At 31.6% G+C, this 576,716-nt stretch overlaps 25 protein-coding genes and 1 long non-coding RNA gene across 80 annotated transcripts; 11 read left to right on the forward strand and 15 right to left on the reverse strand.

Moving 5' to 3' along the window:
• Nucleotides 1-5,939: 5,939 nt before the first annotated feature.
• On the reverse strand, nt 5,940-24,339 carry RagA-B (Ras-related GTP binding A/B). The gene is made up of 11 exons (XM_080152993.1): nt 24,259-24,339; nt 23,565-23,645; nt 17,284-17,356; nt 16,006-16,038; nt 12,732-12,872; nt 12,209-12,291; nt 11,865-11,937; nt 8,022-8,103; nt 7,513-7,634; nt 7,135-7,215; nt 5,940-6,689 (listed from the first exon to the last, which is right to left on the reverse strand). Exons 1-11 carry the CDS (start codon nt 24,315-24,317, stop codon nt 6,585-6,587), a joined length of 933 nt encoding a protein of 310 aa, XP_080009119.1. The 5' UTR covers nt 24,318-24,339; the 3' UTR covers nt 5,940-6,584.
• Nucleotides 24,324-59,820, reverse strand: LOC145313540 (general transcription factor 3C polypeptide 1). Its single transcript, XM_080152988.1, has 52 exons — nt 59,545-59,820; nt 59,136-59,261; nt 58,742-58,878; nt 58,372-58,484; nt 58,106-58,168; nt 57,737-57,807; nt 57,292-57,414; nt 55,790-55,973; nt 55,208-55,366; nt 54,875-54,967; nt 54,563-54,686; nt 54,099-54,258; nt 53,526-53,686; nt 52,949-53,188; nt 51,558-51,682; nt 51,078-51,248; nt 49,570-49,688; nt 49,220-49,331; nt 48,802-48,921; nt 48,458-48,507; nt 48,088-48,164; nt 47,759-47,862; nt 46,307-46,425; nt 46,079-46,205; nt 45,528-45,662; nt 45,015-45,098; nt 43,876-44,054; nt 43,514-43,571; nt 43,302-43,373; nt 43,070-43,209; nt 42,810-42,962; nt 42,604-42,693; nt 42,370-42,526; nt 41,912-42,007; nt 40,644-40,930; nt 40,128-40,213; nt 39,010-39,194; nt 38,546-38,777; nt 38,021-38,096; nt 37,779-37,887; nt 37,379-37,444; nt 37,111-37,166; nt 33,307-33,487; nt 33,017-33,141; nt 31,833-31,961; nt 31,447-31,588; nt 28,665-28,798; nt 28,276-28,344; nt 27,824-27,927; nt 26,381-26,445; nt 25,965-26,016; nt 24,324-25,732 (listed from the first exon to the last, which is right to left on the reverse strand). Exons 1-52 carry the CDS (start codon nt 59,778-59,780, stop codon nt 25,668-25,670), a joined length of 6,441 nt encoding a protein of 2,146 aa, XP_080009114.1. The 5' UTR covers nt 59,781-59,820; the 3' UTR covers nt 24,324-25,667.
• LOC145313542 (serine/threonine-protein kinase Kist-like) lies at nt 59,802-65,420 on the reverse strand. The gene is made up of 10 exons (XM_080152991.1): nt 65,319-65,420; nt 64,123-64,293; nt 63,412-63,765; nt 62,930-63,005; nt 62,507-62,618; nt 62,196-62,336; nt 61,796-61,969; nt 61,486-61,649; nt 60,660-61,230; nt 59,802-60,523 (listed from the first exon to the last, which is right to left on the reverse strand). Exons 2-9 carry the CDS (start codon nt 64,274-64,276, stop codon nt 60,696-60,698), a joined length of 1,710 nt encoding a protein of 569 aa, XP_080009117.1. The 5' UTR covers nt 64,277-64,293; nt 65,319-65,420; the 3' UTR covers nt 59,802-60,523; nt 60,660-60,695.
• Nucleotides 65,421-65,735: 315 nt separating this feature from the next.
• Nucleotides 65,736-77,147, reverse strand: CIA30 (complex I intermediate-associated protein 30). The gene is made up of 11 exons (XM_080152992.1): nt 76,846-77,147; nt 76,161-76,256; nt 75,685-75,804; nt 75,207-75,288; nt 74,315-74,402; nt 73,315-73,383; nt 72,648-72,759; nt 71,972-72,052; nt 71,643-71,695; nt 69,945-70,045; nt 65,736-65,889 (listed from the first exon to the last, which is right to left on the reverse strand). Exons 1-11 carry the CDS (start codon nt 77,103-77,105, stop codon nt 65,782-65,784), a joined length of 1,170 nt encoding a protein of 389 aa, XP_080009118.1. The 5' UTR covers nt 77,106-77,147; the 3' UTR covers nt 65,736-65,781.
• A 23-nt stretch (nt 77,148-77,170) lies between these two features.
• On the reverse strand, nt 77,171-94,531 carry Lerp (lysosomal enzyme receptor protein). Of its 2 annotated transcripts, none has more exons than XM_080152990.1 (33): nt 94,428-94,531; nt 94,116-94,214; nt 92,094-92,155; nt 91,646-91,707; nt 91,436-91,495; nt 91,064-91,246; nt 90,425-90,532; nt 90,076-90,265; nt 89,816-89,886; nt 89,492-89,614; nt 89,291-89,387; nt 88,863-88,989; nt 88,518-88,566; nt 87,913-88,050; nt 87,690-87,759; nt 87,251-87,525; nt 86,877-86,994; nt 86,526-86,600; nt 86,083-86,191; nt 85,713-85,813; nt 85,117-85,233; nt 84,700-84,853; nt 84,212-84,349; nt 83,708-83,895; nt 83,216-83,290; nt 82,658-82,784; nt 82,370-82,517; nt 81,984-82,076; nt 81,444-81,570; nt 81,167-81,239; nt 80,743-80,884; nt 80,231-80,626; nt 77,171-79,839 (listed from the first exon to the last, which is right to left on the reverse strand). In XM_080152990.1, the coding sequence occupies exons 2-33, from the start codon at nt 94,204-94,206 to the stop codon at nt 79,728-79,730; spliced, it is 3,999 nt and encodes a 1,332-aa protein (XP_080009116.1). In that variant the 5' UTR covers nt 94,207-94,214; nt 94,428-94,531; the 3' UTR covers nt 77,171-79,727. The 2 variants fall into 2 exon arrangements, with proteins under 2 accessions (XP_080009116.1, XP_080009115.1); XM_080152989.1 differs by having other exon boundaries at nt 94,116-94,207; nt 94,428-94,512.
• A 4,257-nt stretch (nt 94,532-98,788) lies between these two features.
• LOC145313545 (oxysterol-binding protein-related protein 11) lies at nt 98,789-106,700 on the reverse strand. Of its 2 annotated transcripts, none has more exons than XM_080152995.1 (10): nt 106,541-106,700; nt 105,248-105,413; nt 102,884-103,026; nt 102,489-102,588; nt 101,802-101,905; nt 101,540-101,648; nt 101,071-101,130; nt 100,108-100,225; nt 99,293-99,362; nt 98,789-98,858 (listed from the first exon to the last, which is right to left on the reverse strand). In XM_080152995.1, the coding sequence occupies exons 1-8, from the start codon at nt 106,639-106,641 to the stop codon at nt 100,118-100,120; spliced, it is 891 nt and encodes a 296-aa protein (XP_080009121.1). In that variant the 5' UTR covers nt 106,642-106,700; the 3' UTR covers nt 98,789-98,858; nt 99,293-99,362; nt 100,108-100,117. The 2 variants fall into 2 exon arrangements, with proteins under 2 accessions (XP_080009121.1, XP_080009120.1); XM_080152994.1 differs by having other exon boundaries at nt 101,065-101,130.
• A 1,884-nt stretch (nt 106,701-108,584) lies between these two features.
• Nucleotides 108,585-113,179, forward strand: LOC145313548 (uncharacterized). Its single transcript, XM_080152996.1, has 3 exons — nt 108,585-110,543; nt 110,754-110,962; nt 111,348-113,179. The coding sequence occupies exons 1-3, from the start codon at nt 108,660-108,662 to the stop codon at nt 112,303-112,305; spliced, it is 3,051 nt and encodes a 1,016-aa protein (XP_080009122.1). The 5' UTR covers nt 108,585-108,659; the 3' UTR covers nt 112,306-113,179.
• LOC145313552 (uridine diphosphate glucose pyrophosphatase NUDT14-like) lies at nt 113,164-126,754 on the forward strand. 2 transcript variants are annotated; one of them, XM_080153006.1, is made up of 7 exons: nt 113,164-113,281; nt 113,404-113,485; nt 113,639-113,684; nt 113,936-114,041; nt 114,263-114,377; nt 114,724-114,800; nt 126,561-126,754. In XM_080153006.1, exons 1-7 carry the CDS (start codon nt 113,204-113,206, stop codon nt 126,696-126,698), a joined length of 642 nt encoding a protein of 213 aa, XP_080009132.1. In that variant the 5' UTR covers nt 113,164-113,203; the 3' UTR covers nt 126,699-126,754. The 2 variants fall into 2 exon arrangements, with proteins under 2 accessions (XP_080009132.1, XP_080009133.1); XM_080153007.1 differs by lacking the exon at nt 113,404-113,485 and having other exon boundaries at nt 113,169-113,281; nt 113,634-113,684.
• Nucleotides 123,276-124,390, forward strand: LOC145313553 (uncharacterized). The gene is made up of 2 exons (XM_080153008.1): nt 123,276-123,414; nt 124,085-124,390. The coding sequence occupies exon 2, from the start codon at nt 124,085-124,087 to the stop codon at nt 124,388-124,390; it is 306 nt and encodes a 101-aa protein (XP_080009134.1). The 5' UTR covers nt 123,276-123,414.
• Nucleotides 126,711-134,740, forward strand: LOC145313551 (uridine diphosphate glucose pyrophosphatase NUDT14-like). Its single transcript, XM_080153005.1, has 7 exons — nt 126,711-126,834; nt 132,149-132,225; nt 132,389-132,439; nt 132,868-132,973; nt 133,241-133,316; nt 133,567-133,682; nt 134,107-134,740. The coding sequence occupies exons 1-7, from the start codon at nt 126,757-126,759 to the stop codon at nt 134,245-134,247; spliced, it is 645 nt and encodes a 214-aa protein (XP_080009131.1). The 5' UTR covers nt 126,711-126,756; the 3' UTR covers nt 134,248-134,740.
• Nucleotides 134,737-137,644, forward strand: LOC145313550 (phytanoyl-CoA dioxygenase domain-containing protein 1-like). 6 transcript variants are annotated; one of them, XM_080152998.1, is made up of 12 exons: nt 134,737-134,948; nt 135,030-135,091; nt 135,200-135,258; nt 135,350-135,417; nt 135,599-135,650; nt 135,733-135,778; nt 135,836-135,893; nt 136,020-136,092; nt 136,250-136,369; nt 136,662-136,733; nt 137,154-137,218; nt 137,457-137,644. In XM_080152998.1, exons 2-12 carry the CDS (start codon nt 135,078-135,080, stop codon nt 137,535-137,537), a joined length of 708 nt encoding a protein of 235 aa, XP_080009124.1. In that variant the 5' UTR covers nt 134,737-134,948; nt 135,030-135,077; the 3' UTR covers nt 137,538-137,644. The 6 variants fall into 6 exon arrangements, with proteins under 6 accessions (XP_080009124.1, XP_080009129.1, XP_080009128.1 ...); XM_080153003.1 differs by lacking the exon at nt 137,154-137,218; XM_080153002.1 differs by lacking the exon at nt 136,250-136,369.
• On the forward strand, nt 137,608-139,088 carry LOC145313555 (transcription and mRNA export factor ENY2-like). Its single transcript, XM_080153009.1, has 4 exons — nt 137,608-137,720; nt 138,009-138,074; nt 138,187-138,253; nt 138,608-139,088. The coding sequence occupies exons 1-4, from the start codon at nt 137,652-137,654 to the stop codon at nt 138,688-138,690; spliced, it is 285 nt and encodes a 94-aa protein (XP_080009135.1). The 5' UTR covers nt 137,608-137,651; the 3' UTR covers nt 138,691-139,088.
• Nucleotides 139,089-139,140: 52 nt separating this feature from the next.
• On the forward strand, nt 139,141-148,010 carry Prim2 (DNA primase subunit 2). Its single transcript, XM_080152997.1, has 12 exons — nt 139,141-139,258; nt 139,648-139,741; nt 139,891-139,959; nt 140,065-140,268; nt 140,622-140,697; nt 141,058-141,123; nt 141,856-142,081; nt 142,272-142,333; nt 142,619-142,808; nt 143,158-143,282; nt 145,734-145,925; nt 147,316-148,010. The coding sequence occupies exons 1-12, from the start codon at nt 139,198-139,200 to the stop codon at nt 147,622-147,624; spliced, it is 1,674 nt and encodes a 557-aa protein (XP_080009123.1). The 5' UTR covers nt 139,141-139,197; the 3' UTR covers nt 147,625-148,010.
• A 28,151-nt stretch (nt 148,011-176,161) lies between these two features.
• Nucleotides 176,162-305,494, reverse strand: LOC145313565 (transcription factor MafF-like). The gene is made up of 12 exons (XM_080153023.1): nt 305,437-305,494; nt 299,878-299,956; nt 297,235-297,287; nt 292,729-292,753; nt 291,402-291,439; nt 290,816-290,868; nt 290,264-290,317; nt 181,281-181,322; nt 180,843-180,930; nt 179,664-179,726; nt 177,072-177,139; nt 176,162-176,323 (listed from the first exon to the last, which is right to left on the reverse strand). The coding sequence occupies exons 2-11, from the start codon at nt 299,951-299,953 to the stop codon at nt 177,086-177,088; spliced, it is 546 nt and encodes a 181-aa protein (XP_080009149.1). The 5' UTR covers nt 299,954-299,956; nt 305,437-305,494; the 3' UTR covers nt 176,162-176,323; nt 177,072-177,085.
• A 15,051-nt stretch (nt 305,495-320,545) lies between these two features.
• On the reverse strand, nt 320,546-331,111 carry LOC145313556 (phospholipase A1-like). 2 transcript variants are annotated; one of them, XM_080153011.1, is made up of 20 exons: nt 331,003-331,111; nt 329,871-330,006; nt 329,368-329,471; nt 329,035-329,094; nt 328,737-328,780; nt 328,550-328,602; nt 328,029-328,131; nt 327,562-327,608; nt 327,177-327,244; nt 326,814-326,872; nt 326,377-326,462; nt 326,033-326,140; nt 325,476-325,550; nt 323,519-323,587; nt 323,158-323,225; nt 322,742-322,817; nt 322,378-322,429; nt 322,202-322,284; nt 321,175-321,267; nt 320,546-320,729 (listed from the first exon to the last, which is right to left on the reverse strand). In XM_080153011.1, exons 2-20 carry the CDS (start codon nt 329,981-329,983, stop codon nt 320,690-320,692), a joined length of 1,401 nt encoding a protein of 466 aa, XP_080009137.1. In that variant the 5' UTR covers nt 329,984-330,006; nt 331,003-331,111; the 3' UTR covers nt 320,546-320,689. The 2 variants fall into 2 exon arrangements, with proteins under 2 accessions (XP_080009137.1, XP_080009136.1); XM_080153010.1 differs by having other exon boundaries at nt 329,368-329,480.
• Nucleotides 331,112-333,608: 2,497 nt separating this feature from the next.
• Nucleotides 333,609-359,652, reverse strand: LOC145313557 (poly [ADP-ribose] polymerase tankyrase-like). Of its 2 annotated transcripts, none has more exons than XM_080153012.1 (18): nt 359,191-359,652; nt 353,840-354,008; nt 352,744-352,824; nt 352,317-352,434; nt 351,504-351,760; nt 350,523-350,639; nt 350,282-350,346; nt 349,255-349,392; nt 348,711-348,827; nt 348,142-348,246; nt 347,424-347,530; nt 346,921-347,048; nt 343,020-343,104; nt 342,176-342,299; nt 335,965-340,318; nt 335,387-335,532; nt 334,887-334,970; nt 333,609-334,324 (listed from the first exon to the last, which is right to left on the reverse strand). In XM_080153012.1, exons 2-18 carry the CDS (start codon nt 353,996-353,998, stop codon nt 333,880-333,882), a joined length of 6,630 nt encoding a protein of 2,209 aa, XP_080009138.1. In that variant the 5' UTR covers nt 353,999-354,008; nt 359,191-359,652; the 3' UTR covers nt 333,609-333,879. The 2 variants fall into 2 exon arrangements, with proteins under 2 accessions (XP_080009138.1, XP_080009139.1); XM_080153013.1 differs by lacking the exon at nt 359,191-359,652 and adding an exon at nt 358,926-359,013.
• A 1,548-nt stretch (nt 359,653-361,200) lies between these two features.
• On the reverse strand, nt 361,201-367,035 carry LOC145313561 (uncharacterized). The gene is made up of 13 exons (XM_080153017.1): nt 366,915-367,035; nt 366,497-366,657; nt 366,293-366,334; nt 366,060-366,163; nt 365,635-365,706; nt 365,185-365,294; nt 364,746-364,860; nt 364,302-364,351; nt 363,118-363,187; nt 362,715-362,800; nt 362,150-362,200; nt 361,674-361,748; nt 361,201-361,415 (listed from the first exon to the last, which is right to left on the reverse strand). The coding sequence occupies exons 2-13, from the start codon at nt 366,552-366,554 to the stop codon at nt 361,322-361,324; spliced, it is 927 nt and encodes a 308-aa protein (XP_080009143.1). The 5' UTR covers nt 366,555-366,657; nt 366,915-367,035; the 3' UTR covers nt 361,201-361,321.
• A 521-nt stretch (nt 367,036-367,556) lies between these two features.
• Nucleotides 367,557-378,526, reverse strand: Gen (XPG-like endonuclease). Its single transcript, XM_080153014.1, has 19 exons — nt 378,434-378,526; nt 375,803-375,928; nt 375,345-375,440; nt 374,788-374,912; nt 374,488-374,581; nt 374,242-374,334; nt 373,866-373,952; nt 372,296-372,341; nt 371,999-372,124; nt 371,514-371,606; nt 371,030-371,149; nt 370,621-370,695; nt 370,141-370,235; nt 369,843-369,987; nt 369,455-369,670; nt 368,981-369,098; nt 368,595-368,741; nt 368,259-368,326; nt 367,557-368,103 (listed from the first exon to the last, which is right to left on the reverse strand). The coding sequence occupies exons 1-19, from the start codon at nt 378,499-378,501 to the stop codon at nt 367,801-367,803; spliced, it is 2,241 nt and encodes a 746-aa protein (XP_080009140.1). The 5' UTR covers nt 378,502-378,526; the 3' UTR covers nt 367,557-367,800.
• Nucleotides 378,527-378,548: 22 nt separating this feature from the next.
• Nucleotides 378,549-384,171, reverse strand: Prim1 (DNA primase small subunit). The gene is made up of 12 exons (XM_080153016.1): nt 384,044-384,171; nt 383,593-383,675; nt 383,091-383,222; nt 382,706-382,807; nt 382,192-382,308; nt 381,935-382,040; nt 381,597-381,714; nt 381,184-381,283; nt 380,563-380,676; nt 380,112-380,238; nt 379,673-379,774; nt 378,549-378,975 (listed from the first exon to the last, which is right to left on the reverse strand). The coding sequence occupies exons 1-12, from the start codon at nt 384,086-384,088 to the stop codon at nt 378,880-378,882; spliced, it is 1,242 nt and encodes a 413-aa protein (XP_080009142.1). The 5' UTR covers nt 384,089-384,171; the 3' UTR covers nt 378,549-378,879.
• Cdc45 (cell division cycle protein 45) lies at nt 384,109-393,558 on the reverse strand. Its single transcript, XM_080153015.1, has 18 exons — nt 393,423-393,558; nt 392,982-393,037; nt 392,591-392,668; nt 391,232-391,345; nt 390,694-390,782; nt 390,391-390,480; nt 390,083-390,202; nt 389,660-389,813; nt 389,422-389,471; nt 389,034-389,106; nt 388,723-388,845; nt 388,346-388,502; nt 387,010-387,125; nt 386,768-386,806; nt 386,308-386,379; nt 385,824-385,948; nt 384,971-385,061; nt 384,109-384,687 (listed from the first exon to the last, which is right to left on the reverse strand). Exons 1-18 carry the CDS (start codon nt 393,487-393,489, stop codon nt 384,631-384,633), a joined length of 1,671 nt encoding a protein of 556 aa, XP_080009141.1. The 5' UTR covers nt 393,490-393,558; the 3' UTR covers nt 384,109-384,630.
• A 4,883-nt stretch (nt 393,559-398,441) lies between these two features.
• On the forward strand, nt 398,442-405,823 carry HBS1 (translation elongation factor EF-1alpha (GTPase) HBS1). 3 transcript variants are annotated; one of them, XR_013877369.1, is made up of 20 exons: nt 398,442-398,585; nt 398,963-399,158; nt 399,464-399,657; nt 399,787-399,906; nt 400,092-400,165; nt 400,395-400,491; nt 400,675-400,734; nt 401,039-401,119; nt 401,260-401,350; nt 401,556-401,647; nt 401,726-401,799; nt 401,963-402,027; nt 402,364-402,486; nt 402,703-402,886; nt 403,255-403,386; nt 403,510-403,621; nt 403,815-403,979; nt 404,216-404,438; nt 405,168-405,597; nt 405,764-405,823. XR_013877369.1 is itself a non-coding variant. In XM_080153018.1 (19 exons), the coding sequence occupies exons 1-19, from the start codon at nt 398,493-398,495 to the stop codon at nt 405,248-405,250; spliced, it is 2,259 nt and encodes a 752-aa protein (XP_080009144.1). In that variant the 5' UTR covers nt 398,442-398,492; the 3' UTR covers nt 405,251-405,823. The 3 variants fall into 3 exon arrangements, 1 of the variants encoding a protein (XP_080009144.1); XR_013877370.1 differs by having other exon boundaries at nt 405,168-405,586; XM_080153018.1 differs by having other exon boundaries at nt 405,168-405,823.
• A 112-nt stretch (nt 405,824-405,935) lies between these two features.
• On the forward strand, nt 405,936-419,888 carry Stt3A (catalytic subunit 3A of the oligosaccharyltransferase complex). 42 transcript variants are annotated; one of them, XR_013877381.1, is made up of 22 exons: nt 405,936-406,039; nt 406,610-406,689; nt 407,230-407,452; nt 407,732-407,868; nt 408,272-408,360; nt 409,389-409,493; nt 409,730-409,815; nt 411,196-411,296; nt 411,522-411,627; nt 412,407-412,582; nt 412,687-412,836; nt 413,190-413,250; nt 413,386-413,525; nt 413,644-413,728; nt 413,935-414,032; nt 414,590-414,702; nt 415,109-415,297; nt 415,774-415,889; nt 418,079-418,239; nt 418,480-418,680; nt 418,886-419,293; nt 419,524-419,888. XR_013877381.1 is itself a non-coding variant. In XM_080153020.1 (19 exons), the coding sequence occupies exons 1-19, from the start codon at nt 405,992-405,994 to the stop codon at nt 418,109-418,111; spliced, it is 2,136 nt and encodes a 711-aa protein (XP_080009146.1). In that variant the 5' UTR covers nt 405,936-405,991; the 3' UTR covers nt 418,112-418,244. The 42 variants fall into 42 exon arrangements, 1 of the variants encoding a protein (XP_080009146.1); XR_013877373.1 differs by having other exon boundaries at nt 418,529-418,680; nt 418,852-419,293; XR_013877372.1 differs by having other exon boundaries at nt 418,529-418,680.
• Nucleotides 419,889-420,516: 628 nt separating this feature from the next.
• Nucleotides 420,517-433,771, forward strand: LOC145313566 (uncharacterized). Its single transcript, XM_080153024.1, has 9 exons — nt 420,517-421,272; nt 421,774-421,988; nt 425,460-425,581; nt 426,021-426,126; nt 427,712-427,833; nt 428,484-428,535; nt 430,153-430,403; nt 431,421-431,471; nt 433,233-433,771. Exons 1-9 carry the CDS (start codon nt 420,791-420,793, stop codon nt 433,389-433,391), a joined length of 1,560 nt encoding a protein of 519 aa, XP_080009150.1. The 5' UTR covers nt 420,517-420,790; the 3' UTR covers nt 433,392-433,771.
• A 62,255-nt stretch (nt 433,772-496,026) lies between these two features.
• Nucleotides 496,027-505,665, reverse strand: LOC145313568 (uncharacterized). Of its 2 annotated transcripts, XM_080153026.1 has the most exons (5): nt 497,883-505,665; nt 497,714-497,763; nt 497,171-497,279; nt 496,756-496,857; nt 496,027-496,172 (listed from the first exon to the last, which is right to left on the reverse strand). In XM_080153026.1, exon 1 carries the CDS (start codon nt 505,365-505,367, stop codon nt 501,204-501,206), a length of 4,164 nt encoding a protein of 1,387 aa, XP_080009152.1. In that variant the 5' UTR covers nt 505,368-505,665; the 3' UTR covers nt 496,027-496,172; nt 496,756-496,857; nt 497,171-497,279; nt 497,714-497,763; nt 497,883-501,203. The 2 variants fall into 2 exon arrangements, with proteins under 2 accessions (XP_080009152.1, XP_080009151.1); XM_080153025.1 differs by having other exon boundaries at nt 496,027-496,857.
• Nucleotides 505,666-510,293: 4,628 nt separating this feature from the next.
• On the forward strand, nt 510,294-511,944 carry LOC145313569 (uncharacterized). Its single transcript, XM_080153027.1, has one exon. The coding sequence runs from the start codon at nt 510,428-510,430 to the stop codon at nt 511,589-511,591; it is 1,164 nt and encodes a 387-aa protein (XP_080009153.1). The 5' UTR covers nt 510,294-510,427; the 3' UTR covers nt 511,592-511,944.
• Nucleotides 511,945-519,392: 7,448 nt separating this feature from the next.
• On the reverse strand, nt 519,393-520,586 carry LOC145315142 (uncharacterized). The gene is made up of 3 exons (XR_013877957.1): nt 520,224-520,586; nt 519,768-520,042; nt 519,393-519,526 (listed from the first exon to the last, which is right to left on the reverse strand). It is a non-coding gene; the product is annotated as an uncharacterized LOC145315142 (long non-coding RNA).
• Between the last annotated feature and the right edge of the window lie 56,130 nt (nt 520,587-576,716).

Consider the following 576,716-nt stretch of genomic DNA (forward strand, 5'->3'; position numbering starts at 1 on the left):
ATTTTGTGTGAAATTAATTTTTAATCACTTCCAAATTTAGGGTTTATTACAAAATACAATAAAACATTATGAAGTTAGTTGAACAAAAAGAGTATAAAATTCAAGTTGAGCCTAAGGGCTACGGCACGGTTGTCAATTACTGGATTAATAGAAAGAATCTAAAATAAGATTAAAAAGAGTAAAAAAGGGATTTAGCACTAAACAGATTTACAGCATATAAATTTTAAAATAAAGCATAGAAAAGGAAAAGATAATTACAAGAAAACAAAAAAATACAAAAGTATTTGCTTTAGTTATCTAAAAAACAGCTCACACTTTCGAACATTTTTCATATTCTACATTTATCATTACTGTAATTTCAAAGAAAAAAAAATGTCTTTTTTATCTCGCATAAATATTTTGGTATGATGCACTTCCTATATTTCCTAAATACAAACTACATATTCAATTACATTTCCATGCATGTACCTTTTTGGAACGGAGTACCGTCCTCTTATTTTACTTTATCTGTTGGTTCAATAAGCAAACAATGTGTAGAATTAGATGAAGAAAAAGACTTTAATCTAAAAAATAAAATACCTTAAAATTACTCCGAGACCAATTGAAGCTTCTTTCAAATGGAGAACTCAATCGGTTCAGTGGTTATCGAAATCTTAAGCTACAGGCAATAAATAATTTTGCTACATTTTATGATAGGAGAAGAGAAATAGTATGTTTGTTTACAGGTCGTCCAAAAGGCTTGCCCGTGCGGATCCATCAAAAAACGGCTCCGGCTCCGCAGCCCTACCTGGCAGTTACCATTCCTATCCTGGTCACTTTATGTATATAAGGCATAGCAGGGTGGAGTGACCTGAATTAAAATATTTTCAGTAAGAATTATTAATATGCAGAAAATCTTTTCATGCAAATCTTCAGAAATAAAATTGAATTTTAAAAAGTTGGATGTCCGTTCTCTCGTGTAAGTTTCTTAAGATCTTTTAAACGGATTTTCTTGTAGGTATATTTATAATATTTATTGTTGAAATTGTCTGTTTGGCACTTTATGACTGCCATATTATCGCCTCTTGTCGTAATTGTTGTATAAGAGTATAATAGGGTGTATGTATGTGACGCTAATATGGTTCTCCTTTTCAGTGAAGCTACACATAGATCCAGGAATGTTTAAAACTAATTAAAAGGAGGGTTTAACCCTCTTCCACGAAAAATGTTAAGTTAAAGCTAAAAGTGAGGGGTGGACTTCCCTTTACCTTTCCTTAGGTACCACTAGAGTTCTCTAAGGCATTAACCGCAAGTTCTATATATATTACATTAAATGAAAGTGGTCTTGACTGAAAAATATAATGATTACAGGTTATATTGATATAATTACTGCAAAAGTTTTAAAGGTACAATCGACGGATTTGACTTTAAGAGTAGCTTCTTTACTAAAAATCCCCTAAAATATTTTGTGTGTGAACAAGGTATTCCCTCAAAACAAATTTTATTATTCCTCTAATACTAATTCAATATGTAAAGGGGATAAAAAGTGGTCATAGGTCATAAAAAGAGCACCTGGTCCTGCACCCCAAAGACATGATTTTTTTTTCACTTTTTCAAAGTTTTAAAAGGCGTATATATGTGTGTACGATTTTTTAGGGCCGCACAGTAACAGCAGTTGCTCTTTGGACATATGCGACCCTTCCGTCAGCAGTTAAATTAAGGACATTTTAGTTCAAAAATAGCGAATGTGTTACACAATATAATGTATAAACATTGAGAAGTAAAGAGAAAGGATAAGAAATAAATAGTAAAAACATGTTTCTACCTAATTCAATACCTCAAATACTTTTATTCTTGTTAAAGCTATCTTTATATTCTTCCTGAGAAAAAAAAACCTCAATATTATCCATTATATAATTTATACGTATTTGTCACTTGCAGATAAATTTGAGGCAAAATTGTTAAGGAGGTGTAGCCTACAGAATATTAAATTTACAAGGACGACAGTATCCCAAAAAATATGTGGGGAACATAATAATTTTCAAAGTACTAGATAAAATTATTCGATATCATTGCTTGAATTCAGAAGATCTATTTTATAGGAAAAGTATATCTTTTTTATTTTGTCAAACAAGCAAGATTAAAATGGACGTTTCAGGTAATGATATTATAGTGCCAACTGGCTACGCTTTAAAAATTGTCACAGGATTTGCCAGACAAGATTTGAAATCGATAGTACGATTTTAGCAAGCCAAGATTTGCACTTAGAACTAAACAGTGTTGGACGGACAAGCCGTAAATGAAAAAAGCACCACTTTTAATAAAACTATGTACATTGCACAAAACAGAATTAACTTTTAAAGAATTCTAGAACATCCAAGTTTGACAGTTGCATTTTATAAATATTTTATGTTTACTAAAAGAAACCCTTACCTACCAAGTAGGGCAAGAGGATTATTCAATTTTGTTGGAGGAAAAATGGCGTGCGAAGCTCCACAATTTTTAAAATATTCAATTAAACTCCTTCCTTATACGTCTTTGACGATTTTTAAACATCTAGAAATTATTTTGGCTGCGAGATCGAATAGAAACATGCTGTTGATCAATGTTTCTGAATCCAAAAAATCCGTCTATAAATATTCACCTCTCTACTTTGCAGCTCAAGATGTTTTTGTTTTAACATTCTTCAATCAGGAAAAGAAGGGGAAATTGTTACTTTGCAAGCATATTACTGGCTACGCCCCTTTCATCATTATAATCTTCATTTTTATGAATTGAGAACAAATCAGTCTAAAGATTTCCGAGGTCTTACTACACTTACATATTACATAAAAATCTATCATCAAAACAAAATACATATGTAGTAATACGAAAAATCTAAGACTTTTTTTTTATAGTTTTGGGTGGGCTTCAACAACCCCCTTCAAATTTAAATTGTAAAGGCCAGCCTTAGCCTTTTCACCATCTTATGGTTTTACACACCCCTGGGGAATCAAATCAACTTAAAGAGAAGCTGCACATTATAACAAGGGAATATCAAGAAATATGATTAAGCATCTCATATTTTTGTGCCTAAATGTTTTTAAATTTGGGTCAGCTTAATATTTTGGGGGAGTTTTTATGAACTTTCTCTGTATTTTTTAAAATTTGATATGAATGTTAATGGGACAAATCCTATAATCTAGGCTAAACTAGGAGCAAAGGTTACCGTAGCCTTGTATATAAATAAAGGAATATGTAAGACTTAGGAGACCCTAAACCCTAGGCTTTTATAGGGTTTGGCCCAAAGTTTTAAAACAAAAATTAGAATAGTATATATTTCTTCACCTTGTACAATAGAAATAGAAGAGTAGAAGAATATTCTGAACCCTTTTTTCGTCAAATCTAAGAGAGAACATTCCTAGCAGACAAAAGTATTGTTTACTTTCGACTCAAGCTGATGTGGATTCTTAAAAAATGATAGACTCGCTATTCGATAGTGAGGCAAAATTATTTTTGTGAAAAATCATCCAAAAGCACATTAAAAATCTACAAAAATTAAACAAAATCATATGTTAATAACCCTCTTAAGATTTTATTTCATTTTTGTAAATTTTTTTATTCGATTTTGGAGGATTTTTCACAAAAATAATTTTGCCTCACCAGCGAGTTGCCAGCCTAACTTTTTTTTTAAGAATCCAACTTTGTTTCAAGCTTTCAAATTGTAAACGAAATTTTTGGGCAATTAATTCTGATTCCGCAAAGCTTTCTACTAAGAAAATATACTGTTAACAGCTGACTTTTATGTATGTATGAAATGAAAAAAAACATGCCTTCGTAGGAAAATGTGTACATAATTTCAACCAATGAGATCCAATGTAAATTCTGATGCGATTCTCCTATTGGCTCAATCAGACATTCCCTCTCTTTCTTAGTACCTTTATTCCTTGTACCAACAAAAATTCAGAATTATTTAATTAACATTATTCAAAAGTGATTTATATGATTTTAACATCCCTCTTAGATTTTTTCAGGGGTGTTTGACTGTTAACCCTAATAATTTGATTAAGGGTATGATAAGACATACCCCCTCCCTCTATCGCACGCCCATGGAAGCCTTTTTTTTTACTTTGATGGCATTGTTAAATGATACCTGGCCTGCGTGCTATAATAAAATACTTAATTTATTCACAGGTTTAGAGTACTATATTAATAATTGTATAGCATAGTACAATGTATGTACATGCTAAAAATACGGATACACAACTGGAGAAGATATTGGGTATTTATCACAAAGTTTTATAATACTGTTTTCTTATTCGTTTGCTTAACAACTTTGGGGACTTTTTAGAACTTTGATTTATTGGTTCATTAGGTTGAGTGTCAAAACGTTTCAACCACTAAATATAATCTACAGTAGGGATAATTTGGGGATGTACGTACAACAGTTTATCGGCAATTGTCTTATCCCTTTAGATCCCTGACTGGAGGACTAATTAAATTTTGCAGGGCCATTGCTGACCAATAATACTATCACCGTTCTAAGATTGAACTTAATTATAATTGCGTCAACTTATCTTACAACATAAAATATGACGTTTAGAATCCTGAATCTACGATAGAACACCTTTTAAAGAAGTACAATCTTTCAAAACTATTGTTCACGTCCTTCTCAAGGTTTAATATATTCACACAATTTTTCCAATTTTTCACTCTCATTATTTTCATTAATAGCATGGCAGAAGCAAATACAATTATTATAAGAGAGAGTATGTTTAGGCTTATTATTCCAAAGTCGCGAACACATGAGCATTCTCAAATCATGGAAAAGGTTTACTTTAAGCCCATAACAAAAAAAGGATATTTTTGTATCCCTACTTTATAATTCAGAAAGTCCTTTAGTTGATTCCCTAAAATCATTTTAATCCAAAATCACACTAGACATGTAAAGTTAAGGCTTAAAATTTACTGTTAAAATAATTCATTAATAAATCTGGGAAATGCCTTGTCTTGCAAAAAGGTTAGATGTGTTGGCACAAACCTGGAATAGCAAAGTCAGAGGAGGGGAGAAAATTATTTACTTTTGATGCTGCAAAACGTGTACTTGAAACCTTTGAGTCAGTCACTCGATTTTAATTTTTTCGGTATAAATTAATTGATATTGATAAATAAATTAAAGGCAAAGCTTTTTAATTATCATAGTTTAAGGGAAGGATAAGGGATAAGACAAAGAACTATAAATTGATATACACTCCCAATTGTGATGAAGAGAAATATCCCTTCTGTAGATTTTTATAAAACTAATATTTAATAATAAATGTATAAATTCGAAGATCTTATAGCGATCTTATGTAGCAAGTTATAATTGAAGTAGCTGTGCTATGCAATGATTATTTCAATTTTCTCCACCAACCTTTTACATGTACAATAAACAATTTGGCACAGAGTTCACAGTAGGTATTTATTTTTCAAAATAAATCAGGGAGAAAGGAGGACAATAAATGCTCAACGCTATCTTTGGCCCAATATCTACCTACTATCAAAGGCCTAATTTTACAACTAAGAATTAAAGGAAAGTAAAAATTATCTCCCATTGTCCTATCTTTTATCACTGGCGTTAAATGAAAACTTTTGATCTCAAGATTGAGAAACAAATTGAATTTGAATGAAATTATAATAGGTCGCATAAATATTAATATCATCCATAAAAAAATATTTTGAGCACATCAGAGCTGGATCTTTAAAAGCCTAGCCATTGCCGTAGTCGTAGCCAGAGGTACAGCCACCAACCTAATAGCGATCTTTAAATCATATTCACCACGAGTTGCCGTTGCCACAAAAAACAATGCGATCTTTAAATCATATTGGCAATGCGTTGCCGTTGTCGCCCCCAAATACATTTATTTAAAAACAATTCAGATGCTTCGCTACTTATGGTTGTTGTCATCCTCGCTTATTAGCTAGTTGAAAAAGAATCATAATTTCTATTCATAATCATATTTATTATTTTTCATAAAAACATCACATTAAATAAATTACAATAATCATATTTTTATATCTATTCTGTATCAAATATATAATCAGTAGAATAATTTGAGGTCCTTTTGCACCAATAAAAATATACTTAATTTTAATTGTTTTTTATTTAAATAATTAGGTAAAACAAGAATTTTAAATTACTTTAATCATAATGGCACTTTCAAAGGAAAAGTCTAAAATTTTAAAGGAATCACATAAACTTAAAACATATTGTAGTCGAATTAAGCAGAAAATTTGGGTGTAGTCCCTTTCGTAACATCGCACCTTATGGGGCGATTCTTCGTATTTTTCACAGTAGCTTTTCTCTTATTTCTAGCCCCTACGGGGGGCTCTACGGGGGGACCAATTACCTAACCCTGTGGGACAACCACCTAACCCAATAAAACCTAACCTAACCTAAAATAACATATAAAAAGCCATTTTAAAAATACGATGAATCGCCCCTTATGGGGCGATGTTACGAAAGGGACTAATCCCGAAAATTTTAATCAATTCATAAATTGTTAAATACTTAAGAATACTTAAATATTAATAGATAAAAATAAAACTACAAAAATCCAAATAAAGTATTTAACTAAAGGAAACTCCTAACTTCTGAAGGTCATAGATCTATGGTTGTGACTGTCCTTTTCCAATTTTTCAAAATGTTTTCGCGCATTTCTTACGTTGATCAGGATAGCTTCACTTGGAATCTAAAATAAATTTGATTTTAAAAACAAGAATAATTTCTTTATAAAATGTATTTATTCATATCTTGGAGTATGGTTGATAACATTTACATTGTCATTACTCTACTATTGTTTATATCACACATCTAAAAAAGCAGTAATAGTTATTTCTCTCATCGTATCATAAACGTCTTTCCGCGGATATAGAATGTACAATTATGAGATTAAAACTAGTTGTTTTAGCCCCGAGGTGCCGAAGCCATCGGCTAAAAAAAATGGTTATAATCTTATGATTGTACAGTTTTATATTCGTAGAATACGATGCTAGACATAGTTTTTTCGTATGAATGAGAACCGGTTTTCTATCCATCGGATTCGAATGAATACGAGAAAAGCTCTTACAGTTTTAATACTACGTGGCTTGGGCCAAGGTTCGAACCTATCACTATCAACAAATATAATAACAAACCTGACTATCTGAAGATATAACCATGATATAAGTATTGGGAGTAAACACATCGATAAATGCTGCAAAATTAGAATTGCGAACCTAAACAAATATGTATAGTGAATAATTTAAAATAATGATATTTTGTTTATGTTTAAAAATACAATTGTATCTTGAAATGAGCATATACAGACTAATGATTTCATTGCCTTTCAATGTAAAAAAGATTAAGATTTGCCATTATTAGCAATATAATTTTTATGTACACTTGACAAATTACAATTTTTCAAGGATAGTTGGTTAAAAATGGCAAGAGAACATGTAAACATATTTTTTTTCTTCAATTTGACACCTAAAAAATAGCGACGACTAGCGGATACAATCCAAATTATTATTTACCTCCATAGCGTCAAAATGCGCGGCCAGCTTGCTGCAGGACAACTTAAACTGTTTGATGATATTTGAAATCTTTTCAAATCTGTGCACGTCTCTGTGTTGGTGTCTCTCCGCGTGTGAGATCACTAAAACAATTTTTTTGCAGGGATCTTAAGGGATAGGACAATGGCATTAAATTAAGACATCTATTTTGATAAATACTCCATTTGTAGATAGCTTAGACACTACTAGTAAATAACAATCAAAAACACTTAGGCCAATTTTGAGCCAACAAATGAGAGAACTTATTTTAACATTTGAATGGGTTTCTGCCCGTCTGTCTATCTTAAGCCTAATATCTCGTTATCCGCTGAACCGATTTGATTCTTCTTTTCAATAAACATATCTACTAATCATATGATGTCTTGTAAGGTTTATTCATTAGGATTACTATTCCCCTCCCTCCCTCTCCCTTCCTTTTCTTGTAAAATGTGTGGGAAACGCAAAAAAATACTTTCAGTAAAAACAATTACCCAAGAAAGTTGCCTTCTCAAATAGTAGAACCTCATCCGCGTCCTGGATCTCAGCAAAGTCACGTAAGCTTGTCTCTATCTCCTGCAAACAATAGCAATAATAACTTCAAATAATATTTATATTACAGTTTTAAAAAGCCGAAAGGTACTTTTTTCACAAAATAAAATAAGAGGGTTGAGTGCAGGTACTATGGACGATAAAAAGACGTTGATCCCCATTGCGGAAAAGAAAGTTAAACATTTTTTAGATTTAAAATATTGGTTTAAAATTGTGGACACGAATTGCTTAAGCCAACCATTATATAGATCTAATAAAAGTACCCAAAGTTTTTGAGCCAACGAATGCTAGTGTTGAGTCAACTTTGAGTACTAGCGTAATTTACAGTCAAATATAAGTACCTGGTAAGTTCGTTTTTGCAAAATCAAGGTTTAGCCTTTATAAATAAATTAAATTTTAATTACCCAAAAAAAGAAAAAAAATTAAAAATACAATTTAAACCTTGTTGGTTGAAAACGGAATTATCCTGGACATAAATTTCTTGCAAAGAATAAAACATCCATTCATCAGGATTTTACTTTTATTTCAAGTTTTTACATGTCTAGAACTAATCTTATTCAAATTAAACTTTTTTGAGGTCATTGATGGAGCTATTCTATTTTGTAAAAAAATCTTGATTATATACCTATATATTTTAAATCATTATAATATTTTGTATAAAAAAAACACAAAAAAATTAAAAGAGAAATGACAAGGCTGCTAGTCCTAAGAGGTAGTCAGGCTGTTGATAAATCCTATTTCGGAAGATTCAAATCCCCATGCCTCCCCACCTTCAAAAAAATCTGAAGCTATAATTTTTTTATAATTATCATGGGATCCAAATCAAATGAATTAGTGTCAGAAAAGTAAATCTGAGGCTAACCCGCTGAATATTTAAATTATTTTTAGGAATGTAAAAATCTTTTATTCAAATGTAAATTGTCAAACTGCATCATGTAGGTAAAATATTTTAAGTTTGGTTGAATTTTCAATAGCAAAACTACTATAGAATATATTACGTTTGTTTATTTGTCCTTTATTCTTTTTCTAAATAACTTAAAGACCTAATAACCTAATTATTTATGAATAAAATAATGCAAAAATTAATAAATTGTGATAAAAATTTATGTAAAACTTGTGGCAGATATTTAAAATCCATATTTAAAAAAGATGTAGAATATACGTGGATATTATGACATGGAAAAAATAGTCGTCCTCCTTTCCCCTTGCATTTATAAGTCGGGACGTTTATCCATAGAAGGGGAGGGGATAGGGTAAAGGGGGTGATAAGAGATATCGTTATTTTAGCCCGCTAAAGAGTTCACAAAGAACATGAAAATCTGTTGTAAGATCCAAGTAATAATAAATCCATTATATTTGAGGTGATGTTGTATGATTGGATGAAAATATGATTTATCGTAAAATATGAATATAAATTGGTTCTGAAACTGGCATATTCTTAAAGGCCTACAAACATGCGGCGGGCGTGTACCTACTTTATAACGAAGGGGGGGGGGGGACAACTTGTGTAAGTTTAAACAAACTAATAAGATAAATGTTGTCTACTGCTGCTAAATCAGATGTGCAATAGTAAAAGTTGGCCGAATGTCTTAACCTAAAAACAAGAGTATAAAACTCATTACCAATCTACCAAGCACACTTACAGAGAAAAGTCGTGCCATCAACCAAATTCTAACAGTTCTACCTATATAAATTTTTATTTAATACCTTTTTTCTTTTATAAGATTAAAAGTTATTGCTAATTTATGAATTCCAATTCACCAATGAATAAATTACTAAGATTTACATTGATGTTATTATTTTAAGGGGAAATTCTATGTCAATTTATTCCAGATATTGTAAAAAGAAAACATTTAATCATTAAAGTAAGGTAAATATCTTACAATTGTAATTAATAACAAATCTGCAGACTTTGAAACCAAATTAAGGACTTGCAACGATTGTAGTAATGTTAGATTTGGGAAATTGTTTCAGGCCAAAAAAAATTAATTCAGGTTCTATTAAGTATTCTAAGTATCATGATAAGGGAGGGAGGAGTCATTGAACTGTAAATTACTCTGGTATCCAAAGTTTCATAACCATGTTATCTTATTCGTTCGCTAAGATACTTTGGTTACTTTTTATTGACTTTTGACGAAGCTGATACTATCCAAACTTTTCAAAAATAATCTAAGTCTACAGAAGGAGTAACTGTAGTTTATTATCACTGGGGATGTATAAAAGGGGGGAGGCGGATGTGCCACTTTTTGAAACCAAAAGTAAAACGTGCATGATCCCAGCCCATAAAAGAGTTACAGCCCTAAAATTCTGCACAGCAGTTTCTTTTGTGGTGAACAATACAGAACTGTGAAGAAACGTCGGCGGAACCGCCGCTCCCGCCGAATTTTTTTTGCCTTTTTTCGCCATAATAGACGATTTACAATCATCTGAGATAAACTTTTTTTCTTATTAAAATTTCGCTTATATTTTAAGATTTTACACTTGCAATTTTTTGTAATATTGACATGTTTGAAATATTTCAAGTGTCACCTGAAAATATAAGGGAAATTTTTATAAGAAAAAGTTTTTCTCAGATGATTGAGAACTGTCTAATTTGGCGAAAAAGGCAAACAAAAAATCGGCGGGAGCGGCGGTTCCGCCGCCGTTTCTTCACAGTTCCATATTGTTCTCCACAAAAGCAAATGCTGTGCTGAATTTTAGAGTTATAACTCTTTTATGGGCTGAGATCATGCACGTTTTACTTTTGGTTTAAAAAGTGGCACATCCGCCTCCCCCCTTTTATTATATTTTCTCTTAACTTGTTATTCATTAAGATATATAAGTTTTTCGGAATTTTAAAGTTAGGGGGAGATTTGAAATCTGCATCAAATTTTGAGGATTTTTTTTTATAAAATTCGTTTTTTCTATAATTCTTTATCTAAAAGCGGAAATGCAATTTAAGTTAATTAATTTTGGCATCTGTGATTGGTGGATTTAAAAAATCTGCGCTCTGATTGGATGGCGTACATCATTCAACTAATTAGAGCGCAGGTAGTTTAAAATCCACCTATCCTATTGGTCAAAATTAATTAACTTAAAATGCATTTCCGCTTTTAGATAAAGAATTATACAAAAAACGAATTTCATAAAATCCTTAAAATTTGATGCAGACTTCAAATCTCCCCCTAACATTAAAATTCCGGAAAACTTATATATGTTATTATTCATGGCTAAAAAACAGTACAAAAAATTAGAATTATAAGAATAAATCCTACTTCCAATGAGAATATAACACTTGTCTACCCTAAATGCAATAAAAAGCTGGATCAATGGTTCTCTTTATGACCCCAAACAAATAAATGCCATAAATCTAACAGGATTCTGGTGATTTAATTCCCTCTCAGACAATTTTATATACAAAGAAAGATATTATCTTAAATCGTTTCCTAACAAAAAACTTTCTTTTTCAATTAAATAGTATCAATATAATAAAGCTATAATGGTTTTATGCAAACCAACTGTTTATATTTTTCGAGAAGAATAAAGATTATGAAAATGATTTAAAATAAAAAAAATAGGATATACAAAGCAACAAATGGAATAAAATAAATAGAAAAAAAATATTACTTACAAACCCATACGGTAAAAAGCGTCGTTTGAAATAAAAAAAAAGCTGCAGCCGTCTGGTAGGCCTTCCGATAAATGTTAAAATCCCCAATTAACTAGTTTTTAATCATCAGCCGCGCGCCAACTAATTTTTTTAAAAATCCGCTGCAATCATCTAGCAGCTTGTAATAAAGACTAACCTTAACATTTGGAATAAGCATGTAGACAATAGAAGACCAGGCTTTGTACAGTGTCTCATCCCAGATACTTGTTCTAAAGAAAATTTTAATAATTTTCTTTTCTGTTAAAAAATATGTAGGTCTTTAAATAGTTTGCAACGGTATCGCTGGCCCAAAACTTGCGCAACTCATAAACATGCAGTTAAACTTTCAGTCAAAGGTCATGAGGTCAAAGAGATGGTTGTCTGCAATAGTTGGGATGTTAGTACCTTTAAACCATCTATAAAGGTTATTACCAAACGTCAGTAAAGGTTAATTACTTCCTGACCAAAGTTTGTTGTAAATAGGATGATTCTATAATTTACCTGTAGCATGTACAATCCAAAGGTTTTGACAGTTTCTTCAATTCTTCTTGCCTCTGGTTAAATATTGTGTCTCTGTGATCCTCCTAGAAATAATCACCATTAATATATACCATAGTATTTAAAAGGTTTAACCAGGGAGGAGATAGGACACGTGACTAAAAATTACCCTAGTAGTGGTACCCAAAGTTTTATAACCACATCTCATTCGTTGGTTTAAAAACTCTAGTATTTTGCTTCAATGAATTTTGATTGGATTTTTCCAAATTAATAGTGTACAACTTTTCAATCAACAATTTTAATTTAATGAAATTGTTCCCTTCTTTTATTCCCTGTAAAAAAAAAGAGGGGGAAATACAAAGCTGCACGCGGAAAAAAGGACCTGTTAACTAAATTTTTGACACTTCCCTTTAACCTTAAACCAAAATCGAGAGGAGTGTATGGGGGCTTCATAGGGTGTAATGCAGAAAACAAGATGCAATTTTTTGTCTTTTAATATAATGTAAACAAAATCTACTACTACTACCTGAACCAAATCCATTTTGTGAATGAGGCAGAATATCTTAGCATCTGGACTGTTCTGTAGAATGGCCTCCAGACAGGACTGGTAGTAGTGGATGTCCTTCTCCAGCTCACGAGATTCAACATCAAACACGTAGATCAATACCTATAAAAAAGGAGACATGTTTTTGCGCGGATTTTCGGTATAGTTCCATATTGTACCATATTTAAAGCAACTGCCATGCCAAGTTTTAGCGCTCTACTCCTGTTTAAAAGCCATAAGACACATAACATTACGCCTCTCATTTGTCTGTTCATTACCTACATTTTTTCTCATAATTTTAATTTTTCCCTATTAACTATTGTCACTTTTATCTTAAGTCAAACTAAAAGTTTCTTTAATAAAACTAATATTGTTGAATAATATCCAGAAACTAATTTCTCGTATCCGGTGGATAGGAATATCCATACGAAAACTAGCATCGTATTATATCTAGTTTTCTACGAATATAAAAATGTACAATCATAAGATTAAAACCATTATTTTAGCCCAGAGGTGCCTTTAATCTTATAATTTTACATTCTATATCCGCGGAAAGAAAGCTGTTTATAAATACGATGAAAGAAATAACTATTGTCTCACACTATAGATCATTATAAATAGGTGGAAGATAAAATAGGTTTTGTTAAGAAAAAAAAGAAGGTTTTCAGAACATAAGGTGCATGATATAGAAGTAATATTTTAAACAAGTTACCTAATTGAACTATTGTACCAAAAGTACCATAAAAATTCAAGGTTCTTAGTGTTCCATGTTTTAAGTTAGTTAATTAAAGCCATGTATAAAAGGTTTGAGTAATAGTAAAGAACAAAATTATCTACCTACAAAACGAGTGATCAATTTTACAATCTTCATTTTTGTAAATTTTAGTAGAACCTTTATATTACCTATTGTTACTTAAAAACAAAAAAAAATATAAAATTGATTAGTACATCTTTTTATAATGAAGAACATTTAATTGAAAGGATAACAATAATACTCAAACTTGTGTAAATTTTTATCTGACTAACCATTACTAAACAAATGTTATGAACTTAGCATTTAAGACTAAAAAGAAATAAAATCAAATTCTTAATGACTTAATCCTTGTTCAAATAAAAACTTTGTCGGAAAGATTTCAACTTATGTAAATTGGACGTGTGTGTGTTCTTTGCTTTCAAAGTTTCATTTTTCATTCTTTAAAAAATTCATTCATTTTTAATATGAAGACTTTTGAAATTCCATAATAAATTCAAGATTTCTAAATAATATTGTTATGTAAAAGTTACTAGCCGCTTCGCCCCTAGCCTCTAGGGGCTTTGCCTTAAGAAGTAATTAATGAAAAAAAAATTAAGTACCTGGTGAGAAGCCCCAACTCCACCACTAAATTTAAATAATTGAAAAAAAGAGAAAAAAAAATTGGGGCGGGGGGATTTTTTCATTTTTAGGGGGGGTGGGGGTGTCCCACCCCCAAAGAAAATAGCTTAAAACTACCACAGGACCAAAGGGTATATACCCTGAAGAGTAGAATCCGATCGGTTCAGTGGTTAACGAGATCTTAAGGGACAGACGGACAAACAGACAGACATCGTTCTACTTTGTATTATACTAGCGGCTTCGCCCCTAGACTCTAGGGGCTTTGACTCTAAGGGTTTGATCAAACCAATTTTTCGTAATTTAGATTTTAAAAAATAAATCTAAAAAAAAAATTTCTTTTTGGGGTGGGAGGAATTTTTTTTTCGTGGGGGGGGGGGGGGTTAGTCAACTCCACTATTTTAATTTTAAGAAAATTTTTTTTTTGGGGGGGGGTTGGGGGTGCCCCACCCCCCAAGAAAATACTTATAAACCTTCCCGGGACCTTTGAGAAGCTACCCTGTAAAGGAGAACCCGATCGGTTCAGCAGTTAGCGAGATCCTTCGCTACAAACAAACAAACAGACACACAGACATCGTTCTACTTTGTATTATAGATATATGTGTGTCTGTGATTTTGTCAATGTGTTATCGAAGATAACTAGAACGGTAAAGCATATCAGAAGGGAAACAGGTTTAATGCTAGTTTTAGGCTATTTCCTAGACAGGAAGATTGAACCTTCTTAAGATTATATATCTATAGCAATGGAGCAGAATATACGTGGAAATTATAACAGGGAAGAAACTGTCGCAAATTTTGCTTGCTAAAATAGAACTCGTTTATTGGTCAGTTCGTTTTCCAGAAGGAGGAAAGGGTATGGAGTAAAGGGGAACTCGTAAGATCCAAGTAATAATATACCTTTTTTTTATAGCATGGTTTTTAAGTAGTTGCAGCTGATATGTAAATAAAAATTAAAGATCTGATTCCTCTTTTGTTTAGGTGTAAATTTACATTGGAAGATCTGTTTTTTCTTTACGGTCTATAACCGTTTTGATTCCTGTAAAAAAGTAAAATCTGAAGCGGGTGGGAAAATATTAACCTGCCCAATTATTTAGAATCTCCGACCGGTTAAAGTTATTCATGCTAATCTAAAAGACAATAATCCATACGGCTTAGGTCAAATCGCCTAAGGGATTAAAACCCATTAAAACTATAGTTAAATGGATTGGGAAAAAAATGTCTGATTTTGTCTGTAAAGTTTGTCCTGGTGATATTGGTCCCGAGAGAAGTTGGAGGTGTTAAATCTGGAATTATGGCTTTTTCAATATTTTAGTGCAGGACTCGCATTCATATTGGATAGGGTACCTCAAGATTAGGTCATGTTGAGTTTAGAAACCTGGCCATTGAATGCGAAAGATCATAAAGTTTAGTATAATGACTCCCGCAAGGCAATGATTTTAAGTTTATTGAGCCTCTTGCATAGCCATAGAAGTGGTCTTCAGGAAGTATAATCCCTATCTTTGGCCATCAAATTAAGGATTAAGTCAGTGTTTATATTTTTTTATCAAAGGGTCGGGTTTTGTACTAGAACCTGAACCAATTCTGAGGACCTCTATAATTGGAAAATAACGATCCTAAAAATATAGACTGCAAAATACAGGTATAGTGCAGTGACCGATGATCTTCCTCCCAATTTTATAAATGACATTCTTCTGGTAAATATTAAAAAATATCTGTTACTTGCCCTATATCACTATCAAATGCCATACTTTAGTCAAACTGTACAAATACCTTTCTTTAATATTTAAGTAATAAGCTTTATTTAACTAGTTTTAATTTTATACTAAGATGTTTCACATGATTATAATAGAAAGAAAAGTAAAATTATTGTATTTATAAAACAGTTACCTCGACGTTTCTAAAGATATTTTCCTTCTGAGACCTACAGTATACCCACATTATTAGATTCTTCTGTTTGCTCAAACATTTGTTTACATTTACAACCAGATAGGGAGGGAGGACCAATGGAATGAAATTATTCTTTAACATTTTCTTCCAACTAAAAATGAAATGGCATCAAGTTTTCAATAAAAAACTGAGAAAATGAGGTTTGGTCATCATTTGACCTTTCCTTGCATCCCTGATATATGACTAACATTTCACAAATAGATTTGTTTCAACCAGGAAAAGTAAAATAAATCGAAATGTAAAATAAATTACTAGCGGCTACACCCCCTAGAAGCCTCTAGAGGGGCAATTAATGTGGGTGATACCTTCCCCTAAAATAGTTACAAACCTTCACTGGACCTGAAATAATCTTCATTGTGAAGGAGAACCATATCGGTTCAGCGCGACGGTTAGCAAGATCCTTCGCTACAGACAAAAAAAGTTTATTACTTTATATATTAGGATTATCATTTCTTGTATTGTTTGTTAATTAAATTAGGTTAAATGATAAGTACCTAAATGCTTTACTAAGCTTTCTTTGTTTCTAAAACAACATTAACTTGAACTTTAAATGCCTCAAAGTATTTTATTTGAACTATATAATTATATCCTTGAATAATTTTCAAATAAACCAAACCGCATATTTATAAATCTAGCCATAGTCCTTCAATAGAAAAATGGCATGGAAGATTTATAACATTAGATTCTCTCTTAATAATTAAAAAATCCGCAGAAATTATTTTCAATTTGTCATCCTCCCAATATTTGTAACTAAGATTTTTAATTTAGATGGCTGGACAAATTAATTAAAAATAGGTTATTTTTCACAATTTATCGACAACTGCAAATATTTCTAGAAAGGGCTCTTCATATAAATGTCATTTACATTAATATTTTTAAAAACAAAGAAATAAGAAAGAATATTTAGTTTTACTTCTCAGGCAAGTCTTATAAAAAAAATTAATAAAAAAACCTACATTGTCCTTATTGAGCGCTGTTTTCAATGATTGAAACTCTATTATTAAATAAAGACTGCCATTTTAAAATATTAATTAACAAAGTTGAAAACGTCAATTATATAAATCTAAGATTAAATATACATACATGATATGGACAACAGTCAAACAGCTGGTTCAATTGTTAAATAAATCTTTTCAATAATTTCAGCAAAGCATTCTTAATTTAAGTAACTTTGCCATTGAAAATATATATAATATAAATAATAAGAATCATCAAATTCCTGTAATAATTTTCCATAAATGATTCTTGTCCTCCACAATCCCACAGGTTCAGAACAAGGTTTCCCAACAACCTAAAAAGAAATTGATTATTTTTTAAAATAAAAGACAAAGGATGTCTTGTTGTTTTTAGTTAGATTTTAACCTATTTGATGAGATAAAGAGTTAATTGCAGGAAAGAAAAAAATTTAATTATGAAAAATGCTATTTGAGAAATTGAAGATTTTTTATTACAATAAAATAAAAAGTTACAATTCTTCTTAAATCATTTTGATTCAATTTTGGTCTTATCAGAATGTTTGTTAACATACTGGACTTTAATATTTTACAAATAATGGCGTAAAGGAAACTTATATTGAAATTGTTTGGTGTTCAAATAATTATTACGATACAATGAATTTACTTGCAAAACAAAATGTATTTTTGGAAGAAAGAATTCATTTCTGTTAAAATATTTAGAAAAATAAAATTTATTTTTGACAGTAAAAAAGAAAAAGTGCTGATTTAGGATGAGGATAGTTGTTAACTGAACCAATTCATCTGAATAGTTTTGAATCATTTTTATATGAAATATGTCACAAATCAACCAAGTTTTATTTAGGAAATAATTTTTAATGAAACGATTCTATATTAGTACCAGATTAAGTTAAGCAACTGTCATACAAAATCTCCATGTTGTTATTTATTTTTGTTGAAATCTTTGGTATGTTAGCTTGGGATTCATTCGCAATTCCTGATATATCTACTGGTTACATTATGTTCGAAACCGACTTTTAGATCTTTATAGACAAAATTTAAAAGATCTAAACTGATTAAAATCCTTGAAAAAGTGTCCATACCCGTGGCACTGAGTGCTGACCAAACAAATTCTTCAAGTTTCATCTTCTTCTAAGTTTTAAAATCTTAGCACAGCAATTTATTTTTAGAGTAAAGCTACTCAATTACGTTTAAAGCTTTACTAAACTTGTTAGTAAATAAGTTTAAAAGTATTAAACCATAACAGGTAAGAGAGATAATTAAAAATAAAACTTCCTATTTCATCGGCGTTTCATTCAATTGAAATCATGGATATTATATGTGCTTAAAATCAATCTTGTTTATAATACTAACCCCAAAAGTTCAATTCAAAAAAACATTTAAAAGTTTTTTTTATGAGATTGTACCTTTGAATTCTTTTAAAATACTTTTCTATTAGAGAAAATAGACAAAGATACCGTGATTTTTATTAATTCAAATCATATTGAATGAGAGAATGTTTTAGAGAGAGAGATACACCCCCTACAGTATCCTTACTAAAAAAATTACAAAATACAATGTGATCAAAATCACTGAAAAAATGTCCCGTTTTAAACTTTCACATTTGTGTAATCTGTCATACACACAGACACAAAACTTAAAAACTTCATCAAAAATTAATCATTTCCTTTTCAGCCAAATGTAGAAATATTTTGTTTCAAGATTATGTTTAAATAATTAAAATGTTTGGGTGGAGCTTTCTTTTCTATTCTCTCTCGTAGGGTAATGGTAAGGGTAAAAGGGCATGTTAAAAATTCTTTCGAATTTAAGAAGGGAGTCAGGTGTGTCGTCTTTTTAAACCAATCACAAAAACAAAGGAACAAGAATAAAAAAAGAGTTTCAGCCATAGTTGTTTTTTTCGCAGATCAGTAACTTTAAAATTGCTTGTTTTAAAACAGTGAAAAATAACGGTGGGATCGCCGCCATCGCCGATACCGTTTTTTGCTATTAAATACATTGCTGAATTCAAACTTACATTTATCAAAATATTTCTTGCCTACCAAGAAAACAACTTTCCTATTAGTTTTAAATAATGGTTTGCCCTTGATAAAGTTTGTCAATAGGTGGTATGTTTCTGATCAGAACATTATGTGTAAAATAATAAATGCATGTAAACTTGGTCGGACAAATATGTTCTGTTAATACGAGAAGTGCACTATAAAGTATTAAAATTAATAATAAATAACAAAAACAAATCATAATATTACCAAGAAAATTCATTAATATTAAAGTTTAACATTTTGCTTAAAATGAAATTATCTTATTTTGTAAAGGTTAAACTGTAAAACAATAAAAGATACTTTTTTCAGAATATCAAAAGTAAATAATTCATTCCAATTATTCCAATTTAAGTTGTCATTCCCAAACATTGGAGTGTATGAGGATTTGCGAAAATTTTGGCACAAAAATAATTACTCTGAAATTCCCAAAACATAGCTTGATTGGTAAATTTACGTGCGAAGCGCACAAATTTTTTCAAATCCACTCTTAACTTTAAAATATGTGTGACTTTTTTACCATGGCATCCCGGCCCTTGGCGGTTATATGAAGGTGTACAGGCTTGTCCAAAGGGGTGTAGAGGGGGTGAATAATCTTGTATAAGAAAAAGAAGTAAAGTTGGGAAAATCTAAGTTTAATATAAAATGATGAAAATAGGAAATATGAGATAGTGTAATATTTCCTCTTAAAACAAAAACGGTAATTTCCGTAGTTGAGTATTAAAGCTAAAGGAATTGGTAAACAAAAGACAATAAGAAAATCAAATCAAATGAATTTCAACCATTGTTGTATAAAGAAAGTCACGCATTTTGTTTATGTAATTTGATTCCTAATGGTCATCAAGAATTGTTGAGATACAGTCAAGGACATTGGAAAGTGTTTCCAATTATTTCATGCGTAATTATGCATTTGGTAGCTAGTAAATATTGGGGAAAAAATTATCCAGCCAAAGCTACCTCCATCCTTGATAAGAACCCTGTTTTGAGGCCTTATTTTTTAAATTGAACATAAAAGTAGGTATTTTAAGTAGGTACAGGCGAATAAATAAAAATTGTAGAGTAGCCCCCACTATCTAAAAAGTTTGTTATGTGGGTGATGAAGGGGGATTAAATAAGATTTGTCCACATTATACTTTAACATTTATATTCAAGGATTTTTACAATATTATAACTTTAACATGATAATATTCACACACAAAACTTGATTAGCCCGTTAAGAATGGCTTAAGAAGAGAAAAACAAACACCTAATTACAAAGCGCCTATATACATCAAAATAGAGATATCAAATATATGTAGCACTCAAAGTTTCGTGATATACTTTTTTTAGTAAGATGGGATTAGACCATTGGGCATTGGAGTAATTTCATTTCTTAAAGCATTCTATTTAATTTGCTGCCACTTATATGATGAAAATTAAACAAAATCGTAGGCCTTTTTTCCTGATGTTAATGGCGCAGCCGATATTATCCAGTAAAAAAGTTTAGATAACATATGTATATCTTTGACACAATACTAAATTCTGAAATAAAGATTAGATACCAAGAACAGAGATATAGCATTGAAATTTTTTTATGAAACAAAAAAAACATTAAAAAAGCTTTCTGGTATAGTGGTTTCAGAGATCTTACGGTGCAAGTGCACATACATACATTTACTTTGGTATACAAGATTATGTAACAAACTTTCTTTATACCATAGATTTTTGTTAGTTTTTTTTAAGGGCTAAATCTAGAAGACTTAATAGTTTTTCTTGTGTTGCCAAATCCCTACTCCCTGTAAGAGCACACGAACTATAACTTACCACAAAATTGTCATTTCTGATGCTTATCATATCTTACTAGGATACATTTTTTCAACAAAGAAAATGAGAAAAAAGGGGGCTTTAGGATCCAGGTACAGTTTAAGTATTAAAGCTTTAAAAATTACTGATCATTGATTTTTAGGTAACATAAAGGAGTAACTTTTTTGTATTGATAGAAAATATCTTAGGAACAGCTGGATTGAATGAATGTGCCTTTCAAGAAAGTATCTGATGCAGGGACGTCCAAGCTTTTTTTTTGTGAGGGGTGTAAAATTAGGGGTTTGAAAAGTTTAAGGGGGTAAAATGAAGGGTTTCAAACTTTGAGGAGGGAAAACATCCCTTTACCCTTACCCTTTAGATTTTTTTTCTTTCTATATAAACAACTAAGTAAAGAAGTAACATCTGTATGAAAGGTAACTAGTAAATTAAAATTGTAATACACAATAGGTATCATATTTTTAAATAAAAAAACGAAAAATATCACATCAAAACCTAAAATTGTAAAAGATCTGGTTTTCTTACAACATCATTTCTTATTACCATTGAATTAGCTAGCTGACCTTTCATCTAAAGGTAGCAATTACTAACATTACACCACAATAAAAGCTCCAAGTATTCCCCTAAATGATATCTTTGTAAAGTATATCTTTATCATAAATATCTTTATATTGGATATCAGCAATTCTAGAGAAGATATACCAATTCAATAAAGAAATTATTATATTTTAGACTTTTCAGCACAAATATTTTACCCAAGATTTAATATTATATCTTATTACTTTTTTCTTATTCCAAGGATTAACATTCAAATGAAAATTTCTTTCTAACTGACATACTAGTCAAAAAAATAGTTCTTTTAAAATATACCTAGTAACATTTTCTTTATTACGGCAATTACGGCGTAGTAATTCATATACATTTTTCAGTTTATATGTTTATAAAAAAAATAACGGTAACAGCATCCTATTATATAAAAAACTAGTGGCTACGCCCCCTAGAAGCCTCTAGGGGCACTTAAGCTAGGAGGGGGAAAAGTCGACCTCATACCATTTTAAATTTGAGTTATAAAAGAGTAAAAAAATATTTTTTGTTTGGGGGGGGGGGCGGTTGAAGGCACCCTCCCCAAAAATAGTTTAAAACCTTCCCAGGACCTATAAGAAGATTCACTGTAAAGGAGAACAATATTGGTTCAGCGGTTAGCGAGAACCATCGGGACAGACAAAAAACGCTTACTACTTTATATAATAGGACTAGAGTTGGCTCGATATAATTATCTCCCTATTGGCTAGTTTTCTATATGCATATCTATTTCTCAATAAATCTATTTTCCTCACCCGGCATTACTGTCTAAAAGAAAGTAAATATTTAATAATTTAAATGATTTTTAAAAGATTTTTTTAAATTATATTTTTTTTCTTTACATTACCATCACCAAAGGGTTAATGATGATGATTACAATTTTAGTTTAATATTTGAACACACAAAATGTCGCCACAATCGAATTCTTTTAAAACATAGTTTTCTTAAATTTATCATATTATAAATTTAAATTTTCTTTTTTATGATTAGAAATTAAATACATCAATATAAGGTAAATAGCAACATGAAATGAAAAAAATGAATTTATTTTTAATAAAGTAAAATAATGGGTCTTATCGTTCTGGGCAATGAGAGTTTATTATGGATTATTGGAGCACTATGAGTTTTAATCATATATTCCTTGGAAAACTTGAGCTCGTTTATAGACATTTATTTCCTATATAGATCTGACATGGATCTTGAAGCAATTAAGCAGGCCGTTTTGTACATGTTAAAAATTGGAAGATTTCATTAAATAAAAGTAATCGCAAATATACTTAGTAAATAAGGTTCTTCTTATGACTGTAGCTTAAGATTTCTAAAAATACTCAACAAAATGAGTTTTCCTTTTTAGGGATTCTTCTCATAGGTCCTGGGAGGGTTTTAAGCTGTCTCATAAAATTTATATCTAAAAATTGGATGGTTTTAAGCTATTTTTCTACCGCTCTGTAACACCATAGAAGACATAGTTCCTATATGTTAGGGGTGCAACCGCTAGTATTGTACAAAGTAGTAAGGTTTTTTTTGTTTATTCGAAATATATCATTAACCCCTCAGCTGAAGTCCTCTTAGTCAATGTCTTAAAGTTGTTTTAGTTTTATTTGTGTAGTCTCGATCAGCCCGCTAAATGCTAGAGGCGAAGCCAATAGTTTTGGATAAAACAATATGATAATGTCTATATAAAGATAATATTTGCAATGCATACAATTTTGCAAAATGAGAACTTCTGATTTTGGTAAAGCTGTATTTTAGCCTTTATTGGTATCAAAGGTGTTGTACAATTACAATTCTTTCTAATAGCTTTCTTTAGAGAATAGGAGTTATTTATTGTCTTCAATAGTTAATGCACAAAATAGGCTTTTTATAAGAAAACCAATAGGTAAAAGCCTTTTGCTATATACAATTATACATAGAAGAACCTAATGCTGCTTTAGACAGGCGCGTGACGTCGTTAAGATAACCTTTAACAGTTGATCCTCAAAACCAAAAAACCTGTAGAATGCAATAACCTTAAAAGTAAAATATCTTAATTTCTTTACTGGGGTTGGTAGTTGAGACAAGTATATTTTGACAGCAAACCATGCAACATTGACAAAATTCTTCTAACCTGACATGTGAATGTTCCACATCAATTGTGGCTCCCAATCTCTTTGTATCTCTGGCTATGAAGTTGGCAAATATAATTGACCTAAATATGAAAGCAAATAGTAAAATTCATAATGAACTATCAAGATATACTTTTTGCTTTTCATTTATTAAAGAATTCTGAACACTTAATTGCCGGATTAATAGGTGCGGAACATATTCGTTTTCCGGGTGAACTCGGATCCAGGATAGGATATTATTAATTTACACGCAATTTGGTCTAACAATTTTAAAAATACATACACACCCCTATTATAAAAGAAATCTTTTTATTTAAGATAACAAATAAATCTAAGATCCTTATATAAAACATATACCTAGTACATTAAGCTAAAATTTTAAAAGGTTTTAAATTACAGCCAAATATAAAATATACATTTCAAGATATCCTCTTGTAAATTTTATAAAAACAAATATTAAATCTCATTTATACTTTACTACTTCAAATAATCATTTTAATAAGAATGTTTCTTATTAATCTTTTGTTAAATAGTAAATAGAAAATAACATCAATGAATGAAAGTATTGTGAAGTAAATTAAAGGAAAGGTTATACTTTCTAACCAAATTTTAATCGCCTTTACATTATGAGTTTTCGTTATTTGAAGACCGACAAAAAATAATTGAATCTTATAAAAAAAACTTGTAAAAACAAACCTCATACTTGTTTTGCCTGATCCAGACTTTCCCATCAATAAAACCTTCTTGCGATTCATTTCTAGTCTGGAAATAAGAATGTCAAAATTACACTTAATATATTTTTAATTCATATTTACTTGAATTCATATAAAAATGTAAATAAACAAATGATAGAAGATGTAACATGACTAATCTTAAAATTTGAAAACCTGTTATGTGTATGCTTTAAATATACATATGAGGAGATTTTTAAGCATAATCACAATTAAAATATGTGTATTTTTATCTAGGGAGAGAAAGTACATTTCATCTAAATTTTATTCAAATTTAATGGTTGATTTTAATCGAATTTATTAAATAATTTTAATATTTGAAACATATTTGGCACGGATGCTTGTATAGATGTAAAATGAATCTGTGAAAAAATTGCAATCTCACGACACAAAATTTAGATATTCTTGCTTACATTTTACACATAGCTGTAGTAGTACATATTTTTTTATTACAAGATGGTCTACAAAATTAAAAAAGAAAAAAAATTAACAAACAGACAACTAACATTTTGTTTATTGATTACGGCAATCCAACTGATCTTATTAGTAATACGATGCGCCGGATATAACAGCAGTAGGTACCATTTCAAACGTCTAAAGTATTATGCATTGTGGGCTTAATACATCTTGCTGCGGGTACGTGAAGTATTCACTATTGCTCAACTGTGTCTTAGGCATAAATGCAAGATCTCCCCCCCCCTCCCCCCCCAAAAAATCTGAAAATTAATTGTAATTTTCCTTTTTTATAAAACCATTCAATTTTTCTCTAAATTGATTCTTGCAATGTCAGACAACGCATAAATCAAACAGATTTTCAATTTCAGAGTTTTGTCAAATTTATATCCATTTATCTACATGATTAAAATTGGATAAAGTTTTGCAATTTTGACATTTTTACAAAAAAAATATTGATTTGTAGCATAATAAACTCATATAGACTTTTTTTATAATACAAAGTAGAATCTATAATAAATAAACGTGTCTTTAATCACAGCACTGGGATTTTCGATATAACATATGTAGTAGATTTATATATAAAAAAAGTATTTTTAAGGAAAAAATAAGATAGGTCAAAATAGACATAAGCAAGAATGCATTGGCATTTCAAACCCACAAACTATATATTTATGTCCACATTACAATTTTGTTTTATTAATAATCTGAATAATATCATCCGAAGAAAACAATTTTGCCATTAACTTTTTAAAATAATTTATATTGAGCCAAAAGTATATTGCTTTTTGGAATGATGCTATTTTTGTCAACAAACAATTAAAATGATATTTTAAGGAACCCTTATATTTTTGGTGTTGGAAAGTTAGGATGCAAAATAGTTTTTTTTAGTAAACATCATCCTGATTATCCTGCCTCAAACTACATTCTTCTATCTGGATGGCAAGGACATTGGCAGACAAAATCTGTGGTGTACACTTTGTTACCTGTAAAATAATAATAGGTTTTTTGTTTTTTTTATGACTGATATTTTGACAACCATTAATCAGAGTTTATATCATTTTTTAAAAAGTTTCTTTAAAAATATATCTAAATCAGGATCATTTATCTTAAAATATTTATTAAATTTTAGAGGTTAGTTGAAAAAAATTAGGAGTAGGTAATTTTTTAGAAAAAGTTATTTAAATGTTTTGATAATGAGAACAAATATATTTTTACCTATGAACTGTCCCAACAAAAGTATTGCATCAACACTTGGTTCAACAATAATCTAAAAAAAATCTTTATGAATTCAAATTTCAGGAATTGAAAACTGCCACTGTAGCGTAAGAAGTAACTCATCCGCTCATCGTATTGGCCCAAAACGTGTTTTGTCAGACTAATAGTAGAATGAATGACTTAGCCCAAAACAAGGTAAACCAGTTAAAGGTCGTGCAATCAAAGTGTTGGTTTAAAGTTGTCTGCAATAAATGGGATATTAGTGCCTTGAATCCTATAAAGGATTTGCCCTCCGTTATTATAAATCGTCCATAGAGGAATTAAAAAAGTATAACTTAAAATAAAAGTACTGTATACTGCTTAAAGCTAGAATAAATAAGTATCCCAATATACAAAGCTATGATATAAAGACCAACCTCTTCATCTGAATCTAAAATATCTGGAACCTCTAGAACAACTGGCTCTGGTTTACTCCATAAACCTAAATGGATGAAACAATTGGACAGCTTTACAATATTAAGTTAATATCAAGCCATGGATTGGATATATCAGCTATCTAGGATATGGTTCTTTAATTTTTAACTAGATGCTTCGTCTTTAGCCTCAAGGGGAGGGCAGGTGATGTCAAGCATATAACCTAAAGCCACCCCAAGTCATCTATGAAGCCTTATTAAAATCTAAATCAATTTTCACCATTATTTTCCGAGATATTTAGCATCAGACTAAAAAACCTTATTAATTATTATAGAATATACTTAAATAACGTTGAAATAGTATAAAATCACCAACAGATATTGGAAAAAAGCCTTAAAAATTTTAAGCCTTAGAATTTGAATTTTTTATTCATTATATTTTCAAATGTAATGTGCTATGCAACTTGAAGAAATGTCTATTTTACAGAGTAAAAGAATAAAATATTAATTTTTATTCTTATTTATGAAATATGCACTATTATTCTATACTCTTCGTCCATCCTCAGAAGCAAGCAATTCAATGTTTCTACATTTCACCTTTCATTCATTTTAATAATAATTTGAACTTCTTATCATTCAGCTTCCCAAAAAAAGTTGACAGATTAAAAGTAGAAAACAAAACAATCACCCAAAAAACAATAAAATCACGGCCCCATTTTTGTTTGTATTACACCCCTCTAAAGCTAACAGACTTAAACCAATCTCGATTGGATTTCAGGGAAGTGTCAAAATTTTTGCTACACGCACCCCCTGACAAAAAAAACTGTGTACGCCACTGGTCATGACGATTAACAACTGAAAAGAAATTAAGAGACAAACTGTTGAATGAACGCCCTGAATCATGAAAATAAATTCATTTATGAATTATACTTTAAGCTAGAAAACGTACCATGGCTATTATTGCTATTATATTCTAAAATGATGTTGGAATGATGCAACACTAGATGGACACACACACTCACACTAATTTAAACTTTCACTTTCATAAAACTTTTATTTTCCCAGCGGGTCAAAGAAAAGGAAGTCGTGGGTTGCAGGTGCAAAATGGATTTATTATTACTTGGATCTTACACCAGATTATAATGTTCTCTTATAAAGTGAAACTTGTAGCTGGCTAAATAACGAGCCCCCCTCCTTTCCTCCTACTGGATGAATAATTGATGTCCATGTTAGCAACCTAAGTTAACGACAATATTTCCCCTGTATCCACGTATATTCTAAATCCATTAGGTGCAGTGGAGTAATTTAGAAAATTTCTCTTCTTGACCTTTGCCAAAGTTTAATTTGAAACCTATGAAAGACAACAAAGAATAATTTTAAATAGATTTTATTTGAGTTGAGACAAAATGCATTATTTTCCTGTAACCGGGAATGCAAAATGTTTACCTGGTTTCTTTGCTTTGGTCATCTTGTTGAGCTGAACAGCCTTGATATGGGCCAACATGTGGATAAGCTCTTTGGCATGCACTGGTTGCAAGGCTGGAGAAAATCTAAACATAAATTTTATTTCGTATTTTCATAAAAAAAAGTTCAAGTTAATATTTTTAATAATATATGTTGACTAATCTAAAATTCAAAACTAATAAGACTAATCAACTATGTATTTTTGGAAATCATACCTAATCAAAGCATTGCATTGTTGAGAAAAAGGAAAAAATATTCTTGCATGTAAAATAAAAAAATTTCTGCTGAATTAACATCATAAATAACAAAACAATATTTTAGCAAAGTAGTGATTTTTACCCTAACTGGTGTCATACAGTATAGGTACTAATCAAAAAGGTACTTTAATCATATACTAAAACATTATCAGCAAAGGTTCATGTGTTCCATCTTACCTGGCAGCTAATCTGTCTAAACGGCTTCCAGGCAACTGCATAGATGCTCCCAGCACGGCTCCTAGCAGCCTAAAAACAAAAACGGAAATTATATCCCTTTCTGGGGTGTTCTATATTCTGCACAAGATAAATTTTTTCCTCCAAAAATATTTCATCCCTCCCCTCCCTCCACTTATTTTATACATAAGGAGGAAAATGAAAGATGTTTTTCATCCCCCCCCCCCTTAGCCAGGATCCTATAGCTGAATAGACACTCCTGATCCTATCGAAAACCTATTATTGGTTAAAAGAAGGAAGTAAAGTAAATTAAAAGTGAAATAATATGACTTTATGACGTACTAACATACCGTAATTGTAGAGTAGCTACGCTACTATGTATAAATATTTACCTGTCAAGAACTCTACGATTGAGGCTGCCATCAATTCTAACCCAAGGTCTGATCTGAACTAATATTTCCTCCATGTCATCCCAGTTTATCTTCTTTACTGCGTCGGATACATCGTTACTAACTTTTGCAGCAAGCTATAAAAAATATGAAATAATGGATGAAGTCTACACACGTGTGAACTGATCATTTCATAAATTTCTGGGAAGGGTTTGGGCTATTACAAACAGCCCTACAACACATCATTTTTACATCAATTAGAATTTCTATGCAACTTTTGAATGAAAGGATCTTTTTTTCTAAAGCGAAATAACTTTACCAGTATTACCAGCCTACATGATTTAATGACAAGGTTTAAAGGGTAAATTTAGATGTCTAGAAAGGCAAATTAGAAGAGGGTCAAACATACTGAAAAACATCCTAAACCTCAAGATAAAAATTAAAAGATAACTTTATTCTGCATTTAAACTAAGATTTTCTTTTATTGTATTTAGTGCTCGTCTGTTTGTATTCACTAAATCAACATTGGAAAGTGTTCTAGCAATTGTGCTAATTATTAAATTATACAAAAAAAACATAAATTGTTTTAAATCTTGAATTGCAAAAGAATCTTGAAATCATCAATAGACAAAAATAAAAAACAGCACATCCAATCAATCAATATTTTAAAGTAATTGTGATTTTGAAGTATTAGAAAAAGTAAAGAAAGATATGTTTTCTTTAAATGCATAGGTAGTGTTTCTTAAATTCTATGGTCAAATAAAAATTTTCCCAGAACAAAATCCACAAAAAAGCTGTTGTATTACACACAATGCCAGACCGAAAATCATTTTTCCCCAATAATTCGCTTATATGGCACTTTTGCTGTAGTGTGAAAACGTGAAATAATATAAATTGTGATGCAACAATGCTCCCGCATCAAAACTGCACCACTCAAACTCTTCCCCCACCAAAGCCTCATTTATCTGTTCAACACATAGAAAACTAGATAATAAAGATACAACAGTTCTCACCATTTTTGTCAAAAGTTCATCAAGTGTTTAGTTATTATTAGAATAGAGTTAGAATTGAATACCTTGGCATGCAGGCTACTTAATAATTCTAATAGGAAATCTGTCTGACTTTATGTATGTAGGTCCACTAAGGTCTCATAAGAAAGAGAAAAGTTTCTTGAAAGATCAATAACACTATGACCTGTAAATACTGTAGATAGAACACAAAAAAAAACATTCTAATTCAATGGTGATTTTTTTTACAACAAACAATTTTAAGTCATAGAAATCTTTTAGAATAAGAAGGATAAGATATCTAAATGAATTTAAAGACAATATTAAGCAATACATAATTGCTTAAGCTAACCTATTCAGAACTAGCTACCTATCCCAAGATCTCTATCTATCTATGATTGCAGCTAGCTTATTAAAATTCTGTGTGTTATGGGGAAAAGTTGTGTTGGCAAATAAACAAACAAAAACTTTGTACAAGCTCAATTCAAATAAGACAATGAATTCAGTGAAAAGATTGTTGATTCTTAAAAATCCAACAAAAAAGATTAAAAATAGTATAGAACCGTTCAAAAGCTTTCAAACTTTGTATTTATGTCACAATCTACACTTTATGATACAAGGGTTTGAGATCATTTATTACAAAGTCAACGTTTATTTATAATTCTTGTTGGCCGTTAATACATAAGCACAGCTACTCTATAATTATAAAGGAGGAGGGCTGATGTGCATCTTTTCAAAACCATCACAAAGAAATGAGTAAAAGCACTGTAACTTTGGATGGCTGTTGCTTTAATGTAGAAAATGAAGTTGTGATATTCGCTAAAAAATAAATATATAACTTTTTTACACCTAACCGATAACATCTGATTTTATGAATGTTTTCATGATTGTATTTATGTAAAATACAATTACACATTTGTTTTTGGGAATTTTGTCCCCAATCTTTGTAATGTTGAATACAAGGAAAGACAATTTTTGTTGTTTATCTTTTAAGAAATTTATAAAATTTCTGTTTACTTCATTAGTTTCAAAGTGTTGTTCTTTGTTCTAATAACTGGAACAGAACAAAATTAGAGGAAACATTAAAACTTAAAAAAAAGAATAAACTTCAAATGAAAAAGGACAGGAAGAAAATATATTCAGAACCAAGGAAGGTAAGGGCCATAAAAAGTAGACAAGAGAAATACTGCTACTTTGATCTTAGAAGTGTTGTGGAATACATAAGCCAGTAGACAGTCTCGAATCAATATAGTTATAACGTAGAGTTACAGTTATGAATTGGGAATAATACAATGAAATATATAACCAACCAATCCATCAATCACATGCAAATACTACCAATCAATCAAATATAAATATTAACAATCAATCAATCAATTACTTAAATGTAAATATTACCAACCCATCAATTAAATACAAATATTACCAATCAATCTATCAAATATAAATATAACCAATCAATCAAATATAAATATTACCTACCAATCAATCAAATGCAAATTTTACCAATCAATCAACCAAAATGAATATTACCAATCAAATGTAAATATTACCAATCACTCAATCAAATATGAATTTTACCAATTAAAAAATATAACCAACCAATCAAATCAATCAATCAAATACAAATATTACCAATTACTCAATCAAATATAAATATAACCAATCAATCAATCAAATAAAAATAAAACCAACAAGCCAATCAAATAAAAATAAAACCAACAAGCCAATCAATCAATCAAATCTAACCAACATGCCAATCAATCAATCAAAATGACCTGAGGATGTTTCTTCTTAATTTCCACCTTGATATCCTCTCCTCCTGTTCCAGTTTCAACGCTGAATCTTCTGGGTGGCCGCCTTACACGTGGACTTAAACCTTCAGTCTCTCCTCCGGGTTTTTCTTTACTTTCTTCTTCCCTATAAGGAAAAATATTTATTTTATCGGTATTTACAATAATGATTAAAAAGAAACATATTTCTAGAAATTACAAGCACAATAGTTTGGAAACAAAAAAAGTAATTTTATAACTGAAAAAAATTTAAGTAACCATCCCTTATTTTCCATGTATTGCAAAAATAAGTGAAGGATTTATTATTGCCCAACATGCCCTTTGTGTAAAAATACAGAATGATCTTTCTAAGATAAAACATTGCTCCTTACCTAGTTTCTTGTCCTGTATGATAAAGTTTTCCACCAAACTTTGTGCTTTCCTGTTTCTCAGTAAATTTGATTCTGGTAACTTGGTATGTGTGAATCAGCCAGTCTCTGCAGTATTTGTGGGACACCCACCTATAGTATTGACATTATAAATAACATGTTGATGTAAGTTTGTTGGGAGTTTCAATATTACCTACTGTTATTAATATAGCTAAAATTGAAGAAAACATTGCAAAACATGAAAAAATACATCTACTGTACTTTTGCTGAATGTGTAAATGAAAGTCCCGCAATTATCAGTATGTATACTGGCTGCATGAATAAATATCTACAAATGCGAAAAAAATGGGGTTGCTTACTAAAAAGATTTAACCTTCTAAATTTTAAGTAAAATAAAGAAATACCCATAAATATCTTCTATTTTCCTTCCCTGTGTTCCTGGTTAATCTGATGTGCCAGAATTAAAGATTAAAATTTATTAAAATTAAAGGTAGGGGGGGGGGGGGCGTCCCGTTAAGAAATATAAAGCTAACCAAAAACCTATCAAATATCTTATCGTTTATTTGTGTTTTTTTTAACCAGATATAAATTCATATCTTTAATACGTAAGTTTCAATTACTTTTTTAAGAAAATCCGCGAAATTAAAAATGAACTTTATTTAACAATATATAATAATACTAGCGGCTTCGCCCCTAGCCTCTAGGGGCTTTGCCACAAGAGATGACAACAACAAAAAATTCAAAAAAAAAATAAGAAGAATTAAAGAAATCTTCTACAAAAGAAATTTTCTACAAAAGAAATCTTCTACAAAAGAATTCTTCTTCAAAAGAATATTTCTACAAAAGAATTCTTCACCAAAAAAAAAAAAAAAAAAAAAAAAAAAAAAAAATGGGGGGGATTTTTTTGTTTTTGGGGGGGTTGGGGGTGTCCCACCCCCCAAGAAAATAGCTTAAAACCACCGCAGGACCAATAGATATATACCCTGAAGAGTAGAATCCATTCGGTTCAGTGGTTACCGAGATCTTAAGCTTCAGACGGACAGACGGACAGACAGACGGACAGACATCGTTCTACTTTGTATTATAAGATACATATCAATCAGCTATCAAAGAGATAATTGCATTAAACAATGAACAAATAAAAATTTTAAATCATATAATTCTACATTTAGATAATATTTACTAACCTTGTATCAACAATGCCAACAGGAATGATAAGCTTGCTGCAGACTAGAAATTCTAAACAGCTGATTATGTCTTTTCTTGACATTGAATCCACTACAAGAAGATCCTCTTTGGTTGCCCCCATATCCTAAATTAAAAACATATTAAAATTTTCATCCAATATAAAAATACATGATTTAAGGTATTTTTTTCATACACGCAAAGCATTATTAAATGGCGAAATTGCGATTAATGGGCCTAATTTATTTTCTAACTTTAAGAAAAGGTCGCATAGATAAAACAAATATTTTACCTGTTTTTTATCTATGAATTCAAGAATTCTTTCAACTCTTTCTCTATAAGCCTCATCTTCAATCTTGTTTAAGATCTCCGGTACAGGATCTAATGTTAATGGAATAATGCTGCTGGTTATTTCTGTAAATAATAACCTGTTATTTCCAAAGGCATTTTGTCCGCTCAGTCCAACACCAAACCTAAAGCATTTATTATTTTTTTAAATATCAATATTCACAGATTCAAAACATTTTGGTAACGAAGCTCCTCTATAATTAAATCTCTCTGTCCGTCTGGAACGCTATAGGGGAAATTATATTTACCTAGCTGCTATTAAAGCTAGAAGCAAGGTTTTTCTTGCCAGCATTCCCAACATTATGGAGCATATCCATAGCGGTTGTAATGCCTTTAAGCAGCTTTTTGGCTGAGCTTTTATTTTTACAACTGATTTTCGCTTGTATGTGGGTAACAATATCAAAATAAAATCAAAAGTGTTGTTTATTTGTTCATAAAGGGAAAGATATTTTTTTGCTGGATTTGCTTTATACCGGGGGGGGGGGGGGGGGGGGAGGGTTTACTGGGTGCTTAGCAGAGGTGCTTTGTTTGCTGTTGTCATACTTGTCTCACAGATCCTTATCCCTTATCCCTTGCAGTAAATCTTTAAAATCTTTTCATTCTATTTTGTGCTTCTTTTAAGAACTATTGTATATTTTTCTACTTATATTTTCTACTTATTAGAGAGTAACAGACAAATTTTTAAAAAGATTCTATCAGACAAGCTAAAATTGTAGACAGATTAATTTATTCTTCGAGGAAACATGCTCAAACTTATTTCTTATTTCTTTATGACCTTCTATGTTCTACATTCATGCTCTTTACATACTATGACTTAGGGACTAATGTACGCATTAATCATTTAGTTTTCTTTTGTTAAGTCTTTCTAATCTCTTCTTAAGTCTCTTTTAATCTTATTTCGGACAAGTATGGAGAGCGGCGCCGCGAAGTTAGGAACTGAGGGCACTTTTCCGCGCATGCAGCAACCCTTTCCTCGAAGATAGGAGTGGCCTCCTGCATGCGCCGCAAAAATGCACAGCCCGGACAGGCGGCCGGTCAAGTTACGTGGTTACATCACAAATATATAAACGGATTTCCTGGTCATATGGACCAATCGTCACAAATAGCCAAATATATTGTTTAAGCAAAGACTAAGTGTTTGAGAAACACCTAGACATGTAAGCCACGGACCGGCCGCCGCGGTCAGCAACCGACAGCGCAACTAACCGACCACCATACCTGTCAAAAATAGTCTGTCAAAAATAGTCTGTCAAAAAAGTCTGTCCTCAAATAATATTATTCTGTCCTATCTAGTTTCATTTCTTTATCATCACCATACCTAAAAGAACACTAGCGATTAAATGATGTATTCTAAGTAAATGGGAATTCTCCCTCTTGCAAAATTAAATCAAAATCAGTTTTTCTTTAAAGCCCGTAATAAGCTTACTATACATCGTACTTTATTATTAACTAAATAATGGTATTGTGAAATTAATGTAAACCTGCCTTATACTTTTTGTTTTATCTAGGTACATTTATACGCTCACCGTATAATTGTATGTCCTTGTTATTGCGATAGAACTCAGCAAATAAATATTAAAAAAATCTTTCTTTTAAGTAAATTTTTAATTATAAATTTTTTTTCAAGCAACGCCGTCAGGGATGTAGGGAAAAAAATTACTGGGATGAGTGAGGGTTTTAATCGGTACCAAAGAATCTGTGGGAATATATCCCACGGGACAATATTAACTCATTTCTTCAATCATTCAATTCAGGGAAAGATAGGTCGGTGTGAGAAACAGTGTTTTATAACGGGAATAAAGACATAGGTAACCTCTATGGCACTGGTAACATAATTGTACCGGTCTTACTTTTGGAAACCCCGTAGAGATTCCGGTGGAACACCTGTCATAGCAGTATATTTAGCATACTTAGTATATTTATTCATGTGTCTTCAATGTAATGTACAACTATGTTATTACAACTATGTTTTTCTAAGCTCAGGAACGACTTGGTAAGCGCCGTGACAATCAACGGTTCAACAACCCCGGCTGGGGTTAAGCCATCCACTCGCACCTAAGCTTGCTCAGAGTTCAATTTTTTCTTTTTAAAAATCATGCAGCAAACGAATAAAATGTAGGTGAACGGGAAGGAGTGTTCACTACAGCCCTGAGCTAGGTTCATATGTTTTTAAACTTGTAATCAAACTCTTAATAAGTTGCGATATAAATAATCAATATTATTGTACCTGTAATATGATGAAAGAGATATAAAATGAAATATAAATATGTAATCTTTTTCAGGAAGAAATCTTAGTATTTTCTTTGATTATATGCAATCTCTTTCAGGAAGAAATCTATAGTAAAAAATTGTAACTTACTAGTAATCGCCCTATATTATATGCACCTTAGAGGAAATAAATTCTATTCTATTCTTTAGCGTTTCTGAGATGATTATCTCAGATTAATGATTATCAGCTCTTTGTGTTACTTTCTAGTTGTTATCTTTCTACTTTTAGATATTATCACCCTAGTCTAATGTTTCAATCTTTTTTTCTACAGTATGACCCTCGAAAAATTATTTTTTATCATCTGCAGCCCTTATTTCTCAATGAATTATTAAAAAATGTATATGTCCTTGTTCTCTATAGATTTCCACATAAGTAGATATAAAAATATTTTTTTTTACCTCCATTAACACCGGAGATTTTTAGAGCTAAAGCTTTGAAAAAGTGACTGAGGAAAAAGTAACTTTTAACATGAAACGACTTTTTAAGCAAAATTAAGGTAGAAGTTCTTTTATTTTTGTTACTAGCAGAAACTTTATACAAAAATGAAATAAAAAATTTAGGCTTTGAGTAAAAAGCATTTTTTTACACATATTTTTTGAGTCTTTTTAGTTTAATGGTATTTTGAAAAACTTACTTATTAGGCAAATTTGTTTTAGATTAAAAAACCAAATAAATCTTTCGGAATATAGCAGGAAAATTGTTTTTGTTTCATAATCCTAACTTTAATAACAAAAAAGTTATAAAGAAAATAAAATTAGAACATAATGATTTTTTAGTCTAAAAAACTTAATTAACCCCCTATTAAATGATTGAAATGTCAGAAAAGGGGGCGGAGCAACTGTCATAATTAATCCTTTTTATAAATAAGGGTAAATAAATAACCTAAAATTTGCAAAATTCATTCAGTAGTATTTTTTGCCATATAAAATTGATATTTTTTGGTGGAATAAAAAAGAAACAATTAGTTAACTTGTTTTTCTTTGTGTATTATTATTCAGTTGCCAGAAAAACATAATATAACCATCCAAAAATTATGAGAAACAAAACAAATTCTTTTTCTCAGTCACTTTTTTTAAAACTTTAGCTCTAAAAATCTCCGGAGTTAATGGAGGTAAAATTAAAATTTTTATATCTACTTATGTGGAAATCTATAGAGAACAAGGACATATACATTTTTTAATAATTCATTGAGAAATAAGGGCTGCAGATGCTAAAAAATACTTTTTCGAGGGTCATACTGTATGTAACAAAGGATCTCACAAACCGCTGAACCGATTTAGTTCTTCTTTTCAAGGAATCTTCAAATATATCCCAGGATGGTATTAGGTTATTTTATTTCCAGATTTATGTCTTGGGATGGTTTTAGGCCATTTTTTGCCATTACCTATCTTTTGCAATACAGAGCCCCTAGATGCTAGGGGCACAGCCGCTAGTATTAAATAAATTAAAATTCCAAAAATGAAATCTTATCTAATGTACCTTATCAAAAGAGATTCGTAAGCTGCGATATCACCAGGCAGCCAGGAAATAGGAACCTTCAAACACAACAGGATTAAAACACCAACAAAATTTATCAAAAAATCACTATGATAATGGAATATTGGATATTTTCATCAACAGATTTAAAATGAATAAAACAAAAAGTTAGGTAGAAGTTATGAAAAGGTTATTGAAATTTACGAATTATAGACTTTAAAAACACGTTTGACAACTTAAGTATTTTTTAAACCTATAGGTAATCCTTTACCTTGATATCACTATAGTTAACAATTCTTTCATCATCATCCACTTGCTCTGGACATTTCAGTTTTCCCTAAATATTGATAGATTAATAGCCTATTGTATAAGGTCGTTCGTAAGATTTTTGAGTCCACCAGTTAAGATCTTCCTAACGACTACCCCGATTGGGTTCTCCAGTTTAGATAATATTCACTAAAGTCCCTAGAAAGATTAAGACATTCTCACATTAAAATTAAGTCTTATGGAGGAATTAGGCTGTTTTCTTCCACCTTCGAATTTAGATAAAAGTTTGATGTTTGTATGTCTGTCTGTCTTACAAGAAATAATATTGACAGAGTCTACATAATAATAATTTCCTAGCTGTAGTTTACAAGAAGTACTAATGATAATATTGGACAGGCTTATACCTGTAGTTTACAAGAAGAAATAACAAAGAAATCATGAGAATGTTGGACCGGGTCGCCAGAATCCAGCGGAGATTTGTGTATTTCTTCTCTCATCATGTACAAAGCAATTCTAAATTAACATATTTCATGAATTCTATGTCAGAAAATTAACTACCTACAATGTTTAAAATTTAGAATGGATGTAAAAATATTTTTTTATTTTGTAGAAAGTTTTTTTACAATCTATTTGGATAACCTTTTACCTGCTTGCTGACTTAGCCAGAGCAGTATTACTCCTTGCATCAGATCCTTCTTGGAACAAGATCAGATTTTCTACACCTGAAATAATACAACCATATTTTCACTGTATTGAATAATTGTTTTATAGGTATTTTCTATGCTTTAACAATATTTATAAAATGTAAATTATTGAACATATGTACATGATATATTTATTTAAAGTACATTCTTTTTGATTTGAAGATAAATTTTGTCTTGCATTATCAAAAATAGTTTTTTTTTGCACAGATTTGATAGTATTATCCAGAAACTAATTCGTAAGATTCGAGAAAAAAGATGCCAAATTATGTACATTAGTGATTAAATGCCAATATATACTGAAGAGAGATGAAAATTAATACTTAAAAAAGAATGGGGTAACTGTTTAAAAGTATAGTCTATACCCGTAATAAGTAACTTCTATGGTAAAGAATTTTTCCCCGTCAGAATTTGGTGATATTTTTGTCACACTTACTAAGAAATTAGCCTACTGATCCTTTTCTATTTACCTGTTACTCTCGTCTCTTTTATCACTTTCTCCGTCTCTCTTTCCTCCGATGATCTTTCACTTTCTGATTTATCATCTCTCTCCAATTTCTGGTGTTTTGCTTTAGAGAACAAAGTTGTACAAGTGGGTTTGCTCGACTTTGATGATCCGGAAGGTCCTGGTTCTGCCAGTGGCTGGTTTACACTTGATTGTAGGGATTTTGTTGGTGACATTCTAATGTTGTCGATGTCAGCCTAACATATAGATTGTTTTACACTGTTTTTTAGTAGATTTAGAGCAATAGAGTAAAAATATTCAAATTTCATAACAATATTCATGCTCTCTGTTTTCAAAGTAATTTCCTTTACGTTTCCCCCATAAAACATAAAGTGTGAGATGAGTTATGCAACGGCTGGTCAAAAAAGAAGAACTTTGGATGAGGTTAACTATTATTAGTATTAAGCTAAGAGAATAAAAAGTTTATACCTGGTCTACACCTCCAGCATTTCTTAGCAGCTCTTTATACCTCTCCAGAATACGAATATAATTCTCATTAACAGCGGATAGGGTAGGGTCAAGAACAACCAGTTGTTCAGGCACCTCAGTACAGAATGAGAGCTTGTTGTGGGCCAATAGGGCTGTTACGGTGGCGGCGAAGCCTCCTTCCTGACCTAATTTACAAAAGAAAGGTAAATACAAACAATCCATATCACTTAATTCAAGTAAGAGGTTAGCTTTGGAATTTTAAAGTCTCAAATAAAATGTAAACCTAATATTTCCACTTGCCTCCCTTCTTTTTTTTGCTTCCCATCTAAAATAGCTGCTGTAAATGCGAATTTTGTTAAAATTACGTGACAAATTCAAGACAACAACAAGCTGCTTATTTTTCTTATATTAGTTTTTAAAGCAGAAATACTCAATTGATACAAACAATAAATGCATCTTTTTACTAGCAATAAATGTTAAGATGTGTAGGTAAAATATTAACCTTTGGTACATTAATGGTAATACTAGGTAATTAAGTTTCAAGGTAATTAGTTAGACCATAAATAGTTCTAGGTTATGCATTTAAGTTTTCTACATTTATTCATGGCAAAACCAACAGTAATATTTATATTTGGTAGGTACTTTTTTTCTTTTGATTGTTGCAACTACTTTTTAACCGGAGTAACAAGGATAATATGTCGGTCGGTAAAGTACTCAAGGCGTCTTGTTTTTTATGACTTTTAAATAATACACAGACAAAAATCAATACAAAAATCTTCAGGGTAAATTTTATTTTCCATTACTTCAATTACCCATATAAACTTTTAAAGAAAGTTGATTTAATGGAGGTAATGGTACTTGTTTTGGGTATAGTCCCTTTAGTAACACCGCCCCATAAGGGGCGATTCGTCGTATTTTTAAAATGGATTTTTATAGGTTATTTTAGGTTAGTTTATATTGGGTTAGGTGATTGCCCCACAGGGTTAGGTAATTGGCCCCGCAGGGGCTAGAAATAGGAGAAAAGCTACTGTAAAAAATACGAAGAATCGCCCCATAAGGTGCGATGTTACGAAAGGGACTATACCCCTTGTTTTTTCAAAACTAAATAATAAACTAACCTATTTGTATTTCAGTGAACTGATTTGGATTATCCAGAAATATTTTCATCATTTGCCAGGATTGGGAGTAAATATCGTACTGGTATCTAAATAGCAAGTTAATTTTAACAACCCATTTTAGAACCTTAAGATTCTATATTATGTTTTATTCTAAATTATGATTTTACTAACATTTTCTATGTATATAAAGTTGTTCATATTAGAGTAAAGGTAGAGTTATTAAAGAAAGAATTGCACTTTTACACAAACCACCTTGTTGAACAAAGCCTAGATACCCACCCATTATTGTTGTTTTTTCGTTTTTTTTGTTAATTACTTTAGGTCAAGTTAGGAAGGTTAGGTTGAATTGGGTAATGGATAGCCCAGCAATGTTAGGGACACCCGCATGGGTTTGGCCTAGGGAAAAAAACTACCCATTATTATCAATTCATTATAAAATAAGAGGGGTTATCAGTGCTCAAAGATTATTCAAAGATTATTTGAAGTTGTTCTCCTTTTTTATATTAAATTTCTTACCTGTTTAAAAATGAATGAGCAAATGTTACAGACAACTGGTATGGACTAGATGACAGGGGCAAATAATTTCCTTGCTTTAGATTATTCTTGCTGTAATGTTTCTTTAATGAAACCATCTTATTCTGCCGTAAATCCGCCATAGCTTTTCTTAGCAGGGTGTCAGGATACTGCTGGTAGATCTTAAACAGCTGGAAGGTCCAGCTACGTTTGTCAGAGGTACAACAGAGACTTGAGACAACAAGAGTGTTGATTACGGCACAGTGGATATCTTCAATGCATGTTGGCTCCTAATATATGTGGGTAAGTTTATGTATATTATATGATTGTGGGAGGGTTTTGAATTTTCTTTTTAAAAAAAATATGTTTTGTATATTTAGAAATAATCTAGAAAACAAAAAAAAATCATTTGTAGTCGAAACTACAGCTAAACTCGCATCTTTTCATTTGATTTTTCTAAAAAAAATATCCAAGAGTAAATTTTTCACTTTTCAAAGAATTTAATGTTAATAGATTTAAAATTAAATCTATTAGCAAAAAAAATAATGGTCAAAATGGTACTTTTTCCTTTGTTTACCATAATATAACATTTACATGAATAGTAGGGTGGGTTCATATTGGAATTAGACAAAGCGGGGATATGCAACAGATAAAAATAACCTTAAAAACATTTCTGACCGAAAAAGAATTTTAAAAAATTGAGTTTTAGAACACGACCACTTAAAAATATAATTCATTACTTATTAGTATGCAAAGACGACATTCAAAAATTTTTTTGAATTAGAACTATGGCTTCATGGTGCTCCCTGGAAAGGCCTTGAGGAGCTGAATCAGGAACTTTTGTCTGTTTCAAAATATCTCGTTCCTAGCCTTAGAAATCACTAAAAAACTAAAAAAAATTAAGGTTTATTGAGAATTGTCCAATTTGTAGAGGTTTTTTAGATTTTCTCAGGCTAGGAACGAGATTTTTTGAAACGGACAAAAGTTCCTGACTCAGCTCCTCAAGGCATTTCCAGGGAGCACCATGAAGCCATAGTTCTGATTCAATAAATTTTTGACTCCCATTTACAAATAGCTATACAATTGAATGTCTGGTCGTCAGCGGTTTTAAGACTTAGGATAAATTTTTAATCATCCAGAGGTGTATTATATCTATATAAATTGAGTGCAGATGCCCGCTTTGGCCTCAGAAAAAAAATGTCCAAAATCGACCCACCCTAATGAATAGTTATTCATGAAATCTGTTCTTGAATCTTTTTAAAAAAATTTACCTTGAAAGCGTTTTTGCTGTTACTGGTTGTGACCACTCCAGTTGAACTAGAAGTTCCAGGACTAGAGGATCCAGGATTCAGGATAATGTATTTTTCCTTTAATCATACAGGCATTGGTATTGTGTCAATTATTATTTTGGTATAATCCTCCCTTGAATAATCTCATTTAATAAAAGTTACTTTAGCCTATGCGCGAAGCTCAACCAGAGGGGCTACCTAATCCTTATTTAACCTAACCTTGCCTAAATTAAGTATGAAAAAAAAAGTTAGAATCCTTGTGATACTTTTTTTGATTCTTTTCTATAATAAGGCAGTTGTAAGTATTTTCATTAGGCAGATTCATTATTCAATTACTAAATAAACAGTATTTGCTATAGATTATTGGATTTTGGATAAACTAACAGAAAAGTTCATTTTGAGTATTTGTTATTAAACAAACAAATAATGCAAGTACGTGCCTTGATAGCTTCAATTGTATCAGGAAGATCAAGCTTTGGTGCATTGCTGGCATTCTCCTTCTTAGTGATAAGAATATGGACAAGTTCACCAAATTCAGTGTCAAGACGAAGATCGGCATCTGCTTTGCTCTCATTCGGATCTAATGCCAAGTTAAATCTGAAATGTTTATTTGTCAGATAAAATCAACTTCCTCATGTTTAAAAAGGGGATTTAAAAAATCAATTCAATGTTACCTGTCCAGCAGAGTTTCGTCCTGTTGTAGATCTGCCAAGAATAAATTGACGTTGTCCACTGTCGTTTGATTCTTCATCATGTAGTTCAACCTTATACAAATAGTTATTGTATATCTTAAATGAATATTTGCTTATAAATCTACTAGGTATATTTTGATATTTTAGAGCCCAGATACGAAAAATGTTATATTATTGAAATAATTTACCTCCTTTGGCAGGCTCTACTGGTCTTATTACAAGACTCTGGAAAGTATTTATGTAGCAGATCCCTAACACTGGTGTACTGAACCATCTGATTCTTGGTGTCAGCCCGTAGAAACATACCAGCTGCACGGCATAACAATAGGAAACTGTCCTCTCTGAAAATGTAGAAAATTTTTTTTTTTTTTACATATACAATACCTATACATGTGTTTGTATTTTAATTATTTCTAAATTGTGTTTTGTATTTATCCAAAAGGTTTACCTGGCTGTCCAGTCAACCCTGAGCTTTCTCATGAGTCGCAGAGCAGCTTTGTCCTTCTCATCATAGTAAGGTTTTCTCTCAACCTGGGTCTTACGCTTACCCAATACACGAGTGATCTTGTTAGGTCGCACTGCCGGCTCCTGCAACAAATTGAGCTCAAACTTGTAGTAATAAATCTTAAGTGCGACTTCATGTGATTAAAATTTTATTTGTGTCAATCTTTAAATAATACCTTAATGACAACTTTAGCTGTTTTTGGTTCCTCAACAACCTTTTTTCTTCTCTCTTTGGCTCTGTTTGGTTCCTATCACAAAAATCTAAAGTTAGCTTAAAATCATGAGAAACCTATTCAAAGATTCTAATATATTGTGTTTGTAAAGTCTGTTTTTATCTTTAATTAGTGGAAATCTATATTGAATTGAATGATATTTAGTATATTGATACCTTGGTAACTTTTATTTCAGTGCTGATTATAGGCAATTTGGCTCTTCTTGGTTCCACTCTAAATAGAAATTAAGATATAAGTAATTTTATACTATCCATATTATATACTAAAGTAACAGGATGTCTATCTGTTTGTACCGATTGATCTCACTAACGGCTGGACCAATACGGTTCTCCTTTACAATGTAGTTCTTATTGGTCCTGGGAAGGTTTATTACTATTTCGGGACAGGGTACTACAAACCACCCAAGAGAAATAGCCCCTAGATAACCCCCCCCCCCCATCCCTTCCGACAATAATACAACAACTATGCAAAAAAAAACTTTATAATATCCATAACTAATCAAGATTGCTATGCTTACCCTTCTTCATCATCCTGCAACAGCTGAATACAAAATGGCGGCCTCTGGATGTGTTCACTCTTCCCAATTGGTCCACGTTTAGTTGAGGAATTAGTTGACCAATTCCTTTTTAAGTGAGCAAAGATAGAGGAGTCAAGACCTGCTGCCCCAAGACCATCTCCAGGTATATGACCATCGTCCTGCAAAAGATATAATAAACATTTGTGCATTGGCTGTCAAAATGTATTAAGAAAACATCTAAAAATTCGCCAAAGATTGAAGAATGAAATTGTTCATAAAGAAAATCTTTTTTTAAACTTTAAACCAGTCAAACAAGGATCGATATTCAGAAAAAAATGTGTCTTCTTGAAATATTAATTTTACATAAATACTGTTATTGTCATCAATGCAAAAAATATTCATTAACTAATTTTAAAGCCGTTATTTTTATTAGAAATAGTGCTAGAAGGCTTGTAGTCGTCTCTAGTTTTTAGGTTCAATGTTATAAAGGGGGAAGGCGGATGTGCCACTTTTTGAAACCAAAAGTAAAACGCGAATGATCTCAGCCCATAAAAGAGTTACAGCTATAAAATTCGGCACAGCAGTTGCTTTTATGGAGAACAATATGGAACTATGAACAAACGGCGGTGGAACCGCCGAAACCGCCGTTTCTCGCCGAATTTTTTTTTGCCTTTTCTCGCCATAATAGACAATTTTCAATCATCTGAGAAAAACTTTTTTTAATAAAAATTTCTATTATATTTTCACTTGACACTTGTAATATTTCAAACATGTCAATATTAAAGTGTAAAATATTACAAGTATAAAGTGAAAATATAAGTGAATTTTTTTTTTAATATTGACATGTTTGAAATATTATAAGTGTCACGTAAAAATATATCGGAAATTTTTATGAGAGAAAAGAAGTTTTTCTCAGATGATTGAGAACTGTCTAATATGGCGAAAAAATTCATAAAAAATTTCGGCGGGTAACGACGGTTTTCGGCGGGAGCGGCGGTTCCACCGCCGTTTCTTTACAGTTCCATATTATTCTTCACAAAAGCAACTGCTGTGCCCAATTTTAAAGCTGTAACTCTTTTATGGGCTGAGATCATGTACTTTTTACTTTTGAAGTAAACAAGATAATTTAGTTACAATACCTGTAGAGGGGCATCGTCTGCCTGCCTTGGCTCCAGAGCAGCCATCATTTCTGGCTTCCTGTCCATCAACTCTACAGTTATCTCCTAAACAAGTGTTTTCATAAGACAATAGTAAACGTACTTTCTTTAGGAATGAGATATTTTAACTGCAGCTGCGATATTAAATATAAATGTTAGGATATCCATATAATAGAGATATGGTGTATGTTGCGTATCAATCTCAATAACCGCAGGGCCGTAAAGGTTCTCCTTTTCATACAACATTCATACTCTTTTTGTGGCAAGATTTTATCTTTTTTTGGGGAGAGTATTCAACCCTCCCGAGACTACTGATAAAACTCCTCTAAAAAATATTCTTTTAATACCTAACCCCATTTGGACAAATCGAATAGTTAATAATTTTATTTGTGTTGATTTGAATTTAACAAAAATATTCTTTGACTTCCTTATGGGTGTATAGGTATTATCCTTATCACAAGAATAATTTTAATACAATGACAGAATGATATATACCTGACCACTAAGGCCACTGGACTCTCCCAGAGGAGTGCTGATACAAATTTCCCACATGTCATACCAATATCTCTCAACTTGGCCAAGAGATGTCAAGTTGTAGGTTTTCACTGGATAATTACGTCCTGTTTCAACCTGAAATTCAAAGTAACTCAGTTTTTGGAAAGCAGATTATCTTAATTTATTATTAAGGGTTCTCAGTTATCTTTAACCGAATCTTTATCTCTAAAAAGGCTTAACATTTTAATGAAGCTTTTTATAGGTTTAAAAAAACATTTTATGATAATTTCCATTAAAAAGATTGTTACACAGGAAGGGAAAAGAAACCGATGAAAACACTTGTGCTCACGTTTTCTTATTCACTGGCTTAAAAATTATAGGTTATTTTTTTTAATTTTATTGGTTAGATCTCTAACTAGAAAAAAAAGGTATTTTTGTTGATTATCATTGACGGTGTGAATAGTGCGTTGGCTTATCTCAAAAGATCTCTGAAAATACATTATTTTGTTCAGAATAATATTAGATTTTCTGCCATCTGTTTAAAGTGCTACCTGGTGGTAACCAGAAATACTGGAGGTGGTATCCATAAGACTTGTGTTCATATTCACATACAGAAATACTTGGTCCTTTTCTTTCAATTTCTGTGGTCCAAATTGTATTACTCCAATGTACGCAAGCCTAAAAAAAGCTCAGCTGTAGCAATTAATATGGAGTTTAACTTTTAGGTACTTATTTTGAATTTTTAAATGAATTTTTTATCAAATCATAATTTTTCTAACCTTGTAGCAACTTCATGAATGGTGAAAATGTATTTCCTCTGATGCATAATCATTTTCCTAATTGTTGTTGGAAGATTTCTTATCAACATATGTTGTTTGACTGGATGCTCTAGGTATTCCTAAATATAAAATATATTGTTGTTGGTAGATTTCTTATTAACATATGTTGTTTTACTGGATGCTCTAGGTATTTCTAAATATAAAGTATATTGTTGTTGGCAGATTTCTTATCAACATATGTTGTTTGACTGGATGCTCTAGGTATTCTTAAATATAAAGTATATTGTTGTTGGTAGATTTCTTATTAACATATGTTGTTTGACTGGATGCTCTAGGTATTCCTAAATATAAAGTATATTGTTGTTGGTAGATTTCTTATCAGCATATGTTGTTTGACTGGATGCATTCGGTATTCCTAAATATAAAATATATTGTTGGTAGATTTATTATTAACATATGTTGATTTACTGAATGTTCTAGGTATTCCTAAATATAAAATATATTGCTGGTAGATTTCTTATTAACATATGTTGTTTTACTGGATATTCCTAAATATAAAATATATTGTTGGTAGATTTCTTATTAACATATGTTGTTTTACTGGATGCTCTGGGTATTCCTAAATATAAAGTATATTGTTGTTGGTAGATTTCTTATTAACATATGTTGTTTAACTGAATGCTCTAGGTATTTCTAAATATAAAATATATTGTTGGTAGATTTCTTATTAACATATGTTGTTTTACTGGATGCTTTAGGTATTCCTAAATATAAAATATATTGTTGGTAGATTTCTTATTAACATATGTTGTTTTACTGGATGCTTTAGGTATTCCTAAATATAAAGTATATTGTTGTTGGTAGATTTCTTATTAACATATGTTGTTTTACTGGATGCTTTAGGTATTCCTAAATATAAAATATATTGTTGGTAGATTTCTTAGTAACATATGTTGTTTTACTGGATGCTTTAGGTATTCCTAAATATAAAGTATATTGTTGTTGGTAGATTTCTTATTAACATATGTTGTTTTACTGGATGCTTTAGGTATTCCTAAATATAAAATATATTGTTGGTAGATTTCTTATTAACATATGTTGTTTTACTGGATGCTCTAGGTATTCCTAAATATAAAGTATATTGTTCCTATATTTCTTATCAATAAAAAGCCAAATAATTTTTTATTACCAAGTCCCGAATGTTTTTTAATAACGTTTTCTTATTCGTTGGCTTGAAAACTTTGGGGGCCTTAATTAAATTTAAATTAGTAGCGTTTATCAAGTTGATTATTCAAATGTTTCAACCACTAATAGTAATGTACAGAAGGGTTAATTTTGTTAATCATCATTGGGGATGTACATCAATTTATCGGCCATTGTCTTATCCCTGGTTTAAATATCAATGCAAAAAGGAAAAATTCTTTGTCGTATTGAGTATAAAAAGATTTCTACCTGTAAACCAGGAACCTCCAGAGTGATATGAACCAGTTTAACAAACATGGAAAGTGGAAGACGCAGTAGAACATCACACATCAAACACCATCCTTCTTTCCAGTCTATAATAAAACATATGTTTCTTTATACAACCAAGACGCTGGAATTGCCAATTATTAATTAAAGTTATGGCATTACGATTGAATGAATACCCTCTCTTTAACAATAATTCCATTTTTAAAATTCCCTATGTTGAACAAGCCGAAAGAATAACAATCCTCCATCCTTTCTTTGCAAATAGAGTATTTCATAATGAAAGACCTAAATAACATATTACGCATTTATACCTGCATGTTTAGGTAATGGTGGAATGAACATCCTCCAATCAGGCTTCGACATATACAGCTGACACTTACTTAATTCCCTAAAAAAAGTTTATTTTCTTTTACTTTCTAAATACAAATTTTTTAAAAGAGGTATAAAACCACACCTGGACCTATGTGAAGCTTCGCTAAAATCAATTCAGTGGTAAGTGACATACAAAATATTTACTACTTTAAATTATAAGATTTGTGAATCGTCAAATGCTTTAATAACGTCTAAAGTGTATAAAACATACCGACTATTAGCAAGAGTTTTACAACTAAGGAGGGAAAATTTATTGACTCCCTCCCCCCCTTTCCTTCCAACCATTAATATGTAAACAAAGTTTTTTACCTTATATCTTCCTCAGAGAGTTGTTCCCTATCTTGTAAACCCTTCAGAGCCTACGATAAAAACAAATGTTTTACTTCAAAAAGGTTATTACTCTCAATTCGTTTTACTTCCAATTTACAAACGTAATTTCGTTTAATTTGAAAACTATTCTAAAACAAATTACCCAAACAGGAATGTCAAAGTACATTAGATAACACCCCCCCGCAACCTTTGAAACACCTCATTTTACACAACAAAATAGAAAGCTTAGACGTCATTGACCCAGATCTTCATAATTTTGTCTGGAGGGAAAGTGGGAGACAAAATTTCTTCAGGTGCCAAACCTATGACAAGTATTCCTATACCTGAAATTGATCAAGATCAGTGTCGCCAGTATAATCTCTGCTGAGGTAGAACAACAGTAGGTGTAGCTCTCTCATGCGAACAAACTTGGGTTGCAGACCATATCTCTTATTTATCTTACCCTAAAATATGATTTATTTGAGTTTAAATTATCAAATCGTATAGATATCTGCTTTTTTTTTATTGTGACTATAATAAAATCTTTCATGATAAACAAAAGTAGAATACCACTCGAGAGTGTATCACATAATAATTTTACCTTTGGTGTACTTGAGTCAGATTCAATTTGTAAGGGAGGTGTAGACGCCCCAAATACAGATTATAGCATAATAATTCTTACCTTTGGTATACTTGAGCCAGATTCAATTTGTAAGGGAGGTGTAGACGCCCAACTACAGGGTGTATCAAAATTATTCTTACCTTTGGTGTACTTGAGCCAGATTCAATTTGTAGGGGTGGTGTAGACGCCCCACTACATGGCGTGTCCTCTTTAACAAACTCCCCAGCATCAATCTTCTTTTGTATCAATTCCCTAAAATTTTTAACAATCTTCTGAGTTCTTTATACCATATATTAGTTTTTTTATCCAATATATTTAAGTTCATCATTATATAACTATACTAGTGGATGGACGTACACGACAGAAAACCTTTGATGCAACGTCGTTTTAAAGGTCTTAATGATAACAAAATTATGTTGAACCTTACTATTGAAACTTTTTAAAAATGGATAGGAAAAGGAAGAAGTATTATAATGATATAAAGACATACCTTAATTCCGGGTCAGGTGACAATCTGTAGGAGTTGAATTTCATTTTAGCTTGTTCAATAGCGGATTGTATCACAGTGTTTGACTCATTTATATGCGGCTCACATACAAAGTGCAGATTCTAAACAAGGATGGAGTAATTCTTTGAGTACAATTTTTTGTATAAGCAAAACTTACGTTTTAATACAAATTTTCATTCTCTAATATTAAAGGGATTAACCCGATTCATATATGGGGAAAATTATTGGTTGCTAGTAGTTTTAGGCACAATTACATAAAAGCCTAAAAACATCATAAGACTAGGTACTTAGAAGACAAATTCCATGAAAATCAGACTTTTCCTTCATACATACGGACATATATCGAACTACTTTATATTTTAGACAGACAAACAGAGTGAAAATACTAAAGAATTCTGAAACCCAAAGCCACTTTTTCTATGACAAAATCTTTTGTGAGTAAGACTTGAGAAGAATACATAAACAGAAAAGGTTTTACAATAGAAAACAGTGTTATAACAGAAAATTCTTTTTATAAATAATGTAGATTTTCTATTGCGAGGCGCAACTTCTCTATAACTAATGTATATGAGACAGTACAGTTCTTTTACAGATAATGGTTATTTTATCATATTGATAATGAAACCAAAGAGGGAGGGGACATTGGGCTGTTCATTACACTAAGTCTTAACGTTTTCTTATTCGTTGGCTCAACAACCTTGGGGACTTTTATTGAATTTTGATTGGTTGGTTGATTTAGTTGAGAGTCCAAACGTTTCAACTGCTATTTGTAATCTACAGAAGAGATATTTTTATGTATTATCAATATAATAAAGATACTAAGAAAGAGAGGGAATGTCTGATTGAGCCAATAGGATGATCACATCGGAACCTACATCAAATTTCATTGGTTGAAATTATGTACACATTTCATTACGAACGCATGTTTTTTTTTATTTCATACATAGTTAAAAGTCAGCTGTAAACAATATCATTTCTTAGTACAAAGCTTTACTGAATCAAACTTACTTGCTCAAAAATTTAGTCTGAGTGAAAAAGAGGTGGATTCTTAAAAAAAAGTTAGGCTGGCTACTCGCTGGTGAGGCAAAATAATTTTTGTGAAAAATCCTCCAAAATCGCATAAGTAAATTTACAAAAATTAAATAATTTCTTAAAAGGGTTATTAACATATGAATTTGTTTAATTTTTGTAGATTTTTAATGTGCTTTTAGATGAATTTTTAACAAAAATAATTTTGCCTCACTATCGAGTAACGAGTCTATCATTTTTTAAGAATCCACATCAGCTTGAGTCGAAAGTAAACAATACTTTTGTCTACTAGAAATGTTCCTTCTTAGATTTGACGAAAAAAGGGTGCAGAATATGCTTCTATTCTTATATTTCTATTATCAATATATATACATCAATTTATCGGCCATTGTATTATCCCATTAAATCCCCGTAATGCAAAGCACCATATTGACCTAAGCTTATTTTTGTTCAATGTTCACCTTATCTTTATCACCCAGCTGAAGATTAACAGTGATGTTCTTAATCTGTCCATCCCTCTGGAGCTTGCCAAGTATTCTCAGCAGGCTCTTCTTGTCCATCTTGGCGTTGTAACCCTCCTTCTGCTCATTCAGCTGGATCATTTTGAATAACTTGGTCGGATCGTCAATAACCTAAATGTTTTACCTAATAATCTTTAATATTAATTAAAATTTACCTTGTAATTAAATTTTCAAAATATCTTTTATCTATAGGTACTATCATCTACTACTTAAAGACCATTAGAAAGTTTCTCTAAATAGGAAAACCACTGTTTCATCCTTTCTATATTTTATTTTGGTTCATTCAGACTAAATACTATAACTAATGGTTTCTCCCTAAACATCGATCAAGTGCCGGCGTACAGATTCTAGAAATTCACTTAATACAGAGTAGCGTCACTAGCTGCGTTACAAAAAAATCTTGATTAAAAAATTTCTTACTTTGTAATGTCTAACAGCTTCAATAATGGTGTTAACCCTTTGTAGTTGGCGTAGAGAGGATTGGTTTTCCATTCTTTTATCTCTCTTCTTCAAAGGGGACTTGCATTTGTCATTCAGCTGGAAATCTAAACAAAAAGATAAATGTTTATTAGGGTGGGTCGATTTTGGAATTTCACATTAGTAGACATTGGCAAGGGTTACTGGGCCAATATAAAACCCTGTGAAACTTGAAAGAGGTTTTTTAATCCAAAAACAACGGGCGCGCGGAAGGTATAAAATGTGCCCGCCCTCTTATAAAACCAAAAATTGAAATTCCTTCAAACACAGGCATGTTGCATATGATATAAAATGACCGCATTGAAATGCTGATTACAGATCTGAAAACCGTTTTGAAAAATATTGATTCAGTCTGAAATGATTTTCAAATAATCTAGCAAAATGAAAATTTTTTAGGTACTTTATGAGATAATATTCGAACTAGGAGCAATATTTTTCCAAACGGTTTTCAGATTCGTGCCTGTGTTTGAAGGAATTTGAATTTTTGGTTTTATAAGGGGGTGGGCACTTTTTATATCCCCGCGCGCCGGCAGCCATAAGAACCAAGTCACTTTTGAAACTTGAATGGGGCTTATCATACATATATTAGGGTTGGGCCGGATATCCGGTGTGGCCGGATATCCGGCCGGATAGTTTCAAATAGGATTATTAGAGAACTATGAGTATTAAACACACTACCATTGGAAGACTCGAGCTCATTTATAGACGTTTATTGCCCATATAGATCTGTCATGGATCTTGATGCAATAAATTAAGCCGTTTTATAAAAACCAGTCGAAATTGTTTCATAAGGTAAAAATAGAAAAAGTAGTCGCTCATAAAGGTATAGAATAACTATGACTAAATTCTTAGACAGAATTGTAAACAATATTGGAAATAGATATCTCTAGATAAAATGTCAAGCATTTAAGTAACAAAAGAATGTTCGCAACAATTTCAGAAAAGATACTTAGGATATTTTTTTATCAAATAAATATCTAACATTTAGTTTTATTTCTTTAAGATAAGCTTTTTACAAACAGGGTATTACCAATATAACATAAATTTTCGAAGTAAGGGCCCTTCGTGGCACTTTAGTAAAGGGTGTGTAGGAGAAGTCGACCCTAAAGTTTTAATTTTAGTTTTTTTTAAAAGAAGGAGGTTGGTCAGTTTTTTTGTAAAGGTGATTTCTCTTGGGTTCAAACCTTAATTATAACCTTGAAGTTATAAACCTTCTGGACCTTTGAGAAGCTTCACTGTAAAAGAGAACCATATATATATATGTAAAAGCTACGCACATACAAATAGACATCATGTTACATTTATATAAGAATATAAAAATAAGACAAATGTACCTGAGCTTATGGACATCAGAAATTGGCCGTCAGGTTCCAATGTTGGAATTCTACTTTTATCCTCTAATTCTTCTTTCAATTGTTCAGCAATATAATCTTGAGCATTATTAATTGGCCTTGTGACAGTTTTATTCGCGGGTTTTTGTTTTAATTCTGCAGATTTTTTCCGTGTTCTAGGACCCTCAAAATCTGTTGTATTTTCTAGTGTTTTCATGGGTGATGGCTGCAGAGTTTTTGTTTCTATAATCATAGTTTACTTTTTTTATATATAATAATCATGTTCAAATATTTTACTTTTGAGCAAAAAAAAATGGAAGTTTTCGGCGAAAGCTACAGTTCCGAAGTCGTTAATTCAATGTTCCACATTATACAACTTACTTTTTTGCAACTAATACATACCAAATTACAGTGCTGTAACTCTTTTATTGGTTAGTTACTTTGTGTTTTTGGTTTGTCCACAAAAAGTAACAAAATAATGCCCCCCCCAATTAAAGTATCATGCAAACAAATAGGAACAAAAAAATCAATAGGAGCCAAAATTGTTTATAATCATTGTATTGTTTTACAGTAAACTTTCCTATTGCAGAATTCTCACATTGAAAAGTTGACTGATCAACCTCAACCATTGTTGTATTATCATCATTATCTTCAAGAGTTTCTTCAGCAATCATAGAAGAGTTAGCCTCCATTTTTCTTCTTTTGCTAGATCTACTGGTTACTGGAGTACTGGTTACCATTCTAATAATAACAACATTGCATTAGCAGAACTTCTCTATAACCTGGGAATTCTAATATTTTTTACATAAGAATTTTGAGTTACTCGAAAAATTTACGTCTAAACATTTCATTAGCCGAAGTAGTAAAAGAGAAAGAGGCGACATTAAACTGTAAATTATACTGGTACCCAGAAATATATATAACCAAATTATCTTATTCGTTGACTTGAAAACTCTGAGTGATCTTATTGTATTTTGATTGGTTTCTTCCAAACTAGTAATGTCAAAACTTTTTAACAAATGATTTTATTTTACAGAAGGGGTAATATTGATGAGCATCATTGGGAATTTTTAGTGTATTGTCTTAAAACCTAAGACCTCAGTATTTAAAATAAAAATTTTAACTTTCCACATAAAGAATTTGTAAAACTTACTTTGTGTCTGTAATATCCAAAGCACTGATATCCCGCTTTCTTGTGGTCAGAGCTTCATTCTTAGCTTTCTCTTCTTGAAACCTGCTGGAGAATCCACTTTGAGTTTCAAATTTCTTGGCCACAAAGTTGGTCACCCTCTGCCTTCCACGGTCATCCAATACTATTCAAAATAAAAATATTATTGATTGGGAAAGGATTTAAAGTTTAAACCCATTCTTGGGGACGAAAGATAAATTTAACATATTTTCTGCTGTGTCAGTCAAATGTAAGTAGTAGAACTATGAAAAATGCCTTGTTTCATAAACGAGTACATCTCATTGATATAAATAAAGGTATAGGTAAATGATTGGTTTAATGCTATAATTAGTGCTTTAAAACACAACCAAATATCAATACCTATTAAATATACTTGATAAAGTTAATCAAAATAGCATAGTATTTTTTTGAGAACCCATGATTTTTACCTGTAATGACCAACTCTCTTCTCATGAGGTTCCTACAGATAGTTCTTGCCTCCAGCTTGCCATGTCCAAGTTTACGTCCCAGATCCTGCTGAGATATCCCATCTGGCCCGGATTCTTCAACAACCTGCACAAAATGATATTTTTCAGACCAAGTCCAATATGCAAAGAAAGTTAGATTAGAAAACTTTATGAGTCCAAAAGGCAAGGCACACAAACAGTAACACCTGGCTTAACTTTTTTTGGAATAACCAAAACTAAAGTCTAGAGAAAGTGCGCATTAAATCTGACTTTCCATTCTTAAAAAAAACTTACATGATAAGCTTGCCACATGACAGAACGGTCAACCTTCCAGTTTGACTGATCTTGGACACCTAATGGCCTTTGATGGTCTGATTGTTCATTCACCTTAAACAGAATCATGTTCTATTTTCAACTATGCATTTTTGTTTGTTAGACTTTAGCAAAGCATTTAAAGATTACAAAGGGAAGGTTTTAACCCAATTTATCAAGTTATACAACATCCCTTTTATCTAATTTTCGAATGTAGCGCAAGGGAAGCAAAGCAAATATTGTGTCTACTTTCTTATTAACCGTTTTGAGACTCAATAATTGAGAGATGTTCACTTATTTAAATCTAATTCCTACCAGACTAGGATCCACATTATCAGCAGAGTTGTTGAAAACATCCTCTGGAGTTGTTTCTTGGTTAATCAGCTTGACCACCCTCAACATTTTCTCATCAGTCAACCCTTTCCTCTTCCACTCAGCAGAGCTGGCGTCTGGATGGATGCTCCGATAGGGTACCTAGCCACAAAATAGGATTAAGATTTTTTTCTCATATATAATAAACAAAATCCCTCCTTTTTGTATTACTATTAAGGAAAATGAATGCTTTTTTTCTGATCCATCTTTTCCTCTAGCAACATTAAGCTAAAATTAACAGAAAGAGTTTCGAAAGTTTAAAAAAAATATCATTAAAAAGAGGATGTTTTGATGATGAAATGAGGAATCATGATGTTAATCAAAGGGAGGTTCAATAACTGTTATACCTATTTAAATAAAATAATTAAGAAAATAGCATAATATAGAGTATAAATTGCAGTCGTGTTTATAAACAGCTGTATTCTGACAAAGGTTATCATACTTCATTAGTAACTGTCGTATTTGAAAAGGTATAGAAAACATTGTTTTAGAGTATTATTATTTACACAGGTAATAAAAACTCACCTTTACATCTCCTTGCATATATTTTAGGAAATCATGAGTCTTCAGCAACTTCTTGAATGCCCCGCCGATATTTAAAAAAGCTTTCAGATCCTCATACGTGGCCATACAGCTGGGAAACTGTTTCAGGTATTCAATCATCCGCTTTACATGGATCAGAGCCTTTGGTTGACGCTCCACATAGAACCTTAAAAACGAAGGTATTTGGTATCGACACAACTAGTATACAGTTCTTGGGTTTCTTTATTGCAGAAAAAAAACCAAATCCAAAATAGTGTTTGTTTTTCAAAAAAAAACTTTATACCTATGACATTTCTAATTCTAAAAATTCTAATATTTTGCCTATAAATATTCAAATAAAATTAGTCTCTGATTTTAACAAAAACGATTAATTTAGAAATTAGAATGCTACAACTTTGTCAGAAGTTTAAATTGATTTACATTTTTAAAAGCGAAGCTTTTCTATAATTAGGGTCGGTCCGTCCGTCCGTCCGTACGTCCGTCCGTCCGTCCGTACGTCCGTCCGTCCGTCCGTCCGTCCGTACGTCCGTCCGTCCGAGATAGTTAGCTTTTATTCGTTAATTTAAGCATGTTAGAATTGTCCTATCGATTTCAAACTTTGCATGGTGATTTCTGTAGTAGTTAGGTACGATTTAGAAAGCGTAGCAACTCTATAATCATTACCCAAATGTCCGTACGTCCATTTTAAACACGTTGATTTTTTTACTTTTTTAAATAGCTTTTATTCGTTAATTTAAGCATGTTAGAATTGTCCTATCGATTTCAAATTTTGCATGGTAATTCCTGTAATAGTTAGGTACGATTTAGAAAGCGTAGCAACTCTGTAATCATTACCAGAATGTCCGTACGTCCATTTTAAACATGTTGATTTTTCTACTTTTTTAACAACGAATTTTTATATGATCTAATTATCCGTTTGATCTGATATTTGGTATATTGATTCCTGGGACAACAAAGAACAATATTTTAAGCGAAGCAACTCTATAATCAAGCCTTAAAGATGTAAGTATGTCCATAAACATTATCCTGTATCAAGCAGTTTTTCAACAAATTTACTTACAATTTTGCTTCGAATCTTATACTTTTATATTCTGATTATTCAGTTCAGACACTATACCAGTATTAATGTCCGTTTGTCCTACCGTTTCAGTGCTTCGCTTTTATGGATGTTGTCATCCTTGTTATTTTAAAACTATTACAGTCGAGCTTTTCATATTTCAATTTATGTCACAACAATATCCCCAGGGTTTTTTCTATAGTTTCAATCCTTAATCTAAAATATAATTATACAAGATTGAAAAATAGTCTAAAACCATTGTGAGACTTAAATCTGAAAACCATCCCGGGAACCATCCAGACAAAAAACCCCTAATAGGATACCTTTATATATATGGGGAATACTAAGAGAACTAGGTATAATGTCATTAGCGTAGCATCTCTATAAATACTCTCTAAATGTAAGTACGTCCATATTTAGCCTTTACCTGGGAAGATGGAAAAGAGTTCCTTGTGAGTTTTGGCTTCGTGTTTTTGAGTTCTTGAGCTGCTTCACTGTTTTCTGGTGGTGAACTTGTTTGGTTAACATTCCTTTAGCAACCAAGGATTTCCTACATTTTTTCATTGTTTAAAAAATTAGTAGGTACTTATATAGACTATTAAAATAAATCTTCAGAACTTCAAAACTTCATTGGTTAAAATGCAATTCCTCCATTAAAGTTTTGATATTTTAAGATGTACAAATTTTGTATACTTATTATGTAATGCAAGTCTGATAATTAAAGTCACACAAAAAATCATCTTCCTATTTTCATGTCTTACTCTCATGCAAAAAACACTATAATCAACAAAATAAAATAAGGATTCTACTTCACTAATACCTAATATTATTAAAATACTGATGATTATATAGATATAATTAACAATGAATACCTGTGATAGAATAAAGTCTTTGGGTTTTCATTAGTAAACTGTAACGAAAGGTTGCCTTGCGTTATTTCACCCTGTGAAAAATAGTTATGTACAACAATGGCAAACATATGGAACAAGAAAAGTTTTAATAATTAAAAGTTTAATTTCAGTAGGTAACTAGTGTTAAAAAGCAACATTTCTGATTATTAAAATCTTTAATTAAAAACTATCCTTCCTCTATTACCCAAACCACTGAATGAACCCTTAAGAAAACAACTTATTGCTAGACTTAAACAAATTAAACCCTAACCTTTAAATGCGCGACATTAAAAAATTGAGTGATCTTACGTATATCGGGCTTGATAATAGCCTTACAACAATAATAGTCACCTGATATCTGGCTCTACCGATTCTTTCCAGTAAAGCCCACTGCATAGCTGTTATATTCATAGCCTTAATTTTAATATAGTTTGACAAAAACAAAACATTTAATATGCATACCCTATGATGAGATACAGAAAGAGAAGCATAAACATTGCAAAATTAAAGTTTTTTTAAGTAAAGGGATACTTTTAGCGATTTAAAAGAATTATAACAGGTTATGATTAAAGGCAAAATTGAAAAATTTTGGGCATTTTTTCAGTTTTTTTTTATACCTGCAAAGGACAGTATTGAGTGCCCAGAATAGATTTGTATCTTGCCTTCTGACTCCCAACCATTACAAGTCTGTTACCCAGGCCTTTGGCGTCTTCATAGCTTAGCTTTTTATCTATAAAAATGTAATATGATAGTAGGAAAAATGTATTCTGATGGGAGCATGTAAGTCTGTCTGTCAACCATGCTGATTTTGTGGAATGTATTGTACAGGTCCTATTCAAAGCTGGTATGAGAATAGTTTCAACATGATGGTTGTATGTCAATCTTCCCTGGAAAAGTGTTCAAGGACACTCAGAAGCCAATCGACCGGTTCTTAGACAATCTCTAGACAATTTTTATTTAATCTCACATACTATATTAAAAGCCTACCTAATAGTACTCTGGTAGAGTAGGACAAGCAGGATCCTTTAACACCCTCTTCATCAACCAGCGAAAATGGATAGATATCCGGAGGCATCAGGTTCGGTTCCACCACAATTCCAAGCTCTCCATCAATATATTTGTACCTACAACATAATTGTATAAATTTCATGGATGGTAGAAAGAATGGGATGTCGATTAGATTTAGGACAAGTATCCTCTGCTCAATAAATGTTTCAATTGCTAGAAAGTTTTGAGCATTAAAAAAGAAACAAAAAGATGTTTGAGCATCAGATATAGTTGAGAAAAAGTGTTAGATTAAATAAATCACATGGAAAAAAACTGCAATGGATTTTAGGTTCTTTTTTAGTTCAAGCCTCAAATGATGTAAAATATGACTTACCTGTCATGAATGATAAGATCAGGTCTGGGTTTTGACAGTTTATAAAGTTTAACATCTTTCAAAGCAAGAATTAACTGCCAGATAAACTTTTGACAATTCTCCTCAACTCCAAGTGTAAAGTCAGACCTATAAAATATTCTTGTTTATGACGAAGCTACTCTTAATGTCTTACTCAATTTTTACCCCATCCTGTCTGTCAGTCAGTCCTTTACACTATCTATTTATTACTGTTCTTTGCTGTTAGAGCATTTATTCTTCCTTAATTAATATCAAGTGGCGATTAGTTGCAATTTGGCCATCTATTTGCTAAAGGACCATTTATGGCAAATGCATTAAATGAATCAAAAGTTTTGCCTTATAGGGATCAGTTGCATTTAGGCTTTTCATTTTCAATAGAAAAAAAAATTACCTTGCTTGAAGTCTGAGCCAAAGTGCTTGCAATGTAATCCCATCCAATCCCTCAAGGCATATTTCATCAAGTATTTGGGATCTATAGTTCAGATGTCGGTACCCCTGCACTTTTCTTGGCTTGGAATCTTCATTTCCCGGATTTTCAATGTTAACATCCTCCGCATTTACTAGCGTATCATCTCCACCTTCTGTGCTCTCAACATTTTTGGACTCATCTCCCTCCGTTTCATCCATCTTTTATCAAATCATTGTTAGTTTTATCTGAAATGTAATTTTAAATTTTTCATCAAAAAAAGACTAGGTAAGTTTTTATTTGTGTAATTTAGCACCATTATGTTACTAACAATAACAGGCGAATAACAACAAACAACAAAGGGTTTAACTTCCTATAACAGAAGAATTTTAAAATAAATAAAATTTTCTTATAACTGAACTATTTCATATGTAAGAAAGAAAAAACTGGAAAGGTGTGGCAAAAAATAACAACAAATCAAATTTACAAAAGATGTGCAAAACGAGATTCTTAATTTCTCAAAATGAAAATTTCAACAGTTAAAATAAATAATACCTAGGTAAACAAAAAAGGGAATAGAAATGAAATGCAAACTATTTTAGTAATTAAAAGAAGTAAAAAAGGCATAAAAAATATCTACTTCAAAATGTTTGAGGTAATTGTGGTACAAAAGTCATAGTAAAAAGTAAAGTGTAAAAAAAAGAGTGTACATTGGGGTATCTAAATTATTAAAATCTACATCTAAAAATACTAACAATTAACTGCATATTTCTATAATTATCTATGGTACATATATTGCATTGTGTCATCTTTGGTTTAACGTTATTTTTAAAAAATCATATAGGAAATTATAACAACAAAATAATATATACAATTTGTTGACAATATCAAATAATACTCATTTTTAAGGCCACATTTTAAATTACCAAGGATAAGTATCCATATGTAGCGCAGCAACTCCAAACTTTAGATAAAAAATAATAGTAAACTGTAATAAAAAAAGGATATTTGGAAAATTTAATGTTTGAAGTGTTAGTGTTTACTGTAGTCTACTTTGTAGATTTCAAACATTTCAAGGAGTCGTTAACTGATAAAGTTACTCTAGTTATAGAGTAGCACCGCAACTGCATATAAGGCTAAATATCATCCCAAAGTTGCAAAGGAAAAAACTCCGCAGAAAATCCTTGAGTCTGGCTAGGCGAATCCTCCTTTTTACCTCCCTCTTGAATAGTATCAAGTCTACCAAACATGACAATATCATCATACACACTAATTCTTCCAATGTTACCCGGGCACGACAGCTGATTTCTGGCTTTGACTGCATCTTTAACTCGCTCAAATTGGACATAAAGAGTCCTATCGGCATGTGATTTTGTGCGTAATATCTGTCCAAAGGAGGCACATTTGTAGAGAACAGTATCTGGAGGAATTCCTTTGTCCACAAGAATTTTCAAAATGGGAGAAATAAGAAGAATATTATCTTGTTTAGTAACAGGTACAAAATCAAGAAGGGCTGGATGCTGGAGGGCTTCGCTGGCTGTCACACGCTCGGCAGGATTGTAGGCAAGACATTTGTATATTAGGTCTTTTAATTTATCTAGTGTTGCTAAGGCCTCTGTGGATTCATATTGATGGGATTCAGATACAAGTCGGTTTATATGGCTTGATAGGCTGAAGAAAAAAATTTCTAGTACTTTTTAACACAAAAGTAGATAAAATAACTAGAGGCTACTCCATGAGAGGATGTGAGGGGTCCCACCGCCTATTTTCTATTACAAAGAGGACAGGGGGATAAAATACTTCCCCCCCCCCCCTCCTCTAAAAATTGCATTCACTAAAACTTCAAAACCAAAGGTAAGTTTAGAGATCTTAATTGAAACAAACGTACACCGACCCACTGTTGTATATGAAAAATAAAATATTAACCTGTCGTCTCTTTCAACAATTTCTCCAGTTCGTAACAGCTTCCTGCCTGCCACACATTCAATGAGTAGGCAGCCAAAGGCCCAAATATCACAGGGAGGCCCAGGTGGTGTTAAGGATTGCAGGTCTGCGTCATGACTAATTCTGGCTCTCTCTATGGCAAGAACCTGAAGAAAACATGTACGTACACTCTAAGTAAACATAATCTAAAGTCTTTATATCGATAGATACGACATAATAAAAGAAATATTCGAATCCACTACTATGTATGTATTGTATGTATCAAAAATCCTTTACTCTATCATTAAATTACCTCAGGTGCACGATATCCAGAACTGTGAAGAATCCGCGGCATTTGCGCATCAGAATCAGCTGATTCTTTGGTCACGTGTTTCACACTAAGACCAAAGTCAAAGGATTTGAAGACGCCATGTTGGCCGGACCACATTATGTTTCCAGGTTTTAAGTCACCATGCACATACCCAAGCTAAAATAAAAAAAATTAACTAATGAAGTATTTTGTATGTGAATAAATTTAGCACATATGTATAATGTATATGTAATTAGGGATTAAAACAATTTTACTCAAGGTGTTGTTATTCCATCAAATTATTTGCTATGATTGCTCAATTCAACCCACTTACAGCACATCAAAACATTTTGCAATTGTTTGTTAATTAGGCTCAGTTGCATATTTATAATTTATCTATTACCTTATGAAAATGGTCAAGAAACAGTAGAACATCTTTAGAAAATTTTTGTACAATCCAGAGAGGCAACCCTCGTCGTCGATTTTTCATAATTAACTGTCTAATGTTGATATCCAACTGTTCAAACACAAAACAGGATAATTCCTATAATAAATATTAATAAAAGCATTTTAGAGAAAATGACTCATTGCTTAAGACAGTCTTTATATCCAACATGACTCAACGTCAACACTATACAATGATTAATATCTGAACCCCTAATACTAAAACTTAAAAACAATTAAAGTGACTTTGGGTGTCATACAAGAACATACCTTGTACATAAAAGCGGCAATGAAAGTAATGGCTGATTCTACAGGAAATTGGGATAGCTGGTGAAGTATATTGTATTCATTTTCAGCTGCTCTGGAGTACTGTCTCCCCCTTCTAAATACAATGTTAAAATCTTTTTGTAAAATTAAGCAGGCCAAATATCAGAATTGAAAAATAAGTGCTTGACAGGGAAAGGTATCTATTTTCCATATTTTAGTTTCAAGTTTCCTTGACAGATGTCATAAACTTATACCTAAAGAAATACAAATAAGTCATTTATAGGAACAAAAAACATAATAAATCGAATGACACTGTGACTTTACATAAGAAAATGTATGCACTCAAAATAGCTAGTTTGAATACAAATACCATTTGTCTTATCTTGATTTTAAGTGGCATAGAATCTATAAAGTGATGCATATTACCTGAAAACCTTTATGGCAACTGGGTCGCCAGATCCTCCCATCGTTGCACAATAAACTTCACTGCAGTTGCCCTCACCTTGAAATAAGCATAATATTTATATATGGAATTTTCAGTGTTTTTATTTTTTGGCATTTGTACCTATAGGTAAATTGACTGCCATCTTGTAAAAACAATGAAACAAGAATGTCAACATTCATATGAAGGGAAGCACAAAAAAGTCATAAATAGAAATACGGACAAAGTGATTTAAAAGCAGATGTTAAGTGGTCATTGATCAAGATACTGGATATATAATATACATACTGGATGCTCATAAAAAATATTCACTAAAGTTGCATTCGTTTGTCTTGAATAGCAGCCGGGAAAATCACATATCCGCCATAGTGTAAATATGTATTTGTGAATTAAGTTTCTTGATATTTTTTTTGGTAGGTACCTAAGAAAATTTGCAAACATTTTTAGCAAAAAAAACATAACCTACCTAATAATCTATTGATTTTGTAAGTATGATCAACTCCTTCTAGAATTTCTCCATTCTTGAGATGAGGACCTTCATTCTTATCACGGAAATCCTCAACCTTATCTTCCTTTAATTCACTAATTCTTTCATTTGCTGAGGATTGCTTCTCATTGTGAACTTTTTCTATGTCTCTATAATTTTTCATTGGTTTAGACATTAATACTTCTTGATTAGTGTGTAAAATATCTTTAACTGCTTTTTTCTTTAGATGAATATCATCTGGTTGGGCAGAGTATTCATTATTTGTTGTGGGCTCAGATCTTTTTTTAATACCTTCCGTTGGAATAGAATAGTTGGCTAATACTGCTTCCTCACTCCTGTACATACAATCTGTTAAATTAAAGTAACATCTGGATCAAGAAATCTTCTTTAAAATGTAAACACATGCTCGAATGATTAATATTATTTAATACTGCTTATTTCTTGAAAAATTTCATATTTTTAATGAAATATGCTTCTAGTATTCCGGGATTTAATGGGTTCGAATCAGAATTCAAATAATAATTCCTAAATAAGTTAAAATCACATCAAAATGTGTCATAATCAAAATTAATTTTGTCCAATTAGTAAAAGTTATCTACCATTACTTTAATCATTTATACACAAGTTATATGAAGATATTTCTGTCTGTTTCCATTTAATCTCTTAACTTTTTTATTTTAATTCAACTATTCCTATAATCTTCACATTGGATAACAACATTATATGTCAATTTTTTTCTCGTTGCTGCAGCTGAACTGTTTCTGGAGCCTCCTGTGCTGTACCCAACAGCTTCATACGAGCTGGAAGCACAGCTGTTCGTTGAGTTAGTGTCATCTTCTTCCATTGTTAGTTTGTATAGCGCTGTTATAAGGAAGAAATATTTTAACTTAAGGAAAAACATTTGGATCATGGAAAGAAAACAACAGGGGTGTATATTCTGCATGGGATCCCCGGCTAAGGGGGGGGGGGGAAATAAGTGGTTGGAGGGAAAAAAAATGTAAAAATTAAGAAAACTGAAAACATTTTTTCCATTTCCCCCCTTCTTGGAGAAAAAAACTAAAAAAATGTTTGGTATGAGGGATAAAATAAATAAAATATAGAGTTCTTTAAATATTTTTTCATTTTCCCCCCTACTTAAAGAGAAAAAAATAGGGGGGGAAAAAAATAAATCTTATGCAGAATATACACCCCTGGAAAACAAACAAGCGGGTTTCGTCGTATTTTCACACTAGCTATTCTTCTATTTCTGGCCCCTTCGGGGAGCTCTAACCCTACGGGACAATCATTAACATTTAAATTACCTAACCTAATTAACCTATCAAAAGCTACTGTGAAAATACGACGAAACCCGCTACTTCGTTTTCTTCCAATGATTCAAAGTTTTTTCTACAAATCTTTCAGCAAGTCAATAGTGAAATATCTTTTAATATAGTATTGCTTTTGTGAGTATTAATATTTTAAGCATAAAAAAGTCTATTATGTGAAAGTAGTTGATTGAATTTTTACAGTTCTTTAGATGGGAGAATATAAATCTCAGGGGTGTATATTTGCACAGTGTTCCTTTTTTCCCCTGCTGCAAATTTTTGTATTTTTTTCCCCTCCTAATTTTTTCCAGCAAGGAAGGGGATAAAATGGAAAATCATTTTCAGAGCTCTTTACTTTATTCATATTATGCCCCCATCCATATTCCACATATACTTTAGTTTTTTCTCACCAAAGAGGGGAGAAAAATAGAAAAAAATGCTTTCAGTCCTCTTAATTTTCACATTTACCCCCCCCCCCCTTCCAACCACATTTTTATATATTTTTAACCCCCCCCCCCCTTCAGCCGGGTCAATTTAAAAAATATACACCCCTGATAAATCTTTAAATTGAAATATTCATGCCTAGGTAGAAGGTGTTACAGTTTGCTTGTAGATAAACAGGTACTACACTATATCACGAATTTCCATTTTGGTACATTTTCACCTGAAAATTGCACTGTTTTAACAAATAATATTAACTAGAGCTATAAAAAAAACAATTTAAGATGTTAATGAGATTATTTTACAGGAAATAATTCATAATAAATATTTTTTTTCATTTATCATAAAAATAGCAATTATTGAACAATTTCAGATTTTAACAAAGATATTTGGTATATTAATTTTTGGGTAAAAAAAAGTATTAAAACTATGAAAACAGTAGTTCCATGTTAAGTATTGAATTAAAACTTGCCTAGGTAGCTAACATTGCATTTTTGTATGTGCTTTAGTTAGAATACCATTTATTTTAAAACTATATTTAAGATAATATAATATGACAAACCAGTTAGATACCCTTCATGGAACTATCTAATATGGAAAAATATTATGAACCAGCACCAATCCAGAAACTCTGTACAAGATATTTTTCATAGGCATGTTCTTCATCGTCCCCAGAAGGATCATTGTGCAGAGATATATCTTTTAGTTCCAACTAAACAGATAAAACATTAATATTGATGAAGCAACAGTATTTAATTTCCAAGAGTTTTATTAGCAAAGGTATTCTATAATTCAAAATGTCCACATGTGTCTGCATCTGACAGGTATTTGGAAAACGTATTTATTTTGAAGTTCCCTCATAATAATGAATTGATCATTCTGTGTATCACTTAAAATGTCAGAAATACAATTAGAGATTTCGATTGTACATGGGCAAATATACTAGGAATCAATTAGAGCTATATTATATACAACGCCTGGCAAACCATGTCCTCTATATAACTCACTTAGCCCGTCTGTAATAGATGATATAAGGAACATGGAATTAGGAAATTGTTTCCCGTATCGCTTCGAGACTGATTAATATCCGGTTCTTAGCCATACTGAAAATTATGTCTAGCATCGTATTATATCCAGTTTTCTACGAATTATAAAAATGTACAATCGGGGCTAAAAAAAAAAAACATTTAATTTTCTCGTATTCATTCGCATACCGGTGGATAGGAACCGGTTCTCATCCATACGAAAAAACTATGTCTAGCATCGTATTATATCCAGCTTTCTACGAATATAGAAATGTACAATCATAAGATTAAAACTAGTTTTTTTAGCCGGTGACTTCGTCACCTCGGGGCTAAAAAAAACTAGTTTTAATCTCATAATTGTACATTCTATATCCGCGGAAAGCCGTTTATAATACGATGCGAGAAATAACTATTATGCTGCTTATACTACGATGCGTGAAATAACTGTTATAAAACTACTTTAAGCCTGTGACAGACATATGCAGGGCGACCACTCCAAAACCAAAAAAATATAGTATTTTTATAGTATATTTTTTTTCTTCATATAGTATATATAGTATATTTTTTTTTAATCATATAGTATGATATAGTATTGGACTATGAATTATTTAGTAATACATGGTATATACATCATCAATAATAGCTCAAAGCAGAGTTGTTATCAAAGCAATTTCACATGGGGGGGGGGGGGGGAGATTTTGCCACTTTTGCTTACTTTGTGATTATTAGGCTAGTTATTAATGTGAGACTATAGGTTATTTGGGATAAAAGAAACTTTTTTGTAGTATTTTACATATATTTTATCAATTTTTGGATAGGTCTTCAGGCTCAGGTCTAGACAGGTAAAAAAAATTTAATTTTTGTTTGAATAGTAAGAGATCAACTTATTAAACAAAATATGCATCTTTTTGTATATTATAAACATTGAAGAAAATTTTGAAGAATAAACAAAATATGCATCTTTTAGGATGTTTAGGATTAATATACCAAAAGAAAAAAATTTAAATCGGTTTCAAAATTCTGGTCCTGCAGGCCTCCAGATCCACTTTGAACAGGTAAAAAATCAAATTTCTTATTTAAAGAGTTAGAGGTTAACTTATAAAACAGAATATGCTATTTATGTGTTTAAAGAAAAAATTACAATCGACCTCCAGGTTCAGGTGCTGCAGGCCTCCAGGTGGACTCTGGACAGGTAAAAATCAAAATTTCTTATTTATAGAGTTAGAGGTTAGTTTATAAAACACCATAAGCATCTTTTTAGACGTTATTTACATATCTGAAGAAAAAAATACAATTGCCCTCCAGGTTCGGGTGCTGCAGGCAGGCCTCCATGTAGACTCTGTCCAGAGAAGACCTGGAGGCCTACAGGACCTGAATTTGAGGGTCAATTTAAAGTTTTTCCTTAGCTTTGTTAGGATAGGTTATTAAAGATTAAATCATTCTTATATGATAAATTTTCCCAAGTTTTAAGATTTTTTGGATAGGCCTCCAGGTTAAGGAGCTGTAGGCCTCCAGGTTCAGGAGCTGTAGGCCTCAAGGTGTTCTCTGGACCGGTAAAAATAAGAATTCAAATATTTTTTTTAAGAGATAGAGGTCAACTTATCAAAAATATACATTTTTTTTCTTTAAATATGTAAATAACATTTAAAAAGATGCATATTTTGTTTTTTAAGTTGACCTCTAAATCTTTTTAAAATTTTTTTCTTTAATTTTTACCTGTCTAGTGACCAATTGAAGGCCTGCAGCTCCTAAAAATGGAGGTCTGCAGCTCCTAAACCTGGAGGCCTACGCAAAAAATCTTAAAACTTGGGAAAATTCATCATATAAGAATGATTTTATCTTTAATAACCTATCCTCTCAGTCCAAAAATAAAGCCTATATTCACTGTTTATGCAAATGTGTCAAAACTTCCCCCTTCCCTTGTTCTTTTTTTACAGAGAACAAGGACATGTAATCATTTTTCTTGTATTCATTTGAATCCGGTGGATAGGAACCATCGTATTATATCCAGTTTTCTACGAATATAAAAATGTACAATCATAAGATTAAAACCAGTTTTTTTAGTTGTTGCCTTCGGCACCTCAGGGCTAAAAAAACTAGTTTTAATCTTATAATTGTACATTCTATATCCGCGGAAAGCCGTTTATAATACGATACGAGAAATAACTATTCTCATATTCATTCGAATCGAGTGGATAAGAACTGGTTCTCATCCATACGAAAAAAACTATGTATAGCATCGTATTACATCCAGCTTCCTACGAATATAAAAATGTACAATCGTAAGATTAAAACCAGTTTTTTTAGCCTGTGCCTTCGGCACATCAGGAAAAAAAACTGATTTAAATCTTACAATTGTACATTCTATATCCGCGGAAAGCTGTTTATAATACAATGAGAGATAAAGCTATTTCTCTATTCCTTCTGGTTGTTTCTGAAAATCGGAAACCTCAGTTTATTTAGAATTAGTCTGTATGTTCTTCATATATGTTAATAACATCCAAAAAGATACATATTCTGTCTTATAAGTTGACCTCTAACTCTTAAAATGAGAAATATGAATTTTTACCTGTCCATTGTGGACCTGGAGGCCTGCTGGACCTGAACTTGGAGGTCGATTTCAAATTTTTTTAAAAATAAATGTTAATAACATCCAAAATGATACATATCCTGTTTTAAAAGTTGACCTAGAACTCCTAAAATAAGAAATTTGATTTTTTACCTGTCAGGAGTGGACCTGGAGGCCGGCAGGATCAGAATTTGAAGGCCGATTTAATTTTTTTTCTTTAGGTATGTTTATAACATCCTAAAAGATGCATATTTTGTTTAATAAGTTGATCTCTAAATCTTTAAACAAAAATGGAAAACCTCCCCCCCCCCGTTTTAAGTTAATTCTATGAAAAAAAAACTGATATTTAAATCATAATCACTAACATTTTCTCCATCTCTTTCTTACTGTAGAGCTTTGTGCATTTTTGTTGTATCACAGTAGCTTTTTATTTTAGGTTAGGTAAGATAAAGGTTAATGATTGCCCCGCAGGGGTTAGAAATAGGAGAAAACCTACTGAGAAAATAAGACAAAACGCTCCTTGAGAAGCATTGTCACAAAACTGACAATATCTGTTTTTTGTACTATGTAATATTATATCCTTATACTAAAGTAACAGGATGTTTGTCTGTCTGTGTGTCTGTCTGTGTGTCTGTCTGTGTGTCTGTCTGTCTGTGTGTACCGAAGGATCTCGCTAACCGCTGAACCGATTGGGTTATCCTTAACAGGGTAGATTCTCATATGTCCCGGGAAGGTTTATAACTATTTTTGGGGAGGGTACCACCACCCTCCCAAGAGAAATTAAATTTTTTAAAAATTTACCAATTTTAGAAAGAGAGTTCAACGAAAAATAAACACCAAACGTAAATTTTTTTTAACTTTTTCTTTTAAAATCTAAAATAAGAAATTGAATTATCAAATTCGACTCTCTCCTCCTCAAGTGCCCCTAGAGGCCTCTAGGGGCGTAGCCGCTAGTAGTATATATAGTAAAGTTTGGTCAAATAAAGGTATTATTATATAGTATATATAGTAATTTTTGGTCATATAGTATGATATAGTATCCAAACTCATCCTATATAGTATAAATAGTATATATAGTATGCAGTGGTCGCCCTGCATATGCGCATCTCAATTTGTCCGTTTGTCTGATTTACTTACCTACCTAATTGAATTGTCGAATTTTGTAATTATTACCTGAAAAGGTCCGGTAATTTTATCTTGTAATGTGATTGATATTGACTGCATGGCACACAATGGAACTGGACACTGCCTGTCCTGGATATATCCTTTGTGGCCTGAACAAAATATACTGATAATGTTCATTAAAGATGTGGATACTTTCCAAGTTGCTATGCATTTGTTCTATGGAATAGGTTAAAAGGATAGTTGCATGAAGTGCTTTTCAGAAAAATGATTTCAAGCATGTGTTACAAGTATACCATCAAATATATATTTTGAATTATAATAGAAAAGAAACAAAGGGGGGGGGGGGGAGTTTTGACACATTTGCGTAAACCTGGTACCTAGGCTTTGTCTTTGGAATGAGAGTATAGGTTATTAAAGATAAAATCATTCTTATATGATGAATTTCACGAAGTTTAAAGATTTTTTGGATAGACCTCCAGGTTCCAGAGCTGCAGGCCTCCAGGTGGTCTCTGTACAGGTAAAAATAAAAAAAAAAATTTTTTTTTAAGTTACAAATCAACTTATAAAACAAAATATGCATCTTTTTTCTTCAAATATGTGAATAATATTAATAAGATGCATATTTTGTTTTATAAGTTGACCTGTAACTTAAATTTTTTTTTATTTTCATTTTTATCTGTACAGAGACCACATGGAGGCCTGTAGCTCTGGAACCTGGAGGTCTATCCAAAAATCTTAAAACTTCGTGAAATTCGTCATATAAGAATGATTCTATTTTCTAAGTATATTTGTGATACCTTCTATTTAATAGATTCTTCCAATTTTTAACATTTACAAAACAGCCTGCTTTATTTCTTCAAGATCCATGTCAGATCTATATAAGAAATAAATGTCTATAAATGAGCTCAAGTTTTCCAAGGAATAAATGTTAAAAACTCATAGTGCTCCAATAATCCATAATAAACTCTCATTGGTCAGAACGATGAGACACATTATTTTACTTTATTAAAAATAAATTAATTTTTTCATTTTATGTTGCTATTTACCTACATTATATAAAAGAATTCAATTTCTAATCATAAAAAAGAAAATTTAAATTTTTAATATAGTAAATTTAAGAAAACTCTGTTTTAAAAGAATTCGATTGTGGCGACACTTCCTTTTGTGTGTTCAAATATTAAAACTAGATTTTAATCACATTAACCCTTTGTTGATGGTAATGTGAAGAAAAAATATAATTGAAAAAATCTTTTTAAAATCATTTAAATTATTAAATATTTACTTCTTTCTTTTAAATAGTAATGGCAGGGTAGGAAAATTGATTTATTGAGAAATAGATATGTAATGTACTCATTGAAAACTAGCCAATAGTGAGATAGTTATATCGAGCCATTTCTAGTCTTTAATAACCTATCCTCTCAGTCCAAAGATAAAGCCTAAGTACCAGGTTTACGCAAATGTGTCAACCTCCCCCCCCCCTTATACATCACTAGATTAGTCGTCATGCTGTTTTTGTGAAAATAAGCCAGCTTTATAAATTAATTACATATATCAAAAGAATACGGTTTTTCAGTCTTGATATTTATAAAACTACCTACATAGTAGAAAATTCCAATTCTTTCAAATATATGCACTATAAATGTTGTTTAAGCCTTTGAAAAGGAAAAAAATATGCAGTTCACTAAATTCAAGTTTAAATGCTATTCGTGCAACTACTATAAAACTACTAAGATATATAAAACTTACCCATATAAAATTTAGAGAATGGTATTTTTACATACTGCCAATAAGGACCACCTCTGAAAATATAAATCATGTAATGCCTTTGTCTACCAAACATATTATACCTACCTAAAGGATCTATATTTCTAAATTCAAAAACATGTAACTTCTCTATTTCCTATTACATACCTAGATAAGAAGCTTAATAGAAGAAAAAACTTAAATATTATTAATTATTTTAAAAATGTATACCTAAAATATATTAAACTAATAGAACCTAATTACATAAACATTTATACACATAAGAATTTCACTTAAGTTTAAACTTGGCGGGACGATTTTAATATAACTACCTGGTAAATAGTGGATAATGCCATCGGTCGTCCCATGAGACGTCAAAGTCTCTTCTTACTTTTAAATTAATCATATACTTCCTAATTCAAAAAAAATATTATCTTATTACGTAAAAACAAAAACTAAAATTTTTTAAAACATGAAGGTATATTACATTATTATAACTTGATCCCTAATTTGATACATTAATGCAATTTTGATCCGTCAAACCTACAAGTTGACCACAGAAACCACCCCCCCCCCCCCTTCCATCTTATATAGTACTACCTACAAATCGTGTATCTGGTCCCTATGAGGAATAGGATATCCTAATACTTACTCAAGCACTAATAAAACCTTATTTATTATAATACATTGTACCAGATTTTAAAAAATAATAAAAGGGAACAGTAGGTTGCGGGTAAAATCCGTAAAGGTTGTGGGTTTTAAGTTAAAAACAGTAGGTAGTAAAACGATAAAAATTTATGTTAACTTTTTTTAAAAAAATTTGTATATAGTTCTTTTCAATTAGAAATACACATATTTAGTTAATACTATCGTTCTACTACTATTTTTAAGCCTTTAAACACACACTTTTACGGATTTTACCCGCAACCTACTTTTCTCTTTATCTAAAATTGCAAATAATACTTCTTTAATTAATTAGAATTTCAAAAAATAATGCATGTTTATTACCTTCCGTCTCCTCTGACATTCATAGTGAGATGGGTATAATTTTGCCAGTGGTCTAATAGTTTTAATCGTCCAAAAGACCTTCGCTGATTTACACTTGATATATTTACATAACCTAAAAAAGTGAGCGTGTGTTCATAGTTAGTTCGAATTTACAATAAAGTTGTGACGAATTGATTTCATTCTACGGCTAGGTGACTGTTAACTTATTCATTGTGATAGATTACAGTAGTGAAACTGGAACAAAACTACCAGGGTTATGTAAGAATGAGTATGGAATGCGGCTCTAATGTTATTCATCCGTCAAGGGCTTAAGGGAGGGATGGAAAGGGAGGGGTGGTGAAAAAATCAAATGTACTTAAAATGCATTGGGAAGAGGGGAATCCGTACTAAGCAAAAACATTCCTGAACGAATATCCTATGGTTGTATCTCATCCCTATACAGTATACATACATGAGTACACTATATTCAACTAGTTGATTCGTCCTAAGCCTCAAGGAGAGCAGAGCAAGGGGATCATAAAAATAGCCAACAACCACCCAAAGATATTTATAAAGCTTCTCTGAAAAAGACAATCAATTCGAACCAGCAGTTCCCTAGATCTTTCATCTTTAGACAAAAACAAAACTTTACAACTTTATTATATAGGATAGAACAACAAGTTTGTACCTGCATTATCAGTTCTACCATCATTTGGAACACGTGTAGATAGATTTCCAGTTAACATTCCAGCAGATCCTAAAGTTAGAAAGTATTTACTTGATGATGATTGATTATTTTAAATTCAAAGATATCTAAATTCTTATATTAAAGTAACAGGATCTCTTATGTGTCTGTCTGTACCGAAAGATCTCGCTAACCACTTAATCGATATAGTTCACCTTTACAGTGTAGCTTCTCATAAGTCCTGGGAAATGTTTATAGCTGTTTTGGGGGACAGTACCACCCACCACTCTCCCAAGAGAAATCGCCAAAAAAGATTTTCAAAGAGGACTATCCACGAACGAGAGCACATGATTCTAAGTACCTTCCAGCATTGATCCTAAGTATTTTCTTTCAAAATATAATAGGTCACTATTAATAATTGATAAATTGACGAAAAAAATTAAGTTTCACCACTTCAATTTGAAGAAAAATTTAAAAATGTCCAGTATTTTTAATCAAAATTCACTCAAACGTTTTGTTGAGTTCAAGGTGTCTTTAATGTCCATGTTGTCAAATTGTAAAAATTAAAAAAAGTCAAAAGCACATTTACTATATCTCATATGTATGTTTACATTAATGCTAATATGGATTAATTTACAATCTATATAACACGAGTATTCGCATATGTATCATCAAATATCCATTTTATTAAAAGAATTAGCTTCATAAAAGTTTTCAAAATCAATTAAAATACCTAAAAAACATGGTGAAACATAAATTTTCTTCGTCAATACATTAATAATATATGGTGAACTATTATATTATTAAAGAAAATACTTAGGATCAATGCTGGAAGGTACTTAGAATCACGTGCTCTCGTTTGTGGATAGTCCTCTTTCCGCTAGGTGGTGCTTCTGTATACTTACTCGACTTCCCTTCCTACAAGGTTGCCGAATCTTTTTCTATTCAAACTACCACCTTTAGGCCATTAGAGGCCTTTAGGGGGCGTAACCGCTAAAAATACCTGCGTCATTAAGTTGAAACTCCGCCGAACTGTATCCCTCTCCCCAATCTGAGTCTTTGGTAAGGATCCACTCGTCCATTTCAATCTCCTGTAATTTAAAACATTGTAAACTAATACATATAAAGGGTGAGCAAAAAAATGAGGACTTTTCTCAAAACTAAATTGCGCAGCTTGTGTTAATAGTAAAAAAGTAAAAAATCTATGTGGTAAAATGTCCCAACTGACGTAAAACTTGACTTTCGAGTATATTATTAAATATTAGAGAATAGGGTGTGCAAAATAAAATGCGTACATTTTCAAATTTCAAATTGGCGACTTGTGTTAATAGTAGAAAAATGTTACGCATACCATAAGAACCATTATGAACTCTAGTCTTTGGTTCCTTTGCTACAAATAATCTAGGAGCTAGGTGGTAAAATGTACCAAACTTTACTCGCCAAGTCAGGTTTAAGTCAGTTGGGACATTTTACCACGTAGCTCCCTAACTATACGTACCACCGGAATCGTTCTTATATTCCAAAAACTAGAATTCATAACGGTTCTAACTTTATGCGTAACACTTTTTACTATTTACCAAAGCCGCGCAATTTTTATTTTGAAAAGGTCTGCATTTTTTTTGCACACTATTTAATAGCATTATAGACAGATGAAAGGACAGACACACACGAGCTTCGCTACTTAAATATTTCTTCTTAACTATAACTAAAATAAGGATATTCTATGCGTTATATATATATATATCTTGATTTTTTTTTACAATAAGAATATTCACTTAACACGTGTTACTCAAATCTACTAATTTAGTAAAGTGATTCATTAAATAACCTATTTCTTAGGTAGGTACCTAATTACATTTGGATACTATTTAATTATCGAATTTAAAAACTCTTACCGACTGAAATCCCCATTCCTTATTACGTTGTCCATCAATAACACAAGCTTTATATATATTTTCTTTAATGCTATATTCTCCCCTTCAATCAGAGATAATTTTAGATTAAAATTCATTTGACTGTTTAGTTTTGTACCTTACTTAAGACGTAAGTTTATTGGTCTTCTGCGAAGACATACTAAAGATGGGTATAAAAAAAGCGGGGTAATTATTTACATGGCCTCTCACTTGGTTCATAACAGACTAGGTAAAGGGTTTGACTTAACTGTTTTTAAAATCATGTGAGAAGCACACAAGATAAAGTTGCTGGTATTACAAGCTGCAAGGCGATTTATACCATTCCCCATTTGGAAGTTATTGCCAATCAAAAAAAGACATTAACGGAAAGACACTGTACGTATATCCAATCATCCCACAATTTAGAGGAAAATTAAATTTCTAAATATGATAGGTGTAAAACAAAATCTTTTATCTATGCCTTTTTTGTTCTTCTGCGAATTTAGACACTTCGGTTTTAAGCGTTTTAAAGCTTGCAACCAGGGCCTGCTTTGGGTTCTGCAGGTCTTTTGCCATGTGTTCCACCAGAGTTAATGGTTGCCTATTTAAAAATAATTATGTATTAACATTGTATAAACGCACTAGTGAAGAAATTTATTTTTAAACATTTGTACATACCTATCTCGTCAATTACCTAATACAGCCAAACTGCTGTCCTTGGTTGCACGATCTTTGTCTATAATTTAGACCAAACCATTCCCCCTACTCTAAAGTAGCCCATCGGATATAGTAGCAGTACTTAGTAGGTACAAATTTAAACTCCTATAGTTATGACGCAATTTTGGCTAAGATTTGAACCCATCTGGCCATTACCTACCCAAACGATCAGCGTATGCGATACAAGTTACGTGTTACATTAAAAATTATAATTTTTGTAAATCTAATCAAAACACATACTTTGTATAATATCCATGCTTTTCATCCTCTTGGAAAAACATGTGCCATTCATCTCTTTTAATTCTTTCTTTTAATGTTGGTTGATTTGGGGGTAGGTCCTATAGTTTCCAAAATAAATTAGCATCTTGGTTTGATAGAATATATATATATTTTTTTTCTAGATATATAAAAAGAAACCATTTTCTGCAGAATTCTTATATTTTATAGGTAATTTACATATTTACTAAATGACATGTTTATTAAAAAAAAAAAGGTGACAACATCCATAAAAGTGATTTAAAATTACACGGTATAACAAACGAACATAAACGCTTGAAGGAGTGTGATAAGCATAATATTAATTTTTAAGTCTAAACAAAATTGTATACATTCATGATGCAAAATTGGGTAAATACAATATATACTGTTAATTACATTCTTCAGAACTTGATTACAGCGATGCTTTGCTTATAATATTGTACCTTGTCGCCTTAGAAATCAATATTCCAAAATCATGTGGAAATATTTCATACTAAAAATTGTTGTCAACGTTTAAATCACCATATTTTAAATGGACGTACGGTCTTGTGCTCTGGGATTAAGTATCAGTTTGACACAGGAAAATGGTTAAATATAAATTCGGATTATCATGACACATAACAAAATCAAATCAAATAAACTTTTCATATAAAGATTGCTAATTTTTTCCTTGCGTTTAATTTCAAGATCTGAGGGTCTTTTATCATAATCTTCTTCTGGTACAACTTTATCCTGGAATTGTTTTAATCTGTCCAGAAAAGTTTTTTGCGTCTGTTTCTTTTCATATAATTTAGAAGACGTGTGAATTTGATTATTTCCTAAGTAAACAGCAGAGCAAATCAGCTGTTTATTACTGCCAGTACAGTGTGTTAACTTTAGCCGTACATAAGGCCGCGCAGAACTCAGTACAATTTGATTAGATAACATTATTCTTTATATTTTCATTATCTGAAATCACGTCTAATGAGAAAACAATGAAATGCAAAATACTATTTTGTTACACTATAATATAATATTTGGATAATAATAATCATTTTTATATAAAAATCCACATTAAAGTTGACATACAAACTGGACTTTAACTGAATGTGATAGTTAGAATATATATTACAAAAGTTTAAATAACTAATTTTTATATTTTGTTTACACTAAATACAAGGATATGATAATAAGTTAAAGATAAATAGTTTATATAGTTTTAGATTAATCAAAAACAAAATTATAATAATTTCATAAATATCAATAAATAGTTACTATCAAATGGATTGTTGAAAATCATAATTAAATCAAAAACAAAAGCATTTTAAATAGCGTTAAATATTTTTCAAACTGTTTTTGTATTCTATACTAAAAATATAAATGTAAAGTGAGCTACAAAATAAATGATCAAATAAATCTAAAAAATAAATATTTAACTAAAACTATTTAAACTATCTGTATATCACAGAATGTACAGTACATACAGTACAAACAGTACATAAATTACAATGAAATAAGTGCTTCACAATCTAAGTCTCTATAATCCTATTTTAAAATACATTTTAACTGATTACAATAAATCAATATGAGAAAACTAATTATTTTGTGTAAAATTGTACAGAATACAACCCAAACTTGAATTTCTGAGATAATTATACTTTTTTCCATTTCATTTTTTTAAAGTGTTTTTACTGTGCTGTTTTTTTAAAGTTTTTACATTGTTTTACATAGTACACACCTTTAAATAATAGTATCAAAAAGAGTGTAAAAATCTACAAAACACATATAACTGACATTCCTGCACATTTAGAAATCAAAACGAAATTTTATCTTTTTTCCTTTTTAAGAAATGTGAAAAGTACAAAATTCTGTCTCTGTAAATATTAATGGGGAAGATAAGTGTTCTAACATTCTATGATTGTAGACTGATAGTATTAAAAATTTTAATGTAAATCACTGGAATGAATGGAATACTAAATATATTTTACAACTAAATACTTCCAGCTTTATAGATTTTGGGAGAAGAAGTCATTTCTGATCATCTTGATTATTCATGAGCGTGCGGTGAGTGGTGTTAACACCCCCACCCCCTTCTAAAATAAGAAATTTGTACATGCCTACTTTCACAATTTTTCACCCCCACAAGACTTCCCACCCCTCTTTTGAATCCTAATGCAAGCCACCGATTATAATGCATATAATCTAGAGGGGACTTTTAGATGTGTTTAAAATCAGTTACTCTCGTTCGTGCATAGTTCTCTTTGGGATAGAACCAAAATTTATTTATTACAAAAAAAAAATCCGCAATTTGCAAAAGGTTTTGTATCTTCTCAATTTTAAGTACAATTTGTTTACATAGGCAATTTTGTGAAAGCTGAGGAGAAATGCCTCATCTCCATAATCCATTTTAAAATATTCTCTAAATTTTAACAAAAATGTATTATGAAATCAATGGCAAAGTAATGATAATTAAGTCCAACCTTTAGTCTTAAATTGAAAAAGCTTTATGGAGGAAAATTTCATAATATTTTAATAAACATATTTAGTTGTGAAGAAAAAATATAAATATTTTCATAATTTAAAATAAGTACAATATGTTGTGTATAATTATGGCCCTGGCTTTGCTATAAAAAATATAGAATTTAATTTGTTTAAAATCAAGTTATAATCATTAATAGTTTCACAAAAGTCAAATGCCACTGATATCTAGTTAAATCACTTTTTATCATTTTAATAAAGAGAAATTAAGAAAAAAAAGGCCTTAAAATAGGATAATTCATAATATAAAAATGTCTTAAATAAATATACAATCTTTCTAGAAAAGTTTTAATCAACCCTGAAAAATTAGCTCTTTTATCTTTGGCTAATTAGTGTTTTGTTTAATCAATTTTTTTGGATTTAAATTTTACTATTGCAGATTCATAAAATATAATTCTTTTATGTGATACTTTGTCGAATAACATATTTTTAACTCTTTCATAATGAGAAATCTTTCTAATAACACAAATAAACTGAATATTCATAATTCTGACAAGTTTTTAGACACCCGCAATATTAATTTCTAAATATCTTCTTGTCTATGGGTGTATGTAGAATGTAGTTACTAATTTCTGATTAATAGCTTCTTAAATGAATTTAAATATTCTTAATAAGAAAAAATCTACTAAAAATGTTTGCATGCAAGATACAATGTGTAGCAAGAAATCAGTGAATATTGTTAAAGTTTACAAAATTGTCAAAAATGTAGAAAAGCATCTCCATTTTAAGTGTATCTTAATTGCATAGTTATTTACTAGGATTCTATTATCAAGTATATAAGTCTTTGTCTTTCATGGCATTAATCATAATATTTTTAATGTTGCTTGCAACAATGTCAAACTTAATGGCCTTGGAAATTAGTTCTTATTTGGCTACAATAACACTTTCAATAAAAAGGCCTGTCAATGTTGCAGATTTGAGGAGTTTAGTTGTTAGCCTAAGAATCTATTTTTACAATTATTTTGGACAAATGTCAATTTCTTTTTTGAATAGGTAGTCAAATTCTTCAAATCCTTTTTGTGAAAAATCTTCTTATGAATAAATGTCGTCTTCGTCTGGATGAAATCCTGAGCCAGGGGCGTTGTATCCTGAGATGAGGAAGGTGGAGTCTCTGTGGGCCCGGCCACCAAGGAATACAGGCATTCTAAATAAATGATTATTAAAACCATCCGTTCAAAAACAATCTAGTGATAGAGATAGTTCCATGAAGGGCAATAGCGAAAAATATATTACTTGTTGCTGTTCCAACAAAGAGCTGTATTAATGTATACAATATTTGAATAAACTTTGTTTTTCATCCGTGTAGTTTTCAAAATAAAGATTAAAACGTACCTACTCTTTTTAAATATTTACAACTTTTAAAAGTACGTTTTTTTTGACCAATTTGAGGTCTTGATAAACCCATTATATATTCTAATATTCTAGCATAGTTAACGTGGTACTTTCTGGAACTAGAAGATAAGTTGAGTATATTTGTGCATATCTAAACAACTTAGGTACATAGTAACTATAGTGGTAAATCATTAAAAAATTACCTTGCTCTAACTTCAGTAATAATTCTTGACAAATTATCCTTCGCCTTTTCTGACTTGTACACATAAACACCAAGGCACATGAGCAGCACAACTGCAATAACATATCCCCAACTAGAACTAGCTCCGCTACTGTCATTAGCCTCTTCCTTGTTAGTTTTCTCATCATTATTTATAATATCATTATTATCACCCGGATGTATCACAAAATCATCATCATTATGGTCAATAGGAATTGTGTCAGGATTTCTTTCAGTTGTTGTTTTAAACTTTTCATACTGTTCTATTTCGTAGGGATCACAAAGGGCCCTGGATTTCCAGTCTACAAGAAGGAAACAATCCAGGTCCCCACCCTGAATCATGGTTGGCTCTCCAGGCCCGTCTACGCTTGGATCACAGCTAAACATAAGAAAATTAAGATAGCTGAAACGGCTAGGTGATTGTTGTTTAATGTTTATGGATAATGTAATGAAAATAAAAATCTTAAAGTTGTAACAAAAATACGCGAGAATTACCTGTAAAATATCTTAGTAATGAATCTATTATGTCTGGTATAACTGCTACATTCAAATCCATCCAGGTATCTAACCCTGAGCTCATCTGTGTCTGGATAATACTTGACATCGTTCATGTTACCAAGACTGTCTGCTGGTGTACCTGAAAAATAAGAGATTTTAATCAACAATTGGCTGTTTATTACACCAGTGTCTTAAGTTTTATAGTAATGTTTTCTTTTCCGATAGCTTAACAACTTTTGGGACTTAAGTGATTTTTGATTGGTTGGTTCATTAAGTTAGGTGTTCAAACGTTTCGACCACTTAATTTATCGGCCTTTGTCTTATCCCTTTAGATCGCTGACGATTAATCCAAGACGGAATCTATTAAAATTGCCATACCAGATTATTTCATGAAAAAATGTTGCAAAAAAAAAATAAATACCTGGGATAACTCTACAGATGGAGCTATTGCAGCTGGAGACCAGGCGACCACATGGTTGCATCTCATAATATTCCTTTAAAAATTCATTTATCTTTCAGTAAGTATTTTAAAAAAGATTAATTTCTTTTGTTCTTGGGAGGAAGTAAAATATACTTTTAATATAAAATATTACATACATACTAAAAAGAAATACAAATCTTTTTCTGAGAAAATATAAAAGTTTAATATGCATTGTGTAGAAATTAATGGAATACTTCATGTATAAAATGAAACTCACTTCAGGGTGGTCCGGAAGTGGATATATCTTATAGTTTTCTTCTCTTGTGAGTGGTGTAAGATCAATGTACTTGTTTTTACCACTGTGATACAGCTTACACGAGTCTGGCTCCTTGATCTTAGTAAACCTAAAAAATTAGTGCTGTTATGCAGCTACACAATAACAAAAGTCTATCTCTTTATTCTTTGTAAACATAAATAAGGTTCAAATTATTTTACTTCGTTTTAACAATGTGTAAAGACTTTTTCTCAGTTGAAATAACTGAACCAAAAGAATTTTTTTTACCTTTTGATATTCTTATATTTACAAATAATAGTGCCTACCTACCTTTGTAGTTAGGAGCAATTCTTTATCAATGTATAAAAGCAAAGTAGTACGGGTAAACTTTTGGAAGACAACTGTCTATATACTTTTAATCAAGTTTCTCAAACTTTTCAGGTCTATGATGACTAACTAACTTTGAAATTATTCCAATTTTCCCATCTAATTTACCTAAATGATAGGTGTTACAAATAAAGATAATCAAAATTGATGACTTACTGTGTAATATTTCTGCAGGCAAGCATAGAGTTCATCTGGAATTTAGCCTCACATTTTTTCTCATCAATTCCAAGAAATTTGGGAGTTCCAAATCTAAAAAAAAAAACCTTTTTTTCTTTCTATTAATGTACCAACCTCGGTAAATTTGCATCAAACACCTAGCTAAACTGCAATGTACTGAAGAAGGTGCTAGGTTTACCGAAATACATATAAAAATAAATACTGTGAAAAAAAAGACATTTATTTCAATCCAGTAAATTTATCTTATAAATAAGGGTTTATAGAAGTATTGAATTTTCAATTATAATTGATATCTATTATCTGCAATCGTCTAAGTTAACGTTGAAACAATTTAATTTAATTTAATTTAATAATTGTGATTCTACCTTGAATTTTTGTTGATGGCAGGATCACAAGTGAAGAAAACAGTAGAGCTCCAAGTTCCATTATTATTTTCACAATAATCCCCCTCTGTGTATTTGATAATCAGCTGACCGTTAGATACACTTGGTGGATTTTGTACCTTTCCCAATCCTTAAAAAATAATCGTTTTAAACAAAATAAAATTGGTTAAGAAGTGAAAACTAGATGCCTTTTTTTAAAAAGGCATAAAAGTTTAAGGATTCCTTTAATCTCAATTTCTTAAAAATAATAGAATAGGAAAATATGCAAACCTATGTATCTATCATTAATATGACCGCAAGCTCCCTGTGGGTTACAGCCTGAGGAGGGAACATCAGTGGGTACCAACGGACCACAAATATTCAACACAAAGTCATGGCTTCCATTGGCATCAAACATCTAAAAACATATTTTTTTTCCTCCAAATTCTCAATTTTTAAATTGTATTTAAAATGGTTTCTTTAGATTTTTTTTTGGTTTTAGTCCCTTTCGTGGCAACGCCTCTTTAGGGACGTTTCGTCGTATTTTCGCAGTAGCTTTTCTCCTATTTCTAGCCCCTGCGGGGGATCTAACCCTGTGTGGGGCAATCACCTAAACTAACTTAACCTAAAATAACCTATCAAATGCTTCTGTGAAAATACGACGAAAGGGACTATACCCGGTTTTTAAAATTTTGAGTGATTTGTAATTTATTTTTTTTATTAACTATGATCAAGATAATTCAATTTCATTAAAAATCCTACTAACTACCACAATATTTAATATCAGTCAGAAAACTTCAGCTTTATACATTGAAATCATTAGACCAAATAATGAAATATTAATATTACCTTATAGTTAATATCATGTCTTCTTAATTTTGTCAGAGGGTAAACAACATTATCCATTGTAACATCACAAAATACCTACAAAATTTAGATAATATACCTAATAATAAGCTTCAATGCAAAAAGAAGAAAACATCGTAGAATGAAAATATAAGAATATGTCAACTGTAGAAAACTAGTTTTGACTTGTAAAAAAAAAATTATTTTTATATAATGCGATTTTTAAGGCTTTATTACAAATATGCTCAGTGAAAGGCAATACATATAAATAAACTAACCATTTTCTTATTTTCTGGTATTATATCCCTGTAACTATGTAAGAACATAAATATAAAAAGATTTTCTACAACGATTGCCAACTTTTTTTTCTCTAGTGTTTTATCACTCTTACTTATGGAAATAATAAATATATAGATATTTCCGTGTCTACAACGTCTAATTAGACAAAGGTTTAGCTAAAGACTACACAACACAAATGTTTGAACCCATGCATACCTGATGATCACAGGCTAAATCTGTATAGAAATCAATATACATGGTGCACATATCCTCTGTCTGCCTGGATGAAAACCTCCAAGGTCCGTCATGCTCGTAGTTACCGGAGGATCCCATCCGGCGGGGCGGGCAGTTGAAGCGGATTCGGGTCTCGGCAGGCTTCTCATCTTTTGTAGGACATTTGCCACCTTAAAATGTTGGATTTTAAATATTTCAAATATTTCAGGGATAATATATTAAGATACGCTCCACAAAAAGTTATATTCCCTGGACATACAGACCAGCAATCAGCGAGATCTTAAGCAACACAAATACAGACAGACATCCTGTTACTGTTTTAAATGTACTGAAAACGTATGAGATGAGAAATGAAAACATGGGCAGCAAAACTATAAACTTCTATTACATTATACTACCAAAACTGTGGTGATTCCTTCTAAAACAAATCTTTCTTTCGCCCTCTTTTTTAAATACTTCGCTCTCTTGTCTCAAATTATTTCATACCTTGATAAACAAGCTCCAGTTTGCCATCAGTAAAAGTAAGGTTTGAGTTAGCCAGGCCAAAGTTTTGTTTGTTATTATCACAGATACCAACTCCAGCTCCGCACCCACTGCTAGCCAGGGGTCCACAAATATTGAAATCTTAAACAAGAAAGATAATGTCTGATTATACAATGTAAAACAGTTGAAAAGCATGAAACAGACACATCAATAAGTATATTATTACAATATATTCGTTAATTCAATGTATATTGTATATGATTTATTAACAATAACCACAAAGACATTTTTTAGTATGACAAATAGGAATTGATTAAGATGGTAAATAGATAGTAAAATGAATCTTCCTCCTATTAGGTGTGTAAGGTTTTGCAATTGTTAACTTAATTGAGATTAGAAAAGAGACAGCAGGTTAAATATCAAAACGCGATGTGTTAGCATTAGAAATTAAAAATTTGAATATAAAGGGTTTGAAATAAAAAAAAAGTTACCTAGATGATTGATAACATGGTGGGCCGTTTCATTCCACCTCCATCCATCTGGTCTGTTGAGCGAGGTCAGGTTGAATGTGAAGCCAGATTCTTGACTGGTCACTGAACAGTTTCCTGTAACTGTCTTCACAGGACAGGCTACTGCATGTTTCCACTGCAAATAAGCGTAACAACTAAAGAAGTTAAAAAATAAAAGTATTTTTTGGTAAACTATAATATATAAAAAATTGTTATACAGTTGGACAGACATGTAAGTTCATAACAAAAAGAAAGTTACCAATACCATTAACTAACAGATAGAAGGGTGTAAAAATAGTAGAATTTACCTGAAATCAGCATTTTGAATTTGAAAGGTTAATTACAGTTATGACAATGAAATACCAGCTGAACGACGAAAATAATGTTAAAAATGCTTACCATGAACATGTAGTGACAATTGGAAATTTCCATAAACTCAGGTAGAGAATCATAAACTCCAGGTGCACACTCAAATTTTATCATGGTCTGCAGATGGGTCAAGGTACTCTTCTTATCCTTAAATATTGAATAATAATTTTTAATTGAGGCCTATTTATTATTTAGGTCAGTTGGAACATCAGCAAGTAAGGAAAAAATATTTATAATGCATTTTTTATACTAAAAAAATAAATTTTTTTTTTTAGCCCTTTTCCATACTCTTATATTTCCTAACTTTGAAAAATTTTATTTTCTTACAGGGGTGTATATTCTACTGCATAAGACTTTTTTTCCCCCAGCTGCAAAATAATTTATTCCCCCCTCCCCCCCTAGTTTTTTTGGAGGAGGTTAAAAATTCTTTATTTTATTCATTTCTCTTTACTCCTTCCACATATTTTTTTAGTTTTTTTTTTCTCAAAGGACGGGAAAAAATGTTTTCAGTACCTTCCCTTAATTAATTTTTTTTTTGTCCATCTCATATATTTTTTATTAGGCTAAAACACAAACTATATGTATATTATCAAACACAATCAATAAAATAATATTTAAGTACTTACTGGACACACAGAACCAAGAGTGTAGGTGATATAAGGAACTCCATCAGAGTCCACTTTAAGACTACTGTGAACCTGTCCCAGGTTTTGGCCAATTACATCGTCTGAAATGGAGCTGTATTAACAAAAGTCCACTTTTAAACTTCTGTGAATATGTTGAAGTATTTTGGTTAATATATAAAAATGCAGAAAAAAAGAACTTAAAAAATCAATATTGCCAGGCTTCTAAACTTGTTCATATATTCTACATACATATACAACTTTGATGCCTAAAGAATTAAAAATGCCAGTCTTGTGCTATTTATATTGTAATTCAAAGGTACTTTTTTAATTGGCAAAGTTAAATTCTTCGACTAAGGTTTTTTAATATTACCTGGTTTAACAAGACAGGCAGCAGATTTATATGGGCACTTTGTTGTATTTGTATGAACTAAAGATCTGCAAAGGTTCAACACAAATATATCTCCAGAATCAAGTTCAACCTAAATAAAATATTTAAGAGTTTTTTAATAAAAAGTAACTCAGTTACCTATCATATTGAGGGAAGTAGTTGCTTCGTTCTTATACTTTATGGAAGAGGAACAGGAAATCAACCTAAAACCACCCAAAGATAATATTCATAAAGCTTTTCTGAAAATTATAACCAATTTGGACTAGAATTTTCCAAGATCTTCAGCACGGCACCAGAAAAAACACCTTGCTGCTCTATATTACAGGATACAACGAAGGAAAAGATTTATACACATTTATTTTCATGCTGGTCTTAAATTGAACTTAATAATTTATGCTTTCATTCAAAAATAAAATAAAATTAACCTGATAGTTTTCATGTGGTAATGATAGAGATGAAAGATCAACAAATCCTTTAGAAGTTGGTACACTGCATTGAACCTTAAAAAATAATAAATGATTACAAAATTAATTTTAACATGATTTTTTGGACAATAAATATTATATTTAATTCTGATCTTGTTAGTATATGTATAAAAATCATCAATATACTTGAATGAAAAAAATTTAGGAAAACAAAAACCTATTTAAAAGGTTCAAAAACTTCCTAGCACATTAAAAGAATAGACCCAACCAATACTTATTTTTCCAAAACATCCAAAATAATCCGCGCATTTGATTTATTTGTAATTGCCCTAAACTGGTGATAATGATTACCATGTAATGTGGAGGGCAGGCTAGGATTGAAACCCAATTAAACTCAATAACACAACCCTCTTCAGCTACGAGTTCAGGACTTCCAACTCCAACCTCATGATTACATGTGAATATCACCCTGAAAAAATTAATTATTATTAGAGAAACAAAATGTAAATGTGTAAATCTTTCTCCTCTTCATTTCTTTGTGAGTGCGAAAATCTAAGTTCTTTTTCATTACTGAAAGATTTTTATTTCAATTAAGTAATCATATTATAGGTTTTATCTAAATTATTGATGTTAAATACCTTAAATCATTAAAAATGACCGACTAATTATTGATTTATTTTAAATTTTTAAGTGCATTTTGTTTAAATAAAAATAAATTTTATTACCTGGCGTCTAAAGTTTTACTTGGATTAGAAGGACAAACTTTGGATTCATATTTCAGCTCCAGAAAACCATCCATGTATGTCAAACTTTGATTTGTATCCAGACACGTACTGTTAGCTGTATCAGTGCATGTACCGACCAGAGAACCACAGACATTCAGGTTGTAATTATGACTTTGTCCTTTGATGATATAGTCACCAGTAGAATTATGGGCATCTGTCAGGTTGAACAGGTTGTTGAATAGGGGTTCTCTCACTGTACAGTCAGTACTTGTAACCTGAAAGATTGCAAAATTCAAAACTACACGTTTTTTTAATTTAACTATTTTGACACTTACAAGACTATGGTAGAGCTAAAATCAGAGTAGGCAATGTTAAACTGCGATAAAAAGGCACTAAAAATTATTATGTAAAAAAAATATTAGAATTGATTAGTTTTTACCTGCTTCTGGGGGCAGGCCGCCGGAGTATTCCATGTCAAAGAATGTCTACAGGCTGTAGCATCTTCAAACCTATAAAGGTATGAAATCAGTTAGGTTTGGTGGATTTAAATTTAAAGCAAATTATATTGTATATTTTCAAAATTGGATTGTTATGTCATTGTAGGAAAAGTATAGAAATTATCAAAACTGTTTTTCAGGAATCAGCACTGTCCCATAACTTACCTGGGTCCATACTCCTTATCATCACATCTGAGTATAATTTCTGCGCTCATGTTGCAGGAGTCGCCCCTGTCATTCTGATACAGGTCTCCATGACTGTACTCCAGCCGGATATCTCCATTTTCAAGCACCTCAGGACGCCTAATATATAAAAAATGAATGGTGTGCCTTCAATTCCGCCTAGATATTACCTTATCTACTCATCAGAACTGCATGTTATAATAAAAGTAACCCTTCCCTATTTTCCCCACTCTCATCATTTATCACCTCCTTTAATTTAGTTGCTGGCGATTTTTTAAATATGGAACACTATGTGGATTTGATAACATATGGTAATAAATGCTCACCGATTAAATAATAATATCTTATAAATATAGCCTATAGGTACTCTACATACAAATTTTCAAAACACCAAATGAGATCGATAAAGCTTTTCTTTAAATACTCTAAATGTATTTTATAATAAAATTATTTTGCGAATATAAATGAAATCTTCATTTGGCGTTAAGGGTTCGAAGCTAGCAAATATTGTAGACTTTCCTTGTTTATAATACGATCGACCGAAGATAGGCTTTTTCTATGACTAGATTTTGTTTTAAAATGCTTACTTGTACATAATGCCCAAATTTGTTGCATCAATCATTTTAGTCGTGTTTCCTGTAAAAATATACATATATTTAACAATTTAAAAGAATCATTATACCGTTGATCTTAAGGGATAATTGACATAAAATACAGTACGTCCAAAATTTTAAAATAAATGATAAGTTATAACCCAAATTATACCTCTCATATAGATTAAAGTTATTGTGGAAAAGTTAAGACACTGTTAAGTACTAATGATACGAATGAAATAGTCCAGCATTCCCCTGCTTTCCGTGCTAAATACTTTAAGCTTTGCTAAGCTTGAAAATACTTAAATAGAATTCTTAAAAACTTTCAGTCAATATTACCTTCATATTTAAATCTGCAGATGCCAGCCTGTCCAGAGCAGGGGTTGCCCTGTGTAACAGGTAAGCTTCCACACACCTTGATCTCATACCTAGTCTCCTTCTCATTTCCTGGACTCACCTCCCATTCCTGATATAAGGGTTAGTTTAGATTGTTTAAGTGGTATGTTGATTTTTCCATTTTTGCTAAAAGTTGGCCACAAAGAGGCTTTTTTTTTTTGGGGGGGGGGGGGGAAATACATTTTTTATGCTTATTTGAGTTAAGGTTATGATTAAAATTCCAGCAGGATATAGAATACTTGCAGTTCAATGTTTTGCCACATTGACTTGAATTGGATTGAAAATGAATAAATATTTTAACTGAAAGTCTTCTAAATTTTCACTTAGAGGTTCACTAACTTTTTTGAGTGATTTATTAACAAAAACCTAACCTCAATTCTGAGTGAAGACAAATCATAAACATCCTGATTTGAATTTCTAGCCTGGCATTGAACTGGAGGGACTAGGCAGGCAGACACTGTCAGGAACCTAAAGTAAAAGTTTAGATTTGTTTGAGAATAAAAAGATAAATTCAGATTTTGTTAGGTGTTTAAGCTATAACCCAAATTCTGTTATGAATTTATTATATTTACCTAAAGCTAATAATATTTTCGTCCACATGTTCCATAGTAACTTGAGGCTCAATGGCATCTCTATCACATTCTATGTTAATATTCACAGATGGACTCTTTGGGTCTGGTTTAGGATATCTCAACCTAAAAATAAAATTAAAATTGTAATTTTACAAGAGTTGTAAGTAAATATTTAGTTATGACATGTAATATAGCTCTAAATGTGTTGTAAATTTTTTTCTTTACATTTAAAAGGCATATTTATAAGCTTAAGTTATCTCTCTGCTACAATGGATGTTGTCGTACTATTATTACATCAATACAGAGCTGAATTGTAACACATACCTAATGACTTCATTTTCTTGGTTGTATGAAAGATTGTTTGTATCTGTAAAGTTGGCAAATGTCTTGATCACCTGAATAAACATTACATTAAAACTTTTTTCGAACCCTAACATCCTTATATAAAAGTAACAGGATGACTTTCTCTGAATCATAAACCTTTTTTTTGAAAATGATTTATGAAATTAAAATCTCAAGCTCAGTGCTACCATTAATTCAAAAAACATTATAAATTAGAAAATTATAAAAGAGAAGGATATCACCTTTAATTGAGTGTCATCTACTTGGCAGACAACACTATTATCAGGGCAGGGACTAGAACCGCCCACACTCTTGCACACATTAATATGATAATAGCTTGTCTGGCCAGATCCATCAGCTGATCTGGCCAGGTAGTATCCCGCAGGGTTGGACCACACTTTCAGGTCAATGATTGCATCATAGCCGGGAACCCTATAATGTTGAGATTCTTCAGTGATAATATAAAAATGAACTAATAAAATGAAAACTTGTAATAGGTCGGAAAAAAGTAATTATAAACTAGTTTTAAGAAAAGACGGACGAACTGGCCTAATTACAGTGTAGCTGCGCTACTAAAATAAGAAATTTTACTTGATAACACAGGAGGAAGCTATGGGTTCCTTGTGTTGTCCCGGGTCACATGTCAGTGAAGAGTGCCAGAAAACCTGGTGGTCACATTCGCCCAGGATTCCTCCATACCTGGTATAATTAACAATCATTAAAATATTGTACCTAAAGTTTTATAAATTCAAGATATAATAATAAAAAGATAGATATGCAGTTATTTAGATACTAAAGACACCTAGCGTTTATCAGTAAAGCTCTCTTGTTTTAAATAACCAAGAAGAACAATGACCTGACTATCAAAGGCCTCGATAAAGTCAAAGTAACAATAAGTTATGAAACCTTTACCAAGACCCACAAAGCCCATCTGCAAGTAAGAGACTCACAATACCTACATTGATATGCTTATTACTCTTATTATTCTATTGGATATACAAGGATTTATGGGGATCTCAAATATGTTTCAGAATAAGCTTCTTAGAATGATCGGATGAGTTGAGTTTTAGTTTTATTTATTTATGAAGGAACATTATAAAACTTAAAAAATATATTGATTTTTTGACTTACTAATCGATCTTAAGAAGTTTAAGTCAATTCCTAAACATCAAAGGTAAACATAAGGTTAATATCTATAAAATTTAAAATAATTCCCTTAAAAATACTCACAAAATAGAATTATCCTCAGCATCCGGATATGTGCAGAAGAAATCGATCCTGGTGGACACATTCCTGTGCGGATCAGTCTTGCACACATCCCCAGTGTCATAGATCATTTTGTAATGGTCCAGGTAGGGAGTCAAACCCTCCGCACTGTGGCTACCAGCATTAGGTATATATTCCTCTTCAACTCTAAAGAATAATGTTACAAAGCAGAAATTCAACGAGAAATGGATCAAACTACGAAATTTTTTCACCTTTTTGACACACCAACTTTTTGGAGACCACTCTTTTATAGGTCCGTTGGACCATACATATGTCATGAAAACATAAAAAAAGTGTAATCCTAATGACCTTTTTAGAAAAGCATAAGAATCTTACCCTTTTACAAGTTTTGTTATACAGGCATGCGCTTTGGGATCACAAATCTTTGAAATATTCCTAAAATAAAAAGTAAAGTTTAATATAATCATTCATACTTATATATAGTATACACTATACAATTGACGTTTTTTCAGTAAGGGTTTACAACAATCATTTTACCCTACAGAACTTCATTATAAAAATGTATCTTTGTAATAAAAAGCTTACCCTAAAGGTTGGCAAAGGCTAATATATATTTTAGTTGTAGTAGTACCAGTTCCCTCATATCCCTAAAATAAAGAGATTAATTTGAAAAGTTGTTCTTATTAAAAAGCATCTACGTCTGAGTACAGAACCTGAACAATAAATATGTCCTAAAGTAGAGCAGCTACAAAAAACAAACTATCAAATACCAAATTTGTTGAAAAAGTGGTAGGTTTTGTCAATAATTCACAAAATTTTACATATTCATTCGTGGAAAACGAATTGAATTTTTTAATGATTTATGTTATCAAATATTAAAATCATGTAACAAACAAGAAACCTGACTATACAGTTTCTGTACAATATTATCAGAAATATGATAAGATACCTAACCAAAACAAAATATTGATTTCTTAAAAATCACGCAGACATTATGAATAAATCTATCATAATAATAAATGAACATGTCTACCTCATAATATTGAAGTGAAAGGGATGAAAAGCTGACATTTTTCTCAGGGATATCACAGATACCTGAATTATAAATAAAAATGTTTAGTTTAATAATTGCAGGGAGGAGTCATTGCACTGATATTTTAACAAGTTTTCTCAGGGTTGAAAACTTTATTTCTTCCTGAATATATAGTTCAATCTAATTATGTCCAAGCGTTTAAACCAATAATTGTTGTCTAAAACGTTAGTTTTGTTCAGGGTGTCGGAGCCGTTTAATTTTGATGCGGCTCCGGCTCCTACCTTAAAATTAATATATAAATTTTTGTTCATTATTGAATTTGATAAAATAAAGTAAATAATATAAAATATTTTGCTTTTATTTGATTAAAGCTATATAAAAGTAGAAGGATATGTGTGTTTATTTGTTAAGTAACAATAGTTTTTCAGTTAATCATATGGAAATAGACCGTTGTCAATATATAATATTACTTTTAAAAATCATTTTTAGCTTATCTGGAGCCGGAGCCGTTTTTAACGAAAAATACGGCTCCAGATCCGGCTCCACCAAAAATGTTGCTGCTCCCGGCTCCCGGCTCCGGCTACGAAACACTGGTTTAGTTAATCATAATCGGGAATATACAATAGGGCGGGTTCATACCGGAATTAGACAAAGAGGGGTTATGCAACAGATAAAATTAACCTTTAAAACATTTCTGACCGAAAAAGAATTTTTAAAAATTGAGTTTTAGAACGCGACCACTAAAAAATATATATGATTACTTATTAATATGCAAAGACGACATTCAAAAAATTTTTTGAATAAGAACTATGCCTTCATGGTGCTCCCTGGAAAGGCCTTGAGGAGCTGAATCATTACCTAACTTTTGTCCGTTTCAAAATATCTCGTTCCTAGCCTTAGAAATCACATAAAAAACACATTTTTTAAAGGTTTATTAAGAATTGTCCAATTTGTAGAGGTTTTTAGATTTTCTCAGGCTAGGAACGAGATTTTTTGAAACGGTCAAAAGTTCCTGATACTACTCCTCAATGCCTTTCCTAGGAGCACCATTAAGCCATAGTTCTGATTAAATAAATTTTTTACTCCCATTTACAAATAGCTATACAATTGAATGTCTGGTCGTCAGCGGTTTTAAGACTTAGGATAAATTTTAAATCATCCAGAGGTGTATTATAATCATACAAATCATTTGCAGATCCCCGCTTTGGCCTCAGAAAAAAATGTCCAAAATCGACCCACCCTAATATACAACAACAATGTATCGTCCATTGTATTATTCCTTAAGAACTCTGAATAAAGGTGGGGGGGTTGACACATTTGCATAAACCTGGTGTATTGGCTTATCTTTGGACTGAGAGGATAGGTGTTATAAAAGATAAAATCATTATATGATGAATTTCCCGCATTTTAAGATTTTTTGGATAGGCCTCCAGGTTTCGGAGCTCCAGGCATCCAGGTGGTCTCTGTACAGGTAAAAATGAAAAAAAAAATTTTAAGAGTTAGAGGTCAGCTTATGAAACAAAATATGTATGTTTTTCTTCAAATATGTGAATAACATTCAAAAACATGCATATTTTGTTTTATAAGTTGACCTCTAACTCTTAAATTTTTTTTTCATTTTTACCTGTAGTGACCAGACCACCTGGAGGCCTGGAGCTCCGAATCCTGGAGGCCTATCCAAAAAATCTTAAAAATGCGGAAAATTCATTTTATCTTTAATAACCTATCATCTCAGTCCAAAGATAAAGCCTATACACCAGGTTTACGCAAATGTGCCAAAACTCCCCCCCCCCCCTTGACAAGATAGCAGCTTAATCATCATTTCTTTCCTTCAAAGGATCATAAAATTATTAGTATTATACAAACAATGAAGAAAAATAAGAAGCTATTCCTATATAATCAAACTCTTTGTTAGAGTCTAAAATGCGCAAATTAAAACTACTTTTTGTTTGTGTTAATAAATTGAAGGAAATCGAACACAATCAAACAACTTACAAACGTTTAATATAAACAAAAGTTTACCTTTTTGAGCAGAGTTTGTGATGACAAAATGCAAAGAGATAAGGCAGTACAGCCATAACTGGCAACCAAGTTTCAATCGTCCAATGGTCATTCTAAGGGCTAGTTTCATGTCATTATGTGGTGCTACTCAAGAAAATAAACAATGACAATAACAGACGAAAAAATTACATATCTTTCTTATAGTAATTACAAAAAAATTTAAACCACAGTCAAATGCATTGTTGAAGTCCAAAGAGCAAATTTAACCTTATAAAATTTTGCATTGAAAACTCGCTATATAGAAAATGATTTGAAAATTACAAAATGACATGCCTCGAATAAAAAGTCAAAGTAAGGTACACAAAAATACACGAAGGTAAATCACATTATAGGTTTTCTGAAATGCAGGAAGAATACTGAAAAATCAATCGATCAAATAATAATTAATCAATGGGATTATCATATAGGTGGTGCTCTGACGATAATTATTAAAAAATAATATCTAGGGCTAGGCAGCCGATTTAATATTTTAAATATTATCAATATATAGATGGTCATATTGAGAATATCATATGCTTCGGCATTAAACTAATGTCAAAAATAATAAAAGTTGATGTTATTTCAGCTTGTAGTCGGCTATCGAGCCCTGTATATTATCAACAAAACTTAGTAAAATTCTAAAATTAAATGTGTAACAAGTTCAAAACATTTTTAACTTAAGCAACTATTAACAAAAACCTTATTGGAGTTAAAAATCAACAATGATTATGAGGTTTTTAAATAATTTAACAATAACTTTGTTAAAATAACAAGAAAATTAAAAATTGGAAGCGGTATTCACATTGGCTAGATATTACAAAATAGAGGAAAATATTTAAACTTTAACATAAAGGTGAAAAATATGATATATTAGATGTGTTTAAGTTCACATAAATTGGTCTTTATTAATATATTTATCAATATAGTTTTAATTTATCTCTAATTATGGCTTCGTTGACTAAAATATATGTTTTAATGCACATTTATAAATTAACAAAAAATCTAAAACACTTGTTGTTTATAACATAGTTTTAAAACAAGGAATATGCTAAAACTATTTCAAAATTTAATTAAAATTTGGCTGTATCTAATTTAACATTCACTTGATTGTGTTAAAAATAACCGTGAATATAAATATCAATAATTTAAGATTTGTTATTAACGCTTTTTATGATTGTAGGTAGATTTAGTAAAAATAATATATTGTAATACGTGATACTGTGCGTATCAGTAAAAGAATACTGACTCATTTACAACTTTTTTCCATATTAAACTCACTAAGTTATTGGTCATATTATTGTAATTTAATATTGATAAAAGATAAATATATTTTGTCTAGGTCATCAATATTCTAATTTTATCAACACTATTATGATTATTACGACATAAAATTAACAATTTAGTATCTCCCTTAGGTATTATGACTCATTATAAAAAGAAATTGGCCTTTTCTAAACATTATGAAAATGTAAGTGACAAAAAGTTAGATTTTTTCCCCATTGCCTTCCATAATAGATGTTTAATCTGGATTAGCATCACTAGGTCATTGACATTCTGAATAAAATGTAACAAATGTTTCAATCAGGGCTCGGCAGCTGCCTGTAAGTATCAAAGAAATCAATCTTTTACAATTTTAAATATCTGCTGGAAGTTTAAATCTGACCCAAATATAGCATTTCCCTTTTTAAAAAAATTTAAAAGGATCCAAACGGGTTTAAATTTGACGCTTAATCGCGGCTGACATGCGGCTGCCGAGCACTGGTTTTAATTATTATGAAAAAAAAATTTGCTCCTTCCTAATGAACTAGAATTGTGTAATATGCATTTATTATCAGACTAATCTAAAAAGTTGATATTACAGCTGTGAATGAGAACTAGAGAACATATAAACTTTTTGTTCTGTTCCTTAGAGAAGTATTCCTATAATTAGGGTCTACTTCATTTTGGATCTACTTCATTTTAGTAAATTTCTTTTAATTATAATACCTAGAATATAAAGAGATCTGTTAGCAAATCTGTAATTGTTACTATTTCTTTTCATGTCCTTTTCAAATCTTAAGCTTTTGAAGTAATTGCAAAAAGTCATTATTTAGGAATATTTGGAGGGTAATTTCATAATCAACGGGTTAAAAACCTACTGTTTATCAGTCAATATCAATCATAAGGATAATCAATTTTTAAAACACATTACTCATTCGAGTTTAAAGAATATGAATAATGAATTTAATTTGACTATTATTGGGAATACAATGATTCATAATAGCATTTTCTTTTTTAATTAAAACAAATCATGAGTAGACATTTTTTAAGGAGAGGGAGAATCAACTTAGGAAAAATCTAAGTATTGAGTTCTACTTTTATCTAAATAAAAAAATATTGTGCTTTTTAATTTGCTTGTTTACATGTATGTTATGAACTATGAATTACTCTTTACTTTATTATTGAAATCTTTTATTTTGTTACTTTGTTTAAAATTGTTTAACTTTTAATTAACTTCAATTACAAAAGAAATATATTTCTTTACAGTATTAAAGATTATCATTTTTAATTATGCAAATTTTTTATTTGAGCATTGAACATTTATTTATTTATCAATTAAATTATGCTTAAATATTATTTTTAATCAAGATATCATCTAACAAGAATCATTATCTTTTATATTTATCTGCAACTTTATTTTGTTAATCAAACTCGAATAAAAGCTTCATGAATAATTTTAATTTATTTTTATAAATATACTTTATTTTCTTCAATCTAAATGATTTTTATACTGTATTTTTGACAGGGATAGATAAATGGAGGATAGATTGATCTTTAAGCCAATAACTCAACTTTCATTGATCTATCCCTGAACCTCTAATTCTAACTGAATTAATCTAGTGTAACTTGACCCTGTAATATTTGGGAATTTTAAAAAATAGAAAGATATGGTAGATTCGTAAATTAATATGGGACAATAAAAAATACTTTAAAAGCCCTATAAAAGGGGTCAAAAAGTAATGTACTCTTAATTTTTGACTAATGAAGTGTTTCTCTAATGAAACAATACATTTTAAAAGAGGACATTTTATCCCAGAATAAAAGGGAAACATAGAGTCTATCTTTCCAGTAAAATAAACATAAAAGATATTTGAAAGGAAAATAAACTGTTTTACTGTATTTATGTTTAGCCGACGAAAATTAAAACTTTATACTGTGGGGAAAAAAAAAACTAAATCGTAGATTATCATGATTTAGGAATTATAAACTTATGTTCATGAATGAATTTAATATCAAATCTTTTAAAAATGTTCTAAATTAACGTCAGCTAAATGTGAGCGGAGGAATTCTACACACAAAACCCAAGCCAAGCTAATAAGCCAACTACGCATTACTTATCATATTGTGAGCATTCAGTGCATTAGTGCGTAATTTTATTTGTTTAATATCATTCTTAATTCAGGAAATCAGATTTAACTTTAATTGACCTTTTACTAATAAAGTTCAATTGGATTTTTTCCACTATAATTGGAATTTTTAGATATTGTCCTGCTAAAAAAAACTATTACCCGTAATTAAACCTATTCCTGGTTGAATTTGAGATGATTAACAAAGCTTAGCCCCGACTTGACTGCCTGAAACTTTTTCAAAACATTCGGACTATAAGAACGTCCGCCTTTGGTATGCTTTTCTTGCTGTTTGTGTTTGGGACTAGCAACCTTAGCAGCTGCGCCGCCAGCAGAAGGAGCCTGCAACTGGCCGCCGTCAGGGTAATAATCCCCAGGCGCAGGCAGATCACTAGCAGATGTGCCTTTTTTCTTTCTTGGGCTCCATCTTTTCTTAGTGGATCGCACAGGCGTGTGATGGTAGCTGGCGAACGAGGCGACTGACGGCGTAGGCGAGGCTCCGTCGCCGCTGTCGCCCAGGCTTTTGTTTTTGGGCGAGGGTGGCACTGAGATTGAGGCGGAGCTGTATTTGGTGGGCGTTTCATTCACCTGTCAAGTTAGAAGTTCTCATTTGTGTTCAATAGTATGGAAGCGCGCATTATAAGCTAAGACAATTTATCCAGTTCCTCAATTAAAAAAATAGCAATTGATTAGCCTTTTCGTAATTCACTTCCTTTTACTTACTGTAACACCCTTGTAATCGACTTTAAAAAGAAAAAATGCTTCCAATTCTAATACTTAGGGAGCAACATTACTTTAAGCCAATAAGAACATTCCTGAAGTGTATCTGGAAAATGAATACTATTATGTGTAACATGATGTTGCGCACTACTTGTTGATTGTGCTTTTGTGTCCTAGATGATTTCATGAATTTTTAAAAATCTTGGAGAAAAGAACGGAAACGGTTTAAATGAATAAGAATCTATTTTTGAATGTTTAACCGATTAAAACAATAAAAAGGAATCTTCAGTCTAAAATGTCTAAAAATTCTCAGTAAAATCAGAAAGATTCAGTATCTGTGCAATAATGAATTTTAGATAGAACTTAATATTCCTTTACTAAATTTCTACATTCTTGTCAGTATGGAAACTCAACATGTGTTTTCTCCAAAAAATTCAGTATTCTATTCTTTTGTTTCATTTCTTAATTCATGCATTCCTGAGGATAAGAAGGGTTGTTAGCCGGGCTGTTGGTTTGTGGGAATATGATTGGCGGCAGAGATTTAACACGGGCAGCTGCGCTACCTGACCTGGTGGGAGTGAGATGATGTCGGGGTTGGGTGGGGTTACAAGTTACACCACTGATAATTTTAGTATTTATCAATTTTCTTAGTATTTTGTTCTTATTGAATACTTTAAATTTTCTAAAGTTTGAATAAACAAGTCATGAACAAAATATCCTTATGAAAAGCAAAATGTCTGATGGTTAATATTTTTATCAATACAGAACTGAGGAAGTTTTCCCTTTTATTGACTTCACATAGGTCCTGGGATGGTTTTAGGTTTTTTTAATTTTAGGCATTTTTTTCACCGATTTGAGCCGAGTGCATAGATGCTACGGGCTCAGCCTCTTATTATTATTACGTACATATTTTAAATCATGCTAAGTACAATAATAACTAAAACTAAAAAAAGGCTAGGCCAACTTTTTTCCAATTCTGAAAATTATGGACACCTTTTCTCATTTTCTGCTTGCTTAAGATTTTTCAATATTAATAATGAATACATATTATTCCTAGAGTTAGAATCGATAGAATCAGGGGTTAGATGTTGGGGAGGGGCTGAGGAGGTCTGCCTCAAGCCGCCTAATAACAAAAATATCAAGTAATTTATTTGAAAATTCTCGTTTTCCAAGGTTTAATAGGTAAGTAAAAAATTTGGTCAGACAAAGAATCAGTATTTATATAAGAAGAAAGGGGTAAAATGCAGAGAAGTTAATCTACTTTGAAGTAAGGGAGGAGAGGGGGTTTATGCAACCATCTCGTAATCAATGTATAAATGGCATTTAGAAATCAAATTTCGATCTGAAATTTTGCATTTGTCATCCTTGGTAGGTTTATTTTTCCTAAATCGAACAAAAAGTTGGAAAAGTAACGGCTAACGGCTGGCGGCTCAGCCGTTTAGCCATTTTTTTGCTTTTTTTCGAGGCAAATTCATCACGAAACCTATCGCCTCATAATATTCTTTGCCGCTCCAAAACGTTTTCAAACGCTTCTAGCCAGTAGTTGCTAGTACTAGAAATCTAAAAAAAAAAAATTTTTATCATTTCACATGATTTAAAGCAAAAATATGTTTCAAATAGTTGATTCCTACGTATTTTATGACATATTTGCCCTAAAAAAGCCAAAAAAAAAAACGGCTAAACGGCTGAGCCGTTAGCCGTTACTTTTTCAACTTTTTGTTCGATTTAGGGAAAATAGACCTACCAAGGATTACTCATGCAAATTTTCAGATCTATTCAACTATTAATGACAGGATTAGGAGAAAAGCTGATTTTTTTCTTAAAAATCACCGGCGAAGACTGCAAAAACTTGATATTTCATTGATTGCCTGATGTGCGTCATGTAGATGGTTCTGAGGACCTTGACCTTGGAGAGGCTAGAGACAGCTGGTGCGCTGCGGGTGGAACAACTCGTCGACTAGGTGAGGCTGGTAGGAAGCCCTTTGACTATAATAAGTACAAATTTTTTCATAAAGTTTCATAACTTCCAAAGCAAGAATGACAACATACATTAAAGCGAAGTTCTGAAATAAAACGGTAGAACAAACGAACATGAACACTTGTTGTGATGATAATCTTTGTTCCAAAAATCAGATAGATGGACGTTTCATTTTCTGTTAACGGTGCTAGAGATGCTACAGGATAATCATCCAAAGTTTCAAATCGATAGGACAATTCTAATAAGCTTAAATTAACGAAAAGAGCTAACCTTAACATTTAGGACGTATGTATGGATGGACGTACTAAACCTCAATTTAGAAAAGCTTCATTTAAAATAAATATATTTAGCAAGAGTAGGTAGGTAGCACTTAATCTTATTACTATATATTAGTACTAGCGGCTTCGCCCCTAGCCTCTAGGGATTTTGCCCCAAGAGGTGATAAAAAAAAATTATGGCGAAAATCGTAAAGGACCATGGAAATCTCCTTCAAAAAAAAAAAAAAAAAAAAAAAAAAAAAAAAAAATGGGGGGGATTTTTTGGTTTTTGGGGGGGTTGGGGGTGTCCCACCCCCCAAGAAAATAGCTTAAAACCACCACAGGACCAATAGGTAGATACCCTGAAGAGTAGAATCCAATTGGTTCAGTGGTTACCGAGATCTTATGGGACAGACAGACAGACGGACAGACAGACAGACGGACAGACAGACATCGTTCTACTTTGTATTATAGATACTAGGCCTTTTCTGTCAAAGCTATAAAAGTGTCAATAAAAATTACAAAACTTGTAAAGATTTGGCTACATGAATATTTTTATCCTTGTTATAATAAATCTTCTAAATATTGACCTGTACCTGAGATCTTGATTTTATCACTGGTCTTGAATTGGCATTTACTTCGGCTTCGCGTACATCCTGAAGGTTAAGTTTGTTAAGATTTTGGTTAAAATCTAGGTATATATTTAAGGTTTTTTTCTGAATAAAAATTAATTTGGGCTTATCTTAAAACTAGTTATTCTCTAGTTTTATTACTTTATCATTAAATGCATCTAAATTTTCGCATCACAAATGCATGAGCAGGTATTCATATCTGTATTCTCAAGATTAAAATGGTTGCAGAATATTTAGGAAATAATTCTTTCTACTCATTCCTTTCAAGTTTCTTGACTGACTGTGGCACTGGCTATTTTTATCGTTTTGTACTGTATGACGCTATTTAACCAAAATTAAAACAATCACGATCAGATGCGCAAATCGTGAGGACTTATATAATAGAAGTCTTAATAAATTACATATATTTAAAATTAGACAACAAAATATTTACCTGTAAAATTCCCAGTGCATTTTCGAGGCAGATTAGAGTTGACTGAGAGGTTGATTTCAGCATCAACAGATTTTCATTTAAGCAGGTAAACTCTCCATGCTCTTTCAAACTAAGAATAATAATAATAATTATTCACTAGTTTCACAGTAATTAAGCTAACAAAATCCTTTGCTGTTATCATAGTTTTCAAACTATACTTCACAAGTTTCTCATATTTCAATTTTAGTCACAAAATTATCCAGCAAAAAAAAAGAATATTTACCTTGCTTGAAGTTCCGATGCTGGTTTCTTGTCTGCAGTATAATTCTTGTTGGACACTGGTAAGGATTCTATGTATTCACATAGTTCATCATGTTTACCAGCAACCTGTAAAAAATAACAAGGATATTATTAATAATTCTATGTATTCACATAGTTCATCATGTTTACCAGCAACCTGTAAATAATAACAAGGATATTATTAATAATTCTATGTATTCCCATAGTTCTTCATGTTTACCAGCAACCTGTAAATAATAACAAGAATATTGTTATCAATTCTATGTATTCACATAGCTCATAATGTTTTCCAGCAACCTGTAAATAATAACAAGGATATTATTAATAATTCTATGTATTCACATAGTTCATCATGTTTACCAGCAACCTGTATTTAAAAAAATATATATTCATATTATTGAATGGTATCTAGTTAATGTTTATACGTCTGTAAGACAGGCACTAAAGATCAATGGGAAACTTTTGTTCTTTCATGATTTATGACGGATTATTTTTTTCTTGTTTTGTCCTCATTTTAGGTATTAATATTACACAAAAAAATAGGATAATATCCCGGCCATCGTCAAAGGATTTATTTTAAAATTAAAACTACGGGTGATACTTAGACCTGAAAATCTTCAAATTAACGATAAGCATATATGATAAATGTATATATTATTTGTATAGGTACCTTATGTAAGATGTCATGCACTGAGGCGAAAGCATCCATAGCAGAGAGAGAAAGGCTGATTAACTCCTCGGAAGGCTGACCGTTCTTAGCTATGTGTGACCTATAAATATTAGTTGTTTACTGTATAGTCACTTTAGGGAGTAGAAACTACTGCATCTGATGAAAACCTATATTTTATGCATTTTTATGAATTTGGCATTGTATTTACCTATGTTATTGTACATTTCAATGCTGAAAAAACTTAAACTAAACAAAATAAAAAGATACCATGGAAAATAATTTTTAAATAAACACATTTTTTACAAACCTATCAAAGATATATGTAATAAAACTATCTATCCCAAATTAACCTCTTATGAGCACTAATATAAATCTGCTAAAAAGACTAGATATACCTGGAACCAGGAGGTGTAGGAGGCATGAGCTCTCTGGAGGTTATAGAGGGATGATTAGAGGCCAGCGCTTCATTGTGGAAGTGTGCACACGCCCTTATTCTGTCAACCCAAATCTGACGCTCACGGGGGTTCGTGGCACGTACCTAAATTCAAAAAGGTAAACACTGTGCGATTGGCGATTTTTTAAAGATTTTTTCAATAAAAAAACTTTGAACCCAAAGTGAAAACTGGTTTAGTAGTTAACCCCCCCCCCCCCCTCTGCTTACATAGTCATAAAGTTTTATCTCAAAAGCCTAAATTGTCTTTTATTCACTCAAGAAACAAAGAAAATTAAATAGTTGCTTTTTATATAAGAATAAAAAATGTATATAAAAGATAATGAACTTTTTCGTAAAGTGATTATGCAATAAAAAGAATAAGTGGTTTACATAAAAATTTAACAATGATAAATTATGCAAAATCATGTTTAATATTACAATTAAATTATTCTAAACATTATGCGCATAAAAATATTCAACCAGAGATAATCATTTCTAATGTTGGTAAACAAATATTGTGAGTCATAAAATTGTTTAAACACAGAATTATTCTAAAGCAAATATAGAGCAAACACATAATAAATAAATGTACAAATGTTTATCTTCTTTGTTTATAGTACAAATATGGGGTCAAATGCAGTTCTAAGATATGAGAAAAATACCTAAGATTTTTTGTCTTTTAATACATTTTTTTGATTAAACCCATAAAATATATATACATATTGGCCATACAAAATTAGGACAATATTTTTAAAATAAACTTACTTATAGTGGCAGAAAGATAAATGGTTTTCTTAACCATTTCCAATAAAACTAACTTCAGTTGAAGTCTTATCACATCTTTATACATAAGTAACAGGATCTATGTCCGTCTGTAGTATAGGGTCTCTGTAACCGCTAAACCGATATGTTTATCCTTTACTGCGTAGCTTAGGTCCTGGGAAGATTTTTAACTATTTTGGGGGAGAGTGTACGACTACCCTAAGATAAAACTGCTAGAAAAAATTAACCACCCCAAATTTTTTTTTTGCTTTAAAATAAAACTGAAAGTGGTAGGTCGACACCCCCCCCCCCCAAGCCCCTCACTCAATTCAAGGGCCCCTAGAGGCGTAGCCATTAGTTTGAAAAAAAGTGCGTGCCTTACGAACATTTTCGAATTTATTTATAGCTAAACTTTCATAACTAAAAACAAATCTTTTACATCTGCCCGCGTCATATTAACGTGGTGATGTACAAGCCATAGTTACACAAAAGCATCGCAATTTAAAATCCATTAAAGGTCACAGAACTTCAGCCTTACTTTTTATATATAAATAGTCTTGAAATTGTAAGATTTACGAAAAAAAAATTTCTTTATGACATGTTAAAATATTGGACACAAAAAGCACAAATACGAACTGTTTTTATCAAAAAGTCTGGCCTAGTAAAAAGAGGAAAATATTTACATCCATATACATATGCAATGCATATATGTAAATATACATATGCATTTAGATGTTTGAAAAGTCAAATGACGCAATTCTATCACATAATGAACACAGTTTTAAAATTAAAATTTTATAGGTAAGTGTAGCTACTCTGAAGCTTAAGTTTGTTCATAAGTACACCAATTCGTCTTACATCAATCTGTAATCTTTTAAAGGGACAGTTGCATGAAGTACATTTCAGAAAAATTATTTAATAATTTAGTTAGGTGCATAAACTACAAAATAAGTGTTAATCTACAGAATGAAATAAGGTATTATATCTTCGTTATTTCTTGCATAGTAATAATTGCTATGTATACCTATACATTTTAATATTATAAAAGTATATAGGTTTGTGTTTCTATCTATTCACAATATGGTTAGCTATTTTGTTGCGCTACTTATGGACATTGCTATCCTTTTCAAAACCCCTCCCTTCAATCCTATTTAAACAAAAAGACAAAATATTATTATTACTATTATTATACAAATGAAGGGAGAGCTAGATATGACAATTCGTACACATTAAATCTGCAACCTACTTAATGCATATATATTTGGCGTAATTAATCTTTTCGCATAGCAACAGGATTTTTGCAAACAAAAAGATAAGAAGATAATGATTTTAAAGAAAGTGAAACCCCATTTCAATATACTAAATTATTTGTGAAAATCGGTGGAAAAAACATCAAAAATGAACCAAAAGATAGGCCAGTACTGTCACTGAATATAATTCTTTGTTCTATACAAATTATTATTGGAGTTAATTTGAAAAGTTTTTGATTCATTGAGCATATAAAAGGTCAAACCTCTCATCTTTGTGTTTATTAAAAATTAAAATAAATATTGAAATAACTAACCTTGTAAACTTCACCCGAGGCGAAGTTGACTGAAAATGTTTGTGAGTCCTCATCACTGGGTAGTACTAGTGCACCTGCCAGATAATGGCTGCCACGACACCTGCCATTTCTCTCCTCCAGCAGGTAGTACTCCAACCTGCCAGATTCAGGGTCAAGCACAAACCATCTAAAGAGAATGTAATTTATTATCTTTTGAATTTGATGTTAGGTTTCATATGTCTACCTAATCAAAGGTAGTTAGCTTGTTTGTATGTTACTAATGATAACACAAAAATATTTACACCAAGAAGGAAAGTTGTTCTTGCAGGTTTCATACTAAAAGTATTAAAGATTGGTGCCACACAACCTTGCCTTGCTAACGGCCAATTTTTTAAGGAACTATATTGTCTTGGAGGTCCTTGTGGCAATTCAAATTACAAGAAAAATATAAGAAATTTAAAATACATGAAAAAGGTAAAACTATATCTATATGCCTTTTTAGCTTTATGTGAACATGTACCTGATATAAAGAGTATTAAAATAACACAAAACTCGTAAATTTTTCCTCTATATTTATAATCTCTGAGCTACATTTTTTACTTTTTTGAGCATTTGATCTTCATAAATATTAAATATACTAAACATTTTCTTCTAAGAAATCTCTGTGGCATTGTTTTTTGATATAGGGGGGTGGGGGGGGGGGGGGGGAGTTCTGACACATTTGCGTAAACCTGGAATATAGGCTTTATCTTTGGACTGAGAGGATAGGTAATTAGAGATAAAATCATTCTTATATGATGAAGTTTTAAGATTTTTTGGATAGGCCTCCAGGTTACGGAGCTCCAGGCCTCCAGGTGGTCTCTGTACGTACAGGTAAGTGAAAAAAATTTTTTTTTTAAGAGTTAGAAGTCAGCTTATGAACATATTATGCATGTTTTTTCTTCAAATATGTGAATAACATTCAAAAAGATACATATTTTTTTCATAAGTTGACCTCCAACTCTTAAATTTTTTTTTTTTTTTTTCATTTTTACCTGTACAACAGAGACCACCTGGAGGCCTGCAGCTCCGGGACCTGGAGGCCTATCCAAAAAATCTTAAAACTTGGGAAAATTCATCATATAAGAATGATGTTATCCCTAATAACCTATCCTCTCAGTCCAAAGATAAAGCCTATATACCAGGTTTACGCAAATATGTCAGAACCCCCCCCCCCCTTATTTCAAATTAGAATTTATTAAATATTGATTTAAGACACATATTGCCTTAAAAAAATACTTCCATAGTCTCACTAAACAAATAAGCAAAACTTACCTAAACTGCCACCCTTTGACGACATTAGTAAACTTGCTTAGTTGTCCCTCAAACCTCCTTCTCAGTTCATTATCACCTATCTGCTGTGTGGCATCGCCCATTTTGGCATAATAAAGATGACTGAGAAATTTCAAAACTTCAAAACTGGAAAAAATTGATATCAAACTAATTTTTATTTATAACTAAAAGCGCAGTTATTATGTTATTTTTAAAACATAGCAAAATAAAAATATAATAGTCGTAAATGCAACAATTTCACATTTTTAACCTTTCTTCTTCGATGGCCTACAAAACACTAAAAAGATAAAGGATTGATTGAAACTAAACGAAAAAGGGACCATTTGTCTTAGTAAAAAAAGTCGATTAGTAAGATAAACAAAAACATCAAGTTTATCAGTTAAACTTTATGACAAGCTATAAAGTTCACATTTAATGAATGTTTTATAAAAAATGGTGAACATTTTCTAAACTTGTTATTTTTCATCAAAAAAAAAAGATAGTTAATTGAAGTTTTGTTTCGGGGAAAATATTTACATAAAGCCTTTCACCTAAACATGTAATGCACTACTGAATGCACCTTTTGTGCCCAAGACATGCATGCGCAAACTAAGACCAATAAAAACTGACCATGATAATATTATTAGAGCTAGGCCTTAAATGTAATTATCCCTTCTTTACAATACAAAACCTAAGGGCCAGGGCCAAGTCCTTTGACACAAAAAGAAAAGTCCTTTATGTGCAACTCAGGTTTCATGAAAAATGATCCCAAAAACTTAATTTTTTCTTTAACTTGTTCTTAAGGGGACAATTCATAATCTACAATTATCAAGACTAAAATTTATTTCGCCATATAGGTGTTTAAAAGGAATATGGCCAAGTTTGTTTTATAGTACTTAATTAATTTAATAGGTACTATATTTTTGAATACGATTTTTAATTTTTTAAGTACATACAAAACATTTAATGTTTAAAAAAAATTTCTATCATACCAGTCTTTCTTAAAAACTGGAAAATATATATGTAAAGTCCTTTGCTGTCAGTTGAGAAAGCATTTCTACGCATAAAGGTAAAAAATTGAATCATTTTATTCCATTTTTTGGTATTTACGTGATTTGGCAAGAAGTCTGCTGCTGCTGTCATGTTTAGAATAAATATTATTAAACAGGGCTGCTGCAACTTTTTCACTATTTTTGTATTTTATCTTTTTTTAGAGCTTTTAATATTTGAAAAAAGATTTTTTTATACTAATGTTAAAATGAAAATTGGGTTTCTTTGGGGATTAATTAACAATATTCTATATTTTCACAACACTGTAATTTAAAAATAAAAAAAATATATTAAATAGTTGTATATCTTTTATTTTAGGAAAGTTGCGCGGCATTTGTGCTAAAATTTTGTTGCCAGAACAACTTTATGGGGGGTTATTTATATTTATATAAATAGAAAAATTAAGTAAATTTATGTACAAATATAGATCCAATTCACGATGAAAAGAAGAATATAATTACAAATGAAAATGTTTTTTTTTAAATTTATCTTAAATAAAAGGCTTTTTAGTTTCCAATATCTGTCAACACTGTTCTTGTGTTGTTATTTTCGCGGAATATTCCTTGGGAAAGAGAGTAAAGTTTATAACAGATTAAAAGTTATTTTAAAATTTAATATATCATTTAAAATATGTAAAACTAGTAATGATTAAAATGTAAATTCTTTATATGTCCCTTTCAATTTTTTTTATATCAAACAAATGGCTTTTAGAAAGACCAACTTACTCGTTTATTGTATTCACCGGTTTTTATACATCTTAATTCGATTTTCTGTCTGTTCGGTCAAACCTACATCTAATTATTTTAGCAGCGAAGCTACTCTATAATTCTGAAAGTTCGTGTGTCCGTTTTATGCGAAGAGTGGGAGAACTGCGACTCTTTTCAAGATACACGTCTGAAACTATTAAATTATATATCAAACATTCCCATCAGCAAAAGGAGCGCATAATCAACTAATAATACATCCATAGCAGTCGGTTTTTATTTTACGTTGATCTATATTAAAGTTCAAAATATTGTCTTTTCAGAAGTTAATTGTATATCTGAGAATGGGTAGAAAGTTATAAAAAAATATGTCTGACAACAATCTCAATCAAGCTGAAAATCAGGATGAAGAACAGGACAACATTCAAAATGATTTATCATCTAGTGACAACAAAGACCTAGTAAATGATAACTTTGAAGCAAGTGATAATGCTAATAACAGTGCCGATGAAACGAGAGATTCATTCACAAATGATCAGAGCGGACATGAGGTAGAGGAAGTGAATAATGATTCTAATGTGTATAGTCCTGTGCAAGCTGATGAAAACCCGATAGATGACAGTACCCTACAAACTGATGTTGATATTGATGAAGATTATGGTGAAGAATCGCATCTTGTTGAAAGCGAAGCTGATGAAAGTGACGGACAAGATGTTCAACCAGAACAGGAGGAGTATGATATGGATGAAAGCTTTAATATTGATGGAGACGAATCAAACCTGACCTCTCAAAACGCAGAAGAAATTGTAGAGGAATGTATTGAGTCAAATGATAAGATTTATGATGGCGAGGATGTTTCAAATGACCAGGGCAATGATGCAGAATCGGATCAAGTAGACGAAAGTGAACAGGACACTGCAACTGATCCTGTTACCACTGAGAGCAATGTGAACAAGGATTCATCAGTCCCGTGCAATGAAAATAAGAAAATTGATGCAGATAAGCCTTCAAGTTCCAAAAAGACGGACGATAAAAGAGATAAAGTCAGTGTAGAGTCATCAAATGACCCAATCGACGATGAAATAACAACTGTAGGCGAAATCATATGTACTTCAAACATTGACAAAGATCCTCTAGCTAGTGATGACGTGGCTACAGGAGGAGATGAAAGTCATGTTGTAGATATTGATAACGATGACGCAGATAGTGTTCAAGATGATGTTGAGGAAATATCTTCAACTTTGCCAGAAAATGGAACTGCAAGTGGCAATGAAAAGAAACCAGATGACAAGAATAATGACAAAGAAAATAAGTCGAATGAGGAAGAAGAAACTATTGACGATCCTTTGGTTGCTGGTGCCATCGTCGATCTTACAGAGGAAACTGATGAAACTAACCCTTCTACAAGTCAAAACGATGACGATGACATTGTTGTTCTTCTAGAAAAGACTGACAGTGTAAAAAAGAAAAAGCCACAACCTGTACCAATATATGTAAAAGTGAATTCAAACCAAAAAGAAAAGATCATAACAGATAGTGTTGATTTAATGTGTCTTATACAGTGTTTTATATGTAAAAAGAATAGAAGAGAAATAAGGGGTCATGTTAGGACGGCACATAAATTAGACTTTGAACAGTATAAACGCTTACATGGTGAAACCATGCACTTTTCACGGTTAACCTACCACAGATGCAAAATGTGTAATAAACTTATAGTCTATGAATTCTGGAACTTTAGAAATCACTTGCGGCGATCCCATAACATGGATACAGTCCGGTACAGCTTAAAATATCTTGAACAGAAAAAGAAACCTAAACCCGCAGAACAGGATAATTCTGCAACGGCGGCCCAGGCAGCCGCTCCCACCAGTTTCTCTAATTGTGTGTCGGAAATGTGCAAGTTCCAGTGTAAAATTTGCATGCAAAGTTTTAGCTTTTTGCCAGAACATGTAAAAAATCATCACAACTTTGGATTTCCACAATATAAAGAAATGTTTGGCAATGAATTACAGTTGACAACAGTAATGTACCACAAATGTAATATTTGCCAGAAAATATTACGATTTGACAGACCTACATTACAGAAACATTTAGCTGTTACCCATAAAGCTAAACTGGGAGCTTATATGAAACATTATTTGTCAAAGAAACCTGCCCAAAGTGGACAGGAAGATGAACCACTTGAAGTCGACCCTATTGCTACAACCCCTGCATCTCCGACAAAGAAAGTTAAAAATCTTGGAAAATTTAAGGTGCAGAAAACTATATATAACTTAATAGCATTTCATCTTTTTGTGACAATTTAGCTCTCTGCCAAAAAAATGTTGCTTTTAGTAATATTATACATAGACATTTTTTACTTTCTTATTTAAAGTTTTGATTAAGCCATTTCATTTTTTCACATGATTATAGAAAATCTAAAATAGGTATATTTTGTTTCCAATAGTTTTCTTTTGTTAAAGGTTAGCAGCTCTTTAACAATAACAAAAGTTAGAACAAATGAGAATGGTAGTGAAGATGCGATAGCAGGTCCGTCAGGGGTCGGTGGTGTTCCAGTTTTTCCTGGCAGGGGTCGGGGCAGAGGTAGGGGTGGTGCAGATGTCCAGAGTTATGCGAATGAGCCCAAAATTTTTACTGACAACCCAGATGATATGTGTCTCACAATGTGCAGGTAAATTCTTTTAAGTAGGTAGCCATTAGTAGATTAACAATAACATGCAAAAATATTTTTTTTAAATGACAGTAGATTTTCAATCAATAATTCAACTTTTTGAAACAACGTAACTACTAGACAAGAAAGAAAGTTATAGAACACTCGATTTTATTGACACACAAAAATAATCAATTGATATTATAAAAAAAAAGTACAATGGTATATAATCTATTTTCTTGTTTAGCTTTATTTTTAGTTTTATGAAAAGTACCTGGTCATATTTCTTGTAAAGATTTTATTTGATATATTTTTCTTGATAAGGAAGGTAGGTAATTAACTTGATAATATTTTTTGCTTTATAGCTGGACTTTATTTTCTTTATTAATTATTACTATTCATCTAGGCTGTGTGGTGCAGAGCTTAAACCTAAAAGTTTATCCAACCACTTGATCAACCAGCATCAGTCCAATCTTGTCAGGTACAAGGAAGAGTTTGGCAAAGAGATTACCTTCACGAAGCTGCGCTATCACAAATGCAAAGTGTGCGGCAAAACATTGAAGTTTGAAAGTAAACAATTGTGCTATCATTTGACTTCGGTTCATAGCATGTCTTTTACTGTATACAAAGAACAGCATCTAATGAATCATACAACTATGAAACGGCGGTCAAAAGGCGGTGGAGCTGCTGCTGCTATTGCTGCCGGTCAAGCCGCCGCCGCAAGCAGGTTGGCTTACGGTGCCCCGCCTCCTTTGAAAAGAATGGTCGGTCCTAACATTAGCCGGGGTGCAAGACTCATGAACCATCACCCGCCCCGTCTAAATGGAGGATTTTTGTGGGGTGGAATGGCAGGCATGTTTCAGGCAGCTAATATGGCAGCCGCTGCTCAGCAGCATGCTGACGCCAACGTGGCAGCTGTCCTGCCAGATCTGTATACTCCCCCGCAGGAGCTTGGCATGGATTTGTCAGACGAATCTTCCTCTCTTCACAACACTACACCTTATCATTTATCCAATGTTTCCTATGACTCCAGCAACGATTGTGAAGAGGGAATAGGAATTGACCCCATGGATTGTCTAAGTGTTAGTCTTGATCATAATGGGGGCAGTGGCCCCGTTGATGATAGCAATAGCGGGGTAGATCAGGATAATTATGATCAACAAGATCAAGTTGAAGATGTCAAGGATAGTAAACAATTTCAAATGAATATTACCAAATTGGCAGAAACTAGTAGTCACCAAGAGGAGGCTGAAATGAATGACGACCCTTCCATTGATCAGTCAGAGGATTCTATTCTTCCAGATATTGATATAACTGAAAATCCCATAAAGATTGAACCCACGCAAGACGCTGAATCACAGTAAATTCATCAGTTTTTTTTCATTAAATGATTTATTTTTAAGCAAACAATACATTTGGGCACTTTAAAGCTAAAGTAAGTTATAAAAACAGTATTTATTGCTAAAATAGTGTATTTTTTAAACTAAGACGTCGTTGTATTTAATTCAATAGGGCTCAATTGAAGAAAGAGGAGGGGTGATGGAGACAGAATTGCAAATTTAAAAAAATGAATATAACAAAGTTATAGAAAGATTTACTTACAGGTTTTGAACATTGTAGCTTTAACTTTAGCGTTTTCCTGCAATAGGATCTGTGTCTTTGCACCGTTTCATTATAATTCCATACCTACCTATTTAATTAGGAAAATTTTTTTTGCCGATTTTGTTTTTTAGATAAAAATCAACTCCCCTCCCTGTCTTCAGAGCAGGCTTTACAATCATACTATATTTACTAAAAATACATTTACACAATACATTATACATAAACATTCTCATTTAAAAATTACTCATATAATGTAATGTACCTAAAGACAGATAATACATTGAGAATTGTAAATTGTTTAATTGAAGAAAAATCTTTGAAAGATCTTTATGTTATACATCTTATTTCTGATTTTATACAAGATGAATTTTTTAAAAATAATGTCATTATTTTACGTTATTTCTTTTAATTATGTATCCGATCTATTGACCTTAGAAAAAGATTGTACACATAAGACATGAAATATTTATAGTATTTGCACACCCTGTTTAGTTATTTTATTTGACTAAATGTTAACTGTTTGTTATGTAAAAATTAACTTATTTTTGTTATTAATTGTCATAATAATTTAATATTATTTGTATTACCACGATTCATAAATTTCATTATCATCATATTTTGATGGCATTTACAGAATAGAACCTTTGATAAGATATTAAAATGGCTGACATAACAGATATTAGAATAGATGAGATGGGACAGTCAAGATTCATTAAACCATATATTTTGAGCTATGAGGTAAGCTTTTATGATAACTAATCTTGTTTTAAAAAAAAGAAATATCATAGTTTAATTTGTAATGCTACCAAGTTCATAGATTTTACATTAGTAGGTATACGTATTAACTATTTTTTTTATAGCAAAATGGAAAAAGGAAAGAAGCTGAGTTTGTTAAGTCTGACAATTCTGTTTCCATCTTAATATTTAATACAACAAGGAAAGGTTTAAAGTGTTGAACATCAAATTTGTGAATTTTAAACGCAGAATTGGGAGGCTTATATATATCTTAATTTGTAAAAAAAAAGACTCTGCCATCGCAAAATATGATGGGAGATTATTTTCTTTTATTTTCAAACCTTTTTTTGAACAGAAAAGTTTTTGTGATCGTCCAACAGTTTCGACCTCCAGTGTTTGCTGCCAGGTATTGATTTCTCGCTATATTGTTTTATTAAATGTAATTGCGCAACACCTACCATTCGTACACATAAACTACTGGTCTTTATGTTAAGAGGGGTTAATCATAGTTTTTTATTATTTTTGAACGAGATGTAGTCATTAAGATATCCCCTATTTTTATACACAAGTTACTACTTATTTTTATTTCTTTTTCCGTAGCTGTAAGATTAGGTTTCCATTTTAAAGCATTAATATTTTTTTTTTATGTAAGTGAAGACTATCAGCTTTAACTGGAAATGAGTTACGACCACATGAACAGCTTACAGCAAATCAAACAAGATTAGGATTTACATATGAGCTTTGTGCTGGTCTTATCGATAGGGTAAGTTTTCAAGTTTTGTACATTTTTCAACTGTAAAAGTTTCACCTTGGTGAATTATAGGAAATTCTATCAATTTGAAATGAACTAATTTACATTCTAGTATAACTTACATTTTTTAAATAGGTAGGTAAAAATTGTAATTTCCAAAGAATTAACCTAGCTATTTTTAATTTTGGTTTTGATGTTTTCATTTCTAATTAAATGTTTTTTTTTCCAAATAGGATTCAAGTGCCAGAGAAATAGCAACTGCTGAAGTATTTGAGGAATGTGGTTACAAAATAGATCCTTCCAGTTTGCATAAAATTACAACATGCATCAGTAATGCAGATATTTTAGGTTAGTTGATTTTATTCAATAATTCATAGCTTACTTATATTTCATAATTTTTGTTTCTTTTTAATTTAGATTGTAATTGGCAATGATGATAAAGTAATCTACAGCTATTTATTTTTCTCAATAGTTCTTAGCCACCAAAGATGAATTTTCATTTTAGAATATATTCTGTGACCTCTTTTTAATCCAGATAATGTGTGATATAATTGGCATTTTTTATGTTATATTAAGTTTAAACAACTATCATTTTGATTTTGATTTGATTATTTATTAAAATTGTTATAAACAGTATTTTTATGTTTTATTTCTGGACAAAAGGGATAGGTAGGTAAATGTTTGTTTGTTTTAGGTGATTTGAATACAATATTTTATGTTGAAGTAGATGATTCTATGAAGCTAGGGTCTGGAGGAGGTCTTCAATCTGAGGTTAGGTTTTCTTTCTCATCTAAAATACTTTATAAATACATTGTAATAAACCCAGAACCACTTCATTATGCAATCTACATTTTCCTGGATATTTTGTCTACGGTAGTCCATAAGTGTACATCTTTACAGTACATTGTTTCTATTTGTTAAAGCAACACATATGATAAAAGAAAAAGATTCTTTTTAAAGTAAAATGCTTATATTTCAATCAAAATCTATATTTTTGTATTTTTTACCGATCCACTTCATTATGCAAATCAAAAGAAAATCAATGGGAAAACGTTTGTTTTGCACTTTTCTCCACTTTTAAAAATTAATTCTGATAAAATAACAATTTTTTAAGGAATTTATGCATTAATTAAAATGAAAAACAGTTTAAGGTAGATTTTAATGATTTTTCTAAATAAGAAATAATTGTATGGATGAAGCTAAATACATGTTAAAGATAAAAATTAGGGTAACGTGGGGTAAATGCGGTAGGGGGGTCTAATTCCGGTCACTCGACCAACTTTTTTAAAACCGTTTTTTAACGGTGTTCTAAACGTTTGCGAGAGATCTTCAGAAAAGCAAAGTTGTAGTTTATTGCCTATACTTTCATTTCTTACTTCAGCAAATTTTTGTCAGATCACTCCTTCTATGATTTTTTTGCCCTCAAAAAGTTGCAAAAAATTTGCAAAAAAAAATTTTCAAAATAGGCCATGTTCAACCTAAAATTGTGAAAAAATGGTAAGTCCTATTGACCCGCGGGTTTTTGTAAAATGAAAGATATGGCATTCATTTATCGTTTGCAATTGGAGGCGTTGTTCTAACTTGATTTTTTCATAATTTTTTTTTCGTCTCAAAAATATGGTCAATTCCGGTCACTTTTTTTACTTTTTTTTTATTACTATATTTATAAATGTATAATACCCTAATTTTTTTTTAGGTGATCTGGAAGCATGAACAACCCAAATGCATGACCTAAGCTTTAATCATTGCCTTGCCTGTTGTGTGATGTACATTACTAGTCATTTAACTGCTTGTATTATGTCATGTTTTGTTGCCTAAGCTTTTCAATTTGTAAAGACATTAAAAATTTTTCAGACACATTTTTATAGTAATGGGAAGAGTATATCACCCAAAGGAACGCCTTAAATATTTGCCTGAAGATGTACCAGCTGCATTGGCTCATGTAAGAAGGGGTATGTCTATTAGAAAGACCTCTAGAAGATTTAAAATTCCATATGAAACCCTTGCATCTTTTTCGTATAAGAGGGTGTTCACGATTTTTGCGCGGTTTGGATTTTTTATGTCAAATCGGCTAGGATTAAGCTAGAAAGGTGTTTAAGGTGTCTATAGAAAGCTCTTTGCATGTCCTAACAAAAACTCCCCAGGATATGGGTTCTATCTCCAAGATTTAGAGTACATATTCAAGATTTTGTAATTTCAAAATTCCTGTTGCATAAAATGTGTTGAAATATTAGAGTTAGACCCCATATCATTTGGAGTTAATTGTCAGGCATGTAATTCTGCATCTTTAGACACCTTAACCACCCTTGTAGGTCAATCCTAGCCAATTTGAGACAAGAAAAAATGTATCAAAAACTGCTGTCAAAACTGGCAGGATTTTTAAAATTAAAAATTTTTTGGGAAAAAATCACTTTTTTCAAGAAATTCCAAGACCTGCGAATCAGAAATTGCCTCTAATTTATGTATAAAGCTTAAAAAAACCTAATCATATAATAAAAAGTATGATTTTTTTTTAAAAGTTTGCATGAAAAAAATTGATGTTTTTTTTTGCGATTTTACCGACTTTTTTAAAATGGGGAAAATGTTGTCAAAAAATTGTCTGATCTGCATGCGACTAGTACTGTTAGAAAGCTAATGACCTCAGCTTTCTACTCATAGTTTAATATTTAAAAAAAAAATATTTTAAGGGGGTGTTCCACCCCCCCAAAGTCAACTGACCGGAATAGCCCCACCGGTGGGGTTATTCCGGTATAGGCCAACCGCCGCCCTTTAAACCGATTTTTGACCGACTTCTAGTTGCGAGATCTTAATGGGACCAAGACAGGCTTCTTCGTTATTGCCATATCGTTCATTTGCACTCTTAAAAACCGGAAAAAGTTTTTGGGAAGTATGTTTTTTTTTAAGTTGAAGAAAAAAATTGACCGGAATTACCCCACGTTACCCTACCCTAAAAAATATACAAAAATGTTTTTTGATGTGTTAAAAAAATCCATTTAAAATCTTGATTTTGAGGATGATGGCCTGTAAGATGCTCTTACTGGTGGTGAAGGTGAGCTAAATATTATCTAAGTACATGACCACTACAACAACTTGTCTATTAACCTATGTACCATTTTTTGTAGTTATAGCAGCCTCCAGTGGAGCCTCTCGACATGAAATATAACCATTATCTAAAAACTACATTATTTACTTTATGAATTTTAGTAATTAAAATTGCAATTTTTTTCTTTTTCAATATTGCTTGGATGGTGGCTGTTATGACTACAAAAATTGGACCATAGTTCAATATATAAGTTTTCTTCATGGGCATGCACTTTGATAACATTTAGCTCACCATCACCACCAGTAAGTGTCAACATATTGATGTTAATCTGATCTCTGTTTAGATGAACCTATCCTACAACACCACTGGACCCACAACCAGCCCACTGATATATTTTACTATGTAGTCTCGTTAATATTGATTTAATACATGCTAGTTTTATTTGATACCTATCCTTATGTTGTGTTTATTAATATGCAATCAAAGAAAATATAATTCTGTTTTAATTACTATTTTATTTATTGCAGATTAAATTTTATGTTTTTTGTTATTCCTTTAAATGAGGTTTGATCTATATTTTATAATTTCATATTAGAACAATGAGTGGATACCGGTTCGATTCCTAGACTTGCGCGTAGAGACACAGAGACAAAGGTCTCGCAATAAAGGTACCTCTAATACTGGTTTACCCCTGTTTTAACAATGGTAGCAGAGCGTAGTTCCCCATTTCAAAAAGGGGAAACAAAGATCTACGGCAAGTGTCACGCAAAAGTCAGAAGTTGAACTATCCACTCAGGCGGTGTGTCTTCTTTCAAAGAAAGACAGAAGAAAATAGCTTTAAAGTAAGCCTAGCTTAAATGGTAAAAAGATACACACATAATTACGGTGCACACAACTGCGTCTCTAAAGCGGTGTGATATCCTACCCTCAAAATAGGATTTAGCTTAGAACGGGTTTAGTTTTTATTGTGTTTAATACTTAAGCCATTTCTGCGGTGTAATCTTACAAAGATTAGGAGCCACTCAATAAAGCGGTGTAGTATTTCTTTAGCCACTCTAGTTTCAAAAAATAAAATAGGTGTAACTTAATTTCCAAAAATTAGGTTAGGATCATTAAATACCTCATTGGTGACACCATTTTAAAGGTGTAAGGATAAATAGAAAAAATAAAAAAAATAATGTCAGGTAAGTGAATCATCATGTTTAAATGGACAGATGACAAACAGCAGCTCAGATAACGAAGAACCTCTGGCAGCTTCAAGAAGCGTTCCATCAGAGCAAACAGCTCGGGTAAGTCAGCCTAACTCAAATATGGCTGAACTAAAAGTAGGCTTAGACGTTCCAAAGCTAGCCGATTATGACAACTACGAATGTTATAAAGACATGGTACTATTGTGGCAAGCCACAACCGACCATCCGAAAAGTAAACACGGCGCCTATCTCGTAACAGGCATTCCGAATAAGCACAAAACATTCGGTAATAATTTGCAAGAAACTATCCTTCTAAAGATACGTCCGGCAGAACTTGCAACTGACCCTAAATCTATAGATAAGGTCATTGAATTCCTAGACGGTATTCTAGGTAAAACGCTAAGATCATATCAAATGCAACTCTATTCTAAAGTGCATTATATTCGTCGTACCGCTAATCAAAATATAGCGGACTATATAAGAGAATTCGACCTCTATACTACCAAATGCAAAAATAAAAACGTCTACATCAATTCCAATATTAAAACCTTCATATTATTATTGGGGGCAGGGTTGACAACTTTGCAACATGAAATCCTAAAAGGTGTAGTAGATGCAGCGACGGACGATGAATTATATGAAAAAGTCAAGGAAAAATTGATAGGTATGTTAACCAATAGTTGGGCTACAGACCCGGCGGAAAACGAAAAATCGAACGTACAAAACGTAGAATTATCGGACACTTTTTTTGCGGAAAATGAAGAAGCGTTTGTAACTTGGCAAACCCGTAAGAAACAATTTCAAAAAGCAAAACAAAACAAGTTTAAAAAGTCGTCGTCCGCGCAAATGAAGACGACCGATTCTAACCACCCTGCTAGCAATTTACAAGCTAGAAACAAGGACGTAAATCCTAAAGATTACCACGGGCGCATTTACAAGTGCAGAGAATGTGGGTCGTTTAAACACTTATACAGGGAATGTCCGTACGTTAAAGGTACGTTTAACAGAAAACAAGCCTTTGTTGGGGAACACAATAAAGGGGAAGGGGGTTATGTAACAGAACCAGAATCTGATGAGGACAATTCCGTCCAAAAAGTCTTTCTAACTAATGATAAGAAAGAACTTAACAGATTCACGGCTGAGTCCCTAAACTCAGCTGCCCTCGACACCTGCTGTACCAGCAGTGTTGCAGGGGAAAAATGGATGCAAATCTATTTAAATGCAATTCCAAAGCACCTAAAAGATAGAATTAAAGGACCCTTTTCAACAGGGACTGAATTTACATTTGGAAACAATCAGTCTTTAGTTTCCGGCAAAGCTTATAAAGTTCCAATTATCATAGGACAAGAGTTATATGACATCATCATAGACGTCATTCCCAGCGACATTCCACTGCTCCTTTCAAAAGGACATATGAAGCAAATAGGTATCTCCCTTAACATGACAGATGACACTGCTACTGCTAATGGAAAACCGCTCAAGGTTAGTACAACTTCAGCTGGACATTTTATTGTCAGTCTACTTGGGGACAATGACCAAGAAGATACCATGCTCATACAAGAAATCATGGCAGCTAACTTAATCACAGCAAATGAAAAGAAAGTCTTCCATATGTTGGACAAAGTACATCGCCAGCTGGGCCATCGCCCAAAAAGAGTCTTTATTGAAACTCTAAAATCAGCTGAGCAATGGAAAGAATCCTTTGGACCAATGGTTGACAAAATCATTGATGGATGTCGATGGATGTCAGGGTTGTCTACTCAGAAAAAGAAACCCTGACAGACCAGTTGTAGCTTTATGTCCATCCAAGGATTTCAACGAAGTTGTTGGTCTTGACCTAAAGATAAGAAAGGGTAGACCTATTCTTTATGCTGTTGATACTTTCACTCGTTACACACAAGGCACCTATCTCAAGTCAAAAGATCCATCAGAAGTTGTAAAAGGACTTATGAGAATATGGATCAGATACTTTGGCAAAATGAAGGAGCTGATATTCGACAACGGAGGTGAATTCAGCAACAATATCATAATGGAGGTATGCAGTCAGCTTGACATCAAGATTCACACAACTGGCAGCTCAAGTCCCTGGCAGAATGGGACCACTGAGAGACACCACGCCGTAGTTGATGATATTCATGATTCAGTGGAAGAAGATTTCCCAGAACTTGATTCTGAAACTGCTTTAGCCTGGTCCTGCTCAGCCAAAAATTCACTTTCGAATGTATATGGATACACTCCCTATGAACTGGTTTTTGGCAGAAAACCACATGTCACAGACATTGTTGAATCTCCTCCAACTGCCCTGGAAATCAAATCTCACTGTAAAACATTTGAAGATAACATGAAAGCAATGACATCTGCAAAAAGTGCATTCATGAAAGCACAAAACAGTGAAAAGCTGAAAAGAGCTTTAAGATCAAAAATGAGAACAGCTGAATATGCTTACCAACCTGGAGACTGGTGCTATTATAGAAGAGATAAAGATGGAAGATGGATGGGACCAGCAAAGGTAATGTGGCAAGACAGCAAGGTCATAATGATTAGGCATGGAGGCTATTGTGTGAGGGTGAGTGCCAACAGAATACTACCAGTGAAAGAGGAGTTAAGAGTCAAGATTGAAGCAGGTGAAATACCTGGAGCTGATCTAACTAGAGATCACCTAGGGAATCCAATAAACAAAGATCCCTCAGAAAACAAAAGAGTGTCAGAAGACAACACTCCTCATGAGACAACAACTGCTCAAGACATTTCTTTCCAAACAAGTGTAGCCAGCGAAAACACCACCACTGAAACACCAATTGAGACATCAACAGCTTCAAATCACAATGAAGTTACAGCTTCAAATGAAGTAACCGAAGAAGCTGCTAATGACAATGATGAAATTCAAGTTGCACAAGAAAATGTTGAAACACATGAGAGAAGGGCACCTGGAAGACCATCCAAAACTCAAAAGAAAGCAAGCAAACAACCATTATTCAAACCTCCAGAAAGGATACAGATCAGAATGAATAATGAATGGAGGCCAGGAATGGTCACCAGCAGAGCAGGTAAAGCAACTGCTAAGACAAGTGAGAACTGGTACAATGTTCAGCTTGATGATGGTACAAAGTTTCATGATGATATGAGCAAATATGAAGTCAGAAAAGTAAATGAAGAAGCACAGACAGTTAACTGGGTACAACATGAAGTACTGGCAGTGATGGTACCTAAGGAGAAACAAGATTCACATGAAGCAAAGGCAGCAAAGCAGCAAGAGCTGGATAAACTCAAAGAGTTTAATACCTATGAGATTGTAGACGATATCGGGCAAGAGAGAATCACCACTGTTTGGGTGTTAACCGAAAAAGGAACGGAAGTTAGGGCTAGACTGACTGCCAGAGGGTTTCAGGAATCAACTGATGTTCCAACTGAATCCCCTACCATGCACAAATCATCCTTAAGATTAGCATTAGGAGTAGCAGCTGCCAATGGTTGGTCAATAGGCACTACCGACATTCGTAGTGCTTTTCTCCAGGGTTCAGATCTTGACAGAGAAGTATATGTTCAACCCCCCAAAGAGGCCTACATGGAAGGAAAGTTATGGAGATTAAACAAATGCCTCTACGGTCTTAAAGACGCCAGCCGAAAATGGAATAATAAGGTTGACAAAAAGCTTAAACAGCTTGGTTTCAAGCAATGTAGCTATGACTTCGGCTTTTACTACCTAGTCAAGGATGGAGTCCTACAAGGATTTGTGGGATTACATGTAGACGACTTCATTCACTCAGGGAACAAGTTCTTCTGCAAGAAAATCTTACCCCAGCTTAGAGCATGTTTCAAGATTGGCAAAGAGGAGAGCAAAAGTTTCATGTATACAGGGTTCCAGTTGAACCAGGATGAAGAAGGTATAACCCTAGACCAGAAACATTATGTTGACAACATAACAATACCCAGCTTAGAAGCATCAAAACTATCCAAAGCTGACAATGACCTGAATGAAGACGAACTGACCTTGTTAAGACAAATGGTTGGAGTCACAAATTGGACAGTAAGGGCAACCCGTCCTGACCTATCATATGAGATGATATTCCTTTCAACCAAATTCAAGAAAGGAAAGATTTCTGATCTGAAATACGCCAAGAAGGTTCTGCTCAGACTCAAAGATACAGCACATGTGAGAATCCCAGCCATGAATCTGGAAAAAGCAGAGCTATATCTCTACACAGACGCTTCTTTAGGTAACCTAAACGAAACTCTTGATAGCACTGCAGCCTACATTTTGTTCATGGTAGAACCAAATTCAGGAAAATGCTTCCCCCTGGACTGGAAGGCTAACAAGAATACCAGGATAGTCACATCAACACTTGGAGCAGAGGCTTTAAGCCTCTATATTGGATTAGACGCAGCTATTGCCACCAGATGGCTGTTGAGAAGTATGCTGGGAGAAAGGTACAAATTTCCCCTAAGAGCAATAATCGACAATAAAGATACGTATGACGCAGTCCATTCCACCACCAATATTGCTGAAAAACGTCTAAGAAGAGAGATAGGAATGATCAAGGAATCTCTCAGCAATGGAGACCTAAGCCGTCTAGTTTGGGTTAAAGGTGAGCATCAGCTCAGTGATGCACTTACCAAAAAGGGTACTGATACCTTAAAACTAAGACAGGTAGTACAAACTGGCAAACTTAGCCAGGAGCAGCTTGAAGCTGCTAACTGAAAGGACAATTATTCCTAAAACTTTCCCAACAAAGGAAAGCACTCTTTCTGTAAATAAAAACCGATATTCTTATCATAATTTTGTTTCCCCTCAAAGGAAAACACCTTTTTAATCTATTCCTATTGTTATTATAGCATTTTCTTCTCTACAGCATTTTATCCCGAGTTCACAGTAGCATTTCAAACCTACATAAACAAAGGATACAAAGTCAATTCATGACATTTCTAAATAAAAAATGCTAACAGGGTATATCGCTATCATATTATCTTATTAAGAAACCAAACGCGGCATTATTACTCACAAGCGCGTTTAAGAATTTACGCACTCCGCATTGGCCGAAAATTTTTTCTGAAGTTTTCTTTTTAATGATTTTTACAAACAAAATTCATTCAAGTTTTCTTGGTTTACTGCCACCGGATTAATTTGTGAAAGCTTCGCCCATTTTTAAGCAATGTAAGTACAATTTTTCATCAAATTTTTAATAAAAATTGTGTGGCTCATAAAACGATTCTATGTTTTATTGCTTAGGCTTTATTTTGTTCTTAGAATTTAGCGACCTATAAAAATTTTATTACCCCCAGTAATAATCTTTTATCTTGCTTTCATGCAAATTAAGTTAATTAAATTGGTTAGTTCATAAACCATTTTAATTACCCGTTTATGTTTCATATAAGTTGTTTTAACTCTCGCCATAATTGTTCAAAGATTACGGATGTTTTATTTTTAAGTTGTTTCAATCAATCACTTAAAGGTTGATGTTAAATTGGTTAGTTCATAAACCATTTTAATTACCCGTTTATGTTTCATATAAGTAGTTTTAACTCTCGCCATAATTGTTCAAAGATTACGGATGTTTTATTTTTAAGTTGTTTTAATCAATCACTTAAAGGTTGATGTTAATATTGGCTATTAATATCGAAAATAAATTATAAATGTTGTCAACTAATACAACATAGAAAGCATTTGTTTTTTATACCTACAGAAAAAATAAAAATCAATTTATTTTTTTCTTGTATAATTTAATTTTTCTCGCCTTTTCAAAAAGGAATATTCAAGAGAAACAAGACAGTTTTTTTTGTTTACTGTCCTAATTAAGCACATCTAAAAATGTTCATAATTTTAGATGTCTGCTGATATGGAGGTACAGACCAGCAACAAGCCCATTGAGTACACCATCATCTCTTGGATTCCCATTCCCAAGCCCTTCCTTACCGTCGACGGACACGAGATCAACCTGATCCTCATGCAACAGCCCACTTTGGAAGCCATTGAGGAAGAAGTCAAGAGGCTCATGGAACGTGATACGAAGCAGTTCATCACGAATATGGCATACCAGGATGCTCTAACAAACTATCTAGTCGAGTGTGATAAAACTGACGTTCTAGATAGCATAAGAAGAATGATGGAACTAGCAGAGTCCAGCGAGTAAACATCGATACAGTGTGGCCGATATGATCTTCATACCGGATCTACAAAGCAGCTGGCCAGAATACGCCACCATCAACAGAGACATTAGGAAGCTCTGCATTGAGTTCAACGTTCAGCCCCTACTGGTTAATAAACCATTGCTCAAGAAACAGTCTGGTCTAGATGTACTGGTGATTGAGGCACGCTACTGGGACGAGTTTGTGACGGGTGTCTCTTTAGGTACTAACCTAAACAATTTTGGGCTTAAGAAGTTGGCCAATGTACTGGTCAAACACACGATGATCGGTCTTAACAACCGGGACGTCCTAGTATCCAAGCAAGGACAAGCATTGTTAACCCCAAGCTTCAATCGGTCTCACCCAAGAATATTTGGATTCCCCGGTAATGAGAAACCATCTTATCTCACGAGGTTTATTCTGCAGAAAAAGCTCCCGCTCCTTATCCAGAGGTAGGAAACCCATCAAAAAATCGCTGAAGAAAAACTCTGCAGGCGGCCCTGGCAACAAGAGGCAAAGAAGATCCACCAGTGATTCCGGCGCCGGCAGCTCTTTATCTGACGATCTTCAAGATCTAGTTTTTCTCAACAACAGGAGAAGTGTCACCGAAGCTGAGCTAGAGACCAATGACTTGTTGCCAAGTGAACAGGTAACGAGGATAAATCGCGTTCTCAAGGCCTACAAGGATAAAAACATCCTTCTGAGCGAGATGACTGGTAAAGTAAGGATCCTAGAGGACAAACTAGCCGAGAAGGATGCTGTCATCAAGCAAGGAGATGCTCATCTTAAGAAAACCGAGGATGCCTACAAAAAGAAGGAGGAAAAGTATAATTTGACCATTGCGAAGCTGAACAAAGACCTTGATTCCTGGAAGTCTGCTGAAAGTAGAACAGAAGATTTAGCAGCCAGGTACAAGCGCTGGTACGAGGACGAGAAGGCTGAAAATGAAGAGCTCCTGGACGAGGTGTACCACCTCAAGGACAAGATCAAGAAGCTGAAAGCCAAGAAGACCAAGAGGTCAAAGAGTAGTAATAATTAATGTCAACATATTGATGTTAATCTGATCTCTGTTTAGATGAACCTATCCTACAACACCACTGGACCCACAACCAGCCCACTGATATATTTTACTATGTAGTCTCGTTAATATTGATTTAATACATGCTAGTTTTATTTGATACCTATCCTTATGTTGTGTTTATTAATATGCAATCAAAGAAAATATAATTCTGTTTTAATTACTATTTTATTTATTGCAGATTAAATTTTATGTTTTTTGTTATTCCTTCAAATGAGGTTTTGATCTATATTTTATAATTTCATATTAGAACAATGAGTGGATACCGGTTCGATTCCTAGACTTGCGCGTAGAGACACAGAGACAAAGGTCTCGCAATAAAGGTACCTCTAATACTGGTTTACCCCTGTTTTAACAGTAAGAGCATCTTAAAGGCCATCATTCTCAAAATCAAGATTTTAAAATGGATTGTTTTAACACATCAAAAATCATTTTTGTATAATTCTCAGGCAAATTTTTATTTTTAACATGTATTTAGCTTCATCCATAAGACTGGGGGTCGGCAGCTGTCCTCTAAAGTGATAGGGATAGAATTTCTTTTTTTCAATTATTTCTTATTTAGAAAAATCATTAAAATCTACCTTAAACTGTTTTTCAAAAAATGAATGCATAAATCCCTTAAAAAAATGTTATTTTATCAGAATTAATTTTTAAAAGTGGAGAAAAGGGCAAAACAAACGTTTTCCCATTGATTTTCTTTTGATTTACATAATGATGTGGCTCGGTAAAAAATACAAAAATATAGATTTTGATTGAAATATAAGCATTTTACTTTAAACAGAATCTTTTTCTTTTATCATATGTGTTGCTTTAACAAATAGAAACAATGTACTGTAAAGCTGTACACTTATGGACTACCGTAGACAAAATATCCAGGAAAATGTAGATTGCATAATGAAGTGGTTCTGGGTTTATTTACAGCCTAGTTTTAATATCGCTGTATTAAAACTGATTTTAAGCCACACTAAACAATTTTCTACAAATAATAAAATAAAAATCTTAAAATAAATATCTACCAGTTTTGTTATCCTGGGACTTCTGCTCCTCAGGGCAAACAAAACTGGAATTGTTCTTTTATTTTTATAAATTTATTTTAGGGTGAAGATATTACTGTGATAGACCTCAGTTTAGAAGATGCCAAAAAACTGCTCTCAGAAGAACATACAAATGCTGACGGAGAATTTTTATTTGCCCTCTTTTGGTTTTTCTTAAATAAAAAAGAACATTTCGTATGAGATTGAGCAAACTACAAAAAAGAACAAAATTTCACACATAGTATTTATTTCAGAAACCATGAACGACATAAAAAATGTTAAGATTGTTGAAATGACCAATTCAAAATTCCTGAAGCCCTACAGAATTTTATACAAGGTTTCATCGAATCATCATTGTATAAGGGGGGGGGCACATCTGACACTTTTGCGTAAACAGGGATTATAGGCTTTGTCTTAGGAGTTATAGGATAGGTTATTTGGGGAAAAAGTTTAGTTTTTGGGTGTATTTTCCTTATATTTAAAAAAAATTTTGATAGGTCTCCAGGTTCAGGTGCTGCAGGCTGGAAGGTCACTTCTGGACAGGTATAAATGAAAAAAAAATTTTGTTTGAAGAGTTAGAGATCAACTTATTAAACCAAATATGCATCTTTTGGGATGTTATGAGCATGTATACAGAAAAAATAAAAATAAGCCTCCAGGTTCAGGTCCTGCAGGCCTCCAGGTGAATTCTGGACAGGTAAAAACTGAAAATTTTAAATTTTATAGTTAGAACAAAACTTATTTTACAAAAGTTGCTACTTTATGGATGGTATGAACTAATTTGAAGAAAAATTTGAAATCGGACTCCAGGTACAGGTACTGCAGGCCTCCAGGTGGATCCTGGACAGGTAAAAACTAAAAATTTTCACTTTTAAAGTTAGAGCATAACTTATTTAACAAAAGTTGCTACTTTTTGAATAGTATTAACCAATTTGAAGAAAAATTTGAAATCGGGCTCCAGGTACAGGTACTGCAGGCCTCCAGGTAAATTCTGGACAGGTAAAAACTGAAATTTTTTACTATTGAAGTTAGAACAAAACTTATTGAACAAAAGTTGCTTCTTTATGGATGGTATTAACCAATTTGAAGAAAAATTTGAAATCGGGCTCCAGGTACAGGTACTGCAGGCCTCCAGGTAAATTCTGGACAGGTTAAAACTTAAATTTTTACTTTTGAAGTTAGAACAAAACTTGTTGAACAAAAGTTGCTACTTTTTGGATTGTATTAACCAATTTGAAGAAAAATTTGAAATCGGGGTCCAGGTACAGGTACTGCAGGCCTCCAGGTAAATTCTGGACAGGTAAAAACTGAAATTTTTTACTTTTGAAGTTAGAGCATAACTTATTTAACAAAAGTTGCTACTTTATGGATGGTATTAACATATTTGAAGAAAAATTTGAAATCGGGCTCCAGGATCAGGTACTGCAGGCTTCCAGGTAAATTCTGGACAGGTAAAAATTGAAAAATTCTAATTTTATAGTTAGAACAAAACTTATTTTACAAAAGTTGCTACTTTATGTATGATATGAACTAATTTGAAGATAAATTTGAAATCGGGCTCCAGGTTCAGGTACTGCAGGCCTCCAGGTGGATCCTGGACAGGTAAAAACTAAAAATTTTAACTTTTTAAGTTAGAGCATAACTTCTTTAGCAAAAGTTGCTACTTTATGGATAGTATTAAGTTATTAACTCTTTTTTAAAAAAATCTGATTTTGGGCTCCAGCTTCAGGTACTGCAGGCCTCCAGGTGGATCCTAGATAGGTAAAAACTAAAAATTTTCACTTTTAAAGTTAGAGCATAACTTATTTAACAAAAGTTGCTACTTTTTGGATAGTATTGACCAATTTGAAGATAAATTTGAAATTGGGCTCCAGGATCAGGTACTGCAGGTCTTCAGGGGAATTCTGGACATGTAAAAATTAAAATATTTAACTAAAGAGTTAGAACTATATCTATTTAACTAATACAAAGAAAAATTTGAAATCGGGGTCAAGGTTCAATTTAAATCCAACCATTTTGTTACATTTTGAATTATATCTGCAAAAAAAAATATTAAGCATTGACTAGAATATATATAAAAAAACGTAATGTCAACAGGTCAGTCACTAAAGGAAGTTTGTGCAGAAACATGTGGTTTTATTGGCAATTCAATCTGACAATGAATAGATGATGTCTAACTTGTATCTTAGTTCTAATTGTCTATTTTAACAAAATTTGTTTGGTTTGTTTGTTACTTTTAAGTTAATTTTGTCAGAAAGTTTTCATATCCCTTTTTTTATACTTGATAGTTGAAGAAAGCCTGCAGGAAATATGCCGCTCTAATTGCTGAAAGACTGCCACAATAAGGCTTAATACCCCAAATTTGAAGCCTGCAGCTTCAATAACTTTTTTGTATCAAATTGAGGGTATTGTGTTGGATTTTGGTTGGATTTTTACCGCAGTTAGAGCAGTGTATTTCCTGCAGGCTTCCTTTAGTGACTGACCTGTTGACAGTACGTTTTTTTTATATATATTCCAGTCAATGCTTAATATTTTTTTTGCAGATATAATTCAAAATGTAACAAAATGGTTGGATTTAACTTGAACCTTGAGCCCGATTTCAAATTTTTCTTTGTATTAGTTAAAAAGATATAGTTCTAACTCTTTAGTTAAATATTTTAATTTTTACATGTCCAGAATTCCCCTGGAGACCTGCAGTACCTGATCCTGGAGCCCAATTTCAAATTTATCTTCAAATTGGTCAATACTATCCAAAAAGTAGCAACTTTTGTTAAATAAGTTATGCTCTAACTTCAAAAGTAAAAAATTTCAGTTTTTACCTGTCCAGAATTTACCTGGAGGCCTGCAGTACCTGAAGCTGGAGCTCGATTTCAGATTTTTCTTTAAATGAGTTAATACTATCCATAAAGTAGCAACTTTTGATAAATAAGTTATGCTCTAACTTAAAAAGTTAAAATTTTTAGTTTTCACCTGTCCAGGATCCACCTGGAGGCCTGCAGTACCTGAAGCTGGAGCTCGATTTCAGATTTTTCTTCAAATTAGTTCATATCATACATAAAGTAGCAACTTTTGTAAAATAAGTTTTGTTCTAACTATAAAATTAGAATTTTTCAATTTTTACCTGTCCAGAATTTACCTGGAAGCCTGCAGTACCTGATCCTGGAGCCCGATTTCAAATTTTTCTTCAAATATGTTAATACCATCCATAAAGTAGCAACTTTTGTTAAATAAGTTATGCTCTAACTTCAAAAGTAAAAAATTTCAGTTTTTACCTGTCCAGAATTTACCTGGAGGCCTGCAGTACCTGTACCTGGACCCCGATTTCAAATTTTTCTTCAAATTGGTTAATACAATCCAAAAAGTAGCAACTTTTGTTCAACAAGTTTTGTTCTAACTTCAAAAGTAAAAATTTAAGTTTTAACCTGTCCAGAATTTACCTGGAGGCCTGCAGTACCTGTACCTGGAGCCCGATTTCAAATTTTTCTTCAAATTGGTCAATACTATCCAAAAAGTAGCAACTTTTGTTAAATAAGTTATGCTCTAACTTTAAAAGTGAAAATTTTTAGTTTTTACCTATCCAGAATTTACCTGGAGGCCTGCAGTACCTGAAGCTGGAGCTCGATTTCAGATTTTTCTTTAAATGAGTTAATACTATCCATAAAGTAGCAACTTTTGATAAATAAGTTATGCTCTAACTTAAAAAGTTAAAATTTTTAGTTTTCACCTGTCCAGGATCCACCTGGAGGCCTGCAGTACCTGATCCTGGAGCCCGATATCAAATTTTTCTTCAAATATGTTAATACTATCCATAAAGTAGCAACTTTTGCTAAAGAAGTTATGCTCTAACTTAAAAAGTTAAAATTTTTAGTTTTTACCTGTCCAGGATCCACCTGGAGGCCTGCAGTACCTGAACCTGGAGCCCGATTTCAAATTTTTCTTCAAATTAGTTCATATCATACATAAAGTAGCAACTTTTGTAAAATAAGTTTTGTTCTAACTATAAAATTAGAATTTTTCAATTTTTACCTGTCCAGAATTTACCTGTACCTGTTCTAACTCTTTAGTTAAATATTTTAATTTTTACATGTCCAGAATTCCCCTGGAGACCTGCAGTACCTGATCCTGGAGCCCAATTTCAAATTTATCTTCAAATTGGTCAATACTATCCAAAAAGTAGCAACTTTTGTTAAATAAGTTATGCTCTAACTTTAAAAGTGAAAATTTTTAGTTTTTACCTATCCAGGATCCACCTGGAGGCCTGCAGTACCTGAAGCTGGAGCTCGATTTCAGATTTTTCTTTAAATGAGTTAATACTATCCATAAAGTAGCAACTTTTGATAAATAAGTTATGCTCTAACTTAAAAAGTTAAAATTTTTAGTTTTCACCTGTCCAGGATCCACCTGGAGGCCTGCAGTACCTGATCCTGGAGCCCGATATCAAATTTTTCTTCAAATATGTTAATACTATCCATAAAGTAGCAACTTTTGCTAAAGAAGTTATGCTCTAACTTAAAAAGTTAAAATTTTTAGTTTTTACCTGTCCAGGATCCACCTGGAGGCCTGCAGTACCTGAACCTGGAGCCCGATTTCAAATTTTTCTTCAAATTAGTTCATATCATACATAAAGTAGCAACTTTTGTAAAATAAGTTTTGTTCTAACTATAAAATTAGAATTTTTCAATTTTTACCTGTCCAGAATTTACCTGGAAGCCTGCAGTACCTGATCCTGGAGCCCGATTTCAAATTTTTCTTCAAATATGTTAATACCATTCATAAAGTAGCAACTTTTGTTAAATAAGTTTTGTTCTAACTTCAAAAGTAAAAAATTTCAGTTTTTACCTGTCCAGAATTTACCTGGAGGCCTGCAGTACCTGTACCTGGAGCCCGATTTCAAATTTTTCTTCAAATTAGTTCATACCATCCATAAAGTAGCAACTTTTGTAAAATAAGTTTTGTTCTAACTATAAAATTTAAAATTTTCAGTTTTTACCTGTCCAGAATTCACCTGGAGGCCTGCAGGACCTGAACCTGGAGGCTGATTTTTATTTTTTCTTCATATATGCTCATAACATCCCAAAAGATGCATATTTGGTTTAATAAGTTGATCTCTAACTCTTCAAACAATTTTTTTTTTCATTTATACCTGTCCAGAAGTGACCTTCCAGCCTGCAGCACCTGAACCTGGAGACCTATCAAATTTTTTTTTAAATATAAGGAAAATACACCCAAAAACTAAACTTTTTCCCCAAATAATCTATCCTATAACTCTTAAGACAAAGCCTATAATCCCTGTTTACGCAAAAGTGTCAGATGTGCCCCCCCCCCCCTTACATAAATACGGCGTTCAAATCTTTCCTAACTGTTCTTTTGTAATTAAAGGTCATTTTTATTATTTGTTGTAATGAAATTTTTATTGAATTAATGAAACATGAAAAAAAAATTTCGCAGATTTTCTCAGTAAATCCCAAAAAATTTACCTTTTCAACAGCATTATGGGTATGTTTTGCATATTTTAATAGCAATCATAAAACATGACATTTCACTCATCTGTGCAAAGCTTCACGGTCTAACAGAATTATGGATATATGATAGTTTTAGAGTAGTTACTGCGCTGTAAATTGTATAACATTCTATTTATACAATGATTAAAGCAAGGAAGTCGGGAGAAAATATGGGATTGTGTCAGGGGCCATGACTCCGTTGCAATACTTATTTTTAATATTACAAGGTAAATATTCACATCTTTTATATTGTAAAATAAAGTTCTTTTTCTGAAGCTTGAGATCTCAATAACTACTTAACCGATTGAGTTATTTTTTCTAGTCTTTTAGATTATAAAATTAGGCTTTAGCTGATCAATAACACTGACTTAAGTTTTATTCTTTGTTTAGAAATGTTTTTGTGTTTGTTGAACAATTTCGTCCTCCAGTTTTTGCTTCCAGGTAATGGTATAATAGTTTTTTTCATAAATATAACTATTGTTAAATGTTTATTATGTTCGGCCTCGTATCTGCTTCATAAACTGGTTTTATCTTTGAGGGAAAAATTTTCGTTCGTTGTTTTATAAAGAATCATTTCCTTTTATCATGAAATGAAACCTGTAATTTATTACCTATGGGACTGAACATGTAAAATCAATGCCAGGAAGAAACGTTTCTTCTAATCATTTTCAAATATATCTTGAATATTACAAGCATAATTTCAGAGAAAATAGAGAATTCAAATCCTAAAAAATAGGAACGTTTTACACTAGATAGGGATATATACATTTTGTTTTTTGAAATTCTTTGTGTGTGTGTGTATTACTTTATATATGATCATTTTATCCATCATCTAACTTGATTTATCCTTTAAAGATCTATTATTTTAGAGAATCTACAGATACGGGTAAAAAAATTGACATTGGCGAGTCCTGGGAAAATGTGGACGGAGAAAGAGGCATTACATTAGAACTTTGTGCTGGTATTAGAGATAAGGTATGGCATTATCATTTTTTTTATTTGTAGAATAAAAACATAAATGTAGGAAACATAAATTGTGTTTCTTCAATTAAAAAAATATTGGGGCCCCTTTAAATTATCAAAATTCAATGATTATTAAGGCATTTTAAACCTCTTTGATGAAAATTTTATGAAAATAAAATTACAGAATGTTTAGGTAATATTTGTACAATTAAAATTGAAAACCCTCTAATTTATTTTAGTTTTTCATACTTACTAAGGAATATAATTGTCCTTGTTTAGAATCTGACACCAGAGCAGACTGCTAGTGAGGAAATATTTGAGGAATGTGGCTATCAAGTTGAACCAAATAAACTAGGTAGGCATTCTTGTACGTAGCGCAGCTACTTTATAACCAGGATAAGACTACCGTCCAACGGTTCGTTGCTACAGGATTATAAGCCTATTTGACTTACTAACTGATAGAGACCAAATTATACCTGAAGACAAAATTTTATTTTATTCTCAAAATGTTGTTTGTTTGTGCTACTTGAGTTATCTTACTTATCAAACAGTTTCATTTATAGACTAGGATATGTTAAAGTTAACTTAATTTTTGTTTGTTTTAGAGAAAATGAAAACATTTATTGGGTCAGTCGGTGCCTTTGGAGGTCAACAGAATCTCTTCTACACAGAGGTTGAAGATTCTATGAAAGTTGGCGATGGCGGAGGATTAGCACATGAGGTAGTTTAGATTTAATAGGGAATTTTTCATTAGTTAAAGAAAGCATAAATTAATTACTACTTGTGATGCACTCTGATGGTATCGTTACTTGTAAACAATTTCACCAAATTTAGATTTAATAAAGCCCTAAATATTTTTAAAGAGTCTTTTGTGTTCAGGGAGATTTTTTTCTTGTAAAGAAAATCATTTTTTGCTGATAAAAAAATACAGCATGTTTACCTACCTAAAGAATTCTTTTGATCTTTTTATGGTAAAGAATACTTATAAAATATTTTATTCTGTTTTTCTTTGCACTAGGCTACAATTTTACTCCCCTTTGCGAAAATAAATAGTAGAAGTTTACAAGGGAACTTTGTTACGTTTGGAATGATATAAGGCAGGATAGTTTTCCGTAAGATCATATATTTTATTATTCTTTTTTCAGGGTGAATTTTTACGAGTGAAAGAGATGACCATACCTGAAGTGGAGTCCTACATTGCACAAGATCATGTCAATAGTCCGCCAGGATTCTTATTTGCCATCCTGTGGTTCAAACTTAATAAACAAAGTCATTATTCAGTCTGAATTTTGTTGTATCATCTGCATATTTGTAATTCATACATATTATTCCAAACCATAAAAACTATGAAATTAGACTGTGATTAGATACTTGGAAAATTATATCACAAAAGCATCAATTATAGTTGATTTTAATATACCTTATCAAGCAACATATTGATTTTATAATTTTTCGACTTTATTTGTGATACCTTATAGTGTTATACAAACCACTAGTCATATTAGGCTTAGAGAATTTGATATATCTAAAATATTAAAGACTTACTATTCTTTATTTCTGCATTTATATAGATATTTTATTAAGTTAAACGACAATTGCATGATATTTACAATTTTATTTATGTTCATTTTTTTTGTTACTTTCAAGCTAAAATTGCATCAATTTTATCATTTTACTTTTACAATTAATGATTTTATGTACACAACATGTTTTTTGTTATGATGATAATGAAATTGCATAAATAATATCTATCAAATATGAAAACCTTTATTTTCAGAATTATAATGGCAACAATAAGAAGCATGTTTTCCAAAAACGGATTCTATTATCCGATTGATTTATTTCCCTCGGGTGGTTTTGAAAAGGAATTGAATAAAACAATTTGTTTACAAAATAAACCCAAGAAATCGTCCAATCTACCCATAATGAATGGCATTTGAAATTATGAAATAGATTTATTCAATATTGCGTGAAATGTTAGATTCAGGTATACATGAAATTTTTTTTATTTATTAAATCATTGACATAAATTTTAATTTGTTTTGTTAATATTAAAAAAATAATATAGGCAGGATTTGACAATTTTGTCCAAACATATGGAGAGGATGGAACGCTTATGGGCGACAATAGGTAGAATTACAAGCTCAGTTAGCAATTTTGCAAAATAATCAGCGAAAATTAAATATTTAAATAAATAGAATTAATTTAACAAAACTTTTTTTTAAAGATTATGTTTAGATTTCGTTTACATTTGGTTGGAGAATGGGCTAGAAATCTTGTTAATAATCCAATATTAGGTAGATGTAAATTATTATGAATACTTTTATGTCATCAAATTGATTAAAATACAAATTAAATGTAATCTTTTGTTAAAATCGTTAAATTAAGTTGAAGCTGTAAAAGAGGCTTTAAATGATGACAATATTTTATGTTGGTCTACTGATATCAACATGAAAGTAAGTTTGTATTTTCAAATGATATTATTAAAGAGATCATTGAATAATAGTTATTTTATCATCGTATTCTTATTATAGACACTTTTCCGCGTAAAGATACTTGCAAAAATAAAGAATTTTTTCCTGTACTATAATTATGCCAAAAAATACACGAACAAATACAAATAGGATTATTATTAAGTTGAAAGGAAGTCCAGGTTTTTATTCATGGCACCAAGACTCGACTTATTCAGGCAAATTTTTTTTTGTCAAACTATTAAGTAAATACAAAAATAAACTATGATGTAATAATGTTTTAAATTGTTTGAATAATAGGATTAGAACCTTCTGACAAAGTTTTAACTGCTTGGGTTGCCATAAGGTACACATACAATTAATTTAAAAAAGACAAAAAAAGAATATTTTACTTTTGTTTTAGTTCATCTAAAAAGGAGAGTGGTTGTTTAAGATTTATCCCAGAATCTCAACATAAACAGGCAAACTTGTATCTTTTTTTCTTATAGTTTATTTTACCTTTTGTTGATCACAGGGATGCAATGATAGGTCAATTACATTATTGCATTTAACCAAAGGTAGCCCAAAATAAAATAAGCATTATTTAGTTACCACATGAAGAATTACCAAGTGAAGCAAACTTATTGTCTTTAGGACAAGTTATTCCAAAAAGTAAACTAGGTAATGCTAACACATTTGTTCTCAACTAATAAGAGTTCTGTATGTAAAATTATAACTTTTCATTAATGTGAATGATATATGTAGTTATTTTGTATTAGTCTAAAAAAAATCTGTTTAATTCGAAACTAAAAAGATATTAATCCTCTTATACCTATAGATCCTTTACTGGAATGTAATGGCCTGTGTGAGGCTGAATTGCAGCCCGGACAAGCATCTTTGCACCAGTGGAAATGTGTCCATTCTAGTGGCCCCAACACTTCAGATTATGATAGAATAGGTTTACTTTTTAAAAAAAAATTCTATGTAATATATCCAATTTAAGAAATAAGCTTTTTAGTCTGTTAGATCTCAACTGACTTAATGTAGTTTTTCATTTCAACAGAAATGTAAATTGGTCCTGGGCAGGATTTTCTAAAGGATCTTTCGCCAGTATTACATATTTTGGTAACCAATGATAAGATATAGGAGGATTTATTTTCCTTTAGACACCTATCATTTAAAAGTTTATAATGTTTTTCTTGCAGAATAAGATTAAGTCCATGGCATTTTGTTCCTAATTTTTATCATAGGTTTTGCCATAAGATACATGTCTTCTGATGTTCAGAATATTAAAGCTGTTTGCAAGGAAAGAGCAACTTTGGGTAATTTTTACAAATGTTAAATTATTTTTTAACTGGAAAGCATTTATTATATAATTCTTCATATAATTGTCTGTGAGAACGATAGGTAGGGTTAAACATGATTTTCCCCTGCTTTACATACAGTAAGTGGCAAATAACATTTTAGAATATTCGTTTCCAAAAAGAATCTACCTATTCTTTTTTTTATTTATTATGCTATGAAGAAAATATTATGGTAGTCCATAGCACCGAGAGGCTCTGCATTCAAAGATGCTAGATGGGGACAGTAAAAAGTCTAAAACCATCCCGGAAACTAATTTAAGCTTTCCCAAAACCTAAAAATGAGAGCTCAAGCTTCAGACAAAAAAAAAACCTTACTTCTTCATTTAAAAGGATTTCATTATTGATAAAAGTGAACATTCTATAATCAAATATTTCTAGTTTGTGGAGATCCAGGAAAAAATTGGGAAATAGAACCTAAGTTTTCTGTAGAGTATGACAATAAGGCAGGCTTTTTAATTATCATTTTCAAAAATAAAAATTTTAAAGTGTTAAGTTATATATGTAATTCACATTTAGAATATTTAAACTGAGAAAAAATAATCTTCATTGAGAGCAAATTTGCTTTATTCAACAAGTTTTTGAAATTGTAATTTTTTCTTTTGTTATTAGGTACCTATAAACTTGCCCCCTTAGAAAATAATCACAATTGTCATATTTTACATGAGATATTTGTTAACTTAGGCATGGGAAGACCATAGACTTTCTATGGAATTAGAGAGGAAGAATTATTTCCAGAACTCTGATGTTAAACATTTCAAATAGATCAGCAGAGATGCAGCAGAGACAATGATTGACTTTATTTATATATTTTTTTATTTGTTTTTATCCCATTTTATAAAGTTTGATATTGATTTTTATATATTTTCAGATTTAAAAATGGACCCACATGTAAAGACATCCATTGAGCAGAGACTTATTGAGAGTGGAGAAAAGGAAAGACTAAAGGTAATTAAGAAATAAGAAGAAATATTAACAGGAACAATAATGTTTATTAGAAGGGCGGGCAGCAATAACAAGCTAACAACTTTTTTTTTTTAGAGAAAAGATAAATTAAGGTTTCAAACATTGTCAAGAATTGAAGAAATACTTGGTTTGATGAATATTTGAAGATTTAGTAAAGAGTCATTTTATAGAGGTGTCGTATATTATATAAGAAGCATGTGGTACAAAATAATAAAAAACCTTTTGTCTTAGATAATGAAAGATTGAAGTAATTTAGTCCATTTAATTTAGGAACATTTAAGAAACAGATTGAATGAATGTGGTTGGAAAGAATCATTAAAGCTTCATGCTAAAGAGGTGAGTAAAATAATTTAGAATCAAAACGACTTTTTTTATTAAAACATGTAGGTATGTACCTTAATATAAGAATTTTTCTTATTTAAATTAAATCTTGACTCTTTTGCTTTAGGTGATCAAAGATAAGGGTTTGAGCAGTTTGACAGTAGAAGATCTCGTTAAAGAGATTACACCAAAGGGTAGGTGGATTTATGATATTTTTGGCTACCCTAAATTAGTTTGTTCACAAGATTTTAGATAAATTTTGAAACCTTACATCAGTAATCTTATCTAGAAATTATGCAATGAAATCCCCACTACTTGCATATTTTATGTATTAAAAGTTGACTTTATGATAGCATTTGATTATGTGTATTCTACAAATGACAGAATAAAAGTTTGTTATCACAATTCGGAACGCCTAAAAACATTTTATTTGTTTATTGCTAATGAAAAAAATGGCACAGCATATTTTCCTATGTCAAGTTAATTTTGAATCTACTACATAGACATCTGAAATACATATTTACAAAGTTTTATCCCTTCATATTCAGGCCGCCAGACAGTGCCAGATGTTGTGAAGAAAGAGCTTCTTGTGAAAATTCAGAGCTTCCTGGCCCAACAACATAATATCTAAAATCAACAACAATAATATCAACTTGTAATTGTAATATTTTTTTATGTAACAAACTTTTTTTGCCTGTGAAATTTTAAACTTCATGTTAAAATGATTTTGTTTAATTCTAACTAGTAAAGATCATAAAATATATATAGGGCCATTTTCGGAATCAAATTCTCTTAATTATAACAGTTCATTTTATCCATTGATATTGCAGATTTTTAGACAAAATTGAGACACAAAAAGAAATTTTAAATTAAAATAAGAAAAATTCTTTTTTTTCCATGCATTTTTGACAACCAGGTGAAAAACCATTGATTTGATAGAAATATTCATACTTGTGAAAAACATGTCAACATGTCCGTGTTCTTAAAAAAACATTGACATTTAAAAACAATTGTATATTATCAAAAAAACTAATTGTTAGCCTGAAAATTCATTCTTTTTTTCTTGTTCTTTATACTGTGTGTAATTGTTCTTAAATTACGTTTAACCATGTTTGTATTTTGACAGATTTATAAAAAAATGGAGTTTGGGAAGCGAGGCACTCCTACGGGAGTACACAGGCCTATGGCTAGGACCCCAGGTAATGATTATGGATCTAATTGGAGCACCCTTACATTTATTTTAGTGAAGGAGTAGTTATAGCTCTTAAATTATATGTATTACATACTTTTCTTTCCATAGTTCCTAGTTTCTAATGAAAATTGAATGAAAGGTGGAAGGGAGGGAGTTTAGTTTATAGTCCTGTGCTTGTACACATGTGAATTTTTTACAGTGCATGGTTAAATAAATGTTTAATCCCAATTATTTTTGTTAAATGGTACCTAACGTTCATGATTATAACAAACGGTAAAATTAAATCAATATGGCTAGGTTGCCTCTAAAAGAATATGTAATTAGTCAAAAATATGAATTTACCTAGCTGAAAGATATCTTGAAAATCCTTTATTAAAGTATGCATTTTATAAACAGGTCGAAAGATGACCGTTCGCGAGCAAAGAACAGCTGCCAGGTTGTACACTGAACAGGATTCAGAATATCCATCTGCCCTTCAGATGTATGATAGGTAAATGAAACTTAAACAACATATTTTTAAAAATCAAAATAAATTGAAGCTACATTTGTAAATCATGTTACCTAGGTAGTCTTTTTTTTGGTGTCTATTAATGTATTTTAATTTTTTTATCCTTTTACTATCATTATATTTTTTCACAGGCCTCCACATTGTGATGTTTCACTTCAAGATTTTGAGGACATGGCCGTTGAAAGATTGAAAGTTTTAAGGTAATCAAATCATATTCTTACTTTTTTAGTATTTATCATTGAAAAGAAAGACAATCACCCATAGCTCTTCTTCTAAAATTATACATTAACAAACATTTTAATCAGAACTTTTGAGAAGCACAACATGGGTGGCAATACCAAGTTCAGCAGCGAGTGGTCGGATAAGATCAAGGATGACTTGGACAAGCACAACCTGAGCGAGTATTATGACCTGGCCAACACTCTGGGTGTCCAGCAGAAGGCCAAGCATATTGAGAATAGAAAGAGAGATCATATTAGCCATTTTATACTTAGGCTGGCTTACTGCAGGTAATTTATTTTCATAAGATACAATTTTTTGGCCAGATTAGAATAACTCCTGTCTTAACCTTGGCCATTGTCCTTGAAAGAGGGTTCCTTTTAGTCTTGGTAATTATTTTACTATTTAAAAATATTATTTGGACAAAATGAATTTTTTTCTTTTTTATCTTCAATCTTATGATGCAATTGTTTTCAATATAGAAAGTAAAATGAATTAACAGCATGGTAAATAAACTTCTATTTTATATTTGCAGAAAAATAAATTTTTTCATAAGGTGAAATATCATCCTTTATTTTGGACTCTATCAAAATGTAAAATGTGCTAATTATTTCTTATTTAAACAGAAATATTTGTTTTTTAGGTCAGATGAGTTAAGAAGATGGTATGTTACTCACGAAACAGATCTGTTTAGATTTAGATGGAGGATGCTATTCAAGGTGACAAACTTTCTTCATACAGGAGTGTAAATTGTAGAGTAGCAGAAATATAGAATACATATACATGTTAACTTCTATTTATTTATAAAATGTTCGGTTTTTCCTCAAAAAGCCTATTAGGCACAGAAACTCCCTCTGTATTTAAAAAAAGGAAACTAGGGGGTTGCTATTTTTTTCTTGATGCCTAACCCTTTGGGGGCCTAGAGCTACAGGGATATCCTGTCTCCAATGCAATGTAACTGAATATTTTAAAGAATATCGCCTAATACTATCTGGTGATTAATTTTGTAGATTCTCTCATAAAAAGTTTCTCATCGCATTTTGTATAAATAAAATTTTTATGATTCTCTTTCTTTTCAGGATAATGCCCATTTGCTGAACCAGTTTATGTCTGCCTGTAAGCTTGTATACGAACCAATTTCTCAGGTAGCCATAATTTTTCAGTAATTCAAGGAACAATGTGTTTCCCTTGAAAAAGGATAAACATTTCAATTGTTATATTGTGTGTTGTAAAATCCTGTAAAAATTCTATAATTTATGTTTATTGTAAATAAAACAAGGATGTTACATTACATTGCCATAAAAATAGAAATAGAAGAATAGAAGCATATTCTGAACCCTTTTTTCGTCAGATCTAAGAAGGAACATTTCTAGCAGACAAAAGTATTGTTTACTTTCGACTCAAGCTGATGTGGATTCTTAAGAAATTATAGACTCGCTACACGATAGTGAGGCAAAATTATTTTTGTAAAAAATCATCCAAAAGCACATTAAAAATCTACAAAAATTAAACAAAATCATATGTTAATAACCCTTAAAGATTTTATTTAATTTTTGTAAATTTTTTTATTCGATTTTGGAGGATTTTTCACAAAAATAATTTTGCCTCACCAGCGAGTAGCCAGCCTAACTTTTTTTTAAAGAATCCACCTCGTTACTAAGCTTTCAAATTTAAACGAAATTTTTGGGCAATTAATTCTGATTCCGCAAAGCTTTCTACTAAGAAAATATACTGTTTACAGCTGACTTTTATGTATGTATGAAATGAAAAAAAACATGCCTTTGTAGCAAAATGTGTAAATTCCGATGCGATTCTCCTATTGGCTCAATCAGACATTCCCTCTCTTTCTTAGTACCTTTATTGCCATAAATATTCAGGAAGAGAAAGAGTCATTAGGTGAGGATCTAATCAACGGAACAAACCGCGGCATTTCTGCGCACAAAGTGAACGATGACGACTTCTACAAAGTGCCGTGGCTGGAGGCTATGGATCTTGTGCGTGCACGCAGGGTCTTGGTGCGCGGGGGATACGCATTTATTCCTAGGGAAGAACTGATTTCTCTTGTGGTTGGTGTCTTTAGACAACAGCTTTCTCATAATCTAGGTGAGATATTTCAATTTAAAGGTCAAAAATCAATATTTTTCTTTTGTTATTAGCTCAGATTCTTTATCATAAGAGTACCATGTCAGTCTAATACTATTTATTGTTCGATTTTTCCTGTTCTGTTTTTATTTAATATTTTTAGCTTATGATTACTAAAAACTTAACAAAGATGTATTGTTTGTCTTTTTAGTGTTGACATGTCGTGCCCTTCCTGTTCTTGAGGAGGATAGAAGACTTGTTAGTCTTTTACAGGTAAATTATTTTCCCATCTGGTTTTTCAAGTTCTATTATAAAGTGGTGCCTCAAGTTTTTTTTTAAGGTTTATAAAAAATATTTTTAACAATTACGAAATATCATTACCTACCTATTTATTGTGTTCTAATTTTTCATTTTTCAAATTATATGCTTTCAATTAAAACACAAGAATTTCTTAACTATCACTTACTTTTCTATTTATTTTAAATATTAGCACATGATGTTCACAAACTTATCTATACAAATTGTTAGGTTTATTATTTAAATTCAACTTTTTTATAGAACATGGACAAGAGGTATACCGGTGAAGACTTTGGCTCGAACAAGTCAGGGGACCGCGTGACTCCAGAACAGGTGGCTAACATGGCAGACACACATTTCCCCATGTGTATGCAGTCACTACACTCCACCTTGACCGGACAACATCATCTCAAATACAAGGCCAGGATTCAGTATGGTCTCTTCCTTAAAGGTAAACAGTTTTAAACAAGGACGATTGCTTCCGAAACAAAAACAATGATTTCATATAGATGATAATTTTTTCTGCCTTTTACAAATCTTACAAAATAAACGATTCCCTTTCCCCCTACAAGTTTATTTTTTTGCCTTTCTCATATTGGGTCCCCTTTTCTCATTATTTGTTTAGTAGGACCTGCTTATGTTTTTTACTACTGAAAGTATGGTTGCCAATTTTCTTTTGTAATTAACGATTGAATACTGTATTTTGACATTTTAAGTACTTTTGTCCCGTTTGCTTCTTTCATCATAACATACTTACAGGGAAATAATCAGCTTTCATTTAAACTATTTTTATTCTTCAGGTATTGGAATGACCTTGGAGGACTCCATCCGTTTCTGGCGTACAGAGCTGACCAAGAGAGGAGAGGTGGATGTGGATAAGTTTGAGAAGGAATATGCTTATGGCATCAGATACAACTACGGAAAGGTATGCATTTACATAGGATAGATCTTCAAAGGTTTATAAACACATTCTCTCATTCGTTGGCTTAAATTTATTGGACTATTATAATATTTGATTGGATTGTACATACTAGCAATATCTATACATTTATATAGATAATGTAATTTTGTTGATCATAAGTTATGTATGTAAATCAATTATTGTCCATTGTCTTATCCCTTAGGATCCCTGGATTTTCTTAGTATCTTAGTATGCTTTCTGGGGATAGCAAACCAGTAGGAGAGGTTAAGAAATAGGCGTATTTCTTATGATGAAAAATATGTTAGGTATATAATTTTTTCTTTAGTCAAACGTGAATTTCATGCAAATAGTTTAGCAGTGATCTTTATTGTGATTTAAACTAATTGCTTAAAGCAAGTGAGTGACCTTTAAGTTTTAAGATTAGATAATAGAAATAGTCTTATTCATGAAACAAAATTATTAACAATAAAAAAGTAACAAATTAATAAAAATAGCAAATTTCGAATTTCAATGCCGTTTTAACATTTAATTTTAAAGATCAGTAAAAAAAAACTCAATTTTATTTTAAATTCATTATCTTATTCTTCGAAGTAAATGTAAGGGGGGGAATGAAATAGTCTGCGCAATGATAGTCAGAATTTTACAAAATCAAATAAGATCCGTTTTAGATTCTAGCTAATACATCCTGTTACTTTTCACACCCCCAAATAACCTTTAGTTATATTTCTTCCCTCCTTTTAATGATTCCCTTTTCAGCCCTTTCCATTCAACTTCCGACCCTCTCCCCACCCCCTTCCTGAAAACCTTCCCTATCTCTTTTAATTGGTGATTTCTATAATCACTAATTACATTAGTAGGAGAAGTTGTATCAGTGAAGTAAAAGAATTGATTTTTGTAAATTGGGAAGGTCAATTTATTAAGTGGCTGCACCCCTAGTATCTAGAGGATCTCTAACTGTAGGGGACAAAATAGCCTAAAACCAAACCCAGACTTGTTTATTAAAAACAAAATAGCCTAAAACATTCTCAAGACCTATAGAAAGCTTCACTGTAAAGAAAATCCATCAATTCAGCATTTAGCGAGATCCTTCGCTACAGACTAAAAAAGCTTATTACTTTACTTTATATATTAGGATTATGTTCTAGGTAGTTTAATGATATTATAAACAATACAGAAGTATTACAAAAATATTAAATGTATTAATGACATTAAAGATACCTACACAATTATCCATTTGTGAATGTAACCAAGTATTGGCCAATGGTTTTCCTAAAATCTTTAATTGATTGGATTAGCTAACACATAGGATGGAAGAGGACAATGGCAGATAAATTTTTCTTCACAACAACCCTTACATCTTCAACGGCAGAATTTGACACATAATAATTGATGGAAGAATAATTTATCGTCCATTGCCTTTGCCCTATATCACCGTTTTACACTTCCTCACCTCTAGGAGTCTTTTGTTAATTAATCAATCATAGATTCTAGTTACAAAATATTTCCGTAAAATCAAAATATTTGCTACTGAAAGTTTAATTTACCTAGAAGCTTAGAACATAATAATCCGACCCGTCATAAGAATTGGATGAAGAAATTTAAGGAGAATTTCTTTTCCATTTCATTTTCACCTACATGAGATGAAACCAATGTAACCTAGCCTAATCTGTCTGTCTAAGATCTGTTTTGTAAAATGGATTGAACCGTATAGGTGCAATTTAATGTTCAGCCGTATAGCAACTTTGAGCCACACGATAAATCATGTTAAGCAGTCGCAATAACATGGAGCCTCTTGCCCAAACACCTGATTAAGGACGCTAATCTACAATATTTTGCTATAGCGTCATTATTACCTTTTTTAAGTCAAGCTGTCCTTTTTTAAAGAAAGCATTAGCGCTCTATATTTATTTATACTAAACATATTATAAGATTTTGATCTGGGTTAAACTTTGAGTTTTATTGCAAGTTAGTGAGTTAGCCAGAATTACTTTTTGTGTTAAATCAAGCGACAAATTAAATTAGGTATGTGACACCTTTTATATCATGTAAGATCTGTAAAACATTCTCTCTATAGACATAGTTCCTTTTAGATTTCTTACAATAGTTCAAAATATTTTTGTTGTTGTAAAATTTCCTTAGTTTTTTGAAATTGCAGCGTCAATAACAAATATCATTTAGATTTACTACTCTTAGTACTACTGGCCTTTCCAATAATGTATCCTTATGCCTCTTAGAGGTAAGGTTATAGGTTATACTTGGAGTGATTGGAAAGTTTTAAGACAAGAATAGAAGTCGAATTTATTTATTATTATTTAAGAGAATATATCTAAGAATGATTTTGAAATAGTTTTGCTATAGAGACGCTACAAAACATTGTAATCAATTGAAGAATGCTATTCTTGTGCTTCGCTACTTCGATGTTGTAATCCTTGTTGAAATATTATTATTTTACAGGAAGGAAAGAAGAAAAACTGGCAACCCTGGGACTGTATGCGCATCATCATGGAGAACGTGGGTGCCGGAGAATCCCACGGCTGTCCCTTCAGACACCACGAGGGCAAGATCCTAAGGAAAGAATTGGAGAAGGGAATCAAACCTGCTGAACTGGATGCTATCATGAAGAAAGTCAACGAAGGACATTTCCAGGTATTCAATCATTGCCAATCTGTGCGTATGTTTCTCTCTTGGGACAGAAGAATGGCTTGAATCAATTTGAATCTTGACTCCAGTGTTATATGTTATGGAAAAGGGGACTATCCACGAACAAGAGCACGTGATTCTAAGTACCTTCCAGCATTGATCCTGAGTATTTTCTTTCCAAATATAATATGTCACTATTAATAATTAATATTTTGACGAGAAAATTTATGTTTTACCACTTCAAGTTGAAGAAAAGTAAAAAAATGTCCAGCATTTTTAGTCAAAATTTTATCAAACGTTTTGTTGAGTTCGGGGTTTCTTTAATTGTCCATGTTGTCAAATGATAAAAATTCAAAAAATTCAAAAGCACATTTACTGTATCTCATATGTATGTTTAAATTAATGCTAATATGGATTAATTTACAATCTTTATAACAAGAGTATTCGCATATGTATCATCAAATATTCATTTTATTAAAAGAATTAGCTTTATAACAGTTTTCAAAATCAATTTAAATACCTAAAAACATGGTGAAACATAAATTTTCTCGTCAATATAATAATAATAATTGGTGACCTATTATATTCTGAAAGAAAATACTTAGGATCAATGCTGGAAAGTACTTAGAATTATGTGCTCTCGTTCGTGGATAGTCCCCTTTTAAAAGTTATTAAAATAAGGTTATCTTTTTATTAGCGAAGCTACTCTATAATTTGAAATGTCCGTATGTCTTAATTTGGGGGAAACGTGATTTTCTCGGCTCCTTTAAAAGATAAAAGGCTGAGCATATTAAGGAGCACAATTAACTCCAAAACATCAATGGCGATAGGACCGCTTTTTATCAGGTTTTAGGCTATTTTTGTATTTTTCACATTTTTCTCCATACCTTTGGTGTTTCTGGTCCGATTTCCAAAGTTGTTCAGTTATAGGCATCAAAATTAAATTTCCTGTCGTTTCAGGAAACCATCAATGGCGGTCAGACTGCCTTTTTGCACGTTTTTGGCTATTTTTCACATATTTCCTCATATTTTTGGTGTTTATGGTCCGATTTTTAAAATTTTTGTAGTTTAAAATATCAAAATTAAATTTCCCGTTGTTTTGAGCATCCAGTATGTAATTTACTTTGACCGTCAGTCTGTTAGTCATAGTACTGAAATAAATATAAATATTAAGAAATTAAAAACAAATGTTGAAAAGGTTTCGTGATTTTTTCTAATATACATGCTTTTGACAACTAATATTTAAATTCTTATACATATTTTTTTGTGCTTCGTTACTTATGGATGCTGTCATCCTTGTTTAATACTAAGTGTAAGAGAAACACAATTAGTATTGTATTAGGCTACCTTGATTACTTAAATGCCTTTTATATAACAAAAAAATATTATTTCTAAGGTTGCTTGTGGAATGCATTTCAGCGCGATGCACGCGCGTGACCTGACCACCGGGGTCACCAACCATCCCAACCAATGGTATTTGGAGTCCAGAAACATGCTTGGCAACAACCAGTCTGATGGCCTGCACGGCGGCAACAAGATCAAGACCACCCATGTGAGTGTGTACAACAAGAACAGTCAGACCGGCAGCAGCCAGCAGTCACAGGCCGAGGCTGCGGCTGAAACTAAGGAAGCATTCATGGACGAGCTGATGGATGATTCTGAGCTGTTGTCTGCTCTAGATTCTGTTCCTGTAGGAAAGAAATAATTCCAGATTATAGCAATAACACTTTTATTATGAAATTTTAAATTGTAATTTCAATTAATATAACTAACTAAATGAAAATAACTTTTTAGTTTTAAACTATGTATAACTGTACCTATGGCATTTGTTAAATCAATTTGTACCTTAAAATGAAACAAATACGCTTAAAATATGCTTTTATTACTGTAGTTGATTGTAAATGATTACGCTTACTTAAATCTTATTTGGTCAAATCTAAAAGGTTTCTTTTCTACAGAATTAAAATAGACAAAAATTGTTTAGAAAAAAACTTTTAGATTGGCTTTAATGTGCATTATGTATTAAACATAGATATTTTTGTAAGATTTATGTAAAAAGATTTATTTTAGAAATAAAAATATCTGATAATATTGACTTTTTGTTAATAGTGCCTTTACTTCCCTACCTTTCATTATTTGTCCATCCGTTTAACTAGCATTTACTCGGCTGCTATAAGAGATATCCGTTAAACATGGTTTGTAATGATAATGGTCTATTGTACAAAATACATTTTCTGTACGCTTCTTCGTTTGTGCTATAATATTTCTTTAGGGAAATTTAATTTACATGCCTTTTTAAAAGCGAAGCTTTTCTATAATTAGGGTCGGTCTGTCCGTCCGTAACGGATAGTTTTTTTCGTTAATTTAGGCATGTTAGAATTGTCCTATCGATTTCAAATTTTGCATGGTGAACTCTATAATCATTACCAAAATTTCCGTACGTCTATTTTAAACATGTTGATTTTTTTACTTTTTAACAACCAATTTTTATGTGATCTAATCATCCGATTGATCTGATTTTTGGTATATTGATTCAAGGGACAACAAAGTATAATGTTATAAGTGAAGCAACTCTATAATCACGTCCTAAATATGTAAGTATGTTAATAAACATTATCCTGTATAAAGCAGTTTTTCAACAAATTTACTTACAATTTTGCTTCGACTCTTATACATTTATATTCTGATTATTCAGTCCTGACACTATATAAGTGTTCATGTCCGTTTGTCCTACCGTTTTAGTGCTTCGCTTTTATGGATGTTGTCATCCTTGTTTCATTATGTTTTACCTCGAATTGTTCATCTATTTATTTTTTTGCTTCGTAGACGTTTTATGTATAGAGTTTTTTGTCTCAGATTTAAATAGCCACTGAACCAATTGAGTTTTCTATTTTAGAGAAACTTCCTCCTGGTGGTTTTAGACTTTATTAATAGATTTAAGAGTAACTTTTAATAATTTTTCTACTCTTCCTAGTTTATTGGAATACACCCCTAGATGTTATGTGCACCACACCGCTAGTACATAATATTTTGAAAATATTAATGTAAAATGACAAAATCCACAAACATTATTTAGCTGAATAGATTATAAAGTTTGTTTGGTTAATAGTTCCTTTTTGTTGTGTCTACTAATCCCATTTTGTTAAAAGGCCACAGTTCAATGGGAAATTAAGCAGGGATGGAGGCGACATTGGGGTATTTATTACACTAGTCCTCAAAGTTTTAGAATAACCTTTTTTAATTCGTTGAATTTACATTTGTGTGGGCTTTCATTGGTTTGTTCATTGAGACGTGTGTCCAAACGTTTCAACCACTAATTGTAATAAAAAGATGGAATAATTTTGTGTATAATCATGGGTGATATACATCAATTTACCGGTCATTGCCTGATCCTTTAAGATCCCTGTAAATTCGTGGAGTTAAGGGATTAAAAGGAAATGTTAGTTATGTTTAGAGGGTGGAAATGTTTCTTTTCACCCCTCCCCCCCCCCACACATACATACATTCATACATTAACTTACAGCTTATGTAGTTTTACAATTCTTAAAAATGATTCTCGCGATGACAATTAGGTTTTATAGAAAGCCACGAGGTAAATCCATTGTGCGTGGCTGCTTGTCTTTGCACAGTTGCCTGCTTACTGATAATATGGTGTAAACTAAGATTGTGAGACACCCCTGTAGCGTCCCATTGATATTATCAGATGATTAGACAATTGTTCTGACACTGTAAACACTTGGGAGTCTCCCTTGCTGCGCCCCTCACCCATATCAACCCTCCCCCCATCACTACCATTGGCAGGGGTGAGGTTATAATGAAGCTAATTAATAAATTAATTGTTCTCTTAATAATAGAAATTATAATTATATAATAAGTTGAGCCTAATATTTGTGGTTTTCTTTCAGATAAGATCTAAAGTAATAATGTTAACTAGATATTAGTTACCTATTTAGTTCATATTAGAAAAAAATTATTTAACTTATTTTTAATAAGAAAAAAAATATTGCATTTTCTTTATCAAATTTTTTATTTTCTTTACCATTTAAACCTTTTCTGGCTTGATTAATTAAGATAGTCCACTTTTTAGTGTATTTTTTACGTTATATTGAAACATTTTTAACCACTATATGATACATTTATACTATCACCATTTATAGAAAGGCATTACTTCTAAATAAAGAACTCATTAAAGTTTACAGATGAATTGAATTCATTTTAATCATCACTATTTAATCTTGAAAATGATGTTTAAGTGGGTCATTAGAATAAATGAGATGAAAAAAGTTTATTATCAACATTAAGCTAAATTTAAACCAACTTTCAATCAATAAATTATTGTAATGAGTAATTAGCTATTTTAATTTGTTTCATTCCACCCACACCAACCTTTTCCAAGCCACATTAAGGCTATGGTACAACACACTATGTAACAGTGGGGAATATGAATAGATCTCTATATACTAGAGCAGATAGTATACTTGTCCATGCCACATTAAGGCTATACTACAACACACTATGTAACAGTGAGGAATATGAATGGGCCTCTATACTAGAGCTTGTAGTATTGTGTAAAATTGTATAGAGACAAATAGCATATTCTAATTTTGATGTTACATTAAGAATTAAGGTCTGTAAATCCTAAAAAATACTTTTTTGTGGGTCTTACTGTATTATTTTCAATGTTACATGAAAATACTGTGCCAATACTGTACTACTGTATATACATGCCAAGTACTATGTTACTGTAGGGGTGTATGTACGAAAACTAGTAATTTACTTTTTGATTTTTATAAATAATATTAACCATCAGTCTTTTATAACTGTTGACTATCTACTTAATTTTACAGTTCTCCAATCATATACCATACTGGAACGCTTGATTCATAACTTTTTATTGTTTGTACATTTCTATAATTTTACAACTAACACTTTGTCATATGTCTATAGTTTTTTTTAAGTTTTCTAAAAGCACGTTTAAATTAACATATTGAGACATTTTTTGCCATAATTTGTTTTGACTTGAATGTTTAGTTTGTACTTAAACTGAAAGTATTTACCGTATAAACATTTTGTACTCCATGACTTTTTTCATTTTGCCCAATTTATTTCACATTATTTTAAAGACAGTTAGATGGCTCTTAGGATAAAGCAATATATGGTTTCACATAAGCTTGGATCACTTGATATTTTGTAGGTTTTGTTGATTATTAATATGTTTTATGGGATTCCTTATATTGATAATTTTCTTTAAATATTACAATTAAATATTAATTTCCCTATTTTTTTTATTTAAGTACTAGATTCAAATTTAATCACATAATTTGATATGAAGTTTTATTAATTCATCCAGCTAGACTATTAATATAAGTATAAACTTCTATATTTAATGCTACAGATTATAAAACCTAATTTTCCTGCTCTAGCAGATACAAGATCTTTTGCTTGTACTGTCATTTGATAATAGGTTCTTATTATAAAAATTATTTACTTTTTGTTACGCATAACATGTTCTACAAAGTTTTGCTTTTGTCTCTTTAAATATGTCCTGAAACAATATCCTGTAAAATGCAATTTTGCTTTTAATTTATATACAATTTTGTGCTGACACTCTCCAAGTGTTAATGTTCGTTTGTCTTACCGGCCCTCCCCTTGCTTTCCTCTGAAAATTTTCTTTACCACATTTAATTTTTTTCTTCTTATTGTTTCCAGTTTATGGCTGTATATGACCTGGTATATTTGTATTAGTTACCATTTTTATTTAAACATATGACAATTGCGCAGAAATGTAATGAAAGGAAAATCAAATTTCTAAAATTGTCTCAGGGTTACTTGTACACAAATACAACTGTGCATGGAGGAGTCAGGAATTCCTAAAATCTGGAAAACCTGTTTCTATTTTTGCAAATTGTTGCTTTAAAGTCTGTTTGGTTTGGGAATGAAGGTGGGACCAGATTAGACCAGAGTGGTGACAATTGAAACTTCTTAATTTCATTGCTTACAAATTCTTTCATTCCTCTTTTCATCGTAGCTCAATCCTTAAAAAACAAAATCTTTCAAAGTTAAAAAAAAAATTAGGTTGCAATATGCAAAAATAACCTACACTCTACAGACACATTAAAGAAGAATAGACGCATCTTCAAAGGTTTTTTTTTACATGGATTTATCTTTATTAAAAATTAAAATGTGTATAATTTATATTTTTATTGATTATATCGTTCCAGTAAAATTATTTAAGGTCCGGGATAAAAATACTACAAACTTGTAAGGGCTGGGTATCAATTTTATTTTTAATTTCTTCTAGTTTTGTTTTTAAATTATTGTATTACCTAACTTATTCTAATTTCATGAATTTTTCCTAAAACTTTGAAGCATGGTTTATAGAAATAAGTTGTGAGTTGATACCCAGCCGTAAAGCCAGAAAGACAAGGGATTCCCTGGAACCAGAAGTATTAATCAAATCTTCCTTCTCAATGCAGAATTTCCTAACAGTCATTTACACTCAATTATAAATGAAATTAGGAATGTCCCCTCCTCTCCCCCTTTCGCTCGTCCACCCTTTCATGAACTTAGCTGGACACAACATTTCCAGGGATCAAGGAATAATACAATGAAGGATAGATACCAAATTGTGCCTGATGGAACTATTAAAGTTTGGAAGAATAAAGGGTTGTAGATTATTTAAACAGTATTTGTCCCCTCTCTCCCTGACAATTTCCCCTTTGATTTCAATACCTCCGTTATAATATACCTTCCTTTTTATAGTTTTATATAAACCTTCCCCTTTCTTACACTCCGCGTTTCTTTGGTGGTTTAACCCTTTTCATAAAAGGAAGTCGTGCATTAAGCTAGATAGAAAAAAAACTTCTCTAATGACTTGTCACTTTCAAAAGATCGAGATCGAAAAAAAAGTAAGGAAAGTGCTAAAACGGACGAGGGGGGGGGGGGGAGACACAATTTAAAATCCATCAATAATTAAATTTAATTTAGTTTTAAAATTCTGTTTATACATTATGTAATATGATGTAATATATTATGTATCAAGCAAATTTACAATGTAAATTTTCTAAACCAGTTTTGTTCCCAAAGATCTTTTGAAACCTTTTGTTGATTTAAAATGATACTAATTTCTTATAGATTGAGATCAAAAATAAAATATGGATATAATTTCTTCTTTAAAGGGGTTTAATTGTTATATTGAAAAGAATGTAAAAGCAAGCTGGTGTATTTGTTATAGACGGGTAAACTAGGCTTAGGCGTAAACTTTAATACAATTAAGAAGCTTTTTACCATTTTCTTATATGGTTAGAAAAAATGATTAACTGCTTAATAAAAAGAACTTCTTAAGTTTCTAAACAGTAAACATGAACCCTTAAATTTTGACTATTGGCTTAAACACAGCTTTAGGTCTTTACTCGTTGGAGAGGTAGGTGTCTTTAGGGATAAGACAATGGACGTTATACTGAATCATATCAAAATTATCCATTCTTTCTGTAGATTACAATTCATAGTTAAACAGTTGCTAGTTTGAGTAAAAGTAACCAACGTTTTCAACGTTTTTTGATAAAATTTGGGTCCAAGTGTAAATTAAATTACAATGATATTAACTATATTTCTTTATCCAAAGAATGTTTTTTAATATTTTCTTAAGCCAAATAAAAACAATCTTTTGAAACCTTTTGTTGATTTAAAATGATACTAATTTCTTATAGTTTGAGATCAAAAATAAAATATGGATATAATTTCTTCTTTAAAGGGGTTTAATTGTTATACTGAAAAGAATGTAAAAGCAAGCTGGTGTATTTGTTATAGACGGGTAAACTAGGCTTAGGCGTAAACTTTAATACAATTAAGAAGCTTTTTACTATTTTCTTATATGGTTAGGAAAAATGATGAACTGCTTAATAAAAAGAACTTCTTAAATTTCTAAACATTAACCCTTAAATTTTTACTATTTGCTTAAACACAGCTTTAGGTCTTTACTCGTTGGAGAAGTAGGTGTCTTTAGGGATAAGACAATGGACGTTATACTGAATCATATCAAAATTACCCATTCTTTCTGTAGATTACAATTCACAGTTAAACAGTTGCTAGTTTGAGTAAAAGTAACCAACGTTTTCAACGTTTTTTGATAAAATTTGGGTCCAAGTGTAAATTAAATTACAATGATATTAACTATATTTCTTTATCCAAAGAATGTTTTTTAATATTTTCTTAAGCCAAATGAAACAGTTTCATTCCTTTGTTAAGGTATTAAGTCTTGGTAATGATTAGGCAAGTTTTAGGGAAGCAAAAAAGTTAATTTTTCCTCCAAGTAAATAGAACGTGTAAAAATATACATAAGAAGTATTGCTTGGGATGAACGTCGTTTTGTAATCTATAAAAAATATAATTATGGTAGATTTTATCTCATATAAATGCAAACTGCCCCTATTAGCAATTACATATCAAACATGCCTCTAGAGTAGATGTTAATTCAAAAATAAAGTAGATTCAACACGTTCTCTTTTTAACACTAAACAATCAAATTATTTAAAAGTGCAGTGGCAAGGAATTTATCTCAACTATAAAAATTGTAATTTGTGCTTTGTGCATTACATATCTACATATATTTGTTTAGTAGCTAAGCTACTCTTTAACTTATGTATGCTTGCCCGACTGCTTGACATTTTCCTTCTATGCCTGAATGTTTATATAAATGCATTAGCTTGTTGATGCTGCGCAACTTGTAGACATAATTGTCCTTGTCTTAGATGTAACTATTGTTGACCGAGTTTTTTATAAGAGTCAATGTCCCATGAACACGAAAATGTTTTTTTTGTAAGTAGCAAAGATATTTTACATCAAGTCTTTCTATGACAAGGTATGCCATTGCAAGATTTGCATGTAGCCTATAACTCAAGATAAACGTATAACATTATCCTATTTTTTAAGTAAGGTTTTTTTTTCGACAACTACTGATTGAATTCTTCACTTTATGGAAGCTTTTCATAGGTTCCTGGGTGGTTTCAGGCTGTTTATATCTAAGTTTGATTTAAGGCTATTTTCCTACTTTCCTTACTCCTTCAAATACAGAGCTGTTTGATGCTAGGGGCTTAACCGCTCGTTGAAGGAAATAGTAAGTCGTTGCAGCTTAAAACAACAATGAAATTAATTCGGGAAAAAATCACGAAACCCATACGTGTTTTTCAGTTGTCGTTGACGACCTCTCCATTTGCCCCCCAAACATTATTTTAGATTTATTTCGCTTGTTGGTTATACCTTATTTCTGAAGTCGTTGGAAAGAATTATAAGGAAGCACTAAGTTTATATTGTAATTGCTATGTTCAAAAACACTAGAATGTGATCATTCTAGTTTATCTAATAATACTTTTAACTGACCACCATTTGAACCAAGAAAATTTTTAAATTAATAATAAAAGTTAGGTATTACTTATTTACTTAGGTGGTTTTAAATTTCCTATCAATTACCTCATACGGGTGAGGATCCTGTCCATGACACTTTAACGTCAAGTCCAACAACCAAGGATAACCAAAGAGAGAAAAATCTCTCCTTTTCTGTCCAAACACCAGGGGTATTGGTTTAAGTAACAACAAACGTTTTAATTGCTTGATCTTTGTCTGGAAGTCCCAACTCTGCATGGTAATGTGTTGCAGCTGTTTTTGGCCAAGGCGTTCCCCTTAATCTTACATAGCAGCAGTAGGAACCATTTTTAAAGTCTTTAGTTATGACGTGGTGTTAAGACGAGATTCGAACCTATCACCTCTTACTATCAAAAGAGAAAGGTTACAAACTTTTTAAAAGAATACCAATTTTAATTTCAGAACAATCAAAACGGTAGCCAATATTTATGTGTGTATGTTCTTTGAAACTTTTTTCTATGGGGAGAAATCTTGGAAGTACTTTTTATGATGACATAAAATAGCAATCCAGATATGCACAGAAATAGGGATTTCACTCCTACAAAATATTTTTTTAAATTTTTATATTCAACACCAAATTTATAAGCATAGATGTATAATCCAGACAACTAACTGGCCCAAGTGGTTTAGACACTTTTCGTGTGCTAGCAAATTGCTTTCTGTTCTTTTGTAGTGAATCGGCTGTGTTAATGTTTCTGACGCTATTAGCTGATTTCCAAGACCCTTTACAAAATCGGGACAGGGTCCCCGCCTTTTGGACAGAGTTACATATAGTTCAGGCCCCCCCCCCCCCTATTCTTTTACTTTAATTTTTCATATAACATTTTTTTGAACACCTCTTGATCGAACCATTTTCATTTCAAATTATTACCATTGGTGTTATAAAATTTAAAACAAAAGGTAATGTTTGTTTAGTTAATGCGCATTTTATACTTCCTCTAAACTTGGAGGATTTATTTGTTTCTGGTGCCATATCCCTGTCCATTAATATGTATATCTACATTACTTATACTGTATTAGTGTGAATACCTACCCGTTCATTGTTAGAATGGTCCTATTTATTTCAAATTAAGATGATAGATCTAGGATTCTAATTTAATATACAAGTCATAGGATACTTTGTCGAGTATAGTTTTTGATATCTTAATTTTGAATATTGAGAGAAGTGTGTTGAATATTATTTGCTTGTTTAAAATTTTTTTAGTCGTTGCAAGATGCAAGACTCATTTCATTGATATAAATAGAAAGTTATAAAAAAAATTTTGTAGTAAAAAATCATTTGATTGCAGAGCATTTCACTGGAAGCCCGTAGTTTACTAGTTTGGTAATGAGTTGCTCCAATACATTTTCTCCATACTGCAACCATTAATGTCATGCATCTGACATAGCTTTAGTAGATACTTGATGTTGTTGTTAAGTATTAAAAGTACATACATTTGTAGTTTTTATAACGTGTAAAAAAATATTAATTCATATGAAAAATGAAGACTGCCCTAAATTTTTAAAGATGGAAGTTAGTACGTTAATCCTTTTATTGTGACCACCTTGAATTAGTAATGTTTAATCAAGCCCACAGAAGGGCCTTTTTATCATACTTTTTATACATGCAAAGAAAAAGAAAGAATTATAAGCTATTAACTGTTATATACAGGACTAAGGTATAACCAACAAGCGAAATAAATATAAAATGATGTTTGGGGGGCAAATGGAGAGGTCGTCAATTTTACGATGTGTTGCCCCTAACGACAGCTGAAAAACACGTATAGGTTTCGTGATTTTTCCCCCGAATTAATTTAGTTATCCTTTCTACACTGCACCTATTATTAATTCAGGTGCGTGCACTTTGATTTGCAAGGGGCTCAAGCCTTGGGTATGGGGGAAAGGGGTAAGATCCTTTCAGAGAATTGGGGGTTACTTAGCTAGCGCACGCCTCTGTAATACACAAATACTGCAATGTTTCCTTTTGCAAAGATAAAATAGTCAATCATTTTCAGAAATATTCATCTGCAGGTATTTTACCTACGCGGACTTTATAGAACATCGAATTATTGGTCTGGCCACTATTATACATACAATATACATGCATGTATATAAGACCCACCATAAGATTCTACCATTACACTTCCTTATATGGGACATTTATACCTTAATTGGGACATTTGTTCATACAAAATATGCTATACTGTCAGTAGCGCAGATATTCTTTAACTAGGACTGTACTTACGCCTAAATATCGCTGTAAAATGCTGTATATATGCACCATTCAACATAACTTGCTTTACAATTAATTTACAAATTATCATAAACATTTACTGATTATCCAATAAAATTATCTACAATATGAATAATATAATATATGAAAAGAAACTTACTGCTCTGTTTTAATTAATTTAATTTTTTATTTCTAGATAATTTAAAACATTTGGCGGATTTTTAAAAATTCATTTGACCAATATTGACGGTATATGGTAGCTGGACACTTTGGCTGCGTCGTGTATCATATTTCATGACCACACTTGACAGAACAACTAACATATCTAAGGAGGGGTTGTGCAATGTGTAACGACTGTAACACCTAATTAATAATAATTCTTGTAATGTGTTTTTTCTTCCCGTTTTTCTCGTTTAATTTTTAGTAGTAAATGTTAAACTAGGTTATTTTTCTCAATCAACCTCGATTTTAACTTTTCAAGATTTGTATGACACTGCGGGGTCCTATAACATACTTGGCTCTCCTAACCCTTACTCAACTTAACCGTACCTTAAAAAGGAATAAAGTTTGATTTTCAAAGGTAAAATTTTGGAATTGTTGTGAAGAGAATGACCCTTTTTACAAATTGTGCCTGATTACTAAACCAAATTTTATTTGAAAAGGAAAGCATCGCAAAATAGGCACTACACACACACACACACACAAATTGAGATGCAAATTTTGAATGCTAAATTCAGCCGAGACCACAGGGAAATGGGATCACAATTTAAAAAATGCTTACCAATCTGTACCCTCTTATTTCCCCTACCACAGACCAGCTATCAAAGGCATTATTACGCACATAAACGACCCCTTAAATAGTGGATGTAAATATTCTTTTTTTCACCCTGAGGTAGTCATTTATTTCCCTGGGGTAGTCATTTATTTCTCTGAGGTAGTCATTTTTTTCCCTGAGGTAGTCATTTATTTCCCTGAGGTAGTCATTTTTTCCCCCTGAGGTAGTCATTTCCCGAGCATGGCAACTGGTGAACAGAATCTCAGTTCTGCACCACAAGCCTCGATGGCAACCTGTGAACAGAAGCTCAGTTCTGCACCACAAGCCTCGCACGACTGAAGTCTATACAGTCATATTTATATGAAAATTTGAGAAAATATTTTTAGAACGATTTTAAATTTTTTTGAAGATTTACAATTTTTTTTTGGAAGATTTTAGAATTTTTATTAATTTTTATTAATTACTAAAAGAAAGCATAATTACCTCAGGGAAATAAATGACTACCTCAGGGAGAAAATTAAAATTAAAAACCAAAATTAAACCACATTTTAGCATAAAAATGAGTTTTTGTTTAAATGAGAATGATATTCCTATCCCTAAAATCCCTGTCTCTGAGACAAAAATATGTTCTTAAGAAGTTGTTTCTAGAAATTATGATTCAACATTCTTTGACCAGCAGATACAGGGAAAAGACAATTAACGATAAATTAATCTTTAACCAAATTTTAATCTTTTAATTTGAATTTGATAGCTATAAATATTGATAAAAGAAAGATCTGTAGATAAATTTAACCATTATTGTCCCATCCCTCCTAGTTGGCCAGTGAGTCCAAATATAATTACAATAATTATAAAATTAAGCTGTGCTACATGCGGCCCCCTCGCAACAAACAATGTTCTAAAATAAACAAACTGCAATTATTTTTAATGTCATATATTCCAGCTTTTTATTGCCTTGCATTTGTGTGTGTCTGTGCATGTGCACTTTTGCAAATCAAATAATAACATTTGAATAGACAATATTTTGATGGGGTGAACAAAACGAAATATAGCATGAGACAATTTTGCCATTAGTTTGATAAAAGTGAAATAACTCAGGGGTCTAAAGGGATAAGACAATGGCCAATAAATTGATGTACATGTCTAGTGATGATACACAAAATTACCCCCTCTGATTAAAATTAGTGATTGAAACGTTTGAACACTCAACTTAATGAGTCAACCAATCAAAATTCACTAATGTCCCCAAAGTCAACGAATAAGAAAACGTTATTATAAAACTTTGGGGACTAGTGTAATAAACATCCTATTGTCTCCTCTCGCTCTGGAAATAACTGCAATATTGCTGCGCAGCGAAGCATTGTATATTATAAAGATATGGCTGCATGCACGCACAATGCAGTGCTCTCTGCGATAACTTGACTTTTATAAGAGCATAGCTTTTATATAACATACCTGACCTTAGCTCAAAACGTGGATTGAAAAAAATTTTAATTATGAAAGTCAAAGATGATCTACGGGTATTTTAAAAACAATCTTTTCTCAATAAGTTGAAGAATATGTTTTAATGTACTATCCATGCTTGTCAATTGTCTTGGTTTGGTTTAAAAAGTTTTATGCATATTCAAAAATATACTTTGATTTTGGACAACTCCTGTGGCCGCAAGGATAAATGGATCCATTCCGAATTCTCAAAAAATGCACCTATGTGTCATTCATAAGCTACATTAATACCATGAAAATCGTAATGTAAGGCAACTTATTGTGCCAGCCTTAAACGTACGAATATAGTAAAAACGAGAATGGTTTTTTCTCTTCGATATTAGATTTTAGTATTCTATGGTCTTTAATGTACTTGTTTTTTAAAATTGTTTTTGCCATGATGGTGGCGCTGCTCATAAATTGAGCAGTATGGCAGATGATACATTTCTTGTTACTCAAGATACTTCTTTATGCTTTCTCATAGTGTTTTATGAGTATTCTTGTTATGGTTTACCCTATCCCATTTAGTAGTTGTGTCTATGGGCATAACATAAGTTTAGTTAAAAAAAAATAGTCCACCTTACATAAAAACAGGGGAAGAAAGGGGTTGTAAATTACTATAAACCAGTATTTCTCCTCATTTAGCTAAGCTATCTTTGAAGTAGTATTTTACTAATAAAATTTGAAGTAAAGAGAATTATTTAATCTGCTTGATTGTGCTTGCTCGTGATGTCTAAATCTGGAGCTGCAAAGTTTTGTCATGGCGCACTCAGGGAGGAAGGGGACCTGGGCTGTTTATTCTACTAGTCCCCAAAGTTTTGTAATAGCGTTTTCTTATTCTATGGCTTGATAACTTTGGGGACTTTTACTGAATTTTAATTAGTTGGTTCATTAAGTTAAGTGTTTACAAGTTTTAACCACTAATTGTAATCTACAGAAGGGGTAATTTTGTGTTGTATCATTGGGGATGTTCATCAATTTATTTGCCATAGTCTTATCCCTTCAGATTCCTGTGGCGCACCACAGAAGTTAAACTATAGAGTGGATGCAACCAAACTTTTGAAATATTTCGACTTTTTAAAAATAATTTTTATAGTGTTCCAAATACAGATTTGGGCAATGATAGTAACCCTCAGGTATAGGGCCACATAAGTTTAAAGCGCACAAAAAGCACCAAAATATTTAAAATAGGGGGGGGGGGGGTGATCGATAGTTCAGTAATAGGTTTGAGTAAAAGCACCCAGTTTACATACTAATTATGAACTTGTCCTAGACCAACATCAAGATTTCCTTAAAATTTTGGATAATCTGTTTAGAGTAAGACGTTTTATAGATCATACGGGACAAACACATCAAACTCCTGAAGTGGCATCCATCCTTTAATTTCTGTTTATTATTCGGATTTTGAACAAAATAGCTCAAAACCTCTCTGTGTCTAAAAACATAACAAAGCTTCCCTAAAAATTGTAGATACTTCGTTCGAACCGATTCAGAGATTTTTGGCAAACTCTTAATTATCCAACTAGTTTAGTAATAAAAAAAGATTACATGCCTAACGAGTTTTTATTCTTTGATTTTTAAATATTTTTAAACCGTTTGAAATTACTTTAGTACACCATGGAGAAAACATTTTCTAATCAAAAGTTTTAGTCCCATCTTTAAAAGCTTGAGCAAAGATCCGGGTTCATCTTTGCACAACCCTCTCCCCCTCTCATCACACACAGGGATTCCCACGAATTTTTATCTGCCTTAATTGATTAATTGCAACACTTCTATTTAACATTTTATCGCATAGCCGTGCTTTACTTCATTTCCTACCAAGAAAATGTCACATAACAAGGAGGGAGGGGGGGGGGGGAAGTTGAGGAAAGACTTGTTGGAATTTTTTAATTTCCTTGAATGAAGAGAAAATCCATGTCTAATTTTAGCAACACATTTTGGTTTACTTCAACTTTTCAACTCAGCTCCCCTCTTTTCTGTGTCTGAAGGCAGGGTGGTAGGGAGAGGAAAATGGCGGTTAAATTATTTTAGAGCCCTTTCTTTATATTCTTTCCACATTATTAACTGCTTATTTTTAGTCAAATTTAACACTTAAAAAAGGAGAAGATTTAATTTCCATTTGTTGTCCTACCCTGCAACCCCTGGTGTATAAGGCAAGATGTTTTGGTCTGTTGCAAGAACAACAATGTTTTTTTTCAGAGATATAGGAAGGGATAGATAAATGGACGATAATTCACCCCTGATGCGTAAGACAGTTGGGGAGTTGAATCCATTTTATAGAAGCAGAAATATAATCTATGATTACGGTTTTGACCCTCTAAAAAACGTAATCTACCATTCCACTTTCCCCTCTCTTGGTGATGATATCATCAACGCCGATACGATTTTTGACATGTACCATTCCACTTTCAATAGAGGCGAAACTGGAATGGTACATTTATGTTTACATATCAGCGTATTCATAAACATTGATTTCCTTATATAATTATATAAATCGACATAAAAGTAATGGTATATTCTAGTTATTATTATGTTTATTTTACATAAAAATTTTTTAATTATAAATAGTATTTTATACATTCCTACGATTAACATAATTTAAAAATAGTATGTATGATTTCAATTATGTCGATGTTAAAAGTGTAAACCACCATTCCAGTTTTGCCTCTCTTGAAAGTGGAATGGTACATTTCAAAAATCGTATCGGCATTGGTGATATCATCACCAAGAGAGGCAAAATTGGAATGGTAGATTACAAAAATCATATCAGCGTTGATGATATCATCACCAAGGAAGGGAAAAGTGGAATGGTAGATTACGTTTTTTAGAGAGTCAAAACCGTAATCATAGATTATATTTCTGCTTCTATAAAAATGGATTCAACTCCCCAACTGTAAGAAATTTAATGTAAATGCTTTTGATAGATGTTGATATTTTGAAGAGTGTGGGGGGGGGTATATTTGTCTTATCGTTCTTGTACTCCCCCTCCCTGGTGTTTTTTTTACATCATATTGATGGTTCGAGCTTTTACAAAATAAGGGACTAGAAGTTGGAAAGTAAAGAAGAGTGCTACAATACTTAAAATTGAATCATTTTTAAATTTAGAATGTCCGTAAGGAGTAACGGATAGTTTTTATTGTAGTATAGGATTATTGGACACGTTCTATCGATTTCAAACCTTGCATGAAAATTACTGAAACGATAATTTAGTTTCATGTGGTCATATTTACACATTTTGTTTATTTTGACATTATTTACAGTTGATATTATTAGAGGTGATTTTTAAGACAAAATGAATTTGTTACAGAACCTTGTAACAGCTCTAAGTCAATTAAAACAACATTCAGCTTCATATGAAATATTACAAGATTAATTCCTGTTCTGTTTGCTCAAACGGAAATGAATAGAATTCGGAGCCATAATAGAAAAATATTCTGTTTCTTTAATTTTGAAAATTTTCTTTTTTGATGCTATCATCTTTCTTTATAATGACTTAACCCCTTACAGTCGGGCCCCTTGCCGCACCTTATCTCAGTTCCTATTAGAGCTAGAGGGCTAAAAATTTTTGTGCAAGTCCCCTGTGTTATGATGAATTTCCGACCTTTAAGTAAGTCAAGGTCAATTTTCGCTTCCTTCACCCTTTTATTTAACAACCTTTGTTTTTAGGTCCTTTTTTACTTATAAATTTCAAACGGCTGTAATTTTTTTATTTTTGAAGCTAGAATAAAATTTTTTTTGCAGAAAATGTTTATCTTTATGTAAATTTTATATTTGAAATATCAAAATATAATTTCAGCGGCCACAGCTGTACTTAGCAGCTGCCAGCCGCCGCAGTCGGCGGTCGGCGGGAAAACGGCGGCGGATATTTATGAAATATTAATACATTATGTAGACATGTAAGATAAGCTTAAGTTTGAAATTTGAAGTCTCTAAGTCAAAAATTGCGGCCACAGGAGCCTTTTAAAGATTTCTGGAGACCTGGAGGATCAGGAGCTGCAGGATCATACCTGGAACCTAAAATTGACTTGAACACCTGTATTTAATATGAGGATGTACTACTAGAGGATATTTTAGTATTTTGGTAAGATAAAATGCTTTGTTTAAGTCAAAAAAATATTTTTGCTCTTTACCTGGATGACCCTGCCAGGTTTGCTGGCATCCTGTGCCCGTCAGGATGGAGATATTCAAAAAATTTCAACTCTCAGTTATGTCTCATACCCACACTTAAAAAGTCAAGCAGTTTCGACTCTTTATCTTTCACACACAGAAAATGAGATAGAAAAAACCGGATGGGGGGGGGCGTTCAACGCCCCCCCCCCCCCCCCCCCGACCGTTAAGGGTTAAAGGGGATATTTAAGTTTAGGTGGTATTTATTTTACCGACATGACATTGTCCCCTCCCTCCCTCTATAATTATTTATTATATATTTATTAACCATAACTATCTTGATCAAAATCTCACCTCTTTCTTCCTTTCACTTTATAACGTTCTATTTCTTTGGCATTGTGATTTTTACACGTATAGCGTGTTCTAAAAATATTAACCTCCCTGCCTCTAAAATATGTATTTATGTAACTAACTATGTATGGTATCTTTTACTATTTTGAATACCTTTGGATTATGTCTAACCCAAATTAAATTCTATCTGCAATGTGACCACTTTTTCTTGGTATTTTTATTTTTGATAATTTTGAAAATCCTTTTAAAATCTCTTAAATGCATTTCCCTTTAACCAACCCTTGCTTACATACTAAACTAGAAAATTTTCACACAACAAACCCCCGACCACAAAAAAAGGAGGGGTCAAAACAACTAGTAACTACGTTAGTTTTAAAGATACTAGCGTTTCTTTCATAATTTATAATGAAATAAATGTTAATGCATGATAATTATGTCAAATAATTGTATCATACTTAAACTTTATTTTTATATTGATGTTATTTTTAAATTCATTTGTTATTTTATATCATATTTTCGTGTTATAACTATACGTGGCCTTGTTCTTCTGTATTGAATATTACGGATGAATCGCTTATGAGCTGTTAGTGTTAGTCTCGCTCTCAGAAATGTTGAGTTTTATGACTACTATATTGTACAGGGTGTAACTGAAGTTTCATATTTTTTTCAGCAATCTATCTTTTACATCAGATTAGCAAAAACATAATTATCATATAAAAATGTGATGTATTCCAATGCAGTACTAATCGACTGACGGACAAAGGGACGTAAAAAGTAACTTGTGATAATTTAGATAAATGGAATTCTGAAAGTTAGGAACACTGATATTGTACAATCAGTAGGGTAATAATGTTTTGTTCTTATGGTCAGGTAACTCTAAAACTATTGGTATTGGTAACAGGGACGAAGGGGCGTCCAAGCTTTATATTTATAGGGGGGTCAAATGAGGGGTTTCTGAAAAATTTTAGGGTTGGGAAGTAATCTAATTTATTTTTAAAAATTTCTGGAGGTAAAATTATGGGTTTTAAGGTTTGTGGGTGTAAAAAACACCCTAGCACACCTTATTAATAACCATAGGTATATTTTCAGCTTCCTAAATGTTGTAACACCCTGTATAAACTATATTCTTCTTCATGCAAGATTTGCAATAATGATTAGAGTTGCAGATACGAATGCCTAAAATTGAACTTTTTTAGCCAAGTGCCCCTGTTAATCTGTTGCTCTGCTATAATCAAATTATTTAAGAAATTCGGTAATACTTTACACTAGCGGCTGCAATCGTATCCTTTAGTAGACATATTTAGCCTTGAAAAGAAAGATGTTAATTGGGGGGTGGTGGTCATTTTTTCTATTAGTGATTTATCTCGGGAGGGTGGTTGTATTCTCCTCCCAAATGGTTATAATCTTTCTAGCTTCCTATAAGATGCTACATTGTAAAGGAAAACAATATCGGTTCAGTGGTTTAGCGAGATCCTTCGGTACAGATACACAAACATCCTGTTACTTTTATATAAGAATATTCGGATAATGGGGATAACTATTATTATTGTCTTAATGTCGACGTAAATATCAGTCATATTCTAATCATACGGACTGTTTTTTTTGCCACAATTCATAGAATTTTGATGTCAACATAAAGCTTCTAGGTTTTGCAGAGACCTTTGCTAAGCATGCATATCTTTTAGTATCTATTAAGAATTTGGTTTTAGTGTTAATATTGTACAAGGTAAATCTAAATATAAAATTGAACATACACAATTTCAATTTAATTTAATGTTTTACATTTAACTATTCAACTGCAGTTCTTTATCTTTTTGCAAAATTGATATTTAAATACATATATATTTTGAGGTTATGTCTGTTGTTCATAAGATCTCTACACTGACATATCCACGCTTTTGAGGAAAGCAGAACATAAGTCTATTCATATTTTCAGCTACAACTACCTACCCCCCCCCAAAAAAAAAAAGAAAGGAAAAGTAGAACAACTATTTTTTATGCGTCTTGTGTTTACTTAAAAGGAAGCTTTACCTAAGTTATTACAGGTTATTTATAGGTTTTAGGCTATTTTTGGGTAGTAAAGTAACCCACCAAAATAAAAAAAAAAATGGGTAATTCTATTTTGTTGGCTATGCAATTTATGGATAAGACAGCCATCTAGATTGTATGGACAAAGCCATTAGTAAAATAAAAAGCAAATAACATAATAAATATGTGGCAGAGTATCTATGCATGCAAAATATTTATGTGGAGGCTTTGAGTAACTCTTAATTGAAAACAAATTATGTTGACCATAATTAGAAATTATCAATTAAATACCAGATCCAATATGCCTCCTACTTTTTTTGGTAGCACAGATACTCTATAACTAGTGTATGTCAGTACGTCAAATAGCTCTGATAAACATTTAACTTCTTAATTGTAATGTCTTAAAACGTTTTGCTTAAAGATATTTTAAGCTGCACTATTAACTTTAAAAAAATACAGCAGTCTAAAAGAAAACTGTCAACTAGAGTACAGTAAAATTACTGTAATGTATAACTTTAAAAAAAACACGTTTTTTTTGTTAAAAATAAGTAAAAAATTAATTTGAATTGTTGCAGAGATGGCTTGGTTATGTAAAGTCAGAGGTTCGGACCCTTGAGATTTTTAAAAATAGTTTTATTTGATCTAATTCTAATCAATGGGGTTAAATCAATAGTGGCGGCTGGATGCTTTGTTGACATAGTTGTACCTGCTCATTTTGTTTGATTGTTTCCTGCTAAAACCAAAAATATTTACGTTTTGATTAGATATTGATTTTTTCCCGGCTGATTAGTGATCAGTTTGCTTCAGTGTCGACTGGCTGCAATAACTTAAAAGTGGCTGGGTTTATAATTCCAGAAATTTGATGAGCCAGATCTGCGCACCTGGGTGACGTGGCACAAACATTCTGGAATTACTATTCCTCAAATTTCAGATCCACACACCTGGGTGACATAGCAAAAAAATTCTGGGTTTAATATTCCTGAAATTTGATAACCCAGATCCGCGCACCTGGGTGACGTGGCACAAACATTCTGGGTTTATTATTCCTCAAATTTCAGATCTACACACCTGGGTGACATGGCACAAACATTCTGGGTTTATTATTCCTGAAATTTTATAGCCCAGATCCGCGCATCTGGGTGACGTGGGACAAACATTCTGGGTTTATTATTCCTGAAATTTTATAGCCCAGATCCGCGCATCTGGGTGACGTGGTACAAACATTCTGGGTTTATTATTCCAGAAATTTTATGAGCCAGATCCGCGCACCTGGGTGACGTGGCACAAACATTCTGGGTTTATTATTCCAGAAATTTTATGGGCCAGATCCGCGCACCTGGGTGACGTGGCACAAACATTCTGGGTTTACTATTCCTGAAATTGCAAATTTTTTAGAACCATGACTTTACATGAACTCCACACCAAATTATATTTTACACTCTGTGAAATGGTTAGGTTACTAAAAAGCAGTGGTCTCTTTTTTTAAAAGCATCTTAAGATCCATAAAAAAAATAAAAAAAAATAGTCAGACCAATGCTAATGAAAGAAAAGAATATATTTTACGGATTTTTTACCATGCCTGATAGAGCTCTATTCTTTTACATTTATATTTTTATAATGAAAATTATCTCTTGCTCTTGTTTTCCTTGTACTTCATTTCTTTGACCTAAAACTAAAACTTCAAATAGCCTAAAACCAGCTAAAACATCTCAGTGGTATGCGAGATTATAATATTTCAAAAATTACAATAATAAATTCTATTATAAAAAGATATGCAAAATTGTATCATAACCTAAGAGTTACAGAAAAGGGTGAACGAATGTTTTTGTCGCTTTAAATTCCAAGGTTAAAAATATTTTTACAACAAAAAAAACATTCAGTCACAGCTATTAGTAATTTCAAGCATAATTCCTTATGTAATAAGTACTTAATCAGGGGTGTGTAAGTGGAGAATATGTGTGGGAGTTAACATTTTGCAACCTGTTAAATACCAAATTTTTTAGGGGGCGGGGGAGGTTGACCTGAACACACCTCTTTATTGTTTCAATTTATGTTTCTTCACACAAACCCACTTTGCATCCAATTAAACATTTATGATAATAAAAACAAGTCATAAACGTCCAAGGGGAGGGGAAGATAAGGGGGTGTATATCCTCTTAAACTTTGAAAACTCGTATTTTAACCCCTCAAAATATTTTTCAAAATACATTAGATTATCCCCCTAAAACCTTTGAAACCTTTGAAACCTTGAAACTTTTGAAACTTTGAGACCAGTCAATTTAAATGATGTCGTTAAGCTTTTCGTGGCGCTTCGCTTTTTAAAAAACCTTTGAAACCTTTAAAACCTTGAAACCGTTAAAAACCTTGAGACCAGTCAATTTAAATGATGTTAAGTTTTTCGTGGCGCTTCGCTCTTTAAAAATCCCGTGCACCCACTAATTGTTATCAAAGAAACATAATTATTTCTTTTCCTTCATTTTGTGATGAAATTAATAATAATTTATCAAAAAAAGGAAATCAATCCAACAGATTTTTTGTTGAAACTCATTTTACAAATTAATTTTAAGTTTTGATAAGAATGAGTTTCAATAATTGTGCAAGTGCCTTAGGATTGGGTCATGTTCAAGAACACAAAACTGACCATAGTATAAAAAAGATATTTCAAAATAAATAAGATTCGGCGCTTTCCCTCAAAGAGCCTATTGAGATTTGATCCCTCCCCTTTAATTTTTAATGAATTAAAAATAAGAGGGGATGGTTGTATGTTTTTCTCTTATATAGGATATCCTTTGAATTATAAAAAGAAGGTTTTTGTTTTTTAACATGACCAAATGTTGAGGTACTCTATTGGGATTGTGGGAAGTTAGGGGAGGTTTGCCTGAATATTAATCCATATTTTGTCTATTTCTTAAATGATATGTCTTACAAATTAACTTTTTTCTTATTGTTTGCTTCTTTTTTCATTGTAAGGGCAGAAAAATGTGTTCCCTTCTATTTTTAATATTTTGAGAGAATTGGTTAAGACTCATTTCTACCAACTGGAAAATAGTCAAAACCAAATCCTATCCAAAGTTTACATGGAATTTTTATATAAGCTTTGGTAAAAAGAATTGCAACTTACTCCTCAGAAACTCTTTTGCTGTAAATGACATCAATTCTTAAAAGTAAGGCTTTTCTTTAATTATGACATTTCCTCAAATTTGTCATTTTATCAATAAAACGGCCTAGATTTAATTTTTAAGTATTAAACTTATATATCTTAAAAACACACACACACGCAAAAACACACACACACACACCTTAACAAGGTTAATTAGTTGCATATGCATCACAGCATCAGATAGTAAAGTACAAATGTACAAATTCTAAAAATAATTAAGTATCAATGCTTTCAACTTTAAATTATATAATTCAAATTCAAATATTCATTTTAAGTGGATCACAGTAAAATGTTGAGCATATTGGCGGTCGGACATACCTCAGTTATAGAGTAGCTGCGCTACTGAAACGATGAGAAGATGTGTATGTATGTTCTATATGGGAATGGACTCCATATAGGGATATATTTGAATTGAGTTTCAGAGTATAATTACATGTTTTCAGAGTAAACTTATCAATTGATTCATTAGCCTGGCGATACACACCAGTCATGCTACAATATAAACTTCATTTAGGCGGTTTTCCTCAAAGAAATAGTTGATCAAAGAACCCCCCGCTTATTTTCAAAAAAATAATGAAAATAAAAGGATTGTTATTTTTCGTGTTTATCTGTTTTACTTTAGGTAAGGTTAGGTTATATTGGGTAAAGGGTAGGTCCGCAGGGTTAGGTCATAACGCATTAAGAACTACACTACTTCCTCTTATTTTCAATCTATTTTTAAAATAAGGGGGGGGGGGTTCGGAGATCCCTAGGCACTATGAAGAAAAGCACCTTTATTTCTTTTTAATTCTGTATAGTATAGGGTAGACGCGCATCTACTCTATGAATATTCGATTCAAATGTAGTCTTCTTACAACTACAAAAAAGCCTTTCAATGTTTGTTCCAAAAAATCCTAGTCTTTAGGGTTTTGATAAAAAGTGGTAATGGCTGACAAAATATCGACCTTCCAATGACAATACAACTAAATACTTATGTTGTCATTATGTTGAGCTCTTTCAGGATACATTTAATTGTCACTCTTCAAATTATTGACATTTTATTCGTCCATTTTTCCAACAGTTTTTCGCGGCTTTTATATATTGAATAATAACCCTAAAACCAATTCAGTTCTTGTGGGCCAGAATAATCTAAAATCAATGCTTTCAATTCACCAGTCTATCTGGAAATGCTTTAAATCAATCAAAACAGGCCATTTAATGACCAATGTAACTTTTTTTTTCCAAAGCGAAGCATTTCAGTATTAAATTTGGTCTGTCCGTCTACAACGGATAGCTCTGATAATGGGACGATTACGAATAAAGTTTTGAGAGTAAAATGTCTATATTTTCGCCATAAATGTATGTCCAGATTCTGTAATTTAATATAATTAACTTCAAATTTTTGCTCATATATCAAAGAATATTCCTTTTCTTTAATATTGACATCAATGACAGTCTATAACTTTTAATGTTCGTTTGTCCAACTGTCTGATTTCTTGAGCTTCGCTTTCAGAGATGACATTATACTTGTTTTAGAATTGGTTTTGTGGATTTCTTTAGCCATGGTAAAAAGGGGTTGATTTGGATTGGTCGGTGATGTATCAAACTTACATAGTTCTTACTTTGCAACATGTTAAAAAATTCATAAAATGGTAATTTTATGTTTTTTTTATAATTATTTTTTTTAATCAATGTTATAATTTTGAAATACCAGTGGCTGCGCCTTGGGAAAATATTTGAAAACCTGCTCAGTACTTACATAAAGCCTTTCAACATAAATGATTTAGCAAGATCTTGGAGACCTGACCAAAAAATGTTATTAGTCTACAAAAAAAAAGTCATTTCAATCTCCTAAGCCTTGTTAATGATACGCCATTAATTGAAATATTTGTTCTTGTTATAATTTTATTGTCAGTCAAAGTTGAATGTAAAATTAAGGACATAAAATTATAACTTGTGAGAAAGTAGAATAGAAATGAAAAATTTATAAATTGCCCCAGTTTTGACTTAAAATTGTTTGTGACCAAAAAAATTAGTAGTATCCCTAATATTCTTTACAGTTCACCTACAACCTCTCCCCCCCCACTCACCTAGTTTAAACTTTCGAAAAAAGAAAAATGGGGTATTCCTGTCCAGTTTTTTGTTTAGGAATGAATATTTCTTACCCGAGGGAATAAATGATGGACCGATAGGTCATCATTTATTCACGAGGGTAAGAAATATTCATTCCTAAACAAAAAAACTGGACAGGAATATCATTCTCATTTAAACAAAAAACTCATTTTTTTATGCTAAAATGTGGTTTAATTTTGGTTTTTAATTTTCATTTATTTCCCGGCTATGATCATTAATAACCCTGATATCAAGTTTCTTTTAATAAATAAAAATTATAAAATCTTCCAAAAAAAATTAAAAATCTTCTAAAATCATACCAGGGATATAAATGAGATACCAGGGAAATAAATGAATATTTACATCCACTATTTAAGGGGTTGTTTATATGGGAATGGGGTATTCCTGTCCAGTTTTTTGTTTAGGAATGAATATTTCTTACCCGAGGGAATAAATGATGGACCGATAGGTCATCATTTATTCACGAGGGTAAGAAATATTCATTCCTAAACAAAAAACTGGACAGGAATATCATTCTCATTTAAACAAAAACTCATTTTTATGCTAGTAAAATGGGGTTTAATTTTGGTTTTTAAATTTCATTTATTTCCCTGGTATAATTTTTCTTTCTTTTAGTAATTAATAAAAATTCAAAAATCTTCCAAAAAAAATTAAAAATCTTCTAAAATCATACCAGGGATATAAATGAGATACCAGGGAAATAAATGAATATTTACATCCACTATTTAAGGGGTTGTTTATATGGGAATGATAATTCTGATACTATACATATGCTTTTTGATCAGGTTATATTTTGTTAAGCAAGGGCTAGAAAAGACCCCAGGATTAGTGCCCCGTCAAAAGGTGTATATAAGGGGGAGGGGTTCATGTCCTGTTTAAAGGATATTACCAAAAAAGTGTTGGTTACATGGCAGGGGGTTGATAAGCCCATTAAATTTAACGCCTATAATGAAAGGTCTCAAGTAAGGTTAAGGGTAGGTGAAAATTTTCCCATTTAAAAATCATTTTCAACTATATTTATTAGATCATAAATTTTATTTATTGTTTGAAAAAAAATTGATAGAAATAGTAAAAGGAAATGATTGAGACAAACTCTCTAAAGTAAATCCGATTTTTAAATACTACTACATTATTGTATGCGGTGCTACTTAATTACAATATTGTTCTTGTTATTAATCCCAATTGATTACCACTGACTGAATAGTTCCGTGGTGATATGACTGCACGTGTGTTAAGGTTGCTTGGACATTCTGACCTGTAGAGCCAGTGCAGAGAGAAGGCTGTACGCTTCACATTTCATTAATTTTTCCAACAGAAATTGAATTAAGCATTACTTAGCTTCTTTGTGTTGTAAGTGTTTAATTGAAATCAGTGGCATCTAATTGGACGACTGGATATATCAATCTCTTTATTGTAGCAAAGCTGTTCCATAAATCTATATGTTCGTTAAAAAAGTTTTCGGGAAAACACGAGTTTCTTGTTTTATTCACGAGAGACAGTTAAATTTTTATGTTTTAATACTCAGCTTCTTTATAAAAACAATTTTTGTGTAGATTCTACTTCCCACCGTTAACCATTTATTCGTTTTTTTTTAAATGTAAAATTAGCTTTTGAAATTACCTAAATTACCATGTCTAAAGAGGAAACAAACTTTTCCCGTCCGTTTATTCGCATTTTCATTTAAATTTTTGAAATTTTTATATTTTTCACTTAAATGGATATTATCATCCTTGTTTATACTTTCTTATAATTAGATAGTAATGTTTCAAAATTTAAATTTGGGAAAAGAATAATGTATTTTAATGTTACTACTTAGTCGAAGGATAGGTAATGGTTGTTTTGGACACAGAAATCGTATTTTATTTGTACAAATTAGTTAGACATGTTACCTATAATACTTTTATATTTTGTGTGGTATTGACCCAAAAGTAGTATTGAAATAAAAAAAATGGAATTTGTCGTTAAAAAGCCAATGATTTTAAGATATTTTGCCACTGAATTGTATTTTAATGATGACATCTAATTTTTAAAAACAGTTTCAATAATAAGGGGAAAGTTGACACCCATCTTCCGAACGCCAATGTATCTAAAGTTTAAAAATTGTTGAAAATAATTTTTGTATGGACCTGAACCATGGAACCTTTTCATTTATAATGATCATGTTCAGTTAATAGCTAGGAATCTATCTTTCCCTTATCTGTATTCTTCAACACGCTATGCTTCCAGACAAAGAAAGTCGGATGTAGCACCTAAGCAAGATATCACTGAGCGTAGAATCATAGTTTCTAGCAACCCTGTTTGGCAGTTAATTTGATTTTTTTTATCAATAATGTTTAATCTTAATATCGAACAAGATTTCCCAAAAATGTTAAATGAAGCGTTTTTATATGTAATTTCATTTTCGATTTATTTGTTATTTTTTGCAAGAATTATAGATAAGATTCTCATTTCAACGGTTGCGATCCTAAATGCTAGATGCTATAAATTAAATGATTTTTTTGTGTAAATAAGGGTATCCTTAAACTTTATTTGTCCTAGAGTCCATAGTAGATCATAGGAACACACACAAGAATAGCAAAACTGAATGGCCACTGTCTAAACGAATGCGATGCCATCAAAACAAGGGGTGATACAAAAACAATCATATTCTATATAGTTTTATAGATTTATTATTCAAATATTAAAACATATCAACGATAATTACTTTTGTAGTTTAACTAAAGTATTTGATTCAAACATATAATTTAATATAAATAGATTAATTATTGCTCTTATTAGAAAAATTTTCAAAAAAGTATTTTGTTAGTATTTTCTAAACTAGGATTTGTAATAGAAAACATAAGAATTTACTAATCTACAAGCGACTGCGCCCCATAGATTCCAGGTACTCAATATTCAAAGATAGAAGCTTCTCTAAAAAGGAAAACTCAATCATTGTAGTAGTTATTGATATCTTAAGCTATAGACAAAAAAAACTTACTACTTTAATAACAGTGTGTAACAAATATTGTAAATGTACAATTATCTCATATAGTAGCTGCACTGCCAGCACGACTTTGTGAATTTTGTAAACCCAATGGCAGCCATTAAGTTGACAAAGTATACCAGGTTTTTGTCTGTATTCATTTCTATTTGTGGTTTCAACCCAATGCCCTCTAGGGTGGTCATATGAAACAGCAGAATTTTTAAATTTTGTCAATGGCACAGCAACTATTATCGTAAAGATCCTAGCTTCTCTTAGTTCATTTTTTCTTTTTTGGACGATATTGCAAGACAGTTGCTACTAAGTACTATATGTACATTGTACAAAGGTATGATTAAATACGTTATGTTTTTTAAAAGCTTGACCCTCAAGATATTTTCATTGTAATGAAAATGGAAAAAAATCGAACTGTATTATTAAAAATGAAAGAATGTTACTTTATATTAATAATAAGAAAATAGTTTGTTGTGCTGTTTATTAAAAAACTTCTTGGGGTTTTCGTATGAACACCCGAACAAGCCATAATTTTAGTACAAGGTGGTTTTAAATGTTTCTTGTCGATGAAAGATGTTCAGCATTTAGAATACACATATTTTAAGGAAAGAAAAATATATACACAATTGATAGGACTGTTTTTTTGAGCATTTTTAAAAATAAAGATTTTTCAAAAGGTTATTAGGACACACATTTAATGTAAAGAAAACATTTAAGTACCAAAAGAAGATTTTTAAAAATACTAATTATTCAAGATTTGGCTATTAAAAATAAAGATAAGAAATTACTTTCTCGCAGTCATTAAATCACTGAATATTGGCTATTATACAGTATTAAATTTAAAATATTATAATTGTTTATTTTATTTAAAATGAAGTTTTTAATTGGAATTCTTAAAAAGGAAAAGAAAAATCCGAAGACCTTTTTTTTCTCAAATCATAAATTTGCACAATTGATCTGGCTGCTTATTAAGAAACAAATTTACTAAACTAAAATTTCATAAATTAATTGATTTATAAAGATAGTATACAAATGATTTATTTGGCCTGTGTGTAATAATATAATTAATAGTATATTTTTCACTCTTTGGTTTCTTAATATTTCATTCTTGACGTTTTTTTTTAGTTTGAATTCAATTCATGATGAAATCTTGTTTTGGTTTGGATGATGTCATTATGATGAAATAATAATCAAATCTACACATTAACCTTTACTTTACAGAAAATCAACTATATTTACTTGTCATAATCCTCAATAATATCTACGAATCAACCCTTTCAAAAGTAATGACCAAAACACTTTTTATCTAGGGCTCTTTGATACAGGAAGTTACAACTACCAGCCAGTTTACAGCTTGCTTTTCATCTGCATTTCATTATTTTGATGGTTATGAGGATTGTTGCGTCATATTTCGACCATTAACCAAAATCAAATTGGAAACATTGACACAATATTGACTTGGGTTAATGGAGAAAGCTGAGCTATTTCTTATTCTTCCTCTCTGCATCTTGATGGGTTGCCGATATTTATCATCTTATCTCTATGATTCTTTACATTTTTTTCCTAAAAAAAACTATAAAATATTTCATGAATTTAATTAGAAAAGAAACAATTTAGAGCCTTAAGAAATATTTTTATTTTCTAAAGAATAGAAATAAACAGGTAACAGATTACAAAGCATTGAATGGCATAATTATTATATTTACAATTTGCATTTTTCTACAAAAATTATGTACATTGTACATTTCTTCAACGTTTCATGTTCTCTTCAATAATCAACCTGAAAATGAAAAACAAATTTAAAATCTTGTTTTTTATGCCTTAACTTACTTAAAATAAGCACAAAGCTAAAGTTACTTGCAAATTTTGAGATTGTAAAAGGTGGTTAAAAAATGTAAAGTCTCGTTGTTGCTGCATGTCCAAATATAAATGACAAACTAAGTTTTTAATTCAAGTAAATCCGTCTTATAAAGATGACTTGGTAAAATAATTTCAGCACAGAGATTATGTCCGTCCTGTTTAGAAGTTGTGGCGTGTATGTATTTTATTTTAGAAGCGTAGCTACTCTATAACATGGGGTATGTTCGTCTGATGGTCCATTACACGACGCTAGTCAAGAAAATGGCCTATTCAAAAGACTTGAATATAGATTATAGTTTATTTTAAAATAATTAGTTTTTCTCTACAAAGTTTTTTTTTATTTTATTCATTAAAACACTGTTTACTGTACTTTTTATAAAAAAAAACATATTTAAAATTCTTGCTGCTGCGCTACTTATGAAAAATGTAGTTTTTGATTTACTTTTAATAACAAAGAATCAACTTGCAAAGTTTTTAAAAGGAATTTTATATTTTTGTTTTGCAAAAATAAACTTTGGGTTAATAAAAATTTCAAAAATTTTTAAAGATTTTTAATAGGACTTTATTTTTTGGTAAAAAATAGTTATCAAATAATTAAAAAAAAAACATAAAAGCTTGTGGGAAGATGAATTTTTAATTGTCTTGTCTATATTTAAAGAAAATCTTACCTTTAAAATTAAATCTAAAATGTTTCAAACTCTTGTGGAAGGGGAATCTTCTTCTGAGCTGCAAACGCCTAAAATAAAATACAACATTTAATATTAGCGTCTACACATTAGAATAGCCTAAAACCATCCTAAGATACATAAGATAAAAGAAATTGTGACTACATGTAGCACAGGAACTACGAATTATTAAAAGAATCAAACAACCCACTTTTATCAAAAACTGATTGAGAGTCGGAGAGATTTTAAGTTCAGTTGAACGGGCAATAGGCTGTGGCTATAGAGTACCTCTACTACTAGAAATTCATAAAGATGAAAGTAAAAGAATTAGTATTGGTAGCTAAAAAATATTATGATGATGATGCAAAGAGAAAGTTTTGTTTGGATAGGGTTGTGAACCTAGTTTGATCCTACTTATTTGGTGCAGACTTTCAGTGGACTATTCTTAATTTAATCTTTTAATTAAAATTCGCTTTATAGTTAATTCTATTATTTTTCATAATATATATTTCCTGAAACTAAAATGTAAGTTAAGATTATGAATGGTAATAATCCTAGATGAAGTCAGGGATCTAAAGAGAGAACACAATGGCCGATTAATTTATGTTCTTTCGTAATAATGATACACAAAATTACCCTTTCTATAGATTCAAATCAGTGATTGAAACGTTAGGATACTCTACTTAAAGAACCAACAAAGCAAATTTCAATAAAAATCCCAAAAATTGTCAAGCCAATGAACAAGAAAACAGTATTGAAACTTTGTGGTCTAGTGTAATAAACAGCCCAATGTACCATCCCTCCCTGAGAATAGTAGATCACCCACATAAGTTAACTAAAGTAAACTTAACACCCCACCGCTATATTCTTATTGCAACCAAAGGTCCAGTTATGGGTCACAGGGCCAGGTTTTGGAGGGATAGAGGGTGGGAGGGAGAATTGCAGCAAAATCATCTTTGAAAGCTCATGCAAAGCAGCAAGTCACATAAAGAGGGAAAGAAAAGGATTAATATTAATGTTCCTTCCTTATGAAATTGATATTTTTTTACTTTTTTCTTAATAGTTTTCACAAAATTATATATTGTTAAAGTCAAAATGCATTTTATTTCTTTTGTTAAAAAAATATGTTTAAAGCCTGCTATTTATTATAATGTACAAACACTAGATCATGATTGATTTTTATTAAAACTAGGTATGCTGGCTGGCTTGGTAGATAAACAATAAAAAGAAGATACCCTGCTCACCTTCTCCATCAAAGAAGATAATCAAATATATACATTTAGGTAGTTGGAAGAAGTACAGCTTCTCCTTATATAAGGCATGTGCATATATAATTAAGTTAGGAAATTTTCTATTCTTATTTAATGTACAGTGATTAATTTAAAATTATTATTATAATATGCTGAAAGAAACATAGAAGAAATATATGAGTAGCGCAAATTTTTGGACAAAAAAAATCTTTTTTTAAAATGCACAAAAGTTGTACAATTTAAAAATGAATATTACATTTTTGTTAGTTGGCTTATTTAAATTTCAACAGGTTTTATTTTTTTATTATTTGTCAAAAAATAAGGAAGACGTAGCGAAGTACGGACAAGTTTTAATTTAAGAGTAGCTGCGCTGAAAAAAATGAGGTTATGCAATGTTTTTTTTTTAATGTTTTTAATTACATTTTTAATAAGGCTATAAAAGACAATGGTTAAACAGATTGTCATGTTTAGCCCCAAGGGGAATGAGAGCTTTTTTATGAATATTTTTAGGCATTTTCCATCAGGTTGCATTTGGACCACAATCAAACCTTTAGAAGAACATTTTTTTATTCCTATTTTAGGTTTGGTTAAGTAAAGAGTTTTTTTAGTGTTTTTTTATATTGACTTTATTTTCGTTTAAATCTATGATATCCATAAAAAAAAATAAAAGACATTTATTAGCTAAAAAAAGTCTTGTTTGTTTAAAATGCAATATATCATTTTTACATCTTGATGAGGAGAAAAAATTCAGCAACGCAACCAAAAAATTAAGGCTGAACATCTTTTCTTCATAGGGTTTTTTTATTTGATTTTATCAAAAGTCATCAGTTTGGAAAATAATCAACAAATAAAAACGCAAATAAATTACACAAATTACCCAAAGCTCTTCACTCTAATTTAGTTGTGATTTAATATTTTCAAGTTAATCATTTTTTCCCAGTTTTTAGCAAACGAAAATTTTACAACTGTGTAACTTACGAAAATTAAGTAATTGAACTATTTATGCTCTAATAATTATATAAATTCAGTTGCATCCAAAGAAGAGAAAGGACAATCATGATTAATTTATTCTGCAACTCCTTTTGCCCCCTATATTTACTAGAGACAGTAATAAAGAACTTCGGATAAGATTATCTTTCATTATCTTTTCTCTTTTTCATATATGTAAATCTCTTCATAAGAACTTGAACGAAAAAAGGAAAGGTATCGCATTTAGTAATATTTTTTCCATATAAAAATATTAACTTCATAGAAAAGAAAAGTTTTTAAAATAGCTTAAAACCTGCCCAAAGATCCTCATTTATCATCTAGCTGTTTTAAAGATCTTATAAAACAATAATATTACCTTGAGAGCATCAAATTTTCTGTGAAGGCTTTCCACTTCTTCCCTCAACTGAACATTCTGTTCCTAAGTAAAAAATATAACATAGTATGTCAATTAGTGACACCTTGTATGTCATTTTGTTCGTTAGTACGTCAATGGAAGTTCATTGTAGTAGCTATTTCTTTTTTAGTTATTACATTATCAGGAAAGAGATAAAAATGGAGGTTAATTTATCGAACATTGTCCTTCCGCTGAATATATACCAACAAAAAAATGTGGATTAGCTGCGCTGAAAGAATGCACAAAAAATTTGGTCTATTATTTAATATTTACAATATCTGTCATTCAAAAATCTTTAGGTATAATAAAGCTCAATCAGGAACGATTATGTCCATTTAAAGTTTTTTGGAATTAACGGGTAAATTGTTGATTTATTAAAAGGAAACGTTTATGGTAAAGGGTAGAAAATAAGAACAGGAGAAAATTAATTGTACAAAAAAGTGAACTAGAAAAGGTAGCTTAATGCTTAGAGGACAGAATTAATACTGACATACCGACACTGCTTACTTGTAGAGTAGCTTCGCTTCTATAAACGAGGCCAAACCATCTTGTGAACCAAATGTCAAACTTGGAGGGGGTCCTCAATTTTACATGCTTAATGTTGTGACTAGGGAGGGGTTGACATGGGGTGGTAATGGTTTGGGGATGGGGGGAGGGTGGTGGTAAACAATATTTGGAACTGGGACATTTATAGTTAAAATGTTGGGGGAGGAGAGGGGCTGTGAGTTGGTAAATGTCGGAGTCGTGCCAAAGATTGACAAGAAATTGCCACAAAGTTTCATTTCAAAATAAAAAGGCCAAAACTTTTGACTTTGTAAATGCATTGGGAGACAGATGAAATTTAGGCTTTTAAATATTTTTTATCTCGATCGAAATTTGTACTTTTAAAATATAGGTTCTTATGCAAAGATTTTACATAAATTCAAGAAGTTTTATACTTAATTACTTCAAACAGAAGTTGCATAATGTTTGTAAAACAAAATTATGTACTTTTCAGTTTTTTATTTCTTACAATGTTTTCTTTATTTTTAATAGCATGACTTTTATCAAGCTCCTTGTCTATCTTCAGTTGTTTTATTTCGACGTACGGACACAAAAAGATATAGAGTAGCTGCGCTATTTAAAATAAAAATTGTTTACTTGTATTTGAACCTGGAGCTTGTCAAGATCTTCAAATTCTTTTCCCTTTTCAGATTCTAGTTCATCCTTCTGCTCTAGCCTCTTGATCCTGCTCCACACATAGTAAACATTATTTGTTACCAGTACACTGCTATGCTGCTTTGGTTTCTGTCCATTCTTGTTTTATAATAATGTTTATTATACTTATAATGATAAGTAAAACTATAGTTAAATACGAATAATTTTCATTCAATCGAAACATTATTTAGAGCAGGTCTGCTTTGGATTTAACCATTCTTGCTTTCATTGTATATAAAAGGTTTTGTTTTTCAATATACTTAAAAACAAAATGCGCTATTCTAATAGATAAAAATGTAACTTTAATTTTAAAAGTTGGGGAAAGTGACTGAATATTAAAAATGTGTATGTTTAAATAATTTGAAAATAGTGTTTAATTGCCTGCAACTAGCCGCATAGCCTCGATTCTTCAGAGTTCGTCGTCTAAACAAAACAAAATATCATTAGAAACATAAAAAGATGAGATATGACTGTTTCAACATCAAAGTTTAGTTTAAATGCAATAAAATTGTGCTTCAATTCGTATAGGCTAAGGTCTTTTTTGCCTGCTTCCTTCCCCCTTTAATTTCTCAAAAGGCTCATAACCCCCATTAAAAATTCGTGTGCACTAGAATTGATTTAGTTATTCAAAATTTTTATTTGATAATATTTGATTTGATGCACAAAAGCTTATGTCATCCGGTATATCATCAAATAATTATAATTTATTACATTATAATGGGAAACCCATATAAAACAAGAATGATAAGAAGCATTGCTTCAAAAGTTTCATTGTAACTAATAGCATGATATTTTAGCTATGTTGTACACTTACTGTATGCTATATGCCTGATATTTACGTCGTTATTGTAAATAACATAATCATTAACATTTGAATTAAGACAGTAGCCTAATTTCGATATAATATCATAACCAAAGTGTAAGAGAACTTTGCTGTACATCTAAAATTGAACGATGTCTGTCCGTCAGAAGCTTTAGAACTTGCTAAATGTCTAATTTGGCTTCTGACTAGTCAAGTCATGGTCTTATTTTATCTTTTTAGTGGGGGCAAACTATCTCCAAAACAATAATACCATGTATATGATTTTAAAAAATGTTGATTTTGCAGGGGTTGGGGATTAAATGAAGTCTATAATGTTTCCCAAAATTGCACACACAAAATATTTGGATTTTAAATTGCAAAAAAATGAATTCGCAAAGGTTACAAAAATATTTTCAGGAACAAGGAAGAAAATGGCAGGGAGGGCAAGGACAAAAGTTCGTAAATATTTTGCACCCATTTCTTCCCCTTAATTATAATGAACTAGCAGTTATATAATTCCTTTATGTGATTGAAATAAAAATAAAAAAACATGATAATTTTTTTCCGCGTACTGCATGTAAGTTTGGTTTATTGCATATAGATGCAAATTTTAAATTTGTAAGCAATTTTTGGGCTTTACAATATCTTTTAAATGCACTTTTAGTAACAAAGCTACTCTATAACTTGAAAGAATGTTCGCACCTCATAGCAACATAAAAATCATCAAAAAACCTCTTTCAAGAAACTTTACATTAATAATTATTTGAAATATTTTTTTTGGGCCTTTGAAATATAAAAACAGCCAAGTCCCTACAAAAGAACAGAAAACAATTGTTAGCAGACAAAAAGGATCTCCACGATGCATATAGTTGTCTGGATTATACATCCTATACTTTTACATTTCTTGGTTCAATTCGCTAGTTTATTCTAGAATTGTCCTTGTTTTATCTTATCTCCTAAGAATGGTGGTGATAAGATGATAAAGGGGTTGGGGTAGCAAATTATCCCCCCCCCTTCCCAAAAAAAACTTGTTTTCTTTTAATCTTTGCAATTTCCTTTGGTAAATTGCAAGGCTCGGCAGCTGTGATCTAGTAATTCATTCATAATCCGCTAATATTAAGCCTGTTTGCATTATATTTTTTTTACTGAACTTATGACAGATTGCTAAATTAGGAATATGTAACGACATTTTAGAAAAGCCAGTTTCCCTGTGGTTGGTTGAGGGGTGGCTGACGCGCGGCTAACAATCCCGTGTAACATGTTTGTCTGTCATAACAGCATAATAATTGCATATATTTATTTGCTATTAAAAAACATTAGCAAACCATTTGTGGCAAAATTACTGCAACCATGTGTTTAGACAATTTTTGTGCATTTAAAAAAAATCTTTTAAAATTATTAAAAACTAACCATTTACTACTCTGTAAGGCATTAATTGTTTTTTCTTAAAAATTTTTCTTAATAACTTGAACATCTAATGACACTACGACTGTAGTCTTATGTCGATATAATTACAGCATTTTACCATTTACTATGGAACAATAGGCGATATTCCCTTTTCTATTGATAACATGAATTTTTGATGTTATTGTGTACATTAATGTAAATAGAAAGAAACCGTGCTAAACCATGTCGAATTTATGAAATCAACAGAAAAAATAATCATTGTAATTATGTCGACGAAAACAATTCTGGACAATTAACATAAACAATTTTTCAAAAATCCAATAGTCGACATGACAAGTATGTCAATGCACTTTCACCTAGTTTAACAGGTCATGGTTGGTACAGCGTGTAAAAAGGTTTGTATTGGTCACAAAAGATTCCAGGAATAAAAACACTGATCACGAAATATGCCTTCAGCCCAAATCAAAAAACAAATATCTTAGATTTTCTAAATTGTACAGCCAAAAAGGTTTTTTGATAAAATGCAACAGTTTTATTCGTCGGTAGAGATTGAATTTTGCTTTTCAGACAAACTTCCAGCTTTGGATGGGTTTCAACAATAATGAACCTTTCCCCGCCCCTAAAGTCTTTAGGCTTCGCCAGAGTAGTATATCAATATAAAAAATCAAGCAAACCTATTTTAATATTTTAAAAATAATTTTTTTTATAGTATTTATGACTAATTTTAGAGTATAAATATCTAAGATTTTTAAAGGTTTCTCAAATAATAGGTTAGTTTTTTAACATGATTTATAATTTGAACTAAACCATACACACATACATGGGCTTTGTATGAAGAAAAACCAAGGGGAAAATTTAGCTGCATTGAAAATATGTTTACATACAAATTAAGGTGTGTAAAAGGTTCGTGGAATAATCAAAGATTATTTTACATTTGGATAGGAAATTCTAAGAAGTAATGATATACTCATGTGGAATTTTTGAGACCTGTAAAGAAATTTATATCTTTTTTTGTTATTGGTGTGAACATAATTTTGCTTGTTGATATAAGAATGCTTTAGTTCTACCTTAATCCTGTGGGACTCTCTTATACCCTACTTAACACCACCTAACTTAAAATGATATGTTTTTGTGACTAACTATTTTTCCACATAAAAAAATTGCCAAAATCCTGAAATTTTCTCCCATATCCAATCTATGTAAAACTAATCAAAGGTAGAAAAAACAAAGTATGAATGGTGGGGTTAATTGACTTTTACTCCTTACAGAAAAAATAAACATTATTTTATAATATATAAGAAATTTTTATGATTCAAAAAATTGACCTTAGAACTACTAAAATCATGTTTTTTTGAATTTTAATCTTTCTAACTGAAAATTTGCATAAATTGAAGATGAAATAAGCAAAAATATCAGAAATAAGGACATGGAAAAATAAGACATTTCATGTCGAAGTTCTCCTCCTAGTTAGCCCATGTATGCCTATCAATCAATTATATCCATCCATTCTGTTTATAGAATACTTGTTAAAACCTAGGTGCTGCCGTTAAATCGACAATAGTCTATACTACCAGTGTTTTTTTCATAACGTTTATTTCAACTGACGACTTCGCCAAGAGGGGATAGGAGCAACAATTATTTTTGCTAAAATTTTTTTTTTAATACTATGGTATTGTCAAAACAAAGTATTATTAAGCAATTTAAATATTTAGTCATCATCATGACAAATTCTATTAAATACCAAAGTCGAAAATAACACAATGCCTAGAGAATCAACAGGGATGGTTTCTGCGTGAATGCCGCGTTCATAAAATTTTAAAAATAGCACACAGTGCAAAATTTTGCGCACGACAGGGATACATATTACACATTAACAAAATCTTATTGCTGATCCTTATCATAAAACGAAACGGCAGAATGTTAAAGGTGTTTTTAATAAAATCTACATGAGCTTTTTGCAAATTGCAGTTAAAATATTATGCTAAAACTGATTATATCTGTAATGTTTTAAAGCATCAAACTCAAGGCTTTGTGCCTTTTTTTGAGTGAAAATTTCTCTTGTCTAGGTTCCAAAAAAGGCACCAATAAAAAAGATCGTTGAATGTGACATGATACATAAAGAGAAAAAAAAAACAATATTTGTACTTTGTATAAAAAAATTTAATACAAATTGGTGGCTTTTCCTCTGACATCATTTTCAGCATGGTTTTAAAGGTCTTTCGTGTCCCACCAACTCCCGTAAAAAAAGGCTAAAACCTGCCCATTGCTATTTTAAATTGTAGACCTATCATTACAGCAAAATTAGATATCTAAAGGAGACACCGAAACAATAGTGATAAAAATATAGTTTAAATGGGCTTAATAAAAAGAGTTGGGAAAAAATACGAGATTATTTTTCTGTTTTCTCAACAAAATACTTTAATTTTGCAGTGTTCTACTTATGAAAATACTTTTACTTGTACCACAGCCCTAGCCAGCTATTCAAGTATTTCATTGTAAAAAATGTTTATGGAGCTGTTAAAATATAACATAAACATACATCATAGAAAAACTAGAAATGTATTCATTCCTTCAATAGGTTGTACTGTATGGAAACAGTAGGGTAGCTACACCATAAAATAGGTTGTACTGTATGGAAACAGTAGGGTAGCTACACCATAAAATAGGTTGTACTGTATGGAAACAGTAGGGTAGCTACACCATAAAATAGGTTGTACTGTATGGAAACAGTAGGGTAGCTACACCATAAAATAGGTTGTACTGTATGGAAACAGTAGGGTAGCTACACCATAAAATAGGTTGTACTGTATGGAAACAGTAGGGTAGCTACACCATAAAATAGGTTGTACTGTATGGAAACAGTAGGGTAGCTACACCATAAAATAGGTTGTACTGTATGGAAACAGTAGGGTAGCTACACCATAAAATGACTGTAAAAAAATGCATGTATAATATTTGTTTTATAGACTCTTTTAGTATCAATGTACATATATATGTGTATGTAGGGGGTGAAAACATCAAAGTCAGAATTTAAAAAAAAAAAAAAACATTCTTGTCCTTGTTAGTAGCTACTCTATAACCAAATTATGTTAAAAAATACTGAATCCTCCTAAGTTGTTTATATATTTGAAAAAGCCTAAAATTTTATTTCATTTTTAGTGATGAGTTGCAGACATCTGGTAAAAATGGGAAATTTAGTATTATCCTATTATTTATCTAATTAAACAGTTTTACAACTTTTTGCCATTATATTTTCATTATTCTTTTATGTTATACTTTAAGACATTCTTTATTAAAAAAGCTTTTTTTTATTCCTTCACTCTTTGTGGACATAATCGTTCTTGTTTTTGTTTGTTTAGTAGGTGTTTGTAAGTTTGATTGTGTGCTAGAATATGTGTGTATTGCTTTATAAGATTTAATCTCGGTGTGGTGGCTGGGGTAAAAAAAATGAGATTAAAGCTGCCTCAAATGTGACAAATGGAATGCCAAGAATGAAAATGGATACTTGAATCAAATTTATGCGTTTAATATCCCCCCCTCAAACCCCATTTCACATTCCTATCCCACGTCCCCTAAACGGCCAGTCATGTGGCCTAAAACCTTCCCTATAAAACTATAGGAGGTTAAGAATGGTTGGTATGTTGCAAGCTTGCCAAAAATTAGCCCAGTTCTGGTGGACATAGTGTGCTATTTAGTGGCCAATTTGTCAACCCTTGGGTTCGATTCTCAAAAAAAGAATTTTATTTGCATTTTAAAAATTCATTTAAAACTAAATAAATTGACACAATTATTAATTTAACACATAAAAAGGTATCATTATTTTTCAAGGAAAAGAATTGCTAATAAAATTTTGGCAGGTATTGTAAATAATTCTCTAGACAGAAAAAATTTTAAAAATCTAAATTTAAGTCGTTTTTGTTTAAAGGTTTTATAATTAATGAAAAAAGAATGCTTATAGTAATTTATTCCAGTGAACTAGCTGACATTAATTTTTTTTGTTTGTAAATATACTACCTATTTTAAAATAAGTTTACTTTCTTTTAAGGATTGGGGTCTGTAATCTATGAGGTTTGCTCGTAGGGGCGATATAAGAATAATTACGCTAGATTCTCGGATAGTGTTACAATTTACCAGATCCATATCAGATTTATTGACAATCATTAAAATAATGGGCTGACCCATACAAATATTAAGAGCAGATATTAACATTTACATTAATAATCTGTGAACAATTATTTCACTATAAATGGTTTTTTTTCGTAGTATAATTGATTTTAAAGAATTTTAATAGGCAGTTTAAAAGGTTATGTTTTTCAATAAGCTACCTAATTTTAACAAACTTCCTGCTTTACTTTAGTGTTAGTGTTATATCGACATAACACAACAGTTACGACATAATGTCGACGTAAATATCAGGTAAAATAATACCATTTCTTCGATGGCAACTTTTAAATAATACCTCTTATTAAACAAAATAGATTTTACTTGTTTGTCAATAATAAGCTTAGCTTCATCATAGTATATTATCATTTTTGTTCTTGTCAAATCAATAATATAACGTGATCACATATTGTTAATTTTTAAAAGATGTAGGTATAGTAAAATATCATTAAATTAATCTCCATTGTCCTTTCCTTTCTGTTAATATTAATGTATAAAATATTATGTGTATGACAATATAAGAATAATTATTTATTAAACGTCATTTTTATAGATTTTTTCAACAATTAAAGCAAGTGTTTATATACTTTTATACCTACTACATAGAAAGTTCAATAAAGTTTTCATGTTCATTATTTTTTTTCGTCGACTATTTACATATACATATATATCCTTTGATAAAAGTAAAACTGACTGACATATTCTTGACATATGAACTGTTTTACAGTCAATTTCCCTTGTATTGAAATCGAATAAGTTTAATGTTGAATGTTGATAACTACTAACCTATTCAAGTTAATATCTTAAATTGAAGATTTAATACATAGAAACTAACAAAGAAATAAACTTATTTAAATTGATTTATATGCATGGCTGTAGTACAAGTACATGTATAAAATTTTTACAGCATATACTTAAAATTGAATTTGTTACAAGCTTCTCTTCTTGTATTATGGCTTGGAACCAGGTACAGGAATATAGTAACTAAAAAAAATATTTTGCCATTGACTTACTAAATAAACTACCAGTTTTATAATCCTATAATAAAAAAATAGTATATTTTTTTCTGAAGCTAAAGATCTGGGATATTGCTGATTCAAATTGAGTTTCCTGGGTGGGTTTTAAGCTATTTTCCACACATCCCCATTAGATTCCCTATAGGCTAGCGGCTAAGCAACAAATACATAATGCAGCATTTGTAATCTATAACTTTTAACGGTTAGTTTTGAAGGCAGGAAACCCTGTAAATATATTCCTGCTTTTATTCAATCAACAACAAATTAAGAGCATAAAATGTTTCTTTCAATGTCATCTCCCTGTCTGTGGAAAGTATATTGTTGTACAGCAGTCAAAGTTCAAGTATGTGATGAATATCAGTCCTCAGGGATAAAGGATATTGGGTATTATCATGAACATCAGTTCAGGGATGAAGGAATAAGATTGTAGAAATATCATGAATATCAGATCAGGGATGAAGGAATAAGATTGTAGAAATATCATGAATATCAGATCACGGATGAAGGAATAAGATTATACAAAGTTCACATAAATCACTTATCAGAGATCAGGGAGAAAGGAATAAGATTATACAAAGATCATGAATATTATATCAGGGATAAAAGGAATAAAGTACAAGTGTGTCTGGCTGAATATAAGCAACCTTTAAATTAATATACATCCCCTTTATCGCCTAATAATTACAAGCTGTCAATCAGAACATCACAAACGATGAATTTGAGGAAAGATTACTAAATAATCTAATCCCTAGAGTCCTGGCGTAGCACCACAATTTTACTCTGTGGGTAAGACACGAGCAGGCACACAAGAAATAGGGTTTCAGTGGGGTCTTAAAGTCAATTTCAAATTAAGTTTTCTTCAATTCTAATATTTGACATCTGCATTACGATTGTACGTAAAAAAAATTTTAAGACAACCCTTTAACAAAGTCTGGGTAATGAGATATAATTAAAATTCTGTTTACTTAGGAAATCTTTTTTGTAAAAACTCTATTTAAGATAAATATTTTCGCTATAAGCCTATGTTGTTTCTGTGCCTAACTATGCTATGAATCATACTACATTACAAATTCAATATACAATATATATATTGGGGGATCTAAGCATTGGATCATCTTTAAGTACAGAAACATGAACATAAAAGATTATGCAAAATTTTAATAATGCTACAAGTTAATTAACATGCCTCCTTTAAGCACCACAATTGGACCAAATCAATTAAGACTTTAAACAAATGTTAATTACTATTTACAATTAACATTCACATTTTATCATCAGGTTTTATACCCTAACAAGACCAAATTCTGTGGCCCTTTAAAATACATTCAAATCAGAAGAGAAAGGACGAGAGAGAAAGAAAGAAAGAGTAAAGTACCACCCATTTAGTAACCTTCATTCAAATAGGTATTCTCAAGGAAGAAGGGGATAATGACGTCATAATTAATCAACGCCTATTTCTGTCCTCCAATGTTTACTTCCTACAAATAAAATAACTGAGGGAAAGTTTTCCTTGCCTATTGTCCTATCCCTAAATCTATAAAACATGGGTTGGCTTACAATTTCTTTTTAGGTATTCTTTCTAAATATAGAAACAAATATGTGATTGTGTGTTGTACTTTCCCTTTGTAATACCTAAGAGGGGTGACAATATCCATAATGGCAAATTTTTAAAATGGTTTCCAAAGGGTAAAAGATACTAATATGCTCAACTATTATAATACAAGCATTAAAAAAAATTTCTAAAAATTCTTCAGTGTGCTAAGTTTGGAATCGACAAAACGACTTCTACAATGCATCTTAGATGATATATAATGGAAATTTTGCGAATTTTTGGTAGTGGTAGAATTTCGCAAATCTTCACCAAGAAAGTTGCAAAGGGTGGATTTTCAGGAATTAGGACATTGCAACCATTGAAAAGTTGTTTATCTATAAGTAATGTATCCTTGCCATGGTTTATTTTTACAGCCACAACCATGACATATTCAAAATTTGTTGGGCGGAGATTTGGAGTTCTTAAAAAGGTGGCAAGGTGGGGGGGGGGGGGGGTGTTTATGCGACATAAAAAATAGGGGTGTGGCAACAATTATGCTTGTAATAAAATAATAACCCTATTCAAATTATACTCGCAATTAAACCAATTAAATATGTCTTCTCTCATTCACTCATCTTTAATGCAACATTTTTTATGGTTCTTGTTGCACAGTACAATTTTGTACTGTTTTTATATCAACTTAACACCTAATTGATTTTAATACTTATACAATTCTAGCAATAGTTCTGTCGGCGAAAATATCGGGCTGTTTTGCCCATATAAAGACATGTTAATATATTTTCTGTAATGAAAATTGCGTAAAATATTTTGAAAAATTGCTTGACGAAAATATTGGTATATTTTCGTTAAAGTATTATTAGTTAAAGTTTAACAATGTAAATTTAAAAAATCCAAACTCACAAGGAATTTAAAAAAAAACCATTAAAATTAGCACTGCGACGCCAACTAAGAAAATAAGGAAATCTGTTTTTGCCGCCATAAATTTTGTGTAAAAATGTAGAACTTTATCCTTATCTGCAGTGCTCGGCAGTTGCGTTTGCAGCCGCGTTAACAACAGTACAGTCATGATGCCGAAACCAGACTAATAATTTAGGAGACTCAGCAGTTAAAGCAACAACTGCCAGTAAATCAATAAGCCGCAGTCGCTGCCATTTTAGCTTCAAAATTTATTTAAGGTTGCCGAGCCCTGCTTATCTGTTTTAAGAGTTAAAACAATAAAATTTTGGTATTTGAGACAGTAAAAATTTCTATGCCATTGTTTTTATTCATATGGGGCTAGATTCATCAAATATCACCCCCAGTTATTAAATTTTTAAAAACCCAAAATTAGATTTTAAGATCTTATAACATGAGAATGTTATGAGCAATATATTACATTTAGATTCAAAAGCAAAAAATGCTATATAATAATGCTTCAAATGGTTCAGTAAGATTTTAGCATTTTACTGACAATTTTAATGCATTTAAACTAAATTATGACATCAAATACAGTCTATAGAGAATAATTGCTTATTTTCAACAATCCCACATACCCCTTTCCGAAATTTTACCTTTTCTAGAAGTATTTTCTTGTATATATCATAAAAAAACCATACCTAAAAATAAAACAAATATTAAATAACATTTTCAATAAAAGTATAAATATGTTATGTTATATAAATTGTTATTGTGTAATAGTTGTTCTAATCAATAATATTGAGTGTCAGAATAACAATAAATCAATGAGAACTTGGAACAATAATTATAATGTGTCCGCTTCACCTTTTATTAAGGAATAAAAAGGATTGGGAAATGGCATAAAACTTTTTACAGAGCAGCTGTGCTACTTAGAGCTTTATATCCATAATTGTGACTTAACTTTCAGGCTTTATGACTATATTAACAAACATATATTGATATAGCTTTCCAAAGCAGTATCTACATTATATGTAACACTTATATTCGATCAGTTATTGGGCTTTAATTTTTAAATAAATTAGGTAAATAAATAGGTATGGGATTTGAGCTAAAGTGAGAATGTAGTATTAATAAAACAAAAAAACTATTATAATAAATAACCTATACCCTTAAATTAAATGAAAAACCCTACAAATTGGACCAATTTCAATGTTGATACTTAATCCATTTATTATAGAATGTATGATTTAGTAGTGGGGCATTAGTTCATCATTAGTTTAATCATCACAGTGTAGAGAGTAGCCCCCCCCCCTCCTCTCTCCCCCAAACAATGTCAAGTACCCCCCCCCCCTCCCAATAGAAGCATTGCTGTTCTGAAGCCTTCTTCACTTCCTTAGTGAAGTGTATTTCATATTTCATACCTAATCAACCACTTACACTATATACTTCACACCCCTAGGCTTCCTTCCCCTTCCCCTTTCATCAGCGAAGCTACTCTATAATAAGTGGTTGTCCGTCTGAGAGTAATAATAAAGGTAGATTATTATTTCTTGTAATGATTCCCATGCCCAACTTAACATTCTTTATAACTCAATTTGTCCGCCCGTCCGTCCGTCCACGCTTTGATAGAGGTATAAAACCTTTTATTATGACTTTTATTGAGACTAGTAATCATTATCATTTTCATTTTTATAAGCTTTGCTAGCTATGGATGTTATCATCCTTGTTTTCATACCATTTAAGTTGTTTTCTCTTGTTTGTCGTTTTAAGTGTATAAATACTTGTTTACTTCTAATTATTATTTAATTTCTCTATAATAAATGTTTTTCAAATAAAACAAACATCAAATAAAACTTTATTATTTTGTGAATTTTTACACATAATTCAAATATGTAGAGTCATATAATCTTAGGTATATCAATGTAGATAGCAATCAATCTTTATAAAGGATAGGGTTACCTACTTAAAATTTAATATGTAATGGCCAAAAAATCATGAATATTCTCAAAGCTTTGTATTTTTAACTTTCTTTTTTGTTGTGTGGCTAAAATTAGGCAGACAAGATCTTAAAGACACAAAAGACAGACAGGAGGGGGTAAAATTTAAGACTATGGTGGAAAAAAATAAACAAGAATAATAATGTCCAGAAGAAGTACAGCAACCATAAGATTCAAATATCCTTGTACGAGTTTTCTACAAGATGTGTCAATGAATATTAATAACATTTTCATTGGTGGTTTAAAAAATATAGGAAATTCATGGTTTTAGATTTTCAAATCTAACAATCAAAAAGAAATTCAATAAATGTTTTTGTTTAATGCTTAAAAGTTTTCCGTTTTCTTGGAGAATCTACACATAAAGTTTCAAACACCTAACTTAGATATCAGATAAGTAAATTACATTACTGTTAGCATGATAAGACGTAAAGAGTTGCATCGCTCCTGAGGAAAAATACATATACACAATACACCGTATTCATGAATATAAAATGTTGCAACCGGCAAAGTATAAAAATATACTTCAATCTTATCAAGAAAATCTTTGCGCCAAGCGGCCATGGGAGGGCGGAGGTACACACAACCATCCCAGAAAGAGGAAAACGGAGAAAATATCAGGTTGGGGGGTGGGTTAATTTAAAGGGAGGTGGGGACAAAAGGAAATCCGTCACATTAAGAGAAAAATAGACGCTGCAAAATTAAAAATTTTACTTTTACAGAAAAAGTCGAAAACTTTATTCAAAGTACAAAAGGTTAAATTGAATAAAATTAAATATAATACTTTTTCTGAACTTGGAAAATGCTGTCTATAAGTAGCGGAGCAGCATTATTATACAGTTATTAAAAAAAACAATGATAAGTTGTGGCACTTTTGTTCAATGCGTCATTTTAAAACTTTTAATGTGTTGAAATCAACCTACAAAGAAAAAACTTCGCAAATGTTATTTTTTTCTTTAAAAACTAATTTTTTTTCGAAAATATTATTGATCAAAACAAATGATAAAACCATATTGTCATTTTGATTTCTATGTAGAAGTAGGTATATGGAGGAACGGAAGTCAATAACGTCACATTTTGGTGATAAACTGAAATAGAATTCCGGTCCCAAATTAATACACCGAGAACCTCTTTACATTTCATCAGGGAGGAAGGGATAAATGGTGCTTTCAATATTTAAAATAATATACCCCTGCCCTTATTCCTTCAATATTTATCAGATAAGTCATAAGAAAATTAGGAGATATTAATTAATATTCCATTGTCCTATCCCTAACTCCCTGGTTGTATTTACAGTGGATGGAAAGATAGGAAGATAATTACAAGAGAGAGATAAATATAAAGATACCAAATAATGGAAGTTATTAACTCATTGTTATTTACTTTTAATAGAAACTAGTGGGCCCGCCCTTAGCATAGAGATGCCTTAGTTTAAGAGGGTGGTATTACCCTTATCATATTCATATTATGTTTATTAAATAAGAAAAAATAACCATTTTTAACTGGGATGATTCTGACCTCATAATTTTAAAATAGCGGACCATTGCAACCTCCCCTGAAAATTTTAAAACAATTAGACCTTAAACTTACGAGAACATAATAATCATTTGATTGATTGATTGATTAGCCATAGTCTCTTAGGGTTTGGACCTAAGTAGTCATGGAGTAGATTGAGACACTTTTGTATATCCACTAGGGCTATTAAGCTCCACGTTCAAGCACATTATGACTTGACCCGCTATCTCATGAGAGCTACTCATTATTACCTCACCCTCGCCGAGTATGGCAGGTGTCCCAAATTAAGTCACCGTAATGAATGACACTCTCCGCAGAGGAGCTGGGGATAAGGGTAGTACTGATATTATGTACTTGACTATTAAGTATCCAAACTTACTCAATAATCCCCTTCTTACACAACCAGGGGAAGTTGCGTGAATGTATTCAACTGAGAAATTCGAGTTGCCACATGGGGACTAGAACTCGAACTCTCATCACCGTAACTCAGTGCGTTACCACTGAGCTACGACGCCCCTTTATAATAATCATTGAATTAACGATAAAAAAAGAATCATTGAATTAACGATAAAAAAGAATCATAATCTATTTTCTAAATAAAATTATTATGAAAAATAATCAAAACAAGAAATCCTTTATAAAATCTAAAATAAATAAAAAACCTGCTTGAGAGTATTTATTTAAAAATTAAAGTGAAAGAGGGGAATGACTCGGAGAAAAACATTGCACAAACAATTTGAAAAGGTTTTTTTTGTTAACTTGAAAGTAACACAAAAGTGCTTGATGTAAAAAATCAATAACATTTATGAGTTTTCGTTTTATAAAAGTTCATTAAAAATGTTGAGTGTGTTGCTATTAAATTCTCTTAAAATGCAACTTTTTTTTATCAAAATGATTATTTTTAACATAAGAGTTTTAAAATATGATACAGTAACAAAGAGATTGATAACTTAAACATATCCCAAATTATCTTTAAGCTGCTAAATCATACAGAAATTACAAATTTTGGAATTAGAAAATAACAAATTATCTTTCACTTGACTAACCCCGTATCCCCAGATGGTTTAAGAAGATTTAAAGTCATGGTGCACAACATAATTGGTTGGGAATTTAGCCAAGCTACACTGAACACACATACAAACAAAAGTTGTGAAATCAAAAGGATGCTTGACATGACAGTCTTTTCTATTTATAAGAGGTTTAAAGTGAAAAAAAGTACAGAAATCCTAATCTTAAACCCATAACAAAGCAAGATTTAATCTAGATAAATCTGAAATAATGCAGTTTATTTAAATCAAGAATTACAATGAATCATGACAATCTACCACAAACTTAAAAATATTAAAATCCTTCCGTCCGTCCTCGTATAAAAAGCATAATTAGCATGGGAATACTTTTTATGCGTTTATGCCAGCCTTGGCTAGAACTTCCAGCCTGATAAGGATCTCCAGAAAATTAATTGAAATTATGAAGCAAAGGATTTGAGGCATGCAGTGAGTCACAAGCATGGTGTTCTACACTTTAAGATTACAGGGAACAGCTCATTCGAGAATAAAATTTTCTTCAACCAAACTTATAACCCCGGAAATTTGATTTTTGTAGCTCGTAAATATTAGAGATTATAGATTAATTTACATGCTATTATCCTATCCCTCGTTGAACAGACTTTGTTTGTGTTTCCTTTGTAGCGACGCTACTCTATGATTCCATTCAATTTTCTAGAGGCAAGTATGTTGTGATAATAATGATTATTGTACAAATAAAATTGTCGTCAATACAAGTTCTTTAAGTAACTTTTAAAAATGTTTATATGTGCTTAATTAAATCTTTATTGCTAGCCCACTTCCTAGGAACTTAATCAACTTTGTTTAAATTTAATTTGAAGTTTATTTGTGTGTCTAGGATCATTTTCCGAGGAAGTGCTAGGCATATTTGTACTTTTACAGGCTATGTTTGTCTGTTTTATAATTGTGTTTGTGTGAGTGTTAATGTTGTACATTACGTATGGAGTGCAAATCTTGGTTTTTTAAATGCAAAATACTTCTTAATTATCAGATAACCTGGGCTCTAATTAGGTCTAATTTTATATTATACATCTATGTGCATAGGTCTTTTCAGATTTTTTCAGATAAGATTAAAGCGAAGTTAAAAAAATTATGAACATAAGAAATATAATTCTTAGAAGTTAGTTAAAGTATTTTAAATTTTATTTTATTTATTATATTTTTTGGTGTTATACTATCTTTTAAGATTTTACATTTTTCATAAATGAAATGCACATTAATCACAAAACATAGTTAGACAAGGATGTACATGAATTTAGAATACGTGGATATTTTGACAAGGGAAATTTTGTCGCCAATTTCAGTTGCTAATATAGTCCTTGGTTATTGGCCAATACGTTCCTCCATGGTCAGGGGAGGGGATAGAGTAAAGTCAAAGAAGGGGGGGGGGGGTAGGGGATATCGCTATAATAGCCAGCTGGGAGAAACAATCTCTCACAACATCCACGTATTCTGGTCTTATCATCCTATTATATAAAGTAGTAAGAGTTTTGTTTGTAGCGAAGGATCTTGCTAACTGCTGAACAGAAATGGGTCTTCTTTACAGTGATTCTACTTATAGGTCCAAGGAAGGTATTAAATATTTTAGGGAGGATAACTCCATCCTTCAAAGAGAAATTGCCCCACCTCCAAATTAAGTGCCCCTAGAGTCAGCTAGGGTGTATCTGATAGTTTACTATATAGTATAAGAACCAGAGACATTGAAATGTAAAAAGGAAAAAAAAGAAGTAAATATATTATAGAATAGCTAAACTCTTTAAAGGCGAGATCTGCAATACAATAAATTCTTATAAAATAATTGGATGCACAGCTATATATTTTTTTTTTACCAGTTGACATAATTCTTGCTACTACACAGTAATGCCGACTCTTTATTATAAACAGTTTCTTTTATTTTTTTTCAAATACCTTAGCTTTTGTTTTATGCTTAACTGAATATTTTTTACATTTTTTATTTAAATGCAATTGCATCTTATATAAAATAAGTCCGTTATTTGAACTTTAATATTGTGAATTGTTACATGTTTCTTTTAATAATGGTAATTATAAAAAAAATAATTTATGAAAAGTTAAGCTAGGCGTAAAATTAGGTATTTTTGTGAGATGCCCAGCCGCTAACAAGCAGCGACAAAATCCACTAAAAAGCGGTTAAATGCATAAAACTGTTTCTTTACGACAACCCATCTGCATTACTTTTTTGTGAGCGGCTAAATGTCGTTATATTGCTGTTTATTTGCGACTGGCGAGCCCTGTATTTTTGCTCACTACAAAGGCATTTATATCTCCTGGCGGAAAAAAATGTTTTGTAAGTACTCAATCTTTCTAAATGGGGGGACCATAAATATAAAGAGGGCAGCTTGAGGTGATCTTTTAACAATTTAAGGCATTTACCCTTACGCTCCTGATATATAAAGGTGGAAAAGAACCTCATTAAAGCAACGATTTTGCTTTTAAAATAATATAATGTACATATATCCATATCTTTTAGAGGGATGTGTTTTATAGAAAAAAATCTTGGTAGGCTAAGAAAATGTAAGATGATTTAATCTTACCTCTATCATACCATTGCATTGGAAGGAAGATTAATTTACCCTTGTTAAAAAAAAATATTTACAAGCAAAAATAATATCTTCAATTTTGTTTAGGGAGAAGTATTTAACGTTTTAACCTATACACTATACATATATATGTAAAAAGTTAAAATGTAAATTTAAAATTTTTGTGGTATGTTGGTTGAAAGTTTAAGAATGTAAAAGTTATTGTAGTCGTGATGTTGCAATGAGACATGCAACAATGCAGGGGCGTAGTCAGATAATTTACAAATACAAGGCTAACTAGTGTGGGGGGGGGGGGGGTCGCGGCTCGCCTCACCCATACCTTGTATTCAACTTTAAATTTGACGCTATTAAGGTTATGTTTTAAGTTTATGAAACTAATTTGACTAAGATCTTTCTTTTGAGACTTATTTCATCTCTTAAGATTTACAGAATTCAATGTTTAGATAGATATCATATCGGCCTCTATGCAAAAATAAATTCTAACATTGAAAGACAAAATTTCATAAATAGTTATAGATGCATAGCAAACATTCTAATAAATTGAACCTTTTCTTTAAGGGCATAAGGAAAACCACAAAGATGAGCAAAGTTGTAAGAACTGACTCTCAGGTGATCTAATATAATTATAGAGTTGCTTTGCTACTTTCTATAAAGGTGTGATGTGTATATACTATAGTGTACCTGTTATATTTAAAAACTTGCTCAGCCACCCCCCCCCCCCCTTCTCAGCATAATCTGGATTTTATTTGTGTTTATGTCTGTGTGTGGGTTTTTCTGTGGGCCATGTCAGTGTAGCTGTGTGTGTGTGTGCTATATGGATTTTCTGTATGTGTGTGTGTGTATGTATGTGTGGTGGTATATGGTTTGTAAGGCGTGCTCTACATCGTGACTACTCCTGTTGAGTGAGTGATTATCAAGTTTCCCCCACATTAGAACCCCTCCCAAACCCCCCAAGAAAAATCCCCCCCCCTCCCCCCCTCCCCCCACCCCACCTACACTAAATATATATTTATATATGATATCCATAAAAGTGTGTATGTGTGTGAGTTTATGCAAAGCAAAATTTAAAATTTGTTGTGTAGGCCTAATTTAACATTAATATACTTACACACACTCACACACAAAAAACATAAATTACATGATCAAATTTTCATAAAACATTAAAACTTAATCCTTATACTTTTCAAATTTGTAAATAGCATAATGCTTTCATGAAATTTAAGACATATAGTTAATTTAATTATAATATTACTTCAGTAAATTAAACTAGAACTGTTTCTGTATTATTTAGTTTGTTCAATTTAAAAACAATGTCCTTTTTCAACTGTGAGCATTAATAAAAAGTTATCTCTACAATCTTAACATATGAATTTGCTTTGTCAAGTCCAAGCAAAAATATGTTTGGACAAAAACAATGATTAATTTTGGGATCAAGGCAGGGGGGGGGGGGAAGTTGAACCCGTGCCTGTCACTTCATCTATATTACATCATTTATCATACAGACATCAAAGGGTTAGGGAAGCTGGGACAATGAAAATGGTCCAAGAAAGGAATAGAAAACTAAAACACAAAACTGTTTCTGAAATCTACCAAACAACTTTTTGTAATCTTATTCTTTATATTTTGGTTGTAATCTACAAAAACTTTACTTTAATCTTAAACTGTTATAAAAGAAAGTATATTTGTCAAAAGACAATATCTAAAGATAATTGAAATATTTTTGCCTGTTTTGTATGCCCCATGAAATGAACGCCCTTGTTATCAGTGACAAACTTTTTACCATCAACATTGGGACAAGAAATATTGCTTGGCCAGTCAGAATGCAAATATTTGTTTGATTTCAATTTAGACATATTTACTTTTACTAACAAGAAATAAGGATTTTAGGGACTTCCAAGTCTAAGAAAGGCCAATGGGATCGGATATTGGAGATAAATCAAATTTCCAACAAATTCTATGCTAACACACCCCCCCCCCCTAGAGAAATCATTAAAAAATGTTAATAAGAAAAAGTGTTTCCATTATACGAAATGATTCTTTCTTAATATGATTTTGTTAACGAAGCATGGTAAACTTTATCATGGTTCTAATCTTTGTATGGCTATGAATTTCCCCATGAAAAAGCCATAATAATGAAAAATAGAATGAAATCCATTCCTATAATGGCATCAACCTTATAACCATACATACATAAAAAATGATTTGATCTACCTTATAAAAATACCCCCTCCCCCAACTTCTTTCTATTTTTTCCCTTCATTTTTTACACAAGGATGATAACATCCATAAGTAGGCATATGAGTATAACAAATTAATTAGAATATCAAAAACATTTATTAGTTAGGCAGACAAAATAAGTTAGACTTTGAAACAGAAAAATCTTTACAAGAAAATTCGGGTATAGTCCCTTTCGTAACATCGCACCTTATAGGGCGATTCTTCGTAATTTTACAGTAGCTTTTCTCCTATTTCTAGCCCCTGCGGGGGGCTCTAACCCTTCGGATCCAATTACCTAACTCTTTGGGGCAATCACCTAACCCAACATTACCTAACCTAACCTAAAATAACCTATAAAAAGCCAATTTAAAACTACGACGAATCGCCCCTTATGGGGCGATGTTACAAAAGGGACTATTCCCGAAAATTCAAAGACATAGGATATAAGTAGATGCTAAATAAATTACAATTTTACTGTTAGAAATTTTTTTCCAAATTGATTTAAAGAGGAGATATTAATGGCATTGAATATATAAATGTAATAGCTGCCAAAAAGGACAGGTGAAACTTTTGAAAATATGGAGTATCTTCGCTACTAAAAACCGTTATAATTTTATTGGGTGGAGACGAGAAATTTCGGATAGATATACCCAACTGAGAGTTTTTAATCTATTTAATAAAGCCAAAATTTAAAGAAAGGGAGGAAGATTGGAGCTAACGTATGTATGTGTGTGTGTGTCTGCTTAAGTTATAAATGGAAGTCGTTCTATAATCTCATAAAAAATCTAATGTTTTTTAAAATTTTCAGGAAAAACATTGCAAAACAGATTTGAAAAAAAAATTGTGGATGTTATTTTTAGCTATATTACTTATCAAATATCTTAATTAAAAGAAAAACGGTCAATTATGGGGAAGTCAATATGTTGGCTAAATTGATAAAATCGCCATTAAAGATTAACAATGAGAAATTAATTACTAAAACTTAATGAAAATATATAAATAATAATAATGATGGAAAAATTGGGCAGTTTTGATAGTTTGAGGAGATAACTATCTTTTACCTTATATGAAAATTTTATGGATCTATGCTGCAAATTATTACTGCTAAATGATTTGAATTTTTTAGTAGCGCGGCTGCTCTATAACATGGGAGTTTCCGCACGCCATTAAAAATAAATATAAATTGAATTTAAGCTTTTTTTTTTAGAGATTTGGAAAAAAACTAAACAAGATGCTATTTATAGTGCCTATAAAAAAAGGGGATAAATTTAAAAACTTTTGACCGAAGTATCCCGAATGACGTCATATTAGAATAGTCCATTATTCCCTTCCCTAACACAAGGAAAATGTAATAAAATGAAATGTTATGTTGTAGACTAATGCTGAGAGTGTTAAATTTTATTTTGTAGGCATTAAGCATAATATTTTGGTATAACCGTGCCCTCTACAACTATAAATAGACACGACCTACACATTTCAACCAGAAACATAAATATCAAATCATTCACATTAGATTTAGTATAAAATAAAGTAAAAACCTTTATAAGAATAGCGTTATTTTGTATATTTTATCTTTTAAAAAAGACTGTCGATAAGATGTCAGACTTGACCATTTCATTAAAGTATAGTCGAAATAAACTATTAAAATCATGGGCATATCTTTATCTTACCCCTCTAAAATTATGCAAATGGAATTATTCATTTCTAGCGCGTAAAATATGACATAAATGCGCGTGTAAAAATAACTCAATAAAAAGATAGAAAAACGAGTGATGGTAGATAAAAAGGTGCTAAAATGAAAATCATTTATAATTTTCCACATTTTTTGCGGCATTTACAAGGTGAGGAAGCATTTTTATAGGCACGAACCACCTTCCTCTAGCGCCCTCTCTCTCTCTCTCTCTCTCTCTCTCTATCTTAATCTCCCTCAAAATCTTTCTTCTCTCTCATGATAGAAAATACTTCGTGAGCGATTAAGGAGGTTAGGCCAAAAATCAGGGCTCAGCAGCCGCAGCCACGTTAAGCCACAATTTTGAATTTCCTTGTTAAATCTGAGCCAATAAACCGTCAAAATACTAACAATCAACAGCCGCAACTTGGAGTTTTTAAAATAAAGAGTTTGAAAATTTAATGCATGCTGCCGAGCCCTGCATAAAAATGCTAAAAAATAGGGGATAAAATTAAAGTAATCCAGATACATATCATTTAGATATTTTCGTTGTAAAAAAAACCCTTAATGTCCCCAATTAGTGAAGACATTTTTTCCTTTTACCAATTTACAAGCATGATCTAATACGTAGGTGCAATTCTACATATACCATATGTCTGATTTTATCGCGCCTACATCATCATTCGCTCAACAAATTTATCCTACACTATAAAAAATATACCCCACATTTTAAACTTTTTTTATACTTATGATAAAACTATCCAGCTAATGGATCCCAAAAAAGCCTAAATCCACAACAAAAACTAGCAAAAAAGTGGATAAACTAAGTTATGAAATATTTTTAAAAGAAACATTGTAATTTGTCTAGAGAAAGTGTAATAAATGTTTCGTATTTATATTTTTACAGTGCACCTCCACATCCAATATCATTTATGCATTTAAAATTGTGCAATAAAATAGATCTGACATTTGATTAAAAGGTTGTAAAATTATATGCAGACTTTGCATATCATATCATACCAACAAGGTTAATTATAGCGCACAAGAAGCGCAGCATTCACAACCTGGCAAATCTTGAAAAAAAGAACAAGAACCATAAAATACATTTTCAAAGGAGTACAGTAAGCTGTTATATAGAAATTACAAATTACATCAAATGGAGTGTATTGACAGTGATGTGCTTTGTTAACAATGGAAATATAGTCAGACAAATAAACGTACTATGATGGAGAGACGGATATCTTCTAGTTTAGAATAGCTACGCTTCCAAAAATGCATATCATAAAATTTAATTGTTATTTTTTCCAGATTAGAATTTGACATTTTAAGATATGTGTGTAACCCAAAAATATTGGGGTTAAGGTTTTTTTCTCTAATCCTGTACTTTAGGTTATAACGAAAGCAATATTTCAAAGGATTTTTCATTTTGATCTCATAACCTTTGCCCCTTAGCCTTTATATCCATATGCTGCATTACCCTTTTAAATCTTATATTTTATGTTTTTATTTATGTATTTTTAAAGCATAGTTTTGGATGTATTCAAAATTTTTATTTAATGAACTGAAAAAACATTTAATTTCCAAAAGTGTGTATCTATACATGCAGTGTACACTCACTGCCGCACATTATCACATTATCAAATCAACAAATTAGTACCCAAAGTTTAGTGAACTCCATCTCTTATTCGTTTGCTCAAAAACTTTGAGTACTTAAAAAAATCTCGATTGGTTGAAACTAAATAGTTATCTTCACATTTTTTCTCCATTATTTTAATTCTACATCAGGTATAATTTTGTTTTTCTTCATTTATCATTCATTGTCTTATCTCTTTATATCCCTGCACTATACGACTGTATATGATTGATACTAAAAGTGAACCTAGTTCCTATTGTCAGAACCCTTTTTACAAAAAAAATATGATTTATCTTTTGAAAATATTTTCTTTTTTAATTTTGACAACTCTTTGTGCTATGGATATGAAAAATGTTAAAAAATGAAGTGTTATAGCTTCAAATTTTTGATAAAGTGTGCTACATACATAATAAAGACTGAAGGTACATGATAACATCTGGTTATGATTTAATAATAACAAGGATAATTATGTACATAAGCAGAAATAACAAGCTAAGAAGATTTTAGATGAAAATATCAGTAAATCAAAGTTAATACAGTAAAGGTATTGAAAAAAAATCCACTAATTGACTATTTATGAAATTTTTCATAAATTTTTAAAATCTATATTTAAATCTTCCAAAATCAATTAATACACAAGGAAGACATCGTCAAATTTTCAAGGACCTACGGACAGAACTCTGTTATAGGTGTGATAATCTGTTAAAATTATTTTATTACTTTAATCCTTTATGAATAATACTTTATGCTTCAGTAAAGACGTACTTTGCAAGAAATGAACAACAGCTTCAGTAGCGCAGCAACTTTGCAATTTAGACTCTGTCCTGACGTTCAAAGTTCAATACGTCCAAGTAGTTTTAGACAAGTGTCTGTATCTTCTTTTAGTACTGATGGATTAAAAAAATAAAAAATAGTACTTAAAATAATTATTTCTGTAAAATAATACTTCACTGTTCTTTTCTTATCTAAACTGTTGTTGTCTTGCTATTGCTGCACTAATTATGCACTTAATTGTCCTTCTTTAATTCTTGAAAAATAAAAATGATTTTGCTTTCTATTTTTACTACAAAAATCCACTAAGCACATTACAGTTCTAGAATCAATTATGATAATAAAAAGGTGAAAACATTATTAATCATTGGCCCCTCCCCCCCATTACATTGTGTACAATAATGTGAAGACATGGAAAGAGGGAAAGGTGTCTTTTTGTGTTATTTGATGGTTTTAACACTTGTCACTTACAAATATGGGTGTCAACATTTTTCAACAATATTTACGTATTTTTTCAAATAAAATAGAATTACTTACATAGTTTGAACTAAGCTATTCCAGTTATTCTTGCATTTCTTAATTTCATTTTTTATATGCAGTTTTTGTTTTGCGGAAATGTTCCACTAAAAATGAGACGCCCTGATTATGACATATTGTGGTTGTGTGTTAAAAGGTCCTAGTAAGCCAAATCAATCTCCTTTTTTTCATTTTTTGGTACAGAAAACAGAAATGAAAGTTTGTGTGTGTGTGTGTAAGAATATAATGGCATCATCATATTTCCCACATCTGGCATCATTTTTTTTTCTGGGCAGGCCAGCCGCAAATTTCTATGACGCCAAATCTGCGATTTGATGCCTAACTGACGATAAAAAAATGACTTCGAGTTACCAAAGGAAAAGTTGTCTGGCAGCTGTGGTTTAATTTTGCCAACATGCAACATAGTAGAGCCTTATCCTCGCCAGCAAAGGGGAGAAAAAGGCAGCTGCGGCTGCAAAGCTCTGTAATTCTCTTTCCAAAAGTTAAGCCAAAAAATAATTGTTTAACATTTTTACAGCCCAATAATTGTATGGAGGAAAATCTTTATTTTGTCTCGTTGAAAAAAAGATACACCTTAATATGTCTAAATTTTAATATTTGATGGTAAAAAAATCTCCCAAAAAAGGACAAAAAATCTTTGAAATTTTATGAAAAGTGTAAAAAAATGGTTAAAGATAACTGCATATTAATAACCTTGTTTGAGAAAAAAAAGAGAAGGCTGAGGGAAATTTGATTATAATAGACTTTAGTGCTGAAAACACTCCTACTTTGGGTTTATACAAAAAATTTAAATTAAAAATAGCAAAAATTTAAATTTGTTTATTATTGGCTATTTTGTCCAAGTTAGTCTTAAATAATAAAAAATTTCTATAGCAGTGTTACTAAAAAAGCTTTTCAGAGAAGGAGGAGACATTGGGTGTTTTATGATAACGTTTTCTTATTCGTTGGCTTAACAATTTTGGGGACTTCAGAGAATATTGATTGGTTAGTTTATTATGGTCCAAACGTTTCAACCACTAATTATAATATGAAAGGGTGATTTGGTGTTTTATCGGTCATTGTCTTATCCCTTTAGATCACTGAAAATTTTTACTTGTTGGTAAAATTGTTTGTTGAAATGTATGAACACTAACACCTACTATGCTTTCAATGAATATATTGATTTTACAACCTATTTATGTAAGTGTTGCCTTTACTACAAATTCACCAAAAAGTAAAATCAACTATTAAAGCTGTGTTTAATAAATTTAACTTATAACTATTACTAGACTATATTAGTCTTCATTAAAACATATTTTGATATAAAAAATATTATGTTATAGAAATCTTTATTATCAATTGCATAAATATGAATTATAAGTTTATTAACACGCCTTTTTATAGTTGTCTTTTTTTAATGATTTGGGTAATGGGACTTGTATGCATTCTATTCATAAAAATAATATTTACAAAATATAAAAATAAAGTTTTACATTAACTATTCCTACGCAATTCTTTACATTAATAACAAACACCAACTGCTACTAATTTTCAGCTTTGTTGTAAAAAATCCCTGAAACGGCACGTGTCATAAAGATATTTGTGTGACCAAAATCATTTACTCTTTTTGCATCAACTCTGGCAAAGAATATGTAATTACAGGGTGGTACTACAAATTTTAAATGAAATAGTTATCGCATCGTATTATAAACAGCTTTCCGCGGACATTAAATGTAAAATTATAATATTAAAACCAGTTTTGTTGGCCCCGAAGGGCCGAAGTCCCAGGCTAACAAAACTGGTATTTATTTTATGATTTTACAATTTTAGCATTCGTAGAAAATTGTCTGTAATACGATGCTATACATGATTTTTCAGTATTTTCCAGCGGATATTAATCGGTTTCGAAGCAATACATGAAAAATATTTATTTGGTTCAAAGTTAATTAGAATGATATTTTTATTGTCGATTAATTAAAAATTCAACAAATACATATCTATAAAACACATCCAAAACAAAAATTAAATAATATTCATAATAAAAGGTATACTTATCTCTTAAATTTATAAACATATCTTTTATAACATTACAGAATTAACATACCTAAAATATCAAAAGTAAAATTAGTATTAGATTATTGTCTAGTAAAAAAGTAATGAAAGAAGAAAGAGGTATTAGTGATTAAAAAAGAATAATATATCATTACAGATAGACAGACCAACTTATAATTAAGTGCATCATAAATTTAATTCTACTAAGATCAGTAAATGTTTAAGATTTAATTAATTTGTGTCCCTCTGTATGAAGTGTAATTAATGGGCAGTCAATTCAATAAAAACTCACTTAAGCTAAATGAGATATAAAGTTTAGATGTGCATTCACTTCTGCACATGTACCACGTTATAAAATAGTTACAACCAGTAGCGTGCGGTAAAGGGTGTAGAGGGGTGTCAAGTTTATATGTCACTACACTTCCGTACATTTGTAAATTATCATAACGTTATTACCACGGCACAGATTATACTATTTGCGTTGCTTTAATTTCATATTTAAACAAAGCATCTCTCTTTTTGATTTACTGATGTGTTTTTTACGGTAACAAATGCACACCTTAAAGTATGGATGGAACTTGACAGTTAACAAATAATTAAAAAGTTTTTACTTAAAATATTTCATTAATATTGTCACGGAGGTCATGAGTACTTAAAGACGTTAAAATGATTTCCATTTTTCTGAGTTAAGAAATTAATAGTTTTTTAATTTAAAATTTGGTGTTATTTTTCCTGTTACATTAAAAACATATAAAAAAACTCTAACAAACTCTTAATCAAGCCTAGATAAAGTCAATCTTTAAATTAGTCTAGATAATAGAAATCTAATAAAAATAATAGAGGGCTGAATAATAATTTTAGGGGGTTAATACAACAATGTACTCATCAAACGGTGGATTTCGCATTTAAATTTTTCTTAAAAATATTTGAAGGAAAAGATGTAGACAGATTTATCGAGATGTTATTTGCACTCTAAAGATAAATTTCTGTAGGCCGATATTGTTTGTGTATTTACTCTAATTTTAATAGGTGGTGGGCGGAAAATTAAACATGTCTAGATGGTGAGCCATACCTTCCCCCATAGTCTTTCCTATCATAGACAATGCACATTATACACTTGGAAAAATGGTTTTTAATATTGCTAGTAAATAAAGGCTGTTGTGTTAAATTACAGTAAGATAGCTTTCAATATTATTTACTAAGCATATTTGCGATAACTTTTATTTAATGAAATCTTCTAATTTTTAACCTGTACAAAACGGCCTGCTTAATTGCTTCAAGATCCATGTCAGATCTATATAGGAAATAAATGTCTATAAATGAGCTCAAGTTTTCCAAAGAATATTCGTTGAAAACTCATAGTGCTCCAATAATCCATAATAAACTCTCATTGCCCAGAACGATAAGACCCATTATTTTACTTTATTAAAAATAAATTCATTTTTTTCATTTCATGTTGCTATTTACATTATAATGAAGTATTTAATTTCTAATCATAAAAAAGAAAATTTAAATTTATGATATAATAAATTTAAGAAAACTCTGTTTTAAAAGAATTCGATTGTGGCGACACTTTGTGTGTTCAAATATTGAACTAAAATTGTAATCATATAATAAACCCTTTGGTGATGGTAATGTAAAGAAAAAAATATAATTTAAAAGATCTTTTTAAGATCATTTAAATTATTAAATATTTACTTCCGTTTAAATAGTAATGCCGGGTGAGGAAAATAGATTTATCGAGAAATAGATATGCATATAGAAAACTAGCCAATAGGGAGATAGTTATGTCGAGCCAACTCTAGTAAAAATATATTTCACAGTCCAGAAATAAACAGATACACTTTTTATTTGTACCAAATAAGGGTGGATGTCTTCACTCTTTATATCCTATATGCTAAAGTAGTTAGTAGTCTGTATGTTCGTTTGTTGTTTAATATCTCTTAACTTTGTAATGGAAGCATCATTTTGGATTATAAAAGATTTTAAGCGACCAATTTCACAATTTTAACTTTAATTGAAAATAAAATTACTACTAAGAATGTTTTAATATAAAATTAAGTAATTTCAAGAAGTTCTTCTTGATCGATAAATCAATATTATGACATATTTCTATTTACACATAATTTTGCGGAACTTTTTTTCTATATAAACTTTAACGGACAGATGGACGGACCAACAGTCATTTAGTAAGTACAATCTTACTTAATGTTGTAACTAGTTGCTTAGTCTCTCTCTACTCTAGGAGAGGGGAAGGCGGAAAAGATCAGGAAAATAGCTTAAAACCACCCCAAAATATTAACAATTTTTGAAATAAAACAAGTTACATCTTTAATGTAAAGTATTTAGGTTTAAAGCAATGCTGCTAACAATAGGCATTGCGCTGGTTTTAGGCTGTTTTTTTAATGCGCAAAGCAGTTGGATGGTTATATCAAAAATAAAAATGATTAATTATATAATACTTATAATAACTAAATAATATTTTTATGCATTTTGCAATATAAAACCAATGAAAAAATCAATACCAGTGTAAAAGAAAACACTTATGTTGACATCATTTAGTTTAATAATATAATTTTACAATAGTAATGACAATTATGTCCAGTAGTAGCGCAGGAATAATAATGTTTTTATCTAAAAATAACTATTAAAAAACTTATTAGATAAGAAAGAAAATTTAATTAGTTTAAAACAAATAAATTTTCTAAATTTAATATGTAAATTTTTCAAAATTATCTAGTTGTAGAGCAGCTGTGCTGAAATGAGAGAAAGAGAAACAAAAGTAGAAGAGAAAGAGAAAAAGAAAAAGAATGAGGAACAATATTTATAACAATTAAGGATAAAAATTATATGCTTTTGCCTCAATATATGTAAGTAGGTAAACGGGTCCGGTTTTTAAAAGATAGCTTCATATCTTTATTATGGAATCATCAACTAACGTGAAAATGCCCCCAAATTGCAGGGGTTAATAGGAATTACATTGTTATATCTGTCAGCTATTGAACTATCCGTACTAAAAAGCTCAAATGTACATTATAAATGCCTAGAAAGGTGTAAAAACTACAACATATAATAATGATTTTCAATATTTGCTGGACTCATTGCAAAACAAGGATGACGGCATTCATTACAGCGAAGCATAAATTAACCGTGCACATTTTAAATTCCAGAAAGTTTAGATTAAAAAGACATAAAACAAGATCAAAAAAGCTTCTTTAATAATCATGTATTGTATAATTTACATATATTGAAAGATCAATGGCAAATAAATTAATCTTCCCCTAATAAGCAAATAAAACTATTCCATTGCAAATATCAGAAAAGCTTTGCTGTTAGCACCTCATGTGTAAATAAAAGTACAAAGCCTCATGGTTTTATAATTATAATGATTGTACTAAGTTGTGATAATTATTGGAATAAAACTATTTATAACAATACTAAACTGTTAGCAAATGTTTTACATAAAAGAATATAATTATAATGGCAAACATATTTATAAGTGTTATGTTAATGTTTCTTCCATATCACATAAGATATTTTAATAATTTTTTTTTTCAATTTTAAATGTACTGTAACTGTATTAATCCATTTGATAAAGAAATCTAAATTAACAAAACATTATTTGCCATTAAAGCAGGGAGGTAGGGAGGGGACATTGGACAGTAAACAATACTAATTCCCAAAGTTATACAAGTAGGTTCTCTCATTCGTTGCCTCAAAAACGATTAATAAAACTTATTTGGGTGGTTCAAACTCATTATCTCATCCCTTAAGAACCCTGAAATTGACGAAACCTTTTTTTTTGCCATGGTTGGCCAACATATGCTATCAGCTAGCTCGGGATCTAATAATAAAATTTTGTTGCAATATCATTTGATTGATAGAAATGTAGTTTATGTCACGATTTCAGTGTCAATTCAAAACTACATAATAAAAGATGTTAATTAGCTAATTTTTTAATTAAAATTGAGAAAAATATATTTATTTCATGAAAATAGAAGATACTAATCAGAAGAAGGGCTTCAGATTTTTGTGTAAATCTTATTGTTATAAAAAATATTCAAGAAAACATAATATTAAATATCCGATTGTCACATTTTATTAAATGTATTAATAGAAAAATGACTTTGCGAAAATGCGGGAACACCCACGATTTTGGCGTCTAATGAAAAGAATTGTTTGTGAAAAGTTATTTTCACCACACACATGGCATCAAACATCAAAGGGGGGGCGTGCACAGAGATTTTCCGGGGGGGGGGGGGTTAAAGAACCCTACATCCTTTACCCCATCCTATACACAACCTATCTGACACGGTGGAATTTGTTCCACCGGCAAGATTTTCAGGAATTATTGTAACTGGTTTCTACCCCATCCCTTATCCTCTACCCCACTTTCCCTTTCATTACAAAATTCTTCCATCCAATCTTAACAACGCTACTCAATAAATTAGCTCACCAAATTTACACATAAGCTGACGTTAAAATCGGAAATACTTATCATTTATTATGAAAATAATATATCCAAGTGCGTCTGTCGATAAAAAGAGAAAGACGCAATCACTTATTTAGCTCTTTATTTTAGATTTTAAGTATAAAAATATCGTTTTCGGCTATTCCTTGGCCGATTTAGGCTTTTAATTATATCCTGTCCGAGACAAATTTAGATCCGTTGACTAATCAAAAATCGGTTCAGTTAGAGGGATACCCAACGTCTCAATTTATTGCTACCAAAAGTCTACGTTGCAATTATATAAAAACCCGTAAATTGAGTTTAATCAAAGGAGTATACTGCACATTTCAATCACGCCCCCATCCCGTGATACAGCGTGGAATTAATTTGTCATCGACCTCTGACACAAAAAAAACCTAGAGAAAACAAGTTAATTAAATTAATTCTTATCAAAACTGTTTTATAGATATTTTGTATTACTCTTATTTAAAACTTTGAAACATCGAATACAGTTATAAGATTACTATTTTTACTAAAGTAGAACCAAAGACTCTATTTGGTTATGTTAAAATGAATATATAGAGTAGCTGCGTTTTAGAAATTTAAATAAATTATAGCGCATCTTATATTCAAGAATTTAGGGAGTCTTTCAGTCCTGCTCGCTCTAGAATGGTATATAACATATTTGTTTGACAAGCTACAAAAAGCATCCCCGCGCATAAATACATCATTTACATAAATAAATAATAGTAGCACAGCTACTCTATAACTAGAGTAAGTCTGTACGTCTTTCAACGTAAAACAACAACTAAATATAAATTGCTGTAAACTTAATAAGCTAATCTGCAAAAGATAACTAATATTTTTACTATGATACCTTTCTTATTTCTTCAAAACTAATGCAATTGCTGTGCTACCTATAAATAGAATTAACCTTGTTATCTTACAAGTTAAACTTGTAGAAGATAAAACCAGTACTGGGATAATAATGATAAAAATGACCAAAAATAAAAATGTTTTCAGTTATCAAATATTACCAATTGTGTCCCTTGCTTCTTATCTTACAATAACATGAAATAGTGTGGGGTTAACAAATTGAAAATTAAAATAGCAAAATCAAACTAAGGTCAAGGTATAATATTTTCGGCTGATTTTAAAAATATACGTCTGAAATTACATCTCATTTTCTCTGGTAAGTTTATAAGGATAATTTGCCGTATGAAAAAACCTTCAAAAATTTATTATAAAGTTTGCCCTTCAATTACTGACATCAACCTTGTTATAAAGATTATGCTGTTTTGTATTATCAAAATTAAACCCACATCAATAAAGCTGTGGCTTTACCACTTTGATGAATGAATGTGGAAAGCCTTGGAATCATTAAAAACAGCAAAAAGTGTGAAACATGGCGAGGAAAAAGTGTTAAAAGATCAGTCAGGTTGCCAGGGGTGACTTTTAGTCAGAGGGAAGATGGGGAGGGGGGCAAAATAAATAATATACATATAAAAGGGGGTAAGAAAGGGTGGACAAAAACATGTAAAGATTAATCTAAAGATGTTAATGCCATCCCCTACCCCCTTACCACCCTCTCTCTACATGTTTACCAGGTGGAAAAAAGTATTGTAAGTAACAAACACATACAGACAATACATAAAGATACAAAAGTGTATATACATACAAAGATACAATCTACACTGTAAAAATATAATCACCAAACATGAAAAATTATTGCACTTTGAAATTTAAATGTTTACATTTATATCCACTGTAAAGTATAATATAGAGAAATATCAAAATTGTAATAAAAGTAGCATACAAGCAGATTTGATTTTTAAGAGTATATGTATTTTTAGTTGCTTCATCAAGTAACTGCTTTAAAATGTTCCAAGTCATTATTATTTTCCCCTCCACAAAAAAAACAATTACTTCTGCTTGGTCCACCAGTTTTATTCAGAAGGGAAAAACTTATCTTGGGGGTAAATTAAGGCATATATCACTTCAATGAAAGCCCGGGCTTAAAAAGGGTTTAGTAATACTAAAGAATGTTTTAGTAATATTCAATAAGCCCTGAAGGATTTTTAGGCATAATAGTTTTCTAAGCAATTAAAATATAAAAAATAAGTTTAAAGTCATGTTTAAACAAGGGTGATTTTGTCTTAAGAAAGTAGCACAGCAATATGAAACTGATAAGATATTGAAAAAAATAAACTATTGTTTAAAAGGTAGTTTATTCTTATAACATATTAAAGAAATGCTTCGCTTCGAAAGACATACAAACAATGATTTGCAATAAAAAATGTTATCTATTATTATTGCAATGAAAAATATTAATGTTGAATAACATTTAATTTAGTTGCAAAAGTAATTTTAACTTTGTTTTAAAATGTCTTTGAATTTGCAATATAAAAAGTTCGAAAATTATTTGATTCTTTAAAATTACATTAATGATCTTTCTTAAATACTCTTATTTATCTTGAAAAATATAATAATTGAAAGCTTTTTGAGAGCTGATTTGATAGTTATGCTAGTTATAAAAATGGCAACACATACTTTATTGTCTTGACAGCGGCTGCCATTCCTGAGATTTTAAGCAAACACATTTGTTAGTCGGGTTAATGTACTGCCCAGTTGTTTGTACATTATAACAAAGAAGAAAATTTTTTTAGAATATCAACAAGAATAACATCAGCTCTTAGTAGCGAAGTTTATAAATAAGAAACAATTTACTGAAATGATAAGAATAGCCATGAAAAGGAACAGATAAAGTAATGTATAGTTAATTTTTTTATGGGATTTGAAACAATAAAACAGCAAAGAAGAAGTGTTCGACACTCAATAATATACAGAAAAACGGATATTTTGATTTATATAGTATCCTCGCTACTAAGGTATGAAGTCAGTGTATAATATGTTGGGAGGGAATTATCCAAATTAAGTAAGATGACTCGTCACAATATCAAACACATTTTTTGCCACATTAATTTGTATGGAGAGAGGAGGCCGGGGGGGGGGGGGGATTTACTCATGTGGGGGATATTAAAATCTACTGGGGGAGGGGGGATAATAACATGAAAAACAAAGTCATTTTTAGTTAGATTAAGTTTAAAGACTTACACAACTGACATTTTACCCCTTATGACAAATTGCTGTAAAACCAGTAACCAGTTTTTTTTTACAATTTACAAGTTAAGTTTTTAAAAACAGGTATATTGTATATTGTATGTGCAGCAATGTACATACATATTAATACAAAATTAACAAAAATCTAAAATTATTTGTTCAATTCAGGGACGACAATATTCACTGGAGCGCCTCATTAATAATAAAAATAATTTTCTTGAAAACAGATCAATTGCTGATCCAATTACACAGACACCCATCCATACACACACTCACACACACACAAATCAACACACGATTTGATTGTGGATATGAAAATTTCCATGAATTCTTAGCCCACCAGAATTTTTGGTTTGAATTGGGGGTGGGTTATACTAGGGGCAGGGTGGGGTCCGGGGTGGTTGGGGTTCCCCGCAGTGCAATCTAGTTTCTACATAAGACCATGCCAAACTCTCTCTCTTCATCGTACATGCAAATATCATAATGGGGTAAAATATTTCATAAGGAGGGTTTTTGGGGGTTAGAGCCTTTGGAGAAATTTATGAATGGAATGTGTTCTCGAAGAAAGGGATATAGTAACCAAAGAAAATATTTGATTTTTTTTCTTCCATCAAATGCTGCTAATCGTTTATACAAAAGTAGTGCATGTAAAACTAAATATTTTTTAAATTCACTTTTTTTCCTACTGGTAGAAAAACTTGATGCAAAACCTCTTCACTTCATAGCAGACGGATTATTTTATGTGGGGGGAAGTAATATTTTACAATGAAAAAGGGGTGAGTATACATCCTCTTATCATTTTTCCTTATGTGCAAAACAGTTTTCTTTGGATAGAATATCCCTATTCCTAAAAATGTTCATATTGCATATATTAAGTATATGATATATGAAAAGCCTTGCAAGGGTGAATTTTTTTTAACATTGATACAAAAAATTTGGGATAGGAGAAATCTAAAAATGGAAGAGGAAAAATTATTCAATAAAAAATAATTAAAAAGATATTTTTATTTGAAGCTGTGAAAGGGTTTAGGTTTCAATATATTTAAGAAAGTTGTTATCTAAAAATCTTTAGCGTAAGCATTTCAAATTTTACAATAGTTTTTCCTCCTTTACCTACTTTGCAAACCACAAAAAGTTTAAAATGTGTCTAGAACAAGAAGCACTGTGTTCTTAAGTAGCGCAGCAATAACAAGCTAATGAAATATAACAAAGAACATATTAATGTCACTTTTGCAATTACATATGTCAAGAACTCAATGTAATGACATTTTCTTTGGAGAGCTAATTGAATTTCTTACAATTTTCTAATTTAAATCTTAATATTCGTGAACAAATATAAAAGTTTCAGTCAGTTCTTCAAAGATATTATTTGTTACAGGCAAAAGATGTATGTACGTCAAACCCAAGTTAGAGAGACGCTACCAATAAGGAAAATGCTCACAAAATTGCCTTTAAGATTAAGGCTTAATAAAATGAAAATTTTTCTAGAATAATAATTTTAAAATTGGCTGAAGACAGGAGTAATGTAATCTTTATTTATGCATATTATCTCTATTAGCACAGCAGTCTACTTTCAGGGAGTTAAGGATATGACATTAGATTTTGAATTGATCTTCCCATAAATTATCAAAACAATTTCTGCTTAGAAGTTTAAGATAATGTCAAACAAAAGTACATTTTCATGAATTTGGTAAAGGTAATTTATGATTCATTGTCCTATTCCTGAATCCCTGTAAACTATTGGAAGCTCGGATGTTATCTTGAGATAATATAGTAGTTATACATGATAACCATGTAATGATGATAAGGAACTGCGACTAACTTGAACTAACTGGGTAGGGAAATTATTGGAAGCCTATATTTTAAGCACCTGAAGGCACACAATCTATAAATGGATTGATTTGGTACACTGTAAAATGTAGTGTACTAAAAGTTTTAATACTAAAATTTCCACATTTCTAGCAATTTTTACAGAATTAATTATACAGAAATGTAAGGATTGTTTCATTTAAGTGGATTTTTTATTTTAAACTAAAGAAATAGTTTGTATGGTTTATGAAAGTCTTAAGAAAAGCTTGTATTTCTTTCAAGAGTTTGGATTTTTAGTCCCTACAAACCAATCCTTTTCCCATTCTTTGACATGAAATTGAGAAGCATTGTGTATAAATTATGTAGTGGTTAAAAATGGGTAACCATAAAAAAGTGCCTTTAACTAGGTTTACTATTTCTTACAATAAATACGCTCAAAGCTGTTAAATGATCCCAGCAGCCGCAGTCGTGTTAAGCTACTTTTTGGTAAATAACAGCTGCGCACCTATTTTTGCAGTATTAAATTAAAAGTAAATAATCCGCAGCTACAAACAGGCTGTCAAAAAATTAGACGGCTGCCGAGCCCCGGCTAGCAATAATTATTAACTTTTTAATGAAATGGCCACCTCACAGGAAACAGTGAACAAAATTGAGCTAGCAGACCAATAGATTAAGTTTCAACCCTGATTGCTTCCCATAAAATTAACTAAGGAAGGCATTAAATTTTAAAGCTTAATAAGATCTAGATATTTGACAAAATTAGCATTTCATTTTAGTGAATATTTTATGCAATTTTGTCTTTATAAAATTGTAGTTTCGTAAGATTTTCAAATGCTAATTTGATAATTATCTCAATGAATAATTTAGTTATAATCAAAATCTGAGACATATCTCGGGGCCATTTTAGTTTATATGGCTAAAATGTTACCCATTAAGTATTAGGCCAAAATATCAAATGATGAAATACGATATTTTCTTATCAGATGTTCAATCTTAAATTCTAAATTTACCAGGCCAAAATGGTTAATGTTATGCTACAAACATTTAGAGGATTTACCACCGTGATATACAGATAGATAGATAGATAAATTAAATATCTATACCCAAATTAAAAGTGATTCTAGCAAAAGAATTATATAATCTCAATTTTTCATAACTTTTTAAAAGATTTACATTGATTTTTAATGTTAAAAGCAAAATTTAATTTTGATGATTCTTGAAAATTCTGAAAGATTTTTCCTTTAAAATTAAATTTCTGATTTTTAAACTATATTTATTTCTATAATTGGTTTATAATTTACTTAAGGGTTGGATTAAATTAATCTTTGTCTTATAATTTAATTCTTAGTGTGTAAGAAAGTACAATTCAAATAGCCTGTAACTTTTATCTCACCATTTAATCAAAATCTATGTGCAAAAATACAAAAGGCTTTAAAAATGGTAAAATTTATTTCTCGTTGTGTTGGTATGATGAAACCTAACATAATATTCCAACAACAAGAATGTTCTCTTGCTAAATTTATGATTACATGCAGGAAAAAATGATAAATAATTCTTTTTAAGTAGCGCAGCTGCTCTATAATTAGGTTCTGTACGTCCAAATTCACATAGTCAGAAAAACCTAAGTTATAATGACTGCAAATTCATATTTACAAAACCTTCAAAATACTAAAAAAAACTTTAAAATTAGACTGCCAAAGGATTTTCTTTATTTCTACTATGCTATTTCTCATAAATAAAGCTTGTTATTGCTGCGCTACCTATATATGGAGATAATTATCCTTGTGTTATCTGTAGATGGTGCGCGTGCATGGTTAGATATGCTTTTTTCTAACACTTACCCTCAACCCCTTATTTGTACTTACAATTTATACCCAGATATTAATCAAATGATGCTTAACAAGCATTCAAATATTCAAAGTTGGTAAATTGGGAGATAAATCATAATAAGTGTTAGGTAAAACGTGAATCTAAATATATATTTCTTATGAATGTATGTTTTTCTGATGTATATAATGGTTAATAATTTTTAATTGTTTGTTGGACTGGCCCATATAATAATCAACCAATTGAATAAATTTTACCAAAAATAATTTTTTAACTTGACCATATTATAAAAATCATTTCAAAGGATTATAATATCTTTTTCAAACAGAGGGCAAATACGCTCCATACCTAATAGAAAATTGATGATTTTTTAAGAATAATTTTTTCTTAAATAAAATCAGGAAAATCGTAAAAATGAACAGGTCTAATCTAAATGTGTGCTTTTCAGATAACAAGTGCTTGGAATTTAATTTAGAATCATTGTTATGTTTGCACATCTATGAATCCACCCCTCATAGTAAATGGTAGAAAATTGTGGCCACCCCTCCTAGTATAAACTAATCATATGTTGTGAAAGCTACGCCTTAAAGTAAACTATAATCCATAAGATATACAAAAATACAACAATATCTCACATTTAATTTTAAAATTATGTTAATCTTAAAAATTTCGGTTCCTTTTCCACATAAACTTTTTTACAACGTCCTGTTTTTTTATATATATATAATAGATTTCTATAGATATGGAGTATTTTTCTTCCTGTACTTAATGTATGAGGATATTTTTAACAAACAAATTAAAATTGTTGATAAAATTATATGGGTTGCATAATTATCAACCATAAAAAGCATTCATTCAAATTTTTTAATAAAAAATATACATTGAAAGTGCAAAATAAAAGAATGTATGGGGGGTTTGAAATTATTTAAAAGCAAAAGCTAAGACTAATTCTACCAAGCAAAAAAATCCGTGCAAAAAGTTTGCGAATAGATTTCGCACTTGTGTATCTTGAAATCTATCTGCAGCATACACACACACACACACACACACACATACACACGCACACTCACAGATTTGTTGTCGGTCTTTCTTTGATATCCATAGAAATTATGATGGCCAGCCAGTCTATAGTGCAAAACTGACAAAAGAAAGAGGAGGAAGGGTGCACTACACCCCCCAAAAATTGAGGGTAAGAAAAAATCGGGCCAAAAGAGGGGCTAGGCTAGGGCTATCCTTTTCTTGATAAAACCTGAAATCTAATATTCCAACCCCCTTTTTTTCAGCCAGCCTAACCCTTTTCCAATCTGTTTGCTTGGTATTTTTTTTGCAAAATGCATAAAATTTTTCGGAGCGTAATAGATGTAAGATTATGAGTGTAGTATAGTTGTATATGCAAAATTTCAGAACTGGTGTCAAAATGAACTTGAATCTTTTTTACACCAACTCTCTTTCCCTTCTTTATTTCTCATCCCCTTTTTCTCTTTCTCTTCCTTTTTTTCTCTTTTTCCTCAAATGTGTAATTTGAATTCCAAGATTCATAAATGCAAGAATTGGTTTTGTCAGTAAATTGGACATTTTATTTATCCGAATAGGAGCGTCTAACTCACTTGGGGGGGGGGGGGAGGGGGGTTAATTCAGGATTTCAGTTTGAGAGTTTAAATCAATCCTTACGAACGAGTACCTCTTCTAAATAAGTATGCCTCTATAATATAATAATTAATAGATAGAAATAGTTCACGTTTAAAAGATTCCACCAATGAACTTCCAAATAGGTATATGTAAATGTATATCAAATAAGTTAACCTATCTTTGTAGATTAGTATACCCAACTTTAACTTTCACTTATGACCTTAGAATAATAATTTTCTTCTTAAAATTTTAATATTTTAGAAATATTGGACAGATGTTTGGTAATATTGAAATATACATACATATGCAAATCTGAATAATCTAACTAATAGCTTTTAACAATATTTAAGACTGATAGAAATTCGTTTGTATTCAATTTTCTAACAATTTTCAGTAAACTTATAGTCAAGTTTTTATCAGCAAGGGATTTTTAATGCAAAGAAATTTTTTTTTGTTTTAAATAATTTCTAATGCTATTATACAATGCTGTTTAGGGTTTCAACAAAATAGTTGGGTCTTTTTGCCAAAAATAATATTACTAAAACTCTATGGAAAATCTTTATTCATTTAAGCTTTGAGTTTAGGGTAAAAAATTCTAATCCAGATGGAATATCCCTTCCAGCTTAAACGGGAAATTTCTGTTATTGGAAATGTGGTTTAGGTTTATCTTAAATTTGCATATTTTTTTAAGTTTCCACCCTCAAACAATATCTTTACTATACATTTTTTATCTAAAAAATTAGATAAAGTATTTCCTATAATTTTAAAAAATCTATTTCTTTACGTAATCTTTTTACATATGAAAGATATAGAAAACACATATATGGAAGTAGATATACATTTTTAATATTACTCTGGCCTAAATGATTTCCAAAAAAAGTTCTTTGAAAAGAATAAAAAAATGTTTAACATATTTGAAAGTGAATGGTTTGATTTCTAAATTGCTAAAAAAGCTCCAACCGCCAAAATGATGCTTCAAAAAATGATAAAGAGAGACAGAGATTGTGTAAAATATGATGATGGCTAATTCAGGATTTAGATTTTACCATGGATACAGGGATACCACAATATATGATAAACCTATTTGAAAAGTTATGCTTTGAATACATGATAAATATTATGGTGAAAGAAAGAGTTGCAGATTACTTTAGCAGCCATAGTCTTATCCATTCCGCGACTTCATCTTAGACTATGGGGGCGTTCTTTCTAAAGGTGGGGGATTTTTTTTTTGGTGGGGGGGAGATGAAAAGTAGGGGTCTTAAGATTTGTTAGGTGATGTCATCATACTTCTTTTATAATTGCACAATTGAATCTATATTTAATCTATATATATCTGTATCTATATAATATATAATCTATATATGTATATATATATAATCTGGCCAAATTTGAATCATAAATATAAATTAAAGCTGTGTCATAAAAAATGAGATTTAAAATCAAGGAAAAGTAAAAGAGTAATATACTTAGGTGCGTGCACATTATTTTTATTAAGGGGGTGTAAATAGAAACTTAAATTGTGTAATTGGAGGGGGGGGGGGGGGGGGAGGAGAAACTTTGAATACTGAAAAGAGGGTTTACACACTCCTTTAAAATTTTTGTAAGGGTTGTATGTTGTAAGTACAACCCATCCATAAAGTAATCTTAGGGATATTCACACCTTTAACATACCCTAACGCACGCCCCTTAACGTACTTTTAATATATTTTGTTTTATTTTATTTTGTAATATGATTTAGGAGAAATTTTAACGTTGTAAATCAGATATCTTTATGAATATAATAAATTAGAAATAAAAGTACTAAAGTTGAAGATATTTTTAAAAATTCTCATACTTTTTGTTGTTCAGATTTTTATGTTTAATTAGCTCAGCAAATAAATCATCCAAAATCTAATTAAGGAAAATCCACCAAAAAAATGTGTTAATGAATTTTCTAAAAAACCGGAAACACTAATGTTTCAAAAAATAAAATGCTGCAGTATCTTTATAACAAAATATTTCAAACAACGTTTGAACGTATGTTGACTAATATGCTTCATAAATTTCAAAAAATGTTTGTTTCATAGTATCGCAGCTACTATAAAACTAAACAAAATGTGTTAATATGCCCTAGCGATTTCAGTAAATTTACTTTATTTTTCTTGTTTTTAAATCTAAATTGCTTTACATTTCATAGGCATATGATTTAATAAAAAGTATAATCTTTAGAATCAATTAGCTAGAAAGATTAACAGTTTTAAATCATTTATTGAAGGCATACATCAATATTTGCTTGTTATTGCTGCGCTACTTATGGAAATGCTCCTCCTTATTTTTATAACAAATTATGACAACTATTACAAAAAATTAAAAAAATGTTGAAGACCTGTGAACCGCACAAAAAAAACTAAGTTATTATCCCGCTTAGTAAATATGTTAAGTTAACGACATAATTTGATACTTAAATTAACAAGTTCTATTTAGGTAATTATCCCAAATAGCCCTTAAGAAAAATTAAAACAAGATTAAAACCCCTTTTCATCATAGTTAGGGCGTACGTGGTACTTTTTAAGCTTTATCGTTTTTTTTGTAGTGCCAGCATTATTTTCAGTTTTACAAGTCTCACATACAAATAGATATACAGACAGACAGACACACAGACAGACACACAGACACACAGACAGCCGCATAAAGTTTACAAGTTTATTACCGTTTATGGACTCATAATTGTTCCGCAAATGTATTTTTACAAGAATATAACTATACTTCAACTAACCTTTCTTCTTAGATGTGCATATTTTTTCCATAGTTCAGCATCATATTTTGAAGACGTTTGTTCAGTTCCAAAATCTCTGTTTTATTGGAGTTTTTTAGTTTTATTTTCAAAATGGTCAATGGAAAAAGTATATTCATTTTAAAAAAAAACAACCTAACCAATAAAATGAATTAGGTCCTCTAGTGTAAAAAAAGAAGAATGTAACAAATTTATTATAAATTAGAACATACCATTTAAAATCAAAATTACACTTATCTTTAGCATTTAAGCTAAGCATATATAACAAATTAAATAATTTGCTTATAAATGGTAATATGCAGCCTTAAAAATATATGCAAAATCTACAATTTTAGTTTTAAATTAGAATTTAATATGCTCGGGTTTTAAAAATTCCAAAAAACTTTATGATAAAAAATATATGATATTATTTGTAATAACACTCATTGAATATCTAATTGTTCTCTAAATAAGAACTACTTTACAACAAGATTTACAGAAATTTTTTTTTTACTTTCTTTTAATTCAACAAAAATTTTATGTCTTAATTACACAAAACTTCTTAAAATTTTAATGAGATTTTAATAAAAACGTTAGATAAACAAATTTACAATTAAATCAACTCAACTTAAATAAAAATTACCCAACAAATTGAAAATCTCATGATTAAAAATAAAACTGTTAGCACCTCAAGTAAAGTTATGCATTGCGCTGTCTTTCTCCACAACCGTCGGAGTCACTTGGCGGAGCTTTCGGAGCCAATATACACAGCTCCGCTAGAGCAGTAGTTATCATGACAACAACTCATTATCTATGCGTGTGTGGTGTGGGGACAGGTGCCTAACCTCTTCTGACAGGCACTCACTCATGATGTGAGAATGCCAGATGGTTCCAAAGTATTTTGAGAGAGCGCATCTATAGATAGGTGTGCACACTAAGAGCGGTTACAAAGATATGTAAGCTCTGAGTATACACACTTATAGTGTCCCACACACATACACTCCACAGATGGGGGACGATGGTGGGAGGGGGGGATATGAAAGGGTGGAAGAGCGGTAATGTCGAATGCCTGTAGGTAACTGGCCGCGGGCTCCGGTATATAATCCTCGTAACACCAATTCCATAATTTTTTGCTTTTACCATAGTAACATAGGTAAATTTTTATACAAATTTTTTAACAATTATATTTAGTGTAGATCTAAGTTAGTTTTTAAAAATCAATATGAATGAAAAATGTAAGAAAAAGTTAGCTTTTTAAAAATGGTAGAAAAAATCCAATTTTCGTTCCTACCATCCCCCTCGTAGTGGTACACCGAAGCTCCCCGCGTATCTAACCCCCTCCGTGCATCTCCCCCGCAGCTGTTTGTGTGTGTGTGTGTGTGTGTGTGTGTCTGTAGATCCGGCTCAGAGTGGAGCAGAGAGAAAGACAGACCTCCATAGTAAAAGGAGAGTAAAGGAGAAAATGTGTAACTTTGAGCCAGGGACGACAAACTAAAAAAAGCAAAACTCAAATAATGTTTAGGCTAATTTGGAAATTGTTTATTTACATCTTTTTTGGTACAGTCATAACCATAAGCTTTAAAAAAAATATGGTGTTGGATTGGTTTATATGTAAGTTGCCTAAGCAAAAACATACCACTACGAAAAAAGTCTTGCATCATAGATAATTTATTTAGAAGCACACATAGTTAATTTGAAAACACTGACTACGAATGTACTTTATGAATATGTCTTACTATTTACTACTCAATGGTTAAGTGTCATTTTTGTCAAAACTGTGTTTTTTTTCTCATTTTTTGGTTCTAATTTGCACACTAGTCCTTATTTACATAATAAAAATGAATTGTAAAGAAAACAGAAGCATACATCATAAAAGAAAAGAAAAATGCAGATATGGAGTTGTGAAATTTTGAATCAGGTATCCATGGCTTTATATATATACAAATATATATTAATAGTGTAAAGAAATTGGGAAGGCGGATGCTAGGAGATGCGGATTTTATTTAGAAGGCCTGGCCATAGATTAATATAGATTGTTAAACAGGTGCATAATTCAATACGGAAGTCTAGTTATCTAATGTTATAGATTTCATTTAGCAAATTGGGTGTAGTCATAAATAAAAAAAGATGAACAAACAGGTGCCTAATTCTTCACTAAATTATAGGTATCTGATATTGTAGATCTTACTCGGAAAGCCTGGCCATAGATTGATGTAGATGAACAAACAGGTGCCTAATTTGAAACTAGTACTGTCTAGTAAAGATCTTATTTATGAAGGTATGGTTATCGATTAATAAATATATGACTAAACAGGTATCTAATTCTACACTAGATTCTAGTTTTATTTAAGAATATAATAAAAATATTTCATTTAGAAGGAATTATCAAAGATTAATATATTTTTAGAAGAAAAACAGGTGGATAATTCTAAACTAGATTCTAGTAGATTTTGTATAGAAGGTTGGCCATAGATTATTTTAGATGTATAGACAGGTTTTATTTAAAATGATGATTGGTATTTGATAGGCACAATAACTAGAATTAAAAAGTTAAAAATCTCACATTTAAAATGTTTTAGCATAAAAAAATTTCTTTATAAAATTAATCATGTTATATATTTAATTCTAAAATTTTCTATGATCCTGACTCAACCAAACGGTTGTCGTGTTCGTTGAAAAGAAACCAACAAAGCAGGGTTGCAAAAATTTAATTATTGTGAAAAAGATTGTTATTGAAGTTTCTATTTATGTTCAGAAACATTTACGGATGTAATATGGATGGGTTGAACTCCAACAAGGATTACTAAGTCTTTAAGTAGCAGAAATAAAAATAAAACAATAAACTATTCTAATATGTAAGTAGTAAGGCTTTTTTTTGTTTGTAGCTTAAGAATTCGATAACTAATAAACCGTTTGAGTTCCATTTAAGGTAAGCATCACATAGGTGCCAGGACAGTTTTAGGCTATTTTTATGCCCTTTCCTAAACTTTGTAATACAGTTCCCCTAGATGCTTTGGGAGAAGCTGCAAATAATTTTTGAAAAAAGAAAAAAATTGAATTTAGAAAAAAGAATAGTATCTAATTCACAATGTAAACATGTTTCTGCTAACCTTAAAGTAAGACAGAGTGACATACGGCCATGCTCAACAAGTAGAGCAACAACGCTTCATTCAATTAAATAAGAAAGACATTTCAGATATTTATAATCAAAAGTAGCGAACAGGAACTTAAAAAGCTTTCATAGTAATTTTACTGGAGCAACATAACACTTAAAAGAGGGAAGATAAAAAGAGGGATAGAGGGGGAGGTATGGGCGACTTTCTTTAATGTCATATGGTTTATAGAAGAGATAGATTAAATGTCTATTTTCATATCTTTTATTTTCCTGCTTTTTTCTATTGTCCGTTTGCTTTATTGATTTTTAGTAGCGAAGCTACTGTTCAAGTTAATGTGATAGGTTGGGCTGTAAGTCTATCTGTGATTAATAACCTAATTTTTTTAACCTTGATTCAAAACTTCCCCATCTTAATGACCTTTCTGTTTGTGTATCTTTCAAATTATTTTTAAAAAAATTTACTACAATTGGAAGTCTACGTTCTTGTTTTCTATTATGTAGTATGTACTGCGAAAATGTAAGAATAAGTTTTTGTAAGACTTGTTAACTTGTTAAGCTTAAGTGCTGATATTTTGTCAGTGTAAACCTATAATCATAATGATATTTGTATTAGGTGTTTGATTACTAGAGGCTGCATACTAGCAACTAGGGTTCTGTAAGCGAATGCAAAGGAAGGGGACAAAAAGACAAACTACTGAAATTTAAAATCAAGTTATCCAAAGACCTAAGTAAAGCGTCCCTGGGATTAAGAACTGAATCGGTTCACGATATCTTAATCAAAACTTTTCTATTTTGTATACTAGGGAAAGATACTGTAAAGTCGCTGTAATGTCAATAAATACTTCAAAGTTTAACTGGGTTGTTGTATGTATATAATGTAATGATAAAATTAAGGCTGAAAATGATTATCTGTTGTAGTATAGCTCTCTTCTTACTTGATTACTTTTTGTCTGCCAAATTTGCTCATCTTTGACCCCAGGGCCTGTAGTTGGGCATACATTTCCGCATAACATAATATTTGCAAAGTGGTTCATATTTGCGTAAATACATAATAACAATTATTTTAAAGGAGGTGTTTCAAAATGAGAATAAAGAAATTAAGGAGAACTTTAATTTTTAAAACTTTCAGTCAAAATAGAAATTTTTTCCCCTTCTGACAAATTTAACAAAATAAAGAATTGAATTAATGTAAAATTGAAATATTTCTGAATGTTTCATTGATAAATAAAACAGCTATAAAATGTGTAAATATTATTATTTTTTGGCTGACTTAAAACATACAAGCGGCTACGCCCCTAGAGGCCTCTAGGGGCACTTGAGGAGAGAGTCGAATTTGAAAACCTAATTTCTTATTTTAGATTTTAAAAGAAAGAGTAAAAAAATTTTAGGGGAGGGGCGAAATTTTTTTAAATTTTTTTTTTGGGGGGAGGTATTTTTTATTTTTTGGGGGGGTTGAGAGTGTCCCACCCCCCAATAAAATAGTTATAAACCTTCCCGGGACCTATGAGAAGCTACCCTGTTAAAGAGAACCCGATCGGTTCAGCGGTTAGCGAGATCCTTTGGTACAAACAAACACACAGACAGACACACAAACATCCTGTTACTTTAGTATAAGGATTATTGCTCTTTGAAGGAGTGATAAACCTGTTTTTGGTTATAATTAATTTGGAAAGATAGTTGAAGAAGCTTTTAATTTAAGGGGCGAATTTAAGATTTCATGACAAATTTATCTTATGTATTTTGTAAGTAAATTTCATTCTAATTTTAAAGTTCAAATATCTTTTGAATCTAAACGTAAAAACCTTTCGCGGTATCTTTAGACTTTTAGGTCTTACAAAAGTGCCGTTTGGCGAGCATCTGTAGAAATGTATCGTCTCTTTAGATATTTCAGAAAAGGGACAGAAGGGACTGTTTTTCATGTTGTAATAATATTCGGCCATTATGAAAGTGCGGAAGTAATTACACACCATGCAGGGCTAACACAAAATTGTTTACTCGAACATACATGCATATTCAGCCACGAACAAAGGGATAGAACAATTGACAATAACTTAATCTTCTCCCCAATTGCTCCGGTGAATTTTTTCTTTTGGTAGGGTAAATACAAGGAAACACTTGTTTCTTTCTATTAGATTTGGAGGGAAAAAATTATCAATCATTGAACTATCCCTTTGGAAAGAAATATATCCCTTGTCCAGGCAAAATAAAGGAGGGGGAGGGGGGGGGGGGCTAGGACTATGGTTAACAAGTTAAGTACATGGATAACAAGAATGACAACATCTATAAATAACAGATCCAAAATATTAAAATTAAAATAAAGAAGTTGCCCATACTGTTTAGAGAATTTTTTTTTGACTGAAAAATAAAATATCAAACATAAAAAGAATACCTTGTAAAGGGCATTTTAAGTTTTTTAAGATATGATCTAATAAATATGTATATGCAGACTCACTACATAGACATCATGATAACAATGTATAGAGTGGCTTCGCTGCTATTAAATATAAATCTATACATATGTTTACTAAGTCCATGTCTTAAAATTGAAAATTAATCTTTTATTTAACCAGCGGTCTAGCTTGTTTTCTAGCGCATCTACATTATAATAAAGAAATGTTCGTCAACTTTTTGTTTGATTGGTTCTAGTAAAGATATAGCATATTCTCTTAATACCCAAAGTTTTATAACCACTTCTTATTCTTTGGCTTCGAAAAATTGGGTACTATTATCATTATTTTCAAACCAATGGTGTTTTAACCTTTTTGCCAATAATTTTAATCTAAACAAGTGGTAATTTAGTTTATCATCAATTTATAGTCGATTATTTTGTACGCAAAGAGATCCATGACTTTACCCAGCCTTTATATATAAATATTCTAGTTTTAATGTTATAACTATTGCTGCGCTATCTTGCAACAAAATATTACTTGTTTAACAAACAATTAGTCTAAGAAATTTTACAGCTAAAATAAAATGGCCAATATAAATGTTTTATGTATTTTCAATACTATAAAATTTTGTTTTATATTTAGGTTTATGTATCTATCTAAATATCTTGAGTTTTCAGTAGCGCGGCAACTCAATAACTACATCATATTCGTTTGTACGTCTGATAACTGTAAGAACCTTACTAGCTAAAAACTAAATAAAGTTTCTAACAAAAGTTTCATGTTTAGTAATTTATTAGCAATTAAGTATGTTATAGATTAGCTACTTATGGACAATACTGAAAAATAATTTATCGTATCATATCGTTGACAAACTTCCACGAAAAGTTAAATAAATATTATATGATTATTCCCTGTTTTTATTGGCCAAGGCCTATAATTTTTCATTTTACTATAAGCAAAAACTGTCTTTAGTACGATAGATAAATAACTAATAAAACTCTTAAGTATAAAATCGATGTACTTGGCTTATAAAAATTATATACTTTAATAATTATAACAATTGAGAAGGCAATAATTAGCTACTTACAAAAATTTCATATAACAAGAACGATCATGTCTAATACTGGGAAAGCTTTTTTAAACAATTACAGTACAAATGTTTAACAATTAACGTTAATGTCAAGACTACGTTACACAGTTACTCGGAGGCTTGAATTAAAAATTTCTTGCCTTTAATATTCGGTAAGCGTAAATATCAGATACATTAACTCTTATAAAAGTATGACATAGAAATGCCTATTTTCAATATGCTAACAAGTTGCGTGCACAGGGTTTTAATAGGGGAATGTATTTCTTGAGGGGGCGAAAGAGGGAAGGCAGGCATTCCTAATTCCAAATCACCCCCCTTCTGCATGCTTTTTTGAAAACAAAATTTTACAACATTATTGGTGCTAATCTCGCTTTAAATGACCAGCCACAACAAACAGAAGAACTTGTGAGGTAGCTTCGGTACTAGAAATAAATGGTTTAAAAGGTGCTACTAAACTGTACAATATTTTACACCTAGTTGATTCCTCTCATGGATTTAAGGAGAGGACAATGGAAAATAAATAATACTCTAATGTGTAAAATTCTGCTCATAGTACCTTGCACGACACTTTTAGTGCTCTAACTCAAGATTTGGCGTATTACATGAAACGCTCAGGTCAAAAGTTATATTTTTTGTTGGTCTCCATTCATACAGGGTTCCTTCCCTTCGTAGATATTTTCACCTTAACTAAAACTCACCTAAAATAAGCATGAAAATTAAGAAGTCCATATGCGATATGAGGAAAACCACCGATTTAATAAAAAGAGCTTTAGATTAACTTAATTCAACTATAATTATTTCCTTCCTCCCTGATTTTTATACTGATTGTGCTACAGATAAGTAAAGTTAGAAATCAAAGCATATACAACATTTTAGAAAAGCATTCACCTAATGGACAAGTTGTCGGGCGATTACGGCTATTAGTCATAGATTATCTTTTGTAAAATAGTAAGGTTTTTATATTAAAATTTACATCAAAAAATATTTTAAAACTTTTGCTTGTTTACTAAGATATTTAATTATAAAGCCCTCTTGTAGAAAATTGAAATTAATTAACAATGCCCAATTTACAAAATTATAAAATGCACAACAAAAATGCTGGTAAGATCACACTTTATAACAGTGAGCTAACTTTAACCCATTATCATTCATATTATCATTCATGACTTTTTACTACCTGGTTTTAGCCCCGTAGGGTACTAAATGTGATGGGTGGCAAGGGGTGTTTGTGATGGTCCACTGGCATAAAAATAGATTTTGCCAAACAAAATGCCTGCTACAAAATTACTACTTCATTAAAGGGATAATATTTTGCCATTACGCATTTTAAAACAAGGATGACAACATCCATAAAATCGAAGTTAACAGAAAAAATGATGGGGTATTTTTTTATATCTTGACAATTTATTTAATAAAAGATCTTATATCTCTTCAAAATCTGATTTATTTAGTCTAAAAAATGATAATTGTTACGCTTAAAGATAAACTTTGCCGAATAATAAATTATAATAAATTAGGTTTCATAGAAATCACACACTTCTTTCTTTTGCCCATAAAAGCATTATACCCAATTTCACACTTCGAACTGCTGTTGGCACATACATACCCTACCTAACTATATAAAATCTGGGTTAGTCCTTTTCGTAACATCGCCCCATAAGGGGCGATTTGTCGTATTTTTAAAATGGCTTTTTTATGTTACTTTAGGTTAGGTTAGGTTATGTTGGGATAGGTGATTACCCCTCATGGTTAGGTAATTGGCCCCGCAGGGTTAGAGCCCCCCGCAGGGGCTAGAAATAGGAGCAAAGCTACTGTGAAAAATACGAAGAATCGCCCCATAAGGTGCAATGTTACGAAAGGGACATACCCGAAAATCTTTACTCTTACAAATTATGCATATGCATTATAAATAGTGTTTCTATGGCAAAATTAGCCTTTATGCAAAATTTCAAGTATCTATAAATAAGAATTAGAAGCATTATTATCTTTAAGTTTCAGGGACTTTATGGAATCAAAAATATTTTAAAAGAATTTTCATTATTCAATAATACAAATTTTTACCTTGTTTCATAGTATTTTAATTGCAGATAGTCATAATATAAATCGGTTCTTTCCCCTACAGTACTTAAAGAGCACTGACCCCCACCCCCATTATTTATTTTATTTGTATGTTCTATGATTATCCCTATGTTCCTAGTGATTATCTCTCTATGCAATAATGATACTTGCAACTAATTTCAATGCACCCTTACCAATAGATAATAGTAATAACATAGAAAATTCAAATGAACCCCCCTCCCCCACAGTAAATTATCAAGAATTTGATGGTTTGTCATTTTGTACAGTTTGGCCTGTTTATGTACCGTTGCATTCTCCAAAAGGTAGAGTCTACAGTCCTTTATTATAACTGTCTGTATGCAATGTAATTTCTCTTAGACGGCTGGGCCAACTGTTTCACAATTTTCATTCAAGTTTATTGCTGTCGAGGGAAAGTTTTAAGCAATTTTGTGGAGGGGTAGGTACCCTTCTCTAAGAAGAAAGACGCAAAGAAAAAAAAACTTTTCTTAAATATTCTTGTTGAAAAAAATATCCGCTCATGAGGAAAAGTGCATTTGTGAAGTATTAGTTTTTGTTAAGGCATAAGGAGCTATACATACAGTCGTATTAATGAGTTTAAAAAGAAGGCTAAATATGAAGACCCAAAGCTAAACTAAGATGGAAAATGTATAGAAATAAAGGTACTAAGAAAGAGAGGGAATGTCTGATTGAGCCAATAGGAGAATCGCATCGGTACATACATTTAATTTCATTGGTTGAAATTTTGTACACATCTTGTTACGAATGCATGTTTTTTTTCATTTCATACATAGTTAAAAGTCAGCTGTAAACAGTATTTTTACTTAGTAGAAAGCTTTGCGGAATCAGAATTAATTGCCCAAAAATTTCGTTTAAATTTGAAAGCTTCGAAACGAGGTGGATTCTTAAAAAAAAGTTAGGCTGGCTACTCGCTGGTGAGGCAAAATTATTTTTGTGAAAAATCCTCCAAAATCGAATAAAAAAATTTACAAAAATTAAATAAAATCTTAAAAGGGTTATTAACATATGATTTTGTTTAGTTTTTGTAGATTTTTAATGTGCTTTTGGATGATTTTTCACAAAAATAATTTTGCCTCACTATCGAGTAGCGAGTCTATAATTTAAGAATCCACATCAGCTTGAGTCGAAAGTAAACAGTACTTTTGTCTGCTAGAAATGTTCCTTCTTAGATTTGACGAAAAAAGGGTTCAGAATATGCTTCTATTCTTCTATTTCTATTTGTATAGAGAAAATGTATGTTTTACTTATGTACACCCAAATTGTGTATATATTGCAAGAAATCATGTTTTAAGTATTAAAAAGATCCTATTTTCTATATAATTTGTTTTTTTGATAAAGATTTATAAATTGCATTATCCTATAATCTAGTCAAAGAAAACTTTATAAATACTAAACCCTTTTTTGTAAATTAATTTACTATATTATACTTTGATCCAAAAAAAAACAGAAAACATTGTTAGGTTGGTTGCATATTATTATTCCTTATGAATAAAAATCATTGCCAAAACCATTTTCCTGTATTTTATGTTAGCAAAAAATCATTTATTTGCACTAATTATAATTATCTATTGAAGATTTCTTGTTCTTATGCTTTAATTATCTGAAATAAAAAAAGCTAAATAACAATATTTCATGAAAATACTTTAATGTTTCTCAATTTTAGAATGCTTTAATAGATGTCAATATAGAAAACAATATATAAATTTTTTTTTCAATTAGCATACGAGAAAATAAATGAGAATATTTAAAAAGTATGAATGTTTTTTTTCTACATCTGTCCATATGTACGTAATGAGTCTAACAAGATACATATACATACAAACACTGTAAAAAATTAATTCCTATTATTTGAATTTAAAAAAAAAGTTTATAGCATTATATTGACTTACAAATGACTTGAAGTAATATTTTTTATAGCCATATAAGGGACATAAACCCTAAAAATAGCATATTGATAAAATGGGATATAAAAGATAAAAAATAGAAATTGAATGTTTTAATAGTTCGAAAATTGTTAATAGTTTGAAATATTAAAGTATATCCGCGTAAATCTGTTTAAAAATCTATGTATTACTCTTTATCGTATATTTGGATAAAATTCTCCTGAAGGAATATTTTTTATAGTGTGGATATGTTGATAATAAGCATATAGGTACCAATAATATGTAATGGGTTTCTATTAAGATAACTGGTGCCTTCAGCCCTCTCTACACACACACAGAGAACCCTTTACTTGGGTTCTGACCAAAACTTGAAGAGTAATTCTTACAGAATATTTAAAAAACAGTAGGTCTGTTTTATATTTAAATATAAAAGCCGAATACTAGCGAAGCTTTGACGAAAATAATTTTTATTTTCAAACTATTTAAAATTCTTAATATTTCTAGGACCGCCTAGATATGATGAATATAATATAAAAGAAGGAAGTTGGTATTAATCATGTTAAGGACCATCATACGGATTAAAAAAAAAAAACAGTATAGATTTGCCATGCATTTCAGATTGTACCTAATTGATACTGGAATCCACGAGCAAGGTTGAAAACAGAAGAACGATTCTAACCAACGAACCAACTTTCATTATAGAAAAACTTCGCTTAAAAAAGTCTATTTTTCGTCTGCTTAAATTAAATAACATGGAAAACTTGAAAACCTGTGGCCCAGAAGAGAAATGTCTATTCTTTACTCTAATTAGTGTATGGCTATAATAAGAGAAAAAATATAAATAATGTGACTATACCCAAAAACCAAGGAGGTTGTACTAAAGGGTTTCTATGTTGTAAATATGTAGTTAACCACAGTTAACCAGTATTATGATGGTAAAACATGCAGGTGAGGTCAATGGCTTACACGGCTTAATTACACCCATAGTACCTATATGAAGTATTTTTTCCATTGTCATATCCATGTAATTTAAATCATGTCCAATTCTTTAAAAAATAGATTGGCTATTGATTTTTTAAATTCACCTATACTTGATCCAATGCCAAAAAGCAACAAGATGTGATTTAAGTATATGATGCTTCTGCTAAAGAAGGCGAATGATATTAACAGAAATCATTTAGAAAGAGCCTGGGTTGATTGTGTGGTGGATGTTACCTTACACAATCCCTTTTTGAATATTTGGTGTAATGAATAGCAAAATATGAAACACAATGCTGTCATACATAAAATTTATAACTTTCTAACCTTTGAGGAGGTTATACTGTGTTAGCCTGGAGGTTGAGACCGTGTCTGTGTGTGTATTAAGATATATAAGTTTTCCGGAATTTTAAAGTTAGGGGGAGATTTGAAATCTGCATCAAATTTTGAGGATTTTTATAAAATTCGTTTTTTATCTAAAAGCGGAAATGCAATTTAAGTTAATTAATTTTGGCATCTGTGATTGGTGGATTTAAAAAATCTGCGCTCTGATTTGATGGATTACATCATTCAACCAATTAGAGCGCAGGTAGTTTAAAATCCACCTATCCCATTGGTCAAAATTAATTAACTTAAAATGCATTTCCGCTTTTAGATAAAGAATTATACAAAAAACGAATTTCATAAAAAAAATCCTCAAAATTTGATGCAGATTTCAAATCTCCCCCTAACTTTAAAATTCCGGAAAACTTATATATCTTAGTGTGTATGTAGTATAACAACCCTGCTGTAACAACCCGTAACTAATCACCCTGGTCAAACATTGGAGAATAAATCCTCCTACGGCATTCTACATTTTGTAACCCCCAAAAAGATGCTTTCTGAAGTTAAGTATAATACTTGAAAATCTTTAAATTGATTTTGTATTAGACGTAATAATACATTGTTTTTCTGTATTAATTATCAAAAATTATCATTGAAGGATTTAGGCAATTATATTAATATCAAGTATTATAAACAGCTTTCCGCGATATAAAAATGTACCGGCTAAAAAAACTGGTTTTAATCTTATGATTGTACATTTTTATATTAGTAGAAAACTGGACATAATAAGATGCTATACATAATTTTCAGTATGGCTCAGAATCGGATGATAATCGGTTTCGAAACGATACTGGAAGCATCATTCCCGGTAAAATGTTCAAAACTTAATATGATTTACTAACAAAAAATGTCAACATTTTCTCAAGTTAATGTACCATCAACAATTCAAAATATTTTCATAAAATGACAAGAACAAGAATCTCAACAAGTAACGTAGCGAGTATATGCTAACAGCATTTTTAAAGTAAACATTGCACATTGGGGCATATCAGCCAAAAAGGGGATTTAATTATTTAGAGCCTGAATTTCGTGTTAAAAATGTCAAATTAGAATGTTTGAGGTCAGGGAATGCATTTCTCAACTTATCAGAGCAATACGAAAATTTTTCAGTAGCGCAGCTACTCTATCACTAGCTTTTTGGGCCCTTTAAAGTGTATCTATGTCAATTGTAGTCCGATTTTAGTGTTCAAAGTGTCAAATTAGGGGTTGTTGGGGCCTGGGAATTCATTTCGATAGAAGGGGAGGGGATGGTGTGAAGGGGGTGGATGGGAAATCCTTATTTTAGTCAGCTACAAGTTTGTTCAGTGATGATAAATCTATTATAAATGAAATGTAGGCATGATTGACATCAATTTTTATAAACTAATAACTATATTTATAATGAAATTATGATTCTTGTTTACTGTTTGTGTATATTAAACCTTAACGGTTAGGGGGAGGGGGTCATTTCCCCCCCCCCCTCCTCCCCTCTGTTTTTTCTATCATATTTTCTGTGTGTGAAAGATAGAGGGCTATAAATGAGTGACTTCTTCACTATGGCTATGCCACATAACTGAGAGTTGGAATTTTTTGAATATCTCCAGCCTGGCGGGCACTGCATGCCAGCAAACCTGACAGGTTCATCCAGATAAAAAGCAAAACATTTTTTCTGACTTAAACAAAGCCTTTTATCTTACTAAAATATCATCTAGTAGTAAACCCTTATGTAAAATATAGGTATTCAAGTCAATTTTAGGTTCCAGGTATGATCTTGAAGGTCCTGATCCTCCAGGTCTCTAGAAATCTTTAAATCCTCCTGTGACCGCAATTTTTGACTTAGAGACTTCAAATTTTTAAATTTAAGCTTTTCTTGTATGTCTACATAACGTATTAAAATTTCCTAAAGATCCGCTGCCGTTTTCCCGCCACCCGCCGACTGCAGCGGCTGGCAGCTGCCAAATACAGCTGCGGCCGCCAAAATTTATGTTTTGAGATTTATAATATAAAATTTACATAAAGATAAACATTTTCTGAAAAAATTGTATTTGTAGCTTCAAAAAAAAGAAAATAACAGCTATTTGAAATTTTTAAGTAAAAAAGGACCTAAAAACAAAGGTTGTTGAATAAAAGAGCGAAATAAGCAAAAATTGACTTTGAATCACTTATAGTCGGAAATTCATTATCAATCAGGGGACTTGCAAAAAGAACCCCCTCACCCCGACCGATGAATGTGCGACAAGGGGCCCAACTGTTAAGGGTTAATTAACAAACAGGGATCTAAGGGACAAAACAATGACCGATTAATATATGTATCATTGTATATTGTATATACCTACATAATATTGATTCATCAAATTATATTACGAAATTGATTTCTGTAAATGACAATTAGTGATTAAAATATTTCAACACTCTACTTAATGAACCAAGCAATAAAAAATCAAAAAACTTCCTAAAGTTTTTAGGCCAAAAAATATAAAAATTTTATTTTAAAACTTTGGGTACTAGTGTAATAAACAGCCCAATGTCCCCTCCCTTCCTAAATAAACTGCAGATTTTAAAATGAAGACCAAGTAATTACATAATTTAAAAACAAAGCATAACCAATAGACAGACAAATAACACTACTTGCTAATTCCAATTTCTATTAATTATAAAAACACCACAATATTTGGATATTAACTTAACCTTTGGGACATTGGGCTGTTTATAACTCTAGTCGCCAAAGATTTACAGTTGTGTGTTAAAATGTTTTGACTATTAATTTTTATCTACACAAGCAGTAATTTTGTGTTTTATAATTGGGAATGTACATCAATTATATTGACCTTTGTCTTATCCCTTTAGATCATTGATAATGGTAATAATCCTTAGAAACGATTATTTAGTTACATTAAAACTTCGAACATAAAGAGGTGTTGATTTAGGCTTAGCCCCTCTCCACCATTTAGTCCAATAGAACTTACAAATATTTATTATTATCATTAGTTCAAAGTCTTAATAAATAAAGTCTGTCACAATCAGATATCTATCCATCTATCTAGTGTAGTAAATTGCAAAATCCATCTATCTATCTATCCATCTATCTATTCATTTATATATCAATCTATTTATCCATCTATTTATCCATCTATCAATCCATCTATCTATCTATCTATCCATCTATCCATCTATCCATCATCCAACTATCTATCTATCTCAACCTCTAAGGAAAACAATAAGGATGATACAATTCATAAGTAACGAAGCACAAAAAATCTACTGTGATAAATTGCGAATATGGACAATTAAAGAGCAAATGCTTAAATTTAGTAGTAAATTACATACTGAATAGCTTTTATAGTGTTTTCAATTTATCTAAACACTCTAAAATAATAGACATAATATACGTGGATATTATAACTGGGTAAATTTTGTTGTCAATTTAGGTTGCTAATTTAGTCCTCATTTATTGGTCAGTTCTTACGTCCAGTATGAGGGGAGGGGATATTGTTATATTAGCATGCTGGAAAGACCATTTCATTTTAGTTGGAGAAAATATGGTGCAACATGCAAGTAAATATATATCCCTTTAAGATTCTAATTTCGGGTTCTTACAATATTGACAGGAAGAATTATCTAAGAAATTAGCGCAGCAATATCAAACTTGAAAAAAACCATATACTTTAGAGGTAAAATAAAGCAGGGATTTAATGAAATAAAACAACTATGTTCTTAAATTTTGACTTTAAAAGCGCCTAAAAAGCATTTTCTTACAAAGTTTTTGTGCACCCACCTTCAGAAAACAGGCTAAAAACCCCTACGGGGGCGCGGGGGGGTAAATGAAACCAGTACTGGCGATTATAATATGTCTTTTGGTAATCAAATATCGCTTTTTTAGCCGGTGGCACCCGGTGAAAACATGTTTCCTGATACTGTCTACTTAAATGTTGATTTTAAAACAAACAAAAATAAACTAAAATCTTGACTTCAACTAGAATTATTTAGGACTAATATCTTCAATTTGTGCTTTTTTCTTTTATATTCTTAATATACATGTAATGCATGACTCAACAAAAGTTATTTTGTCTAATTACGTTGATTTTAAGAGATTTTATAATACTTTTAAAATTGTTGGTGAAACACACAAAATATGCCTTTTTCTGTAAGACATTTTTTGCATTTCTTAACTTCCAGGCATTAGAAAGCTTACTTAAAAAGCGTAATTTTACGATTCCTTTGAAATCTGATGTAATATGGATATAATAATACTCATAGAATGATTAAAACTTGATTTGGGGGTGGTGAATAAAATCCCCTGGTTGCCCGTATGTGCATTGGTAAAATTGATTTAAACAAAAATTTTATGTTCAATAATAAATCAAAGAAGTTATTGACAATTTACTTTCCATATAAGCATACGGGTTGCAGGACAAGCATATGTTCAAAAGGTTTTAAAGAGAAGCTTCGCTACCTTAAAGAAGTGACAGCTAAATGAAAATGATTTCTAAAAGTTATATTACTCATTTTTAAAAAATCCATTAAAACAGACCGACTTAGTTATTAGCCAGCGTTGATACTTTATACTTTGATAACCATTATCAAATTGATTACTTAACCAAAATCTATTAAGATAAACCGACTTACAAAATGGGTTATTAGGTAGTGTTGCTACCTCAAGAAGCAACTGGCACCATTAAAAGGGTTAGGTATTTTCAACGGGAGAATAAAAATGTATGTGTGTATGGGTGTGTGTGTGTGTTTATAATTGATTGATTTCTCTAGAGTCCTGGGTAAAGATTGATTATAACCATACTAAAAATGAACTATGCAAGGATTTTGAAGGATAAGACAATGGACGATAAATTCGTGTACATCCCTAATCAAAGAATTTATCGCCTTGGTAAATGGAAATTATTTATAGAAAGTTTGGATACCACAAGATTAGTAATATAAAAATTTAATAAAAGTAGCCAAAGTTTTCAAACCAATCATTGAGATATTGTGAGTTTTTAGCCTTTGGTACCAGTCTAATTTTCTGTTTAATTATCAGCTCCCCCTCCCCCTGTGAACTACTACAGGTAGTTTTCAGCTAAAAAGTAAAATATTCAATAAACTTTTAACTTCATAAAAATTGAGGCTGCTATTATGTTAACACAATCAGTCATAGATTTATTACAAGAGTAGCGTTCAAGATTCTTTAATTTTCATCATAGGTATGTTTGTTTCTGTCTCTAGAAAAGTTAAGACGTTGGAACAAAGTTTAAGTAAACCTGCAGTTGATAATTATGCAATGGGAGAAAATGGGGAAAATAAAACTATAAATTACCCTGGTATGTATCCAAAATTTTATCAACACAATCTCTCATTTGTTGGCTTAAAAACGACTGCTAATCTTATCAAACCTTGATTGGTTTGTTAAAACTAGCACTGTCCACACATTTTCACCAATAATACAATTATAAAAAACAAGAATCTACTTTGCCGGTTAAGTTACCTATATTTATATTGACCAAGGCGAATTCAAGCAGCTTTCAATAAACACTTCATAGATATTATTCTGCATAAAAAGTATTAAAACCAATTTTCTATTAAAACTTATTTTAATTCAAATATATGTAGGTATACACTACCACCTAACCTAAATAGTCCTACATATAATAGTATTAAAATATGCAAAATAGAATAATTAAAACTGATGAAAATTTTACGGTAAAACTTGACTAAATTTCTATTTCACAGTTTAAATGTTTAGTTGGCTGACGCCCAATTTTTAAGCCTATACAATATATTTATATATATACCATTCTATCCAACAATAGAAATTAAATTTAGATAACCAATTTTATCGGCCCATCCGCTCTTTAATATCGGCCTATCCGAATATGCGTCCGTTTGGACGAGTCACCTTAAACAGTGAGTTTCCCTAGCTGGTTATATTCACTGTCATTAGTACTCTTGTGTAGATTTCTTTGATCAAAGAGCATGCTGATAACTTCATTTTTGTAAGATAAGGGAAAGATTGCTTTAATTCATTCTTTATGGGTAAATTGCATATTTTAACTGTTTAAACATAAATTTGAAACAAAAATTGTGGGTAAAAAAGGTGTTTTTTGGAAGGAATTTGTCCTTGACTGAAGAATATACTTAAAATGGGAAACAGAGAGACAGAAAGATGGAGGGACAGACATCAATATATTTTGTATAAGGATTGAAATGCATTCTTAAAATTGTATACAAAACAATATATATCAGTTTTATGCTCTCAATAATCATCTAATCTAATACATCTATTTTTTCTCCTCCCATTTTAACTTCTTAAATCAATATTCAACCGTTAATGGTTTTAAAAAAAGGCCACGGCGTTGGCTACAAAATAGGGTTTACATATCAAGCAATTAACAAAATGAAATCAAATTTTAAAAATTTGAGTTACAATTACATTTTGATGTTTTGGTTTCTTTAAAAATTATGACAAATTAAAGTATTTTGAAAATTAATTTATTGAATTCCTTGAGCTGAAGAAAAAAGAAAATTTAGTTCTATTAAGTAAAAGTTGTAACATTTTTAACTTTAAACAAGGGGAAAAAGGGGTAGAGGTCTCAGGATCTCTACAAATGATGGTTCAAATTTTAATTGGCTGTACCTTGGGTTGCTTCTTAAATGTCTTATAGTGGTTTTTAAATTCCTTAGTGGGAAGGGTCGGAGTAACTAGTAGGAAATAAAGTTGGAAAGAAATAGAAAGCTTTTTTCATCTTTAGATCAATATATATTGGTTATTAATGTAAGCAAGAAAAGCGGCCTTTTTTATACCTAATTTTTAATGGCCTGACATATTTTAAGTGTGCTAAATTATGAATGAATATCTGTAGCTGAATAGACAATGATATCAACCATATTCTATTCATAATACGGTAAAGATAATAAATTGATCATGGTGAACTAGAGCAGTTAATTTGGAACAGACAGCTGGAAATATAAAAAAAATAGTAATTAATTATTGGAAATTAAGCTAATGTCGCATCTAGATACCAGTTAGTCATAAATAAAATTACAACATTTATCAACAATATGAAAAACAACCCCTTTCAACTTTTCAACATTTTTCTTTGTTTTAAGAAGAAAAAAATCTAGTAATACAAAAATTAGTCTACTCATATGACCTCCCATTTTTAACGAAAATCATAAATTTTTCATTTATAATGCAGGACTAAGAAACAAGAATAGCATAATCTCTTCTAGCTCTGCTGTACTGTGATACATTTATTAGCCTGACTGTGCTAGTGAATGATATCAACTATGTTAATAATAATGATCTAATGAATGAAACTGAACATAATAAAGAATTCAGGCTAAATGGACCTCTAGATTAAGAGGAGGGAGGGGCCCTGCAAGTTTAGAACAATGCACAAACAAGAACAATTAGATTCAAAGTGAAACAATTTGCACATAATAATTCGAAATATGTACAGTTTACATATATCCTAAAATTTTATCTAAAAATTTTTTTAAGAAGCACTAATTCTTTAGATTAGTTTGAAAGTTGGCTGAAGCCCAATGATACCAAAATTTATTCCTGTTAAGTAGAAGAGGAATCAGAAAATCACTGCAAGATTTATTTCTAAATTAATAATGTTTTTGCTTATATTTGGCCTTTCATAGGGGCTAAAGGAAGCTTGCAGGAAATACACCGCTCAAACTGCTTGAAAGACTGCCACATGTAGACCCAATACTCAAAATTGGAAGCCTCCTGCTTGTGGCAGAAGAGCAAGCTATAAAAAAAGTGATTGGTTTTATTTTAGAACTGAACTAAAAACTTATTATAAATTAGTAAGGCTATACTCCTTTGAAATGAAATAATCTTGTTAGATATAAGAAGTGTGAATATTTATTTGGGCTGAGTATACGTATATACGCTTTCATAATATATTTTATATATAAATATATATTATGTTATATAAATATATATTATGTTATATTTATATGAGTACACTCTACGAATATAGGCTTTCAACACTGCCATTTCTACTTTAGTGTTCTTTAAATACATTTAATTTTTTTAAAAGTTATTTTTTTATAGTAGCGAAGAAACTCTACAATTGTTCGTCTCTAACTAATTATATCCGTCTGAAACGGCTTAGGGGAAACGTTTAATTCTCTGTTGTTATTCAAGATAAACGTCTGAAATTTTCTGAGAATGTTATTTTTTACCAAGGAGCATCCTGATTATAACTTTCTTTATATTTCAAATCATCCATAAATTAAACTTCTCAGGAAGAAATGCAATTTACTTGGCTTATTCTAGAGAACTGAAATTTCATGAGGAATGTGTATCCCCTAAATAACACATTTAGACTGTCCGTCTGTCTGTATTGCTTTCATTTAAAATCTTCCTCTATATTCCCTTTAAATTTCTCAATGATCGGCCAAATATTAGTCAAAAAGATTTGGATTAGCTTTTTTGTATGAAAACTTATTTAAATATATGCACTGAAAAAAAGTGTGAAAGGGGGGCGGGTTCAATTTCATGTTTTAAAGGCCGATCATAAAAAGGCTCAGCGATAAAATTCTCATTAGTTACATATGTTCATTTTGGGACAGGGTTACGGCAACTAAAAAAAACATTTTTCCTCTAACTTTTTCGTGCGTCATAAAGATCAATTATTATAAACTTCGTACAAAATAAGGCACCACCATTCAGTTTTAGTTTTGAGAAAAAACAATATTTTTTAGAGGGGTGGGAGGTTGTCCTTTTTCCTTGTAGAGCCCTCCTCCAAAATATTTATAAACCTTCTTTGGACCTTTAAAAAGCTTTACCGACAAGGATTTTCTTTAAAGCAAGTAAAAAGATGGTTTACTGTCTTTTTTCTTTCTGGACAGTAATTTCAGCATGCTAAAGTTCAACAAGATGCAGATAATAATTATTGACTGGAAGAAAAATTTTAGTTTTAAAATAGCTTTCATTATTCCTAATGTAAAGTATTGATAACAATACCATTATTCTATTGTACATAAAAATAATAAAACCAGGGATCTAAAGCGATAAGACAAATGTCAATAAATTGATGTAAAACCAAAATAATATTAGACAAAATAACCCCTTCTGTAAATTATTGGTTGAAAGTTTGGACACTTCTAGTTTAAACCGACCAATGCAGACCCAAAAGTACCCAAAGTTATTTATCCAAACGTTGAGATAACAAGTTTACTTTGGGTACCAGTATAATTTACTATCTATTTGGGATTGTAGAAAACCTTGAAGATAAAATAGTTTTTTTTACATGTGCACTATCCCTGTTCTGTCCGTAGTTGATACCTTGAGCTTTATGTAGAGTAAGGATTAAAATATTCAAAAGGCCTAGCTGTCTTAACTTAGTCAAGCCTAACTTCCACATACATCTCTTTTTGGTGCTTTCCCTCAAAGTGACTTTCGATTTCTGAAATAAATTAATAATAAGGGGAGAGGGGGAGGAGGATTCTTACACAAACCTAACCTGACCTAAAGTAATAAACAAACAACCGAAAAAACATAACCCCTTCCTCTTATTTTAAATTTATTTTAAAATGAGAGCGGGGTCCAACTTGTGAAACTTTAAGATAAACCTTCGTATTTTTTATGTTTTTTATTATAGTGGGTTATGAAACAGTCATGATACTTTGGCGGATGCTGTGGAACACCATCCAACTTTTATATAAAGAAAGGAATGTCTATTATCTTTCTTTTAATATCTTGGTTACATTGTCTTTTATTATTTATTTTTAAATGGTATAAATTTTATCTATATTAATATTTTGCTTTACAAATTTAACAACAAAAAACAATTATTAGTTTTCTTTAATTTTATATTTTGTTTTATAACTTCAAACTAAGCTTTAAAAATAACTTATTTTGAAACTTAAACCTACTATTATAAAAACCATTAATTTGTTTAAAAAACTTGTCAAAATTTGTATCCATTCAGATCTAGAACAGCTTGAAAAACATTATATGGCCAAGCTTAATTTTAATTTTGGAAGGTTTTTAACTAGCAGAGTGATGGGTCTCTTTTTCTAAGATAGTTGACCTATTTAAAATGCCCCCACCACCCCAAATTTTATTACTTTGATAAACAAATGAAAGAGACAACCTTACAATTCCCCCCAACCCCTCGAAGAGGAACCATTTAAGGATGGGGCGAAGTCGCTAGTTTAATATATGTGTAAAATTCCACTGGTACAAATATCATAGACACGATACACAAACTAAATCATTTCTCTACCACATACTAACCTAACAAACACAAGGATAACACATTTAGAAACAGCACAGCCTGTTAAATAATAACTATAATTTTAGCTTACCTGAACTTTGAGAGATTTAAGAAATGTGGGAAACCTTACCTGAAAATAATCATAATCATCAGCTTGTATTTGTATATGTAAAATAAAAGTAACATATAAATATATAAAGCAACAGGATTGCTGTCTTTATGTTTGTATGTCTGTAATGAAGGATTTTGTTAACCGCTGAACATATATGGTTCTTAAAATGTAGCTTCTCATAGGTCATGGGAATGTTTATAGCTATTTTGAGAAAGGTTATCAGACAGATCCATAGATAAATCGCCCCAAGAAAAATTAATTTCGGATGCTGTACGTATTGGTGCAAAAAATGGGGACAATTTTTAAATTGATTTGACGGGGCTGTTTATTTACGTCACAAGTGAGGGGAAAGAAAAGGGAAGGAGGAAAGAAACCCCCTAGAAAAGAGATGGGGGTATGACGTCACACGCCAAAACAATTTGAAATTTGTCCCCATTTTTTGCACCAATACGTACAGCATCCTTACGTAAAGAGTAAGTTCTACAGTAGCTTCGCTTCTGACATACCGACAAACAGACACTGTAAGAAATATTTAAATAAAAATCTGGAGTATATATGATGATAAATGCCTTTAAACAAAGCAATAGAATCCATAATCAATTTAAGAGGGAAAGAAAAATTATTGTTTGGTCCAGATTTGAGGTTACAATAAATTTATTTAGATTTTATTTAGAGGCAAAGCTACTTTACAATTGACCAGAGAAATGGTTTGGTTTTTAGGTTTCAAGGGAAAAAAATTAATAATTCTTTACTAACGAAAGTAGTACTGATCATTCTAGGAAACATTATCTTAAAAAAATTTATATATTTAATATTTAAGTAGGGTATTTCCACTTTATTCCACACTAGAGGCTGCACCCCTAGTGGCCCCACGGGACACTTGAGAACCTATGAGATGCTATATAGTAAAATGGTAACATATTGGTTAAGCGGTTAGCAAGTTCCTTTGGTACAAACAGACATTCTGTTACATGTATATATAAGGATATATGATTATTTGCAAAATAAAACTCTGCTACTATATTTGGACTTTATCGTCCTTGTTCACTCCAACTCTTTATTTCCACACTGCAGGGAGGGAAGGTACATTAGGATGTTAATAACACTGGTACCCAAAGTTACTTATTCATTAGCTTAAAAACTTTGAGTACTTTTACTAAAATTTTATTGGTTACTTCAAAACTTGTTGTGTACTAACGTTTAAACCAATAATTTTAATTCAAAGATGTGGTCATCATGTTTATCCTGATTGGAGGTGTATATCAATTTATCGTTCATTTTCTTATCCCGTAATATCCCTGTCTAACTCTAACTTGTTAAAAACCCCTTCAGATTGAGTATGGACTTGAAATAAAATTCATGAATTAACTTTCAATTAGGAATATCATTTATCAGACCATCTGATTCAACTAAACAGTCAGGGATAGGACACCTGAAAAAACTAATTTGTATTCATCTTTTTCATTGTTGAAAAGCAGTTTTGAAAAATAATTTTATCGCTTTTTGCAGATATGTAGAAATAAAACAAACAAATCTTGTATATTATGTAATTTTATTCGTAGAAAATTGTCTATAATACAATACTTAATTTTTCACTATGGCCCATAAGTGGTTATAATTCAACGGATATTCATTAATTTGGAAGCCATACTGGAAATAACTATAAAAAAAATAAATAGGCTTTTTGAAGCTATTGGATTTCAGTCCAGTAATTTCAATTATTTTTAAAGCTTATAATAACCTTATTAAGAAAGAAACAATATATGACTTGTGTATAAGAAACTATAGGGTAGAATGAAATATTAATTGGACATAAAGCAGCATGATCTATTTTCTATGTATTATGTACAGGGCGCTTCATATAAAATGTTAATTTTGTACCTATAGTATCGAGGTTTGTAAGGGGGAAAAATGAACTTCCCTTAATTTTGCTAGGGGTATAAAACCCCTAAACGGCTCTGTTCAAAGGTTAAAGGACATAAAGGAGTGTTTCAAAATAATAAAATGTATTTCTTTTCAATTGGCAAATTGGTTGGGACACCCTGTGTATATAAACTCATTTCTCTACTGTACAAAACATACATATTGGTTTATAAAGCAATTATTCTAATCAATACTTTATATATAGTGTATATATTTTATTTCATAAGTGTTGCTGCCATATTACATTTGAATTGAAAATTACTTTTTTTTTAAATTGAATGATTATTGGTAAAAAAAAGAGATCATTGAAAGAAAACGAATTAGCGGGTTTCGTCGTATTTTCACAGTAGCATTTAATCTTTTTCTAGCCCCTGCGGGCAAATCATTAACATTTACCTAACCTTACCTAAAATGACCTATCAAAAGCTATAGTGAAAATACGACGAAACCCGCTAATTCGTTTCTTTCAATGATCTAAAAAAGGATTATTGAGTGGCTGTATACCTTATGGTTTTAAGTCATTTAAGAATGGCCATTCATGAGAAAGTGTAAGTTTCATTGAATTTTTTAACATGCTTAATCTTTATCAAAATAGGAAACTAAAAATTCCACATAAAAGTAAAATAGTCTTGTCTCAACAAAGTAACATTTCTAATCTGTAAGCTAATGTAAACTGTAATTACAAAATTTATGAACAATACATATAGAAATATAGAGTGGAAAAATAAGATTTCAATGCTTGAATACACTTTAGTAAATGTTTTCTTCGTACTTTATTAATAAAATGGTGGATAAGAATTATTTTGGAAATTCCATATCTTGTCAATGATACAGGGATATGAGAATTGATAATAAATTATTCGTCCTACAAATTCCTATAGGTATATTTATACCTCTATTAGATAATATATATTATGGGGAAGAAAGAGTTGTAGATTAATTTAGATGTTGTAATAAACTCTACTTCCCTGGCATCTTGTGAAATTTAGTTTTAACTGTGTAATGTTTGATGAACTACCCCGCTGAGCACACTTGCAGAATTAAGTTAGAAGATTTAAAAGGTAATAAACATGGAAAAATGTAAAAAATATTAGAACTAATGTTCCTGTATTGCTTCGTAACCGATTGATATCCGCTGGGTTAAAACCAGTTCTCAGCCATACTGAAAAATCATGAACAGCACCGTATTACAGACGAGTTTCTACAGAGAGGGCAGTTGGATAAAGAAGCATAAAAAAATCATAAATAAGAAAACAAGAAGGAGATAGATAGATAGAAAAGTTAGAAATGAAATAAATGAGAGAAAGAAAAAAGGAAAACTGAAAAGAAAGAAGAAATTTAGATAGAAAACAAATCATATAGAAGAAGTAAAATATTTTTGAGAATGTATGAGAGCTAAAGGGAAAGTGTAAAAGAAAAGAAATAGTAACAAAGAAAGAGTGACAAAAAGAACATAAATACACCAATGCCTCTATTTCTAGCTGATTTAGTACCTTATCAATTAATGATTTATTTTTATTACACTTTTTATTTTTCTGTGGTTTCATTTTTGCAAGTTTGATAAGTTTGAAATAATTATAATTACATTTTTTATTGCCTTCAATTATTCAGGGTCTTGTAGCAAAGTTTTTCTATAGCCTATATGATCCAAACATATGTCCGCCAATCAATGGATGATATTTTTTATGTGATGGATATACTAAGAGGGCAAAAAAAAGATGACTGACCGTCTGACGCGTAATATTTCAGTAACCGATTGATCTGCTTTTCAGACAACTTTTCTACTTGTTGAGACACCTCAAGTTTAAAGCATCTAGTATAATCAAGTATCAGTTTAACACAGGAATCTAATGGGATAAGACAAAAGATGATTAATGTAATAAAACTCCCCAATAATTCTAAACAAAATCAAAAGTGCTCAAAGTTTTGAAATACCGATGAAATATCATGTTGGGTACAAGTGTAATTGAATGTCTAATCTACCCTCCCTCCATGGGTTTAACAGCTTACCCTCAATCTGTCGTACAAACCCTGATTATAGAGAAGCTTCACTCTTAGAACGATAACAGATCTTGCAAAATGATGTACAATACCCCGTACAATGAACCAAGTTAGCATCCCATTGAACAAAAATAAAAATGATATTTGAGTTGTTTGGAATCCAAATAAAAATGCAAATACATATCAGTCAATGTTACAATATTAGGTGTTTTTACACAACAGAAAATAATACATTTATAATTAGCACAGCAACATTGCAAGTGTGAGCATTAAGAAGAATTGTAGGAAGATTTGTGGATATATTTAGTTCTTCAAATAATCAAAATAAAGAATAAAAATCTTCTAAAATGTAAAACATTGGTAAAAATATTTTTGGAAAAAAGGGCCTACGCTTAAGTTTTATTGAATTATTTTTCATCAATATAGCGGCTTTAACTTTTTGCCAATATGGGTTTTTCCAGGAGAGTTTCGTTTATGCAGAATTATTTGGAGTTTGATCGAAAAATAGGCTAAAACATGAACAAGACAAATACAAAGCCTAATGGTATACTAGATACCGATATATAAAAAAACTGCAGTCTCTAACAATTTGTCTATATTAAAAATTAAAAAATTATGTGTAATGTAAGAACTGAAAATATTTGCATAGAACGACAGACACCTTTCTCCTTTTGAAAAAAAATGTGCTACTCAATCTTTTCTTTTCTCCAGCTATCTTTTCTTTAATATTATTTCTGTCTCTATAATTCATAAATATCTCGCGGTACAATTAAAACCACAAAAAAACTTATTTTACGTTACTTTTGTTCTTAATTTGTAGGCTTTGCAGTCATCCGTTTGACTACTAGTATCCAACATACAGTTACCGAAAATAATACTTCCTTTTTATTTTTATTCCAATTTCTTTACACTTTTAATCTTTGTTGAAAAAAAGAGTAAACTGTAAAACAGAAACAATAAAGATAATTTCAGGACGTTTTGTGTATTGCATTTGTGTACACTAGTCTGTACAGGTGATTATTCATAAGGGAAAATATCGGAATGAAAATAGAATTGTGCACGTTTTGACCATTCTTGTTTACGCTTTTGGTTTTAGCATATGATTTAAGACTTACAATTCATGTTAATTTGTAATATTGATTCATATTCATGTTAGCGTTTGGTCGGCATTCAATTCCGCCAAATTTCACTGTGTGTTTTATATCATGCATTACAGAACAGTAAGTTTTTTATGTCTATTAAGATCGCGCTAAATTAATTGATTTCTGCATTTCAAGAAATCTTTACATAGGTTCTAGGTAGGTATTTAGCTTTTTTTTGCTAAGGTGCCCCTAAAGGTTAGGCGCAAAGTTGTTAGCGCAAAAAGACATGATAATAAAAAGGTGAGTTTGTGCTGTTGTAATAATGTACGATTATCTAGAAATTGTTAATCTTCCATGTGCTAAAGTGAATACACACCTTCCGGTTTACATAGGGGTCAATTTATGTCAATTTTGGACTAAACATTTGACGATTCATTTTTACATGGCAGTGCAATTTAGGACTTTTCCTTCAATGTAAAGCGAAGATACTTTTAAATTTGACGCTATATCTATAAAGCAATATTACAAAAAAACTCTGAGAGTATTAAAAACACTAACTAATACCAAAATGCTAACAAGCTTTATAAACCTTTGTTTTATTTCTGTTTTTTTTTGACTGCTGATATAACACGAAAAACAGTAGTTCAAACCCTTAAAAAGAGTAGCTACGATATTATGCATTTAAACGATATGAATGCTTAGTAAAGGAGGTATTTAAAAACTGAAATATTTTACCTTTAAAAAAGTGAAAGAAATGATTTGCTTTGAAAAAAAGTTCTGACATAAGTGCACCTTAAAAACAAAGAAAAAAAGTGCATTATTAATTTTAAATAGAAATACCTCAACTAACCCCCCCCCCCCCCCCTCCCAACCTCCATATATCCATGATTTTGTGCACTCCTTTAACCCCTTGAAATTCATGCAAACATTCATAGTAGACTGTTCATTTTATAGATTGAGGAGAGAAAAAAAAATATTTCAAGGAAATAAATGTCAATGGATAACCGTAAATACATTTTTGAAATACTTTTTTCATACTTTTGTCTTCTATATTCAAATCTTATGTACTTACAACGTCGCTAATATCAGTCATTGCCGCTTTTATTGACTGAAATATAATCGACATTATCATACATAATTTTTAACGCTTTGTCGATTTTATGTCAGCCATAATAAGTTTCTACAAATTCCAAATTTTCGTTAAAACAATTAAAATTGTCAATCGCAACAAGACATGAAGAAATTTAGGACCAAAATTACACTACAACTCAGAGCTGGATGTATATGCTTTCGTTAAAATCTCTTTAACCTAATTTTTTCTTGATTACTCTATAATTACTCTAATGCCTTGGTCATGAAGGTTTTTTTATGAAATGTTGTGCGCCAAGATACCATTTAAGGATCTGTATGCTTACAATGAATCATACAACAATCATGGAGAGTCAGGGATGAAGGATCTGTATGCTTACTATGAATCATACAACAATCATGGAGAGTCAGGGATGAAGGATCTGTATGCTTACTATGTATCATACAACAATCATGGAGAGTCAAGGATGAAGGATCTGTATGCTTACAATGAATCATACAACAATCATGGGGAGTAAGGAATGAAGGATCTGTATGCTTACTATGAATCATACAACAATCATGGGGAGTAAGGAATGAAGGATCTGTATGCTTACAATGAATCATACAACAATCATGGAGAGTCAGGGATGAAGGATCTGTATGCTTACTATGTATCATACAACAATCATGGAAAGTCAGGGATGAAGGATCTGTATGCATACTATTAATCATACAACAATCATGGGGAGTAAGGAATGAAGGATCTGTATGCTTACTATGAATCATACAACAATCATGGGGAGTAAGGAATGAAGGATCTGTATGCTTACTATGTATCATACAACAATCATGGAGAGTCAAGGATGAAGGATCTGTATGCTTACAATGAATCATACGACAATCATGGAGAGTCAGGGATGAAGGATCTGTATGCTTACTATGTATCATACAACCATCATGGAGAGTCAGGGATGAAGGATCTGTATGCATACTATTAATCATACAACAATCATGGGGAGTAAGGAATGAAGGATCTGTATGCTTACTATGAATCATACAACAATCATGGGGAGTAAGGAATTAAGGATCTGTATGCTTACAATGAATCATACAACAATCATGGAGAGTCAGGGATGAAGGATCTGTATGCTTACTATGTATCATACAACAATCATGGAAAGTCAGGGATGAAGGATCTGTATGCATACTATTAATCATACAACAATCATGGGGAGTAAGGAATGAAGGATCTGTATGCTTACTATGAATCATACAACAATCATGGGGAGTAAGGAATGAAGGATCTGTATGCTTACTATAAATCAGACAACAATCATGGAGAGTCAGGGATGAAGGATCTGTATGCTTACTATGAATCATACAACAATCATGGAGAGTCAGGAATGAAGGATCTGTATGCTTACTATGAATCATACAACAACTATGAGGAGTCAGGAATGAAGGATCTGTATGCTTCAAGTCAAAAACAAACGGACATACATCATACTTTAATTATAGAACAGATATACAGCTAAGAAAAAGTTCTAGTTGATATCAGCTAATTTTAGATTTCTTAAAATTGTTTCGCTTGTAAGTTACACCTTGTAATCTCTGAATCTATAGGCATGGCAGAATAACTACTAATTGCAAAAACCTAAGTTTGGAAAATTTAGAAACAGAGACAAACATATGTGCAGATGCGGCTGAACAAAAAGTTAGGTGATTTTTTTTATGGCGGTTGTCCATTCTCGTTTAAGCTGCTAATTAATGGCTGCGGCTTAATTTATTTAAACATCGTCGGATACTCTCTCATGATAAATTTATATGTAAGTTGATATCGAAAGTGAAGAATATAATGTCTAGAAATTATAAAGCCACAGAAACATTAAATGATTAAAATAGATGTGTGTATGCACATGCATGCCAGGAGCATACCATAAATATGTCTACAATTAATGTAACATTTTCAAACAAATTAAAAAAGGAAAAACCATCTACATATATAAGATACTCAAATTCAAGTATTATCAAAGTGGTTGAGGATAGTGTTCCCTTTTTTTTTCAAGGTATCAAAAAGTTTCACAGCTAATAATTATGGGAAGATTAATTTACCTTTCATTTATCATTGGTTTCTTTTAAACAATTGTCATAGTTATTTTTCGCGTCTTAAAGACAGTTATCTGCAGATTTTAAAATAAAAATTATAGGATTAATTCTAGTTTCTCTAACTACTCATGGGCCATAACCCTGCGGGGCACTTTTAACTTTTTCTCAACCAAACATAACATTAAAAAGTTTTTTTTTGTGTTTGTACTTAAAGTTACAGTAAAATTACCGAAAAGCTTGTAAATGTTTTTTCTCATGGGTTGGAAACTGTGGATAATATGGTGAAAAGAACATGAATTTAGGAAACATGCCTTTTTTATACAAAATTTCTAAGAATTTTTGCCAAAAACTTCCTCTTCATTTTATTAGCTTGGATACTAAGTTTAGATTTTTTTATAGATTAGCATTATTAAAAGAGAAACATATAATGCATGTAGTGATCGAAACATCCATAAAAGTGAAGAACCAAATTAATAACACTTATGATTTCTGTACTTCTAATTACATAATTTTTTTTTGGTCTTTATAGTATCGCAATTAGTTAGGCCTATAAGAGTAGAAAAAGTTTTAGTATTTTGCTGTATCAGAAATAATGTTGGTCATAATGCTGACGTGTATATAAGCAAATAACATTGGAAGTAGCTGGTTTGATTGAGTTAACCTTTCAAGGGAATCTTATTCATATCTTAAAGTGGTTTTAGGCTGTTTTATTCTCATTTCAGAGGATCTATATGCTAAGGTTGCAGCCGCAAGTAAAATAAAATAAAATATTATCGCCTGTTGAAAATCATTACAAAACAAATAAAAAACTGCAATATAAATCAAAACATATGTGTTTATAGTCATCTTATTGTATATATTAAAATTTATAAATATACCATTAATATCACCACTTTAGGAATAGAACAGGGAGTAGAGAGAGGGGGGGGGGTAGTATCATGGATGTTACAATGAATGATAGATCAATCTTTTAAAAATCCTATATTCATGAAGTAGCTGATAATTGTTGGGGGAATGCAAGGGTTGTAGATTAGTTGTCTCCCCCTCCCTGAAAGGAAAATGATCTTTTTGTGCTAATATAAAGAGGGCATAACATGAAAGAAATCTCTCCCTTACCTTCTATTTATTAGAAGCGAATCTACTCTACAAGTAAGTTATGTCGGCTAATCTGTCTTTTTGTTTGTTACACGGTCATTGATAACTAAACATTAATCCTTTCTTTTCTTTTATATTTTTAATAACATTCCTCTAAATCTAGTGATATTCTCCCTTTTCTTAATTGTTATCACGTCTTAGATTGTCTCAGATTTGACTTATTTTCTCATGGGCTCATTTGGGATGTAACCGTCCTTGTTTCTTTCTTTTTCCTTCTTTCTCTTTTGAAAGGTTCGACTCCACGCAGAGTAAAGTGCTGTAACTTTTTGACACAATTCCTAACTCACGATCCGGCATAATTTCCATATCACATATTCACACTGCGCTACCCATAACCAATGGTCTATTTTTTTCATTTCTCCTATTCACCCTGTGCTAAACCTAAACTGTTTGATGAGTTCCATTAACACTGCGCTACCCATTACTAGTAGCTTAGATTTTAATTTTTCCTATTCACCCTGCGCTACACTTAAGTTGTGGCATATTTTCCATAAAAAAATAATCACCCTTTGCTACACTGAAGCTGTGACATAATTTCCAAATAAAATATTCACACTGCCCTCCTCTTTTCTGTGGCTTAATTTTCATTTTCAAAAGCATGGAAGGTCACTTACCTAAAACAAATTTATTTTTGTTAGTTCATTTAAAAAAAAACTTTAAAATTGTTTATAATCCGCGCTGTATGATGAGTTTAATCTCTACAATGAAAAGTTCAATTTTGAACCCATGAAACTGCTCTATATTACCTCGCTATCAGATAATTTTATACCGGTAATACAAAGTGAAAATTTGAACCCATGAAACTGCTCTATATAGGCCGCGCCGTGTGATGAGTTTTATCTGTGCTATGCAAAGTTGAAATTTATCTTCAGCTCTTAGGTCGCACTATAAGTCATAGCATTAAAGGAGAACAAGTTTGCTTACAAGATTCAAATAGTATTCGTTTTTATACTATAAAAGCAAGATGTTTTAAAAGATCATTGTTTAAAAAAGAGTGCATTATGAGTTGAAACTAGTTTTATATAATATTAATAAAGTAAGCTGCCTGACTATTGATGTAAAATATATATTTATAGAAATTTTCTAAAGAAAGAATTATTAATGTTAAAAGACACCCCTTGATATTTGTGCAATTTATAATTTTCAAGAAGTAGTAAAGTTAACAACCTAAATAAAAATGGCAAGTTGTATGTATCCATTTCAGTCTCCTTTGATAGTCCTAAAATGCAAGCCTACAGTGTTGAGAGTGTACCCCCACGTATTCATATGAGAACAAGGTAATTTAAGAATAAGAAGGCTTGCGAAACTCTGTTAACACCACAGGGGTGACTTACACCCCCCCCCCCTTCTTCAACCATAAAGGGTGGGTTACATACCCATATTCCCCTTCATTCTTAACCATGAGGGTTGGATTACAACCCCCCAACCTAAACTCTTTAACTATTTATATATATCCCTTCGTTTTCACATAAGAATATCAGAAAGAAAGTAATACTTTAAATTATACTAGCGGGAAAACAGTAAAAGTGTCGAACTATGACGTCAGAAAAAATTAACAATTAACCAATGAGAGGCCGCTATATATTTTACTACAGTGAATACTGGCTTCTTATTGGTTAATTGTAAATTTTTTCTGACGTCATAGTTCGACACTTTTACTGTTTTCTACTAGCGGCTGCGCTCCTAGCATCTAGGAGCTCTGTATTCGAAGGAGTAAGAAAAGTTAGAAAATAGCCCAAAACCAAACTCATATATGACATAGATAGCATAAAACCACACAGGGACAGCAGCTTCACTGTAAAGGAGAACCATATAGGTTCAGCTATAAGTGAGATTCTTTGTTACATCAAAAAAGCTTACTTCTTTATATAATAGGATTTGTGTGAAAAAGTTAAAACTAAAAATATATTTTATTTTCAAAAACGCAGCTTTTCATATTGTAAGGGCAAGTCAGTCCGCTCATACGTCTGCCTGTCCGTAACCGATATCTTGTTATATTGGAGGCTGTCATCCTAGGTCCAAAACATGTCTAGTAACCTAAATTTTCCTCACATTGTCAGAGTTGTCAGAATTAAAGCATATAATTATATCTTTTCCCCTGGATAGTTTAGGATACAGATATTCTTATATATGATATCTAAGCTGACATATTCTCATCAAAAGTTAACCCCATCAGAAATTCTTAATTCCTAAGCAGGTTGTCTGTCTGTCTGTCTGTATCTCTCTCTGTTTGTCTGTCCGTCTGTATCTCTGTCTGTCTGTATCTCTCTGTCTGTCTGTTTATCTGTATCACTCTCTGTCTGTCTGTCTGTATCTCCCTCTGATTGTCTGTCTGTATCTCTCTCTGTTTGTCTGTCTGTCTGTATTTCTGTCTGTCTGTCTGTATCTCTCTCTGTTTGTCTGTCTGTCTGTGTCTCTCTCTGTCTGTCTGTCTGTGTCTCTGTCTGTCTGTCTGTATCTCTCTGTCTGTCTGTCTGTCTGTATCTCTCTCTTATTGTCTGTCCGTCTGTCTGTATCTCTCTCTGTTCGTCTGTCTGTATCTCTCTCTGTTTGTCTGTCTGTCTGTATCTCTCTGTTTGTCTGTCTGTCTGTCTGTATCTCTCTGTTTGTCTGTCTGTCTGTATCTCTCTGTCTGTCCGTCTGTTTCTCTGTCTGTCTGTCTGTCTGTATCTCTCTCTGTTTGTCTGTCCGTCTGTCGGTGTATTTCTGTGTCTTAACTCTTTAAGCAGAAGATACAATAGGATAGCTCAAAAATTTCTTATATCATAAGGATTAATATCAAAACTTGAACCACTTACGAATTTGTAGGTATATTTATATTTATATCTAAAAAATAGGATCTACTGCAGTTCACGGTAAAATATTGCTGGTAAGCAATATTTCCAAAACTCTATGATTTTAAAGGCTGCTAGCTGCCAAACGGCTGGGTGTACTGATCATGCCCGCACACTGTTTTAAATAACATAAGAAGGCCTACAAATAATCTGGAATAGCCATAAATCAATCATGCATAATTATCTCGCAGTGCAGAGAAATGCGCGAAAAAGACCTATTTTACGCGTTTTTTCTTCAGTGAAGCTTTCCCAGTGCATAATTGGATCTTGGCTATTCCAGATTATTTGTAGGCCTTCTTATGCCGCTTAAAATGGTGTGCGGGTATGCTCTGTACGTTCAGCCGTTTGGCAGCTAGCAGCTTTTTTGGAAATATTGCTTACCAGCAATATTTACCGTGAACTGCAGTAGATCCAAAAATATATGCCTATCTACTTAGAGAATAGGCATGCTTAACTTTACATGAATAAAATTTAATTTCCTTCTAATAATAAAACAAAACAGCAACAATTATATTCAGAAGAAGAGCAGTAAAAAAGGTAACCAAGTGGGTTATAAGAAAAAGTCCAATGTACATAGTTATAATAAAAATTAAATTTGTAGATATATGAATTGTTTTAAGAAGTGTGAATTTAAAATGGTTGGCAGGTATTATAAATAAACCAGTAAATATGATCTATTTTTTAGAAATCTTACTAAATTCGGGACAATATATGTATTTTTGAATATTCAAAATCATTAAAAAAGAAATGTTTATTTAATTACTTATTTGGGCTTAGTGACGTACGGATAGTTCCTAATTATTATGTAGCTGCGATGATAATGCTATTTTCAGTGTTCTTTTAACTTTCTAAAAAACCAAAAGAATAAATAATTCCTACTAAAAATGGCCACTCCATGATATCTGAAACATTTAATGGAATTAAAAATAAAATTTCCCCCAACCATACCATCCACCCCACCCCACCCCACCCCAACCTCAGCATGTCATAGACCCCCTCGTCACAGGGGTGTGTTGACACAAGACTTAAATAAAACAAAACTTTCTTAAATTTAGAATATTATTCATTTTTCAACGGACATCTTTGAATTTTAAAATTGGTTTTTAACTTGAAGCCGTATTTATGTAGTATATAATAATGAAATAGTTTTATCTGTAAATTTAATAAACAGTAGCATATTTTTGTATGTCCAGTAAAATCTTGACTAATAGGATTAAGTTCTACATTTTGTACATTTTAAACAAGTATTGGGCAGGTTTTTATCTTTTTTCTCTAGAGGCCAGCGTTATCAAGTAAATAAAGGTTTGTTGTAGTAATGTTGCATTAAATATCCTAAACGTCCGAAGACCTTCTATAATTAGAGCTAATGTTTGCAGCAAGCACAGCAGTATAATAATGCATTATCTAGATGCATATAATTTCATTTAAAGCTACATTTATATGTCATGAATGCCATTTATTCAAGGACCAATGTTTTCAAAGAAACAAAAACAGTATTTTGATACTAAAAATATTTTGCTGTTGAAAAACTCTTTTATATATAAACGTAGCAACTGTTTAATCATTCCCAGAGAGTCAGTAGATTCACTTGAAAATATTTGGTTTTTAGTTCTTTTCATATTAAAATTCGACAGGCTAAATTATATAGGATTTCAAAGGCTATCCCAGAAGTAGAGATTCCTCACATAAATATAAAGGAATATTTAAAGATTTGGTAACCTTAACTTCCAAGCTAACCTAAGATATTCTATAAGATATGGATTTACTAATATCCGTTTGTCCGACTAGAGCCCGCATTGGTGAGCTTAGCTTTTATAAATGTTGCCATTCCTATGTGGATTGGTTGACAGAGTACTTATGTTACAAATTCAATTTTAAAGAATTATAAAACTAAAACAGAAAGGTATTCTATTTGAATGGACAATCTACAACTGTTAATGTTTGTTTGTCCTAATAATTCAGAGCCTCGCTTTTATGGATGTTGTCATCCTCGTTTTTAGTAAAAATTAATCAATCTTTTGCAAGCATACAAGTATTAAATTAATGTAATCAACATACGACTATAGTCAATAAAATTATTAGATCATAGGTACATTTTAAATAAGTGTCCAATTTAGCAATGCTTAATATTAACATAATTTTGAACACATAAAATCACTAGCGGCTCCACCAAAAGCATCAATAGTTCACAGGAAGATGGAGAGAAAAAAAACCCAAAAACCATCTTAAGACTTAAAGCAAAAAAACAAAATAGCCAAAAACCATTCTAGTACCTTAACAAAAATCCTTACTACTTTTCAGAATAGAATGTTTATTAATAATCTTAAAGGGGAATAATTATTATTATTATTTAGGGTCTTTTGTTAAATTTTGATTAGTTGTTTTATCAAGTTGAGTATCCAAACGTTTTACCCACTAATTGTAATCTACAGAAAGTGTAATATAGTGCATAATCATTTAGAATGTATATCATTTTATCGGCCATTGTCTTAACCCTGTAGATCCCTGACATCCTGCACAGGCCTGGAATATCAACAACAAAGAAAAAAAAAACTGTTCTGGTGACATTTACAATAAATTTGCATAAATGTTAGAGCATCAACCTAACAGGCATTTAGGATCATTCAGGAAATAAAAAGTAACATGGATGACAACTTTCATAAAAGTGTATAGCTCTTGGATCAATCGTTGGGACAAATGAACATTAACACTTGTAGTGTTGTAACTTTGATATCAATAAACAAATTTTATCAAGACTTGATTAAGAAAGAGAGCCATCCGCACAGGACGCCCCTAATTATTGAAAGGCATGGCTTTCAAAATGGTTGCTTTTAAATTACACTTATTAATGAACAATCGCCATGTATTTAATTTTTAAAACTTATATCCCATATTTGGCATTTTGACCCTTACTGAACTAACTATCAAATTATATTTTTAAAGGTTGTTTTGATGCTAAAATTATCTCCAACACATTCTTCATCCTAATAACCATAAGCTAAAAAATGCAATTAAAAATGCGGGAATATTAAATAATCCTCCATTGTCCTATCCCTGATTCTATGACCGAATACACATTACAAACATTTCTATGGGATACATTCCATGTATATTCAGTGTACATTTCATTTCATAAAGTAGTTCAGGGGGTTTTCAGTAAAGACATAACACCAGAAGAAAAAATATTTTGCCTCCGAAAATTAACTCGTTAAAAAGTTATTACTTAATTAAAACAATAATTTTATTTTAATTAATTTCAGCTTGCTTAATAGAGGATTAGGAAAAAGTTCATAATATGTCATGTTTCTGTTTATTTTACGATTACGCCCTTGCGCCTGATTCCTAGATGGGGTTAACCCAGAAACATATGTAAAAGGTTGGCCTTGTGCTCCCCCCCCCCCCCGCCCTTTCACCAAAATAGCAGGAATAAGAGAAAATTTAGCATATCCTAATATATAGTGAGTGTTAAAAAAATAGTTTGCCAACAGTTGTAATTAACTTTTCTTCCATTCCAAATGGTATACAAGCTTGAGTCAAACTAGGACTGTAGTCATAATGTCATAAGATATAGGCGTCATATGACAAATATAGGTTCAAATAATTAAATGTTCAATGCAGGCCATTATGTCAACTTAAATGGTGGGTAACTTTACTTTTAATTCGACATTTAGAAAATATGTCAGAAATATGTCGACAAATTCTACCAATTTCTTCAATAGCTTTTTAAGGCAAGTCGTCAACTTTCAAAACTATTTACCCATCCTGACAACCCTAGATGTAAAAGCTCACAGATCGTAAAGTAGATTTAGTGTAACTAAGTATTTTTATACAGGAATATATAACACTGGTGGTGTGTGTTCATTTCCGCAACTGTTTCACATTTTCAACTCATAATAGGCGCTTTATGTACATTATGTAAATTGTACATTCCCCATCCCTTTAATCGCATTATTAAATACACTCACTTCTGTTCAATTGTTCTGTTTCAATTGTTGAAAATATGAAATAATACATAAAATTATATGCTGCAATGTGAATGTGATTATTTACGTAAATCAAGTCACACCAATGGGTTCATGCCTAGATACTTACAATTTTTAGGTCCGCAACTACTCTGTAATTAGAAATGTTGTGCGTTTGTTAATTCGATATGACGTTGCTCTGTCTTTGTAAGTAACACAGGGGACATGCAGTGGACATTGGAAATCATACTGGTACCCAAAGTTTTATAACATGTTCTAAATTTTAAAGCTAAAAAAATTAAGTACTATTCTAGACATTGATTGGTTGATTCAAACTACTATGTCCAAACTTTTATAACGGACAGCTATGGTTGCAAATTTAAGCATGTTAGAAAATTACTATCACTTCAAATCTTTCATACAATTCACTGAGTGAAAAAGTTTGATACTTCTTAGTTATTTATTTAAATATATTTCGTTGATCAGGGCACACTCTTAAGTCTAAATGAAATACAAAGATGGAGGCTTTATTTTATCTGAAGCGAAGCTATTCTAATCATTCAATTTACTATTTAGGTCCTTGTATTGGAATACATTGAAGCATTATTTCCTATTTAATGAAATCTTATTCTAAATAAGCATTCATAACAAAATATGATAATAGTTTACCTATCTAAACAAATTCATATCCATTAAATAACCCTAAAAGTTAAATATTTAAAAAAAACTTTGCTTGCATAAAAAAAATAAAATTTAGCAATTTCTAATTTGTTTCTCGTCCATATATTTGAAAATTTTGCATCCGAGAATCAACAGGGGTATAGGGATAGGACAGGGGTTTAAATAAATAAATCATCTTAAAAACCGTATTTATGAATATCTGCGATTGGTAGCTGACAAGAATTAGGGGGGCGATAAGAGTTGTAAATTAATTTAGCCACCATTATCTTCTCCCTCCCTGGCAAATGAATGGGAACATGAGGGGTGGGTGTCAAGGATTTATAAGTAAGGATGTTTTTTTTATCAATGCTTCCCCTCAAATTCCACAACGAACAAAGAACCTGTAATTCTTTATACCTGCAGGGTGTCCTATGACCTAACACAAAAGTCCTCCTTGTTTTAAAATTTTAAATGTAGGTGGGAGGGGGTGGGGCACTATGAGTGGAACCACCCGTTGATATAAAAGTAATAATCTGTTGTTCAACTAATACTAGAAATCCTATCCACCATATAACGCTATTATTATAATGCCTTTATGCCTAAGGTTTCAAAAGCAAAAGCGTTTAGTAGCTAAAAAATGATCTGATTGAACCATTTAATTCTCAACCTGCATGTTGATTTATCCTTGGTAGGTCTGAGGAAAAAACAACTGTTACATTGAAATTTGATCATCCCTTTGACCCCTTACATACAAATCATATTCCAATATTAACAGTTTGATCCTTTAACAGTAGACCCCCTTCCAGCTACAGTCAGAAAATTGTTTAGGATCAATAAATCTTTCTTAGTGGCATTCCTTAAAATCATAGTATTCTTCCAAGAATATTTTTTTGTGTGTTATTGCTATTGTCCTATCGAACCCTGTATCATTTGAATTCGATACATTTATCTTAAAGCTGCTTATAGTGCACAATAAAAAATTGGATATATTTTACCATTGGTAAATTTAAATGTATACTGGCCTATCATTGATCATGTGTATTGTATGACGTCATTTTTTATAGGGCAGTATATGCTTCCAGAGAAGCTGGGCCATGTCTTATTCTTGTGGATTTTGTTTCCTGGAACTGTGCACATGTTATTGATGCCGCAAAGCAAAGCAAAGATGAGCAAAACTATTTTTTACCAAATTCTAATTTTTCTTCTAAAAAATTCACTGAAAGAGAGAATTATTCTAGAAAAAATTAACATGGATGACTGACAGGCATAGTATGTTATTGAATAGTTATTATTTGATCAGAATATTCTTTATAAACAATTCTTTTTGTCTAAAACGCCAAGAAAAATAGATTTACAACATTAGATAATCATTAGATTATAAGCTAAATTAATGAAACAAAAAAATTAGTTCCACAATAAAAAATTCTAGTTAGCATGTAAGTTAGGAAATATAAAACGGCATGCAAGATTCAAGTATCATAATTGCCAAAAGAAGATTAAAAAACTATCCCAGAAAAATTTTCAAAGTTTTTCCTAGTCCTTGAAAAAATTGCAGGCAGACTGCACTACGAAACCTTGGCTAATGTTTCTTGAAATATTTTTTTATCATGAATCACAAATTAAGATTTTTTAGTGATATAAAAGAAACCTCAAAATGTAGCAATATGCTTAAGTCAGTAAGGATTTTACCACGAAATATATACAATGGAGGGAGGGGTAGAGAGTAGTTTCGATTCCCTCCCCACACAAAAAAAATTTGGAGGCATCCCCAAAATGTTTTAAAAATATTAGATTTGTACTAACCCTACCCCCCCCTTAAAATTTTACCCCCAAGACACAAATTTGGTACTATATTCTGGAATACTTTCTTTGATGGAGGGTAGTTTTTGACTGTTTTTATTAATATGGAAGAAAATTAAATTCCAAAAATATTAAATTCCTGTATTAAATGTAGCATGTTAACTTTTAAAATTTAAAGCCAAAACATGTTTTTAAAAGCTAACTATTTAGAAGTAAAATTACATTTATTTCAAGAGTAATATTTTTCTACCTTCTTTTCTTTTTTCTTTTTTTCTTTCTCTTCTTTCTCTTTCTTTTTCTTTTTTTAATGCAAGGATTATAATTAAAGAAATTTTGGTTTAATTAAAGAACAGAGTAACTATGCATGGGGCCACACATGTATTACAGGATCAATTTCATATTTAGCTAGAATTATGAAATACATACATTTGGTTACACTTTCATACAGACAAAGAGAGTGATATTTTTAGTTTTATAGGACAGTTTTCATTGGTTTTGCTGTACTGACAAATTTTAAAAGGTTCAAATTAAAACTATCTGAAAGACATTTTAACAGAGATCACAAAAAGATTAGCATTAACATTATTGAAGTTTTTACTATAAATATTACCTCAATTTTTAACTTCAACAATATTTCAAAATCGTAATTAGCTTCTTTCAAATGATATGCGTTTATTTAGTGTAAAAATTTCATTTAAATCAGCAAGCTGACACTAATGATATTATTGACAACGTGTTGACAATTTTCATGGAACAATCCAATAACATAATTTAGTAAGGGTTCTTTGTCTCAACCAATTAGTTCCTGATGATGAGGGCGTTGAATCAATAAATTAAAAGTCATATGTCTTGGATTTATTTATGATCTGAGGATATTACATGTTTTGTCCGTAACCATATGTCCTACTCGTCTGAACCAAAAGATCTCTAAAATGGCTGTTATGATATGGTTTTGTAATAATCCTAGGGCGATTTTATTCAACCACCTTACCTAATAAATGTAGGGCCCCTAGAATCTAAAATCCCGGAGCAAAACCTATTGCAATATTATAAGAAAGATAATTTTTATAAATCTATGATTTTAAAAGTCTTGGGTCCTCTACGATGAAATTGATCATTTGCTACAACAGTTTTATTATACACGGGCAGGGGGCTGAACCATTGAAATAAGTTGGGTGGGGAATATGATATCATATATGCATGTAATTGTAATTATAAATACAAATGTAATTGTAATTATTACAATATTAGATACTGCTAGCTACATACAACAAAATATACACACAGCCAACACAGCAAGCGCAAAATTGAAAATGTTCTTTTTAAAAGCGAAGGATTTTCCATAATTAGAGTCGGTTCATCCGTCCATATGTTCAGACATATGCACAGACAGCTCTAATCTTTAATTAAGACATGGTAGAATTATCTAATCACTTTCAAACTTTACACTATAATTCCTGTAACCGTTATTGAGGTGTAGGCTTGTAGCGACTCAAAATCGTAACCATCAACACCGTACGTCCATTTAAAACATTCAGCTTTTTAAATTTTTAAAACATTATTCATTTTCTTTATTATAATTAATAATCATCCTATTCATCTAATTTTTGGAATAATGATTCCAAGGACAACAAGGTACAATATCATAAGCGAAGCGTTCTTTAGTCCTACCTCTGATTTTTGGATGTTGTCATCAATGTTTAATAATGAAGCTACAAACACACATGATCATCGCCAAAAAAAAGTAATAAACACAGTAGAATGCAAAAATAGCTAACAATTTCAGATATAAAGGTTCCAAAATGGTTTTAAAAATGCAAAAAGCTAGATAATGGTAAGAAAATATAATTAAGAAAAATTTACCCATTATATTTCATTTGAATAATGGTAATTATCGTTCTTGCTTAATTTTCACTTTTTATTCAAAGTACAAGTAAAGGGGTTTTAAAAGCACAATTAAATAAGTTTTTTTTCAAAGATACTTTATCAAATCTAATCTGGCAAAAAACTTATCTTATTAGTCAAAATGGTATAGTATTATCATACTTATTTTGGATAATTGGTAAACCTATCTCATTGAAAACAGCCTAAAACCTTCTTAAGACCAATGTAAAGTTTTCTAACAAGCAAAGGTAATTATAACAGTTTCTGAGATCTTGATTAACAGCCAGACATCCTTCCTACCTTCCTTTTATATTACGATTACATAAATGTATTTACATTCAATTATTATGTAGAAGAGACCAATTAGTTTTTAAAACTTGATTAAAAATAAATTTTTTCAATCTTTATGTTTTGATTAAGTGCAGTGTCGTCTCTCTCTCTCTCTCTCTCTCTCTCTCTCTCTCTCTCTCTCTCTCTCGCTCGCTCGCTCGCCCTGTCGTAGTAAAGTGTCTAGTATGGCTTTGGGCGGTGCTTTCTTTACAACTTTAACATTTACGTCTGTTTGTGCCATCCCGTCATCCAACTTTCTTTCACAACAGCATAGGATCCTGGTTCAATACAAATCCGGTATAGTCAGGCAAGTAAAGGTCAATGGGTATTATAAAATAATCCACAACCATTCCTTCCTCTCTAATTATTATAGCTACTTAAGATATCACAAATTATTATAATTTGTAGATTATTAATTGACAATTCTTTTTGCTATCCCTGTATCCCTGTGTATAGGTATGCAAGCAAGGAATATTATCATGGACGAAGTCTATTTTGAGACTTTTCAAAGGGTTGAAGAATGGTAAATTTATATCTAAAAGAAAGCATATCTATTTTTTCATTTTAATAAAATAAAACAACATAAGCTTATTGAAATATTAACATTTTTTTACATTTAAATCAAGGCATCTCTTTAGATTAAAACCAATATTCTGTATGTCCATAACAAAACTGACATTCTTGTGCAAAATCTTAAATTTTGTTCTCCTATTTAATTCGAATTTTACTCAAATTAAAAGTATATTCATAACTTCGTAATAAGTGTAATTTATACAAGGAAACATTCAAACAATTTATGAGATCCTACTGGACTCAAATAATCAAACACATGCACACTCAGGTACTTTATGATACTTGCCACACTAGACCTGTTCCAATATTGTTCTTAACTGATGCTATTATTAGACTTAGCCCAGACTGTAATATTTTTAAATCAAATTATACTTACAGCTGAGTAGACCAGATGAGGTGATACAAAATTTGTAATTTTGCAAAATAATTTACTTGGAATTGGAAGCACTGGAAAGTGTCATGTGTGACGTCATAAAAACACGTCTAAAATGAAGCGAGGAGAGGAGAAGTGGGAAAGGAAACCCTTAAAAAATTAGATGTATTTTTATGACGTCACACTTGACACTTTCCAGCGATTCTTACAGTTGTGTAAAAAGTGACAATAAAATGGGAATGGCAAGGTCCAGGAAAAAGGTAGACAAATACATTGAAGAATCGTCAGCCACCTAATTTAGGGTTGCACAGCTGCCGACTGTTGAAAAATATTAAGAAAAGATGGCTTGACAATTGCAACTGGTTATCAAAAATAAAGCAGCTGCGATTAGCAGATAGCATTTGGAATATTTAGGTAGCTGCGTCAGAACCGGCTGTAGCTTTCTACATTTATGAATAATTCTAAATTTTTGTAGACCGCCCAAATAACGAGATAATAGGAGCCAGCTTTTACCCACTACTAATACAGTTGCAATAACTATTCATAAAATATCTTATTTCAAGAGTTGCTCAGCAACTACAAGCTAACATTAATTCAAAATTAAATGGACAAATACAGTATCTATAATGCAAAGTAGAACGATGTCTGTCTTTCCGTCTGTCTGTCCCTTAAGATCTCGATAACCAATGAACCGATCGGATTCTACTCTTCAGGGAAAATATCTACTGTTCCTGTGGTGGGTTTAGGCTATTTTCATGGAGGGTGGGACACCACCAACCCCACCAAAAAACGAAAATATTTTCCCCATTTAAAAAAAATATGTTCGAAATAGTGGGTACATCTCAATTTTTTTATATTTTTTTTCTCAAATATGTTCGAAATAAGTGGTTGCATCTCCAATTTGTTAATTTTTTTTTAATTACCTCTTGAGGCAAAGCCCCTAGAGGCTAGTACATAATAAACTAGTTATAAAGTAGATGAAGGTTTAAAACAACAATTTTGAACAATTAATGTGTTTGTTTGTTGTGAGCACGCGGAGAGTGGAGATCTTAAGGGTTAAGTTGCTAAATGAAAGAAGTATGCACTTAATAACAAAACAGTTGTTCTTAAAAATAACCTATAAATCATTTTGTTTTGATGTTTTAAGAATAAGGCCTACGGCCGTTAATTATCTTGAATCTGATGACGTGCAAATGTTAAAAAAAAATCCGGGTAAAAACTTGCCTCAAATTGTTGCGCCCATATCAAATTTGTCTTGCTCAACTTTTAAATAGTAATTATCATTTCAATTTTTGGATTACAATACAATAAAAGAATAATAACATAATTGATTGACGGTACGAGTTTTACACGTTTATTAACCACCCCCTTTGAAAATTAAATATTTAGAAGCTTTATAAAATCATTTCTCGTATTCATTTGAATCCGGTGGATAGGAACCGGTTCTCATGAATACGAAAAAACTATGTCTAGCATCGTATTATATCCAGTTTTCTACGAATATAGAAATGTACAATCATAAGATTAAAACTAGTTTTTTCAGCCGGTGCCATCGGCACCACGGGGCTAAAAAAACTAGTTTTAATCTTATAATTGTACATTCTATATCCGCGGAAAGCCGTTTATAATACGATACGAGAAATAACTATTTTTACCCATAGTTTTCTATCTAATAATGAAAGTATTTGTTTCTTACTTATACAGGTTGCTATATTGAGGCAACAGGCAGAACATGAAATGAAATGAAATGAAATGAAATGAAATGAAATGAAATGAAATATTTATTTTATGACACATAGTAAAATAGGCATACATATATACATGACATAAATAATCACAAACAAGCAGTAAAATTGATCATGATTAATTAATTACAGTATAATAACAAGGTTAATAATATCCACATAAGACAAAAAAGTTAATATACGTGTCAAAGGACTAAATAATCTCTCTCGAGGTGATATTAGATAGCCTTTGCAAATATCATAGAAAAATAAGCTAAAAGGTAGTGTGAATCTTTTTATTAAAACGAGAAAGTAAACATTTTATAAGGGTATATTACAGGGATATGAATAGAGAAAGGATTTGCAGACGGAAATGGTAGGATGATTGTGTGAGTGTGTGTGAGTTCATATTAATGATTAAAATACTTATAAGGGGGGGGGGGGGGGAAGTTTTGCCACTTTCGCGTAATCCGTGATTATTAGGCTAGGTATTGATGTGAGACCATAGGCTATTTGGGATAAAAGTTTACTTTTGGGTAGTACTTCACGTATATTTAATCATTTTTTGGATAGGTCTCCAGGTTCAGGCGCTGCAGGCTGGAAGATGATTTCTGGACAGGTAAAAAAAATTTAAAATTCTTGTTCGAAGAGTCAGAGATCAAATTATTAAACAAAATATGCATCTTTATGGATATTATTGACATATAAGAAGAAAAAATTAAAATCGGCCTCCAGGTTCAGGTGCTGCAGGCCTCCAGGTCAACTCTGGACAGGTAAAAAATCAAATTTTTTATTTGAAGAGTTAGAGGTCAACTTATAAAACAGAACATGCATCTTTTTTTACATTATTGATATTTTTGAAGAAAAAATTTTAATCGGCCTCCAGGTTCAGGTGCTGCAGGCCTCCAGGTCCACTCTGGACAGGTAAAAAAACAAGTTTCTTTATTTGAAGAGTCAGAGGTCAACTTATAAAACAGAATATGCATATTTTTTGATATCATTGACACATCCTTCTTCATAAAACTGATTTTTGTGCCAAAGTTTTCCTTTTGTGCTTTATGGATGAAATTTAATAAAGCCAATAAAATTGAGTAAGACGCCTTTCATTAAATTTCTGTAAATCCCTAATCCCTGATAACTTTATAAGATCATAAATTTGTAGGAGAGAACCATTTGATTGCATAAATTTTGTCTAGAAATGCTAAAATAGATCAATTGCAATTATTTTTGTTTGTATATTCAGCACATTTTATGATTTTTTGTATGCTGCGGTTCAAAGCATCATCTTTAAAACCTTTGTCAGATGCGTCACACCCTACACTAAATCCATCTTATCCTTATCCCTGATTATGAGAATTGTGTTGATTAGGAGAGGTGTTTTACAGGGATACAAGGATAGGACAATGATTCTTAAATCAATTTTATTAAGAGTAATTTTTTGCATTTTATAGCTGATCAATTATTGGTGAAAGAAAGGGTTGTAGAATTATTAGAGATCTATTGTCCTCTCCATGCCAGGGGTGTTTGGTGCTCGGTAAACTATGGTAAGAACTTCAGAAGTCACCTTCTAGAAGAATTTACTAAAAAGATGATTTGTTAATAACAAAGAAAAGAAATTGGATTGTTTTGATGAAGAAACTTTAACAATATTAGCTTCAAATTAACTGAAAAAGGTATTAGATTTAATGCTAAATAGCCTTAAACCTGGCTAGGACGAAAACAAAGTTAAATTGTGTATCAACTTATTAAAGGATTCCAAAACACAATTTTGCATTAAAATAATTATGATAACAAGTATGACTAAGTACTTATTAAGAAGCGTCTAAGATAATTCTTGAGTGTTTAAAAGATTGATAGAACAATTGAAATAACTTACATATTATTCTCCAAATTTGGATTATGTTATTCTATAATTGTTAGTTTGTTAACTGTATGAGGAAAACGAATTTCTTTTTACTTCTTATTTTCTCAACTGAATGTGAATAATCCTTGTTGTTCCCTTAGTTGTGTCGAATGTACAGCTTCTCAAAATTTTAGCAGGAACTTAGAATTTAGAATCATTACACAGCAGTTTCATTCAACAAACAAAGAATAGACTTGCCCTCCCCTGCTGCCTGCCCCTGCTTGCCCATGCCTACCCCTGCCCGCCGCAAGGGAAGAAGGGTGGGAGTTTGCTGTGGATAAAGGAAGCAAATATATTTAGAAATATTATCGGAATTGATTAATCTTAAATTAAAATTCAGGTTACAGCCAAGTAATGGTAAAATAAAAGTTTTCCTTCAAGAAGCTACAAATTTACTAAAGTTTGTCTCAGACACAACCACCAAATTTCAATTCAGCCACCCAATGAGCCTCAGTCTTAGCTGTCCACAGTTTTAGGAAACTGGAGCCGCAGCCGAAGTTACCTTTGTATCTTAGACAAGCTGCAGTCGCAGCCCCAACAAACCACGCAGATTTGAAAAAAGCTTGTCGGCTTGAAGGAAAAACCAGCTATTCCAAGCCGACGCAACTATCAGCCACTCTCCGCTGCAACCAACCCCAGCTTAGCAAAAGTTAGATTCTTTGTATTATTTACATTTCTCTTTATGCCTTAAGTTGTGGCTTAAATAAACCCTTTCTATAGACAAACACTTTTTACTTCTCAGTATTACTTAATGGCGTACATGCCTTTTTTATATTAAGGTGTTTTTATACCTTTGTCACATTATTTAGAAATGTGGATTTTCTATAATTAAGGTATTCTGTAGGTTGAGAAACTTTGACATTTCGTAGAAATTTTTTTAAATTAATAAATTTAATTATACTATTGTAATAAAAAATTAACCATAACATTAGGATTCGTAGCTTAAATATTGTTAGAATAAGAGCTTAAAATACATTCTATCCATCTGTAATATTAGAGACATTTAAAAATCTAAGGCTGCTTTGTCAGGTGGCGAGATAAAAAAATAAAGTGAGAATGCTATGAACTTAGAACAAGTATATTCATTTAACACAATATCGTACAAAGTTTTCATGGAAATTGTCTTTCTTGTTTAATGTTTAAAGGGTTGTTTAAATGATAAAAACTAGAAAGGGGGAGATTTAAATACTGCCATGAGAACGCTACTGGTATTACCTAAGCACTTTTCTTTAACAAAACTACCACAAGGACTGAAAAATTAAAAAAGAACCTAGCAAAAAAACTTTCTTTCATAACAAACCCTTTATTAATTAAGTGTTTTGTCCTATGGCTCTTAAAACTATTTTTCTATTAATTAGCTATTCACTTGTTTTATGTTATATTGGCAGTATGAAGACCTTATAAAAAATGCTACATTCACTTTAGCCTTCGATATATTTTCTCTAGGCATGGCTTTTTCATTGAATACAAAACTATTTTTTTCTTGCGATAAAGTTTGTAGAAAATATATATTTGTTACAAAATTGATTGAATTTAAACTAATTTTTTTTTTGTTAAAAGTCCTTGTTTTTAATTAAATTAAACTAAGCTTTTTTCAGAAGAAATACACACTATGTACAGTAAATAAGAAAAATATGTGAAGCATGACGATGATCATTACGATTTCTGTGCATAATTAACCAACTTTTTCATTGTGTCTTTTTCACGACAAGTTTGCGATCTAATTTGGGTACAAAAAGGGAACGATATAAAATTAAAGTGAGAAAAAAGGCTGGAAAACAATTAAATTACTGTTTCATGTAGAGCAATGAGAGAAAAATTTACTTAAACTGTAAAATTAACCGGATTTTACTTTAAATTGGTTACTTTTACTAAATAGTATTTTCTGCAATTCAGGTTAATTCAAGAAAAACAAGGATGACAACATCCATAAAAGCGAAGCACTAAAACGGTAGGACAAACGGACATTAACACTTGTATAGTATCTGAACTGAAAAATCGGAACATAAATGTATAAATGTCGAATCAAAATTGTAGGTAAATTTGTTGAAAAACTGCTTAAAAACAGGATAATGTTTATGGACATACTTACATTTTTGGACTTGATTATAGAGTTGCTTCGCTTATAATGTTCTTCTTTGTTGTCCCAGGAATCAATATACCAAAAATCAGATTAAACGGATAATTAAAACAATTGAAAGTTTGTTGTTAAAAAAGTAGAAAAATCAACATGTTTAAAATGGACGTACGGACATTTTGGTAATGATTATAGAGTTGCTACGCTTTCTAAATCGTACCCAACTACTACAGGAATCATCATGCAAAGTTTGAAATCGATAGGACAATTCTAACATGCCTAAATTAACGAATAAAAGCTATCTATCTCGGACGGACGGACGTACGGACGGACGGACGGACGGACGGACGGACCTACCCTAATTATAGAAAAGCTTCGCTTTTAAAAAGCAGAGCTCTGCAGCCGCGCGTAAGCACGGTGAAAACGTCATATTACATCTTTAAAATTCATCTGGGTGTATAAATTTGGGACTTATAAAGCTAAAAATAAATAAATAATCATAATATTAGGAACTTTGAAGACCTATATCTATATTTGAAATTCAAGTGCAGGCAAAAGTTTAGTTTCTTATTATGTTTTGCTGTTTTTATATGAAAATAAGAATATGATCATAACTGATCTACTATAACATATTAATAGGTTAGGTTTACAATAATAATGTAGCTGGACAAAATGTCTCAAAAAATCAGCCTTGTGACGTCATAAAATGAGGGATTATCCATTTTTTTTAGAGGATTTCTTTCCCACTTCTCCTCTTATCTCCCTAATTTGTATGACGTCACATGGCTGTTTTTTACAACTACATAATAATGCATAATTTCTGTAAAAATATATGCTTTTATGGATGACATTAACCATTGAAATTTATATCAACTTAATGCTTTCAGCTTTTACAAAACCCCATATTAGCTTTCAAAAGAAATAGGCAAAACAAGGATGACAACATCCATAAAAGCGAAGCACTAAAACGGTAGGACAAACGGATATTAACACATAACTGAATAATCAGAATATAAATGTATAAGAGTCGAAGCAAAATTGTAAGTAAATTTGTTGAAAAACTGCTTGATACAGGATAATGGTTATGGACATACTTACATTATTTTTAGGACTTGATTATAGAGTTGCTTCGCTTACAAAATTATACTTTGTTGTCCCAGGAATCAACATACCAAAAATCAAATTAATCGGATTATTAGATCACATAAAAATTTGTTGTTGAAAAAGTAAAAAATCAACATGTTTAAAATGGACGTACGGACATTCTTGTAATGAGTATAAAGCTATCCGTCTGTGACGGACGTACAGAAGGACGTGCGGACCGACCCTAATTATAGAAAAGCTTCGCTTTTAAAAATTAAAAGCATATTTAATTTAGAAAATAACTTAATAATGAATGAGAAAAGTGTGAAAATATATATTTATTGAAAATTAAGGAGAGGGAGTAACTCAATGACTCTCAAGTAATTTACAAACAAAAGATATTTAAAAGGACGCTCTTGGGTTTAATTTTTTATAACAAAAATGTAAATGGAAAAATTTATATCTTTAAGATTTACATTTTAAATAACTTGTTAATGGTGTAAATGTTTGAAATATAGCAATCCTATTATATAAAGTAGAAAGTGTTTTTTGTCTGTCCCGAAGGATCTCGCTAACCGCTGAACCGATATTGTTCTCTTTTAAAGTGAAACTTCTGATAGGTCCTGGGAAGGTTTGAAACTATTTTTGGGGAGGGTGTCTTCACCCCCCTCCCCCCTCCCAAAAAAAAACAAACAATTTAAAATGGAATGGTCGACTTTTATGCCTTAAGTGTCCCTAGAGGCTTCTAGGGGCGTAGCCGCTAGTTCTAAATAAAAGCTTTAAGTTAAAACTTATTATATAAATCTATAAACGCTGAAGAGTTTGATAATTGTCTATAAATTCTGAAGTCAATAATAATAAAAACTTTTTTGGGAATGTCCATTTAAGTATATATGTTAGGGTTTAGGGGGGAGGGGAAGGGGCAAGGATAAGTTAAGTATGAAAGGGTGTGTTGGAATGATTTTCTTGTATTCCCTGGCAAGTTCGAACCCATTAATTCCCTTTTCCTTACACCAGAGAATGAGTGTGTTACGCGGCATTCCTAACTATCTCCGCGCTTCGCTTGTAAACAAACAAAGAGGCGCACATTTTTTCCTTGATGATTCCCATGTGAAGAGCTACGTGAATAAAAATAATGTATTGGTTGAATATACATGCGCTCTAATCCGTGGAAGATCTCAAATAAGCCTTCCTGCTTAGTTTGACATCATAATGTGGTAAGAATTTATCTTTAATTCTTAATAATAAGTGTAGTATGGTATATTTCTACGAAGAAATTTAAAACGTTAATTTTTCAACAAATAGACCATTTAACTGCTAACTTTTGACATACGAATATTTTCCTTAATTTTATTGATCATTTGAATCTAAAATTATCAATTTCTGATGCTATTTAATATGTTTCGTGCCAATTTAAAGTTTTTTAGAAATTTTATATTTTTAATTAAATTGAAATCACGCAACCTCGATCTACAAAAATAATAAACCATTAATATTATGTAATTAATTTTTATATTTTTGTTTTAGATTCACTGTTTTCATGGTAATAAATACACATTCGTAAACATTCACATGTTGGTCATTCGGAGGGCTTGGAGATTAAGATTTCGTGAACGGCAAGGCATGCGTTCCGAAACAATGAAAACAAGACAGAACAGATGCGGCTAAGAAAATATCTGTGAAGTTTTGTGAATGTGTTGGTTGTGATACCTTACCACGCATTATTATAATCGTAATCAGTGCAGTTAATTATTGTGACAATCATGGGTCCTAAAAAGAATAAAGGCGCTCAACTGGGACTACGGCTGCGCCCAGCCGTCGAGGCCCTAACCAGTGAACTAAATAAAGTGATGAAGTTGGTCAGTGAATCTTCAGAGCTTGATGTTAGACATTTCACTAAGGAGTCAATCCTTGTCCATGACAAGTTCGAGACATTCGATAGCATTATGGTCGGTTTTAGCAAGCTTGGTGTGAGAATCCAAGAGCTTGAGGAGTTTAGTGACATTTATTCTAATATAATTACTGTGCAAAAAGATTATAACGCTCTGAAAGATGCTCTAGATGCTATGGAGGAGCTTAGTGACATTCAAAGTGTTGTTGATTTAGTTGGTGATAATTTGCCTGACCATAAGGCTGAACTATATGATCGTTGCTTAAAGATTGTGAAAGTTATTAAAGGGTCATACTTTCCCTTACCAGAACCAATTATAAACACTTTGTCTGCTTTGATGAAACGGCTGGCCGAGGTTAAGCTTGAACCTGTGAAGCCGCCTACAACGACGGCGGGTGCTTCGACAGCATCGCCATTTGTGTCGCCGTTTGGCACACCACAGTTCGGCACCGGTTCTATATTCACGCCAGGATATATGAATCGTGTCGACGAACGCCTTCTTCCAAGCTTTGACGGCTCAGAGTCAGCCTACGTAAGTTTCAAGGACAATTTTAAAAAGCTTACCGTAGGACAGGACCCGTCATATTTACAGTTATTGTTGAGCAGTGAAAAGGTCTGCAAAAATAAAGAGTTGAGACTTCAGTTAATCCAGATTCAATCGCATGAATCTCAATGGGCTTACCTCGACGCACGTTTTAAGTCCAAAACACGTCAGATGCTCTGCCTTTTCAACCAATGGGAGAAGAAGCCTAAACCGTCGGACTCCAACCAGATTGTGACAGTCTTAGCAGAGTTTGGTGGTGCAGTTAGCCAGCTCGAGCAGCTGACTAAAGATGATGATGATGAGGAAGTCACCACAAGCCAGTGGTTGACCATTATTCTTTTGGAAATGTTATCCAAGAAGTTGCCACGTGATTTCCAGGACAAGCTCAACCTGGCGTTGGGCTCGATGGATACCCCAAATATTCCTAAGCTGTTGAAGATTATAGAGGAACAGCGTGGTGCCATTTTGATGAGGTGTTCAATCGATGTAGACACCCCCTCCAAGAAGAAAGGTAATCCTGCGGCCGCAGCTACAGCCGTTGGTAAACCTGGGTCTCCAGCTAAGACCAAGAAGAAACAGCCTTGCCCGTCGGAAGGTTGTAACTCTGATCACCTGTTGTTTAAGTGCTCCAAGTTTAGGGATATGTCTGTTCCTGAACGCAAAGTCTTCATCAAGAAGATAGGCGCCTGTTTGCTCTGCTTACAAAAAGGGCATCGGGTGGCCGATTGTCCCAGAGCCGATAAGCTTGGCAGCTGTACCATTGACAGTTGCAACCAGCCTCATAATTCATTATTACATGAATCGGTTGCTAGTGGACAAGTTGCGGCAGTGTATGAATCACAATTGTTTAGCAAGAACAATTTTATGCTGATGTAGCAGCAGGTCCCGGCGTTGGCGGCTGACAAACGCCAAGTCACCGTCAATGCCATGTGGGACAGTGGAGCAAATTTGACGTTGATTTCTAGAAGTATTGCCAAGAAGTTAGAGTTGCCATCAACTGGTCGCACAGCTACTATTTCTCTGGCAGATGGAAAGAGCCAAGCATGTCCTACAGTCAAGATTTGTTTGGTTGACCGCAACCGGAATTCACATATTCTGGAGGCGGCGGTAGTGCCCAGCATTGGTACTGAAGAAGGGTTGCGTTCTATTGATCCTACAGCCGCCGCCGACATTTTCAACATGAAGCCTGATAATTTTTCTATGGTCGACGGCAAGATTGATGTTTTAATCGGCCATTTAACACCAGCTATGTTCCCGTGTGCAGATAAAATGGTTGGTGACTCTAGACTGTACAGAAGCTTATTTGGTACAGGCTATTTAAAGGGTGTTTAAAAAAAAACCAATCGCTTCACTCATTTCAATATAAACCCTACAGTTTTAGTCAAAAACTAACAAAAAATGACCCAAATCATGTCCAAGCAATGACAATGAGAAAGCACTATTGAATTTTGATTTCTACTAACATCTCCTGAGCACTACAGCTCGAGTCCTAGCCCTTGTGGAGAATTTTTCCTTACATGGAGATTAGCATACAACAAATCGTCTTAAGTACTTAAAATCTTGTAGATAGACCCCATAATGTTTAGAATCTATGATAGAGCATGTAAAAATCTTTCTATAGACACCTTAACCTGGTTTCTAACTCAATCCTAGCCAATTTGGCATAACAAAGACAGAACCATCAAACATTTCTCTCTAGTTCTCGATGTTTGACGGATCTTTCTTTTTGATGTCAAAATGGCTCAGATTGTGTTAGAAACCTGAGTAAGGTGTCTATAGAAAAATATTTATAAGTCCCATCAAAAATTCTAAACATTATGGGTTCTATTTACTAGATTTTAAGTACTTAAGACAGTTTGTTCTTTTTTTAAAGACAGAGCAGTCATGTCTCAATGTTTGATTGGTCTGTCTTTTTGATGCAAAATTGGCAAGGATTGAGTCAGAAATCTGGTTAAGGTGTCTATAGAAAGGTCTTTATGTGCCCCATCAAAAACTCTAAACATTATGGGGCCTATCTACAAGATTTCAAGTACTTTAGAGAGTTTATTCTTTTTAAAAAGACAAAGACTGTCTTAATTTGTAATAAAATATGCACTCTCCACGTAGGGAAAAATTTCCACAAGAGCTAGGACTCGAGCTGTAGTGCTCAGGAGAGGTGAGTAGAAATCAAAATTCAATAGTGTTTTCTCATTGTCACTGCTTGGACATGATTTGGGTCATTTTTTAAAAAGTTTTTGACCAAAACTGTAGGGTTTATATTAAAAAGAGTGAAGCGATTGGTTTTTTTTTAAACACCCTTTAGTTGTGTCTGCAGATGGCAGGACTATTGCTAATCCTGTCGCCTGTAAAGCTGTGAAGTTGGAGGTCAGCAAGATGGAGTTCCTGAGTACTGAGAGTTTGGAAATATACAGCCGCCATCAATGTGCAGCGGTTGTAAGAACTGCCGTCATTGCGCCGCCATTGCCGCCGGGCAGTCCGCCTTGGACGTGCGTAAGCGGCAGCTGATTGAAGAAGGTCTGACATTAGATCTTGAGAACCATATTTGGACGGCCTCATATCCCTACAAGCAGCCGCCAAGTGTGTTATTTGATAATTCAGAGCAGGCCTATAAGATCTGCTTACGTGACCGGCAGAGAATGATTAAAAAAGGTGAATACAGCACCTTCTGCCAAGTGTTCCAAGAAGCTGTGTCTCGTGGAGTGTATCAGAAAGCTTCGCCAGAAGACCTAGCTTATACTAAGCCCGTATATTATTCGAGCCTAGTCTGCGCATATAAAGAGTCTATTTCCACGCCGTTGAGGATATGCGCCAATTCTAGCCTCTGCTGCAAGGGGCTAAGCCTCAATAGTATTATGATGGACGGCCCAGTTCCATTATATACTCTGATGCACAATCTTATCCGGTTCAGAAGTTATAAGTGTGCATTCGTGGCTGATATTCAGAAGTTCTACAATTCATTATTAGCTACCTATGAAGATTCTCAGCTGAAACGTGTTTTTTTCGCTGATACAGTTGATGGAGAGCCAGAGGTCTACCTCACCAAAACCATCAACTTTGGTGAGGCCTTGGCTGGAGATATGGCCGTGACCGCCCTCAGACTCACTGGTCGTATTTTTGGTGGACGTTCCCAGCAGGATGTTCAAGATGTTTATGGATCTGAGAAGATTAGAGGTTGTGACGTTGTAGCCCAGCAGGATGTGTGGAGAGATGTTCAGCAACCACTCAGTTCTGAATTTATTTTGTATCAAGATCCTCCATCGGTCAAATTGGAGACTTGTACTTACGTGGATGACTGTTTGAGCGGTCAAAACAGTAAACCTGAAGCTGTCCAGCTGGTCCAAGAGCTGGAAGATATGATTGCACCTGGCAATTTCAAGTTTAAATCTGTTGTTTATTCTGGAGATGATGTTGACAGTGTAAAAGTTCTGGGCCTTGTTTGGGACCCTAAACAGGATAAGTTGTTCCTACCTGTCAGAGCCAACCACGGCGAGAAGATTAAGGGTAGAAAGTTACTAGAGGATCTGGACTTGGAGGACCTCTGGAGAAGTCTACCTGAGTTGATAACTAAACGTGAAGTTTGGAGAATTGTGCAACAACTTTATGACCCAATGGGTCTAGCAGCGCCATTGCTGCTTAAATCCAAGCTTTGTCTGCGCTCAGTTTGCATACATGGATGCAACTGGGATGATGTTATACCTGGAGAGTTGAGGTCGGAGCTCGTGTCCAGCCCCCAGGACCGTTCGGCACTTGGAAATGTGTCGTTCAGACGTTCGATGGTTCCTGATAAGCCGTTGGGGCTTCCAATGCTTGTTGGTTTCTGCGATGCATCTAACCAGGCCTATGCAGCCATCACCTACCTGAGATGGCCAGTTCCTGGAGGATATGATGTAGTTTTGTGCTGCGCCAAGTCACGTGTCGCACCAGTGAAGATAGAGTCTATACCAAGGTTAGAAATGCTTAGTTGTCTAATTTTGGCCAGGCTTGTGGATACTGTTGCCAGAGCCCTACCTTTCAACATTTCTGGCAAAGTATTTTTTAGTGACAGCAGCTGTGCCCTGGCTCAGTTATCCAGTGACAGTGTCATGCTAAATGTTTTCAACAGTCATCGTGTTTCCGAGATACAACAGTTGACGAGCCCTGAAGATTGGAGATGGGTTCCAACCCAGCACAACATCGCCGACCTGGCGACGCGTGGGTTGTGTACGATTGAGGATGTACAACCTGGATCTACATACCAGGAAGGTCCAAGCTGGTTGCGCCTGGAACAGGACCAGTGGCCCGTTAAGACGGCGGGTGAGGTAAATGCATCCATTCCCGAGAGCGAGCTAAATCCCAAGATGGCGAAGCTCAAGGTAATGTTCACACAGGTAGTGGACAATGATTTCTGGAGGTCCCTGGCAAGAAGGACCTACAGGCAGGCAAGGAGGACTGTGGCCGCAGTTCTTAAGGCTGCCAACTGCTTTAAAACGCTGCTTGTCAAGAAACGTGGCGTTGCAACAATTGAGGATGGTGTTAGCAACAATGATAGTTCTAAGTATTATGAGAACTATACTTTCACAAATACATACATGGATTCTGTTTGTGACCTGTTTTTGACTTCCTTCAACCAAGAGATGGAGATGACCATGGACGCCGAGGGGAAATTCGACTCCCTTCAACCGTATCATCACAAGGTCCAGGTTAGTTGGCCCATAGTGGGTCATGATGGATGTTATCCTCTTAGGACATTTACAATATTAAAAATGTCCGGGAGAGGAGATGAGGCTCTTGAGGCCGCTGCTGGAGGCCCCAGGAAGATTATGAAGGACAGCCCAGGTGTTGTCTTGCTCAGCCGCCACAACAGGCTGGCGCGGCTCATCCTTCAACAGTCCCACGATGAATTGGGGCATGGAGGCCATCGTAAGACGTTGGCGCAAAGCCGCAGGTATGCATGGATCACACATGGTCGCATGGAGGCTATGAAAGTGGTCAAGAGTTGTGCTGCATGTTCCATTGAATATGCCAAGCGTTCGAGTCCCGCAATTGCTAATATTCTGCCAGATCGTGTCGAGCCCTCTGTGCCCTTCAAGGAGGTGCATATGGACCTTGCGGGGCCGATCGAAGTTACGAAGCCTGGCGTTGGTACCAGGAGTTCCAAGACCAAGTACAAAGTTTGGTTGTTGATTGTGGCCTGTAGATTTACACAGGCTGTGTTTGTTGATGTGTTGACTGATTATTCAACTGAAGCCGTGCTGGTCGGCTTGAGAAAACTTCAGGCGTTTTACAATATGCCTAGAAGGGTTACCACAGACAGAGGCACCAATATGGCTGGTGCCAAGCGAATTATGGATGAACTTTTAAAGGATACCCGGATGCATTTTGAATGGCATCTGGTGCCCACTGCAGCACACTCGTTCGTGGGTACTGTGGAGAGGCAGGTTGGGCTGGTCAAGCGTGTGTTGAACAAGAAGTTGGCTGGTGCTACTGTAACCTTCAATGATTTATTGGTGTTGTGTGCTGAGACTGCAAGAGTCTTGAATTCTAAGCCATTGACCTATGCCACCCAAGGAGATGACGTCAATTGCTGGAGAATAATTTCACCTGCTGATCTGTTAGGCGGCAGGACCAACGATGCAATCTGCACCTTCGAGACAGGTTGTAAAGAGCCCATCACCAGGAGGCTGGAGAACTTGGAGGAGTTGACCCGTCAGTTCCATCAGGTGTACAAGGAGCAGCTCATGCCTGAGCTACTCAAGTCCGTCAAGTGGCGCAGCAACAAGGTGCTGCTCGAGCCGGGAGACGTGGTGCTGATCGACGATAGCACAAATTTGATGAAGAAGTTCAGATTGGGGCGTGTGGAAGAAGTGCGCCCAGGTGGGAGGACCGTGGTTTGCAAGTTCAAATTATCAGATGACGCAGCCGCCACGAGTAACGAGACTTCCGCAAGACGTCTGCTCAAGATCAATCTACCCAAAGTTTAGTATAAGTATCGTTCTTGTTTAACTTTGAATTTTATTTTTTACGGTAGATTTATCAGATATTTTTTTTCGAAAGACAAAAAAACGCAAATTTTGACGCAATTGCATTTAAACTTTCAAATCGACGCAAGATTTTTTTCATTTGAAATGCAAACTTAAGTTATTTATACGTTTATGCAAGTTTTTTCAATGATTTAAGTCTTTCCGGGACCAGGGATTTTTTTTTCGCGGAAATTTTCCTAGGTACCTACGCAAATACGAACATTTTTATCCTTGTTTAATTGAAATTCGATATGATAAAAAGTAACACAATGAGATTTTTACATCATACAAATATTTCTTTAAGATTTATTATAATCACATAGATAATTTAATATTACATATATATTAAAATTATTTCTATTTACCTTTTAACCGATGTACCTAAAGAAAAATGCAGATTTTTTCACCTTGAATTAAGTAGATTCTTTGAGTTCGAAGATTTAAGCTTAATAAGACCGCTCTATAGTGTATCTTAGCTCTGTTACCTCGGCCAGACATACTACAGAACGGCAAAACTAAAGCATAAGATAATATTATTTTGATTGCTTTGACTGATGATTTTAAAGTTTCTTGAATTATTCATGATTCTTTTAATTTTTAATTTGATTTAAACATCACTAATTATGTTTATTTTCAGTTGATGGAGCCCTGCGCCAGAAATCCTGTCGGAAATTATGCAGTATCAAAAATTGTGATGGAAAGACATAACGTCCGTCAGGATAGCTGGAACATGGCATTATAATATTTGAAAGATTGGTTAGTTTGTATCTTGAGGGGTTCATTCTAACTGAGGCCCCAAATTGCCTTAATTTTGACTGTATGAATATGTACAAGTTGCTTTCTTCTTAAAACAGAGAGAAATTGCAAACTCAGCATTTAGAGAAGTTCTTTTCTTATAATTGAGCTTTTGTTTTATTTTGGTAATTTAATTTGCATATTTCAATTGCAATTTTATTTTACGCAATTTTGATTCACGAAGATTTAAAATTATGAATTTTTAATTTTCCGATGTTTGATGATTTTTTACAGTCATATTTTATTTAGATTTAAGTATCTATTTTATTAAAACATGTTAGATTTAAGGATCTTACCTATTTTATCTAAGAATGTCTAGATGTAAGCCCGAGTATTTTTCCGCTGGAGAAAATGCTAACTTTTGAGAAGTTTTTTATGAAATTTTACTTTTCTTTTCTAGCAAAAGATTTAGTAGAAAAAAAATGTCATTATTTAATCTTTCTTTCTTTTGATTAAAAGTTTGAGTTGATTATTTAATTATTGATGCGATTTTTAATATAAAAATCATTTGCCTATTTTATTATGTAGGTACCTAATCAAAGTTTAGGTACTATTGATTATTAATTCATGTATTCGCAATTACATGGTCTGTAATTCTAACTTTAATTGAGATTATGAGGCCATGATTAATGAGATGTGTGAGTGGTAAATGTGCATTTCATGAATGTTGAATGCTTTTCCCATTCCTTATTCCTATCCTTATGTGGTAGTGGAGTCGGTTTGAGTTATTGTGGTGTTCGTAAGTTACCATAATTAATTTTAGGCCTGATGGCCATGCCATTTTAAACTCTTGTAATTTATGCGTCATGAGATTGTGATTTTGTGGACACTGTCTGCACGCATGATGTTAAGATGAGTTATTGTGTTCGATTCCCAGTGACTAGACGGGTGTGTGTTGGAATGATTTTCTTGTATTCCCTGGCAAGTTCGAACCCATTAATTCCCTTTTCCTTACACCAGAGAATGAGTGTGTTACGCGGCATTCCTAACTATCTCCGCGCTTCGCTTGTAAACAAACAAAGAGGCGCACATTTTTTCCTTGATGATTCCCATGTGAAGAGCTACGTGAATAAAAATAATGTATTGGTTGAATATACATGCGCTCTAATCCGTGGAAGATCTCAAATAAGCCTTCCTGCTTAGTTTGACATCATAATGTGGTAAGAATTTATCTTTAATTCTTAATAATAAGTGTAGTATGGTATATTTCTACGAAGAAATTTAAAACGTTAATTTTTCAACAAATAGACCATTTAACTGCTAACTTTTGACATACGAATATTTTCCTTAATTTTATTGATCATTTGAATCTAAAATTATCAATTTCTGATGCTATTTAATATGTTTCGTGCCAATTTAAAGTTTTTTAGAAATTTTATATTTTTAATTAAATTGAAATCACGCAACCTCGATCTACAAAAATAATAAACCATTAATATTATGTAATTAATTTTTATATTTTTGTTTTAGATTCACTGTTTTCATGGTAATAAATACACATTCGTAAACATTCACATGTTGGTCATTCGGAGGGCTTGGAGATTAAGATTTCGTGAACGGCAAGGCATGCGTTCCGAAACAAAGGGTCATAACGGAAGGACACTTATATATATATTGTGTAGTAGTTATGTAAGACAAATAATGCCAAATCATTTCCGCTACGTTCATTAAAGCTCGACAGCTGCAGTTTTTATTTGTGCAAGCAACAGCCGCAATTGCAGCCTCCTGCACAGTTTTAGGCAATCCATAGCCGTTGCTGCAGTCAGCAACAATATTCTTACACAATCTATAACCGCAAGAAACATCTACCTTACACGGCTAAAAGCAGCCAGAAAGTCGACAATTGCAGTTCAGATTTTTTGAACATATTTAATTGACAAATGTAACACTCTTTTATAGATGTATTTTTAAAATAAACATTTTTTCGGTGTGTCATAATTTTAAAACTTTTTAAATTGAGCAATAGAGTGGCTCTATTTATTACTAAGCACATACAAAAATAGGACTGAAACAATAATCTCATTAACCTCTGCAGATCATTGTACATATGAAAATACATGGACTGATAAACAGAGGGGTTGCATGCACTCTACCCATATATCTTTTATTTCTACTCTCATTTTGCTCTTTGACAAGTTTTATAAATATGATTAAAGGTAAATACCAGTGGTATTTTTCGATCTTTATTACTGCTCTATTAAGGTACTTTTTCATTCATGTGATATCAAATGTAAATATTTCCTCTCTTTAACCTAGATACTCTATGTCTTGTTTGATAAATTTGAATAAAACTCTATGATTATTATGAAAATTTCAATGGATAGAAACTTGTACCAGTTACTCCATGTACCTTTGGATAACTATGTTAATACTGTTACTCTTTGCCCTAGTTACAAAATGGCGAGTTTGGCCAATTTAAATAAAGGTAATGCTTTCAAAGTTTTTCTGAATACTCAATGATCATTGCAACAATTTTATTTATCATAAAGATTTCTGTTCCAGTTACTTTATGTACTTTTAAATACCTATGTAAATAGTTTTACTCTTTAACATAGTTACTCTATGGCGTGTTTGATAAATTTGATTAAAGGTAAATATTTGTGGCAAAAGTTATCAGCGGGGTTCAACCACATTTCATTTGATACGCAGACACCGAGAAGACAACTCTTTCCGCAAGTCTAAATTCTGTACCAAAATATTGGAAAATAAGCAGGATTGCTGTTCTTGATTAAGCTTTAAATAAGGAAATAAGAAGTTGACTTTAAAGCGCTTTGTCACGACTGTAACACCCCAATTCCAATATTTTTAAAATAAACTAAAATGAGTGGGAGCGGTACAGTTTATCTTTTGTTTGCTTGTTCTTTAGGTGAGGTTAAGGTATGGGGGGAGGGGGAGTTCTCGATAGGGCCTTTAGGGAAAGCTTCAAGTTATTTGCTTGCTGCACACCAGCTTCAAATTAAAGAAAGTAAAAATTTGCCTACGCAAGCAATACATCAACCAGGCAAAGTGATCAAGCCTTGCTATGGCTAGACTTGCATTTAAAGCTACCCTCTTTTCTATGGGTAATTTGATTATTATGGATAAAAAGAGCTAAGAAATACTTGTAAGTCTAGCTTATAAATCAATTCTTTTAGGGTCAATTTTAGATGAACTACAAATAAAACTTTTACCTTTCCATGAAGCTAACAAAAGGAAAGGAAAGCATCATAGAATAGAAAAATTTTTTAAAAGGGTGATTACTTTTTATCCTACCGAGTCGGTTGAAGTAATAATGTTTATATATTATTTTCTAACCTGTATAAAAATTTTCCTTGTTAATTTGGCTCTATATTGTCTACGCTGCACTGTAATGGTCATAATTGAATTTCACAAAATTGGGATTTCCTTAATTTTCTTGCCAAAAATATGTTTTGTACTCTACATAATATTTTACACAAAAATGTAACAGTAAAACATTTTTTTTTGTTGCGATTGCAAAAGAAAGTTGGATTTTTGTATCATTGGCAACGGCATAGTTGCAATATTATAAATATTATATAACATATAAAAAATTGCCATTTTAAATTTTTTAAAAGATCTTAAGTTGTTTGAATTTCTTCAAAATTTTCAAGGTACAATAAGTAAAATTTTTTTACAATGGTATCTTTATCTTCAAATTTTGTGTGGATATTCCCAAAGAAAAAAAAGAAAAACAAATATGTTCTATAAAAAAAGAAGTAAATTTTTTTAACTGAAGCAACAAAAATCTTTGAAACGGTTGGCCCCTCAATTTGTGCTTTTAAGCGAAGCTTGTCTGTAAATTACCAGTCTTTATGTTCATTCATTTTCTTTATGTCTGTAAGGTTGAGTGATTTTGTTTCCCAAGTATAATTAGTATATAAAATATAGCAAAATTTATTTTCTTCTCAACATTATCTCAGATAAAAGACGACATTTTAAAACTTCATTTTATTACGAAATTTTATGTTGACACTTTTAAACTATATTTGAGACTGTTCATTATAAATATCAGTTTGAATAGGAAAATGATTCAGTAAATACTGAAAATATTATATCTAGGACTATATTAAAAGAAATAAAAAAAATAATAAACATTATATTGAAAAGTATAGGTCATAATATTTTAATTTATTCAAAGCTTTTTATTAGTTGTCACAGAAATATAAATTAAAGTTTTTAGTTTAATTCCTTTTTGTCATTCCGGTAGAAAATTGAACTAAATCTACTTTGAATGGATAAATTAAATAAGCAACAATACATGTTATGATACATGTAGTTTCTTAATGATTTTCCACATAATAGAATTAAAATTATCAGTAATACAAGGATAGTTAGATTGGGAAAAAAAAATATTAATGAAATTTTAATTTTCTTAAAATTGCAGGAATGTGATGGACAACAAGAATTTACACTATAGAAACCAGAGGAAAGAATAAATAATAACAATCTTCTGTTGTAATATCCATGATTATTGAATAATTTGACGCTATTAATATTTTTATAGAAAATCTTTAGAAGGAAATAAGGAAAGTTCATTAATTCCCTGATTGTTCTATTCCTGTACCCCTAGTCCTATCCACCACTATACAGTGTGTAGGAGTAATGGTAGATTAACTTGATTGAAAAGGTTTCTAATGAAGGGTGTCATTCATGGTTCTTCACCCTGGGGGGTCCACACAACTTTTACTTACAATTTAGGGGAAATATTGCTGCAACTAGGATGACATTTTCCATAAGTAGCGAAGGGCAAAAATGTTAATATTAATATATATAAAGTATATAGGTAGTCAGTAATTAGAGAAATCGTCTTATATAATTTCAGATCCAAATTCATTTATAAATTACGCCCCTAGCATCTAGGGGTTCTGAAATCAAAGGAATAAGAAGGAGGCATATAAATAGTCTAAAACCATCTCATTGCTTAAAATAACAACTAAAACAGCCTAAAACCATCCTGAGCAGGGGCGTCCAAGCTTTTTATTTTTTTTTTTTTTTTGGGGGGGGGGTAATTCGTTTTTTTTTTTGGAAATCTGAAATCTGTTGGAAGGGGTAAATTTTGTTTAACCCTTTCAAAATTTACCCCCGGGATATAATTTTTGGGGGGGGGTAATTTAAATTTTATTAAATATTTAGTATTTTTTATTTTGGGGGGGGTATTTACCCCCAAAAATTGTTTAGGGGGGGTAAATACCCCCTCCTAAATGTTTGGGGGTGCCTACGGCACCCCCAGGAAAGGGGTAAATTTTAAATGGGGGGGTAAAATGAAAAAAATTTAAGGGGTGCCTACGGCACCCCCAAATTCGTTTGGGGGGAGTAATCACCTAATTACCCCCCCCCCCTTGGACGTCTATGATCCTGAGACCTATTTTCAGCTTCCCTTAAAAGGAGAACTCAACCAGTTCAGTAGTTTTTTAAACTTCTTATAGGTTCTGGAAGTTTTATTTCTAGGAAGAGATTATTTCCACTTTCTAACCCAGCCCCCCCCCCCCCCCGGCATTTTTTTACTGTCTCTTTTTAAAAGTGAAGGGTCAACACTCCTATCTCTCAAGCTTCCCGTTATCGTTAGTATCATCTAGTGTAGAAGTTTCTGGAATATTAACACTTTCAGGTACGTACAAAAGAACAAAGAGGCAATCATTGCCATAAATGTAGTCTTCATAATACAAAATTTGCACCATCCAAAAGTATGAAAAGTTTTTTATGTATTTTAAACTTTTTTTTTGCAATCATATTTAAAATAACTGTACATTGAAAATCCAAAGCATAGTGTACACATGTTTACTTTGGCTTGGGTAATATATTTTCATAGACGTATTCATAAATTGGATCATGGATAAGATTTTTGTTTTTTAAGGTACACCTCATTAGAATTCACCATTAGTTTTTGTTGTATCTCTGAACCATATCTTACTAATGTGCGGCCAAACGTCCTTCAAACAACCAAATCTTTGTTTGCACTACCTTTGTCTGGAAAACATAACTGTGCATTTTTTGGGCCAAGGCATTCACCCTTCTCTAATTCCTTATTTCGCGCATCTGATATAGCAACAGAGTAAATAATTCATTGGAGAGCAAATTGTTTTTCCTCTTGAACAGTTTTTAACGTCGGTAGTAAGGCTGGAAGATGATTAAAGTCCCTCCACAGATTATGACGTGGAGAGACTTTTAACATCTTTCTATATTTGAACGAGATTAAAGCCCATCAAATTCCTACTTTTTATGCCACTAGCGGCTTCGCCCCTAATCTTAAGCAAAAAAAATGGGGGGAATTTTTTTGTTTTTTAGGGGGTTGGGGGTGTCACACCCCCTAAGAAAATAGCCTAAATCCACCACAGGACCAGTAGGTATATTTCCTGAAGAGTAGAATCAGATCGGTTCAGTGATTACCGAGATCTTAAGGGACGGACAGAAAGACGGACAGACAGACGGACAGACGGACAGACAGACGGACAGACAGACGGACAGACAGACGGACAGACAGACAGACAGACGGACAGACAGACGGACAGACAGACGGAGAGACAGACGGACAGACAGACGGACAGACAGACAGACGGACGGACAGACAGACGGACAGACAGACGGACAGACAGACGGACAGACAGACGGACAAACAGACGGACAGACAGACGGACAAACAGACGGACAAACAGACGGACAGACAGACGGACAGACAGACGGACAGACAGACGGACGGACAGACATCATTCTACTTTGTATTACAGATAGTCGCTACGATTTTATCTTCTTGATATAGAGGTGTCTTGGGAAGGTTTACTCAACTTATTTTTGTTTATTTTTCTCCCTAAAGAATGGATTATCAAAATATTTTTTAATCCCGGCCCCCCCCCCCCTTCCCCAGCATATAATAAATTTCTAAGTCACTATCATTTATGCTAAAATTTAAAGCATAGATATAAGAGTTGATTAAGTTTTCAAAATTATCATTAAAATAATACTCAAGCTTAAATCATGATTTTAATTCTATTTTTTTTTTGAAAATTCACTAAACCTTGCTTCATGCTACTTTTAAAAACCACGAAACCTCTTTGCCTCATTTTCTTATTATGGCAAAAAAACAAGTAAACCAAAATACCAAACCTAAATACAGACAAACCTAAGAAATTGCTTCGAAAATAAAAAAAATTTTGCAACTAACAGCTGAATTTTTTTAACATGTGGTTTGTATTGCTTTCAATATAATTAAAATGAAGTGCATATAATTATTGCAACTTTTTTTATTACAAGTTTCTAAAAATAAATTATTTTTGTTGCAAATAATTGTTTGCATTGGAAGCTTTACAAAGAGTCTAAATATTCAGCCATGTGACGGCATAAAAATGAGGGATTATCCATCTCTTTTTTTAGGGGTTTCATTTCCCACTTTCCACTCATCCCTCATTCTTATGAAGTCACATGGTTGATTTTTTTAGACACTTTGTAAAGCTTCTTTGCATTGTTTTAATTTGTCTGAAATGCAATTGAGTTAATTTTCTGATATTTTTAGCCCAAGGATAGAAAATTTGTTGCAATGATTTATTTTGGCCAACTAAATTCAGAATTGACCTCGAAAGGAAGTACAAGTTTTTTTTTTTGTTCTGGGGGGGGGGGGTCACCCCTTAACCCCCTTTTTATGTCCTCTATTTTGCAGCAAGGCTTCTCTTTATCCCCTCAAAATTAGTTGCTTTATGCTTTATGAGGGGTTAATGTATGAAAAAATAAATTAAAACCAGAACGTGATTTTTACAAAGTTTCATGAAAAGCACAGCTACTTTTTAGACTGTCAAACATCTATATTAATGGGATAAATAAGATTTTCTTGGAGACAATCATAGTAATGACTACTAAATTACTTGATAAGATTCATATTTAAATATTTTTAACTGTGGACATTAAATTCTAATAACAAAAACATGCAGCTCCTACCTTTGTTTCATTTGTGTAATTTCATCCCTGTTTAATCCTCGCATCTTTAACTGTCTAATAATCAAACAAACAATGTTTTAAATCATATAAATTTCTTACCTATGACTTTTTCTTCTTAAAAGGCATAATTTTGTTACTGGTTTTAGAATCACTTTTACAGCTTAGCAGATCTTACCATTTTCCCGGCCATATTTCTCGGCAAGTTTACAAAACTTTAAAATAGACTTAAAGATGTCACGAAAATTGATTACTTTCATGGAATAATTGAATTAGAAAACGTAAACATTCTCACATACCCTGTTAAAATGTTTCTACAGCTGGCTAATATAACCATATACCAATCCCGCCCCCTTATGACTTTACCCCATCAAAAAAGGAACGTAATAAATAACCATTAAATGAAGAGTATGTTAGCAATTTAAATTTACGACAAAATTCCGTTGTCTCAACAAACATAGATAGAAAAAATTACTTCAGAATGTGCAATTTTCCCCTTATTTAAATTACAATTTTTTTCATCGGTAACAAAAATGTTTCTGTTTGTTTATTTTCCTGTTGAGATCTCTGACCGATAAAGTGACCAAGTCTTCATCTGTTATACCACACTTAAAAATAAAAGTTCATCAATAACATTTATTCAAAATAACAAAACTATATTATCTTAACTGCCAGGTGTACTTGTAATGATCTACAGGAATGGGGGGGGGGGGGGGGAATGACATCCCCCCCCCCAAAAAAAAAAAAGAAATCATGACAAATGTAAATGTTCCGATAAAATTGTAGTTCAATCAGTCCAGCTGTTTAAAGATCTTAGCGGACATACACTTTACAGACTTACTTTGTGAGTCTCTAAATGTACCAAAAAATGGTGTCTTAAATGGCGGTAATTGGCATCGTATTGTAGACAGTTTTCTGCAGATAGTAAATAAAAAGCTATAAAAAGCATATAAGTTTTTTAGCAACAAGGGGACGAAGGTTTGGGTCAACAAATGTGGTATTATTTTTAAGACTTTTATTTCTTTATTCGCAAAAATTGTCTATGATACGATGCGATACATGATTTTTCAGAGTGGCTTTGTACCGGTTCTAATCCAGCGGATATTAATCAATTTTGCAACCATACTAGAAAAAGTTTTACCTGGATCATGGGAGGACTTACTGGTCTGCTTCCTTTCCCTAAAAAGTAAGCATCATTTTTACAACCAAAAAGTTTCCTAAAAACTAAAAAAGCATTGATGAAACCAAATATTTTTCACCCAAGTAATATTTTTACAGCCAAAATGTTTCCAAAAAACTCGTTTTATTCTTACAGCCGAAAAAATGCAAAATTACTGGGAAAATACAAATTTTTAAAAAAGTCTTAAAAATTCTTCTTTTGCTTGAAAAAGATTCTTTAAAAAACAATCTAATTTAAGCATTTAAAGACGCTATTCATTTTTAAAGTGTTAACTGTAGCTGCTATTTATCTCCAAGAAGTTTAAGAGAAATTAATTCATATACAGAAAGAAAGGTAACTTTGGTTTAAAAGAAAGTCTTTACAGTGTAAAATGCTTTAATTACAACAAATGTATGAAGTTATTTTTTACATCAAATTAAATTATGAGAAACTAAACTGTACATGTTTTTTGTTTTAATAGACAGCAAACTTTAAAACTTCCAAAGGGGTTTTTCAGTTTATATTTTTCAACAAGGCAGGCTTCGCCCTAAGACTCCAGTGACTTTGCTTTAAAATTTAATTTAAAAGGAACATTTCTTTAGATAGGGTTGACAAATCCACGTAAAAATATATAAAAAAAATCAGCCAACAATTCTATAAATAGTAGACTACTAACTAATAAAATGCTTAATGTTTGAAAAATTTGTGGAATTATATTTTATTATTTCATGAGTGGTTAACTGTTGTAAATAGTTTGACAGTCCAACATAAAGGTTTACAAGTTCCAAGAATTATTTAGTGAGTATAATTATATTCCTTTCTTTATGTGTACTTTAGAGATAGAGATAGGTTTATAACAAAATAATTATAGCTTTCTTTATTCTTATTTAGGCAGTTTCCCTTAAAGTTCTTAGTTGAGTACAAACCCGACCCCCTTATTTTGAAATTAATCAAAAATATGAGGAGAGGGGTAGAGTTTCATGTTTCAATGTTTCATAACCTAGGTTAGGTTATGTTATATTAGATAAGGGATATCCCCACAGGGGTATTGGACTGCAAGTTTAGGCCCCATAAAAGCAATTGAAAAATCCCCCTCTCTCTTATTTCCAATTCATTTTAAATGTAAAAGTGGGGGGTTCTGTGTTCGCTAGGTAGATAAGTGCTTTTTTATATAATAAATCATGGAAGGAAAAAAATTGACTTAGTGGCCTTTGGGAGCAGTAAATGGGCGTATTGTAAAAGTATTTCAATGACGTACGAACATTATCACTTTACAGAGAAGCTGCGCTTAAAAATTTGATACAGTTACCTGTGTTTATGTGAAGACCTCCAACTCCTACAAAATTTACAAATAATCATCTTTTGAATACTTTATTAACTTGAAAATTAATTTTAAAATTCAATATTTAATAAGTCAAATCAATTATTTACTTAACTAAAAAAACTAATATTTGTACTTCTATCCAATTATATCAAAGCGCCAAAATGTTTGCTTTCTACATATGTTATTTCCAATTTGGCTACAAGTATTTATGCCGAGGTTCCGTGATTTTCAAATATATATTTATTCAAACCATATAAATTATTAAAGTCTCTTGCAAAAAGTTTGTACGTTCTTGGTTTCTTGGTTTCTACTATATTTGTAGTTAATTTACACTTCAACTATAACTGTAATGAAGCTACTCCATGAATAGGGTTTGTCTGTTTCTTCCATCACTACCTCAAAGTACGATCAAATAAATGGCCATATCTTCCATATTAACGAAAATGAGATTTAGATCATTTCTGTATGACATTTTACTGTTCTGCTTAATATAATAGTTTGTTGCTGTTACTAGGCACTTTAATTGTCTCTTTTGATTTATAAAAATTATAAGTTATTTACATAAAGAAATTTTATTTTCAACACTTTTTATATGTGTTATTTTCCTAAATTGTTTAGGGATATAAATAACAACAAGGATAACAATCATTATACAGTTAGGGAGTTGAATCCATTTTTATAGAAGCAGAAATATAATCTATGATTATGGTTTGGACCCTCTAAAACTGTAATCTACCTTTCCACTTTCCCCTCTCTTGGTGATGATATCTTCAACGCCGATACGATTTTTGAAATGTAAGATTCTACTTTCCCCTCTCTTGGTGAAGATATCTTCAACGCCGATACGATTTTTGAAATGTAAGATTCCACTTTCCCCTCTCTTGGTGAAGATATCTTCAACGCCGATATGATTTTTGAAATTTAAGATTCCACTTTTGCCTTTCTTGGTGAAGATATCTTTAACAAGAGAGACAAAAGTGGAATCTTATATTTCAAAAATCGTATCGGCGTTGAAGATATCTTCACCAAGAGAGGGGAAAGTGGAAGGGTAGATTACAGTTTTAGAGGGTCCAAACCATAATCATAGATTATATTTCTGCTTCTATAAAAATGGATTCAACTCCCTAACTGTTATAAACGAAGCATAACAAGTTTTAAAATTATGAAATACTTCATATCAGGCTGAACATATGAAAGGACATTTTATTTTATGGTAGAGAATCTCATAAGGATGGACATACGGACGGTTTAAGTAGTTATTGAGTAGATTCTTATTTGACACAGGAATAGTAAAAAAACATATTTTATCTATCTAAAATTGGAGTTAAATAAATGCAGTGCTGTGGCTACCGGTCGGACAAACAGTCATAGTAGAGTAGTTTTGCTACTAAAAGCTGCTTAGTTGAGAGAAATAATTTATTATGTTTGTCAAAAGTATAGAATTATCTGTAGATAAAAATATCCCATATTTTCCCTAGGCAATGAAACCATCCATTAAACTCTCCACTTTAAATTAGCCCATTTTAGTCAGAGAATAATAGTTATCAAGAATCAAAGACAGGAATACTGTAATTTTATGCCAAAATTGTCAAACTAGACCTTGGCCTCTAGAGACTTTTCGTAGAAATGGCTGGGAACTTTTCTATTAGGAAAGAAATATTGGGCAGTTTTGATATTTGATGAAACTGTTATTAAATTAAGTAATATTAATTTTTAATTCTAATTCTAAAATAATTTTTCTATGGTTATATCCTTTTTTGGCAATTTAAAAGTATCAAATGAGTTCTGTGGCTAAAGCATTTTACTTTAAATTTGCAAAGATTAAGTATTTTTTGTTTTATAATGAATGTTAAACAAGAATTAACAAGTCTTTTTCGTTAAGGCAATCTACTTTCGGCGCCTAGCGGTTTAAAAAGCACAAGGCTGTTTTATTATGTCAAAAAGGAAAAGGATATAAAGATAAACGCTTACACAATATCTTGGCATGCACCGACTTGGAAGTCAGCGAGAGGAAGCAACTTTAAAAATTAAACAGTTGAAAATCTTCGAATATGAAAATCTACTGTTTGTCAACCAGTATAAATTTTTAACCCGAGGTGGTGAAAATACAATTCAGAGAAAAAGCAATATGTAAACAAGAATAAGGACTTATATATAACAGTTAGGGAGTTGAATCCATTTTTATAGAAGCAGAAATATAATCTATGATTATGGTTTGGACCCTCTAAAACTGTAATCTACCCTTCCACTTTCCCCTCTCTTGGTGAAGATATCTTCAACGCCGATACGATTTTTGAAATATAAGATTCCACTTTTGTCTCTCTTGTTAAAGATATCTTCACCAAGAGAGGCAAAAGTGGAATCTTAAATTTCAAAAATCGTATCGGCGTTGAAGATATCTTCACCAAGAGAGGGGAAAGTGGAATCTTACATTTCAAAAATCGTATCGGCGTTAAAGATATCTTCACCAAGAGAGGGGAAAGTAGAATCTTACATTTCAAAAATCGTATCGGCGTTGAAGATATCTTCACCAAGAGAGGGGAAAGTGGAAAGGTAGATTACAGTTTTAGAGGGTCCAAACCATAATCATAGATTATATTTCTGCTTCTATAAAAATGGATTCAACTCCCTAACTGTATAAGAAGTACAAATAAAATAAAATTCTAAAAAAAATAGCGTGATTAACAGACAGATGGACAAAGTAAAAATTATATTTGTTTTAAGAATCTTTAAATTTAAGGGGAGCCAAATCTCTCCTTTCCTGTCCAAACACCCGTGGTATTAGGTAAAGTTACATCCAACAGATAAACAACTCTTTGTATGAAAGTCTTAACTGTGGCTGGTAAAGAGTTGCACCTGTTTGAACCATTTTTTATCATCTTTAATTATGATGCTGTGTTGAGCATCACCTTCCCAAAGACGAGCGAATTAATTTGAAAAAAAATTTGAATTTTAATCAAAATTCAGTTTCAGTATCTCTCATTTCCCTGGAATTAACCCATTACCATTTTCCAACACACATTTAAGGCCATAAATAAATTTCTACCAACAATTTAATTGAGAACAATTATCAACAACGTGTGTACAAAGATAAAAAAAAACCTTAATGGGATTTTTACCACTTTTATTATATCTTTTTTTAGAATTTCGTCTGTTAATCACATCACAAAAAATTCTTGAATCTAATTTTTGTCTTTTTATCCTTTTTTTTCTATTCTGCTTATGCATTTAAAGCTAAAATGACACAGTACAAATTTTTTTTGCGGATTTTCTGTTTAAAATTTTTCTATTCTTTTTATCCAGAATGCCTTACTTTGTCAAGAAAGCAATATTTTATCGTTTTAGTAGGTGTATCTATGTGTATAGTTATGAATTATTTCTTTTTAAATTAGTTTAGAATATAAAAAGTGTTATCTTGAAACCATCAAACGAAGCACCACTAGAGGTAATTGATGTAAACTCATTAAGTTTTTCTGTAAAAAAAAAGATAATATTTCATTATTGTATAATATACCAGCAAAGCATTGTTCAGACTTCATCTTCAAATTAGTTTAATAAGGAAAGCAAAAAATAAGGTATTTGTTACATTTTTTAATAGGGTAGCTACTCTAGAGTTTTTTTTGGCTAACCGTCTCTCCTAAATGTTTTTTGAGATGTTTTTTAACATTAAATAGTACTTGGTGATTTTAATATATCTTAAACTATAGTGATAATGTCATTGTTAGCATTGTCGATATTGGTTTTCAGTAGTACTGCTTAATTTTGCTAGGTGGGTGGAGACACCCCTCCTACACCCGGTGCACCCCCATTCTGCAGCCTTTGCTTTAAGGAATTTTTCCAAGCCATATTAAAGAATGTTATAAGATAATGTTATCCTTGTTTTTGTAAGCTAATCTGTATGTCAAATCAATAGACACAAAATTAAATTGCCCTTAACCAAAGTAATTTTACCAAATTTGTTAAAGAATGAAATTTATACAGATGTTTTTAACTAGATATAATCAAGTCTTAACCACTAGCCTCCTTTAGTAGCGCAGCTATACTATAACTTTCATATTTCCGTACATACGTCATATTGCCAACGACTAAAAATCCAGAAAATTTAATCTGAGTTTTTATGGGTATTATAAAGAATTTTTAATTTTAATTGTTTTAAGATTAGTAGAATCTCTAAATTACAAGTTTGAATTTCCTAAAATAACGATCAAAGCTATCCATTGCAGATATTAGTAACGCCCCTGATTATAAAAGCTTTGCTTTCAAATATTAGAAGAGGTCTACTTTTGTTTTATTCAACACAGTTTATCATCTTAGCTCATACATTTGGCCCCTAGAGGCCAATAAAACTAGAATTAATCTTGCAATTTGTTTTATTTTTTTTGTGAAAAAAATCTTCATAAAACGATATGATACATGATTTAATTTAGTATGGCTCAGAACCAGTTTTTATAGATTTAAAGATGAAAATTTAAAATTCTGATTATATGTAATTCCTGAAGTTAAAGATCCTTGAGATCCCATAATTAAAGAACTGTTACTATTACCTACGAAAAAGAAAAACATTAGCAAAGACAAAATTATGATAAGCGAAGCAGAGAAATAACACAATTTGAAATCATAAACAGACAGATGAACGAGCGATAGAGTATATGCTCAATTGAGAATGTGTAATGCAAAATTCACAGGGAAAATTATGTATGGAATATTGAAACAAAAAAAAAACTTCCTTCGTAGGGTTGTAGGGTTTTTAATAATGAATAATTAAGTGGCAAATTTTAAAAATGTCAGAAAAGATTTTAGGATGTCCAAGCTCCTTATATTTCCACGGATAATTAGTACTTTTGGCCTGTTTAAAAATAACTTGGGAATTGTCAATAATCCCTCTCCAGAATTTTAGCTTTTTTCTATAATTTTCTTTTTTACCGTTGCACTTATTGAGTTAAAGACAAGATGCACATTAGACACAGAATCTTCAGAAAATATTTAAGCCAAGTATTCTATATCAAATGGCAGCATAGAAAATTAGGTTTCTTCCTAACGGACTGACATTTGATTTTGTACGGAGACTTTGCTAAAAAAGATAAAAAAAAAATAGCTGCATTAAAGTTTTATAGCCAATTTATAATGATCGAATTGTGCTAATTTGTATCATCATTATACAAGATCAATTATTAAAGATGTGAAAAAGAAAGATCATTAGTCAAAATCTAAAGCAAATTAAAAACCTATATTGTATAATCCCTTAGATAAACAAGATTATACGTTGAAATAGGATTTTAAAAATATTTCAAATTAAATCAAATGAATGAATGGTTTAACGCAAAAAAGCATGAAAATATTTTATTAGTAGAGCAATTTCTCATTTATATTTTAAATGCACAATGGACATGACAAGAAGGACGACATCCAAGAAATGCGAGCTTTACATGTAATAAAAATCTGGGAATAACGCTAAGATTATTAAAAGCAAAGCTTTTCTATAATCAGGGTCGGTCCTTCCGTCCGTAACGGATAGCTTTTTTCGCTAATTTAGGCATGTTAGAATTGTCCTATCGATTTCAAACTTTGTATGGTGATTCCAGTAGTTATTGCAGTAGTTAGGTACGATTTAGAAAGCGTAGCAACTCTTTAATTATTACCAAAATGTCCGTACGTCCATTTTAAACATGTTAAAAAACAAATTTTTATGTGATCTAATAATCTGATTTTTTGTTTACTGATTCCTGGGACAACAAAGTACAATATTATAAGCGAAGCAACTCTATAATCAAGTCCTAAAAATGTAAGTATGGCCATAAACATTATTCTGTATCAAGCAGTTTTTCAACAATTTTACATTTCTATTCTGATTATTCAGTTCTGACACTATACAAGTGTTAGTGTCGTTTGTCCTACCGTTTCAGTGCTTCGCTATTATGGATGTTGTCATCCTTGTTTCACTATAAATTGAGTTGTTTCGATTATAAATACGCAAAATAATATGGCATTAAATTAAACTTTATATTAACGTACAAACATTCTGTTAAAGAGATGCTATGCTCTAAAACATATTTTCAAGTAGAAATAAATCTTATTTTGACACATAACTTACTCCGGCCCTGTTATTGACTATAAATCAACAACAAAAAAATTTAAGGAAAAGTTTTTCTACATTTGAGGTCTTCCGTCCGAACATTCGTCCTAAATGGATTGCTCAAATCTTAATTTCTCCATCTGTTTCAAAATTTGTAAGAATTAGGGATAATTTAGAAAGCATAGCATCTATATAATTACTACTAGAAAGTCCGTATGATTTCCATATTGAAACGCATCTTCAGCTTTTTTAAAATATTTTTTTTTATTTTCCTTCACACTTCGTTTTTGGATCATTGATTCCCTGAACCATTGGGCCTAATGTTAAAAGCAAAGCATTTATATAAAGCAAAAGTTACATTAGTTTTATGACCGTCTGATTTGTTGAGCTTTGCTTTTATGGATATTGTAATTCTTGTTTTCAGTATATATACTGCAGTTGATACTAAAATTAATAACAATTTAGTTAAAACAATTAGTTTTATATCCAAACTGTTGAAATCTGCAATAATTTTACTGGAATCAAACTGATTATAAACCATATAGAAACACATGTCTTCGGTAGCTTTATACAAAATTAAAAAAATATTTTTCTAATTGCCCGTGGACAAATGGATATAAAACAATTCAAGAAATATATATTCATATGATAGTTGAAATTTTTTTATATTAATCAATGGTTTATTTATATAAAGTTACATTGGTAGAGAGAAAATCTTCCCTCAAATATTTTCATGATACGAAAGGAATTCTTTTACATTTTAAAAATTTGGATGAAGATTGAATAAGGTGCCGGATGAGTACTGATAACCGCCACTCTATTTTGAAATAAATTGAAATTAAGGGAGAGAGTATGTGTAGTTTTCTTTCTTATGCTTAACCTTAATGTGCCTATACCTTCGGTGTTCAAACCTTGCTTGGCTATCTAAATAATCTAACCTAACTTAAAGTAATAAACAATCAAAAGAAAAACTACCACCCCCCCCCCCCCCCTTCTTTATATTTTTAATTACAAGGAGGGAGGTGTTATTCGTGCTCAAAAGGGTGTGCGTGTGTGCCTACCTCCGTATGGTGAAGCCAGCTGATCTAGAGATTGTGATAGTCCACCTCGGGTTTGAGGCAGCTCGTACCCAGACATTATCTGAAACAGGCAAAAATATGTCAAAATTTAATTCTGGAAGCAAGATTAATAAGAATAATAATAAATATTTGGGGGTCAGATAAAAATTCTTAATTACACCTAACTAAGACCCAAAATACTGCTTAAATCACGATATCTTAACTAATATCTTTTTAAAACTAATTCAGTCGTGAGCTATACCTATTTCTGAAAATTACTAATGTAAGAGAAATTTTCTAATTCTGAAAACAAAAAAATTTAAAAATAAAGATTTGTTTTTGTGTTTTGCTTTTTGGGATTTTGGGAATGGATATTCGACTTACACTGACACCCAACCACGTTATCTTATCCGTTGGCTCAAACACTTTGGGTACTTTTATTGAATTTTCATTGGCTAGTTCCTAACCAGTAGTGTCCAAAATTTTAACAAATGACTTTTCATCCATAGAATAAGTAATCTTGTTTATCATCATTGGAAAGTATAACAATTTCTTGTCTATTATCCTATCCTTTATAATCCCTGGTCAATATAAAAGCTTTTCATATGGTATTATTTGTCAGGAATAAGGTATAACCAACAAGCGAAATAAATCTAAAACAATATTTGGGGGGCAAATGGAGAGGTCGTCAATTTTACGATGTGTTGCCCCCCAACGACAGCTGAAAAACACGTATATGTTTCGTGATTTCCCCCCGAATTAATTTCATTGTTAGTAGAAGCTGATTATTTTTACTTTTTGTCCATTTTACTTTAAATCATTTATGAACATTAAATATTCTTTCATCTCTAATCCCTGAAATGAGGGGAATTCCAAACCTTGACTTTCGAGGAAAAAAAGTGTACTCCTTTTTTATAAATGCCTTAATAGCAACGTCTAAAGTTTTGCAAAAAATATTAAACTGTATGATTATTTTCATGGTTTCTTAAGGAAAATAGTTTATTTTTGTCTCAAAAATGGATATTAGAATGCGTGGATATTATGAGAGATTCGCGCATACCCTGCACTGATAAAATGTTTCTCGCAACTGGATAATTAAACTATACCCCACTGCACCCCTCTTACGAATTCACCCCATTCTCTCTCCTGACCATGGAGAAACATATTGACTATTTTTTTGAAGACTATATTAGCAACCTAAATCGACGACAAAAATTCCCCTGTCACATTATCCACGTATTATCTATCCATTGTAACAACACAGATCAATGATAATATGTGATTGTTTGACAAGGATATTAGAATCCAAGAATCCAACTTTTTTTAAAATTGTTTTTTTGGATTCAGAGAAAAAATTCAGTAGTTGTGTCAAATTGTTTGAATACTTTTTGCACATTTTTTACAAATTTATAAACATTGCGCGATTTTAACATATGTTATATCTAATCTTCCTAGAACAATATCATTCAAAAATCAAGATGATAGGATAATCATGTCAAAAAAATATGATAAACAACCCTATCAAATTGTTACTTATTGTTAAAGGAATCATAATGCTAATTTTTAATAGATAGGATGATTCTAACATGCCTTGATTAACCGTCAGAGCTTTACGTTAAGGACGGAGGGACAAACAGACAAAAAATATGTGTTATATTTTTGCAAAAATAATCAAATTTGTACACTTTTCCTGCTAAATAACATTTTTGACATCGTTTGAACTTGAAAGTTTGCAAAAAGCAAAGTTTAAAATGTACGTCATGGTGACTTACTTGTCGTAAAGATTCTCTACATTTAGGTTTAATAGTTCGGTCTCTCAGTCTGTCTATCTTGTATCTAACTCATCCCTGTAATTTAACATTAATGCAAAATTGACTCTAACAATCAATCATCCTGTTTATATTAATATCAGAGATGATTATATCCAAACAAAGTAGACCTTTTGTTCAGATTAAATATCTATCTTGCAATGTAAACCGTAAATATTGACTTTTACTAGGGGAGGGACAACGCGAAAATAATCCATTTTTTAAACTAAATATGTTGTTTTGAAATTTCCATTTGCTTAAGTCTAATAATGGTAGGGTATCTATCTTTAACTTCACATATCTAAAGAAAAGTATACCAATGATATGGAAGGATATAGAATATACGTGGATATTATGACAGGGAAAAAGTTGTCGTCAATTCAGTTTGCTAAAAAGAACATCATTTATTGGTCAGTGAGCTCATCCAGTAGATAGAAGGGGAGAGATTGGAGTAAAGAGGATGAAAGGGGGATAGCCAGCTACAAGTTTCAGTTTATTAGAGTACATAGTGTAAGATCCAAGTAATAATACATCCAATATGATATGATTCTCAAAAACATTATTTTTGGGTATAGAGTAGCAACGCCACTTAAAGTGCATTTGATAATAACTAAATTATGCATTTTGTTTTCTTTTCTGATGGATGCATATTAGGATCTGAGTTAAAACCATGGTGATTACAAAGGTCAGTTATTTATATTGCAGAAAGGGTAGAAAAAAGTGTAATTGGTTCTCTTTAGTTGAGATTAGATTGGCTGCAGCTAAGAGTGGTTTAGGCTTAATGAGATTAGGTTGGCAGCAGCTGAAGGTGTCAACGGGTGTTTGTGGCTGGAGGTGTAAAAGTTAGGATGGCTGCAGCTGAGTGAGGCCTAAGATGGCTATAATGTAATTTTGCGGGTGCAGCTAAAGTTAGCTGGATGTGTATGAGGCAGAAGTAAAGGCTGAGCTTTGCTGTTAATTTAAAAGAAAAGATTTATTTAAAACTTAAAATTAAGCAGTCCTCTATTGCTGTATATAATATCCTAATAGATAACTTTACTGGTCTTTTTTTAAGAAAATAAATCTGTTAGTTTTTGACAACTCCGACACTTTTGGATATTCCTTGTTAGAAGGATAATCATTATCTAAATAAACTTTAAACCTTTTGCAGGACATTTAAATTAATAGCTCGACATAATATTAATTGTAATACTGATTGTATTTTAAATGAGAAAACATATTAAAAGCATTAAAATAAATTTGGTGAAATTTCTCTTTATCAATATATATTTGCCTAAATCATATAATTTATATATCATTATAAAAGTTGCTTTGCCACTAGCCTCTAGGGGAAGGCGGGGAGGTGAAAAAATAGTCTAAAACCACCCAATGACTTTTTTAAAGCTTCCCTGAAAAGTATAGCCAATGCGTACCAGTAATTTCCATCCTTCCGACAAAACAAACTTACTACTTTATATCAAAACATAACTTTAAATAATTAAATCTTGATTGGTTAGTTAAAACTAGCAGTTTTTAACATTTAACTTTAATATAAAGAAGTTAATTTTGTTCATCACTATGTATATCAATTTATTAACCTTCCGATCTTAAATTAAATTTTATGATAGTGTTCAATTTTATAATGTGTCAAAAATTAATCAAAATAAGAGATATCTTCAAAATTGAACATTTACAAACTTCTAAGAAAATATTTATATGGTACAAATCTTACATCAGAGGGAAAATCTTTCCAACCTTCCATCTGTGCAAATTAAGTGCAAATTGTTTTTGTGTGTATACTATGTTGATTAAAAATTGCAAACGTTTGCCTCCGGCTGAATGATATATAGATTAACATTATCCATAAGATCCTCTTTTTGACTAGTGGAGCAGCCTCTCTATAAATTTGTTTTATTGTTCAAGTAATCACTTGACAAACCAATCAATAATGTTTAGATTAAAGACAAAACTAAGATTTATTGTTAGGATATTTTAAGAAAATAAACTAAAATTTATTGGATTAGATGGTCTGAGGAATGTACAGACGTACTTCAAATGTTAAAAGGTTAAAATGGAAAGGTTGGGTTATGGTTGCTTTAGTGGCGAATAAAGAAATATTACCGAATTTTCTAAATATGCAAAAACTCCTGCCTAAATATAAATTAACCCAAGTAAAATTAAACAAAGATTTTAGAAATTTATAATGTTTTTTGTTTGTTTTATATCTTGTGTTGTAATCCTTTTTTATTAGCATAATTAGTATTTAATTGTTTTCTTTTCTCTATTTAACGATACTTCTCTATCATAAGTTAAAATTTCCAAATAACAAGAATATTAATATGTAAAATACAATAAAACGTTATTTGGCTTTTATCTAGGAAATGAGGAAACATATATAGTCTAAATTTGGCTTTTATCTAGGAAATGAGGAAACATATATAGTCTAAATTTGGCTTTTATCTAGGAAATGAGGAAACATATATAGTCTAAATTTGGCTTTTATCTAGGAAATGAGGAAACATATATAGTCTAAATGAGGAAACATATATAGTCTAAAGACACTCTAAGGCTTGGAAGAAGCTTCTCTAAAAAGCTGAATTTGATTGTTAAAGCCGTTTCAGCCAAATATTAAAGAAAAGCGAAGCTTTTCTATATTTAGGGTTGGTCCGTAGGGAGTGAAAAAAGTCAGGAATAGAAAAAAAGTGGAAAGCAGGCCTACCCAATTTCAATTTTGATTTGGGTGTTTTTACTCCTCTACAATTCCTACCGCACACCAAAGATTAGCATATTTACAAATTTTTAGCTTCTTTCTTTATAGCTACATATGTTCATAAAATTGTTCTTGTTAATAGAGAAAAAAATTTCATTCATTTTTGAAATTGAACACTTTTTGAACACAATTTAACGATGAAAAATAATTTGGGTTTCACGGTTCAATACACAATCTAATTCAACGTGTGCTAACTTTTCTCAAATTTAGATTTATTTCAAAGTTAGGAATACCATTATGATAAACTAGTGGATGCGGCTCTAGCTTTTAGGGACGCCTTCAAATAGAGGAGGGTTAAATTATCTTGAACTAAAGGTTTTAGATTAAAAAGCATTTTTAAAAAAAAGCATCCACAAAAACGAGGCTTTATTAATCATAAACATTTACAAACATAGAGTAAGTGCACTTTTAATATCAAAGAAACAAAACATAATTTAGTTAGAAATCAGTGCAAAAATTTGAAGCAAATATTTCGTTAATTGGCATTAATACAAGACATTTGTTATTTGATTTTAGAGAATCTTAACTTATTACATGGTGCCTACCCGTTCTAGGAATAACATAGTAAATTATGCATTTTTATGAAAGCTTTATTTCAAATGATCTTATTTAGAATAAATTTTAGTTACATAATTGTAGCACCATTACTCGCCTGAAAAGATGAGTAAGCACTACTTTACTGCCACCCACTTCCCTTTCACTTTACTTTCCCCTTTCCCTATATAAACACTATAATATCCACCCCTCTTCTCTCCCCCCTGTTGTGAAAGATGACTTGCGGGGTCTAAATATCATGGTGGGGCTACAAAATTAAAAATTCTGTAACATTTTGAATAATAATGCTAATTTATATGATCTTATAAAAAATACTTAAACATTTGAATAAACTTGTGTCTAAGGATAATTTTTAAAATGATTCTATTAGAACAAAGTTATTATTTTAAAACTATTTTTGTTAATATCCTTGTTATTTTATATGGAAAGTTAATTAAAACAATTTCTTACCTTAATTCTTTGTAGGTTTGAATTTAAAAAAAGTATTCTTTTCTTGATTTCTTTGTATAAATCTGAAATAAGCCCATAGTCAAAGCTATTATAAGATTTTATTTTCTCCATCTTTAACATGTAATATTATTTAGGGCTTGGCAGACGCGCGCCAGCCGCGACTAAGCCTCAAATTTAAACCCGATTGGTGGCTTTGAAATATTTTTTTTATAAGATGGGATTGACATATCTGGGTCAGGTTTAAACTTCCAACAAGGTAAAAGGTTGAATTCTCTGAGGCTTACAGGCAACAGACGCACAGCTGCCAAGCCCTAAGATTTTTTTTCAGCATTACAAAAGTTTTTAATAAGTCACTAATTATATTATATATAAAATAAAAGAAAACTTTAGCATTTTAATTTATTAGACATATTTTATTGTATTTTGCCTTAATAATTTTCTTGTTCTACTAGGAAAAAACATTACATTTTGTTTGATGATGATCTTTTAAAATAAGAGAAGTGTTTACAATTACAATTACAGCATAAACTTTAACGTCAAAACGCAGGCAGATATTACACTTTGTCTCAATAAGGAATTATTTTAAACAATTAAAAATATGAAATATTTTGAGATTTACTTTCCCTTCTTTTAAGTTGGTAAGGTAAATCAAACAAAAGAAGTTGAAGAAAATCACTTTACGCAAATCACTATTGTCACTGCAGGGATTAGGGAAAGGTCAACAAAATTAAAATCATTTTGCCAGTCAAGAAAAATAATGGATCATGGAAAGAAAACGAAGTAGCGTGTTTCCTCGTATTTTTACAGTAGCTTTTGATAGGTTAGGTAAATGGTAATGATTTTCCCACAGGGTTGGGAAATAGGCCCTGCATGGTTACAGCCCCCCGCATGGGCTAGAAATAGGAGAAAATACGACGAACCCCGCTCATTAGATTTCTTTCCATAATCCAAAATAAATTTTGTTAAGTTAAATCATTGGGCAATAACTATTTTTTTTTGCAGTTACCTCTCCCTGATTTTCACTAACTTCCTTTGTTCACTTGTCAGAATTAAAATAGTCATTTCACTTCATTTCATAATAACTTTACATTTATATAAATTCACAAAATATTTTAAACTTCACATTAACCCAATATATTTTAAAGGATTTATAAATTATGCACATTGTCTTTATCAATATTTAGGAATTTAAAAAAAAATGAATGTCAAGCTTCAAAAAAAGATTATTTAAAAAGTAATTTTTAGTTTTATAGAAAAAAACGGATTTTTACAGAACTCCTGACGCTTAAACCCTAGTCTGTCGGGGCTTTGCCCCAAACCAACCAAAGAAATGGATGCCTAACTCTCATAATTTTGAAACCAGAAATAGTTTTGTACTAAAGAAAGTTCTGCTAAAAAGCAAAACCCAATCAGTCTAATAGTTTCAGACCGACAGACTAACCAATATCGCTTTACTTAATTATTGAGACATAGGGCTTTGCTCCAAGAAAATATTAGTGCGAACTACCCCTCCAAGTAGCTTTAAACCTGAGTTATAGTAAATAAATTTGTAAAGCTTTCGGTTCAGCTGTTTGCAAGATCTTAGTTAACAGGCATACAAACATTCTGTTCTCTATATGTTACGGTCACTAGAAAGCAATTGAATTTTTTCCTGTACTTGTCTAAAATGACAAATTATATCTCAACAATAAACCTTCAAGGACAATTATTAAGGTTGACAAGTTATTTGGCGCAAATTTCAAAGAACATTCTTTGTAGTTAAACAAAACTATACTAACAATTGGTTGAATGCAAGGACTTCCAGGCTTTTTTAGGGGGTGAGGGGGGGGGGGGAGGTAAGCTGAGGACTTTAAAATCACACAGTCAGATACTTTAATAAGCACTAAATTATTTTTGATGTTGGAATAAATCGTCGTTTATTATATTGTCCATCTTTTTATAAAGCCTTGTTAATTTTAGTGTTTTTGCTTGAAAACTCTTTTTATGTGTAACTTTTGTATTATATGATTGTAAGCAAGGACGTGCGCATGATTTTGATTAGGGGGGAGTTAGGGTGGTACAAAAAAAGGATTTTTAAGCCCCCCCCCCCCACCTAAAAATACACATGTTGTGCGAGTTGTGGACGGGGGGGGGGGGGTAGTTAGTATATAGCAGTTCATAATTCAATCCCCCCTCCCCTTGAACATGGTCAGTAGGAGATATATCTTCCTATACACCCCCTATGCACGCCTTTGATTGTAAGGTGTAGGTAAAAAAAAGTGTTATTATTATTAATCTACGTGATGGCAAGAACAATTACATTTGTTACTCCATATTAGGAAGCAAAGCAATTCTATAATATGTTATGGCGATGCGAATTCTACCAATTTAAAATAAATTTCTTGATTTCCTTTTATACAATGAGCATCTACTCTATCACTCACGTTGTTCCTTTTTTTGTTAATTAAGTAAATGATTCAAGTTTTATTTATTATCCATTGAAATATCTCTGTATACGTAACTAGCGGCTACTCCCCTAGAGTGGGATGGGGAATCACCCCCCCCCACACTTTTAATTGTATTTTTTTAAAAATATTTTTTTGGATGGGAGGTTCATTTTTTCTAAGGGCGATTTCTCTTGGGAGGGTGGTGGTTACAAACCTTCCCAGGAGAAGCTACCCTGTAAAGAAGAACCATATTGGTTCAGTGGTTAGTGAGATCCTTCGGTACACATACACAGACAGGCAGACACATAGAAATCCTGTTACTGTATTGTGGTGATATTTTCTACATAATTTAATTTAATTTTAATAATTACAATAATATACAAGATTTACGAGATAATTTGATAATCATTCCATTTTGCATTACACTATTAAGTTTTCATTTAATTCTGTATAATATTTAAAAGAAATAATTTATTTCAGAAGGGGGTTTCGGGTTTCCTAAAGCCTTTGACATCTTCCCCTCCCTAACCACTACACCCCTCAAGAAAAAATAAATTATGTAGCTGTTCGGCAGAACTACTGTTTTTAATGACACCCCCCCCCCCCACCCAAAAAAAATGTGATTTATACATTTATACAAGGGGGGAGGGTGGAATAAAAACTAATACCTCATAGAATTTTTTGATGTACCATAACCCCCTCCCCCCCCCCTCTTTTTTGGGCAGCTATAAACATATACCCCCCCCCCCTAACTTGAACGTTATTGGCAAATAAAAATAATTAAAGCACAAATCTGAAAAATAATAAAGTAATTTTGCTTCAAAATTAAAATAGATATTGATAAAATTCAATGTATTCACTTTCATTTCTCATGTATTTTTATAAAAAAAAATTTGCTCATGTTCTGGAAAAGTTAACAAGCTGAGAGTAAAAATACTACTGACAACTATTCTGTTATCATTTTGGCCGGCGTTTATTTTGACACAAACCCGGCATTATAGTGCATTAATAGTCCGTGCGTCAGAGTGTGTGTGTGTATGTGGTGTGTGAGTGTGTGTAAACCGTGAACAAAAGATCATAATATAAACACACTATGTATAGAATGTACGCGCTTATCAACAGAAATTTCTAACACATGTAATTTTGCATTCCTTTCAGTATAAGAGAAATCTGTCTTAATAATAATCTCTAATTAAAAGTTATCAGAATCAGTCTCTTTCTTCTGTAACCCTAATGGGAGGAACTCCCCCCCCCCCCCTCCACTACTATCTTAATATATGTAGTTAAGATTTTGTAAATTGCATAACACAGTCAAATTCGTTTTAGCTTCCAAACCCCCTTAATTTAGCAACCTTTATTTTAGGTGCTTTTCTACTTAGAAACTTTAAATTGCAATAAAAAATTTTATTTTTTGTACTAGAAGTACAAGTTTTGAGTTTTTTGTTGGGCTACCCTGCACCCAATATAATATAACCTAACCTTACCTAAAGTTAAACACAAAAATCTACCTCCCCTTATTTTCAATCTTCTATAATACAAAGTAGCTTGATGTCTGTCTGTCTGTCTGTCTGTCTGTCTGTCTGTCTGTCTGTCTGTCTGTCTATCTGTCTGTCTGTCTGTCTGTCTGTCCGTCCGTCCATCCGTCCGTCTGAAGCTTAAGATCTCGGTCCCCACTGAACCGATCGGATTCTACTCTTTAGGGAATATACCTACTGGCCCTGTGGTGGTTTTAGGCTATTTTCTTGGGGGGTGGGACACCCCCAACCCCCCCAAAAATTAAAAAAATTCCCCCCCATTTTTTTTGCAGAAGATTTCCTTGGTCCTTTTTTTTTGCAGAAGATTCCCCTGGGGTAGGATAGGGTGATTTTCTGTGCTCGACTAGGCACTTTGAGGTACCCGCTAAAACATTTAATATCATTTAGAGATAATAAGCAAAATAGATTTAACCAACAAACGGAGAAAAATGTGGTCAATAAAGATATGGCAGTTTAAAAATGCATTTTAGAAAGTAAAGTTTGGAAGCTGTCTCGCTGTAAATTGTATTTTTCAACACGGAGCGTGTTCTTTAAAGTTTTGATTCCTATACTATGTATGTATAAAATATGTAACGATTGTTTCTATTTTGAATTCAAATCTTTGTTTCTCGAACGCTGTAACTAGTTAACACAGTGGTTTCTATAATGAATACATCTTTTATTTTTTTATTGAATTTATTATTTTCAATTTAATTAAAATAATATGGAGGGTTCGGTGTTCGACTAGGCACTGTGAGAGAAACTGCAGTTATCTTTGAGGATTTTTCTTACCCATCTAAAAAATAAAAGTTAGAGGGGTTGAAAAATAATTAACCTTCCTGGAATTTTTTTTATACAAACAACAATAAAAAATTCAATTAAATGCAAAGTTAGAGGAGCATTCTATTATTTTATAAATAAACTTTAGGAAAAAATACGTGAAATATTTGTGAAAATTCAATAATTTGAATTTTAAAAATTCTTTATTTAGCCAGAAAAAAATAATAAGTGACGTTGCTTTTAAATTCAGGGTGGTAAAGAACATTTTTGAGAAATCTTTCCTTGTTAATCCACAAAGTATTATGTGACCATAAAAAATGCAATTTTTTAAACAGAAATTATATGAACTAATTCATTAAGCTTTAGTTTGCTGTTGATTTAATTAACAGCATAATTTTAACAGGGAAGTGAAAGTGCATGAAAACAGCTTGTACCAATAACGAAATTAATTTCCAATTGCTTTTTTCACTTGTTGGTTATGCCTTCTACACCTGGTGTAGAAAGGGTGAAAACAAAAGTGTACATTATGGTATGATAAATATGATAGTTTTACCCCTCAGTTACAACACCCAACTGGGAGAGGTTTTGTCCTGTTTGGTTTTGTTGACCCTGTAAAGCATAGAATTTTGTGTTAACATATAATTTCAATACTCTATTTGAACAGGTGTTAATCTATATAATGTTCATTCCAACATTATAAACTAGTGCGATGCACCCCTAGCCTCTAAATACTGGACTGATTACCCTGCCATTTTGCACCCAATAGTCAGAAACTTGGGTATAGTCCCTTTCATAGAAACTCTTCTGGGTTTTCTAACGATCCAAAATATTTAGAAATATACTCCAACCCTAGCCCCCACTCTACAAATCCTTAAAAACACCTGAAAAATATTTTTGTCGCTTTAAGCCATGGTTCAAATAAGATATATTAGACCAATAAAAAACTACCCTAAAATTGTGGACTTACTCATTTACAAGACCTTAGCAGACATACATACAGTAAGACATCCTTCTACTTTCATATTTGAATTACTACTTAAAGCTTTAAAACAAGTGATTATATTTTTATGTTGATATAATAATAGCACCCAAGTTAAACAGGGCACCTTGCTGGATATTACCTCACAATTTTTATTTGTCAAATATTTTTTGTTTCATTAAACAAGCATGACAACATTATAAAAGGTAAACAATAAGAAATAGATTAATACAAACGTACTATTCAGCTATCTATAATACAAAGTAGAGAGATGTCCGTCTGTTTGTTTGTACAGAAGGATCGTGCTAACCGCTGAACCGATACGGTTCTCCTTTACAGGGTAGCTTCTCGAGGTCCTGGGAATGTTTATGACTATTTTGGGGGAGGGTACCACCACCCTCCCAAGAGAAATCACAAAAAAATCGAATTTTTTTTATATTCTTAAGGCTTCAACGCAACATAGCAAAAATCTGTTAACATGTATAATATCGTTTGAAATAAAAAAAAAAAACATTTAAAGTGCCACTATCTTGGGGCGTAGCAAATATCCATAGATCAAACCTCATAAATAGGACACTAAGACTAGGGTCGTGCAATCAATCCATAGATTTACTGTTTACCGAATTCGTCTGGCCATGAAATAATTGAGGATATGAAGATAAGAGGATTTGAGATTCACTGACCAAATGCTGGATCATATGCTAGAAATATTTTTTTGTACATAATGAAAGATAAATGTATTGTTCATCGCTCCATTTAGAAATCTGTCATTGTGTGTTTTAACCGGTGAGCAAGCACAGTTATGGAATCTTGACGACAAAGATTTTTTTATCCAATCTTGACAAGTGAGGTATTTTTGGAAAGAGGAATATATATAGAAAACGCCTATGAAAATTAGAAAATCCACAGAAATCATATTTGCAAGTTATTTGCAAAAATCTGCAATGTTAATTTGCAAAATTAATTTCATGCCTTAAATGACTTATTTAAAAAGAAATCTTTTTATGAAATGTGTTTATCTATAAGTTTAGAACATACTTAAGGCAAAAAAAATTTCTTTAGTGTTACTTTTTTCACCTTATATATGAAAAAAGCAGTTTCTCACATTTTATGATAAAAAAAGGTATAGGAACAAAAAATATGTTTTTTCTTGTTGTAAACACAATAATTGGCATAATATCTATCATCCTAAATTTAAAAATCAGATATAGAATCCTCTTTAGAGCAAAAATAGTGCAAAAAGTAACCAAGACATTTTTGCAAAGCATGAAAATCTGAAGAAAATAGTTCTTTTTGATTTTGATATACATATCAGATAAATGTATATAAAATTAGTGATCAAAAACTATAAAACAAGTTATAACTTTTTCAACCCTATCATTGATTAAAATGCACTTTTAGGTTTACTTATTACCAAAGTAGCACATAAAAACTCTTTTTATTAAGTTATTAAACAAAATAAATTCAAATCAACAATTAGGCGTTTTTTATAATGCAGTAGACCATTTTGTAGTTGGTTTTTTGGCATTTATTTTGTTTAATTACATCATAAAAAGAGTTTTTATGCACTACTTCGGTAATTCTTAAACCTAAAAGTGCAATTTAATCAATGACAGTGTTGAAAAAACTTATAACATGTTTTATAGTTTTTAATCACTAATTTTATATACATTTATCTGATATGTATATCAAAAGCAAAACGAACTATTTTCTTCAGATTTTCATACTTTGCAAAAATGTCTTGGTTACTTTTTGCACTATATTAGCTCTAAAAAAGGATTCTATATCTGATTTTTACATTTAGGATGATAGATTTTATGCCAATTATTGTGTTTACATCAAGAAAAAACATATTTTTTGTTCCTATACCTTTTTTTTATCATAAAATGTGAGAAACTGCTTTTTTCATATATAAGGTGAAAAAAGTAACACTAAAGAAATTTTTTTTGCCCTAAGTATGTTCTAAACTTATAAATAAACACATTTCATAAAAAGATTTTTTCTAAATAAGTCATTTAAGGCATGAAATTAATTTTGCAAATTAGCATTGCAGATTTTTGCAAATAATTTGCAAATATGATTTCTGCGGATTTTCTAATTTTCATAGGCGTTTTCTATATATATTCCTCTTTCCAAAAATACCTCACTTGTCAAGATTGGATAAAAAAATCTTTGTCGTTGAGATTCCATAACTGTGCAAGCTAGAGAAATTTATTAGAAACGCGCAGCTACTCTATTTTAGTTGAGTGTGTTTGTGTATATAAGATTGTGCTCACTCACTGCTTCACAAGCACTCATTTATCCTGCCAGACAATTCGCGATTTTGCTTACCACAGTGCACATCCGCATCATTGACAGGAAGGTTCGAATCTCGGCCCAACGCAGCGTAAAAACTAAAGACGTTAAAAAATGATGCCTAATGCCTATATGTAAGGTGTGCGTCATAAAGATTTAGAGTAGGGGCGATGCCTTGGCCCAAAATAAACGCATCGCATTACCATGCAAAGTTAGGACTTCCAGACAAAGGTCTTTGTTTGTCTGAAGGGCATTTGCTCATATAATCATGATTATTATTAAGCAAGATTGGATCAGAGATACACTAAAAATAAGACCTCGTGGTTTATCCCCTGTCCTCTAAAAAACCATCAGAGGCTATCCTTGTAGACAGGTAATAACATTCTTCTTTATTTTAGCTTTGAAAATGAAATTTTGATAATCTTACTCAAAATTATATCACTTCCTTGTTGCTGCGCAATTTATGGATTCAATTATTCTTGTATTTATGATTTTGGTCACAGAAACAATTTATATTAAATAAAGATATATGTATTCGACTTTTACTATTTAAGGAGAAGCTGTTCTTAAATTTATCCCTTCTAGTTTGATACAAGCTTATTTATCATAGTTCAGTAACAAAGTTTTTAAAGAGCTTATTTTCAGTGGTCATAAAATTAAATATAAAGTTGAAATTAACGAAACCTTATTAAAGAAGTTGTATCAACTTTTTTTTTATAGCTAGCCGGTCCTTTTAGTAAGTAGTAGATGTAAAATTTTTCATAGAATTCAGATATGCAATCGGTTTTTTTGTAGACCTCTTATTTTTAAAGTAATTTAAGTTTAAAAAAAAAAAATTAAGTCGATTTTAAGGTACTAAAATGCAACAAAAAAAAGAAAGAAAATGGCCATTATGAACAAAAATAGTAAGATCTTTAATTTGACACCTTACTTTTTCAATTCTGTCAGGTAATTATTGAAAAAATCGATTTTTTTAAACCCACGAGAATAAAAACTTTGAACTCAATTTCATCATTTCACAAGTAAAAAAATATGGGTTCATATATACCTTTAGAATCAGAAAAATATTACAAATCCATTGTAAGCAAAATTGAAAAAAAAAGTTTACAATATAGTATATAAACTACAATAAAAGGAATTATATGAAAATATCATATTATATTGTACAGGCAACGTCTTAACTTTTGAATTGGGTATAAAAATGGGAAGGGGGTATAGAGGGGGTAAAGAGGGGGTAAAAAAGGGAAGACGATAGTGTTGCCAGAACAAAAAATACAATTGGCCATTTTTATATTTTTTTATTTTTTTACTTTTTTTCAATTTTGCTTACAATGGATTTGTAATATTTTTCTGATTCTAAAGGTATATATGAACCCATGTTTTTTATGTCTGTTTGAGAAAATATTTAGGTCTAAAGTTTTTATTAAACCGAGGTTAAAAAAATAGATTTTTTCAATAATTACTCAGCAGAATTTTAAAAGTAAGGTGTCAAATTAAAGATCTTACTATTTTTGTTCTTACTGGCCATTTTCTTCTTTTATTTTGTTGCGTTTTAGTACCTTAAAACCGACTTAATTATTTTTTTAAAAAAACTTAAATTACTTAAAAAATAAGAGGTCTACAAAAAAACCGATTGCATATCTGAATTCTATGAAAAATTTTACATCTACTACTTACTAAAAGAACCGGCTAGCCATAAAAAAAAAGTTGATACACCTTCTTTATAAAACTTTTGTAGCATAACCGACCAACCAACGGTCCAAGTCAATCATAAAATGAAAGCTTATTAGAACAGGACTTTTTTTCTTATTAAATAACAACCAAAAAAAGTCATATTTACAACATAGACGAAAAAAGAAGCTAAAATCCCGACAAGACATGTTACAAAAAAGGAGATCCTATTAGAAATAAAATGGCTGATAATAAACCACTACGATTTTAAGATGGCATAAAATACATTTTGTTACGAAGGTATGTCATCATAATTAACAATAAGAAATCAAACTTTTTCTTCGATAATAAAATTTTTATGTTTACGTTTGTGCAAAGAAGCGGAAATTGTAGTATACTAAGATAGCATACTAAGATAATGGAAATTTTATTGTTATTTAATATGTTACCAGATATCTGTTTTGATGGAGACCTCTTATTGATTGTGGGTTGAGCCTCCTCCCCTCGCACCCGAGTAAGAAATACCCCTATTAAAAAACATTGCTTTAAAAAAAAAAATAAATAAATATAGGGTTGACAGTCACCTCCACCATCGCGTGTGGCGAAGCTTCTTGAGGCTACGGTGAAGTCACAAGTCTGCTAAAATAAAGCCAAGGGTATGACTTTAACCCTTTAAACATTTGTCTTATAATACTTTTTTGTTAAAACAAAATAACAAACATTTCTATAATATTCTGAAGAAAGAGTAACAATAGAAAATTTTCACACATATATAAATTAAATTAATATCTATGTTGATGATAGTCAGGATGTTAGTTTGATTCTAGTGCCATAAACTTTAAAACTTTTAATTCCTTTGTTATTCTAATATATTTGATGGAAAGGTAAAAAATATAATTTTTACTTACAGACAAGGGTCGTGCAATCAAAGATACACGGAGTCTAAGGGGACCTCGTCCACAAGAGGTAAAAAAATTGTCAGGTGCAATAACTATTCTAGTTTTGTAGTTCCCTAATTTGGAGAAGAAAAAGAATCATATTAAAATGCTGTTATGCCAAGATTAACCCTTAACGGTCGGGGGGGGGGGGGGGGGCGTTGAACGCCCCCCCATCCGGTTTTTTCTATCTCATTTTCTGTATTTGAAAGATAAAGAGCCCAAACTGCGTGACTTTTTAAGTTTGGGTATGACACATAACTGAGAGTTGGAATTTTTTGAATATCTCCATCCTGGCGGGCACAGGATGCCAGCAAACCTGGCAGGGTCATCCAGGTAAAGAGCAAAAATATTTTTTTGACATAAACAAAGTATTTTATCTTGCCAAAATACTAAAATATCCTCTAGTAGTACATCCTTATATGAAATACAGGTGTTCAAGTCAATTTCAGGTTCCAGGTATGATCCTGCAGGTCCTGATCCTCCAGGTCTCCAGAAATCTTTAAAAGGCTCCTGTGGCCTCAATTTTTGACTTAGAGACTTCAAATTTTAAACTTAAGCTTTTCTTACATGTCTACATAACGTATTAAAATTTCATAAAGATCCACCGCCGTTTTCCCGCCGACCGCCGACTGCGGCGGCTGGCAGCTGCCAAGTACAGCTGCGGCCGCTGAAATTTATATTTTGACATTTCAAATATAAAATTTACATAAAGATAAACATTTTCTGCAAAAAAATTGTTCTTCTAGCTTCAAAAATAAGAAAATGACAGCCGTTTGAAATTTTTAAGTAAAAAAGGACCTAAAAACAAAGGTTGTTAAATAAAAGGGTGAAGGAAACGAAAATTGACTTTGACTTACTTAAGGTCGGAAATTCATCATAACACAGGGGACTTGTACAAAATAATTTAGCCCTCTAGCTCTAATAGGAACTGAGATAATATGGGGGGGCGTTGAACGCCACCCCCCCCCCCCGACTGATTAAGGTGCGGCAAGGGGCCCGACTGTTAAGGGTTAAGGAATATTCCCGTTTAAAAACTTTCTAAATTCGATTAAAAATAAGATTAAAACAGAAATCTTCTTGAAAGATTCTAAATCGATAGGAAGATTAATATATAACAAATAGAATAAAAATCTTACTCAAGTACACGCGCAATATGCAGAAAAGCGTCACTTTTAGCTATATTAAGCCACTCAACTGTACAATTATCACTTCATTACCCCTACTGAATAATTTGATGGCATAAATCTTGTGATAATTACATGTACACCAAATTATTCCGCGTTTCCTTCATTACCAATTTCACTTGGAGCGAGAGTGATCCACAAAACACTATTGAACATAACTATGTAGTCAAATTCAATATATTATTTACCTAAAAGCTAGTCAAGCATAAGAAATATTTATAATTGTCTTAACCTCTTTTCGAGGAAGCCTTGTGTTTATCAAGATCGAAATTAATTTCCTTATTCCATAATTCCAGTCCAGAAAAAATGTCGTCTTTGCTTAACTTTCCTAAAGAGTTGCGGCATTGTAAGATTGTTTATGTTTTGGGATTCCACGTTACTTCTGATTTACATGTGTGCGGATAAAGACATTCGGAGAATTGAGTCGGGCCTAACATTGGTCTCAGAGTGCGTGAATAACCCTAGTATGCCAGGTGCTTAAACCATAAGAACTTCAGGTAGTTTTTTCTTCATTTTCAGATATAATTGTATGGCATATAGGACCGATTTATTAAGTTTTAAGGCTCTAGCCAGCTACACGTGAAACTTTATTATGATTCAAATATTATGTTTTAGTAAGTTTTATGTGCTTATATTTATGCATTTAACAATGGTCTATAAACCAAATAATTTTCCTTTAAAGCCAAAGTACCCAAAGATTCTTTAACCAAAAGAAAAAATGATTTTTTTTAGTGCTCAAAGTTTTAAGTTAACGTATAATATTTTATTCTGTTTATTAATTGATCTTGTAATTTCAGGACTTTGAAATAGTTTGTGTCAATAAATCTATACTCAAACCTGCTGTTGAACTTGATGGTTCCTGGTATTGGGGGTTTTGCCTTGAAAGACTAAGATCTATAGAACTTCCCGCAAATTCGGAAGTCACACTTAACCAAAGTGTTATGGTTAAGACAATAATAAATGCTCTTATTTATATTTATTGCCTTCTATTTAAGGGAATTATAAAAAGCTAATACTATTGATTTTTTTAACGTTACTATTTTCGTACTGTTGCAAATAACTTTGTCATATTTTTGTCATAACATTAATAGTACAGGAACTGTATAAAATATGACTTATTTTTCAAATATTGTCCTTAATATAAAAATCATAATTGATAAAATATTTTATGATTTTTTGGTATACATGTATAATTTGAAGCATAACAAAGTCATTATAAATTTAGAGAGGGTTGGGTTAACAGCAAAGATTTTCTATAGTTAGAAACTCTATAAATAATTCTTCTTTCAATAGTGTGTGTGTGTGTAGCCATAGTTTCTTGGTGTTTGGACCTATAGCAGTCATAATTTGTATTGTAATTTATGTCGATTACATGGCTTTAAATAAAAATAACTATGGATAATTATCATTCCTTGTTAATATGGAACAATGTTTGGAAGGTTGCTTTAACAAGCAGAATATTTCTTTTCCAGAAATGAATAGTTTTATCCTTGTATGAATATAAAAGGGAAAAGTTAAATGAAAAAGGGAATGGTATGGACAGTTGCCGCTGAATCATTTTCTATTCAAAATTTATGTCCAGTCATTTTTATATGTACAACAAAAAAGGTTTACACTAGAAATCAGAAAACTTTGCACTCAAAATAATTTTAAGTATAAAAAAATGTGTAAAGAACTTATTGACTTATGAACTACACAAGTATCTATCGTTGTAAGATGAACATAAAGTCAAATATATAATTATACAATTCTTAAGAGAGGCAAAGATAAAATGGTTGGAAAATACATTTTTTATATCTACACATTTTTACTTTATAAAGTCAATGAGGAAATTTGAGATACCATACTCATTTAAAAAAACATGCCAATTCCTTCAAGACTTCAATACAAGAAACAACTTGTCAGAAAAATATAACAGTTCGTTAAAAAATTCGTCCAGGTAATTTATCAACAAACCAGAAGCAAGAAAGGATAAAAAATATTTGGATTCATATCTACATATTTTATGTATGTTATTGATTTAAAGGCTATGTTAATAACGAATTTGCCTGAATTGTGTATGTCTATAGTATATATTGAATAATCTAAATATTGACTTTAGTGACTTGACAAAATTATCAAAATAGAAATTATATCAATTATATTCTATGTACATATCTACAGTATTTTAGACTGTTTAGAGAAAATAATATAAATGCGATTTAGAGAAAAATTAGTTGTTCTATTTTTTGGTTCACGTTTCTGACGTCAATCTTTTAATCCATGAATCAATTGGGTATATTTTAATTTCTCGTCTGTTGTTTAAGAGAGATCGCAGATTTTTTTTGTGAAGAAACAACTTTCTTGGTTCGTCAGCAATGCTTTAAAAACAAATATAATGACTTTGTGAATATTTATTATTCACCATTATTTTTCTCTCGCTCTTTCTTATGGCCACTAAACATTCGCTCTATAATAGGCTATAAAAGTTTTTCGGAATTTGAATAAATATAATAGATTTGAAATCTGCATAAAATTTTAAGGAATTTTTATAAAATTCGTTTTTTGTATAATTCTTTATCTATAAGCGCAAATACAAATTAAGTTAAATAATTTTGACATCTGTGATTGGTGGATTGAAAACTATCTGCGCTCTGATTGGAGAAGCTTAAGTGACGTACATCATTCAACCAATTAGAGCGCAGGTAGTTTCCAATCCACCTATCCTATTGGTCAAAATTTATTAACTAAAATTGGATTTGCGCTTTTAAATAATGAATTATATAAAAAACGAATTTTATAAAAAATCCTTAAAATTTTATGCAGATTTCAAATCTATTATATTTATTGAAATTCCGGAAAACTTTTATAGCCTACTCTATAACTTTGCTTATTTTTGCCTCTTCATGGATGCAACCACAAAAATATATCATAGTTTTAGATTTTTGTAGGGCAATTTTTGTGATTATTTAAATAGATTGCATTCAATCAGTATAAACTTCCTCCTAGGGTTTTTGGAAACCCTCTAATTAGGGTGCATTGCATAGCTTCGCATAGAAATTTTATTCAATTCAAATTATAATAAACACAAACAGTGACTTATATTCTGTCGTGGGGTTTTAACCTGTCCTATTTTAATAATTTGGTGTATTAATGTTATTATTCCTGGATATTTATCTAAAATTTATTTTCATTTTCTTTTGGAGGGAAATCTATGGCATTTTTATTGCAAAAGGAATACAAGATTTAATTAATTAACTTCGTTTAATGTTTGGCTCTGTTCCATGAATTTGAGTGTCATTATCAAAACAAAGATAAAAGCCACACTTTAACTCACTAAAGGATAATTTACAAAATTTATTTAAAGCTAAAAAACATTTATAAAAATTACGAGTATTTTTATCATTTTATGATCTAAAACCATAAATGTAAGTTAATCTACATAATAAATATTACAATAAAATAAAAATTATTGATGTACATATTTTTAAGGAAATATTGGGTAGGTCTCCACAACATCCACTTTTCTGAAAAATATTATCCAGTATTAAAAATAAATTAAATGAAGTGACTAGAAAATAAAAAAAATATGCAATGGATAGGGATCATTAGAAACAAAAATCAAGCTCTTCATGTTTTATTCTTATTTCTTTCATTAAGACAAAGGCAAAGCTTTCCTTTAAATTTTCCCAATTTAAATCAGGATATTATTTGTTAAAGAAATGCGGGGAGGGGGGAGGATGAATTCACCATTTCTTTATTTTTTATCTTTAACTGGAAAGGATGACCTATTTAATCATTGAAACAATTGTATTCCATGAATAAATTCTTGTTAAATTTGTTATTCTTAATTAATAATATTTAGCGAAGTACACATACATATATATCATGTCGCATTAGAATTATTCTTAACATTCCAACAACAAAAAATTCATGCAGTTGTTGTATTTAAATCAATATAATCATAATTACCTAGAAACAGCAACATAATTTGCTGTAGTGGCGTTACAATAAGGTTCAGTACCATTAGTCTGCACAGTAAAGGCTGAACCAGTGAACTTCTCACTAAAATTATTTAATATCTATATAACAAAATTATTTGTGATGAATTCAACTGTAAAGTGCAATCATCTTATCCTCAGTAAAAGGCAAAACGTCTAAAACCTTACACTATGTATTATTTTGAAGAAAATATAACAAATATCAGCCAATTTTTATGGGGTATTTGTTTTCATCAATGAAGTGTAGGTTGGCAAAGAAAATAATTAAGGCAACAATTTTTTGTATACTCCTTGATAATCTAGCCTATATTCGTAACAATATTCATATCTAAACACCCAATATCACATCATAGGATACACACAGTTAGTTGTATCACATGTATCCTAATGATATATTCTTACCTAAACACCCAATATCCCATCATAGGATACACACAGTTAGTTGTATCACATGTATCCTAATGATATATTCTTACCTAAACACCCAGTATCCCATCATAGGATACACACAGTTAGTTGTATCACATGTATCCTAATGATATATTCTTACCTAAACACCCAGTATCCCATCATAGGATACACACAGTTAGTTGTATCACATGTATCCTAATGATATATTCTTACCTAAACACCCAGTATCCCATCATAGGATACACACAGTTAGTTGTATCACATGTATCCTAATGATATATTCTTACCTAAACACCCAGTATCCCATCATAGGATACACACAGTTAGTTGTATCACATGTATCCTAATGATATATTCTTACCTAAACACCCAGTATCCCATCATAGGATACACACAGTTAGTTGTATCACATGTATCCTAATGATATATTCTTACCTAAACACCCAGTATCCCATCATAGGATACACACAGTTAGTTGTATCACATGTATCCTAATGATATATTCTTACCTAAACACCCAGTATCCCATCTTAGGATACTCAGCTAGAAGTAGTTGTATAATATGTATTCTAATGACATATTCTTACCTAAACACCCAGTATCCCATTTTAGGATACTCAGAGGTAACTGCATCACATGTGTCAGGTATCAGTGTCGTGTTTTGGCAAGCCTAAACATCATTTTTTATTGTCTTTGTTTAATCTATTATAAAAGAAATTTAAAATTTTACAAAGTTAAACATTTTTTTTCTGTATTTTTTTACCTGGAAAGATGAACATGGATTAGTTAAACTTGTCAGGTAAAGATCATGTGATCTAAATAGTAATTTAGTAAATAAAAATATGAATTAAATCCTATTATATAAAGTAATAAGGTTTTCTCTTGTCTACTAAACCGTTGATAAATTCTCGTTTTTATGGTAGGGTCCCAAAGGTACCAGGATGGTCTTGACCTGTTCCATTTCTTAGATGTAAGTCTGGTAAAGTTTTTATGCTATTTTATGCCCAACATATACAGATACCCTAGATACTAGGAACGGAGCCTCTAGTAGAGTATTAATTCTATAACAGAAATGAGTTTTAGCTGTTTAGTTTAACCATCAGACATGAAAAAATTACAAGCTGTACCTTGAATGTGAACAGGATCCGATATCCTGAACCTGCCAGCAGCCTGGCTGGTTCCATCCAAATTCACCATTGGAACCTAAACAGGAACACATTTGTACTACAGCTAGAAATGGTAGTAACCACACAGAAATTTTATTATGAAGTAGATAGATCATCAAAAGGATCTTTTTATAGTGCCTTAAATAAATGATAAAGCGCTGGAAAGTGTTATGTGTGACGTCATAAAAAAAGGCCTATTATCCATCTATGACGTCAACCTGACGCTTTCTAGCACTTCAAAATGCCATAATACAATGCAAATGACCAATGACAGGCCAACACACGGACCAAATTACCAATGGCAGGCCAGTAAACTTTTTAATTGACCAATGGTACGCCAGTATCAAAAATATGTATATATTTATTAGTTGTTTTACCTGGGAAAAAATCTACATGACCAAGTTGGTACATGGTACCATATTGTGGCACTACTTCAAAGGAAAATCTTAAAAAGCAAAATATTAACAAGATAAGATATGAATATTCAAAATAGATAAATTATATGTGTAATGCAAACATGCATGTATGTATGTAATACATCAACTTTTTTATCAAAAGGATTATTTTAGAACTTCTTTCTCAATCAAATAATATTTATTTTCCGCTATCATAATGCATAAGCTTTCGGAAGGAAGGGAGGTGTTGACAATCACGAAAATAAGAAATTGTTTAAGACTTCCTTCCCCTATTTTCAACCAAACAGGGATCCACACCCGCTGGGTGGTACCCTGTGTATACCTGGCTCTTCCATCAGTGTGGATTACATCAACAAAGCCTGCATCTCTTTTATTAAGTCTTGCCTCATCACTAACAATAGAGAAAACAAATAATTTCAACCTTCAGATGAATGGTTATGTAGATTTTTGCGCTTGTATATAAATAAAAAAGGGATATTTCTGAAAATAAACAATTTTGTTTTTTGTTTGTTTATTACTTTAGGTAGGAAGGTTAGGTTACATGTAGCATCGCAACACTTACATTGGATTTATTTTCCAAAAAATCGGGGGGAGGGTCAGCACAACATTTTCTTAGTTTACTTTTTCTTGTACAGTGTGAGTCAAATAAAACTGAGTTTTCCGATTTTCAGAAACAACCAGAAGGAATACAGAAAAAAATAATTATATGTCCTTGTTCTCTGTACAAAAGCACATCAAACTTGTAAAAGGTGTTTTTCATTATCTCTAAAAATGCGGCCTCTATAATAGGTGTATGGTGTCAAAAAATGCCTTGTGTGAAAAATGTTGATCAAGAAAAATTAAAATAACTCATCTATTTTGTATAGAAAATCGTAGAATTTCAATATTAATCTAGAAAAAGGTCTAAGAAAAGTACCTAAATGAGTTTTAAAGGTGGAATGTTTTTTGGTTCCTTACAAAAGCACTTTTAGAATACTGCGATTTGTCATTTTTTCACATTTCTTGATTGTGATGCGTTTTCAGTTAAAGAATTTTCTTTAATAACGTAGCTTATAGTATAAAGAAAATAAAACCTTTTTATTTGACAAAAAAAATCTCTAAAGACAAAAAAGTTATTGAATTTTGAATTTCTTTTAGAAAAATGCTTTTTAAAATTTTACCCTAGTTAGATTATTAAGTTATTATGACGGATTATAAAATACTAGAGTTGGCTCGATATAATTATCTCCCTATTGGCTAGTTTTCTATATGCATATCTATTTCTCAATAAATCTATTTTCCTCACCCGGCATTACTATCTAAAAGAAAGTAAATATTTAATAATTTAAATGATTTTTAAAAGATTTTTTTAAATTATATTTTTTTCTTTACATTACCATCACCAAAGGGTTAATGATGATGATTACAATTTTAGTTTAATATTTGAACACATAAAATGTCGCCACAATCGAATTCTTTTAAAACATAGTTTTCTTAAATTTATCATATTATAAATTTAAATTTTCTTTTTTATGATTAGAAATTAAATACATCAATATAAGGTAAATAGCAACATGAAATGAAAAAAATGAATTTATTTTTAATAAAGTAAAATAATGGGTCTTATCGTTCTGAGCAATGAGAGTTTATTATGGATTATTGGAGCACTATGAGTTTTAATCATATATTCCTTGGAAAACTTGAGCTCGTTTATAGACATTTATTTCCTATATAGATCTGACATGGATCTTGAAGCAATTAAGCAGGCCGTTTTGTACATGTTAAAAATTGGAAGATTTCATTAAATAAAAGTAATCGCAAATATACTTAGTAAATAAGCATAATTTGTCAAAAGGGGGTGTGGATTTTGAAGATTAAATCAGGTCATCATCTGATAATCTGATTTATTATGTGAAATTTTATTTAAATAAAATGTATTTTTAAGATGTTAAATATTTAGAATCAGTTGAATAAAAACTTTAATGAATAAAGAATTTGTTTGGTCATCTGTTTAGAATGGCAGAAATATTTTATTAGAAATAAATCTACTTGAAAAATATATAAATAATAGACGAAAAAGACATCACACACACTTTTTGAAATCTTTATGCTCTAAAAAGCGCCGTTGTTTTCAGAAATATTCAAAAACACCCTTTATAAGTTTAATGTATATTTTAATAGAGAACAAGAACCTATCATTGTTTTTTCCATATTCCTATTCGTTGAATCAGAAAATCGGAAAACTCAGTTTTTTCTGACTCACCCTGTATATATTTTCTGTAATTTAAATGACTGTTCACCTGATTTGTAAAAAGTTGAAAGGGTAAGGTACATCTGAAGCAAACAGTGGGCCAGCTGGATCCAAACCTGAGATTCTAATCAAACACAAAACACTATGTTTTAACAAAACATTAAAGGTAAAGTATTTTCTGGATTGAGGATTTTATAATAATGGATAGATGATTTATTGGATATTGCACCAGATTTTGGCCTACTCTAATAAAATTTTTGTTTCAGCTTGCTAATATAACAATACCTCTCCCCCCTCGCTTATGACTTTACCCCATCCCTTCCCATAACCATGGAAGAATACATTAATCAATTGACAAAATTCACCTATTATAAATTGATTTTTAGAATATATTGAAATTATTTCTTTAGGAAAAAAGTGTCTTATCTAAAAATTAGATTTACAGTTTTGTGCTCTAATGTCGAAAAGCTTGAACATCACCAAAGAACTTACAGCTCTATTTATATATTTAGAGTGCTATGCTTTAATGATCATGTACATTTTTTTTTGGACACACGAACATTACTTTGAACTAAATGTATTTTCAAAACAAACAAAGAGATTTTCCTTGCAAGTTTAAGATGTGACATGGTTTCCAGATTTTTTCCAACAAATCCGCAAATGTGCGCGCCAAGACTGTGACCAATACAGTGCATACTGTAAGGAATCTCTGCTCTAAAATTGAATTATAGTTATAATTATGGAATTTAAGACAAATGAAATTAATAAATCTTGAAAATGAAATTGAAAAAATGGGAAGTGTTAAAATAGTGATAAATATGTATTTTTAAGAATTAAAAAATTTTTAAGAATAGAAACAAGTGGTATAAAGGGGTAAATAGGAAAATAATTTATAGAATAGTTTCACTAGGTAAATAAATAAATTATAATTAAATAGTTGTTTTGCTTACTTATTTGTAATAATTTGAGCTCTATGAGCAATCTCCATGAGCATTTTAGCTACAGAAACCCCCATATATCTTGTATTTGCTGCTGCCTAAAATATACAACATATCAAACTCAAAAATCAACCTAAAAGATATATAACCCCTTAGCCTTTTGCATTTAGACTAAACTAGGATGTTGTTTTAAACATAAAATTCATTAATAAAACTCAGGAAAATTTGGTACTATCCTTCTAAACTTGATCCCTCTCTCTGTGTCAATTCCTGTAAATTCTGGACAATTGCCTTAAAAACTTCTTTTCAGTGTTTAGTTCATTAAAGTCTATCAGCCTTACTTAATAATCAGATGGAGGAGATAGAGACTTCTAAGTTAAAAAAATCAAGTATTGGAGAAGGACGGATAAAAAAAAGAACAGACAGACAGACAAACAAACATTGATTACCTGATAGTAATAGAAAGGATCTGGAATAGGACTGCCGCCGCTTCCATGTCCCCAACCAACTAAAATAATTATAATATATTTAGGGTAGCTTAGCTTAGTAATGCAGTGCTGACTGTTGTGATTTATAAATAATCAGTTTTTTCTGCTGCTGCCATGAATGTATACTAACGATATATATGCAAATCTTTACAGAGAAATACAGCTCGCATGAGCTGGAATTTGTTAAACTATTTGACGACTAAGGAGTCGTGTGATTTTTGAATTTTTTTTGCGGTTGCTACGGTCATGGGATACATATAAAGGACGACTTGATATTGAAAAAATATAAATTGATTCTAAAATCACAAATGTAGTCAATATTACCTAATAAAATAACTCTTTTTGAATTGAGCTTTAGCAAGGCATCTCCCAGTTCATGCATCCAAGTTGAACTAAACAGAAAATAATAACAACTAAAATAGAGGTAAAAGGTTAAACAATATATCAAGGTTGCGCGATGAATATTAATTGTAAAATCTTGCAGAAAGAAAATTTAGCCATGACCCTCTAGACCAAACTTTTTTATTGTCTGTCTTATTTTAGGTTAGGTTAGTCTAATCAATTATTAGGAGATCCATATGGTTAGGGCCCAGCCAGATTATAATTCCAACAGGTATGCAAAAAAAGTTGAAATTAAGGGAGGGGAGGGTGGTTGTGTTGTCCAAAAGTCGGTTTTAGAGATTATACAGAAATTTTTCATGGAACTAACCTGATTGATTTGAGAAATCCATGAGTTACAATAATTAGCTCTTCAATCTGAAATTTTAAATAACAAATAAAAATGTTTATCTCTTCATGATATAAATCCTTATATAAAAGTAATGACTGTGTGCCTGTTTTGATTGATCTCGCTAACTGCTGAACCGATATGGTACTCCTTTCTCATAGGTTCTTGAAAGGTCTATAACTTTTAAGGGGGAGGGAAGATTGAAAGGAAGGGGTTGACTATCAACCCTTCTAACCTCAAGGACCTCTAGGGCGTAGCCATTATATATGAATAGAGTTGTATAAAGTTTAGCCCTATAATTTCTTGTAATTCTTAAAAGCGAGATTTTTTCATACTCAGAATTTGTAAGTAAAAAGAGGAGTTTTGACCAATTGTGCATGAAATAAATTCCAATCTATCTTTAACTTGGCATAATTGGTTTAGGTTATCTAAACAATACATCTATCTACCTGATTATCTTTAAAAACTTGTTCTGTGCAGTTCTCTGTTTTATTATTAGGTAGATAGTAAGGATCTATTTCACAATACACTTTGGTCGTGTTCAAAAACATTCTGAAATAATAAAGACAAAAAGTAACATTTGGTATACCATTGTTATTTTTTTAAATGGATATACTATAAAAAAAATACTGAGAGAAAGGGATAGGACAATTTAGAAAAATATATTTCTTCCCATTCTCCTAATTTTAACTATAGTAGCTTATAATTAGAAGAACGAGGTAAATTTTGATAATTATAGATTGCTTTGTTCTATAAAGTTTTTGTACAATTTATTGACCTATCTCTGCCTCATTAGGTATTCAAAAAGATTTAAAATGGATCCTTATATACATGAAAATGAACTATTTATTGATGTACAACAAAACTACCCTTCTGGAAAAGCTTGGACAATCATAATTGAAAAAAAAACTCCGAATGAGAGAACGGAATCTCAAAAAATCTAGGAACTAGTAAATTAAAAAACTCCTACTTTGGTTGTATAACATCACCACAAACAGGTAGAGACTGGTGTAGAAAAGGCTCCTTCAAATAAGAATTTTATGCAATGTCAAAAAAGAATATTAAATCTAAGCTCTAAACTAAAAAATAACATAAAATATGCAACAATAACAAAATGAAATTAACTATATAATCAATTAAAAATATTAATGTTTTACCTTGTATTCAAATGTGTAGTTTACTTCGGGACAAGTTCTGTTTACTGATATAAGAAAGGCATTTGATAGTGTTAAATAATAAGTTGTGAAATGCTAAAGCAAAGAGAGAAATAAAAGGCTTAGAATGTATAGGAGTAAGGTTTTTCTTATTGATAATTATTGGTCCGAATATGTTTTTTCTTTTAATGGAAGCTTGATATAATCTGAGATAGGTATAGTTTTTATACATTTTGTAACCTTTGCTAGAGACAAGGTGCGACACCGCATGATTGGTTCAATAAAATAATTAAAAGGTTACCTATTGACCAGGGAAACGTTCTTTTCTTTACAAATATATCTGCATCATTATCACTATATTCTAAAACAAGAATATCTAAGACTTGAAGATTGTAGCTTGGTTTAAAACAAATATGTATCCTTGCTAGTTTGAACTGAGAAATTTTCTATTGCTAGATATTATATATTTTATAAAAACACTGACATTCCCTTAAAGAAACAAGATTTAACGTTTAAGGTCACTTTTTACTTGATCTCTAGATAAGCACATAAATGGAAAGAAGAATTGCGGGCAGACAAATCCAATGAATTATAGAGCAGTTTGGTAAACCTACAGCTTCGCTATTAATATTACCATTAACAAACTGAGAGGCTGTTCTCAATCTTTTCAGATGCTTCTCATGTTTTTGATTAAGCTTGTGCAGCTCTGACTTAGATAGACCAAAAAACTTTCTTTGTCTAAAAGATCTTTAATATTCTTAGATAATTTTGGATCAAACTTGCTTAAAACAGCTGATTTCTGACAATTTCTAAGCTTATGATATCATTACAATAAGAAATTTTTTTGCGACAAAAAAATTAGAAGTAATCATAAGCATTTATTGCAATTAATAATTGCTGTAAATTTAGTTGCTAATTGCAGCCGCCTGTAAGCATCAGAGAAATTAACCTTTTACAATTCTAAAATCTACTAGAAGTCTAAACCTGACCAAATATGACAACAACTCTTTTTTAAAAATCATATGCATCCATACTGGTTTCAAATTAAGGCTCAGTGCAACTGCCGAGCCCTGGCGTACGGGCGGGCATAACCTAATTATAGAGTAGCTGCGGTATCAAGAATATTGAAAATCTTTCCTGTAGAATAAGTTTTGTTGTGTGAATGGTTGTAACTGAGTCTGGCTGATGTCAGTTGTGTACATCAAAGTGAAGGTTAACATCACCCCGACTGTATACATGTGCCCCAACATTTTATATTTCTCCTTTTATATACCTAAAAGTCAGGGTTAGGTTATTTTCCTGCTTTAGTTTAAGGACTGTACATACAATGGTCGGAAAGTTAAAATTAGTTATTTTTTAGTAGCGAATCTAATCTATAATTTGAAATGTCAGTCTGTATGTCTGTTGGCCGCTTTTATTTTTCACAACTGAGTTTCTCGGCTCCTGTAAAAGGTAGAAGGTTAAAACCTCTTGTCAGCGTATACTTATAAATATGGAGCATAATAAAGTATGAAACACCCAAAGCGGTCTGACTGCTTTTAAGCAGCTTTTCTTTTTACAACTTTCAAACACATAAACCTTATTTTTTTAAGTTTTTGCATCTTTTCTCTTTTTATTGTTATGATAACATATAATCTGCTCTACAACTCACTTTGTCCGTTTGTCTATTTCATAAAAGATGTTATGCTTCGCTACTTATGGATGTTGTCATCCTTGTTTATCAATTAAATGAAAACTGTGAGTCAAATCTTATAAGACTAACCCAGGCGTTAGGTTTTCCTTGGCCTTACCAAAGATATTAAGAAATATGCAAGACTTAAAAACCCTAATCCTAGCCTTAGCAGTTTTATATGCTTTGGCCAAATGTATTGTGAAATACTAATAAATGATTCTATTCAAAAGCAAAAAGTGGAAGGCTTTCTTCAATTATAGGGCAATAAAAGTGTTGAAACAGAAAAGAAAAATGTCTACTTTTGTATTTAAATGGTCTAAATTGCATGTTATTGCAAAATTTTTTTCGACTAGTTGGTCAAACCCGTAATTGATTTAGAATAAACTATACAAAATTTTAGATTTTAGCCTTAATGCGATTTTTAACATTTGTACTATTATTAACAACAAGATGATAGTTTAGATTTTGTACTTTATCATTGTTTTTGTTTTATTTAATATTTATTGGCTTTTGTTTTGTGTATAGTTATGTAAGCTTAAAGATTTTTGTTTAGAAAGAATATTTTGTAATTTAAAAGAAAAAGAACTATCTAACTACCTGATATGTTTTGGATTTTAAAACGTCACTCGATTATTAATATTTTGTGTAAAAAAAACTAACAAAGAAAACTGATTTATTTAGTTGTGTTCTTTAACTAAATCTAAGATCAACTAGTTTCTTTAATCAAGTACAAAGCTTTTGTATTGAAGTATTATAAATTAAACACTTTTTATGAAAAACATTTAGTCTTAAAAAATAATAAAAAAGACAAAAGTAATTTTAATAGTTATTTATCGTAACATATTATATACAGTTTTCCGCGGAATTTCATTTTAATATTTGTGGAAAATTGTCTGTAATGTGATGCCATACAGGATTTTCCGTTTGGCTAAGAACCAACTCAAATTCATGCGGATAATAATCGGTTTCGAATTAAGTCATAATGAAAAATCTCTTATCTCGCATAAACAATACATTTTATCCAACTGCGCGTTTCAATGGTTTCGGGGGACGGTAATTGTGCATTTCTGACCAAGACACATCATGCTATTCACAACGAAATCATTACTTCAAAAAACAACTTATTTATAACAACTTTGAAATAGTTAAGGATAAAAACACATTTTTCTAAAAAAAAACACTTCTTTTTTACATAAGAAAATATAAAACACCCAGTTTCATTTCTTACTTATGAACAATCTTAAGCCACTAAAATGATAATACTACTTTTTCATAAATATTAAGAATATATAAATTATGTTTTGCTGAGCTACGTAAGATAAAAATGGTGCATTACTAATGGATATTGATATCCTTGTTTGTCACAAACACAACTAAATCACATTCAACACGTCTGAAACATTAATTAAGCATTTCATTTTTACATCAATGATCAATAAATATGTATCTTATCAAAAAACAAACATCTTATCTAATTTATCAATTAAGCCTTTTACTAATGGAAAATTTTAGTAGCGTTGCTACTCTGTAGGTTAAGAACTCTATACGTACACTAAGATATATAAGTTGGAAAGAATTTTAATGTTAGGGGGAGATTTGAAATCTGCATCAAATTTTAAAGATTTTTTTTTAAATTCGTTTTTTTGTATAATTCTTTATCTAAAAGCGGAACTACAATTTAAGTTAATTAATTTTGACGTCTGTGATTGGTGGATTGAAAATTATCTTCGCTCTGATAGGAGAAGCTTAAGTGTCGCACATCATTCAACCAATTAGAGCACAGGTAGTTTCCAATCCACCTATCCTATTAGTCAAAATTTATGAACTTAAATTGTATTTCCGCTTTTAGATAAATAATTATACAAAAAAACATTAAAATTCCTTCCAACTTATATATCCTAACGTACACCCTTGTCTAAAAAGTATCATGATCTGAATTTGCCTGCAATAAAAGATCTCGCTTACAGCTGAACCGATATTACTCTCCTTTTCAGTGAAGCTTATTATAAATCTATGGAGGTATCTGATATTTTTAAAAGGATACATCCACCCTCCCTAGAGAAACCCCCTTTGAGATACATCTCCACAATTAAAAAAGAAATTGAAAATCAACCTTCTCTTCTTAAGCCCAAGCCGAATCTACAATAAAAAGCCCAATATTTCCTACTGATGCCGTTCTCTATTCTTTGGTTCTCCTATTTACAGCCAAAGAAATCTTTATAGTTTAGCAACAGCCAGCCTCCCTGAAATTGACATAATATTAGCTCATTAGCGCTCATTACATATTTTTTGTGCGTCCCGAAACTACTTTGTTCATAAAATCATATAAAAAAATACTATGAATATAAACTGAACTTATTACTATAACGGCGCATATGATTACGAAACTGCTCTCAAAACTTAAAATCTGACAAAAGCTATAGGGATACAGGGATAAGACAATGGCGGATAATTTTTCCTATGCCACAGTTAGGATGTATAATACTCTGCCATCATATATGTGGATATAAAAAGACTTTAGACCAATTTTAACGTCATATGTCCTTTCCCTCCCTGTACAGAAGCGCATTTTTCTGATAAATTCGCCGCAATTTTGGGGGATTGGCCAAGGTCACATAAGACAAAATAACAAATCAAATACCTTGTAAATTATCTGCATATTTTCTTATTTTTATGGTGATGGAATTTTTTCATAAAAGGGCGGAGGTAACCTCCCTAAAAATAGTTGTAAACCTTGCCTGGACCTGTAAAAAGCTTAAAGAGGAACCATTTATGCTTCAGCCATTGGCAAGATCCTTTGATAGACATTCAAAAAAGAACCACAGAAAAAACACCAACCTTCGAAATTGTAAGCCTATAGTTTTGATATAGCAATACCGTGTTAAACTCAGCTAAATAGAACTACACTCAAATTTGTACCTTTCATTGTTTAGCTACGCTACTTAGTGTATTTTGTTCTTGCTATTTTGTAATCAAATTTTAATAAGTTAACTGTAGTTTAAATAAGTTGATTTTTGTTTACACAGATACGAGCTGTAACCAACAGCTGATTTACTTCGGAAGAAACAGCTGAAATGACGAATTATTCTTCCCCTTTGGTCTTGTTGGTTATACTTATTTTTGGACAGGTACTTAGTTGTTGTAATAGAAAGAATACTTTTATTGATTGCTATAGGTATTATGTTATTTTTGTCAAAAGTAAATCTTTGTTAAAACAAACATATATTTACAAGCATAAACATCTAGATTAACAAAAAAATCTTAAAAATATTCTTCTTAAATCACAGGTAAGAGGTAACCAGGAAAAATCTTTAGTAAGTTACAACTAATTAAAATCTTTATCATTAATTGCATTTAACCAAAAAAATAAGTGCAAAATTAACACAAAACATATCTCAGTAAACAATATTTTAAATTTAAATGACATTATAGTCAATGGCAGTTAAAAGCAGCTATTGAAATCAAGTAAGTCAATTAATTGCCACTTTCATCTGAATGCTGACTAGAAACATCACTGTTTGAACCACCATCATCATCATCATTGCATTCATTATCACCCATCATATCATCAATATTATCCACTACGCAATCATCAACTTCACATGCAAACTCTTCGAGGATTTTTTCCTTAGCAATATCTTCCTTGTTGGAGGCATCCTTGAGGCACACCACATATCTAATCCTAACCAAGCTAGGATCAAATACAACATATTCGTTGTAGTCATGGCGCCACATGTTACTTGTCTGTTTGACCGGAACAATTTTGCCAGCTGGGATCCTGTATCCGTGTACAGTACTCAGGGTGCCCTTCTCTTCAGGTTCATGATTCCCCTGGACCTTACAACAGTTGGTGTAGGTGCTTTTGTGCCAGTCATAGGTAACACATTTGCTAAGGTCCACCTCGCAGAGCAGCATATACCTGAATAAAATACAATTTTCAATGAATTGCTTTTATATAATTAGAATAGTTGTCTATCTGTAGGTATGATTATAAATAACAGAAATAATTAGGAGTTATTTAGTCTTATAATTTAGTTCTTTACGTGGCAATGCCCCTTAAAGCGATTCGTCGTATTTTTAAATGGCTTTTAATAGGTTATTTTAGGTTATTTTGGGTTATTTTAGTATAAGTGATTGCCCCGCAGGGTTAGAGCCCCCTAAGGGGCTAGAAATAGGAGAAAAGCTACTGTGAAAAAAAAGAAGAATCGCCCCGAAAAGGACTATACCCTTAATTAGTTACAAGAAATTTGTAGAAAACTATGATTTTAACTCTTTATTTTTTAGGACAAGATAAAAAATAGTTAGCAATCTAAACCTATTGGGTTCATAAAGAATTTAGACTTTATTTCTTATTAATGGCAACAATGATATTTATTACTTAGCCTAATTTAACATGAAATTGATATGAATCACCCATCGTATGGAAAGAATCTATCACAACAAAAAATCAAAGGACGAAATCATAGCTATTTTTTTAATACCTGTTACCAATACCATCACAGTAGCTGATGCTCTTATCAAATACATCCGCCAGATATATACCATCTCCATATGCACTTCCGTGTCTAAATAAAATATTTTCAATTATTGAAAAGATAGAAAACTTATGTGTTAATAGATTGAATTTTTATTTTAAAAGGAGAAAGTTTTTGTGTATTTAAAAACGCCTGGTTTATTTTAAAGAATAAGATTGAAAAAATGCTGATTTTGTCTTAGTTCCTCTATCTATTTAAGTTTAACCTATTTATCTAAATTACACTATTCCCCAAAGTTTTATAAAAAGATTTTCATAATACGTTCGGTTAACAACTTTGGGGACTTTTATTTAATTTAAGAGGTAGGTTAATTAAGTTAAGTGTCCAAACATTTCAACTACTAATCATAATCTACAGAAGCTGATATTTTGGTACCATTGGGGATGTACATCAATTTATAGGCCATTGTCTTATCCCCTTTCCCCTTAGATCCCTAAAATCCTTACTTGTGTGAGTAAGCTGATCTAATGACAAGTCCATTGTGTAGGATACTGATCAGATGGCATCTGGAGGTTCCATGCCAGAGAAGTTTCTTGTTGATTGTCTCTAGTTTGTCGCAACTTTCAACTTCTGTACTAAAGATACTCCAAACCTGGAAAAATAAAAAAAATGTTATTCATACAAAAATAAATGCTTATTAGTTAATCATTAAATTAGACATTTCTTTTCTTTCTTAATGAAACAAGTTTTGTCAAGGCCATTATTTTGGAGGTCCTTGTGGCCAAAAAGAATTAAAAGCATTTTTAAAAGTTTTAAATTGGTGGAATAGATATAAATTATTGACAAATTTTTTTTTATTTAGTTATATCAACAACATGAAATGCTTAAATGTCAACTTTCTTGTAAGCTATTTTCATCAAATATTTGCAAGGGTCTCGGATAACAAACTTTTTTGTTTTTAAAGTGTATTATAGAACAATTCTCCACAAAAAATTAACTATATTGTCTTTTATACTTTATCTGATTGATGCTATTAGTATTTATTGTATAATTAGATATTGAATAATTATAAAATATTTGGTACCTTGTATTTTTTAGCTCCTCTTGACTGGTTCATATATTTCTTGATAAGCTGCGCTTCAAGTCCTTCAAGATCCAGCAAATTGAGGGGACACTTGAGAGCAGAGTAGATGTAATCCAGAGGATGCACCTCTTTCTTCTTGAACATTGCTCCCAGTAAAACCTTTTCAGTATAACTCATATCCAGCAGATATTCAAGTCTTTGTTTCTGCTCCTCTAGTTCATGAGTATGCTCAATTGGAGGCAGTTTCTCAAAAGCATAATTTTCTGATGGTACAAGATAATGATATTCTGAGCTTTGTACACAGATATTTTCCATAATGCCTTGATATTTTGCAGTGGATTTCTCATCAGATGTATATTGAATCTTCTCTTTTTGCTTTATAGCAGGTTCTAGAATATCTATAAGAATTGACCTTGCTTTTAGAAGATTTTCTTTGTCAATTCTACCAAATGGCATTGAGGTTTGATCAACTTTGCCAAAGCTTGCAAATGCAGATTTTATCATTTTTACATTTGAAATATCTTTAACAAAAAAGGCTAGTTGGTCAGATAGAGCAAATGTTTTGGCTGTAAGCAGGTCAAATTTTAGATGTTCTCTTTCCACTCTCTCAATTTGTTCTTTCTTCACCAATCTGTACTTTCCATTCTTGTTCTGGAATTTCTCAATATCATCCCAATCATTTCCCGACTTTGACTTGAAGATCTTTCTAAATTCTTCTTCTGCTTCTTCTGGCTTTGAATATGGTGTGTTCTGATATTGTCCACAACCATATCTTTCTATTCTTCCCCAGTTTGTAAATAAAATCCAAAGATCTTTGTTTGCATCTTTCCAAATCTGCATTCTGTAAAAGTTGTACATGCCCCATCTTCCACTGTTAACATCAACTTTATTCATCAAGATATCATATTTCTTGTAAAGAGTACCATTCTTAACAACACAACCTGTTGGTGGAGACACTGATTTCTTCTTTTTAGGTTTATCTCTAAGCTTATTGTTAATATCCTGCAACATATTCTTTGCATCATCCTTATAATTCACTTCATCAATTTCCATGTTTCCATTGCCACCATTTGTAAGATTTTCTTTTACTTCAAAGTGTTTGTATTTTTTTACAAGTGTCTTGTAGATTGATATGGCACCATGTTTATAAGCAAGCTTTTGAAGTATTTCAGCCTCATTACTGTCAATATTAACTCTACTTTTGATTAATTTCTGAACCAATTTTTCATTGTCATAACTTGGAGAAGCAGCATTTAATAAATCTAGTACTACAGCCTCCTTTACAAGTTCCCAATTTATCTCACTTTCAGAAGTCTTCAACAAAAGATTGAATATTTCTTCATTGTTGATTTTCAAAGCATAAGCCAAAGCAGAAAGTCCTTTGGAGTCTTTAATTGAAGCATCAGCTCCAGAATTCAGCAAAGTTTTAATAAGACATTCATCCTCTTTTAGAACGGCTAAGTGCAGAGGAGCCATGAAAATATCATCCTTTGTCTCATTATTACTTTGAGCAAAATTTTCTTTTGTCAGCTTTAAGTCAGCATTTCCTGTTGTGAATGTAAAATAAGGAACATAAAACAACTCATTGACATCTGCTCCTGAGCTAATGAGGAACTCAATATTTGACAGATCAGGATTTTCAAACTTCTGAACAGACCAAATACTTGCAGCCAACATTGTCCTACCTGACTTGGTTCTAACATTTATGTCATCCTTTGCCGTATCTTCTTTGATAAGCAGATTCAATAGGATCTGATTCCGATTCACAAAAGCATAATGCATGGGATTGCAACCAAATTCATCTAATGCACTTGTATTGACTTTAGCAGATACAAGAAGCTCATAAACGTCATCAACATTTTCCACAGAGTTATCCATAGTTTTCCTGCAAGTTTCATATGCAAATACTGACATCAAATTCCTTCTATTAGCTCCATACTCCAGAAGCTTTGCTTGGTCCACAACTTTATTTATCAAAGTTTTGCTAAACTGCAACTTTTGTAGCTGAAAGGCAACCTCAATTGCATCAACATATTTCATTCCAAAGTGCTCCATCTTGTTTAAAGTAATGTAGGTTAAACCCAACCAATCATTCATCAAAATTGCTTGGAAAAGTGAATGTCCTGACTTCATTGTAACATTGAGATTAGCATCCTTTTGAATCAGCATTAGAGCAGAACCATCATGTTTACCTGTGACAGCATAGCAAAGAGGAGTTTGTTGATGATCATCTCTAGCCTCAAGTACTGCTCCTTTTTGAAGTAAGAGTAGAAGGCAGACAGTAGAGCCTCTAAGAGCAGCATAATGAAGAGCAGATACTCCAAAATTATCCTGAATGGCAATATTTTGAGATGACATATTCTCAACTAATGCACTGACAATTTGTATTGGATCAACACTTGATGAATCCTCATGTTTACCAATCTTTACAAATGCATAGTGTAGCGGAGTCCTTCCTCTTGAATCTGTTGCAGATAAACAAGCTCCTTTTCTTAGCAGCAACATCTCTAATTCCATTGAAAAGTCAGAGCTGTCATTACTTAGATTTATAGCAATGTGAAGAGGTGTTCTTTTATTCTTATCCCATTCATTGATGTCAGCTCCATAATCAAGCATTGACTGAACTACCCTTAATCTTGATCTGACTCTGTTGCCTGTGTAAGCAAGAACAGCTTGGTGAATAGCAGAAACTCCTATTGTTGACTTTGTTTCAACATCAGCACCACTTGCCAATAAAAGTTCAACCATGTCAGGCTGTCCATACCCAATTGCAAATAACAGGGGTGTGTCTTGTTCAGTAACTTTTCCTTTCTCATCTTTCTTGACAATTCTGATTCTATTAATTTCAGCTCCTCTTTGAAGAACTTCTTTCACCATCTCAACACTTCCAACTTGGATTAGAAGATACAGTGCATCAAGCCCTGCTTGGTTAACTACATTAACATCAACATTATTGAACTTCATGATATACTTTAGAGCCCTCAACTCATCTTTAGCAGTACAAAGAGTAAGCAAACAGTGAAAATTTACTTTTTTGTCAAGAGCAAAGCTTAGTTTGGGCTTGACTTTATCATAAAATGAAGTTAAAATATCTAAGTACTGCTGACTGATTTCTTCAATATTTTGTGTGCTTTGCTTACTTATGTCAAGATTATTGACGGAATATATCTTGCATAGTTCAGAGAATACTGTCCAATTTGTAGCATACTCTCCTTCTCCTGAAACACACAATTCATCAAGGAAAGAGACATCAAAATCAACCAGGCTCATAAGCTCCATCAGAGTCTTGAATGTAGAAAGATAATCCTTCATTTGATTTGTATCAATTGAAATGAAAAAATCCTTCATAAGAACCTGTGCTACACTCTTGCTTAGAAAATCTCCCTTATTAATAGCTTTCTTCATAGATTTCAAGAGATCTGTAATTCTGCCAAAATGTACTTTAGATTTGTCCTGATAATTGTTGGTAACATGTCTAAACTTATTAGTGAAGGCAATTTGAATTGGAGTTTTGTTTTCATTATCAGCTTTAGTTGTTGATACATTTTGTTCAAGGAAAAAGTTTATCAAATCTTTGAAATTTTGAAAGAAGTTCTTTCTGTTTTCATCCCCCTGTGGTTCGATGGCAGCAATGTAGTGTAGGGGATTTTTTCCGTCATTGTCTACACAATGAGGATCTGCTTTGTAATCAATGACAAATGATTTAATTTCATCACATTTAGCATTTGTCAATCCTTCCTCATTGTCTACCAACATATTTAGAAGAATAGTACGTCCTTTATCATCCTTAACCTCCAGGTCAACCCCAGGCAAGGTAGACAAATACTTGCCTATTCCCTTATTTCCCTTTAGAATAGCAACACTTAGAGGAGTCAACTTCCATTCATTAGCAGCATTTGCAACAGCTCCAGCATCAAGAAGAGCCTTCATGCAGAACCACCAGCCATAAGCACAAGCATAATGAAGGTTGCTGTTCCCAGAAGAATCAACACCATTTGCATCAGCACCCAGAGATAATAGGTATGAAGCAACATTTGCATTGCCATTAATGATTGCATGAGTCAAAGCTGTTCTCTTATACCTGTCCTTCTTATCAATTTTAGCATGCTTTACTAGATACCTGACCATATCAAGATCTCCATTAGCAGCAGCAAGCATCAGTGGTGTGATCTTATCAAACTTGGTATTTAGTGGCTTGTTCGCATCAGCATTGTAATCCATAAGCACTTTTACAACAAGTAGGTTATTGTTAGCGACAGCTTGATGTATGGGAGCCCAGCTATCCTTGCTGGCCTTGTTGACCTGTCCGCGGCCAAACTTTTTCATAAAGATTGAGTCTTCATCTTCATCATTCCTAAAAAATTATTCTCTAAATCTAGGGTATTGAAAGAGACATTAAGTAGATAATGTTCAATGGAAGAATGACAAAGGCATACAATGTGAGAGAAAAAAAGAAATGGTAGGAAAAGAGAGGTTGGCACTCATACAATCCAGGGACAAGTAATGATTGAACTGCAGGAAACTATTAACCCAAACTTAACACAATTTTTCATCAATCAAATAAGATTTTTTCAGAATATGTCTTTATTCTTTACTAGCGGCTACGCCCCTAGAGGCCTTTAGTGGCATTTAAATGTTTTTTCTATTTTAAATATCTAATTTGAGAAATAATTTGTCATGCTATGATAAGCTGTTAAATTCATGCCTCTACGCAGCGCCACTACGTTAGCGCCACTATGCGGCGGGAATATTTCATTTTTTTCGATTTCATTGTGATTTTTCTTGAGAGGGTGGTGGTACCCTCCCCCAAAATAGTTATAAACCTTCCCGGGACCTATGAGAAGCTACCCTGTTAAGGAGAACCCGAACGGTTCAGCGGTTAGCGAGATCCTTCGGTACAAACACACAGACAAACAGACATCCTGTTACTTTAGTATAAGGATTGACTACAGTGCAATTTTAAAATCTACATTAACGAGCAGACAAAAATTTCATTTGTCATTAGATCAATATTTCTGATGATTGGTATGAGTAAAGTTTTTATATTTATGTTTATATGATAAAGGGTCAGTAGTAAAGGGGTAGTATATATTAAGATAAGGAAAGTAAAGTATTATGGCGTCTAGTAAATATAACGCCAGGCTAAATATAATCGAACAGACATGAACATTAGCCTGTCCCGGATTTGAAAAATTTTGTTAAAATTTTTGCCCCCAGCCATAATATAGTTGATTTATGCAAAATATTGACCCATGCAAAATATTTTTTCTGTAATGCAAAAAATTGCGATGGTACAAGCACTGCAAAGTTTTTAAAATTTGCAAAAAAGACCTGTTTTTAAAGCTCTTGTACCATCTCAATTTTAAAGATTTTTAAAAAATTTCAATTCTAGTGTGTCAATATAAACCTGAAATTTACCAAAAAAAATGGGGGCAGTCTAAATTCTAACATATAATGGAAGAAGGTGTAGCAAGTAATTTTCCAAAGTAAAAATTGCCAGATTTAATACATAAATAATGGGGTTGGGCTGGAATTGATAGATACAGATATCCGGCTGATCTATAATTCTGGATATCAAGTATTTAGGGTTATATTGACACACTAGAATTGAAATTTCGTAAAAATCTTTAAAATTGAGATGGTACAAACTTTTTAAAATCTACAAAAAGACCGTTTTTAAAGCTTTTGTTTCATCTCAATTTTAAAGATTTTTTTGAAATTTCAATTCTAGTGTGTCAATATAAACCTAAATACTTGATATCCAGAATTATAGATCAGCCGGATATCTGTATCCATCCAATCCGGCCTAACCCTATTATTTGTGTATGAAATCTGGCAATTTTTACTTTGAAAGATTACTTGCTACACCTTTGTCTTTCATATGTTAGAATTGAGACTGCCCCCATTTTTTTTGGTAAATTTCAGGTTTATTTTGACACACTAGAATTGAAATTTTTAAAAAATCTTTAAAATTGAGATGGTACAAGAGCTTTAAAAACAGGTCTTTTTGCAAATTTTAAAAATTTTGCAGTGCTTGTACCATCGCAATTTTTGCATTACAGAAAAAATATTTTGCATGGGTCATTATTTTGCATAAATCAACCATATTATGGCTGGGGGGAAAAATTTTAACAAAATTTTTCTAAAACGGGACAGGGTAATGAACATGTATGGAGTAGCTATGCTTCTAAAAAAAAAATCGGAGACTCACTTGGAGTTATGTTTGAGGATAAGATTAGCATTATTAGCTCTTCCAGCCTTGCAAGCCAGGGCAAGTGGTGTAAGTCCATCTTTAATAGGGTCCTCCGTGGGAACTCCTTTTGCCAGCAACAATTCTTAAATAATTCATCAATATTTATATTTTTAAAGAAAATTAAAATTAATATGCCAATTGCCTAACCCTGCGGGACAATCACCTTACCCAACTAAACTTAACCTAACCTAAACTAAAATAACCTATCAAAAACTACTGAGAAAATACGACGAAACGCCCCTTAAGAGGCTTTGCCAAGAAAGGGACTATATCCAAATCCTTTTATTAGTCTTGCTACAAATCCGATTTATATCTAATGGATTAAAACCAGATCTGAGCCATACTGACAAATCTTGCAGGAAATTTTTGCAGGAAAATCCATTCACACAGTTCCATGTTTAGACAAACACAAATAAACAAAAGGTGCATTACAAAACAACAGACAAACATGTGGTGTATTGTAATATATTTTACTAGCGGCGTCGCCCCTAGCCTCTAGGGGCTTTGCCCCAAGAGGTGATAAAATTTTTTTTTTTGGCGAAATACGTAAAAGGAGCAAGGAAATCTACAAGAAAAAAAAAATGGGGGTGTTTTTTTTGTTTTTTTGGGGGGGTTGGGGTTGTCCCACCCCCCAAGAAAATAGCGTAAAACCACCACAGGACCAGTAGGTATATTCCCTGAAGAGTAGAATCCGATTGGTTCAGTGGTTACCGAGATCTTAAGGGACGGACAGACAGACAGACGGACAGACATTGTTCTACTTTGTATTATAGATAACATTTATTTCCTCCTCATTCCTTACCTAGAGCAGCTGTAGACTGAGAGACCGCGGCATAATGAATCAATTTCCAACCATCATTGTCGGCTATGTACAAATCTGGACAAACCTAAAAGCAAAGTTGTTAAATAATCATTCCTAATAAAGGTTAAATGAATTTTGATTTGTGACAATAGAACCATTATTTTTATCATGAGAAATAGCAGTATGTAATAGTTAAGGGGGGGGGGCACATCTGACACTTTTGCGTAAACAGGGATTATAGGCTTTGTCTTAGGAGGTATAGGATAGGTTATTTGGGGAAAAAGTTTAGTTTTTGGGTGTATTTTCCTTATATTTAAAAAAAAATTTATAGGTCTCCAGGTTCAGGTGCTGCAGGCTGGAAGGTCACTTCTGGACAGGTATAAATGAAAAAAAAATTTTGTTTGAAGAGTTAGAGATCAACTTATTAAACCAAATATGCATCTTTTGGGATGTTATGAGCATATATGATGTAAAAATAAAAATCAGCCTCCAGGTTCAGGTCCTGCAGGCCTCCAGGTGAATTCTGGACAGGTAAAAACTGAAAATTTTTAATTTTATAGTTAGAACAAAACTTATTTTACAAAAGTTGCTACTTTATGGATGGTATGAACTAATTTGAAGAAAAATTTGCAATCTGGCTCCAGGTTCAGGTACTGCAGGCTTCCAGGTAAATTCTGGACAGGTAAAAATTGAAAAATTTTAATTTTATAGTTAGAAAAAACTTATTTTACAAAAGTTGCTACTTTATGGATGGTATGAACTAATTTGAAGAGAAATTTGAAATCGGGCTCCAGGTACAGGTACTGCAGGCCTCCAGGTGGATCCTGGACAGGTAAAAACTAAAAAATTTCACTTTTAAAGCTAGAGCATAACTTATTTAACAAAATTTGCTACTTTTTGGATAGTATTAACCAATTTGAAGATAAATTTGAAATCGGGCTCCAGGTACAGGTACTGCAGGCCTCCAGGTAAATTCTGGACAGGTAAAAACTGAAATTTTTTACTATTGAAGTTAGAACAAAACTTATTGAACAAAAGTTGCTTCTTTATGGATGGTATTAACCAATTTGAAGAAAAATTTGAAATCGGGCTCCAGGTACAGGTACTGCAGGCCTCCAGGTAAATTCTGGACAGATAAATACTGAAATTTTTACTATTGAATTTAGAACAAAACTTATTGAACAAAAGTTGCTACTTTTTGGATTGTATTAACCAATTTGAAGAAAAATTTGAAATCGGGCTCCAGGTTCAGGTACTGCGGGCCTCCAGGTAAATTCTGGACAGGTAAAAACTGATTTTTTTTACTTTTGAAGTTAGAACAAAACTTATTGAACAAAAGTTGCTTCTTTATGGATGGTATTAACATATTTGAAATCGGGCTCCAGGTTCAGGTCCTGCAGGCCTCCAGGTGGACAGGTTAAAACTAAAATTTTTTTACTAATTAAAAAACAAACAAGCTTGTTTAAAATTATATAGTAAAGATTCTTAAGCTTCTATGGCATCAAATAAGATTTTAGTTTGGAATACACTTTTTTAACTCTCTTCTTTCATATCCCTTTTTTTTATACTTGATAGTTAAAGAAAGCCTGCAGGAAATATGCCGCTCTAATTGCTGAAAGACTGCCACAATAAGGCTTCATACCCCAAATTTGAAGCCTGCAGCTTCAATAACTTTTTTGTATCAAATTGAGGGTATTGTGTTGGATTTTGGTTGGATTTTTACCGCAGTTAGAGCAGTGTATTTCCTGCAGGCTTCCTTTAGTGACTGACCTGTTGACAGTACGTTTTTTTTTATATATATTCTAGTCAATATTTTTTTTGCAGATATAATTCAAAATGTAACAAAATGGTTGGATTTGACTTGAACCTTGAGCCCGATTTCAAATTTTTCTTTGTATTAGTTAAATAGATATAGTTCTAACTCTTTAGTTAAATATTTTAATTTTTACATGTCCAGAATTCCCCTGGAGACCTGCAGTACCTGATCCTGGAGCCCAATTTCAAATTTATCTTCAAATTGGTCAATACTATCCAAAAATAGAAAATTTTGTTAAATAAGTTATGCTCTAACTTTAAAAGTGAAAATTTTTAGTTTTTACCTATCCAGGATCCACCTGGAGGCCTGCAGTACCTGAAGCTGGAGCCCGATTTCAGATTTTTCTTTAAATGAGTTAATACTATTCATAAAGTAGCAACTTTTGCTAAAGAAGTTATGCTCTAACCTAAAAAGTAAAAATGTTTAGTTTTTACCTGTCCAGGATCCACCTGGAGGCCTGCAGTACCTGAACCTGGAGCCCGATTTCAAATTTATCTTCAAATGAGGTAATACTATCCATAAAGTAGCAACTTTTGCTAAATAAGTTTTGTTCCAACTATAAAAGTAAAAATTTTTAGTTTTTACCTATCCAGGATCCACCTGGAGGCCTGCAGTACCTGATCCTGGAGCCCGATTTCAAATTTTTCTTCAAATATGTTAATACCATCCATAAAGTAGCAACTTTTGTTAAATAAGTTTTGTTCTAACTTCAAAAGTAAAAAAATTCAGTTTTACCTGTCCAGAATTTACCTGGAGGCCTGCAGTACCTGAACCTGGAGCCCGATTTTAAATTTTTCTTCAAAATAGTTCATACCATACATAAAGTAGCAACTTTTGTAAAATAAGTTTTGTTCTAACTATAAAATTAAAATTTTTCAATTTTTACCTGTCCAGAATTTACCTGGAAGCCTGCAGTACCTGATCCTAGAGCCCGATTTCAAATTTTTCTTCAAATATGTTAATACCATCCATAAAGTAGCAACTTTTGTTAAATAAGTTTTGTTCTAACTTCAAAAGTAAAAAATTTCAGTTTTTACTTGTCCAGAATTCACCTGGAGGCCTGCAGTACCTGTACCTGGAGCCCGATTTCAAGTTTTCTTCAAATTAGTTCATACCATCCATAAAGTAGCAACTTTTGTAAAATAAGTTTTGTTCTAACTCTAAAATTAAAATTTTTCAATTTTTACCTGTCCAGAATTTACCTGGAGGCCTGCAGTACCTGATCCTGGAGCCCGATTTCAAATTTTTCTTCAAATATGTTAATACCATCCATAAAGTAGCAACTTTTGTAAAATAAGTTTTGTTCTAACTTCAAAAGTAAAAAATTTCAGTTTTTACCTGTCCAGAATTTACCTGGAGGCCTGCAGTACCTGTACCTGGAGCCCGATTTCAAATTTTTCTTCAAATTAGTTCATACCATCCATAAAGTAGCAACTTTTGTAAAATAAGTTTTGTTCTAACTATAAAATTTCAAATTTTCAGTTTTTACCTGTCCAGAATTCACCTGGAGGCCTGCAGGACCTGAACCTGGAGGCTGATTTTTATTTTTTCTTCATATATGCTCATAGCATCCCAAAAGATGCATATTTGGTTTAATAAGTTGATCTCTAACTCTTCAAACAAATTTTTTTTTTCCTTTATACCTGTCCAGAAGTGACCTTCCAGCCTGCAGCACCTGAACCTGGAGACCTATCAAATTTTTTTTTAAATATAAGGAAAATACACCCAAAAACTAAACTTTTTCCCCAAATAACCTATCCTATAACTCCTAAGACAAAGCCTATAATCCCTGTTTACGCAAAAGTGTCAGATGTGCCCCCCCCCCCCCCCCTTATTAATCGCATCGTATTAAGACAGTTTTCCGTGGATTTAAAAATGAAAACTTATAAGATTAAAACCAGATTTGTTAGCTATTTAAGGTGTTAAATGATTTTTACTCCCCACCCCCCCACTTGATATTATAGTCTAAAGCACACACACACAGCTCCATTTCAAAACTTCTTTACATTTTAAGCATTCATAAATACAATATTAGATTCTAAACCAAATCCTTCATCAGGAGAACAAAAACATTTAAAATTATACCTGTAGAAGAGCTTGTAGTGGTCCAGAATCCTTGTTAAGACAGGCAGCGTGCAGGGGAGTAACATTACTGTTGTGGTATGCTTTCTTTCGTGCCGAGTTCTCCCTCACTTTTCCATCCCAAGGATCACCTAATTGTTAAGATAAAAATAACTTTTCACTTAATAAAATATTCTCCGTTAAATTAAATAAAAATTTTGAAATGGTTTATTTAAGTATCTTTTGACCAGATAAAAGAAAATTAAGATTTCTTGGGAGGGAAGGAGAAGAGAAATTCAATTTATGTGAAGGATAAAGTCCCCCCCCCCCCTCAATTAGATGTTCTTTTTTTATGACAAATTAACAAATAAGTTTTAATAAGTTCAAAATACAAAATAAAATTATTTGTAAAATAACAGAAAAAACACTCCTTGGTGATTAAACATTAGAATTGCTGAATATTTTATCTTAAGCTTCAAGTTTGTAATGTAAAAGATTTGATTAAAATGTAATTCAATTCATATTACCTTTCCCAGTGAGAGCATCAATGAAAAACTTAGAGAATTGTTCAGTAGCATTGGGGGCCTTCAAATCTTTCTCTATGTAGCAGGCAGCCAATTCTACATTTCCAGTCCTATAAATTGTATATTGGTAATAGTTATTTAGCACAGAGTATTATAGACAGTTTTTCAGCGGATAGAAAAAGCAAAATTGATAAGATTAATCCCAGTTTTGTAGGTCCTAAGAGTTTTTATAAGATATATTACAGTTTTGTTGGCCGAAGTCTATGTCAAACAAAACAGGGATTAATCCTATGATTTTAATTTTATTTTTTTGTATATTTTTCTATGTTATGATATGTGATTTTGCAGCAAGGCTCAGAACGATGATTCGGATTCTAAAAGTTTAGTAATTAATACTTAAAGCCAAAGGCTTAATTTAGTGAATTAGATATGTAGAGTGTAGACCTTGTAAATTTATCATATTGCCCGACAAGCAACCCATTAATTGCACGACTATAGAAAAGTCCTAATTGTATATTGTTTTAATTGCTCAAGTATATTTGCCTACTTTTACATTTAATTTCCAATGCGCGCCTAGCATAGCTGCAGTCGGGAATACTCTAGAAGATAAATAATTTTACTTTCCAAAAACTAGCCTTCCTATTTTTGTATTTTGTAGAGTTTAAAACCTATTCTTATTTTAAAGTGTAAGCCCGGGCAAAAAATATTATAAAATAATCACCTCATAGCCGCGTCCACATTACTTGTGATGCTATAGAGCTGTGTTTTGGTGAGGTTGGCAACTGTAGATACAAATTTTGACGACAGGTTCCAGCCCATTATATCCCTAAAAGTATATTTCTTTCACTATCATGAGGGCAAATAACGTAACAGATTTTCAACATTTGTGGAGTAAAACCAAACACTTTTATGAAAGGAAGAAAGTACATCACTTATCCTCAAAAAAAAATGTTCAATGATTTTTAAAAAATACTTCAGTTTAACTTCTTCATCTAAAGCCAAAGATCTTGGAAATTTCTAGTCCAAGTGTATTGTACTTTTCAAGGAAGCTTTATAATGTATTGAGGACGGTATTTGTCCATTTTTAACTCCCTCGCCCTACCTTAGGGGCCAAGTAACTAGTAAAAATAAGCTCTATATAAATAGACTTTTTAAATTTTTCAAAAAATAATAAAAAGTAAAAGTTTTGTTAGAACACCAAAAAAAAACTTTACTGTCTAAAAAAAATACATTCATAAATTGAGAGTACGAAAGGGTTTAATAAACAAATGTGAAAATGGTAATTATTACCTGAAATCAATAAAAGACGACCCCTCTATATTATTTCTATCCTTTGTGAAGGCATTGTTTCCCTCTCTGGACCCACGACTAAGGTTTACACGACGCACATGACGAATTCCCAGAGACCTTAATAAAAAAAATTTAAATCAATGCTAAATTAAAAGTTTAATTCCAATTTAATTTTTATCAAAACACTAATAGTCGTTCTTCATTCTTTTATCTAATAAGTAACGGCTGCACGCCTAGAGGCCTCTAGTGGTACTTTAAATGTTTTTATTTCAAAATATGTAATTTTAGAAATGATTTGTCTTGCTTATTCATGTTTCTACGACACTGGCTATTTCTCTTTGGAAGATAGTGGTATCCTCCTCCAAAATGGTTTTAATTCTTCTTAGGACCTATGGGAAACTATCCTGAAAAGGAGAATCATATCGTTACAGTAGCAAGATCCTTTGGTAAAGACACACACTAAACAGACAGAGATCCTGTTACTTTTATTTCAGGATATATAATAATCATATAAACCATTGCAAGTGTCCCAATAAATTTGTACCTGTAATTGTATTTGCCAGTGCCTTGTACAGGTAGAAGACACGCCTCTGGAGAACACCTTTTTAAACTCTTCTTAGTGTCAGTGGTTGCTTTTAACAGAACTTTCAAACATTCTGTGTCTTCATTCTTCAATGCTTGCCTAAAAAATAACATTTCTGATATTATACCTAACAAAACCAACTGCATCAAAAACAATGAGAAAACTGAAATAAGACTAGGTAGTCAAAATAAGGGGGGGGGGGTTAATGCAACCATCTCGTAATCAGTGAGCAAATGACACTTAGAATTCGAATTTCGATCTGAACTTTTGCATGAGTAATCCTTGGTAGGTCTATTTTCCCTAAATCGAACAAAAAGTTGGAAAAGTAACGGCTAGTGGCTCAGCCGTTCAGCCGTTTTTTTTCCTATTTTCAGGGTAAATCCATCATCAATTACGTAGGAATCAACTTTTTAAAACATATTTTTGATTTAATTCATGTTAAATGATAGCAATAACCAATTTTAAAACTTCTAGTAACAACAGCTACCGTCTAGAACCGTTTGATAGCGTTTTGGAGTAGAAAAGAGTATTATGTTGAGAGAGGTTTCGTGACTAATTTGCAATATAGATATCAAACAAATGGCAAAACAGATGAGCCGCCAGCCGTTAGCCGTTACTTTTCCAACTTTTTGTTCGATTTAGGGAAAATAGATCTACCAAGGATTACTCCTGCAAAATTATAGATGGAAATTCGAATTCAAAGTGACATTTGCTCACTGATTACGAGATGGTTGCATTAACCCCCCCCCCCCCTTAGAGAATCGACAGGTTACAATAGTCGCACGGACTTTTTGTTAACGGTTATAGAGTTGTTACACTTTTTGGATTGAATATCATCGTTTTGTAATCAGGGCTAACAAAACTGGTTTTGATTTTATGATTTTTTATTCTTATATCCCCGGAAAGCTGTCTGTATTTAAAAGATGTTATACATGATTTTTCACTATGGCTGAGAAACGTTTCGATGCCATACTGAAATAATTCTTACTTGATTCCATTGATTTCACACGCCATTGATCTGTTTATATTTAGAGAACATATCTTTTCTGTGTCCTAAAATTAAAAGAAATTGTCAACAGAAACGTAAATATTCAATCCTCTTTTCCTTTACATATTAGTAGACTAGGTACTACACATATATTTATAAACAATACAATAATTATAATTAAGTATATCATAAAAAGGATTATTAGCGCAATAGAGTTAACTAAAAAACAACAATATTGTACCTGTATATACTGATTAAGAAGCTTAGTATCTCCCAAGTTGACCGCCCGAATGATTAGCTTGCTGTGGGCGGAGCTGGATACAAACGGAACCTCCTCTCTTGTCTCAAACAAAGGATCCTAGAATAATATGTATTTCACAAATTTTTATATGTATACTTGGAACATTAAATTATTAATTTGGGGATGGGGAGGAATGTAGGGAGATTTTTTCTAAATATAATTACAGGTAAGTGTAAACAATTACTTTAGTCACTGTGGGCTATAATTGAATCAAGATAAAAGTAAGTGCCGAGCCCTGAGACCTATGTATGGTGAAATTAGACATAAATCCATGATGATTCCAGGTAAAACCAAAATATTTCAGCGGGGGCTTTTTGAGAAAATTAGATTTGAAAATTTCAAGTTCAATTTTCACCCCCTAGGAGTTGCCGCATAATCATGATAAGAAAAGCAAATATTAATTATTTTAAATTTTGAACAACTTTGCTTTTATAAACTTAAGCTTCTTAAAACCCCTCTATATATGATTTATTTTAGGCTGAATTTTCGTGACCTTTGCAAAGCAAGTGATAAAAATGGCCATTTATTAACTCCCTTCAGGAGTGGTTTTATGAAGAACTTTATAAAAGCAAAGTTGTTCAAAATTTAAAATAAATAATATTTGCTTTTCTTGTCTTGATTATGCGGCAACTCCTAGGGGGTGAAAATTGAACTTGAAATTTTCAAATCTAATTTTCTCAAAAAGCCCCCGCTGAAATATTTTGGTTTTACCTGGAATCATCATGGTTTTATGTCTATTTTCACCATACATAGGTCTCAGGGCTCGGCACTTACTTTTGTCTTGATTCAATTCTAGCCCACAGTGTAGTATGTAGGCTACATATATTAAGTTCTTGCTATAGAGCTCGCATTTAGCCAAATATATATACACTGGAGGAAAAATCATCGAAAACATTATTTGCTACTGAATTTAAATTCTACCTTTTCATAAACTTGAACGCTAAGATTTGGTTTTAATCTCCAGTTGGGATTAGATTTATCAATCTTCGGTTTCTTTGCCTTTGGTTCCTTCAACTTTTTCTCTTTCTTTTCTTTCTTTACTGCCTTTTCTTTCTTAGATTTCTTTTCTTCTTTTACTTTTGGCCCCTTTGCCTTCTTTGGGCTTGTCTTCTTTTTTGGACTATCAGAAGTTGACTTCCTTTTTCGCTCAGTTTTTAAAATTGGTTCGTCATCCTCATCTATAAAAAGCTTTTTTATTATAACAAGAACACTAAGATCCAATAACAGCAGTTTTAATTCTAAGGATAAACTAAAAATGAGATGGTTTAAAAGAGCACTCGGTCTGACATGATTACAGTTCGATCAATGAAATGAGGTAGGATAAAACCAGAAAAAAATATTTGTAAAACACTTGCGCGCTACTGGCCGTTTAACAGGATGGCTTGTAGAGTAGTTTAATAGTTATTTCTTGCATCGTATTATAAACGGCTTTCCGCGGCACCTTGCGGCTAAAAAAAACTAGCTTTAATCTTATGATTGTACATTTTTATATTCGAAGAAAGCTGGATATAATACGGTGCTAGACATAGTTTTTTCGTATGGATGAGAACCGGTTCCTATCCACCGGATTCGAATGAATACGAGCAAAACTATTAATAATACAAATTGATATACATGCACAAACTAAAAAACTAACACTTGTCAGGGATATGAATTGCCGAAATTGCTAACAATTCAATTGTACAATGTACTATAAAATTAAAAGTAAAGAAGATGCTGAAAGAAAAACGTTACCATCAGAATCAACAAAATCTTTGCCAGTCTGCTCAGCAAATAATTTATTTGCAATTTTTAGAGATTTTGGTGGCAAAATCAGCTTCTTATTGGTAGATTCATTGCTACTCTGCTTTTCCTAAAGAAATAACTTGTTGTCTTACAATTATGCTGATCACAAGAAAATCAGGTACAATCCTTAATGCTTTTTGATATTAAGTTAGGAAGTAAAAACCTATAAGAAAAGTCCCATAAATATTAGAGATCAACTGTTGAAGCTTCCCAGGATTAAAAAATCTAATAAAAAATTGGTATTAATTTTTCTTTACCAATTACACATATGTATACAACTAATTTGTGTCACTAACAACTAAACAAAACTATCAGTAACAAACAGTTACTTGAGTGACTAAAATACATTAAGATAAAATCTCCTAAATGTTAGTACCTGGAAGCTGATCCTGGAAAGTAGGCAGTCGACTGGTACCAGGTCCAGAATTCCTGTCTTCCTGTATTCATGCGGTCCAACCTAATATATTTCAAACTTTAAAATAGGATTTTACCACGGGGGTGCATGAAGCACACCCGAAAATGTTGACACCACCTTGTTCTATAATTGAGGGGGGTGTATTACAATCCAGATGGGTGTACTTTTAGTGTCAGGGGTTAGATACAACCCCCTTAATTTTGCCAGGGGGGTAACACCCCATTCTACACGCCTCTGATTTCAAACCTATAAATTTCCTTTCTTTTGACCATTCCTTTCCCTCAAGTTTTTCCACAAGTGAAATATTAAAACAGCAAATGACAACAAATAAAAATTTGAATACAACTCAAAGATTTTCTTTTTTAATAATGTACAGAAAAAAAATATTTACATAGAACGTGGAAAAGTAAATAATCTTATCTTTTTACTAACACGAAACAAAAATTAATACAAGGTATTTCATGACGTCTAAAATAAATTTTACCAGGTAGTTGTGCTTTTCCTATAATCCTAAAAACGACGGATCGATAGAGGACATTATGGTACCGGTTTGCTTTTAGACAACGTAACTATAGAAAATCAAACCCCACTCCCCAACAGAAAAAAAATAATAGTTATTTCTCGCATCGTATTATAAACGGCTTTCCGCGGATATAGAATGTAGAATTATGAGATTAAAACTAGTTTTTTTAGCCCCGAGGTGCCGAAGGAACCGGCTAAAAAAACTGATTTTAATCTTATGATTGTACATTTTTATATTCGTAAAAAGCTGTATATGATACGATGCTAGACATAGTTTTTTCGTATGGATGAGAACCGGTTCCTATCCACCGGATTCGAATAAATACGAGAAAAAGGTTTTATTCTTAATTTTCAGTAATAGGAAGTTAAAAGGTATCCCCACTATCAAAAACTGCTGGTTGGGACAATTCAGTGATCTGTTTTATGGGTCTTAAATAACATAAATATACATACAATATTTTTGTTCTTGTATATTATGGAATTTGTGAAAAATCAAAACTCTTCAATTTGAAAAAAATATTAAACTTATACTTACATTTTCCAGCCATTCGACACGACACTGCGTAGTCTTATCCGTCACATTTTGTCTACAAACAGCAAACCAGAGGGCCAGATCTTCACCACCACCCTCACTACCACCGTCAGGGGAGGCTTCCCCGACAAGGGCCACGTACCACCCTTTCTTGTACACCATGACTAGCACACTAAGTTTAAAATAAATAAATGTTGTAGTAAAAAAAGATAAGAAAATCCTAATACAAACAACACTTATAGTTCCTTAAACGTCATGAAATTTAATTTCGAAGCTATGCTTTTATAAGTCGTCATCTATTCAGTAAACAAAAAACAAGACGATTAATAAAAGGTTTCAAAAAGCAATTTTTGCCAACTTAATTGGCAGCTTAACAAGTTTTAGACTACATTCTGATTTACATTTTTTAAAGATTCGTTGATAAACAAGAAAGGTTTGTAATTTTTACTTTTAGCTTACAATAAAAGTATTACGCACTGACACGACATAGTTGTAATGTAGCTTTGCTTTTATAAGGCTTAAAATAATAACATTAATGATGTAGTTTATAAAACAAGGATGACAAAATAGCCATATACAGGGCGACCACTCCAAAACAAAAAAGATATAGTATTTTTATAGTATATTTTTTTAATCCATATAGTATATATAGTATATTTTTTTAAACTCATATAGTATGATATAGTATTGGACTTAGAATTATTTAATAATACATAGTATATACATCATCAATAATAACTCAAAGCATAGCTGTTATCAAAGCAATTTCACATATAAGGAGCTTATTCTGTCATTATTAGGCTAGGTATTAATGTGAGAATATAGGTTATTTAGGATAAAAGTTTACTTTTGATTAGTATTTCACATATATTTAATCATTTTTTGGATAGGCCTCAGGTTCAGGTGCTGCAGGCTATCTGGAAGGTGGTTTCTGGACAAGTAAAAAAAGTTAAAATTTCTGTTTGAAGAGTTAGAGATCAACTTATAAAACAAAATATGCATCTTTTTGGATGTTATTAACATAAATGAAGAAAAAATTAAAATAGGCCTCCAAGTTCTGGTCTTTCAGGCCTCCAGGTCCACTCTGGACAGGTTATAGATATTTTTTTCTTTGAAGAGTTAGAGACCAACTAATAAAACAAAATATGCATCTTTATAAATGCTATTAACATATCTAAAGAAAAAAGGGGGGGGGGGGGAAATGTGGTGACTCGTCACACGACATACCAGCAATTTTATTTTGGGTGCTACTCCCTTAGTTTTAGAGATAATTGGATGAAATCTTTTGGGCTGGGTCACTAATTACTATTGGTATCTTTAAAAAAAAAACGGCGGCGAGACCACCGCTCCCGCCGCCCGCCGCCGTTTTCCGCCGCCACAAAAAAAATTTTTATTGCATTTCTCGCCGAATTAGGCAATTTGGAATCATTTAAGACCATGTTATTTCTTTCAAAAAATTTTCCCCTTACAAATTCTCGTTTATGAAGGTATTTCTTAAATACAGTATGCTACTCCCTTAGTTTTAGAGATAATTGGATGAAATCTTTTGGGCTGGGTCACTAATTACCCCAACTATTGGTATCTTTAAAAAAAAACGGCGGCGGGACCGCCGCTCCCGCCGCCCGCCGCCGTTTTCCGCCGCCACCAAAAAAAAATTTTTTATTGCATTTCTCGCCGAATTGGGCAATTTGGAATCATTTAAGACCATGTTATTTTTTTCAAAAATTTTTCCCCTTACAAATTCTCGTTTATGAAGGTATTTCTTAAATACAGTATGCTACTCCCTTAGTTTTAGAGATAATTGGATGAAATCTTTTGGGCTGGGTCACTAATTACCCCAACTATTGGTATCTTTAAAAAAAAACGGCGGCGGGACCGCCGCTCCCGCCGCCGTTTTCCGCCGCCACCAAAAAAAAAAAATTTATTGCATTTCTCGCATAATTAGGCAATTTGGAATCATTTGAGACCATGTTATTTTTTTCAAAAAATTTTTCCCTTACAAGCACCTCTGCGGGGGGACTTAAGTCATTTTTTTTCAAATTCTCGTTTATCAAGGTATATCTTAAATTGAGTGCTACTCCTGTGCTTTTAAAGATATTGAAACAAAATCTTTTTAGGTAGGTCAGTAAAAAAATATTTGAAAATATTTGAATAAAAAATGGCGGCGGGACCGCCGCTCCCGCCGTCCGCCGCCGTTTTCCGCCGCCACCAAAAAAAAATTTTTTTATTGCATTTCTCGCCGAATTAGGCAATTTGGAATAATATGAGACCAAGTTATTTTTTTCAAAAATTTCCCTTTACAAGCAACCTTGCTCCCGCCATCCGCCGCCGCCGTTTTCCGCCACCGCCCCAAAAAAAATTTGAAAAAATAACATGGTCTCCTATGATTCAAAATTGCCTAATTCGGCGAGAAATGCAATAAAAAAAAATTTTTCGTGGCGGCGGAAAACGGCGGCGGCCGGCGGGAGCGGCGGTCCCGCCGCTGTTTTTTTTTTAAAGATACCAAAACTTAGGGTAATTAGTGACACAAACAAAAAGATTTCATCCAATTATCTCTAAAACTAAGGGAGTAGCATACTGTATTTAAGATATACCTTCATAAACGAGAATTTGAAAAAAATGACCAAGTCCCCCCGCAGGGTTGCTTGTAAGGCGAAAAATTTTTGAAAAAAATAACATGGTCTCAAATGATTCCAAATTGCCTAATTCGGCGAGAAATGCAATAAAATTTTTTTTACGGTGGCGGCGGAAAACGGCGGCGGCCGGCGGGAGCGGCGGTCCCGCCGCTGTTTTTTTTTAAAGATACCAAAACTTGGGGTAATTAGTGACACAAACAAAAAGATTTCATCCAATTATCTCTAAAACTAAGGGAGTAGCATACTGTATTTAAGATATACCTTCATAAACGAGAAATGCAATAAAAATTTTTTTTTTGGTGGCGGCGGAAAACGGCGGCGGGCGGCGGTCTCGCCGCCGTTTTTTTTAAAGATACCAATAGTTGGGGTAATTAGTGACCCAGCCCAAAAGATTTCATCCAATTATCTCTAAAACTAAGGGAGTAGCACCCAAAATAAAATTGCTGGTATGTCGTGTGACGAGTCACCACATTTCCCCCCCCCCCTTTAAATCGGCCTTCAAGTTCTGGTCCTGTAGGCCTCCATGTCCACTCTGGACAGGTAAAAATTCAAATTTCTTATTTGAAGAGTTAGAGGTCAACTTATAAAAAAGAATATGCATCTTTTTGGATTAACATAACATAACTGAAGAAAAAAATTAAAATCAAGCTCCAAGTTCTGGTCCTGCAGACTCTGGACAGGTAAAAATCAAACTTCCCTCAATTGAACAGTTAATGGTATATTTGTTAAACAAAATGAGCTTATATTTGGATGATCTTTATATATTTGAAGGGAAAAAAATGGCCTTCAGGTTTAGGGGCTGCAGGCCTCCAGGTTTAGGGGCTGCAGGCCTCCAGGTGGACTCTGGACACTAATAAAATAAAAATTTTAAATTTAAGGAGTTAGAGGTTTATTAAACAACATAAGCATCTTTATAGATGCTATTTATATGTTGAAAGAAAAAATGACAATCGACCTCCAGGTTTTGATGCTGCAGGCCTCCAGGTGGACTCTGGACAGGTAAAAATCAAAATTTCTTATTTATGTAGTTAGAGGTTAGTTTATAAAACACCATAAGCATCTTTTTAGATGTTATTTAATATCTGAAGAAAAAATACAATTGACCTCCAGGTCCAGGTGCTGCAGGCTTCCATGTAGACTCTGTCCAGAGAAAACCTGGAGGCCTGAACTTGAACTCTTCAAATAAGAAATTTGAGTCTTTTACCTGTCCTGAATAAACCTGAACTTGGATCCCGATATGTTAATATTATCTAAGTTAATGCACATTCTGTCATACATATAAATAGACCTCTAACTCTTCATATAAGAAATTTGATTGTTTACCTGTCCAGAGTGGACCTGAACTTGGAGGCCGATTTATATATTTTCTTCAGATATGTTAATAAGATCCAAGAAAATACATATTCTGTTTTATAAGTTGACCTCTATATCTTAAAATAAGAAATTTGATTTTTTACCTGTTCAGAGTGGACCTGGAGTCCTGCAGGGCTTGACCCTGGAGATAATTTTCAATTTTTTTTCAGATATGTTAATAACATCCAAAAAGATGCATATTCTGTTTTATAGGTTGACCTCTTACTCTTCAAACAAAATATTTGAATTTTTACCAGTCCAGAGTGGACCTGGTGGCCTGCAGGACCAGAACTTGGAGGCCAATTTTAATTTTTCTTCAGATATATTAATAATATACTGAAAGATGCAAATTCTGTTTAATAAGTTGATCTCTAATTATTACAATTTTTTTACCTGTCCAGAAACCACCTTTTAGCCTGCAGCACCTGAACCGGGAAACTTATCAAAAAAAAATTATTAAATATAAGTAAACTACTACCCAAAAGTAAACTTTTATCCAAAATAACCTATAGTCTCACATTAATACCTAGCCTAATAATCACGGAGTAAGCGAAAGTGGTAAAACTTCCCCCTCACCCTTAAGTTAATTCTATGAAAAATAACTGATATTCAAATCATAATCACAAACAAAAATATATTTTAAAGGATTTTCTTCATCTCTTTTTTACTGTAGAGCTTTATGCATTTTTGTCGTATCACAGTATCTTTTGAGCCCCCCGCAGGGGCTAGAAATAGAAGAAGACCTACTGTGAAAATAAGACAAAACGCTCCTTAAGAGGCGTTGTCACAAAACTGACAATATTCGTTTTTTGTTATATAAATGTAATATTATATTGTATATATAGTAAATTTTGGTCAAGTAAAGGTAATAATATATAGTATATATAGTAAATTTTGGTCATATAGTATGATATAGTATCCAAATTCATCCTATATAGTATAAATAGTATATATAGTATGCAGTGGTCGCCCTGCATATAGTCGAAGCTCAACAAATTATAGATGGTTAGGTTAGACTGTTATACAATCGAACATTAACAAATATAAAATAACAAAGCGTTTGATATTTAATGATACATAAAAGCCTTCACAAAAATTACCTATAATCTATCCCGAAATAACTTATTGGCGGAATGCTTCAAATAGACATAATTACATTTTCAGATTTAATCTACATAATGTAAAAAACCATTATATTTAAAATGGACAAACTAACTTTTTAGTAATGATTATATATATTGTACATAACTGTTGTAGGAATTATAATACCAAGTTTAAAATCGATAAGACAAGTATAACATGTCTAAATTAACGATAAGAACTATTTAGATATAGAAAACCTTCGATTAAAAAGCCAAAATTCACCTGCTAAGTGCTCTGATAAAAGAATTCAATAATTGTATTTAATCACTATATTTATAATTCTTTACAATCCAAAAGGTTGTTGTGAAATAGCATAGAAAATTAACATGTTCTACTATTTATACCCTGACACTGTGAGGCCGGCATACCACCGACAAATACTAACGTCATAACAACATTTATGTACACTAAAGGAGTGTTTACTATGTTTAGTGTTCACTACATTATAAAAAGTTTGCATAGTAACACTTTCTAAAAATATAATATAATACAACCAATTTTACATGCTTTGTAGTGTTTTATTACAAAAAAGTATATTTTGTAATTTACAATTAATTTGTTGGACACACTCTATTCGGAAATTACACCATCGGTATTGCTTAATTTCAGAAAGATTCAAGTTTGAACATGAATTTTGCTGAATTTCACCATGATTTTGGAATGTTTATTTACATTTTTATGTGTGTGTGTATGATTCATGTTTTGCAGACGGCTGGAATTTTTTCTGTCATTTTTAACATTTTGGAGGTTACTCTAATGTTATAACAAAAGTTAGCTTCTATGTATATTTACCAGTGTGGCAGTTATACTCTATAACTAAATTATGTACGATTTTAAGTTAAATGAACTTCTTTCTTTTTTATTTGCGGATTAAAAAAATACATGAAATTATCTTTTTTATATTATACACAAAAATATGATATTCAGTGATTTGCTCACATCGCCTACTTTAACATATTTACTATAGGTAAATTACAATGCATGAAAAAATTCCGATAAAAACGCCCATTCCCCTTTTTGCACAATGAGTTGTCTAGACGAACAAACATAACTTTTCAACTTGCAAATTTATTTGATATACAAAAGAAAGCAAAAATATATAATCACATGACATGAAATTAAAGATAAGAACAATTAATTTCCAAATAGTTCCAGTACTTGACATAAATGGTTAATTTCTATTGAAGGTAAGTTACTTATCGAAGGATCTCGCTAACCGCTGAACCGATCGGGTTCTCCTTAACAGGGTAGCTTCTCATAGGTCATGGAAAGGTTTATAACTATTTTGGGGGAGTGTACCATCACCTTCTTAATAGAAATCGCCCCTAGAAAAAATAACCCACCCAAAAATTTTTTTTTAGCTCCAGTTCTCCAGTGATAAAAAATAGCTAGAAGAAGGAACCATTTTTCTCGTATTCATTCGAATCCGGTGGATAGGAACCGGTTCTCATCCATACGAAAAACTATGGCTAGCATCGTATTATATCCAGCTTTCTACGAATATAAAAATGTACATATAAGATTAAAACCAGTTTTTTAGCGGGTGCCTTCGGCACCTCGGGGCTAAAAAAACTTGTTTTAATCTTATAATTGTACATTCTATATCCGCGGAAAGCTGTTTATAATACGATGCGAGAAATAACAATTAATGTCTTTGATTATGGCATGGCGTGGGGCCAAGAATCGAGCCTTTCACAACAGATCGTGCCATCAAGAGGCGTGCAAAAATGATAATTTGCAACCCACTAACATTATAGACAGATATACCAATCACTTAGGCTTTCAGAGTAGTTTCGCTGTTAGAAATATTAGAGGCTCCAGACTTATTCTGATAAATTTGTTAATTTTTGTTTATTTCTCAAACAATTAAAAGGGGGGGGGGGGGGGCGAAAGTGACACTTTTTGAAACCAAAACTAAAAGTCAAAGGAACTCAACTAAAAAAAGAGTTACAGGTCTGACATTTTGCATGGCAGTTGCTTTATAGGGGTACAATATGGAACTGTGAAGAAACGGCGGCGCAACCGCCGAAAACCGCCGAGAAAAGGCAACAACAATTACGGCGGGAAACGGCGGATTTCGGCGGTTGCGCCGCCGTTTCTTCACAGTTCCATATTGTACCCCTATAAAGCAACTGCCATGCAAAATCTCAGACCTGTAACCCTTTTTTAGTTCAGTTCCTTTGTTGACTCTTAGTTTTGGTTTCAAAAAGTGTCACTTTCGCCCCCCCCCCCTTTAAACACCTAAATTCTATGGTTTAAATTATGCTACGTTCTTTATGAAATTACAAAAAAAAACTAGATTGATGGTTCTATTCACAATTTATTATCATAATTAATAATTAAACATAAATATTTAAGTGATATTTATCCCCAATATACCCGACGGAGTAACAATAAAGTTAAAAAAGCTTTCTTCTAAAAATGAACTGAAATCTACTTCAAGGCTCCTAAAATAAAAGATTGCATTATTTGATTGGTTGGTTAATCAATTCTTTTAATAATAATAAAACCTTTAAAATGAGATGATACTTTATTTACAAAACAACTAACCAACAGACAAATTTAATAGTATAGCATTTGGCCCTAACTTACACATTTCGAACCACAAAGACAGTCAGCAAAAGACTAGAAATTCATTTGTTATTGAAATATTTTGCTTTTGATGCAGCTTTACTTATGGACATAATCGTCCTTGTTTACTTTACCTTAGACTAGCATCATTTTGTAGACCTGGTATTTGGCTCTGTCCAACAAGATATTCTGATTTACTTACAAACAATCTAAACAAATACCTAAAGAATATTGCATAATAACCAGCAATAAAATAGACTGGTATCCAAAGTCTTATAAACTATTTATCTTATTCGAAGGCGCAAAAATTTAGGGTGTTTTTGATGAATTTTGATCAGTTGGATCACTAGTATTGTCAAAACATTCCAGCTAAGACTTTGTATATACATAGATAGGGGGTAATATTGTTTATAATCGATGGGTAAAACTAATACTCAGGGTAAATCAGCTTGTTATCATTGAATTTAAACAATTAGATCTTTAAAGTTAATGAAAGTGTCGCAGCTTCGGCCTTCCTCAAGGGATCTAATACGCTACTTTTTATATTTTAGAAACAGACACAGCCTCATGTCTTATGGATGTATGACCAAGTTTGTTTAGAAAAAATTACCTGGTATTTATAAAAGCAGTCCAGGAAGGTCCTAAACTTGGAATAACATTCCTAAATGTTTTAGATTATCTTTCGTTGTAAAAATACATTGTATTGATTCAGTATACAGTGCTATATAAATTTTATCCTATTAAATAAAGTAGTAAGCGTTTTTGTCTGTCCCGAAGGATCTCGCTAACCGCTGAACCGATATTGTTCTCCTTTACAGTGAAGCTTCTTATAGGTCCCAGGAAGGTTTTAAACTAATTTTGGAAAGGGTGTCTTCACCCCCTTCCCCCCCAATTTTTTTCTCTCACTCTTTTGAAACTCAAATTTAAAATGGGATGAATGAGGTCGACTTTTCCCCCTCCTACCAGTGTCCCTAGAGGCTTCTAGTGGCGTAGCCGCTAGTACTTTTAAAAAGAAAAGGACAAATGAATAATATAAAGCTATACAAGACTAAATATATTTCTTATTGAATAAAGTCATTATCAGCGATTTTTTAATTTTCTTAGTAAGTTACTACAAAACATACTATTACAATTCATGTTTTATCTTAACAAAAAATGATATAGTGGTACCGTACCTTCCAAAAGTATGTCCAGGAAAATCAATTGCACTAGAAACTTGGTTCACTACCAAAACAGCCAATTTATATTCATGGCATAAATCCTACAAAAAATTTTTTTGCTATTTATTTTTTATGTATTATATGTTGTTGATTAAATAATAAATCTGCTGCATCAGTCAATTAGACACAAAAAATTCGTCAACTGGACTGTATATCACTGAACATAGACTCACATTTTAAATTTTTATTGCTTCTTTTTTATAAGTTACTCAAAATGTTTATATAAAAAATGTTTAATATCTCTTTGATAAGATGAAAATTAATTTTCCTGCAGAATATTATATTTTTTTTATGCATCACTAAAGTGTAGAAGAAAAACAATCTACGCTATTTCATGTGAGTTAAGTTTTTTTTGTACCTGCAACCGTTGACCAATTTGACTCAAAATATTAGTTCTTTCACTCACATCCTCAATATCCTTATCTCCTCTACGTTCAATATTCAATTAAAAGTCAAGACAGAGAGGTATAACACCAACAACAAAATTAATTAAAACAAAAAATCACGAAACTTATAATTGTTTTCAGCTGTCATTGGGGGTCAACACATAGTAGAATTGACGACCTTTATATCTACCATCTAAATATTATTTTAGATTTATTTCTCTTGTTGGTTATACCTTATTCCTGGAAAGGAAGACTTCTCTAAAAATCAAGGAATTTCTAATACAATTACTGGCTGAGATAATGTAAAGGACCGAGGCACTCAAATATCAAACCCAGGGATCTTTTGGAAGGAATGGGGCAATTAACTTAAAACTACCTCTTATGTAGATTAAATTTAGTATACTACCTAAATGTTTGTTGAACACTGATTTCATACGTCAACCAAGACCACCAATATTTTTAAGCTAACGAATGCGAGAATTTTGGGTGTAATGGGGACCAGTATAATTTACAGTCTTATTTCTCTTCACTCCTCCCTGGTTATACCTATTTAAAACTTAAAGCAAACAAAGAGGACTATCCACGAACAAGAGCAAGTGATTCTATGCATCTTCTAGCATTGACCCATAGTATTTTTTTTAGTAAATATACTAGGTTTATGTTTAATATTTGCTTTATCGACTAAAAAGTTAGGTTTCACCATGGTTTTAAATGAAAAAAACTTTGAAATGTTAAGCATTGTTTGGTGCAATATCATCGAATGTTTTGATGAGTTTAAACTGTTGTTTAAAATCTTTGACACAAAAAGTATATTATTGTGATTAAAAATGTACAATATTTAGATAAAGGGTTAGTAACTTGTAAACAGTTTAATTAATGTACTTTTGCCATTTACAACATTAGATGATTTTCTGCAGTGTTATTTTATTTTGTCCTTTGAACTCAACAAAGCATTTGATGATGCTTTAAAATTTGATTTACATTTCAAAGTTTTTTCATATGAAACCATGGTGAATCCTAACTTTTTAGTCGATAAAGCAAATATTAAACATAAACCTAGTATATTCACTAAAAAATACTATGGGACAATGTTGGAAGGTGCTTAGAATCACTTGTTCTGGTTCGTGGATAGTCCTCTTTGAATTAATGAACTTTCCTGATTATTGCAGTTATACTGTCAAGTATTATTAACTTCACACATTTCTCCTTAACAAAAATTGGCGGTTTCCTCAAAGTTACTAATCGAGAATAGAAACCAACCCCCCCATTTAGAAATAAATAAAATTGAAAATAAGTTTGCGTTTAACTTTATGTCATGTTAAGTCAGATTATATTGAGCACAGGGTAGCCATGTATGGTTAGAGGCCCCGCAGTTTGAAAAGACTTTGAAAAGAAAAAAATATTCTTTCCATAATTTCAAATATATTTTAAAATTAATAGAGGGAGGATATTCTTCCTTTCTTATAAAAATACTGGGAATTTAGTTTTGTTACTGATGTTTTTCATTGGCAGGTACAATTTTAATCGGGTTTAGTGCAACTTAATAAATTTTATTTAGCCCTTTCATACTACATGTCACTATAAATAATTTTAAATATACCTTTATTAGGACCTCAATATCCTTATTAAGAACAGATTGCATGAGACTGTAAGTTTGAATTTTCTTTATAAATATTCTGTTCATACTTTCTTCTATCTCTTCTTCCGTTTCACATCTTACAAACAAATTATCGAAATTTCCATTTTAGTTGCGTGATATTACTACAAGTAGTAAAATGTAAATAGCATCTAAATTTTTGTTTGAATGGCTTAAAGTGTTAAATTTATTATTTCCATCCATCCACTACAATAGCTTTGACTTATATTTTTATTAACTTTGCTGTTTTTCTTTAAATTTATTTGAAAACAAACATAACAACTTAACCCAAAAAGCGGCAAGTTTTCCTTTACTTTCTAAATAAGCATCTTTTCTGAATAAAATGTAATTTATGGTTTGTAGAGATAATATTCTTTAAAATATCTAATTATAATTTGTATGCCTTTCAGACAAAATTTGAGTTAATCTTGACAACGGAAACGAAGCTTCTGTTTGAAGGTATATGACAGAGTTCCCCTGCAAAGCTTGTGCACACGCTGAATGTAGACAAACCTACAAAACACAAAAATAATTTTAGAGGTTTGGCTGCTAATTTGTCAGAATTGGCGTAAAAAAAATTCTGTTTAGGTATACCATGTTAACTGACAAGATTGCCAATACAAAGAAATAAATAGTTCACAATAAAATATAATTAAAGTTATAACTATTCTGATTTTGTTGGAATAAGTAGAAATAAACCAAAACTACGTATTAATTACAGGGATTGCAATCCAAATCAGTTTCGAATTAATCCGTCAACTTTTAGACAATTGATGAGCAGTATCAGAATCAGTATCCAATTTTATAATTTGTGCCTCGGATTGCCATCCCTGTATTCAAATAAAGATTAAACCTGAGATTTACCGGAGCCACTTTCTCCTGTTATTTCAGTGACTGTGGAACATCGTAAACCTCCATCCAAAACCTGACAAAAGTATTAGTAGTCGCCATGTACTGAGCTCTCTGGAATTTTAGTAGAGATTTAAATTATTTTTGAATCATTTATTTTGCCAAGGGAATAATTGGGGTGGCTGAGTAACAAAAAAAAACAGTCACTTATAAACCAGAGAGATATAGTAGTAACAGAAGTAAAAACAGTCATCTTTCTCCCCATCATTCTCAATTTACTGATAGCATTATTCCCTGATATTCTAATTGTTGTAAAGGAGGATTTTTAATGATTTAGTCCATGATTGAAGATATATCTTTACTCAAATCAGATGATTGAATCAGTAATGTCATTTGCAAATCATAACAAAACATCATTAATTTATTAACCTGATTTAATAGAGGACATAGAAGATCTAACTTGATATCAGGCTGTATAAGCAAATCACTGACAGTTGTGAACAAAATGGCAGGCGAATCAGGTACTGGTTCATCTAGTTTTAAAATAGATAGTTTATAATCATGAAGTCCAGTGAATCGAATCATAGAATTATTTTATAATCTATAATAGCTAAAGCTAAATTCTATTTGATATTTTTAGAAAATGAAAATAAAGACAATACCTTCATTTTCACCTTTGCAGTATCCAAGTGTTTTCCATGCAACTGAATAAGAAAATAAGAGTAATAATATTGGAAATATCCTTGATTAAGTGATGATTGACCTATAACAAATTACTAATCTTATAGTTGATGCGCAATTATAGGCATAATTATCACTAATAAAAACGGAATGGCTTGTCAATGAAATAAAATTGCGCTACTTACATTTTTCAACTGCTTTTCGTATTTCATTAGGATTGGCCTTTGGCGCGAAATCGCTCATTCCAACGACAGAAATATTTTGAATGATAATCTCCTTGTCATCTTTAAATTCAAGCTTTTCTTCATAAGCCTCTAGGATCTCATCGGCTGTTGTTAGTTGGCATCTAGATTAATAAAAGGTTATTTTTTACAAAGATACTTAACATGTTTAGCCACTAAGGAAAAGTTGTAGTAAGGTTTTTATTGGCCTCAGTTATTACAAATTTATTAAAACATTAAGTACTGGATTTAAGATAAAGCTAGCCAGCAACAAAAAAACAAAGGAAATTATGAACTTAAATGGTTTCAAATTTACAAGATGATTTTTCTTTAAAGAAATGAAAACTACATGGTACAAATAAAATTTTAAAATTTTGTTTACCTGGAATTTACTACATGTGAAATATCTGCCTTTGAATTATTTACATCAGCTCCATATATGTTTGATGAGTTATCTGTAAATTAGGTGAGTAAAACGTGAGAAAATATATATCAATGGCCAAACTGAGTATAAAAATCAGCCTTTTGGTAGAAAAAGTGGAAGATTTTAGCTTGTAAAAAGTTTCTGTAGAATGTCTCGAATTTCTCAGAAAAGTATTAAGGTTTCTTTTTGTCTGTAGCTTAATTACTGAACCAATTGGGTTTTCTATTTTATGTAAGCTTCAAATAGGCTCTGTGATGGTTTTAGGTTATTTTATTTTCATATTTAAGTCTTGGGAAGTTTTTAAGCTACTTTTCTAGCCCCTTTTCGCCCCTTCGATTACAAATCCCCTTGATGCTAGGGGCGAACCCGCTAATGTATACATAATGCACGCAAACTCCTCCTTGTAAGGCGAAAGATTCTTTGGTAATAAATGATTGAGAACATTTTATCAAGGAACAATGGCTTTAATTTTATCAAAATATGCCCCCAACATATTTTGCATTCAAGGAATATTTCTCACATTCCACCTCCCTTGATTCCATTCTTCGACTTGATCCTCTTCTAATAAATCTTCAGGTGTGAAAAAACTTTCACCCGCCATTTTAGATTCTTAAAAATTCTCAATATATAAATTGTCTGGTGTTTTAATATAAAAATTTAGTTAAAATGAAATAATTTTACCATATAGTCAATGATTAAATGTAACAAAACAGGGTTGTTCAAGTTTTGATATGTCTTTTTTGTGTATCACAGAAAAAAAGGATAGCATTTTAGGGACAGTTAGGTTGCTAAATTCATCGACCAAAAGAACCATTAAATGTTTAATATAAATATGTAAACAATGTTATTGATTTCCCAATCTCTTTTTGACTCTTTCCATAAGAGGTGTAGCACTGTTCTTTTTGAGCAACTTATCAAATTCATCTTCATCACTATTTTCATCTACTACATTTGTAGCTGCTTTAATAAAAACTGGTTTCTTGATAGGTTTGGGGTTATTTTCAACATCTTTAACGACTTTTGTAGCTTCTGTTTTTAAGTGAAGTTTGGGTTTTACTGCAGCAGATTTTATTTGCTTGCCAAGCAATGGAGAACCAAAATCTTCTGAGTAGACATTTTGATAATTTCTAAATTCTGGTGTTGAAGTCTAAAAAGAAATTTCTTTGATAGAATAATTTGAACAGAAAATAAAGATATCACTTGCAATTTTAAATTTAAAAAATATATTTTATTAACTTTGCCCTTTTTTATATGAATTTAAACCTCGCAATTTCAATTTAAATTGTTGCCAAAAAAAAGTACCTTTTGTGTTACTGAAGGAAGTTTTGAAGCTGAAACTGATAATCTTGCTGAATGAATTTTCTTCTTGGCTAAATATACAATAAGTAGTAATATAAAATAAGATTAAATATATCTAACTAACTATAATGAAGATGTTAATTTTTGGTCACGTATTATAGGTAATCAAAAACTAATATTTCGAGGATCTACTTAAAAACTATTAGAAGATTTTTAAACAACTTGTAATTTAACCGCAGCTAAAACCCGAAATGTTAGGTATATTAAAAATAAATGTCTATAAAATAATTTTAACAGATTTTAAAAAGACATCAGAAATCCAAATAATTTGAAACTTACAACTGCTTCCCGAGAAGCCCATAATCTCATTCATAATATCAGAAACTTCAGAATTATAGGTATCATCCAGGTACTGGGATTCATGGTGGACTCTGGTGTCCTCGACATTTTTGTTACTAGTAGGAGTTCCTTTCTTCTTCAGGAAATCTAGGAAGTTAAGAAATAAGGGACAGTCAATATATTTACGGTATAAGGAGAGTAGAACAAGAAATTGTACTTTTTTAACTAAGAACTTGACAAATACTATTTTTTGATCAATATTTTATTCAAATTAATATTTGCTTTCAACTTTCACGCTGAATAATTAACGATTCCTTCAACTTTTCTATGTAAATAATGGCTACAACGTCAAAGTTGGAATCAATTTGTATTTGAATATTTTTTACCTAGGCTAAGATTATCAAAGCTATCCAGAAGACAATCTTCTAGGTCCATAGTATTCATACTTGACATCTTCTCTGGCTCTTTCTCAACTGTTACATTCTTAGCAGACACTATTCTTACCTATTAATTGATAAAATTGAAAGCATTTCATGAAAAATTTATAAAAATAATAGAAAAGGAAGGAATGGATACAGAAGTTGCTGTCAATAAAACATTTATCACAATGAAGAATTGTCTTTTTTCATGAAAGTATTTTCTTTTTCTTTTTGAAAAGACAGAGTTGTTTGAATGATATCAAATTCTTTCGTTAAGTCAAAAGAACCAAAAACCTTTCTTATTTAAAAAATACTTGGTCAAGAAGATTTATCTTATCGTAAAAAACTTGATTTTTAGTTATCCAATAGTTTTACAGGAATTAAGAACTATACAACATCCTACCAAATTGCAACAGAACAGCATAACAAATAAATCTTTACCTTTTCATTGTTTGTTTTAGTTGTCATGACCAACTTTTTAGGCTGGAGGTTTATCTTATTTACATCTTTAGTAATTTCTTCAATTAGTTCATCATTAGCATCAGAAATAATATTTTCTTTTTTCATGTTGAAAAATTGTTTAATGCTCGGCTGTTTAACTGGTGGATCTGGTTTAACTGCGGTTTTTTTCTTTCCGGCTACTTTTTCTTTTGGATCCTGATATGAAAAATCTGTATTTGAATGGACATAAAAAGTATATGGAAAAAAAATACGGCAATGCAAAAAAAATTAATGCTATATCCTGGCTCATTCAGTCATGGATAATAGAACCCGTATATTCTAATAAAAAGCGCACAATTCTTCATTTATTGTTATAAAAACTCATTACCACATTTTCTTTCTTTTTCTTGGGTTTCTTTTTCTTTGCCTCTTTCTCTTGAATCCAGGCTGTTAATATTTCAGAGAACCCTGTTTCAAAATCTGAGGTTGGAACACAAGCGGTAAAAGTTTCTGGCAATGAGTCAATAGTACTCCTTAAAAAATAAAGTTACGTTTAAGTTTTATAACTGTGTGTTTGAAGGCGCAGAGGACGCCATTACAAAAAAAACACAGAAAATCCTAGAATGCTTAGATATAAAAAATATTTTAGACTTTTTAAAATTATTTGAAAATAAAGAAAATTGAACCTGAATTCAATTTCCAGCATATTTTGACCGCCTTGAATTCTTGACTTAATGATTGAACTCACTTCCACACCAGATTTTTGCTCGGGATATTTTACCTATAAAAAAATGTATTTTTTCCTAAGTTTGGCCTATAAAAAGCTACTACCTAAAAAGATTAAAATCCACTTACACTTCCAGAAACGTATATTAAAATATTAGGGACACAAACATTTGTAAAATTAAAATCTGTTTAACAATTTTAAAAGATCAAATAATTTCTGTGTTTTCTAAAATCTACTAAAATACATTCATGGTAATATTTAATAGTACAGATAAATTCAAAAATAAATTAAATGGTCGTCTAACTAAACGTTGTAAAAACCTATTACTTTTTTTTTACAGTTCCCACACCTTATTTATTCTTAGTTACATTAATCGTCGCTCATAAGGCAAATTGTCATAAAACAAATAAGAAAAATCTTTCCTTATAAAAATTCTGACCTGCCATCTAGCAATAAGATTCTGTATCTTATCCAGGGTATATTCTTGTTCCCAATCCATTCGTGTCATACACAACTAAAGTTTTAAAATAGTCAAATGTGTAGGACATACAAATTATACAACTCTAATAAGTTAATAGTAAGGCTTTATACAATGCAAAAGTGCGGCTTCATATTTATGTTCATATTTACCGCCACCATTTAAATGTTTGCCTAATTAATATTTTCCTTTTCCCCTTTATATTTTTACTTAAGAAGTTAAAGATGGGTCTATTTGTATTAAGCCAATTCTACTTTTATTACATCTAAATTTTTATCCAATAAAAAGTGCTGTGCTCGCCAAACCTAATTATTTAATAGCATGTCGCTTTTAAGATAATAAATTATGTCCATTTCCAAGGTATATTTACCTTTATGAAGTCATATGGACGCGGACAGGCCCAGACAAAAGTGTGAACCAATGTCATTTTATCTAATGAGTAAAATTCTTGAACAACTTCATGATGGGGCCATCCTGGTGACTCAATAGCCTGAAGAAAAAAAATTATGTAGATTCGACGAGTCTTATTTGTTAAATACCGTCCCCAAAACTTTATGAAGAACCTAATAAATCAAAGCATCTTTTACAAATAAATATGTTTTTCTTGAGATAAATCTTATCATCATCTTTTTCGCCATTCAAAAGTAATGATTTTAAAAATTGTTGTATTATTCCTTGTTTACCAACATGCAGAAAACAATACATTTTATCTTATTCATCATTTTGATCATATATGAATGAAGAAAAGTTGGAGGTAAAAAATTTTAATTGATATAAAATATCTTTACGGTTTTTACAAGCTTCATTTTTTTTAAAATTCCAAAAGAAAATATCGTTTTGTTAGTTATATTTACCTTTCTTCTAATATTATTTTCAATGATTGCCAGTTGATTATCATCACTATGATAATCACAAGGACAGCTATCTCCACCAGAAACACAGGCATCCTTGTTTTACAATATTCTTTCTTTTTGTTATTTGCTTTCCCAACTTGAATGATTGCATAGACATAAGAATTTTAATATTTTTATCAGTGGACAAAGAAAGACTGACTAATTGTTTAGATCCCGTAAAGTTTTGTGTTCTATAGCTTTAAAACAAGAATAAAAAAATGCTAAAATTAGGCGGTTCTGCCAACGTTCCTATACTCTAAATTGTACCTCCTTAAAGCAATTGTCATGTTAATTTTAGAGTTCTTATCCTGTTTCAAATTCTTAGAAAACATAACTTTACGGGATCTTAGCAATTAGGCAGTCTCCCTTTCTAACAACACATGCATGAAAAATTTTTTCAGGTTTAACAACTTTATCAAAAATAAAAAAAAAATAAAATATTGTGCCTGTGTTCCACATAATCCACATCCAGATTTCCTGTGGTTGCCGACTGTACCTGGATGGCCGCAAGTCCCACAGTGGGCGGTCTTAGCAACTTCAGGTAGACTTTCACTGTGCGACCAATTTAATACCTGAACATATGATTGCGTTTTTAGTTTAACATCTTATGTCATTTGTAAACACTTAAATTTACAAGATTTTCTATCCCAATATATCAAATTTTTAAAAACCTTCTCTTTTTATAACCCCATACTTTCCTGGTAAATCTTATCTATTTTTACAATGTTGAAACTATATATTACCTTTTCTAATTCACCTCTAAGAGGCTCTCCCCATAGCTTGAACAACCTGAATGGCAATATCCCTTACTTTTAAAGTGAACCTCTCAATATTTTACTTCCCACAAAAATATAAATTATCTAGGTAAGTATATATTATTAAAGTATATAACATTCTCCAGTATGACATAAAAAGGTAATTTGTCGTTCTGTTATTTGCTCATAAAAGTACATCATGCTGAGTCATGTACCTTTGTGTCATCATCCATGGATCTTAAATTGATTTAAAGTCAATCCAATCGAGTTAAACTTTTTTAACAGTAGTCTCATAGACATGACCCATCTTGCACTTATTTCAAAATGTTATAAGTCAGGGAGTAAGGGAGGGGACAATGGATCGAATATTCAATTTTTAGGAGTCTTAGACTTTGGGGACTGGCTTAAAGGGAACATGCAAGAATTTAGCAGTTTCTAACCGATCTTGGGGACCAATTATGAATGACGTCACGCAAAATCATGCATAAGCTCGCGGCAAACTAGCGCGTCAACAAAAAGATAAACAATAACAAGCAGACAGAATATTTTGATTTTGAAAATTATTTTGTAAATTGAATCATTACATTTTTTATATCTAATTCTTGTTTAATGTTAATTCATTCCGATTAGTTCGTTGTAGAAAGAAATTATATTAAGATTATTAGTTATTATGAGCAAAGCCTTCCTATAATTACATAGGTCCCGCACATTTGTACGTCCGTAACGATTAGCTCTTTTCGTTACTTTAGACATGTTAGATGTTTCTTATTGATTTAATGTAAAGGCAAAAGTTTTTTGCTTTAGCTTAATATTTCTGTAATTAATGATCCGATTAATTTCAAAATTTTAGGGAAAATTCACGAAGTCCTGAGTTGTTCAAGGTTTGTTTATCATTAAAATCTCAAGATGGTGTTATTTTATTTTCTGTCCTGGATTCTAGGAGCGCAGCTACCAGTTATCCTAAGATATGTTACTTAAACCTTAAGATCTTTAAAATTAAGATGTACTTATGTTCTCAACTATTTTATTTATGTAGTATGAAATTTTGACGCAAGGTATCTCATTTTTATTTCGTTAAATGAAATAACTTGAGTTAAAAGTTCTGTAGGAAGGTAATTGTTTTAGTAAGTTTTGTAATATAATTATTTAAAGGCTTTTTCACGTCTAAGCTTTTTAATAAATACAATAAAAAAATTTGGGTAAAAGAAGTTGTAAAAGTAAAATGGTCTGTTTCCTTAATTTTCCGAAGTTTAAATAATAACAATTATGGAAATGAATTGTAAACAAGGGTTTTGATCTCTAGAATCAAAGGCTTGTGGTATAGCATCAGTTTAAGGATGGTGCATTTCGAATTAAAAACAATTCGAAAAGTCAAAAATTTCCACTAAAGGTTGCTATATTATAAATACTTGTTTTATCTGGAAATATCTGGGTTTTCAACTTTAAAGGGTCACAACTATAAAATTGAATTAACTGCCCATTGTCCCCTCCCTTACTCCCTGGTTATAAGTGGAGGTTAATGAATGCTTAATTTAGAAAATAAGGGATATATTGCCACCTGACAAGATTATCCTTGCCAACTCCACAGACCCCACCAGGAGCGTAGTCACATCCAAGTAACAGGCTCATTATCACAATACGTTCTCTAAAAAGTAAAATTTACAGTTTATTGTTAAAATACTTGAAGCTGAAATCTAATGGAACTAATATTTTTTGAAGGAAGGTATCTTTTGTAAATATTCTGTACTTTGCAGCTGCGCCCAAATCTCAAAAAGGCATTAAGAAAATGAGTTGTCCAACGCAACATAGCTTAAAACCTGCCTTATACTTAGATTCTTTGAATAGAAGAGTCTGATCAGAAAAATCGCTAAGACCAGATAAACAATATACAAACAAACAAACATACATCATACCATCTTACAATTAGTATTTACCTGCTTATACCAATTTCTTTTCTAAGTCTTTTGTTATGATACTTAGATACTGAAAAGCTTTTAGGGTCTGTTGAAAAGTTTCTGTATACTGTTCTAAAAAATATTGATATTAATTCTGAATGTATACATACACAATTAATATTTTTCCTAATAAGTTCTGTTATCATTCATGTAACTCTTTATAGTTAAGAAAGAACAGGATTAATCAGTACAGAAAAGGTTTTTAAGGTAATTTAAAGTTTATACCTTGCCCCATAGCAGACGCTATCTGAATCATCGGATATTACACCATCAACAAGACTAGCTCTGTCCAAAGCAGCACAATAGGCCTCAGCTTCTCCTAACAAGAAATAAGCCTAATATTACCAAAAATAATGGTAGACAATTCATCATGTTAAATACTGTAATTAATAATAAAAGTTCAGTGCAAAATTTCGAAGTAAGCATCAGCTACGTCATACTAGAAATCTACGAAAAAAAAAGCGCAACTTGTACTATCTAGACATCATCTTATTGTATTAAAGCTAAAAATGATATTAACTAGACCTGGTGCAACAACAAAAGGAACTCCAAGAGATTCTGCCAGCTTCCCGCATTCCTTTAAAACTCCGGTAAATTGTCGTCGTTTCTTAACTTTGGGCGATGAGGTTATTTGTGTGGATTGGGTAGATCTTAAATTCGGGTAATTTGATATGTATTTTGAAAGAAAGAAGACTATTGACTAGAAGACTTATATCAATAATTTTGTGGCTGAAAATAATCTGAGTAGTGAAAATTTAAATTAGGGTTGGGCCGGATACCCGGTTTGGCCGAACACCAGATATTAAAACTTTCTGAAAACCCGATATCCGGCTGATTTTTAATAATAATTGTCCGGTTATCCGGTAATTTGCCGGATATCGAATGTTGGCCAGATATCCGGCATTAGAAATCAGCCGGATATCCGGTATCCGGCTCAACCCTAATTTAAGTCAAATGTTTTTTAAGAACCTAGTGTAATGTAATGGTCAATAGGTATAAGTTTTTTGACTTAAACTAAATGTATGGCTTTATTAAACAAACAGATTTTTCTCGTGAACTAATACATATTCCTTTACCCCTGCCTAGGTCCCCAAGTTGCAAGATTTCTGGCCTCTACAGTAGCAGCTTTCACTTTAGGGGCCTCACCATCCAGAACAAATACTGGCAGGATGTCCAGGCTGAAAGAAGAGGTTTGATTTATCAATAGAATCTAGTTAAAAGCAGGAATATTTTAAATTAAATATTAAAGGAAAGTCCCAAAATGAATTTAAAAAATATACCCAACTACACAGTGTCAAGAAAGGGTTGTGCATTTACTTCTGCCTAATGAGATATATTTTAAAAAGAAAAAAATATTGGGAATGTTAAAATAATGAGAGGCAAATGGGAATGGGTAGATTGAGTTAATGCAACAATTTACATATTGATTAAATACTATGTGTATAAACGTTCCAAAAAGATAAAGAGCTTCCAAAGCGGCTAAAATTGAATAGGCGAGTTAAGAAGAATGCTCTATTTCATAAGTTTTTTTTACAAATACCTTAATAAAGAATTAGTTCTGAAAACTAGGTTTCTGAGATGTGGCCTGGTGACTCTATGTTGCATGCCAGGTACAGTCTGATTCTGGACAATCCAGCCTGCCAGGTCGATAGCAAGGGTCTGACCTCTTCATAAAATTTATCATGCAATTTAATTATGAAAAAATATACTGCTCCTTAGGTTCTAAACAGAAAAAATACAATTCTTACCCTAAAAATGACCTAAATCCAGTCAAGGATCAATATGATTTCCAAAACAGTTTTCAAACTATGTCCAATGTCCATTCAAGAAATTCTAACACAAACACATGCAATTTTTAGTCAAATTTTAATCATTATAAAATAATGCGTCCAATGGCCCGGCTTTTCTTTTATACAAGTTAGCATTAGATTCAATTGAATTTGAATCAAGAAAGAAGTTCTAATATTATTTTATACAAACTCAAGATAAACTTACAAGACATTCACACTTATTGAATTTAACCAACCAAAGATTTTTTTATCCAATCTTAACCAGACAAATGTCATCTAGCTAAAAAAGATGCGTAGATTTCATTTCTGGCAACCAGAAAATCCGCAGAAATCGAATTCACGAGATCCAAAAAAGTTTCATTAAAAAAAACCTTACACCAAAAATAACAAACAATAATTATAACGACGATTTAGTTTCTTTTTCCTGTTTAATACTAATATTGAAACTAATTTTCAGGCATGCATGTTTGTTGGTATAGTACTTTTTTTAGAAACCAAAATACAGACATATTTAAAACTACGAAATTGTATATTAGTTACTAGAAAGATTATATTTTTTTTCTTGCTTTAAAACAACTTTTTGTACATAAAAACCCGTAATGTCTTCATTATTGACACAAACATGCATGCTGTATAGTTTTAAAAAATTTAGTCAAATAAAATACCTGATTAGAATACAAAGCAAGAAATAAAGGTTATCAACTCCCTATGAGCTTTTTGTGTTAAATAGAATTATTAATAAGAATAAAAGAGTTTCAAAAAATAGTAAAATAACAAAATATTAGGTGAATTGTTAATATTAAATCAATCAAAAAATGTTTTACATTCTTATAATTATTTTCAATAAAACATATATATGCTCAAGAAAGGTTATTTATAATTATGAATTCTACCAGACTAAAATATAAAAGGGGAAATAGTTTATGAAGACGACACAAAATGATTTTAAAAATTACTTATTTTTATCTTTAACAATTTTAATGTTTTTATTATGTAAATATATAAAGTATTATTCAAACTTAAAGGATTTAATCCTTTTCTTTGTAAGGGGGGGGGCGAAAGTGACACTTTTTGAAACCAAAACTAAAAGTCAAAGGAACTCAACTAAAAAAAGAGTTACAGGTCTGACATTTTGCATGGCAGTTGCTTTATAGGGGTACAATATGGAACTGTGAAGAAACGGCGGCGCAACCGCCGAAAACCGCCGAGAAAAGGCAACAAAAATTACGGCGGGAAACGGCGGTTGCGCCGCCGTTTCTTCACAGTTCCATATTGTACCCCTATAAAGCACCTGCCATGCAAAATCTCAGACCTGTAACCCTTTTTTTAGTTGAGTTCCTTTGTTGACTCTTAGTTTTGGTTTCAAAAAGTGTCACTTTCGCCCCCCCCCCCTTTATATGTCTAAACAGTGTAAAAATGAAGTTCTTAATTACGAATTTTCAAATCATTAGATTTTAATACAGTTTATTATAGAAATAAAGAATAATTTCAACAAAAAAAAATTGCTACAAAAAGGCTTACTGTATTATTAAACTGACTTAATTGTATAATTGCATTCATTTTGTTTATTTACCTTGAAAAATGAGTGTTTAAGTGCTGCATTGGTTAAAATCAAACCTAAAAGTGCTCTTTATTCAGTGACAGAGTGGAAAAAATATATACCTTGTTTTATAGTTTTTGATCTCTTTTTTTATATATTTTTATCTGATATGTATATAAAAATTTTAAAGTATCTATTTCATTAGATATTCATACTTTGCTAAAACGTCTTGGTTACTTTTTGCACTATATTTGCTCTAAAAAGGATTCTTTATCTGACTTTCACATTTAAAAGGAAAGATTTTATGCCAATTATTTTGTTGACTGTAGAAAAAAATAATTATTTTGTTTATATGCAATTTTCTATAATAAAATGTGAGAAATGCCTTTTTTCACATGTAGGGCGAAAAAAGTAACACTTAAAATATTTTTTATGTCTTAAGCATGTCCTAAACTCATAGATAATAAACTTTCATAAAAGATTTATTTCAGGATATGTCATTTAGAGCATAAAATTAATTTTGCAAATTAACATTGCAAATGTTTGCCAATAACTTTTAAAAATGATTTCTGTGGATTTTCTAATTTACATGGGTGTTTTCTACACATTTTCCCCTTTCTAAAAATACCTTCCTCATAAAGATTGGCTTCCGGAAAGTATTTACTTTCCGAACATGAAATGTGCATTGGTTCTGTTAGAATCGTACTACTAATGGAAGTTTCATATTTTCTAGTAGTTAATGCCATTTTTAGTAAACTTTAAAACCTAGGTTTTCTAGTAGAATTCTAACAGACAAAGATAATAAATAGGAATTAATATCATATGCTTGAAACATGATTCCCTTAGCTGGTGGAGAGAGATCCTTTCCTCGCAAGGAGAGGCCACTGTCCAAAAATCTTTTACTCCCATTTTAATCCATATCTAGTCTTATCTGAAATCATATTAATAAAGTAAAGTTTTGTGTTTGTAGTTCTAGGTTTATTTCATAATAAAATATATTTGGTATTACATATTATTACAATAGGTATTGGTTATTTATCATGTTTAAAAAATTCTTCTTAATAAATAACTCTTTTGCAGTAAAGGATTTTTAATTAAAAACTTTTTTGCCACTAAATATTCAATCAGAATAATAATCATTTAGAAAAGTTGTTTCCTGAACAAAATTTCAACAAAAAAATTTGAAGTTCATGTTCTTTAGTTTCGAAATCAACATATTACAAAATTATGCCCTATTTAACTGAGGTACAATAAATGCATAAAATATTATAAAATATCTTTAAAGATTCAAAACTCCATTGATTCATCACTTTTGGCAATTAATTCTCCTTTCCAAGATTTGCCTAAGTTAGCCAAAAAATCTTCGAAAACATTAATACACACCTAAACACATAAGATTAAATATATAAGGGAAGCTTCACATATGTCCACAGATGGTAAAGGCCATTGTAATGACATCCCTCGCAATACTACATGTACAAGAGATATAAGAGTTGTATGAGTCAATATGATTATTTCTCTAAATCGACTGGACAGATAAGATTCTCCTTTTTAAGGAAACTTATTTTACGGAACCACCGATCCCACCGAATTTTTTTTTGCTTTTTCTCGCCAAATAAACAATTTTGCATCATTATTTTTTTCCAGAAAATTTCCCATATATCTTCTTTTAACACTTATGATTTTCTCCATATTCAAACATTTTCAACATATTCAAAATTTTTTTTAGTGCAAATAGGTATTGTTGAAAAAAAGTTAATTATAGAAAATTGTCTACCTAATTTGGCGAGAAAAGGCAAACTAAATTTCGGCGGGAAACGGCGGTTTTCGGCAGAAGCAGCCATTCCGCCGCTGTTTATTCACAGTTCCATAGTGTACCTCTTTAAAGCAACTACTATACTGTAACTTATTTAATAGAGTTTCTTTGACTTTTAGTTTTGGTTTCAAAAAGAGTCACTTCCGCCCCCTCCCTTTACATTTTTCGTTTATTCCAAAAATAATTATGAATTCAATATTTCTAAGCAAAATTCCCTTAAAAACATATATATATATAAAATCTGGTTAAATAATATAGAAATACCTTGAGTGAAGTTTTCTTGTAATCCTTCATTTTCTTCTGCTCCTCAGTGGCAGTGCTGGTGAACTTGTCTATCTCATCTAGCAGTTGAGATACTGTTGGCACCTGAAAACAAGAAACGTTAAGAAAGGAGTAATTTCTATGTATATTCTAAGTAAGGCATTAGTTATTAAAATTACATCGTTTAAATGATTTAGATGTCTCACACTAGTGTTATATAATAGATTTCACAAGAAAAGAATTTCTTGATCAATTTGAAAACTCAAATGAAGGTATTAAATCTGTTCAGTGTGATAAGTAGCTACAGAATATATAAAGTTTACATGTTATATATAGAAATAACTTTATAATAAGATTTATCCTTTTATAATAGCCAATAGAAGACTTGGAAACTAACAAATAACTACAATAACGAGTAGCAATGCTATTCTAAAATACTGACCTCCTCTGGGTTGAATTTATCCACTAGCAAAGGATCAAAGGGGACACAGATCCTACCAGTCTTGGGGTGAACACAGAAAGGAGCTTTTAGCAAATGGTTCATACCCTTCGATACAGCTATATCCAATCTAAAGAAGAAATAAGTTGTTTCATTAAGTTCATACACAATATACATCTAATGTAAGAAATAACACTTTAATAAAGAGAAATATACATATTCATTTCATTTCTAAATTGCCCTATGATTAATACCTAAATTCTTTGTTTCAAAGGAATTATCAAATACATTTTAAGTAGGTACATATGTAAATAGTTTAATTAGAGTATTTAAAATGATTAATACTACCTATTTTTATCTTAATTTTTCATTTTTGCCAAGAGATTTGCATTAAACCTGTTAATATAAACTTAACGTCTTTAGTATGGCTAGAACCCAAGACAAACAGACCTACCTTGGATACGCAAACTGCAGCATAATCTCCTTGAGAATGGCTTTGCTTGTCTTCCTTTTCTTCCAGTCTCTGGTGTTTACATAGTCGCTCACTTTACTGTTCAGCTCATTCCATCTAAATCAGTTTTGTTAGTAGTGAAGTCAAAGATTTATGTACCTGGTAACAATGGATATATTATTACTTGGAGGTTGCACCAGATTTTCATGTACTCTAAAATAGTGATACTTCCCAGCTGGCTAGTAATAACGAAAACCCCCTCCCCTCCTACTGAATGAACGTACAGACCAATAAATAAGGTCCTTATTGGCAACCTAAATTGACGATAACTTTTCTCCTGTCTATATATATCGACGTATTATATGTACAGTTTGTTTTTATTAAAAGGAACAAAATATTTGCCTTATTCAAGTTCAATCCACTTACCATTGCCAGAATTTAATAATAATGAATATCTATTTATCTTCATTGACGTGGGACATTTTGCATCAGAAAAAGTTTTATGGTTTTCAACAAATTATGCCTTAAAAACAGATTTTTCAAAAGTGCCTTATATTTGTAGGTTAATGGACCATGACCAAATAAAAGGGTGTGCAGCAAAAATGCAAAGAATGATTTCTATACCTTGTAACACTAGAGTTATGCTTCTGCATAGTCTGTTCAAGATCATTCTTAAGATCTGTGTCACTGATTAAATCCAATACTTTGTTCCATCTTCCGTTACCTAAATTCAATAAAAATCTAAATTAATTTAGCATAAGATACTTGAATTTGTAATAGGGTAAGTATGTACTTGCAGGTTAAAGTCTGCAGTATATCTCTATGAAAGCTTTTCTTATCTAACTGACCAATATACACAAAATAGCTATCAAAATTAACAACAACAAATAAATCATTAAAATTAATTTATTAAGATTTTAAATTCTATCTGAAACTGAAATGCTCCGTATTCTTTTGTTGCAACTTGCTGCAATACCTATAAACTAAATTGTCAACAATATTCAATTGGCAACATAGCTCCTCTACTGAATTCTCACCTAGAATATCTTGATCCTCAAGGCAAAGTTGTTGGAACCCATCCTTGATTATCTTGACTGCTCTTTCAACAGAAGGATGAACACCAGTCTCGCCTTTTAGGTTTACTTTTCTAGTAACCTGAAGAATAATATCTAATAACTAATTTTAATTATTTTAATACACAAATGAAATAATAGGCAAGGGTGTCCAGTAAAATGTATTCTCTAAATGTCCATCTATTTATTAAAGTAGGTTACGACATTAAAGGAAAGGGCGATACAAACATAAGTAGGTGTTTAAAGATTTAACAAAAATAATTATGGATTTAATCAAGATTACTTTGAATAAGAAGTTATACCTGATCACCACCACTGACTAGCTGTAGGTATTCTGCAACAGCTGAGCGCGCTTGACCGGAAAGCTTGCGAGCAGCAGGGTCACACACCCAACAATGGATACCACGTCTAAGAAAATTAAATTTTAGTCTTTGAAATTTTTTATCTAAATTGTCATCCAAGAAAATCACGTTTCTCTCTTTAAGTAACAGACACGGACAGATATATTTGTAATTATAGAGTAGTTTCGCTACTAATAACAATCCGTTTACAATTATACCTTCCAGAGTAGACCCACAAAATGTTGGAGAATCCAAAATCTTCGGTCAGTGCAGAGTTGAGAATTTTCACAGCCACTGTCATATACCTCCAACATTTCTCACAAATACTAGCACCACTAAAAAATATTTAGATTACAGAAGAGCAGGGTGGGCATACAAAAAACCCACCCACCCAATAAAACCCCCATAAAAACCCTTAAACCCCTGGGTTTTTAAGGGTTTTGGGTTGGGTTGGGCTTTTTAAAAAAAACCCTGGGTTTTTCCCCACCCTGCAGAAGAGTTTAGAATATTTCTAAACACTTTCCCGCAAAAGGGGTACATTTTGCTGTTTTTGTGAGGAGTGTAATACAAATATGAAAATTGGAGAACACAGTTTTCTATATACAGGCGCCAATAAAAAGGGTAGGTAAATCAAACCTATGAAATACGACCCAAAATATCAACACACCTAAGATTAGTCTCTAGAAAGCAAAAAGGAAATTATGAAAGATACTATACAAAAAGTTTACTTACGAGCAGCAGTTTCTGACGTCATCATAATCAGTTAAATCAATATCAAATACTAGTTCTCTTTCCACAGGGGTGAAGTTTGTCATTCTTTGGTGCTCTGTGGCTCTAAACAAAAATAAAATCAAAGAAATGCTTTGTAATTGACATCAACTAAAAAACCAATCAAAGTTTCAATCTAATTCTTTGTAGTAATGAAAAATACAAAATACTATTAAAAATTGAAAATAAACCTTTTCTTTTCAATAATAACCAAGAAATTACATTTTTTCTTAAGAAATTTGATGGCCATTTTTCTCTGAAAGCATCCCAGAAATCATATTCTACAACAAATAACGAACGGAGACAATATTAGTTTTAGAGAAGCTTAGCTACCAGAAACGCCACTAACCTGCCATTATACACAGCGCCAATGTCAATCTTGATGGGGCACTTTTTCTTCAGGGAAGTTTCAAACTCTGCTTGGTTTGTAAAAGTCAAGTATCTGAGGTATATATCACCCTCCAGAGTAAAGGAAAACTCTCTAGAAATAATATTAGTTACAAGCACTGCTTGTATTGTTCCAAGTATCCTAAATCGATGTCGCCCTCCAGAGAATAGGAAACATGGCAAACGACATCCATCAAGTACCGAAGCACAAAAAAACTCATGGAAAGACAAAAGACAAATAATCTAGAAGATAATCATATGATAATAAATATTTAATAAATCTTACAAATCACAGAAGTTTTTCTGAAACAATAGCAGCCAAAAAAATCACATTTCTCTTATAACTTTACAGACCGACAGAAATAGTGAATTATAAAGATAAACTTTACTACCAAAAATACCTAAATTAAGGATTATTTACAAAAAAAAGAAAATATCTGTACAAGATAAAAAAATAGGTATACCTGTGAGCTAGGTAGTTCTTATCTACATTTCCATAGGACAACCATTTGATGAAATGGGAATAGGGAAACAGCCTCTTGTAATACTGAACAGAAAATAAGTCAAAATCAAATGCGACTGAATTTACGAGAGATGTTTTAATTGCTGCTTTCATACTAACATGTCATTAAACTTTAATAGTAAGAATAAAATAGATGCTTTGGTCCATAAACACATGCAACATACAACGCTAGATACGGCTATCAGACAAAAGTCGAAAAATTATTTTGTTTGGTTGTATAACATGTAGAGACTTTATGTGCATAGGACATTGTAATCTACTGAAAATTTCAGCTTTCTATGTTAAATTGCAGACGTGAAAAAACATTTCCACAATAGCGTTACGGACTGTCTGACGAACGGACAGATAAAGTGAATTACAACGTAGCTACAAAGATATTTTTCTTAGCCAACCTGCGGTAGCAATTCTTGCAACATTTCTGGACTAAAACTACCCATTCTTATTTTCTATGCCTCAATCTGAAATTATCATGTTACCAAAATCATACATAAATTATTACGGTCACCTTATTCAATAGTTTAAAAAATCTATTATCTAATGATAAAAAACATTACAATTACATAAAATACTAGTCTTAGGATAAAAATGTAGGTTATTGATTGAAAAAAAAATATATCTCAATCTAAACTATGTAAAATCACATTATCTAAAATTGAATTGGAAGGAAAAATATAACTATTGTAAAACATCAAATATATGTACAGTACATTTAATAAAACAGGTACTAGGAAGTTTTAAAATCATGAATAGTGATAGTGCAACTAATGAAAGAAATTTTTAGCCTCCTAACAGTTCAGCCTTAAAAAAATTATAGAATACTTATTAAAAAAGAAAAGCATTAACTCTAAATATCAATTTGATTATTTATAGCTGATAGTTAAGACTCTTTTTTGCAGTTGCACTATCCCTTAATTCCCTGACTTGAACATAGAAAAGAAGAAAGAAGAGAGACATGCACAAATTATTAACAATGTTTTGTTTATGACAGCAACCCGACCAGACCATCCAGGAACTTGGATCTATCTTCTGTTTTTATCTAGAAAAAAAGGTACATATGTATTAGTAATTTTGTTTATCTTTCTATTTAATTGACCGGAGGTTTTCCTGTTTGTGTGTCTTTAGATCTCGCTAACCACAATGCCGACAAGGTTCTTCTTTACAGTGAAGATTCTTATAGGTTTATGAAAGATTTATGACTACTTTGCGATCAAATGATCTGTTTTTTAAAATGCTTCACAAGATATTACTCAATCTAAAGGTTATTTTCTCCTTTACTCTATACATAATGAACTTTGTCTGTCATCTATTTCTAAGTATACCTGTATTAAAGATGAATCCCAGTAGTCAATGAGAAACCTAGTTTGTGTATTCTTAACCGTCTGCTCGAAAGCTTTGCCGAAAAAGTTTTTCCTGAAAATATATTTCATTTTTGACAACAGTAAAATTCATTCCTAAGTCAACTTGGCACGATTCATCTCTATAACTAACAACCTATATAATATTTTTAGAAAATAAACATGGAATTTATGATATTTATAAGAGGGGGGGATGTTTTGACACATTTGCGTAAACAGTGAGTATAGGCTTTATCTTTGGACTGAGAGGATAGGTTATTAGGGATAAAATCATTCTTATATAGATAAATTTTCCCAAGTTTTAAGATTTTTTGGATAGGCCTCCAGGTTTAAGAGCTACGGGCCTCCAGGTTCAGGAGCTGTAGGCCTCCAGTTGGTCTGTGGACAGGTAAAAAAAAATATTTTTTTGAAAAGATAGAGGCCAACTTATTAAACAAAATATGCATATTTTGTTATATAAAATGACCTCTAACTCTTCAAAAAAAATTGATTTTGGTTTTCACCTATCCAGAGACCACATGGAGGCCTATCCAAAATATTTTAAAACTTGGGAAAATTTATCAAATAAGAATGATTTTATACCTAATAACCTATCCTCTCAGTCCAAAGTTAAGCCTATACTCACTGTTTACGCAAATGTGTCAAAACTCCCCCCCCTCTTATTTGTTACTTATTTATGGTTAATTGTAATTCGAAGTCCTTTTATTTAGTTTTACTATTATAGTTGTTGTAAATAATATTGTTATTGTCTTGTTTCTAATCAATTTTGTTTTATTTTTTGTTGCTTCCTTAAGCTATTCCTACTAAAACTACTTGCCTAGTTTTGTCATTGAAGGGAGGTATACCGACCACAACACTTAGCCCATTCTTCTCATCCACAGGGGCAACAAGAATAAGAGGTAGGTCAGCTGCTTTACGGCTGCGAGAGTTACTTATGTGTCCCTGAAATAAAATAATTTTATTAAAAAGATTTTTTATATTTGCTCAGTCGCAAAGTATGTTATTCTTTCATCTAGTCGATCTTAAGTCCAAACACAATGGCAACAAGCACACATCTTAATAATCAAAATTCCATAATTTCCATTTATATTACAGAGAAAAATGTTTTTCAATCGTCCATTCATTAAGATAAAAAAAAAGATATTTTGTTCTAACTTTTCAACCAATAAAACTTATTATTTGAGGAGATTCTCTATATAAGGCATGCTATTATTGTTGTCACTGAATTATCATACTATGATACTAAAACAACATTGCACGAAATTGTCCTTGTTACTAATATTAGTTAATGTAATATTAACCTGTTGTAGGAAGTAAGCCAGAATTTTGATTGTGCTATGTCTGGACAGATAACAAATGTTTGGAGTTCCTTCCTACAAAAAAAAAGTTAAAAACATTTATCTAACAGTTTTACTCCGTTTTGTACTTAATCATACATAAGACGTAAAAAGGTACCTTATTCTTGGATATGAGAGGTAAGGTTGTATTTTTACTAATTTGAATTTTAAGGATCATGAAACTGACACACTTTGTACATAATATAATAATGCATGAATTAGAGACTTCTGGAAATATAGTGATGGTTGTCAGATGTTATTTGTCCTAGTACACTGTGTAAGAGTTCTAGATCGCTATAAACTGAACCATATAGAAAGGATTATTCAAGACTTAGGTATTCTTATCTATTTTGTATGAAATACCTTTCAAACAGTGAATATTTAAATTATTTTTTTATTATAAAAAAAACCTAAATATATTGACCTGAATAATGCTGTAGAGAAAAGGTCCAGCTGAAGTTATCTAGAAAACAAAAGTTTAAACAATTTCAAAATACACAAATGCAAGCTCAATATGAGCATATCTTTTAACATTCGAAAAATATCTTTTCTAAAAATATTATCAATTTTTTATCTGTTAGAATTATCTAGCTATTAAGCTTATAACACTCTTACTTTCTATACAGTTAAGCTTATGATTTAATAACAAGTATTAAAGTTGCAAACCTGTTTTGAATCGAGAATATTTTGCGCCATTTTGACAATTGCAACAGTTTGATCTCTAGCTTTTTCAATGGCTTCAGATAACTTTGCCGAATTGGTTCTTGACAGCATATCCAAACCTTTACAAAAATTATATTTTGCTTAACTCTTTTGAACCAATCGCTACATGATAAGTAGCACAGCAACATAAAAACTAATAAATAATATTTTAGATTAAGAACAGCATTTTATAATACAGTAATAATATAGATTTGGTGTGTGGGCGAGGACGTCATTATTCCTAACTTTTAACAAAGTGCAGCTGGAATTTTCTATGGATTAATTGAGATATCAATCAGGTTAAAACTGGAGTAAATAACTAACTATTAAATATCAACCTGACTTGCTTATGTTAAAAATCATTAACATAACATTTTTGCGCATTATTTTAGCTGCCTCATACAAATAACATTGTAATATGTGATAAATATGACTTGCAGTCTATAAGTCGTCGCAACGCCAAAGAAATTTAAGTCTACGCAATTTTTTGGCAAGATTGATCTATGTCAGTCTTGTAATCCTATAGTATAAAGTATTAAGGATTTTTTGTCTAAAGATCTCGGAAACTGCTATTCAAACGTAATAATCCAAGATTCTAACTTGCATTATTATCTTAGGATGCTTGGATCCACTTCACTGCAGCATGAAGATTTAATGAGTATTTACAATTAAGAAAATCAAAGCCAAAACATCCAACCTATCATATTTTATTTTATCGAGATTATCTTAAAGACATTTTAGTGATTTTAATTAATTTTAATCCATTTTATCAATCTCATGATTTTATCCATAAAGTATAATAATAAGGCATCCCATTTCTAAATCATAATAAGGACATTTTTAATTAATTATGAATTTAAACTAATCACTGGAGCCTCTGTTAGCCTGTACCATAAAACCTTGTACTCAATTATTGTGATTTGTGATTGAAGCTAATAGCAATGTTTTTGTACACAAAGTTTTGTGTTACACGTGTACGGGGCTCCAGTTCTTTTTATCCATTCAGATAAGGATGAATGCCCTGGAGTAATTTGGGCGCTTAAAGTTAGACTACAACATTTATTTCATCTGTGGAGTTTGTACCTGGCAACTGGACTAAAACAACAAGGCCTCCAGCCAGAGGTCTCTGTCTACCTAGCCCATCAACATTGCTAGGCAATAAGCTTCACATCACAGGTGTGTGTTTACGAAAATGGGTAATTCTTTTCGGGCTATTTTCTGATATATACGTTTGAATGTATTCCTTATTAGGTAGTTTTTTGTACTTCTTGATTCTTTTAGTTTTCTTCTAAATCATTACCTTCATAAACGGCTTGTTTAGGATCAAAGTTAGCATCTCCGAACTCGAGAGTAGCACCCAAAGCCTGAACAAAATCTGTGGCGGCATATTTGTGCTGGTACCCGAACTGGCAACTGAAGGTGTTGTGGAAAATGTCTTCGAGGTCATATTTCTCCATCTAAAATAACATTACTGTAACCCTGTAGGCTGTAACTCTAATATTTTTCTATTTTGAGTTACGTAGCTTCTCTTAGCTATAGTATGTCTGTGCATCAAAAAAAAATCATACGATATTTACTGCATTATACCTTTCTTCTTACATAAATATTTTATACCTAAGCTTGTAGCAGCTGCGAGACTAATGTGAGTATCCTAGTATCAATAAATAATAGATTTACCTTGGCTTCAATAGCCCTTGGAACTTCATCCCTGATTTTAGAATCCATGAAATTATATTTCTGTTTACATTCAATCAAAGGTATTCCAAGATCTGCCAAAAAGTCTAACAGCAATCGTTCACCCTAAAAATAAACAAAATCAATTATTGATGATTGAATCGATCTAAAACCGTTTCTCCTCCATTTTATTTAAATCTACTATGCACCAAAATCAGAATCTTACACTTAAGTTAATTTTATTTCTATTCTTGTATCCCAAATCATAGTAAAAAAATTACCTACCTATGTCTATAAGTATATGGTATAGTTACCTTAATTGAAAATAATTTGAACTTCATTGCAGTGTAGGCCGTGTGTTTTATTGATTCCATTAAGGTCCAATGTCTGAAAGATGTACTATTTAAGTTGTTTTTTGTTTGTTTGTATATTGCATTTGTAATTAATCTACAACTCTTTAATTTTATTTTGTTGTTTGTATATTGCATTTGTAATTAATCTACAACTCTTTAATTTTCCAATTTAATATTTTTTCAATTTTTTCAAATATGCATTTTGAAAATATTAAAATAAGAAGATTACCTACCTTCCTCACATTTATAAAAAAAAACCTTTAAATCAATTTTGAATTTCAAATCTTTATTTGATTGTTTTCTTTTTACTTATTGCAAATTATTTTTTATTAAACTGCATATCTGTTACCTCAATAAGTTAAGTTTAAGACTTCTTTCAAAACTGATCTTCAAACATCCCTGAAAATGATATTCAGAATATTCAAATATGTCTTACAAGGTTTTCAAAAAAAAAATCCACAAATTCGAATATATATAACAGGCCAATTTCTATTTTATTTAAACTTTTTTGCTCTTGATATCTTCATGATGCTGGCTTTAAAAAAAGGCCGATATTATTTTTAAAATTTTTATTATTGCCTCCTTACCTTTGGCAGCTGATCAATCGGTGTACTGTTCAGCCTGGCAACATGATTCTGAATTTGTGAAGAGTCAACCAAGTATTTTTCTTCTTCAATTTTGTTAGAGACCAGGCACTCTGTAGATCCAACTATGGCCCACCACAAGAGATCATTACTGTCCCTGAATCAATTTAATTTTGAACACAGCAGTATTTAAAAATCAATCAGGCATAATTTCTTCTTTCTTTATTTGAAAAATAAAATATTTCTAGGTATATTTTCAATTAAGTAGGAGTTAAATCAAAATTAAAATGGCAAGCAATCTCAGAATTAATGGAGTTATTTTGATTAAAGAACTAAACTGTATGTACAGAAACAGTTTCTACACAAGCAAACAGTCTAAATCATCGAACCCATAAACAAGAAATATAGTCTGTAATTGTATGTTACCTTTTAAGTTTCCAAGAAAGAAGATAGAAGAGTAAGGCCGTACTGCTGCCGTATGAACTGTACTGCATGTACTGAAACAGGATGCGCTGTCGGTTTTCCTCCCATTCACGCCGATCCCGCCTTTTTAATATTCCTCCTTTAGATTTACTTTGAAAAAAGCAAAACATTTTTGTTTTATCATTTGTTGTTTTAAGACATAGGTGTCCATTACTTTTACATTCCACACCTTATTGTATCAAAACTATGGGAACGGCTATTTTTATAAAGTAAAATTATTTCACAGGTAGCTAAGGGAGAAGAATTCCTGCCTTTTGATGAGGGCAGATTCATCATATCTTGGTCTCTTCTCTCCATATTCATCCTCCTCCTCACTCTCTGATTCTTCGGAGTCACTGTCTCTAAAAGATTATTTTTGTTATGACTTTGTTATAAGTGTGGCGAAATGTATGTGTTTATGTTAACTTATCCCTATGCAATGATTTGTTATCATTTTTACCTAAAAGGTTACAATATTAACTACTTAAACGAATACAACAAAAATAAAACAGTAATAATCTAAACAAAATGAATGATAGTAGAGAATAAACCAGCTGAGTCAATAATAATAATACCTGAAAATCTCTTGATATTCTGGCAATAACTCCTCAGTGTCTTGTGGGTGGAGCAGTCTAATTTGACCATCATTGTATATGTTTGTTACCTAGTTATAATAAATGTTATATTCAAGGAAATGTATATCATAAAAAAGGATGTCATTGCTGCTGTACACTGCACTGGCAGAAAGTCGAGATCATACAGAGAAAAATGAGAAAAAAATCAGTGTCGATATAAACAGAAATATCTGATTTATGTTGGCAAGAGGGACATTTCGTCTAAAAAAAAGTATTTTTTATCAAACTTCTTGATGATCAAGATCCAAAATAATCATTATAAGTAAAGATTGAAGTTTTTCTGCATGTTGGTATACATAATAATGTTGAATTGGAACTGGTTTCATCAAGGGAAGATATATGGAAAGTTTTATCCTTAATTAACTTAGTAAATATTTATATATATAATCAAATACAAACAAACCATCAGAATCACCTAAGTAACGTGAAAAAACATCAAAATCCACTAAGTAAAGAGAAGAAATATCTATTATATTACCTCAATGGGTCTGTGATAATCAGCAACAAAGATAGTTACATCATCTTCCAAATCAAAGAATTCATACAGATCCAAAGTTGCGCCACAATTTATCATCAATATGTATTTGTATCCCTACACAAAATCGAAATTTTAAAAACCCCTTGTATTAATCAATTTACCGACACAATAAAGATAGATCTAAATAAGAATGACATTTCAGCTACTTTAATTACATAGACCACATATTTTTATAACTAAGAGTAGGTTTATCAGTTATGGAAAGAAATTTGTTTACTTGTATTTTTGTGAGTAAGCAATATAAAAACTCGATACCTATAATACACAAAATAGAAAATTTTTAACTTTTTGTATTTTACGTATTGTTAATAAGTACCTACACAATCAGACATAACTAAATAATCACTGCGGCCCTGCAGCGTAGTGTAGTGTATCTTTTGTAAACAACTTTAGTCAATGCGATATTTTGGCCAAATCCCGACAAAATTTATCCTTTTAGTTGGTGTTAAAAACATCATATCTTTGGTCTTATTTAAGATAAATTAACAATTTTTTTGCATAAATAATTTAATCATGGCCTCATTTATTGTTTTTTATAAAAAAAATTAATATTTAATTTTTTTTAGGGCAATTGGAAGTCCTTAAAAATAAGGTTTTTTTGAGCGATTACTATTAGCCCAAAAATAGTGCTACCATTACACGCAGCAAAACGCGGCAACAAGACATGCTTAATAATGAGTGTGCAAAATTTCATTAGATTTTATCCGTGGGAAGTTCACCCCATCTCACCCCGTATGAGGCATACTTTTTCTTACCGTTTCGGTTTTTCCCCCCTGGCGGCTTGGGGGTGGGCAATATTTTTAAAATTTAAACCAAATGTTTAAGACATTTTTAAGACCTTTCCAAAACATATTTTAGATTTCTTGTAACTTAAGTATTACTTGCACTTCAAATTTTCAAATTTTTGAGCAATGTGTTTGAATTTCTCCCTCCCTGCGTTAAGTAAAACAATACGATTTTTTTATCAAAAATTTGCATATCTTGGTAAAACAACAGTAGAATTGATGAAATAAATTATATTTTTTAATTTTCCTATTAAAATACATGCAATCCCATTTCGAAAAAGGAAAAAAATAAGTCATAACTCCTAAAAATAAAAAAGTTATGACAGTTTCAACTGTTAAGGTCAAGATTTTTAAGCCAAAGATACGCTAGGGCCACTGTGTAATAAATGTTTTAGATACTAACATTATGAGAAGAGCTATAAATCTACCATTTCCCTCAAAGGTTAAGTAACCTGACCTGCAATTAATTTAATACATAATACACCAATTTCTATCAATATAAAAAAACTTTTACCTCTTTGTGTTTGTTATATTCATTGTAAAGATCTTTCTTTCCAGTGATAGGTAGGAGAGTGTACAACACATGATCTGTCTATAATCAGGATTTATAGAAGATGTCAAATTTGTGAGGTAGGTAGTTTCTTTATTTTTAATTAGTTCTTTTAAGATAGAATAATGAATAATTTAAGTCCAAAGATAAAGAGTTTTTATATCTTGAATTCTTAAACAGTGGTAAATTTTGGGTTTATCAACAACGAAATATCTTCAAGATTATATTTGTCGATATTGTTTAGCTTTTCAAGGAAGTTCTTCATTTAAGACCATGACTTACGTAAAGTTGTAAATTAGAGCAAGGTAAAGTAACTAGACTATGATTGCTACTTAAATATATTCTATAAATATACCTTAAATAAATTCTGTAGAATTTTCATAGAGCACACTGAATCGACATCATTGTTTACTAAAATAAACCGCTGTGTAAATTACATAAGAATGATAAGATTGTAATTTTCTATTCGAATACCACCTGATAAATATTCATATACTTTTGAAAAAGCATTACTAATAATCATGCATTTTATAAAATTATATTCATGCATTTATTATAGTACAATAAATGCTATTAAGAGAAAATAAGAAGCTTTTTTAATTAATTTAAACTGTTTTGGAGTGAAGACCGACCTCTACCCGGCCTCATTAAGAATAAAAATAACGCTACTTAAGTTGGATATTGTGGTTTTGAAATTAGCATATTAGGCAGTTGTCATCGTAGCTACCTAGCTATATAATTAAGAAAGTAATTAATTCAGATGGTAAATAAATATATGAAAGTTGTATTGACTTACCAAATACTAAGACCCTGTCGGCCTTAATGAGATTGTAAAATTCTTTCTGTAAATCTTGCACAAACATTTTGCTTGTTTAATTTTCAGTGTTCGGCATTTTAAAAAGATCAATCTAAAACAAATTTCTGAAATAAAGATGAGGCTTGTAAACATAATCATATCCCACTTCATCAATTTAATTAAAAAGTGAAAAATTACAGATAAAAGCATTTTAAGTTTAAGTGTTGTTTTTTAACTCAATTATTTCTAAATTATGATTGTTTTGATTTTTGGCGCGATTTTGAAATTTAGCGCATTTGCCGCGTATATCATGTTCTGACACCGGAGAAAATGTCGTCTGCGTTTACAAAAGTTAGGCTTTTTACGTCAATACTAAAATAAGTCGACGAGGCTTTCACAAAATATTTTTACATTGTAATTTTTGTTGGGTGTCTTTTGTTTAAAAAATTAGATTTTTAAAAAAATTGTTTAATCGTCGACTTTGTTTAATCCAAATCAAAAACCTCTTAAAGAATTTAAAGACCTTTAACCAATGATGACTCAGTTCGAAATAACGTTGACCAATAATATTCTTTATTATGAAGAATTAAAAGTTGTATTGACCAATGGGAAAGCGAGTAGGAAATTATATTTCACCAATACAAATATTTGCCATACACACAACTTTCTGCTGCTAAGATATGCATGTTTTCTTTTCGGCATTTTATCAATTTCATAATTTAAGAATATATATCGAAATGATGATAATTTAGCATTATTTTTACGTTCATCAAGTATTTTACTATCTTTAGCATGTTAAATTATGTTTTTCACGCGATCGTATGTTTGTCAATATAAAAAATATTCATTCCATTCAGTGGCGTGCGAAGCACTTTGTCTAGGGGGGGGCATTTTGAAGATTTTGTAAAATTTTGCCCCACCCTAAATCAAAGTGCCCCGGGGGGGCACTTTGCTTTAGGGGGGGGCATTTTGATTATATATACTAATTTTAAATAAGGGCGTTTTAAGGGGTGGGATTATTTGATTATGGGCCTTCTAGTCCTTATCCCTTCTTCCCCATCCCTATTTCCCATTTATATCCTCCATCTCTTCCCCCCCTCTCTTCTCCCCCATCCCTTCTCCCCACCCTGCAATGACCGAAGGGAAGGGAGCTAGAAAGCATCTTCGAAAAAAAAGTACAGAAGATAATTTAACCTTCCAATTTAAAGAGCATTAGTTTAAATAAATATATTTTTTAGGTAGAAAAAGTCACAAATCCTTTTTCTTGTATGTTGTGTGATGACAGTCAAAGTAAATTACATACTAGATGCTCGGAACAAGGAGAGATTTTATTTTTTTGATATTATAATCCACAAAAAAATTTATTGTGCTATAAAATCCAACGATATATAGAAAAATAAAAAAAAATACTTGTCCTTTCATCTACTGATATGAAAATCTCTTAGAAATATGGAAAACTTTGGGGTATAGTCTCCTTTGTGGCAACGCCTCTTAAGGGGCATTTCGTCGTATTTTCATAGTAGCTTTTAATAGTTTATTATAGGTTAAGTTAGGTTAGGTGATTTTCCCGCAGGGTTAGGCAATTGGCCCCACAGGGGCTATAAATAGGGGAAAAGCTACTGTGAAAATATGAAGAAATTAAGAGGCAATGTCACGAAAAGGACTATACCCGAAATTTGATTTTGATACCCTTAGCTACAAAAATTTTGTGAATTGGACCAAACAATGGGGGAATTGTGAAAGATACAAAATTGCCAAAAACGTCCTAAAAAGCAGTCCGACCTCCAGAAATTTATAATATTTAATTATTCTCCATAATGTTGGGAGTGTTAACATTAAGTTTTAGCCTTCTATCTTTAATTGCAGTTAAGAAAATTACATTTCCCCATTAGCATTACAAACTGACAGCCATAGTTATTATAGAGAAGATAAAAAGTTATATCAAAATATCCTACCCTCTTCAAATGGCAATTTAACAATATGTCAATTTTTCATGAAGTGGTGTTTTCAAGGATTTATTAGGGCAGTGTGCAAAGCACACCGAAAAATATTTATTTTCTCTTTGAACTAAAATCAATTAACTACAACAAGAGTGACGTATTTTAACAAGTTAGGAATAAAGAGTGTAGTTAGTTTTAAGGTTCTTTAATGAAAATTGCCATAAAAAAAACATGTCTTTTTGTAAGGGTATGTACACAAAAAAATTATAAACTTATCCTGAACATCATATGACATCATATATAGTTATTAATTTAGACAGACATACAATGTTGAAAAAAAGGCTTAGATAAATATCAACGCTGTTTCATTTTTATTTAAATAACTTTTTGATTAAATATTTGATATTTACAAATGTTTTTATACAATGTGATAAAAAGCAGAAACCAATTGGAAGGGCGCGAAGCGCGAATTTTTTTCTTCAAATATGCAGGAAGGAGGGAAGGTGTTTTGGGCTATTTATTACACTAGTCCCCAATATTTCATATAAACATTTTCTTACGTTAGCTAAACATCTTTTGGGACTTAAATGGAATATTGATTGGTTGGTTAATTAAGTTGAGTTTCCATACGTTTCATCCACTAATTGTAATCTATATAAGGGGTAATTTTGTGTATCATCATTTGGGATGTACAAAATTTCTTTGGTAAAAAGTTTATATTATACAAAAAAAGATACTTCCTATTAAGGTTAAATGAATAGTAACTGTCTGTTTGGCGCGAAGCGCCAAAAAATTTTTTTGTTGAGTATTTCTTGATCTTTTTTTTTGGAAATTGGGAGAGTTTTGCTTTTTGTAGGGTAGGGGGCAAAAAGGGGCATTTTTATTTACCAGGGGGGGGCAAAACGGGGCATTTTTCAACATTTAGGGGGGGGCAGGGGGGGCGGTCGCTAGGGGGAAGCAGGGGGGGGCGTTTTGGTCGCTAGGGGGGGGCGATTGCCCCAAACGCCCCCTTCGGTTCGCACGCCACTGATTCCATTGCAAAAAACGCGATATTCAGTTTGTTTAATATTCAATTAATTAGGTTTTTTCAAGAATGTCAAGCGTGGGAAAATTTTTTGAGCGTGGGAACCATTTAATTTTCATTTAAGTGATACATATGTTTTTCATTTAATTTCATTTTTAGGACCCGTGGGAACTTTTTTTTAGTGTGGGAACCATTTAATTTTCATTGAATTTCATTTTTTGGAAGTGTGGGAAAAAACGGGAGAAAAAATATGTTTTAGTATAAAGAAATGTTCTATCAGTTTCAAACCTTTTTCATTCGATAGATCATACTGACTTTGGAAAAATTGTCAGACCGATTTTTGAAATTCAATCTGTGAAAAAAGATATTCAAGTTTTAATATTTTGTTTTGAAAATATTATTTTACATGTATTGACGCCATCTTGGATTATGATAATTTTTTTTTGTTAGAAGATTTTTTTTCTAAAATATTTTTAAAAAATTAACTTTTTACAATAAAAAAATCTTTGAACTTAAATTGACCAATAATTCAAAGATTTTTTCTCTTTGATTTGGAAGATTTTTTATGATTTTTATTTTTAATGTCAAATAAAAACACAACAGTGAAAAAAATGAAAATTAAATGAAAAAACGTTTTATGATTTTATTCAAGAAATTATTTGCTAACATCACCTTTTTGTTGCAATAGAATGTTATTTAAGCAAACAAAATTTAGCATAAATGGATATTTAAATCCCAAGGTATTAAATATCCATTTATGCTAAATTTTGTTTGCTTAAATAACTCATTTAATTTATGGCCGGGGATACAAGACATTTAAATTACATGAAATGTTTGTAAAAGTAGTAATTCAAGAAATTAGGCGATTTATAAAAGTTTATTTAACTTTTGTAAAGGACATCATTTTTAATATAAAAAAGCGGTTGCACTCCATTCATTGAGGAAAATTAATATAGAGAGCAAGAACATTAATTGCATATAAAACCACAACAGGAAATATATAAGACTTCACTAAATATAAGCATTTACCTAATCGACCAGTCTATTTCTGAGATTTTCAGCACCAACATAAATAAACCTTACAATTGTATGTTAAAGTTAAACCTTAATTAAAGGGAAGGGAATACAGATAAATATACAGGGTTAAATTTCAATATTTATTTAGAAAAAGGTCTAAGAAAAGTACTTTAACGAGTTTTAAAGGTGAAATGCTTTTTGGCACCTCACAAAAGCATTTATAGAATACTGCAATTTGTCATTTTTTCATATTTCTTGATTGTGATGCATGTGGTTTAAAAGAATCTTCTTTTATAATGTAGCTTATAGTAAAAAGAAAAAAAAACTTTTTATTTGACAAAAAAATCTCCTAAGATAAAAAAGTTATCAAGGTTTGAATTTTTAAAATAAAAATGCCTTTTAGAAAACCTACCCTATTTAAATGAAGTTATTATGATGGATTATAACACACAAGTATAATTTGTCAAAAGGGGGCGGAGATTTTGGAGATTAAATCCAGTCTTGCACCAAATATAGAGGAAATTCAGGGGGAGGAGGAGGAATTTAGGTAACAAGATGAAATTTTTGTGGTCATGAGCTGGTTTTCCAGTCATTGGGTATTAAATCTTAACTATAGATTACAAAACGTTTGATTAATAATGTGATAATTTGATTTAAATAAATTGTATTTTTAAGGTTTTAAATATTTACAATCTGTTGAATAAAAATTTTAATAATCAAAAAATATGTTTGTTTATCTTTTTAGAATGGTAGACATTTTTTATTATAAATAAATCTACCTAAAAAGTACAAAATAAAGGCCGAAAAAGTCATCACACAGACTTTTTGAAATCTTTATGCTCTAAAAAGCGCCGTTGTTTTTAGAGATATTCAAAAACACCTTTTCTAAGTTTAATGTATATATTTATAGAGAACAAGAACCTATAATTGTTTTTTCCATATTCCTACTGGTTGTATCAGAAAATCGGAAAACTCAGTTTTTTTCTGACTCACCCTGTATATAACTAGACATAAAAACTATTTCAAGGACCATACCCAATCAAAACCTACCTAGCTGTTTTCTTAATTTAATTCTTTTACAGACACAAAATGTCTCGACATAGATTTTATCAAAACGCCGCAGACGAATATTCTGACGATGAAAATTACAGTTACGGCTCCTCATATGGCACTTCTTACGAGGTATACTTATTACTTATCATGTTTTTTTTTTATTGATAACCAGTTATTTTGAATATTAAACCCTAGGTAATTTTTCTCGTTTATATCATTTATCACAAATCCAGCATATTATTTAGTTTTGAGATATTATATTTATTGTTTTTTATTGTTTATTGTTTGCATACTCTTAGGAACCTAAGTAGGGTCTTACTAGTAAGAGGTCTGGATAACTAGGCCAACTATCAGTCAGTTGATTCTCTAGGAGCTTAAGAGAATTTAAATAAAACGCGCGGTATAATGCTATCAAAGACAATTAACTCAGTTAGACATCTTCTATTGTTTGTAAGAAAGGTTAATTTTAAGATAGATCAAGGCTTAATTTATTATTGTTGTTTTAGGACGGCCTGTCCAAAAGTGTGGAGGAGCAGTACATGTATAACCGCAACCAGGGCGGTCACACACCCAAAGTTTCATCCTTTCTCACCCAGATCACCTCTGCCAGTGGTATACCTGCTGAACAGGCAGAATTTGAGATGGATCTAGAGATTGGGTCTGCCCCCCAAGGACCAGGATTTCAAATGGATATTGATACTGGTAAATATCAACATTTCCTTTTTTGTGTTATGTAATATTCAATCTTGTTTTTTAACCTTTGCTATGTTTAGAATAGCAATTTAATAAATATTATTTTATCTATTCGAAAACTGTCTTGCCTCTTGGCAATTCAACTTCTGAAATTCTTTAGTAAGGTAATATTTGATTGTTGATTACAATTACAGAAAACAGATTATTATTATGCTTTATAATAACCAAACAAAATTCCATATAAATCAATTATGGTTTTATTTACTGATTATGTAAATTAAGTTAATGATTTATTACTTTTTTGTTCTTTGTAGGACCACCTCCAGAGAGGGGAGCTATCGGTGGTGGTGATCGTCCAATGCCGATTGGGGGAGCCCAATCTTTGCGTAGACAGGACTCTGGCTACGATACAAGCGGCCTTGGTCTTGAAGATCAAATGAAACTAAACAATGGTTTGGACTATATTCAGAATATTGTGGGTGATACTATTTCAGAAAATCTTGTCAAGGTTTGTTTGATGTTTGCCTTAAGAGTATTTTTGTTATTTAGGAAATTTTAAAAAAAGAAATACCTACCTACATATAGGTATTCAAAAAAAAATTAGGTTGTGTATTTTTAAAGAGATTATTAAATTTAGGAATACTTGGTTGTGAACAATTTCGATGCAGAAAAGGCTCTGGCCCTCTTACTGGATAGAGGTCAAGGGTCTTCTAGTAAAAATCCTCCAAATACATTGCAAATTCAACCTGTTGTCAAGGTTAGTGGTTTAATATTAACCTTCATTAGTTTCAGATACTTGTTTTTATAAACCAAAATTTTAAAATAAAAAAACTCCTGGAAAAAAATTAAACATGTATCATACCTAACCATTTACAGTTTTTTGAAAATAGCTAAATTTGTAAATAGATTCAAACTGATAAGTTTTTAAATTTATTATTTTAGATGCCTTCACTTCCCAAGTCAGAATCTGTTATTTCTCCTTCCATTGTTAAACCTGTTTCAACCCCAACGGCCATAGGAAATCATATTTTCAATTAATTACTAAGAAATTAATTTTAAGTTTACAAGAATTATTAAATACCTATATTTTCACAAGTTGCTTTTTACCGAATATCTGTAGGTAAATAATATAGAAGGTTTATCCTTTTATTTTTAAATAATGGTAAATAGAATAATCTAGCAAAGACCAAAGATTTAAACAAAACACTATTCGCGCATTTCATATTAAAAATATGGTTTTGAAACAGGATTTACAACTACGCAAACAATAGATACCAAAAGCAAGCTGGGAACACCTTCTACAACGGATGCTAGTAAATCAATTCCTCTACATATTAAACAGGTTTGTAAATCAATTATAAAGTAGCTCTTTTAAAATGGGAAAGTGGATTATTTTTATTCTTTTATTAGCTGTTAACACCAACTGAATTAGTTTGAAAAAAGCTAATCTATTAACTACTATAATGCTTAGGTATTAACCTATCTGCTTCTAAAAAAATGTAATGCTTACCTTTTTACTCTTTAGGATCCCAAAAGATCAAGATCGAATTCACCTATGCCTAAAGTTGAATCTCTGGCTGTTCAGGTATTGATAATTTTTAATTTTTTTTATTTTTCCCAATTATAAGGTAGGTATAAAATCTTAATAAGAAAAAGAAATTTAAAATCCACCTACTCAAACATTAAAACAAACTTTCAAGCTTAATTTGTAAAAAGGTCGGTCGTGTTTTTTTGCTGGTAAAATTCAAGATATTCGATATTTGTTTACTTGAAATTGTTCATTTTTATTTTTTTTTGTGCAACTATTATAAGCAAAACTTATTACCTAGTTAGTTACCTACCTATGATACTAAATTTCAACTATATTGAATATTGTAAATATATTTTAGGATAGATCAAGTAGAGCAGGGTCACCTTCAGGTGGGGCAAAGCTGCTCCAGGATGCGGTCTTGTCAACACCCTTGAAGCAGGCACGTCTTTATTAACAGAAAACAAAATAAGTCAGATAAAATTGTCTGCTACAACTTACTATATAAAAGTAGCATAAGTTGTGTTTTATGCGTTTGTTCATTTCTGAGATGTGTGATAGTTTTAAATTGTTTATATTTAGGTTGTAATGAGAAAGGAAAAGATAGATGTTTCTGAGAAGTTTAAAACTGACAGAGGAGAAAAGAAAGAAGTTCTCAATCTTGTGGTTGTAGGTAATCAATCAAATATAAAACTTATGTTTACTACTTAACATTAATTGACATGCATTTTGTCTCTCTAACAGAAAACTGTTCATCATTACCTAAATTGGCTGAAAAGTTTTCTTTGTAACCCCCTCCACCTTGCAAAAAAAACATCTCCCTGATTTTATCTTAGTGCGTTCCTTCTCAGTGCTGTAATCCTTGTTTTCATTTTAAGGTCATGTTGACAGTGGAAAAAGCACTCTCATGGGACACCTTCTTTTCAAACTTGGAAATGTCTCTCAGAAAATTATGCACAAATATGAAAAGGTTAGTAAAATAATACTTTTTTTAGTTTTAGCGGTTCATTTTTAGACTTCCTGAAGTTAAAAGTTTTTATTATTTTAGGAATCCAAAAAGGTTGGAAAACAGAGTTTTATGTATGCTTGGGTACTTGATGAAACTGATGAAGAAAGAAATAGGCAATTCATTTTAAAGTTGAAACATAAATCCTTCCGAAATAGAAATTCTTATATGTACAATATTAAACCCAGAAGAAAAATCTAAATCTCTGTAAAAAAGAAAGTTGATTTTTTAAATAAGTGAGTGTCCCTTTTAACTTTGTTAAAATGAATCATACAACAGAGGAATTACAATGGATGTAGGAACAAATAAATTTGAAACAGAGCATAGAATTATCACTTTACTAGGTAAGTTTATAACGATATAATATAAAAAAAATTGTTATGGCATTTGTTAGTAATAAATCAACATTGTTAAATATGGAAAATAATGAATACTTTAAATTTTATTTTACAAGAATTTGTGTTTTTATCCTTAAACTGTGAGGTAGAGAAATTACAGTAGTACCCAAAGTTCTTCAAACCTAATCTCCAATTCGTTGTCATAAAAAAAATTGGGTACTTTTATTAAATCTTAATTGGATGGTTTAAGCTTATTATTTAGCAGAAGAAACAATATAATCGTGAAAAAACAGCATATGTTTAGAATTTTTTGAACTGTTATAATTTTTTGTATGTTTTCAGATGCTCCTGGCCACAAAGACTTTATCCCAAACATGATAAGTGGAGCCTATCAGGCGGACGTGGCTGTACTAGTTGTTAATTCAACTACAGGAGAATTTGAGGCTGGATTTGAATCTGGCGGACAGGAAATTATTCTTATATGACATGCAAACAATATTGATAACATTATTAAAATACCTACTTAATAGCGAAGCTCGCAAATTAAAAAAAAAAATTTAATTCATCTAATCGTTACAATGTTAAACGGTGAAAAAAATGGTTGCAAGCATAAATTAAGTTTTTGGAGGGTGTTAAACTGAGTCCCTTGCTTGTGTTTTATTGATCATAAGGATATTTACTAGACAAGAGAGCATGCCTTGCTAGTGAGGTCATTGGGCATCTCTCAGCTGGTCATAGCGGTCAACAAGCTGGACACGGTCAATTGGGACAAGAATAGGTTTGAAGATATTAGAGTGAAGTTGAATGCTTTCCTAACCAAACAAGCTGGTTTCAGAGAGAAGGATCTTAACTATGTTCCATGCAGGTAATGGCAAACGAAGATCCTAAATATGAGCCAGTTAAATACTAATAAAATGCTTTGTAAGCCGAGTTCTGAAGCTTTATCTTATTCTTTGAAAAATTAATTTTATGATTCCATAATTGTAAATATAATCACACCTCCCCCCCCCCCCCCACTCTTTTTTTTCCAAACCCATGCATTTTTTAGTTTTTGCAAGGAGCTCTAATCTTAAATCTGAATGTTTATGCACCTAACTTAACATCACATTTGATTTAATTTATCTTTATGGAAGAGGCAGTATGTTTGTCTATATTAATTTAAATATCATTTCAACTGGAGTTTTCAGAACCTCTTGATTTTTAATATCGTAATGTTCATGGCCTTTTTTTTAGTGGCTTGACAGGAGAAAATCTAACTGAGAAGAGTAACACAGAAGAATTGATAAGCTGGTACAAAGGACCTTCCCTCATTCAGGCCATTGATACCATGAAAACACCAGAAAGAGCTATAGAAAAACCATTTAGGTAACCTTTTTCTTAAGGTATTTTATATAACAATTTCAATTGCACTTAAAGTGATTTTAGTAATAATTCCATTGTTTTTATATAAGCTAGGTAACTCTTGTTAAGTATATGTTTATTTTTCAGAATGTCTGTTTCTGACGTGTTCAAGGGCCAATCCGGTGTGAGTGTAATAGGAAGGGTGGAGTCTGGCTGTATTATCAAGGAGGATAGATTGCTATGTTCTCCCATCAACGAGGTAAGCTCTAGTGATAAATTCGTATTTTTAACATCAAGATTTATAATGACTGCAAGATTTTATTGCACTATGTTTATTGAAAGTTTAGTTAATATAAAAGCTTCTTTTCTAAACACAAAAAAAATTGGAATCACAAAAACACATATATATTTTAAAAACAATCATACATAGAAATGCATGCTTGATATTTTAGGTCTGTGTAGTAAAGACCGTGTTGGTTGAGGGCATGGACGGTCAAATAGGCTATGCAGGAGATCACGTGACCCTGAGCCTGTCAGGGCCTGACCAGAGCCTCCTGGCCTCCGGTCAAGTGCTCTGTGATCCTTCGGCTCCCATACCTGTAACCTCAAAGATTAGAGTAAGTTTTTCCTTGTTATAATCGTATCCCAGAATATATTTAATATATATTTATCCTATAATATCAAGTATTATTTTTTTTGTCTGGAGTTAGAAATCTCGGAAAACGTTTTACCTTGTATTAATGATTGTAGTATTTTCTTTGTTGATAACAACAGCTGACTGAGAATTGATACATTATCTGACAACAAATAGTAACATACAAACCCCTTTTTACTTAGAATTCTTTTTTTTCAGGCCCGCATAGTAATATTTGGTACAGAGGTGCCCATTACCAAGGGTTACCCGATCATTCTCCACTATGGGTGTGTTTCTGAACAGGCAACTATCTCTAAACTTGTCTCAACACTGAACAAGAGTACAGGAGAGGTTCTGAAGAACAAGCCCAGGTTTTTGACTGGTAATAGCTCCGCTATGGTTGATATTACGGTGTCGAAGCCTATCCCTGTCGAAACTTACAAGGAAAGTGTCAGTTCAATAAGTTCTTATGCAGTTAAATAAGTCATATTAACTCAGAGTAATCTTAAAAGACTAAGAAATAACGGAGTCTATAGCCCAAAAGTGACAGATAAACAACTTTTTGATTGTACATCTTTTGTCTGTTAAACTAAGAGCTGCATAACTGCACTGTACCGAAAAAAAACACTTCTAAGTACCCCCCCCCCCCCCCCTTATACAAAATTTGATTTACACGGATGTACGACAAACTAGATGGCTTAGTTTGATTTAAAGTAGTTTGATTTAACAAATGCTGTTTGTATAAACAGCTTCAAATATAAAGGATCAACCTTCCAGGACTAAGGCTAGATCCAACCATGTTTTCATGAATTACGGTTCTTATCATCTTGACTATTCATGGAGCTTTTCAGTGACTGATCATGTCCATAACTTAGCAAGGCTACAGCACGACTAGTCCTGGCTATTGATGCGCTGCGCACCCTACTAACAATGTTAGCACAGTTCTGTATAGGACTCTTCATATTTAAAATTATAATATTTATTCTTTTTGAAAAGGTTCGATAGTGAGACTTTTAAATGATATCCCAATTTATTGATAAATATTATGTAAAGGTTCTAATAGCTAAATCTTCAAATAGATATATCTTCCAATCAATAAACTTGTTTTTTTAGTTATTTTGATTTTTAAATATAGACATCTAGCGGTGAAAAATGACACTAAATATAATACAGGACAACCGTGAACTTGGAAGATTTATGGTGCGAGTTGGCGGAAACACAATTGCAGCCGGAATGGTCACAGAGATTTTGTAGCAGGACACACACACAGCTCAAATGTTTATCTAGTCCTATTATTTTTTAAAAGCAAGATATCGAAATGGTGAAACGTAAAAAATGCGGCCAACGATCTACACCTAATTGGTTGATTATGTTTTAATGTAACATCAAGTTTTAATTACATTATATACCAAAGTTTCATCGCCTAGTTTGAAAGCTCAAAATTATTTTCATAATATTCTCTTTAACATCTAATATTTTACCATTCTCTATGAATAAAATATTACATTTATGTCTTCTAGAAATTATATCTGTGATTTAAAAAAAAAGCTTAAAATGTTTTCCCTGTTAAATAAAAATAAAGGGCAACTGGTTTTGTTCAAGTATTCTGAGAAAAAATTAAGAGTCAATATCGTCTTTCAATTATCACTGTTTGAAAGATTATTGAAGGATATTGTTTACAAGAAAAAAAAAATTTAATTAATGGCAAATTTTTATTTCTTGTTTCTTTCTATCATTATTTAAATTTTCTCATAATTTCTTTTTCAGAATACGTATATATTACCATTGTTAATTCTCTATTATAGCTTAATATAAGAATTGAAAATTCTACAGTAAGAAACCTCATATATTGGGATAGGGGCAAGTAGCTTTCAAAAGACAAAAGTTTTAGAAAAGATCCGATTTTAACTTGTTTTGTTTTTAGGAAACTTGTCCCTATTCCAGCTTATCTATAAACCTTGATATTTTTTATGCCTTATTTTCAGTGAATAAAAAATGGTTGGCTGGTTGGTGCCCGTGTTCGGGCGCTTCAGTGCAGAGAAACAGGAAAGTGGATAATTAATAACCTTAACCTTAATTAACAAGAACAAAATTTAAAAAAAAATTTATTTAGATGTAGTACCTATAGGATTAGGCTTATGTACCTACAAAGTTTTAAGAATCTAGCTCAATATTTAGACCATTTTGCTCACTGTTTAAGTTTAGATGTCATTACGCCCCCCCCCCCCCCCTAAGAAAACAGGAATTCTATCCTACAATATAAAGTAAGAAGTTTTTTTTTGTGTGTGGCTTAAGATATCAAAAACTACTGAACCGATTGAGTTCTTCATTTTTTGAAAGCGTCTTATTAGTCCATGGATGGTTTTATGTTTTTTTCCTTCTTTCTTACTCCTTCGAATACAGAGCTTCTAGATACTAGGAGCGTATCCGCTAGTGCATAATAAACTACTTAATTTCATTCGAGTTGAGTCTTCATTTATAATTAGTTATATTCGTTGTTCTCAATTTACACTCAACACTCATTACTACGAGTCAATATTCTCTAATTCAATAGCAATTCATTTACTTTCGATTAAGATTTCTATCATAAACTATCCATTTTTGCGTGTTGCTCAGGAGTCCTTGTTGAAACTGTCAATTCTGAGCATTGCTGCTGTTCTGGCCTTCTCTACCAGGCTTTTCTCTGTACTTCGGTAAAATATATTTTCAAACGACATTAAACCAGTATTTTGTAAACCTTTGATTGAATTGTTTAGAATATGTGGCAGAAAATAATCTTTTCTACCAATTCGACTACATTTTTAAAGCAACATTGGGCAGAATTTATTAGTTAAAGACATGAATGGGATACTGGATGGTAAATTACACTGGTGCCTAAAGTTCGATATACACATTCTCTCACGGGACTTTCATCAAATATTGATTGATTGGTACAAACTATCATGGGTTAAACTTTTCCATCTGTAATTTAGGGTGTACATTGATTTATCTTCATTTGTATATTAGGCTTAAGGATTTTGACTGATTGAGGGGAGGGGAATAGACTAACAGCAAAGGAACACCCTTTCTCAATTGCTATACATACAGATTTTATACCTCTTTTAATAGGTTTAGTGTATTAACCATTTCATTTCTAATATTTGAGGAATAGGATACTGTCTGAAGTGTAGTAAAAGATACCTAACGGATTTTCAACCTTTAAATGGTTTTCATTAAAGTCAATCCTAATTTAGGTTTGAATCTGTTATCCATGAGTTTGACCCGTACTTCAACTACCGGACGACCAAATACCTGGCGGACAACGGGTTCTATTCATTCCACAACTGGTTTGATGACCGAGCCTGGTACCCGCTGGGCAGGATTATTGGTGGCACCATCTATCCTGGCCTCATGGTGACCGCTAGCTGTATCTATCATGTTCTCAATGCACTCAATATTACATTGGATGTTAGAGAGGTAAGTTGAACTAAAATCGAAAAATTTATTTTTATTTTAAATTGTTGCATAATTTTCATTCTGATTACTTAGCTAAAAATCATACCTACTTGTAAACCAAGTTCATTTTATATGGAATACCTACAAATAAAAAATATCATAAGGATTTGTTTTTATTTCAATTCTAATATGTTAAAAACTTAAGTAAGACGGACAATCATTTGACATCATCTTAATAGCTGAACTTTATATACATTATATACTGGGTTTACCATACCTTTAAATGAACTTTTTTTCAAGGTATGTGTATTTTTGGCGCCATTTTTCTCCAGTCTGACAGCCATAATGACCTACCTGTTGACCAGCGAGCTGCACAGTGTCGGGGCGGGTCTCTGCGCTGCTGGCATGATTGCCATTGTACCTGGATATATTTCAAGGTACAATTACATTTACAGATTTTTTAAATCTTTCAGTAACATTTACGTTTTAAGCTGTATTGAAATTAATATCGATAAAATAACAATCAAATAATTTGTGTTAATTTCTTCAAAATTTCATTGTAAAATTATTAGTTATCAAAGCATTTGATGTTAAATAGTTGAATGGTAAAAATTGATATCAAATACTGAGCAATGACGTAGAGATATTTTAGCAGTTAAGACACTTTTTCATATTGGCTTCTTTTTACATATTTTTTTGAAGCTAAACATCAATTTTTAGCTTTTATAGGATCTAATTAGTTTCTGTCAGAATCATGATTACAAAATCTTAATACAAAACCTATTTTTTGTTTTGTTTTTGTTTTATACTAAAAATATTTTTATTGGTAATTTTTCTTAGATCAGTAGCAGGCTCTTATGACAATGAGGGAATTGCAATCTTTTGTATGTTGTTCACCTACTACTTGTGGATCAAATCTGTCAAGACAGGTATTGTGCATAAATCTTTTGTATGTTGTTCACTTACTACTTGTGGATCAAATCTGTCAAGACAGGTATTGTTAATAAATCTTTTATACACTACTTGTGTCTTCACTTACTACTTGTGGATCAAATCTGTCAAGACAGGTATTGTTAATAAATCGTTTGTATGTTGTTCACTTATTACTTGTAGATCAAATCTGTCAAGACAGGTATTGTTAATAAATCGTTTGTATGTTGTTCACTTATTACTTGTAGATCAATTCTGTCAAGACAGGTATTGTTAATAAATCTTTTATACACTACTTGTGTCTTCACTTACTACTTGTGGATCAAATCTGTCAAGACAGGTATTGTTAATAAATCGTTTGTATGTTGTTCACTTATTACTTGTAGATCAATTCCGTCAAGACAGGTATTGTTAATAAATCTTTTATACACTACTTGTGTCTTCACTTACTACTTGTAGATCAAATCTGTCAAGACAGGTATTGTTAATAAATCGTTTGTATGTTGTTCACTTATTACTTGTAGATCAATTCTGTCAAGACAGGTATTGTTAATAAATCTTTTATACACTACTTGTGTCTTCACTTACTACTTGTGGATCAAATCTGTCAAAGACAGGTATTGTGCATAAATCTTTTATCCAAAGGGCATCAGACCTTGTATTTAATTGGTTATTTACCCACTTATTTATGCTTATTAAACTTAAGTTTTTGGCAAATATCTTAAGAAAAAGACAAAGGACGCTAAATATATGTAAATACCTAAAGTTAATAAACAAAAATACCCCTGCTTTGATTGAAATTATTGATTGAAAGATTGAAATAAGCAAATTTGAACCAACAAATCAAGATATAGTACAAGTACTCAAAGTTTTTAACCATCGATATTATTTCTATAAAACTTTGGGTACCAGTGTAATTTACACTTCAAATTGCCTTGTTCTACTTCCTGATTTTTTTTTACTTTTCATGTAAAAATCTTCGCTATCATTTATTCATTCGTACTTGTTGATTTAAATTTTATTTTAGGAAATATTTACTGGTCTGCCTTGTGTGCTGTGGCCTACTTCTACATGGTTAGCTCATGGGGAGGTTATGTGTTCCTCATAAATATGATACCCCTTCATGTATTAGGTATTTAACTTATTCAACTACTAGCGGACACACTTGTAGGGGCACTTGTGAGAAGGGGGGTATACGACTCCCAATTTCAATTTAAGTTTTAAAGAGAAAAAGGAAGAAAAATAGACGATATTTTTTCTCTTGGGGGGGGGGGGTGGAAAATACTTTTAAACCTCCCTAGACTATGAGAAGATTCTCCGTAAAGGAGAACCAGCTTGTAAGTTGCCTATTTATATGTTTTTGTTTAGTGTTGATGATCTGTGGAAGATTTTCTCATCGTGTTTATGTTGCTTACTCTACTGTGTATACACTTGGTACCCTTTTATCTATGCAGGTCAGCTTATTTAATTTTCTCATTGAGTTTATGTTGCTTACTCTACTGTGTATACACTTGGTACCCTTTTATCTATGCAGGTCAGCTTATTTAATTTTCTCATTGTGTTTATGTTGCTTATTCTACTGTTTATACACTTGGTACCCTTTTATCTATGCAGGTCAGCTTATTTAATTTTCTCATTGTGTTTATGTTGCTTACTCTACTGGGTATACACTTGGTACCCTTTTATCTATGCAGGTCAGCTTATTTAATTTTCTCATTGAGTTTATGTTGCTTACTCTACTGTGTATACACTTGGTACCCTTTTATCTATGCAGGTCAGCTTATTTAATTTTCTCATTGTGTAAATGTTGCTTACTCTACTGTGTATACACTTGGTACCCTTTTATCTATGCAGGTGAGCTTATTTAATTTTCTCATTGAGTTTATGTTGCTTACTCTACTGTGTATACACTTGGTACCCTTTTATCTATGCAGGTCAGCTTATTTAATTTTCTCATTGAGTTTATGTTGCTTATTCTACTGTGTATACACTTGGTACCCTTTTATCTATGCAGGTCAGCTTATTTAATTTTCTCATTGAGTTTGTGTTGCTTATTCTACTGTTTATACACTTGGTACCCTTTTATCTATGCAGGTCAGCTTATTTAATTTTCTCATTGTGTATATGTTGCTTACTCTACTGTGTATACACTTGGTACCCTTTTATCTATGCAGGTGAGCTTATTTAATTTTCTCATTGAGTTTATGTTGCTTACTCTACTGTGTATACACTTGGTACCCTTTTATCTATGCAGGTCAGCTTATTTAATTTTCTCATTGAGTTTATGTTGCTTATTCTACTGTGTATACACTTGGTACCCTTTTATCTATGCAGGTCAGCTTATTTAATTTTCTCATTGTGTATATGTTGCTTACTCTACTGTGTATACACTTGGTACCCTTTTATCTATGCAGGTCAGCTTATTTAATTTTCTCATTGAGTTTGTGTTGCTTATTCTACTGTTTATACTCTTGGTACCCTTTTATCTATGCAGGTCAACTTATTTAAAGTAGCACAGCTAATTTTTAATCATCTGGCAATGTAGTTAATATGTTCTTTTTTTCACTAGGTATAAACATTTTAACCCTTATGACCTTATTAATTAAAAAATAATTTATATCGTTTGGTAAAAAAGGATACGAAAAACTCTGGATGTATACCAATTTATATGTGTTGATATATCATACTGTTTTTGTTAAATGCAAATAATAATACGTTGTTTTTAAGTAATGACAATATTAGACTATTGAAATGTTGAAGTTAAAATAGTTCTTCTTCTGTCAAATATTCATTATATATCAGTTTTTTTCTTTTTTTAATATGATTTTCTTTAGATCTCATTTGTTGGATTTCAACCAGTTCAGACATCCGAACATATGTTAGCCCTCGGAGTTTTCGGTCTCTGTCAAATTTATTCATTTATTGAATATCTCAGGTAAAACAACATTGTAGATAGCGCTGCTATTCTATAAGTAGAGTTTATTTGTACAGTACATCTTTTGCCCCGAAGTGAGCAATTCCTTTTTTTTAAATTTCTTTTAGCGGACAATTTAAATAGTATCATAATTCATATTACTTGTGTACTTTTATTTACGTCCATTTTCATACATTTAGACAAATTATTTCTACGACTTTAAAATAACTTTCTAAATACTTTTAGGGCGAACATGACCTCAGATAACTTCAACATCCTGTTTAAGAGTCTTGTGATAATCATCGCCAGCATTATTGGTATTGGTCTTGGTGTTCTCACCCTATCTGGAAAGGTATGTATATACACATCATATTTATTATGAATGTTAATTCATATTTAATATAGATAAGAATCGATAGATTAACAATACTAGGTATACAAGATAAGCAGCATTTTGTTGATGATATGTTTTATGCTATTTTTAAAATATAATAAAGTAACAGGATGTTTGTCTGTGTGTTTGTCTGTATGTTTGTACCGAAGGATTTCGCTAACCGCTGAACCGATCGGGTTCTTCTTAACAGGGTAGCTTCTCATAGGTCCCGGGAATGTTTATAACTATTTTCTTGGGGGGTGGGACACCCCCAACCCCCCCACAAAATTACTTTTTCTTTTAAAATCTAAAATAAGAAATTGGGTTATCAAATTCGACTCTCCACTCCTCAAGTGCTCCTATAGGCCTCTAGGGGCGAAGCCGCTAGTTTTAAATAAAGGAATGGAATAACTTCTGCTAAGAAATAATATGGTCCAAGCATATTTTTTATTTTCTATTAAGTCAACTGAAAACAATCATATCCTATATATTATATTCTTTTCCTCAAACATTCTGGATATTCGTCTTAGAAATCTCAATGTCAAGTTTAAACTGATTGATCCAAAAAAATAAAGAATTTTAGAAATTATAGAATGACAACATTTATACCTAATATTTTACACTATTCTTACAGGAAAATTCATGTAACTTGAAACGTTTAGATATAAGAAAATTATTTTATTACACACTGATGTATTTTTAAGATAGATGAACGCTGGAATTTATTTTAATAAAGCTTATAAGATATAATTTGTTAGGTTGCCCCATGGACTGGAAGATTTTACTCGCTGTTGGACCCTAGCTACGCCAAGAACAATATTCCCATTATTGCCAGCGTGTCAGAACATCAGCCCACAAGCTGGTCATCTTTCTATTTTGACTTACAGATTCTCACCTTTCTCTTCCCTGCTGGCCTTTACTACTGCTTTTCCAAGTAAGCTTTGTTAGAAATTGAATTCATTAGAAATCAAACCGGTTGTAAATTAAGATATTCATTTGTTCCATTATTAACCTAATTAAATTGATATTTTTGTTTAGATTGACAGATCACAACATCTTCATAATTCTGTATGGAGTGTTTGCAGTTTACTTTGCTGGAGTTATGGTGAGGCTTATGCTGGTTCTTGCCCCTGTTATGTGTATCCTGGGTGGTATTGCTGTCTCTAGTTCCTTGTCAACTTATATGAGGTAGGTTGTTTTTAAAGGATCAAATCATTATGGTCAAAATGGTGTGTAGGATTGTAAACGATTTTATCATCATGTTTGTCCTTTACATCCTGATAAATAAGGGGTATTATTTTAACGTATTTTTACAAAATATAGTTACCTAAGAAATATGTTAAAAGATTACATATTTAGGAAACCAAAACTTGTACCGATTTGTTTAGAAAATACATTCATTTTATTATAAATAAAAATTAAATGAGATACTGTTTAAGCACACACACACACACTCCATCCAAAAAAATCCTCCTTGTCAAACATTAAATTTAAGCGCAAATCCTCAACGACAATTTTATTTGTACTTTTTTCTTTTTCAGATACTTGGATGGATCTGGAAGTCAACCCAAAACTTCTGGCAAACAGAGCAAATATAAACAGGTACAAATTAAAAAAATATGTGTGTACATATTATTGTTCAACTCCTGAAAAAGTTCTTTACTAGGTACATCTATTAATAATGTAATGATTTTTTGCCTTTTTTTGTCAAAATATCTAGAATTTTCTTTTTTGCAGGAGTCAAGCAATTCTCAGAACCAAGGAACAGCTTACCTGTTTGTGGTACTGATGACCTTCTTCCTGGTCACCTACACCACGCATTGTATCTGGGTGACCAGTGAGGCCTACAGCTCCCCCAGTATTGTATTGTCTGCCAGGTATAATAGTTTATTTACAATAAGACCGAATGTAGATTAAATGAATTATGTCAAGAAAAAAACGCAATTTTATCATGTATTTTTTTTTGAATCGCCATCATTATAATATTTTGATTAGATCGAATGACGGTGGAAGAATTATTTTCGATGATTTCCGTGAGGCCTACTGGTGGTTGAGAGAAAATACGCCAGAGGACGCCAAGGTCAGTCATCCCATTTTGATGTCTTCATTTAAATTCTTTGAAAAAAATATAATTTTCCAATTTTACCTATTTTTAAACCTATAAAATTAATAATTCAATAATATAATAGAATTAGAAAAAAAGAAGATTAATCAATCTTCGTTCGTGTTCAAAACTTTTTTATTATCTTGCGTTTTAAAAAGCTGCAAGTAAAAACTATATTTTAGATAATGTCATGGTGGGATTACGGGTATCAGATAACGGCCATGGCAAATCGAACTGTCATAGTGGATAACAACACGTGGAATAACACACATATATCAAGGTAGTCATATAAAGATACTCTATATATATTAGAGTAAAACAATAGAGGGGGGAATGGGTTAAATAACAAAATGTAAATCCCCACCCTTTGGATTTTAGCCAATAGTGTCGTGAATATTAACACAGCCAAGTCACTACAAAAGAGGAGAAAGCAATTTGACAGCAGACGTAAAAGGGCCCCAAGACCAGGCCAAGCAGTAATTTGGGTTATCATCTATACTATTACATGTATTCTATGTACTAAAGTATTTCGAGATAGAGATTAAAAATGACTTAATTGTTATAGGTTGTCAGGATTTAGGTAGTTTCTCTTAGTAGAACAACTCTAGAAGATATTTTATCATTATATTAAAGCAACAGGGTGTCTTTCTGTGTGTCTGTCTTTAGCGAATGATCTCGCTAATCGTTGAATCAAAGAGGAGAGTAGATACTGTTATATATAAAAATGTCTATATTGGGCTAATTCACAATGACTAAGACAGGACAAATCATAACTGACCTATACGGTCAGTATCTACTCAAATTATTAAACACAATAAAAACATTTCTAATTCCTAGGGTTGGACAAGCTATGGCAAGCACGGAGGACAAGGCATATGAGATCATGAGAGAATTAGATGTAGACTATGTACTTGTCATTTTTGGAGGTCTTACTGGTTATTCTTCAGATGGTAAGCATTTTAGTTATTTATTTGCAAACAAGGAGACATATTGGGGAGCTAGCATCGTTTATGTTACTGATTATGTAGTTTTGATTTTCTTTAGTATAAGTATTGTGCAAACTATCAAATGCTATTCAAAGATCAAAATTGAGGTCAAATGGCATGACTCTACTGTACCTACTAATGAAGTGAATTTTGAATTTTCCCTTCACTCAAATATAGGGTTCCGTCAATAGGGCAGATTTAAGATGGTCTTACCATAGTATATGTAATATTGAGATGTCGTTGTTTAGAAATACAAGTCTTATATTTGACTTTCTATCATTTTTCTGGTCGTAGGACGATGGGGTTATACCATTCTAGGTTTGCTTGTATTTAGCCAAACTAAAACACATTAATATCTTCAAATTTTTAGATATAAACAAATTCTTGTGGATGGTCCGTATCGGTGGCTCCACCCCGGAGGGCGAGCACATCAAGGAGAAGGACTACTACACCCCTTCTGGGGAGTTCAGGGTGGACGGAGAGGGTAGCTCCACCCTTCTGAATTGTCTGATGTACAAGATGTGCTACTACAGATTTGGACAAGTCTATACTGAAGGAGGTAATGATATATTACATATTTAGTGAAAGTTAAATGCATGTCTGTTATAGCGAGGACCATTGAAGTGAAGTTTTTTAAAAGCTCTTTAAATCCTACTAGAGGCAGGGCAGCTTGCAAGAATTTGAGGGAAGATTGGGTTCACTTTTATTCTAAATAAGGAAACATTTTCGGGTATATTTCGTGATATTACCTCTAAAAGGGCGTTTTGTCTTATTTTCACAGTAGCCTTTCTCCTATTTCTTGTCCCTGCAGTGCCAATTGCCTAACCCTGCAGCAATCACCTAACCTAAAATAACCTATCAAAGGCTACTGAAAAATACGACGAAACGCCCCTTTAGAGGCGATGTTACGATGGGACAATACCCACATTTTTTCCTTTCTTCTAGAATAAAAATTACATGACCTCTCCTATAATAACATTGTGGTAATGTTCTTTATTACTCGACGAATGCAATTATAATTTTTGAATTGTTAAGGCAAGCCTTCTGGGTATGACCGCGTAAGAAATGTTGTGATTGGAAACAAAGATTTTGAGCTGGACGTACTTGAAGAGGCCTACACTTCGGAACATTGGATTGTGAGAATTTATAAGGTAATATTATTATAGCATCGTTTTGAACGAAACTTCATTTTTCAGTATGACCCCAGTTCTAATACAGCGGATGTTAATCGGTTTCAAAACCATACAGAAAAAAATATTTATGGTGGCAATTTTGCTTTGTTATTCGTATTGATACTTCCAAATGTATTGTATCCATAGACATCCAGTCACGTCCTTAATATTGCAACTTTTACTTGGCATTGGTTTTAGCTAAGGAATTTCCTCCGACTCAGCTCTCCCCCTCCCACGGGCCTCCCCTAGATATACCACACTTTTCTGGGATCTTGCTGAGTCAAGTATCAACCGTTGGGAATATCAAAGGATGACTCCATGCAAAATTTGAGCCGGATCCGGCCAAAACCGGCCGTGAATTTTATGAAAAACCGTTTTTTTCCGGTTTTTAGGGGGTATCTGTAAATCGATTCAGCTGGAGCAAAACCGGTTAGAGGTACAAAAAATTTTACTTCACATGAAATTTAGCCAATGCAATTGCCTACAAAAATGTACTTCATCATCAACTTGATTGGACAACTCTTTCCCCTCCTAAATGTCCATTAAAACCTCGGAAACGGCAAAAATCGCCAAAAATCACGACTTCGGCGGCAAATAACGGCTAAACGGTCAGCCGGAGGCGAATGAAACATAAATAAAGAAATGTCTGCCTCAAAAAGTTGTTCAAAATCAAAGAGATGCTTGAAGTCTCTAAAACGACTCCTTCCCCTCCTTTAAGGGGAAAAACTGAAAAAACGTAATTTTCAAAAGTATGCCCACTTCGTGGGTGTGGGGGGCACTGAACCCGTCACCCCAGGGTCACCAAATATAAAGTCTAGGCGGCCCACAATGCTGAATTTTCACTAAGTGAAAGTCTTGTGTCATTATCTCTTATGAGAAAAAAGTTATTAATTAATTAAAATTTCAAATTGTGATTTTTTGATGGATTTCTTTGATGAAATGACAGGCCGGTCAATTTTTAGGCCATTTTTTGCGGTTTTTGGGCCGTCACGCCCAAACGGTTTGAGATAATCTCACGGGACCTTTTGCCCAACCTAAGTCTGGTTATTTGTGAGGTCTAGGAAAAAAAAAACAGACTTACGCAAAAGATTATAATTATAATCTTTACACAGAAAAATGGCACGAGGTGAGGGTTTGAGGGGGCAAAATGAGCCGACCAGCGATTTTTGACGGCACGCAGCGACGTCGTGCTTCATCCAATCCGGGATTTTTTTTTTCTTAGACCTTACAAATAACCAGGCTTAGGTCGGGCAAAAGGTCCCGTGAGATTATCTTAAACCGTTTGGGCGTGGCGGGCCAAAAACAGCAAAAAATGGCCTAAAAATTGACCAGCCTGTCATTTCATCAAAGAAATCCATCAAAAAATCACAATTTGACATTTTAATTAATTAATAACTTTTTTCTCATAAAAGATAATGACACAAGACTTTCACTTGGTGAAAATTCAGCATTGTGGGCCGCCTAGACTTTATATTTGGTGACCCTGGGGTGACGGGTTCAGTGCCCCCCACACCCACGAAGTGGGCATACTTTTGAAAATCACGTTTTTTCAGTTTTTCCCCTTAAAGGAGGGGAAGGAGTCGTTTTAGAGACTTCAAGCATCTCTTTGATGTTGAACAACTTTTTGAGGCAGACATTTCTTTATTTATGTTTCATTCGCCTCCGGCTGACCGTTTAGCCGTTATTTGCCGCCGAAGGCGTGATTTTTGGCGATTTTTGCCGTTTCCGAGGCTTTAATGGACATTTAGGAGGGGAAAGAGTTGTCCAATCAAGTTGATGATGAAGTACATTTTTGTAGGCAATTGCATTGGCTAAATTTCATGTGAAGTAAAATTTTTTGTACCTCTAACCGGTTTTGCTCCAGCTGAATCGATTTACAGATACCCCCTAAAAACCGGAAAAAACCGGTTTTTCATAAAATTCACGGCCGGTTTTGGCCGGATCCGGCTCAAATTTTGCATGGAGTCATCCTTTGATATTCCCAACAGTTGATACTTGACTCAGCAAGATCCCAGAAAAGTGTGGTATATCTAGCCTCCCCCTATCATTAACTTCTAATTAAATTTTCTTGGATTCAAATGGTAAAACTAAGTAAGGATAATACAGGATGACAGGAGAAATAAATGATAATATCTCTTTTTTGTCACTATACAAAAATTAAATTTTAGGTGAAGGATCTACCAAATCGTGGCACAAGATGAACATAAAAAAAAGACTTGGGCTGTAGAATTTGCGGTGTGGCAACTCATGAGCTAGATACAAAATATTCATATTGTGATCCATTCTGTACTATAATAAACAACCCCCTGTCAGTTGGAATATCTATAAGGTAAAGTGGGACAAAAGTACCATGACATTGTTAAGGCTTCTAAACCATGAATTAAAATTGATCTCAGAAAATAAAGAACGTAAAATATTTTTTTTTTCAGAAATTGTTTTGTCCCCTACTTTTCTGCAAGTAAGGGTATTTCTTAATGATTTTCTGTAATCGATAAGAAAAAATACAATACCCTAAAGTAAATTTTATATTGATTGGGGAAAAAGTTGAAGACAAAATAGTTTTTTTTAGATGATTGCTCCCTCCGTACCAATTATCCTTTCATTATTCCAATTGATAGGCCAGCCATATTTGATAGCATAAATAGTCATCGCAAAAATATGCTTTCAAATGTTTTTTTTTATGTAATGGGTGTGAAAATTTAATTAAAACCTATTACTTTGCCATATTCAACAGCAAACCAATTGGATCTGGTGCAGTTCACGGTTAGAGGTTGTTGGAATCGCCTATTTTCTTAAAAACTAATTAAAGACTGATAGCAGCCAAAATCACACATTTTCAACCGACATAAAAGGCATATAAATACTAATGGTTTGGAATAGCCAATACTTAAAAAGACTTAGTTTTTTGCAAGGCGCTATATTTGCAGATGTTTTTTTTCAGAACAATAGCAACATATTACCGTAAATTGCACCAGATAGAATAAATTTTAGATTAAAAAAACATATTTGATCTGATAAAAAGAACCTTAACTGAATCAATCCAAAATGATTTTGTGAATGTTTTTAAATAAACCTAATGCACAATTGTTTACTGTTTTTTCACTGAGTTATTTCAAGTTATCGTCCGGTTTTCTAACAATGCAAATTCTTACCAAGATTGTTAAAATTGATTGGTTTTACTATGTCACAAATATCCTATTTATTAACTTTTTTAATACTTAATTAATTTAAAAATTCGTAGGTAGATTAGTTTCTGTAGCATTACTTAAAAATATTCATTTACTAAAATATGAAGCCATCTTTTGAATTGATTTTTACTGAAAATAAGATATTATGTTTTGTTATACTATTGTTATGTATCCCTCTGTGTTAAATGTGATATTGTTTTTATCCAAATAGTTTCAATTTTAACTTAGTTTCTGGTCCAAAAATTTAATTAGAAACCAATTTTAATGTTTTTTTTTTACCCCAATCAATTTCAGTTTTTGTTCACCAATTGATTTAAGCCCTGGTGGATTTTGTTCTTCAGGGTTTATCAGAAACTTAACCCCTAACGCAATTGTATTTATTCTAAAATAAAAACAATTTTGCGGATTTTTTGGACAACCTTTAGGCATTAATTTTGCTGAATCTTATTGAAACTGGTTACTTACTATGTGTGGCATTTTTACTGTAATAAATCCTTATGTAAACGATCATAATATGTTGGAAATTAGTGGAAAAAATATGTTTTATTTATATTAGGTATATAATATAATGTTTTTATTATTTGCAAAATGCAAAAATATTTTTTTTATATCAATTTAAACTAAAATTCCACTGATTTCAACATATCAAATTGTTTGTTTGAACTAATTGTTTTTTATGATTTTTATCTAGTGTAGCTGTTTGTATTTTCTAATTATTTGTAAATTGTAATAAAGCTCTCTCCTTCGTTTTATTTAAAAGTGTTGATTCAATGCAAGAAAAGTAGTAAAACTTGTTATTTTCAAAAATTTATGGCTTTTAGCCGCTCATTTTCAGGTCTGCGGATTTAATGCTGCGCGGCTAATAATTTCAGCGACTCCTTATTTGCCTTTTCATCTATTAATTATACTTGCAGACGTTTCACTTTCTTTGGCTTTAAATAACTATCGGATTCACGACTCTAGCTTTGCTTAAAGAAACATAAATTCGAGGTAAACTGGGTTACTTTTCAGGGCCACGACTATCATTTAGAGGCTCTGAATTCGAAAAGGAAGAAAAATAGCTTAAAACCATGCTGCTAACTGTGTAAAGCTTTCCCAAAAATACAAAATTAAGCAAATTTAGTGCAGTGATTTGTGAGATCTTACAGAGACAAACTTACTAATTGATAGGATTTTGTTTATAGATTACAAAGTTTTACTCCTTTTATCTTCCTTAGGAAATACATTGTATTGGTTCACTTTTGTAATTTCTCGAAATGTGTGTTCTTAATACTTTGGGTGTGATTTTTAAAGAGAAATAATAATAGTATGCATAATATATATGTATACATATATAAACCTAAAGTTGAACATAAAAGTCTGGGTTGAGAGTCGAGTAAAGGGGGGCACCCACCTCTTAACAGAGAATACGCCCAAACTAGTCAAGTAGAGGTTGCATACAATGAAACACTCCACTGTTCTCTGTATAAGTGTGTATGTACGTTTAACAAGTGAATAAATGCCCCAAATGAACCATTGCTGCGGCATTGGGGATTGTGTGCGTGAAGCGCAGTTTAATCCGCGCGCAGAGAAACAAGTGAGACACGGGCTTCAAAAAAATGAAGAATCTACAATTTCCTTCAGAAATTTCATTAGTTTATAAATGATTATATGATAATTTGAAAAATAAATCTTTAAGTTTGTTTTATCATTATGGATTTAAGTGACAAAGCAGCATTAGGCACGTATTCAAACGGCGGTAATTTGAACCAAATTGGAACGGATCCGCTTTCAACTACAGTCAACGGCCCAGTTTCGACAGAAAAGCCACAGCCGTTAGATTATATTCATGAACAGGCCAAAGAAAGAAGTTTGCCGTTGTTAAGCTATCATGGCGGAAACGGTAGTGTTTCCTCTACCCGTGACCATAGCAGTGCCACTGCTTTTCAGCCGTTTAGACCTACGTCGGCGGTGCAACAGCCGGTGGCGTTAGCTTCATCCAACGACGCTGCATCATCGCCTCGCAGTTTGTCTATAGAACCCTACCACAGTTCTAGATTTCCCTTTACCGCCGCTGATCCCTATGGCTCGTCTGCGGTGGGGCGTATTGGAGACCCCTATACAGCCGCCGCTGGTCGATATCCAGAGACTTATCCGGTCCCGCCGTTACCGCATCCAGATGATTACTGGAACAGGTAAGGTAACAATGGCGAATAAACTCATTTAAACTCCAAATTCAATTTGTCAGCCAGTCATTCCATAACGCTATGGGGGGAAATGCTATATTTTTTTTTGCAGATTCTCAATGAGCATCCGGTATATAATTTACTTTGGCAGTTGGGCTCTCAGTTATGCTAAAAATATAAATATAAAAAAAATAAAGATACCTACATAAGAAAGTTGTCGTAATTTTTTCCTCCAATACATTTCTATTCTTGATTCTATCCGTATTCCATCTATGATTTTGTGCTTCGCTACTAATGGATGTTGTCATCCTTATTTTATAAGTGGGTATCAATACAAATACGAGAAATAAGGGTTTTGTTTTCAAAATTACTTGGTTAATTTTCTTCAGCAATTGGACATTTTTACCTCATGCCCTGAAAATTATTGTCAGTCTTCCTGATATACCTTTTTTTAAAATGACCTTTCATGTTACTTTTTAACTTCAACCAATCAAATTATGGCAATTTCAGGTACATGGGTCGGCACAGCAGCCAGCTAACTGCCTACCATCCGCACCATTACCATGACAAGGCGACTAAAACAAGTTTTCCTTCCAAATATGAACCCACCACTGCACCTCCGGGAGCTGAAAGCAAATTGGTTGAGAGTTCAGTTAAACCTATAGGATATGAAGTCTATGCTAAAGCAGAGATTCGAACCCATTCAGAGTACACAAATCAACCAGGTAAACGTTGTTTTTTTTACAGGCTTGCTTTTCTGACATGCATATGTGTTTTATTGTTTCCTATTTTTCTGTAAATCATGAACAGAATGCTGATAAATGTCATTTGTCCCTTTCACAGATGAAAAGAGTAGGAGGATTGAAAATTGGATTGTAAATAATACTATTATTATTATTACGTATTTTATTGGTTTTTAATCAGTTTATGAAATAAAATCACAAAAATATTACAAAAATATAAAATTGATAATTATTTACAATTACTACATAAAAATAGATTCGGTTTCTTTCATGTGCTCCGTCGTCTAGTCTGAGTGAGGGCAATAGCATCTTTATCATTAACACAAGGATCTATGATTATCCTGATTCTCTGTTAACTCTGAGCCATCAGCTTAGAACTGAAAAAAAGAGAATGAAAGTTTAAGTTAGAAAAAATACATAGTAGAAAGAAATATTAACGGATATTAAGACAGAATTACTACACTTAAAAAAAAACAGTTTTTCTTAATGACCCTGTAATAACACTAACCCTTTTATCCTCTTATCCACTTATTATATGCATTTTGATATTTAGGAAAACGCATAAATATTGATCTATAATTCTTTAGAAACTCTTTTAACATTGACAATACAGGTTTAATTTTCTTATTTCTACATTCAAAAAGAAACCAAGCTGAAATAATAATTTCTGTATTGATAATTATAGCTTTATAGAATGGTATATTAGACGGTGCTCCCAAGAAAACAAAATTGGCAACCCATGTTATATTAGATTGGTAAAGAAAAGTGTTAAAATATTCTAAAAGTAATTCTGTATTTGATGAGCAATACAGATAAAAATGACAAGAAGTTTCTCTAGGGGTGGGAAGATTTAAAGCTATTGTACATTGTGTACATGCTGGACTAGTGTCACTAAATTTTGATAAATTTGCATTAAAATGAAGAAGATTATTACATAATTTAAAAGCAAAGTCTCTTATGTTCATGGGAAGATAGGATAATCTCCACATGCACATAAACCTTGATTCTCTATTTATATCTATTTCATTACTGAGCCACATGTTTCTAGTTTTAACGGGTTGACAATTTGTTAACATAGATTTGGATATATCTAAGAAGTATCTAAGATCTTTTGCTCTCAAATTGGGCTTTGAAATACAGACCAATATTGAAGCAGATTTTTGAGAAAATTTCGTTTTACACCTATTTAAAAATACTCTTAGATTATGTTTCATTCTTAGAAATTCATTTGGGGTTACATAACAGGAAGATTTCCTGCAAAATTCATCATAATTTAAAACATTGCCAAAGTTTGAAATAAAATTACTTAAGGTAAGATTTTTTAGTTCATTACCATACCTTAACCATGAGTTTATTGTAAAGAAGTTGTTATTAATCATATTTCCCTGATTATCCTTGAATAAATGATTATTAACAACTTGGGCAGCGAGAATGTTTCCACTAAATTTCCAATAATAATCACAAAAACGTAAAAAAGCTTTAACTAGATTGTACAAAATTGGGTTAGATTCTGGAATAATTTTATCGATTTGTATAGATAATGGGTTTTCAGGATCTGCAAGAAATTGTCTTAATTCTTTACCCCATGAATCATTTGCTTTAAGACCTTTTAAAAAAATGCTAACTTTAAGACTAGTGAGAAATTCTTTTGGGTTAGGCAGGCCAAGCCCACCCTTGCTACAGTCAAGAAAAATTCTATCCTTTGCAATCCTTCCCCCTTGTTTAAGAAAACCTACAACACACCTTTCAAAGTCTGCTAAAAATTGGTCTGTTGGTTCAAAAATTGAACCCAGATATGATAATTGTGAATAAAAATATGTTTTTATAATAGAAACCCTTCCAGGAATACTAAGATTGAATAAATTCCAAAAATTACGCAACTTTACAACTTTTGCCAATATTTTGTCCCAAATTAAATTAGTGTCATTTAAAGATTTGTGCAAGCTTAGACCTAAAATTGTAAAATTGTCTGAAATTTCAAAATTAAGTTCTTCAACTTTTCTTATAAAATCAAAAGAAGGTAACCCACCAGTTATAATAATTTGAGTCTTAGAGTTGTTAACTTTAAGGTTTGATAATTTTCCAAAACTGGTCAAAATATCATAACATTTTTGGAGAGATTCTGACTTTACTTCCATGAAGTTTTGCATATCGTCTGCAAAACCACTTGCTACATTTACTTTATTTTCATCTCTGTTAAAATTGTAAGGAATTGAATTTGGAATTTTAAGAGTATTTGATAGACATAATTTTATAACGAGTGGGTTAATTGCAATTTTAAATAAATTTGGAGATGGAAGGTCTCCTTGAATAATACCTAACTTATTTTCAAAATTTTGTGTTAAACCGCAATCAGTCAAGATACAAGATTTTCGGTTTTTAAATGTTGAAGATACCATTAAAATAAATTTTGGACCAAAATTAGAGAAATGCAGTACAGATTGTAAGTAGGTATTTCCTATTGTATCAAATGCCCTCGAAAAATCAATTATTAGACTTGCTAAAGGAGAATTTGTGGAGTTTGATTTTGAAAGCAGTTCATATACATTTATTAAACACTCTTGTATAAAATACTGATCCGAATAAGCTTTCTGAGCATTATGTATTATGGAATCGACAACAGTTTTTAATCTTAAATTTATAACTCCACTATATAGTTTATAAGGAGATGTAAGTATACCAATGCTACGCCAATTTTTAATATTAGAAAGATCTTTATCTCCACCCTTTGGAATTAAATTGCTTCTACTTATATTCATCATACCCCTTAACTCCCCTTTATTTGCCATATAGTTAAAACCATGTAACATTGTATCTTTAATTAAATCCCAAAAATGTTTAATTGACGCCATAGGTATGCCATCTAAACCAACAGCAGCATTTAAATTAGCATTTTTAAGCACGGTTTCCAGTTCAGACATTTGAATAGGTGACTCAAGTTTTATTTTATCTTCTTGCGATAATTTAAAAGGGTCAAAAATTGGATCATTTTCATTTCTTTCAAAAAATTCTTCAAAAGAAATTTCTGGTTCAACAGACGTGCTAAAAAGTTGTTTAAAATGATTAACAATAAAATTTTGTCTTTCATTATCATTTTGAATAATATTCCCTGAGTAGTCTTTAATTGAAGATAAAGATTCATGAGAGTTCTTATTTTTCAAAAGTTCAGAAAAGCTTCTAGTGCTTTTCTCATAATAATACTAATACCTAAAGTTTTCTAACATGCCATGTCATTAGTTGACTTTAAAAAATGGGTATTTTTATTAGGAATTAATGAGTAATTTTTTCAACTATTAATTTTAATTTTATGGGTAATTTTGTAAATTATTATTTGGGATGTACTATAATTTAGCGTCCATTGTCTTATCTCTTAAGCTTATTGGAACATTTCTTACCATATTAGTTTGAAAGTGATCTCCTTTGTCTGTGTTTCCCTCAGATAATTTTTTCTAGGTGAGTCGAATGTAGCAGCCTCAAGTAGACCTCCTACTGAGGTAAAAGTAGAGGCGGAAGGGGGTAGCGCAGCCACTCAACAACACAATCATTCTTCTTATCAACAGCCTCTCAATTACAAGGTTTCTTTTCATACAATATTTGTATACTTGTAAAAATCGAAGCTTTTCTGTAATTGGGGTAGGTCCGTACGTCTGTCAAAGTTAGTCCTGCCTTCTTATTTCAAAGCTTTGCTTTTAAGGATGTAGCCATCCTTGTTTAATAAAACAAGCATTAAATATATATTTGGACAATTGAATAAATCTTGTAGCAAAACTAGTTTTACTAATCATGAGATAAAATATTTTTAAAATTAGAAGATTACTTCACAAGCGCATTTCTTTTTTTTAGTTCAGGAGATCTTATTAACGTACAGAGGTGAATTCTTAAAAAACTTTTGCCCCACTAAAATCAGTGAGGCAAACTGATTTTAGTGGGGCAAAAGTATTTTAAGAATTCACCTCAGATATTTCTTTCTTTTGTTTTGTAAAGAAATATGAATAAACTTTTCCAAATATTTAGGTTGAAACAGATAAAACTGGTGAATATTACAAGGATAGAAATATTTCCTATTCTGGAGAGGGAAGCAAAGAATATAGCCAACCTGCCCATAGTAAGGAGTATGAAGGTAAATTTTAACTTCTTAGAAGCGTAGCTACTCCCTTATTGTACAGGTTGTCGCGATCAGTGAGGGAGGGGACATTGCCATAATTTTACAGCTTTCCAAAGTTTTTATAAACACGTTCTCTCATTAGTTAATGTAGTATAATTCAGTTTTAAGTTTTTGGCTTAAAAGGAGAAACATCATTTACTCTCAATTGCTCTGTAAAAGTTAAGAGAACATTTAAGAGAACATTTATTTAGTTAGTCAGTTGATATTGAGAGTCCATAAACAGAGCACTTCTGATTTGGGGTCGAGCCTTCTTTAGGCCAATTCAGCTACACACAGCCATCCTGCTACTTCAGAGTTATACAGCTAATTAATACCTTTGTATTAATTAGACAGACAGCCATCCTGCTACTTCAGAGTTATACAGCTAATTAATACCTTTGTATTAATTAGACAGACAGCCATCCTGCTACTTCAGAGTTATACAGCTAATTAATACCTTTGTATTAATTAGACAGACAGCCATCCTGCTACTTCAGAGTTATATAGCTAATTAATACCTTTGTATTAATTAGACAGACAGCCATCCTGCTACTTCAGAGTTATATAGCTAATTAATACTTTTGTATTAATTAGACAGACAGCCATCCTGCTACTTCAGAGTTATACAGCTAATTAATACCTTTGTATTAATTAGACAGACAGCCATCCTGCTACTTCAGAGTTATACAGCTAATTAATACTTTTGTATTAATTAGACAGACAGTCATCCTGCTACTTCAGAGTTATACAGCTAATTAATACTTTTGTATTAATTAGACAGACAGTCATCCTGCTACTTCAGAGTTATACAGCTAATTAATACTTTTGTATTAATTAGACAGACAGTCATCCTGCTACTTCAGAGTTATACAGCTAATTAATACTTTTGTATTAATTAGACAGACAGTCATCCTGCTACTTCAGAGTTATACAGCTAATTAATACTTTTGTATTGATTAGACAGACAGTCATCCTGCTACTTTGGTGTTTTCACACACAAATAGACATCCCGCTACTTCAGAACTTTCCAGCTTAATCAATCAGTAGTTTTAAATCATTCTAATATATTTAACCATTTCTAAATAAAGTATACATATTTAATCTTATTTACCCAAAAACTGCATTTAATCCAATATAAATAAATACTTAAAAAAACTGTTTGTATTTTGAATTAAATATTGAATCTACTCTATCATTAACTTATGCAAGTCTGTCTACATCTCATTACTTTCATAACTTTGGAGCCATAGCCAATCTTGATTGGGTTGAACAAACTAATAATAGCGTAAAAACTATATCACTAATAATTCAATCAATATAATTAGAGTGTTTATTGTCTTATCCCCTATTATCCCTGGTCGCAATGGTCATTGATTATTTTCTTTTTGTTCTTTACACTTTCATTTCTTCACTCCCCCAATTTTGCAATGCTTGATTTGTTACAGGTAAATGCTTTACTTTTAATCTGTTGGGCGTAATTGTTCTAACTGTGAGTAAGCTTTTCTTTTAAAATTTTTTGGAGTTTATCCAATCTTTCATAACCCCTCAAAATTATTCTTAGGTGAGAGTAGCCAGCAGGACCAAGGACCAGTGAACTACAGTTACCACAGCCATCATTCATCTTTCTACTCTGCTTCATATCCACCACACCATAACTATCATAATTCTTTCTATCCATCCCAGGTATAATATTATAGTTACTATAGTTATTATTATATATACTATACAGCTTCATATCCACCACTATAACTATCATAATTCTTTCTATCAATCCCAGGTATAATATTATAGTTACTATAGTTATTATTATATATTCTATACAGCTTCATATCCACCCCACCATAACTATCATAATTCTTTCTATCCGTCCCAGGTATAATATTATAGTTACTATAGTTAATATTATATATTCTATACAGCTTCTTATCCACCACTATAACTATCATAATTCTTTCTATTAATCCCAGGTATAATATTATAGCTAAAATATTTATTGCTAGCAGCTTCTCCCTAGAGGCACTTTATTGGGAAGGGGGAGAGTTGACCCGTCACTTTAAATTTTTCAATTTAATTAAAAGAAAGTATAAAAAAAGATTTAGGGGGTTGGCTTTTTTGGCAAGAGTTATTTCTCCCTAGAGGGTTGTGGTACCTTGCCCCTAATAGATGTAAATATTTGTAGGACCTATGAAAAGCTACATTTCAAAGGAGAACCTTATCGGTTAAGCGGTTACCGAGATATTTCGGTTCACACAGACAGACACAGATCCTGTTACTTTTATATAAGGATGTATATTGTATAGGTAGTTATATCTAATCTAATATTCTTTAATCAGGAGGCATCTGGTTTGAATCTCAACATCAACCTAAATTTCAACATTTATCCAGGTAAATATTTTCACATACTTCCCAGGACTAAATAAAAGCTTCTATAAAAAGCTAGATCCTTTGCTTTAACATATATTCAACAAGAATAAGGATATTCCAAGGGCTTACAAGTTTGCCACTTCCTGCAGGTTAAATGATTATTATTAGGTCAAAAAGCTTTTTTTTGCTATTTTTTCTATTTTCACAAAAAATTATAAAAATGATTTAATCTAGTAAACCCGATTCTGCGCCCTTAGCATCTATTGGCTCTGTATTCAAAAGGTGTAAGAAGAAGACAGATAACAGCCTAAAACCAAGACCTAAATCTAAACATAAATTAGACTAATTAAACCATCTTGGGACCTATGTGAATCTTCCATAAAAAAAGAGAACCTAATCAGTTCAGTAAATACTGAAATCTGAAGCTTCAGAAAAAAAATTACCACTCTTTTCAAAAGGATATTTAATACTTTAACGTGATGGTAAATTATTTCAGGGTTTTCACGTATTTTTGGTTAATGATATGAAAATTAATTTGTATGTGGCTGTTATCAGTAATTGTATAGACAATAATAATGTAAAGCTTATCAGAGCATACACCCAAAAATATAACTAGGTCCATATGGCATAAGATATATGTACTAAAAGGCAGGGATGTGGAGATACATAAATGGATTATAAGCTAATCATTTTACTGAATCTGCCTAATATATAAGATGTGCAAGCTACCCTCAACCCAACTTATTATATATCTGCTATCACAAAAATCTAAAAATTTTACTTTTACCTTACAAAAAAAATAATGAGTAATGCACACAAACACAATCACAGACACACACACACACACATACATGGTTATATCTAAACAGGAAGGGAATCTTTACAACAACCATTAACTTTATTAAAATACAGTATTCTAGTTGATATTTATAAGCAACAGCAAATTTTATTAAATTACCAAAAAAACTTTTTAGAATGTACTCCAAAGATTATTAAAAATGTTTGTTTCATAAAATTATTTTATTGATCTTAACTAACACCTAGTGATGTAAGTACAGACCCACTCTAAAGAATAATTGTGCATGCATTTCAATAACCTAAGTAGACAAGTATAAAAAATATTTTTAACACCCCTATGTTTCTAAAATTATAAGATCTAGACAAGATGAAAAACTAACAAAATATCTTTTTTTTATGACAAGGTCTAAAGCTGCAAAATATGATTGTTCCATAAACGTATTTAGTCAGTTCAACTTCTTTGCCTAGAAGACAAATTGCGGTCCTGTGCAGCAGTATAATCTTTATACACATAAAAAATCCATTATGCACATTGAACACACGTTTATAATTTTTTTTACATAAAACTGTAAAACCTTTGCACGACCACATTTGTTCTCAATTCTTAAAAATTTGAAATCCTTAATACATTAATAATTAGCTCAGTATAAAAAAAAATACGTTCTGGCGTTCGGACATGTACTATTTACATGATAGCTTTGTTATTATCATTATAAAAATCATAAACGTGAAAATTGTTGATAGACTCATTAATTATCAATTTATAATAACTTGATTTTAGTTCTTACTACTTTTACAGGTTTATTGTCATAAATTGTTCTGAAGGCACTTATGTTTCAGGTGACTATTATGGCCAATACCCTGGAAGTACCGCAGCCTATCCTTCCTACCCGCCCTTCCAGGGGTACAGCCCGTACTCCAGCTACCCCACACCGCCTGTACCTGCTCCCATACCATCCACAGTGCCTGCCACAGCCGCTAAAGAGACCCGGGTCAGGCGAAGACGACGGAAGGTTGTGCGAAAAGTCGTCATCCATACTTGCTCATACTCGGGATGTAATAAAACTTATTCAAAATCTTCACATCTTAAGGTATTTTTTAGTGTAGTAGCAATTTTACATTTATGACATACAGGTGTGTCAACTGTCTGACCTATAGAGTTGTCACTGAAAAATTGATATAAATACAGTCTCTATAATTAACACAGTTTCTCTCACTGTATATTACACATACATGAATCTTTCCTAAATGTAGTGATATATAAATAATTAATGTTTTCTAACTGATACATCAAATAAATATATTAAATAAAATCCTTAACCCTCAGACAGAAACCAAATAAACAAAAAAGTCTCCAGACAATATTACAATTTCATGACCCCTTTGATAGCAAGACTTTTATCGTTATTGCTTTAAAAAATCAGGAATTTTGGGATAAGGTTATTGACGATAAATTGTTGTTTCACACAATTCTTATGCATGAAAATCTGCCTTAGGTAGATCAAATTATTGTAGGAAGAATGGGAGTTAGTCTAATTTATGAGGGATTGACTCCCCCTTCCCTGGAAAAATGGACTCTGAATTTATGAACTCATTTCAGCCCACGCTTTTAAGTAAAGATATTTCAGTCATGAGTGTATTTCTCAAGTATTAAGGGACAAAGTAAATGTAAAAGAAATGGATATATGTTTAAATGGTTCTATTTGTTGATTGATTTTCAGCAAAATGGTTTGAAATATTTCATTTTCTCTCTGAAATTTTCTACATAAACCCAAAACAAAGCTTTAATTTTTTTTTTTATATCCGAGGAAACTTTTTCTAGTATGGCTTCGAAACCGATTAATTTCTGCTTGATTAGAACTGGTTCTCAACCATACTGAAAAAATCATGTATAGTATCGTATTACAGAAATATTTCAATGAACTTGTTTAAATAAGATCATAAAATTAATACCAGTTTCATTATTCCAGGACTTCGGCCGCTCTGAGCTAACAAAACTGATTTAAATCTCTAATTTTCATCTTGATATCCGTTAAAAGCTGTCTACAAATCGACATTACTGTCATGTAAAATAATACTTTATAAAGTACTCATGTTATTTTTTTCAGGCTCATTTAAGAACTCATACAGGGGAGAAGCCATTCTTTTGTAATTGGAAGGTAAGTTTTTCTTAACAAGAAAGGCTTGTTCTATTATTTATACACTAGTGTCGTGCCTCTAGAGGCCTCTGGGTGGACTTAAGGATGGGGGGGGGGGGGGCAGTCTTAAAGTTAATTTGAAAAGAAAAAGTGAAAAAAACTTTTTTCAGGGAAGAAGCATTTTTTATAAAGGGGCGATATTTTACCGGAGGGTAGTGGTACCCTCCCCCAAATTATTAAATCAGTTAAACGGTTAGCGAGAATGTTCTGTACACAAACAAACAGATACACAGATAGACATCCTGAAATATCCTTAAATTAATTAAGCTAAAAGGTACTTGCTTACTTGTGGTAGACTGGAGCACCGAAACCCCCCCCCCCCCCGCTTAGTTTTGACAAAAATCAAAAATAAGGGGGGGGTAGTTTTTTAATGTCTGGAAAACGGCAAGGAGGAAAAGTGCTCAGCAAGGCAAAGACTTAACCCCCCCCTTAATTTTGAAGAAAATCAAAAATAAGGGGGGGGTAGTTTTTTCACTGTACAACACGCCAGAAAGTTGAGTGAGGTAAATCAAGAAAATCCAGTATACCAGAGGGGAAACCTTATTACAGGGATATTCATGTTTTGGGGCATAATTTCCTTATTTATTGACTTTAGGAGTAAATAAGGAAATTATGCCCCAAAACATGAATATCCCTGTAATAAGGTTTCCCCTCTGGTATACTGGATTTACTTGATTTACCTCACTCAACTTTCTGGCGTGTTGTACAGTGAAAAAACTACCCCCCCCTTATTTTTGATTTTCTTCAAAATTAAGGGGGGGGGTTAAAAACTACCCCCCCCTTATTTTTGATTTTTGTCAAAACTAAGCGGGGGGGTAAAAAACTACCCCCCCCTTATTTTTGATTTTTGTCAAAACTAAGCGGGGGGGGGGGGGTTTCGGTGCTCCGGTCTTCACATGTAAGCAAGCACCAGCTAAAATTATAATATTCTACTCCTATCTTCATGAATAAGATGGCAAAATCTATTTAACAAAGTTGTAATTTTATGGTCTGAATCTCGTAAAGGTGGTCTGGTTATGTTACGCTTTTAGGGGAGCTTTATGTATGACTTCTAGTGGTTTTAGGTTATTATTGCATCATTTCTTTCTAAGAAATTCTGCAAGAGGCTATGGGCGTTCCCGCTTTTAAAAGTAGATGATAGTAGATATTAAATATTGATATTTTATATTGTTTGTAATGTTAATAAACTCTTTTTCCTTCTGACTCAATATTTGTTTTAGCTTGAAACTATTGAAAATTATAATACAAAGCAAATTTACTTAAGCAATACTTGTCTTTAATTTATGGCTTAATTTTTACGCAAATGGCTTAATTTTGAGTTATTAACAATTAGATTAATTTTTAAAGAAGTGTTCATGGTCCTCATAGCCTCTATAACATCCTCTTAGACATATATAAAGCTTTCCTGAAAAGAACAACCAAATCATAAGCTTGCTGAAGGGGGTGTAGAATTGGAGTCAACACCAACCGAAATATGGCCTTCTTTCATCTTTTTTCAGCCCTCAAGGTTTATACCCACATGGAAAAACCCTGTGCACTCACCTGATCACTAAATAATTCCTTCATTAAATGATATAAGGCAAATGTAACATTAGAGATAGATACATTATAAAAAATAACAATTAATTCCTTGTTTATGATGTTTTAGATTTTTACTTATAAACAGACTTGTTCTTACTTAGCTAATGTTAGTCACAAAATCAAAACCTTTTAACTTTGCAGGATTGCGGCTGGAGATTCGCGCGGTCAGACGAGCTGAGCCGCCACATGCGGAAGCACACCGGCGACAAACCATTTCAGTGTAAGCTGTGTGAGCGAGCATTCAGCAGGAGTGATCACTTGTCCCTACACATGAAACGGCACATGGAAATGATTATTTGATTTTCATGGATTTTTTGAAAAAAAAAATTCAAAGATATTTTGCTTTTTTATGTTATTTCTAATCTTATATTTAAATGGTTAAATTATCTAAATGCTCAATTTACGATAGTAAATGCTAAATTTAATCTTTGCCATAGTAATTTTGAAACAAATACTCTAAAATTGTGCCATATTGGTGACTCAAAATACCCTTTTTATAAAATATTTCAGAAGCACATTAAGATGTTAAATAAAGTTATGTTATACTTTAGAACTATTTAGTCTACTTAATAATCTGTGATTTATCTATCTATTCGCTATACATACCTATATGTTTGTTAATTTTTATATCTACCATCTTATAAATTTACATTTTATAAATTTGACTAACAATTATAAAAGATTTTTAATTATTGGTTCTACATAATTATGGTTTATCCGTTTGTTTAGCTTTATGTCTAAATTTGTTTATTTGTTTTCTATGAAAATAATTGTCCTTGTTTAAATTCGAATGAAAATGATTATTTTGTACCCAAATTTATTTGAATAAAAACCTAGTTGAAGACCAAATTAATTAATTATATAGTTTCCTATACAAATTTAGGTGGAAAAGTGAACAATATTTGGTAAGGTTTAAGGCGTTGCCCAGTTAAAAGCCAAGAATAAATGAATTTCAACAATATTACGGTCTTTATTTGATTTTTAGTCAACACATTTATAATTTTTTTGTTGCTTGTTTATATTTTGATAAAAATTAGCACTTTACAACAAAAATGACAAGAAATTATTTATTTTCTTGTTGCAAAAGTGCCTTCTCACGCTGCTTGACTGTGATAGGTCGCTTGTTTGTCCAATAACAAGTCTTTATTACACAAGAGGGAGAGGAGGGAATTAAGAGAAGAGTGTTTAAGAAAACCAGTAGTGCTGCCTTCCCTTTTTAATTAATTTTACTTTCTTTATTTTGGCGACAATTTACACCCCACCCCCCCCCCCTATCTCAAGCCCCCCGTTTAATGTATCTTAAATAGGCCTTTATGTCTTGGATGAAAAAGCAAAATGTTTTCTTTTTCTACAAAATATTATGAGCAAAACTTGTCTACAATCTTTTAACAGTTAGTTTTTAAATTGTTTAATGTATGATATTTGTCAATTCTTGTTTTATTTTTAAAATGTAAACTCCTTAATATAGATTTTTCGGTTATTGACCTAAAAGTGTTTGCTTTTATATTAAATTACCCCAATTATTTTACAATATATTTGTGTATAAGATAGGGAATTTGGGGACATATTTATGCTTGTAAAAATTCTCCTTTTCCACTAATTTTGATGAATTTTCATAATTTGTAAGTCCTAAGAAACAAAATCCTAGTGTGTATAAACTTTAATTTATAATTCTATCCTGGCCTTTTTCATCTAATTGCAAAATTTTATTGGCTAAAAACATAAAGAATTTATTTAATTTAAAGAAAAACTTAAATATGATAAAAATGTACCTCTAATGTCACTAACCTAATGTCATGTCAGCAATGAACAATTTTATTTCATCCAATTTCAATGCATATGATTTAAATAATGACATTTCTTTATTATGTCATAGAATCAACATAAATCATTGAAAATGAATGTAGTCAAGATGCTACCAGAAAAGAAAATCCTAAAAAGGTCAAATCTGACTTCATAAAAAAAAGGATCCAAAGGAAAGTTTAAAATTGAATTAAATTAATCTCACTGACCGGTTATATTTTTCAGCCAAGGCCTGGGCAGACAGACAAACAGACTAAATCAATTAAAAACTTGAAACTCACCTCACCATGACATGAAATAAAATTAAATCAGTTAAATTTTCATTCATTAGTTTTATTTTAAAATTTGTTGCTTTTGTTCAAATGCATTTTAGTTGCTATGGGTTTAGTTTTATTTACTAAGTATATTTGCGATTACTTTTATTGGGATTACTAGAAATAGGAGAAAAGCTACTGTGAAAAATACGAAGAATCGCTCCTTATGGAGGGATGTCGTGGAAAGGACTATACCCCTTTTATTTAATGAAATCTTCTAATTTTTAACATGTACAAAACGGCCTGCTGTATTGCATCAAGATCCATGACAGATCTATATAGGAAATAAACGTCTATAATCGAGCTCGAATTCTCCAAGTAAGTAATGTTAAAAACTCATAGTGCTCCAATAATCCCTATTAAATTCTCATTGACCAGAATGATTAGGCCCATTATTCTACTTTTAGCATCATTAATTCAGTTTTTTTAATTCATGTTGCTATTTGAATAACTTTGAAGTATTTGATTTCTATTCATAACACAGAAAATTTAAATTTATAATAAAGTAAATCTAAGAAAACTTAGTTTTAATATAAATTGATTCGTGCGACACTCCCGTAATGTGGTCTGATATTAAACTAAACATATTAACCCTTTCAGGACGAAAATTTGAAATGAAAAATATTAGGTGTATATTCTTTAAAAAATGTTAAAAAATTAAGCAAAACGTTATATCATGTATTGTTACATTAAATATAGATAAAACAAAAAAATACTGAATAAATCAGTTAAACAGATATTATAAAATAAGACGTTAAAGTCATAATCTTTATGTGCAACTTAATATTCTTAAAAGAAAGAGGGAGAATGGGTCGATAGAGAGAGAGAGAGAACGAGGGGATAGAGAAAAAAGAGAGAGAGAGAAGGGGGGATATATATATAGAGAGAACAGGGGGATAGAGAGAGAGGGAGAGAGAGAGAGAGAACGGGGGGATAGAGAGAGAGAAAGGGGGGAGAAAGTACATATTTAATTTTTGTATAAAATAAGATTTAAGTAAATATATCATTAAATAGCTTAAATACAAGATATTTTATTTGGACATACTAACGTGATAGAGCAGCTATGTAAAGCAATGGAAAAAAAGATTTTGACTTTGACTTCATTGAAGGACATAACAGTTTCAAAAATTTTATTGTCGAGTTTGAATTCAATAGGATAATTCTAATATGCCTAAATTAACAAGAAATAGATCATTAATATTATACAATCCCTTTTCAAACTGACCAATAAATGAGGTCCATATGTGCAAGCTATGTTGGGAATATTTACACAATTTTACAGCCATTGATTAGTAAATGAGAAAATCACAAATCCTAGCCAACAGACGAACGGACAGACATTTGAATTATAAATGAGATTAGCTACTAAATAACAGCGGAAAATGAATTTTGCAAATGTTCCATTATAATCTTGATAAAAAATGTAATTCAAAACAAATATTTTAGCTATAGGCGTACAGAAGTGCATTGCTTTCCAAAAAAATAAACCTTCTATATTAAATAGCAGAAGGGAAAATAAACATTTCTCCTACAGTAATTTTATTTATTTCAGAGCACTTAAGACAGAAAGTAAAACTTTTTAAATTTAAATTTATTGACTTCGCTACTAACATTTAACAGATAAATAAGGATGACAAAATCCATAACTATAGAAGCTCTTGAATTAAAAAAATAAAAGGCAAAGCAAATGAAAGCAAAAAGGGTGCACAAAAGACAGACATACCGAGTAATGATACTTAGTGGTATTTGAATCTTTACACAAAAAATATCTTCGATAAAAGCTGGGAAAATTATTTAAGAGCATTACCGATAGACCGACAGACAATATTATTCTTAGAGTATACATGCATTAGTCAGCAAACATAAAATAAGCCTTCTGTCTTAACCCTGAAAGATCGGGCCCTCTACAAATTCTTAATACATCGGATTTTATACCTTAATATTTGCATCAGCCTTCTACCTTTCCAGTACGGATATTTAATATTCTCAAGAACATTACAGACCAGTGAACAACGTGAGCTGTAGGCTAGTAATTTAAAAAACATCGAAGATTTAAGCAAATAACACTTATGTAAACAACTACTTTAAGTAAGGGAATTTTCGTATGTCCGTTTATTTAAAAGAATATATGAATTTTAATTGATAATTGGATTTATTATTAGATATCTTAAACCAGATTATCGACTAATATAGTGAAACTTTTAGCGGACTAAAATAATGACCCAGCCTCCACCCCCTTTACCCCATCCCCTTCTCTCTTCCTGGATGAACGAACTGACCAATAAATAACAGAGGAAATATCAACCAAAATTTTTCCCTGTCATAATATCCACGTATATTCTACATCCATTAAACTATTACATATGACAGAAATGGTTATCAATTTCAATTTTTTAAATCCAAAATATTGTTTTTTTCTGCTCTAAATATGAGCATAATTGTACTTGTTTACTACATAATTTCTCATGGTTCTTACATGTTTAACCAAAAAAAGATAAGTCAAATAAAGATATGTTTACCTTTGTCAGGGACAATTTAATAATAGTTAGAAAATAAGAGTATAATTGACCAAAGAGCAAAGTTACAATTTTTTTCTATTCTTTAATACATGGACTTTTTAGAAACCCCTTTAATTAATTTTCTTGAAAATAAAACTTTTTTTATTGTATATTTTTTCCTTTACCTTTAACCAATTTATCTAAAGCATGAACTTAGTTGCTGGTATATTAATCTGTCCGTCCTCTTATGTAAGTGTGTGTGTATACGTGTGTGAGTGGTATGTATAAGGTGTCTGGTTACAAATGGTTTTATCCCCTCTCCTCAACTTTTTACTGTTTGAACAGTATCATTACTTCCTCACATTTAACACGGCATAAAACACATGAATATAAGAAGAAAATATCTGTAAGATAAATGGAATTTGTGTAGGTAAGGTTTACTAATATTTTGGCCACACTCGGGTGATTGATAAGGGGAAAAAGCTTAAGCTCATAAGCTTGGTTTTTAAGTCATGTTTTTCATTGCAATAACTTTATATTTAAATGCTACTCATGGCATTTATCTTATTGTTTTTCAATTCTTTTAAAGCGAAGCTATTCTACTTTTGATACATATTCGTCTCACAAGTCCGTAACATAAAACAAACACATTATATTTTAAAGTTGGAATCGTGTCCCATCGATTTTACACTCTACAAGAGGTTTTTCGTATCGATAAGGTGTAATCTTGAAATTGTAGAATTTGTTTAATATGATAGAACTAGAAATGTGATATTTTTAAAAATTTGAAATGGCTGTTTATTTGACAATATGTCAGGAATTTTAATCATATCTGCACCTCTAAAGTTGATTTAAATCTGTAATAAGCATTATGCTTTCTATACAAATTTTCGACTTCTTATGGATGTTGCTATCCTTGATTAAGTTCTAAACCTATTGTGTAATTTTGAACTATTGTTCTCAAATGTTTTCACAGATCAAAATGAACAAAATAGATCATCGAAAATTTGATAGATGAACTCTTAGATGGTAAGATAGATATATAAATTAAGTTTAAGCAAGAACTTATTCCTTTTAAAAAAATTATTCATAGATAAATAGATAACTAAATAAATGTAAGAATCATTTAATATTAAGTTGATGGATAGAAAGACAGATGAATAAATATAAGAATAGATTAAAATAATTGCATCCCGGATAGAAAATAGATAGATAGCAAATGCAATAGCTAAGAATAGTTGTATGAAAATGTTGGTATCTGGAAGGTTTATTTGGTCCCGCCCTCCTCTACAAGAGTTCCACCCAACTTTCTCTATTCAGACACATATATGGTATCAGAATGGTAAATCCAGGCACAGGGATAGAGCAACTCAAAATAATAAAGCCTTTAATTTTTTGATCAGTCAAATCCGTAAAATGTTGTGAAACTTTCTAATTGATATTATTCAAAGAATGCTATTGTTTATTGTTTTGTATCAATGTTTATATTTTTTGATTTGCTGAAAAGTTTCAGGAAAAATATTTTTTCAGTTGTTATATTCCTCTCTTTGAGGAAAACTTTGGGGTAAAGACATGTATTGTGAAATTCATATTGTCGCATAAAATCTTTTCAGTAGATGGTTTTCTAACTCTACTCGTACATTTCTTTAATTATTTTACAATATTGTTTTTATTTTTCAAGAACTAACTACCTTTCCTAGATAAATCTTGCAGTGTTTGATAATTTTAGCACAGATTTGGGATTTTATTTTTATTTTTTTTTGCATACAAATGAAATTAAAAAGTTTCTTGTATCATTTGCAAAATATGCATCTACATTACTTAATCATCTTAAAGTATCATGATCTTGACATTAATAGAATCGAAGCTAAAAATCACAGTCGGCCAAACCAACATTAACAAATTTACTTACGTAAAGCTTGAGAATCTAGTGATGAAATTACCCTTTCTCCTTAATCACAATTTGTATGTATGTACCAAATAGACATTTTTATATTCATACACCCCTAAAGTGTTCTTTCAATATTGAAAAGAAATGACTGATTTTAGCCAAACAGGGTGGATAGGTAGTTTACAATATCTAAGAAAATTTCGTACGAATATATGGTTTCGCAAAAATTGTCAGGATGGAGAAGGGTTGTTTGTGCTCAGTTTCTTTGCTACAGGGATATAAACCTTGATGAAGAAGGAAAAAAGATAAGCATCCTCAATTTTAATTTTATTGGGGCTTTGACACCACCCCTCCCCCTTTACACTCTAATTGACACTCTAAACGCACCGGTCCCATTTGATTTGTAAAACCCAACAATCGAAAATTTCACAAAACAATGTAAAATTAATTTGCAAATAATGGAAAAGAGAACATTTTTAGCATAATAATTTGTATATAACTTCAGCTCTAAAACTTGTTGAATCAATAAAACTGACTCTAGTCATAAATTATTATTAAAATAGCCTCGTGTTGTATATAAACAGATTTCTTGTAGTAACCTTCATGACGGTTTTGTGAGAACTCTAAAACACACATCATGCATAATTTATGGTTGACACTTTGTTTCTAGTAAATACACACACACTCACAAACACACAGACATCCACACATAGATACACATACACACACACATGTAGAGGTCTACTATACACCTTGTTGCCTTTTTAACAGGTGCAACGTTTGCTACGAGGGTGGAAAGGGGGTGTCTTTTTTTTAAAAGGTTTTCATGAATGATAATTAAACCTGATTTGTATTAGGGGAGATGTGCTCTAAAAACAAAATTTACTTTTACTTATTTACAAAAGTAATCGTTTTGCATATGGAGAGATACATCATATGAAGATAAAAACAATAATTTGCTTGACTAATGAATTAGCTCATATAAGATACCCCACCCCATACTCAAATTTACGTTCATAAGTTTGCAATTAAATCTTATTTTATCAACAACAAAAATTAAAAAAAAAACCAAGACATTCAGAATTGTAAACAAGCTCTCTTTGAATGCTACTGTTCTTGTTTGAAATTAAATTTTCATCTTTTATGGTACTTTTATAGCCTTATAGGAAGTTTGGGGTCAGAAAAAAAAGAATAAAAATCCTAAAATGCATGCATGAAAATTGTTCATATTTAGCACTTCCACATACATACATATGTATGTGATTTTGAAGGGTTAAAAAACTTCCTGTATGCTTATTGTAGAGGTGTTGGATGGTTGTTCAATGTTCATAGAAAGGATGTTTATACAGGTAGACTTTTTCATTCAGGGTTATTACTCTTAAAAATCAGGGATATAAGGGATAATCAATGGAAGATATAATTGTGTACATCCCCTATGACTAAAAACAAAATCATTGCATCTGTAGATAAAAATGATTCTTGTACATAAGTTTTGACCAGCTAGTTTGTTCCAATAACAGATATATAGTATATAGATGTATATACAGATAACTACCTGCCCCACTTTTCCAATGACTTTCTTCATCTGCTAGCAAATTGTTTTCTGCTACCTGGCTGTGTTAATACTCCCGACATCATCGGTTGCTTTTCAAAGACCCAATTAAGAGTCTGCACGAGGTCATTGGGATGGGGAGAAAGAGGTAATGTACCAACCAATCAATATTTATTAAGAGTACTCAAAGTTTTGAAGTCAATGAATAAGAAAATAAATTTAAAATACGTTGGGTACCAGAAAAATTTAGTGTCTCTGTCTTACACCTAAAATGAATGTGTTGACATAAACTTGCAATGGTATTCGCTAAAAGTGGTCGTGAATGACATGTTTCTGACGGAGATAATTTAATATTGTAATTTTAGTCTGCATGAAGATTACTACCAAATCTGTTCAATATAAGAAAAATTAGCATTGGGATTTATTGAATATAAGTCAATTTATGAACCTGAATAAATGATCTTGATTTAGGGGCCCTCAGGAGGAAGTAATACTTAATGAATCACAGTCTCGTTTGTTCAATTTCATACATATGTGAATTTTTTTATTGACGACAACTCCTATTAAGTTTTTATTAAAATTAAAAAATAATTAGCACATCAATATTAGACTAGTGTAAATGATTAAGATAAAACACAATATTTGAATTTTAAAAAATAAATTAATATTTTCACCCACCAAGAGATTATGAATAAATACAGTTGACATCCTTCCACTTCATATAGAAGCACACGCACGCAGGAAACATGAATCGCAGCTTTTTTTGGCTTGTGTAAAAACTAGGGTATTGTTAGGGCCCAACACAAAATCAGGGTATACTACCAGCTAGGAAAGGAAAATTAATGCAGGGGTCCAAACATTTATGTTAACAAGTACAGTTGTATACACAACTAATAAAAAGAATAAAATATTTTTATGAAGGCAGTTTTTTCCTTGTGTCATCTCTTAGGTAGAAGAAGGGCTAGGCCTTCTTCATTCCTTTCTCCAACCAAACACTTACTCTGCACAAGTTTTACATACGATCTCCTAAACAACTTAACTGACAAATCCTTGCTTTTCATGATTGGAACTTGACAACCAGTTATTATTTTCATTGGCAGTTTTTAGGCAATTTAGTTTTTAGTATGACTGACAAAAATGCACTTGTTGAGTAGCTTTGATTCTAAAAAAGATGAATAGGTTACAAAAAGAGGGGGTTCCAACCATTTAGAGTAAAAATGACAAAGAGGAAGTTCCATGTAAAAGAAGAGGAAGGGAGGGGTGATGGAAAGTTAAGTGTTTAAAATGATAGCTTATTAGCACTCATCATGACGGAGGGATATAGGTGCAGTGGTTGTGAGGTATTGGTTTCACATTTTGTACTCTTGTACATCTAGAAGCAAATAGTCAATTCCTTAAAACTGAATATGACTATGGCTAGTTGAGTTATTTCAATATTTAGCTTTTATGCAATCTTGACAAAGCAATACTTACATTTAATCAACTAATTTTTCTTGAAGCCTTAAAGGTATACGGTAACGAGTTGCAACTGTTTCTTTGCTATGGCATTATCTTTTACAAGAGAAGTAGTACAAAAATTAATATATTTATCTTTTTAAAAATAATAGATGCTGTAGTTTTTTTAGGGCAACAAGTATTGTTTGTTTATTATTTTTTGAGGCCTAAAAGTTTAAAACTTCCCAAAAATGAGGAACTATTATTCCTTCCGTTATGAGATCTTATCGGGACATACACAGTAGGGTGGGTCGATTTTGAACATTTTTTTTCTGAGGCCAAAGCGGGGATCTGCAAATGATTTGTATGAGTATAATACACCTCTGGATGCTTTAAAATTTATCCTAAGTCTTAAAACCGCTGACAACTAGACATTCAATTGTATAGCTATTTGTAAATGGGAGTCAATTTTTAAAAAATTAGAACTATGGTTTCATGGTGCTCCCAGGAAAGGCATTGAGGAGTAGAATCAGGAACTTTAGACCGTTTCAAAAAATCTCTTTCCTAACCTGAGAAAATCTAAAAAACCTCTACAAATTAGACAATTCTCAATAAACCTTAATTTTTTTTGGTTTTTTAGTGATTTCTGAGGCTAGGAACGAGATATTTTGAAACGGACAAAAGTTCCTGATTCAGCTCCTCAAGGCCTTTCCAGGGAGCACCATGAAGCCATAGTTCTGATTCAAAATTTTTTTTGAATGTCGTCTTTGCATATTGATAAGTAATGAAATATATTTTTTAGTGGTCGCATTCTTAAACTCAATTTTTTAAAATTCTTTTTCGGTCAGAAATGTTTTTAAGGTTAACTTTATCTGTTGCATATGCCCTCTTTGTCTAATTCCGATATGAACCCGCCCTAATACACAGTACACATTTATATTTCTTACATCTTTATAGAATTGGCTCGCATGGGTTTTAAAAAAGCTATGGTATACAAGCTGATATTTGAAGAAAAAATGTGATCATAGTACATTACAAAAAGTGTAACCATTTCTTCACAATATCAGATAGGTTATTAGCACTTGATGACTTTGTGGCTTTATGGGAAACTCATATCAATTCAATTAGAAACAGGTGCAAAGAGATCAGTGGCAGCGCAGCTACTCTGTTATTTGGGTTCTTTTTGTAACTGACAAGCTATCTTTATAGTTTCATGGATATGATACAACATACAACTTGATCGTTTTTTTTTCGGATTTTGAAACTTTGAAAACAAAATTGCATAAAAATATAAAGTGCTCAGCAATTTCTAAAAATAAATTGATGAATATCAACTGGTTTTTTACCCGAGGAATAAATTTTCTTCAGTTAAAATCATTTTAGATTTTTAAAAAATTATCAATGATTAGGTCAAATGGCCATTAGTGAAATCATGATTTTGTAATAAAATTAATTAATCTACACTTTAAACATATAAAAGCAAAATTTTCATTAAAATTTTATTTTATATATAGAAATTTATGATTATCCAAATTATAAAGATAAAATCCTTTGCCAAACAGTTTGCATTTTGTTTACTTGAAATATATAAAGGTTAGAGAGGAACTCAAAGTATTTAAAGAATAATCTCTCATTATTGGTTTGTGTTATAAAACTTTGGTTACTTAATTAAATCTTCATTGGTTGGTACAAAAACTAGCAGTGTCCAAACTCTTCCAGCAATAATTTTTAACTACAGAAGGGTTAATTTTGTTTATCGTCACTAGGAAGTGTACGTCAATTTATCATTCATTCTCTTTTCCCTTTAGATTCCCGATGGATTATTTTGCTAGCCCTTTAATGTGTATTGATTTACCTAAACCAACATAAGAATGAATATCGATCTAATAGAGTTTATTAGAAGGCCCTATATTTGTATAAGGGCACAAATCATCCCTTTTAAATTGATATCATCTTCGTAGGATTAACCTAGCCTAACTTTAAACCTTAAACAACCCAATTACTCTAACAAAAGCTACTTAATTGGTAATATTCTGTAAATAGTTGATTATTAGTTCAACATATTTGAGTCATAAATTGTATGTGTATTGTGTATGTCTATAAATGTTTTATTTAAAGGTTCTAAGCTATTTTTAGGGGTTGGGGTTAGGTCTTGGAGAACCCCCCCCCCCCTACCTCTCCTAATAAAAGAAGTAGTAGGTCATTAATATTATAGTCATTAAAATTATTTTTCTAATTTATTCTAAAATAAGTATTATAATTCTATCATATATACATAGTAGTATACAATTAATTAATATGATGGGCGGTGATTATGTTATCATTCAAGACACGTGACTTTGTTTACACACACACAAGCACACATAAATTCAATATTTTATATTGAATAAGTAATTACTAGTTGATTTGTCCCTAGTCGCTAGACGCAGAAGGCCAGGGAAAAAGCCTAAGACCACTTTAATACATCTATAAAGCTTCCCTGAAAATCATAACCAATTTTGACCAGTATTTAGCTTCAGACACAAAAAAAACTTATTAATTATTATAGGATTCTTGTGTCCAAAAGTTCACAATTTATATCAAAAAAGATTACAAATTGAATAGAACAGCTTAAAACCTGCAATGGACAAAAGCAGAATATTATGTTCTCTAAGATATGTTGCATTATTTTCCTTTTTTAAATCTCATATATGTAATTTGATTGTTTTAATGGCTCTAACCTTGTACTTTAACTATTTTTGATCGACTTACATTTTCTATGATTTGACTTTAAATGGCAAAAATGTTAATTACACCCGGATTAGAACATAAGGAAAGTTTACTTTAAAGTATGAAAAATATTGAGTTTATAGACAATAACTGTCAAACTTCATGACAATTTAATCATATTTTAAAAATGTATAAGAAATATAATTCACCTAAGTGTTATTTATGATATTTAAGATTAGTACAAAAAAATGGTTTCAATATGGAATATACCAAAATATACTTCATATAGAATCTATAGTATTAAAGTGTTCTTTTTTTCTCCTAAATATTGTACGATAGCAATATCTGTGCTATTCAATTAGTTTGTTCAAGGTTATAACTTTTGGTCTATATTTTTTTTTTTGCCTAATTTTTGACTTTTAGAATATGAACAATGAATTGGCCTTAATAAAGATAAGATTAATTTCACTAATTGGAGGATGATAAATATGATTAGCCCCTAGCAAAATTTACTTAAATAGGGTCCATGGAAATTTAACAACAGACAAGTTTCTTGGTTTTAGTTTTGTCAAATAAAATTTATGGCCCTTAATTAAGTTAATCGAGGCTGTATTATAAATAAACACTCATTAGTTATTGAAACTGGTGGTTGGATTTTAACAACTTTTTTGTTGTTTCATAGAAAAGGAGCTTTTGTTGCAGAGAGTATAAAAAACCCGGCCAACTCAAATAAAATTTAAAGTGATGATTGAGGATGATATATAAATGTTGTTAAGTAACTATAAATCTAATGTAAATAAGGTAGCTCGGGTACAAACCCTACAAAATTTTATAATGTTAATTTTTTGTTTCAAAAAAAATTGTCTCTTATAGTTAAGTATCTAAAAATTTCTTAAATAACCATCATTTTGTCAAATTTGAGTTGTTTAATTGTCAAGGACCATTTACAGAAATGTAATACAAATATCAACCTGTAGAATGAATCTATAGTTGTTTCATTCTATGATATTACAGTTGATTTTCAGATAAAAATTGACAATAAAATTTTATGTGATTTAACAAATAAAAAGAGATATTGAAATGGTCCATTATCTTGTTTCTCAGTAATGGATCCATTCAAAGATACAAGTTTAAAAATTATATATAAATTAGTTTAAATATATTGCTTCTTGTTATATGTTCTTATCATCCTTATAATAAAGTAACAGGATGTTTGTGTGTCTGTGTGTCTGTGTGTTTGTGTGTTTGTACCGAAGGATCTCGCTAACCGCTGAACCGATCGGGTTCTCCTCAACAGGGTAGATTCTCATATGTCCCGGGAAGGTTTATAACTATTTTGGGGGAGGGTACCACCACCCTCCCTAGAGAAATTATTTTTTTTTTAAATTTCTCAATTTTAGAAAGAGAGTTCAACGAAAAACAAACATCAAACGTAATTTTTTTTACTTTTTCTTTTAAAATCTAAAATAAGAAATTGAATTATTAAATTCGACTCTCTCCTCCTCAAGTGCCCCTAGAGGCCTCTAGGGGCGTAGCCGCTAGTGCTATATAAAGAAGTAATGTTTTTTAGGGAAGCTTTACACAGCTACTTTAATGGTTTAAAAAATTTGGGATTTTTGTAGATTGTTTAAGGCAATTTTTTTCCCTATCTACCTCCCCCATCGGATAGAGTCCCTAGGTGCTATGGCTACAGCCGCTAGTTATGTAAAATGTAACATCCGTTAGTTGTAAGTGAGGTAACGAGTTTCATTCTCATAATAAGCCTATGAGTATGCAATAAAAAGGTACTTCGAAATATGAGATAATAAAAAAATCATTTGAAAATAATTTTGCTTAAATGGAAAGTCCAACTTTTTGTTGTAGTTGTCCTAGTGTTTACCAACAGTTACTTACTTTAATTAACTTTCTTTTCAAGTTAATGTTTAATTTATAAATTATGGGTATTCAAAAACAGTTTTTCATGTCCATATTTTTCAATAAACAATGAAAAAGTGAGTACATACTCTAAAACTTTCCTTGCCCCACTGTTTTATTCTGCTTTAGTAATTTGACAATTTGCTCTTAGTTTTCAAGGGCCAAAAGTTACTTTATGAAAAGTTGTTATCCTCATTTTGACTGGAAAATTGTTTATGACTTGATTTAAGTAATGCTTAGCTTAAAACACTGTACCTGGAATAATTGGTCTAAAAATCAGATCAATTGGATAAATATTGGATAGTAATATACTTTAAACGGACTTTCTGGTAATTATTATAGAGTTTTTTTTGCGTTCTAAATCGTACCTGGCTGTTTTAGGATTCATCATCCAAAGTTTGAATTCAAAAGGACAATTCTAACATGCTTAAATTAACGAAAAGAGATAACTGTGACGTACGTACTGTCGGGCAGACGGACGTACAGAGCCCAATTGCTGAAAAGCGTCACTTTAACAACATATAATGAGAATCTCCGAATAAAATTTAGGTTTAATTAAGACTGAAAGGATAAAATAGGATGTGGAACATGTATTTGGCAAAAATATTAGATCAAAATGTAGGGCTCTTAAGAGATAGGACAATGAACGATAAATTGATGTAAATGCTAGAACTACCATGCGAGTAGAATAGAATGAGTTTGTTTCTGCACCTTAATGTACAATGGTATAAATAACAGTACTTTAAAGTGATTATCAATATCAACTTTCAATCAAAAGAAAGTAGATATAGAATTTATTTTTTATTTTTGCCCTAATATGTGTATCATTCTATGAATAGTGTTGAGCAGTACATTAATTAGATATCAACGGTTTCTGGATAACTATGTAGTAATCAACGGAACATTAGGGTTGGTTCAAAAGTTAAAAACAATATCTTAATATCTTTTTAACCTTTTTTGTTTACTATTTATTTTTCATCCTTTCTTTTTATTTATTTTTTATTTTCCTAGCAAATTATCTCTTTTTTTATGTTCTTTTCCGCTAAAAGTCTCGTGCCACGGACGCCCAAGCTTTTTAATTTGAGAGGGGTAAAAAGAGGTGTTGCGCGCAGAGGTTTAGAAGGGTGGGGGAACTTATGTATTTTTAAAAATATTAATTGAGGTAAAATGAAGGGTATAAAGTTTGAGGGGGGTTACACCCCTGTACCTCTACTCTTGGACGTCTATATTGCTTGCCAATCTATTTTTTCTTTTTCCTTCACAGCCCTATTAAATTCTAACTTTTAGATCTTAAACCTTTAACAAGAAGAATCTTAGTTGATGTTAATGGCCCATTACTTCACACCACCTAAATCAGACTAGGCCAAACAAGGATGATTTTATTCATAGATTACTAGCAGTTGCGGATACAGGAGATTGTGTTTAAAGGGGTAAAAAGGCGCAAAAAAATAGCATAAAACCACCCCAAGATTTGAATCTGAAAATTCAATGGCATAAAACCAACCCAGGAAACCTTCCCTGCAATGGAGAACTCAATTGGTTTAGTGATTATAGAAATCTTAAGCTTCAGATTAAAAAAAAACCTACTACATTATATTATAGGATTATAGGATACAATGTGAATCAGATTACAAATAATAATAAGAAATATATTCATAGAAGATGGTAACACTTACAGCATGCCGATTATGCAGATTAACCGTAGAAAAGTTTTAAGCAACCTCTTTTAGAGATGATGCGCACCAAAAAAACTGATCAAAAAAAGATTTTAAGAATTCACAACTTTTTTCTAGATTTTATTTTGTTTAAAGTTTGCCGATGTCTCAAAATATTTAACTAAATTGTCAGATAAATTAAAAGCAGTTTCAGCTGTATAGATTTTTGAACTATTTTGTTTGATTTCAAGATGGAAGTTAGGTCTGTTCATCTGTTCTTTAAAATCTCTTAAAAACATAAATCTTTAGTTTAATATCTACAAACATGTTCGACCCCCCCCCCAAAAAAAAAAAACTTTACCTGGACCTATAGAGGGTAAAGGAGGACTATATCGGTACTAAAGTTGTTTCTTATAAGATAACACCTAAAACAATTATGTCTTTCCTGTTAATAGAATTGTAAAAATTGATTGACAGCCATTTTAAGCCAATCAAACCAGTAATACAGGGATAAGACTGTGATAGATAAGTCATTTTTCACTCAATTTTTAAAAATGTGGTATTTTGTAATTAAGCATTGTTTCTATCATTATCTATTGCTTTTCTATAGGTATATAATTTAAGAAGTTAAATTATCTCCAAATGTTCTATCCCTTTATTGCTTGGATCAAACTAATATCAGAAAAATCAGTTTCATTTGAAAGCTTTTTTTTGTGTCTTGTTTTAGTTTATTGTTTTAGGTGCAACAATTTAATTAACTATGTTAGCTATAGCTTTGCACATTCATTGTATGTTAAGATTTTTATAATTTCTACACTGAACCGTCCAAAAAAGAGATTTGTTTTCCCCCGATCTCCTCTAATTGCAGGTCATGAGGAGCTTCAGTATAGGTTCTATTAAAGCTACTGAAAGGTAAACATGGCCATCACTTTTGTAATTTACCTGACACTAAATTTTTTTAAAAATGTGAAAATATGCTCGTTTTATTCATATGACTTATCTATATTATTTATCAATTTGTGGAACCACTTTTGATTGTGTATATGTGGGTGGGGCACTAATTATAAATTTCCCGGACAAAAACGCATCAGTGTCCATCAATTAATTCACAGTGCTCCATTCAAAAACGCCAAAGAAATCTGATCTAATAGCGTATTTTTTTTGCTGTAAACATGTCGACAAAAGGCTTTTGTAATGACAATGGACATTTTTATTTAATGTCATTAAGTGGATGCTTCTTATTAGAATAACAATAATGTGTAAGCTAAAGCAACTTTTATTTATTTGATAAAACACTTTAATTGTCTGCACCTCCCTTTTTCTTACTACAATTTCAGTTTCCCCAACATTAAATCTTTCTTTTAAATTACTTTATTTGAATCAGACTTTTTGTTATTGCTTCAAAGCTACTCTATAATCAATAATCATGTATGATTTTAGTATTTTTTTTTAACTTACAAGGTAAATTATTTCCATGTATATCACATTGATATAAATTTTCAGATAAGAAACAGAAGAGTAATATCAAGTTTTCAGTTTATTTAGTAATTGTCATGTTTATAAACACCCAATACTAATTTTTATTTTTAAGAGCAAAGTTTTCTGATATACTTTGCTTCTAATACACAAAATTGCACTTGTTAAATTTAGTTAAATCCTACATTTATTTTTTGTCTTTTAAAAAGAGCAATTAAAGTTGTTTTTGCCATGCTTAACTGGTGACAATTTATGTGGAAAAATCACGACAGTAAGTTTTTATAATTATATACTTATTCATTTGAAATAAGTAAACAAAGAAAATTTGTATAGAACAATTTTTGTAAAATCTAAACAGAATCCCCAAATTACAAATACCGATTTTATAGCCTATTTTGTTTGCTATTTCTTATTCTTGTGTTACATGAAGATGTATGTTTGATAAATTTTTGTCTTTGCATGAAAAAAAATTTATGAGGAAAACCAGTGTTAAATTGTTAATAAGACCCCTTATAATAATATTTGTTTTAAAATTTAATTTAATTTAAGCAACCAAATTTGGTTAATAAAAAATCACACAACCTTTTCGAATTTTATTGTCAATGTTAAGTTATTAGAGTACTTGCAGGTATTCTATAACTAGTTTGGGTGTTTATCTGTCTGACAGTCAGTCAAAGTAGTTTAAGGAATAAATCTTCTTCCTCTCGCTTAATTGTTTAACTTTTACTAGTGACGTAACCCTAAGCAGCTTATTACGGTTTTACACTATTTTTATTTTTTGATTAATAGGGTGAGAGCCTAAAATGGGATTAATTTCTCTTCGGGAGAAGTGGCGATTTCACTAAAATAAATTTCCTACTTCTTCTAAAATAAATACTGTTTGTTGTTGTTGCTACGCTATTAATAAAGATAATTGTCCGCGTGTTAAAGTGTTCCAATTATGTTGAGATATTTTAGTATGATCTTATGATTGGATGGCCCGAGGTAAAATCATGCTTAATAAGGAATTAGCTGCGGGCGAAAATAAAAATTATACGCTTTGTAAAGTTACAAATATGTGAGCAATTAAACTAACACACAACATATATTTGTATCATTTTCTTATCATTTGTTTAGAATGATGGCTTTTTAATTTCATAATTTGTTTTTAAAATGTTTTTTTTTCAATAATCCAATAAGACAAAAATTTCCAGTTGTTGCTATGCGAAACAAACTGATTTGTTAAAAAAAAATACTTTACCTATCACATTGAATAAATAATTTTAATAGTCAGGTTTTGTCATTGATCAGTATTATCTTGGGTGACCTCTAGATACACTATTAGTTCTTTTTTGCACGATCTTTGTTTTGAGGTTCTAACTCAGTATTGACCACCAGACATGATTTCAATGCATTGCAACTAATCTTTGAATTAGGGTTGGGCCGGATACTTTTTTAGCCGGATATCCGGCTAATTTCTAATGCCGAATATCCGGTTCCGACCAGATATCTGGCCAACGTTCAATATTCGGCAATACCGGATATCCGGAATTAAATCAGCCGGATATCCGTTATCCGGCCGGTTATTGAAAATGGCCCAACCCTACTTTAAATGTAAGATGCTCGGACGTACAGACTTAATTAGTAATATAGAATCTGCGAAATTATAAAACTCAACTTGGAAGTGCAAACTCAAAGTAATGCATTGCACATTAGTGTGGCCCAAATGAAGGTCTAAATCGCTTTTCAATGTGCGTTATGTAAAAATAGGTTATGTATTGTTTGTAGATTTTAGCCCTATAATTGATTTTAAGAAAAAATCTATCGCTATCTCGTCAAATGCATATTTATTTTTACCTTTACTTCCCCAAATTATGAAAGACTTACACCAGATATAAAGAAAAACATCAAATTTTCTGTCTGTTTGTTTACAAACATTGAAATAAAATATTAAAATCACCAGGAATAAACATATGAAGAAAGAAAGTATAAAAATTTATTGATGCACAATTACAATAATTTGGGAAAGCTAATTCATACTGCAAAATTATTGAAGAAAAATAATTAAAGATAAGCCTTACTCTTTATTCCTGGTTTAATAAAAAACAATCAAATTATTTTTTGCAATATTAATTTTTTTATTAGTATGCTTTTTTAAAAGTTGAATATGAGAATAAGTATATTACATATTTTTTTACCTTCTTTTAATTTTTTTTTTCTCTTTATTGGCGACAATGTCTGTTGAGCCATGAAATTTATTAAAAACACTTTTTCCTATTTTATGTCTTTAAAATGTATATTTCTTAGAGTTTTTCATCATTTCTCTTCTCATAAGACTAATAGCTACTGTTTTAGTTCAATTTCTTACACAAATTATCAATTTAAATAAAACAATGTTTTTAGACGTTTTTTGGAATTATTCGGCAGGAATGGCGGTTCTGCCTACTTTTTATGATTGCTTTATATTTGAACTCTTGTTACATTATTTTAGGTTGGCAGTTCTTTAATTATTTCTTGTTAAAATCATGAAAATATGAAGTTTTTGATAAAAAGCTTAAGATTGAAATTTCGAGATCAATTTTCATTGTAGAGAGGTCTAGTTTTCACTAAAAGGTCTACATTTGACCCGGTAACAACTTCAAGGTATCCGCAAATTGATATGTTAAAGATTTAAAAATTCATGTTTTTTTTGGGCCAGTCTATTGCACATGCACAAGGCCGTGACGTCATTTAAAATACCATCTTCACAAAAAAATCACAAAAATATAATAGAATTCTTAAAATAGATCAATATCTAAAAATAGTTCCATATTTCACTATTTATTTATCCTTAAAACAAGGATGACAACATCCATAAAAGCGAAGCACTGAAACGATAGGACAAACGGACATTAACACTTGTATAGTGTCAGAACTGAATAAGCATAATATATATGGTGCATTATTTGCCAAATGTACCACTTTTCTGCACTACCTCTCCGATTTTGTTAATACTCTATATTTTGGTGATCCGTTGGGTCATTCAAGGATGCTGGATGGCCAAAAAAAGTTTCAGAGTCCCTGGATGTCTAGATATCTAGCTATCTATGAAGGTAGGTAACAAAAATGCTATTTTTTTCAAATTACTCTAATATGTGTCTTAGTATGTTTGGCCATTGTGTTTTCTGACCAGATCAATAATTTCATATTTTTTGGACACCCTGTATTTTCAAAAAAAAGAGAAAAAATTTTTTTGTTTTTTTTAATTTTTTTTTCTATTTTTAAGTTACTTAAAACTGGCATATAGATACAGATTTTGACTAATAACAATAATATTTGCCTATTTTACAATTTTTTACACTTTTGGGACACCCTGTGCATGTTTTTGAAAAATGATGGTTTTTGCCCATTTTTGGGGGGAAGGAGTCGTTTTAGGGCCATAGACTATTTCTTCATTTTTGTAGAACTTTTCAAGACACATCATTTGTTATTTATGCAAAAACCGCAAAAACCGAACCGTTTTGCCGTTATTCACCGCCAAAGGCGGAATTTTTTTACGTTTTTGCCGTTCCGGAGGTTGTAATGGGCATTTGTGGTAAGAAAACGTTGATTTATCAAGATCCCTCTTAAATACTTTTATTTAGGTAATTTAATTTACTAAATTTCATATTAAGTAAAATTTTTTGTGCAGCTAACCGTTTTTCGTCGAGATGGATTTCAATTGTTAAAACAAGAAAATTAAGTGAATATAACATAAATAATTGCTATAACATAAGTGATAAAAGAAACATAAATCATGTGCATTTGAAATTCCTTTTGACAAAAATCGGTTGGATATACAAAAAAATTTACTTCACATGAAATTTAGTAAATTAAAATGCCTAAATAAAAGTATTTCACAGTTATCTTGATAAATCAACGTCTTCTTACCACAAATGCCCATTAGAACCTCGGGATCGGCAAAAACGTAAAAAAATTCCGCCTTTGGCGGTGAATAACGGCAAAACGGTTCGGTTTTTGCGGTTTTTGCGGTTTTTGCATAAATAACAAATGATGTGTCTTGAAAAGTTCTACAAAAATGAAGAAATAGTCTATGGCCCTAAAACGACTCCTTCCTCCCAAAAATGGGCAAAAACCATCATTTTTCAAAAACATGCACAGGGTGTCCCAAAAGTGTAAAAAATTGTAAAATAGGCAAATATTATTGTTATTAGTCAAAATCTGTATCTATATGCCAGTTTTAAGTAACTTAAAAATAGAAAAAAAATTAAAAAAAAACTAAAATTTTTTTTCTCTTTTTTTGAAAATACAGGGTGTCCAAAAAATATGAAATTATTGATTTGGACCAAGTTTTAGCTCTACAGACGCAAAAATCACATTTACAGGGTGTCCCAAAGTGAAATTTGACAACCTTATAGTCCCGGGTGGTCCGAACCGTTATATACCACATATGCACACAGATAAAACACAGGATTTAAGCCAAAAAAAATGATTTTTTTCGGACAGGTATTTTGGGTATTACTCTAGATATCCAAAATACACTTTTTGTTGGACACTCTGTAAAATTAGAGTTTTGGCCAAAATAGGAAAATTTGGCAAATAATGCACCATATGTATAAGAGTCAAAGCAAAATTGTAAGTTAATTTGTTGAAAAACTGCTTGATTCAGGATAATGTTTATGGACATACTTACATTTTTAGGACTTGATTATAGAGTTGCTTCGCTTATTACATTATGCTTTGTTGTCCCAGGAATCAATATACCAAAAATCAGATCACTCGGATGATTAGATCACAAAAAATTTGTTGTTAAAAAAGTTAAAAAATCAACATGTTTTAAATGGACGTACGGACATTTTGGTGATGATTATAGAGTTGCTACGCTTTCTAAATCGTACCTAACTATTAAAGGAATCACCATGCAAAATTTGAAATCGATAGGACAATTCTAACATGCCTAAATTAACGAAAAAAGCTATCCGTTACGGACGTACGGACGGACGGACGGACGGACGTACGGACGGACCGACCCTATTTATAGAAAAGCTTCGCTTTTAAAAATAACAAGATGTCTATGTGCCTAGATGTGAGGAACGAAGAATCTCACTAACCGATGAAACGATATAGTTCTACTTTACCGTGATGCTTCTTATAATTCCAAAAGAAATCCCCCCAGAAAAATTTAAATTTAAAGTGGAGGTCGTCCCTCTTCTAGATTCCTACGAATTGGTTATCTTTACAGGTGCTTTTAATAAACATTGTTCCTACTGCTGCCACGAAATCCCTTGTAATGCAGACTCTTGAGGATTTATAAGCTAGAGCCAAATTTAATTTTAGTTTCACACATAAAAAATCCTCTAATAAAACAATCTCTACTACAGGAAACTAACTCCAAAATTGAAATAAAAAATCCACAAAGAATAAAAATGAGCGTGTGAGAATTTAGGGCACCAAATTTAACCTCAACATATGTAGGGGTAGGGATATGGCACCCAAATAAAAATCATTTTGCCTTAAACATATCTGTTAGTTAAATATATACATGATATTTTTTCTTACAATTTTTATTATGATGCCATTTTGTAATTTTTAACATTTGATAATGTTTATTTGACAAAAAGAAAAAAGAATAAAAAAGATTTTATTTAATTTCCCTATCTCTGATCCCTGATCTACAAATATTTAAAGAAAAATTAGGATTGCATATAACTATAGAATCGCAGCTAATCAAAATCCAGTGGTTGTTGTTAGTTGCAAATAGATTAGAGAGAGAGTTTAATCATAAGAGTTTAGCAAAGGTAAAATTTTAGTTTTTGTTGTTGCGCTGTATTTGCGTAATTGTATGGACTCCGACATTGTGTGAGGTCTTCTTTTTATTCACATACCAGAACCAGAAGTGCTGGTAAAGGGATGAAAACTGACTCTAAGATCAACCAGAGGTCATCATATAAAGTTGCCATTCATAACAGCTGATTTTTTAAAATCTAAAAATTAGTCTAAAATTTTCAAACCGATCTTTACATATAGAAACATTGTTTACTTTGTCGCATATTTCTGTGGTTTCTGATCTTCATAGATTGTCATGCTACTTTTAACCTCCTTTCATAATTGACCTAAATTTTATTTAATAAACATTGAAACCATAAAGCTGAATTTAATGGTTGAGGTTTAAAAAGTTTATTTTCTACTTTTCAAATAAATATGTACATATATCTATTTGCTTGTTTTGGAAAATAATATTTTGTTTGCTGAATTTTGAGAACATCCTACAATAACTCACACAAGCATACATTCAAAATCATTTCTTTTTCATTTAAATTTTAGGTTGAGGTATAGGTAAGTATGTTCTACATTTACTAACATTCATCATATGATTTGTTTAACGGTAACACAAAAGGCAGTGCTAATTTTGGCAATCTACATTATTTCTTAAATTGCTATTTAACATACCCTGTTTTACTCTTTTCTTAAAACTTCATTAAAATGGTAGATTTTTAGTTTTCTTTTCTTTTGCATTCATTTATTTATTCCTTTATCCTTTAGTTGAATAGTAGATCTTCAAATATGAATTTCTATCCTAATACGATAAAGCCAGTGACAGGATTAAACAATCTGAAAATAATACATCCAAATCAGTAAAAGACGAACAATTGAAAAATCACTATATATTGACTAGAAATAGGATTTCTATGGAATATGGAATACTTTTATCAACATAATCATGTCAATTAAAAATCATTGTAGATTTGTTTTTGACTTGCGATGAAATTATTACGTAAGATTTTACAAGTAGCTATGCCCAAGGGGACCTCTAGGGAGGGTGGATGGGTTTCTTGGTGTGATTTCTCATGGGAGATTGGAGGTACCCTACCCCAAAAGAGTAAAATAAAACTTCCCTCCAACTATGTAAAACTTTAATAAAAAGTCATATGTTTAATATAAAATCATACAAGTTCTTTCATTGCATAAAGATAGACAAATTTTTACTTTACCGTATCTTATGGAATATTTGTCATTCTCTCTATGTACAGGAGGATATAAAGGACATAATTGACATAGAAGGACATAATCTAAAATTCATTGACTAACAAATTTCGTGATATCTTGATTTCTATGTAAGAGCCAAGCTACTCAGCAATAAATTCTGCCATTGCATTGTTTGATAAAGGCGATTCTTTCTGATTTTACATTAAAATGGGACTCAATATTAAAAAAATAAAGTATAGATCGGGATTTATAAAATCATAGCTACTCTTTAAGCTCGTGTCTGTCTGTCTTTCACTTTCCTTTACTCCCCCAATACTTCACTTCCCTTTAATTATCCTTCTCTTCCATACATACTAATTATTATTATTATTGTTATTTTTTAATTCTTGAATAGAAATAGGTAGTTATAAAAAAAAACTAATTTTATATCATTTTCTCATATTCATTCGAATCCGGTGGATAGGAACTGGTTCTCATCCATACGAAAAAACTATGTCTAGCATCGTATTATATACAGCTTTCTACGAATATAAAAATGTACAATCAAAAGATTAAAACCAGTTTTTTTAGCCGGTGCCTTCGGGGCTAAAAAACTAGTTTTAATCTTTTAATTGTACATTCTATATCCGCGGAAAGCCGTTTATAATACGATGCAAGAAATAACTATTACACAATTTGATTTTTTATTTGATTTTGTATCAAGACCAAATGCAGTTGTTTCTATTGTAGTAGATTTTCACCTATTGAGAAGAAAAAAAACATACCCTATGCCATATACATTTAGTGTTCATACAATCTTGACAATATAATGGGGTATTCATAGTATGTTCACACTTAACTATTTATAGGTTAAAAGGGATATCCTACTTAGAGATAAATTAATCTCTTCCATATGTTTTAACAGCGAAGTCTTCCTATAATTGAGTCAATCTGAAGCACATAATTTAGACATGTTAGAATTGTACCAGTGTTTAGACTTATAAATTTGTTTTCTGCTTATTACGTTATGAAGTGTTACTGGTCGTTTGTCTTACCTTCTGATTTTAGAGTTTCGCTTTTATGGATATTGTCATCCTTGCTAAGTGTTAAGTCACAACCTGCTGTTTAACTTGTACCTTACAACAAAGATTAAACTATCCCTAATGGTAATATCACTGTATCTTTTTTTTATATTATCAGAGAAGAATTTTTTTTTAAATTCTAGCTTTTTTTTAACAATAGCATCTAGGAGCTCTTTTCTCGTAGGAGTAAGGAATGTTGGAAAATAGTCCAAAACCAATCTACAAGAATTAAATAGCATAAAACCCTCCAGGGACCTATAAGAAGCTTTCCTAAAATAGAGAACTCAATCGGTTCAGTAGTTATCGAAATATTAAGCTACAGACAAAACAAGGATGACAACATCCATAAGTAGCGAAGCACAAAAAATCGTGGATGGAAATACGTAAAAGTAGATTTAAAGTGTATTTATTAAAATCAAGAATAGATATATTGGAGAAAATAAACACGAAACCTTGTTTTATTTTTAATGATGACGACAGTCAAAGTAGATAACATAAAAGATTCTCCATAACAATGGGAAAAATTATTATTTTGATACTAATATCCCAAAAAAGTTTGAAAATGGGACCAAAACACCAAATATATGGGGAAATATGTAAAACATATAAAAATAGCCAAAAACCTGATAAAAGGCAGTCGGACCGCCATGGTTGTTTTCTTTAAACAACGTGAAATTTAATTTTCATATCTATAACTGAAAAAATTTTGAAAATCGGACCATAAACACTGAAGATAATGTGAATAATGTGAAAAATACAAAAATAGCCTAAAACCTGCAAAAAGGCAGTCTGGCCGTCATGGTTGTTTCCTTTAAACGACGGGAAATTTAATTCTTATGTCTATAACTGAAAAATTTTGAAAATTGGACCATAAACACTGAAGATATGGTGAAAATGTGAAAAATACAAAAATAGCCTAAAACCTGCAAAATGGCAGTGTGGCCGTCATGGTTGTTTTCTGTAAACGACAGGAAATTTAATTTTGATATCAATAACTGAAAAAATTTTGAAAATCGGACCATAAACACTGAAGATATGGAGAAAAATGTGAAAAATACAAAAATAGCCTAAAACCTGCTAAAAAGCGGTCCGACCGCCCTTGATGTTTCATAGTTAATTGTGCTCCTTAATAATGGGAATGTTGTCAAAAAATTTCAGCTGGCTATCTTTAATAGGAGCCGAGAAAATCACGTTTCCATTATTCTGTCTTACACGGACGGACGGACGGACAGACGGACGGACGGACGGACATTTCGAATTATAGAGTAGCTTCGCTACTAAAAAAAACTTACTACTTTTTACAATAGTATATTTTGGTAGTTTTGTGTTGTAGATGCATATTTCACACAAATTTCAATATTTTATTTTATTTCAGTTTCTGTATCCAAATTTGCCATGCCTTGTTGGAGATCTCACCATGGATGTTGGATCATGGAGAAAATATAAAAAAGAGTAAGAAGTATTCATTTTTCTGGTTTAGGTTTCAAATACAAATTTTGTCATAGTTGTTGTAAATCATACGACACTTAGAAAAGTACCAAATAAATAGTAGAAAAGTTAACTTATCTAAAGACTTAAATTTCTGTATTTAAAAAATAAAAAGAAAAGAATATTTTATTGAGGTGCAGGTTTTTGTTATTCAAGAGTTTGGTGTTTTTCCTTGGGCCATTCCTTTTCAAAGGATCGAATTTTTTGATTTCATACTTTTTAAGAATTACACCTGCCATATTGAAATGTATGCATAAATTCAAAATAAATTTATGAACCCGACCATAATGTTTATTTTCCTACTCTTACTCTAATTTCTCTGTGAATGGCACCTACCATCTTGGAATGTATGCATAAAGTCAAAATATGTGCTTTACAATAAGGTCATAGAAAAGCATAAGGATGAGGAAAAAAAATAGGTCTTAATATAGTTTTCAGATTTTTTATCCTTTTAGAAGCAAAAAAGGCTACGTAAAATCGTATTAAATAATGGTTCCTCTTTTTTTTAGGTTTTTCATTATAGCAAATTTATTAAAAATTAAAAAAATCTTTATCTGTATTGCACAAAATTATTTTTAAATATGTATCCCAATTTGTATATGCTCTAGTTCTATTCAAATTGTAATTGTTGATTTTTCATGCGAATATGTTTTCAAATTTCAATGTAAGTTATCATTTATGCATTTTACATGAGATGTTCATGAAAATCATGAGAGCTCGTTGGTTAAAAAGAAATCTTACAGGAAAATCTTACTGACCAAAGTTTATCTGCTATTAACGTCACGCACCTAATATAGCAGAGACATCAACTAATTTTAACATTTAAATTTAGATTAATTAATTTTTTCTTCTTCAAATATTATAATCTACATTCACACATTCTTCGGCTTTAAACCTTTGGGGTATAAAAGAGCAGTGTCAAAACTTTAAATAAATTTAAGAAGGGATAATTATAAACTCTTGCAATTGCGCTTTTGTGAATTGAAACAAAATAAACCTTATTGCTAGTATAAATTAGGAATAGTCCCTTTCGTAACATCGCCCTTTTCGTCGTATTTTTAAAATGGCTTTTTTTAGGTTAGGGGGATAATCCTACTTTAGGAGTGGAGATACCCGGTATCATGTAAATTAAACCCCCCCCCGGGGGTATCTTCAATTTTGACACCCGGTATGTGTCAAAATGGATACCCCCCGGTATGCATCATTTTTGACACCTGGTATATGTCAAAATGGACACCCCCCAGTATATTGACCCCCCCCCCCCGTATGTGTCAGTTTTGATACCCGGTATGTATCAAAACAGACACCCCCCTTCATGTATGGAGGGGTGTGTCCGTTTTGACATTTACTGGGTGTCAAAATCAACACATACGGGGGGGGGGTCAATATGGAGGGGGGTGTCCGTTTTGACACTTACCGGGTGTCAAAACCGACACATACGGGGGGGGTCAATATAGAAGGGGGTCAAAATGGACCCTATCTATATTTACCCTTTGATTGGGAGGTGTCCTTGGAGGTCCTTCGTCGCGCGAATTTCCTCTAGACTAATAATCATCTTTAACCCCAAATCTATTTCAAAGAGGGGAAAGGGTTAGTTAGGAGTGGTTAATACCTTGTTAAGAACTAGATAGAAGTAGCAGGAGGCTCTGATCACATATAAAAGATGATTAAAATGATAAAAGTATAGGATAAAATAGTTTGGCCTTTGTTTTTATATGTTTGTTATATGTTTTTAATGCCTGTATGGTCATATTGTTATTTGGCAAGTCTAAGTTTCCTTAAAACTTGGAGACATCTATGTGTGAATTTTTAAACTAAACAGATATTTTAACTTTTTCTTGATTTTACTCCCAATAGATGTAAGTCCCTAGATAGAGAATTAATACAGACCAATAGGTGAATAAAAAAACGTAATTTTTAACATTTTTTTTACTATACTTTTAAAGTAATGTAATGGCTATAGAATAACGGCCTTTTTTGCCGTTTTCAACGTTGTTTTAACGTTAAAATCGTCAAATTTAACGCTATTTTTAAGCTAATTTAATAGGTACAGATAAAAACCAGTTTTGAGAGAGTTTATAATGCTGTTTTCTTATCGTTTTTAGTGCCTTTTTTACGAAAGCGATAACTTTTTTCGTATTGCTTTGATATTAATAAAATTTTTTGTGTGTACTAGGAACTACTTAAACTAACTATGTTTAAAATTTCATTGATTTACGATGAAAAACTACCGATTTAGGGCCATTCAAAGGGGGATCGTGATTTGAGGAGATATTTTTAGTGTCTTTTAGTACCTACGGACAAACATTGCATAATTAAAGGATTTTAAAGTTAAAAATCGAACACAAAGCATAAAATAGCGGCGATTCTCATTTGTTTGAGGAATCTACACAAAAATTTTCAGACTCCTATCTTTATTTTAAGTGTTTTTTTTTGCAAAAAAAAGTTAATGTTAATTTTGTTGAAATTTAATTGATACGAAATTTAAATGTAAATAACCTACGGACAAACATTGCATAATAAAGGGTTTTAAAGTTAAAAATCGAGCACGAAGCATAAAAGAGCGGCGATTCTAATTTGTTTAAGGAATCTACACAAAAATTTTCAGACTCCTATCTTTATTTTAAGTGGTTTTATTTTGCAAGAAAAGTTAACGTTAAAAATGGCTTCGCAACCGATAAATATCCGCTAGATTAGAATCGGTTCTCAGCCATATTACAGACAATTTTCTCTTAATTAATAAACCTGTAATGAATAAGGCTAATTATATTAAGAGGACTAATTGGTACCCAAACTTTTATAACCATTAGTAATCATTGGACTGTAAGTTACATTTGATACCCAAAGTTTTATAACCATTAGTAAACATTTGACTTTAAATTACATTGGGTACCCAAAGTATTATAACAATTTGTAAACATTGGACTGTATATTACACTTGGTACCCAAAGTTTTATAACCATTAGTAAACATTTCACTGTAAACTACACCTGGTACCCAAAGTTTTATAACTGATATCTTTACACCTAGTCTCATACAGGACTTACTCTAAATACTGGATTTTAAAGAAATATATAAAAGTTTCCTATAAAAAAAAAGTAATAAGCCCTTTTCACTCCACAGGGGGAGCATTGGCCGCTGACAATTTGTCAGTGTTTCTGTAACAATTTGGCTTTTTATGGACATGGGATAGGGCTGTCAGCCCTAAGCCCTATGATTGCGGTGTAAAGCGTCCATTTGCCCACCAGACAACTAACCCTTTGATTGCACGACCTTTGTCTGAGAAGTTCTAACTGTGCATGGTAGTGAGTTGCGCCTGTTTTGGGCCAAGGCATTCCTCCTACTCTAACTATTTATGTCGTGCACCTTACATAGCAGCAGTAGGAACCATTTTTAACGTCTTTAGTTTTGACGCGGTGTCAGACCGAGATTCGAACCTATCACCTTCCCAACGACTAGCGAATGCGCTGCGTGTTGAGCCACGGTCGCGGGTTTCATAAAGTTTCCTATAAAAAAGTTAAAAGAATTGTATTTAAACTTGTAAAAAAAGAAAGCCATTTCTATTCAATAATTTGTTTTATTTAGATATTATTTTGATACAAAATTGTTTTTTTTTTCTTTGTTAAATATATAATATAAAAAATTCTTTTATTGATTGATTGCTATTCTTTTATTGATTGATAGTTTATTTTGACCTAAAATATCTACAAAGACGACATTTTTCACACAACCTCTTCAAATCACACAAATCGGATGATAATACTTTTTGGACGGAACAGGGGTATGGGGGTTTAAACTGTTTTTAACCTATTTTTGAATGGATGGTCAAAAATATACTAGGACACCTATAGAATCAGACTGCAGAGCCCAAATTTGAATTAAGTCCCCAATAAACTTTTTTTGGGGGATTTAAAGGTTAATTTTTAATGTTGCTCTGGTCATGTTGACTAGAGCAAAAGGTCTTTTTTACTCGGGGTAATATTGTGGCTTTTAGAACAATTTATATAATTTACTTTATATTGATACAATAAAAAAAAACATTACTCTGTTCAATTGAAATATTTTTTTTTCTAAAACAATTAATTTCATTGAAAAATCTAACATATACAATAAAACATATAATTCTGAAGTCTGAACCAATAACAAGTCTTCTTCCATTTCAAGTCTTTACATTTCAAAAAAGAGTGTTTTCACAAAGTGACTTATTTCCAATGTAGTTAAATAATTTTTATTTTATTAAAATGAAAAGAATAAAAACCATACACATAAAAGATACATACTTTTAAAAGATATTTAAAAAAATAAGTTTGAATAATCTTATATTATATCATATTTGTATATGTGACAAAAATAAATTTGTTATATTGCATAAACATTTGTTGTCATCTTACAGCATCTTACACAATTTTAACCCATTACAGCCAATTTTTATGTGTTTTAAATAAGTGATAGAAAACAAACATGATAATGTTAATTCATTGATATGTTGTAAAGAATTAACTTTTTAATGAATTAATTTAGATAAAATCAAAAGGCCTAATTTTACTCTATACCAGAATACAATATTTAGGAAACAAAACACTCTAAAAGCTATGAATTTTAACCAAATAAAAAAAGAACTTTTGCTCTGATCAAAAAGGACCACAGCAACAGTAAAAATTAATTTTTAAATCCCCCCAAAAAAGTTTATTGGGGACTTAATTCAAATTTAGGCTCTGCAGTTTGATTCTACTGGTGTCATAGTATATTTTTTATACAGTATGACCCTCAAAAAAGTATTTTTTAGCATCTGCAGCCCTTATTTCTCAATGAATCATTCAAAAATGTATATGTCCTTGTTCTCTAAAGATTTCCACATAAGTAAATATACAAATTTTAATTTTACCTCCATTAACACCGGAGATTTTTAGAGCCAAAGTTTTGAAAAAGTGACTGAGAAAAAGAATTTTTTTTGTTTCTCATAATTATTGGATGGTTATATTATGTTTTTCTGGCAACTGAATAATGATACACAAAGAAAAACAAGTTAACTAATTATTTCTTTTTTATTACTCCAAAAAATATCAATTTTTTATGGCAAAAAATACTACTAAATGAATTGATTATTTGCAAATTTTAGGTTATTTATTTACCCTTATTTATGAAAAGGATTAATTATGACAGTTGCTCCGACATCTCAATCATTTAATAGAGGGTTGATTAAGCTTTTAATACTAAAAATTCATTATGTTGAAATTTTATTTTCTTTATAACTTTTTTGTTATTAAAGTTAGGATTATGAAACAAAAACAATTTTCCTGCTTTATTCATAAAGATTTGCTTGGTTTTTTAATTTAAAACAATTTTGCCTATTAAGTAAGTTTTTCAAAACACCATTAAACTAGAAAGACTCAAAAAATATGTGTAAAAAAATGCTTTTTTCTCAAAAACAAATTTTTTTATTTCGTTTTTTGTATAAAGTTTCTGCTAGTAACAAAAATAAAAGAATTTCTACCTTAATTTTGCTAAAAAAGTTGTTTCATGTTAAAAGTTACTTTTTCCTCAGTCAATTTTTCAAAACTTTAGCTCTAAAAATCTCCGGTGTTAATGGAGGTAAAAAAAATATTTTTATATCTACTTATGTGGAAATCTATAGAGAACAAGGACATATACATTTTATGATAATTCATTGAGAAATAAGGGCTGTAGATGCTAAAAAATACTTTTTCGAGGGTCATACTGTATATGTTTTAAAAATAGGTTAAAAACAGTTTAAAGGAACCATGCAAGAAATATAACGCTTTAACTGCTGAAAGACTGCCACAAGTAGACCCAATACCCAAAATTTGAAGCATCCAGCTTCAAAAACAAAAAAGTTATAGACATTTCAAAATCTTATTTGTAGTACAATTGACAATTTTGAAAGTTTTTCATTGCTAATAATATAATTTTCATTATTAAAATAGGTTGCCTAAAAAGAAAATTATAAGCTTATTTTTGGCAGAAACTTAGGATGCCAGTAACTTATAACATTTTTACAAAAAAAGCACTATTCTTTATAGTCAAAACCATTAAAAAAAATTCAGTTTAATTTGCGTTGTATTGAGAGTACTGTAGCGTTAGAATACCAGCCTCTAGGATTTCCAGCCAATCAGAAGCCTGAGTGCGCGCAAAGTCCGCTGAACAACCAATAACAGCTGAGCATCTGTATTTCTTACAAAATTTAATATTGAAATTTTCTTTTAGTACAATGAAAATCTTTCAAAATTTTCATTGTACTAAAAGAATCATTTTAAAATGTCTGTAACTTTTTTGTTATTGAAGCTGGAGGCTTCAAACTTTGGGTATTGGATCTACTCATGGCAGGCTTTAAGCAGTGAAAGCAGGGTATTTCTTGCAGGGTTCCTTTAAGAACATATCCATCCTTCTTATTATTGAAACTTCAATTCATTAATTTAAATTTTGAGGGGGGACTCAACCAACAACCTCCCCCCACATACTACTCTGGGTTAAAAGAAGCGTTAATTTTTGACCCCCTATCTTTAAATTTGCACCCAGTATGCTTGAGTTTAGACCCCCTATGTATTGTTTATTACCTTTTGCATGTTTTATCCTTTCAAAAGAAAAAAAAAACATTTGAAATTAGTCCATAAACAAAAAAGTTAGGTTTTTAGGGAGGTTGGGGGTCCCTCCCCACCCTCACAACTATTAATTTTGACCCCCTATCTTTGATTTTGCACCTGGTATGCCTGAGTTTAGACCCCCTATGTATTGTTTATTACCTTTTGCGTGTTTTATCCTTTCAAAAGGAAAAAAAAAATTTTGAAATTAGTCCATAAACAAAAAAGTTAGGTTTTTAGGGTGGTTGGGGGTCCCTACCCCCCCTTACAACTATCAATTTTGACCCCCTATCTTTAAATTTGCACCCGGTATGCTTGAGTTTAGACCCCCTATGTATTGTTTATTACCTTTTGCTTGTTTTATCCTTTCGAAAGGAAAAAAAAAACATTTGAAATTAGTCCATAAACAAAAAAGTTAGGTTTTTAGGGAGGTTGGTGGTCCCTCCCCACCCTCACAACTATTAATTTTGACCCCCTATCTTTGATTTTGCACCTGGTATGCCTGAGTTTAGACCCCCTATGTATTGTTTTATTACCTTTTGCTTGTTTTATCCTTTCAAAAGGAAAAAAACATTTTAAATTAGTCCATAAACAAAAAAGTTAGGTTTTTAGGATGGTTGGGGGTCCCTACCCCCCATTACAACTATTAATTTTGACCCCCTATCTTTAAATTTGCACCCAGTATGCTTGAGTTTAGACCCCCTATGTATTGTTTATTACCTTTTGCTTGTTTTATCCTTTCAAAAGGAAAAAAAACTTTTGAAATTAGTCCATAAACAAAAAAGTTAGGTTTTTAGGGTGGTTGGGGGTCCCTACCCCCCATTACAACTATTAATTTTGACCCCCTATCTTTGAATTTGCACCCGGTATGCCTGAGTTTAGACCCCCCATGTATTGTTTTATTACCTTTTGCTTGTTTTATCCTTTCAAAAGGGAAAAAAACTTTTGAAATTAGTCCATAAACAAAAAAGTTAGGTTTTTAGGGTAATTGGGGGTCCCTACCCCCCATTACAACTATTAATTTTGACCCCCTATCTTTAAATTTGCACCCAGTATGCTTGAGTTTAGACCCCCTATGTATTGTTTATTACCTTTTGCTTGTTTTATCCTTTCAAAAGGAAAAAAAACTTTTGAAATTAGTCCATAAACAAAAAAGTTAGGTTTTTAGGGTGGTTGGGGGTCCCTACCCCCCATTACAACTATTAATTTTGACCCCCTATCTTTAAATTTGCACCCAGTATGCTTGAGTTTAGACCCCCTATGTATTGTTTATTACCTTTTGCTTGTTTTATCCTTTCAAAAGGAAAAAAAAACTTTTGAAATTAGTCCATAAACAAAAAAGTTAGGTTTTTAGGGTGGTTGGGGGTCCCTACCCCCCATTACAACTATTAATTTTGACCCCCTATCTTTAAATTTGCACCCGGTATGCTTGAGTTTAGACCCCCTATGTATTGTTTATTACCTTTTGCTTGTTTATTATTATTGAAACTTCAATTCATTAATTTAAATTTTGAGGGGGGACTCAACCAACAACCTCCCCCCACATACTACTCTGGGGTAAAAGAAGCGTTAATTTTTGACCCCCTATCTTTAAATTTGCACCCAGTATGCTTGAGTTTAGACCCCCTATGTATTGTTTATTACCTTTTGCATGTTTTATCCTTTCAAAAGAAAAAAAACATTTGAAATTAGTCCATAAACAAAAAAGTTAGGTTTTTAGGGAGGTTGGGGGTCCCTCCCCACCCTCACAACTATTAATTTTGACCCCCTATCTTTGAATTTGCACCTGGTATGCCTGAGTTTAGACCCCCTATGTATTGTTTATTACCTTTTGCTTGTTTTATCCTTTCAAAAGGAAAAAAAAAATTTTGAAATTAGTCCATAAACAAAAAAGTTAGGTTTTTATGGTGGTTGGGGGTCCCTATCCCCCATTACAACTATTAATTTTGACCCCCTATCTTTAAATTTGCACCCGGTATGCTTGAGTTTAGACCCCCTATGTATTGTTTTTTACCTTTTGCTTGTTTTATCCTTTCAAAAGGAAAAAAAACTTTTGAAATTAGTCCATAAACAAAAAAGTTAGGTTTTTTTGGTGGTTGGGGGTCTCTACCCCCCATTACAACTATTAATTTTGACCCCCTATCTTTAAATTTGCACCCGGTATGCTTGAGTTTAGACCCCCTATGTATTGTTTATTACCTTTTGCTTGGTTTATCCTTTCAAAAGGAAAAATACATTTAAAATTAGTCCATAAACAAAAAAAATTAGGTTTTTAGGGAGGTTGGGGGTCCCTCCCCCCCCTCACAACTATTAATTTTGACCCCCTATCTTTGAACTTGCACCCGGTATGCCTGAGTTTAGACCCCCTATGTATTCTTTATTACCTTTTGCTTGTTTTATCCTTTCAAAAGGAAAAAAAAATTTTGAAATTAGTCCATAAACAAAAAAAGTTAGGTTTTTAGGGAGGTTGGGGGTCCCTTCCCCCCCCCCCCCCCCCGACCTCACAACTATTCATTTGACCCCCTATCTTTAAATTTGTACCCGGTATGCTTGAGTTTAGACCCCTCTATGTATTGTTCATTATCCATTTGCCTGTCTTATCCTTTCAAAAGCAAAGAAAATGGGATGACCAAATTAATACATACCGGGTGTCAAAATTGATACATACGGGGTGTCCAAATTGTTGCATACCGGGGGGGGGGGGGGGGGGGGTATATGTTTGACCCTTTATCTTTTTACCCCCTATCTTTAATTTTGTACCCTGTATGCTTTATTTTGGACCCACTATGTATTGTTCATTACCCATTTGTCTATTTTAAGCCAAAAATATTGGGGTGACCAAATTGATACATACGGGGTCCAAATTGATGCATACCGGGTGTCAAAATATATGCATACCAGGGGGGGGGTATTTGTTTGACCATCTATCTTAATTTTGTTGGTGTCCAAATTGATGCATACCGGGTGTCCAAATTGATGCATACGGGGTGTCAAAATTGTTGCATACCGGGGGGGGGGGGGTATATGTTTGACCCTTTATCTTTTTACCCCCTATCTTTAATTTTGTACCCTGTATGCTTTATTTTTGACCCACTATGTATTGTTCATTACCCATTTGTCTGTTTTAAGCAAAAAAAAATTGGGGTGACCAAATTAATATATACCGGGTCAAAATTGATGCATACCGGGTGTCAAAATAGATGCATACCGGGGGGGGGGGGGGGTATTTGTTTGACCATCTATCTTAATTTTGTTGGTGTCCAAATTGATGCATACCGGGTGTCCAAATTGATGCATACGGGGTGTCAAAATTGTTGCATACCGGGGGGGGGGGGGTATATGTTTGACCCTTTATCTTTTTACCCCCTATCTTTAATTTTGTACCCTGTATGCTTTATTTTTGACCCACTATGTATTGTTCATTACCCATTTGTCTGTTTTAAGCAAAAAAAATTGGGGTGACCAAATTAATATATACCGGGTCAAAATTGATGCATACCGGGGGGGGGGGGGGGGTTATATGTTTGACCCTTTATCTTTTTACCCCCTATCTTTAATTTTGTACCCTGTATGCTTTATTTTTGACCCACTATGTATTGTTCATTACCCATTTGTCTGTTTTAAGCAAAAAAAATTGGGGTGACCAAATTAATATGTACCGGGTCAAAATTGATGCATACCGGGTGTCAAAATAGATGCATACCCCCGGGGGGGGGTTTAATTTTCATGATACCGGGTATCTCCACTCCTAAACTAGGATGCTGCCTAGGTTAGGTTAGGTCATATTTGGTTAGGTGATAGCCCCACAGGTATAGGTAATTGGCCCCGCAGGGTTAGAGCCCCCCGTAGGAGCTAGAAATAGGAGAAAAGCTACTGTGAAAAATACGAAGAATCGCCCCATATGGTGCGATGTTACCAGGGAGTAAGGGAGGGGACAATGGGCAATTAATTAAATATAAGAGTTATCAAAGAAAGGGCATGTTTCCAGTTTAATCCAATAAATTTGTAGGAAATTATAAAGGGATTGTTAATTGAATAATATATTTCCATAGCGTCATGTAAAGTGAAATCACAACTTGTTTTTGATGAAATATATTGCGTTTTTTTGGTGTGATTTTTATATTAAAAGATTATTGGACCCGGCCAGCTGCTAGCAAGAATATGACTGCCCCTTTTTATTCTGTTTATTTCCCTTGCCCCTTGCCCCCACTTCCCTTCTCCCTTCTCCCCGTCTGCTACATTCCAAACTAACACAACGAGTGTTTATTTCCCTTCCCCCCACTTCCCTTATCCCTTCTCCCCGTCTGCAATATTCAAAACATACATAACGAGTAGCGGCATTCTATGCGCAAGTCCCCAAACTCAGTCAGAAACTGCTAAATTCTTGCACATTCCCTTTAAGCCAGTCCCCAAAGTCTGAGACTCCTAAAAATTGAATATTCTATCCATTGTCCCCTCCCTTACTCCCTGGATGTTACGAAAGGGACTATAACCAAATATAATAACTACGTTAAATTTAAATTTAAAGTTTTGTTAAAATTCATTTTCTTATTTAAAAACGATGTGGTTTTGTTTTTACACTTTTACATTCAACTACGAGAGTATAATATACAGTATATACTCATTTTTCTCTATTGAAAACCATCTTTAGTGGATAAAATATCAAGATCAATGTTTTGGGTTTCGTTTCTTACATGGATATTGCACTCGTAGAAATTTGCATACATGCATACATTAAAAGTTTGATGCGTTCTTTCTGGAGTTGCCATATGCCTGTACCTTAATTAAGGTAGATGGATGTGGGTGTACATGTCCCATAAGATCTCCAGTAAGGCACCAGTTACCATACAAGACTTAAGTTTAAACAAAAAATAGCTCAGCAGAAGTAACCCCAACACAAAAATTTTCTTCTTCGACTGTATTATGAGGGTGAAGATTTGTGGGTTAACCATTAGCACATCCGTAGAGGCTGTGATGAAGTCAGTAAAACCTTGAAAAAAAAACAAAAATACATGTGATTTTATTGATCAATAAACAAAACTGTCCTTCTTTAAAGTGAAAGAACAAACAAATCAATTTCCTCAGAAAATGCAAACAAAAGCACAAACTGTTTTGGTCAAAATTTCACACACAGCAATTTTATGAGTTGAAAAACATAATAAAACTTCTCATGTTTAGATAAAGAATTTAGATATGCTAGTCAAAGATTTATACAGGGGTAGAAATTTAAGAGTCTCACAAAAGGACGTTTGTCCATGTGTTGCTTAAGATCTATAGAATAGCTGGCGCTGGTGAGGTTTTAAGCCACTTTTAGGGTATTAATGTTCGGCATGATGGGGGAATGGAAACTGGTTAACTTTGCTCCCACTGGAGGTATAGCGATACAAAAAAGCAAACTACAATCTATTACTTAAGAAATGCTCCAGGGAAAAGAGTATTAGTCAGCCAAGAAAAGAAATGACATTGTACGCATAATGCAAAGGAAGTCACACTGTAAATACAACCTGTACCAATAACCTAGCAGTATGCGCAAGATGCCTGGGATGCCGCGTTACGTGGTAAATACAGCCTGTGAATTGCCACGTAAAGATTGGACACGGATAGCGTGAGCTAAATCTCATACAAGCTAGTTCTTCTGTTCTTTATACTTTAGTGTTACATTACATCGGAGATTCACCCAGGATAGAAAGGATGTTTATGTCAAGCTGGGAAAATTTTAGCATAAAAAGTTCATACATGTTATGTACAAAAATGAAATGTCAGAAGAACAGGAAAACAAAAGGCAATGAAGCTAAATTGTGTGCTTAAACAAATAAGTATACAAACTAAAAAAAGACTGATCAAACAGCATTAGGACTTAAAGAATAGATTTGCATAAAAATGCTACTATGATAACAAATAATTAGATAACTCTAGAAACCAGAGATAGGCTCGTGGTAAAAGTTCCCTGGGGCGACGCCATCTTGAGTGTGTGTGTGTTTGTGTGTGGGTCCCTGAAAATTAAAATATGGTTTTGGTACTTTTATTGGACTATTTTGCTTTATAGTTACATTTTGCTTCTTCAAAAAGATATAATGAATATTTAGAATTAGCGTCAAAAGGTGGTTAAACAAAACTACCATTATAGTAATAGAAAAAAACAGCATCTCATAGCATGCTGTAGTTGCTAACCAGGTAAGGATAAGTAAATAAAAGATGAAATAATCTTAACTTCACTATTTATAATGTATCCAGGGTTTTGTATGCTAAAAAGAGTAATGAAAATTAAAAACAAATTTATTAAATAAAGCATAAACCAAAAGTTAAGTTATAATAGAATATTTTTTACCCTTGAATCCTTTATCATATCTATTTATCTATTTAGTCTGATATAAAACAGTTAGGGAGTTGAATCCATTTTTATAGAAGCAGAAATATAATCTATGATTATGGTTTGGACCCTATAAAACTGTAATCTACCTTTCCACTTTCCCCTCTCTTGGTGAAGATATCTTCAACGCCGATACGATTTTTGAAATGTAAGATTCTACTTTTCCTTCTCTTGGTGAAGATATCTTCAACGCCGATACGATTTTTGAAATGTAAGATTCCACTTTCCCCTCTCTTGGTGAAGATATCTTCAACGCCGATACGATTTTTGAAATTTAAGATTCCACTTTTGCCTCTCTTGGTGAAGATATCTTCAACAAGAGAGACAAAAGTGGAATCTTATATTTCAAAAATCGTATCGGCGTTGAAGATATCTTTACCAAGAGAGGGGAAAGTGGAAGGGTAGATTACAGTTTTAGAGGGTCCAAACCATAATTATAGATTATATTTCTGCTTCTATAAAAATAGATTCAACTCCCTAACTGTAAAAGACTATCGGCACCGCAATCTTTACTTAGCTTCCTTTTTAGGACAAAATTAGCTACCATTCTGTATTTTTATTAAGGTGTGAACTAGGGTGGAGGGGATGGATTTACCCTCTGTGTGAAAATTTCTTTGGGAATTTAATTCGAATCCGGTGGATAGGAACCGGTTCTCATCCATACGAAAAAACTATGTCTAGCATCGTATTATATCCAGTTTTCTACGAATATAGAAATGTACAATCACAAGATTAAAACTAGTTTTTTTAGCCGGTGCCTTCGGCACCACGGGGCTAAAAAACTAGTTTTAATCTTATAATTGTACATTTCTATATTCGTAGAAAACTGGATATAATACGATGCTAGACATAGACATAGACATAGAAATAACAACAACCTCAAATATATTTGGAAACATTATAAATATATTACTTAAATCATTCATCTAGTTAATGGATAATAATTCATTTTTAAAACTAGCGGATGCGCCACCAACTGGGTTACAATGTCATTTTCTTAAAACCCAACCAGGAACTATATTCTCTTCCCTGAAAAGGACAATTCAACATACGCTACATTTTCAGTTATCCTTTGCTACAAACAAAAGAAACCTTTCTTCATCATGTTATATTCGATTTATGGAATAAAGATAAAACTTTTTTCATTGAAGCTGATAAAAAGAATTATGTGTAAAAATGTCTCTGTTAGTGTGTGGGGGGGGGGGGGAGATACCATCAAAGGATAAATTACCTATGTGTTACATCTTATTAAATCTATGGTTTACTTAAATTTATACTTTGTAGGTGGTTTATTATCCTAGCTAGATATATAATAACACGATGTTTAAATGTGTGTGTCAGATTATTTAGATACCAGTAAATAATAAAAAGGATTTGTCTTGGTTTTAAGAAAGTTTTAGTATTCTGATTAACTCATTCTTTTAATTTAACTATCCTCAAAATACGGTCTTTTTCTATAATCTTTAGAATTTATCTGGGATGAATTTCTTTTTAAAAGATATGAAAAGAAATTGTTTCTCTTTTGAATTAATTTTCCTATTAATTTCTACTTTCAGAATATGTGTCCCTGCCTTACTGGACCCTGGGAAATTGTTTAATGTGTTTGTAATAGATGTTATTAGACCAACTATCTTAGTCTTTAGTCAGTAATAAAGGTATATCACGTGGAAAACGAAAATTTATTTAATTTTCATACAAAGCCAACAAATAAACCCAAAATTTGATGCTTAATTTTGAAAAGGTTAAGTCCGGTTTAGGAGGGACTTGCTATTTTAGGAATTTTAACAATCTTACTTAGTAAGAACTAAACATATTTGAAGAAAAAATCATAATTAATAACTTTATTTGTTGCTTATTTTAGCGGTAAAACTATACTAGAAATAAATTAAAAGTAAAACCTTAAAAAATAAACATATGAATTAATTCTATCACCTTTATCCCTGTATTAAGTTATTAGGGTGGCATCATTCAAATCAAATAACAGGGTACCTGCAATTAGTGTTTATACACTTCTGCAACTTCATATTGTTTTGGGGCAGGGTTGGGTATGTTTTAATATTTGGTTATAGACCTTAAGAAGAAGGTTATATACATTCTTTACAAATATCCTCAGTACTTTACATTCATGAAGCTTTCTTAAAAAAGATTATTGCATATGCAGTCAAACTAACTTTTTGACTTATATTTGTTGCAATGAAATGACATCCTACAGTTTAAAGAGAATATTGTTATTTTTTCAGGAAATCATTGATATGGTCTTCTTGCTCATATTCAATGATTATGATTGTTAAAAAATGATTCGATTCTTATTTAAAAACATTGAAAAGCCGATTTACATGTAAGTAAAATCTAAATTTCTTACCAACTTGAGTTGAAGTCTCAATTTTGTGCTTAATTTCTCTTCGCGTTTCAAACCCTCAGACTAGTTTACAGAAAATTGGCACAATTTTGTCAACACGCAAAAAATCTGCATAAAACACGTAATTGGTCAGTTATGTTTTTTTTCTGCATAATAATTGTCCCTACTAGGCTTCACTGTACTGTATACATGGAATATTTTATATGGATAAAACTATCTCGCCTCCAACTTTATGTCAGTATCTACTAATCTAGGGCTGTGTATTAGAAGGGAGAGGGAAGGTGAATAAAAATAGCCTCAAACCATCCCATGGACTATTGAAAGCTTTCCTAGAATAGAGAATTCAAGCGTTTCAGTGGTTTGCAATAATCCTTACTTATTTATAAAATAAGCTTAGGTTACCATCCTAAAAATAAAACTTGATAAATATTGAGGCCAAAGATTTTTCTTCAGATTTAATATCCTTCCATGACTTCTTATGTGTGGGAGTTCTTAATGGCAGAAGTCATGAGAACATAATATCTTTAGATTTATGTCTCATAAAGATAATAGACAATTTTAGAGTGACTCTACTTATTTTTTCCAAAAATTTGTATAATCCGTTTAATGTGGCTGTTTGTCTGTCTCTGACTCTCTAACCGCTGTAGCGATATAGATCTGACTTATAGAGAAGCTTCTTATAGGTCCAGGGAAGGTTTTTAACTATTTTATAGGAGGGCCCATGTGAAATTTCGTCTCGAAAAATTTGACACCAACCGAAAACTAATCAACGGTTTTATGGAATGGAAGGACACTCTAATAAAAAAATGTTCAGGTTAATTGAAAAGATGATATATCTAAAAATAAATTTTATATTTGTGTGTGGGTGTGTCCATGTGTGCATGTGTGTGACTTGTTGTAATCTATTTGCAATTTTTTTCACATGCAATCCGATTGCAGTCAATGATAAAATTATAGGCAATAGATAATTATCATTGTTAGACTGATAGATATATGTTATATAGATGCTTGTATAATGTACCTCTAATATGGTGGAACGGCAGCCACTGCCGCTGTAATCCCAATTTTTCCAAACAACCTTTAACCACATACACCAGTATCTGTAAACTGTACAGCTTATCCGCGCTATTATCATAGGTTTCATACTGACATACCCTACATCGAACAATGTAAAGCAAATTTGTTTACAGTTGCTGCCAATAAATATACAAATGTGACATTTTAGTCTGTTTAATCATCTTATTTAGAATATGTCCATCCATTATCAAAAATTTACATTCAATTTAAAGGCAACTCGGTCAGACAGGCTGAAGAAGAATGTATAGGCTATAGTTATGGAATAACTTTGCTACTAGTATTAATATGTAGACAGTTACCATTCATTGTTCTCAAACAAATCTGGTTGTGTTTTCACTTCCGTAAATGTATCACATTATCAAACCATAAAGAAATTTAGTGTGTAGTCCAGCACTTAAGGCCCCCTCACTTTTTTAATAAAATGAAAATAAGGGTGGAGGAGTTTTTTGTTTGTTTCTTAATTACTTAAGATCAGGTTAGGTTACATTGAGCACTTGATAGCCCCTTAGGGTTAGGGCATCGAAGGTATGTGACTCACAAATTTTTGTTCTCCCCTCAGGTGTAATTCATAAGGAAGAAAACATATTTTCCAATTCATTTAAAAAGTAAGGGCTCTTTTTGGGAAAGCACCCATTATGTTTTTTTCCTGTATATGAAACAACGTGTGTATGTTATACGAGCAGAAATTAAAGCACACTGTTATCTGATTAATAATAACTATGGGAATGTTATTCATTAATAATTACATGAGCATGTAAAGATAACATATCTTGAGGGAAAGTACAAATGTAAATAAATTAATCTGCAATTATTTCTCCCTCTTCGATGTTTATATTTATAAGTAAACAAAGTTAATCTCAAGTAGTTAAGATTAATTTATCTGCCCTTGAACTATCCCTGCATCCCTGAGAATATGTTGATTAGTAGATAGGTAAAATATGTCATGTTAAGGCACACATTTCAAACAAAGTCAACTCTAATTTACTCAAATCAAACAAACAAGGATGAAATCATCCATGAAAGCGAATTTATATAATCAGATGGTAGGACAAACGACATTAATACTTGTAGAGTATCAGAACACAATAAGCAGAATATTTTTATTTTATTTTTTCAGTCTAAACAAAATTGTTTGCAAATATATTGCTCAGTTTGCTAAACATAGTTTAAGGACAAGCTTGCATTTTTAGAATTTTAGATTAGATTTAGGATTAAAAAGACACTTTGCTTATAATGCATATCGAAATGAGAAATAAACTTAAAATAGAATGTGTAAAAAGTAGAATAAAAGATGTGAAAGAATATTATGTCTAAAACAAGTACAGAAAAAATTAAGCTTTTTCAAATTACAAGAAAAAATAACATATTATATAACTTTAAAACTTTTGTCTAACGTTATTTTTAGGTAAAATATTAAACTTTATGGGAATAAAAAGGTTTTGCCAGCTCAAACTGCATATTTGGATATAAATTATAAATTAAATTGGATACAAATACTAAATAGGCATGTTGCTCTTAACATAGATTTAAAGGAAACATTTTACTTGCTCCTAGAGGCCTCTAGGGGGCGTAGCCGTTAGTAATATATACATATAATGTCTATTTATATGGTATTTACTTAAAACGTCAATTTTACAAACAGCTCAAGGCTCTGTGATGGAAATAAATATTGGTTTAGGATAAAAATAAATGGTACCTTGCCACAAGCCAAAGTCTGTCAGTAACCATCAATGCTTTTAACTCAAATATTATTCAGGGTTTAGGGATAAATAATGAAATTTAAAAAAATACAAAATTTGAAGTCTGTAAGTGACAATCAAGGGCTTTGATACATGAAATAGGGATAACTATTGGCTTACTTATAAAGCAAAATTAAAATGGCTCAAGGAAACAGAAATAAAGTTTGTAGGCATATTTTTGGGTTTTCTTTACCCCTGACCAAATCTACTTTTGGCACATCTGCTTGTTTTACCCAGAGATCAAAAGGGATAAGACAATTGCCGATAGATTGATGTACATCCACAATAATGAAAAACAAAATTATCCCTTTTGTAAAATAAAATTAGTGGTTGAAACGTTTGTTTGAACACTCAACTTTTATACTAACCCATCTCTTTACCTGAAATTATAACCAGCAATTTCATTCAATATCTAATCATCATTTTTACTGTCAAAAACATTGAAAATAGAAAAGAATGCGCTAACCCTAATCTCAGGCAAACAGGGAATAGTATTGAGAAAAAAATAAAGATAACAATATATAGGAAAATGGCGGTCAGAAATTGTAAAAGGTAATATTGACTAATAATAATAATATGACTAATGGGCAGGGAAAAAGTTGCATTGTTTATTACACTAGTACCAAAAATTTTATAACCGTGTAATTATATTTGTTAGCTTGACAACTTTGGTTGGCTTCATTAACTCTTGAGTGGTTGGCTCCTTAAATTGAGTATCTAAACGTTTCAGTCAATAATTTCAATCTCCAGAAGGGGGTATCATTGTTAAGAATTATTTAAGAATTTGTGATAACCAACCCTTTGATTGAACAAACTTTACATTAAAGTCAAAATATTGCGAAATATAAGATGGCTTTGGACCATAGTATTTAAAGAACATCTTGGATGTATTTATGTGACGTGATTTGAATCAGATTTGAATGGTCATTTATTGCATCGTATTATAAACAGCTTTCCGCGGGTATTAAATTAAAAATTTTAAGATAATAACCATTTATGTTAGGCCCGAGGGGTCGAAGGCCATTGCTTACAAAACTGGTAACAATTTTATTATCTTTATTTTAATATTCGTGGATAATTGTCTGTAATACGATACTATACGTGATTTTTAGTATGGCTGAGAACCTGTTCTAATAAACCGGATATTTATCAGTTTCGAAGCCAAACTGGAATAAAACTTTAAAACAATTAGCAGACGCGTTACTCTTTAACTTTTTTTTCAAAGAATATCTATTCCTTTCCCCCATTTCTTGTTTTCAATAAACTGTCTTTATACACCCCCGCAGATAGCCTGATATCTAGTTGCCGAATGTGTACGCAGTTTCCTGAGTGTTTCCTCATCCTAGCTCAATATTTACTACTAGCTAAAAAAGCTTCAAACTTCAAAAAAAAAAAATCAAAATTTAAAAAATTCAAATTTATAATGTATATTGTATAAATCGTTTACACATTCAAATTTTGATTTTTTTAAGGGAAGTTTGAAGATTTGTAGCTAGTAGTAAATATTGAGCGAGGATGAGGAAACACCCAGGAAACTGCGTACACATTCGGCAACTAGATATCAGGCTATCCCCCCGCATTTTAGATGATTTGCTGAAGGCTTTGTATTTCTAAAATGTGTACAACATTTAATACTATACATTTCAATATTTGAGGGGACAGATAAACTATTTTTTAATTGCTAATCTAAAAATCATATTTCAAACAAGGATGATAACAACCATAATAACAAAGCTCAATAATCAGACGGTCGGTAAAACAATTTGCAACTGAACAAAAGTTTCATATTAATTTGATGTAAAAATACTTTTAGTTTTGATAGCATTGTGCCTACTCGCCATAAGAATCAGCAATTATCATGTCAAAAAATGGTGTATAAGTATAATTAAATTGACCAAGTTCTCCAAAAGTGTCAAAAAATGTACATTGTACATACTATACAAATATTGAAACACAATACAATTAATATCAAATTCAATATAAACTGTACAAGTGCTTTTTAAATCCTGACACATTTCTGATCTAAAAGGTTTAAAGCACTTAACCGATGACATATCAATGATAGACTTTATTTCAAGTAGATAATATATGCAATAATTTTAAATATTCATTAAAAGCAATAACGGTATTCAATTCTATTAAAAAGAGTAAAGCAGCCGATCATAAGACTGACAAGCTGAAGATTTTTTGGCAGATAATAATTTTTAAAAATTAACTATTTTTGACTTGTTTTTTAAAGAAAAAATACGACAGACCAACTTACTCACCATAGCTGCCGATTTATAGAATTTTGATTATCAAAACTTGCAAAAGTTGGAGATACCTAGCTAGTTCAAACCATTTAGCTGTTTTGCATTCAAATCATATCATAATTTTAAAATATGCAATGATTGGCAGTTTTCGGCACCATTTCAAAAAAATCTCTCAAAATATTTTGAAGATTTTGGTCTTTGTTTAAGCTCACAACAGATGATTCCAATTAAGAATATTAATATTTTTCAAATATTTATTTTTACTTTGTTTAAGATAAAAAATAACCCGAAAATATTTTTGAACCTTTTGATTTAAAAATAGGAATTAGAAGAAAAAATTTTGTTTTGAAATACCAAAATGTCTTCGTGATAATATGGGTGGCAGTTTTTTTTTAGAATGGATCTGATTTTAGACCGTTTCTGAGCCATATTGAAAGTCATGTTTCTTATCTATTATACAAAGTAGAACGATGTCTGTCTGAAGCTTAAGATCTCGGTAACCGCTGAACTCATGGGGTTGTACTTTTAGGGAATATACCTACTGGTCCTGTAGTGGTTTTAGGTTATTTTCTTGGGGGGTGGGAACCCATACCCCCTAAAAAACGCAAAATATATGATCACGTTATTATTAGAAATTATTATAGTATGTCAAACACGTCTTTTAAAAAGGCGTGTAGATTAAAAATATCAAACAATGTTTAATCATTATATAAACAACAATAATGTATTTTGATGCTTTAAACAATGTTTTAAATCAATTTTTGAAGGTGTAATAATGAATAAATAAACAAGAAAATCTGTCATAAGAATTATATTTTAACAGAATTATGTTTATTTTAGATTAATCCATTATTCTAATCACCTGCCAAAAAATCAGCGATAGATGTATAACTAAATTAAAATTTAAATGTAGTTTGTTTTGTCTGTTAAAATAATTTCTCATTTTTACCCGGAGCACTAGAAAGATTAGCATTAGCATTGGATGTTTTCATTGGAGGAATTTTTTCAACGTTTTTCGAAAACATTGAAAATACCACAGCTTCTTTTTTTTTACCCTTGGGGTTAACAAATTATTGGTGGAAAACATTACCTCAATTATAGATCAACAGACAACCAACAATTTCATTACACTATCTTTTTCGAAAGTCCCAAATGTGCATGTGCAATGATATTTATGATAGTTATGCCTAATCTATTGCATTAGGCATAACTCATTTATCTTACCTTTAATAATAAAGTAAGAATGTCACGAGCTTGACAAAGATATCTCCAATATGACACAATGGACAGACAAAATATAATCGCATTTCTTAGACAATCGTAATCATCTGTCTAATTGTTAGTTATAACACTTATTTTAATGTCATTTTTTGTGTTTTCTATCTCCCTAAACAATCCTTTAACCCCTGGGATAAAAGTCACAGACATTATATGAGCATCTGTAATATTTCAACAACAAAAAAGAAGACAATTGAAAAAATAATAACAATAACACTTGCCTTAGTTTGTTTTATAGATTTGTGTTATTAGACTCCTGGAAAAGAGATAAAATAACTATATACCAATGTACTCATTTTTTAAAAATATCTGTTTTAAGGTTATTAAATTTTATTAATTTTAGAACCAACTTTTTGTCTTCAAACTTTTTAATGGTTAAAAACATATAGAGTTTATTTTGCATATTTTTAATTTTCAATAAAGGCACATTTATAATCAAAAATAAATAAAATGTTACTGAATAATGGTAATTTTAGACTTGAAAAAATATATTTTTTTCTCTCTCTAGATGTTTAAAGATTATCTCTGATATGATCTCTAGGAAACTCTATTAATGTGAATTGTTACTATTTGTCCACTGAACAGTGTCCATCTTAGCATTCAATGATAGAGACATATTTTAAGAAATAAAGGACAGACAAAGTTCATACATGTATAGACAGATAAGAAAATGGATGATAGAATAAACAAAATTGCGCTTTCTACAGGTTAAAATCACTGTTTGAAAGGTTTAGATTCTACTAGTTTTTAATCAACCAATCAACAAGCAATAAAAAAACCCAAAGTTTTTGGCATATAAATAAGATTACATGGTTAAACACTCAGAGAAGATCTTTTTACTCGCTAAAAGGGAAAATAATATTACTTTTTCTACCTTCAAATATAAATAAAATACAAAATACATTTGATCTTAATAATATTTTGTTTGTCCTGTTCTAAAGTATTTTATTAGAAAAAAACCCATCCCTGTCCTACCTAAAAAATAAACACCCACGCCCAAGTTAAAAATTTTAATAATTTCTGCATGTTTTTAATTTAATGTTTAAATAAATATAATTCTATGATTTGACAGATTTGATTGTGATTGATATAAAGGATAAGATAATATTGGAAAAATAGAATTTAACTTTAAAAACAAAACACCAAGTCAAAAAGAAAAATGATATACAGATTTATAAAAGATTTTTTATGTAAGTATGTAAGAATGTAAGTAAAGTGGCTCAATGTCTTACAGGCACAATTAATTACAGGACGCACTGTCATTAGTAATAAATTATTGAGTAGCTGTGCTAATAAATTTAGTTGTGTTTAATCTTTATAAGGGTCCTAGGACAAACGCAGGAATCACAAACGTCGGAGTGGACACTTAACCTAACTTAATATATTTTAGGCCATCTTATAGGTTTTTTAAATGCCTAACCCCTGTGGGGTGCTTATTTGTACATTCGTATCAGACACTTTAACTAGGTTCACCTAACATAATCTGTATAGAAATACTTAATTAAATTAATATTTTAACACTCCTGTGTTTGTCCACTCCGACGTTTGGGACTCCTGCGTTTGTCATGGAACCTTTATAGAACAAGACAATAACAAAGATGGACATGCTTTAGATACAACAAACGTACTTGCTGTCACTACATGATTACATTACATTTAATTATTGATTAACCACGGGACTAAAATTCTGTTGATGCCTAAAATTATTTTAATATGTCAACAACGACAGACAGGCAATATAATTTTTTGTTTTTGGTCTCTAACAGTATGCCTAGTTATTTTTCGTTTTTTGATTGGTATTCTCCTCTCTCTGAATTTAGGCCTTTAGTAAATTAGTACTTTGGTCCATTTATAAATTATCTACACTATACAAATTTTAGCTTTTTATGTTTTATAATTAGAAAGAATTAGTCTTTTTAGCAGGAATATCAAGATATTGCAGGTATTGTGATAAATTGTATTTCTGCTCCAAATATCACATATTTACCCAATACTAGAAATGTCTATTCTATTCATTGTTAGATTAAAAGTATCTTTTCCCAGGGATATAAAGGGATAAGGCAATGGCCGATAAATTGATGTAAATTCATAGTAGTCCCAAAAATTATTAAGCCAACGATTAAGAAAACGTTATTATAAAACTTTAGGGACTAGTGTAATAAACAATCCATTGTCCCCTCCCTTCCTGCTCTTTTCCTGAAGGCAGCAGTCAGCACCAGGCCTTACTTTGCCTACAGCAATTTTATAGACACATAGATACACGGACACATGCCCAAAATATACAAAATATTTTGTCACTTGACCATCTGATTACAAGCTTTAATTTTCATGGATTCTGGAAAAGTAAATTATAGTAGGCATTAATTTATATGAATTAAACCAGGAAGAGAGAGGCATTGGACTGCAGTCATTCTGGTCTTTAAAGGTTTAAGACCCAGTTTTCTTATTTGTTGGCTACAAATCTATGTTGTACTTCGAATACTAATAGTATATAAATTTTCGAAGAATAATACAGAATGGGTGATTTTGTTTAACATAATGAACATCAATTTATCGCTTATAGTCTTATCTCTTAAGCTCCAGGTAAATACATAAACAACAAAGCACATTGATGTATTTAAAAATAAAATAGATTGAAAGACTAAGAAGGGGAGAAAGGGAAAAAGAAATAGACTGTGACAGACTGACTTTGTAGAATAGCTTTGCTACTAAAACTTTTCAACCAATTTACCTATCCTTACACACCTTCCATCAAGGCTTTCATGCTCCAATATAATACCAAATGATGAGAAATTTAATAATCATAATTTTTCAATCAAATCATAAAACTTTAAAGTGCCTCCTGGTGAAAATTTAAAGTTACCAACTATCTTGTCTTCCCTTTAAATATTTAGCTTCAAGCATTTTTGGGTCTTTAATTTGAAATAAATGTGTTGTTTTTAAAGTCTTCAAAGAATTTCCGATTGGTCTAGTAGTAATTTTGCAATTCTAGTAATATAAGGTCTATATAAAAATATTTTACACCTCAATATATGAATTAAATATTTTATTAATCCTTGAATAAAAGTAACAGGATATTTGTGCTTTTGAAGGATCTCGCTAACCGCTGAACAGATATTATTATCCGTTACAGTATAGCTTCATAAATGCTCTTGAAATGTTTATGACCATTTTGGGGGAGGATACTACCACGATCCCTAGAATGTCGCCCATAGAAAACAATAACCAACCCACAAATATTTTACCTTTATCTAATAAAAACTAGAATTTTTTCGTCAGAGCTGCTAGCTGCCGCCTAATATTGTATAATTCTTAAACAAGTGGCTGCAGCTAGGAATATAGACCTGCTGCTGTGTTTGGAAGCAAACGGGCTATGAAAGTTCGTTGCTGTATTCTCTTTTTTCACACAATTTAGGGGTTAAGCTTATTCATTCTTTGTCGACAGAAAGTAAACAGCAGTAGCAGTAGTGAATTGTTATAATACCTGTCTGTTGCTAAAACACCATTAAACAATAAGATTGAATTAACGTAAATTAAAAAACGGTGTCTTAAAAAGCATTTGATTTTTACATTAAGATTCATCTGGTAAACAATTTACAGAACAAAAATTCTCATGATTTAAGATGATTTCAAAACACTTAGTAAATATGGTATTACAGTATAATAGCATGCTAAACTAGGCTTATATTTAAATGTTATTGGATGGTTCTTGTCAGTTCTAGAACAGGATTTCATTCTCATAGTATATTATAATAATATGGTACTAGTTTTTGTGGTTAAGATTTAATTTTGATATGTTTATGGGATGTTTCCATAAGAGGAGACCCGGGTAATGAGCATGTGGGTGGTGGTAAACACTATAAAAATAATATTTCAAAAATGAAGAATTTTCTTAAAGCTCTAGCTCTTTATCATCTTAAGGCTTGATTGAAAGTTCCTTTACAGTTATAAGGCATAGTTTCAAAGATTTGTTTGCAAAATTATACATTTAAGATTTAGCAGGATTTAGAATAGAATTTATTAACTAATGCAATACATTTAAATTATTAAATATACATATAAAATCATATTTTAAAAAATTGCATAGCAAGGAGTAATTAAGCCTTGGAGTAGGCCGTAAATTTACCCCTTTAATTGATTTCATTTATTATTTTATTTATAGCGAGAATTACAAAAATTATTTATTATATAAAGATATTTACACAAATTTAATAGATCAATAATTAAGTGGGTTGACTAAATAACTATTTACAGTTACAGAAGTTGGTACAGATTTTATTTCTTACAGGAAAAGCATTTTCTTTTGTTGCAATGAAATGATTTATAATTTAAAAAATAATCTTTTTAATCATGGACAATGATTTCTTTACAGAGTCTGGCGACATTATTTAGGAAGTGGCTGCGCCTGCAAGTTGCTAAAAAAGGGACCAGAGGAACAGTTTTTTTTTGATCAATGAGACTTCAAAGTGGACTAGCTATTCGCGCAAACTAATAAGCCAAAGATAATCAGCTGGTTGCCTAAACATCTTTCTAAAATGGCAATACGTCCCAATGATTTACTGCAAATAAAATGAGGTTTATGTTAAACTAATTCGAGGCAACTGCCGAGCCCTACTTTCTCTATTTTTTTCGAAGGCTTGAAATTATAAAACCCATCGATGAACACAGTTTTACAAAAATAGTACCTCTGCAGTAAGGTAGCAGGCGGAAGACGGGTGTAAATACAAGGGAGAAATATTACAAAGAAATTCCTCCTCCTTTTTGGACTAAAGATTCTCTTTCCCGTGGTGAAGCTCTGTGCACGCCACTGTACCATTTGAATTCTAGACACGAAGTATAACTACTAAATATAAAAAGCTAGAATTATTATTTTTAAGAGTAGGGGAAACTTCATAATGAAGTTGAAAGGGGAGAGGGAAATAAATGGAGAATATTATAATCATTTAACTATTTTATGTTGTGAGGAGGGGGGGGGGGGGGGGGGTAAGAGACCACCCTAACTTCTGATATAAAAGTTTCTTTTTCATAAATCATGAGCCGTTTATTATTTTTTTTTGGAGTTCCTACTATAACCAAACAGAGATAGGCATTAAGAAAAACAAATTTTGGACATCAGTTAAAAGCGGTAGATGGTAGCATACCGTTGGTAATATTGTCGATAAAAATATCCGATATAAAAGAAATTACAACTTTACTTTTCCCAATAAGTTAAACAGCTATCAAAAGTTATCGTTGAAATTTGTTGATCGTCAATTGGTTTTTATTGTCCATTTTTAACAATGTATGTCTCTCTCTTTCTCGTTAAGATTCTAAAGATTAAGTTATATTTACTTGTTAATCCTAAAATACGTTTCAAGGCAAAATGAACAAAAAAGTAAATCAAAAATCTTTTCATATTAATTGGTATAAGATAACAATAACATCTAAAAGGCCATGTTCGTTAAAAAATTATGGCTCAAATGTAATTGAATATCCAAGATTTATCCACGTGGATATTCAAGTGACTTTGATATCACGCAGTCATATCTATATAACTTATTTTTATCTACTCAGTAATAAATAGACTCTTTAGAGTATAATTTGTTGAAAAGTTCGAAATATTTTTTTCTTATACAAAACTCCCCAAGCCAATAATGCAAATAAGATTTTGATTATCAATTTCTGTCTCTGGTAAGTGGGTTAAATTAAGAAATACTCTTGTTCTATTTTAAAAACCTGCGTAAAGTTTATCTCTGTGCAGTCTACAATTTCTCTAATCTTATATCTAAACATCAGTTTACTGTCCTTTTTCATTTAATATAATATTATCTTGTCAACTTTGTACAAAATGTTCCTTGTTGTGTTATTTATGCAATGTTTAGAGATCAAATATATAAAAATTTTAATTGAGATGTAAAAAAAATCACGTTACACTAGCAAGCATAAACAATATATAAACACAGGACACAAAGAATACGTAACGGATCAATTATTTAAGAGTTAGAAAAATATGGGTCCTACAAAAAAATTCAAAGTTTTTTTTAGTATTATTATATATCTTGAAAAACTAATTAAAACTTATTTCCTTGATTTGTTGCAAAATAACATTGTCACAAAACTTATCTTTTTTCTGGCTTTTAAGTAAAATACTGGATGGTATATTAGTTTGTGGATGGCACGCAATAATTTCATTGCTATTTTGCATGAAATTTTTTGCAAACATGAATACAATCATCGTTCAGCTAGCCTTAACAATAGCGCACTTAAAATTTGCAACAAAGGTTGGACCTTTTTTATTTTAAAAAATAGCATGGATATGGTACCTTTATTTTTCTTTTTTTGCCAAAAATTATTTTGACCGACAGAAATGTTAATGGAAATGTTAATATTTCATCATCCTAGTTTCCATTTTTTCAAAAGGATTAAGATAAAGCATAAATACTTTTGCAATTTGTGAGTTCGTCTACTTTTTTTCCAATAAATTTTCATTTGTCCCCTAAAAAACTAAATTTTTGTTTTGATTTTTCCTGTCACGTAAGGATAAAGGAGGGGGGGGGGTGGGGGAGGGAAGCACAAATACGACCATAACAAATAAATATGAAATAAAGAGATAATTTGTAATTGTAAAAGATTAATACAAACAATAAAAGTCGACAGTTGTAATAAACAGGAATAGTTTAAAATAAAACCATCGTTACGGAGACACTTACAGTTAAGCTGAATAGAAAACTTTTGCGTGTTAAAAATCAAAATATAGCCTTTTTTAAAAAACAAGGATGACAACATCCATAAAAGCAAAGCTCTGAAATGGAAGGACAAACGAACATTAACACTTGTAGATTGTCAGAACTGAATTAGCAGAATATTAATGCATCAGTACAAACAATATTTTAAGAAAATTTGTTGCAAAACTGCATAAATATATGATTCAGTTTAAGGACATACTTAGATTTTTGGGACTTGTTTATAGAGATGCTTCGCTTATAACATTGTACCTTGTTGTAATAGGAATCAGTTTTCAAAAAATCAGAAGAATCGGATAATTTTAACATACAAAAATTTGTTGTCAAAAAAGTTAAAAATCGACATGTTTAAAATGGACGTACGGACATTCTGGTATTGTTTATAGAGTTGCTACGCTTTCTTAATTATACCTAACTACTATAGGAATCATCATGCAAAGTTTGGAATCGATAGGACAATTTTAACCTGTTGAAATTAACGAAACAGCTAACTCTCTGTGACGGACGGACGGACGGACCGACCCTAATTATAGAAAAGCTTCGCTTTTAATTATTAAAATAATTTTTATGTATATACACATTATTATTATTATTGTATTTATTAACAATTAAATGTTATTATCAATTACTAAATTGAGCATATTTTAAGGTTTTAATATTAATTAAAATATCAAAATAACCCCCCACTAAGATGACAGTTAAAAACAAGGAAAACATACACAGGGGATGAAAAATTATGTATTCATATATAAAGAAATTATAAGCTGTACCTACAGCTTCAATGTTACTATAGAGATATGCATAACACCATAAACAGGTTCAATTCATTAGAATGTGAATAGAACTGTCAGAAAAACGTCGTTAAATCCTCAAATCTCGAGAATCTGTAGCATGATTCATCTCAACTATGTAGATACAATTATTTGATTGTCTGTGCTTGATTAAAACATACGCCTGTTTACGGACCAAGATATTTTCCTTACTATACCTACTTACCTTATTTACTATTACTAAATTAACATTAAGACTTTACCATTTGTCAAATGTCTAACTTTTTAGAAAAAAAACATGTTTTCTATTCGAATTGAAATGAAAAAATATAAAAAAGTAAACAAAGATTTTAATTATATAATTGTTTTGGTTGGCTAAATTAAGGTATTAAAATGAACGTTCCAGAAAGAATTAATTTCATGTAATCACAGACATGGTACTACCTGGGTTGACCTACAGCTGTGGTGTCATGATACTGGTATTAAGGATTGTAGAAACAGTCTAAAGTGTTTACAAAAGAACAGGAAGTTAGTTAGGTGGTGCAGAGAGATTGACGTACGGAAGGGAGAAATATGGTACAGGGAAACAAGAATATGTCATTTGCAATTTAATTCGTATTGATAGGCCTTTTTGAAAAGCAAGCTTATATTTAAAAAAGATACAAAAAGAGAAAAAAATTTGTTGAAATTTAATATTTGCTATCAATACTCATTTTACCAAAGTCATCTCAAAATGATTTTTATGAAAGACGCTGTTTAACTATCCGTGATTCCCTGCAAGAAGAGAATATAGACATGGTATATACTTGTAAGTCAAATGGTAGAACCACAGATTAACAGGATAGAGTTTATTTTAGATAGTTTTCCAAAAAAATTTTAGGTTAAGCTTTAATTAGCATGATACATAAGAAATAATGATAGAGGTGAATTAAAAATTTTTTTTGGCTCACTGCCTCACTAAAATCAGTGAGGCTCGCTAAAAATTTAGAGGTGATAATTTTGCCTTACTATTTTAGTGAGTCAGTGAGCCAAAACAGTTTTTTAAGAAATCACCTCAGACTTATTTGCGCTTGTAAATTTGGATTTTGATATTTCTAGAATTAATTTGTCTACAATAAAGAGACACTTTAAGTAGAAAGATAGAGAGAGAGGAATGGGGAGGTGGTAGTTCCTAAAATGGTTGAAATAAAAGAGGAAAGGAAATGTAAAAATAAATTTGATTTGAAGGGGTCCTTCATTTATCAGATTTAAATGTCATAGAAAAAAATTAATATAGCTTTCAAATCTATTTTTCTGATATAGTTTGATTTAGTTTACCACGGATGTGTGAAAAACTAAGTAAAAAAAGAATTATGCTTTTCATTTTCATTCACGTTTCTGTGGTATGGATATGTGTACTGTACGGTTCACAACTGGTTTTAATCCAGATGAAATGAATCACATACAAAGCTTCAAATGTATAACAATGAATCTATGAAAGAAACTTTACAATTTAATTACTTAAAAATTGACCAAATATTTTGTCAATGTAAATTGAGAAAATAACTATACAATTTAATAATTTAAAACTAGAATCTGTAAAATAATTTGTCTATGTTAATAAAGTAAAATGACAATACAAATTAATTACTTGACATTTTAAAGCAGCAACTTCCCCAACATATTAGAATGGCTCGTTTTTACTAAAGTGTGACCGAAATCAGTGAATTCTGTCGAAAAGAAAAATGTAAAGCGTAGAGGGGTAATTTCTTAACCCATAACAAGATTAATTTAATTTCCATTAACTGTTAGAACTTCATTGACACAGGTGATACAATCAAAAGGTCGTTTGTCAATACAATAAATAAGCAAGAGTTTACTTCAATGTTTTGTATTTTTAGTTTATAATTTTCAACTTATTTTGTTCTTTTTACAAAAATTTGTGAATGAATATAATCATTTGAGCCATTCTAATATGTTTATACATAAAGAGTCATCCCTGTAAGGGGGAGAAGGACAAGCAAAAACTCATAACATTATTCTAATCAACTTTTGCATAAAATCATAATTCTAGCATATTTGACTGAAGTATCTATACCTTTTTGATTTTTGCAATATTTGCCAGGTATAGAAATATAATAATGCAGAAAGAGTTACAAAGGAGTAATTTTACAAATCCTTTTTTCCTGACTTTCTATATGAGGATGGTAGGATGGAAAGTGGAGGGGGAGGGGCGGGGATGTAAAACCCCCTACCAGGTAAGAAAACAGGAAACTGCAAATTTCCATCTCTTTTGCATCTTTCCGGTTCATAGAGAAACTTAAATCCTAACTAAGAACCATTTTTTATATCAATAATTCAAAGTAGAAAGAAATGCCCGTCTGTCCGTCTCTGTAGCTTAAGATCTTGGTAACCGCTGAACCGATTGGGCTCTTTCTTCGGTGGTTTTATGCTTTTTTCTTGGGGGTGGAGGATGAATATCTATTGCTCATTATCCTTTTACTGTGTCCCTAAAATGTTTTTTCATTGTATAAAAAAAATTAGGACATCACTTATTTATTTATATTTTCTTTGATTTGATTTGTGTATATGTAATATAAAAGAAATTTACTAAGTATATAATATAAGTATAATTTACATCCTTTAACGGTCATATTTTTTTTTCATAGCCACTCTGTAATTCAAAATGCCCCATTTTTTTGTTTGTATGTCAGTGAAAGAAATGAACAATTTTTATGTGAAACTTCCTCAGAAATACATACAACTCTATTTTGTCTGTCAATAAATGTATTTGAGAATTTGGTTCTATAAATAATCTTCATTTTACTTAGCCTCTAAACAAATAGGCCTATGGAATTTTATATGAAGATTCCCTTTACCAATAAGCATGTACACTATATTTTAAACTTGTAAGTTTGTCTATATTTTCATAGTCCGTTACAATGGATGTTGTCATCCTAGTTAGTTGTTTTTATATGATAACAAAAGAATATAAAGGGGAAAACACCCCAACCAAAATGTTGTCAATTAACAGATTGGAAATAAAAACTATGAATACAGGGAAATTAAGTCTGTGAGAAGCAAAACTCTTTTTTTTAACAACATATTCTTAGTCCAAAATTCAAACAAAATATAAAAAAATGAACAACTTTATGATCATAGCCCACACAAGTATTGGAAGATTTTTAGCTTTTTGGGAATAAATTTAGGTATTTACTTGATTTTCACGCGCCATTTTACCCCCCCCCCCCCAAATAAAAAAGCTTGGACGACCCTGCAGTTACTGAATAAATAAGTATTTTTAAAAGCATGAAATTATTGAATGCTGATATACAAAACACGAAATTTGAGGCAATATATGCTTTCAACTTTCAGATACTTTTCGTATATGTAGCTTAAAAAAATGGATGTAATTAAATATAAACTGCAAAAAATTAACATACACTTTTCATTACTTTAAAATTTTCCTTATTTGGATAAAGCCAAAAATATAAACAGTTTTTGCAAGGGTATTTTACCATTAGCCTAAAAAGTTTCATTTTATTTTGTTATATATGTAAAGAATAGCAATTTAAGTGTAAAAATAATAATTGAAAATTTTTTATCCTGAAAGAATTTTAAAATACTTCCCAATATTGTGTTCTAATATTCAAAAACGTACTTTATTAGAAGATTTTTAATGGATACATGTATTGCAAATTATAATTATAGGTTGAATAACATTTATCAAATTTTTCTAGGAAATTTATCTAAAAAGTGCAAGAGATTTTTTATATTACCTTCAAGTAGATTATCCCAACCGTATTGCTACTACTTTTCACAAGAAAACCATAATTTAAATTTTAAGCCTTTTTTCTCATGCATCTAAAATCTGAGTTTTGGTGTTTTTCCAATATTACATAAGCAAATAAGTCTATTAGTTAGCTGGACGTGGAAATCTTAACTAAAGCTTTCCATATCTTCCAAAGTAACTCATTCCTGTACATTAAAGCAATATTTAGCACAATAATCAAATCAGAGTTCCTATCATAACTAATACTTAAATTAGAATATTAATATTAAAAGGAAAACGGTTTTCCAAGAAAACTTTTAAATATATTTTGAATAAACATCTTAAATATTATCTCGAATTATATCTTACACATATATGAATAGAAATATGATTATAATCTCGGGTGGCTTTACAATGTACACAAAAAGTAATTTTTTAAATAGCAATAATTGATTTACTGTACATATCATTTTTTGTAGGATTTCAAGCAAAAGCCTTCTTTTTTGTGTTGAAAACTACAGAATAACTACAATTTAAGAACAAAAAAGCATCTTCTTCTCTATCTTCATGAGATTTAAAGCTGTCATAAAACCAAGTAAAAAAAACAAGGACAGTTTTGGCAATAATTAGCTATCTGCACCTAGATTAAATTATATCAGTAAAGTATCATAAGTAGAATATTAGAACAAACATTCAAACGAATAAATAGTAAAGATTATTAAATATGACACTTTCGTTGAATAGGCTAATTTAATTTAAGCAAATGACATACTGGTCCTAGTTATAGAGTAGATTCTATGGCGTGAAAAATGATTATTGGCAAGTTATTTTTAGCTAAGCTGTGGGACAACTTTAATCTTGGGGTAGCTTAGCCTGCAAGTCAGCCAGGACTCATTTCTCATACAATTAATTATATTAAAGGAGCTACAGATTTAATAACCAGGGACTGGGGACTAAAACAAATTTAAAAATATTTTTCTTTTCTTCAATACCCATTCGCTCTTAAAAAGCTCTTGAATTATTATCTTATCATAAAGTTTTGTCTTAAAAAGATGAAATTTGTTTCTTTACTTTCCAGATTATACTCTATCCTCATAGGAGCTTCTCTGCAAGGTTTGAAATCAATAGAACCATTCTAACATGCTAATATTTGTAATAAGACCTTTCGTAGGAGTGTATGGTCAAACGGACGGCCAGCTGATGTAACATAATTTTAGGAAAGTTGCTAAATATCCCATTCCTGCGTCCCTGATTAGAAAAGGCCCATGGCATTATTTTGAATGAATAAATTAACCAGTTATAAAATAGGGATAAGGATAAGTGTGCTAAAAAGAAATAGAAGAAGGCAAAAATAATACAAATGTTAAAACTAGGGTTATTCTTTAGCTCAAAAACAGGTAAACACAGCATTATTCACAACACATCATGATTTTTGAGTATGTTTAGAATTTTATGTTAATAAAATAAAAGCAAAATATTTTGGCAGGGTATATACAATCATCACCATTCACATGTAGTACCAATATTTTTTCGATAATACCTATCCCTCCCCGATTATGAATTAAAATATTGTTAACTAATTTCAGAATTAAATATTGTTAACTTGTGATAAATCTATAAGATAAATGAATTTAGTATAAACAAAATTTTGGGTCAAATCTTGAATTAGTGTGAAAATTTGAGAAATATTATATTCTAAAACATGAGATTTGCTTGTTCTAGGAAGGAATATTTTAGGTGTGGGAAGTTATTACTAATTTAAAGAAGATGTAACAAGCAAATATAGACAGGCCAACATCTATTTTATTCAATAAGTTTTTGAAATTCTTTCAATAAATAAGGAAATTACAATATTTTTGCATTTGATTAGTTTAAATATTTAACTTGAGTAAATTTCCGAAACACACCTTTAATAATGATTCACTAGCATTGCTACGGCACAGATAGACAGAAACAAGGATGACAACATCCATGAAAGCGAAGCACTGAAACGGTAGGACAAACGGACATTAACATTTGTATAGTGTCAGAACTGAATAATCAGAATATAAATGTAAAAGAGTCGAAGCAAATTGTAAGTAAAATTGTTGAAAAACTGCTTGACACACAATAATGTTTATGGACTTGGACATACTTACATTTTTAGGACTTGATTATAGAGTTGCTTCGCTTATAATATTGTAATTTGTTGTCCCAGGAATCAGTATACCAAAAATCAAATCAATTGGATTATCAGATCACATAAAAATTTGTTGCTACGCTTTCTAAATCGTACTAAATACTACAGTAACTTAACATACTTAAATCAACAAAAAAATGCTATCCGTTACGGACGGACCGACCCTAATTATAGAAAAGCTTCGCTTTTAAAAAGACATAAATAGATCCAGTTCTAGAAAAATCAAGGCTTGTTTTCCTTTTCATGGTACCTCTGTAACTAACTTTGTTCGTTTGTCCGATTATATCTGATTGTAAATCTTATTCATAATTCATAAATGTGATTTCCAACTTATAGGGTGTGCAAAAAAAACGCACCCTTTTATAAAACGAAAATTTAAGACTTGAGTATATTGACTCGTTTTATTGTTAAAGAGCAAAAAAAGGAAAAACACATGGATTTTAGCAATTTTTTCTTTAAAATCCTTGAAGAAAAATAACTTTATAAAATAAGTATATACTTTAGACAGAGTTCGGATGGGCGAATTTTTTGGAGTGATTTCCTCTGTATTTTAAATTGAATTCACTTTGATTAAATAACATAGGCCCCTAATTGATAAATCCGATTTTTTTAAAAATAAAAATATAAGAAAAGAATAAAGCCACTGTTTCTTTTCTTTTAAAAAACTGGAAATAGATCATCTTGGTTTAAATTTACAGTTCCAGCAAGTATAGACTTTAGGAAACTCCTTAAAAGTTGGGAGGGGCGGTGTTTTCTGGGGGTTTCCCCGCTTTGCTGTTATACTACACCCAAAAATACACAAATGTGTTTTTGGAAACCCGCACAAAAAATAGTCGGAAAAAAGCAGCTGTAACTACAGATTGTTGGTTAAAAGAATCGAGCGACTGCGGCTGATGGACAAATACAAATAAAAGATTTTTTTTCAAAAATAGCTTAGATGGAGTTGTCCGGTTTTTAATAAATTCTTTCTTTTATAGAAAATATTGGAAGATGACAACATATCATCTTTCAGTAAAGCCTCTACTCATGCCAAATCTAAAGAAGATTGGAGAACCATTGTGCGTTGTTGCAAGTCGCGGCTAATAGATTAACATGCATATAAATAAAACACAATTTATTAACAGCAAATTATGATTAAACTAAACATAGATCATAGCACATATCATATTAAAGATTAAACATTACACATATATTATCAACATAAATTATTTATATATATTTGATACCATTGGGCGCTGGCTCTTACTTATTCAAATGTGCTAGCAATAAATCAATGATGCTAGCTGTAAGTAGCCAATAAAGATGGCGCCGATTTTGAGATCTGCTTTAGGCGCCGGTGCTTAATCAGTGGGGCGCCGGAATATAATACGAGGCGCCGGCTACAGCTTAACAAAGGCGCCGGAATATAATAGGAGGCGCCGGAATTGGATACGAGGCGCCGGTTACGGCTTAACAAGGGCGCCGGACAATAAAAGGAGGCGCCGGCAACAGTTTAAGGGCGCCGGAATATAATAAGAGGCGCCGGCAACAGTTTAAGGCGCCGGAATAGGATACGAGGCGCCGGCTACGGCTTAACAAGGGCGCCGGAATATAATCGGAGGCGCCGGCAACAGTTTAAAGGCGCCGGAATAGGATACGAGGCGCCGGCTACGGGTTAACAAGGGCGCCGGAATATAATCGGAGGCGCCGGCAACAGTTTAAAGGCGCCGGAATAGGATACGAGGCGCCGGTTACGGCTAAAAGAACGAGGCGCCGATTCTAAACTAACTAGGCGCCAGATCAAGCCCAGGTGGGGCGCCGAATTTTGGTGGCGCCGATATTTGAGTACATATTATATAATAGAGATAAATCAGACTAATATTACATTTTTAAAATTTAATATATTGATGCAGTTTTTGCTCTGTGGGAGTGATTCAATTCAAGCTTGAAACTGAAATTATAAAGACTATCAATATATTTGTTTTAATATTCTGTACTCTATCCAAAGGGTTATGACTAATATCTTACAACTAAACTCTAGTATTATTCTATTGGAGTTTCAAATCAGATCATAGTCAACTATTATTTCACAAGTTCTGTGATTAAACTGAGGAGCAACATACTCTACTTTTACTCTATTGGTGTGTACAAATGGCTCTAGCCTGGATTTCGGGCAAAGTTAGGTGACTTTCCTATTTAACTTTACTAGTATGACACCTTAATATACTTATTTTAACCTTCTATCCAGTACATTATGTACATACCTTTAACTGCCACAAAAAAGCCACTAGAGAATTAGGTATTTATGCCAGGAAGGATCCAACAAAACCATTAGTGAACAATCTTCCTGGTTGTGCTCAAACCGTGATAATCCTTAACATTATAGTTGTAAATATTATGTAAACAATCTAGCCCAATCCACAGATTTAGCTGTCCTTAATAAATAAATGTTATTAGCTGCGCTTTCCAGGGAAGCAACAACCAGTCCAGCCTAAATAACCTATATAAATATGGATTATATCTTCCACCAGAGGGGCTCAAAATTATTAGTTAACTGCAAAAATGTTCTACCTGTACACTCTAATCTTGTAATTACCATGTGTGGTCTACACTAATAATTCTATTGTTCTATTCACACTGTGCTAATTAAATTGTAGGACGAACATTAATAATATTCCATTTTAGTGAGCAAAAGTTATATTAGGTTACTTCTATTACACAAACGATATATTATGGTGTATTTAAAAGCTAATTTCACCATTTCTGTATATCTTTTAATACATAAACTTACAATAATAATATATTACCTCTGAATATGTGCTAATTGGTGGTATCGACAGAAAAGTATTTAATCTTCCTAAACAGGAATAACAACAATTAATTTAACTTTATATTTGTAACTAATTCAAACAATAAAATCACTTATCATATTTGTAAAACATTAATATTTCAAATAAAATAATATGTGACACTCACCCGACAGGGATGTGCTCCTGCTTCAGCGAGTATATTGCAACTGACGTTGTTTTGGTGTGTTTCAGTGTCCGAATTTTCTGCTTTGTAATTTTTTAATTATATGATTACTAATATTTCTGAAGTATTTTTAATTTTATAATAGATTTTTTAAATATTTTGTTATATAAATTTTAGCAGCGTACATTTACAGATGATTGACCATGGACTCTTGGTGGGTCCTGAAACACTCCCCGGGCAGAAAATGGGCAATTATCTGCGAATATTGCTTAATCTAAAATCTGGCAGCACTTTTTTTGCAATTTTGCACAAACGTCTAAAATTAGCTCTTGTGTCAGGGTAGAAATCATCAGTATACTGGGTGCCAAATCGTGTGTACTTTCTCTTGAACCAATCTTTGAGGATGTGAGGATTGTAGACCAGAAAATCTGATAGTACTTTCCATGCTTTTGCCCGGTTGATGTCTATTGTCTCCAATATTTGATTCAGGTGATTGCTGCTGGTGCACAAGTTGTGTAGCGTCTCTTGTTCACTGGAACGTTCAGACTCTGTTTGGTGGTCTGGCTCCTCAATAGAGTCTTGATTAGGATTTCCTGCTTCATCACCCAGTTGTGTTTCTGAGTTCTCCTTCTTCTTATCATTTATCTCATAGATAGAAAACCATGTTTTCCTGTGGAACAAAAATTCAATTAGCCTTGGATCCATTGGTCTGTTATCCATCCATCCAAGCCTTGTGATAATTGGTCTCTGCCATGGCCATATTTGTTCAAGACGGTGAAACAACTGTGATTTTTGCATTTCACAATACTCACCCCATGATTTTGTCAACACTGATCCTCTTACATATGTTGGTTGAACACATCTGTATTTGTGGAATGGGGCTGTTTCTGGGTAATTTTCCCTGTCAAAGTTAATGTAAGCCATTGCTTCACTTACTATTGAAATTAACCTTTCCAGTATAAAGCCTTCAGCAGGTTGACGAAATGCATCCCTTACTCTATCTTTTTCAGGTAGTATGCGCTCAATATGGATGATGAAAAAGGATTCGAATAGTGATATAATCGCCCTGCAATACGCTACAATGTAGCAACGCTTCCAGTCATTTAATCCAATGAATGGATTCAAGAATAAACTCCGGTCATCTTGCGATTTTATGTTGATGATTGTTCCGCCAACAATCAGCCTATACATAAATTCAATGTTGGTGTCTAATGTCCAGCTACCAAGATATACCCATAAAGCAAGGACATCAATATAACCAGGAAACTTGATTTTATGTCCCCCTTCGCATTGTCTGAACGCTGAAATGACAGTTTCGATATCAACAATTGGATCAAATGTAAGCAGGATGGCTTCTCCTGTCTTGGGGTCAAATAATTCGAGTAATCTGTTCAATTCGGCCGGGCAATAGCAATACTCCATTGCTGAATCTGTTTCATAATCTCTAATAGGAAATATTATTTCCAGTACAAAATACAAAGTATCTGTAATAATGAGTTTTGTCGGTAATGTCTTTGTTGTATTGTTAGGGTGTGCATCAGATCTTCCAAACAACTCCATGGCACAAAAAGGTATATGATCGTGGCGGTTTTCAATGAACGTGAATAAATCCATCAACTGGCGTCTAATGTTTTTTATTGTTTGGTTTGGACATTGACCTAATTTGATTGTGAATGTAGTCTGTTGATCAAGTTTTCTAGTGTAATCCAATGCGGGATTTCGATACATTATTATCCTTTGACTTAAGTTTTCTATTTCTGAGAACCATCCCATGTGACCCATAGATTCAATTGAGCGCAGCGTAATGTCAAGATAGGGCTCAGGAAAATTTATATCAGTCTCCTTGTATATATCCTGATACAATACAATGTGCTGGGGTATTGTATTATAGAACGTGGTAAAACAGGATTCTTTGGATGGTTCATAACAATCTCCTATGCAATGGTGGGTGATCAAATCCTTTGTTCTTATACTGTGGTCCATTGGGTGAGTTAGTAAAGTCGACAATTGTTGGAGTAGCCTTTCTCTCTCCATCCTAAAATAAGTATATTTGTAATACAGAGATTTTTCTGATATTAATTCTATCTAATACAACCTATACCTATGAATAAAAAACAATAAATTCATCTATAACAATTTATTTTCTAATTGTGGTTAAATACATCACATTAGCTTTGTTAATCAATTGTTGGTCAACTGTATTAAAATCCAAATCTTCAAGGTTCATAATAATTACTATGTCTCTAACATTTCTGGTAGTACTTCGGTGAACAACTTCATTTGAGTTTCTGTACTTTATTCTCACTCTGTTCAATCTTCCATCAACACAGGTTTCTGTTATCATGCCATATTTGAATCTTTCATTTCTCTTCCGTTCTGCTTCTATGGCTAGAAAAAGAACTATCTCTCCTACTCTTGGTGGGTTTGAGGTTGATACACGTTTCCCAGGTACATATTTGTGTATGTTCTTCTCCAGGTGATCATACATAATGTTTGTAATTTCACTTATTGCCTTCAGTCTATCTCCTAAATGTTCAAAAACAACTAAAGTTTCCATTGATCGTGAATTACATCGTCCAAGGATAAAGTGATTTGGACATATGAATGCCATGCTATCAGCTGTTACCCCATCTTCACATCTTGCAATTGGTAGATTGTTAAGTGAGTTTGCAATAGTTATTGCTGTCGATTCCCATTCAAGAAATGATAAACGTTGTTTAGAATTTCCTGATTTCTCCAACATTTCTCGTATCAATTTACACCGTGCTTCAACTTTACCCCTTTCTGCATGTGCATGAGGTGTGCTGTATTCTATTAAGATTCTTTCTTTGATCCAAAACTGCGTTTCTAAATCTTTGATAGTGAATTCTATATCCTCGAGACTCAGGAATGATGATTGGCTATCACAGTAAATTATCTTTGGGTAGCCATGTCTACCGTAGTGTCGTATCATTGTAGTTACAATTGATTCTGTGGTGAGGCTTTCTAAACATGCTATACTTACTGCGCTGGTTAATATACACACCATTGTTAATAAATAGCATTTCATTGTCGTTCTCTTTTTTACACAATCATACCCTTTAAAAGGTCCAACTATATCCATTTGGATACTGTAAAAAGGTGGTGCTCGTACTAGACACATCTTTGCTTGGTTTCCAGTGTTTCCCAGATATCGCTTCTTTAACAATATACGACACCTCACACAGGTTGAACGAATTCGTTTGATCAAAGGTCTAACCTTTTCTATGTGCAGTATTCTAAGCATATAGTTTACTTCCTGCTCGACTCCACAATGGTTTAATACATTCCAATGCAGATGAATGGCTAGGGATATACTATTTCATTTGTTACCAGTGCTACTGGTGCAATGAAGCTTATATTTTCAAAAAATGGTAGTTTAGAACGGTCATCTATATCATCGTAAGATAATCTTCCTCCAGATTTCAATATCCCACTTTGATCATCTAGATACGTTTCAAGTTTAGCTCTGGTACTGTTGAGTTTTACTTCTTTTGTCATTTCCTTGCAAATATGTACCCAAGCGCTCCACATTTCATAAGATGTTGGGCCACGTTCTGGTTTGTTAGATTTAGTGCATAATACCTCAAATGAGTTAATGTACGATCTGTCAATTTTAGGTATTGTAGTCTCACATAAATGGCAATTTATGTGTTTGCCTTTCTCATGTAATCTTTTCTTTATCCGTTGGATAAAACGACATACATTAGCTATGATGAGAAATGCAGTTCCAAACCCATGGTATCCAAAGTTGACCATGTACTGGTTTGGTTTGGACGTATTCTTAGTAGTAAAAACAGGGTAAATCTCCTTCTGGTTTTCTTGAGTCAGTGTCTCACACTGAGTATCTGGGGGCGGTGCCTCACACCGAGTTTCTGGGGGCGGTGTCTCACACCGAGTATCTGGGGGCAGTGTCTCACACTGAGTATCTGGGGGTGGTGCCTTACACCGAGTATCTGGGGGCGGTGCCTCACACCGAGTATCTGGGGGCGGTGTCTCACACCGAGTATCTGGGGGCGGTGCCTCACACCGAGTATCTGGGGGCGGTGCCTCACACCGAGTATCTGGGGGCGGTGCCTCACACCGAGTATCTGGGCGCGGTGCCTCACACCGAGTATTTGGGGGCGGTGCCTCACACCGAGTATCTGGGGGCGGTGCCTCACACCGAGTGTCTGGGGGCGGTGTCTCACACCGAGTATTTGGGGGCGGTGCCTCACACCGAGTATCTGGAACCGGTGCCTCACACCGAGTATTTGGGGGCGGTGCCTCACACCGAGTATCTGGGAGCGGTGCCTCACACCGAGTATCTGGGGACGGTGTCTCACACCGAGTATTTGGGGGCGGTGCCTCACACCGAGTATCTGGGGGCGGTGCCTCACACCGAGTATTTGGGGGCGGTGCCTCACACCGAGTATCTGGGGGCGGTGCCTCACACCGAGTATTTGGGGGTGGTGCCTCACACCGAGTATCTGGGAGCGGTGTCTCACACCGAGTATCTGGGGGCGGTGCCTCACACCGAGTATTTGGGGGCGGTGCCTCACACCGAGTATCTGGGAGCAGTGTCTCACACCGAGTATCTGGGGGCGGTGCCTCACACCGAGTATCTGGGGGCGGTGCCTCACACCGAGTATTTGGGGGCGGTGCCTCACACCGAGTATCTGGGGGCGGTGCCTCGCACCGAGTATCTGGGGGCGGTGTCTCACACCGAGTATCTAAAGTATTTAACATTCTTGAATCAGTATTTGCTTGTATAATTTTCTCCGATTGGTAAGAATAAGCCTCTAATTCCACAGTTTCTCTTTGTTTTGCGGACATATCATGGCATATTTCATTGTAATTTCTGATTGGCATATCTTCTTTCCTCAATGCCATCCATGGGTATCCATTCTGCCATTGGCTTTTGGCATCAATATCTTGTATGTCAATATGTCCTCTTGTGCAGAAATCTGCTGGGTTTCTCTCAGTGCTGATGTGAAAGATCTTGGTTGGGTCTATGAGGCGTCGAATAGCTCTGACTCTGTTAAAAACATAGGGTTTGAGTTTCAAATCAAGGTTTAGTAACCAACAGCAGACAATTTCACTGTCTGTTACAAACATGTAGTCTGTGATCTTTTCACCTAAGGCTTTCGAAATGCTGTGGAATGTATGGGCACCAAGAACCACAGCAGATAATTCGTTCCTGGGGATATTTTCATGGGTTGATTTAGATTTGCCAGTCAGTAATCTACAGGAAAACGACCCATTTGGTTGTTCTGTTCTACAGTACACTCCAACACCTGCCATTGATTTTGCTGCATCACAGCATACAATTATGTTTAGTTTGCTTGGATGTTCTGCATTTGGGGATACTACAGATCTTGGTATTGTTAGCTCAGTAGCTGCTCTAATCAATTTTAAGTTTTCAATCCATTCATTGCGAAAACATTTTGGAATTTCTTTGTCATAATCTAATCCTTGTAGTCCACGAAGTCCCAATTTAAGTCTGACTTTTAGTGGTTCTAGTACTCCTAAAACATCAAATACCTCCAGGGCTTTTCCAAGGAGATTCCGACGTGTTAGTTTTTGTCCTTCTAGCATATTAATTAACTCTTCATCGTTTCTCACTGGTGATTCTAGAGGTTTTTTGGCACCTCTCTTTCTGGTGTTGAAGTTGATTTCTTCCAATCCCAGACCAAGTTCGTCAATGTGTTGATACCATCGATATCCACTGTACATAGTGGTTATTCCATCATTTGAGGCTTCTTTGGATGGGTGTTCACCTCCAACATTGATAGTTTTCAATGTGAATCCTCCTTTTGGTAAAATCTGCTTAAATTCTTCAATGTAACTATTTAGTTCTTCTACTGTATCACCACCCATGTTGCTGTCATCCATGTAAGACTGGTACCAAATGATTTCATATGCTTTGGGGAATTTTTCTTTGTAAAATTCTGCTATTCTTCTTAGTGCGCTAGTGGCAAGGTTCCCAGCACACTTCAAGCCATAGAATAATGAAATCATAACATAGGTAGTAACTGGGTCATTTGGATCTAGATTCTCTGCAAACAGGTATAAGCAATATAAATAGTGTGAAGGGTCTATTTTGATGCTATTATACATCTTCTTCAGATCTGCTGTGGCGACATATTTATATGCTCTCCACTTTAATGTAATTTGGTAAAGGGAATTCAGGCAATTTTCCCCTTTTGGAAGTGTGTCATTCATACCTGTAGCAGTAGCATCCACCACCATCCTGGTGGGGGTACTAGTGCTACCAGGTTTAAAGACACTTCTCCATATGAAATAGTGCTGTACTGGGGCATTGTTTATGCTTTCTTGGATATCCATTGGTAAGTCTTTGAGCTTGATTGCAAATCCCTGATCTAATATTTCACTGTGGAATTTTATAACACTCTTTCGGTCAGCTTCAGGTTTTTTCATTTGTGCTTGGAGGGTCCGTAGGGCCATATTGTAATTGTTTGATGCTTTCCAACGCTCTGATAAATATTCCACTGGGTTTCTTATAAAGGGGAGTACACAAGATGTGGTGTTATTATTAAGATCAATCTTAATAGCTCGTTCTATTTCTACTTGTTCAGCCTTTTCACGAATGCTCTGGGATCTTGTTTGACTAGATTCTTTACAACGTGGGCAGTCTAGGCAGTGATCGCAACGATAATCAATCACTACTCCTGCATCTTCATTAGCATCCAAATCATGCTCTAACTTTATCTTAGGTTTGTTTATCTTGTTTAATGTAAAAGGTGTCACGTCTGATTCAGGTGTACACGTACATTCTAGTTCACACCTTTGTTGTGTGAGTAAGTCGTTATCCCATGATTCTGTGTATTTATCATAGATAGTTGTAAAAAGTATGTTCATCGTTAATGCTTTTCTTCCTGATGCTAAATCTTGATCTTTGAAGCTTTGATGGGGTCCTGCAAAGATAATAAATGAGTTGTTTATGTCAGGGATTTTGGATCTCCATACTTGTATACCTGATTTCAACACTGTTTCTAATGTTGGTAATAAAAACGAGTGCTTGATGCCCAGGATAATTCCCACATCTGTCCCACCAATAGTGGATGGGAATCTTTCATTTGCATAGGGGCTTGACGATTGGGACAATTTGTATTCATTTGATACAGTATCTAAATCATAATGGTTTATCTCTGCTGTTATCTTTGTAATTCCCACAAGATTTATTTCATGGTATCCTCCAGACGAATCTGGGCCTATTACTGTGCGAAAAATACCACCTCCTGTTGGGATAACTTGTCCTGATGCAACTTGAATATATTGGGGGTTGGGATCTACCTCTTCTAATCCAAGTTTTTTCGCTAGGTCAACTTTGATCACTGGGTTTGTTGCCCCAGTATCATACATCAACAACACCTTCTCATTGTTAAGTCTTATGTGTTGCATAGGGTATAGTGGGTTGCTGTTATCAATCTCTACGTTTGTCTTGTGGTGTACATCACTCCTTTGCATGACTGTACCTTCTTTTAGATTGAAAGCTTTCTGTTTAGTTAGATCTGTACTCTGTCTGTTTTTGACTTTTGGTTTGAATGTTAAAACATTGAATGTGTGAAGTTTAACATCTATTGTTTCTTCAAATGCTGGTAAGAACTTTACCAAGTCGCTTAATATGTGCTTCTTGTCACAAGTATGTTCTGAGCAAAGTAAGACATTACGATCAATGTTGTTTACGGAGCACGGGTTACAAATTATTCCCTGTGGAAGTTCACTTTTGTAAGCACATTTTGTTTTATCTTTTATAAAACATCGTCTAAGCAGGCATAATGTTCTGTTCTTTGCCTTTGCCTTTTCTAATCTTTGTTCTGGTGATGCTTGTAAGAATAATGGACATTGTCCACTTCTACATTCTCGCACACTTTTGATATTTTTGTCATGCATAAAGCAGCATGCATGATGCCATTTTTCCTCTTCTACCCACCCTCGTTTGGGTGGTTTTTCGCCATTCGCTTTTTTCGGGTGTTCATTTTTTGGGGTATGTGTTTGCGCCACATTCACTGATTTTATAGATTCCTTTTTTGTGTGTAATATTGTTTCTGAACTTTCAGACATGTAGCCAAGTTCGAGGGTTTGGATCTGAGACGATAAAAAGGATACTAGTAAGTTGAATGTTTCTTTTCCTGGGAAATCCATCCCACTATTTCTTAGTTGAGATTGTGTTACGTAATACGCATTGAATTGGGATTTATAGTATTCAGGTAGTTGCTTTACATTTTCAAATACTGCGTTGTAATTGTATACCTCTCTATTCCCATCTTCCGATAAGTCGCCTAGTGATTTCAACTGGTTAACTATCTCCAGTACTTTGCGTAGGTAAGTTACTTTTACTTTAAGCTGTGACTTGTAACCAGGCTGTTGGAGGTTTCGTAGTGTGTTTCTCTTTTCACGTAATATCTTTGATATATTACCATACTTCCTACATAGGTATGTTTTCATTTCAGCGAATGAATGTCTTAGGTGTGATATGTCTATCCGTACATCGTCTGTAACGTAATTGTAAAAGAGATAATCACATAGTTTGCTCTCCTTAATTCCATGACAGACTGTGTGAAAGGTGGAAAAGAAGTCATAGATATGGACGGTAGAATCATATCCTGAAAATGGGGAAAGTTTTAAAGGAATAGTTGATTTGTTTTCGGATACAATGTGATATCCTTGTGTTCGGATTAGTCTGTCTAGTTTTCTTATTCTCTCTGTAGCTGCATCTATTGCTTCAAACGATGCAGTCCTTATAAATTCTGTTTCTGTATCACTACACTGTAGACCCTTCAGCGCATTTATAATCGTGTTTTTCAGCTTATCTAACCTTGGTGTATCACGGGCATCCAAGGATTTTAAGGTAGCTTCATCCATTGTTATATTAATGTCTTCATTGACGATGTCGTTTATCATTAATATCGCATCACTGACTGCCTTAAGTGAAGGGTTTCTTCCAGTATATGTTAGATTGTGCCAGGAGTTCCTTGTTCCTGTCCTACTTTGAGGGAAATCTTCATTGAACAATACAGGTCTGCTGGTTTCTCTTGAATACATATTAGGGTGGGATGAAACGGGTGGGTGTATTCTCTGAAATGTGGTTTCCTGGCTTGGTACTTGGGTACTGTTCTGTTGTACATTATGTGGTAGCTTTTGGTGGGTCTGTTCAGGGTAGTGATTTGAGTGATTATACCTTGTCGGTTTATCTATTTCACTATTTGCATTGATATGCTCTGTCCTTAGGGGAGGTTGTGTTGCAAATACGTTTGTGGTTTTGACAGTTGTGTTTGGTATATTACTTTGATAATATCCAAACAATTGGTTGTGAGCTGATGCAGTCTGTTCTAGGGGGTTTAATTCTTGTGAATCGCTGAATATCTCAGAGTTTTCTATGGTTGGGCTTGGTTTTCTTAGAAGGATGGCCAAAAATCTTTCTTTTTGAGCTTTTTTTAGTGCCAATTGCTTTTGTAAAGTTCTTAACGTTACATCTATACTAAGACGCAACGTTTCAAAAGAATTCTTAATCTTTCCTATATCAGGGTTTCTTGTATCATTTTGTACTATACAATCAACAAATTTGGATAGTGTTTTAAGCATACTTTGGCATATCGTGATCTGGTCATCCTTACTCATGTTACTTAAGGATGATAACCTAGGGACGAAACCTTACCATAATGTCTTTTAGATGATTTGGGTAGACTTTAACCAATAACTCAAGTGCTCTTTTATAAATATATTTATTTGTTTACTGCTGCGTTGTAAAAACATTTAAAACCAACACTGTTGCTATAATACATTTAATATATATAATGTGTATTGCAATGTATAAATGTTTTAGGTAGATCTTACGTCATCAAATTATTAGTCTAGTTAGGTAACAACTGCATCTGAGGGCGTATTTAGAATTTTTAAAGAAAGACATTTTCACTTAAGATAAGTTTAAAGTTATACGGTAGATATATGTTTCTAGAAATGACCAATGTTAACAAAAATCAATGCAAATATTTGGCAATATGTTTTTTTTGTTAATAGGATGACATTTTGGCATTTTGACGACATGATTCAAAGAAAGTGTATGCAAACACACTATATTAGACTTCAACAGTAGACTATGATTATATTTTTCCATAATCCTCTAATTTATAATATATTTACTTAATTATACTTAAAAAAAAAAAATTTAAAAGTATTTTCGGTGATAATTTTTTGTTAGTTTAGGTTAAATAACAATAAATTTTCTCTTATAAACAAATGGTATTGGTATTTCAATGTTGATATAGTCTTATCTACTATAAACCTTGTTTTAAGAAGAGTACACCCTTGAAGAACACCCTTTGGTTACGCTAATGAGATAAAGGTGTAACTGAGTCCACCCAAAGAAAACTATAAAATAAATTTGATACTAGGAAAACTGTATTATTTTATATATTATGTAACTGCAGTTCAATATACATATATATTAATTTTAAAACGAAAAGAAGATTTAATTTTTTCATGTATTTATCGCCCCTATTACCAGGGATAGATCAATGGCTAAATAATTTAGTAAAACTCACTAAACTACTCTTAATTATCTATTGTATATTGAAGCTTATATCTGTATATAAACCTTTCTATTTATACTTCCTACAAAAATATCAATGATAGGAAAAATATTTAAATATAAACTGACTTTCATAATACATAAAAAATATAAATATTTCCTTTCTGTTACCATTTTATGTTAGTTAATTTTTTAGGTATTCCCATATACACTTAGGTACTTTTATCCTTTAAAAATACATGCATAGGGTAACTTATCTCAATTAGCAACTTATTTTAGAAACCATTCTTTATAAAAATAATTTTTTAGTATGGATTTCGTCTGATTAGTATAGACAAGAAGAAACCGCAAGGAGAAATTCCTAAAAACCTCCACCCAAAGTTTAAGGTGGTTCCTGGTTTTACCTAGAGGAATGTAGCATACTATGCTACAGGAATAAGTGTGCCTGTAAAAATGCATACTTAAAGCAGCATTAAGTCTTTATCAAAAAAGTTTATTTGTAATTTGCTATTTATTCCCCTCTGTAATTTTTGCACTTACATAAAAAGAAAAGATGTAATTTTGAATATTTGAGATTTGCCTACTCAGAATCAATATAAGCTTCCCTAATTAGTGTTGACCATTATGTTCAATTGTTTTCTAGAATTTATTGAACACACGGAAAAACACTAATAGACACACTTCCTTTTACTTTGCAGTACATGGAATTTTTCTATAGTTTATATTAACTTGTAATTTGTATCTGCTGATTGGCTTAATTCTAACAAGTAGATAGTTAGCAGCTTTTTCTCAACACCCAAAAGGGAGTAAGTTAGGTGTGTTGATCTAAAATGCAAGTATTAAAAGTATATATAAACCCTGTGTACAAAGGTTCACACCCCAAAATTGTAAACTTGAACTTGAAATATACAGTTACTCACACACCTACCTACAGTTTTACTATTAATCCTCCCTTTTTAGATTTTCATTTATATGCAACTTTAGTAGCTTTTAACTAGTTTATAATCAATTTTTCTCTACCAGAAAGAAAATTTGAATTGTAGGAAAAAAATTCCCATCAAAAATTTTTTTGAGTTTTTAGTTAAAATTCTTACATAATTATTACAAATAAAATCAACATCTTATATATATTTTAATGTGATATTTAAGCTTTTCTTTATTTTTCTTTCATTTCTATTGGTATTATTTTCAAAACCTAAAGAAAATACCGGAAAATTTGATAATTCCTTTACAATTAAATTAAAAAATAATGACATTATTGAAAAGTTTATTTGTTTTAACACTTTTCATTCTCTGTTTAAATTGTCTTTGTGGGTTTTTTCCGAGGGGAACAAAATCCTTCAAAAATTTAGAAAACATCCTTGGAACATATTTGTCAAAAGAAGTCTCTAAAAGGGGGGAAAACGACAATTTTAGAGCCCCTTAATGTCGGGCTCTTATTGGCTGAATCTGTCGACCAATGAGATTGCGTGTGGGAGGGAAGGAGTCGGGATCAACGTTTGAGAGAAGCAGAGCGCGATGGTTGCACCGGACACACTGACACACACACAAACACGCACACACACATATTCACTACTTGTCCCTCATTTAGGGGGCGAAATGAGGGGTAGCAAAAAAGGAAAAGGGAACCTGACATCTAAAGGGGATGGGTTATGATGCAAATGATTAGGAGAAATAAATTAATACTTGTTGGACATCCTAAAAAGGGAAGGCAAAAGGTGAGAGTTTGAGGGGTTATTGAGGGATGATTTGAACCTTTTAAAATTGTAAAGAGAAACACATACACACAGAGAGAGAGAGAGAGAGAGAGAGAGGAAAAAGAGAGTGTATGGTTTTAATCTGATTCCACCTTTTAGTTGCTCAACTATTTTCAGACCATCAGAAGCAGAATTTTAGTGCTTTAATCATTTTTTTATATCTAACCTGCAAAAATCATAAAAAAAAGTAATTGTGAATGTAATAAAAGAAAACAATAATAATAATTTAACTGAAAGCAATGACAATGTGGTTGAGTCACGAACCAAGTGCAAATTACGGCCCGTGTATACCTGAGGGGTACAAGCAGTACTCCAGCTCCCCCTCGCCAAGTTACTCGCCCCCGCCACTGGAACCAAATTCCAGGTATACTCCCCCACCGCCGCCTCCAGCTGGCAGCTATCCTCCTAGTGGCCATCAGTACTATGATAGTTCTCTTGTTCATGCATATGGTTCTACTCCACATGGGGCTGTGCCCCAAGAATTTCTCTACAGCCCTGTGCCTCCTACTACCCCTATATATCCTGCGGGAGGTGCTGGTTATCCAGATTATTCCCTGCAGGCAAGGCTAGGACCATCCTCTCCAGGTTATGCCTCCAGCCAGGGGCATCAGCTGCCACCACCTTCATCCTATGAGCCCAGCACCACTGACCAGACCTCATTCTCAAGTTCACCCCCTGCCTCTTTTCAATCCTCCCAGACGCCCTCACCTGGATCACATGGGTCCACAGCCTCCAGAAGTCCAAGTCACGTGACTGATCTAGATACTAGCACTGGCAGTGCTCACCTGCTGTATGGGTATCCTGGTTCCTATCACCCCGCAGCAGCTGCTGGATCTAACTATGCTACAGACTGGTATCCGGACAGGTTTAAAGTTGAAGGAGGAGGGTATACTACTGCTGGTAGTACAGGTTATGGATCTGTGTATGGAGATTATCCTGTACCTGGCCTGGATCTCAGTGTCTATGGTGGAGGTTTTCATCCTGGAGCACATCTAAGTGCTCAATCCTCACATCATGGCCACCATGGTGTTGCACCTCTACCAGGACAACATCAACAACACACATCCTCTCAACAACAAGGTGCCCCGCAGCAGCCTCCGGCCAAGAAACGGCGTCGGCGTACAGTGAAGCGTACTCCCGTGATCCACACATGTCCGCAGCCCGGGTGTGGTAAAATTTACAACAAAGCCTCGCACATGAAGGCACACATGCGGACACACACAGGAGAGAAACCATACCTGTGTACCTGGCAAGGATGTGGATGGAAATTCTCCAGGTCTGATGAACTTGGGAGACACATGAGGAAACACACAGGAGTCAGACCATACAAGTGTAACATGTGTGAACGAGCTTTTGCCAGAAGTGATCATCTTGCACTACACATTAAAAAGCATATGGAATAAACATTTTCTACAATAAAAAACTAAATATTTTAATATTACTACAGTTTTTATATCAGTGATTCTATGAGTGATATATTTTTCAAGCTTTACCTAAAACATTTTAAAATTTAAATACAATTTTTGTATCTTTTATGAAATTTTGAAAAAAATTGTCAGTGAAAAACGAATATTGTTTCCAAATGGGGCCAAAAAAGACAAGAAATTAAAAATTTCTAAATAATTTGTGACGTTTTTTTATATTAAATTGTGCCACTAGTCTTTCAATTTCTATTTATAAAGTTATTATTGTTACAAGTACTATGAGTTTATGTATATTTTTGCACATTTTTACAAAATAAACATTAAAATTATAATATTATTTGTTTTACTGCAATTTTGTGTGTTTAAGTACGTTTTATGCTCAATGCAAACTTTGTTTTGCAATAGTTAGTAAATTACACTTTTTAAACAAACTTTTAGTTTTAGGTGTTTCTCTTATGTTTTGATTTGATCGATAGTGTATAAAAAAGGGTAATTCAAGAATAGCATTTGTTAGCATTTTTTTATTGATAAAAATTTTTCCGCATATTTATCATATATTGTATAATATAATGATTCTTAATACCTAAAGTTTAAGGATTTTAGATTTATCTCTTTTATCAAATAAAATTAGGAATGACAACATCTATAAAAGCTTTAATATTGAAAAAATAGAATAAGTTTTAGAAGAATAACAATTTTTGTTGTCTTATCGTCCTATATATCACCGTTTCTAAAAACTATGTACCTAAAATGGTATTATAAAAAGGGTTTTGCTATCCTATAGTTTAAAAAATGCTGTGCTAGAATAAGTCAATAAAATAATAAAAATAATAATTGTATTTAATATTATCAAAAATCTAAGGATTTCAATAAAATTATAAGACATGTTCAGGTTGTAATAAATTGAATAGTTTGAAACAATACAAAATATTTCGTGTGGATGTTAATGTTTTAATCAGTAATAAAGGAATGGGTAGCTTGAGTGTAAATTCCGTGTTAAACCTGGGTACTTATATAATAAACAGGAGTAATTAATTATTATCAGGTTTTTTAGAGATAAGACAAAGGACGATAAATGAATATAGTAAACTTCGAATTTTGATATCAAAGTACCAAAAATGTTTTAGCTAATGAGTGATAGAACTTTATAAAACTTTGAGGACCAGTTTAATTTACAGTTCAATGTGCAAGTTACAGGGAGGAAGGTGATAATGACGGTAAACAATTCTATCACCATTTACCAACTACTAAATGTAGAATTCAAAAGTAATTAATTGGATGTGGGATTAAAGTTGTCGTTTATTACTGTATCTCTGCGTTTTCACTGTATTCTTAAGACAATGGACATTGTAAGTTATAGAGAAGATGCTTATTTGTCACGTTGTCTTTAAAATAAATTGCAGATGTCTATCTTTAGCAGCAGTCAAGAATATCTTACCACAAAATTTGGTTAAAATTTGACTTTTGATTAATCATGAACAAAATTTTAAGTTGTCTTAATTTTCTTGAATTCCTGTTTTGTACCCAACCCTTCTTTATGGTTAAAACAGAGGCAAATGAAATTTTATCAGTTGGTTCAAATATTTGATGATTGGGGAGCCCTTTATTGATCAGACAATGAGTTTTTAAAAGTATTTTAGCTTTTCAATTCTAAAAAAAATAATGGACTGATATTAGAAAAGATACTTATTACCAACTCTTAATGATTTTTCATGTCAGCTTAACATTACGAAAATGTTATCATAATAACTAGGGTTCAATGGTAGATATGGACTCAATGGAGTATTATAAAAAATGCCTTCAAGATTTACAAAAATGGGGTTTCAAAAAATCTTTTTAAAACCGAACCTAGGCTATATTTAATTAATGCTTTTCTGGCGAATAAAAACTTTATCTTGGCTTTGAATTCTTTCACCTGATATCAGCACTGACAGAGATATGACACCTGAATAAAAGCTTTGTCTTTGCTTTGAATTCCTTCACCTGATATCAGCATTGACAGAGATATAGCACCTGAATAATAACTACTTTTTGGCCAATCAAAATTGTATCATGGTCCGAATGGCAATCTTTTCTTTTCTTTTATTTTTCAATATATACTGTTTATTTCGGCAAATTTCAGAAAAAGTTTTGGTTATGATATCATTATCCCTATAGTAGACATTTCACACTCATTATTAAGGAGGTAAAATCCCTTATTCAGCTAGTTCAGCATCCATACTTTATTTCTAACCCCTGCGGGATCTAGTTATATATGTGAACTATATGGTTATGTAAAGAGGTTCAGTTGTTTGGATGTGAAATTTGTGACGAAGCCCAAAATACATAACTTTTGCACCACGTCGTCTTCCTGTGACGTCATTTTCTCCATCTCTTTTTTAGGGATTTTCTTTCCCACTTCTCCTCTCATCTCCCTCATTTTTTGACGTCACAGGAAGACGACGTGGTGCAAAAGTTATGTATTTTGGGCTTCGTCAAATTTGTCATTGGGAATCAAAATCTATTCTGCCCTTATTTTATTAATAGATCTTTTACAGGAATAAGGTAAAACAAACAAGAGAAATAAATCTAAAATAATAATTGGGGGGCATATGTATGTATTGTAAAGGTCATCAATTCTACTATGAGTAGACCGCCAACAACAGCTGAAAATCACGACTAGGTTTCGTGATTTTTTTCTCGCATTAACTTCGTTTTTAGTGTAAGCTGGATCTTTCACCTTTTACATTAACTCAACATTTAAATCTATGATATTTTTTTAATATTGAAAACACTTTTATTTTTATATTATTTAGCTAATGTATTCTTTAAAGTCTAAAAATCCAAACAGAGCCTTTTTTTTACAATTGGTTTAGTTTGAAAGTATCAGAAGTGGTCATTTTTATAGCCACCTTTTTCTAATAAAAAACAACAAGGATGCTTATGTTAATGTTTGCGAAGTATATTGTATACAAAAAAGCATTAAATATATATTAAGTACACTAGAATCATTATACTAGTTTTTGATTATTTTTTTGCCTTTATGTTAATTTTTACATCCGTTTGGTGATCAGACTTGAAACAAGAGGGATTTAGAACTGGAATTGTTGAATAAAAGTTAAGCTTTACTCGACCTTGAACAACAGGTGATTTGTAGAGTTGCTTTGCTACCCAAAAATCTAGATAAAGATCTTGGATCGTTTGTTACGAGATTAAATGTATTAGAACACACAATGTATCAGACAATGCAGGGAGGGAAGAGAAGGTTTTTTTTACTTTAGTTGAATTAGTTTTGACAAGTTTTTGATGTTTTCAAAAATAGATTGGTTACAGGGACGGGGATGTGTATTCAGAAAAAAAATTAATATAGAACAAAAAATATTGATTTTTAAAATGAATAATAGTAAAGATATATTTTTATACTTTTTAGAGAAGCTTCAAATAATTCCCGACTATTTTAAATTAAATAGACTATGTTACCTATCCACTTCATGCTATAAGCATAGATGCAGGTTTCTATATAAACAATTGTGGCTTTGTCAAACAGTAGCAAATCTTTATTAATAAATGAGTTTATATGTCTTCATATATTAGGTTAGAATTGGAGACAAAAGTAAAGAATACAGATATTACAAAAAATGTGGAACTTGTTAGCATTACAGACGAACAGACACACAGATCGCCGGTATATATATTTGTAGATAATTTTCTCAGCTAAAAATATTTAAAAATCTGCATTAGAAAATATTTTTGAGAAAATGTTTATCTATCTGAAGATGGATACATAACTATATATATCTATTAAGCTCTCACACATGTTTTCTGTTTACTTCAATCATGAAAATTTAACAGATTTGATTACACTACCTTCATAAATCGTAACTACTTTTTCATGCTATAATAAATTCCTTATGAGTATGATTTCTAACATACATTAACAAATATCTTTTAATAAAAGTAATAGAATGTCTGTCTGTATTTAGTGAAGAATTTCGCTAACCCGTGAACACGGGAACCAGGGGAAGATATCTCCACCCTCCCAATAGAAATGGCCCCCTCGAGGTCACCAGGGGTTTGGCCTCAAGTATTTGAATAAATTATTAAAACCAAATAAAAATATAGGTTATGGTCCTTATCCTATTATATAAAGTAGTAAGCTTTTATTGTCTGTAGCGAAGGATCCAGCTAACCGCTGAACCAATATGGTTCTTCTTTATAAAGATTCTTTTTATAGGTAAAGGAAGGTTTTTAACAACTTTAAAGGAGGGTCTACACCACCCTCTCAATAAAAAATGAAACCCCAACCTGATTTTTTTACTTTTTAAAAGCGAAGCTTTTCTATAATTAGGGTCGGTCCGTACGTCCGTCCGTCTGTCCGTCCGTCTGAGATAGATAGCTTTTATTCGTTAATTTAGGCATGTTAGAATTGTCCTATCAATTTCAAACTTTGCATGGTGATTTCTGTAGTAGTTGGGTACGATTTAGAAAGCGTAGCAACTCTATAATCATTACCAGAATGTCCGTACGTCCATTTTAAACATGTTGATTTTTCTACTTTTTTAACAACAAATTTGTATGTGATCTAATTATCCGTTTGATCTGATTTTTGGTATATTGATTCCTGGGACAACAAAGAACAATAATATAAGCAAAGCAACTCTATAATCAAGTCCTAAAAATGTAAGTATGTCCATAAACATTATCCTGTATCAAGCAGTTTTTCAACAAATTTACTTACAATTTTGCTTTGACTCTTATAATTTATATTCTGATTATTCAGTTCAGACATTAAACAAATGTTAATGTCCGTTTGTCCTACCGTTTCAGTGCTTCGCTTTTATGGATGTTGTCATCCTTGTTCTTATTAAAACTTCATATATCGACGTTTCCCTAGAGGTCTCTAGGGGTGTAGCCGCTAGTTTTCTATAAAACTTGATGACATTGACCAAGGACCTTTAGATTAGCCTATCGGTTGGTCGAACGTCCTGACATTACCCAGTTACAGAGCATTAAAAAAAACATCTAACAATGGAATAAAAAATTAATAAAATTTCGTTTTAAAGTTAAAAAAGAAAAAAAACAGTTTTATTTAAATTTTGACTTAAAATCTGTTTCTTAGAAGAATATTATGATTTATTTTTTATTCTTTATTTAACAAAGCAAATTATTTAAGAAAAAATCAACAAATCTGGAGAACGTAATAAAAAGTTAGAAAAAGTAATTAACATTTTTTTTATCTGTTAGAATAATTAAGTTTGATGTAAAATTTTGTCATTTGAACTATTGAACAAAGTTTTCAAATACAAATTTTTATTCATCTAACCATAAACAAAGGATGGAACAAACAAGGGCATTTATGTCTAAAAGAAAAGTAGCAAATAAGTTGATAGTAAGGGGAATAGTTGTTTGTTTGTTTATTACTGTAAGTCAAGTAACTGGGGGGGTACTGGGTAGCCCAGCAGTGTCCCCCCCCCCCTTAATTTTAATTTATTTAAAAAGAATAAGGGGTTTGGGGCTTTCAAAGCTAGACATTAGATCTTTTCATGAAAATACCCTTTTTCGAATTTCAATCTTCTGCTAACCTAAAAAGTTACTTTAGGGGCCTAGAAATATATGTACAAAATTTCAGCTCTCTATCTCTACTGGCGACCTAGCGCCAGGCATGTAAAATATCAACAGATAACGGTAGCACGGCGGTTTTAACAATATCTCAGTAATGTGCAGGTTTTCAGCTCTTCTGCATATTTCAATTTAAACACATAAGGCCAAAGATATTTTATCCAAAAAATCTTTTGTCAAAGTCTACTCTATCCTGTTACAGATAGAGACATAAAACTTTTTTCTGGTTGTTCATGTGTATTTTTAGAGAATTACTTTTTCTAGTCATAGCGGTCAGACCGCTCCTTATCCGCTTTTTAGCGCCCAGCCGCTAAATATTAAAACAGCTGTAGAGTGGCCAATTTTACAGCTAAGAAAACCAAATTTTATGACAAACTATTATTTTTGATAAAAAAAAAAATACCTTTTTTGACCATCGCCGAAAAACAACAAATAACGGAAACCGCCAATTTTGGCGGTAAAACGGCCAATTTTAAAGCTAAGAAAACCAAATTTTATGACAAACTATTATTTTTTAACGGCCAATTTTAAAGCTAAGAAACCCAAATTTTATGACAAACTATTATTTTTTATGATAAAAAAATACCTTTTTTGACTATCGCCGAAAAACGACAAATAACGGAAACCGCCAATTTTGGCAGTAAAACGGCGGTTGGCGGCGCTAAATAATATTTTTATCTGTTTATAGTTACAACTTATTAAGATATCATTCTCAGTTTAAAAAAATTGGCGCTTCCAGCACCCAAACTGGCAAAAACAAGCAGTTAAACTTCTGTATCCCTACTTAACCCCATAACAGACCCCTTTCTATCTTGGCTCCTGTTACAGATAGAGACGTAAAACTTTTTTCTGTTGGTTCATGTGTATTTTTAGAGAAAATTACTTTTTCTAGTCATAGCGGTCAGACAGCTACTTATCCACTTTTTAGCAGCCAGCCACTAAATATTAAAAAAGCTGTAGAGCGGCCAATTTTAAAGCTAGGAAAATCAAATTTTATGACGAGCAATTATTTTTCATAACAAAAAAAATGCTTTTCTGACCATCACCAAAAAACGACAAATAACGGAAACCGTCAATTTCGGCGGTAAAATGGCGGTTGGCGGCGCAATTAATATTTTTATCTGTTTATGATCACAATAAAAGACTACATACAAAAATTGGCTGATTAAGGTCTGGAAAGGGTCAAGACAGTTAATTGTTTAAACTAATGTAATAGATTTTTATTTTAGTCAGATGCCAGACGCAGACACACAGTCTGACCGCTATGACTAGAAAAAGTAATTTTCTCTAAAAATACAGACAGAAAAAAGTTTTACGTCTCTATCTGTAACAGGAGCCGAGATAGAGGGGGGTCTGTTATAAGGTTATGTAGGGATACAGAAGTTTAACTGCCTGTTTTTGCCGGTTTGGGTGCTGGAAGTGCCAATTTTTTTTTTTAACTCAGAATAATATCTTAATAAGTTGTAACTATAAACAAATAAAAATATTATTTAGCACCGCCAACTGCCGTTTTACCGCCAAAATTGGCGGTTTCCGTTATTTGTCGTTTTTCGGCGATGGTCAGAAAAGGTATTTTTTTATTATAAAAAATAATAGTTTGTCATAAAATTTGGTTTTCTTAGCTGTAAAATTGGCCACTCTACAGCTGTTTTAATATTTAGCGACTGGCTGCTAAAAAGCGGATAAGGAGCGGTCTGACCGCTATGACTAGAAAAGCAATTCTCTAAAAATACACATGAACAACCAGAAAAAAGTTTTACGTCTCTATCTGTAACAGGAGCCGAGATAGAGGGGGGGTCTGTCAGGGGGTAAAGTAGGGGTTCAGAAGTTTAACTGCCTGTTTTTGCCGGTTTTGGTGCTGGAAGCGCCAATTTTTTTTTAACTGAGAATAATATCTTAATAAGTTGTAACTATATACAGTGAAAAAAGGGACAAAAAAAGATATTTTTTAGGCCTTTTCAAAAGGCAGTTTTGAAATCCCGTTATTTCAAAAAAAAAATTAAAATGCTTAGAGAATGGCTTGGAAGGTGAATTTAGGTGTTCTGCATATTCCAACTTAAACACATAAGGCCTAAGATATGATATCCCAAAAATCTTTTGTCAAAGTCTACTCTACACCTAGCGCTGGCGATTTCATTTTTCACAGGTATAAAATGCATGATTTTAGAAAACTGACTGTGTTCTTGACTGCCCACAGGTAGAATTTTAAAGTTTGTTTCTAGCCATTCTGTGTTGACTTCTGCAAATATTTCAACTTTATTTACACACAGTTTCTTAATTTGTTCAATAGTTTCTTACATCAAAGGTGCGGTAAACCTAAAAAAGAATAGACCATTAGACTAATCCAGATATCCTTTACAATAAATATATGCATTTGATTTAAAATTTAAAATGTTTAAAATTGATAAAAATAAAACTTTTGGAATGATTTTGAATTGAATATTTTTTAGTGACAGAAGGTCAAACTTTATTTGCTTTTGTAAAAGAAATTGATTGAATTTGAATTATTGAAGAAAGAAATTAAAATAAATTGGTTTACAATAATAATTAAACTTACATAGTCTTTCTCAAGCATCTTTTACTTCAACATTTCTTGGCTGTCAACATCAATAACTTCATCACTCATAGCTTCTTCATCATTAATTTCATCATCATCTTTAGTATCATCATCAACTATATCATCATCTTTGGTATCATCATCAACTATATTATCATCTTGATCAGATCATCAGCAATCAACTCTTATCTCATCCTCTAGTACTCCTTTGTCAATGGGTGCTCCTTTGTCAATTGGTGCTCCTTGTCAGCTTGTGATTGTCAGCAGCTGCAGCTCTAAAATAGATATACTTGAGGAGCTGGAAGATGATGATAATGAATCATCAGTTATTTTAAAGACTTGACTTAAGATTCTTTTGTTCAACACTATTAAAGATGACTTAAAGGACTCAATTGTTGATATTGATGAAATTGCTAGTTTCAAGGCTCTTTAAATTTGACTCTTAAATGTATGTACCTTTTTCAAGTGGCAGTTTTGCTTGTAGGCCACTTCTTGCAGGATTCCCTCTCTACTGGGCTGGCTCCACTCCAAGCCACTCCTAAAGATCATCAGATTAGGATTGAATGGATACATAATCATCAGACAATTTAAACTATTCAGTGCCAGATTCAATTTTAAGGAGATCAACTTTGCTTGCATGAATTTGATTGCTTTAAACATCAGATAGCATTAAATTAAACTTTACACACCTGCAAGCTTCCCAACTCAAGCTCAACCCTTGTTTGGTAGGGTGTTGGGGATTTGAGTGCCAGACATTTATCCACAGTTGACCAACTCTAGTGTTGCTTGATCCTCCTCTCTGAACTCTACCAGATCATCTCTGTCAACATCCCATCAGCAGCAACAGTCCTTAACAAGACAAGATCAGGATCAACATCAACAATGCCTCAGCCCCACCTCTCTTGGCTACTGAGCAAATTGTAAAAAAGAGTCAAAATTCTACCTTTTTAAATCTTTGGTTTCTTTCAGATTGTTTCAGACATTCATTTTAAAACACTTAGGATATCTGGAAATAAAATTAACAATTAATAAGGTCTATTCATAGATTATCTTTCCTGCCTATGACTGCTAATTTAAGTTAAGTTAAGGGAATTAAATGCAGCAAAAGCAAAATCAAGAAAAGAATCATTTAGACTTTTACATTTACATATGAATCATTATTATTGGCATCCTATTTACATAAAGCCTTACTCAAGCTAAACAAGTTTAAATAATAATTTCATAACTAAATCTTCTTGATCTTTGGTGGAAATAATCATCTGGAGGATCCTCTTGACAATGGGGACTCTTCTGCCAATGATGATCTAGAAAATTCAGAAGATTAAGGTGAAATTCCATTTTGCTGCTCTAGATGTACATTCTGTACAGACTGGCGCTAGGTCTAGAGTAGGTTTTGACAAAAGATTTTTTGGATAAAATATCTTTGGCCTTATGTGTTTAAATTGAAATATGCAGAAGAGCTGAAAACCTGCACATTACTGAGATATTGTTAAAACCGCCGTGCTACCGTTATCTGTTGATATTTTACATGCCTGGCGCTAGGTCGCCAGTAGAGATAGAGAGCTGAAATTTTGTACATATATTTCTAGGCCCCTAAAGTAACTTTTTAGGTTAGCAGAAGATTGAAATTCGAAAAAGGGTATTTTCATGAAAAGATCTACTAGACATACAATTCATAGTCAATAAAAACATATTCAAATGGGAAATTGATTTTAATTTTACCATTTTTAAAAAAATCCCTCCCTGTCATTTTTATTAAGCTAGAAGTGCAAACTTTTCTAAAGTTATTTTCTAACTTTTCAGAAAAAAATCCCTGTAAACACAATGAAAAGATGTGTATTCATTATTTTTGCAATTTAATTTTTTTTCGGCAAGTAATTCGAATCCTTAAAAAGACGTCGTGAGGTGACATACTTAATTTTCAGTCTTTTTAAAACCATCTAAATTGTCATTTGGTTTGATTTTTGTTTGAAAATCCAGGGATAAAAAGATTTAGGGTAAGGAAATTAAGAAACAATGAAAAGGCAAAAAGCATCCTATAAATACATCCAATGGTAGGTAAGTATGACGTTATTTTTACATGTACATACTATAAAAAGCTTTCTATGCATGATTTAAGACATTTCTACATAGATTTATGATTTTAAAGACAGCCATTCTTTTCAATCCCTGTAGAAAATTGGTGAGCCTGCACGACTTTTGCCAGAGGTTCTAGGTGTAAAACATGTGTTCTTGAAGCAGCGCAGACATATTATATACGGGTTTGAACGTTCATCACATGACGTGCACACGGATTTGTCAGGGGAGCGTCAACTTTGAGGGTGTAGAAAAATACAAGATTTCAATAATAATTTGTCTGCTTTGCTTAATTTTCTAGCTACATTTATTTATCTGCAACAACAAATGTTGTCATTCTTGTTTTTCTAAATTATAGATGTTTATCTCTCTGTAATTTTTATTTGAAAAAAGTTAAATTTTATTTCTATATTATCACGCTTTTTTATTACTCAAAATAGAATTGAAATAAAATCATAAAAGTGTTTTTTTTTAATTGAATTAAAATATAATTCACTAAAACAGTTTTAATTAAAGAAGGAGGATAACATTCATAAAAGCGACACTGTGAAAATATAAGACAAACGATCATTAACACTTGTAGAGTGTCAAAACTGAATATGCATAATATAAACGAATAAGTCTAAACAAAATTGTAAGTAAATTTGTTGCGACGCTTTATAAATTGTACTTAATTACTAGAGGAGTCACCAGGCCAAGTTTAAATTCGATAAGAAAATTCAGCTATCCATTACGGACAGACGGGACGATTATATAGAAAAGCTTCGCTTTTCAAAATAAACTAGGATTCTATTTTTGTGCATAATATAATAATGTGCTAAAATGCTTGATTGTTGTTAACTACGTATAAACCAATAAAGTATTCCAATAAAGAATTTCAATAATATTTATGTAGCCTCAAAGTTGTGGGCAAAATAGTTTTTCTGTAGATTTTATGTAGATTTTATTTTCCTTTTTTAGCTTCAAACTATCTATCCATGCCATTACTATACCCCCCTTCATTTTAAGACCCCTCCATCAATAAAGCAAATATGACCCCCTATGAACTTAAAATTAATTTTCAAGAGGCCTTCTTTATTTTTAAAGTCGGTTAAATCAGGAAAATTAAATTTTGACTGTCTCTTAAATAAATTTATCTTTCAAAAATGGTTTTAAACCTATTAAATGAATTATCCATAAAAAATGGCTGAAAATATTAATCTAAATTTTGGTTAAAAGTAGTGGAACCGTCCGAAATATTTTTTAGAAAACACACCACACAAACTCACACGTACAGACATTCTCACTTGTCAAATACACACACATACACACACACACACAAGCACAAGCACAAAGATGAAAAGTTTCAACAATTTCTTCCTAGTACGAACCGCGCTGCCATTGGTTAATTTTCCGCCAGTTCTCGCCTTCTCATTGGTTGATACATGGCGGCAAAATATTTTCTGTCACTCGCGCGTTTTTTTCTCTCTCCTTTTCTACCCCTCGTCTTTTTTCTTCTTTTTCAATATCTGACTTTTTCTCCCCTTCTCCATGATTTTATCTTCCTGTATATTCTCAAAATAAGATTAGGAAGTGAGCGTGTGTGTGTGTGTGTGTGTATGTGTGTGTGTATGTACATATATATGAGTCATTTATGATTACTTTGAAAATACAAATTTAAGTAATGCAATAAGAATGACTAAATTAGACTTTCAGAAAAACTAAATATTAGGATATTTCATGTAAACGTTGCTATACTTTAGTTTTAGATATTCAGTCAGTTATATGATTCTGACGTTACATCAATAATTGGGGTACACAGGAATTTTACAGGTTGCTATCAACCTTGTGGAGCTGAGAAAAGGGGTAAGAGAGGCCTCCTCCCAAATTTTCATTTAAATAGGGGTGGTGACACCACTTTTCCGCACGCTTTACCTATACAAATTCAAATTTTAATTAGATGTTATTGTTATTAAAAATACTATATACTTTGATAAAAGCTGTCCTCAAATTATGAATGATTGCTCTTGTTCTAATTACTGAAGATAGTACGTCTAATTTATTTTATAAAGTAACTAGCGGCAAGAGGTTTGATCAAACCAATTTTTCGTATTTAAGATTTAAAGGAAAATTTTTAAAAAAATTTAGGGGGGGAGAAATTTTTTTTTTGGGGGGGGGGCTAGTCGACCCCACTATTTAAATTTTAGTTTGAAAAAAAAATATTTTTTTTGGGGGGGGTATTTTTATTTTTTTAGGGGGGGGGGTGTCCCACCCCCCAAGAAAATAGTTATAAACCTTCCCGGGACCTATGAGAAGCTACCCTGTAAAGGAGAACCCGATCGGTTCAGAGGTTAGCGAGATCCTTCGCTACAAACAAACAGACAGACAGACAGACAAACAAACAAACAGACAGACATCGTTCTACTTTGTATTATAGATAAATAATATGAAAGGCCTTTTTTTCATGAATTTTATCAACATTTTTTTCAATGTTAATCAAAATTGAACTAATTTAGACAATATATAAAGATTTTCTTTATCTTAAATTACAAGAAAAAAATTGCATCAGTTGTTTGAGTAAAGGCTTATATAATAAAGCTGAAATTTGAAACAGTGCTTTAGCTTAAAGATAACTGAATGAACCCTTGACCGAACCTTGAAAAGAGTTATTGCCTTGGGAACACGAATGATTTAACCATCATTGTCCCATCCCTGTATCCCAAATTATGTTTGACCAATAGTTTGGGCAATTATTTTTTTGTGTGCAAATAATTGCTTTTTCATTGGGGTAGGAGGGTAATTTTCACAATGTATGATGTTTGTTTTAGAACCAAAAAAAACTACCCAATTCTAAAATTTCTTTAAATTAACTAGTGGTTGAACCCTATCATCTAAATTATGCAGAAAAATTGTCAAACCAAATCTAGACCTTTGGTTCAGTGGTTAGCAAAATGTCTACGGACAAATAAAAACTACTTTATAAAATAGGAAATGGAAGTTGTGACTCGTCCACCACTATTGTAAGCCTATAATATTTGACATAAATCATATAAATGTAATCCTTCTATTTTATAAAGTAGTAAGGTTTTTTTTCTGTAGCTTAAGATTTCGATAACTAATGAAGCGTTTGAGTTCTTCATTTAATTTAAGCTTCTTATACGTCCCTGGATGGATTAAGAATATTTAATTTGTATATCTTAGTTTTGTTTTAGGCTATTCTACATACATTCTTTACTCCTTTGAATAGATATTTAGCTCCTAAATGACGGGAGTGCAGCCGCTAGTATTTATACAAAGGTACAAGTTTAACAGGACTGAGGTTGTATATTTGACGGAAACTGGTGTTTAACAATTACATGTACACTAACAAGGAAAAAATGAAAGGTAAAAGATCTACATATTTACCCTATTTCATAGGAAGAAAATACTATTTGATATATTACCGGGATGTTATTATATGTTAACCGGGTGTATGACGAGCAAAATATACTGAAAATAATTAATCCACAAAAAATCTTATAAACAATATCGAACAAGGGTAACTATTTATATCCAGTAATAGCTTAACATGTTAAAATTATTATGCTCCTTACTATTTCTTATTTTTGTGTTGTTGAAAGTTTAAAGAATATGCCTAATTTGAAGTCGTATGTTTGCTTAATGTTTTTACACTTTAGGTAGACTGGTAAAAAATATTATTTATTTTATTTTATACCAAATATTATAGAATAGGTAAATAATTACTTTTCTAGTATGGCTTTGAAATTTTTTACTTTAATAACGCGGAAAGCAATGAATAACTATAAAACTTTTGAAAAATGTTCAATTCTAAGATTTTGGTTTCTTTTAGATGAATAACTGGTATTCACCAAGAAAATAATTTTGAACAAGTCTATTTTTTGTGATTCTTGGAGTTAAAGACTCGTGCTTTGTTTTTAACATAAGGCTGTTTCAAAAATCAAATTAGATATAAAAATCACACTAGAAAATAATAATTTCTAGGTACTTAATATTCTGTGATTTAAGATTTAAAATGTTTCAATAACTAGGAATAATGTTAAATTTGACGGAACAAATGAGAAACAGGAACCGGAAAATACCTTTTTCACTCTCTTACCCTTTCCTGTTCAACCTGCAAAACTCCTTTATAATTCGTTTTGTTCGATCCTATATCATAATTCTTAGTAGTGTTATTACAAGTGGCGTGCAGAGATTTTTACCCCTTAGGGAAAAAAAGAGACATGCCTTTCTAATTTCAAAATTAAGGAGGGTTATGAAATTTCCCTTTTACACGCATATGTTTATTTTTATTCTTACTTTAGGCTGTTTTTAAAAGCGAAGCTTTTCTATAATTAGGGTCGGTCCGTCCGTCCGTCCGTACGTACGTCCGTCACGGATAGCTTACTTTAGGCTGTTTTTAAAAGCGAAGCTTTTCTATAATTAGGGTCGGTCCGTCCGTCCGTCCGTCCGTCCGTTTGTCCGTCACGGATAGCTTTTTTCGTTAATTTAGACATGTTAGAATTGTCCTATCGATTTCAAATTTTGCATGGTGATTCCTTTAGTAGTTAGGTACGATTTAGAAAGCGTAGCAACTCTATAATTATTACTAAAATGTCCGTACGTCCATTTTAAACATGTTGCTTTTTTTACTTTTTTAAATAGCTTTTTTCGTTAATTTAGGCATGTTAGAATTGTCCTATCGATTTCAAATTTTGCATGGTGATTCCTGTAATAAACATGTTGATTTTTTTTTACATTTTTAACAACAAATTTGTATGTGACCTAATAATCCGATTGGTCTGATTTTTGGTATGCTGATTCCTGGGACAACAAAGTACAATATTATAAGCGAAGCCACTCTATAACCAAGTCCTAAAAATGTAATTATGTCCATAATCATTGTCCTGTATCAAGCAGTTTTTCAACAAATTTACTTACAATTTCGCTTTGACTCTTATACATTCGAATTCTGATTATTCAGTTCTGACATTATACAAGTGTTAATGTCCGTTTGTCTTACCGTTTCAGAGCTTCGCTTTTATGGATGTTGTCATCCTTGTTTTTATTAAACTTGACTGTCGAAATGAATATCAGACAGATAAGCTCATTTAGCTTCAAGTCAACCTTATCACACAACTTTCAGATTATAAAATAATTGTGTATACATATATACAAAAGAGCTTTAAGAAACGAATACTGCGCTGCTACATTTTTGTAAGTTTTCTTACTTGTTTATTTTTTTATTTGTCCTCTAATAAACAAATCTTGTACATTAGCTCTTTTTGTTATATTTGTATGTCTTACCTTTTCTGGTACAATGAAATTTAAAAAAAAAACTACTTTAATACAAATACCCTTTATTGTTTTGGTATGTGTATTAGATTGTTATTGAATTGTTAATTTGCAAATAACATTCCCCCATAAAATGATGTTTCGCTTATGTGTGTGTGTGTGTGTGTATGTGTGTCCTAAAGATCTCGAAAGCGACTGGACAAATCCTTAGAGTAATGAACTAAGGAAGGTTTTAGGCGAATCCCATTATTTTTTTTCTTCGTTTATTACAAAAGGAAATTATTTAACTAGGATAGAATAATGGGGCGAAGCCACTAGTTTGATAAAAATCCTACTGTTTTCATTCAACAATGACTTGAACTATATCCACATATCCATAATATAACAATAATTATATAATATATATAAAAGGAAATCGGAATTTGAATCAAATTTTTCTGAAATATTTTCACAAAATCTAAAATTTGAAATTCCACTCTTGAAATTCCAAATGGGTGTTAGTTGCAGTTTTAAGGATTTTCTGTGTGTGTGTGTGTGTGTGTGTGTCAGTGTATTCAGGGGTATTGGGAAATGACACTGGCTAATTTTGAATGTTTTTTTCTTTAAGAAAAGTATATAGTTTGAAATCTATTATAGAATAGATTTTCAAATTTTCCTTAGCCTCTATTTATTTTTCAATTTTATATTTTACATATTCATATATTTGTGTACCGATGTATGTATGTATTGTATATGTGTAAGTGTGTGTGTGTATGTATTTCTGAATATGGTGGTAAATATTGTTCGGAACCGGACCCATATTTCGGGATACTCCCTAACAAATGAAAGTTGAATCAAGGTTTTTGAATTTGGTACACAAATGGTTTAAATTTAGTTTTACTTCGTGTAAAATCTTAAATTGCTGCTATATAGGCAAACACATCAACCCTTTAATTAAATTTTTTTCTTTAGAAAGTCATAATAGTATATATGGTGATGAGTTTCACATGTAAATGGGGCCATGCATTTCTCTTGCTAATATTGATGGTAAACAAGACAAACCATCAGTAGGTACCTTTTTGACGTAATTGAGCCTGTTAGTAAACAGGCAAGGTACAAAGACATTTTTTCCAGCATCTTGGGAAAAAAAGAAAATAGTAAAGATGGCTAAACCGGTGCTTGCTTACATGTAAAGACCGGAGCACCGAAAACCCCCCCCCCCCCGCTTAGTTTTAAAATTTTGCGCAAAATTAAAACCTTTTACTGGCCAAAGTCAATAAATAAGGAAATTATGCCCCAAAACATGAATATCCCTGTAATAAGGTTTCCCCTCTGGTATACTGGATTTTCTTGATTTACCTCACTCAACTTTCTGGCGTGTGTACAGTGAAAAAACTACCCCCCCCCTTATTTTTGATTTTCTTCAAAATTAAGGGGGGGGTTAAGTCTTTGCCTTGCTGAGCTTTTTTCCTCCTTGCCGTTTTCCAGACATTAAAAAACTACCCCCCCCTTATTTTTGATTTTTGTCAAAACTAAGCGGGGGGGGGGGGGGGGGGGTTTCGGTGCTCCAGTCTACCACATGTAAGCAATTACCGCTAAACCTCTTTTTCGAAACCTTGGTTTATTCTTTAAATATGGTTGCTCTTCTAAAACACATTGCCTTAGTCTGTATGTAGAAAAGATGGATTTGAAAAAAATGATTTTAAAATTAGGGAAAGTTTAGAAGTATCTTTGGTTGGCTTCAAGCTATTTTCCTACCCATCCTCGTTTGGAAGCAAAGTCCCCAGATGCCGAGGGAGAAGCCATTGGTTTGCAATATTATGTTACATAGCTTGTAGTTAATCTACAATATACACTTGTATGTTCAATTTTCTTAGTTTTTGAAGATTTTTAAAGGAACTATCTCCCTCTTTGAGCATTTGAACCAATTAAGAACCATAATGGAAATATAATCTCAAAAAAAAACATAAACACCAAACTGCTTAAATATAAAATATAATTATATAATTTTTTAATTAAAGAGTTTTAGTAAAAAAAATCTGAATAATTGTAAGTCTACAATTTTCGACATTTGATGTGTTATTTGAATAGCATCGGAAATCCGAATCTTATTGTCAATTTTGACTTACAGATATGACCTCGCTATATAGCAGATTCGCTGTTAAAAAGCGAGTATGCAAATCATCTCTCAACCATTAACACATTTGTTTTGTACCATGTGTACAAACTAGAAAAAACATTGGAGACCGCCTGAAATATTTTACAAGTTTGTACAGCAATCCTAATGTACTCAAATTTTGTTATTTCATCGCTTTAGTTTTAGCTTTGTTATTGTAAGTACAGAATACTGTAGCTTTTTTGTTCAGCTGTTTTATAAGATTCTAATGAACAGTTACAGACAGAAGGTAGACAATGAGAGAAATGACAAATAGATTTAGAAGAGTATTTACATTAGATAAATCGACAGACAGACAGACAGACATACACAAGGAATACTTAGACAAGATTTTAATTATCAGTGGGACATATTTTTTTATAATTTAGAAACTAAGTATAAAAAGCTGTAGAATGTATACAAATAAGTCTGAACGGCCAGATTTGTTGGATGAGTAAAAAGGCTGAACGTTTAAACCATTATGATAAAAATCATGCACTCTTTTTGTGAATGGTTTTAGTTGGTTTTGTTTTATTTTTATTCTAATTGTGGCTTCGCCTATAGTATAGTGATTAGAGTATTCTTCGTTTCATAACAGAAACTTTGGATGTTGCTGTGCTACTTAAGAGCTCTAAACAGTCTGAAGGATTTTGCTTGTGTTTTTTTCATAAGTTTTTTAAGTTTTTTTTATTTAGGATTTGTTTTTAAAAGAGGGCTGTTGTAAGATTGTTTATCCCTAACGAAAATTACTTAACTTCTAAAATTGTAATATATTGATACTGACTTATGACGACCTATTCTTAACAGGCGCATAGGTTTTGGCATTACCGAGATATTTGCAACAAATAGGCAGCAAGTTATAATTTATAAAAAAGTAAGGAATTCATGTTGGCACTGTTACACATATTATGCTTTTATAAACAAAAAGTTTGAAATCAGTAGACCTCTCAATCAGACAGGGATGTTACATCAGATGAAAAGTAATTTTCCTCCTAAAAATTAATAGATGCCTTTTTTATATCATTATTAACACGTTATTACATATATTGTATTAGGGCTTTTGTGTGTCCTTCAAAATCTTGCTGACCATTAAAGCATCCGACTCAACTTTAGAGAAGATCCATGGGATGGTTTTAGGATATTTTCTCCGTTCTCCTACTTCCACCTTTAGATAGGAAATATCTACAAGTTACAAAAGGAAAAGCTTTAACAATTCTTAACAATTTACGATAATGAGACGGTAGTGCTGTTGTATTTTGTTTATAATTTTTTTGACTTACAATAAAGATGAAGGCAAATAAATTGTTGTTTAAGTGCCATATCCCTTGTCCGTGGCCCAGGAATGATCCGCCAATATGTTTGTTGTTCACCGAGCATTTTTGTCCAACTTTTTATAGGCTCACTGATTTGGATGCTGATTTGAATATGTGGCAACATCCACCCACGTGTTAGTGGACACCCAACACAATCACCTCTTTTTTTTATATTTTTTATTTCAAAGTGGACACCCAACACAATCACCTCTTTTTTTATATTTTTTATTTCAACATTATTATTTAGAATAAAACAAGGATGACAACATCCATAAAAGCGAAGCACTAAAACGGCGGTGGGACAAACGGACATTAACACTTATATAATGTCAGAACTGAATAATCAGAATATAAATGTATAAGAGTCGATGCAAAATTGTAAGTAAATTTGTTAAAAAACTGCTTGATACAGAATAATGTTTATGGACATACTTACATTTTTAGGACTTAATTATAGAGTTGCTTCGCTTATAACATTGTACTTTGATGTCTTAGGAATCAGTATACAAAAAATCAGATCGATCGGATAATTAGATCATATAAAAATTTGTTGTTAAAAAAGTAAAAAAATCAACATGTTTAAAATGTACGTACGGACATTTTGGTAATGATTATAGAGTTGCTACGCTTTCTAAATCGTACCTAACTACTACAGGAATCACCATGCAAAGTTTGAAATCGATGGGACAATTCTAACATGCCTAAATTAACGAAAAAAGCTATCCGTTACCGACCGACGTACGGAGTGACGGACGGACGGAAGGACCGACCCTAATTATAGAAAAGCTTCGCTTTTAAAAACAGGTATGTACCAGCCTTTGCGGTATGTATGAATGTAAGTCAGTTTTCTCTATATGCATGTGTAATAAAAGTATAATTAAAGATACTCTGAATGACCAAACAAATTTTTAGAGTAGGTATATGTAATACCTCTAATGCGTTATGAATTTTATAAAAGCCACACAGGGTTAGGTAGGGGTAGTCTTTAATTGAAAATAATTTTCGGAGTGGGGTTGGGGGGGGGGGGGGGGGAATTGGAGTATCTCTCTAATCTTTGAGGGAACATACTGAATATGTTTGCATGCTGTTGTACAATAATACATCTTTTAAATACATATGTTTGTTTTATGCATACTTCTTAAGACAGCAAGAAGATTGAAAATAATTTTCTGCCTTGAAAAACATTTCACCAACCCTTAGAAAAAATTTACAAAATTCTAAAATCGGCTTTTTTCTGTAATAAGAATATATGTATAAATATGTTATATATCAACCATATTTTAGGTATAAAAGAATTGTAAGATCGATATAAAACTAAATTGTCACCATAAGGTCCGATAGGTTTATTAACAGTCTTTTTAAATGTTTTTGTATTTTATTTATTATATAAATCATTAAGGTATTGTTTGTTTGTCCGTTAAGATTTCGCTCATCACTGAGCTGATTGGGTACTCAATCTTGGATAAGCTTTACATAGGTCCCAGGATAGTTTTAGGATTTTCTATTTCTAATTTAAGGTCCTAGGTTTTAGACATTTTTGCTTACTCCCATGTATTTTCGATTTACACATAAAAAAAAAGTTGCAAAATCTAGACGTACTTATATTTACATACATACATTAATAACCAAAGAAAAGCCTTTCTTTTCATATCATGCAAATGCTTTTACACCAGTTTTTGATCTCATAAAATTTTGCTTTTGTCTGCATAAAATTGCTTTAAACATTTTTAATTCCAAAAACAAGGATGACAACATCCATAAACTTCATGAATTTATTCATTTTGACAAACATAAAAAAATGTTTTCAATACGAAGATATATGTATCTATCTTGAAATAAGTTGGTATGTTAACCCAAAAGTAATTTTATCTAATTGGATGGTTATAAGTTATACCTTACTAAAGGGATACTATTTGTTAATGGTATATACATAGAAAACTAAAACTGAAATGTATAAAGTCTATGATTTAGAATTACAAATAATACAGGAATATGTGTAATGTATGAAAGATATTATATATAATATTAAATTTATTTCACTGTAAATTTTTTATTTCTTTAACTATTTCAACATAACTGTAATCAATTTGTCATTAAAAAAATAATATTTTAGAAAAGCCACTTATTAAATGTTACATAAACTATTAAAACTGTAAATCGACTAAATTAAAGGCAGGGCGTTTTTTGGAAGTGTTACACCCCCATGGCTTACACCACTCTGGCAAATATCTGTGTACGCTTTTAGTCCTAATGCTTCAATAGATTTGCTGGAACATTTTGGGTAAAAATAACTTTAATTTATTGTTCTATTCCTTCATCCCTGGACCTAAGAAATTATTTAAGCAGGGCGTTGTCTGGTAAACTAAGTATTTTTAGCTAAGATTGTATTTTCAACCATTACCCTGGATAACTTTTAGTTTAATATCCAAATTGTATATAGACCCTGGGGAGGGTGGGGACACTGAAGATAAATTAATTTACGACCCTTTCTTTCCTTCACCATTTACCAGCTGGAAGTGGATTTTCTTATAAAAGAATAATTTGTTTTTCATTGTCTATACCTACACAGTAAGAGTGCATTATTATAAAAACAGATAATGTTTAATTTAACCCACTTACCCTTAACAGAAATTAATCATTATCATATTTCCATTTCTTCATGCGTTTTTTAAGTGCTGTGAATTACATCATGTACAATTTTACCATATACCACTAAAAATAATTCATAACATTGACATATGTTTAAAAAACATGAGTAAATAAATTATTAAAAGGACAAGCTGTATTTAAATATTAAAAGTTGTTCTTCATTAAAAAGTTTGGCAAATTTATAGTAACTACTATATTGTTCTTTTAAATATCAATGCATTAAACCCAAAAATTATAATTACAAAATATTTTAAATTGATAAAACTATACTTCTAGATTTAATTATTTACCTAAAAAATCAAAAAAAGTTAAAGAAGTAGAGAGTCTTTTTAAGTTGATGTGTTGATTTATGATCAAATATTCAATTGTTGAGGCACTTTTATATTTAGTTTATTAAAAGCGCAACTTTTCAATAATTAGGGTTCATTAGTACATCCATCCGAATGTAAATCATTTACTTTTTTGTTTAACAATTTTATTGATTTTAAACATAAATTCCTAAAAATGAAGTCCAACATCAATATGTATAGTGATTTATTAACAATACCTGCTACAAATTGAGGCCATCTGTTTGTTCACCGTTTAAATTTCAAACTTAAATTAACAGTTTTTCAATTATTCTTACTAAATGATACTTAAATATTTAAACATGACAAAAATATTGATAAACTGCTGTGCTGTTTATCGACATGAATAACCATGTTTTATTTAGTTTACCCAGCATGTTAATATTTTATTATTGATTAATTAATTACATGTAAAATTAGTAATTTTAGCTGTTAACACCTTTTTTTATTGGCACTTTTGTAAACTTTATAAACTCTCCTGTTGAACTTTGAGTTGTTTCGTTTACATACGATACAAAATGTTTCTGACGACTAAAGGGAATCTTGCTATAAAGTCAATTGTTGAAATTTTGCGTAATTTACTTGTTAAATTTTGAGAAATTACCCTAATAATAACATTATGATTATAGTCATATGTTAATATGATAACAGTACAAAGGTTTGAGAAATAAATTAGCTTTGTTGCTGAATAAATAACTTATCAAATAAATTTAGATAAATATCGAATCTTTTTTTTTATGAAAAAAGTAATTTAGAATAATTCGATTTTAGATGTTTTTAAACAAACAAAAAGATGATTTCGCACATTAGAATTGGAGGCAGGATTAAATTCCCTATTGCCATATCTCCCTTAGTAACCTTGATTTGATTTATATAAAGATAAATAATAGTTAAAATATTATAACTAAAAACTCTAGTGTATAAAATACATAAAAATTTGTTTATTCATGAGATTCTATAATCTTTATTTCACACTGTAAAAAATGATTCCTTAAATTAAAGTTTTTTTTAGTAGTAATTCTTGCAGATTAATACCCTACAAATTTGAATACTAAAAAATGCAATGCATAAAACTTTAAGTTTAATTTACCAAAGTTTAAGATTACAAAAACTCACGTAAGGTAAAAGCTTTGCAGTGTGTGTAATATTAAAGAGCATACAGCCTATTTAATATATTTAGGGCTTGGCAGCAGCAGTCGAGCCTAGCAATTTTTGACAATCTTCATCAACCTAAATTGGAATAATTTGCAGCTTAAGGTGATAAAATAATATTCTAAAAAAAATCGCAGCCGAGCCATATCCTTTTCCAACAATCTGTAGTTGCAGACGAACTTCTCAGTTTAATGGACGGCTGCCGAGCCTTGAATATGTTGAAGGATTTTAGCCAATCTGTTTTCGTGCCTCAACAATTATTATGCTGGAAAAGTGTGTCTTTCAACTTAGATTATTTATTTCTTGGAGCGGAAAATACACCATAAATTCAATGGGTTTAAATTTCTGTCAGGAATAGATAGGCATCAGACATTTCTTACACAGATTCTACTGATCAATGAGTAACGAACTTAACAGCCTGTCAGTCCATTGCGCTATGGAGATTTATAAAATATTTACTCTTCTGTTATATGTAAGAGAATTAATACATCTTTACTTCTATGCCATCAAAACAAATACAGCGTATGCGCCACTATCTATTTTAAAAATATACAAAAACATGCCGGACATCAACGTTAATTGAGAATTCAATTGATACGTCTACAATATTTGTTTTCATTATATTCACTGATGAAAGTTGTCTTTCTTGTTTAGTTTTGCAATGGCTTCTAAAATTCAAATTCTAATGTTCACCATTTTTAACCCTTTGTAGAATTAAATAGCCTGCATGGTTATTAGATCTTTTCATGAAAATACCCTTTTTCGAATTTCAATCTTCTGCTAACCTAAAAAGTTACTTTAGGGGCCTAGAAATATATGTACAAAATTTCAGCTCTCTATCTCTACTGGCGACCTAGCGCCAGGCATGTAAAATATCAACAGATAACGGTAGCACGGCGGTTTTAACAATATCTCAGTAATGTGCAGGTTTTCAGCTCTTCTGCATATTTCAATTTAAACACATAAGGCCAAAGATATTATATCCAAAAAATCTTTTGTCAAAGTCTCCTCTAGACCTAGCGCCAGTCAGTTTTCTAAAATCATGCATTTTATACCTGTGAAAAATGAAATCGCCAGCGCTAGGTGTAGAGTAGACTTTGACAAAAGATTTTTGGGATATCATATCTTAGGCCTTATGTGTTTAAGTTGAAATATGCAGAACACCTAAATTCACCTTCCAAGCCATTCTCTAAGCATTTTAATTTTTTTTGTTGAAATAACGGGATTTCAAAACTGCCTTTTGAAAAGGCCTAAAAAATATCTTTTTTTGTCCCTTTTTTTACTGCATTTAGTTACAACTTATTAAGATATTATTTTCAGGTAAAAAAAAATTGTCGCTTCCAGCACCAAAACCGGCAAAAACAGGCAGTTAAAGGGCGAATATAGGTTGGATATGATATGAGCTTATATCAAAGGTGCAAGTAAATACATTATGAATAACTCAAGCAAATAAAGATATTCCATTGGATAAGGCCGTTATAGCTAAAAACCTAGCCAATTGGGCTAATTTGTGACGTCAGAGGAGTGGTTCCCTAACATATTCAAATACCAATATTCACAACAGGATGCGTGTAGAGTTTGCCTAAATACTGTTGTTATTTTGCAGTACAAATAAATGAGAAAAAGGTTTCGGGAATTAATCAGGGGTAAATAAAACCCTCCTTCTACCTTCATACAAAATATATAAAGTAAAATATTTAAAAGTTAAAAAACATCAAATAATGTAAAAAATAAAAAATAAATAATCAATAAAATTTTCTTGGAGGAAGAATGATTTCAAATCCCTGTTTTTTTGTGGCCGTGTGTGTGTGTGTTGAAAATGCGTAATTAAGGGTTGTTTATATCATCATGAATTAATCAAAGATCTCTGTACAGAAAATAAACTTTAAGACGTATTATTTACCCTAGTCAATAGTCCTGACGCCCTTCTACGCAAATTATTTTTATGCTTTTTAAAAATGAAATAAAATAGTATTTAATCTAAAATAATAAACATTTAAATTATCTTTTAAGGTGCGTGCCAATGTAATAGTCAATCAAACTTAAGCAAAATAGTCAAAAAAAAGTCTTGTAAAGGGCTAAAATAAACGATTTTGTCGGCAATCTCATTTATTATATGTTCAATTGAATCAGAAAATTGCAAAATCTACTTAAGAATTTTTTTGAATTTTTAAATTTGGCATAGATATTCTAAAAGTATGTAATGGCACCTTTGATATAAGCTCATATCATATCGAACCTATATTCGCCCTTTAAACTTCTGAACCCCTACTTAACCCCCTGACAGACCCCCCCTCTATCTCAGCTCCTGTTACAGATAGAGGTAAAACTTTTTTCTGGTTGTTCATGTGTATTTTTAGAGAATTACTTTTTCTAGTCATAGCGGTCAGACCGCTCCTTATCCGCTTTTTAGCGGCCAGCCGCTAAATATTAAAACAGCTGTAGAGCAGCCAATTTTAGAGCTAGGAAAACCAAATTTTATGACGAGCAATTATTTTTCATAACAAAAAAATGCCTTTTCTGACCATCGCCAAAAAACGACAAATAACGGAAACCGCCAGCAAAAACTTATGTAGTACAATAAAAAAATATGGATCAACAAAATGTGTATAAATGAGAGTTTAAGTTCCTAACAAGCTACATCTACAAGACATTATTTCTCAGATAAGTTTAGCATTTAGATTAAAGAATGACCTAAGTTTGACAGAATTTAAAAATGATAGGCTAATATTGTTCTGGATTGAACAAAAAGATAGGGCTATAAATTATCTCTTTGATTTACTTCCTCCTTTAAATGAATTGTATGAAATGCCTTTAAATATTAGTCATGATGCTTTCCTTGAAGTTTTATTAAATTGTATTAAAAATTCTATAATAAGCTTTCAATCAAACTTTCTTAAGAGCAGTAGAAAAATACAAAAAGATTTGTCAAAGTCATTAAACGCGTTGAAGTGTGGAAATGTCACAGATGATACTGTACTTAATAAAATCATTGATATTGAAAACAGTCTGAGTAAAATGGAAGATGAAGAAAATTATCGTAGGTTAGAGACTTCTGGGTATTTCCACATTTTAAATGCAGAAAAGGCCTCAAAAGCATTTAGTAGTTTGCTAAAAAATTCAAAAAAAGCTGACTCTATCTCACAAATTAAGAATGACTTAGGTGAATCTTTTACATGTGAGAATGAAAGGAATGAGTTTTTAACAAATCACTTTAAAAATAAATTTGGCACAGCCTTTATTTCCAATTCTTCTCTCTTTGATTTTTTAGACAATAATGTAAATCACCCAAAAATATTAGAACATAAATTAAATAACACAGATAGAGAAAAATTAGAGGCAGACATTTCTATTAATGAATTAAAAGAGTCACTTTGTTCAGCTAATTTAAATTCTAGTGTAGGACCAGATGGTATTCCTTATAGAATGTTGGTTAAGTTTTGGGACATTTTAAGCTTACCTTTACTGAGAGGCTTTAAAGAAATGATTAATAAAAAACAGTTAAGAGGCATGCTAAGATGTGGTAAAATTAGACTTATAGCCAAAAAAAATTCTGACCTTTCAAAAATTAAATCTTGGAGGACAATTTTTTGTTTGTCTACTGTGTACAAAATTTTCTCTGGGGTTATTGACAATAGGTTAAAAAAAGTAATTGACAAAATAAATATCAGATCTCAAAAAGCTTATTCTTCTAAATACACTATTCAGGAAAATTTGATTCAAATTTATGAACTAATTTCTAAAACTTTAGCTTCCAACTCGTCTCTAGCAATTGCTTTAATTGATTTTCACTCAGCGTTTGACTGTATTGGACATGGTTATTTAAGAGATGTATTGGAATTTATGAATTTTGGCCCAAATATGATAAATATGATTTTAACATGCATGAATGATAGATTTGCCCACATTCTGACCGATACTGGAATAACACCTAACTTTCCCATGAAAGTTGGTTATATGCAAGGTGATAGGCCAAGTCCTAACATTTTTAAAATTGCCCTAACTCCTTTATTACTTATTTTATCAATTAACAATGAAATTGTAATACCAAGAGCTATACCTTTTAAATTGACCGACACAGATACACAGCCAGACCCTGAATCAGCATTTGCCGATGATTGTAATGTTGCATTTACTCCAACTGCCATTGCTTTAAAAACTATTTTTCAAATTCTTACCTACTTTGCACAAGTTTCTAATTTAAGAACTAATGTAAACAAAACCAAAATTTGTATTATAGGTAGGAAGCCATCAAATGATTTTTTTCTGGAATTGGATTTAATTGGTATTGAATTGGTTGATGATTTTGATATTTTAGGTTTACATTTTGATTCAAAACTGTCTAATATGCAAAATAATTGGAACAAAATTGTCACTAAAATGTCAAAAGTTAGAAATTTTTGGGCACTTTTCTACCTTACTACACCTGGAAAAATTGCAATTATAAAGGGATTCATGTTACCTTTACTGAATTATGTAGGGGTAGTTGTCTTTCCATCTGAAGAAATAATTTTGCAAATTGAAAATCTCATTATTTCTTTCTTATGTCAAAGTAGACCAATTGCAAAATCTAAAATCTTTTCAAGTGTTGAAAATGGAGGTTTAGGAATACCAAAAGTAATAGATTTTTTACGCTCTTTAGATATTTTAATGTATAAAAAATCCTTATCTATAGTAGATACTTGGGCTTTAGAAATAAAAAATACTAGATGTCAAGAAAATGATCCATTTTATTTCAATGAAAAATTAGATAAGAATATTAATCCTATTTTATCTAGAATTATTGAATCATATATAATATTTTCAAATTCATTTTGGCTAAACCATGATAACATAAAAGATATGAGAATTTTTAAGAATAATTTCTTCTGTAATAGTGAAAAACAAATTGTAAGCAGGGCAATTTTTACAGAAACAACATGGGTACGCTATGAAAATGATATAAAGTCAATTTGTTTTGGAGACCTGTTAAATATTGATAATATTTGTCTAGATTATAGAAACTTTAACATCAAATCAAAGGTCAATTTTAATTACATGGAATTTTTGAGACTTCGAGGATTTGTTCAGCACAATATTGCTTTATATAGGTGTAAACTTTCAAAGCCTCAAACTAAAATCAGTTCACTTTTTTTAAAGCCAAAAGTAAAGTCAAAACATTTCCGTTACTTCTTATCAAATGATGATCAGAGGATAGAAAAGTGTAAGTCTTACTTAAATAGGTATAACTGGGCGAAAATAAGAGAATTTGACATAGAGAGAGAGCGTAAATGGCAAAAAGTATGGACTTTTTCCTTTTTACCAATAAATATCCGAGAATTCGCATTTAGGTCCATAAACAATTATAACTATTTTAACGCTAATATCTCTAATTTTAGGCCAGAATCTCCAGAATGTACACTTTGTAAGTTGGATCGGAATCTACCCGCACCGAGAGAAACAACACAGCACTTTTTTCTGGACTGTCCCGTCACCACAAACTTTACATCAAACTACTTCACAGAATTTCTACAGAATATGGAATTTAATTTCGACTCAAGCTGGCTGTTAATAGGAGTCCCAAAAACGCTTACCAGATTCCTTATTAATGTAGTTAATATTGAAATTACACTTGTGTTATTTTTTATCTTTCAGTCAAGACTGAAAAAAAAGATCCCTTTAAATTCAAATCTACTTGAATTTATTTCCTTTCAAAGAAAATTTTTGCTCAAAAACAAAAATTATAAATTAGGATATGAAAAATTAACAACATATCAATTCGACCCTGGATAAATGTCATACTTCGAATATAGAAAGAAAACTACCTGCAAATGAGGGCACTTCTAAAAGTGTTTGTTTTTTCAAATCCATATGTAGTATATAATTCCTATACTTTACACTTACAACGAACACACCAAATCTTTAGACACACTTAAGTATTTCACCTCAACTTCATCTCACCTGTAGAGTTTATAGGTGGGTATTGATAAATTAGTATAGTAGAAAAAAATTATGATCCCGAGGATTATTATTTCTTGTTATTCTAACTTTAACCATGTGAATTTAAGCCTGTTTTTCACATGGTGACAGACAAGAAAAATTACCTCATCCAATAGAGGGTCAGTGTATAACCTAAACAATATTCTTGAGGTGAAGCTTTCGGTAGTCTGCCCATTAAAGCATTCTGCAGTTTTCATTTAACAGGCCACACTTATTTATCCAGGGATAGGTATAACAAACAATGGAGTTAATTCTAAAATAATATTTAGGGGGCAAATGGAGAGGACGTCAATATTACGATGTGTTGCCCCCCAACGACAGCTGAAAAACATGTATAGGTTTCGTGATTTTTTTCCCCGAATTAAATTCGTTATTGGTATAAGCTGTTATTTATCCATCATTTACAATTTAAAGTTCAGCTTTGTATCCTTTACACAGTTTTAATCAGTGTATATTTAGGATTAGTATTGACCTAATATTTGTATCATAAACATTTTTTTAATTTCTTAATGACCCTTATTTTTTTATAGAATTTACTGAAGTTCTATTTTTTTAGTATAAAATTGACATATTTTGAGAATAGATTTGTTGAATAAGTCTTAACTTAATTTAAATGTACACCTTTTATGATAAACGGCAATTTTTCTTTCTCTTTTTTTTACCTCTGGTTTACAATCAACTAACACTTTTTTAAAGAGAATATCTTGGAATAATCTTTATTTAATATTGTTAATATTGTTATAATAACTCTTATAATTCAGATGTAAACTTTTTTATGTATATAATTAAGACAAATAAAGAATCAAATAATAATGAGTTTATTAAAAAAAAAGGACCAATAGAGATGATTTCTTAAACTTAAGCTTTTAATGATATAAAGTAACTTTTGGTTGAGAAGTCAACCCCCTGTTGTCAACCCCTAGCCCTCCGGGGATCAAAAATGAACCTAACCTTAATTTTCTTAGAAACCATTTGATCAATAGAAATGATTGCTTAAACTTAAGCTATTATGCTAATAAACTAACTTTTAGTTTGGAAGTCAACCCCATACTGCCAACCCCTAGCCCTCCGGGGCTCAAAAAAACCCTAAAAATGAACCTAACCTTAATTTTCTCACAAACCATTTAATCAATAGAGATTGTTTCTTAAACTTAAGCTTTTATGCTTAAAAACTAACTTTTACTTTTAAGTCACCACCTTGCCGTTAACCCCTAGTCCTCTGGGGCTCAAAAAACCCTAAAAATGAACCTAACCTTAATTTTCTCAGAAATTATTTGATGAATATAGATCTTTGCTTGAACTTAGGCTATAATGCTAATAAACTAACTTTTAGTTAAGAAGTCAACCCACTGACGCCAACCCCTAGCCCTCCGGGGCTCAAAAAACCCTAAAAATGAACCTAACCTTAATTCTCTCAGGAACCATTTGATCAATAGAGATTGTTTCTTAAACTTTAGCTTTTATGGTTATAAACTAATTTTTGGTTTAGAAGTCACCCCCCTGCCGCCAACCCCTAGCTCTCCAGGGTTAAAAAAACCCTAAAAATGAACCTAACCTTAATTTTCTCCTAAATTATTTGATCAATAGAGATGATTTTTTTTAAATTTAAGATTTCATGCTTATAAACTAACTTTTAGTTTAAGAGTTACCAGTAAACAAGTAACCACATTATTAAAAGTTAAGATATTTTGGACTGAAGCTTTTATGTGTATAAACTATTTTTTTGTTTGGTGACTTCTAAACTAAAAATTAGTTTATGAGCATAATAACTTAAAGGACGCCTGCAAAAAATACGACGCTTTAACTGCTGAATGACTGCCACAAGTAGACCCAATACCCCAAATTTAAAGCCTTTAGCTTCAATAACAAAAAAGTTCTAGGCATTTCAAAATAGCATTTTATGTACAATAAAAATTTTGAAAGATTTACAATGCTCATAAAAAAAAACAATATTAAATTACGTCGCCTAGACACAAAATTATAACCTTATCTTTGTCAGAAATTTAGATTGCCGGTAACTGATTACATTTTTACAATAAAAACACCACATTTCATAGTCAAAATTTATGAAAAAAATTCGATTTATATTGCATTTGTAAACAAAAATCATTGCAAAAACATAGGGGAAAACTAATACAAGCTCAGCTGTGATTGGTTGCTTAGCCTATTGATTGGCTACAGTACACTCGGTACAACGCAAATTAAACTTAATTTTTTTTTAATGATTTTGACTATAAAATTAGGTATTTTTATTGTAAAAATATAAATAGTTACTGGCAACCTAAATTTATGACAAAAATAAGCTTATAATTTTGTTTCTAGGCCACGTAGTTTAACCCATTAGTGCCGAGCGCCACTTTTATGGACCGATCGAGCTGAAAATTTCAGGGAAGCTTTGTTATGGTAAAAACGGAATTCCAATTTTTTTGTTTTGCTCTAGTGGCATGCACAGGAAAGTTGCAATAAAACCCAGTTCGGCGCGAGTAAAGAAACTGTTTGGCATAGGTTTTTGGCGTTTTTTGGTGCTTTCCCCTGGCATTCAAGCCCGGTTTTGTCCTAAATACCTGGTTATTTGGCCCAAAAAATTAAAAATGTAATTTTTGAACGTCCAAAGTGAGTTGTAGAGTAGCTAATACTACGATACGATCCGCAATTGAAAACTACATAAGCTCATGTAATTGATAGAGCTACAAGTAAGATACAAAACGATTTATATCACATTTAGTGTTTTGGCTATAGGTGCCACCCTTTTCAGTTAAAAAGCCTGTTTCCTAGAAGTTTTAAAATTTTGATATTATATGTGGACGGGTATCTTTACTCGCGCCGAGCCAGGCAATAAAAATGGCGGGTATCTTTACTTGGGCCGAGCCGGGCCAATATAGAACGTAAAAAAACGATAAAAAAATCTTATAAAAAATAATAATTTGAATAAAACGAATTCACAAATGAATGTAGTTGCCAATAAACTTTAAATTTCACGAAAAAAATCACTAACTTTACTTCATAAACAAAAAAGTTAGGAGGGGTATTTTAAAATCACCTCTTTTTTCTTGGTTTTCAAATTTTGTTGAGCTATACCAGCAAACGGAAGTAAGCAAAACTGCCTGCTCCAGGGGGAAATGAAAACCAGGGTAGTAGAGGGGGGATTTTTTCGGCATTTTCTGGAACCGGGCGTTAAAAGCCGGTTCATCACTAATGGGTTAATTTCAAAATTTCTAACATTAGCATTGAGTTTCTTTCAAAACTTTCATTGTACATAAAATGTCATTTTAAAATGCCTAGAACTAATTTTTTAGGTTTTAGGCTATTTTTATATTTTTCACATTTTTCTCCATATCTATTGTGTATGGTCCGATTTTCAAATTTATTTCAGTTATAGATATCAAATTAAATTTCCCGTCTTTTAAAGAAGACAACCATGACGGCCAGACTGCCTTTTCAGCAGGTTTTAGGCTGCTTTTTTTTATATTTTTAACATTTTTCTCCATATCTTTAGTGTTTATAGTCCGATTTTCAAAATTTTTTCAATTGTAGATATCAAAATTAAATTTCCCGTCTTTAAACGAAATAACCATGAAGGCCAGACTGCCTTTTTGGCAGGTTTTAGGCTATTTATAAATATATTTAACACTTTTTTCCATATCTTCAGTGTATATGGTCCGATTTTCCAAATTTTTAAAGTTTTTAAGGATTTAAAAATTAATTTTTTTGTCTTTTTTTGAAAACAACCATGGCGGCCAGACTGCCTTTTATCAGGTTTTTGGCTATTTTTATATGTTTTACATATTTCCCACGATCTTTGTTTATTTTGATCCAATTTTCAAACTTTTATGGGATATCAGTATCAAAATAATTTTTCCCATTGTTATAAGCATCTTTAATATAATTTACTTTGACCATCGTCATCATACAAAATAAAACAAGGTTTCATATTTATTTTATCCAATAAATCTATTCTTGATTTTAGTAAAAACCTTTTAAATCTACCTGTACGTATTCCCATCTACGATTTTTTGTGCTTCGCTACTTGTGGATGTTGTCATCCTTGTTAGTTTAGAAGTCACCAAACAAAAAAATACTTTATACACATAAAAGCTTCAGTCCAAAATATCTTAACTTTTAATAATGTGGTTACTTGTTTACTGGTAACTCTTAAACTAAGCATGAAATCTTAAATTTAAAAAAAATCATCTCTATTGATCAAATAATTTAGGAGAAAATTAAGGTTAGGTTCATTTTTAGGGTTTTTTTTAACCCTGGAGAGCTAGGGGTTGGCGGCAGGGGGGTGACTTCTAAACCAAAAATTAGTTCATAACCATAAAATCTAAAGTTTAAGAAACAATCTCTATTGATCAAATGGTTCCTGAGAAAATTAAGGTTAGGTTCATTTTTAGGGTTTTTTGAGCCCCGGACGGGCCAGGGGTTGGCATCAATGGGTTGACTTCTTAACTAAAAGTTAGTTTATTAGCATTATAGCCTAAGTTCAAGCAATGATCTATATTCATCAAATAATTTCTGAGAAAATTAAGGTTAGGTTCATTTTTAGGGTTTTTGAGCCCCAGAGGACTAAGGGTTAACGGCAAGGTGGTGACTTAAAAGTAAAAGTTAGTTTTTAAGCATAAAAGCTTAAGTTTAAGAAACAATCTCTATTGATTAAATGGTTTGTGAGAAAATTAAGGTTAGGTTCATTTTTAGGGTTTTTTTGAGCCCCGGAGGGCTAGGGGTTGGCGGTATGGGGTTGACTTCCAAACTAAAAGTTAGTTTATTAGCATAATAGCTTAAGTTTAAGCAATCATTTCTATTGATCAAATGGTTCCTAAGAAAATTAAGGTTAGGTTCATTGGATCATGGAAAGAAAACAAAGTCATTCCTAATTAGGACAGAAGTCACTGAAAATTGGTCTAAGGAAGGCTACTTATGTCCTTCATCTAACAAAATCTAACTTAAGGGAGGTGACTTATGTCCTTTGTCTGACAAATTCTTACATTAGGAAGGCTGCTTATGTCCTTCAAGTTGCAAAACTTAGCTTTTCTGTCCTTCACATAGCAAAACCTCACAAAACATAGCATTTCTGTCATTCACATAGCAAATTCTTGCAAAACATAGCATTTATGTCCTTCACATAGCAAATTCTTGCAAAACATAGCAAATTCTTGCAAAACATAGCAAATTCTTGCAAAACATAGCAAATTCTTGCAAAACATAGCATTTATGTCCTTCACATAGCAAATTCTTGCAAAACATAGCAAATTCTTGCAAAACATAGCATTTATGTCCTTCACATAGCAAATTCTTGCAAAACATAGCAAATTCTTGCAAAACATAGCATTTATGTCCTTCACATAGCAAATTCTTGCAAAACATAGCATTTATGTCCTTCACATAGCAAATTCTTGCAAAACATAGCAAATTCTTGCAAAACATAGCAAATTCTTGCAAAACATAGCAAATTCTTGCAAAACATAGCAAATTCTTGCAAAACATAGTATTTATGTCCTTCACATAGCAAATTCTTGCAAAACATAGCAAATTCTTGCAAAACATAGCAAATTCTTGCAAAACATAGCAAATTCTTGCAAAACATAGCAAATTCTTGCAAAACATAGCATTTATGTCCTTCACATAGCAAATTCTTGCAAAACATAGCAAATTCTTGCAAAACATAGCAAATTCTTGCAAATAATAGCATTTATGTCCTTCACATAGCAAATTCTTGCAAAACATAGCAAATTCTTGGAAAACTTAGCCTTTCTGTCCTTAACATAGCATTTTGGTCCTTCACATAGCAAAATCTCACAAAACATAGGTTTTTCTGACCTTTTTCTACCAGGAGATCAGAACTAAATCAGAACACACATAACAAGAGTTTTACATAATTTAACTCTGCATAAATTATGATAATTCATTATTATTACCCCTCCCCCCCCCCTATTTAAAATTTACCCCTGCATAAATTATGATAATTCTTTATTATTACCCCTCCCCCCCCCCTATTTAAAATTTACCCCTGCATAAATTATGATAATTTATGCTGAGTTAAATGTACTGTTTGAACTTCTATCTAACAGGATATGAGAACTTAATCAGAACACACATAACAAGAGTGTTTACATAGTACATTCAGATTAACAATTATTCAATTGCCCCCTTTCCAGTCCATCATATGACATGGGAAGGAGGTTGAGGAGCATTTTATGCAGCCTAAATTCCACTATGCTATGCCACTTTTCATAAAAGGCGTCATAGCTGGCCTCTTTTGTGTCCATCATATGACATGGGAGGTGGTGCCATGTAGGAAAAGTGGCATTGCATTCTTGGGAATTTAGACTGCATAAAATGCTCCTCAACCTCCTTCCCATGTCATATGATGGACTGAAAAGGGGCCAGCTATGACGCCTTTTAGGCCCTAGAATGCAAGGCCACTTTTCCTACATGGCACCATAGCTGGCCTCTTTTGTGTCACAACCTCCCAGTTCTCATATCCTGTTAGATAGAAGTTCAAACAGTACATTCAACTCAGCATAAATTATCATAATTTATGCAGGGGTAAATTTTAAATAGGGGGGGGGGAAGGGGTAATAATAAAGAATTATCATAATTTATGCAGGGGTAAATTTTAAATAGGGGGGGGGGAGGGGTAATAATAATGAATTATCATAATTTATGCAGAGTTAAATTATGTAAAACTCTTGTTATGTGTGTTCTGATTTAGTTCTGATCTCCTGGTAGAAAAAGGTCAGAAAAACCTATGTTTTGTGAGATTTTGCTATGTGAAGGACCAAAATGCTATGTTAAGGACATAAATGCTAAGTTTTCCAAGAATTTGCTATGTTTTGCAAGAATTTGCTATGTGAAGGACATAAATGCTATGTTTTGCAAGAATTTGCTATGTTTTGCAAGAATTTGCTATGTGAAGGACATAAATGCTATGTTTTGCAAGAATTTGCTATGTTTTGCAAGAATTTGCTATGTGAAGGACATAAATGCTATGTTTTGGAAGAATTTGCTATGTTTTGCAAGAATTTGCTATGTGAAGGACATAAATGCTATGTTTTGCAAGAATTTGCTATGTTTTGCAAGAATTTGCTATGTGAAGGACATAAATGCTATGTTTTGCAAGAATTTGCTATGTTTTGCAAGAATTTGCTATGTGAAGGACATAAATGCTATGTTTTGCAAGAATTTGCTATGATTTGCAAGAATTTGCTATGTTTTGCAAGAATTTGCTATGTGAAGGACATAAATGCTATGTTTTGCAAGAATTTGCTATGTGAAGGACAGATAAACTATTTTATGCAAGATTTTGCTATGTGAAGGACCAAAAAGCTAGGTTTTGTGTGGTGAAGGGAGGCTACTTATGTCCTTCATCTTGCAAAATCTTTGTTAAGGGAGACAAGTTATGCCCTTCATCTAACAAATTCTCACATAAGGGAAGCTACTTATGTCCTTACTAGGAAGGTGACTTCTGTCCTAATTAAGGAATGACTTTGTTTTCTTTCCATGATCCGGTTCATTTTTGATCCCCGGAGGGCTAGGGGTTGACAACAGGGGGTTGACTTCTAAACCAAAAGTTACTTTATATCATTAAAAGCTTAAGTTTAAGAAATCATCTCTATTGGTCCTTTTTTTTTAATAAACTCTCATTTATACACATTTTGTTGATCCATATTTTTTTATTGTACTACATAAGTTTTTGTTGGCGGTTTCCGTTATTTGTCGTTTTTTGGCGATGGTCAGAAAAAGCATTTTTTTGTTATGAAAAATAATTGCTCGTCATAAAATTTGGTTTTCCTAGCTCTAAAATTGGCCGCTCTACAGCTGTTTTAATATTTAGCGGCTGGCCGCTAAAAAGCGGATAAGTAGAAAAGTAATTCTCTAAAAATACACATGAACAACCAGAAAAAAGTTTTACCTCTATCTGTAACAGGAGCTGAGATAGAAGGGGGGTCTGTCATGGGGTTAAGTAGGGGTTCAGAAGTTTAACTGCCTGTTTTTGCCGGTTTTGGTGCTGGAAGCGCCAATTTTTTTTTACCTGAAAATAATATCTTAATAAGTTGTAACTATATGCAGTGAAAAAAGGGACAAAAAAAGATATTTTTTAGGCCTTTTCAAAAGGCAGTTTTGAAATCCCGTTATTTCAACAAAAAAAATTTAAATGCTTAGAGAATGGCTTGGAAGGTGAATTTAGGTGTTCTGCATATTTCAACTTAAACACATAAGGCCTAAGATATGATATCCCAAAAATCTTTTGTCAAAGTCTACTCTACACCTAGCGCTGGCGATTTCATTTTTCACAGGTATAAAATGCATGATTTTAGAAAACTGACTGGCGCTAGGTCTAGAGGAGACTTTGACAAAAGATTTTTTGGATATAATATCTTTGGCCTTATGTGTTTAAATTGAAATATGCAGAAGAGCTGAAAACCTGCATATTACTGAGATATTATTAAAACCGCCGTGCTACCGTTATCTGTTGATATTTTACATGCCTGGCGCTAGGTCGCCAGTAGAGATAGAGAGCTGAAATTTTGTACATATATTTCTAGGCCCCTAAAATAACTTTTTAGGTTAGCAGAAGATTGAAATTCGAAAAAGGGTATTTTCATGAAAAGATCTAATGGTTATTTAACAATCTTGATTTAAAAATAATTTCTGATCTAAACATATTTTTTATAGATAATCCCATGCATGTACATATATCTATCAAGGAAGAAAAGGAAAATGATGATAAAACTAATCTACATCACTTGCATCCCTCCAATTTTAACAAGCTACACCAAAGGCTACGCAGATGAATAGAAAATGTTTATTTATCTACCCTTGTCCTATCCGTGTTTTCCTGGTATAAATATTACAATCTCCATATGTACCACATAAACAATCTTTAAAATACACCTTTTTGAACACCAATTAAAGGGATATTGAATCTATGCATAAATATTTTGCCTCTGTTGTTTTGCTTCTTCATAATGAATGATTTCCTACCACTTAGTGTGATCAAAATTATGCTGTAATCATATCACACAAGAAAAAAATACTGGTAGGACATGATATAATCTTTAATATTAGGGGGTCAAAAGACTAAAGTAGCTTCTCTGTAATGGAGAGCCATTTCTGTAACCGATATCCTTCGGTAAAGACAGATAGACATCCTGTTATTTTATAAAAGGATACAAACTGTTATTTTTGACAAGCTTAAAAGAATGCCTCATCTTTTCTTGAGATAAGATATCCCTTCCTGGTTGCAAACACCAAGTTGCTCCAGCTAGTCCAGACACGCGTGCCTGCGCATAATGCCGCGTAGTGCGCGCGTGCCAAAATCACGAAAATCTTCTAAATTTCTCCCGCCACGGCTTATTGCAAAATCGTGCAGCACAACCTCTTATTGAAATGACTGGCTTGCTAGTTGGATGGTGGGCAAATATGGACAAACGATGTTGATAATTGGGGGCCATATAATCCTTTTTTAGTGAATTTATTTGCAATAGCTTGGCCCAAAATTTAAATATAAGCAAAATAAAAAAGAAGTTTTCTTTAATCATCCGGCCCTCTTATCGTGTACACCATCCTGGCAAAGTCAGTGCACACGCCTAAATTTAAATGTCATATAATATTCTAACAATCAATCAAAATACTATACTTTTCCCTAATTTTTTGGTTTAAATTATTTACATTTTTCTTCCTAAAGAATTTTTTTAGGTGTCGGCTAGTATGCACACTTTAAAGCCCATTTAAAGCTTATATCTTTTTTACCTTTTTACAACAAGCATTTTATGTTTCCAGAATTCATTTTAGCATTTACTTCGCAAATGGGTTTTATTCTGAATTGCATGAAATTCATGTATGCGAATCAATTATTTTTTTTACTAGTATTTTTTTTATAATTGTGTGATCAAATAACCCGCCCTAATATTTTATACTTCCCTGTTTGTTTCTTATTAATTCTAGGTTTTGTATTGCTGGATTTCTTCCTTCAATTACAATGACTTTTGTAAAAATAACCTGCGCAGAACAAACTCAGAAATCTCTTTAACAACATTTATAATAGGGAAGCTTTAAAGACCTGACGAACAAGGAAACATTTACTCACACTTTAAATACTAAAGAAACTTTATTTATTTCTAATAGAAAAAAAATAGTGTAAAAGCATCCTTATATAGAATTATCCATGATATTTGACTATAATTATTGAGATGCTTAGATGGCACCCAATAATTTAGGAATCATTAGTTAAAAATCATAATACGCTAGGCTTTTATAATTGTGTTTCATGAATCACCGTGCAAAGTATAGAGCTATATAGATATCTATATAGCTCTATAATAAAACACCCTTCAAGGTCGAGAGTTTTTTTTGCATGCTTGACTAAGAATAAACTTTAATAGCCAACCTTGTTTTATAACTTAATTATTAAAGTGCACCATATTTTTGCTAAAATAGATCAGAATTCTATCAAATGATACCATCTAGAAAAGTGGCGATTAAACACCTCATAAAATACATTTAATATCCCTGTTAAGTCTGGAAGCAGAAGAATGACATAAAATTGCGTCAACAAAGAAACCTGTAATAATTATGTTGACAGAGAGAGATTATTCGACATTGACATTGTGACGAATTGAAATATTTCAACCATTTTAGTTAACAATATCATTCTATCGATATGTAATTTTAATAGTTTTGTCTGTGAGATATGTTGCGATAAAAAAGTGGCCAAAGCTGACGTTATGTCGTAATACAATTTCTTACATCACACCATTGACCATTATTTATATCTACAAATGTGGGATTTAATTGAAGTGTTCGTGGCTGACATTGTATCGACATAACGATGAGATTATGAATAATAATAACAAAACAAAATATAACTGGGGTGATAAGAAATAAATTATTCATAAGTATATATATAAATAAATAAATAGTGTTGACAGTTGCTTTGAGAAAAAGTAGTTCAATTTATTATTTATATATTAATGCGCTTTGATAAAAACAAGGTCAATTATTTCAGTATGCAGCGCAGCTATGACTAGAACTTTATTGAAAAAGAACAGATTAATGTTATCAGCCATAATGAAAAAAAAAGTTCTGAAGACATTAAGCAAAAGAAGCATTGATAAGACAATAACTTAAAAAATGAATTTTTGGCCGATTTCTCACTTGTAAACTTATTTTTATGGACGAAGAAAAAGACACACATTTGTTAGAGAGTAGCTACGATGTTACAAACTGAACACCTTCCTAAACTCTACAAGTTTTAATATTGGCGCAAATAACAGGTGTAAAAAGTTGCTCATTTTAATTTCTAAAAAGAGCTTATTCAAAGCGTTAAACATCTTTTTTAGTAAATAATTCTGTTTAATAATGTTTTTTCAAACACAAAAATTATGAACTGGATTACTTTTTTCTGTTCTTTTTATCTTTAAAATATACATATATTTTTAGCTTATTGTTGCTGATCTACTTATTTTCATCATTGCCCTTAAGGTTTAACGGGTTCTAGAGTAGCCTAAGATCCTCCACCCCACCTTTTATATGATGTCAAAATAGACCCTTGCGTCAATAAGCATTTTTATTAGATCTATGATTAATAGCGCCACTGACTTTTAGGGTTTTAAAGAAATAGGGATATGTAAATAGCATAATAAAGCATTTAATTTAAAAATTTAATCGTTTGTTGCAAAGAATATCGTAAACCACTTTACCGGTATGGTTCTCCTTTATATTGAAGCTTCTGATGGGTCCATGGATGAGTTGTAACTATTTTTAGGAAGTGTGCCTCAACCCTGCCAAGAGAAATCACTCATAGAAAACTTCCACACTAAAAAAATGTTTCCTTTAAAACAAAATTTTGGATCATATGAAGAAAATGAAGTCATTCCTAAAAAGGACAGAAATTCCCTTCCTTGGGTATAGGAAGGCTATTTACTTTCCTTTTTCTTACAAATTCTCTGTAAGGAAGGTGATTTCTGTCCACTATCTTACAAATTCTCACTAAAGGAAGGTGACCTCTGTCCACCATCTTACAAATTCTTCCTAATTCTTAGAAATTCTTCCTTTTCCTCACTATTACAACTATGCTTAATAAATCTACCTTATTTACCCAAATTCTTACTTATTCTCAGAAATTCTACCTTAATTAGACAAATTCTAAGAAGACCTACCTTATTCAAGGAAATTCTTCCTTATTCTAAGAAAATCTACCTTATTCCCTCAAATTCTTCCTTATTCTAAGAAATACTTCCTAATTCTATGAAAATCTACCTTATTCTAAGACATACTTCCTTATTCTAAGAAAATCTTCCTTATTCTAATAAGATCTACCTTATTCTAAGAAATACTTCCTAATTCTATGATAATCTACCTTATTCTAACAAATTCTCCCTTATTCTAAGAAGACCTACCTTATTCTAGGAAATTCTTCCTTATTCTAAGAAAATCTACCTTATTCCTTCAAATTTTTCCTTATTCTAAGAAATACTTCCTAATTCTATGAGAATCTACCTTATTCTAAGACATTCTTCCTTATTCTAAGAAAATCTACCTTATTCTAAGACATTCTTCCTTATTCTAAGAAATTCTTCCTTATTCTAATAAGATCTACCTTATTCTAAGAAATACTTCCTAATTCTATGAAAATCTACTTTATTCTAAGACATTCTTCCTTATTCTAAGAAAATCTACCTTATTCTAAGACATTCTTCCTTATTCTAAGAAATTCTACCTTATTCTAAGACATTCTTCCTTATTCTAAGAAATTCTTTCTTATTCTAATAAGATCTACCTTATTCTAAGAAATACTTCCTAATTCTATGAAAATCTACCTTATTATAAGACATTCTTCCTTATTCTAAGAAAATCTACCTTATTCTAAGACATTCTTCCTTATTCTAAGAAAATCTAGCTTATTCTAAGAACTTCTTCCTTTTCCTTACTAATTCTCTCTTATTTTCAGATAACCTAGCTTTTTCTAAGAAGTTCTTCCTTAATTCCCCTAATTCTTCCTTTTTCTCAGATAATTTTCCTAATTTATATTGGGATATCATAACTGAAATAGAGGTATAGAGAATATATAAATTCTGCCTTTTCCCCTTCCTTATTCTCTCAAAATCTTGGTTTTTCTCACATATATTTCCTTATGTTTATTGGGATATCAGAACAACATGTGTAGGATAAGTTTGAGTTGTATCTTTTGACCTGAAATGTTTGTTTGTACTTTGGAATGTTCATAAAGTACATTTTAATAGGAACCCCAGTCAGAAGTATGAAATTATCTTAAGAAATAATAGAAAATTCAGTATTTTTTTTGGTTGTATCTTTTGACATTTAGTGTTTATGTTTTTATTCATAAAACTATTAATAATATTAACATAATTTTGCAGAGAAATAAACCTAATAATAACAGGATAACAGAAAAAGACAAGTAGTCTTTACAATCTTTCTCTAGCCAACACATAAAATATTAGACCAAGACCAAAAAAGTAATAATTTCAAAACAAATTAAAATATTTTGTATATTTTACTGATAATTTTCTTCAATAACTATATGTAATTATCAATCCTTTTATAAAAGTAACAGGATGTTTGTCTGAGATCCCAAGAAAAATTGCCTAAAGAAAAAAATTTCCCCCCTAACCATCAGAAAAAAATCTTTTCCTTTTCAAAAATAAAATCCCAGGCTTAGAGTCAGACATGTTTATTTGATTAATTACCCAAAGTGTCCATAGAAGCCTCTAGTGGCGTAGCTGCTAGTCTCAAGTAATGTAATTTTTTTTTCTTCACATTCCTATTTATGTGGTACAAACTCTATAGAAAGTTGGCAACTTATTCTTTTCGTCGGTAAATTCAAACAGCTGATAATTATGAAATCAATTCAAGGGCAATTAGAGTGGGTCAATTTTCAATTTTTTTTTTAAATTTTGAATTCACAACAATGGATTTATTATTACTTAGATCTTACACGAAACATTTCATGTTCTTTAATAGAGTGAACTCTCTTGCGGGCTAAAATAACGATCTTCCCCACCCAATTCTTTACCCTATTCCCTCCCCTCCTAATGGAAAAATGGTACACCAAATAAAATCAAAGGGAAATTGCAACCTAAACTAACTAAAAATTTTCTCCTGTGATAATATCCACGTGAATAAATATAGAATTAATTGGAAGTTGAACCATAATTTTGTATCCTCTTAAAATATCATTGTTGTAGATGGTTAAAACATTATCTATCCCCTCTCCCCTTTACCCTATCTCTTTTCCTTCTTTATGGTGAATAAACTGACCAATAAACAGGTTAGCAACTTAATTTGGCGACAACTTTTCTATGTAACTCTATGTCAATAAGATAGGGTACTTATAGCTTTAAAAATCGAACCATCCTTATAAATATTGACCCAACTCGACCCAATTTGTTGCTTTTAAAGACCAATACTAAAATCTAAATACAAAAAGTTTTGACATTAAGAAATATTTTATTTTTTGGTATTAAGTAATATGAATATTAAGAAAATTCATAATCCTTTATATCTTTTGAACATTTATAATTATAAAAATATCCGAAAATCAACAATTCTTTAGCTCTGATGTTGGTCATCACTCATCCCCTCACTAACCCATATGTTCTATTATTCATTCCGCAAATATACTATTAACAGGGATCTAAAGGGATAAGACAATTGCCGATAAGTTGATGTAAATCCTCAATGATTAAACATAAAATTATCCCTTCTGTAAGTTATAATTGGTGGTTAAATCGTTTACTATTAACAGGGATCCAAGGAATAAGACAATTGCCGATAAGTTGATGTAAATCCTCACTGATTAAACATAAAATTATCCCTTTTGTAAGTTATAATTAGTGGTTGAATTGAATCGTTAATGGACAGGACACTCATTTTAATGTACAAACCAATAAAATTCAATAAAAGTTTTAAGTCACTGAATAAGAAAACGTTATTATAAAACTTTGGGGACCAGTGCAGTGTAATAAACAGCTCAATATTCACCCCCTCCCTGGATTATTACACAGTACGCTAAGTTTTATTTTAACAATTTCTTATTTATGGGCTCAACAACTTTAGAGACTTTTTATTTAATTAATTAAGTAAATTGATTTATCATCCATTGTCCTATCCCTCTTAATTCCTGATTATAGGTTGATTTCTCTGTTTCGGCATGGGACAAGGACAACATATCAAAGACAATTTATAAATATAGAATATGTAATATAAAAGTTTTTTTAAAATAATTAGATACCGCTGAACCGATATGGTTAACTTTTACACTGTAGCTTCTCATAGATCCTGAGAAGGTTTATAGCTATTTTGAGAAGGGTACCACTACCCACCTTGAAAAATATTACTCCTTTACAAAAATTTTAATTTAAAATAAAAAAAAACAGAAATGAAAAATGTGGGGATGAGTATGATCCCCCCCCCACCAAAACAAAAAAAATTTACCCCCTTCCCTTCATTTTTTTCACTTTTTCATTTTAAACTACTATAGAAAATGGAGATATTAAATTCAATTCCCATTACCTAAAGTGCCCCTAAAAGTGTCTCTAGGTGCATAGCCGCTAGTTTGAAATAAAACACTAACAATATAATTAATTATCCATTAAAATTCTTAAAATTCTAAATATACATAGTCTATGGTCTTATTTTAAATGTATGTCTGTGGGTTTGTGTTCGTTCATGAAAAATACACGCCCTCCCTTACCATGTAGGCGGCCGTGCTGCGTCAAATTCTTGTCCAGGCTAGCCAAGCTGACGGACGTTTTTTTTTCTAATTTCTAAAAGCTACCTTTTTTATAAGAATATTTTTTTAATATTATATATAGAAGCATTATGGTTCTTCATTACTGTTTAGCTTCTTATAAGACAAAGGAAGGTTTATAGCTATTTTGGGGGAGAGTACTAACACATTCTAAAGAGATATCTCCCCTAGGAAAAATCTCCCCCCCCCCAAAAAAAAAAAATTAGAAACCCACTAAAATTAAAGAGGTCTCTAGGGGCTAGTTTGTCATTAAATTAAAAACATTCTTATTTTTCACTCTTAAAAAAGCTAGCTTTTTTATTTGGATGAAAAAATCTGATCTACATAAAATTATTGCAACACAGACTGTTCTCATCTCCTGGTAGAATATGAAGAAAATAGTAAGGTTTTTCTGTCTGAAGCTTAAGATCCCAGGAATGGTTGGTCTAATTAGCAAGAATTAGCTAAATTATCTTAGACAAAGGAAGGATATGTGATGAGAAGGAAGACTTTGAGGGAATAAGGTAGATTTTCTTAGAATAAGGAAGAATGTCTTATAATAAGGTAGATTTTCATAGAATTAGGAAGTATTTCTTAGAATAAGGTAGATCTTATTAGAATAAGGAAGAATTTCTTAGAATAAGGTAGGCTATCTGAGAATAAGGAAGAACTAGGAGGTATTGGGTTAATTTTCTTATAATTAGGAAGATTAAGTGAGATTTAGGAAGAGATTTTCTTAGAATAAGGAAGAATGTCTTAGAATAAGGTAGATTTTCTTAGAATAAGGAAGAATGTCTTAGAATAAGGTAGATTTTCTTAGAATAAGGAAGAATGTCTTAGAATAAGGTAGATTTTCTTAGAATAAGGAAGAATGTCTTAGAATAAGGTAGATTTTCATAGAATTAGGAAGTATTTCTTAGAATAAGGTAGGCTATCTGAGAATAAGGAAGAACTAGGAGGTATTGGGTTAATTTTCTTATAATTAGGAAGATTAAGTGAGATTTAGGAAGAGATTTTCTTAGAATTAGGAAGTATTTCTTAGAATAAGGTAGATCTTATTAGAATAACTAAGAATTTCTTAGAATAAGGAAGAATGTCTATGTGATGAGAAGGAAGACTTTGAGGGAATAAGGTAGATTTTCTTAGAATAAGGAAGAATGTCTTATAATAAGGTAGATTTTCATAGAATTAGGAAGAATTTCTTAGAATAAGGAAGAATGTCTTAGAATAAGGTAGATTGTCATAGAATTAGGAAGTATTTCTTAGAATAAGGTAGATCTTATTAGAATAAGGAAGAATTTCTTAGAATAAGGTAGGCTATCTGAGAATAAGGAAGAACTTAGAGGTATTGGGTTAATTTTCTTAGACTTAGGAAGATAAAGTGAGATTTAGGAAGGTGATTTTTATCCTCTTTTTCAGATATGTGAGAAAAAGGAGAGTGATTTTTGTCCATATTTGAGATATCTGAGAAAAAGGAAGATGATTTCTGTCCTTTTTGGAAGGGAATTTCTGTCCTTTTTAGGAATGACTTCATTTCCTTCATATGATCCAAAATTTTTAAGTGAAAGGTTGACATTCCACCCCCCCCTCCCTCCCTGTAACCTCAATGAATTAAATTAACATCTAATATCCTTAAATCCTATAATCCTGAAAGTCGGATGGTATGCAACACAATTTGTTTATTTTTCATATAAATATACCTAACCCTTGAACCCCTGCGAGCTTCCGCGGCATCTTTTGATCCTCCGCCAATCTTTATTCTGTAAAAACATTATTAAACCTTTAGATTAATCTTAAATGGACACGAGCAATATATCTTGAAAGCCATGTGTGGTTGGTGAGACTCCATAGGGAGAGGGACAGACATTATTACATACAAATTGTAGGACCAATAGTAGAATAATATAGGCAGTGAATTGTTTTAAGAAAATAAGAGTACATTAAGAGAAATAAAAAGTAAAAAAAGAATTAGCGTTTTAGGTTATGTTTCTTTTATCTACAAAAAAATCACCTTTACAAAATTAGAGGTATTCCAGTTCCAAAAAGTTTGTTTCATATCCAAGATTGGTTAAAAGGCCAATAACTCCCAATTTCGAAAAGTTATAACAATTGTAAACAACCTTCTCTTAACCCTTACAGATCGGGCCCCCATTTCCACCCCATTCCCCCCCCCCCCCCGATCTGTAAGGGTTAAAATTTTTTTTTTTGTTACAGAAAAAAATTAAAGTTTTGCTGGTAAATAGCAATAATTAAATATTTTATTTCATGTTAGTCATTTTTTATTCTCTTTGTCCAGAAAGCTTTGTTTTAAATGATATAAAAGTCTTTTTTTTAAGACTTACACATTTACTGTATTCTAAAAGTGACATAAAATTGATATTTTATGATGATTAAGTGTTAGCAAAAATTTTGGTGGAATTTTAAAGCAAAATAATTTAAGATTACATTTTAAATATTAAAAAAAAATATTTAAATTTATCGCTCTCTACTTTTAAGTTGAAAATAAAACTTGTCTAAACTGAGCCATACTAAACAAAAGAAGGTTAACCATTTTTTGTTAAATAGTGTTGAATTAATGGTGATAGTTGTTTATTTAGGTATGGTGAGGAATTTGGATTGGTCATGGTCGAACAAAGTGGGGTAAAATGAATAATATCTAGATTCTAGAACTAAGGAACCCAGTAATAGTGTCGGACTGATTATGCCGTAATAAAAATATTAGCCAATGAGAGGCCATTATTGACCAATGGTAAAAGGGGGACGTAACTGAAGCTTTTTTGATGCAGGGGGGGGGGGGGGTTTCTTGATGAACCGTGTAAATTTTTTGGACTTAAGCTTTTATGGGTATGAACATCTTATAGTTTCAAAGTCAACCCCCTACCCCCACTCCTAGCCCCATGGGGCTCAAAAACCCCCTAACCTTAATTTTCTCAGAAACCATTTGACCAATAGGGATGATTTCTTAGACTTAAGCTTTTATGGTTATAAACTAACTTCTAGTTTAAAAGTTACTCTCATGCCGCCAACCCCTAGCCCTCCGGGGCTTAAAAAACCCCTAAAAATGAACCTAACCTTAATTTTCTCAGAAACCATTTGACCTATAGAGATGATTTCTTTAACTTAAGCTTTTATGGTTATAAACTAGCTTTTGGTTTAGAAGCCACCCGCTGCCGCCAACCCCTAGCCCTCTGGGGCTCCAAAAAACCCTAAAAATGAACCTAACCTTAATTTTCTCAGAAACCATTCAACCAATAGAGATGATTTCTTAAACTTAAGTTTTTATGGTTATAAACTAAATTTTGGTTTAGAAGTCACCCCCCTGCTGCCAACCCCTAGCCATCCGGGGATCAAAAAAAACCATAAATGAACCTAACCTTTATTTTCTCAGAAACTATTTGATCAATAGAGATGATTTCTTAAACTTAAGCTTCTTATAAACTATTTATAGTTTAGAAGTCTCTCCCCTGCCTCCAACCACTAGCCCTCCGGGGCTCCAAAAAACCCTAAAAATGAACATAACCTTAATTTTCTCAGAAACCATTCGACTAATAGAGATGATTTCTTAAACTCAAACTTTTTATGGTAATAAACTAAATTTTGGTTTAGAAGTCACCCCCCTGCCGCCAACCCCTAGCCCTCCGGGGATCAAAAAAACTCATAAAAATGAACCTAACCTTTATTTTCTCAGAAACAATTTGAACAATAGAGATGATTTCTTAAACTTAAGCTTTTATGGTTATAAACTAACTTTTGGTTTAGAAGTCACCCCCCTGCCGCAAACCCCTAGCCCTCCGGGGATAAAAAAAACCCATAAAAATGAACCTAACCTTTATTTTCTCAGAAACCATTTAACCAATAGAGATGATTTCTTAAACTAAAACTTTTATGCTTATAAACTAACTTATAGTTAAGAAGTCACCAGCCTGCCTCCAACCCCTAGCCCTATGGGGCTTTAAAAACCCTAAAATGAACCTAACCTTAATTTTCTCAGAAACCATTTGATCAATAGAGATAATTGCTTAAACTTAAGCTATAATGCAAATAAATTAACTTCTAGTTTAGTTGTCACCTCCCTGCCGCCAATCCCGAGCCCTCCAGGACTCAAAAAACCCTAAAAATGAACCTAACCTTAATTTTCTCAGAAACCATTTGATCAATAGATATGATTTCTTAAACTTAAGCTTTTATGCTTATAAATTAACTTTCAGTTTAGAAGATATTTTGGACTTAAAAATTTTGTTAAAGCAAAGCTTTTCTTTAACTAGGTTTGGTCTGTGAGGGTTAGCTTTTTTTGTTAATTTAGACATAATATAATTGTCCTATTGATTTTCAACTTTGCATGATAATTTCTATATCATTTAGGTACAATTTTAAAAACGTAGCTACTCTATATAATTATTAAGAGAAAGTCCAAATGTCCATTTAAAACATGCTGATTTTTAAAATTTGGGTTAGGTTCATTTCTAGAGGTTTTTTGAGCCCCTGAGGGCTAGGGGTTTGCGGCAGGGAGGTGACTTCTAAACTATAAGTTAGTTTATAACCATAAAAGCTTAAGTTAAAGAAATCATCTCTATAGGTCAAATGGTTTCTGAGAAAATTAAAGTTGGGTTCATTTTTAGGGTTTTTGAGCCCTGGAGGGCTAAGGGTTGGCGGCAGGGGGGTGACTTCTAAACTAAAAGTAAGGTTATAAGCATAAAAGCTTAAGTTTAAGAAATTATCTCTATTGATCAAATGGTTTCTGAGAAAATTAAGGTTAGGTTCATTTGTAGGGTTGTATGAGCCCCGGAGGGCTAGGGGTTTGCGGCAGGGGAGTGACTTCTAAACTATAAGTTAGTTTATAAGCATAAAAGCTTAAGTTTAAGAAATCATCTCTCTTGATTAAATAGTTTCTGAAAAAAAATAAGGTTAGGTTATTTTTTAGGGTTTTTTGAGCCCTGGAGGGCTAGGGGTTGGCGGCAGGGGGGTGACTTCTAAACCAAAATTTAGTTTATAACCATTAAAGCTTAGGTTTAAGACATCATCTCTATTGGTCGAATGGTTTCTGAGAAAATTAAGGTTAGCTTCATTTTTAGGGTTTTTTTTTGAGCCCCGGAGGGCTAGGGGTTGGTAGCAGGGGAGTAACTTCTAAACTAGAAGTTAGTTTATAACCATAAAAGCTTAAGTTTAAGAAATAATCTCTATTGTTCAAATGGTTTCTGAGAACATAAAGGTTAGGTTCATTTTTAGGGTTTTTTGGAGCCCCGGAGGGCTAGGGGTTGGTAAGAGGGGAGTAACTTCTAAAATAGAAGTTAGTTTATAACCATAAAAGCTTAAGTTTAAGAAATCATCTCTATTGTTCAAATGGTTTCTGAGAAAATAAAGGTTAGGTTCATTTTTATGGTTTTTTTTGATCCCCGGAGGGCTAGGGGTTGGCGGCAGGGGGGTGACTTCTAAACCAAAACTTAGTTTATTACCATAAAAAGTTTGAGTTTAAGAAATCATCTCTATTGGTCGAATGGTTTCTGAGAAAATTAAGGTTAGGTTCATTTTTAGGGGTTTTTTGAGCCCCGGAGGGCTAGGGATTGGCGGCATGAGAGTAACTTTTAAACTAGAAGTTAGGTTATAACCATAAAAGCTTAAGTTTAAGAAATCATCCCTATTGGTCAAATGGTTTCTGAGAAAATTAAGGTTAGGTTCATTTTTAGGGGGTTTTTGAGCCCCGTGGGGCTAGGGGGTAGGGGTAGGGGGTTGACTTTGAAACCATAAGATGTTCATACCCATAAAAGCTTAACGGTTCATCAAGTGGTTCCTGAGAAAACCCCCCCCCCCCCTGCATCAAAAAAGCTTCAGTTACGTCCCCCTTTATAGTGGCCTCTCATTGGCTAATTATTTTTTTTTACGTCATAATCAGTCCGACACTATTACTGGGTTCTAAATTTGAGGCTTAAGATGGTTTTAGGCAATTTTTCTAACCAACTCCAAGAGGCTAGGTGCGCTGCTATTTTGAAACTGGATTCCTTCAGCAATAGGAGTTTCGCTCCTTACATAATTAATTCTGACTGAGTAAAAAGTATATCATTGTAGTTTAGCCGCTTAAATAAGCGTTAAACAATTCAGTTCCTCCACTATAATATGTTGCTTTCATTTACTTTAACTTTTTCTCTCACGAAACTAACATATGAGATAAAAACTCAATTTATCATTTTAAACGTTCTTTACAAATTTTATTATTGTGTTTTGGGTATCAAAACTTCTTTTTGAAAGAACTTTGTTTCAAAGTTTTATTTTGTAAATAAAATTTTACATTTTGCCTGTTTATGGGCCAAGGCATTCTCCATTCTTACTTTTTTAGAAAAGAGACACGAGGTTTAATTTTTTCAATGTTTACTACTTATACTATTTTTATAATATATATAAAATATTTTAAAAATGGACATTTAAAGTTTAAGAAACACCGTAAAATATTTTAGGTCCTTAGTACCGTAGCTATCCTGCTATCCTGTTGGTCTGTCAGGTCTCATTTCCCTAATACTTATTTTTTACTTCTTTTTGTGTGTTATGATTACTATCCCTTTTATTTCCTCCTCTCCCAAGTACATTGCTTTATTGATCTGTGCTTGATTTCAAAATTATCTAATTCAAAGAATAAACTCACCTTAATTTGCTTGCCTAAAATTTCATCTTGAATTCTTTAATAAACTTTAATTGTTCTGTTTTATCAATAATGTATTTGTTTAAAAAGCTTAGCTGCCAATGGACATACTTAAAAAATATTAAGTAATTTTATGAATTTATCTTTCTAAGGATATTTAAATATGTAATAGCTACAATATTTCAAGCAAAGGATATTTAAATGGTGGAAAAATATCATTTTTAAAAGTAGAACATCAATACTGCCTCCATCTAAATGTTTCTAAAGTAAGAATGAATAGGTTAGGTTGGAAGATGCAAGTTAGCCCTATTGGGGTATTATTTCACGGGGTAAGAGATAAACCTAAGAATTTTAAAGTGGCAAGAGCGATTTGGAATTTTTAAATGCTAGATGTCCTGATCAAATACCTATAAACTCAAATGCTTTTGTTACCTTAAATAAAATTTGAATGGTGTCAGGCCTTGCAGTGGGAGAGGTAGTTTGGTTTGATTGGGTAATGAATATTGCTGCTCTACTTACAAAAAAAGGTATATTTAATATTCTAAAGTTGGATGTCATGATTTAATACTGACAGTTGTAAGATGAAAAGCTTAAACACATCTAGACCACACATACAATATCTCATGGATAACTTACAAAACAGTAAAAGTTATTCTAAAATCTAATTAACCACTGAACCTGTATGATTCTACCATAATGTGAAGCTTCTTCAATAACTTTTCTTTTTCTTTTTGGAGATCATCTCCTAAAAGCTATAGCTAAAGGTAGACAACGTATTATGTAGAAATAACTTTTATTTATGTATTACAAATAGAAAAATTAGATGAAACGTATGAACACTAAATCTGACAAATGTATAAAATATCCTGAAAAAAAACTATCCACCCCCTTTTCTCACATGTAATATTAGAGTAATTGTATTTTTGAGCTCAGATATTCTAGATGAATGTCTGTATGTCTTTTATTTGTCTGTATTGCACTTAGGACGCCATATAAAGGAAAAACAGAAAAAAGTAAAAAAAATTTCATCTGTGTATGTATTGATGTAAATATTAAGAATAAATAATTATTAGCAAACAAGAACAATTATGGACATAGTAATGTCACCAACACCTGTATTGAAATACAAGCAAACTTTCATCAGGTAGAAACAATATCCAAGAAAGGAATATAACTCTATCTAAACTCTATTGTCAAGTTATATACTTTAAAGTTTTAAATAGATAATTTCATGCAAGTAAAGAGATCAAGGTCTTAAGTAATAGAATCTTAATATACCACCGAATAAAACATGTTCTAAGTTTGACTGAAATTAATTCTTTAAGGCTTTATCCATACCGTTGTGTGTAAACAATAAAAATGTACCAAAGTAATGCAGCAGCTTAGAGTATCTCAAGAAATTAATTATTTTATATGGGTTTAAAAATGTATCTTTTGGTTTCAGGTTTCTGAATAATGATTTAAATATGCTGAAATTGTTTAAAAGGAATAAATCATCTAAAACATGCGGTACCGCTCTTAGGATTTAAAGCAAGTTGCCCTAAGATTTAAGTCTGACATCGTGTAAAAGGCCAACTTATTCCATCTTTGAACTTGAGTGATTTCATGGTTGAAATTAATATTTTCAACTTAACAATAATTTTGTCTAGATGCTTAAATAATATGTTTTATAATTTATTCTACGCTTCAACTCCTATTAATATAATTCAACTGTTTAGTTCGTGAATTGAAGTAAGGCTCTATATCTGTGGAGATATTTAACTCAACCTGTAGGTTACTTGCCCTGTGTGGTTTTCCTGACCATTAATTTACCTTTTCTAAAATAGGTCCTTTTTAAACATTTTCGTTTTGTTTGTCACTTTTCAAGGAAAGTTGCTGAATGTTTATCGATATGACTAAATGACGAGAAGCTTTATAATGATTTATAATCTTTCCTATAAACTTAAAAACTATTTTTAAATCTAAAAGAAATCTACTAGGTTCTTATATCAATGAATATAGCGCTAAAATTTTCATAAATTAACATATCTAACAAATTCAACACAAGTTTTTGTGTTGGTTTTGAAATGTGTAGTTTATCTTGAAACGACTGTTTGTTTATTTTGAACGCGTGTTTTCCTTTTTCTTCCTCTTATCAGAGAAATGGTTGGTTTCAAAACCAACCAAAATAGTCATCAGCCATAAATTTTTGTTTGTAAAGTTTCTCCGAAAGTGAAATCTAATTGCAGCATAAATTTTTAGTTACGACAGGATAGAGGTTTTCTTGAAATTTGATCACCGAAAGCCTATAATTCGTTTTTTTTATTTTTAGAACCTGCAGGGGTGTCCAAACCCCACTAACCCAAGTGAAAGTTCGAATAGCCTTACTGCTAATAGTACAATAAAACTATTTGTTGTCTTTAGTAATAACAGTTTAGAAAGAGCATATTATTATCAGTACTATGCCACGTTTTTATTCTTATTCTTTTACAATCTCTGTAGGCTTTTACATTTTGTGGATTTCTTCCAGTGTTTGTTACATATATGTATAATTTATTTTCTCGTATTTATTCGAATCCGGTGGATAGGAACCGGTTCTCATCCATACGAAAAAACTATGTCTAGTATCGTATTATATCCAGCTTTCGACGAATATAGAAATGTACAATCATAAGATTAAAACCAGTTTTTTTAGCCGTTGCCTTCGGCACCCCGGGGCTAAAAAAACTAGTTTTAATCTCATAATTGTACTTTCTATATCCGCAGAAAGCCGTTTATAATACGATGCAACAAATAACTATTCTCGTATTCATTCGAATCCGGTGGATAGGAACCGGTTCTTATCCATACGAAAAAACTATGTCTAGCATCGTATTATAACCAGTTTTCTACGAATATAGAAATGTACAATCATAAGATTAAAACTAGTTTTTTAGCCGGTGCCTTCGGCACCACGGGGCTAAAAAAACTAGTTTTAATCTTATAATTGTACATTCTATATCCGCGGAAAGCCGTTTATAATACGATACGAGAAATAACTATTCTCGTATTCATTCGAATCCGGTGGATTGGAACCGGTTCTCATCCATACGAAAAAACTATGTCTAGCATCGTATTATATCCAGTTTTCTACGAATATAGAAATGTACAATCATAAGATTAAAACTAGTTTTTTAGTCGGTGCCTTCGGCACCACGGGGCTAAAAAAACTAGTTTCAATCTTATAATTGTACATTCTATATCCGCGGAAAGCCGTTTATAATACGATACGAGAAATAACTATTCTCGTATTCATTCGAATCCGGTGGATAGGGACCGGTTCTCATCCATACGAAAAAACAATGTCAAGCATCGTATTATATCTAGCTTTCTACGAATATAAAAATTTACAATCATAAGATTAAAACCAGTTGTTTAGCCTGTGCCTTCGGTACCTCGGGGCTAAAATAACTGGTTTTAATCTTAATGTTAATGTTAATGTCGTGTGGGTGAGTTGCACCTGGACTGAACAGTCAACTTGTCAACTCAAGGCCAGACTCTTGGTCCTTCACCTCATACCCGTGGTACCGTACATTACAGACAACCAACCCTTTGATTGCACGGTCTTTGTCTGGAGATCCTAACTGTGCATGGTAATGAGTTGCGCCTGTTTGGGACAAAGGCATTCCCCCTACTCTAACTCTTTGATGTTCTGTACCGAACAGAGCAGGTAGGTATAATTTTTAACGTCTTTGGTTTTAATCTTATAATTGTACATTCTATATCCGCGGAAAGCGGTTTATAATACGATGAAAGAAATAACTATTCTCGTATTCATTCGAATCCGGTGGAAAGGAACCGGTTTTTATCCATACGAAAAAACTATGTCTAGCATCGTATTATATCCAGCTTTCTATGAATATAAAAGCTGGTTTTTGTACATTCTTTATCCGCGGAAAGCAGTTTATAATACGATGCGAGAAATAACTATTACAGAATTGTTATAAGGTAACGAAATTAGTATGGACACTTTTAGCTGTAGAGTTGCTATGCTTTAAATTGTCTGAATGTCTAATATAAATCAACACTCTCATGTTGGATTTTTTTTATTTGCAGAAAAGTTATATCATGTTAAACAAAATTAACATTAAAACAGTTTGGAATTACAAGCCCGAATCTAACAGACACTAATGTATGATATTTGCTATCTGTTATCAACAGACAGACAAACACAATCTTAATCAAGAAAGGTTTTGCTTTATTTTTTTGTGTCAAAAACTAATACACATTATTGCTCCTTATCTACCACGTTTTAACAAATATCTTTACCCTTTACATTTGTTTTTACAGCTAGGGTTTTGGCGATATTTATACACATTCAAAATTGGCAGGTTTAAAAAATATTATTTTTGTTTTAGGTGATTTCTTTTAGTAGGGTGAAGTAGCCCTTTCCCCAATTCAATGAAATCTTTCCGGAAACTATTTCCGGCTTTTTAAAGGATATATATGATGTCCGTCTTTTTGTGTGTAGCAAAACATTTATGAAAAGGTTTACATTAAGAACAGATGAAGACAAGCTATTAATGCTTTTTTTTGCATGCATTGCCATTAAACTATTTTTCCTTGGATTTTTAAAATACATCAATGAACAAGAGCGAGATTATGACACACCCTTGCTGTAGATCTAGACTACCAAAAAAAAACTGACAGGTCTTTTTTGGGTGAACCCTAAAGAAAATCACCCTAGAGTTGACGTTTCTGGGCTAAAAAGGTTTTCATCTTCAAACACAATTTTTGTAAAATTAAGATAAGGTGAAGCAGTTTTACTTATTTGGTATGCTTTCATTTCCGCATAGTTCTTAATATTCCTAACAAGAATAACAACATTCATAAAAGCGAAACTCTGAAATCAAACAGTATAACATCGAACATGTATCTTATTTTCCTAGGAATCATTGTTTCAAAATTCAGATGAACTTTCTAAATCGCACTTATTTTAACAGGAATCATCATCTAAAGTTTCAAACCGATAATACAATTCTAACATGCCTAAATTCACTAAAAGAGCTAACTGTGACTGAATGACGGACGAGACACGAGAGACACGAATTATAGAACAGCTTCGCTTTTAAGAAGCACAAAAGCAAATAATAAAAGGAAATGTTAAAGATGAGAGTGATGCATATGGAAAGGGTTTATTAAATAATATGCGGTGGTGAAGAAATGCTTTGATAATTTTACAATTGTGCGGAAGAGACTGCACACCATTTTTCTTTCACTTCTGGTTGGGCAAGGAAAGGATTTATTTTAATTATGTATTGCATAGCTTTAGGAAGAAAATTAACTTTTAAAAAAATATTTATGACAATTATTTACTGAAAAAACATACTATAGAAGGAAAAAAAAACATTCAATAATTACTTTTAAAAATGTAAATGTAATAGGAAGTGTGAGTGTGTATTTGCGTGTGTAAGCCAAGGTGAATCGGTAGTGTATGACAGACTGACAGACCACATAGGAGAAAAGTTAACATGTTAAACTACTAAAACTATAAAGGTCCTTAAGTGAGTGTTAAAAGTGTGATAGTAGGTTATGATAGACTGACAGATTGTATAACTTATAGAGTTGCATCGCTACTAAAATGTAAATGTAAATAGGAAGTGTGAGTGTGTGTGTGAAAGTGTTTTGATGTTGTATACAAAGGAACTTAGTATACTTAGAATAGATTTCACCGCAAAAAAACACAAAAAAACAACGATGATCACAACCACAAAAGGGTTAATGAAATAATTTTATTTTTTTTACTTAAAATTGTAAATAAAAAAAATTGATGAAAGAACTTTGTATGTGTCTTATTTCGTATTCGTTGAGTGATTTTAATACTCTCAAACACAGAATCACATATTGACAGTGTGAGAAAAAAATTTGCCTTTAAATAATAGATTAGTGACGTTTTCCTTTTGATATCTTAATATGTCTTTGCTGATTACAAAAACTGAATCAAATCTAACGTGTAAAAAAGATAATTAAATACGGATAAACTAACAAAGTGAATTGCAGCGTATCTGCATTTTTGTAAAGTGGCAAAATGTCGCCGCATTTGAGTGTGAATGAGTGTTTGTTTGTTTAAATGGTTTATTTACAATTTAATTAGCCGCATTTCCTCTCTGTACAGGATAAAGGTTTCCTCATTTCATCATTTCAAAATATAATTTTAAAGATTTTTAAAACTTTTATTATCCTATCCTATAAAGTAGTAGGGTCTTTTTTTGTCTTAAGATCTCAATAACTACTTAACCGATAGAGTTTCTTTTTAGGTATGCTTCATACAGCTCCTGTAATATTTTTAGTCCATTCTTTTTCTATTTGTATTGGGATAGTTTTAATTTTTCTAACCATTCTCTGCATCTAGCGTACTTTACAGAAAATTAATTATGCCTAATGTATACTGTATACCCCTTGAAATTTTTTTGGGGGGGTTGGGAGGGGGGTGGGTTAGAAGGTTTAGGCACTGGATTTCAGCATGTTTACCAACCAATTTCAATATGATTATAATTGTTGTAAATCATTTTTTTTTTGCATAATTTTAATATCTATGCATTTATTGATTAAATAGTTTAAAATTGCAATTGACAAGGTTTTGATTTCAATGCCTGACATTTTGCAATTTGTAATTTAATTTCCTATTATTTAAAAGGACACTATTAAAATAAAATAAAAGAAACAGACATTTAGTAAATAAAATTAATTAATAAAATAATTCCCTAAAGCAAATATATTCTATAAAATAGATTTGAATAAGCATTAATAAAGTTCCAGGACAAACACAGGAGTCCCAAACGTCGGAGTGGACAAACGCAGGAGTGTTGAAATATTAACATAATGAAGTATTTCTATACAGGATAGGTTAGGTTAAGATATGAATATGCAAATAAGCCCCCCGTAGGGGTTAGGCATTTAAAAACCTATAAGATTATTTAATATGGGATAGGTTAGGTTCAGTTTCCACTCCGACGTTTGGGACTCCTGCGTTTGTCCTAGGACCATTAATAAAACTATATTCAAAAACATTTCATCAATGATAGAATTACAAGGACTTTTATTTGAAGTGTTTAAACATTAAGATATTAGATTGTCCTATCAAAATGCATCCTTTATCTTTAGAATGCATTAGTAGGTTGATTAGGTAGTTAGGCAACTCATTTATCGGTAATTTCCCTTATTTAAAAGTTGAACCTGAAGCCCATCTTCCCCCCACCCCCTTTTTGTTGAAAAGGTTGCTAGCTAGACAGCAAAGTCTCCCTAGTTTCCCCCTTTTAAAAATATAATGATAAGGAAATTGGGGGGGGGGGGGGGGGGGGTTATATTGCCTCCCATTCTAAAATAAAGAATATTGACTATTTATCTGCAATAATTGAATTTAATTGATGTCAAAACATAGATGAATACGCTACTAAGGCGTTTTCCACATCTTTTATATGTATAGACAATTGCAAATTCAGCTAAATAGTGTTAAATTAGATTATTGAGGAAAAAGTTTTATTTTGCAAGCTGAAAAATCGAATAAAGTGAAAGTGAGTAGGTACATTTAAGAAAATAACCGAAATACAATTGATAATTTTCCCCTCATAATCTTAAATGATATCTTCCTCTATATAGAAGATAAATATATTGTAAAACACTCAATCAAAGGCTTTCCTTTAATAATTAGTCTGCTAAAAAAACGTTTTATTACAATTAATGTTTTCATTTGAAAGAAGAAAAAAATGAAATGTAAACAAATTTATTTATGTCGAATAAATAAACAAATAAGTTTTATTTTAAAATTTATTATTAACATGTTTGTGATAATAATTTTTTAAACAACTTTAAAGGCAATGTGTCTGACAATAGATTAACAATGTTCAATTTCTTTTTGAACACCATTACTAGGTAGTTTTAATCACAAAATTATCGCATAAATGAATTTTGGATGTATTCATTTCTTGTGTCAACACTATCAGGACGTCATCATCAGAAAAGTTTCCAGGTTTGATCCAGCCAATGCAATGGTAGCACAGCAACACTAAACAAGATAACAGTCAGACAGACACACAAACACCATGTTACTGAATATTCGAATGTTTTTCGGATAGCCTTGTTTAGTAATAAAGTATCCTGTGCTAAAAGTAATCAGAATAACAATATTTGTAGTGTTCAGTCAAATTCACAAAAGACCTGATGTTCAATTCGAATTATTACATACAAATTAGAAAATATTTTATTTAAGTAATATTTTTTACCTTCTCCTTTCTATGATAGTTCATAGTAATTTGATAAGTTATATTTATTATGTTTTTTTTTTTTTTTGGGGGGGGGGGCAGTTGGGAAAATTAAATTTTTTGTTGAATTTTAAAAACATCTTGTTTGTTTTGCTTGGAAAGTGTGAATTGTCCCAATAAAATTTTAGCGTCCATTGATAAGAATAGCTGGGACGGACATATAGTTTTATAGTAAATTAAATTTGAATATTTAGAAGCAAAGCTAAGCTTTATATGGAATGCTTTTGTACGTCCGTCTTTGAAGAAGATTTCTATACAACAATAAATACACAATTGGATTCTAAGGTACGGTTTTTTGACAACAAATTAATGGTTTTCATTGCTTCGCTTCTAATTATGGAATTAATTAAGTGGCTACGTCCTAAGAGGCCTCTAGGAGCACTTGAGATGGTGGGTGGGTTAAATTCGACACCCTTGTTTCATTTTATTTAAAAAAAATTAGTTGGGAAATGGGGTTATTTTTGGTTTTGTGGATAAGGATAAAATTCTAACAAATTAATTTGGCTTATTTTGACGTAATGAAGGAAAGAAAAACTAGAACAGTTGGTTCTTTACTTACGCACATACATTCTGTTACCTTTATTACTAAAGTAATTAAAAAATAATCTACATTCTTCTAAATTTAATTTACACATTTTACCATTATATTAAGGGAGGTAAATGTGATATTTTTATTGATAACTTTAATAGGCCTAATTAGGCATATTTTCTAAGCTTAACATCTCTTTTCCCATGTCAGTTTATTTTACAATGGAGGTAGTAAATGATTTAGAGATCTAATTGTATTTGTTTTTTTCTTTATGTCAAAAATTTCATGTTTAGTTTAGATTCCCATTCATTTTTGATAAGAGGAAAACTCTAGAATGGGGGGAGTTTATGTGTTCTTTGCCTCTTTCGAGATATTGTCAAAACTTTGATGAAGATGTTGAGAAAATTATCATACCAATTTCTCATAACCAACCCCTGCTTAAGAGTTCTTTCTAAGAAATATGTAAGGGGATTGTTATCTTAAGTTTGAAGAAACTAAGCATCTCTATAAGTACCCGCTTCATTGACTGACTCAATCATAGATTACATCCCTTCTACCCACAGAAATGATTTATACCGCATTAGAGTATATGCTATTAGACGGCCCTTTAGTTAAAGCTATTAGAGTATATTAGCGTTATATTTTAGTTGACTCTAGAACGTATTTTAAATTTTTAACCTATTTTTTGTAATAATAAAATTTACAGGAGGGAGAGGACAACGAAAATTAAATATCTGATTAGCTCAAACTATTAAGTACACATCTATTCATCAATTAATATATCTGTTGTTTTATACGATATTGGTTAGATGGTTCTAATTGCTGATTTTCGTGTCTCGGCCAATTTAGCAGAAGACCCATGTATCATATTTTTGCCCTAGTTTTTACACTAACTAGGGAAAAATTCGTTGGTGATGTTATTTGGAGTAAAGCTACTCTTCAGCCTTTATATGTTGGTTTTTGACAGCAAATCTTCTCAACAATGGTTTCGTCCGTTCGTCCATTTGTCCGTGAATTACATTTAAGATATTCCTTTCCATTAATTAAGTACATTAAATCATTATTTAATTTGTTCCAAATTTCTTGACCAAAGTGCTTTTACGATGCCTTTTCAGTCGTGCGTTCAAATCATCAAAAATGCAACCTAAATTTATAAATGGACAAGAAATACAAGTTTACTTTAAATCTAGGCTTAACTTTTTAAAAATGTTTGTATAAAAATTTATAGAATACGCGTTTAACAGAAAAGGAAATGGCAATGTATAGAATATACACAAGTCATAATTTTAAACATAAGTAATGTTCATTGACCTATCCCTTCATATACATCTAGTATTTACCGACTATTAAACTTGTAATGTATGTATGTGTTTAATTGTTTTCTTTATAGACATACAGGTTAATATGCATGCACAGAGAGGAATAATTATTTAAAAAAATAATATATAAGTTTCTAATGAAACAAAACCTGCGGAATTTATGATTTACAGGAGATATTCTTCTGTTCAGCTTCCGATATTATCGCGCCAGTCAAACAACAGTCATTATTATTTTGTTGATTACTTGTAAATGGATCACAATACTATTTTACAACTATGCAGCCCAAACAATTAATTTTGTTTTAATATTGAATTTGAATGGAATGGTCATTTTTTGGATGAAAATTCTATCCTATTTCAAATAGCTTTTTTATGACGTCACCGAAACTGTTCCAATTTTGTATAACTCTTGCGGAACAAGTTCCAATTACGTCATATTTTTCTTTCCCGAAAAAGAGAAGGGGGAAAGAAAAAAAAGGGAAGGGGGGAAGAAAAAAGAGATGGGAGAAAAGGGGGTTTTCCCCATCTCTTTTGAAGAGATTTTCTTCCCCCCCTCCCTTCCGCAAAAGTTATAAAAAATTGGGACAGTTTCGGTGACGTCCTTTTTTATGTATACTCCAAAAACTTTTTTGTGTTACATATTCTTTATGTTTCTTGATATTAAATTTCTGTGTCCCTGTTCAGGTTATACTTTGACCCAATAAGATCATTAGTAGGCGAGAAATGTGTATCATATCATTGGTATGCAATCACTTCCACATTTTATCATCGATTCAAAGTGTTTCATTTTTACAAAAATGGTAGCACTGAATAGTGGCATGTGTGACGTCAAAAAAATATGGTTAAAAAGGAGGGATCAGAGGTGAAGTGAGAAAGGAAACATGTCACTTTCCAGCGCTTCGAAAAATGTCAAATTTTTTTAAAATTTTTGTTGTAATATTTTATTGTTTTTTTAATGATTTCACAATGGTTTGATATTTTGAGGAAGTGATTGTACGCAAGATCGTCATTCCATAAACCTCAATAATTTGAAACAATTTACACGCTTAATGAACCCATTTAACATATTCAAACAAGGACAGTCATGTTTATAAGATCAAGCAGCAATAACAAGCTAACAAAATATTTCATCCGTAAGGAAAAATCAGTTAACTATTGTATTTAGCTGTTAACATTTTTTTTGTCTAATATCTTACACTATCTAGACTACAAACGGTCAAACATCTTAAGTATACCTTAGCTGCGTTGCTTATGATTAAAACACTGCAAAATTGAGTATATACCTATCTCTACGTTTTCTGGACAGGTAAAAGTATTTTAGGTAGTGATAATATAGCAGAAAAGATACTAGTTTTAGGCTGTAACAAAAGACATATTATGTTATGTTTAAAAAATGCTTCGTTAGCTTGTAAAAGCTAAAATCTACAAAACTATTAGAATAATAATTTTTTTTCTTCAACTTATCCGCTGATAAAAATATTTATTAAAATCAAAATACTTTATAAAACAATCTATTTATGGATTTTTTCTTAAAACTTATTCTACTCTGTTATATTGAATACATTTCTCTAGCTCCCTATTACCCATAATTTTCTTATGGTATCATCTTCAAAGTATTGTTTAGTATATGCTTTCAATTAAACAGCATCTAAGGGATTGTAGTTGGAGGGGAATTAATAGAAATAATTCAGATATCTTTTTATTAGAATTAAAATATCTCATTTTAGACAACCTAGGAAAAATTTAAAGAAAGAGTTTTATAAAGTAATATAATATTTGAAATAACTTAAATATAACTTTGAAAACGATAGAAAACCCCTAAAGGAGATTTATTTCTAGTGGAAATGTAAAAATAAAGGATACCCTTATTTCTGAATATTTTTACCTACATGTGTGATGCTTAATAGTGTGAGTAAATGATATAAAGTAAAATATTTAATGTTCATTAATGTATTTGGTAATTTCTCAAGGAATAGCATAGATTCAAAGGATCTAAAAATTTAGTTCATTATCTTTTAAGACATTGTGCGAAATAAAAAAAACAGTATATCTCTGTATAATTGCAAAAAAAATTCTCGCTGACCAATAGACAAATTTGGTTCTATTTTTAGGGAAGCTTGTAAGACCAGAACAGGGTTTTATATATTTTTGGAAGAGGATGGGCCATTCCAAGAGAAAAGGTCTCTAGAAAGTTATAGCCTCATACAAGTCGTTAATTTTTTCTCTTATTTTCTTCACTTTACGTCACAGTATTCAATGAGGGTGACGTACAAGTTTTTTGTCTGATCCAAACTGGTTCCCTCTCAAAGCGAAGTTATTTGGCCTATTTTTTCCTTGCTTCAATTCAAGTGTATATTATTATTATCTTTCATAGTAAGTTAAAATCATATGCATATCTTTGAAACTTTTTTGTTTGGAAGGCAAATGATATTTTCTCTGTATGAAACACACACAAGTACATACTCAACCAAATTTGTGGTTTGTGGATTATAATGGATAGTTAAACACAGTGTTTTACACACGCACGAGGAATGAGAAGGGTAATGGGGGATAAATGGATAAGTTGCTGGCCTAAAACTTTTCTCTACGACATTGTATGTCGGACTGTTTCACTGTTATTCATTTAAACTTTATAATTGTGATTTGATTGCATTCTAAGGTTAAAAAATACAAAGAACTTAATGTAATACATTAAAATTTATAAATATTAATTAGGTAATAAGTTTGTCTAAAGAAAATAAAAGATTATTTTCTTCTACAAAGCATTTCAAATTGAGCACAGTTACCTTTACCTAACTCTCTGGAAGTGACTTATGTTTCACCTGTGGGGAGGCCCTAAATGCCCACCACCACCCCTAAATTTTAACCCCATTTTTTTCAACCCCTAATGAGAGCACATTAGAACACACGCACGCTCATGTACAATTGGCAAAATTAGTGTGGGCATAAAAAAGCATTTATTGTATAGTGCATAATAATTTTTAATTTGAAGGTTTTTAAAAGTAGTATTGTTTATTTTTTTATTTTTTTAAAGTTTAACTTAAGGTTAAATCATTATTTAGATCAAGGGTTGTGGAATTTAAAGAAAAAGTACTGCTATTCTTTGATATGCTATCAAACTCTTTTAATTCTAAACTAACAAACAGGAAATTTAATTTACTGCATAGTTCTTAACAGTAATGTGTCTTTTTCAGATAAAATATACCTAATCGATTTTGTAATTTCTATGAATCAATGTTTTGCTGCACAATACCCACTATACAAAGTAAACCTCACACTTTGGATAGAAAGGGCAAAGCCGAAATTTCTAAATTATAAAAACTTATTATTTTACTTTTCTATACAACTTATTCAAACATATTCAAATATTTCTTCTGTTTTTATCCTTATTACATAAAAGGGCTAAAAACTGGTTTTAATCTTATAATTGTACATTTTATATCCGCGAAAAGCTGTTTCTAATACGATGCGAGAAATAACTATTCTATATATCTGTACTTAATTTTTTACATTTGATTA

Source organism: Acartia tonsa, chromosome 3 (genome assembly GCF_053477335.1).
Source record: "Acartia tonsa isolate MP-2025a chromosome 3, ASM5347733v1, whole genome shotgun sequence".
NCBI lineage: Eukaryota > Metazoa > Arthropoda > Copepoda > Calanoida > Acartiidae > Acartia > Acartia tonsa.

Excerpts from the sequence above, each read along its gene's own strand:
- RagA-B (XM_080152993.1), bottom strand. The coding sequence starts at position 24,317 with ATGAATCGCAAGAAGGTTTTATTGATGGGAAAGTCTGGATCAGGCAAA. Across the intron at positions 23,646-24,258 it reads TCAGGCAAAACAAGTATGAG|GTCAATTATATTTGCCAACT; the intron begins GTTTGTTTTTAC and ends TTTCATATTTAG. Across the intron at positions 16,039-17,283 it reads TTATGGAAAATTATTACAGG|TCTCAGAAGGAAAATATCTT; the intron begins AATTTGATGATT and ends GTATACTGTAGG.
- LOC145313540 (XM_080152988.1), bottom strand. The coding sequence starts at position 59,780 with ATGGATGAAACGGAGGGAGATGAGTCCAAAAATGTTGAGAGCACAGAA. Across the intron at positions 40,931-41,911 it reads ACAGCAAAAACGCTTTCAAG|GAGCCAACATGCATTGAAGA; the intron begins GTAAATTTTTTT and ends CACATATATTAG. Across the intron at positions 38,778-39,009 it reads ATGCTGGAGGTGTAGACCAG|GCTGACATCGACAACATTAG; the intron begins GTATAAACTTTT and ends TCTATATGTTAG.
- LOC145313542 (XM_080152991.1), bottom strand. The coding sequence starts at position 64,276 with ATGGAAGAAGATGACACTAACTCAACGAACAGCTGTGCTTCCAGCTCG. Across the intron at positions 62,337-62,506 it reads TTGCCGCTTTTATGTACAAG|GAATTATCCTGTTTTGTGTT; the intron begins GTATGTTCTTGT and ends TATTTATTATAG. Across the intron at positions 61,650-61,795 it reads CTGGATATCGTGCACCTGAG|GTTCTTGCCATAGAGAGAGC; the intron begins GTAATTTAATGA and ends TGTTTTCTTCAG.
- CIA30 (XM_080152992.1), bottom strand. The coding sequence starts at position 77,105 with ATGTTATCTAATCAAATTGTACTGAGTTCTGCGCGGCCTTATGTACGG. Across the intron at positions 75,805-76,160 it reads AAGCATGGATATTATACAAA|GCAACCATTAACTCTGGTGG; the intron begins GTATGTGTTTTG and ends ATTTTTAAATAG. Across the intron at positions 72,053-72,647 it reads AATGTCAGAGGAGACGGAAG|GAAGTATATGATTAATTTAA; the intron begins GTAATAAACATG and ends TTTTTGAATTAG.
- Lerp (XM_080152990.1), bottom strand. The coding sequence starts at position 94,206 with ATGACCATTGGACGATTGAAACTTGGTTGCCAGTTATGGCTGTACTGC. Across the intron at positions 91,708-92,093 it reads TTTCACTTCAATATTATGAG|GGATATGAGGGAACTGGTAC; the intron begins GTAGACATGTTC and ends TCTTTATTTTAG. Across the intron at positions 89,615-89,815 it reads CAAGAAAATGAAGTCATTAG|GTTGAGATATCCTAAACCAG; the intron begins GTATGTGTTACA and ends TTTTATTTTTAG.
- LOC145313545 (XM_080152994.1), bottom strand. The coding sequence starts at position 106,641 with ATGGGCGATGCCACACAGCAGATAGGTGATAATGAACTGAGAAGGAGG. Across the intron at positions 101,649-101,801 it reads GCATCGGAACTTCAAGCAAG|TTTGAAAGAGCATGGAGAGT; the intron begins GTAAATATTCTT and ends TATTATTCTTAG. Across the intron at positions 101,131-101,539 it reads ATGCACTGGGAATTTTACAG|GATGTACGCGAAGCCGAAGT; the intron begins GTAAATATTTTG and ends CTTAACCTTCAG.
- LOC145313548 (XM_080152996.1), top strand. The coding sequence starts at position 108,660 with ATGTCTGACAACAATCTCAATCAAGCTGAAAATCAGGATGAAGAACAG. Across the intron at positions 110,544-110,753 it reads AAAATCTTGGAAAATTTAAG|GTTAGCAGCTCTTTAACAAT; the intron begins GTGCAGAAAACT and ends CTTTTGTTAAAG. Across the intron at positions 110,963-111,347 it reads ATGTGTCTCACAATGTGCAG|GCTGTGTGGTGCAGAGCTTA; the intron begins GTAAATTCTTTT and ends CTATTCATCTAG.
- LOC145313552 (XM_080153006.1), top strand. The coding sequence starts at position 113,204 with ATGGCTGACATAACAGATATTAGAATAGATGAGATGGGACAGTCAAGA. Across the intron at positions 113,486-113,638 it reads ATTTAATACAACAAGGAAAG|TTTTTGTGATCGTCCAACAG; the intron begins GTTTAAAGTGTT and ends TGAACAGAAAAG. Across the intron at positions 114,042-114,262 it reads GTGCTGGTCTTATCGATAGG|GATTCAAGTGCCAGAGAAAT; the intron begins GTAAGTTTTCAA and ends TTTTCCAAATAG.
- LOC145313553 (XM_080153008.1), top strand. The coding sequence starts at position 124,085 with ATGTCTGCTGATATGGAGGTACAGACCAGCAACAAGCCCATTGAGTAC.
- LOC145313551 (XM_080153005.1), top strand. The coding sequence starts at position 126,757 with ATGAACGACATAAAAAATGTTAAGATTGTTGAAATGACCAATTCAAAA. Across the intron at positions 126,835-132,148 it reads CCTACAGAATTTTATACAAG|CAAGGAAGTCGGGAGAAAAT; the intron begins GTTTCATCGAAT and ends CAATGATTAAAG. Across the intron at positions 132,226-132,388 it reads CTTATTTTTAATATTACAAG|AAATGTTTTTGTGTTTGTTG; the intron begins GTAAATATTCAC and ends TTCTTTGTTTAG.
- LOC145313550 (XM_080152998.1), top strand. Across the intron at positions 135,418-135,598 it reads CTACTGATATCAACATGAAA|TTGAAAGGAAGTCCAGGTTT; the intron begins GTAAGTTTGTAT and ends ATTATTATTAAG. Across the intron at positions 135,651-135,732 it reads CCAAGACTCGACTTATTCAG|GATTAGAACCTTCTGACAAA; the intron begins GCAAATTTTTTT and ends TTTGAATAATAG.
- LOC145313555 (XM_080153009.1), top strand. The coding sequence starts at position 137,652 with ATGGACCCACATGTAAAGACATCCATTGAGCAGAGACTTATTGAGAGT. Across the intron at positions 137,721-138,008 it reads GAGAAAAGGAAAGACTAAAG|GAACATTTAAGAAACAGATT; the intron begins GTAATTAAGAAA and ends CATTTAATTTAG. Across the intron at positions 138,075-138,186 it reads TAAAGCTTCATGCTAAAGAG|GTGATCAAAGATAAGGGTTT; the intron begins GTGAGTAAAATA and ends CTTTTGCTTTAG.
- Prim2 (XM_080152997.1), top strand. The coding sequence starts at position 139,198 with ATGGAGTTTGGGAAGCGAGGCACTCCTACGGGAGTACACAGGCCTATG. Across the intron at positions 142,082-142,271 it reads ACAGCTTTCTCATAATCTAG|TGTTGACATGTCGTGCCCTT; the intron begins GTGAGATATTTC and ends TTGTCTTTTTAG. Across the intron at positions 145,926-147,315 it reads TCAACGAAGGACATTTCCAG|GTTGCTTGTGGAATGCATTT; the intron begins GTATTCAATCAT and ends ATTATTTCTAAG.
- LOC145313565 (XM_080153023.1), bottom strand. The coding sequence starts at position 299,953 with ATGTCTGGGTACGAGCTGCCTCAAACCCGAGGTGGACTATCACAATCT. Across the intron at positions 290,318-290,815 it reads TCGGTCAGAGATCTCAACAG|ACAGTTAAAGATGCGAGGAT; the intron begins GAAAATAAACAA and ends TTTGATTATTAG. Across the intron at positions 177,140-179,663 it reads GAAAATTTGATGCTCTCAAG|GCGTTTGCAGCTCAGAAGAA; the intron begins GTAATATTATTG and ends ATTTTATTTTAG.
- LOC145313556 (XM_080153010.1), bottom strand. The coding sequence starts at position 329,983 with ATGTTGGGGCACATGTATACAGTCGGGGTGATGTTAACCTTCACTTTG. Across the intron at positions 329,481-329,870 it reads CAACAAAACTTATTCTACAG|ATCTTTTAGACAAAGAAAGT; the intron begins GAAAGATTTTCA and ends AGAATATTAAAG. Across the intron at positions 320,730-321,174 it reads AATTATGTTGCTGTTTCTAG|AAAAGTGGATGTTGTGGAGA; the intron begins GTAATTATGATT and ends AATATTTTTCAG.
- LOC145313557 (XM_080153012.1), bottom strand. The coding sequence starts at position 353,998 with ATGGTGTACAAGAAAGGGTGGTACGTGGCCCTTGTCGGGGAAGCCTCC. Across the intron at positions 348,828-349,254 it reads ACTGGCAAATACAATTACAG|GTCTCTGGGAATTCGTCATG; the intron begins GTACAAATTTAT and ends TTTTTTATTAAG. Across the intron at positions 342,300-343,019 it reads TCAGTCTACAGCTGCTCTAG|AATTGTTGCTGGCAAAAGGA; the intron begins GTAAGGAATGAG and ends GAATTATTTAAG.
- LOC145313561 (XM_080153017.1), bottom strand. The coding sequence starts at position 366,554 with ATGAGCGATTTCGCGCCAAAGGCCAATCCTAATGAAATACGAAAAGCA. Across the intron at positions 364,861-365,184 it reads ACTCAAATTTTGTCTGAAAG|ATGTGAAACGGAAGAAGAGA; the intron begins GCATACAAATTA and ends TTTGTTTGTAAG. Across the intron at positions 362,201-362,714 it reads CCTGGACATACTTTTGGAAG|GAATGTTATTCCAAGTTTAG; the intron begins GTACGGTACCAC and ends TAAAACATTTAG.
- Gen (XM_080153014.1), bottom strand. The coding sequence starts at position 378,501 with ATGGGAGTAAAAGATTTTTGGACAGTGGCCTCTCCTTGCGAGGAAAGG. Across the intron at positions 374,913-375,344 it reads CTTGCAACTTGGGGACCTAG|ATCTACCCAATCCACACAAA; the intron begins GCAGGGGTAAAG and ends CCCGAATTTAAG. Across the intron at positions 369,099-369,454 it reads CTAAAACAAACAATGAAAAG|GTAAGAATAGTGTCTGCTAA; the intron begins GTAAAGATTTAT and ends ATCAATTAATAG.
- Prim1 (XM_080153016.1), bottom strand. The coding sequence starts at position 384,088 with ATGGGTAGTTTTAGTCCAGAAATGTTGCAAGAATTGCTACCGCAG. Across the intron at positions 382,309-382,705 it reads GACGTCAGAAACTGCTGCTC|TGGTGCTAGTATTTGTGAGA; the intron begins GTAAGTAAACTT and ends AATATTTTTTAG. Across the intron at positions 382,041-382,191 it reads TTGTGGGTCTACTCTGGAAG|ACGTGGTATCCATTGTTGGG; the intron begins GTATAATTGTAA and ends TAATTTTCTTAG.
- Cdc45 (XM_080153015.1), bottom strand. The coding sequence starts at position 393,489 with ATGTTTGTGCAAGATTTACAGAAAGAATTTTACAATCTCATTAAGGCC. Across the intron at positions 390,783-391,231 it reads ATTATCACAGACCCATTGAG|GTAACAAACATATACAATGA; the intron begins GTAATATAATAG and ends TATTATAACTAG. Across the intron at positions 384,688-384,970 it reads GGGATTCATCTTTAATACAG|ATAAAAACAGAAGATAGATC; the intron begins GTATACTTAGAA and ends CTTTTTTTCTAG.
- HBS1 (XM_080153018.1), top strand. The coding sequence starts at position 398,493 with ATGTCTCGACATAGATTTTATCAAAACGCCGCAGACGAATATTCTGAC. Across the intron at positions 401,351-401,555 it reads TCTCAATCTTGTGGTTGTAG|GTCATGTTGACAGTGGAAAA; the intron begins GTAATCAATCAA and ends TTTCATTTTAAG. Across the intron at positions 402,887-403,254 it reads CTTAACTATGTTCCATGCAG|TGGCTTGACAGGAGAAAATC; the intron begins GTAATGGCAAAC and ends CCTTTTTTTTAG.
- Stt3A (XM_080153020.1), top strand. The coding sequence starts at position 405,992 with ATGGTTGGCTGGTTGGTGCCCGTGTTCGGGCGCTTCAGTGCAGAGAAA. Across the intron at positions 407,453-407,731 it reads TTACATTGGATGTTAGAGAG|GTATGTGTATTTTTGGCGCC; the intron begins GTAAGTTGAACT and ends CTTTTTTTCAAG. Across the intron at positions 407,869-408,271 it reads GTACCTGGATATATTTCAAG|ATCAGTAGCAGGCTCTTATG; the intron begins GTACAATTACAT and ends AATTTTTCTTAG.
- LOC145313566 (XM_080153024.1), top strand. The coding sequence starts at position 420,791 with ATGGATTTAAGTGACAAAGCAGCATTAGGCACGTATTCAAACGGCGGT. Across the intron at positions 421,989-425,459 it reads AGAGTACACAAATCAACCAG|GTGAGTCGAATGTAGCAGCC; the intron begins GTAAACGTTGTT and ends AATTTTTTCTAG. Across the intron at positions 427,834-428,483 it reads ATTCTTTCTATCCATCCCAG|GAGGCATCTGGTTTGAATCT; the intron begins GTATAATATTAT and ends TTCTTTAATCAG.
- LOC145313568 (XM_080153026.1), bottom strand. The coding sequence starts at position 505,367 with ATGCAAAGGAGTGATGTACACCACAAGACAAACGTAGAGATTGATAAC.
- LOC145313569 (XM_080153027.1), top strand. The coding sequence starts at position 510,428 with ATGACAATGTGGTTGAGTCACGAACCAAGTGCAAATTACGGCCCGTGT.